The sequence below is a fragment of the Solea senegalensis genome, linkage group LG4 (assembly GCF_019176455.1).
Source record: "Solea senegalensis isolate Sse05_10M linkage group LG4, IFAPA_SoseM_1, whole genome shotgun sequence".
NCBI lineage: Eukaryota > Metazoa > Chordata > Actinopteri > Pleuronectiformes > Soleidae > Solea > Solea senegalensis.
Window position 1 is genome coordinate 15,305,765 of NC_058024.1, and position 575,579 is coordinate 15,881,343.

Sequence of the window (575,579 nt, forward strand, 5' to 3'; positions counted from 1 at the left end):
TGGAAGTGATACGGATCGGGGACAGGAAGAAAGAGGGAGCAGCTCAGTCTCAAAACTGAAGGACCAATATCTTGGCACTTCCTGTGTGTGATAGCAGATATGCAGACCAAGACTTCTGCCACCATCTGCATGTAAATGGCGGTGAAATAAAAGAGCCGATTGTCAATGTGTCTTGGTCAATATGTTCCACATTTTTGAGCTCTGCACACAGACCATTTACATGTTCGCGTAACCAAAGCCTTCTCACACATGGTGGGTCAAAATAGAAATGAAAACCATTTGGAATCCTGGGCCAAAAATAGTGCCCAACAGCCTTATATGTAAAATCTGTTCAGAGAGATTAGGAGTATCTCTCGCAGAGAAGACGATGGGTGGAAAGGCTTTAGAATTAAAAGTGATGGTTTCAGGCAAGAATGAAAGAGGGTGAGACAATATCTGAGATAAATAAGAATAAGGGGCACGTTTTGGGAATGATTTATTGATTCGTGTGGTGTTTTCTTTACTGTGTACTTTTGTCCCTGTGACCGACTGTGACCGGGATGTCTGATGTCTGTGTTGGGGGCTATATGGAGCATTAAGGGGTTGGCAGCCTGAGGCTTTTACTGTCTGCCTTGAAGTGTTCCACTTGGGAGAAAGGCTTGCACCTTTGTAATCTAGATATAATCGACAAGTCATTGTAACAGGAACTGATCCTGATTTAAGTTAAGGGAGTTGAGGATGTGTCCCGCAAGTCTCCCTGCAGGTATTCGCTCATACACGGCCTACTGAGAGGACGCACAGATAAACCAGGGAAGCACTGAAGGATTTACAACATCATATTTGTTCAAGGAGCACTTCGGGAACCCCCTCAATATGTGCTTAAATTTGCTTCACATAAATATGATCAGTGGACAGACAGTTATCTATGGAAGTTGCTGCAGGCATCTTTGTGCTGTGGACACGTGGGGAAGCTGCAAATCTCTTCTGTACTCTAACTCTTTTTTTGCATGTATACTACACATACATCCATATGCTGTACATATTTTCACATATTACATTTTCGTTCATTTATTTTCAATGTTGTAGTTTTGTAGTCTGAAGCTTAGGTACGTAATGAATCCGGTTTCTCTTGTTTTTAACTGGTGAGCATTTCTAAGAACTTGTAAAGGTATTGAATACACGCTTTCAGTTATAAACATTTTGTAAACATTAATTTGCATGAGATACATTTGCAGACAAGATTGATTTGCCACTTTAATTTTACATCTCCACCCTTAGAATAATTATTAATGAACAGCTTCAGGGATGTTGAGTTGAAGCCAATAATTTAGTTTGGCTGTTGCGTTATTTCTGGCTATATAGTCCTCCTTGGCAAGAGGCATGCTTGTTTTGTTCGTCGTCCTGCTTCCTTTGAAAGGATGGACACCTATGACAACACTCCCTACCCCTGCTAGAGAAGAACACGAGAAAGTGATGTAAAACAGATTCCCTCATTTGAATGCTAATCTGAATCTTATTTACCCTTTCTCCTATTATGTCAGAAAACCAGGAGGCCATTTTTTTTGTTTCTTTATAAGAGTAGTTAAAAGTAATTAAATCCAATGACAGCAATCACAGTAAATGGTGAGAATAATAATGCCCAGTGACCATATTGATTTTACGACAACTTCCTAAAAATAAAACAGTGTGTGTGAGTGTGTGTGTGAGTGGCTGCTACACACCTGGGTGCAATCATCTCCAATCACCTGGCAGTACCAAATGCTTGGCTCTTCCTCCACTCATTGCAAGATTGTTCAGCAGTCACATCTGCCTAGTATTTCACCCGCCCCAGTGTTTTTCCCACCTACCTAACAACTTTATCTCTTGTGCCGTTATTTTCTCACTCTCCTCTGTCCACACCACAATGGACAGCCAGCCATCTTGTCAACTTCAAGAGTTTAGGGAAGACAAAAGGAGATGGTGGCAGATTATTGGAGGAGCAGCTGTGGAGATGGTGACCACATATAAATTCCTGGGCGTGCACATCTCCAGTGACCTTACAGGGACCATGGACACCGCGGGCATCATTAAGAAGGCTCACCAGTGCCTATTGCTCTGTGGCAGAGAGGAAGGTTATTAGTAGAAGAAGATTAGTTGAGTTGGAATAAAAAAAAACATTAACCAGCAGCATCCTCTCTTCTTTGGAGGACATTTCCATCACCAGGTGGAGAAGCAGAGCTTCAAACATGATGATGGACCCCACCCACCCAGCTCACAAACTGTTCACTTCTCTCCCCTCAGGCAGAAGGTTGCACAGTCTCAGAGTTCAGACAACAAGACTGAAGTGCAGTTTCTTCCCTGAGGCTGTGAGGCTAATGAACTCTGTAAACTCCTTGCCTTAAGCTGTCCTCTGCACTTTCCACACTTTCCCTGATGGAATCGATTTCATGCACTTTTTCCGTTTTATACTTTCAACTTGGTTTTCATTATTTTAACTAGGTTTTATTTATTATGCTCTTAACTATTACAATCGGATTAGGTATTTATTGTATACTTCGTTCTGCTGGACCTGAGTAACGATGTTTGTTCTCCACAATTACAAGTTACAAAGAGATTTTTTTTTGCGTTGTGTCGTGCCCACTGCGGGAGCACTTTTTACATTTTGTGATGCGATTTTAAACAGTATTTTAAACAATTTTAATTCCCCTTTCTTTTCACCATCAACCAAAACATTGTTGCACTCTCTATTGTGGAAGAAACTGCTGTCATGTGTGGTTTCACAACACCATCGGTGGCCGGTTTGTCCGTTTGTGTCCGGCTCAGTTTGGTGTTGTGAAACCATCGGGTCAGGGCGATTCTCCGCCAAAGTTGAAACATTTCAACGTGAGCAACCGACGCAATGGGTGCGATAGATTGCACCGTTTGGCCCGGGCTGACAGGAAAATCCACATTTGACATTCGATGACATCATTTAGATTAAATTCATATTAGATGAGTTTCATGTTCTTTTAAAAGCAAAAATCCAACAAACAATCCATCCAAGCTACAACGTGATACCACGATTTTTCCAGTTTTCTTGGTGTCCCCGCCTCTCTGTTCTCCAGAGACTACTACATTATGACATGACATTAGGGAACTGCACTAAGTGCACTTTATTAGGGATTAACATGCTAATGATCAGTGCACTGTGTCAGCCTGTAATCACTGTAATGATTCCTGTCACGTTTAAGACAGCCTTGGTAAGAAGCGGAGCAGAAACATCAAGGCATATAATAAAACAGATATTAATTTCAAATTAAAACAGCAGTCACCTCTTCCTCTCGTTGTTTTTTTTTATTTGTCATTGCTGTCTCCATATCCTCACTCCCCTTTTGCAAAAAGTATTAATTTCTTTGGGTCACCATGTGTCATTTTAATTAAGATACCAGTTAATTAAATCTGTTTTCAATCAAAGCTAACTGCATAAGCCATTACTTGCATCAGCACACATGGGCAATGTGTGTGTGTTTGTGTGTAACTTTGACACATTTCACACATATTCAGTACTTTTCCACCAGTTTTTCAGTATCATGCAAATGTTAATTTAATTGATGTTTGTCAAATAACATAAACTATGGAAACTGGGAGGGGACATCTGTGGGGGGAAAAAATTAAAAAATCACATGTGAGAACAAAATACATTACAGAACCGTATTGCTGCCACACCACCAAAAAATAAAAACAGATCAGTATTACATTATAATGTGTTAGTGTATTGTTTGAACTATATATGATGAGGATGAATTTGAATTTGAAATGTACTCATGGCCCTCATGTATTCCCCACCCTCTCTGTCCTACTATATTTGCAACCAACTTGCTGTACTTGTACACTGTTCCTGTTGCCAATGTCTTGACATGAAATAAAAATAAAAACTTCCTGTTTGAAATACAGAGCGATACATACTGTATGGAGATGAAAGGCTTGAATAAATCGAAGTAGCATTTGGCTAATGATGCATGTTTTAATCCCAGGTTTCCAGTACTAGCCTGGTAAAACTGAGGTCATTGTACACAATAGTACATACATTAGGCCTCTCACATAGGACAGGCAAAAAGGGTTTCAGACAAACTCTTGCCAGTGTATCTGTCTACTTTAACGTGTCTTAATCTGTCACATTTTCACAGATTAAGTAAAAAAAAGTAATTTGCATTAACATCCAGAGTATGCACCAGTGTTTTTGACTTGTCACATCTAAGTAAAGAAAATACCAAAATAAGCTAAACTCTTTGTATGTTTGTATGTATATATATATGTATACATATATATATATATATATACATATATATATATATATATATATATATATATATATATATATATATATATATATATATATATATATATATATATATATATATACATATATTGTGCACCCTCTGGGCAGATTGAAACAAGGGATGATGGGTACTGGGGCACCACCAGTAACCGGTAATGGTACAAGGGCTTTAGTGCCACTGACTGAACAATGATGCTGATGCAGCTGCATTTGTGTGTTGATGTGTTCACAAAGCCGCATCTGTGCCAAATAGATAGCTCTATGTTCCAAACCCTGTGGCTCAAGTTGAGTTTTGTTGTCCAAGATCAAACAAGCCTGAGAGAAAACGAATGAATCCCATCCCAGATCTGACATTGTGGCTCATGCATTCAAACTTGACTAGAGCGCAATGCAGTAACATGCTACTTTTATAATGTAAATGTCTGCAGTACAGTTTTGTTACTGTAATATTTGTATTAAACACACATTTTCAGAACATGTAGGTCCATTTTTCTTGCCAAGTCATCCCCTGCTTTGTCTCATTCACTTACAAACAGCATCACAAATCACTTTGTAAAGCAAACACCAAATTTGGCATAAATAATGCCTTCTTACATTTTTTATAAATGTAAGAAGGCATTTTTTAAGAAGGTTTTAAATGTGCTCTAAAAATCGATAGTTTGAGTTGAGTTGAGTGAGCATAAATGTGTCATCATGTTTGCACAAGGAGTTCTCTGGCTTAGCCATTGACCAAGCCCATGAACAGGGCAATGCAATTGTCAAAGGTGATGGTGCCTTTCGGATAAATGAGGACCTGTTATCCAGGACCTGTGAAGATGTCAGACACCACGAGCAGACTGACCAGTCGCAGAAATCCTTCACAGACAAGGTCCAGAAGGTATTTGGTATAATGAAGGACCTGGGCAACCCAGTACAGAGCCCTTCTCCTGTTAGTCACAAAAAACCTTGCACATCCTAGTGCTGCAGAGTTTGTTGGCACTCATCTTGAGAGAGGTAAGGCTGATGAAAGTTTCCTCTACAAACCAGTTAAAAAGAACAAGGCCAAGTTCTTTGGACAAGATGCAGGGTCAGGTACAGGTGACAAGAAGGAGTGTTGCCACCTACAGCTCTTCAAGTCTGCTTGAGTTCTTTCGTCATGAAAAGACGTCTTTCTCTGCAGCTGTTGAGTGATTCCATCATCATTGATGGGTCTTCTCTTGTTTATTCATTGTCTCCAAAGGCATAAAAGCAATTTGAAGAATATGCTGTCCAAGTTGTTGTGCCAAAGATACAGGCGTATTCATCAAAGTATGCAAGGACAGGACAAGGCAAAGGGGGAGTGTAGAGTGACTGAAGTGGAAAAGCTTCTTACAACACATTGACAACAAGACGGAGCTTTTGGGGTTTCTAGCTGTGACATTGTGTTCAGACAATTATGAAAAATGTTGATTGTGTCCAAAGAAGAACATGTTCATTGTAATAAACCAGGCAGTTTAGGAGGCCTTGATCCTTGCTGCTGAACAGCAGTGCTGATCTGCCTGTGAAACAGATATTCGTGCATTTGCAATCAGTGTTTATGACTCTTAGAAGAGCTGTGGATTGAACTGTTACTTGTTCATAATATGGTAAAGCAACGTGGCCCTGAATGATCATGTGACATTCCTTTTTTTCACGCTTACTGGCTGTGATGTCCTTTAAAAAAGAAAAGAAGAAATAAATCAAATATAAACATAAAAAAAACAAGCTCAAGCCCCCTTCCTGGCCTTGCTGAAGTAATCTGTCAGGGAGGTTCGCTCAAATGTCAAATGTGACTTGAACCCAACCTGAACCACTATCAGGACTAAATCCTTTGAGTACCTACACCTTATTCTTGTTTACAAAATAAAATGACGCTTTACTGGTGCAACTAAATGAAAAAGATAGGTACCAATGAAAAACATTGACACCCTATGTAATATGCATATACATAACCAGTTAACCAGGATGCCAACTTGCAAACAGTGGCAAAAACTCACTTTAATTCCACACAATACCATGCATGTATTTTTTTTATTTTGATGTAAAGCACATACTGTGTTGCTATTACTTTAAAATTCCAATATGTAATACTGTAGACTCAACAGCCGGGTGAAATGCACATTAATACATTGATAAATCCTGTGGATCACTGAAACGGTCCCCACGACAACACAAGCATGAAGACACACTCACAGATGCATTATTTAGTCATTTAAAATGTATAACTTGATGTAAAAGTTACCCATTTCAATGGAACTCTTAAGTTCATGCATAAAAAAGAAATAACACACCCACTCACTTTTGTTGTTTGGTATAGTTCCTTCCTGGACACTTATGCATAATGTATTCCTGAGGCTGATTTTATTGTCTTGTTTTTAAACCATATTCTATTTATGGAGCTCACACAGTATTTCTTCAGCTGCAACTGTTTGCGTTCCACTGTAGCGGCTCTGCATTCAATGATCCAACCATTACACGGCGTTTAGGCACAATATGCAACTAACAAGTAACAATACACAGGTAAAGAAGTATTTAATCAAATCGGTGACATTTGGAAGTAATAGGTGTATGTGACGATTCATTTAAACTGAGCTAACCACATGTTGAATGTGTAAAAATAAAATGAACAGCACTTTTTATGAAGAGCATACACTTTACAGATCCATCACTGCTTATTAGACCATAAGTTGCTAGCGGTGGGGTGGATATTGGGCGACGCTAACATGTTGTAGCAGTCAACAACAAAATACTTGACAGCCATTTGGTGATTACTCCAGGTTGTTATTATAGACTAACGAGACAGGTTTCCATCAAAACTAGTCATAATGTTTTATGGTAGCTGGAACATAAAATATACATACTGTAATAAAGAATCAGCGCCAACCCTTTTGATGACAATCCGGAAACATGATGCCTTCGACTCTCTTTTGTTGACTGGTTTTGGATTTTTCCTGCACAGCAGTTGAACAAATAGAAAGACGTGTGTAAACCTGTCTAAACGTGATTTCCCCCCCTCTTCAAGGCCTGTTGGAGGGAGTCTGTCCATTGGTCACAAATACACATGTGAAACAAACAAGACCGATGACGTTCACCATACGGAATTCTAATTGTTTTCATTTCAAATTTCAGGACTTCAAGACTCAGGGAAGCAAAAGCCATAATAGAAATGTGCTCTCCAAAATCTGGTTTGCAGCCTCACACCACAAGGCTATTTGGCATTTTCAAACCGAAGCACCCACCTTGCATGACGCACCACCACAGTTCCTGCTCTCAAATGAACTCTTATAATTACATGCCTTTGGAATTTGGATTACACAGCCATGGCACGGTGTGCGCTTCTGGAAGCAGCGCTGGGTAATGCCGTTGGTTTTGGGACCAGAGAGGGTGCAGAAAATGTAAGCTGGTTCTGGCTGCCAGTGAGAATCAAATGTGGTTTACCTCTATCTCCCGTCATACAGGACTCTGTCTTTCTTTGCCTAACTGTATTATTTCTTCAGGGGATTTGGAGGTCTCTAACTCAGCCATTCAAATGCATTGTGTTCTACTCTCCTTCTATACCTCCTCCTCACCTGCTCCTCCATTCAACCTATTCTCTCCTTCCAAAAGCTAATTTCATATTTTCTCATATCTCCTCTCTCAATCCTGTTTGTACTATTCTCCTGCCTTCTTGTGCCCGGTCACATCTCTGAACCTGCTGTCACCGTTAACTCTCATTCAATTTCCGCCATTGTCTTATAAGAGGGTCCTTATTCCGCCCTACTTTTCATCTCTTCTTTTCATCTACCCATCTCCACATTCTTATTCTTAGCAATTTGCCCTCTTCTTTTTTGATTCCCCTTTCATCTTTTCCACCCCTCTCAGCTCCCATTTTCTTCCTTCCCTAACCAATTATTCACATTACCACTTACATGAACCTCTCCGCGTGTGTCAACTGAAATGTCCAAAAAAGTATCACAGGGAATTCTACGGGACTTCTTCGGCCAGCTTGCCAGTCAAATGTCCAGGTTTTTGGAAGAACCAAGTCTCTGGGTCATTTTTTGCCTTCTTTCAGTACCAATGCAACCATTAGTACACTTAAACAATCTAACAACAACGTTCTCATTCACCAGGAAGAAAACATGTCTGCCTGTTGTTTGACTCTACATACTTTTTTTATGAGACATAAAACAAAGGGCCAGGGAGAGGCCTGCGTTTGTTTCTTCACTGCCACCATGGGAGACGTTTGCTTCGAGATGGTGCAATTAAAATTAAAAAGACGGCACAGTTGCTAGTTGAGATGGAAGAATGCTGCAGAATCAAACAGCATTATTTGTTTATTACGAGAACTCATTATAGCTCCACGCCTGTGCAGGCTTCCTCTGCCCACTCAAAGCTACAAGTCCAGCTCCTCATAATGATGATCCCAAAAGTGCTGCCGGCATGCGAGCACAGAGCTCTGCAATGACTTTGCTTGACTCGTCAATAATGATAAATACAAAGCCAGAGAGTTTCTGTGAAGGAGTGTGTTTTAGTTGTGCGTGCACACAACCGCCCCCAAGACAGAGAAGTCTGCAATCAAGGAGTGAAGGAACAGATGAAGAAGAAGAGACAGAGTATGGTCTGTGGGTGTCTGTTTGGAAGGGGAGGGCTGCTGCGTCTTTCTGTCGCCTTTCAAAACAGCTTTTTTGGGATTAGCTCCTGCCGCCTCCTGTGGGAGAAAATCTCTGTGGAGAAAAGGGGATATAGTGGGATGAGGGAAAATGACAGGACAGGGAAGGAGAGAAGTGGGGGAGAGATGAGAGGAGAGGAGTAAAAGAAAGGAGGAGGAAATTGAAAAAAGAAGGCAGTGGGAGAAGAGGGGCTGTAGAGGAAAGGAGATTATTGTACGGAGGGGGTAGAGATGAAGGGGTAGAAGATGAGGTTGGAGAAAAAAAGGGGAGTCAGTGGCAGAATGAGTAAGAGAGAAGGTGAGATTTTTTTTTTTACTTAAATGGAAATAAAACAAGAGGAGAAAATAAGAGCGAGGTAGTAAAAGATTTAATGGAAGAGCAGATGGCAACGGGGGAAGTGACTTGAATTGGATAGAATGGGGGGGAGGGAAAGGTGGACCGAATTGGTGACAGGAAGAAATGATAGAGGAGGCCTGGATGGAGGTAAAGCTGAGAAGATAAATGCTGTTCTGTGACAACGGGAGGAGAAATGCAGAAACAGAAGGTGTGGAGGAGAAAGAATAAAGTAATAGGTGGGAGTTTCCACTCACCCCTCCTTCCTCTCTCTAATATTCCCTGTATACCCATTTATATAAACTTCCTGTCTCCCTCCTCCATGACCTTTTCCAATGCTCCGTTACCTCTGTTTTCAGTATTTTCCATTTTTCAAAGGTGTCTTTTCCCCTTTAACTCGAGCCTTTTTCCATTATTGCCTTGGTCTGAGTTACTTCCTTTCTAAGTTTTCTAATTTAATACAGAACATTGCAACCAATGTAATTTAAACAATGTAAAGTTGCTGTTCATCAAATATTGTATTTAAAATATGTTATAGCTCAATAATATAGAGTGTCACTGACACAAGCTTCTTGCGTTAAAGCGGGTATAACTTCTTTTCAAGTAACAAATGAGGGTTTATCCAAACTAGACTTTTATTTTTTTTTAGAAATTGTACTTAATGGAATTTCTCAAAGTTGGACTAACATACCAAGATAAGCAACAGGGATTCAAACTTCTAAAACGTGCGAGTAATAGAAGAAGCTAATACACAGAAGACGAGGAGACTGATTTCATGCTGGCAGCTTAAAATATTGTTATTTTAAGTTTAAGGGAGACCCCCGTACATAGCCCAGGTGGACACCCCACTAGCGCTTACATACTGTGACAAGGACAGTAGACCAATTCATGGAAATATATTAAGTGGATAAATACCCTCCTTCACCAAATTATTCATGAAATGATGTGGGGACAAATGAGGGAAATGCTACTGGCTGCAACCGACGAGGAGTTAGCCTAATGTTTGCTGAAAAGATGTGATCACTGACAGCAGCTTTAGAGAAACTAAGATGCCAATATTTAATAATTATCAATGAACTGACATCAGATATACTAGAGTAGGAGTCTACAAGAGAATATATCGTTAATACTGGACAGCAGTGTGTGAGGTTTGATCCCAACATTCAAATCAAACAGCCTGAAATATTTGACCAGACAATCTAAAGGGTAATTTCATGGAGATTCTATCAGACTGTGGACTTCAAAATTGAGCAACCATTATTTTACTATTTCAGAGAGTTGGTAAAGGTTGTTAAAATCCACAAGTTCAGAATCTAAGATCGTTGCCGTATGTTTTTTCCGGAGATGACTTTTGGTGTTAGGAATCAAAATTCTTCTTCTTTCTGCCTCTTTTCATTCATGTTTTGGGATTTTCTTTTTTTTTTATGTTTGTGTTTGATTTGTTTGAGGAATGAAATAAAAAATAAAATAAAAATGAAACCCCCACTCCTGCCAAGCAGTGATTTTTATCTATTTATTCTGCTGTAGGACAGTTTCACAGTTTTTGCAAACCTTTTCACTTTTTCTCACACTCTTTTAGTCTATTGACAGCAGTATGGATATTGATATTGCGAGTAATTAACCGTTTGATTCATTGCTTTACTGCTATGTTTATTAAACAGTGTTTGCCTTTGGAAATGGCCATAATTAATATACTTTTAAACACTCTAAATGTGCCTCCATACTCAATAAAATGTTGTAATGCTGCACATCTGCTGGTTCTGCAAACAATAAGAAAAAAAGAAAACAATAAAATGCTTGTAGAAAATAAATTAATGGATGTGAGACCAGAAGGGAGGGGAGTTGGTCACACTTTTTAAAAAGCCATGTGGCATATGCAATGTAAGCAAAAAGAGGAGGAGTCACTTAATTAGGAAGTGACCTGAAACTCATAATCCCACGCTGCTCCTAGACTTTATCAAACTACATCTTGTTATTGTTTTGATTTTAAAGAGAGACAGAGAGAGATAGAGAGAGAGTGAGAGAGACACCCCTAGTGGCAAGAATTATACTGTGCATGTAGACAGAAGAGTTTTCCTTTGAAAATGTTTAATATGCCTATGCCCTCATTTGAATTTCCAGGACGCTTCAGTTCGGAGCTGTGAATCAGTGGTATTGCAAAATAGTACACAGTGAAGGTCTTGCTGAAGCAAAATAAATGGCTTTTACTTTGAAACAATTGTTGTTGAATGTGAATATTTGACAAATTTACAGCAAAATAAAAACACATTTTCACTGTCAATTGTTTTGAACTGCTTGTGGGTTGCAGAGAAAAAAATGCTCCATCCTCTATTCTCAAGAAGAGCAGCTTGGCAGTGAAGCTGCTCTTGTCTTATCTGAAAGTACATGTATGCCTAAATGAACAGAAAAAACATTGTGTGCCATGCATCCAGTGTGCTTTAGATCCCTTTTTGGAGCAATACATAAAAAAATAACTTCAATATCCAAAGGAAACAGTCACAAAAGCCCTTTTCCCAACTGCTAAATAAATGAATACTATAATAAATAAATGTAAAAAGTACCTACTGGTAATACGATGTACTCAGATAATTAGATGGCAGCTAAAATGCTGATGACATGATGTGACACAAAAGCAACGGGAGTTGCTGACAGACTATTTCTCCCCCCTCTTCTGCTTTTCCCCTTCTGACATCCGACCCAGTTGACTGGAAAGGATTTTCACAACAATGAAAACCAAAGTGAGAAGAATAGGAGGTCGTCTAATCAAAAACACCAAGTGTTACACTCTCTAGCTGTAGATTTTGATCTTTAATTCTGGGTCGACTTTGCAATTGTAGCCAAAAAGTAACACCTCCAGCTGGATGCTGTCTGGTTTTGGTGCATCTCTGTTGTTGTTTAGATGAAAGGAGGAGGGAGAATATGATCGTGCTGTAGAAGTGAGACGTACTTGAATTCTCTCCGTGTGTGCATGTGTGTGCAGTTTTGTCTTTGCTTATTGCTTTCAGCCTATCTCATCTGGTTCCATATTGAGTTAAAACATGTTAATACTTTACAAGCAAAAAGCATCATAATGAAGCTCCTTGCTCTCGTTTCACTCATATATCTACCGTGTATAATGATGATGCTGTCTCAGTTACTAATAAGTTCTTATTAGGAACTTCAAGGATTATCTTTCAAGGAATTTGCAAAAGTCAAAATGTATGTGTAAAAATGTTCCAGGATCCAGGTTATGCCCAAGGATGAAATGATTGGATTTTTGTGGGGATCCAGATACATATACCAAGTAGCCTTGGCAGAGGTGTGTGCTCACAGGTAGCCTCGGAAATTCATTGGCTGAATCACCTGAAAGTTGAGCCTGAGCAGCAGCAGTTTGTGTGTGAGTTTGGTTATTCCATAGTTTCCCACTTGGCTATTGCATGTTGAGTTTAGTTTAGTTTAGTTTTAATTTGAGTTGGAGATTACCCATGATCCAGTTTTTGTTAGTTTTAGTCTTTTTCATGCTCTCCCCCAATATATTTGTTAGGTTTTTGAGAATGGTGAATTTTTTTTTTGGGGTGGGGGCGGTGACAAGTCACCTATCACACAAGAGGCGTCTTGCAGAAACTCATGCAAGCCTCAGGCCCATACAGCATTGCAGTGACTAGGATTGTTGCTCTGTGATATACTGGTAAACTGTCCAGGGCGTGCCCCACCTATCGCCCTATGTCAGCTGACTCTCATGTGGAGGATAAAGCGGTAGAAAATGGATGGATGGATAATATAGAGTGCACAAAACAGTACTGTGGCTTTAGAGTACACATTGCTTTGAGGGACTTATAAGTACTTTTAATTGCAAAACTCATATTATGTTTTTGCAGTGACAAACACAAACTCTCAAACTATGTATTACTACAGCACTCTAACAGTTAAATAGCCAAATGACTTAAAATGTATACATTTTATTAAATGACTAAATCGAATGGGAAATTTAGAGGGCAGCAGGTTCACAATTCTTTATAAGCTTGTTCACACTTTGACTTAAAATATGCAAAATATGTAATACAGTGTGTTCACCAATGCAAAGAGCTGCAGTGACAACAACAAGGTCAGTCAGGAGAATCGTATGTCATCCGAATTCTCATGTACTGTATTTTGAGTTTGATAAATCGTCGCACTGTGTTTGCAATGGCATTGGATTGTATTATTACCAATAGACAAAAGACTGTAAGTAGAAGAGGACAGTGCTATAAATAAAATAATACAATGTATATTATATCATCATATTTGTACCTTGGTCCTGAATATCCCTCTTTTCTCCTCTGCATTGGCAGGTTGAGGTATTTTCTGACACCAATAGGGGGCGACATTGTTACACTGAGCTGCCACTTTACTCTACTGGCATCTGCTGAGTGGTGAAAGGCAGCTGGATGGAAAACAGACGGCTTTTGCCTTGACTGACAGGGGAATGTACATCAGTCCAGTCTGGTTAGACAGAATAATAGTGGTTTTAATTGGACTCGATGGAAACCGAGATTGAGAGAAAGGAAGCGAGAGAGGAAGGCAGGCAGGTAAAGATTATTGAGGAAGAAAGTGGGGATACAGAAAGGAAAGGGGGAAAAGTGATAGTGAGAAGGAGAAAACCAGTGGTTAAGAGAGTAGAGTGTAGAGGTGGGACAAGAAAACAAAGTGATGTTTGGGAAAGAGAAAGTAAAAGAATGAGAAATTGGAAAGAAGAAAGATAGGACATAGAAAGAGAGAGAAGAGAGTGATATGAAAAACTAGTCTAACGAGGATAAAGAAATAAATGAATGACAAAATTATTCAAAATTATTTCCTTATTGCTTGCCCATCTTTCGTAACCTCTTCTCATTTACCTTTCTCTCCAGTTTTCTGTATTTCCCCTCCTTCCTTCACTCTTCATTTCACCCCCTCACCGCCTTTCCATCCATTCTTGTTCCTCCATCCCTCTCTGTGTCTTGGAGCACTGGAGGTAGACAGTAATGAGCATTGTGATGGATTGTGGTGAGTTATCAGCTTCCTAACGCCGCTTACAGGGGACAGCTCGCCATGTTTCCCTTTTCCTGATTGAGGAATGGAGAGAGAGAAAAAGCAGACAAAAGGAAAACTAAGTGTTTTTTTTTCTACGTCACTTTTTCCTTAACTAATCTCTTTATTTCATGTATGTTATGAATGTGAAACTTAGCTCTTTGAGACAAAAGGAAGTTTTTCTCTCTTTAGTTCACTTTTATCATCCAGCTCCTTTAATTCCTCTTATCCACTTTCTCTCCATCTTTTCCGACAGTAATTTAGCTTTCTTCTAACTTGTTTCACTTGTATCCTCCGGGTTTCTTCTTTCATCTCTCCATCTTCCGCTCTCCTATCTGCTCTCTTTTATTTGAATTTCAATTTCAATTACATTTTTAACCCTTTAACCCTTTTTGTCCTTCTGTTTACAAAAGTGTATTTATCTTTCCTTGTGTGGAATTTCTTTAATGCAAATGCCTCTATTGCTTGCTCCTTTATTCTTCTTCTGTCTAATCCGAATCCTAATATCTTTCAAAAACTGTAATCTGATATTGAATGCTGCTTCAGATGGATATTTCTCTTTCATCTCCTGAGCAAATGAAAGAGTTCAGGAAATATCTCCTCAGGTCTGGGCAGATAAGCGCATGCATTGATCACACTTAATGCTCTGGATGTGCTTCAATCACACAACAGGTCATTGACCTGAAAGTAGAGAATCTGTTTCCACTGCATGACTCTGCTGCTACGATGTGATGCATGCAGTTACTGGATGTTTTATACTTACAAGTAGGGAACATATTTATCAATCAGTTCATCCATAATAATCTTTGAGCATCATGCAAATGAAGTGATGCGAGAGTGAGAGAGAGAACTAAACATCTGCACAACCTTTAGGCTCCATCCAAAGCCATGATGGGAGCGCTGACCAGCGCAGCACAGTTCAAGGATAGAGGGCGCTCCCATTTGCCCTTCTCCAGCATTGGCATAACAAAAGGAAGAGTCTGGAGGAGAATATATGTCAATGCAGGGAAAGATTTATATAAAGCTTCCATAGATGGAGACATTGAGTCATCAGGTGTGTGAAGCAAATGTCTGTCCATGTCTGGACATTGATTTTTTCTTATCAGTAAAGATATTCATTTGTTCATTTGTATTTTCACCCAAGTGAGAAAAATCAACGCTGAATATTAGAAATTTATTAGACATTTATATATACATATATATATATATATATATATATATATATATATATGTATATATAAATGTGCTGCCGATGTTCAATAATTGACAGGCGATTTCTGGTAAATCTAGTGAAACAAAGCTATATTACAACAGTAATGAGCTCTTATCAGCACATGTGGAATCCATGAAAACACATTCCCACCCCCTCAGCAAAAAAAAAAAAAGGGTCCTGAGTGTAAGCAAGTTAGGGTTTCCAGAGCAAGATCCAGATTTAGTCTCTCTGTGGAGCCGAGCTCATTAAAACATGCCAGTCCTATACTGTCACATGAGAAAATACCTGATATAAACCTGAATCTGTGACCCATTTTATTTTAAGTGTTACCTGTGGACAAGTGGGAGACACACACACACACACACACAGGTTTGCGTAGCTATTCTTCTTAGGGACACTGTATTGATTTGCAATCATCTGGACAGCCTAAACAAAGCTTCTCCTTCATCATACCTAACCTGCATCTTAACCTAACCACAATTCGGTCTTAGGCCTGAACATAATCAGTTCATTTAGGACCAGCTTTTGGTCTCCATGAGGACTATACTGGTCCTGACAAGGTCAGTGTTCATGCCAGAAGAGGAGATAACAAATACGAGTACACACACCATGACAGGCACATCTTCACTCTAATTATGTGAAGTGACAACCAATAAAATAGCCATGGTTGTTTTAGTGTAGCCATTACAACAATATGCCATTACAAATATATGTGGGTTAATGAGAGGAACCCAAGCAGAACCATGAGGCTACAGGGAGTGGAGATAAAGAAGGTGGAGGATTTTAAGTAAGAAGTGAAGAAACATGTTCAAGCTGGTTGGAATGGGTGAAGAAAAGTGTCATGATGATAAAAGAGTATCAGCCAGAATGAAAGGAAAGATATACAAGACAGTGGTGAGACCAGCGATGCTGTATGGTCTGGAGACAGTGGCACTGAGGAAAAGACAAGAAGCAGAGCTGGAGGTAGCAGAAATGAAGATGGATAGGATCAGGAATGAGTCAATCAGAGGAACAGCACATGTTAGATGTTCAGAGAGGCCAGAATGAGATGGTTTGGTCATGTAGAGGAGGGATAGTGAGTATATTGGTAGAAGGATGCTGGGGTTGGAACTGCCAGGCAGGAGGTCTAGAGGAAGACCAAAGAGAAGGTTTATGGATGTAGTGAAAGAAGACATGAAGTTAGCTGGTGTGAGAGAGGGGGATACAGAGAACAGGGTGTGATGGAGGAGGTTGATTCGCTGTGGTGACCCCTGAAGGGAGCAGCCGAAAGGAAAGGAAGAATAAGAAGATTACAACAACGCAAAAGCTTAACTCTATATCAGACTCAGGAAAACTGTATTCACTTGGTTTTAATATTCAACTTTACCCCTAATAAAATCTGCCACTAAATCCTACACACACTGGTCCTTTAAACAATGCAAGTCTACAAATTTGAAGTAAAAGACCACAGTGACTGTGGTCAGTCTTTTCTCTCTCTCTCCCTCTCCCACACAGACACACACAGATGCACAACCGCAGGGCATGTGTGGGAGTCTGGCCTGACTAAGCTGTCATAAATGTGTGTGATTGAACGACTGGCTGTCATACGCGACTGTGATTTGGTGACAGGCTGTGATGACTTTGCTTCCTGTCCAGAGGGGAATCCTTCCCACATTTCAGCAAATAAATTCTTATCTGCTCAGCGTTCTGCTCCTGCATAAATGTATGTATCACAGGCGAATTCTACCACACGCTAAAATACTGTTTACATGCCATATACACATTTAAATATCATTGTTATGTACTGCGACACAGCCCAGCCAGTGATCATCAGGCTGTTAAGGCATTAATCGCTAAAAGCCAACTGATCAGGAGAGGTTGAATCACTCAGTGTCTAATCAGTTCAACATTTAACACTGCAGTGTGGCAGGGTCAAGCACAGCCACCCACACACACTTAACATAAAGGGGTCAAGGAAGTATAGGCTTGACTCACAGATTACTGAGGAGACCAATATTAATATGTTGCATGTGTGTCCATCAATCTGAGTTGTGTAAGTGTGTGTTTTGTTGGTCCACCTCTGCAAATGATGGACTAAATATGTGTGTGTGTGAGAATTTGTGAATTATAGTTCACTGTGTACGTGAGATAACTAATGTTTGTGAGTTAGGTGGGTGCAGAGTAGTGCAACGATTATGAAGTCATTTCTCAGCTCAAGGTTGACGGGGGGCCCGCACACACACACACACACACACACACACACACATAAACAAACATGCCCTCTTTGGAGAAGGATAAATGATTGCTTTGCTGTGATTGGACTGCCCCACCCCAAGTCCTCATCACACCCTTCATCTGGCAAGCTGACACTTACTAATACATGCTTGTGTTTCTGGTCTTGTGAAGACATTCACTAAGTGGTTAGGCTCCACATAGTACATCATTGGGAACAAAAAAAAAATAGTTGTTGGACATGAGTTGTCGAGTAGAAGGATACCGTCAGCGTCGAGTCTAGTCACTTTTATTTGCAGACCAACATCACAAACACAGTTTGCCTCAAAGGACTTTATAGTCTGTACAGCAAGTGTCACCCTTTATCCTTAGACCCGCACCTCGAGTGAGGAAAGAAATCCACAAAAAACAAAAACACAAAACGAAGAAACCTCAGGAGGAGCCAAAAATAAAGGGGAGGGATCCCCTTTCCAAGACGGACAGACATGCATCAGGTGTCACATGTAGAGAAACAAGTTCAGCAGATTACAAAGACATGAGAACAACAGAAACTAATAGAGGAGGGGCACCATTACAAATGGTGGCATCATGACAAAAACCTGGCATTTAAAGGGTTCAAATGTTTAACCCTTACTGTTTACGCGACACAGATCTGTGCCGCAGGTGCACCCACGGGAATAATACACAACTCCTTATATGGACATCCTGGGGTGTGTGTTTATAGGTCACATATTCAGGCTTTAAAAAAGTCACGGTTATGATTCATTTTATGTCACATTGTCAGTAAGTGAACTTGTTACAGCTTGTTTTCAAAAAGCAAATTTGTGTTTTTAGCTGTGTGAGTGTGACTAATATTAACAAGTTCATTTTCTTGCTAGTATCTTGATCAGCCATAGAGCGATGTGTCAATGCGGAGCTGTGCGGAAGCACATTCATGCCAACTGCAAGTTCCCACCCCTTAAATGACTTTTGCTGTCTCTGACACTCTTTGCACTGCTGCCAAGCTGTTCAATCTATCTACCAGTCTATCACTTCAAGTAATTTTTCCCTTCTTTCATAAATATAATATTCAGCAAATATCATATTCTGTATGAGTGTGTGTGTGTGTGTGCGCACATCTGTGATAATACTGTTGTCATATTGCAGAAGGCTGTGTATATCATATCATGTGCAGTGACCTTAACTGTCTCCTGTCTTGCGCCCTCTCTCGCTCACACACACACACACACACATTATAAATGAATGGGTCTACCCAAACTCTTGTTGGTAGAGTGACCCTAGTCAGTATCGATGCACTGTGTCATCTGTGTGTGTGTGTGTGTGTGTGTGAGACCGTGTGTAAAATATATTAGCTGTTTAAATATTCATTGGTCTCCGCTTGAGGTTTCACTGTTGGAAGGGAATCGGTCATTTCTCTGGAGCACTGTGGTTACAGCTGACGGCCTTGGTGTGTCTCTGTGTGTTCATAACTAACATTAATGAGTTTTTAAAGTATTCAACATCCAATGTTAGTGTTCAGCAACATTCGTATCCCAATGCAGGGTGTGTGTGTTGTGGGTATACGTGTCTAAGTATGTACGGTTTTGTAATTAAGCCTCAAAAGAACCTAAAATATTGAGGATTATTTTAATTTTAGTTGCTTTTCAATTAAATTACTGTTTGTATGGGTGGACTGTCATGGATGATTTATGGATAACGTTTGCATTTCAATTTTCTCACCTGTTTATGAAAGAAGTCTGAAAATACTATTTGGATTTAAGGTTTTGATAGTACTGGGCTACACAGGGCTTCTCAACATTTTTAAGCTTTTGAAAATGGCTGCTTTATACCATTTATCCCTTGAGGATCACAGGGTAGCTGGAGCCAATTCCAGCTGACATTGAGTGAGAGGCGGGGTTCACCCTGGTCAGCGGTCTGTCACAGGGCCAACACACAGAGAAAAGTTTGACTCACATTTACAACTATGGTCAACATAGAGTCTCTGACTGTGGGAGGTATAGTTGGAGATTGAGTATCTGCTGATGATAACCCGTGCAGACATGAGGAGAACATGCAAACTCCACACTGAACTGGCATTTCGACTATACGATCCTTCTTGCTGTGAGGTATCAGTGCACCAGTTCAAACTCAAGATATTTGAATGATGATGAGTACACACTAGACATGTTCAGGTTGTAGTTATCACCCACCGGCACACAGTTAACCAGTTCATTTCATACATTTCATTGAAAAGCGGGTGAGTTGCAGGCAGGTGAGATAATACATACTCGATGCAAGCTCTTGAACATAATGCATTGTTGATCATAAACGTCAAGTAGCTTTGAGGCCCCTGCATGTCATTCAGTCAGCTGATTGACTGGCTGCTGTGCACATTTTCTCTGTGTGAGAGCGAGAGTATAAGCAGAGAGCACTGTGCAGTTTCTATTGTTTGAACCCGCTGCAGGTAACACACTAAGTGACAGGGGCTTAACCTGAAGTCTGTGAATAAAGGGAGCTTTTTTTCAAAAGCAAGACGATGAAGACGACAGTCACAGGTGAAGCTGGAGGAGGGGGAGGGGGAGGGGGAGTTAGCTCCTATTGTAGCGCAGGGTGAGAAAGGACACAAGAACAAACTTATGGGTGGTGAAAAACAGAGCTCTTAAGCTCTTTATCTCACTTCTTCAATATTCCCCAAAGCACAACTTCATATAGCTACTTTGTGTAATGAAACTGATTCATATAGGTACAACACAGGGTGAGGGATGAGAGAGAGAGAGAGGGAGAGGTTAAGAAAGAGACTCATGAATGAATTAATTCATAAGGATATATGAATTCATAGAATCAATGCAGTGCACCCCTTGGCTCTTGTGCACCAATCCCTCTCCTTATGAATTATAATTTCTAGGAAAACAAAGTTAACAACACATAAAACGAGGAAGGAATAAAGCCGGTTTTATTTGTACTCGTCCCCATGATTATCCCACGTGAATGCAGTGCAACAACAATGAGAGGTCTCCTCGCAGTCCCTCGCTTCAAAAGATGCGTGAATGACTTGACTCTTCAGACCTCAGCCAAAACACAATTCCACTGAGTGCCTGGTTAAGGTCACATCTGTTTGCATGATTCAGATGAGCTGCTTGTCAAAGAGAAAAGAGAAAAGTGACTGTTATTAAGAAATGCCTAATACATCTGAGGCTCCGAAGAGATGCTTTGAGCCACACAAAGGACAAAACAGAATCATTCTCCACAAATGATAGGCTTGAAGGCGGCACAACCACCATGTCTGCGGGAGGACATTTGAGTGTATGCGCATGTACGGTATGTATTATTGGTTTTGCCTTTATCTATTCAGGGATGTATTAACCCTATATCGGGGAAAGTGACGTATATGATAACGACCCATGTGAGGTTGGAGAATCACGTGTGACAGATAGTGACGTCAGACCAATCAGCAGCAGGTTAGGGTTACAGGGTAATGTAGGGTAACACTACATCACAACTTCACTGATCTTGATTTTCTACATGAATAATTCATTCATTTTTAAAAATGTCACAAAAGTATTAAAGTCTTGTAGTGCCCTGCAAGAGAGAGGAGAATAAAAAAGAAGAATAAAAAAACAACAACCAATGCAACCAAAAGAGTCGCCTCCTGGTGGCCATTCAAGAGTTTCAGGTACAGGCTTCACTTTCTGGTCCTGTCCTTCATTATAATACATGCTTATCTTATGTGATTCTCATGTTTTTTTGTATTGTGTGGGCCTTTAGTGGGTTTTGTTGTTTTTGCAGAAATCTGTGCCTGAAGCTATAAGAACTGAATATGATAAAACAAAACAAAAAATACAACCTGAATAGAAACTGTGGAGATGGGAGAAACTGGTAATGCAGATGGTGAGGTGGAGAATTGAAGCCAGAGTGTGATAATTAAATGTGTGTGAGGCATCATTATAATGATGACATATGTAGTCCGGCCCTCTCCTCTGCAGAGGAAAGGGTGATGATGCTCGGATGTGGCAGCTGGTGGGATTCAGAAAAGTCAGGCTGGCCTTTCCCTAATATTAAGTGTGAATGTCCTTTTGACCTCTACCACATTAAATGGGCTAAATTAATCAATGATCCTCTACTGTAGTAGAAATCCAGAATGACATAAAGAATATCACTGCGTCCTTAGTTTTAATAATTACTTTTAATACAGCGCTTCTACTACCGAGTTCTATTTTAGTTTGAATGTCCTTTTGTGTGAGTAAAATCGGTATAGTGAGCAGGACTTTGCTGTCAGGTGCACAGAGCTCAGTGAAGACACAATGGTGGCTGCAACGCACACGCTCTAGCTTCACCAGTCACCTCACACACTGACACATCTTCACCACCTGCACATATGGATTGTTTAAATTTGCCAAGTCTAGAAATAAAGCCAGTGACAGGTGTGGCAATATCATTACACCCCATATTCCTCATTATGACTCCCAGTATAATAAAGTTTGCCATAACAAAACCGAAAGAGATAAATTAATTAACTGGGTTCACGTCAAATTTTCATTATCAAGTGAGTGATTTTCCACTGAAGTGTGTAATGTGGTGTGATGAATGTTCTGACACTGGAGCAGGAATACGTGAATGGAAGAATTAGGAGGGAACAAATGTTAAGATTTACCGGCACATTATGGTGAGCTAATGCGCTGATATAGATCACCCAGAATTCTACTCTAGAATGTACAGTATGTGTATGTTGTGTATGTTTAAAGACCAACCTGACAGAGCCACAGCATCCGGCTACAATTACAAGTTATTGGTCATTTTGGGATAGCTTTCTGCCAACCAGCTCTCACCATCAGCTGACTAAAGTGTGTTTGTCATAATTAACACTCTATAATGTTACCTGTCAACTTGAAGCCCATTTTGAGAAAAAACATAATGTAATTTCCTTGGAGTGGAAAATGGCCAGCATCCCTGTCCACTACATGCTGTTTTGACAGGGATTATCAAACAGCAGAGGCAATAAGCAGAAAAGGTCAGTTTTCCCCAAATGTAATCAGCACAATAGATGGCACTCCATAAGTGCTCCATAAAAAAAAGAAAAAAGAAAAGAAAAGTTTCCACATATCATGTATAAGTGACTTCAACTCAGTCCTGACAAATGTGACATCAGTCCCCAAACCTATAGAGTGTGGAAATCCACAACAATCATGTTCATGCTTTCTTTCGATGCTTTGCGTGCTCACACTTTTGAACCACGCAGATCATCCCGGCATGTGCGGTCAGTCAAATCAAAGGCCACTTGGATCATTTTGAATAGAAAAGCACGTCCTCAAACAAACATGTAAAACGTGAGCATTTGTTTGCATTCTGTGGTGGGAGGAGCCAAAGAAAGAGACTGATGTTACATACATTGTGGAAAAATGTTGTTTTAATCCATATTTTGAAGCAAAGCCTGGTCTTTTTAGTTTGAAATAGCTGCCCATAAGTGTTACCAAGATGGATGTTGAACGGCAACACTTTCCTTGGAGGACTTTGATAGTAACTAAACAAAATCTGTACCCTTAACCTTTCTATTATCTCGGATTCTTTCTTGGGCAGTGTTGAGTGTCAGAAATTTAAATTTAAACTTGCACTGTCTTCTATCTCCTGTAAACACAATGAGAAGCCCTTGATTCACCCTGATTAGTTTGGTCTGAAAGCTGAGGATACTTTTGTTGAGGATTGAGGAATCCCATTAACCTTTAGGAGGCGTTTTAATTTCTAAACTATCTTGGTGCTGTCGGCCAAGCTTTTTATATGCTCTTTTCACAGCCTTTGCAGTGTTTATCAATATGTCAAGCCATTTGAAGAATGTGCATGCTGATGTGGTCTCACACAAGTGTTTGTGTTTTCACTCATAAGCAGGTGATTTATTTGTCCTTTTCTTTTTGCACACATTCTGTCTTTCCAAATATCTGTAAAAGGCATCTGAAACAGACTGAAAGTTCAGGTGCAGATTTACTTACTTTTTAAACACAGAAACAATAAATTCATCTTTTTAGCATTTGCTCTATGCACATTTTAATATTGCACACTTTTAAACAAGTCAATGAACTAATTGCTGCACATTTAACCAGAGGCGCATCAAAACTTTCAAATCCATAAAGTCAGCGAACTACATAAGATGAGGTAGCCTACTTCAATATCAGTGAAATAACTAAATACATATGTTAATGTGCCACATTTCCACTCTCCCTCTCTCTTGCTGTTTGTGCAATTTCAAACTTCGAAACAATGATAACAGTAAAACAGTGAAAATATCATCCCATAAATCTGCTTGTTTTTCTAACAATAAATGAACTCACTGGAGAGTAAAAAAACAGTTGCAACATTGGTAGATGTTATCTTCCTTGGGTTTACAGCTCATCTGCTCATAAAGAGCACTTCTGTCAGGGACACTCTCATCATAATTAAACCCACTTATTGCAGGAAAATGGAAATTCCCTTAGACTTTCGCCGCAATTTAGATGCTCCCTAGTTGACCACCTTTGATGTACATGGTGGAACGCTAAGACAAAACAGGGAGTACAATGGCAGGAAACCCCCATATAATAATGAGCCCAAGAAAGACAATGAATAACACTTTAAACTGACTGTTAGACTCTGATCTGGAAAGCTGGAGGCTATAAGATGGAGTGTGAGGCAGTATTGGTGTGGCTGTGATGGAGTGTGATTAACAGATTGTGGTCAGCTGCGGCGTATGACAACTGTGCACTGCATAAATACAAGATTATAACAGGAATACAGTACCAGTACAAGCATTTGATTGAATGAATCACGGTTTTCAACAGAAAATTGCCTTTTCACTTATTGCAGGCCTTGGCAAGACGCTTCATCAGAAACAGGAAATGAGGTCGTACAAGGATGCACACCTCAAATAAGCAGTGTCTCACTTCATAAGGCTGCATTCTCCAATTGTGCAACCGATAGTGGCTGCCCACTTGAAGGAGACAGAAGTCAGGCGCTGTGTGAAATGAGACGTCTAGCCCACACAACTGGTTACGTCACCAATTCCCCTTCGTCTTCTCCTAATAAATTCCAGCAGGCTGTACACTGAAAGATAAATACCACCCTCCATATTTCAAAGCCCAGAATCACAGTTCCTCCCACCCCTTGAAGCCTGACTGCTGGTTTAACTCCTGATTTCTCTATGCTGTATTATTGAGTAGTTGCTTGAATAGGTGCAGGAATGCTTGAATTTCTGGTGAAATAAATACAAACTTAATGTTGCTTTTAACAGCATGGGTAGTTGTTGTTAATGCTGGAATAGTGACCACTCCACTGAAGGGACGAGTACACGCAGCTGCCAAGCAACAGCCAGTAGGAATGCTCTGGTTTAAGTCATCATAGTCCCGATTTCCCCAAGGTTGGAATCCCAGAAATCTACTATATCTCAGATCGCTTGATTTACCCTAACCCTAAGCTGAAATAAGTGAGTGCAGGAAGGGTGGAGTCACGGCTGGTGTGTGACAGAAGGATAGCAGCTGCTGCCATCTGATCACAGATTCCATCTCCAGCCATGTTGAAACGATTCTGGCTGGAGTGAGCATGCGCACTCCCATACCTACGCATTACGTCACGGTCCTATTACGGCCACACACACACAAAAACCACAATACAGAATGGAGATTAGATTACTTATACATATTAATAAAAACACAAAAAGGAATTTTGGTGTGATTCAAAGGCCTTATCATAACAACCCTGTTACACTTGCATGCACATCTTTTCATTCGACCTGCTCTACCCTAATCAAATCACTTGCTATCTTCTCATGTTAACCACTCCTATTCTACTTTGTTTTTCCCAATCCCATTGCAGGATTGCAGCAGGGAGCCTAATCAAGCACTTGACTGATAAGCATCACGGTCTATTTACCAGTAAAAAAAAAAAAAGAAAAAAGGAAAAGTGAAAAAACAACACCAACTTTTTATCTGTGTGTCAATTTCATATGTCTTCCAAAGCTGTTGGGAAACTGAAAATACAAGCTGCCCCTCATCTTAATTCTACAACTGAGAGTGCTGTGAGTTCGACTGTGTGCTGGCAGGGTGGTGATCGATGGGCTGACTGGCATGCATAATGTAGTTTGAGGGAAGACACAGTATTTATTTTTTTTATTTTTTGCCATTTAGCAGACACCCTCCAGACTCTGAATATGCTTAAATTCTCTCACCAACATTACCAGCCTCTTATAGTAGGGAGGGTAAATGTCAGAGCTGCAGTCCTCAGACCACAGAGACAAATAGTTTGTGGTAAACAGCCAAATAATACTAATTGGTAAAAAGAAGAAGAGGTCAATAGAAGTTAGGAATGAAGTCACCAAGGAAAGGCCTAACAGAAAGGATACTGTTCTTTGTCGTTTGTGCAGAAAGCCTCTGCTTCCAAGTACAAACTGCATGTTTTGTATAAACACGAATCTTTTCTATGGTGCATGCAAACAATTAAGGTCACAAAGGTTTTTTGTAAACGACCATCGGCACGTTAATAATTATGTCAAGTTAGCAACTGTGTTTAGCTATCCTCGACGTGACAGTTCATCGTTTCCGGTTTAACAGGAAGTTTATTTTGAAGGTCTGTATCTGTGTGATTTTAATGCAACTTAACAGCGGTAAAGTACGAAGAAAACGGAAAAACGGTGACAAAGTTCAGAGGAAGATAAACATTACGAGGATTAAGTAGGTAATGCATTCAACAGATAACAGTTAAGGGATTATTAGCACCAGTCAAGAGTGACAATCAGGTAAATTGTATTTTATGTCCTTTATTTAATGGCTAGCTTTGTGAACGTTTATGCCTGCTAGCTTACTCAGTGGTGGAGATGCATCTGCTATCACTGCTATGTCATTTGCCACGGAAAGTCTAATTTTTGTCTACCACTGATTACGTCGGTCTTTCAAGATCGATTCAACTTTTTGACCATCAGATGGTAGTTTTTATTTTCAAGTGATTATACATTTCTACATATGAATAGTTAGCAAAAACAGTATTTATTAAAGTTATCCTACCATCATGTCAGGTTAAGCAACATTTTAATTTCAGGGAAAAAAATAAAATGATTAATTCAACACATTTTCTTTGGGGCATACAATAACTGTTTTTTGTACCATCTGAAGCAAATACACATGCAGTTGGAACAACATATGTATTACTAAAATGTGAAATGTGACCTTTGGAGGAGCACGTGAATGCACAATTAGTCTTTCTTTGATTGGAACAGGTTTGTCACATGACCTGAGGGAACCCAGGAAGTCCTTGTTGCTGTGGTGTGTAGCGTTTCCTGACAGAATGGAGATCCACTTCCATCCAGCTTCTTCTTAATGGAATGTTTCCCAGTTTCCAGGTGGAGAAGCATCAGAGAGAAGATGAAAGCTGAGTGGGGAGTGGAACAGGTTGCCACAAGGTAAAATCATTTGTTTGTCTTGTCTTCTGAGGCAAAATGACATATGATAATGATCTTTTTCTTGTTGTTTTTCTTTTTAAAGCTGTATATATTATGTTGCCAGTTTAACTAGCTCAAATTAATGCATTCCTCAACTGAACTGTGGTGATTCCCCATGAACCCATGATGTTTAAAATGATTAACTACATTTGAAAATCTATTAGGGAGGGATTTTTACTCTAAGGTCATATTTCAAGCTTAGTTTGCAGTGTAGTTGATATATGGAGCACTGCAAGGGTTGGTTGTTTCCATTCATATAGGATAAAATGTAGGAAATGGGCGAACATTTCCATGCCAGATCCAAATCTGAATTTTTTAACTCCAATATTTACGTTTGATTTGATTTTCAAAGGCTGCAGCAGTGCTGAATGTACAATATTTAAAGGTTAAGAGTTAAGATTCTCCCTCTCAAAAAAATATTTTTTTATCCTCTCCCTGCTTATGCTGTGTGATTCAAATGAATATATTTTATTTAATAGAGATCAAATAAAATGCTTTACTTTAAATCATATTAAACTTGTATTTTTTTTTACAATGAGGCCTGATAAAGGGGCCACTGTGGCTCAAGATGTATGTCCTTAACTATGCAGAGGGTTGGTGGTTAGATCCCTAGCGCTTAACCTGAACTTCAAACTCTCCCAGCTGTGTGATACATATCTGGCTTTAAGGGTTGATGTGTTGAGTGGTGAAATCCAAGACTAGAAAAGCTACATTAATGTAGTCCATTTATTTGGTTCTGGATGGATAGATAGATAGATAGATAGATAGATAGATAGATAGATAGATAGATAGATATACTTTATTCTGTCCCAATCTGTGACAGAAATTTTTATTTGACTTGACTGCAACTATAAAAGTACAGTACATTCAAATCCCCAAATCTGCATGTTTTTGGACTGTGGGAGTAAACCGGAGAACCCAGAGAAAACCCCACACGGGGAGAACATACACACTCTATGTAGGAAGCACCTGTTCTGTCACGTTTTACAGTCATTTTTCTGTTCATTTTCAACCCATCTTTTGCAACCTAGTATTCATTTGGAAGTTCAGCAGCACACCTACATTTATGATGTCCTTTGTGTAGCCTCAGATCACATAGCAGTAATACTGTATATTGCACTGACCTGCAATAATTCCCACTACATTGTCACTCATCAATCACACAATATCCACAGCTGAAGGGAATATCTATTGTTGACACAAGTGGGTTTAAAGCTTCTGATATACTCCTCAACTTTCTCTGCGTCTTATTCCAGCTTAAGTTTCTATCCCCCGAAACCAGAAAGTCAAAAGTAAATATTTAATGTCTGATTTTTTTTTTTTTTTTTTTAATGTAAGATTTTTGTTCAATTTTAAATATTTGTTTGATTTTGTCCCCTCCCTCTGCTTTTTATTTTTTGGAAAATACAACTCTCCATGTTTTGAGCTCATAACCTTCAGTCATCCTTTTTGTGGACCCGCTCTTGTTGCCCTGGCATGCAATGGCGACAGTCTCCCAGGGTATGGCAGTGACAGCTTCGTAGTGTCACCTTGGTGAGGGTTGCTCATTGATGAAGGAGGTTGTTAAGTGGAATGGATGTGTGATACTGACACAGCAGGAAGCACGACATGAGATGCCAGTGTCCTACTGAATGTCTTCTCCTGTCTGATGTCATTATGCCATGAACAGTTCAGTCATTTTTGTTGATGTCACGGTTCAGTACCATCACAGCAACTGAGGCATGGTTGTGGTTCTGGAATTCAATTCCCCAACATTGATATTTTCCATTGATATTCAGAAAAAATAAAAATAGTTTTAAGCCTCGGACCGGGCTGACCAGCTACAACCATAAAACATTTTAAACATAGCCCTAATTGAACAATGCCGCCCAATAAGGTGTTCAATCCACAGATCACCTTGATATACAGGTTCACAAAATGCCTTGTTTATTCTGGGGGATCTACAGATCTGCACCTTTACCCATAAGAAAATTTTTGCATAAGACTACAGAAATGTTTCAAATGTTTCTTCAGAGAAGTATCATTCCAGTTGATTAGTTTGTTCTTTTAAAACCCTGTCAGAATGTGTGTATGTGTTTCAGTTTCATCGTAAGATCAGGAATTCTCAGTGGCCATGTTTCAGACTAAATACCTCAGTAGGAGTGTAAGCCCTGTTTGCATCAGTGTCATTTGAACACTCTATTCTGCAAGTCAATATATTTTGTGGGATGATTGATGACGCATGAACAGTACATTTACAGTGTAGTACCAGTTTATTTTAGACACAAATAAAAAAGACAAGGATCCATCACTGGTTCGTTAATTCAAGCAAATTCCACTTATGGACAGATAAAAACATCAACTCATATCATCCGCCATTTCTCTCTAATGAACCCCTGTATCTTTGCCTTAATTTATCTGTACTGCAATTTATCTTCACCTACATCTCTGTAATGTTTCCCTCCATCTCTGCCCATGCTTCCTGCTTCACATCTTCTCCTCAGCTTCCTCCTTTAACTCCCTTCTTTCTGTATTTACAACCGTGTCTCATCTCATTTGTCGGACACTTCTGGCAAGGCCAACGTCAGAATCTCTTAATAAAGGGAACCAATTACAAAGTGTTCTTTTTTTCCCCTGGTGTGCTAGAGGCCAGTATTACTTGATGAAGACAGAGAAGTGATGTGTAGCAGCTTTTGTATATACAACATGGTGGCAACTGATGAGCAGCTGTCTTTCAATTTGGGTGTTGCTTCCATTTTAAGAAACTTGCTCCACAGATCTGCGCCAGGAAAAAGTCATTAGGCGCCTAGAAAACTTCCATTACTCTGCATGTGTCATCTGGATCATTGGTTGTAGCTCTGTTCAATATTCTTAGTGTTATCAACTAAAGTTACAATTTACGTTGGTCAACAATTTTCTTTTTCCAGTGTTGCAAGAGCAGGGATTTCTTATGCTAGAAACCAGTGGCGGTTGCTGCTCTTTGAAACAGGGAAAGCTCATTTCAGGCCCAGTTATTTATACATAAATTCTCACTGCAAACGAACAACTAGACCAAGGAAACATGACGATTACGTGAAACGGAAATGCTGTATGTTTTTATTTACAGTTTTCATGTACAAACAAATATGGGCTACAGTACATCGCCGAGCAAATAACACACCACGACCAGCGATTTGTCTACAGACTTCCCTTGCAAAATCCACACACAGGATTGAGGCAGAAAAGAGCTCCGCTGCCCTGCATGTTTCTGCAACGCTGGCAGTCAAAAACCTCAGAATAAATGGACACAATTGGGAAGGCTCACAGCTTTCAAACTAAAACTGGGCCAGCAGCGTTTGGTAAATAGTAGTAAATAGATCTTTTAGAAGAAACTCATATACCTGAGAAAGAATATAAGTTTCCTAGTCTGGCAATAAGGCACGAAGGATTGTTAAGTACCTCAATCCTCTGAGGATTTCTGTCAGCGATGCCATGTGGTTTAATTTTTCTTTATCAATGCTTCCTGCAACAGACGGTGAGGCATCTATTTATTTTTGTAGACATTAACCTTGTCTATTGTGTCAGCGAGTGTAATCTATCCTTCAGCACCTGTCAGTCTACAGCCATTTCTATCAGTCCAATTGCTTTAAGTTAGAATTTATGCATGCAGCTGTTCTTCCCTCTCTCTTCCCATCATCTATCCTTTCATCCGCCCATTCATCTACTTTCTACAGTAATTTTTTCTTTGCCCGGCGCCCACTGTGTTGTCGCTAATCACTCTTTTTCAGCTTTGCCTCCAGCAACGATTAATGGTTTTCATTTACACTCATTTGGAAGCAACACCTGTGACCCATGAGAGCAAAGCAACGAGTAATTATGCCCATATCTGAACTGAGTGTGTGTGTGTGTGTGTCTTTGCAGTGAGAATAGCAAAAACAATAACTCTAACTTCACCAAAACTCTCCCTGTGTGTGCATGTGCAGTTTGTGTGTGACATCCAGCGGAGCTGGAAGTAATTACACAGATCCTTCACCTGAACTTTGTGTGTGTGTGTGTCTGTGTACCAGGTATTACGCATGTTGTGGGGACCTAAATCTGTTTACACAGTCACATTATGCGGACTTGTCTTCCATATGGGGACAAAATATAACCTAATGTAACATAAATGATTACATTTTAAGATGAAGACCTGATATATGATTAGGATGAGGTTATGGTTAGGCCAGTAGTAGTCGTAGTTAAGGTCAGTCTCCAGGAAATGAATGATACAGTTATATAATGAAAGAAGAATGTGTGTGACACTTAAAGGCCCAGTATATCTAATCATTGGGATGCATCCCATTAACTCCACAAACGTCTGTAAATGAGCTTTGTGTGTGTGTGTGTGTGTGTGTATACTCTGACACGTCACCTCATTTAGACTTGAACTTTCCAGCAGGGGTCACCTGTATGCTGCAATAGCGCCTTCATCTGCAACTGCACTCAGTGCGACAACATGCAATCTTTTTTTAAAACTTTTTTTCAGCTTCAAAATCAACAACTGCTCACAGCGAAGATAAAATTGTCTGGGGGGGGAGAAATAAACGTGTGATCTGCAGCAATAATAAAATCATTCTGTAGAGCAGCTGATGGCAACAGACCCAACTTACCTGTGGGGTTCATTAGTATTTTTCAGTGATGCAAAGCTATCCTTCAGCAGAAGCAAAGCTCTCCTATCTAGCAGTTCACATTCATGTGTTTTCAGATAGTTTGGATGAGAGGTTGGGCAGGGGAACTGTGATTCCTGTGAATCACAAATAACTGTGTGGCTGCTCTAATCTGTAAAACATGGAGGACTAAATGAAAAGCCAGATGTTCTGCAATGGAGATGCACGGCTCATACAACCAGTGTATCCACAGCCTTATACACTCCACTGACATTCATTCAATTGTCAGCAGCCAATTGATTTGCCCTAAGTGTTGCTGAAAAATGTTGCCCTGGCCTGCGAGGAATTACATTTATTTTTATTAACACTCTGAGCGTTGGATATATTTATTTCTGGAGAAATACTATTTGGTGACAATCGTCCACATCCTTCCTCCTTTTGGTTTTATCATTATAAGATTGTAACAGAGTTATTTGACCTTGGCAGATGTTTGGGCTCCACTGAGTGCCAGGCCTCATTATATGTCTTGCATTTTGTCTTCTTCCTTCACAGGATAACATTTCTTTGAGCGGCCTTCATTATCCCTGCTTCCTTTTCATTAAAACACAGTTATATTGGCTCTCTCCCTTTTAACCTTTTCTTAATATTTTTTTCCCCCAGTTTTACCCTTTTTTTTAAAAAAAAAAATGTTTTTTTTTTTATCTTTCATCAGCCTGGCTAGAGGGTTATAGATCGAGATGGTAGGAAATATGAAGGTCTTCACTTCAAAACAGAATCAGGGTTTACTCTGAAGCTGAACAGTTGGAGTGCATCTTTTGAAAGTACATGCAAGCACAGTACCGGTCAGAAGGAGGGGCATCCGGCGTGAAAAAAAAATCATTCAAATATGTGGATTACTGACAAAGCAGGTGATCTGCATTGGCAACCCCTAGAGGCAGAGAAAGAAAGTGTTAAATGATGGGTGATACATGGTTGAAAGCAAACCCACTCACTGTTGAGGATTAACATTATTCACCACCTTTACATAATGGGAAAGTTAACTTTTTCTCTCAAAGTGCAAAAAGAAAGGTTTTACAAGATTTGGTCTAGATGGACAGTAAGATCTGACTGTGTTTGATTCGAACTCTGTGATGACTTACTCTCTCTTTCCCTATGTCTTTTTTCTCAGTTCTGTTTTTATTGTTCATTATGTTTTAATTTAAAAAGAATTTCATGAATGGAAAAGCAATAAAGTACAAGACACTCCCAAAGTCATGTCTGATGCAAAATGCTTTTCCCAATAAAAGAAAAATATCTTTTCATATTGAACTTGATTGAATCTAACTTTTGAAGACGTAACATCATAAAATAGCACATTATAAAAGTAACACGGTCACTGCACTTCAGTTGAAGATTGTGTTATTGATATATTACTGACCTTTAATTCAAATTTAATAAAATAAAATCCCTCTTTTATATTTATTTTATAGACTTCCTCCAGTAAGTCCATTGCTGTAGACTTTGTAAGTCTGCATGTTATTTTCACTTCTTTTTGCTTAGTATTGTTCTATTATTTTGGCACTGGATAGGGTTGCACTTTAAAATGTTCATTGTACCAGTTACAGTGACTATAAATATTTTCTGATTCCTGAATTAATGCAAAATTTGATGTGGCCTCACCTTTTTGACTTTAGAATTGTTTTCAAGAATACAAACTAGATGACTGTCCCTGAACTAAGCTTCACAAAAGGCTTAGGATATATATACCTGCTATTTAGCCACATATTGACATATTGTGTGTGCTCGTAGCTACTGAAATATATCCTAAGGGGGTCACACCACAGAATTTGCCACTTATTTGCTGCCCATACTGTTTGTGTGAGAATTGTACGATGGCGTATTAGGACCACGCATGAAGGAATACATGTTTTTTGCCATGACAAGATTAATTCGAGAATAAAGTTGGACATGTTGACCTTAATCTTTTATCAGAACGTCAGTCTCAGACGTGGTTGGAATGTGTATGTGAGTTTTTGACCTGCTGAAATTCTTTGCTTGCGTGAAAGAATATCACAAATATCAAGAACTGAAGTTCGTGAACCTGGACACCCTGTGTCTGTCCTAAACTGCAAGAAAAGAACTTTATTCTCAAACTTTGAAGTTTAATCTCGACATGGCAGAGAAAATAAATCTTTATGCTGGAAATACCTTCTCCACATTGGAAGAAATGCAGAGCCCATTGCACAACAGCAGACAATGTGCCCTCTTGGAGTATCTCATCAAAAGGTGTGCAGAAATAACATCTATAAAATCAAATAAAGCAACATCTCTCAGAACACGTATTCACCTAAAAGGCCCTGATGTTGCCTTTTTGCATTCATCTTGCAATTTAGCTCCCTTCTGCTGGATAGACTACATGTCGTTGCATCTATCGTTTCTCTGTTTGTGGTTGTTTCCCATTGACAAAGGCTTGGAGTAAAGGGCGGATGGACATTACCACATGTGAATTGTGGATTGTCTGTGTAAAGTAAGCAACCCATGATCACCTGATCCCAAACATAAATTTCCCCCAGCAGCTGCCCTTGAGCAAGACTCTGAACTGTGCTGTGCTGAAAGTGCTCTGTAGGAGTGTGCAGCAAGTGAGACAGGTCTCTGAGGGTTAACCCCACACTTGTTTATAAGCAAAGAAATCCACAGCATACTGTATATTGTTGTTTTTTTCACCCTGCTTCTTCCCTGAGCTCTTTACAGTGATATCTTTTGTAGTGTAGACAAGGTCTTTCTGTTGCTAGCAGAGATGCAGGTGAGAGTCTCTGAGGATTTCAATAAAGAGGAGTTGAATCGAAATCAGCCACAGCCTCTGGGTTGTACAGCCGCAGGCTGAGTCCTGCAGGGATTTGGAGTGTGTTTTACCGTGTGGAATCCATCATGTTGGATGATTGAAGTCATATACCTGTGTTGAGATGCTCCCGCAAGACTCTGGCTATATGTGTGTGTGTGTGTGTGTGTGTTTGTGTATATTTGTTACCTGTTTAAGACTTTTTTGGCATAAACACTGACCTTGTTCTCATGGGGACCAAAACCCAGTCTTAATAAGGCAGAACCCCATTTCTAAGGAACTGGTTAATTTTGGGGCTATGATTTGAATTGTGGTTTTGGTTAAGGTTGGGGTTGGGGATAGGCATGCAGTGGTTTTGGTTACGGTTAGGTATAAGGCTTTGTTTAGGCTGTCCAAATGAGTGGGAGTAAATGCAGGGTCCTAAAAGGAATAGCTCTGCAAACCTGTGTGTGTGTGTTTGTGTCCACAGGTGCAGTTGTGTGTGTACATGCAAGTGTGAGGGGAAGATCGTGGACATTACATTTTCCTGAAAAATGGCTGATGTTGATTTAGCATGATTATTGTTTGGCGCACAGTAAATGACAAACACGCAGTCGGTTTTCAAGCGAGTGAATTGCCCCGGCTCTATTAATATTTTATAAACCGAGAAACCCCTTTGGGATCTGCAAAGGGATGTGAGGGAAAGTTTGAGAATATCTGTATGCTGGAGTGTGTCTAAATATTTACATATATAAATAGCACACAATTGTGACTTACTGCATTTGTTATTGTAAGAATAGAAAGAAAGTGTTTCTTAAACCTGGAACAGAGAAATTAAGCCTTTACTTGCATTAATTTTATTATCTCTAATATTAAATACACACTTTTTTTCATACCAAGACGCTTAGATTAGTTGTTAAGATTGCATTAAGCCCTTTCAGTACATTGGAATGTTAATATTAACAAAGACAACAATATCAAATTATTAATTTAGATATTTAGACTTTTACTAATTTAGAAAGAGTGTGTATTTTGAACCCAGGGCACAACTCAGATCTTTAAGATCCAAATAATGGCTCTGTAAAAAAAAGAAAAGATTATTTTGTTTTCAAATAACTTTTCTCAGCAAAGTTTTTGAGTTCAAGGTGAAAGTGTGTGTGAGAGAGTATGAGACTCAAGGAGGATTTAATGATACTTACTAAACTGTAGAATTGTTACTACTGTTGCTAACACACATGGACAAGCACATACACACATATTGGGTATAGCAACCAAATCCCTTTAGATCTCACTCTATCTGATATTCCGTGGATGGATAGACGGGAAGATACAAGGACACACATAGTTGAATTTACTTACTGCACATCACATAATTTAATTTCAAAAATCCTTTCCTTGAAATCTTTGGTGAAGCTAAATAGAAGGATTGGCAGTCTAACCGAGAATCTGAACCAGTTCTTTAGTCACAGAAAAAATGATCTCTGAAATTTCTGATGCACTTTCACCCCTGCACAGCTTTGTGAAAAAATATCTTGACTGCCGCCACCACCAGGACCAAAATAATCCATAAACGCTCTCTTAAAACTTCTTGGTAAAACCAAAAAGTTCCATTTCAAAAACTGACTAGCAGCATGTCTTTTGAGACTAGCTTCTCTGAATAATTCAGACCACATTGTGAACACTCTGCATTCTTCATCCAGTCCTGAGAGCTGCTGACAGTGCAGTTTGAGGTCTCTGCTCACCTCAGTAACTGGGAATAGCCAAACCTTTCATACTCATGGCACAATCTATGACAAAAGGTGAGTGTAACTTATTCAAGAGTCAGCATTTGGGAAGAAAACCAATTCATGCAACAAATTCACTACTAATTACAATACAAAAATTGACACTAATAATAACAAATTTGTAATATAGTTTGTGTTGGAACAAGCTTAAAGTTTCTGCAGTTCTTTTGGAGAAATGTTACAGTGTTTTCATCGCTTCCTTATTTATGTCAGATCTGTTTATGCCGGACGGGAGCAGGTTTTTAATCAAATACACACAGAGGACGCCTGAGGTTTCAGTCTTGCCTGCCATGGCCCAGTGATGTGGATTCTGCTAAAGCAGACTTGTATGGTGGATTAAAATGTACCTCTGGCCACTAACTTTCACTGGCAGCTCTGCTCCATAATCACAAGGTGATAGTGGAGATCTTTGTGGAGCCACAAAGGGAAGAACGTGCTGAGGATGAAAATGCAACCTATTGTGTCGTGACCTCTAGACATTGATCCCTGGGTTCTTCAGGCACTTTTGATTTATATGGACACTTACTTTTATGTTGTTCTTGATGTTTTAAAACAGCACCGGTACCTGCAATGAAAAATTGGCATTGTGATTCAGTATAGAAAGCAGTGCTGTACTGAGTATGTGCTCAGTTAGTTTTGCTATTAATAATATTGTGAGGCATGTCATAGATTCAGGTTGTAGAGTTAGAAGATTCAAATTCAGGGGAGAGCTAAGTGGGACTATACTTGTCCTGAAGGACATTTTCTACTGGCTCCATTCACTACTGCATAGTCACAACGCAACACGATAAGAAGTACATGTGAAGTCATAGGTGAGAAAAAATTATATTTTTGCAGATATATATATATATATATATATATATATATATATATATATATATATATATGTCCAGTGAAGGTAAATCCTCCTATTAGCTTTTACCTGACTTTGCAGTGTGAAAACATCTCAGCTAGATTTCTCTTTCGGTTGGTTTCCATTACAGATCTGCTGTCCATTAGTTATGATGGATGTCTTTGTGCTCTAGTTAGGAGCAGAGAAAGACAAGAAACGAGACCATTCACTTCCAATTAATGTCATCCAGAAAAAGTGCTCATGGCAAACTAACAAATCTGGCACCATGCCCTTCTAACAAGCCTAAATCAATTAAGACGAAATGATCATTTACCAGTGTAATTAGCCTACGCATTAATGGTTATTACTACAAAACACATTTATTCGGCAGTTCCCTTGCTCTCTTTATCAACCTCCCTCCTAAGACCAGGCATTTGATGCTAAATGGGAAGTGTGCAATCAGCTTAATTGAATTTAATTGATTTATTCATTAGGCACATTTAAATGAGTCGATAATGAGTCCATTATAGAATAAAAGGTGGGTGGGGACTTTGGGGTGTCCCATGGGTGTCAGAGGTTTATTAATAAAAAGGGAAATTTCAACTTGGCAACAGAGAAATCCCCAGGTCGATGTAATCCCTTATTCTCTCCGTAACCCAGAAAAGCTTCACTCTAAGGAGAAAGTCACCAAAGTGTCTCTGAGAAAAAAAAAAGTAATCATACTTTATGGGACTGTGATACTGTCTCTGTTAAAATACTGCTTCTAACAGCAGTTGTACTGAGCACATGGTTGCCATCTCTGAGCATCAGTGTGTGATGGTAAAAATATATTCATATCCCACATGTGATTTAGTGTAGTTGGTACAACACTATATACCTAAAATCCATGAATGAAGTTCACAATTAGAGTTTATTGGACAGTATATTGGGCCCCTTCAGCAAATGTTTATTTTCTGAAAAAATCTACTAACTTTTTGGTGAAAGGTACCGGCATATTCTCTGCAAGCGAGACTATTTTTTAGCTTGTACAATTTATTTTCCTTAATGTAACTGATTTTAGTGTCCACTAATAAGGTAGTAGAATTCTGATTTTTTTTTTTCTCTCATCACAAGGCAGCAAGGTAAACATATGTGAAGGACACCATCAATCAGTCTCTTATATGGACAATGTCAGCTTAAATAACTGGTAAATAAGTCTGGCAAATAGGGGAGGCTGGATACAGTAATGGTAACTGACTGATTCTTCAAGTGGCTATAAAACAGTTGAGCTGCTTTGCAAAGTGATGTGAATAGCTTCAGCTAAATTAATTTAGAAACAAATCTAAACAACTGTATACAAGTTAATTCAGAATGAATTAGCTATTGGGTGTGGAACTTATTTAACTAATCCCACACTTGATTTGATTGAAACTAATAGCTAACATATCACCTGTAGGTGCTATGTCGAATCCACAGAGGTTTAACCAAAGGCATCGGTGAATATTCTCATTCAGAGTCATACGGGAGCAGTTGGAGTACTTCACTTGAGCTATAATCTCCAATCATAGTTAATCAGCTTAGATTATATTAATTACTGAACAATGATGCACTATGGTGCAGTGGTTTACACCATCTCCTCATTACCTGTCTGGGCTTTCTACAGATACCTGATTTTCCTCCCTTAACCTGCAGGTTCCATTAACTGTCAACACCAATACTGTAGAATGTGTGTGAATGTGAAGGCTTTTCGCTCCTGGTGACCAGTTCCAGTTTTAGTTTTCTTTTTATTCATGTGTTTAAGAGGTTATAGTCAATGTGGTTTATTGACTGAGCATGAGTGTTTGTTTTGATGTAGGGATGGGAACGACATTCTACTCTGTGCTACTTAATTTTAGGCTCAAAAACATGGCTTTAATGTCCAATATTGACCATCAAAGCAGTGACTGACAACTAAAAGAAACAAAAAGAGATCAATCATCCTGATCTAATCACAAATAAAATCAAACAGCAGTGAGAGTAAAATAGTTGATAGAGATGCGCGGATGAGCTGTAAATATCAATAATTCACTCGCAGCAGTGTTTTTTTTTTTTTTCAACAAATAATACCCGCACCCTCCAGCCACCCGATCATCATTCACTGTAGTAGTCTGCTGAACATAATATGTTGTTATGGAACACAGTAGCTGCGCAGATCCTCAAGGTCAACTAATTTCTGCCTCATTTCAGATCTAGTCAATATGTTAACTTACGTATTATTTATTGGTTTATTTATTTAAACCGAGACCCACCCGCACACAATCCACCCGCTCCATGGATTATTGATGTCCGCGGGTGTAACCCCCAACCGCGCATCTCTAATAGGTGAATTTATCTCACCATTTTGGCCTAGTTTTTGTTCAAGAACACGTGTTTGGGAAGAAGGCGAGTGCGGAGTCTATTCACTATAAATCCCGCGGCAGAGAAAACTCTCTCCGCTGGCACGGATGTGGCAGTGATGAAGAGGTAGACTTTCACCAGACGGCTCAGGTTTACAGCTTGCGCTTGTTAAGTGTCCACCAGAGTGCAGGATCTTGACTGGGTGAGATGCCGTCTTCATTTTTATAGTGCACTTTATGATATTTATTTGAATATGCAATGTAATAACTTGAAAGACAAAATGCAATTCAGAAATACACATGAAAATCCCACAAGCCCCGCCCCCCCGACTCTATTTTCTTTGTCGGGGTGAGTACGTGTCGATTGTCGGTCGTTTTGTCAAAAAAAAGTCCCATCCCTATTTTGATGTGTGTTGATGCTGACAATGGTTGTAATGGTGATGCTGTGTCTTCACATTTTGTTGAGGTATTGTGTATGATGGCAAACTAGTTTCCACATGAGTTAATCAGAGTTAATCCTCTCCCATCGTATCACCTGTTGTCCTATCCTATCCTATTTACTCCTCTCCTATGCTCAGAATACCAAAATGTAATGAATCTGTTTGTGTCTTTCTTCAGTTCAGTATTAAGGATTCCAAGTAATAGTCGAGGTTTACACACATCAACACATCAATAAGTCGTCTACCTGCATCGCACAGGGAATTCCACAGAAATAAATGCTGTTGATTTGTTCAGTGATTCTGCTAATTGTGTTTACTCGCTTCAGCATTAGGATTCAGTGGCACTGATTTTGTTTGTTCACATGGTAATCATGTGGTTTTAACGATTAAGACAATTTTGTTGTTTATGTGGCGCAGAATCACAGCACAAAAGTGAGGTGCAGGGCATAAATGGGGTTGTATTTAGGTGTATTTTCGGTGAAACATCATTTAAGCCAATCATAGTTTTGCTTGTCATTGCCTTTAAAATCCAGGCGTGCCTGTGCCTGGCACATTGCTATTAAAATGGCAAATGCAGGAAACTGGAAATATGAACAGTTCTCATGCTAAGGAGATGGATAAATGCAAAATAAAAAAAAGAAATCAGAGCTGAAAATTAGTGTTTAAAAAGAAAGGTTTAAGGAGCTTTAAAGAAATTTGCCAAAGGCAGGTTTGAAGTTAAGAAGAAGCAGTAGAAGTCAATGGTGATGTGACAGGAGTGCATGGTCTCACATGATGTGCAGCTGCGATTCAAAAACTTGTTGTTTTACATTTTAGATGAAACCTAGCTTTTGCTTGTTTGTATTTTCATTCTCAGTTTAATCAGCCACATGAAGAGAAGAGACAGAAGTACAGTAGTAGATATGAGTCCTGTAATCTTGTGTTAAGGATGAAGGATGCGCCCGTGTCTGTGTGCTTTTACGCACAGGAGGGGGGCTGCAGTCTCATCAGCCAGCCCCCCCATGCTAATAAGTCCTTGACCGGTGGTCCCTCTGTCCTATCAACAACTCCTGTAGACTGCACAGGATAAAGAAATTACATTCAAAATGCATTTAACTGATAAGGAAGTGGAGGAGGAGCGAATATGTGTCCTTATGTGTGACACAAGGACAGTGTATGTGGATTGTGCACCCGTTGCATGTTGTCGCACCTAATGCGCGGCTTAGATACACAACATGGGCACTGGGCGTGAAAATAACAACTGTACTGATTGGACACGACTAATGACACTTGCACTGCAGTTTGTGCTAGGCGTAAGTTTGAGTCTGAGTTTGATTTACTCCCTCTCGTCCCACATTTCTTTTTTTCTTTAACATGCATACAGCCACATACACACAAAACCACCACTCCTTCTCCACAGGATACCCTGTCATTGTCTTCTTCCTTCAGCCTGTCTCACAAATCCAATTTATTCTTTTATTTCGGCACAACGCCAGAATGTCTTGCACCTCCTGCTTCAGGCTGTGTTTAAAAGCTCTTGTAACCTTGACCCTGCCTATTGTCACAAGCATCTCGGGGGAAGTCAAATCCTAGGTCATATCCACCGTGGCCTGTCATTGGGTGAGCCAGGCCTGATTTTCACCTCCGTGCTCCTTAATTGGCTCAGATGGTGATGGGGGACAGTAACGGGAACCAAAGAACAGGAGGAAGAAGGAGAGAAGGAAAGGTAGAAAGATAGAAAGATAAGGGGCAAAATAAAAAAAATACAGTACAGACAGTAGAGGATCGTATGAGGGAAAGCGTTAACGCAAAAAAGAGGTAAAAGTAAGTTTGAACAGAGGCAGATATGACAGAGAATTAAGTGTGTCGATGGTTTTAACATGCAAGTAACAAACATAACAACAAACATACTAATCTAGCCTATAAGTAGCCTATAAAGTAGCAAATAAATGCCATTACAACTGTTGTTATGCTGTGATACAGATTTATTAAATGAGGCTACAGTAGACCAGCAGCTCCTATGTACTTGAGAGCCAAAAATGCTGATTTTCCCAATGGACTTTGGTGCGGGAGAGTGAACAGTTTACTTAACCATGTTTCTGGAGAACATGTATTAGACCAGTTGTCATCATGCAGTTGACACAAATAGCAATATCAATAATGAATAAATAAAACATTATAGCCGTCATGCAGGATGCAGAACAGGAAATGAAAGGATAAATGAGAAGCACACAATAGAAGAGAGCTTAATTAGACATTGTACACCACCTCTTTTTCTCTTCTTTCTCTTATTTGTATTCAGCTTTCCTCTTTCCTCCCCTTGCAACTAGTTTTTCACGTTTGTCTCATGTTTGTTTCGTCATCTCTGTCTCTCCCTATCGCGCTCCTAATGAAGGTGGGCCTCAGTAATACAGATGGTCATTGGAGAGTTGAGGTGAGCCAAATGAAGGTGAGAGTTGAAAAGTTTCGGAATAGTATGACATGCAGAAATAGCAGAGGAATGAAGGGAGGAAAGAAACAAAAATAGATGGAAAATGAAGAAGAAAATCAATACATCCAAGTAGTATCGTGGCCAGTTCAAATGCTTGATCATTTATCATCTAACTATTACACTGTTATCCTTTAATAGTTTCATTACAAACATACATAGCAATGTATGAGTTTATGACTGAGCATGATATGAAATCCTCACGACCTCAACAAAACATCCTCTGCTGAAAATCTTTTCTTTTTTTGTAATATCATTATTGTTATTTAAATAAAACTTCCTACAGTCTTGAAAAGTGGCTCTGAAAAGTTTTCTTTGCAGCTGTGGTGATGAATTTTAAGTGAAATGTTTAAGTCTTAATAATGATTTCTTTTTTTTAAACTGAATTTAGTTGATTATACAATAACTTATCCTCCGACAACCATGAATAATTGTGTGTAGAATGTTGCTGGAGAAGACATTTTGATGCCAATGTTGAGTCACTGTCCACTGTCATTGGATGGGACTGTCCACATGGCACACTTTAATTTTATAGTTCCTTTTTTTATTTTATCTGTTATCATGATATTTCCTAAGGAGTTCCAGCCTTAACTGCAATATATAGTAGCCAAACCTATGGTGTTTGGCGACGGTATATTGCGGATGTGTATTTTGGAAACTCCCTTTCTCTAAACAGTCAAAATTCTTCTTTAGGACATGCATTTCAGAATATGTTTAAACTTTACTTATTCAGATATTCTGCTCAATGTTGACACAATGCACTGCATAATGTCTGCAGATTAACATTTATGCTGCAATTTTCCACATCTCATACTATATATTGAAGCGTATTGGATTCAGTTCTGGTGGCTTGGAAGACCACTGATCTCATTATCATGTTCATGAAATAGTTAATTTGCTTTGTGACATGATGTGCATGATCATGCTATATGCAGACCAGACCATCAGACCAGGCTATGCTCAGGTCATGCTGAGGTTGTGCCCATAATGCAGCCTCAGATTTCTGTTCTTGGCTGAAGAAAGTGACCTGATGCCCCTGATGTGCCTTTGTTTTTTTTTTTACAATAACCATCTGTGGTGGCTTTCACAAAGGTGGAAAATTAAAAAAAAGAACAAGGCATCAAACATCAAACTGCTTATCAAACATTTAATCTTAGTTAAATTTCTCGACACCTGATGTTCTTTGCTTTTTTGACAATGAAGAAACACTCGGCAGTTTCTGAGACAATAGATGCTACTGTACAGCATTTGGAGCTGCTTAGTGATTTCGCAACATCTGTGCAAGTGAACATATGCTGCTACTTGTGCCCTCTGTCAACTTAAGACTGTACCAGTAACCCCTGACAAGTGGACGGCACCACTCTGAGTCAGGCACATGAACTACTTTGTCACACATTGACACAAATTATGACTCATAACAAGCCTATCCAGTTCAAGTGTTCACTCTGAGATGCTTTTCCGTTAATGAGGGCTGTGATGAGTGGCTATCCGAGTCCCCGTCCTCATTCTGTCAACAATAAGCAGTCTGATCTGTCCTTTGACTGCTCATCACACAAGGTGTTTACAAACACAGACCTGCTGCCCACGGACTGTTTTTGTCACTGCTGTGAGTAAACAACTCTTGAGTTTGAAAATTACAAACGCTCATCAGTTTCATAAATTAGCTCTATTTTACACCAAAATGAATGCCACAAATCACTGAGATCACATTTACCCCAAATCTGATTCTGAATCTACATTATTAAGTATATTCCACTGCTGCCATACAATGCACAAGACAAATCTTACCCATGTATAGAATTGTTTTTGCTGAATATAGTGTAAAACATCCTTGTCAGGGAGGATTTTTCTGACACTTGAAAAAAGCTATTTATTTTTCATCATTCATTCATTGTCTACCACTTTATCCTCCACATGAGGGTCACGGTGGGCGCCGTGTGTCCCGGCTGACATGGGGCGCAAGGTTGGGTACACTCTGGACAAGTCGCCAGGACAATCTTCTTTGCTGTGTGGCAACAGTGCTAGCCACGTGCGCCACCGTGTGAACCCGTAATCATCATTATGTAACTAACTAACCTCTATTAAAATGCAATGTATAAAATAAGTGCCACCATAAAAATTAATTATAACATGGCCTTGATATTAATTAGTGACTACTGTGGACTTGTGTGAAATGCAGTCCTCTCAGCCTCATAAAGCCAGCATAACACTTATTATATAATATTTTATCTTCTCTTAGCATACCACTCTTGTATTTAATTCTTCTTTTTCAGCCATCTATTGTTTTCATTTATGCCACCACTCAAAACAGTCTCAAAACAGTGCTGTGTTTATTATCCCTTACCCTTCAGGCAACTCTTCAGCATGGGCAAGAGCAGTTTAGCACCTTTTAATGCAAAGTGTTTACCAATATGTTGGAATGAAACCCGGATCGATAGTGCATCTCTGTTCCTCTAAACGTCTTTAACACCAGACTCCCGACGCCACTCTCAGGCTTGTAATTGTTTCTCTTGGTTTTTGTAGAAAATCAATCCAGCAATGATTGGATCCCCCGTCCCCACCCTATCTTAAAGGTCCCATTACAGCCTTGGTGATAACACGCGTATATATTGGTTGTCAAGTTGTTGTTTGTGCATTTATTTTCCAATTAGTATTTCCTTTTTCATGACTCCTGTTTTCTGAATGACTGACTGATCTCCTGGTGTATCCCTGAATGTATAAAAATCCCAAAACAAACAGCCAAACAACCAAAAAGCAAACAAGAGATTCCGAAAAAGCAACAAGGTCCACACATAATTCAATTCTATCCAAAAGTGTTCAACGGACAAATGTTTTTTTGTCATTAATTGAGTTTTTGCAGTTGTCTTATGGCTAAAAAATAATTTGGCTACATTTAAAAATCTGATTTATAAGGGTAATATTGTGTTTCCCCATGTTGACATGCAGCACTACGCATTGTGCATGAGGTCACTGTGAGATTACTGCAGTTTCAGTGTTAGATTAGCTGTATAATATATTGTGTTTGTTCAGCTGAGGTTTAAAATATAAAGATTTGGACTTCACGTTTTATAGACATTGGTGGTAAATGTGAATGGATCCTCAGAATAGGACTAAACTGACTTGGGTTTGATGTGTGCATGGTTTTGGGTGAGATTTTGGTTTCAAGTTCTGTCCTCTTTTATACTGGTCCTGAGCCTGTCACTTGTTCAAACCATCCAGCCGAGTACACAAATATCCCTCCCCCTGTTTTTTAATAGTTAACCTCATACCAAAAAAACATCAACACATGCTGCCTCAACATATGCAGCTTCTTATTCTGGCCGTTTCTGCAGTGTCCCTCACTTCACATTTCTCAGTGCTGTCCTGCAAGACATATTTCTTTGACTGTATTGGATCAAATAAAGCCTTTGTAACATCCATCTGTCTCATCTCTCTGTATCTGTATTTTGCTCATTTCACCAGCAGCAAAATATGGGCCTTGGGAGAGTCATGATTTTTGAACAGTGAGTAATGAAAGAAATCTAATCGTTACAGAAAATCAGCTTCTCTTCCACTCAGACTGGATATTGTTTTAGTTTATTTTAGGTAGCATTTGATTTTACTTTTTTTATTTGGAAGGATAAAGGCATCAAAATATTTATTAACCACAGAAATGCTAAGATAAATATGAAAAAAAACAAAAAACCTTTGATTTGACTTTTAAAAATGATGTTTACAATACAACTTCAGGTGCCACAGGTCATCTGTTACTCAGTTAAACCAATGATTAAAACCACTGATACTTTTCAATGACACAGGTGACTGTAATGACAGATGGAGACAAGATGTCCCCCCAAGATTACAAATGTGTTTTGATTTATTCACACATTAACATTACTTGGCACTGTTTATACGCTGAATACTAAAACCTAAAAACATCATAGTCTCAGAGTGCTCACCACACTCATCCACACAAAGCAAACAAAAAACTAGTTAATCATAAATTGTGAAGGACATGCAAAAAATTACCAAACACATGAGGTGTGAAGAATACTCAGGCTGGGCATGATTGCAGCTGCCCCTACGGCACTCACGCACACACACACACGCACACACACATACAGAAAGAAAAACACGTGTTAGCTAAGAAAAAAATAATAATTGACAATGAATACTGCACTCTAATAGTCTAATTATTCTTGGGAGCAAACAATTAATGGTCTCAAGTGGCTGGTTTACAAATATGTGTGTATATATATATATATATATATATATATATATCTAAACAAATGCTAAACAAATTAAACAAAAATCCCAAACAAGTGCAAACTCAAAACTGAACGAGCTTAATTTAAAGCAAAAGTCAACCGAGGAAGATTTAATTAAAAAAACAGATTCTAACTAAATGAAACAGCAGTGGCAATCATCATCTACAATAAAACAAATGAAAAGCTATCACTGAAACAAAGGCGTTGTACCTCAGACACGCCACTCCTCACAGGGGAGAGGACGACTGGCACACAAACGGGACCCAAGGCATATGCACATTTAAACATCTTAAGGAGGAGGGAGGGCGCACAGGAAAGTACACAAACAGTTTGTCTATTTTTAAATACAAATTTATGTCAATCCTACCAGCATGTTTCACAATCAGACCATCGTGACAGCACACCAGGAAGTAGAGAGCAGTGAACTTATATAGGCTAATCAGGCTGATTGAAATGGAAGTGGGAGTGTCAGCCCAGCAGTCCACTGTGAGGGACACAGGGAATTTTCTTTCATGCAAGTGTGTTTCATGTTTCTTTTATATGAAGCTGTAGGCTTGGGATCAAGGCTCTGGACAGTATGGGCAGGACCAAGGAATTCCCCCAATCTCTGAAACACTTACCAATACCGACTTTGGGTTTTGTTGCAGCATAGGTAGCTGTTGCCAAAGGGCCAGCTTTCCACCAAAGGGCTGTTTACTGCCTTCTCAAACAAGTCACATAAACCCTCTCATTAACCAAAGATTCGATTGAAATGAAAAACATCCAGTGCAACTTTTGTGGACGTGTGCATTCTCACATGCAGCCCATCTGGACAATTTCAGGAACACATCCAGGGATCAGCAGGGCTCTGAAAGCAGGTTTAGTCTCTGTTAACTCCACAGTCAAAGTGCACTAATTACTTGGTTGGTTACAATCGGGATGTGAAGAGGATTTTAAGCAATACAGTAAAAACTGCTCCAGAAAATGATCTCCCACCCTACTTTTAAGAACATGATTATGAAATATTGAAAGTGCATAGCAACACAAATCAAGGGGTCTCTGAACAGCTGCCCAACTATGTGCCTGCATGGCCCAAGCCTAAGATTTATGGATGTGATAGTAACATGTAGAAATAACTGCAGTATTCTAAAAGAAAATGTAAGTGGTTAGACCAAATTCATATTGACTATTGTTGTTTACGCACTCAAACATTTGTGCCTGATGTAAGAAAGTGCCAATAAAGAATTCCTTGATTTGCCTCACTCACAAGTTAGAAGGTCACTCTCTGATCTTGATGTCAAACTTAAGGTGACCAAAATCTGATTAGCTCATCCTTTAATCCTAAAGTGGACATGTGTGCCAAATTTGAATGGACAAATGACATTCACAGAGAGACAGTCAACCACAAACAATGATTGTTATTAAGCTTCGCTTATTTCCCTTAAACATGACTATACCAACCACATAGCTCTGTCTCACTGTGTATTCACCCGTCATCCCTTCTTTCCCACTGGCTGATAGCTGTGCATTAACAATTGAAATTGTTTGCCTTTTTAGTCACGCCAATTGTAAGATCGGTTTTGGTTAGGCAGTAGTTTTAATGAGTTTCTACTTATCCCACCGAGAAAAGGCAGGAATAGATACGGCTCCTTTTCCTGCTTTTTGTTCTATCTATCCTCTGTCTTCCTGCCCTCCAGTCAATGTATGACTACTGAGCACTTATTGTTACAAATGTATACAAAATGAAAATAATATCTGAGGCATTTTTGTGTGGGTGTTTGTTACACATGCATTTTCTAGAAGGACAGTACAATGGCACAGTGGTGAACACTGTCACATGTCACCTTTAGAATTAACCAAACCACAGTATGTGGGAGGAGAACCACTACTGTGGTACTCTACAGTGATGGAGGGTTTACCTACTGTATTTGAAATTTGCACAAACCAATGTGTTCCACTTACTCGAAATTTTGTGTTAGTGTGAAGAAGCTCTGACCAACAGAAGTTGCAAATGATTACTCTAACCTAATTAAAAAGGCATAATGAGTTCAGTGGAATGGTCTCTGAGGGTGTTAGTGATGCACTGTATTTTGGTGCAGGAAAATGGGGGTGTAAGAGAAAGGCAAATAATGACGGGTACAAATACAAGAGATTGAGACTGGGAAGAGTTGAAAAGAGGGAGGGATATCATGGATTTGTTTTCTTTTTTTAAGAAAAGGTGGCAAAATAGTGATGACAAAAAGAGATTAAAAGTGACAGTGGACAGAAAAGCAGACATAACAGAGAATAACTCAGTCATAAAAGGAGAGAGGAAGATAAAAGACGAGATGAATATGACTTAGTCATCTTGCCCTGACTGTCAAACTTGTCTCAAAGTCATTCCTTTGAAAATGTTACAAACAGATCAAGACCCCTAACCAGCCAACATGCTCCTCTTTGAAGCCAGATGAAGTAAAATGTCCTCTTTAATTCTGCTCTCTGCCAACTTTAGTTTATATTTGATGCGTTTCAGACAGCTGTCTGCTCAGTGCAATGGTTCACAGGTTTTAATTTCAGCAACATGTACAGCTACTAATATTAAAGAGAGCAATGCTGTGTAATTGGGATTATATTAAGTGCTTCATTGAGGATTCTTGTGATCTATCTGTGCAAGACAACAACAAGGTTTCAGCAGACAGCAGCTTAATGTCTACATGCAAAATTAAAAAGGAGATATTGAACATCAATTTAGATTTCTGTTTGTGTTTCACAGTGTGTCTCCACTTTTGTGTGGGAATTAGAGAACAAGTGTTTGTGTGTGCGTGTGTGGTAAGTGAAAGATAGCTCTCGGGGTAGATTTTCCCTGATTCGTCTCACTGATTGTTCACATCTGTCTGTGGCTAATCGGTGGAACATACATTTTTATCCCCACAAGATAGGGGCCTCATTTTTTTCTTCCCTCCAACCCACCATTTAGTGTTGATCACAGAGTTGAGCTTCTGTGTTACCCTTGAATGAAAGGGCAAAGCCAATTCTTTCTGATACATTCTCACATTTGACACGGAAATATACACGGAAGGGATTCTTCGTTGTCGTCCTCATCATCAGCTAAAGTCAAATGTAGATTAGAATTGTGCAGTTGCTCTTGCCGATTTCATCTGCTTCATGTTTTAGTTCTGGTTCAGAATCAGAAGTCAGATTGGCGTCGGCATGGCCAGAAATACTGCCACTATTTAGTTCTTGAGCAATGTGTTCTTCCTGATCCATCTTCATTCAACAATAAAAACACACACAGCTTCCTGAAGTAGCAGTAGTGATAACTATAACTACTTAAAATGTCGGAGCGGCAGCCATGTGTTCCCTCTTTAACATGCAGCTGATTGGCTGAAAAAAGAACAAGAGCCCTTGAATAGCCAAATAAAAACGTACTAATCTGCGCTAATCTGCTATGGTATCCCCCACCCCAAACTAGGAAGATCCTCCCATCGGGAATTTCCTCTTAAAGAACCCAAATTCAAATACAAAGTTTACGGTTTTAAAACCCCCAATACTTTTATTTGGAGCATGGAGTGGCTTTTTCGTGATTTCAGCGTGCATGAAAAATGAAAATCAAATATTTTTCAGAAGAAAAGGTTTACAAGACTTGGGACAAGAGCGGCCAACATTTGCTGGTTTTCTGCTGGCTACTCACATATACATGTTGATCAGCCCAAATTAACCATATGCAAAACATCATTTCGAGAAGATTCTGATATTAGCAAGACTAAAGGAAAACTGTATTGTTACAGTATGTTTGTATATCTAAAGTTTCTGAAGCACTCAGGCTCATGATCAGGGATGTCCTTATCATATTTGATTATCATACCCCACCTTTTGTCTGAGTAGCACTTCTCCCAGGTACACCACTCCTTATCCACAGCCACTTTGAGGCTTTCTCTGCTGCCTCAAGGTTGTGCATGATTGCCTGCTTTTTGTGGACACTTATGTTGCTCAGAAAGCTTTGCAGAGGGTCTGGCTAGTGGATCCCCTGCATCCAACCTTAACATGCAGGCACCATGCCTTCTACCCTTTTGTGCTGCACTCATCAGCCAATGCAGCTTATTTGGCTGTCTTCCTCTCAGTCGCTTCTTCCATGCGGTCCTCCCACGAGACAAGTGAGCTCAAGAATCACCACCTGTCTTGATGTCACTGACAGAAGGGCAATGTCTGGTCTTAGAGTGGTTGTGGCGATGGACTCTGGGAACCAGAGGAACCTTTTTTCCCAGGTCATCAAATAGCTGCCAGTCATAGGCTATTGTTAAGAGACCCATTGATGCCCTTTGTTGTTGACTGGGCTTCTCTCCAGCCTTGTTACATGGGATGATATGTGTTGTTGGTTTCTGGTGTTGCCATGTCGCCAATGATATTGCCCCCTTCCCAGGGCTAAGGAACTGAAGTGTCATTTTTATAATATAAGCAGTTTTCATAAGCAAACTTGAGAAAAATAATCAATTGGCATTTGTTGCAGAAACTTGAGAAAATATTATGACAATAAACACATCTTTGACACCATTTTGTTATTTCCATCCACAGTCTTTCTTTCCTTTGCCTTTCTCATCTTGATAAGTTTTCTTTCTCTGTTTTGTCCTAAGTTTTTTTTGAAAGTCTAGTCTTATGAGCCTTGTCTCATCCTCTTCACTATTGCTTTCTCTTTATTTGTTTTTTGCTGTAGTTTCTTCGGCCTTTTCATTGACAGCTTCAAATTCTGTTACCCAATCCCTTGTTTTCATTTATTCCTCTTCCTTTCTTAGACTTATTCTGTTTTCAGTCTCTCCTCTTTTCAACTTTTCTCTGTTTGCATTGTTTGTCCAAGCTCTCTCTCTCTCTCTCTCTAATCGCCTGTCCTTTGCTGTCTGTTGACAACAGACTTAGCATTTGGATTACTGTAATGGGGCTTGCATCACCCTCATATGATCAGCCATCTGGGGTTAGGTGCCTTTTAGTTCGTATCTCCCCCAGAAGAGTCAACCAAGAAAGCTAAGCCGGAAAAGCAATAATCTCCCAGCACTATAGCCATTGTCATTGTCTCTGATGGCCTCTGTGCTAAAAGGGGGCTAATTGATGTGGCCGCCAGCTTATTGCAGGCCCTAGGAGGAAGCGGATGATTGTTGATCCCAGCATATGTAGGGTAAGTGATGTGAAGCAAAGAAATCTTTACTTGGAAGTCGCTATTTCAGCCCTCAAAATTACTACCCTCTCAAAGCAAATAAAGAAGGGTGCCCAGATGACTCAACTTCACACAGTTTGTGATATTGTCTTATGGCCTATGATTCATTTGGTACAGCATCTGGTTGTCATGAGCATGGATAATTGGTGCCTATTTATGGCATTAGAATAGCAGATATGAGGTTTCCTCGAAATAAACTACATGGTAATGAAAGACCATTTATTCATCTTCTTAAATCATAACCATAAAGTATTTGTTTTGTATCCTTCATGTCAGACAGCTGCATATGACTGCCAATACACATGAGGCTAACAATGAATCCTGCCCTTTGAGAAGATATAGTCTGCAGTTATCTAATAACATTAAAGATATGACATGAAAGCGGCACTATTAGAAAAAAAATAAAATAAAATTTTGACAAAACAAAAAAGAGATGACAAAGTTAGAGATGACAAAATGTTTGCTTGCAATGACAGGAACTAATCTCTGCCCCATGAAGACACCAAGGATGTGAGGATGTGTCATTGTTATGATAGTCAGATAGTCAGTAACCAGTTTATCTGAGAAAGAAAATAACTTGTATGCACCTATATAGCTATACCGACATCTGGGCAAAGTGCATTTATTATTTCTGCTACTGTTATCAAATTTCCACAATCCTCACATCCAATACATTAATATTGCTGTTTTATGTTCATTTACGCAGACTACTGTTAAAATGTGTCTGCAGAGGAGTGGAACTTGTTTTTAGTGTTGTTGTTGTTGTTGTTGTTGGTGCTACTATCCTTGCATAATAATGCAGTTAAAAGTGATCCCATTCTCCTAGTAAATTAAATGTATTCAATATCAAGGATACAAATACAAATGCAAGGGTTACACCTGGGTTACTGCAAACCTTTTTTTTTTTCTTTTAATAATTAAAATTGTGTTATATTAAGTTCTATTGAGCATTCTGCCTCTTCAGAACAATGGGAAAGTCTGAGCAGAGTATGTTTTGGTACAATGTCAGTGTCCTGTTTTTCTTTACCTTGCATTTTTAGTTCTGTTTCTGGTTTTCGATTTTCTTTGCTTTCTGTTTTATTTTGAAGTTTTTCCTTGTGTGTGTCACTTTAATTAACAAGTTCTGCAATAAGAAAAGGTGGTACTTTTGGAACATTTATGAGTATATAAGTATGGTAATTCCATGTCTGCCAAGCGATCAAGATGAGCACACATTGTTTCTGAGGTGGATACGAGCTAGAATGTCAATGTCCAGTCTTCCCAGCACTTGCAAATTATATAATCACCGCTTTTTTTATTTAAGACCTATTCAAAGCTTACTGACAAAGCTGATTATATTTTGTCACTTGTTGCCTTAATTAGTCATGAGCACAAGACCATAGAATGTTGTAACTAACCCAGTCAGCAGTAGGCATTTACCCAAGCTGTGTATTAAGTATCAGATGGGTAATGCTACAGTAAGCAATGTGAGCCATGTGCCATAACGTTGTGGATGAAAGCCATTTGATAAGGGGCCTTTTTGGGCCTAACTTTGTAACAGTAAGGCAGACAAACAATTTATTTTTTTACCCCGAGAAGCTCCTCTGCTGGGCTCTATTTGCTTATCTGGTTCCTTCCAGTTCCTTCCAGTAATTCCTGCCACACAAACTCTCTCAATCGCCACATCTTTAATCTCTAGAAAGCCACATGGACCACAGACGTCTCACCGTCCACTCCCATCAGCCTGGACAGAGAGAAGAGAGGAGTGTGAGATATACAGTAAATGGTTTTTAAAGGAGAAGCGCATCCGCATTCATCAAAAACGTTCTGCAGTTGTTGAGCGATGCAAGAGCTCATCATTACCATTTTAATGTACTGTCCGTGTTTCAATCTGTCAAGAGATCATCATCCATCTGCACAAAGCTTTTCCATGAGCATTAACTTCACATGCAAATGACAACAAACATCACAGTCCATTTTTAAAGGCTGTTTGGTTCCAACCCAAGAAAACCATGTATTTCATTTGAGAGGAGTAATTATCAGCCACATGGCGACGACAGCTGAAAAGCAAAACAATGTGATGTTCAGTCTAAACCACTTCCTACATGTCACATCTCCCAGTGAGAATTGACAGAGCTTGTTGTATGCTGCATCTTACTCATACTCAAGGGGAAAAGGGAACATCCTACCACAGTGAGAGACACATCTCTACCATCAGTAGTTCATCACTTTCCAAGAAAATTTACAACAAAATTCACTAGGACAAACTCCAGATCACATAGGCTGTGTCTTCCTAAGAGATACCTTTTTATACTCCGTGTCCCCTGAAGCAGACACTGATGTGCGGCTCCATCTATCACTCTGAGCAGACCACAGCTGGAAGGGGGAGATGTGTCAGGTACAGGGCCAAGACACCAATCACTTAGAGGAAGTATAATGTGCCTCTACATCTTGCACTGTCAAGAAAACCTTTCATTATTGCCTGAAGCCCCTTGCCTATCTGTGATAGAACAACCAAGGTCTCAATTGCTTATTTAATTTAATTTTCTTTTCATTTAAGTCTTTGATTAATTAGAATTTTAGTTACTCATAGACAGTGTTGGGCAGTCACACATCACTCAATGATATATTGCAGTCGTAACTTGGTGGACACAGTGGAATTAGTGGCTAGCACTGTTGTCTTGCAGCAAAAAGACCCGGATTCATGACCCAGTCCGACAGAGGGCCTTTCTTTATGGAGTTTACATGTTCTCATGTTTTCTCTGGATACTCCAAGAAAGTGTTAATGTGAGAGTGAACGGTACTGTAGTTCATCTCTGTGTGTTGATCCTGCAATGGACTGACAACCTGTCCAGGGTGTACCCCACCTTTCGAAACTGCAAGTTTTGACTGCACTTCCTCTGCTGTTTTGCCATGACTCACATGCTAATTGATGGTCATCGTGTCTGCTGGTAAATGCCTCTCGGGCTTGTTGTGAAGACTCTGGTGCAGGTAGGCAGGTCGGTTAGAGACAGACAGGTACAACAGCATTCCACACTTGGAAATGATTTGTCATTTTATTACAGTATTGCATGAGAATAATTCTAAAATGATTTCAAAAAACATTGCAATTACAAATGACTCCAATAATGAGGTGCTGTTTCAGTAATTCTTCCAAATAAAACTTTCAAGTTCAGTGGCTTTAATTTGGTTTTAATGACAAGCCATTCTTCTTGTAGCTACTGCAAACTTAATGAAGATGTTTATGGGCTAAGAGAGACGAAAGAGGGCGAGTGTCCCATATGGAGCAGCTTTGATTCCTGAAAGGATGCAGTGCTATGGGTAAAAGAAAAGTGTGACAAATACATTTGAGGTTGGGATTCACTTTTCCACCCCAAATATCATTCTCTTTAAAACCTCCTGACACAATGTGCTCTTAAATACACACACAAGCACGCACACACCACAGCTGCCTTGACTAGCTATCATATGCTTAGGAAGATAAAAGGTTTGACCTATATTTTACCCCTCTAAGAGGTTCAAAGCCAAAAAATGAGTGACTTTCTTGTGTGTGTGCGGGGACGTGTGCGTATTTCTGAATGAAATCCTGCCGCCTTTGTGCCGTCATACCTCCTTGGCATGAATACAAATGTATAATCCAGGTCCATGTCATTGGCATAACAAAGACAACTGGTTGCACTCCAGTAACTTGTATTCTTCTATAAATCCTCTAACTTTTTTTTCTTTTTCATGAACTGTACTTCAGATATTTTTTTCCAAAATGTGTGTCTGCACCCCAACCCAATTTATTTTCTTTCTTCTATTGAGGTCAAAGAATGAACCCCTTTTTTTATATATATTTATTGCACCAGTGCTTTTTAATCAAATCTTTAGTCAAATCTACTTACCATATTGATGCGGCGATATACAGTATAACTAACCTGACTTATACGATATAATTATCAATACACTTTTCCAAAATATCTATCAGTATTTAAATTTAAACAGTTTTCATAACCAGCTTGACTCATCAGCATCACAACTTCATGTTTCATTATGGTGGCGCTTCTCACAGGAATGAAGGAAATATGGAAGGCAGAAGAAGAATGTGACAGCAGGATAATGGCGAACAACACTGAAAATGGGTTGCCTGCAGTATTCCTTTTTGTCGGGCATTAAGTTAGACATTGTGAGGTATCGTGATTGTCTTAGAAGATATCAGTTGTCTAAGAATGGCTGTATTTCGATATTATTGTTATCTTGAGCTATGTATTGTATCAGGAAGTACCCTGCCATTCCCACCAGTCAAATCTGTGTGAAATTGTTTAATAGAGCAGTTAGTCATCAGGTATGTGACCACCAGTCATTCAGGGAATAATTGGTGCAAGGTGCTTTGAAATAGCATGGCATTTCATGTATATCACATCATATCTGTCAAAAGCATTAAGATGAAAAGGAAATGCCCAACCCACCGGGGGGTCACGGGGGGTGCAGTGCTAATCTTAGCTGACATAGGCCGATCGCAGGGCCACACACAGAGTCAAACAATCATTCACTCTCGCGTTTACACTTATGGCCAATTTAGAGTGACCAATTTACCTAATCCCTTGATTCATTTTTATTACTGTTAAATACATACCTCAACCTAAACCAAAGGCAAAACCAGTTACTGGTCACTTAGTAGTTGGAGGGGTTGGTTGTCTGGTTCCTGGTTCCATCAGACAACCTGTCACTGGGCAAGATACTGAACTGCCCCGTGATAAGTGCTGCTGCACTTATGCACTTAGCTCTTCATCACATGTTTCTATAGCTACATGCACATACAAGGTGCCAAATACATCTAAAATCTGAGTTTTCTCATGTTCTGTGTGCAACATAAAGTACATTTAAAGAACTGTGGAAGAAACATTTTTGATTTACTCATTACAACTCATTCCAAAACTAAACTAATGTGAGAGGATAAGGTGTGTATTTAAACTTGAATACATTTCTAATATCTCATATTCCCATTCCACACACGTGTGACACCTACAGTAACACACAGTCTCCTGGAGCAGAAGCAGTGTCACACAGAGCTGTCAGCCAGACAGAAATAAATTCAGGACCGGTCTGCTCCTCACTTACTGAGTAAGGTGACAAATGGACCACTCTCAGCTCTTAAGGAGTCATGTTACAGTGAGGGAAAAGCTTAGATCCACTCGCATAAACTCAATCATGAGCCTAGCAAGGTGAAAAAAAAAATGCAGCAATCAAACAAATATTCGAAAAGGGTTATGCAGACATAGGTGGAAAACCATGAAGTATATACACTACAGTCCATACATGTATTTAAACCAATGTAGCTACAAAAAATATATAGTGGAAGTGGTTCACAAAAGTTAAGCACAATATAAACTCATCTGAAGACAGTGGAGCAAGTAGGCTTTATTTGTATAGCACCTTTTATACACAATATGCTTTACATAAAAACAAAATAACAGTTAAAAGTTGGAAATGTTAAAACACACATGCACAAAAACTTGAACAAAATCACTTCAGCCTCAGCAGATAAGGTTAAACACAGCTTAATACAATAGCTTTTTGGGTCAGCTGTCCTTTAGAGTGGCAAACACTTTACTGACACAAAATCCCTTTGTCCACATCATATAATGGGCACTGCAGGCACACTTTACGGCTAAGAGCGGCCTCTTTAACTGCTTATACTAAGCTCCTTTGTGGCACTAAATAGCAGCAGTATAGGGTAAAGAGGGGGTAAAAAATTATGCCATCCTCTTCAAATGATAGCCAGACAATAGCCACGCTCTTCACAGATTAGATCATAAGGTTGTTGATACACTGTAAACAAAGCTTTGATAGTTTCATCTGCTCCATTCACTCTTGCTGTGTTTGTGCAGTTGTCCACTTTGCACAGCTTTGTCTCTCTGTTAATGTGCAGTTGTGTTTAAAGGGGATGAACATTTGCTTGGCTTTGTAGGGTCAGCAGAACAAGCAGAGCAAAGAGTCATTGAAGGGATTGTGGTTTTAAATGTCACTTTGTTCCCTTGAAGGGATCCCGTCTCCCCCCCTTTTTTCCAACAGACAGCTCCCACTATTATTTCCCCACCCAAGTTTGCTGACAAAGTCTGAATTCAAACTGGATGAAAGTCAATACAAAAATGATGAGTCATCAAGTTTTTGAGATTGCACAAGGGTGCAATGGCTCAGTGGTTAAGACCTGTACCCTGTGTGCGAAAGACATCATGGTCGCAATGTTCGCAAGTTTGACTCCACCCCTGGCTGATTGTACTCAATACCATTGTAAGTCACTTTGGATAAATGACATGTAATGTAATGTAATGCTTATTGTTTGATGAAAGAGACAAAGTCTGTTTTTTGTTCCCATCATCTGGACCACTGGAGAAAATAAATGCAACTCTTACCAACTCCTATCTTTGTATCTTCCAAGCAGGAAGCAATTCACAGTATTTAAACTGAAGGCTCATTGTCCCATGGATTAATGTAAACCCATGTATAGTTCTGTTTATAATGAGGTGTTAGTCTGACTAAATCCAGTCTCAGACAACCATGACAAAAGGCCGGTATATTTTTTGGAATGACAAGGAGACTGATATCATGCTTTGTCAGCTCAAAGAATTGGGCACTTTCAAGTTAACGCATAATAGGATGACTCTAGATGGCACTTGACATGCTAATAACTAGCTGCGGCTACTAAACCAGAAACCAAATAATACTGACAAGCTGAGAGAGGGTGTTTCGCCTCCAGGGAAGCAGCGGCAGATACACTTCATTCAATTACTTGATTCCCCACTTGTACTTGTATATTGGGGCAAAGACAGTGGTGCAGGAACAACAGGGTTGAGCTACATCTGCTGGAGCAGTGTCTGACTTTACACTAAAGGATAAACAATGATAATTAATCATTTTCATTGTCTGAAATGTCTGTGTAGATCCATCTTTGTCTTCTGAACAGGCAACCATGATTCACCTCTCTTTACTTTTACACTTTGCTTTGAATTACTTTATTTTGTGCCCATTTACGAATGGCTTTCTTCAAAGTACCTTATCTATCTCTCTTATTTATTGTAATGACAATTCAATAACAGAACAAATGGCCAATTTGATATGTGTCATTTTCAGGTAAATGCAATCGCTCACCTTCCCACTGTATTGGAGTGTACATTGGTGCTCATGTATTAGCTCGACAGTCAGTCAATAGGTGCTTTGTGCTGCACAACAAACATTAATTTGTGACCTCTACTTTTATAAAAATAAAGACAAGTTTAAAACTACATGATGAGACAACCTTTCAGCAAAGCTGTGTTTACAGGGAAGCCGCAAGTTCTCTTCTATGTCAAAGGAGATAAGGACATGACTGTGTGCTCCACGGGAAAGTGGGAGGTGAAAAGATACCGTGTCAAAGGCACAGTATCAGAGCAAAGGATCATTGCCGCAGTGAAAACAGCCAGCACCACCTGATGCAGACGCGCCAAAAGCATCACAATCATCGTTACTGCTGCTGTCACTCTTCCCCCCCCCCTCTGTTTTTTTATGTCTGTTCATCTCACCTTTCCTATAAACATCAAATGTGTGTGGCCCTTCAATGTAAATTGAATATTTGTTCAGAAAGCCCACACAAAAACAGCATAGCGATACCATTTATATAATGGATGGATAGAGAACAGGGAGAGATTCCTGTGCCACAAATTGTAGACTGAAAAGTAAAGTAAACACTGAAATGATTGCGAGGTGACGCTGTGTGTACAAGATTAACACCGGCGCAAAAGGGAAGCAGACAGGTCTTTGGGACACTTCGCAGAAATCCACAATGGCTCCACGTCTACTGTGGCCTAGGCGTGATTAATCAGTGCTAGCAGTAAAAGTCATAGTCATTCTTTTAATTATTTTACTGACTCACAATAACCTCATTAGTGGCTAATCAAAAGAAAACATGCAGCTTCAGCGTCATCGACCTGCATACTGTCTCCATTACTCAACGGTACAGTCTGATTTGCATCTATGACTCCAGACATTGTGAGTCATTCTTAACTTGCAGCACTAAACGTTTCTCATTTGGGAAATGCTGATTGGTACTCAGCAAGCAGCACGCCGCACTGTGAGTGGAAATTAACATATTTTCTTTTAAACTCGAAGAAATCACCACAGAGTGTATTTTTTTTTCCCGCTGAAAATACAGAAACAAGGCCATGCTATGAAGGACGGGCTCCCTGCGGAGCCATCCTCACAAACACCACACTTCGGGTGTCTGCCATGTTTAATTATTATCGTCTGAGAGAGCAGCGTTTTGTCTTAGTTGTCATTTTTTTCCTGCGCAGTACTGAGTCTTTGAGGTGGGCTTGTATGGGGTTAATATCCAGGTGATTGTGCTCTATGCTGAGAAGTGGCTGGGGGTGGACACGATCACACATGGCTGGGACTTGGGGCAACATAACAATAGATTGTAGACATTTTAGACTGACCTAGTATGTCAGCTTAAGTGAATGCTATCTTCAAAATATGTTCACCACTTTGCATTGCTCAGACCTTTCTGACTGAAAACTAAAGTGTGTCTATTAGTTTTTTGTCTGTGATGTTTCGACGAGCTCCTGCACGCCTGCCCCCGCCTGCTTTTCACAGTTGTTAAGACTTTAAAGTACAACACTAGAGCAATATTTATTTTAATGCAGATACAAAAAATGACATTATGTTTACACCGTAAGTCGTAGTAACCGTGAATTACCGTCACTGGAGTGAACATCTGACTGAGTGTCACAGAGACCACATTTAGTTTTTAGAGGCTATTACATGTAATCACATGTCATTATAGGATAGCACAGATGCTTTAAAACAACTGTTATCTGTGATTAAAGGTGCACAGAGAAGAAAAGGACATAAGCCTCAGCTGAACTCATTTAAATACAGGGAGGAATTATTGTATTAGAGAGAGGAAGATTATGCCATTAGTGGCCCGACCTTTTCAAAGCTTTAATTTCAGACAGTGACATGTTTCTATGGGTCCATAAAAGTGATGGCTTACAGCTTCCTTTTATGTAAGGGACACCTGGATGGATCAACCACTGCATGTCACTAGCAATCCAGGATAGAGCTCAGTCCTGCTGAGGTTCTTACACTGAATCGTTCATTGTCAGAGAGTCGAGTCAACTTTACGATAGCATTAGTTAGACCTGTGTAATATGACCAGAATCTCATATTCTTCAGATCTGGAAGATGACACATATCATTAATTGTTGCTTGTACTTTTTTAGATTTGAGCGTACTTTAGATTTATGCCTCAGTGGCAGCTGTCCTCTTCTTGAATATGTATTTAAACCTTTTGATACCGTTCTGATCACCACTTTCAAATCTGAAAAGGGCAATGCCAGAAAACCACAGGTGCTATAAAATAACTATAAAACATCTGTTTTGTAAATAAACATCTTACCAACACATTATCCCTGTCAGGAATGAAAAACACCCCTAATGGATTCACAATATAACTGCACTGTAGGGTGAATAGAAAAATGGATGTAGTCTTCTGTTTGCAAAATGAACTCATGTATCATACTGGTATCCACTCTATGTTATAAATCAGAACAACAGAGTTGCCCTTTGTTGGCTCACTGTTACTTGCTTCAATTTTCTAAACAGAACATTTTCAGTCGATGTATTGCACTAAGTACCTGCTCACAGATCTATTAAAATCTAATCATGTTTTCAACGGTTTTTCCAACTTTTTTTCCACCTTTTTTTTCAACTTTGCAACTATCTGGACTGACTGGTGCACCACCACACCAGAGGATTTGAATGTGAATTGAGGGCTTCCTCTTTCAGAAATCTGCCAGCTGCTTAATCTTGTCTTTTCTGTTTATTGATGTATTGGGCCTTGGTTGTGCAGCACCATTATCCTGCGAGGACTGCTGTTATTTTCCTTGAGAGCATTTCTGAGTTTGGGTTTTTTGTGTTTGTGAGGTTTTCCTACTGATGATGAGATGTAGCTTTATAGTGTTCATGATGTGAATGTGTAACCACAGCATTGAAATGATGCATTATGGTATAGATTTAAGGCACATATTCACTTCTGTGCAATTAAAACAATCTTAATGTTAATTTAATCATGTGCAGTTCACTGTTTCTTGCAGTGACATTTATAAACTTGGAAAAAGATGAGTAATGAACATAAGTTTGAGTTATCTTACCTTCGTAAATTATTTGACAGGGGGTCGAGTGAACAAACTCCAAGCTGTACCAACTGTACCTGTGTCAGCTGTATAATACATTTAATTCAACAATTTGACACTTCACGTTGGCATAAAAGAATAGTGTATTTAAATGTATAGCTGTGGCAACTGAGGTTTACAAATGTGCAAAGCAACACAATGACTAAATGAAGGCAAGTCAACAAATCCTTTTCTACAGCTCATTGTCAATAGTGCAGCAGTCACATTAGGAAAATATGGAGATGGAGCCTTGAGGCAAAGTAATGCCACACAATAAAACACATTACTCATGCAATAGTTACTGGCGTCATTCCCTACACATGTTCAATAATTCATAAGATGTAGTTTTGGCTCATTTGCCACCTTATTTTACAACACGTCACGCCACAACTGAAGTGCATCATTCCCTATTGCCCACAGAAACTGCTGGCTCCCGCTCATTTGTCTGCCTACATCTTTTTAAACGTGTCTGATCTGTGCAAACATTAGTTTAAGTGCAATTTTAGTTTGAAAAGTATGTGTAATGTGTTGCAGCAACAATGTAACACTGATATAATGAAAGTGTTGGGTAAGTTACATTACATATTATTCATTCCTTAAATAAGTTACAATATTACTGTCTTTGCAAAGTCACGTGTTGCGTTTGGTTTAAATACTAAATACAAAATGCTTATGGTGTAAGTTGTGTAATTTATTTAATTTATCACAAAATGATGTTTATTAATGTGGCGACTGAAGACCTTTTTAAACAGTTATTATAGTATAATCACCAATAAATGATACTGGGAAATTCAAAGGTTTTGGGTCAAATCAGGGTTCAGAGAATAGACCCATTAATGAATCAGTATTTTATTACCCACAAAACCAGCCGCAAGAAAGGGACAGAAAAACACGACCATAAAATCATCATCCCTAGTGTTTAATACTTCTGTTCATTCATGATTATTTCAGTGTTGGATGATGAGCATGAAAATCAGTGTGAATATATTCAAAATGATGGTGTGAATAAAGCTGTCAACATTAATGCTCGACTTTGTTCAGTGTCATCATCATGAATTAAATAATATACACGTATTAATGCGTTTCTTTATCTGAGAAGGGAAGTTAAATGACAGCGCTGTTTTGGGGTATTTTATTCCCAAACTCTGAATATAATCTGGTCATATTCTGAACCTAAATTACTATGTTGATGTGGGTTAATAGAGACTCTCTTTTGTGACAGCGGAGGTTCTTTGGTTGCGTTTATGAGGAAAAAAAACATGCGACGTGGTTCGATGTGAGAAAATACTGCTGACACCGTTTCACACGGATGCGAATGGCAGCTGTGCAGCAACACATTCTGCCTCTCTCTGTGATCAAAGCCGTAAGTGCCTCATAGCTACAGCAGCACACAACCAAGACAAGGACTACAGAGTCATTTTTATACCATTTCAGTTCGATTTATGGTTAATGCTTAAGTTTGTTGTAAAAGTAAAAACATTATTTGTAACATGTTATATTACTTTATTACCACAAATAGTGATATATTACTTTTGTAGAGTCTGTAACAGATTTACAGACTGGTTTGTATTAAATGGAAACTAATGGACAAGAGCTAACTTTAGAGTATTATTTATTCACTACTGTACAGAATGGGCATGGACAATACATGGAGAGACTTGCATACACTAAGAGTTCAACATGACATGGGAAATGGGAATAGTGGCTTGCCTTTAAAGCCCATCACAATGACTGGATACCATATTGCAAATTGACACCAAATTCGGTTTTGCTGTATTGTGATGCAACAACAATAAAGCACAAGTTAACAAATAAGATGTTTCATTCCAGTCACTGAATGCAACATGCATTTTCTATTTTCTAAAATGGTATTTTATTGTTTGGCCTCCTTTTCATTTCCTCTGCTTTCCCTTTACCCACTTTTTCATCACCTTTAATATTTCTTTATCTCAGCCGCTGTTCTTTCCGTCATTCTGTTCCAGTGTCCAGACGGTGTGGCTAACGAGGAGACAGTCGTACAATCACTTGACTCCGCTAAAGTACATTTCATTATCTTGCAGATTTAGACAGTGCGGCACGTGAGCTGTGTTTCATCTCACAAATCAGATCACATCACATTATAACACACGGAGAGAGACAGAGAGCACAAACTCTACGTCATCGAAGCTAATTTGAAATGTATTTTTGTCCTCACAACTCTGTTATGATGATCGCAGCAGGTCCGCTTTGGATTTCTCCGGCTTAGATCAATGTCGTTCATGCAGAGACACAGAGACAAAGTTGCAGGAAATGTGAAATTTTTGATCAATTATGCCCAAACTGTCTGCGGAAAATACAAGACTGAGAAATGAGGACAAAGTTAAGGAGAAAGTGAAAAACAAATAAGTGATTTCAAACAGCTGCTGGATGCTCAATTTAAATAACGGCAACATGTGTATGCAATTTGCAACGAGCAAGGACAACACACATATTGTGTAAACACTGGTACATCTGTTTTTTGTTGTTGTTGTTGGATGACTGAAATAAACAATATCATCATCAACATCACATGCTTTATATAAACTGTACATTGCAGAGACAAATTAAATACATTTAATGCACACACACACAGACGTTCCCACACAAACAAACCCATTTGCACACACGCCATGTGTAGCCGTGAAGTCTGCAGGGAGACTTCTCCTTCCCTTCAGTCAAGTTGACAGTCTCTACATAAATCACACATCTCAGCAGCGAGAGATTCGGCTGCTCTACCAATTATTTTCATGAGAACATAAGCTCGCCCAATTCATCTGAGCTGTGTTCAAAGTACCCCCCTCAGGAAAGACACAAATCCTGCTGCTAAAAGAGTATTGCTGGCTCTTTTGTTTTGCGTCAGAATATTGGTTATGATTACGAAACTGTTTACAGTACATGTCTGCTTTTCTGGGGTAATGAGAAGTTGATGTTTTGCATTCGAAAACACCCTTATTGACTCTGTAACTGCTGTCAGAGAGAGTGGATACAAGCAGGTTACAGGCTCAGTTCCTTGTCATGTAGATGGAGCTCGAGAATCAGAATTCTGATTGGCTGAAATTGATGTTTAGACTAAATGCAACCCCTTTGCAACTTGTGCCAACAACACGTCACATTATAAACGTCAGATACATTTATTTTGTCGGATGTCAACGGAGAACGAGTTCCTGTGACGACTTCTCGTCTATTAAGCTGTCGCCCCAAAACTCAGTAGCCAATCAGCAGGCAGCTTCCTAAGGCCCGCCCGCAAACAAAAAACCACAGCACAAAGAACAGGTGAGGCAGCACAAAGAATAATTAAAATTAAATTTAAAAAAGTGTTAATTGTTAAAATATTCGCACAAATCTAATTTCTGCTACAGATCGTTTCAACAGGAGCCTTAGTGTTTTTGGGGGTAAGCTGACCTGAGGTGGGGTGCTTGGTTAGTGCAGTCTGTCTTTTGCTCCGTTTTCATTTTTATTTACCATTTTAAAAATGATTTTACACACCCGCTGAAATACACACACACACATATACATTTCCCTCAGTACCGCTGTCATGTTTCTCTCTAACTGTTCATGGTAAGATACTTAAGGATGTTTAAGAACTGGGCATCAATGGGTTCATCATTTAATTCCATATATGTTTCAGAGTATTAAGTAAACTTTCACCGCGAAGAAAGAGAGAAAAGAGGACACTTTTTTTTTCTGTCTAGTTCCTGATGTGCTCCTTTGTTCTTGTCCCCTTTTTATTCTCTTCTTTAATTCCCTCTGCATCCACACCCTTTTATCTTCCTCCTTTTTTTTTCAATCATTCTCTCCTCACTCTTTACATCTTTACCTTCATCCCTTTTTCTCCTCCCACAGTCCTCAATATGCTTGCCTCCAATCACTTGCTCGCCTCTATCCCTTATTCCCACCACCTCTCCGTTCTCTCCTCAGTATTTCTAATCCATGCGGACTCTTTGACACAGTGCAGATTCCAAAGACCTTGTAGGCTTCACACTGAATTAGCCATTTAACCACACACAGACACACACAGAAGCACACATGAATTAATGAACACACATATGCTGATGTGATGCCAGCTAACAAGGGGAATGCATCAGCCACCAACAAGGAGCGAAGCAGCACTGACAACACCTTGTACAATGTTTGTTAATCAGGAATGAAGGCCACGCACACACACACACAGAGGTTTGTGCAGCTGTGCTTTGAAGGACTCTTCACTGATTTTAAGTCCTTTGGACAGCCTAACCAAAGTCTAATTCCTAACTTAACCTACCTGTGCACAACTCCAACTCCAACATCTAAGTTCCAAACTTAACCAGTTCCTCAGAAATAAGTTTATGTCATAGGGCCAGGTATTGCCTTTTCATGAAATAACAAAAGGTGCATTGTTCCTGAAGCTTTGTAACGACTGACTCTTTAAATTAATTATATAATTTATTTTATTGGGGCATTGGGACCATTATAGTTTTCTAAAACCTTGAAACAGAAATCACAAAGTGTGAATTTTTTCACAGGAGCAGAATGGGTTAAAGGGCATCATCTGTAAATATGTCTAAAACCATACTGGGATCTTCATATCAAATGTTTAGACACAACATTTAAACACAAGAAATAGGTGTAAATATACTAATGTGACAAAAAAAACAACCATTAACAAACAAATGAACAACTACAAAAAAGTAAAAAGTTTTTTTTTTCTTTTTTCAAACAAACCATTCTATCAAACGTGTTTTAGTCTGCATTGAGCGTTGGGCTTTACAATCTGTATCATATTTGACTGGCCAGAGGTGGTGACTAATAAATAATAAATATTACATCATTTCATAGGTCACACGGTGGTGTAGTAGTTAGCACTCTCGCCTTGCAGCGAGAAGACCCGGGTTCGAGCCCCGGTTGGAACAAGGGCCTTTCTGCATGGAGTTTGCATGTTCTCCCCGTGTGTGCGTGGGTTCTCTCCGGGTTCTCTGGCTTCCTCCCACAGTCCAAAAACATGCAATGTGGGGATTAGGTAAATTGGACACTCTAAATTGACCATAGGAGTGAGTGTGAGAGTGAATGGTTGTTTGTCTCTAGTTGTGTGTGGCCCTGCGATGGACTGGCGAACTGTCCAGGGTGTACCCCGCCTATCGCTCGATGTAGCTGAGATTGGCACAGCACCCCCCGCGACCCTCTGGTGGAGGATAAAGCGGTTAGATGATGACTGACTGACATCATTTCATCATACAGTAAGATGAGTAAACATTTAAAAAGGGACCACGTATGTCCTAAGTTATGAATAACAGAAGTCTGATTAGACAAATTCATTGAGCACGATAAACTGTTATTTTATTTTTTTACTGTAATTCCCAGAAATGCAGTATTTGTTATGTTTTTACCAGTGTGTGTATATGTGTATGTGTGTTTCTCCGTGTGTGTTGTGCCGCTCTGTGTTGAGTTTCAAAACCTTTATCTCTTCACTGCAGCTGGATAGAACACAGATTGGACTAGAGCTATAAATATGGTCTTTGACTCACACACACATGCACACACACTCACGCACGCACACACACACACTCTCACGCACACACGTACAAACACCATAAATACACCTTGATGCTGAACTGGAGCTCAGTCTGCGCTGCCAAACCTGATTAAACAGGAAATAAATCACTATAACCCCCCCACACTATATCTGTCTGTTTCACATACACACACATGCACATATACAGACGCATACAGTACACAGTACCTTCGCTGCAACTTGACTTTTGAACGTTTAGTGGTGGAAACAATTTGAACAGTGGTGGATGTACTTGACACTTAAAAAGATAAATCTCATTTAAAGTTAAGTAAATGTCAGAGCTGCTTAAGAAGAGCATATTTTAGAGAAGCAATAACGCTGATATAAACTTCTAAATAAATGTGCAGTGACGTTAGTTTTATTTGACAACTGAGTTACCTGTCGCCGTTTTATCAATGTGTATACAATCAAATTACAATAACCAATGTTAGTAAAGTCACCACACCACAAATTAAAATGTACTATACAGGCGAGTGTTGCAAGTACATTTCATATTTTACATTTCATAGTTCTGAAATAACTGGTTAGTCAGTTTAGTTTGTTTAATAATACCAGGATTTTCCACCTAAGCATTGCAAATGTATATATAAATTGTTTTCAAGTGAGGTGGCTATGTTGGAAACATAGGTACAAGAGCTGGAAATCTTGTATTCAACAAAAACAAAACTAAACACGTGTGAAATTATGGTGTCAAACGATTGAGCATTGGATGCTATCCATTATACTGCTCAATACTCGGGGATGGTAAACGGGCTCCTGAAATACTGTCGTCATTAAGTGTTGTTTGACACCATTGGATTGTGTACCACGCATTTTGGCAGTTCCCAAATCCTGAGGAGAGATCTGTGTTGGTCTCTGTCTGTGCAGGAGCTTCACACAGATACAGATCTGCTACGACCGAGTCACAGTGGAGAAAGTGAAACGTTCAAAAGTTGTGTTTCACCAGAACTGATGCTGATAATAGTCTTTGCTTCAAGTGCAACCCGACTTTAACTCGTGATGGCTTTCCTTCTTAGCTTAGAGGCCGTGGTCAGAAATCACAGGGGAAATATTTCCTCCAGGACAGAAAACTTTAGCAGCTACTGCTTCTGTAGCTGCTTCGAACTGACACGCTTTAACTTTTACAAGCAGCAGATAAACATACGTAAACTCGGCTTGATCGGGAGGAGACTGGGCATTTATTTTCTCCAACAAGCAGAGAACAATTCACATCTCTGCCTTTGTCTCAGCCTGGTTAGCAGCTCTGTCAAAAGAATTGTAAAGGTGGTCATCCAAGAATCTAAACAAATATTAGGCTAAAGTTGTCACTTTCACACAGAAAAATGCAGTGTAAAAACGTTGATATCATTTACTTTCATGTATTTTACAAGATTTTGCTGCATGTGTTCATTTGTGTGAATAAATAATCTTTCATATTTTCAACTTTTCAGTCAACGTTTTGTTTAAGATGGACAAGTGAACCCAAATACAAGACATTTGATGAGGCAGGGAAATGGTAAAGCCTGGCTCAGGGGATTCCACAACCAGGGAAGGAGGATAAGGAGGTGGCTGAAGTGGAAATTAGGGCAGAGCAGTTTGGTAGCCTTCAGATCTGGTTTGGGGATAAAGTCTTGTGGGGCCAGTAGGTGGTTTGGAGGCTGGAATCAGGCTAACGTTAGTTGCAGACTCGGTGAAAGAGTGGAGGCAAAGGAGGAAGTTGTGGCACGTTAAGCACTGACTTTTATGTGGAATCCTGAAATGAAATGTTCAATCCTATGACAATTCTGTCTTTTCCCCGCATCAGGCCCCTTTCAAAAAAGACACTTGTCGGCCCCCAATTAAAGCTCACTTGCCATTGGGCTTAACCACTGTCCTGGGGGAAACCCTTGTGCTTAGTAAGGGTATATAAGATGACATAACCTAAGAGACACAAGTGTGTCTGTATATTTGAAGGAGCTGCAATAAAGAGAACATTAAGATACATTTACTTGATCAGATATAGAAGTGATTTCCACGACTGACCCCTTAAACTTCTTGACAAGCATGGAAGTAAACACTGTGCTAAAGTCGGATGAACTGTTTGTGGTTTGGTCTCCGTGTTCTCTTAAATCAACAGACTGTTTACTGCCGAGACTGTCTTAACCTCATTAGCCCGAGCCTGGCTGATTAGTATTAGGCTCCTGGGTACAGAGAAACAACAATTACTGATCATTATCGCCATTTATTTAAATAATGAAGGAGCCAGGACTTTGTATTGGCAAACAAAAGGTCAGAAATTAGCAGAGAGAAAAAAAAAGGCAGACGTGTGAGAGCGTGGACGTGATTTACATTGCTGCATTTCACAACTGTATCCATACATTGTGTCGAGTGTGAGGAAATCAAGCTGAAATAGACAATTCTGGCTGAACTTGCCGTTTCTGATGTCAAAATCTATTGGAATGTGATGGTAATAGAATAGCTTTGAGGATGGCAGTAACGGCTTCTCATGGTTTTTCACAAAATCCTCATCAAGAGTTAAATAACTAAGATGAATTGTGACCATTGCAAATGATTGATTTCGAGCAACTTCCATGTCCGTGTCTTGATTTTTAATGTTGTGTTTAATGCAGTTTATTTCTTGTCTTTATATATATAACATTTTCTACATGTTAGAATGCGAAAAGCTGGCTACTTTGTATGCATTGCAGTGCTGAACTATTTGATCATCCTCGCTGGTCCTGACATCACTTTTGTCACGTACATGTGGCTAATGTGACTATGAACTCCACCAATCAGAGATGTAGCTATCAAGCCTGAGGGATGTGGAAAGTGTAGTATTTCTCCTTGACATCTGAATGAGCTTTTCTTCAAAGCACAGCTATCACAACAGCGTGTAGCATTCACAAGGGCATTTAACATTGTTCAACAATCTTGTTGCTTGAGTCGACCTTAGATGGTTACAAAATTTGGCAGATTTAATTGAAATATCCATAAAGAAAATACACTCACTAAACTACACTGATATTCTCTACAAGTCTTGCTGCCACTGTGTTATTCTCTTTAGTTACTAAAATTCTGTTTTCACCTAAAAGCTGTTTATTCTTATGTTAACACAAGCCACACCAACCCCTGTTTCATCTCCTTGTTTGTGCGAAAATACATTTCCTCAAGCTTTGTTTTTTACAATGCAATGCACTTTGTTACAGTATAATTTTGCTGTTACACAGCAAAAACTTTAATTTACCTCTGCAGTGTATATATGTCTTATTTCTCCCAAAGTGGTGTTGATAATTTCCTTGTTGTACCACTCCTGTTTGAAAAAAATCCCCCATTGTACATATCACAGGTGCACTCATATTGCTTATTTGCTAGAGGACAAGGACAAGTACCCATGTCCTCACTAACATCTACTGCTGTGTATTTATGACCTTGACCAAACCTGAAACCATAAGATGTCTGCTACATCTGAATGACTCATTATTAAACAATATAACACCAAAAATGAACGTGCTGACAAAAGTCATGTCATATGGAAACCGCAAATGTGCAGATGAATGTTCCGGGCTGACGTTAAAAGAGTAAATACAGAGGAAAAGGAGCAAAAGCAATGCAAGTCTTACTTAATATACTCATTTAATATTTGGTCAAATTTAGTCACACAAACTGATGCCACTAAGTGCTCAGCCTAAGTCTTTTAACATGTAAAATCTAATGTGATTTTGCAGGATTGTGGTGATGGATCCACATCTTCGTTTGTTTGCCTCTGATTGGACCGTTTTCAAAATGCTCACCGCTGCAGTTATGGTGGTGAATCACAGTGCTTCTGTGCTATAAAGGGAAAAGCAGCAGTTGAATGCGAACGCACCGATTGAAGATGGTGGTAATTACTGTCTCATTTCACCTTGGAAAGATATGTTTGCATATATTCCATAATTGTCTGTGTGCGCACAGCCGGTTTATTTGCCTCTATATGTGTGCTCGTGTAGAAGCTTTTTGTTTAATCTTTTGGCCTTATGCATTATTCATCTCTTACTGACACACACATACAGTCGAGTCATACACAATGACTCATCCACACCATGTTAAAGTGCACGGAGCAGCCCTTTCCTCTTCTGTGCTAATACTTTACTTCTGCCATACTTTATTTATGACATGTTGTCCTGAAAAGAACAAGATCCATCCATCCACATGAGAGTCAAGCGCGGGTGCTAATCCCAGTTGACATAGGGAAAAAGGCGGGGCACAGGTCATGTGCAGATCAAAATATTTTGGATGGATTGAAAGCTGTTGTGCTGGGCCCTGGACATATAGAGTAACTGGGATGTAACACCTGTTTTGGATTGAAAAGATTTGGATGGAAACCCAGTAATAAATGTCTTTTAATAAACTAACAATTAAGTAATCCCTGAGCATCGTAACGGCTGGTCGTATAGCGGCACGAAAACGAGCACTAAGGTTTTTGAGTATGCTTCCGTTCTGTCGGCCGAGAGGGGCAAGCGCAAATGTTTTGTGACTTGCTCTCATTTTAGGACTTGCCGGTGTTTTGGGACTTGACGTGTTTTGGGAATCTGATGCAGTGTTTTGGGAATCCGCAGCGTTTGTGAATATGCAGCTTGTTTCTCCTCCTGCATGTGTTTTGGGTCGTTGCAGTGTCTTTGCCCCTGTCGGCCACCGTATAAACTACCTCTAAATTTTCCAAAGTGGCCTCTGACTCAAAAATTTTAAACTTGAGTTTAGTGTGGATTCATTTGAGTGGTCTGCACAGTCACTGACCTTAGCCCAATCCAACAACTTTGGGATGATTTGGAACAGCAATTTCCAGCCAGACTTTATCAAACAACATCAGCGGCCAACCACACTAATACTTGAAGTAGCTGAATGGAATCAAATCCCTGTAGCCAGGTGCTGAAATCCATCAGAAAACGTTCCTGTAAGAGCAGAGACGTCTATAGCAGCAGATTAACTTCCATGTTTTTGGAATGGGATGTCCAACAAACATATGGATGCCAGAAAAAAATCAGTTCATGTTGTTCACAACCGAACCAAGGTCGTATCCACATGGAAATGGAAGGAAATGTAAACAATCTTTTTCTTTTTGGTTCCATTGAGATGCAAGATCTCCTGGTCAAGATAGTGGCACAAATAGTACAGTTACACAGACAAAACAATTTCAGATATAAAACTCACAACAGAAAATAAAGCTAAAAGGAAGTAGTTCAAGGAGAGTAAAAACATAGAGACATAATAAAGTAAATTGCACAAGTATACAGGCCATACCAACAAGATCCTTAATCCGAGCTGATCCGGGTTTGTACATGATGCTGTTGTGCAGCTACAAAAATAGTATGTACACTGTGTACAAACCAAAACAGACAGCATGAAGAAAGCCAGTGGGACTAATGAAAGAAACTAAAAGTTGTCTTAAAGCCAACAGAGCAAACAATCTCCAAACACAAGCAGAGGAAGGCGACAGCGATGAAGATAAGCAACAGCGGATGTGAACACGAGAGAGAGGTGGGACATCATTGATTTCCCAAAGTAGCATATTGGTTGTGTGCATGAAAACACATGGGTTGCGTTTTAAGATTTTCCCACTCTGGGGCCTGTTTTCAGGGCTCCTTACACATGAGAGCACATACCCATGTGGAAAAAATGCTGATATGGTAAAAAAAAAAAAAACTTTAGCATATTCACCCAGACTAATTTCAGCGTGGACATCCCCAATAACAACTGAAAGTATGGGTGCAGAACAAAAATAGTTTGAACTTCAAGACAATTGAGCCTTGGCTTGTGCACAGAAGTGGATTGACGCCATATGAAAGCAGCATTAGTAATGTTTTGTGCACTCAGTCTCCAGTCAGTATACTCTAGAGTGGAGCGGTGCAAAGTTTGGTTATGAGTTTACTCTGAAAAATCTCATCTCCTCTAAATCAATACTCCATTTACCGCAAGACTCAAGCTGAGTAAAAAAGTCTTGTGCTTCTCTGTCCTGACTCTCTGCTTTTTACCGACTTAAGCATTGTGTTTTCTTTCAGTACCACTGACTCTCATCTGCTCTTTCTTCTCTTTTGTGTTTTCTGACTGCAAATTTTCTCTTTATTGTCTTCCAACTCGTTTCTCCTCGTTCTCGCGGTCCTTTGTTTCCTTCCATGTCTTCTTTCCTGACCCTAACTCTTACCTCACTTTCTTATCCTGACATCCTCTCAAACCTCAATCTCATCTCCATCAATATTTCCTCTCAGATTTAACTGTCTCCTAACTTTTCCTAAAATCCAACTTTGTATCCTTTTCTCTAGATTTGTCCGCTATATCCTCTCCTCTCCCATGCTCTTTGCTCGTGTTTCATAACCCCATCTTTATCTCTGCAACTGTTATCATTTTCAAGCTTCTCCATTTTCTTACCACTTCTTCATTACGTCTTTTTATCTACTCCAGTCCTCTCCTTTAATTTTCTTTAATTTGGTTCCTCTTCTCTTTAACCAATTTTAACCATTTTTTTTACCTCCCATTTTTATCACTACCATCTCTCTTTCTTTCCTCATCTTTGTGCCCTTTCTGCTCTCTTCCATTTTTATTATTTCTCCTCTCCTCTGCACCTCAAGCTGGGAGTTTAGGTGTTTGAGTGTGTGTGCGTGGACTGTGCCGAGTTGGTGAATGGATGGAAAAGCTTCTGACTGACATTTTTCATTCCTTTTTCTTCTGCACGATCTTTGGTGGCAGGCAGTGGCACAATATAGTAACGACAAGCCCCAGTGCAAGCTTTATGATGGGCCCTTGTACACGCTAGTTACTAATAACAAGATAAGATAAGATAGTCCTGTAAAGCCAGTAAAGATAAAGATAATAAATAATATACATGTATTTCCAAGAAAGTACAATATCAAAAGATTTAACAATAAGACTATAAAAAGTTAAATATAGAATACACATTATAGACAGTTTCCAGAATATACAGTATAGGCTTGATATTTACAATATAAACCAGGATTGAACATGGGGTATTATACATGTTTATTGCACATATGTAACACACAAACATATACACAAACTATATACAGTATATACTATACAACAGTGTAGATTTTACCTTGGCTATTGTGTTGGAAAAGTAGAGAGGAGAGGTGAAAGGTGAAGCGATCAGAACCATGGACAGCACTTGGTCAGAATGCTGAGAGGAATGTGTGAGCCTGAGCAGAGGAGCTGTCCAGTGTCAGTGTAGTGCTGAAACTGACCACTGACGATAGTCATAGCAATAACTTCACAACAGCACTCCTGCTTGATAAACAGGCAGGCAATCATATGGTAATATGAAATCTATAGAGCAAAATTAGACTGAATCATGTGCAGTTTTAGTTTTTTGGTTTTTAGTAAACAAATGTGGATTAAACATTTAAATAACAGTGAACATCACTAACATCTTCTGGTATCGTCATCAAGTATTGTCTAATGATTTAGCAATACAAACATACACGCCTCGTATGGATAAAGGGAGTATACTGCCAGGTCACATGTCACACAAGGCACGACCACCACCATATTATCACATCCATCTGGATGATCAATAGAGTGGTGGAGGAAGTATGTTCTGCTTTTGCCACAATCCCTAAGAGTGTTTGTAAATGAAGATTGTCAGATCACAGTTTCCCCTCGCTGGCCATCTCCCCAGCTGTGGGGGAGTTGCAGGAAAAGGGTGGGCAGTTGTTTTTTTTGTTTTTTTTCAACCCCAACTCTGAACAAGTTTCAGATAGTGGAGAAAAAGGGCAGTCGACCAACTTTGTGTGAAGGTTCTGAATCTGTGTTCCTGAACTGGAAAAAGGGGGACAAGGTAGACTGCGTTTTTTTTGGTCCAGACTTCTCTCCAAAAGGCTACTGGCTGTCTCTGTATAAGCTGCTCATTGAACGATTAATAGCAGATCTTCAATGGAAAATTGTACACAGGGTGATAGCCCCAAACAGATCAGAGTGTCTTGATCATGAGCTGGGGGAGGGGTGTACTTTTGGCACTCATGTTGAAACTATGAAGCACTTCTTTGTTCAGTGTCCACATTTTTGTCGCACCAAAAAAAAACATGTACACTTGTCTGGGCTGAATTCTTTGTGTAGCGCTGCGAAGATGTCTGGTTGACATGCAAGAGAAGGTGTGGATGTGATGCCGCTGCCAAAGGCCCATTTAAGAGTAGAATATTCATATTTTCAAATGATGGACAATATTCGGTATTTGTCTATGGGTTGTCGTTGGGGTTTTATCTTCTGTGGGGATAAATGGAGATTTGACTATTCATTGAATGCTGTTTTGTTTGGTAGTGATGTCTGAAAAATGCTCTCCTCTCCTCTCCTCAAACAAATCTCCCCTGCAGGTCATGAGCGGTCTCCTTCTGTGGATGCACATGGTTATGCAAGTCAAGCGGAAGCCGTATTAAACACTTAGCCTTTTTTCCTCTCCTGAGTCGAGACAATTTATCCATCCCTCAGGGCGAGAGGAGTGAAATGGCTAAATCACATTGTGCCATTAATTTAATTGGCTTGTAATTGACATTTTAAATGCTTCACATTTACATTAGCTGGCCTGTTGTCCCATTGCACGCCACTGCAACTGAGTGAAGAAAATTGATTAAATTTCAGCAAACCAACAGATTAAAAAAAGAAGAAACTCCCCTTGGAAAAGTGAGCATGCACTGAATCATACACAAGCAATATGAACGAGGAGTGGTAAAGCAATGCATGCACAGCTATGCAATGGAGAGGCAGAGAGTGAGGAAGGAGATACACAACATAGGGAGGCAGCTTAAAGTGAGCAGGTTAATAGTGAGAGAAGTCAGAATTGACAGATTAAGAGAAACTGTTATCTACTTCTCACCAGATGGTTTTGGGATCAGAGGTCACCTGTCCAGCCAGCTTACTCATCCCAATCAATCTTTGCTGGATCAGCCAGTGGAAGAAGTTTAGACCAGATGAGACTTAACTTTGTAAATATCAACTGTTTGTATATGTCCATCATCTTGAAGAAGTTCGAGATTGGATTGTTTTCTTCAGTGCTTTGACTGAATAAGCTAAGCTATGGAGAAAGAGACAGAACAACAGATCAGCACTTCACTTGGGCCACTGACTAAATTAATGTGATCAGCGTGGCATGTGTGCGAGAGAGAGAGACCAGAAGAGATTGCATACTTTGAATTAATATAATTAGCATAGTTCTCACCAGTGTCTGAGATGTGTCGGTGAGAGAGGATGGACAGGATTTCAATTTAGACAGAACAAGAGTTGTGAATGAATATGATCTGGCTATTCTGAGTATCCCTGAGATGAAACAAAGGTGAGAGTGAGTGTGAATGCTTGTATCTGCTGCATACTTGAGCGTGTTTGAAGAACAGTGTAGAAAGCCAGGCTGACTGACGATGTCAGCACTTTTCATCTATTTTTAAAGGAGGCCTTCACATACACACAGGCAGGTATCCGATTGTGCCTGATCTCTCCTCCATGGTCTTTTAATATTCTTTCAGCTGCAGCTTTTCAAAGGAAAGTCCATCACAGCGACGATTGTTTGATCTGCCCTCTGTCATCAGCAGACTGTGGACAGAGAAAGATCTACAGGGCAAATCTTCATGTTTAAGATGGATCGAAATTCTTGAGAGCCTTTTTCAGCCTCTCATATCTGTACTTTAGGGTTATATATGCACAGTTAACATGGTAAAATATGGTATTTAAATCTGTAAAAAGGCATTTGAATGGCAAAAGAAATTATTTGAATACCATTGAAGATGAAGCCATTTTTGAAAGCATGAAATACTTTTTCTTTAAAGAATTCCTATAAAAGTGCTAATAATGTTGTACTAATATTGTGTTCTAGTAGTATTAGCCTGGGTGACCCCCGCCGAGTCTGCTGCAATTTCATTTTGCTCACATCTGGCAAGGACGGCATTTTGGCTAACCTAAGACTCTCCTAAAAACACAAACTCCTGGTATGCTTGAGGTCGGCTGAACAGGATGATGACAGAGAGGCAACGTCTTTTGTATACATCCAACATTGTGGCCACCAAAAAGAAGCCTTTTGATTTGTTTGTCGCTGAGAGTAAATACATCTTTAAGCTGCATTCCTGTCTCTGCATTTAAAAAAATAATTTTAATTCCTTTTTGTGCCCTTTCCTTCTCTTTTTTGTCTCCCACTCATAATGCAGTTCATTCTTTTCCCCTCGACAGACACCTGAAAGGTCACTGACCCTCATCACCGAATGCATTAGAAGCACCATGGAAGGTGTGAGTGTATACTCTGTGTGTGGCCATACGTATACTACACACTGTGTATTGTGTGTGTATGCGTGTGCAACACCAGCAGCTTGTTTCTGCAGAATAACTTTTAAAAACCTGTTGACCTTTCACCAACAAAGGTTTACATTTTCTGTCTTTTTGAGAAACCATCTTGCAAAGGCATTTCTTGGATCATGCCACAACAACTGCTGCAAAGATATTTGTTTCATTCATCACACCCAAATAATGGTATATAGATTATTTTATTCCTATACCTTAACCTTAGATGGTATCCATTTTTAAAGATCCATGCTTTGTTAGCAGTTATGTCTTACCAAGGAGCTCTAACGAACATCTGAAGCCAGAACTTGTTTATTTTTTATATTACATACATTTATATTTTACGTTTTGTTTGTTTTTGGGTTTAAAAAAAAAAAAACTGCGATGGAAGCATTTTTTCTAGAAACTTGCACGGAAGACGAACAAAGTACTGTAATTCTCCCTCAACACCACCCATGAGCAACACACTAAACCCTTGTTCATAATACATGACTTCAAACTTGACATTCCAGTCCTCAAGGAGTTTTGCAACTTGCCAAACAAACAAGCAAACAAAACAAAATAAACCCTGACTGGCTCTCAATCTGCAGTTGCCATTTGCTATATGTGAACTCTTCAGAGATTTCACAAATGATTAGCGAGGCCCTCACCAGTGGGTCCACGGGTCGGGAACAACTCCAGCTGATCAGAGACAGGGTTTAGGCAATAGGTGAAAAACCCCAAACTGGTCCTTCCAAGAAAGACTAGTGTTGAAACTAAGCAGTGATGTTATGCACGCTTGGCTGGTATCCAAAATATTAATTTAACAATTTCAGATATTTATATTCATACTTCTTGAATCAGCTTTAGAAAGTAAAATTAGTTTTCCTCGTTGTCACAGCGTCACATTGACCAATTTTTATTTGGCCACTTATCATATTTGCCAATTTTCAAATAACTTGTCTTTACAGTGTGTATAATCTCTACACACAATGGGCAATTATTTGTGTCACGGGCAAAGTAAAACCATCTGAAATCACCTAAATTTTTTCTCTCAATTTCAGAGACAACATGAATGAACATGTTTTGGTACGAGTCATTTTCCTTTTATGTGCTCACATTTTGTCTGTCAACATTTCAGCTGCTAACAAATAAACCCACTTTAAAAATGGACAGAAGTAAGAAAGCGTCACCACAAAGCGCCATCACAAGTGATTATAATCGATCTGTCAGAACAGATCACTCATTAGATTTGTGTATAAACTGCTGCCCTTTTAAGCAAATAAGAGAGATAAGTAAGTGTTGTTTTATGACGACAGTGTAGTAGGAAAGGTACAAGTCTCCAGAGTAATTTAATGAATAAATATAAATAAAAATAACTACATAAATGAAAATCAAGAGTTTTTTGCAGAATTTCAGGTGTTGTTCACATCCGCAGCATATCGGGAGGATTTGCTTTTTTCTCCGTTTACGTAACACAAGCCCTAAATATAATACTTTTTCTTACTCCATTATTTTTCCTATATTATTATAGCTCTGTACAGTGACCTACAAGGAGCCCAAGAGTCACTCTGATGGTGATGTTTAGTCAGACGGGAGGATGACTTACATTTTCCTTGACCTTTAATTTCTCACAGTGTTACATTATGCTGATGGGAGAGGAAAAGAAGAAGAAGAAAACGTGAAACAATAAAAACCATGAATATGGAATTTACGTTAAATTGACGTGAGGTTTGTTTTCCCATTTTGCCACGCAATTAATCATCTTAAATTAAAATGGTACCATCAAAGACAGCCTTTACCGTGTGTGCGAAACTGTTTAGTTGTGTGGTTATGTGAGTGTATATCATTAAAAATCTGGACGGCTGTTTATAAAATTGGACTTCTTGTAGGTGTATGTATTTGTGTGTGTGTGTGTGTGTGTGTGTGCACACACTTGCCTAAGCATCTGTTGATTGCGGTCAGATGGAAAAACAATCGAAAAAACCTCTCTTTAGCTGATGGATCCGTGTAATCAGCAGTTACAAAGTGAGCTGTGTTCAGATTACCAATGTTTTTTGCAGCTCAACTAGTTACCATATAGATAGGATGGAAGCAGCACTCCCATTACAGTATTTTTGTGCTATATTAGAATGCAATCATCTCCTCAAAAACTACCTCTTCAACTTCCCCAGTTCCAAGTTATTGACTGGTGAAAACATGTAAGAGGCAAACATTACATTTTAAAGCTAAGCAACCCTGTAGACTGCTGCTGCTGCTGCTGCACAGCTTATATTAACCTTGGAGGCCAAGGCTGCAACAAGATGAGTGCTCCACCTATTGAACGCTGTGTTAAAGCTCCAGTGTATAACTTCTGTGGCCAAAACACTACTAGTGTCGTATGCCAACCCCCTTTTTTGAGTGCACAAAAAGAGCAAAGCAGCAAATCAAAGACACTCAATGTATTGTTCTGATGGGTCAGACAATCTAACGCTTAAAACAAGCTGCTGGAAGTAAAAACAGACACAAACCGAGCTTCTGCAGTCAGGGACTCAGCTGTGAGGAGGACATGTCTTCTGTTGTTGAAGCATTGTGATACACACAGGCTGTCTGTGCAACTGCACAAGGACATTTTTCGTGGGTGCTTCCTGATGTTTTCAGCCAAGAAGGTGGTCAGTGACATCAGATTTTCCCCAGTCCTCAGGTGAGTCCGCGGGGCTTTCTAAAAGGACTGTGACCTCTGTTTTCCTCCATCATTTGTGACATAAAATGCATTTCACTGTCTTGAGTGCCTTCATGTCCGTGGTTGAGAGGAAAACAAAACACCGCTCAGCTGAGAAACAGAGAGTCGTGTGGGGCTGCTCAGCATTGTGTGAACTCATTTGATGTTTCTTTAATATTCTTTGTATTATCTTATTTGACCCTACAACACCAAGTGTATCGCAGACAACACGTTTGCGCAAGCGCACTTTGCATTATTCAGCGACGTTTTGTGCTATCGGAACAATTCCAAAGGTTTCTGAAAGCTGTAGCACGTCAAAGCCAACACGTGGTTATTATGGTAACTTCACTCGTGCTGTTGCAGGAAGCTAGTGAATCAGCATCTTTGTCACCAGAGAGGACTGAGTTGGAGAAACGCCTAGTATCCTTTTTTGGTCTGTTTTTGAACATTGAGACAAAAACTCAAACAGATATGTTATTTTAAAGATGTTTTATACAATTCAAATTTCAAATTCAACCTGCTGTCTGGTGTTCATGTACAACTACAGTTTTTTTCTGTAGTTGTCAATAAAACAGTTTTTAAACTGCTAATACACTATTTTAACATACAGTACATTGTGAATTAAGCCTGAAATTCTACAAAAAAGGATAATTTATTTATTAAAAATAATAACTGCCAGATAAGTTATTCTGGAAAAATGGGCAAAAGGATTCATACACAGGACATTTTCTGACCCTTTCATGGTTAAAATAAACCATGGTTAAAATAGATGTTACAGGGTTAATTTTTGTCTCACCCATTACACACGTGTGTCAATCACATTCTCTTTAGTTCCTGTTTTTTAATAAAAAATGTAATTATGTATATTATTTTAGTGGCCCCATAACAGAGCCTCTGGCTGCTCTGTTCTCCTTCTGAACTGTTTTACTATTACCAGTATAGGTGAGACAAAAAATATCATCATAGCAACGCAGGTCAAAAGACATTCCCTGCCTCTCTGGCAAGTGTGTCTTTGTCGAGGTGTGTAATAATATGTGTAGTGGTATGTAGGATTATGCATATTTCAGCTGTGACTCACATCGGTACCAGGAGTGATGTTTCCTCTTAGCATGATGTAGTGGGTGTGTCTGTGAGTGAGTGTGTCTCTCTGTCTCTCTCTTTCTCTCTCTCTCTGTGTGCAAGCACATCAGTATGGGCCACTGTACACACCACAGGGGACCAAGAGGTGACAAGTCAGCCCTCAACCTAGAATTATAATGATGCCCCCTGCTTTGCTCCTGTGCTCTGCTAGACACCCTCCATCCCTTTACAGCTACGTTACTGATTCTGTTACATTTTCCTGAATGGATAGATAGATAGATAGATAGATAGATAGATAGATAGATAGATAGATAGATAGATAGATAGATAGATCCCTGAGGGGAAATTGGGTCATCGTAGCAGCGGTACAAATAAATCAAAAATGCAAATAAAATACAATACAATCACGATACAAAAACAAAAAAGAAATTAAGTTAAAAATGTAATGAATTTAAATTAAAAACAGTGCAATACACAATGAGCCAAAACTGTACTATACACTATATACAATAAGATGCCTAGCAGTGATTTTAAGGTGCTTATATGGTAAGTGGACGTTGCTGCAGTCTAATGACACAGACGTCCCTGCAGTGGAAACCTTGCTATTTAGGCACCAACAACCACTGCCTACAATGCAAAGCAGTCTAAATGCAATGTAAAAGAAGCACAAAAGTCCATAAGAGAGTTGGACAATAAATGCAATAAAACTCATATCAATATGTACAGAGCCTTTCAGAGATAGAGAGATTGACTCTGGTCACCTGTATATGAAGCAAATGTGTCTATTATTCTATTCTCAAACTCAGTTATAGGGGAATACAGCAGCCCAGTAAAGATGTTATGATAATAAACTAATATCATGGGCCAGTTCAGTGTACAACTGTTGTCAGTATTACTGTAAATCTACAGGTTTACTTGTATTTTCTGTCTCTTTCACTCTCCTCTACTTTCCACTTCAGATCCTTTCTTCCATCCTCTCTCATCTACTTCCCTTTTCAACACTCTGGCTTCCCCCTCTCCTCTCTGTGCGCCCTCTTTCATCTACTCTCGTCTCCTTCTCAACTTCTTTGCCGTTGTCTCTCTCCACCCTCTCCTGTCACCTCTTCACTCCTCTCCTCCTTTCAGCTGCTTTTTTTGTCATGTCCTCCTCACTTCTTTCCCATCTATTTTTTTTAACACCCTGTAAAGAGGAATAATATCCCTGACATTAGATGCTTTCTGATGACCCAGCCATGGCACCATGTTCTTCCCCAGGCGAGGAGCTAAATTACAGCAATGTTCACATGAAGCAAAGAGCAGTGCAGAGAAAATAGTCTCTCTCATTTAGTTCTGCAATAACACTGGAAGGAAGCCTGAGGGATCCAACCCCTTTATTCCACCTAAACATAATTTTATAGAAAGGGGTCTCCTTTTGTACATCTCTGTATTCCTGTTCTCCTCCTTCTCTCCATTTTACCTCTCCTGTCATGCTGCTTATCTATAATCCCTCCCTGTTTTCCATCTGTGTCTTTTTTGCACCAGCTTCCGCATGTGTCCGCTCATTTACTGGTCTCTCTTTCTTAGAACACTCTGCAGTTTTTGATAGTGGCCAGTAGCAGTTGAAAGATTGCTTAGTTCCTAATTTAATGATTAGAGCTTGTGGCAGAAATCACGTGTGTGGTGAATGTGTGAAAGTGCCGACTCTGATCGTTCAGCATCTGCAGACAGTGTGGAGGCAAGCAATTATCTTTGAACATTTGGTGAAAAATGTTGTTGTCTACCTTTGACTTGTGAAAAGCAAAATAAGCTTTTGCATTTTTTTTTATAGCTTCTCAAAGCTTTCATATATTTATGAGGCAGAAATGTACCGTTATACACAGTAGACGTACACATTATCTTTCATGAATAATAGGAGTTTTACGTTACCAGTCAACACACAAGCTAAATATGTACTCACTTTTTGAGACTTACATATAGGACGCATGCAGGAATTATGACCTATGTTTACGTTTTCAAAACCAGCGCCCCTAGCGGTTGTATACATGACAGCAACTAGATACCAACTAGATACAAGTGGTATCTAGTAGCTTTGCAGTCCGCTCAGTGGCGAGAGCACTGCACCCGAGTGCGGTCAAGGGTTCAATTCCTAACTATACCACCTTTTTAATTTTTACTGACTAACCCTGTCTTTTTTGTCCTAACCCTAACCTCAGTAACAGGATTGGAGAAAAAACGACCCATAGTTACGTTTCGGGGTTGGAAAAAATTACCTATATATATGTTTTAGTTGGAGGACAGGTTGCACTTTTTGCACGACAAAAAATGCACATGTAGATGTAATGTACATACCAAAAATAAATAAATAAATTGATGAAGAACTCACAGACAAACAGAAAATGCCTAGCATAAGCTTTCACACATAAACACAGAGATACATGATTTGTTCTGAACACACACACACACACGGTGAGGGCAGGCCGATCTGACTGGAGAGGGAATGATTTCACCATATACTCATCTCAGTCTCCGTGATTATGGCCTTCAGTAGAAATGGCAAATAATGGTGGCAATGTGCTGTGAAATGAAGCCCATTATGTCTGTGTGTGTGTGTGTGCATGCACACATACAGGGTTACATCAGTCTGGGCATGAGAAACGATGATAGGCCACAGAGGTTGGAGAGGGAGACACAAGGTAGAAGTGAAGACGATGAACCCGCAGAGCTCTGTGTGTGTCTTTGCGAGAGAAGGAGATAAAGTGAGAGAGCAAGCAGAGATAAAAGCGCTGGCAATCAACCTCCACAATTTGATCAGGTCATCAAAGTGTCAAGCTAAAACATTACAGCCAGGATCTGTTCTCATGCACACACACATACACACACACATCTCTAGGAGCACACACATTCCTAATGACTTAACTCTTATGCAATATTTTTCAATGCATTTGCGTTTGTTTCAGTTCCCCGGCAAAACTTCTGTTTGACATGATGTCACAACAGCCAATCTGTGTTATAATGTGCACCTCGAACACGTGAGCAAGACTGAGCAGAGTCAAGATGACCTGTTGAAGTGAAAAACAAGCATCAGAATGCCGAACAATGAAACCACTGATCTACTGGGAGTTTCCCACGCCACCATCGCTATGGTTGACAGAGAATGGTTAAGAAAAAAAATCCAGACACAGTCCAGTGAGTGGTAGTTCTCGTGCATGGCAAAAATGCCTTATTGATGCCAGAAGTCAGGGAAGAATGGCCTTTTTCAGCTATCCTTGTTTAAAATTCTGCTCTCCAGCTCATCTTCCATCTCACTCACTCTTGCCTGCCTGCCTGCATCCCTCACTGGCCCACCAGTCAGCCCAGCCCGGTGGGAATCATCCCACGCCTCCTGATTAGCCACTTAGGGCCTGCTACCAAGTGAAATATGTTTCTCAATTGATTCAAGCTGTGGTTGCATTTAGCTGTGAATGTAGCTTAGGCAAAACTGTAGTGTACAACAGCTTTGAGTGGTCATCAAGACTAGAAAAGCGTTGTACATGTACATATGTATATATACACAGACCATTTACTTGAAAAATCACTTCACATGTGATGTGAGCACACTGTTACACTAGCCTTGGGGAGGTCTGCGCACATGTGTACAAGTCATCTATCCACCTCAAGCATCTGTGTATGACACCGACTGCACACGTAAATTAGCACCCAATGGTTGCCAATATAGTCCTATTGCTAAAAAAACATACACCTAATGACCACACATACATACACAAGAAGACTTGTTTGTACTGTTTTCAATTAGAATCAGAAACAGGTTTATTGCCGTGTACTGTATGCTTGAATCGATACAGGGAATTTGCTGTGGTGAATTTGCCACAGAATATTGTAAACACTCACACAACACACACAGAGAGAGAGAGAAAGAATCACATGTGGACCTTGCTTCAGATAGTTGCACTGAGGGCTGTGAAATATCCATATTTATCAACAATCTCAATATTGCATAAGCCCTTGTGCACTTGTGTGTTTGCTGCTGGTGTGCTTGTGCAAGTGTGTGTGTGTGTGTGTGTGTGTTTATGCAACAAGACACATATAGGGCACAGTCTTTGCTAGTTTCCAAACGACTCACTTGTCATTTTCACACGCAGCACCCACGTTGTGTGGGTTGCAAATGCACTCATGCCCATCAGTGTGCCTGTGGGTGTGTTGGTCCCAAAATGAGGTGTGGTTGGATGCATTGTTGGCACAGTATGTTCATGCTCACTGTATTTAAGAGCTACATTAGACACGCCTACGTAGGCCGGTTCACGATGCACGTACACTGTACTTATTACAAACACAGGGACAAGCTTCAGCAGATGCAGGTTGAATTCCTTATCCTGTGCAGTCGAAGGTAATTGTTGATGGGACAGAGGATTTGCTCGATGGTGGAGACTGAGTGTCCACAGGCCGAGAACCTCCTACTTATCCCTCAGTGAAGGGTTCTTCCTCTACCGTAGATCACGTGCCTTCACCTTACACAATATTGAAGATTGACTGGTGTACCTGTCTCTCTCTAACTGACACCCTATCTGTGCTGTAGCAGCACTTGACCAGTCTTAGACAGACATTAGGTAGAGAAATGCAGCCACATTTCACAGTTCCACCTTGTATGATGACAGGGCCAGAGGAGTGAGGTGGAACATAACTGTTAAATATGTTCATAGTGTAACTTGCTCTTGCGGATTTAACGTCACTTACCAACCCCAGTTTTAAGGACTTTCACCTCCATGACAAAGGTTTTGGCTTATTTAGCTGCAACACTGTAAACTACATGATTCACACTTCACACTAACAGAAGTACTCCTACATCCACACTTCGAGAGCGAGAGAGAATACTAGGTGCACATTCAAAGCCAGAACAATCACGGAACAGCCCCGGGGGTGTTGGGGAGATTTTTGATTATGAGGTTGGATGACCAGTGATGGAAAGATTTTATTGAAGACAGCTCAGATCCGAGGATGCAACAGATACAATGCCTGACATATGAACAGTTTGTGGCGAGCAGCGTGCCAGGTCTGATACATATAGTGAGTAAGACTTGAGATAGTGTATTAGGTCAAGATGCTGAGATAATATGAGTTACAGTAATAATAAACCTGCATATGTGTGAAGTTATCAGCAGGAAACATTAAGTTAACTGTTAACTATCAGAGACTGTCACTTCATTGCTTCTGTGTCAAATAAAAATGATCTCTACACAGCAACACAGTTTCCAAGACGTTCAGTTTAGTGTGAGTTCAGTTAAGTGCAGCAGCCAATATGGTGAAGTCGGTCATATAGATGTGTCTTTTATTACCACACTGAAGATACATAATTAATAAGCTCATTGGCTTTGCTGCAAAATGTTGATGGTAAAAGTATCTGATATTGACGATGTTTTACCTTATTTGCTTGTAGCAACTTAAGCATATTTTTATGGTTATGAAGATGGTTATTATGGTTGTCATATGGGCCTCTCTGTCTGTGTATTGTTTTTACCCACAGGGATCTCCATTAAAAATGCAAGATCTCACCCTAAAGGAAATAAACTTAATGTTTTTTTTTCTTTATCTTTCCCATGCTCTCACTCAGAATAAATTGTGTCTAGTCTGAAAGTTTTGAAACAAGAGCAGAGCATTAGATTAGGTTTGTTTGATACAAAATTCCCTCTAAAGTACTGAGTGCTTTTTGACTGCCTTTGAGAAGAGCCTGAGCCATTTTGTCTGGTATACTTTAAGCTGTTTGTTGTGTTGACAGGCCCTCAGATGTCTGGCTACCTTAGCTCGAGTCACTGCTCCACAGTGAGTTTAAATGCTGTGCTTTTCCCCTCAAGGTGTATGGAAAAAAAAAATATATATATATATATATATTTGATGCTTTATCTCGAACGTGTTACAATTTTCATTTTGCTTTACATTGAAAACAAAACCAGTCAAGTTCTAACTTCTTCCTGCTCCTTTTTTTTTGTATATTTTTAGTTTGTTTGTTTTTATTATTACCAGTTATGTTGATAGATGAGAAAGAAAAGCCACGCTAAAGTGCCTGGAATCTTTGTGTATTCACTTAGGTGGTAGGTTTGTATGTAAGTCAGTGAGAAAATGAGCCTATACTTCATAGCTCAGTCCCAATAGTCCAAGTGTGTGTTTGTCATCTGGATCTTGTCAAAATGCATCACAGTGCCGCGACAGTGCCCTTTCTCAATTGTCACATAAATCGTCGGCTCCTTCAAATGTGGCCGATGAATGTATCCCAGAAATACACACCAGCATTAAAGCAATAAAGGTGGCAATAAGGCACTTTTCTGCTGGTTTACTAACTGTCATAAAGAAAGAAAGAAAAAAAACTGTATTACAATATAACGACAGGTTTGTGAAGGTTTTATATTGATATTAATTAATTATTAATTATTAATATTGACAGGGACTTACCGAGTCATTTCAACTCTTTCTTCCTATTAGTTTAACAGGGTTTAGTTCTGAAGAATCCAGAAAGAGGCTTCAACACGTTATTTTACCTGTTCAAACCTGTGTTTGACTAGTTGGACAAACACAGGTTTGAATACAATTGTGCTCATGTTTATGTATTTCTCTCCTTTTGCATATGTTCATCTTTTCATACTTTTTAAACACTCACTGCTGCCTTTCTCTCTTCTTCTTCTTTTCATATCAGTCTCTTTAACATAATGACCTTTATACTCTCATTGACTTGCATAAAATTGGACAGCCAAAACAAAGCAGTTAGGTTTTTTTGTTCAGGTTATCCCTAACCTTAACCATAACCACGATTCAAATCTTAGCCCTAAACTTAACTAGTTTCTCAGAAATGAGGGTCTGCCTCACTAGGACAAGGTTTTAGTGTCCATGAGGACTACCGGTCCTAACAAGGCCAGTGTTTACACCAGGGAAAGTCCTAAAAACGTAAGAAATACAAGAACACACACTCACACACAATCTTTTTAAGCCACAATTACCGCTGAGGGATTCCTTCACTGGCTAATATGCTCCGTTAAGCTCGGTGAGCCTAAGTAAGCTCTGAAATTAGTGCTGGAGTCAGTCGTCACACACATCTTCACCATACAAAGGCTTCACTTTCACTTCCCTGACACTGAATAAGTCTGGCTGCATGTGCTCTATGATACTGAGCTCCTTAATAGGAGTCAATGAACTCTGTCCAAGAGCCTTGTCGAGAAAGCTCAATTTCCAGACACTTTGCCTGAATAATAATCATCGCCGCTGTCAGCTGTTAACAATGCCCATAACTACAGAGAAAGACAATTTAGCTGATTTCACTGAAACTGAAAGTTTTGACTGCTATTCACCATACCAGTAGTTTTGCAATTAACACAATTGGTATGTTAGTACTTCAACTTTTTCTGCTGAGACTCGTGTGTGGGTTTTTTTTTTTTCAGTCCCATTTATAAAAAGCAAACATTTCTACTGAGTTTAAAACATGAGGCGTTTTTGGTGAGTCAAATGCATGATACTCACCAACTATAAATACTAACGCCCCTCTTGTTGCAGGAATAATCCATAAACAACGATTTGTTTTCTGTGCTTCTCTGTTCCGGAGTATTTTTGTATGTTTGAGTTTGATGGCTTATCCAATCTGAGATGAAAAAAGTTCTTTAATTAAATATTTATTTTCTCGTCACCCACACACAAAATAAGGTACTTTTGTTTGTATATCTTTATATCATCCAGAAATGTTATGTAGACAGTTAACATCACTCGGGGATAGTGAAATATTTGCTGTCACTGGAATCTGAACAGTGTAAATAAAGGTTGTAGTAATCAGAGGCATGTTGTCGAGCGACTGGGTGCCGCAGCTTTGATTTATTGTTCACAAAAAAAGTCTGGAGGGTGAGTCGAATGCAGACTTCTCAGCAACATGTTGCCAATTAGTGAACGGTGCCTGTGCTGCATCTTGTAAAGATGTAAATTTACACATCAGGTCATCATTGGGGATACAGTCTTGTGTTACAAATGAATAGACCAACTATTCTGCTATACAGCAATGTGGCAGACTGAATGACAGACAACTGCTGTGTGATGCAGAGGCAGCATGTCAGAGAATCCTACAGATCACTAAGGAGGATGATCTGCAGAATGTGAGGGGAAAAAAATGCAGGTACTGAGGGAGGTGACACTCAAACTTCAGTAAAAATAACCCAACTCCACAATTGTGTCTATATTTAAATCCATCAAAAATAATAAAACAACAAGTTATTTGTACGATGGTTTTATAGAGATATAGAGAGGGTGTGTGAGTGAGTATATTATTGCATCAAGTTTCTCTTTGTCATAATTTGCATTACCAATCCTCACCACTAGTAGTTGCCTTTACTAATTATAAAACATCTTTTCTGTCCTGTACCTCTTTAGAATGTCTGGCCACGTCTTCATTCTGTGTGATGATTGTTTTCTGAAAGTCTATCCAGTCATCTTTTGGGGATGGAACATATGTCCTATTACTTTAAATATTGATCTCTGCATGTATGGCTCTCTCTATTCTACACTTTATATTCCTCTGTATTGCTATATTTGTCTCCACTATACTCTCTCCCATAATCAGTTTCCAGTTCACTTTATTCAACTCCCTAACCCCCTCAGCATCATGTCCTCACCTCCCCTCTTTTGCTTTTTGTGATTTCGAGGCGAGTCAGCAGAAAGACTCAGAGAGACTGCTCCCCTCTTTAACTTCATTATGTCCAATTAGTTGCCTTGTCCTTCAGTGGAGTTCACAGTGGTGTTAGAGGTGTGAGACCCGGCAACTGCCTTCAGCTGGGAATTAACACCAAAACCTCTTCACCTCAGGCTTTGTTATCTTAGATTTGCATCTGTGTGCTGTTGTATTTTGTTACTGTCAGTGTTTATGTCATGATGTGCCACACTCGACTTCATATCTATGCTAAGTTATGTGCAATTTAGAGCTGTTCACTTGATGGCGCCGTCTCAGTTTGAGCCACATGAACTTATAACACCAGACCAAATCATTTACTTGCATTCCTGCTGTCCGCCAGTAACCCTCTGGCGGAATTTACTTTGGGGATTTTCAGCTCATATAGCTCCGCAGTTTTATAATCAGCACAGCCAGTCGTGCACCACTTATTCATTTTTAAAATCTGTGCTCAAAATTTTAATTCGACTCACACATGTTTAAAACTTACAAGAGAATCACCAAACATCTCCCCATTAAAAAAAATAGCTTCAGCTTCAGCTGACATGATTCAGTTCCAGCATTTACTCCAGGATTGAAGGCTAAGCAGTTATTTTACTACAGTACATGCAGTAGATGCAGCTTGTGCTTAACCATGGAACACTCACTCACTAATTGTCTATCACTTTATCTTCCACATGAAAGTCATGCGGCAAGAAGACCAGAACAAGGCTCTTTCTACATGGAGTTTGCATGTTCTCCCCGTGTGTGCGTGGGTTTTCTCTGGGTTCTCCGGCTTCCTCCCACAGTCCAAAAACATGCAATATCGGGATTAGGTAAATTGGAAAGGTGTGAATTTGAGAGTGAATGGTTGTTTGTCTCTATGTGGCCCTGGAAATCGGAATACCTGGAGAAACATGGGGAGAACATACAAAATTCCACAGAGAAAGGCACTGGTCAAACCTGGATTCTAACCGGTGACGTTCTTGCAACAGTGCAAGCCACTCATCAGCCACCATGTGGCCCTAACTGTGGAACAGTCCATGGTATATTCAGCATCACTACTGTGAAAACCGGCACTGAGTTAATGTTTTTGCAGCAGTTTCAGTAAAAGCAGTGCAGGACTTGTCAATTATTTAGTCTCTGGCTTTGCAATAATCCGCTATAATCTGCTATATACTTTTGTTTATTCTTCTTCCAAATGCCCTCCATGTTTGTTTATATACCCTTAAAATGATAACACATTAACAAGTCTCAAGGCACATTTACAACATTGTAGGGGAAACAAACTCTGTTCAAAGGATGTAACCGTTACAGCAGCAATCGTTTAACTTCTCCATTCTGTTCCTTGGTTGAGGTGAGATTCTCTATATGTCTTCATGTTGTGCCCGACTTTGCTGAAACACAGTGTGAATGAGAGCAGAGTTTATTGGATTACACCTTGGCATGACTTAGCAGCCCTTAAGCTTCCCCGCACAACCAGAGCTGCTGAAACAAAGGCAGGATTTACACACAGAAAAAGGGAAAAGAGCCGTTGTTGTTGATGATTTATGTTCAGTAGTAACACATACATTCAACCTGACACATCTTATCTAAATGTTCTTCTCTTACAGATACAAAAGTCAAAAAATAATACTGTATTCTGGTCTTGTCCAGGCCAATATGGTGGTAATGATGTAGGATTCATTCGGTCATGGGGCTTTTTCACTTACAATAATTCACTTACAATAATTACAATAATTACAATTACTTTTTTACACTTACAACAATTTCACTTACAATAAAAATAAATATAAATGTTTCATGTTGAAATGCAATAAAAAAATCTGATCAGTTAAACATATTAATTATGATAATATATTAATAATTGCCAGCTTCATTTATATTCAGTGTGTTTTGCTTGCTGTTTGTCATCATTTGCAAATCATTTGCAATAGCTTATTGTTTTCTCTGTTTTATATGACAGCACTGTACCTGTAACTGTACTTTTCAAAATTAGAGGAGGAATCCAGCTCAGATCTTCAAGTGGTTGAGTCAAGACTTGGACTTTGCGCAATCCACACTCTTTGATCAAAATACTGCTTATTTAAATACAGCCAAAAATGTCACTTCTCCGTGTTCTCATCTCATCAAAAGTGATTAAGCTAGTCAAGGCTGGTTGGGTCTGAAGCCATCCCTGGTAAATGTTGACAGTGGAATTGATTTAAGTCAGAGCCAGCAAACTGGAACATATTTCAAGTCTTGTTTTTAGTGTCATCGCAGTGTTACAAAAGTGCCAAGCCACTTTCCCCAGTGGTCCACCACTTCACTGTGCTGAAGCACTTTCCATTATAGACTACATTCACACAATATCTGTCATTCTGTCTTTGAAAAAGGACATTTTGCACCATTAAAGCTTGGAAGTTGTTTCTGACACTTCTTTGTTGAAATCCTCCACATCCTGATCATCAATAAATATAAAATAATATAAATAATTCCATTTTTGCCACCCTTCCCTTGGGGTACCCGAGCAAAGTGGTACAGAAAGGTCAGTCAAACAACAGTGAGCTAATTGGGTGACAGACTTTCCTGTTTTCTCCGGCTGCCTTTCTCTTCAATGCCCACAGTCTATTCTCATACAAAGCTTGACATCTTGATGAGGAAAATAGCTACAAGCCAAGCAGGGGAATAAAAAGAGCTGTACAAGTACACAAAAAACATACTCAATTACAGCAATGCGAGTAAAGCTGGAACATCACGTTGACGCAGTCATTGACCAAACGGAAGCCTGACCCAGGGCTTTACCATTCCAAACTGTACCATGATAGAAACACAGAATAACAGAGTGCCTTTGCACACCCCGCCTGTGTTTCTGTGAACAGGTATTTACCATGCACCACTAGAACAGAGACAATAGTCAGAAGTAAGAATGGGAGCCAAAGCAAAATCTAACCAAAATTATAAAAAAAAACCCTGCCTTTCTGCATGTAATTTGCATGTTCTCCCTGTGGGTTTTCTCCGGGTTCTCCGGTTTCCTCCCTCCCACAGTCCAAAAAACATGCACTATGGGGATTAGGTATATTGGAGACTGTAAATTGACTGTAGGTGTGCATGTGAGAATGAATTGTTGTTTGTCTCTATGTGGCCCTGTGATGGACTGGCAAACTGTCCAGGGTGTACCCCGCCATATCGCACTATGTCAGCTGAGATTAGCACAGCTCCCCTTGCAACCCTCATGTGGAGGAAGAAGATGGATGGATGTTAAAACTGATGGCACAGTGTAATGGCAATAGAACAACAACAACAACACCATTTATGGTTATATTGCTCTCCTGTACCCTTGTTTTCACTATGTGATTTTCTTGGCCTCTGGGACTGGGATATTTGTGAAAAACTTCTGACTGAATTTACAGCTTAAAATAACAGTGCTACTCTGGATCTTCATCTATGAATATAATACAATTTAACCTTATACCTATTGTGTGTTGAGTTTTTTTACACAGGGGAGGAGCACACAACACCACCTATGGCTACTTAAAATCCTGGATATGTGAGCAGTGGATACAGGGCTACAGAAGGAGCATGCAACATTGTCAAAAAAACAGAAAAAAAGAGGCTTTACTGCGGCCGTCTGTGGACATGGAGCACAGATACATGAGACTTCAGACAACCGATGAACTACATTTCTCTGTATCAGAGTTAATGGAGCACATGGAGATGAATGGGATTTGCTGTGGACACCAAATAACCTTGTAACAAGTTCTCCCAGAAAAATTATAATAATAACCCCAATACAGAGAAAAATATAATTTTTGGTGCCACCCTGAACCTTTTCCTCCTTTGCAGGGATAATGATGCGTCAGTGAGAGTAAATGAAATGGGCCAATTTTCAAAGTCATTATAAACTCTGTTGTTCAAATGAATAAAGACAGAAGGAGACTAAAGAATATGAGGCAAATGATTCACATTGTCTGAACTTTGTATATATAGTTGTTTACATGCTTACTATGCCTGTTCCCAGCTTCTGAATGTGCAGCTTCACTGTGATGTCTGTGTATGTGCATTGTGTATTCTTTGAGCGTACCTTTTTTTTTTTTGTTAACATGTGCATGTGTATCAACTCAACCCAAAGCCAAACTGACAGACAGCTTCCCTCTGAGGAGCCCCTTAGTGTTTCTGATTGATCGTCATAATGCCAAGGTACGGGCCCTGTCCTTGGTGCCTATGCTAATCACAGAATCATGCATATTTATGAGTTCCTTGGGAATCAACCAGCTAAATAAAGGATGAGGCCGTTGGCTCATAGCTGTGTTCATCACCGTTCCTGATTGATTAGTAAGAGAAGGAAATCTGCCTATAAAGACCAGTTTTTTCCCTCCTCCAGCTCGAGGACCATAATGGGAGCTCAGGCATAACAAAAGGTGGACTTTTCCAGATTAAACAGTAGCTGAATAGAAAGAAGTTTGTGTTTTCTTTTGTGTAATAAGACTTTTCTACCATGGTGTTTATTTGTACAAGTTTCTCAATGGTTCTACAATACCTCGACCAACTATCCTTTTACAACCAATATCTTACAGGATCAACAAAATAGAAAAATTCTTTGGTTATTAAGATGGTATTACAATTGCTCCTGAAAGGCATTCTTTTTTGTCACAATGTTAGTATGTCATCAAAAAGGTGACAAAAAAACTCATAGGTTTGTATGACGTCCAAAATATGGAAAAAAAAGTCATAGGTAAGTATGTCGTCCAAAATGTGACCAAAAAGTCATATGTTAGTATGTCGTCCAAAATGTGACAAAAAAGTCATAGGTTAGTATGTCTTCCAAAATCTGACAAAAAAGTCATAGGTTAGTATGTCGTCCAAAATATGAAAAAATAGTCTTACTATAGTATGTCGTGCAAAATGTGAGAAAAAAGTCATACTATAGTATGTCGTCCAAAATGTGACAAAAAAGTCATAGGTTAGTATGTCGTCCAAAATGTGTCCGAAATTTGACGAAAAAGTCATAGGTTAGTATGTCGTCCAAAATTTGACCAAAAAGTCATAGGTTAGTATGTCGTCCAAAATGTGATAAAAAAAGTCAGAGTTCAGTATGACGCCCAAAATGTGACAAATATTAAATTTTTTGCCATTAATGTTAAAATATAATTATTATTGTTATCCATGAATTTTTCAAATTATAGTTATATTAAAAAATGATCGATATGTTCTACTACTGAATGCGTTTGTGTTAATTCGGTCCACCTTGGATGATGCAAAGAAGGAGATGTGCTCACATTTAACATTTTGGTCCCCTTTATTTTATGTTAACCACATTTCAAACAACTAAACAAGCAATGGAAATGGCATCACCAGATCTTAACAACACTTTGCTATTGACAAATAATCATCTCAATAATAATTATACAAAAGAAATGTACTAATTCAGGACAAAAAAAAGAAAGAAAAAATCAATCAGTACATTAGAAAACGAAGTATACAGATGAACGGCCATAAACTGTTACAATACAATAAAGCTTTTGAGGAAATAAGACGGATAAACATTTCTGGCATTCACATCGTCTTCAATACAACACTGTCTTGATACGTCCATTAATGAGCCTGACCGCGCTCAAGCAAAAATAAAAGGTATGCAACAAAGCACAGACTGAACAGTTTGACTTTTTTGAATTTTTGTTATTTTTTTTTAAAATATACGTATGCTGGTTCTGGTCATGAGCATCAAAAGCAATGAACAAAATGGCTGCGAAACAATGAAACGACTGTTCACCAGAGACTGTTTTGATACTAACTTACACAACCTTCATTAGTTGGCATTTTAAAATGGAACCCTTGCTCTGGTGCTCATCTTTGTATCAGCAGTGTTAACCTCTAGATTAGAAGGTTTTTTGGTACCTAATTAGTAGCACAGTGTTTGTGACTCAACACGTGACTCAAGTCCAAACATCTGATCAAATGAGGGGATATAATGCTATAGCGCATCTTCTTCGGAATTTCCAGCCATACGTTCAACCCACGGGTCGATCACTATGGAGCCACACTCATTTTCTTATTAGACTGTTGAGTGAGTTTGTCCAATTAAAGTTTCAGCCTGCACACCTCAGTGGGCTTGGAGGAAAAGTAAATGTGACGAATTGCAGAACAAAAGTAAACGTGACCTTTGCTCTTTGTGTTTGGTTTTAATGATGGATGGCAGATAAGGGAGAGTGTCTTAACTCAAAGGCAGCAGTTTTCGATTCAAATTATTCGGTTGTCTGATATAATTGTGCACACGTCTCATTTTCCGGATGCTAACACAGCTAACCTAAGCTGATAGGAAGTGTCACGGCTACCAAAAACCTCCAAAAGCTTGTGTGAAAATAAACTCTTTGTGCCTTTGCTTCAACATTTTGTATCTGAAAACTGATTTTTGTTGTCACACCAGTGAAGTGAAATGAAAAAAATAGACATATCTTAACAACTCGGACTAACAAAATACAACACTGCACTGAATGTTACTGAATATTATTGATTGATTAAATTTGCCAGCCTGTAGTGTAGAAAGAGTTTGGGCCAATTTTGTTTGTTAAAATAACAATTTTCCCCTGTTTTTTTCATTGTCCTTTAAGCGTTATATAAAGGCAAAGCAATATTTAATTGATTTTAATAATAAAACCACATGAACCAACATGATAAATCACATTTTGTTTCCTCACTCTGAGGGAGGAGGAAGTGTGCAATATGTTAAAACACAGTATATATATATATATATATATATATATGAGTTATTTTTTCATGTTTCACATGTTTGTAGTCAGGTAACAAAAGACAATAATCACTGTTGTTCAAAATGACGCTGACAGGTTTTTTTTTGAGAGACTGCGTTTTAAAACGATTCACTTTATATATGCAGTGTGTCTGGTGTGTGATGTTTGTCTGTTTGTTTGTTTGACTGTGGTTGTCTTTTCTTAGTTACAGTAAGGGTGGATGCACACTGAGATAAAACCATCCATAAAACCATCCAAAAATATTTATGAAACTTTTCTTTACAGTTCTAAATAAAAAAACGTGGAGCATAGATAACAACATTTTACTCCAAAGGCAAGGCAAATTTTTTTTTGTTTCTAGTACTGTCGTTACCCTGCGCCAAGCATTTGACTCTACTTTATTAACACACCATCCTCCCTGGTTTAACTTTAACACCAATGTCTTAGTTAAAGCAACAGGTTTTGGTCAAAACAAAGTTGCAAGTGTCTTTTGCGTTGATGCAATATGAAAAAAAAAAAAAAGAGAAAAGAAAACATGCTGACAATTTCATTTACATTTAACATTTCTACAATCAAGAGCCTCATTTGCAAGAGGAAAATGTATCAGGTCCGAAATATTAAGTGTCTGTGGTTTTTGCTTTGATCCAACAGCGTCACTTTAGATGAACTCAGTCATATTACAGTTGACGTTTCACTTGAGCTAAACGTGACATTTCCCCCAACAAAACCTTCCAGTGTGCATCCAGCCTTCACAGGGAGACAACATTCAAGACATAGGATATATCTAAAAAGGAAATACTGTACAATAGTCACATCACAGCCCAGCAGAGTCAAGAGAGAGAAGGAAGGAAAAAGTGTTTTTTAAACATCTGTTCTTCTTTTTTTTTAACATAATTTTTCGATTTTCTTTGTACAAGCAGGTAAAGACTCCAGTCTTACTGAGGCAAACACACACAAGAAATTTGCCAGTGTGTATGTTTGTACTGTAGCTTCTTCTTTTTTTTCTTTTTCTCTGTACAGGTTGTGTTGTCACAGGCACACATATAGTTGCACTCACCCACACTCACACACACACACACACACATACAAGTATGCAAGCATGCGCTCTCGTTCACACACGCGCACACACACACATACACACACACACAGGCACACGTGCTCACAGGTTGGGTTCAGGACTGTACAAAGCAGTTTTGCACTTCTGTGTGTCCTGATGTTGAGAATGACAGGCAGCATCAACAGCGAATCAGAAAAGAGAATTCAGAAGGAGGTGAGCGCCTCCAGAGCCACTTCGTAGCAGAACTTGTACTGTTCCTGTGCAGGGACAAACAAAACACAAAGGGACACTTGTTATTTTTTTTTAATTATTGCTTCCACACTGATTCAAACATTTAATACCTTTAAAAGCAGCAGTATGTGAAGGACCCCCACACACACACAAAAAAACTGGTCACGAAATACTAATTTGTTCCCACGAAATAGGTAAAAGGTGCACACAAAATACTAATTTGTTCCCACGAAATAGGTAAAAGGTGCACACAAAATACTAATTTGTTCCCATGAGTGTTGCGGAGAACACTCGGACACAGAGGACACAGATAGCGTGATTGAGTTTTATTTTAGGTTAGGTTTAGGTTATTAATATTATTAATTAAACAAATTAGTATTTCGTGGCCACGAATCACATTTTTTTTCATGTCTTTTTATTGATCTTTGTGAACAAAAACAATGGAACATTGTTTGCCTGATTGAAAATGGGCTTTGACAAGCAACACATCTGCAAATCTCTGTGGAATTAAATCATCAGACCCCCTCAAAAATGTTTCCCTCTATTATCATATCCACCTGCAAAAACGCTTTGATACGCATCTCCCAGCGAAAACGTATGCTTGTGTGTGTGTGTGTGTGTGTGTGTGTGTGTGTGTGTGTGTGTGTGTGCGTGTGTGAGAGTTCTCACCATAGTCTCCACCATATTAGTCTTGTTGTTCCTCAGCGTTTTGACGGTATGGAAAACATCCACAATGTTTTGCTGCTGGATCATCTCGTTGATGCTGCAGATGGCACAGAACGTTCCCGAACGCCCTCCGCCGGTACTGCAGAGGAGGGAGCAGCAGGGTAAGAGTGGGAGGGAAAGAAAGACAAAGGAAATTCATCGTTTAACATCATTAACAGCATCATCCTGGAAAGCCAACGTCAGTTTGCTGATCATGGGTGGAAAAAGAAAAGGAGAAGCCTTTAAAGGAATTAAGGAATTAAAAAAACAAAAAAAAAAACGTTGTATTATTGTTTTAGGTCTGGAACAAGTAGGGCAATTAAAGTTGAGAAAAGGTTAAATGAGACAAAGATTGACAGGACGCGACAGGCTGAACAAGCAGCGCAAGGGAAACCTGTCAAACTAATGAGTGAGAGCGCTACTAATGGATTTAAGACAATCGAGAACAGTTATTTCAGCTTAAATTTGACTTTTCTTAAGTCTTTACAGAGAAAGTAACTTGCAGCAGTAGGCAAAGGGTCAGTGACACAAACATATTCATATGTTTACTGGTTATGTGCACCAGTAAGCAGATAGTGTTCTGCCAGTCAGAAGTTCAATAATCCGCCCTGAAGAGTGTCAGACTCTCCTGCCTCACGTAGTTCCAGCAGAATTCCTTCAATATTCATTCTGAATAAAACATTCAGGAGAGGTAGAGCTGCAGCACTCTCCAAAAAAAGCAACCTACTGTCGAGCTTCTCTGCATCAGTAATGCCAGAATTTAATGTGTTTAAAAGTTAAAAGTAAAGATGGTAAAAAAAAGAAAAAAGAAAACACCACAGGCTAATCAGGTTGATTTATACACAAATCAGTTACATCGTTGAACCAACTCAGGTAATTAATACACTGGACTTGGATTAAAATTTCTGAGACTGTAATTTTAAATGCATCTTTTTTTTGGAGTCCATATTAGATAGATTTTCCTTTTTCTTGCTTTAGTTTAAAATTGTGATTTTAAGATTAAATATTGAAAGAAAAATAAATTTTACATCAGTGCTGTGAGATACTGCGAGATCTGTGGGCTAATCTTGATGCGGTGAGATTCAAGAGGCAAGAGAATCCCTATCACAAATTTTTACTTTTAATCTCACTGTCAGCAAGTCTTATCAATCCTTAATCCTGTAAAAAGAAATGAAAGCTGCACATCCATGCTAAAATGAAAATGTCCGTCAGTGTGTGGGAGTTGAGAACTGTCAACATACTGTATCAGATTATATGATGACTGTGTTGAGCTTGTGGTATAACAACTGCTGATTTGAAAAATCTCAAATCAGCAGCTCAGATTTTGGAACCGTGCGCGCAAAGAGTGTGTTGGGTGCGAGTGGTCAGCGCATGCACCAACTAAATCTCTGCCCCACAGGTAGGTGGAGTATTAAGCCCCGCTCTCCACGCAGAAATAGAAGAAGGAGAGTCATCTGAGCCTCGACCTGGCAACCCTCGAACTGACCGACACCCCTGCAAACGCGTGGCATGTGCGCCAAAGTATACCAGGGCCTTAACCCTGTGTAAGCAGACAGCTCTTTTCTAGCTGCCTTGAAACTCAAACTGGAATTGTCGTCATGATGAAGTCGCAGATATTTATAATAGCTTCATACAACGTGCAGCTGTAATTTTCAGACAATGAACACTGGGTGGTACACAATTCACAACAAATCGAGACGTGTATGAACCTTTACACCCCTATTTCTAACATTATAATGTGTTTTATGTCAGGTTAAACTCAGTAGCGGACCGTGGGGTTTCAGTCAGGGCCTTCAGTAACAAAAAAAGAAAAAAACAACACGCCATAGCGCACACGCACACCACTGCGCATCTATAGGCTACTGCATCATTACCACCACATCTTCCGTTAAGTGACTCAACAACCGCAATTTCACAAGCCACTATATGACACAAAAACAAGCTTCCACATAAGCATAGGCGTCAGCTACGCGGGGAACACCACTTGAAATAATTTCCTTCTTTTCTCCAAATGATCGCCGTGAAAAGTGCACACGAAGGAGATCAGAAACATGATGGATCGGTGGTGTTAATGCAGTGATCATAGTTTCGTTGATGACAACAGCGGGGGCTAGCGCCAGACACATCGCCAAATAGGAAATGGCAGCTTCAACGAAAGGCCAGCAATACTACTAGAGCAGGTCCACGGATGCTATGATGCGTTTAAAGACATCCAGGAAAATCCAGCTCAGCTTCACAAAAAATAACCATATTCTTTCTGGAAATATAATCATAACATACTGAAAAAGTAATTGAATTCAGACACGTTCAGACACACATTCATTTGATTATTAAAAATAATAATAAAAAAAATACTTTTTTGATATTGTCAGGGCCAGCAGAGAAGGCCCTGCTGGCCCTGACAGCTCACCACTGGTTAAACTGCTGACTGGTGTACAGTGCACTGGTTTGTATGGTTGATAAAAGTACAATGTAGTTGGTAAAGTTTTCAACGCGAGTGACATCACAATCCATATATATGTTTGTTAGTCTGCTCAGTCTGAAACGTGTATTTATATACATGCGTTCAAATAAATAAAGCAGACAGAAATTGCTGCATTAAATGTCCTGCTGTTCATGATTTTCTAACAATGTGACTTGCTGGGAATGAGACATGTGTTCAACATTTAAAGACTCCAACTTCTACGACAAGTGGAGAGCAGAGGAAAAAAAAAAATCAATTTCCTCAACCACTGATTGAACTGTCATGTTTCTCCTTATCTCTGGTATTACTGAGTCTGTGAAATCAATACATGTGGCTGATTAGCCAGTGTAGCTGTCTTTAGCCACAACGGAGAAAGCTTATATCCCCGTCACTCACATTTTCTGTTTTATGCGGAAGAGTGTGACAGCTGCCGATTACAGTCTGGAAACTGAATCCAAAATTATTTTCGTCTTTGTACACCGTTATTATTATTGTATTACACCAGACATACTTTTAAATGCTGGATACTTCATTTAATGTTGTAAAACATTGTCTCATTTCCACAAAAGAGTGCGTTGAACACATGAAATCCATGGCTATGAAAGGTGGATTGATTAGGGGTCAAATGATAGGACAGTCACTGTTCAGGGCACCAAGCATTTAATCACTTATTCTGTATGGGGATGAGCTGATATGATACTCAGAATTGGTCCAATATTGGTCAAAATCGCTGGATAAGATATCGGACAGATACAAATTTCAAATCCAATATGATCCAAAAGTCCTATATGCGTGTATGTGTAAATAAAAACCAGCAACAGCATTTTAGCTGAGTCATGTTTTTTATTTCTTCTTTATGGGAGAAGAATATTTGCTACAAAGCTGGAGACTTTTGTTTTTTGAAATAGCTTGAATGTGTTGTTAACAGCTTCATAGTTTAAAAGGACTCAATGGATACAGTCATATTGGACTGATATCGTTTTGGTAGATACTCAAGTTTCGTTATCGTTATTGAAAAAGTGGTTTGGGCCAATAGCCCAGCAGACATTATCCAGGCCAAGCAGCAACATTGTGGCTTGAGTTGTTTCTTTCAGTACCTATAATCATTAAAGCTGCATAGACTAAATAATAGTGTCCATGTGAATAGTTTTATAATGCACTTTAAGAACATAAAGTGAGCAATTTCTTATCTTGTATATAATCTACACAAATCACAAGTACTTTACACACTCACGCACACACACAGTTAAAAGAAAACACTGAAAAGCAAGCAGAAATTCAGTCAAACAAATCAATGCCAATTCTGATTGGCCTAATGAGCTGTGACAGAGTAAGCTGATTGGACGAGCATCAGCGGTGTGCTTAAGGCGATGTTTGGAGTGAGTGTGTGTGTGTGTGTGTGTATATGCGGGTGTGTGCCCATGTCTTATTGTTAGAGAAGTTCGCTGTAATCTCTGCACAGTCAGGAGAAGTTGTTGGAAGCTTTTAGTGTTAAATCAGATCACCTAAGACAAAGTGTAGCAGATCAGGGTGAGAAGTGCACTGAAAGTGCTCGGTAAGTGCTACTTAGGCAGGTTAGAGATGTTAGGAGAGGTGGTGATCTTGGAAATAGAGAGGGGCACCCCTGCTCTGATAGCATTAGTTCACTAGATGTTAAGAAGACAGGCATTAACGACTTGAATTTGATATTGGTCGCCATGGGTAGCCAGAGAAGGTTGATGAGTGACACACACTCTTTAAGGCTGAGACCAGACACACCAACACATTCGGGATCTTTGTGTGTTTCACTGTGCCTGTGTGTCAAAAGGCATCTCTATCAGGGATAGCTGGTCATCAAACTTGACACCAGGGTTTCTTACATTCTTGTTTGGGTTGAAAGATTAAAAGGCGGTGGAGAGATTAATTAGCTGGGATGACAAAGAGTTGAGTCTTAGAGAGGTTTAGCTGAACATGGCAGCCTATCATCCACGTGTGTCTGAGACACAGGCAGAGATCACCACCAAAACCATGAGATCACAAACGCATTATTGACTAATTCACTCTTATGATGGACTCCAACGTAAGTGATGGAGGCGTCAACTGAAACGCTTCATGTTTACATGTAATGGAACAACAAGTGGCACCGGACTGCATTATGGGTACATTGTCTCCCTTTGCTTTCATAGTGTGCAGCAGAAGTGTCAGCCAAAACATGGTATGGAAATAAACTAACACGGGTGTGAGACAATCAAATCATGTATCACCATTTAGTTCAACCACGACACGGCTCAAACAGCTCTTGGAAAAAGTTGTTCTCCCATTATAAATGCTTTTTGTCAGACACAGTGCGACCAACAATACCAGACATGGTGGACATCACATCACCATCACATTAGCAAGATTAGAAACTCTTGCTATGAATTTAACCATGACAGAGACTGCTCTGCTAACCTCCAATATCTTCCTTTAGCACCAAGTGTCCGACCCGCCCACTGTCAAGCATTGATGCATGTGATTCCAGTCTTATGGTTTCTAATATCACTGGTAGTCAAGGTAGTATGGTATATTTCAAAGAGAAGAGGCCCCAACACTGAACCTTGGGCCCACCTTGTTGGCACTAGATAGTGTAGTGTAATGTGAGTTGTCCATGTCTTTGACTTGCATAAGGTTTTATCACATTTTTCAGCATGTGTGTGTGTGTGAGAGCGAGACAGAGAGAGAGACAGTTGAACTTACAGGCAGTGTACCACAGTCCTCCCATCTCCTCCGTCATACTGCTCCTGCCACTTCGCCAGCCTCCTGACCAACTGGAGGATAGAGCGCTTGGAGAGAGGTGTGTCCCTGTAGGCCGGCCATCCAATGAACTGGAAGTGCTGCACCAGGCGGTAACCGTCCTGTGGCTGAGGAAACCAGTGTGAAATTAGAATTTGTATCCCCAATAACGAATGTGTAACATGATCCAATAGATAGGACAGTATTACAGTATTTTCAATTCTTAATTCAATATTCTAATCTTTCTATGTCCCATTTTGGCATTTTCGATTCACATCAACTTAAAACTGACTGATACTGACAAAGTCAAAGCCCTTGTTCTGCAATTAGTTTTTGTTTCTGCATAAAATATCTTCAAAATGTGAACTGTTTGGACTCAACAAAGATGATGTCTTATATGGTGTTTAATTACATTTCATGGCAGACAAAATGTCTTCATTTGTCTCGCCCAAGGGGGTTGGCAACCACCGCCAAAAATACCAGAACCTGCAGTCACTGTCAGACTGATTTGCTAGGTTTGCCAGACATGTCTATGTGTGCTGACATGTACATACAACAGGAGTAAGTCTGTTCCCTTTAAATTGTTCTTAATTTATACACTTTATACCTTTATTCCCTCTCCCTGTGTGTGTGTGGGTTTTCTATGGGTTCTTCGGCCTCCCACAGTCCAAAAACATGCAATATGAGGATTAGGTAAATTGGACACTCTATATTGACTGTAGGTGTGAGAGTGGGTGGTTGTTTGTCTGTGTATGTGGCCCTGTGATGGACTGGCAAACTGTCCAGGGTGTACCTCGCCTATCGCCCTATGTCAGCTGAGATTGGCACAGCTCCCTCCATGACCCTCAAGTGGATAATAAAGTGGTAGAAGATGGATGGATGGACCTTTATTCCCATATATCATCTCCTCCTACATCTATAAAATACCTGACAATAACATTTTATTTTTATTTTTATTTTCTACACACACACATATATATACATATGCAGTATATACTATCTATTCCCCTTCATTTTCTCAAAACCTTTTATCTTCTCTCCTTTGCCTACTACCCCCTTCTTCATTTGATGGCTTAGTGGTGGGTCGTACCGACTCAGCGAGGTTGGAGCTGCTCTCACAGTGTGAGATACAGTAAGCTGTTGTGGCGATGATATGAGCCATTTCACGCTAGACTGGTGATGTGTTTGAGAAGGAGAGAGCGTGTGCTAGAAAATAGAGAGAGTAGGGTAGTGGGGAGTTCACTAAGCACTATAGGAGCATTCAGACAATAGGGCAGCTCTAGAGCAGTGCCGTCATGGATGGGTGATAAAATGAGATGAGAGGGGAGTAACAAGAGGAGGCATGGGGGTAGCAGAGAAAAGGGGAAAGGAAAGATAGAGGTGAGGAAGTTGAAGGCAGAGATGAATTGAGAAAGGCACGGAAGTAGAAATAAAAGAGTAGAAAAGAAAACAGAAGAGTAAATAAAAATGGTTTTCCAATAGTTTTGTTATTTGACCACCTCTTGTTGCACGCCGATAATATCTACTATTATGCACTACCGGTGGTCGTTGCCGGTCTTTGACACAGGGGAAGCTAATTTCAGGCCCATTTATTCATAGAAAATACTGTGACCCAAATGTCCCCAAAACCAAACCCACTTTGATGAAAAAAAATGAACGAACGATCAACTAAACAAGGAAATGCTACAGTGGTGTTTTTTTTTTTTACAGTGTACAAACAAAAATGGGCTAACTGCCGAGCAAATAACACACAACGGGTTGCTTTCGCTTCTAGACTTCACTCGCAAAATCCACATGGGACTGAGACAGAAAAGGCTCTGGTGTTGTGTATATTTTCTACAACGCTGTCAGTCAAAAACGTTGGTTCCTCTTTTCAGACAGCTCCTCCAATCATCATGCATCGGCCCAGCATCCGTGCCCACCCACTGCTCCATTGACGCCGAGAGGTGCTGAGCTTCCCTGGAAGTGACAATTTTGTCGCATTTATCCAATCACCATCGCGCTCACCGCAGTGAAAAAAGCCATTCTGTACTGCCTCGTGGAGATCAATTGAAGCTCAGCTTCCACTGGTTTTAATGTGCCATGCTGCTCCAGGAATGTATGAGAAGAAAATTGCGCCAGATGATCTGTGATAAACAGCTGATTCCGAACAAACTTGTCAGAGTTGATTGTGTTCTATGACACTTTTAGTAAAGAAATGTAAATACAACAGTACATATTTGACCCTTCATTTTATGACATTTTAGAGGAGGCAGAGCCTGCCTTCACCTCTGTGTACTACTATACACTACACTGGTGATATACTCGGTTTGCTACAACATCATCCTGCCAGTTGCCAGGAAAAAGCAGGGAAAGGAAAGGTTGCAAATGAAACTGAAAATGCCTTTTGTGTGTCTCAGCGTGTGTGACTACACAGTTATCTATATACCATCTGTAGGTCAAGTGGTCCATTTTTGATTATTTTGAACAGGGAAATGTGTTTTTTTATACTCCATGTTAATATTTTTGTGTAAAGAATTGAATAACAAATTTCAAAATGACACACAAGTACACGGTATTTCACTTCAAGCAGCACATACCCTGGCCATGTTGCAGATCCTGAAGATTCGGTTTATGATGTCTTCATCAATGTCTGCTGATATGAATTCCACCTGAATGGGACCATAGCAACATGAACTCTTCTCCGGCCAGTACTGCATACATAACTACAGAAGAACAGACACAGTGGGGGAAAGAGAATTAATTGCTGAGGAAGAATTGTGGATGAAAAAGAAAAAAATATAACAGATTTAACATTCAAAAAAGAATTGCCATTCAAAAATAAACTAAACTAAATTGAATTTATAATTCATATTGGCTTAGACTGGCTCGCTTATGTATTTTCATGTAGTTCTGCATTTTCTGTACTTAAATTCTCTGCAAGTTAATTGTTGAGTGGACACATTAGCCCCATAGTTGTGTTGGCATGGCATGTATTTTTACAGCAGTATTTATTTCTTACATGTTGCCCCTCTAAAATTACATCAAATAAATACTTTGTTTAACGTTAGATTTCAGCTTTTTTCACTTTTTACCTTTGTTATGAATCAAGTTAACGACAAGTGTGTATGTTCATTACCAATTTAGCATTATAGAGTTTGTCTAGTTTGCGTTTGTTGAAACAAAAGTAAACATTTTGTTTTACTGACCTGTGCTGCATCCATCTCATTGAGCATTACAATGGAAGAGCAGTTGTAGTCAAACACCAGCCTCCAGAAGTCACCCATCGTGTTTGGCAAGGGATGCTGTGTAACAATGAAAGCTGCTGGCTGTTTGTGACTCTGGAGAGAAGAGATAGCAAATAGATAATTGAGATTCAAACAAACAGTTGAACAAGAGAATACTATTAGATTTAGGCATCACTACAGCAATGGACAAAAAATATAGATTTATACATTTTTAATAAACACCTTAATTAACACTTACATCCATCAATGCAGCATTGATGTAATTAGAGCTCTCTCCATCCACAGATATGAGGAAAGGCAGACATCGGTCTGCTGATAGGACGTCCATACTTCGGTTCTTGTCATGGTTCCTGGGTAGCAAACCCACACTGCAATCCTCTGGACGGACTCTAGGGGTCACTATATTCAGAGTCTGGTAGAAACAAAACCAGGTAATAAATTCTACTTGGGCATAAAAACATTTTATTTACTTCTTTAAAAAGTCAAGCAATACTATCAGACCTGACTGAGGGAGTGTTTATGTGTATACACTGGCAAAGGTAAGAAGCACTGATCTCCTCAAACTGTTAAAAAACAGTTTTTTTTTGAGCAGTAGAATTTACTTCTGAAACTTTTTGTGGGCACACCTTTGTGTTTTCAGTCATACTCCAACCTGTTTGCAGTTTGCTAATATATAAGACCATATTTCAGTCACATCATACCAATCCAGATGCCAGTGATCACAGAACTGACAGACATAAAAACAGAGTTGGTGAGTCAATCAGACTTTTGTGGACTACTGTATGTTTGGGACTAACTAACTAAATTAGTAAAAACCACATAACTGGATTGTCAAATAAATGTGTAAGGGGATATTTCTTGGGTATAGGGTTAGCTTTATGCAAGTAGTGGCTTCAGTATGGCATTATTATGTCTGTAAAAGTGATCTATGACAACACGTTGACATCTGAGTGCACTCACCTGGAATTCGTCTTTAATCTGGCTGGAGTTAGTCTGTGGGTCCAGTCTGCTGATGTTGTAGTAAATGGCTCTGAACTCACACACGGGTATGGCTGTGTTTCCACATAGACACGCCTCCAGGATGGCATCGTGAACAAACACATACTGCTCCTGCAATTTCAGCATAAGGTACACGATCAAAGAAATGCTATAGTAAACACAGGCTAGCGTCTTCAACTCGATGTGCAGCTCATTTGACTGTAGTTTATCACGATGGCTGCAAGCGCTTACACCTCTGGGACAGAGGCTATGGCTGTGCATCTGCCTTTTTCAAGTCGTTGACAAACTCAAACATTCCACTGTGAACACAGTATTTTGTTTGCTTTGTGTGCTCGTGCTCTCTCAGCAACCTCGACGTGAATCAAACGGGAGAGATGCTTTGCCCTGCAGTGTTTCTGAGCTCTGGATCAAGTGTGCTCTTTGTGCTCCAAACAACCAGCTCACTTTAAAAGCATCAGCCTTAAAGAGCTACAGCAGCTACTGTGCATGTTAATTCATCCCTTTCTCTGCCTCCCTTTGTCCAACGATTTTATGTATTGTTCATTCACTTTTTTTATTTCTCTGCCCCACATTTCTTTCTCGAGCTTTTGCTCACACTTGTGTTTACTTTCTGATGGATCGTCTTTTAGTCTGTGTCTGAATTTGTTAAGTGTGCGAGGGATTTTAAAAGCATCATTGAAATGAGCTGTTGTGGCCGATGGTGACGCAGACATACTGGATATTATGTGTACGACATAACACACGATCCCCTGTACCTTATTAAATGTTTTTATTGCTTTGTGTGGTGTGGATCAGGATTATATTACCTCCAAGCACTTTCAACACTGACATAAATTGCTCCCATACATAATCAGAAGGGAGGATCAGATGCAGTTTGCTTGGTATCAAGAATGTACATGTGCATGCAAACACAGCTTTTATGCAAGTGTTATAATATGAAAACACTTGAGGTGTTGCCCTGGGTAACTCTTCTTATTGTAGCAATTATGAAATCCATACACAAATCAATTCTAGACTCTGGTGTTGAGCTGTCAGTCTGATGGCTGGGCTATTTATTCCTGGTAAAGTTGACTTTTTTTGATCAGAACAATTTTCATCTGTGGCACACATGGAATACAGAGATGGGATAGATTAAGTCATCTGCTTGAGAAGAAATGATTTACCTTTGCTCCAAAATATGACAGAGTGAAAAAAACGATTGATTGTGTACAATTGGAACAAATTATGATAATGTGTAAAAGAAGAGGAAGGTACAGAAGGACAGACATTTTCAGGAAAGAGATCCTCCATGTTTTGCAGATATAGAAAAAATCTGATTCATGACTCTACTTGACCTAATGATGTATACTAAAACCAAGTTCAGGACAATGGAAATATTAGTAGTAGTAGTAGTAGTAGTAGTAAAGTGATCATTCTATAAGCAATAGCTAGTAGTATAAGTATGCTGACTGCTATTAAGTTTCAACAGCAAACTATTTGTAAAAGAGAGACATATTTCATGTGTGTATGTGTACGTTTTTGTGCATCTGCATCTTACAATTGTAAATCTGTGTGAGTTTTGATTTAGACTGTTTGTGTACATTGTGTTTATGTTTGCCTTTGTACAAAAGTCAACTAGTTTAATATTTATAGAGTGACAGGAATGGAAGACATGAGGCTGAAAGAAGTAGTGAGAAACTGTCTCTCTTTATGCTTCTGTGTGACCCACAAAAATACGAAAAGGCAGACAGACAGCTATTCTATCTCAAATGCAACACGCTAATAATTAAAAATAACATACTTGCAAACCAAATGTAAAACTGTAAGAACGCCCACCTTGACTGTCTGGACCGTGTCAGGTAGACTTACTGACATGTCTCTATATGTGCAAGCAGGCCTGCAGACCTTAACTCTCACCTCAGTTTGCACCATGTTGACTCGTTGTGATCTCAGCTCTCTGATGCAATTGAAAATGTCCACCACGCCTTCATTCTCTGCCATGTCCAGCATAATGTCCACTGCAATGAAGCAGCCCGTCCTCCCTGCACCGGCACTACAGAGACAAATAAACACTCCCCATGTTATCTCTTTTATCACATAGTTATACATCTATGATGATATCCTCAATTCTGCAAGGTGAAAGTTATTATTATTGTCACTAACAATTTCAATCAATTTTTTTGTTCTGTGTTTTTTTAACACACACACACACACAGACTTTGATACCCTGTTAAAGTGACACATTCTGAACAGTATCTCCTTGAGAGAAGAGACACATGAAGGTGAGCAGATGGATTGAGTGAACAATCAAGGGAAGGAAGAGGCAGGGGAGAGAATTGTGGGACGAGGTTAGTGAAAGAAGTGGTTGCCACAAGGGAGTGATCAGGGGAGGAAAGGCGGCACAAATCGAGGGATGGAGGGAGAGGGACCATCGATGAGCAGGTATGGAGAAATAAGGAGAGGGAGGATAGAGACCATCTTTCACTTTTCCATTCTCCATATAGTAGAGAGAGGGAGAGAGGAAAGAGGAGACAAAGGAACTGAAAGAGAAGGGACGATGGAAAGGAAAAGGAGAGAGGACCTGCCTCAGCAGATTACCTGTCAACCTCTGTGATTAATGTCGAGAACAGAATACTGCTGGGCCTCTGTGTGTGAGTGAAAACACGTGTGTAGGTGTGAATTTTGAACGCCTCATGACACAGGCCAATAGCATCAGAGTGCCCCCAGATATTGGAAGTGACTGGCATAAGTTCCTGCCCGTATGTCTGCATCCTCTTACTATGGCCATCTGTGTACACCACTGCTCTCCTTGTTTGTCATGGTCTCTGTCTGTGTTTATGCTGCCTTTTTTTATTTATTTTTTTATCTAAAAGCTGTCCGTCTTTGTCCCTGTTTGCATCCACACTTTCCTTTGTCCTGCCAGAGAAGACTGCGTCTGTGTCTCGTGTAAATAAGCTAATACTGTAATCAGGTGAACCTGTGAAACGTATGTCTCACAACAATGGCTATCAGGGTGGAAGGAGGGATTTCTTTAAACAAATAAGATGAAAAGCGTTTCAGAAACAAATTACAGATCTTAGCTTTCACTCGACTTTGGGTGCAAATGTTTGCAGTCCACAAGGAATGGTTTAAATTACATTTCAGCAGTCAACAGTAAACATTTAATTTGACAGATCAGAGAACACACATTTTTGGAAAGGTTATGGTCCCTTTGGAAAGGACTTGACAAACTGGCAATTTTCTCGTTTCAGTATTAGTAAGAGTGGCACAAACATATTTCATCAGTGTGAATAACATTCTTTTATTTATTAAATGTCAAAACGGCTGCAAACTCCTACCTGTTTGTGCATTCACATGTGGGAGTTATTACATTTTGTGTCATACAGTGATTTAACAGTTAGCCTAGCCTGTGTCCTATGACACACATATGGTTATAGATTTGACATTGAACATTTAAGAAAAATATCCTGTCTCTGAATGAAAAAAAATATGTAGTTTTCATTCCAACGACTACTACTGCTGCTACTACTACTTCTTGGAATGACAGTTAAAATAAAATGTTCTCATGATGTTATCATCAAATAGTCATTGTTCCGCAAGACAATGTTTTTATTAATATGTGTTTATTCAGTAGAATCATGCACATAAATGTATAAATAGCACGTACAAAAATGGGTTGAAGCTATAGTCCTTTAGAATTGTTCAACTAATGCTACATTTGTGAATAGGGACAGCTTTCTCCGCCAAGAGCAAATACTGGCAGGAAAAGAGTTTAATTCTCTCTGAATAGATCCACACAGTGACATGTGTTATATTAAGAAAGACCACCAATTTCAATACATTCATTTTAAATGCTTCTGGCAATATGAAGACCCTTCCCTGAAGCTTATTTATTGCTTGTCAGAGTGCTGACCTTCGTCTTCTATTCACGGTATGTAGTGACGGTGGTGGTGGAACAAAAGTGCAGTGAATTCCTTCTTTTTCTCCATTATAACGATAAAGGTTAACACCATCAGTCTAATTCATGGACAAGGTGGATGGGTATGAGTGATCATACTGGTAGTGCTGATGTGATAACTTGTCTTATGGGGGGAGGGGGGCAAAAATACAGTATATACTGTATATATATACATATGTATATACATCTACATGATCTGTATGCAAAAGCTTCATCTGCAAAAGTTAACTGGTTGAAAAGTGAAGCTTTGTTGTTAGGAATGTGGAGAAATAAGGTCATTCCTAGGGTCTGAAATCGGGGGAAAGAGAGTTTAAATGGTCTGGGAGTGTATATGTTTATGTGTGTATATATATGTATATACATATATATAGGTATATATGTATATATACATATGTATACATATATGTATATGTATAAATAAATATATAAATATATAAACATTACATAGCAAAATTAGCCATTTCGTTGACTTGGAAGAACAGCTCCCTGAACACTTGTGCTAAAGATACAATATCTTGGAAGAACTCGCTTGAAGGTTGAACATTAATATTTCAAAATAATGGTAATTTTGGTGTGTTATTTTTCTTTTGACCCTTAAGCAGTGAGGTGATTGCAGCATATTTGTCTTCCTAATTTTTGTTCTAAATCTTTTCTCTTCTACAATATTGTTTACCTATTTGCTGATGCAAAGTTCTGCGAAAGAGGCTGTGCCTTGAATTTTGCTCGGAAGTCAAGAGCTGTAGAACTGAGTGAGATGCTTTGTTTGTCCTTGTCTGATCTGTGCAGCCAGTGACCAGCAGCATCAGGGAATAAAGCTAATCTCCTGTACCAAACATTGTTGTCCTTTGACTGTGCGTCTGTCTTCCTACCTGCAGTGTGCCACTATGGGCCCAGCATCTGGAGGGTTGAGGAACTTGACCTGTCGTATGAAACCCAGCAGTCCGGTGGCATAACAGGGAACTCCATGGTCAGGCCAGCTGGTGAAATGGAACTGGCGTAATTCGCGGATTTCATGATGGCCCTTCTGAAAAACACAGACAGTTGTACAATTTACAGTGAAATTCGAAGAAAAGATTTAGCATGAATCATATTTCATCAAGGCCCATTTGGGAAAGACTGACAAGAAGACATCATGGTTCAGCAGCCTGATATACAGCAGGGATTTGAGGAATCTAGCAGCTATTGTGCCTCTGTCTTCAGACGGAGAATAAAGCTGGAATTTATAAAGGAAATAAAAAAAAAGAGATAGATGTAAAAAGATAAAAAAGGAGAACTGTAATGGCCACCTTGATCTCTTAATCTATTAATCACGATATACACAGGAACTATTTTATGTTTTGTAACATATTTAATACCTGTGTAGTAAAATATATAAGAAGATTTCCTTTGTCTTACAAAAGAATTAAACCTATTTTATGAAAGACCAAAACAGATCCATTTCAGCAATAAGACAGACCCTGCTGGCTGGATAATATATATTTTTTTATGAAGACAGAGTTTGGTGCGTAACAAAATAAACAATATGAAAATAAAAATGGCAGCAGGCATCTATTGTAAACATAAGTAAATGACTAGTCTATACTTGTGTGCTGTGACTGTTTAACAACGCGGATATGAAGGAGCTAAAGATGAAATTCTGACGCTTCACAGATAAGATAGTTAAGTTTCATTTTCCATCAGGGCTTGCCTGGGAGACAGACTTCTTATTTCAAAACTGTAATGTGCAGTGTTTCCTTCTTAGCAGCTCAAAAAGCAGGCCTCTAATCCTGGATCCATCCAGATACTGCCATGTCTGGAAGTCATTTCAATTTCATGTATCTTTGGTTTCTAATTGTTATGGTGCATAAGTAAAGCAGCTTTCATGATGCTGAAGTAACCAACAGTTAACACAGTGCAGAGTTTTTTAAAATGTCATCATGGGTAGGGGTATTTACAAACCAAGTTTGCTTAATATAAATAGAGATATTCAAAGGTTTTTGTTCCACACGCTTCTGTCTTCATAGTATAGTATAAACCCAAAATGAAACCAGGCTTAGCATACAGTACCCTCTGGGGGAGGAGCTCTCTGTGGTCCTGCTATGTTTTCAAGTTCACTAATCTCTCACATGGCCAGAAATCGCAAGAGCAACATAGTTATCCACAGAAAGAAAACGCAGCCCTAGTACTTAAATTAGTATCAAATGGCAGACATGCAGAGTTAGCAAATGCTCTGTATTATGTACCTAACAAGTTCACAGTGATGAGATGAATGCCGTGTTCAGAGCTTGGCCACAAAATCCAGGACCTAACGTGACTTCAGCAAAGCTTCCAAGACACCTCAGTGTATTGTGTGAATTTCAGACCTGTCAACAGTAACTGTATGACTTTGACAGTCCTGCATATGTCACCTTGCTCAAGACAGACAGCGACACATCAGCAACCTTCAGGCTGAAAAGTCTTTCCTCTAGATCTCACTCTGAATTCTGACAAGCATCTCAGGGTATCCAGTGACATCCCTCTTCACAGGATGTATGAATTTCCTAACTTTTTGACAGTTCCAAAATGCAGCATAACATAAGTATGACTCTTTCTTTAGATTCCAGCAGATACAATTTTTTCTACACTACAGGGTTCGTCTTTAATAATTCAAACCAATGGATTGCCTTATACTCGCTGAAACCCATCAGATCCTAAATGAATAGAGACATGTCTTCCTCAGTTCAGTTTACTCTCCAAGAATAGAACTGGGAGGAAAATGCTGTTACATTTCTATTCTGGTATAGAAAAACAAGTGCATTGAATTGTTTGTTTAGGCTGTTTGTCTTACAATTTGAGAAGCAGATGTAATTTAGAAAGGTGAACAACAGAGGTAGAGGTCAAGGCACAGAGACTTGAGATAGAAGGAGCAGTGGCAAAGGAATAATGGAAACTGAGATGGGGGGAAGTGGTGTTGTGAGGATGGATGAAGATGCAGAGGTATTCTAAGACAGACGGAGTGTCATTGGAAGCAGACATTGGAGAAAACTAAAACCCAGAAAACCACAAGGTGATTTGATAACTGGACTTTCCATTGATTTGCTCTCTTGTGATGTTGAAATTACTTCTCTAAATCAATAGACAGTATTCCAACACAGCCAGAACTTCAAATCCATGACTCGTTGGTAAAAAAAATAACAAAACTTTGAAGAGCATAAAAATGATGGGGTGATGGGGATGTGAAAACACTTCAAAGCTCATGTTTACTGTGAAAGAAAATATGCAGCAATTTGTGCCTCGCTTTAGAAATGACATTCTTGTTGAAGCTAATATGTAACAGAGGCTGGACAAATGGCATTCATCAATGTTATACACTGAACGTTCATTTTCAAAATACATCGTTTTTCGTTTTAATAGAACAAATTATTGTATTGTTTGGGTGGGTGATTTTTGAAAAAAACAAATTTGTCTGATTACTTTTCAGGGGAGTTTGTTTTTATGTGAGTATCCGAGAGTTATATACACACAGAAGAATTGTGCATCTAATGCTGTCTTGGTGGAAAAGAGGCTTTTTGTGGTACAGTGTGATTCAGTTTGGAACGCTACACCCTGCAAGCATTTCCACTATGCGCCAGAGAGTGATCGCCACATCAGCTGCATAAATAGCGTGATATCACGCAACGTGTGGTCCTCCAATGCACACGGAAGCCTTTCAATGAAATCCTTGGTCAGAAGTATCCCTATGTGATGTATTCATGTATGCAGAATGTATACACAGTGCAGCCCACCAATAAATTCCCGGGTAACGATGGAGGACATCCAGCATTTTTTGTGTTTTTTTTGTCATAGTATATGGCTGTTTATCATAAAAAGAAGCTTTGAGAAGAGGCTGCAGGCCACAAGCAACAATTCTTTGTCAACAAATCAATGGACTGCAATGTTTCTCACTCCATCTTTTCAGAGTTGGACCACTGACCACTTTTTTTTGTACCTTAGTACAAATAGGGTAGTTAATAGGTAGGTAATACTGCAGATGTATCGATGTCTAATACTGGGAGTGAGACAGAACTAAATGACATTGTCTATTGTCACACTGACAATCAAAAATGTCAATAAACTATTAAAATAATCAAACTAAAAGAAGAATACAATGGGCATTCTCTCTGTAAGGGAACCAAGATTTTACCCAGAGGGTAAAACCTGACAGGGTGTCAGTAAACTTCTCATCTCCCCAGAGTTAGGAAGGCAATGAGAATTTTTTGGCACATAGTACAATCAACATGGTGTGTCAGCGCTCTGTCTCTGTTCAGAGAGTCTCTACAGCTTTACATATAGTAAACAGCCTGTTTTACACCTCTTTCAGGCCATCTGTCCAATCTGTGTAATATGTGCTGGTCCATGGAGCTGTGTTTGTTTGGCCTGTAGCCTGTGTACACTGCTGAGTCTAGACCTGCATGATTTGGTCTCTGTTGTGGTATGCATTTGTTTGCTTTCTCCAGATCAGTGAGCCGCAGACCGGATTCAAGTAATGTCGTAAAACTGTGATTGATGCATGTGCTTCAAACAAACTGTGCAACTGAGGTGCAGAGCAATGTATACTCGCTTCCTCTCCATGTCTCTTTGTCACATCACAAAACCTACTGTAGTTTAAATATAATGACATTTTGCACTTGTGTGCGTGGTGTGTATTTCTACTTATTAATGTGTACAGCCGAATGACAGGCATTTCAAAACCGGCTTTTCTTTGGAATTTAGAGTATGTGCGCACATGCACACATGGAGGTGGTATGGATTAATGGCTTTCTAAATGAGCTGACAGCGAGGACTTGAAGACTCATCTTCATAAGCTGCTTTAACACAAGTGAAGAGGAAAGGAAATTCGGGAAAAAAAAGACCTTGACAGACAGCCGTATAGAAAAAGCAGGAAAAAAGCCACAAGACAGCAGGAAGGAAAGATCAAGATTTTTGTTGCAGGGGGTAATAAATGTGGATTTTTGGCAGTGTAGGTGCAAACGTGTTTTTGTCATTTCCCATATATTTAGAATAGAGATACAGTTTCAGTTACAAAAAAGGGAAGGAATCATATTTCTTTTATGTTACATTTACCCTTAGGTTCAACCTGAGGGTGGGAGTACACAGTGTCTATTTGTAAGCCAGTGCTGTTCTATCTTGTTTAAATAATTATCCGTTTGTTTGTTTTTTTTTTAACAGGGCTACACTTTGCATTTAAAAAAAACAAAACAAAACATGTTTCTTTTATGGGGCAATCAACATCCTGGTGCTGTACAGAACCACATCAGTGCATATCAGTACTGTGGATCAGTGGTAGAGCGAGTCTTCTTTCAACTGGCAGGTTGCGTGTTTGTTTCCTGGTCCGCTAGTCTACATGCCAATGTGTCCTTGGGCACGAGTCCACGCCACTCCTGACAGCTGTGCCGGCAGCGTATGAATGGCAATGAAAGATGTGTGACACATAGATACATATAGATGTGCTGTATGAATGTGTGAGTGAATGTGTGTGAACGGGTGAATGGTAAAACTGTAGTGTAAAGCAGCTTTGAGTGGTCAACAAGACTAGAAAAGTGCCATATAGATCCAGACCGTTTACCATAATAGCACAATGCAGCAAACTTTAAATGAGGGATTTGGATCTTGGATTTTGGTCTTGCTCTAAAGTGTAGTTTCTGCTGATTTCCATTCACTATAGAGAGCCTTGAAGAACTGCATCACAACAATGACAGCACATTTTCCCTCTTTACTCATCTTTTCTCCTCTCAAATCCCTCCTGCCTGATTACAAGGGCCCCAATTATGCTTTCAGGCCTCCTCCTGAACAACGAGAAACAAACAACGTTGCTCATTCTCAACCTCAAATCCCTAATCACACATAGGCTGTAATTGTACCAGGCTTGTGGTTTAAACAAAAAAAAAAAGGAAACTATAAGTTACAAGCAACAGTGAGAGTAACAACATGAACACATAAAGGGTTTAAATCCTGAGTTTCAATATTTTGGTACAGCACCACGGTACCATGTGTAAATCCTGTGTAAATAATATGACATTACACAGTGAAATGTACCTTCCTTGCTGGTTGTATTTACCTTTTGGACGGTGAATGTCCGTATGACGTATTCTGCCAGCGGTTCAGTTTCTATCAGGGTCACCTTGATGTCTCCGTACACCTCAGTCTCGTCAGGCCAGTAACGCACACACTTCACCTGGAAAATAAAGTGACATTGTACTTTTTAAATACCTTCATGATCACCATGATTAACATTTAAATAATATCAACGATTGTATGATATCTCCTGCATTATGAATGGCTACCGAGCACACACTAATTGTAAATAATAAATTAAATGTAGGATTCATTCATTTTCTACCACTTTATTTCTCCACATGAAGGTCGCGGGGAGTCAGAGACAATCCCCGCTCTCACAGGGAATACATGCAAAATCCATTCAGTAATATATTTACATTCAACCTAAAAGTGGTATTATTTGTGTGCGTTCACTGTCCAACAGCCAGTGCCCTTCTATATTGGTTGAATACTTAGGTAATTGAGATTTATACAGATTTCTCCTCTAAATGAACACCATGGTCTCTGTAATTAGGTTGTGGGATAAGAGGAACAGAATTCCCCCTGATTTCCAACCTTTAAAAAGTTAATGAAGGACCAGTATAGCACATTTCATTAATTACACTGTTTTAAATGCTAGCCACAAATTGTTTAAAAGGTTAGGAGCAAAAACCACAAGAAAAGGTTAATAAAAAAAATAGAGTATATTTACTATTAACATTAATCAATGTGGCTACATTCATTCCTGGCCTCAAACATTTTAGAAATGCAGCATGGCTGTGTTTTACGTTATTTTAGTCTGGGTGAACGGAAACTGAGATTTATGGAAATTATGACAGACACTTGGGGTCGTTTCCTGGTCGACTCGCATCAGTCATGACCCAGTTCAGTGCTTCATTAGTGAGATATTATACATGCATCAGATGCAGCCTTACTGACCTGCTGACTGCATTGTATACGATGATTTACAGAACCAGATTAAGAAATAAAATGGCATTTCTCTGATAAACTGTGGGCTTTCAGTATTCAGTATTCAGTCTTCACCTTCCTGCTCTGCTTTAGTACCAGTGTCCACCAGTTATCAAGATAATTTGACCACTGATTGATTCTGACTATATACAAGAAAATCTGAAATCTTTCAGTTTCAATTCAAGTATTTTCTAATCCCATATTCTAGGTGTGGGGGCCTCTACATGCACATATACACATAGTTTATAATCCCTTGGATGATGAACTCACTCTGCCCACTTCCACCAGGTTCGTAACCATGACAATGGAGGCTGAGTTTTCCTGCCAGACCATCCTCCAGAAATCCCTCACTGTCTCCTGCATGGGCCCTGACAAACACACACAAAAACACACACATTAGAGATGAAGACACACTGACACACACAAAGCGCACACAAGCACACGCTCGTTCAGTCTGACATCATGTAAAAACGCATCAGCACTGACAGCACACACTTAACACTAACACACACACACACGACACATACACGCTGGGCAGGAAACGTGCACTCACACACCCATGCACTCGCACACTATCAATCCCAGATAGTGGTTCGTCGGTTTGAGGTAATGGGGTCTTAAATTTGTCACGGGGATTTTATTGGCTGGTTTAGATTTAGGAGGTTGTGGTAATAGCCTTGCAGTCCAAAAGGACGACATTTACCAGGTGGCTACTACACATACACATACACACACACACACACACACTCATCACATCACTTTAATTACCTTGTGTGGCGATGTAATGTCTGGGTCTATGGTACCCCTGTGAGACAGAAAAAAAAAATCTTGGTCATAGTCACCTTTTTCTTCCCATACTCCCCTTTCACCTAATCTATCTTTCTTTCTTTCTTTCTTCCTTCCTTCGTTCTCATTACCTACCATCCATCTGTCTCTCCCGATGTCTCTCTCTCCTCTTTCCCTCCTCCTATCCATTTTTCTTCCCTTTTTAATTTTCTCAGTCACACTCTCCAGTCCCTCCACTCCTCCCCAAAGCAAAACTCAAGGTCGTTTTCCCAATAAACACCAAATTAAATAACAGACAGAATCTTAATTTTCTCTCTATGAAAATCCACACAGCCTCCTCACACTGTCACAACCGCCTCCTTCCATGAGACACATAACCTTGCAGGGCTGAACACATCTATCACTTTCATATTGTCATTACAACCATGCTGTAAGTATAGCATTATCTTCATGGAGGAGATGTGTGGTTGCTTGATTGAAAAGGAACATTTTGTACCCAATTCATTAAGACTCTCATTACAACAGGCAGCTGTGAGTGAGATTTAAACAGCAAGCAAACAGCTCAACGTCTGGCCAGCCCAGAGGAGAGGAGAAGGAACAGTTTGAAGCTATTTAGACAGAATATATTCTGTCTCCTTCCCTCTCCTTCCCATCACAACCATTTCAACCATTTAAATGATAAATGTTTGTGTGTAAAGACTCACGTCAATGTAATTGGCGTTGATGTAGTCAGAATGGGGGTCTCCCTCCAGCAGCTGCAGTCGGACTCTGGTGTGGTCATCTGTGGGATCAGATAGCACAAAAATACAGCAGGCCTAAAGTTACATTTACCCACAGATCGGAGCAGCTAACTGGCAGGGGACCATACCAACTAACTAGGGCCACACTCACAGAATGGCCTCATCACAAATACCAGGAGATGAAATTGGCTGACTGCATTAAAAACATTCGAAATAGGGAAAACTTGCATGGCTTGGTTCAGTACTGTTCAGTACCGATGCATGCAACGGCAAAGAGCAGTCAGTAAAGGACTCCCATTGAAAAGTTAGGTGGATGAGACAAACCATTGTCTGACCAGCAATGATTATTTAAGCTTTCATTTTGGGTACCGTCGGGTACATGACACTCTTTCCCTTATTTCCCTGGTGAAGCACTCTAAAAGTACATAATTGTGTTGAAACCAGTCAACCAGTCACATCACTCTTACTGTATCTGGCTCTTACTTCTGCAAAGAGCACCCAAAGTCAAAGAAGCACCCGCAGACCAAACCAAAAAGCAATAATGCCTTATTTCCCACCAAAAGTAGGGCATTGGTTGTTTAAATTAGAATAAATCTGGTTTACAAAGGCACTTGACACTTGCACACTCCTATTAGACAAGTTTGTTTAGCTGCTAACTGTGGTGCAGATGTGTGCCATGCTTGAAACTTTTGTGTTTTGACAGATCTAAATTCATTCATACAGCTCTAGGACCATTTTACTCTCTTGGAGCCTGCAAAGTGGTTGGCAGGCAGTTATCTTAGCCCGTATTGTTTCCATAGCTGTGCCGAGCTGTGTGGAGCCTATGGTGCAAAATGGTAAAAAAGAGTGTAGTGTTTCTGGATTAATAGCCCAGTGGGCAGATGCACTCAGTGTACTCACAGCACAAAAAAAACACAAAATAAGAAACCTTTCACAATAGCAATTAAAGATGGCTCTGATAAACATCTATGACCGCAGACTAATTTCATTGACTGATTTATTTTTTTTGTTAACAACCAATCAAATGCGTCCTGTCACAAGCGATTACTTAATTAAATGGCATAAAAAAAATGTTGCTTTAAGAGGTTTAAAAATATAATAATCATACTAAAGTAATAATTGCCCACCTTTTGATGGAGAAGATTTTTATTTCATTATTGCTGAATGAGTAGATAAGTGACTGGGTCTGTGTTTTTAATAATAACAATAATAATTGTCTTCACATTCATAACTGTGTAGTTACAGCAACATGAGGAACTAAACAGATAAAGTTAAAACAGAACAGATTAAATGAACCAATCAACCATTTTTTTTTTTTTTAAAAGAAAGTCTCATTGCAAAGTGCTCGGGCCACATACTGTAGTGGCAGGAAGGTCACCAGTTTGAATCTCGGTTCGACAGAGGGCTGTGTGGAGTGTGTGCGTGGGTTTTCTCCTGCAGGTACTTTGATTTCCTCCCACAGTCAAAAAGCATGCAGAGGTTAAGTGGACACTCTAAATTGACCGTAGGTGTGACTATGAGATGAAATACTTGTTTATTTCTGTATGATGGCCCTGTAATGGACTGGTGACCTGTCCAGGGTGTACCACAGCATTCACCCTTTGTCAGCTGGGATTGACTTCAACCCCCTCCCACGACTGTACAGTAAGTGTGGAGGATAAAACGAGAGACAATGTGTGAGTGAGTGCTGAATGCCTCCCTTTGTGACCAGCGTGTCATCACGAACCCCCGACATAAATATACTGAACATCCTTTAACATAACATAAGGGGTTGTTAAGTTAGTGTTTTATGCCACTGCTGCATCCTAAATGTGTGTAGTAGTAAGTGCCTCACTAGCTTGCATTATCATATTATTGCCTGCTTGCACCATCATGTTGCAAAACAAGGTTGGGTTTAAAAAAAAGTATCTCCCGATATATATTAATCTTCATTTGAAATATCGGATGATGATTCAAAAAATCTTGAGCTCAGTCTTTAATTATTTGCCATTTCCTGTACATGACAACACTAGCTCCAGTAAAGCTAACATCCAAGTCCAAATTATTTGTTTGTTGCTTTGCCATCTATGGCGTAGAACAAGAAATACATCCATACACTGCTTTTCAGATGCTTTTGTGTCACGATAGTCTGCTCCAGAAGACAGTTTAGTTTGTTCACCAAACATCATAACATCACTGTTGTCTTCTGATGATCAGAGTGCATGATACAGGGCAAGCTGTGCTCACAGCATCTTCTGCTGGACAACTTGATAATACCTTTGAATTGTCTGATGCACCTCTAGGCTGTATATACTGAACTTGAACAGATTTTTTTTTTAAGGGGGGAAACACAGCGAACACCTGAAAAATGAGATCACAAATGTGGTAAATGACAACACCAAATAATTCTCACTTTTACCCTTCATCACCCAAATCATTAGTAATGGACACAATGTATAAGGAATATACTGTATGTCCTCTTTTAGATGTAAAGCAACGTTTCACAGTGGCACAAACATGTACCCAAAACCTTTCCTTTTTTATCCTTTCTCCTTTTAAGGTCAATTATTTTGGTCTGGGCCCCAACAGCCCTTTGTATTATTAGAACACACACACACACACACTATGGTGGTGATTGCAGCTAATGACCAGCAGTGATTTTGTTTCGTTGTAGCGTGGCAACAGCAGGTAAGTACAGATGAAGTGATCATAATTTAGTGTAATTATCTCCATTTTTCTCTTCTTTGTGTTTATATGCTCCTGTTCACCCCTCTAACTTTAATTTTCTGACACACATTACTACTTTAACATAACAGCTGATATAGATTAAAAAAGCCCGCTATACATTATTGTTTAATGTTACAAACTAGTCATGAAAGCACATTATTCGTAATTATATAGTCGTGGAAAGCTGCAGAGAAGCCTTGATTTGAACCCTTACTAAAGAAGAATCTTAAGAATCTTGATTACTGTCAAACTACTTCTGTGGTCAAGAACAAACTAACTCAATAAAATCTACTGAAAACTGAGCTGACTGAAAACCACGAGATGTGATTAAAAGTTCCAAAGAAAGTAATGCTTGCACGTAGACATTTTCCCAATTTTATAAAAAAATGGATGACACCGATGTTGACCCATCCTTTGCAGTCTCCACACCATAATAAAATGAAAACTGACTGGTCAGGATCATTTGAGGTTCAGCTCATATTGTCTGATGAGTGAAATCAAAGCAGCATGACATATCTGCTGTGTCATTGATCAGTAATCCCATAATAACCTTTCAACATAATTGAATCAAATGATTGGCGAGAGAAGTAGACTAAGAATAGGCTAAGAATATTTAAAAGACTATCTGGGCCATGATGTCCCATCTGTGGAAAGGTCGCTATTCCAACATTGATAATTAACTACATACACTGCAAAGGAACAAAAAAAGAGGAACATTTTTTTTGAGAGAGTTAGACTATAAATCCATAAAACATGTCAATATGGGTGGACAGTCTCAGAAAGGGAGAGCTTGCACATCTGGTGGGAGGAGCTCAGGTCAGAGACCTACATACCAGCAGATGAGAATCAAACATGTAGCAAATCCTCTATGGCTACCACAGCTTAAATGACTGAAAGGCATACAGACTCTGAGTACGCCTCTACGTTTTAGGAACACAATACTCAATAGTCAGAAATGCCCTCTTTCTTTACCAGGAAATAACAGTCAATAACTCCATTCATCCTCAACTCTGCACCCTTACTTGTGACTGCACTATAAAAGCCTGAGTTGCTTCATTGGCACCAAATACTATCAGTGAGCATGAATCGTAAATACAGAACGGCCGCGTGTAATCTGCAGGTTTGCAGTGACTCCACTCCTTTATTATCTTTTCTAGGATCACCTTGAAAAGAATCATTTGTGCAGCCTCTATAGCCTCTAGTGAGTTTCCCAGGTCTGACTGAGTGGCAACAATGATGGCGGCATGACTCCACACTGCAGGTACAAGATACTGTCATCATCTATCAACTCACTCACACTTGAACACCCCCAAACACAGACACACACACACACACACACTGCATATAAGAGCAAACACAATGGGGGTAATCTGCCAGCCTTCTGCTCTCTTTCTCTGCTCCCTCTTGCTTTTGCCCTCTTTTCCTGTCTCATTTCCCTCTTCTTCTTTTTCTTGTCTTAATCCGTTCCTTGGCTGTTTGTGTGTCCACAGTCTCTGCTTGACTTTTCCTCTACTCCTCAGTTCTCTTCCTTGTTTTTCTTCAGTCATTTACCTCTTTCCTCCTCCTCTCCCTCTCCTATTGCCCCATACTGTCAAGCTCCTTCAGTAATTACACAGCACTCGTGTCAGAAGCTGTCATAATACAGGAGCCACTAATATTAGGCTAGATGGAGGGAGATAAGGTGAGGAGAAGGAAGAATGGAAGGGAGGGAGGGAGGGAGGAGGGGAAAAAAGGAGGGAGGGGTCTCTTTCACTTCTCTCTGCCTAAGGAGGGGAGCTTCTAATTGGGATGAGATGGCAGGAGGTACTGGCTTGCAAACACTGCAGATCTGGACACGGGCCATATCTGAAAAAGCTGACAGTGTCTCTCTCTCTCTTTCTCTGTGTGTGTGTGTGTGTGTGTGTATGTATGATGAAGAGAATGAAAAAAAAGTAATGAAGTTGATTGTGAGATACCAGTCTGAGGGTTGAATCATAATGTTCGCTGAACCAGATGACTGTGATTATAGACCTGGCTGAAAAAAAGATATATACATGTATGAGTATGTGTGTGTATATTGGCTCATGTTGGTGCCTGCAGCACTGGAGTAACAACAAAGTCATCAGAACCCATGGCATCCAAGGGCGAAGGGCCACAAACCCATTACTCATTAATGAGCTCCAGTCCTCTGCTCTGTGTCCTTCTCCTCATAACCTAGCAACTCCTCTCCTAGTCTCTCCTACTGTCTCCTGCCCTCTACTCTTTGCTTTTAGTTTGTTTCCATTTTCTTCCTCACCATATATTTTTTTCTGTTCTCACCCAAGTCCCCATTATCCCGGCAGCCAATGTAAAAGTTTTGCTTGGGCAAACTTGTTAACTTGAGAGGTCCAAAAAGAAAGGCCAAACAAAATAGACTTGTGTGTTTTTATCTTGGAGAGATTTCCAGGGGCCACTGAATGTAGCAGAGAGCAGTAATTTGGAGACATCAGATCAGATTGTTAGTACTGAAAGCCTGCAAGCAGCTGCTGGATGCAAGTTAAACAAGCTGGAGCCACCAATGCCTAATGACCACTGATGTACCTCAACAACAAACAGGAGTGCCTGGCTTTTCTTTTTTTTTTTGAAGGGGGGGCATTCTAGAAAAGAGTAACAGTCACAATCAGATCAGGTACACAAGCAGTATTAATGGAATTATTCAGCTCAGCATGCAGCTCTGAACTGTGTGTTAAAGACTGCCCCAACTTTCTCTTTCCACTCTACATCACACTTCATCACCATTTTGACCACATATACTGCAATTTAGCAAATTAATTGTATGTTCAATTCTTCAAGAAGAAAATGCCACATGACAATCAAACATATCACCATACCTAATAGCTGCATGACAAAGCCTCTGTGGTTTTGTAAAAACAGACTTGAATAGACAGAGGATTTCTAGTTTTCAAGGATCGACAAATGAATTTCTGCTATTGAGTAAAACCTTATCGACTTCCTCTAGATACTGTATGCTGTGATCATTTCAGCCATGAGGCAGCTGAAACCCCCACTTGCTGCCTTTTATATGCCATTGTCTTTCCAGCTGTCTGAAAAGAGCAAAGGGAGTGTAACCAAGCTCACAGTTGGAGAGAGAAAATGTAATGCTTCAATATGCCCATTATGTTTTATTTTACAATGCTGGAGAGAGACTTGGGTGGGTAATATTATACAGTACATTGCAGTAGCTTTGATGCAGAATAGAAGCATGATGGGAGATTTCTGCTACTACAATACTATAATTCACGCAGCCTTTTAAAAATGATAACCCATTCCCGTGTGATTCCTTCTCCATTTCCTTCCATGATGATATAAAAAAGAGAAATGTATGGACATATGTTAAGCCATTGTCATGTCAACCACTGGTTTGTGAACTGCTGCTCTGAAACTCTGAATTCAATATTTTGGCCAGTATCGTGTTGTGTTTTAAAAAAGTAACCATATATGGAAGACCAGCGTTGGGCCCAAATGAAAGCTTATCTACTGCACAGCCACACATGGACAGCTACAAGGAGTCCATGCCTTAACATACATACAGTATGCTATAAATAATCCTCTATTTGACACTAAATGTTGTGTTGGAGAATGTTCCATGACAGTGAGAAAGCTGAAGTTGGTTACATCCAACCATATGATTTCAAGCAAGGGTGCAGGTATAATGTTGTGGCTTTTGAAGCCCATCCCTCCAGTGTTAGCAAAGGTAGCAGCAGAAGGCTTCTAGGCAAAGGTCGAAAAACAACAACAATCCAGCACCTTAACAAGACATGCTACTGCTAAAAAAAGACATATCTCAGAAGAACGTTCACACAAACAGATGGAGCTGGTATTTAACAGAGAAAAAAACGCTCACAGTAGCAAGTTGAAAGTGCTGAACAAGATGTTTCACTCTTCTATCCTCTCCTCCCCCTCTCATCTCCTTCTCCTCCTTTTTCAGTAGCCACTAAGCATGGATTGTGTCTGTCACAGATATACTTAATCAGTTAACTCCCTACGGAGCTCAACTCACTCACCACATACACTCAGCTGTCAGCACAGCTCTAGGCATTAGGGAATTTAATAGCATGTGTGATTGAGTGTAGGAGTGTGTATAAGAGGCTGAGTAGTGTGTAAGTGTGTTAAAGTGTGTCTTTTGCTGCTTCCCTTCCTCCGCTGCTCCTATGTTCTGGAACATCTTTAGGTTTTGTGTTGGTTGTTGCAAAGTAGGTCTGTGTGCGCGCAGTTTTCAAAGTATTCCACTCGTGCTTCAGTGCTCCAGTGATGTGTGTTCCGGCATCAGCAACTATGTGTGTGGTAGCCCTGTTTCAGTCAGTCTGAGTGAACGCATGAGAGTGTGGGTGTGTGTGTGTGTTCATGTTGGGGGGTATTATTGTGTGTGTAATTGCTTATTAAGACCAGCAATCCCTGCAGCTGGTGTGTCAAAACAATTCAGAATGTTGTCAGCTTACACACTCATACTCACAAACACACCTCAGTATGCTGTCTCCAGCTGTTTGATGCCTTGAGAGAGCAAGAGCGGAGGGAGGGAGAGGGAGGGAGAGAGCGAGAGAGAGACACAACTTCTTCATGATTTACATTTACACTGCATAACTATAACATTGCAACAATGCCATTTTAATGACATCATCAGTAATCCAAATAAGCTGTTCATCTAATTTCACCAATATTATTGATTTCAACAGTTAATGTGCCACTAGACTATGACATCACTTCATGGTGACGTCCTTCCTACAATATGATCATATCAATCGATGGGACATGTCATGTTGGGTCGTGGCATAGCAAAATTTTAAGAAATATTTTTTTATAGCTTATCGATAGACAGACAGGTAAGACAGGTATACTGTATACTGTAGATATATGGAAGCAAGTACATAATGATGTTTGCTGTTTAGGTTACATATGGCAATTTGTCAGAGAGCTTAGATTTGAGCCCTAAGATTGTTGGAATGATCAAAGGTAGACCTTTTTCTTTCCCTGTAGAAGATCAGTGGATTGAGCAAGTGCCCAGCTGATCTTGTGTCAGTTTAGGAATAGCCATATATTACATGTGGAACATCCAAATCCTCATGTTGGCAATATCTTATACTGTTTCTGCAGTTGCTGATGACCTGTGTGCTTTGTTCCATATGGCAGCCCACTTTCCCATTGCACTTAGGTACACTTTCCAGGATGGCCCTTTTGATGCTGCTTTATCCACCTCATTGGTGTCTATAACAAAGCTTTAATGAAGTTAGTCCCGTTGTGTGTACGGTGACCCTGACCTTGTGCTGTACTTGGTTCTCTGCAAGTATGTCATGTCATACCAATGAAATCTCTGTTGTGTGCAGTCCACAAATCTGCTGTTGTGCACACACCCTCTCAATATGCTGGCCTCTGGTCCATGTCAGAGAAATATTAGATTTATTCAGTGACTCAGTGACCTATTGCATTCACTGCAGGTGTTTCAGGCAAACTGTATTTTGTAACGTACAAGCTCCACAGGGTGGCAGTAGCTACATTTCAAGTGCCGATGGGAACCTCGCAAGTTTTCCACCACATGTTCTTGCAAATGTTTCGCAATAAAAGCCTTATTACGAAAATAAAGGGATTCTGTCCACTAAAACGCTAAAGGGCTTCTAATTTGAGGTGGAAACAGCGTACAAGTGTTGAGTATGTATTAACAATATCAGAAATTAAGGCCCTGTCATTATTTAGCTAAAAAATGTTACAGTACTCACACTTCAACTTCATGCTCAAACTTAAAAACTCATAAAAAAAACTATATATGCAGCAACCCCTACAGTCACAATATACTTTTCAGGAATAGTAATGTAGTAGTAGTATTAGTAGGAGTGACAGTCTGAGCCTGGTTAGGTGAACTAACCTTAACTTTAGCTAACAGGATAGCGAGCCGTGTAGCTAGCTAATATTAGCAGTTTCACTTACCCATAAATGTTTCCACCCATTGAAATCCCAAATTTCCACCCACTGAAAGCATTTTTTTCCACTGATGCTCCAGGTCATCATTAGCCATTTGGCTTCGCTTGTGTCATGAAGTATCACAATGTGTGTGCATGTGTGAGTTTATTAGACGTTAGTTAAGCTGAGCTGTGGAGGAGGCCTAAGTTGTTTTCTAATAGATGTCTAGACAGTAGTGCTCCTCATTAATTCTGAATTCATTCATTAATCAATTATTATAACTGCGGGTGATCACAGATCTTCATTACAAGCTATCAACAGATATCCAATTGTCAACCCCCCAAAGTTTTTAAAAGATGAAATACAATCTCTCATAATCCTCCACCTTCTCATTAAAGGTACAATCACTGCTCAAATCCTTACTTCATCGCTCCCCCCCTTCAACCCCTAATGCTTTTTGGTGACAAACAGCAGCTGTTAAAACCCAGTGCCGAAACTCATCGTGTATTGTGATTATTGTGTCGTTGTTACCCCCAGCTGCTTCTAAAGAGGAACAATGATTAACAGCAATCACCATCAACGGTATTAATAATACCGTCACTGGCATTAAAAATCTGTCTCATTATCGTCATTATCTGCATGCTTACCTCCGACTGGGAGATGCAGCAGAAACCATTTCATCATCTGGTGAGACTGATAGATGCAATCAGTCTTTTTCTTCCTGTTTGTCTCAAGTTGTCATATTTTTCCTCTATAGCAAGGTGCTTGTGTGCGTCACTGTCATTGTCACTGTATTGCTCAAATTAGGGAAGCAAAGACAAAGACAAACGGATTTGCTGTGATCTGTACATGCCTTAGTGAGGCGTGTGTATGCATAATGGTGAATGCATATTTGTATGTGTATGTTTGTTGACTGTAGGTATAAGACTCTTAAATATGGAGTTTATTCTTCCATGTGTACATATAGTGTTGTATGTTTATTTGTACAATCTCATACCCTGTATGCATGTGTGTGTGTGTGTGTGTGTGTGTGTTTGAGCTTGGCCCATGCTGATATTTATTGTGGTTCTTTGGTCAGCACTTCAGAGGAGTTGTTCGTTGTGGTGTAGAGAATCAGCTCCAAGTGAGGATGAGAGAGGATGAGGGAGCGATATCTCTCTCTCTTTCACGGTCTTTCTCTCTCTCTCTGTCGCACTCTCACACAAACACGGTTGTACCTGGCTTTCAAACATTTTGATTGCTTCACACATAGACACTGAGAGACAGAGACTAGATGCCCTCACTTTTTGCAGTCTCTCTCTCTCTCTCTCTCTCTTACTGTCTCTCATTCTCTCCCTTAAACACACACACTACAACCATTGTTAGACCTCAAAGCATCACTGGCATAATCAGTATCCCTTCTAATGGTGGATATTCTAAGTGTGTGCATGCGGGTGTGTGTGTAATGCCTGTGTAATGATTCCCATTCACTTTTACAATTGTAAAAAAAAAAGAGGGCTTTAAGGAGAATGTGTGCGTGTGTGTGTGTGTGTGTGCGTGCAAGAGAGAGACAGGAATAGGAGATCAAGACAGTGAAGGTAGAAATAGGACAGAGTGACAGATCCATTGAAATACAGTGAATAGATAAACTTCAGAGACGGAGGGGGTGCAGATGGCAAGAGTAACGGATCAAGGAAGGGGGGGGGAGAAAAGAGGAAAGACAGACGGGGAAGGGGAAAATGCAAAACACTGACAAGACCAAAAGAGATGATCAGAGGTTGAGTATATAAAGTGGCATGAACATGATGCAGGATTATACTGTAACTCATGCATTTCGATATGGTTCCAGTCAGCGATGAGTTTCTGCAACCAGACAAGAAAATACAACTCAATAAATTACCTCACATTTAACTTTATTAGTGTAATTTTTCACAACCCCTATGTGAGAAAGGTTTTATTTTCTATTGAATTCAATATATCTTATTATTCATTGAACTTCTGCCTTTAGGGGTTGCCAAAGCGGATCATTTGCCTCAGTTTTGTCCTCCTCTGTTACACCAACTGTCCTCATGTCCTCCTTCACAACATCCATAAACCTTCTCTGTTGTCTTCCTCTTTTCCTCCTGCCCGGCAACTCCATCTTTATCATGCTTTGCCCATATATATAATCACTATTCTTCCTCTGCACATGACCCAGCCATCTCAACCTTGACTCTCACTCGTCTCCACCCACTCCACCCTGCCTGCACTCTCTTCTTCACCTCTCTTATGCACTGTCCATTGCTGTGGATTGTCTGACCTCAGGTATTTAAACGCATCAACTTTTGCTACCTCCGCACACCTCAACTGTCTCACTGTCCTCATACATGTCCTGCACCACCCTCACATACTTCTCTGCCATTCCAGAGTTACTTATACAACACAGTTCCTCTCTTGGCACCCGATCATAAGCTTTCTCGAGATCCAAGACACAGTGCAACTCCTTCTGGCCTTCTCTATACATCAGCACCCTCAAAGCAAACATCACATCTGTGGTACTCTTTCTTGTTCTGAACCCATACGACTGCTTGCTCATTTTCTTTCCTTAAAACCAAGCTTCAACAACTCTTTCCCACATCTTCATGGTGTGGCTGATCAACTTTATACCTAGGTAATTACTACAGTTCTGAACATCACCCTTGTTCTTGAAAATCAGTACCACCACACGTCTTCCCTCAGGCATGTTCTCGCTGTCCAAGATTGTGTTCAACAATCTAGTCAAAAAGTCCACTGCTTTCTTTCATCTCCATTCCTCCACAGGTATGTTATCTGGACCAACTGCTTTCCCACTCTCCATCCTCTTCATAGCTGCCCTCACTTCCTCCACACTAATCCTCTGTACTTCCTGACACACTATCTCCTCTCCACCAGTCCTACTCTCTCTCTCATTTTCCTCGTTCATCAGCTCCTCGAAATATTCCTTTCCGTCTTCTCAACACACTGTTTGCTTGTTAGAAATGTTCCATCTATGCCCTGCTGCACATACCCTTTCTAACTGTCCAGCTTCTCATGCACCTCACTGAAAGCCTTTCTGTTTGCCATGGTCACATCGCTCTTTGCCACACGCCTAGACTCCTTTTTTGTACTGTACTCCACCATTAAGTTTCCTTATCTTCTTTCCTCTGTCAAGAGGACATATGTACTTTTATATATAGTATTTGGTGAACTATGATCTATATTTCGGCATACATTCACTCTAAAATCACCTCAGAATCTGAAAAAGCAAATATATAAGTCTAACTTATAGTTAAAAATGTATCATTCTATAAAATAACACATGCTGTGAAAAAGCTGACAAACATGTCATGCAGGATGATATGTTGACTTTTTGACTTTACCAAATTGTATACAACAGTTAAAATCCATGAAAATATACAGAACAAGAAATAGCAAATACAGGTAACACACCTCCTCTTCTTTACACACACCTATACACATACATACACATGCATCATACACACAGACACATGTACACATTTGTGCACAAACACACTCATAGCCTGTGTTTGTACATATGTAAATGTTTGCCAATGAATGTGTTTGTTCTGCGGGCATGCATCTGATGAATTATAAATGTCCACATGGGGAGGGTCGAGTATGAAGTGAGAATGCTGAGAAAGAGGAGGAAAAATTGGAGAGGAGGAGGAGGAGGAGAAGGAGGAGGAGGAAATAGAAGCAGACAGATGCTTGTAATGAGGAAACACTGCTGCGCTTTGCCTCAACCCGTAAACTGTCAGAGGTAATCAGACAGGGTGAATGGATGGACGGGCAGGAGCAGGAAAAGAAGAAAGGGGAGGTGAGGAAAAAGCTAACAGGAGGACAGAGGCGTAAGTTGAGGACAGGGGGAGGCATGAGGGGGGGAAAGAGGATATAAAGTGAAGGTTACAATCATTTAGGTGATGAGAGATGACATCATCAAAGGTGAAAGTGGCGGACAAGAGAGAACGAGAAATATAAGAGGAAATGGGTTAATTTAAGGCAAAGACAAGAGGAGCAAAAGATAGATGAAAAGTGCAGGAAAATGAGAAGAGGGTGATCAGTGACAAAAGAGGGAGAAAACAGAAAGCAGAACCACAGCTAGTTGGGAAAACCGGATGAAAGGGAAGGAATACAGTTGGAAGGAAAAGTTAGGGAGATGAGGAGAGAAGGGAGAGAGCTGACAAGACAGGAGGACAGGAGGCTGGTAGATTAAAGTTTAGTCAGTGTACTGAAGGGATTTCAAACATGGCATCAAGCGTTTGCATTTGGCAGATGGCTGGAGGAAGTGTGTGTTAACACTTCAACTTGTATCAGCCATTTCCAAATGGATTTGGGGGGAGGTTAGCGAGAAGTATGTGTTTGTGTGTACAAGAGGGGAAAGACGGGCGTGACAGAGAAATCACAGGGATTTACAGGACTAGGAACTCCGGTGTTAGTTTAAGCCTTTCAGATCAAGGCTATACATTTGGTTCCCGTCATTATGATGAGGCTCATTGTGCATGTGCTTGGGTTAGAGGTGCTGTCACTGGAAGGAGCCCAAACTAAATTGAGCCCAAACATAATATTTTCAGTATAGCGAGGCCAGACTCGTCTATATGGTAACTTGTGTAAAATGCCTCTGATTGTTTATTAAAATGTTAGCTAACACTGAATGCAGTGATTGTTTTCATGCATTACCAAGCTGATGGTGTAGAGACGGGGACAGACTGATGGCCAATTTTATTTGACACGGGGGAGGGGCACACTTAACCGTGTGTCAACACCTACTAATCAATTCTCAACATGGATGGGATTTATTGGCATTTGTCTCTTCAATTACTGCTGGTAGATACAAACACAGATGTCTTGTTTGTCCACAGTGGGTCCTGTTGTATATATTCTGGGTTAGGCATTGCTCACATTGTATATATTATACCAGTGTTTCCCGAACGTTGTATATGAGGACCCACTTTTTGGTGGGTTTGATTTGGTAAATAATTTCTATGGGATGTTTGGTAAATTAATTAAAAGGTTATTGTACACATGGGGAAATTCTGCAAATTTGTTAGGGGACAAATACAACACTGGGAATCACAGCACTAACCTAATTTTAATACTTTCTCAAAATTCTTAGATTTCCTGATGTTTATGCCGCATGTTTACAATTTATCACCTTTCATTCTCTTAACTACCTGAAACTTTTTATACTTAGTACCACCTGAGAAAATATTGAGCTCTCAAAGTAATACCATCATCGCCAATGTGAAAATAGGCAGATTTAATCTGAAAAAGATCATTTGCTTGCTCTTGCTCATCCTCCTCCTCTTCTTCACATACTTCAGACACTGGTATAGCAAAATTAGATTAAGATAGAGCGAGCGATAAAGTGACTCTAATTATTATTATTATTTCATTACTTTTTGTTGTTGTTATTTGTTTCATTTCCTACACACTCCATTCAAAATTCCTCAGCTCCACTTCAATCACAGAACCATGTCAGCTATGTTTACATTTTACCTAACCTAACCTAACCTAATCTAATTCTAACCCAAACCCAGAAAAACACTCAAAAAGCCCTTATATATATAAGTATATATTCATACAGTAGAACAGTAGAACAGTATTTTAGATTTTAAGAGAAGTACCACCAGAGGAAGCTGGTGTACCACTGGTGTTACACATACCACAGTTTGAGAACCACTGGACTAAATATTTATCTTATCTTAAAGAGCAATATGGGATCAATTAGAATAATATATACAACAAAAATATATACAACCGACAGGTCCAATTTTACATCATTATTAAAAAAGGTGATGGATCAGGCTGATGGCAGTGGAGCATTGTCCAGCATGAAGACACATACATGTATCCTTCCATGAGATCATATATACTGTGATATGAAGCTCCAAACCAGAGAGTGAATCCCTTAAATGTGGAATAAAGTTTAGACAGAAGACCCTTTAACCCATATTTAAAGTTTTAGCCAGTCGATCTGCCTGTCTTACCATATTTCCTTGTTCTAATAAAGACAGCACACAAAGTCATTTCCCTCTGGGCCTTTTACAACATTTTCTCAAGAAAATTACTCTTTTTACAATCACAGCAGGCAAGATGGACAGTTTCCATTACCAGGTCCTTGTAATTAAAGGATTTGTACTAATAGCAAATTTATCATAATTCCTGCTGGCTATCAAGTCCTTGTCAGGCTATTTCATTTCACCGCAATGTTTCATTTTAAAGCCTTCAGGTTAGTGCTGTGTCTTTGCCTTGACATCTAAACGCCTGTAATGACATTGTACATGTGCACGGATATGTGAGGAAAACACACACCGGAATAGACTGAACAATGTAAGCACAATGCACTGCATCACACTGGTTATGTTTGGTGTATGTGGATGTTAAGGGTATTATTTCTGGGACAGCGGGGGACATTTCGTTGACTTGCATCCATCTTTAATCATCACAACTACTACATACTGAACCCCAACACTTAGCCTTTGCATGTGCCAAACATCACTCTAGCCTTATAATGCAACATGTACTTATCTGCCTGCTGCAAAAGTTGTATACAGCTTAAAGTAATCATCTCCCTCCTGATGAAGCTCAGTATCAGAAGTAATCCCCTTCTATAGGAATACACCCCGAAACACATACGATCAAGAACACTGGTCATTTTCTGATTGGCGACCGTGCATTTGGTTCCATGAGGAGGAAAAAAAAAATAGACAAGGTGGAATTGTTACTGACAGCAAATCCTTATCCTAACCCCTACATAATGGTAGGGAGTCCTGGCTGATAAGAACCAAAAATGGGAGTAAAGGCTGAAAACTGCAATTTCTTTTCCACAGTTATTTGTTATGTTCATGCAGTGTTTCCAAAGTTCTCCAATCTATGTTTTTTTAAACTCTGGGGTAGTGCGGAATTAGTTTTTTTTTTTTTAAACTAAAAGAAACAAAGCAGTGTTGATAGCTTCACAGTGAAGTATGACAAAAAAAGATTATTATGAAAATATGGTGGGTCTAGTCTAAGCTATTGATGGTAAACAGTGATGGATGTTACTGGGATTTGCTTTGTGTCCCCAAAAGGAAGACAAACCACAATAATGAGAATGAATAAACACGCATGCACATATGCACAGTACTCTGACAGGTATCATTAGCACTCACAGACAACAGCAAACCCTTGTTATTTTGCACAGCATCATAGTCCTAGTTTAATTCACCCTGTAATGGCCCAACACATACACGTTTGTGCAACATGCAGCATAATGCCTCACTCTGCACATCATTACAGCTGCCCGTTCTTTGCTCCAAAAAGAAGTCCCTATGAATAAAACAAAACTGCAGACTTTGATCATCAGGCAGGAATTTTCAGTACAATATCTCTGCAAACTTAAGGTTATTTCTTTTTCCAATGGTAATTTTCCCGTATCAGATTGAACAGATTTTGATAATTCATTCTGGAAGAAAAAGGTGGATCCGAAAATGTACAAGACTGTATTTTACCTATTTAACTGATTGATTCCCTTTGATTTAATCAGTTTCAACGTCTGATGTAGTAAGAATATGAAATGTTATAACCCTGACTTATTCAGCTGCCAAGATCTGCTCCACTGGCATCTGGTTCTCAGCAGGTGGTTACTTCCAACACCCAGATCAGCACTAATCTGGAGGGAGCCGGTCGGTGACTTGTTGAAGGACACTTCAGCTGGGCAGATGGTTGGTAACCTGTGTCCTCCAGTAACAGCTAAAGGTCTCTGTATACATAGCACCTTGGTATATTTTATTAAACCAGGACCTTTTTTTTTGTCTCTCACACAACTTGGCTTAAAAAGTTTAGATTCTAGTTTCTCTGCAGAATTAACTATTTCAATCAGGATATATTAAAATTAACAAAAAAAAAATTTCCATTGGTCAAGAAAAAAAAACACTAACACTTTTTTTTACTCTCTAACAGCTTTTGGTTGCAATTGTAATGGATATAATCAGCATTTAATCCTGGTTCAAATGACTTAGGGCCCGTCCACACGGAAACAGGTTTAGGTGAATATGCATTCTTTTTTTTGGCATTTCGTCCACACAGAGACAGCGTTTTAGGGGACCTGACACTGTATTTTTTTTAAATAAACACCTGAAAAGACACTTTGTTGTGTGCTTCTGCATTGCAGGTTTATGTCATGATCGTAACATCGAACATAACACAGAAGCGCAGATTCCAAACAGAAAGGAGTCATCTTTTTTTAAAGCGACATTACCCATGTTTTACCTATTCACCAGTACTATCAGTATAACATTAATGTACCATATGGAGAAACAGTGAAAATATATCCATGGCAGATGACACTGATCTATAACCAATCAAATCTTCAGCAAGAATGGACAGTAAATGGGGAACGATGACGGACGCTATGTCATGTCCAGTTGATGAAAACATCGAGCTCTCTCCAAATGAACCAAACCAAACCCCTCAAGAACTAAACCAAACAACTTGGTATCAACCATACTGAACCAAACTAGTATGAGCAATCAACACCCAAATTAATATACATATAGCAAAACTCCCGCAGCAGTCTGTCCATGCCATTGCAGTACTCACAAGCGATGATGTTGCCATATCGATTCTTGTTGCGGTTCTCCTCCTTCTTGGCTGTTTCCCAGGGGGCCGTCTGTCCCTCTGCCAGGGCCTGAACATGCACATGTACACACACACACACAAATGAATATTGTTTCATATTTAGTTATGAACACACAGAAATATGCATGCACATATGGCTCAGTGCCCAGAGCTTGTACACGGACACATGGACAGGCAGAAGTTAAGACTGTGACATGAATATTAATGAAAAGCTAATGAACTGATAGCTTGCCTTTCATCACTTACAGTGCTGAGAGTAACACAAGAAAACATTTTTTTTTAAGGAGACGGCAGCGCTGCAGGCAGCTCAAATGTAATTGAACTCTTAAAAAAAAAAAAAAACTCATAAACTTTTTTAGTTGACCTTTTGTGATTGCAATGGTCAAGTGCTGTGTTAGTCTGAGAGTGAAGAGCCGTATTAAAAAACTGTTGTTTGACTGATTATTTAGTGCTCAAAAAGCATTTGTCTGAAAGGAATATGAAAATATGAACCAGCACACTGAACCCTTTTTTTCAGAGTCAAAGTGGTTTATGTGCAAGGAGGAAATACCACGAGGGTGTTTGTATGTATATATGTATACATACATATACACATATATATGTGTAGATATATAGATATATATATATAAATATATATATATATATATATATATATAGTATATTATGTGCGTTCTTAATACCTGTAATATCCTCAATAAAGAAATTTTTTTGAGGGCTTTTCGGGTGTCAAGTCTTGATTTTTGGGTTTGCGTTAGATTTAGGTTCAGGTAAAGGCATAGTTGATATGGTTAGGGTAAAGGGCTAGGGAATGCATTATATTTATAGATACATAAAGAGAGAAGTGTGTGTGTGTGTGTGTGTTACTGGTGTTAAGCATTCCACCTCAAGTCTCAGAGGTCGCCATATGGATACCAAAGCACTTTAAAATAGCAGCCCCATCATAACCCACACACACACACACAAGCACACACACTTTATAGGAACAAGGGAACAGTCATTACTGAGTCCATTAATGGCTTACAAATCCAGACAACAGCTTTCATTTTTGGACACTGATATGACCTACATACCCACACCCATGCAAACACACACACACACACACTACACTGGAGCGGAAAGACAGACACATGAATATATTGCTCACTCAAGCAGAAAATTGATTCTTTTCAAAGTGGCATATGGGTATAACTGTGTGTGTGTGTGGGCACATATAAGTTTGGAGGCTGATGCATGTGTGTATGTATGTGTGCATGCATATGCATAAGTGGTGCATTGGCTGCTCTTTTTATACTAAAAATGATAATTTCAATTCCATCACCTTTTTGGATTAGTAAGCAATTTTTTTTGTAAAAAAAAATTATTCGTTAAAAAACTTTTCTTTTACATATGAGGTCACACTTGGAGGTCTTCTGCATGTGTGTGCGTGTGTGTGTGTGCATGCATACAAAAAAAGTAAATTGTGCATAGGCTGCATGGAAAGTGAAACTCCACTCATCTAAATCTTTTAGTATTATTCATTTACTATATAAAAACAGAAAAAAATCTTGTGTAAAGTTTATGTATAATGTTGGACATCTAAAACTGAAATATAAACCATTCTACATATTGTGCATTACATATAAAACATAATTTGAATCATTACACATTAACATACATTATACTGTAAATTAAATAATTTTCATTCATAAATAAAACCTAAAATAACCCCAAACGTCTATGATATACTGGATGGAAAAACTTCAGATTAACCAAATTCAATCATCAATTTTTCTGTTCAATAAACCAACTTTTTTGTCACGGTGAGATCAAATGGAATGTGTGTCAAACAACGTGGAATGTCCCTTTAAATGTAAAAGGTGTGAACCCAGTGGGGAGAGACATGTTGACAGCGTGGCTGCTGTCAGTGTTAGTGGGGTTAATGGGTTTCAGCGTTCGAGGTCACATCACACACAGAGACGAGGACAAGAAGACATATGGGGTGTGGTGGCAGACAAACACAGATACACACACATGCACATGCAGCTATCCTTTTAAGGACTTGCATTGACTTTCAGTCATTTTGTACAGCCTAACCAAAGACTTATCACCAACCAACCTGCTAATACCTAACCGTAACCTAACCAAAATTGAAATTGCAGTTCCTCAGAAATGCGCTTCTGCTTTATTGGGACCAGGTTTTGGTCTCCATGAGGATTACTGGTCCTGACAAGGTCAGTGTTTATACCAGAAAAGGACCTTAAGAGGTAACAAACAAACAAAGTACACATGCACACGTGTGGTGCACTCTGCAATAACCTGACGAAATACAAAAGCACAAAGAGTCACTTGTGTGCTGACGAACATGCGGAAAACACTTTTAATTATCAAAGATTAGACATTCAATGTTTTGTCTTATTGTGTGTTTGTGTTGATCCACAAATTATCCACTGAATATCTTTCTCTATTTGCAGTTGGTGACAGGTGTCGTCCAATACAGCACCTTCGATGCCTGTGTCTCTTTTATTCACACACAAGCATGAACACGCACGCACACAGACATACACACACACACGCAGCGGTGAATAAATCACATTTGCTCTCCCCTGAAACGTATCAGTGGGTATAAACCAAAATGACAGGAAGCAAATGAAAATATAACGTACGGCGTCACAAAGGGACAATTTTCAACATTCATGCAGAGTTGATAATAGAAAATATTTATTCTTATGAGGAAAGGAGGGAGACGGCGAGCTGGAGAAAAAGAGGGCACTGTGTCTTTTGCACAGTAGACAGGTAATGAGGATTTCAAAGGAAAACAACCACAGGGTTGAATATGCATGACATAGAATATTATAAAAACATATGATAAACTGTGCTCAGAAACAGTCACAGGCCGAGCACATTCAGAAAGACTGAGGGAGAAAACAAATCTATGGACTTATGAATAAAGAAAGACAGAGGGGAGGGGAATTGGTGGTGAGAGTTATGAAGATTTGAAAACGGAAATAGATAGTAAGGGAAAAACACATAATATTATGATGAGGGGTGGAAAAAACAACATTTTTGTTTTTTTATGTATTATATTAGAAACCCCCCTTGTTTTTTTCCCCAGCAGTAATATTCTGGGGTTACAGGTAGATTTTACTTTTACTGTCTTATTAACACCTGCTTCTGTCTAAAGATTGACACTTGTTTCACTGTTGTTACCACCATATGTCTCTGTGTATGCATTGGTTTTCACCTCATACTCCTCCTTGAAGCCATAGCCTTGTCCACATTTCATCTGGGTGATGTGTTGAAGGAGGTCGGCAACTCGAATAGCTGGCTGAAACTGGCCTGCCTGGAACTGACCTGCAAGAGCATAAGCAGGAGAAATAAAAGGTGAATATTTAAACTGGAGGAGTGAAACAGTTAGAGGAAGAGGCTGAGTCCAGCAAATCATTGCATTTCGCAATGTCTTCATTTTGCAAGTTAATGTTGAGGTAAATAATCTTCTAAGTCTGCCTGAAGCATCTGCCAATGTTTTTTTTTTAATAAATTGTCAAATAAGCAATTGATGATGTGGATTATTGAATTATTCTGTACATAAATCATTTATCTGATCGCTTAAATTCTTCTGGCATCTGGCAAATAACAAACTGACTAACTACTGGCGTCGCTCATCCCTGACTCAACACATGGCAAGCAATATAATTGACAGACTAACTCTGCTGAAACTCTAATTGAGTGCTCAATTATCTGGCTAATTAAATAACTAACTGCTCATGTGACTCATAATCAAAGGGTTATCAAAAGTTTTGAACTCGGAATGTCGGAACAGACTGACTGAATTCATGCTGGCTCACTAATAAAGTAACCAAGCGACTAACCTTCTATAAGGCCAGCTGGACAAACATGCTCGCTGACTCTAACTGGTTGAGTGATTAAAGGAATACTTTTACCGATTTGCATTTAGCTTTGCATTACTAGAATAGGGGCTAGTATTGTTGAAAAACTGTGCTTCCCAACGTCAGTTGAGAAATATCTTCATTCATTTCTTTGTTACGTGCCCACCAGTGACACTATATTCTAGTAATACAAAGCTGAATACACATTGGTGAAGTATTCCTTTAACTACCTCTTCGTCTTATAGGCCGATTGAGTGACTAACCCACGACTCAACAAATGAACTGACTGTTGTGTTGACATACCGCTCTGGTAGGAGAGCTCCACAGACTCACAGCCTCCATAGGGAAAACTCTGCAGGGTCAGAGACGGCTGGGAGAGCGATGGCTGGCTACTACTGTCTGTAAATATAGGAGGGGGGGGGTGTTGGTAGGGAAACATTACCATGACAGCATACATACCAACAACCCACACACACACACACACACTCAGTATATACAATATGTGTGCTGCTGGTGCACTGCATGGACACATGATTTAGGTGAGAGTGGGGACAGGTCACACATGACAACTGATAAGTTCATATGACTCAAATAAAGCCCTTTGTTGTGATTGGTGGACATGATGAGAAACGCCGTTAGAATATCTCTGGCGAAGTTAAAGAATGGGGAGATAGATTGGACGACTGTGTTTCTATAGTATTCGCCAGAATAGGTGGAGGGACAGATGAGGAGGGGTAGAGACTGGTGAAAGAATGTCCTCAGGTCCTCTGTACATCAGAGGACCTGTGCTGTACATCATGTTAAACAAGTTGAACAGAGAGTGAGAGAAAACCAGAAAGCAAATGAAAGTGTAACATATTAATTGAAATGTAATATTTTCAACAGTCATGGAATCTGAAACAGCAGCGCTGTAATGTTGCTGTGGATACCCAGACAGGCAGTGTGAGTTAAAGTGTGTCTGCGTGTGTGTGTGTGTGTGTGTGCATGCGTCTCAGAAGGAAAGAGGTTTGTAATATAAAAGTGCATGACTTTTATGTTTTCTTAATGGAGCTATTTGCATGTTAATGATGGCTGTGGATTCATTTGTGGCCTAAAGTGGCTCCTCCATAAAGCAATCTAAACACTGGCTTCCCTAAACGAATGAAGAATGAGGAGGCCACATGGGTCAGCCTCTGTGTGTGCGTGTGTGTGCGTGCGTGTGTGAATATGCATGTTTCATGTGAGGGCAGGGAGGAAATGGGATGAGTGAAATGAATGATTCACAATATCCAACACGTGTTATATGGGAGTGATATACGAGTGAAAGAGAGAAGATGAGTGGAGATGAGCTGATAAATGGGTTGAAGGAAGAGGGGATTGTAAAGGAGGACAGAAGAGTAAAGATAAAAGGAAAAGGAAAGAAGAGGCGGATTCATGGAGAGAATGGAGATGGAAAGAAGGTAACGAGGACAGTAGCACTGAGTGGAACCGAGCGGAGGAAATGAGGGGAGAGGTGAAGGAAAGACAGGTGTAAAGAGAGGAGAGAAGGAGAGCTGGGCAGAGGTCAGGACAAACACAAACTGTCTGCCCAATGAAACAGAACCAGGTCACACTGTGCGATGCTCCCTTCCTTCTCCTGAGTGGCTCAGCTGAGAATTTACTCCATCTTTTCCTCTCATCACATAAATCTCTACTAACTCTTGTCATCTTCGTTTCCTGTGTGTTATTCAAAACCTGGGTGCCCTGTGTCAGATATATATCAAGTTCAATGCCGAAACAAAGGCCACAAAGAGGAAACCAGAATGGATATACAGTATGAAGTGAATGAAGTCTGGGTATGAGAAGTCATGTTAAGATAACTTTAAAACATTGAGTTGCATTGCAGGAAAACACATGGAGTTACGCTGCATTGTTACAAACGTGCAAAGATTTTCAAAACCGAATTGTTTTTATTATGTGTTTGCTCTTTGCAAATAGGCAGTCAGGTATACACTCTAGCTGAGCTGAAAAAACACTTGTTTGTTGACTTAATTTTTTTTTTTCAAACTCAAGAGATATTCTATGAATACCAGCAAAATACACTTTGTCTTTCCTTTTACTTAATCATATCCCTTCTTTAACTGTAATTTTCAAGCACACTCCCTGTCTTCATCCCTCAGATATCATTTTTACTGTATACCTGTATTTAGTTGCGTCCCTATTACCATAATGAAGACATAAGGAAAACTCAAACAAATGGAGCTTTGCATCAGTTCAGGCAGGACACAGTACTCATCCACCCCAGCTGTAATCAGCTGACAGCCAGCTGACTACAATCTATCATGCTCCACTCACAGCGACTCTCACATCAAGACGGTCCATTTAACACTCGTCCCTCACTCATTTACTGCTACACCAATGCTGCATCTCACCGCTGCAGCTAGATGATATTTGACGGACTCTAAAGTTTAAAATGTTATTCACTGTCTTGCAGGCCTCGCTCTTGTATAGAGGTTTCATGAATGCAATGTGACAATGCATCTTATGATGATGATAATCAGGCCGTATTTTATGGCTGTAATTGTCAAAAAATGTTCAATGTGTAAGTGCTTCTGCCCCTTTTTCCAACATAATTTTCACTTTCAATATCTGGTAGTTATTGAACCGTTTAGGAATTGCAGTACTGAGAAGCTGATGTCACAAACTCGGTAAATCTTGTCTGTGATTAGACCATCGTTCCGCGGACGTCCTGAGGGCTACGGGCACAAAGCTCGATTATTCTGCTTTCCAGTATTCATCCATCTGTCTTCTACCACTTTATCCTCCACATAAGGGTCGGGGGGCAATTTCAGCTGACAAAGGGTGAAAGGCGGGTTAACCCTGGACAGATCGCTGGTCTATTGTCTCTGAACTTTCAAGCCATCACAAACGATCTAGGAGTTACGGTAAAGAAAAGCATGCATGCCGAATCCTGTCGGCAAAGACAGGATGGTAACAGAAGGATTAAGAGAAGAGCCATCGGTGCCAAGTCTAACTGCATTTCTCTTTGTTGCATAAAATGGTTTCAGTATGACAAGTGTTCCTGACGGAAGCATAATTCCCAAACAGGAAGACACACAATCAGGAAAAACTGTAACAAATAGACATCGACAAAAATCACAGATATAAACACACACTGAGGGTTAGGCCTCCAGAATCAAAGGAGGGGTATATGCCTGCGCTTATACATTACATGTACTCCCTTAATAAGTGTGTGCATGTAACTGCTTACGTTTCAGTATGGAGGGTTTTCTTTCTCCTGATATGTGTGCGTGCGTGCGTGTGCGCGTGTGTGTGATCTGTTAAGCGCGCCAAGGTCAAATATGCATTAAGCCAGGCATGAAATGGAGTCGTAGCTGCAGCTCCACAACAGTGACTATGATGAAGACATCTCAATGCTAATGGAGAGATTTATTGACCCCCAACAGTCACAGGGCTTTGTGTGTGCGCGTGTGTGTGTGCGTGAGAGAGTGTGTATGAAACGCACATATGGAGAGTGCTGAGTGTGCGCATCTCGGGCGGTTGACAGTGAGAGAGCGATTGTTTTAGAACTCGCGCGCAAGTTCTTTGAAGCGAGTGCGTGCATACATATTGTATATATATGAAGGCCATTTACACCATCAGTGCGCGTCAGTTAGTGCAGTCCTTCATGCTTGGCAGTGTGCTATATAAAGTTGCCTCCTCCTACACTGTGACTTTATTAATACTCCATAGTTATGGATGACTTTGACTCATGACAACACAGTATCACTGCGTCAACGCTGTACTCGGAGTACAGTGGACTTCAGTCTGTTTACCTGACCTTCCCACATTTTAACATGTGGTTCACACACATACCATTTTGTGACAGTGTTTGTAATCAGGTCTCTTATGAAGTCAGCAGTTTTAGGGTTTGTCCCAATCTTAACCCTTAGTGCTCACGTGGCACGTATCTGTGCCACAGGTGCACCCATGGTAATTTGACGCAGCGGCATCCTGTGGGTGTGTGTTTATAGGTCACAGGCTTTAAAATGATTATTATTATTTTTTTCATATTCTCATGTGTTGTAGAGACAAAGTTATGATTCATTTGATATCGCATTTTTAGTAGTAAAAATTGTGCAGAAGTCACAAAATAGACCGGTTTTCTCTTCTTTGTGTTCATAACAATGAGCCAAGTGAATTTTGCACAGTGACATATTTCCAAATTTCACTAATTCAATCCGTTTTTTTAAACATTTTGAGTACTTTTTGCTCTGGTGTGTTTATATAGTTGGTGAAATAAAGGACATAAGACACTCTATATTTCACATTATTATACCCTCTGTATATACTGTATGTTTAAGCAGCCAGAATGATCCATTACTTAAAATACATGTTTGAGCTTCCTATTTCATGTATTGTATACTAATCTACTCTGTAAGTGTGTAAAATCATCATTTCATGTGCTAAATGATTTCTAAGGACAACTATATACTCCAATATAGTGGCATTCTTGACACGTTAATTGGCATTTAATTGTCAAATCAAATGATTTACTTCAAAATGTTGAACTCCACCAATCATCTTCTGCGATGTGTTACATATTTGAGCATCAATATCCATTGACACACCACCACAAAAAGCCACAGTCAGAGAAGCAGCCATAAGCCCGTCACATGAAGGGGTGATGACAGCACAACACCAAGTAATCTAACATGAGGAAATGTTGCCATGCCATGAAATGGAGGTAATAAGCACTGCAAGCTGTTCTGCATCCACGAACATGCTGTCCAAAGACAGAAGTAGTTGCAGGGAACCTTCACAAAAATGATTAAAAGTTGTAGCTGGTAAGTTCATCTCTTTTTCTGTGTTTCTCTGAAGCACAAGGTCAAGTTCAACTTAATTTTAGGCCCAGTGCCGCAGAGCCCGGCCAGTGGAATTCTCATCGGTATGGATGAAAAATTGCCCTGATATTTGAAACACATTAGAGTCTGCGGAACAGTGAGCATAAAAGATTGAGGATACAAGTACGGCTGAGTACGGGGCTGAGCAAGGGAAGCCAGGGAATGAGAGAAATGTTGATGGAAATCCAAAAGAGAGGAAAATTAAAAAGAAGTTCAACAATCCTTGAACCCAACAGAGGCTGCATGCGGCGTAGGAAAGGCATTGATTTACAAAATCACTGTTAATAATTTGCTCATTTTAACAGTGATGAAGGATCTCCCATGTAAAAAATGCGTTTCATTTTGCCTTTAATTTTAAGATCTCATATTGATTTGCAGGGATTTTCACAATTTAACTTGCAGGTTTCCATTTTAAATTCACAGTGTATTTCATCCACCTACAGCCAATGTTTCAAACATTTGTTGTCGTGTTTTCTTCGGCTTTATGAATGAGAGCATGCTGTGTGCATGATTTCACATCTTCAGCCAGAAGGTGTTTCTCTTCTCAACATGAGTCCAGGCTTTATAAAAGACAGAAACAGATGGGACGATCAAGAAAAGAAATATGAAGAACAAAGGCGGGGCGGAGCTTAAAGCAAGTGGACAGAAGAACAGATTTAATGAAGGAGTAAAAACAAATCAAGAGATAATAAAGACGTGGAAGGAACAAGGCAGAACAAAATAGCTCTCCAGTCAAGTTCTACTACAAAAAAAAGCGTAATTTGAAGGTGACATAGAATGCTTGTATCACACATATATGTTAGTTATGGAGGTCTACTTACATATATTAACTTGTTTTCATGGTTAAAAACCTCCTAATCGCTGCAAATGAGCCGATCAAAATATCTCCTCACTGACGCTCTTGTCAGCCGGGCTGTTCAGACCAAAACCACACCCCCAGAACGTGGACTGTGTTGTGATTGGCCAGCCAACTAGAGCTTTCCCACTGTTCTGTGATTGGCCAGGTACCTGGAAGTGACGTAATAGTGACCTGGAAGTGACTCCCCCACTAGCACGGTGGATGCTCTGCATCTCAGCAGCTACAACGAGAGTAGTTCTTCTTCTTCTGCGGTTGAATGTACGCAACCGTATGTGCCCGGACTAGTGCCTGCACCAGGAGGCGCTACGGTGGTGAGAGGAGTGGTGAGGATTTTTGATGACGACATCAAATTAAGGAAGTGCCGATCCGCTTCGCAGAGCCCAGGAAAACAATACAACACTATTTTCTCAGCAGTGGCTGAACTGTTTGTTCTGAAACTTTAGGGTTTCATAAACGAGGTAATGACGCAGATACACACACAAACGCAGCGTTAATTGGAGCTTCCGGTCTATTTGGCCTTTAAATTGGGAAAGTCCCAGGAGAGGACAGTTGAAAACAAAATCAAGGACAAGACAAAGGGACAAATTCAAATCAGTGGGGAAAGACAGAGCAGTCACATGATGGAGGATAAAGAAAAGCAGCAGATTCTGGACTTTAGATCACAGAGATCAACTGGTGTAGCCCCTTTAGGTCACTAACCGAAGCTGCTGATTTGGACCCTGCGCTGTCCTCTCCAGAACTGGACCTATTTCATAATAGCCATGATGCAGCTTTTGTACTTGAAGTGGCATTTCTAGTCTTTATAGCACTCTTGCATTGTTACCATGAGGGAAGCACATTTCACGACAACATGTTCCACATCGGCTCTACTTTTGTCCATTTCACAATTTCTAATTTTACGTTTGCTGCGTTTGTCCACACTGTGTAGTTTCACGTTTTAATTGGGCATTTGGACAGCGTGACCTCTATACTTTTGACGAATGTTTGGTTAAAAAAAATATCAAAGTGTCAAAGGGAAACGACACATTGTAAAATTAGACAATTAAAAGGACGACGTGTCAAAGGAAGCATGGGTAAGAGTAGAGTAGTGAATATTAGCTTTGTAAAAAGGTAGTCAACCTGCAGTTGTGAAAAAAAAAAAATCACAGTGGCTCAATCATCCCCCGAACACATAAAGGTTAAAAATTACTATCTCTCAACCCTGCTCTTACCGTCAATTACGCAGCACTGCCACATTATGGCTAAACAAAATGACTACCATTAGCCATAATCACCTTACATGCAGCCTAATACTGGCCTGGGAAAAATAATTGCCCCTCAGTGTATGCTGAGCAAAAACTACTTCCAGTGCAACCAGAGCTGTGGATAGAAATGATGAGCTTTCACTCTGGACTGTCCTCCACTTCAACTGTGCAGAAGCACAGTTGGTGCTTAAGTGTTTTCAGTGCAAAGCATCATCATCATCATCAAAAAAAAAATCCACTAGTGAAAAAGGTAAGATGTCACATCCCTGGCTTCTATGAGACAGGTTTAGTTTTAATCTGCAGGGAAAACGAAAATGAACAGGGATTGTACGGCGTTTCTTGAATTTCTTATCCAGCATTTTGCTGTTTTAACTGTAGATGCACTTGACAAAGCAAAGAGGAAGGTGCTCAGTTTAATTACTGAGTTTTGCTTTTTTTGAAGCCTTGATGCCTCGTTTTGTGTGTACGACTGTATTTGTGACAGTGAGTGAACTTAATTAACCACACAAATGCATGCTGGAACAGTACTCCTGCACTGCGAACAACAGTGAAGGGCTTTTCTTGGCCAGGAAAAGAAAGCTGACGCTTGCTTTGTGAGCTGACAGAACAGTGTTTAACCTACGTCAGTGTTGGCAAAATGGATTTGTTTTAAACAAAACATGGGTTTGTGCATGACATGTATGCAATGTTGCAGTGGCTTTCTACTGATCGAATGGATTTATGGTGCGGTGCATTGCATCAACGTAAACCCTTTGCTGGGTTATTATATATATATATATATATATATATATATATATATATATATATATACACAGTATATACATATACACCTCTGAGCATATTTTACAACTTTCTGATGATCTTTTTATCCATATGTTTGTAAAATAGACACACACAGCTACACGGCTTAACTTCTGCTTGATCACATACTGGATGTATCCAAGCTCCCCCTTCCTGTCTTTGATCCCTCAATGTTTATCTCTTTCACTGTCGTCTTAATAACTTCCTTCTCTTCCCCCCCACCGCTCTCTCATTTCTCTCCCAGCTCTTCAAGCTATTAAAAAACAGTCTTCACTGGTACTGCTATTCATTTTAAAAAGCCCGGAAGATTTTGTTGCTAACTTTGAAAAGTAAAATGTTTTTAATCCATTTAGTAGATGATGAAATACAGCTGCACTACACCAAAGGCCACTTCAGACACAATGAACAACCTAATGTATTTAATCAAAATCAAAAGAAATGAAGACCATGTAGGAAGTAGGAACCAATGATTGTTTCTGGTTTTTCTGAACCTAATCGGATGTAGTGTAACATTAAATTAAAAATAATACTTAAATTGATACAAATAATAAAAATCATGTAAGTGCATGAAACATCAGCACTTTGAAGTCCCTGTAAAGTGACTTTGTCCTCTCCTCCTAATGCACTACTACACACACATTCTGGTGTACTCGGTTAACTGGGGACCAGGCGCCGCGACTGTTGCTATTCAGTCGTATTTTGTTTGTACAGAATATTATAGAAATGTTCCGCTAACAAACATATTTTGGTCATGTCGAAAAAATATATTTTTAACATGTTCTCAGTCACTACTTTGTAACATAAATAATGTGTGAAGAGGAGAAATTATGCATTTGCTTTACACGGTCTTCGCGTAATTTAATGTGTTTATGCAAAATTTCAATTGTGAATATTATTTTCCACTGAAATCTATCACACTAAAAAATTAAGAAGCCAGAAAATAATCTTATCCCACTTATCCCTTGTTTCCTTAATTTCATTTTTGCAACCGTTGTCACTTGAATAACGATGAATGATGATGATGGTGGTGGTGGTGGTGGTGATACAGCCATGATTGCTGGTCAATTTGCAGGTCCCTCATCCAGAAATTTGTTGTATCAGTCAATAACATCCTTGCGATTTAGAGAGAGGGAGTTATGTGCTGTATTTACAACTTGATGGATGGATGTAAAAGTTTAATTGGAAAAGAAAAGATGGATGTAGACAAGAATGGAGTTGAACACGTTAGACAATGCAAGGAAGATGCTTGGTGAAATATGGAGACATGGATGATAAATAAATCCATATGAAGAAAAGGAAGAAATGACTAATGGAAGAACAAAAGAGTGAATGGAGAGGTGACTGCAGTCAAGTAGAGAAGGGAGGTGTTGCCTTAGTGTTAGTTCTTAGTTCTTCAATTAATAACACATTCACTGCTTTATCTATACGTGGTATCATCACCCATGTATGTTCCACTGTATATAGTCCGTTTTTTAACACATTTGTCGGAAAATCATACTTTGTTTTGCTCTAGTTTTACATCTCGGGTCCTTCTGTCTAAATATAGGGAGAACAGATGGTTTACAGAGTTTAACAAAACTCGAATGTCAGTCTGCAAAGATGTATGACTGCAAAACTGTGCCATCATACAAATCACTCAAGCGTTTTTCTTTGCATTCTGCTTCATCATTCCTTAATGTGCAGTCAGCAAATGGCACACAAATCTGTGTGGGAACTTGTATAGATTGCAGTTAATTAGAAAATGTGGGAATATTTCCTGTCCATTCATCATCTTTTCATTGGTCCGTCGATAAAAAAAAAAAAAAGAAAGAAATCAGCTAGCTAACAACTGTGTTTTGGGCAAAGATATGATTAGATTTTTCAAACCTGGAAAAGAGGATTGAGAATTGGCGAGTACATAGAAAACAAGATGATTGAAGAATAAAAGGACACTTTGGAAGGGAAGATAGTGGGGGGGCGGGGATATGAAGGTAGATGTGAAAACAGGGAGATTTATACTGTAAATATCAAGTCCATACTGTGTATATTCTGCAAACGGTCTACAATGTACTGTTTATATCTATATATATTGTCCATTTTTTGGTAATGCATGCTTATTATTTATTATCTTTATCTATACTGTCTTTGCTGCTGTAACATTGTAAATTCCCCCACTGCAGGACAAATAAAGGACTATCTTATTTTATCATATCTTTTCTTATCAATGAAGAAATACAGCAAATGATGGCGTTTTATGGACCGTCAGAAAAGAAACATGCGCTCGTTTTACATAGCCTTTTGTAGGGGTTCAGATTAAGGATCTTGTTGGTGTGTCCTGTATACTTCTGCACTTTACTTTTATTATGTCCCTCTTTTTACTCTCCTTTAATTACTTCCTTTTAACTTTTATATTCTGTTGTGAGTTTTATATGCGCAATTGTTTCGTCTCCATAAATATTTGTGCCGCTATCTTGACCAGGACTCCCTGGAAGAAGAGATCTTGTAACTCAATGGGACCTTCCTGGCTGAATAAAGGATAATTAAAAACAAAAAAAAAATTAGAGGAGGTGTGGTGGGAAAATGATGAGTGAGCAGCTCCCTGAAAGGGATTGCGACGTAAAACACACCCAGGGGCCATCTTCTTTGCAAAGGACTGGTCAGTGTGGCCAACAACACATGACATATGCCTGTCTGGCTGTCCACATTTTGTTTTGGTTGTCTCTCATATCACACACACACACACACACACACACACACACAAATAAATACAGTAAGTTTAAAAGTTTTACTCACCTATAGAGGTTGTCGCTGGTACTGGCTCTTTGGACACTGCACACAAACCATGACATAAACATGACACATGACACAATGCAAGTACAAACTAAGGTAAAATATGAACTTACATGTGTAAGAGAGATTAAAATATATAGAAATAAAATAAAGAAATAAAACAAGGTGAAGAACAGAGGAACATTAACACTTTAGTAAGAGATATCCTGCAAAATAAATATTACTTACAATTCACAATTCCACAATTGTGGCTGTAGTCAATTTTCATTTGAAAGTCTTTATGTATGTTTGTTAAAACACAGAATCACTTTTGTATTTGCAATAAGACTTCCCATGTGCGTGTGTGCGTTTCAGTGCGTACCTGAGTAATAGGAGTTCAGCAGGGACTTGCTCTGCAGTGTCTTGCTTCCCTGCATGGAGAAGGAACATGTAGAGGGGGAGGCTGGAGAGGAGACGGATGCACAGAGATGTTGGGGAGGGGGGGAATAAAAGGATGAAAAGATATGTGGAAATAATGAGAGGAATGACAGGGATGATGACAACGACCAGACAGAGGAGAAAAGTAATGGGGAGAGGAAGAGTTTGATGGAGAAAGCAAATAATGAAAGGAAAAGAGCGAGACCAGAGAATGAGAGAATAGGAAACAGGAATGTGGGGAGTACAAAACAGAAAGACAATGAAAGGTTTAGGGAAAGGTAATGGTAGCAGTAAGTAAAAAGAAGGACAAGAGGGAGGAACGGAAGGACAGGGGAAAGACGAAAAGGTCAATGACCTGAATAATCATCTTTACAAAACGCCATCATAGGACACAGTTAACAATGACAACACTAAAGTAGATCAATAGTCAACACAATTCAACAGCACAAATAAATATCCAGTGACACTAACAGCACCATCACTGCTACGGGTATTGAATTTTGAAGCATTAAATTGTTCTCAGTGAACATGCATTAAAATCGCATCAGTGACTACGTTTACAGTAAAAAATAAAGTGGAATGGACCAATTATGAGTAACATAGCATGAGAAAGAAGAAAAGTACTGTACATTTATAAGACGCTTCAGTACAGTGGGAAAGTGTGAAATCAGTACTAAGCTAAGAAGGTTTAATTGGACAAAGTGCAGGAGACTAGGTAAAGAAGTAGACCAAATAAAGGACTAAGTAAGGCATGTTTTTGTATTTATACAGTGCTTTTCTAGACTTGATGACCACACAAAGCAGCTTTACACTGTTTTGCCGTTCACGCCACACGACTTGCTCTACCATTGAGGTACTAGTGGTGTTAGGAGAAGAGGCGAGTCTTTTCCGAAGGTTAAAAAGGGCCTGAAGTGCTAACTTTCACCATGAGGGAAACCACAGACAAAGACAGTCTGGACTGTGTCTGCCTTTTATGCAGAGATTCATGTCCAGAACATGGTGTCATCTGACAAGAATGACTTATTGAGGTCAAGGAACTACACAGCTTTGTGGAAATAAGTTACTTCAAAAACACTGCAGATGATCTCTTTTAACTTACAGAATTTGAATTTGGTGTGAACAATTATTGAAATGTATTGGAAATAGTTTTCGAACACGACAATGCGGCATTCACATGGGCCACGAATTTCTGCCCTGTGAAATTGCGACTTTTATTTTCTCGGATCGTTTTATTTTCCCCGAGCTTCCTTTTCCGACACACTGGCTGCTAAACAATCCTTACGAGTGTTGTTGATGACGTACAGTTCAAACATTTAACCCACAAGAAGTAAACTATAAAACGCATGGAGGGGGTTGCAATGGAGCTTAAGTGGGATGCTGTGCGTAAATCAAGCTTCAAAGCAGTTTTCGCTAACTTTTTCCCTGATTCCACCCCAGCAGCTGAGCGTGTGTGTGTGTGAAGCCTGCTCTGGTGCTCTGGTTTCTTTGCGATGTTTTTGCAAAGACCTCAAGGGTGAAGCTATGTTTAGTAAACTAGTAACTCTCCTGCTACACCCAAACCCATCACAGTGTCTGATCAGATTTTAAAATGGCCACTGTGGGAATAAGGTCAACCTAACAAAATAGTAAACGTATAGAGCAGTAACAGTAAAGCTGAGCAGATATATATCATTGTGTATGAATGTGATTCACCACCAGGGTTTACTTTCTTTAACAGTGACTGATGGCTTCTATGTCCCTGCAGATACACTCTATCTCTCACAAACACACACAGTCTGCTTGGAGTCTATAAATAAATGATATGTAAGATACACACACACACACACCCACACCCACGCAAACACACACACACACACACACACACACAACCAATAAGATAAAACCTAGAGTGATTGCTGTGAGACTGACTGTGATGTATTATATGCTGGCTAAGCCTGTTAAATAATCCACAACAGATATCACAGCTAGCCTACACATTCATCTACAGTATAGGACCTGCAGCAAGATGGTGTGTTTCTTTATGTGTGTGTGTTCACTAAAAAAAAGGTGGCATTCATCTATGGACTTTCAGCCATAATTTAGTACTCATGCATAGTGATTTTTTTTTTAAGTGTGCATGTTTTATGTACTTCAGAGTAGCAGAGGTCCAAGCTGGTGGCCATTAGTGGAAAATCTCTCACTAAAAAGAGCTCTCCTTCCACCTCCCTTCATACTCACTGAGCAGATGACATGATACGTCTCCCCTCCCCTCTTCCTGTCTCGCTACCTAAACCTCCAGTTTCCTTCCATTTCTCTTTCGCCATCTCTCTCTGGTCTTTTTTGCCCCGTACACTGTAAAGTAGCTCACGTTTATAAGCACATATTCAGACAACTGTTGATTGGCTGAACTTGCCAGTTCTCGTCTGAGCTCATGACGTGATTACTTCAACCAACTCACAATTATCTGACAATGTAGTTATGATCTTCTTTTTAATTTTCAAAAAAGCACATGTAACACACAATCCGAATATGTATACGAAAACGATTGGCTGGGAAGTTCATGAACTGAAAACAATTAAGGGAACTGATAAAACTTAAAACGACAGAGTTCTGCTAATAGGGTTTACAGCGATAGTCCATTTATAGTCTACCACTTAATCTATTTTAATCCACATCTTGGTAATATAGGGATTGGTGGTGTGAGATGCATTTTAAAACCATTCATGACTGCGGTCCAACCCATTGTCACTACTTAATGTAAAACACTAAGCGGAGAGTGGAGGTAGTCACTTATGCCATGACATTATTACTATTATTACTATCATTATCTTTTTCCTTGACGACAGCCGCTGATGTGAACCTGAATTTAGGCATCTGTCTCCCTGTCACAATGTAAGTGGTAGGATGGAGGAGTCGTCAGATACTGAAATGTGTGTCAGCTCAAGCACTCATTCACGCTGCTTGAGCTGACTAAGCACAATTAAGTAATTTCATCATCATCATCATGACAGTGGTTTGATTTGACTCCATCATATTTATGAGAGATCCTTTTCTTCTACCCATTTTTAGAATTGTTGAAGATGACTACCAGCACATTAGCTTCTGAAGGGCACTAAGAAGACCTAGTGTCTTAAAATCCAGACCAATAGTTTGTGTCACTTTATTTATTGGATTTTATCAAAATAGGTGCCAGTGTCACTTAAATGTATATAGTATGAACCAGTTCTTAAAATAAAAAAAGTCTATTTTAAAGATAGAGAAGAGTGGAGGCTAATAGGCCCATACTGATGTTTTACTGTCTGAAAAAACTAATTGTGATGATAATGTCCTGTCCTTACTCACAACCCTTTATAGCGTAATTCTCATTCATCATATTCTTCTTGTTCTCCTGTTTTTTTTATAATACAATAGGCCAAGTTCGCTACAAGTTTTATCTTCACATCACTTGATAGTCTCTCTATTTCCACCTTCCCTCCTCTGATCTCCCCCTCCCGCCCTCCTCCTCTAATACCCTCAAACACAACATGTTTTCTCGTCTTCTGTGATAAAATCCCTCTCGTTTCATGCGTACCGACACCGTATATGCAGCATGTTAATGTCCTGCAAAAAGAGGCTCAACTTTAATACAGTGAGGAATGTACCCGCATACTAAAAGAAATCTGCTTTGACAGCAATGTCCTGTGAAGACAATGCAATGACACAGATATTACTGGGTCCCCCACCTTGTGTCAGCATCAGCGCTAAGCCTGTATCCGTGACGATGATGATGTTTGTGTGTGCATTGCTTCTTGCCCCTCGTGAAATGTAACTATATCAAGTGTGAAAGAGAGACTAGTACATTGCACCAACTTTGATCAGTTGACAAAAAAAAAAACTATTTCTATTTCACATATTCTCGAGGTTAAAGAGAAATAGAAATGCCCAAACTCTTTATTTGGCCAAATGGAAGGTCTGTCAACATTGCCTTGAAAGAAAGAGAAGAATGTTTTTCTCTTCCAAATCATCTCAAATTGTCACTTATGGTCGCAGTTAGAATTTTAGTAGTAGAGTTGGGAGGCAACCTTTTTGTGAACTAACATAAAAAGTACATTGCAATATTACGATTTTGCAATATCATGATCGTATTGTACTATATCGGGGTGATATTGTATCGTGGCGTCTCTGGCGATTCCCTCCACTAGTAAGTCTAAAAATCAAAAAGCAAAGTTTAGTCTGAACTCCAAGGTCAAGAAGAAACGCATCGAATTTTATGTATCTGTGGGTTACAAATTCCCAACTAAGTGGCCAAGTCTATCTGAAAGCAAAGACATTTTCAAAGTTTTAAATATCACAGCTTTATTGAACACTCAGGGTTCAGATAAAAAGGATCTGTCCTAAGTGCCTCCAATGCAAAAACATTATTGTGCGTCAGAATCGCAGAGTGGACAGTTAAGGGAAGAGTGTAGCAATTATGGCCGACATTAGCTTGCTACTTAGTCCCTCTCCAGCACCCCTGGCTTTCAACAGCGAAGCACTCCCAAAAGGCCAAGCTGACATTTTCAAGAGAAAAATGCCCTTCTGAGATACCCTGTTTAATTACCCTGGACACACTCACACACACACACACACACACACTTTTACAAAGAGATGGGAATTTGAACCCACAAAGTCATGTACATGTGGGCAGGGTGACTTTCATGAGATTACAGTTAAAGACACAGATGCAAAAATTTGCATTCATGCACTTGCATGTGCATGAGGCGTCACAGAGGAAGAAGGAATGAAGGAACAGAGTTGAAAATGATTACAACAGCACTAAGTGAGATGGGGGTTAGTGAAACAGCAGAGCTCTGCTGATACTGGAGGATGTGGGGGGGACATATGGAGAGTTTTTACTATGAAATAAGATGTCCACTCTTTGAATAAATGAATCTGACAAAAATGATAAATGGCACAGACAAATAGCGTATGCATATTTCCAAGTAGAGACAAGGGCAAAAGAAAGTTAACCTGAGACAACACTGTTTGAATGACTTTTTTCACGCACAGCACAACACTTGCTGTTTACTTTACCCCGGCTGTTATACTGTATACTTAGTTACTGGAAGTAAATTCTCTGATGAACATTCAAGGTGGTGGCAGGTGCAGTGGGTAGATTGAGGATGAAGACTGACGCCAGAGCCTCAGACCATTTCAACTTACTGAATCCGTTGAGGTCCTGGCTTGAGGTGGAGAAGGGGTCGTCTTTGTGCAGGGTGCTGACTTTAGTGGTGCTCTTATCAGCTGTTGTGACTGGACCCATCTCCCTCTGCTGAGTGGAGCTGCTGGCAGTCTCCTTCTGCTTCTTTGCCAGCTTCCTACAGTGGTATCAACACATGAACATCCACACATACACACACACAACACACACACACAGAGACACACACACATACACAGAGACATTAACATATTTGAACATGGCGACATGCATGTGTGTGCAAAATCACAGATGCACAATACGATAAGAGATGAGACGAGAATGTGTCGTTACACGTGAAGTGACTCGAGCACATGCTATTTATAAAAAAAGTCCATACATTTCATCTTAAGCACTGACTGACATATGCACATCCCTTTATCACTGCTCTCAACAATGGTATTGTTAATGGCAGCGAATTGGGTTCAGTTCATGTTTGCAATAGTGTTTTTTTTTTTTTTAACATGTCACTGTTCATGGAATGTAATGTTGACATTTCATCTCAATAAATAACACTATCAATTATTCAGTAAAAAGACACAGGAACTGTTTGAGGATGCACTGAATCTCTTGAAGATTATCAAAAGGGGTTGCAAGTGAAAGCAAAAGTCTTCTGCCACCTATGTACTCCAACATGTACTCTGAAAAAATATACATACATGTATATATATATCTATATATATATATGTGTATATATATATATATAGATATATATACATATATATATATATATATATAAATGCTCTTGCTGACTTGCACTCTTGCAGAATCTGAACAGCCAACAATAGAAAAGACTTATTTTGTTAGCTTACATAATGGAGATCTGTAAAATATCACTTTAATAAGGGCATGCTTCTCAGAAGACAAATCACAGACAATAATTAGCGGACCCAGTGCAGGATGCTTGATGCAAACTGCGATTCGAGGGCTCTATTTTACAGCGCCCCTGCCATGCAGGTATAGCAAATGCACCTGCGCTCGTCAGTGTGCCCCTGGGTGCGTTGATCTTAAAATGAGGTGTGGTCGGGGTGCATTGTTGGTGCATTGCGATTTTGAGGCAGCAGAGAGCCACTGTGCTAGTAGTCAATGGAGTATAAGTGTGGCAGTGATCCTCCGCTTCCCCTTCCACATCAGTTATTATGCAGTTTGAATGTCGGAGTAATTCTTTGCACAGTCTAACAGACTTGGTGATGGAAAAGAGTTGGTAGACGGCAGAGCCAGATGGTTAACCGGGGAGGGGGTTGCTACCAGAGCTGTGCCATTTTTATCCATAGCTGTTGTGTTAAAGGGCACTTTGTGTTCTTTTGCCCAAGAAATAATAAAACTACTTCATAAAAAGATAAGATTGGGAACCGATTAATGCACCATGTCCCATTCAGTGTTGTCTGGAAGGACCTGGGCTTAGCTGATGTTGTGTCTAACTCAAAATTATTTTTTGCGTGAGGATTTAAGACTCACCTTTTCAAGGAAAATATTAATCCCAACTTCAGAGACATGTGGGGCTTCAGCGGTAGCTCTATAGAGTGTTATGATAGGTGTAGTTGTATTAATGTGACTGCTAATGAGATGTCCCTGGAGTGTTGCAGCCTTCTGATTTGCTTTCTCCCATTTACTGTTCACACGTCACAACTCCTGTCTGCTGACGGCTATTTGCAGTTTTGACCTCAGTTTTAGGTCAACTGAGACAACAGATGGCAGAGATGACAGCAAGCTATTACAATCTGACATCATCCGCAGGATTTACCAAACCTTGCAGAAGGTCCACCATTGAGAATAGTTTTATTATCTACTCCTGCTTTTATCTCCAGGAGTGGAAAATATCCTTTGAACCTGAACAAACTGCAGGGATCATTAGTGAGGCTCATTATACTGCTGCTTTTGACAGAATGAAATGATGCCAAATGTTGTAATCCAACTTAAATGAACTTTATATTCTGTTCTAAAGTTTGGTTTATCTCCATGAACACACCAGCTAAGATATTACCACTCCTCCCTAAAACGTGATCTGTCTTTCATCAACTTTGTATAGTAGCGGCAAACCACTTCACACTGAAGTGAGATTCCATGCTCTGCCCACAACAATAGAGTGACCCATTCACCACATTTCTCAGTTTTTGTTCACATCAGCACCTGCTGTGCCTTACAGATGAACAATACTTCACATCAGTAAGCGTAAGAGTAAAAAAGAAAATGAATTTAACAGCACGTCTATCTCATTTGTAATCCTAAACATGTCATTTGTATTAACTGAAAATAACCTCCTCCAGACTCCACCAACACATTCTTCATCATCCTTGAAGCGTCTGATATCTAGTCACCAAAAAGGCCTACAGTGGGACATGTGGCGGTAATGCAGGCATGTGCATTGAGCAAGCGCTTGAGCTCCTTGAGGGTTGTTTCTGCACAGAATGTGCTGGGTGTTCAGTGCGTGTTTGCCTGCGTGTGAGCAAACACGTGTCCGTGGTATCTGGCTGTTGGCACAAACTGCCCAGCAAGTGGGTGTGATTCCCAGGGACCTATCACGAAGCCGCCTTATATGCCTGCTTTAAACACATTTCTGACAAACTGCGTGTTTCTGTCCAGTCACTCCGAAAGGCAAAATTAAAGGAGTACAAAGTGATACTCCTACACGACATTCATCATATCTCCCCTGCAGAGACCAATCAAGTTTCTTTTCAAAAGCTTTTAAGATTTACTTAGAGGCGCCATAATAATACAGTGTTTGTAACAGTAGACGAGGGAAATGAGTATGTTCTCAAGCTAGGAAGCTGCAGGACATTACTTAAAGGTGACATAGAATGCTTGTATCAAACATATATGTTAGTTATGGAGGTCTACTTACATATATTAACTTGTTTTCATGGTTAAAAACCTCCTAATCGCTGCAAACGAGCCGATCAAAATATCTCCTCACTGACGCTCTCGTCACTGTCCTGTGATTGGCCAGGTACCTGGAAGTGACGTAATAGATAGGCCAGCTCTCAAATACACAGCTCCCCCTCTGGCACAGTGGATGCTCTGCATCTCAGCAGCTACAACGAGAGTAGTTCTTCTTCTTCTGCGGTTGAATGTATGCAACCGGATGTGCCCGGACTAGTGCCAGCACCAGGAGGCGCTACGGTGGTGAGAGGAGTGGTGAGGATTTTTGATGACGACATCAAATTAAGGAAGTGCCGATCCGCTTCGCAGAGCCCAGGAAAACAATACAACACTCTTTTCTCAGCAGTGGCTGAACTGTTTGTTCTGAAACTTTAGGGTTTCATAAACGAGGTAATGACGCAGATACACACACGCAGCTGAATGCAACTGAACGGAAGATAACGTTTTTGCAGCGGTTAATCGACATCCAAAGATATCACAAATGCATGTGCCACTGACTTTATCACATACAGTTAGTGTAGATAGTGTCTTTGTTTGAATTTTCCACATTTGAATATAACTCCCCACCAGGGGATTCAAGCTGTCCTGAAACACTCTCTCCCATCAGAAAGCATGTAGTATGTATCAAGTATCAGAGCTTCATTATTACACTGTAATAGTTTAGGCTCATAAAACTACAAGCATATGATCATGACTAACTGTAAATCACGTTAATTTTGGATCAGAGTGACATCTGACTGAAATGACTGAGCAGCACAAACAACACATTCTTGCTGTTGTGCCTGGTCTGGATCAGGCTAACCACACAGAATACATTGCCATGGAAATCTATGCGCCGCTGCTTTTCGTGCAACTGAATGAGACTAAGTTTAGAAAACTGACATATTCCAGCTTGTTTGTTTGCCTCTATATTGCATATCATCTCCGCGGTGAGCTCAAGGCCGACACCAGTGAATTCCACACCCTCTTCAGTATAAATAAACTAGGCTTTCTGCATCGATGCTAAAACGACGCCTGTACGTTTTCCACATGCAAAGACACTGCAACATGCCTTCAAATCCCATCAAGTTAATCCGCTAACTCACTCAAAACTAACAATAATATAGTAGGTGTGTGTGAAGATATGCAGAGATAGGACATGAAGTAAGAAACTGAGTCTACGATTTAGTGATGACCTGAACATGCCTTTGAGTATTTAACCAATTCATCCAACAGACAGAGAATGGGATATAAAAGCACATTATCAAAAAGCGTGAAAAGTGAATAGCAGGAAAGCAGATAGGGAATTTTAAAATTAAAGCAGTAAATAAGGAAGAAAAAAAGAAGAAGACAGGTAAGGGGAAAGGAGGAAAGGCTGAGCAAAGTTTCTCCTATAATCATTTCTTCCCATCAACCTGAGATTCAACCTCACACTGCTCCACCGCAATTTATAGGTGATGGAGTTTCAACACCTCCTGTGTGATTGGAGCTTAGAGTGGCCTATTCCTGGCGACCTGACTGCACATTGACAGAAAGTGGGCAGGCGGCAAGGATGAGGAGGAGGAGGAGGGGGTGGTGAAAAGAGAAGAAAGGAAAGCCAAATGGAAGAGATGAAGAGATTGAGAGAGAATAAAGAACAACACGATTGAAGAAACAAGGGTGAAGGGAGGGAGAAGAAGAGAGACGGGAGAGGGAATAGGGAAGGAGACAGAGGGTAGAGGAGGAAGCAAAAGTAGGGACAATAAAGATGCTAAAGTAACAAAAGTGAGAAAAGTAGGAAAATCTAAAGGAAGACACTTGTGGCTTACAAGAAGTGAAAGACCTTTCATTCTTCTCCCCCTTCTTCTCTACACCTCTACCTATCGCACATTCACCCTCTAAATGGACTCATTGAAATGACAAATTTCTTGCACATTGTGAGTGGCAATGAGTAAGACATAATCCATCTCTAATGAATGTCACGGCGGCAGTTCATTTAGCAATAAGGTTACGCTGTCGGATGCCGACCGCCGAGAAAATCATGGACTGCTTTGTTCCTCCGGCAACATTAATTGCAGGCTGTTTGATGTGTCGATAATGAGCGATGTGGGGTGGATACGTCGTGTTTTTTTCCCTTAGTGTGTGTGTTTGCGCGAGTACATCCACTAACGAATATGAGAGGAGGCACCGGGGCTGAGAGACAAAAGACGAGAAGAAATGGAGTGAAACAAAGTGGGTGCACTTTTGGTGAAGCCAAGCAAAATAACTGCCTTTTAATTGTTCCTCATTTGATATATTAGCGGTCATAAGTACTCAAAGGCTTCATTTCCCAAATGCTGCATATGACTTTGATGCCGTTTATGACTGGATTTCATCAGTAAGCATCTCCAATTATGAATAATGTGGTTTTGTGAATTTATGCACTGTTATCCTGGTCTAACATCATGGGAATCCTATCATCATTTTTCTTGTATGTTTGCTTGTGATTAGAACAATGTGCCACCATTGTTTTGTTTTTTTTTAAAAAGTCTTTTTAATACTTACCACTGTAGTGCATATCTTTTAGGGATTTATTTGATGTTTTGATTCTGTCACTATTCAGTCTTTGTGAACAAAAATGTAAAATGTTATTTTAATGTTTTATACATGACCTGATAACGGGCTCTGGGAAGCAAAACTATCAGACCTGACTGAGCATGTGTTTGTGTGTAAACTCCAGCAATGCAGGAGTGAGCGGGAACAAGACACAGTTGTACTGACTGGGTTCATTGACATTTTTTTAACCATAAAAGGGCCAGAAAATGTCCAGCGAGTGCTTTTGCCCATTTTTCATATATCTGGCAGTTGTTTATTATCTATATAGCTATATATCTATAGATATATATATATATATACATAATAATTTACTGCATGTTAAAATAGTATGTTAACAATTTTTAACAAATAAACACTGTTGCTGAATGAGAACCATGATTTTGCATGCTAAATTTGAAATTTGAACAGTATAAAACCTATTTAAAATAACAATTGTTTGAGTTGTTTGAGTCTTAGTCTCAATGTCTTAAAAAAAATGTAAACCATGGATGATTTCCAACTCTCCACTCTGGTGACGAAGACACCGATTTGCTGGCTTCTTGCAACAGCGCAAGTAAAATGACCGTAATAACCACGTATTGGGTTTGATGTGCAACTTCTCAGCTTTCAGAAACTGTTGGAATGTTTCCAATAGCATAAACCGTCGTGTAAATGCAGTAATGCAAAATGTGCTCGCACAAACGTGTCGTCTGCGATACGCTCGGTGTTAAAGGGTTAAATCAGAAATGTCATCATTTGACACTTAAGTAATACTTTATCACAATAACTGCAGACAAAGCTGATTCCAGCTGTATGCATATGGAATCAAATACATATACAAATCAGTAAAACAAGGTCGACCAGCTGTTGGACATATAATAAGGTAAGTGTATGTGTTTATGACCCTAACGGTAACAACTGTGTCGCGATGTAAACAAGTCTCTTGTGTGGAATGGAAAATTTAAGTGGTTTTGCTTTTTTTTTGTTTTTTACATTTACTGTAATTTAAGTTGTTGGACGGATTAATGGATTAATTGCTGTTACCAGGATTTGAAGTCTGCTTCTTATACAAAGAGATGAACCATGCATTACACTGTGATACACAAAGTCGGCGTTTGCATTTTGAAAAAGAAGAGAAAACTTACTTAATTGACATACAGTAATTATTCAGTGTTTCTACAGAAGACTGTTCTTTGGTGACCTGCTTCTACTTTTGATTATGTAATTGGTAAATATAGCTGCACATACTGTAGCAACGGATAGTGTACGTGCCCTCGACAAAATCAATGAGGTGTGTTATTGTTCTTTTCCTTTGAATTGATGCATGCAGGCGGAATAGCATTTATTTTTACAGAAGCCTGGCAAGTCAACAGGAGCAACCTTAAGGCATCCAATCAAACAAGGGAAATGGCATCTGTTACACTTGTCGAGGGATTGACAGAACTCCTGCGCTATGGTAAGAAAAGTCTCAGCCAGCCCGGCAGACAGATAGCTCAAATATCCCAGAGTCATCCTCGGCCGCTGCTGTAGTCAGACAGGCAGTCAGTCACTTCAGGATGACAGCGGTAGCTCCAGAGGAGGCTACAGGCAAAGCCAAAACAAACTCTTGTCTGTGTATCACAGGATTTAGAGGCAGACGCAGCAAGGCAGAGAGAGATTGAGGTATACAGAAAGAAGAGAGGAGAGAGATGGAGTTTGGAAGAAAGACAAGGGGAGAAAAACCCTCTCTGATCTAACAGTAAACATCCTTAGTCTATAGCTACATGTGTGTGTTTCTGCACATGCAGCTGCTATAAATGTTAACAGTTTGTATTTTTTTTGTATCTCAGGAACCAGAGCCCAGATGATGTTGGGCCAGTGCAGGGTTAAATGTAACGCTGACCTTTTATGCAGTTATACAAGTTTGATCTGTGTCGTGTTGGGTGCGATTATGGCTGCAGCTTTTTCTCCAACACAGTGCTAGGAAAAGTTTGGCAGAGCGTAGTGTTTTTTTTCCTGGCTGTGCAAATTAAAAAAACTGCAGAGGGTGTCAAAAAAAAAGAGTTTAAATGCCATGGTAATGCCTTTGTTTAATTGTGTCACTCTCAGTGTAAAGAAGTCATTTTGGTGGGTCAAACAGCCTCAAGGTGGCTGTTTTGAGAAACGATGGCATGTGATGACTGTTCCGCTCAGTTAGGACTCTGCTGCAGATTTGGGGGGAATTTTTAGATGCTTTGAAGACAGCAGGGGAAGAGTGGATTTTCAAAAAAGTGTCACTGCAGAGATTTGTAGGTGAGCTTGAGGCAACAGAGCATGTGTTTGTACAAGCACACACACAAACACACATGCACGCTCTCCTGATTGCACACACACACGTTTGGTGTTACGCGTGTGATCTGGAGAGTGCGTGTGTGGTTGCACCTGCTCTAGTGCACGTATGAGGAGACAGCTACTGTAAAATAGCTCCTCCTGGTTTATGAGCGGGAGGAATAACTGTGATTTATACTGACCTTTATGTCTGAGACATTTCAAGAGTGGGAACCTGCAAAAAATTCATTCTGACAGGAATTTCCTCTTTACCACCAAATCTGATGCTGTAGCTGTCCTGAGAAGTTCACGCATCTCAACGCGTGGCGCTTTTCTACAGGGTTCAAGTTCACGGGCAACACATTACAATCATGTTCGTGTATGTGCGTGTAATTTTCTGAATGCAAGGCATTGCAACGGTTTGTGTTCTTACGACAAACCTCAAGCTTCTTTAAACAAAGCAGCAGTGAGATTATTGTGAATAATCCACAATAATACGAGGAATGCACATTTTGTCTGTGTGATGTCATGATCCTTTCTCATTGTGCTTTGCTCCTGTGTTTTTATTAAGAAGATACATCTGCATTTAATCTTCCTTTGAAGATGTCAAATAGTACGAGTCCCATTTCGCCAAGCGGTGCAGTTGGGTTGAGTCCAGTACATTATGCATTTATTTGCATTTCCATTGTCCCAACGTTGAGAAGGGTACCAAAATAACCAATCTGTTCCATCCCAGTGTTTGGCACCTTTCCATTGGGATACAAAGCACGATGGTACGCCTCCTGAAGGGTGGAGCCATTGACTGGTTGACGGAGAATGGTGACTTGTGTGTGACAGTGGGGGGAAGACAGCTGTGCGTTTTTCAAACAGCCTGCAGCCTTTTTCTCCTCGATTGTCACCCTTTGTTTAGAGTGTTGCGTTCATACTGGTATTTATTGGCAAGCTAAGTTGTGTCGTGCTGTTATGGCATAATATTACCTCTGCTTGGTGGAAACAAGGCTAAACTGTGCCTACAGGTCATTGATTGTCTTCCATGCATCAAGTCTAAGGCTGCCATTAGCTGGTCTCACTCTCACACCAACGGTCAGTTTAGAGTGTCCAATTAACTGTGGGGATGTGCAAATGAGGGGAACATGCAAACTCCACACAGAAAAGGGCGCTCAGTCGAACCGGGATCCAAACCCCGGTGACCGTCTTGCTGTGAGGCAACAATGCTAGCCACTGTATGACCCACTCTGATTCATTGTGGGCCTATAATATGATAGAAAACAAGAACAAAGACAACATTTGAACAGGAAAAGGGTAGTCATGAGGAACTGTGAAAGGAGTTACTCCTGATGTGAAATCTCTACTTACAGGTAATAAGAGTAGGAATAAGCATGTCTTCTGAAGCATGGTGAGGTGAGGCCGATGATGACAACAGAGCAAAACCGAGAAGAGGGACAAACACATTGGATTAGTTCATCACTGGGAAAAAAAGTACTTGCTGGATCTCAAACCTTATAGTATTTTCTATTTCTTTCCAGAGTTGAAATTTGTCATTTTATCCCCCCTGTACAAACATTACAATATTGCTTGTCTGTCTGTCTTTTTTAAATGTCTTTCAGTAACACTTCAACTGTGCCTCCCTCTGTGTTTGTTTAATCACTGTGACGGTATATTTGTGTTTGGCCACAAATGATCTCTGACATAGACTCTGACCAAATTTACCTTTGTGTAAATAATCTGATAAATTAGAACCAAAAATGAACTACACTTAGCTGCAGGAGTGATTAATAATATAGACCTCATATTTATTAATAATCATCATGGTTTATTATCCATTATTTATTCCTTTTCTACTCTACTGTTTTTGTGCGAAAGGTTGCATAAACTATGATCTATAAGTTACTTTGTTGGCATGACGTCGTCATCATTTCAGCACTCTCAAGAAAGCTGTGGGGAAAATCCTTCAAGAAAATCTCTCTTGAAGGTTGAATTGATTAGATTTGGGGTGGTCAAAGGTCAAGGACACTTGAGGCCTTTGCGAAACACATATTTTGCCTAGAAATAGAGGAACATCCTGATGGAACCATTTAACATTTGGCAGAAGTCTTAGTGAAAGGTAAACAATTACCTCAAAATATATTTTTGGTCTTGTAAACCTGGTAATTCAGAGATGCTTGAAGAAAATAATGTAATTATTAAAATGTGTTGGTAAAAGGTTAATGGTCCCTGTGTCGTTACAAGAAAATTTGGTCAAGACTCTAAAAACCATCATTTTATTATGAATAATACACCCTCAACCTTTCATTAGATTCATACAGGCACACCATGTTAGTAACCTCCTATTAGTACTCAACATAGTATAGGCTATAAGTTATTACCAAGACACAGTAGAGCCATACGTTTAAATGAGAATTTCACTGAATATGTCTTTGTTCAACCTTTAGGTTTTCTAAAGAAAAAAAACTTCAGTCCAGTGAAAGGGATTATCAAAGGAAAACTAAATAAAAATCAATAAATTCATGAAAGAAAATCTTGCACATCTGATGCGACCATCACCAACAGGCTGGCGGAGAGACAGACAGGAGATGAGGAATGACATAATCCAGCAAAGAGAGGAAGATGGAACTTGGACAAATGGAAGAAGGAAGGATTTTCTCATGAAGAGTGTGGTGTTGTTGTGTGTGTGATGAACAGGCCATTATACTTTGATAATAGATTTGATTTAAAGGGTGTTTTGTTTTGTTTTGTCACAGAAAATGTAGCACATGTTCATTATTATGATCATGATTATTAGTATTACAAGCAAATAAAAATGAAAATACATATAATACAGGTATAAACCAAAATAATGCACAAACATTTAACTCAAGAAACAAATCCATATCTGTGCATATATATCTTGACTAATAACTCCGTGTGTACATGTGATACTGGGCTCCTGTGGCTTATTTGTAAAGGTTTGTTGGCAGAGTTGTCAACAAACCAAGAGAGCAAGGCCAGCGATTGGGATCTCATAGTTTCTTAAGGTCACACAAAAGCAAACAAACACATTTGTCTGTCTGTTTGTGTCCACATTCTCTTCACAAGCCTTACTCCCCCTTTAAAAAAAAAACAACCCTCAAACATACACACACACTTGATTTTATATCTTAGTGATGACATCATAGACATAATGTATTCCCTCGCCCTTTACTCTAACCTTAACATCACAACTACGTCCCTAATCCTTGCACTAACCTACATCCAATTCTGACCCTAACCCTAAAACCAGGTCTTAATGCTGAAAAGCTCTTTAAAGTTGTGGGGCCCAGACAAAAATGTCCCCACAAAGATAGGTTTGTGCGTTTTGTGGACCTCACAAAGATATAAATACACATGCACACACACACACACACACACCCTCTATCATACCCATAACCATTTTTTAGGGCTCTGCTGACATTGTCCTTATGATATTAATAAAGTGCAGCACGCTCAGAGCCCGGCTGTAAAAGCCACAGCTGTTAAAACTGGCCATAAATATTAATATAGCATATAAAAAAACAGTCCACCAATACAGTGCACAGGGCATCTGTGTGTGTGTGTGTGAGTGTGAGTCACTGTATACTAACAATTAGACGTTTGTGAAGGAGAGTGTCGGCGATTCCTTTGTCCTGCAGGAACATGAGCTAAACTGATTCTCTGCACTTCCACGTTCAGATCACTGTTGTTGTTTTCTTTCACTGTCAGACGCTGAGAGCGGAGATCTCAAAATGTGAGAACCGAGAATGACAGCTATATGAATATAGAGATATTTAACACGTATTTAATTAAAAACTACTTAAAAGATCACCCTTTACAGCTGGCGACGGATCTGCTGTTAATTAAAGTCTATGCATTTGTGTGTGTTTTCAGGCTGCCTTTGCATATCCTTGCATCATTTGTGTGTCCTTGAAAAATAGGCACATCTACATCCACAGTAAGCAACGGTCAAATAAAGGAGTAACGGGCAGCACAGAGGCACTACTGCTATTGTCACCACAACAGTGTTGATTTGAGGACCTGGAATACAGTATGATCAAAATGACTGAAGCGCAATAACTTTTTTTTTCTGCTGTCATCTCAGAAGTAACTTCATCCAGCGTTGACATGGCATTTTATTTAGAACGTGCTAATTTGTTAGTTCTGTACGGTCTGAGTTCTACGATTTGCCCCAAGTGGAAGACGCCAGTAATGTGTGTGGAACACGTGGAGTGCAAAGATATGGACTTGCTTGAGTTAAAATGAGTTTTCAGAGGTTTATTCAGTTCTAAAGAAGACTCTGGGATGAGAGGTGAAACATCTTCAACTCAAGCAAGTCCAGTTGGCGACAGCCAACTCCTGACCTGGATGACGGAGAACCTTTACAGACATGTGAATACATGCTCTCATAACAAATCTGGTTGTCCAGTGGAAACATGTTGCTGAATAGCACGTATTCACTATGATCTTAGGGTTCAAAGATTATAAAATTGAAAAGATTACATTTATACAAGACGCAGTGAGTCAACGGTGAGGACAAATGAAACCCCTCTGTCCACAATGTGCAGACCCAAGACTCCCTGCCTGTCAGTGAATGCCGTCAAACATGTCTGAATGTCACAAGTGATTCATGTAGTCATAGTGACTATTATAGGTACCTGAATAAGAAGGTTTTTGTCATGGGTTCATGACACACACACAGCTGGGGTTCATATGGACGTATAATAGAAACCAAAAGATTTCTATAACAGCTGGATGTGACTGTACTCATCTGCTTACACGTACATTCCCACTTTGACGATATGACTGGAGATTGTCTTGAATATGAATAGTTTCTGCTGCACACACACAATCCTTTTTCACACAGTGTGATGGCTGTTTATCACAAGATTATATGAATACTATCAGCTGAGAAAATACAAACATTCCAGCACGGGGGGGATGAATAGCTTATCTGCCGGATGTATTGTACTCAAACTAACACTAAATCTAAAAAGACAAAAAAAACAAAACAAAAACATTTTTCATTTCTCTCACTACGACCAAGCTCGTGTCCCCGTGAGGACATCTAATCCCGACAAGGTCAGTGTTTATGCGAGGAATAGGTTCTAAAGAGGTACCAAATACAAGAACACACACGGTGTGGTTCATGAGTGACACGATGGCTACAGTTTATCACACATACACAGTATAAATAGTGTGTCGGGATGGAATACGTTTGCTCAAGGCTAAGTTGGATGAAAAAAATCTCACCTAGTGCATGCACATGCACACTTTTTCACACGCGTGCATGCTTGCCCACAATCTGTCACACACTCAGAGGCTGGCATATTCTGCATGTAGACTTTCTCTGACATGTGACCTATTAGCACCTCATTACTGCCAATGTATGCTAACACAAACGGAGGGTACACCAGGGAAAATGAGAGGGAATCCATCTACAAATATTGTCACCGTGCCCTTTCACAAGGCAGAAGTGTGAGTGGTCAAACGTTAATTTATGTGTGAAAAACTGGCTGTTGGCAAGGAAAGACGTTAACCAATACATGTGAAAATTGTAGGGTAAAAGAGAGGCCCAATAAAGTGACAGGTTTTCATCTCTATTCATAATCCAGTTAATTGGTGCTGTGGTAAGAGAATGAATATCAACATGCGATATGCATACAGTCACACTGAAAGCAGAATGCATACACGCACACCCACCAATGAATGAGAGAGAAAATTAATTATACAGCCTATCTCTCTCTCGCTGTGGTGAGGATATTACTCAATTATTTCTTTTGAATAAATCTCTCTCAGAATCTGATCCGTAGTGGAAATTGTTTCCCGCACAGGGACTGACCAGGTCGGCAGAGATCACCTCAAACCGAGCTGTAGATTTAAACTTTTGACGACCAAAAGACAACTGGAGGACAGGTTTCCTTGTCTTCTGCATTTTCGTGTTTGGCTGTGTGTGCGTTGATATTCAAGTGTGCACAGCAGCAACATTACGAATAATTTCACTTTTGCACACAAAATGCATCTCACTTAATGTCACATTTTCATTGTTAACAGTGACATATGGTGCTTCATTGTAACTGCATTCAAAATTGCTTTTACTGTAAAATAATGAATGAATTCCATTACATGGTTAAATTTTCATGACATTGTTCTAACTTAATTTTAAAAACGAAGAAGAAAAGGGACAGTTGACATTGCAATATAATTTGAAACTCAGTGTGTGGTAATACTGAATAATTTAAAAGTAACTTTCTGTTGCTTATGACAATACTGAATTCTGTGTAACACCACTGTTCAAACGATCAGATACATACTGTAGCAAACATTTTCTAGTATATATTCCAACCGCTTTATGGGAAGGAACAGCACAACTTCCATATGTCCCATAGATATATGGGACATACGGGAGACGTTTTATAAAACAGTAAAATGATTCATTTACATTTGATGGTGATTTTACGTTCAGTGGTAGCTCAAATAAATTCAGCTGAGCTGTGGCTTTGTTTACAAGCCGTTTGATATGCACACGACTCGTGTTGCTTGTTCTAAGTCTGTGTTTTACAACTGTGTGTAGTAGAGCATTACCTGGCTCTCAGCTATTAAAGTGGAGAGTAAAATGTTTACGAATAGCAACAGGAGTAAGGCGCGAAGAGGAAAATAAGATATAGACTTTGAACAAGACATTGTTCTTTGCGGCGTTTCTCTTGCACCAAGCACAAGTTAACATGTGACATGACAGTCTCTCTGTGTGTGTGTGTGTGTGTGTGTGTGCGTATAAATGGGCAAGATGTCACCCTCTTTAACTGTGCAGTGAGTGGACCATCAAGCATTTATCTCAGCAAGCAGCACAGTCCATTACTCAACAATGTGTCACATCTGCAGAAGGGGGTCAAATCTAGTTCTCTCACTGTGTGTGTGTGTGTGTGTGTGTGTGTGTGTGTGCCAAGTTATCTGTGAATAAGTACATTGTGTAGGTTTAGCATCTGTCTGCATGGAAGCACTCTCTAATGTGTCTATGAGCAGCATATACCTTAATTTGGAGACTGAAAGTCTCCACTGATTATGCATGTGCACATTTGTAGTCAGTAGTCACACATACACACACACACACACATGCACACTCCATTAAGACCACTTAGCCTTGTAAGAACACTGTCCATGGATCTAGCCTGAGCCCATCCCCTGAGCTGATTGTACTAATCACGCCAATTTGGTTATAGCCCGTGCAGTATTTTGGGAAATTGCAGTAAAATGCATTTCCGGGTCTGTCAGGGGGACAGGCTTGTAAAAAAAAAACTTTTGGGTAATCAACGTACTCTTAAAATATCTGGAAGTAGTAAATCAACTTATTTCTCATTAATAAGGAATTTAAATAATATAATTCCACAAAAGTACATTGTGGTTGTTGTCATTAAAATGTTGGGGAACTGCAACAAGTACGGAGGTGTAGCTTTAAAACTGAGATTTGGGCTTTTATAAGAGAACCCTGACATGGAAACGATAGCTACCATGACAAGAAGGATTGTCTTTAAGCCCGGAATAATGTGAGTGGAGATATTTATGAAACTCCACATTTCACTAAGTGAGACATTACCTCATATCTCCTTTTAAATCACCCATCTCAGTTTTGTTTGTCGAAGCCAAACATGTCATTTCTAACCTACAAAGTTTCACTAATTATTTAACCTTTCCCTAACAGCGTAGGCGTCGGGCTCGCCGGATCTTCGCTTCTGAAAATTCCTACGTTATTTCTTGCTTTAGTGCCGAGATGCAAGCAACTTGGCGACCTGCCAGCAGCAGATGTCTTTATTTTCACTTCTGAATTCCTGTCTGAGGCTGATAACAGAGGCAGATATAAAGTCATACTGTAATTACTTGCAATGCAAATGCAGTCAAGGTGTTTAGAAAGTAATGGACAGGCAAGCCAAACATGTCTCACCATACAAAAGGTAACATGAGAGGTACAGATACATCCACTCAGATTCATGATACTGTTTAAAACATGCAGCCATAATAATAATAATAATATATATATTTTTTTTTTACACAAAATAATCACTGAGCACTAATGATGTGCACGATTCACAGATGACCAAACACACCTTTGGAGGTTTTACCAAAAGCATCTTGTATGAGTTAACTTGTCTGTTAAGGATGACCTAAATTAAGTCATTAAGTCATACGCCAACGTGATAACTTAAGACAAAATATAAAACAGCATGCCTTTCCTGTTTCACTGTCTTAAAGTACACAGAACATGCAGCATCTGAAACGTTCTGTGGCACTTTTCAACAACGACGAGAGTCGTTACCACAGCGATGACAACGTGCACACCATCCGCACAGACTGCTGTGTACCGTCTCAAGCTAAAGCTATCAGGTTTCATTTGACAATAATGTATTTCTTTATCTAAGACATCATTATCGAGGTATGCTGGAGGTCATCAGATGCATTTGGAAAAACATGCAAAGTTCAAAAATGTTGATGTGATGAGAGTCACAGTGAAGAACAAAGTGGATGTGTTGGTGTCTAGAAATAAACATACAATACCCCACGCTCAGAGTTCTCCATGTGTGAATCTCTCTATCGGAGCAAGTGCAAGGCAGGTACAGGACGGGACAGGAAGGGGTGGAGCCAAAGACAGGAAACAGGAAGATAGAGAGAGACATAAAAGGGGGTGAAACTTGAGTTAGAGAGGCTGTGGTGAAAAACATCTGTTTCATGTGTGTGTGGATATGTTTGCGTTGACACTGAGCAAACCAACGTGAAGAGTAAAACCTGACTCATCCCCAGCAATCCTGTCATTTTCTGGTGATACGGTTCAATCGCTGCAGTAGTCATTCATTCACTTATTTCTATATTTATTTCTCAGACTGAATTTGTGGTGGCCTCCTCACATTTATTATTCCATTCTGCCAGTGTCATGGCTGTCTGGATTTGACAATGGACTGAACAGGGAAACATTTGTATTCCCATTCTCTCTCTGTTTCATGGCTGTGACTTCCACAGTCCCTTTTCTGCTAATCCTTTAACATGAATCGTGGACTGCTGTGTCAGGAGAACAGTGACTGTGAACAAGCTGTGATGGGCTGAGGAGCGAGAAAGCGGATTTAATTTGTCTCTGTTTAGGCAGCAATGAAAAGACCAGATCAGCCTCGTTGCAGCATAAATCACCACAATATGCCAGTGTGCACAACTTCAGCGGGTCTTAAGCAACAGCACTTCTTCAGTGATGTATCAGGACAGAATGATCTATCAAAGTGACAAGTTTCTAAAATGGAGACTACAAAAAACTGGCATGACTGGCATGGACAATTTTTCAAAGAGAACCGTTTACATAGAAACCTAGAGCCAGGAGACAGAGGAGACATTCACTTGTTTTAGTCAACGCCAGTGGGGTTTGGACAAATAAAAAAAGCGAAAATAAATGTTACCCCCATGTCTTTGACTTTGGAGACATTCTGTCAAACCTGTTGATGATGAAATACTACTCTATCGAACTATAAAAACACATCATCGCTTTTAGTTATCAACCATTTATTTATTTTGCAGCCGGCAGTTTAGATTTTAGAAATAAACCTAGTGCATTTATCGTGCCAAACTTAATAGTCTCCAGTTGGCAGGTTCTTTTTCATTCTTCCTTCACAACAATGGAAATGACACATTTGTTTATGGATAACTAATAGTTTGAAGGCAGGAGAACGGAAACCAAAACAAAATAACAGATGTAAAGAGGAGCGTTTCTTATATTTGTTGAGGTGGCTGTTGTTAAGATGTCAAGAGTTAGGAGGAGGGTGATTGAAATGCTGGTTGGACAGCCTGAGTGCAGGAAACAATGGATATGCAATTTGACATCAAGTACTTACGAAAAAGCATGAAAACTGGGTTTATGCATGCATTTGAATATGCGTTAAGTTCATTTTTATCAACTGAAGTATACACACATTTTTAATGCTACCACATGTGTTTTTATGTTGCTGATTAAGTCTTGAAAATGACATGGTATACTCAGTGGGATATGAGCGATATTATGTCATTATGGCCTTGTCTCCATAACTTCCATTCTTGTTGTAAGTTATGGAGTAACTTAACTTGTTGTTGATGAAGCAATTATGAGCTACCAGATGTTGCATGTGTTGTCTTACCTGAGTGATATAAATAAACTCAAATACAATTATTTGTACATTGTACATCCCGAGACAACTCTCTATTTAATGCAGGTGCCTTCAACATGAATTGTTTGTCTCCTGTGTCTGAAAATGAACCATCCACACTGAGGAACTTTTCTAACACTTCCTTAAAAACCGTGGGTTCTCTATTGTAGTTTTACTTGTCCAGGATGTACACTACATCCATCCAACATCATCTGGGATTAGCTCCAGCTCCCCTCACAACTCTTAAAGGTTAAGCAGCATAGATAATGGACTGATGTACGTTGTGAATCAGTGTGGAATTTGAAAACTTGATCATAAAGTTCTCATTTTAGAAACATCAGGGAGAGAAACTAACAGTAAACAACCAAAATGTTAAAGGTCAAGTGTGTAACATTTAGGATTAGGTTCATTTGCAGAATTTATATGTATGTACATGCAAACGCATGCAGATGGCGATATGACATACAATAACATGAAACACATTCACACAAGCAAATAATTAACAATGACAGAGAGATTAATATGTGGTGTTCCCCATTAATCATCTAAACCAATCGTCGCCACAGACTTAGTCAGGACGCACAAATGAGATTTCTTTGCATCACCAATTACATTTCTACATTTTTTTTTTTTTTTTACACAATACACTGCAGTAAACCTCTACCACATGAGGACGTCTCTTCATTTTCCACCACAGTCACAATTTCTGCCATAATAACCCATGAAGAAATGGGTCCTTGGCTAATTAAAAAAACACAGCAAACAAAAAAACACTCAAACTGCTGGAATTCTGTCACTCCTAAAATGGTCACAGCAGTAATTCTGAACGTTCAGACTACATTTGCATATGATTTCAATAACAATAAAAAAAGATATAATCTGCAATGCTAAAATGAGTCAGAACCAGGTTAATTCATAACCTGTTGTAACCTGCTCCCCTGTCAGACTCTCCATCGTCCAGGCTCTGAAGCTGCGCCTGTGACATTAATTGTCCTTCTTGATGTAATTTTTATTTGTTCCCTTTTAGCATAAATTCAACTATTAGCAATGATGGTAACGGTGGTCAGAATCAGTGTTATGTCCATTGTAGGTAGAAATATCCAGAGCAATTTTGTGTTTCGTAATTTGAATAAAATAACATTGTTCTAATGAAGATTATAAACATCAGGGTCCTATAGTCGTGCAGTTATTGCCCTTCAAAAAAAAAATCAAAAAAATCTGAATGACCCCCTTTGGAGTACTAGCCCTCATGACACAATAGCTCAACTAATCAAAGCATCATTCAGCCAATGTAATTGTTATATACTGTTATTGTTATATATATATATACTGTTATATATATTGTTTATACTGTTCCACCTGTTTTTTTCAACATCCTCTGTCAAAAATTGGACCAGACTCACAAAGGTGACCAACAAAATAATTGGTCGTCCCACACCCAACCTCATTGAAATTAATAACAAGGCCACACTGCAATTTCAATTAAACAACACTTCACACACTCACTCAATGAACAGCTAGGCCAGGAGGTGCAGGAGGACCCACTTTGGAAGAAGCATGACTCCCTGAGCCATCACATCCCTGAACAACAGACCCCCCCCCTGAGTGTGATCAGAACTGTTTTTTAATCAGAAAGTATTGTTAAGTCTATTACTGTTGTGTTGTTGCATGCATAAGAAAGAACGTGAGCAAGAATTTCACCTTGGGGACAATGAAGTCAAAGTCTAAAGTCGACTAAGCGAAACTACTGCCTATGAGGCGACATAAAAATGACAAAACACAGATAGTGAAGATCAGAGACCGTGCGGTGCTCTCCTCTCTCACTGGACTGGCATGCAAAATTCAAAAAGCAAGCAAGCAAGTCCACATGTCACGTGAGTAAAATTCTTGTGTGCAATGCCTATTTTAAACCATCAGATAGCCTAAATTGATTTATAAAGTCTTTAGCATGCGTATATATTTTCAATATCACAAGCTAAGTGGTCTTAAATGTAATACATGCATTTTTCCCCCTGCTTCCACTGGTTTGACTGTTGAAACATTGAGTCTCCATATAAAAACTTTAGGAGACACTGATGCAGATTGATGCAGCCTTTGGACAGCGTGTCGTTAGTCATAGGTATCTGAGCCAATAATGCTGTTCTTCTTAATATTTTTCTTTGGATGCATAGAGTTTAAGAGGGGACAGCAATCTGACGTTTGTATTAATGAAGAAAAACATATGGAAATAAATAGTGAACAGTCTAAGAAGTGTGATATAAAGTGTGTAGCTGTGGTGCACGCAATGACTACAACTGAACATTAAAACATAGTGACAGCTTTGACTGATCCAGCCTTGGTCAGGACTTTTAAAAGCACAGTGTCCCTCCTGGAAAGTCATTAATAATTCTGATTTTTTTACTATATAACAGCATATTTAAAGATAAGACCTAGTGATACAAAAGGGCAGATTTGTCAGGACTCCAAGCCAGCAAATGAGGAAGTGGATTATATGTGTTCCTTGTATAGCCATGGGTGATTTATTTAACCTTTTAAAAAGCCACCAAGTTTCTCCAAGTGTCTTAAACATGAACACTGTATAAACAATTTAAACCACAAAAAAATTTCCTTTTCTCAGTCACTCCATCACATGAGAAGAAAAAGAAAACAGCAAATTCTTGGAGTTTCAGAAACCTTCATTATTCATTCAATCTGCTATCAAACTTAATGAAAAGCATTTCTTCCAGCACTGGCTGTTCGAGCCCTCAGGGCCACCTGGCTGTAAAAAACATCAAATCTCCATTAAGACTTCAGTCATGTTTTGTGTTATTCACTTTTACATGACACCATCAGCAACATGTCTGGGCTTTCATAGGAAAATACAGCCAACTTGGACAATGTGCACCAGCGTCCTAAATGATTAAATGGACAGTTCGTGCGTGTTCACTTCTCAACAAGGTTTCGTCACAGAATTATTCATGGGCTCTGAAAGGCATGTAAAACACTTCGGTTTTAAAAGGAACACCTTTTCCTCCACTCAGACAGTTGCATAAAGTGTTTGAAATGAAATATAGATGACCTTTGAAAATGGTGTGTGCAGCGGTAAACCTCTCACTGTCCAAATGTATTCGTTTGCATTCAATTTATTAGCGTGCCTGCTAGCAATGCACTGTAAAGCGAGCATCGATTGTGTTATTGTCCGGGTTTATTCTTCTTCCTACGTTTCCTCTTCCACCGGAAGTTGGCAGGGGAAAATAATGGTGTGTGCTGTGTCTTTTCTAGGCAAAAATTGAAAAACTTTAAAGAATTAAAACGATCACAGACCAGCCCAATGTGGAGCCTCACAGTGTCATCATACTTTAACGCAGAGATGTAGTTGACACTTTAAACGCGTCACAAGACACGTGACAAGTTAAGTCCATGTATTGATAACTCTCTAAATAAAGTTATGTGTCCTGTCAACAACTTCCAATCTACACAAATCTTTGTTTAAAATGTTGCTATGGTTGCCGTCTACCCTGGTGTGTTGTTTTTATTCTCATATGACAAAACAGGGTGATTTTTAAACTGAAGTGAGTCGGTTTTCACTTCTTTTTCAAAACTGTGAAGCAACTGAAAGCCTCCTGGTGCTCACAAACCAAGAATTGAATCTTTCATATCAACCGTTCATTGAAAAATTCAACTTTCAAACATGTTGCTTTCTAGCTAGCGGTGATGAGCCTCTAAGCTGCTGGGTTTTAAAGTTATATTCCACCAAAATACTATTTTATCTTTGTTTTGAGTCTTTTTTCTTTGCCCTAATTTTACTCTTAGTCTTGTTTTAAGATTGTATTTTCTTTGCCCTTGTATATTCCATGACTTCAGTGTCTATGTTTGATATTTCCTCCACCTCAAGCAGGATTCATCACCATATCTGCTTGTCTTTTTTCTTTTATCTCTCCATTATACTTGCATGCATGCTTCATGACTGTGTTTGACCTGTGTGAAACCTTTAACCCTGACCGATGGTTTTTGTAGCCTTTGTTCATGGCTAAGTCTGAGCAGCTTCAAACTATTTGCCGTTTTTCTATCTCTCATGTTGCACCACATTGCTTTTTATACTCGACTAGTGTTTGCCCTCTACTTGGCCTTTTTCAAAGATAATGCCCTGTTAGCCTAGTTAGCATTTGATTAGCATATTGACTTGATCCCAAGGTTAATCAGGCCTGGCTTGTTTTCCTTTTTTTCCTCATATGTTTTACACTTCATAGGTTTTTTTTCTATTCATATTCTCTCTTATGTTTTTGGTTTTCCACTTGTCTTATTCCCTCCTGGAAAACCTCCTCTGAAGTCTATACTATTTCCTTGTTAAGTATTTTCCTTCCCCATTTTTGATATAATTTATCCTCATGGTGTTTGGGTTACCCCCTGTTAGCCACTGTTTTCATTTGATTTGGTTTTTTTCACTGCATTTGTACGCATATTTATACTGTGTACAAATGCATATTTATGCTCGGTTCAGAGGCAAAAAACTACTGTTTCAAGGCAATGCAGTTTTCAATGTCCACATTGTTTAAATAGTAAGTGCACTGGCACCCATTTGAGGCCACATGGGCCTGTTTGCTATAAAATTAGGCATACTGCAGGCACATTTCTATTTTAAGCCAGAGAAAAGCATCTGTGCTATTGTTCAACAAAGTCAGTGCTGCCTCATTTGTCAAGTGTGTGTCACTTGGGTAAATCCAAAAGAAAGATTTCAAACACAGAAATCACCAAATAACCTGTTAACTAACAGTGAGCCGGTCTGAAAAGGCAGTCTAAGGATAAGATTAAGAAACAAACATAGATATTGTAGACATAAGTGGGTGTAAGTTTTATGAGAGCCTTTGTTAGCAGGGTAAAATCTCCTCAGCAGGGGGCTCGAAGGCCTCATTCAGTCAGAACCTTTTACATGCACAGTTTTATCAAACTAAGTCTGTAGTCCGACTAAGATAGGAAACCGGACAACTTGCCAAGTGTGAGTATACAGTACATACGGAGGAGAAAATCGATGTATTGGCCGTGTACGTCTGACTCCACCTCTATAAGCCAGTGCATATTGATATATCAGTTTCCTGATGGATCGCACTGTAGTTCTGTATGTTTAGTACCTGCTGTTCATGCATGGCTCTTGTGGTTGCTGTGTTGGCAGAAGAAATACGCTGCTGCCATATGATTTCTGGCAACAGTACTGCAGTTTACATGTCGTCTCCTTATACTTACGGAAATTTTGATGCATGTGCAGAACGCCAACTCTGATGCAGGAGTGATCGGACCATGAATTGCATTATCCAGGTTTGTTAGTCTGACTAAGACTAGCTCAATTTTAGTCGGACTAACTAATGTTATTGATGAAATCTGTGTTTGTCCTCCTATTTTATCTTTAAAATACATGCAGTCTATTGAGCCAGGTTAATTACAAGACATGCTTAAGCATTACATACAAGGCCCACAACATTCAGTCATATCATTTCAATCCAAATGCAAATGGTCACAGAATGAGCTGCATATTTTATGTCACTTTGTTCTAGTATAAGCCAAGTGTTGTGTGTGTTTTGACAGGGAATTGAGGATCGAGACTAAAACAGTGAACTCATGACACAGTGAAAATCAAACAAATATGAGTCCGAGCAAAACAAAAAAAGTAGCAGTCATGTGAGTGGAGTGGAGAGAGATGACATGGTGGATGGAGTAATTAAGACAATCAGAGAGAGTAAAGGGAAGAAAGGGAAGAAAGGTAGGTGATGGTGGCAAGCCACTGTGCATGTTACCATCGAGGAAACAGGAAGCAGTGTGAGTCTACTAAATGAAAAAAACTAACACAATCCATCTGTGTTTTAGAAAACCAAACACTGGGTTCATCTATCGATACTATTTATTTTGCCTTTGAGGGTTAGAGAGGATTAAGTACATCACAAGATTTAATGCATAATTATGCCCTTTTAAACTGGCTCGTGGAATTAAACGGAGTTTGTGTTCTTATAATAATAATATAATGAATCAAAATCTAACCTGCAATATTTGATAAATGCTTATCTCCGTGTAAGGATTTGCTGACTGACACAATAACCTAATGGACATAAATATATTTGGATTGAATCTGCCTTCTTCCTCATTTTATGAAAATCCTTGTCACCTCAATTAATTTATGGACTTATCTAAACCTATCTTCACATCAGCTGTGAGGACGCTTTAAACGGACTTTAAGATGTATCCTGTTCAGTCACATGGCTTAAAGATGCTACAAGCAATATTTTATTGACCCTCACAAGCACAGCTGTAGTTCATGAGAATGATTAGTGGCCTCTCGTGCACTTAAAGCATTACATTTGAAGTCATTTCTTTAAATCAGAAGTTAGCTATAGTTATCATCTGCTCTCACCATAAACTATGTGTGTTTCAGTTAAAATTTGAACTCTCAACTGTCTTGTACTGTATATGAGTTAAAGCTGGGGCAGGCAAGATATATGTTGATGTGATCAATAATTCAACAACAGCCGATAGGTTGTATGCAAATTCAGTGAAATGAGAGAGAAGTAGACCTCTGCCCCTCCTCCAAGAGGTATTATTTACTTTGGGGATATGGTCTGTGATGGGTTTTCACTAAGCAGGTCTTTATTCCTGCATTGGCAGCAAATGCCTACACAGCAAAGCAACCTAAACAAGAAAAGGAGCCACACAATTATGCAATAAACCCAATTCCACTATGTGTGGATTGTTTCAGAGATGCAGGGATTGCCTGAATTCCTCTCTGGCGTATGGAATGCATATGTCTATTCCTGCTCATCTTGTGGGAATCAAATTTTCCAATCTATTTTTTTTTCTTCTAACAAGCCTGCCTACCCCAGCTTTATGCAAAACAACATTTCTGTAAATTATTGTTCGTCATAATAAAATAACATAGTACTTTTCAGCGCTACTGAGCACTGACCTCAGGTTTATCGCCTACCTGCGTTTGAAGGTGAGAACAACGCCGAGGAGGATGATGATGAACATGAGGATCCCTGCGATCACACCAGCCATTTTCACTGTGCTGTCTACCTGCTTCTCTGGCTCCATGGCATCTGAGTCCTGGGTGGACGCACCTACATGTGCCCACACACACACACACACACACAGGTATGCACAGAGTCATATTGGTTGGCAAATTGCAAGACATATCATACACGCATGTACAGTTGAAACACAACAAACGGATGGACACATACAATCAAAGACACAGAACGCCTGCACATACAGTTTATATGCACATAATGGTGATGGTTTATGCTTGATAGCCGTCCTTGAAAAACATACTCTCCGACACAAACACAAACACAAACACACACCTGTTGGCGACAAACAAGCCAACTGATTCCCAGACACTTCAGTCATGAGCAGCTAAACCTCTAACTGTCATGCAGTGATGTACAGTGTGTGATGAAAATATGGTGCTATTTTTTTTATTTATTTTTTTTCAGGTTTAGAATCATCTTGAAGCCAAAAACAACTAGCACTAGAGAGAATAAATGAATAAAAAATAATAAAGAGAAAGAGGGAAGGAGATGAAGAAGAATTCCATCATTTTAAAAGACGTGTTTCTGTTTCAACTCTTGACTTCATTCGAGGTTACAAACATTCAAAACTGCCTGGACACAAACACACCGGAGCATCAACGTTTAAAAAATGAAGCACATGCAGTTCTGGCCCAAAATAACGTCTTTATATAAGAATCAAATAAGCTGACAAACAACAGAATGAACTTAGTGGATTCAAATGGAATTTGGGGGAGGTCAATGCTAACTCTGCATACTCTGTGTCACCTTTGACTGCAGAGAGAGGCTGTGATGTGTTTATATCCTGCCTGCTGCTTAGACTCTCACTTCAGCATCGTTTTTGGTGCACTTTGCTTTCATGCATAAACTAGTTAAAGTGGCCAATTTCTCAATTATATTTCAAGCCTTTATTTACTTTAGAACTTAGAAAAGAGAAATCATTTGCACGGCCGTTTTGTCGAGCTTGCATTTTGTGGAATTTTAAATAAGACAGACTCTTGCTTGCATGAGAGTTAGTTGATGGACAAGAGTCAATAAATAGCAAATAAGAATGACATTGTTTTATTACCCTTTGTGAATTTGCGCTGAACAACGCTAACCAGGCAAAGCCACGTTTTTGTTTATGTTTATGTTTAAGTCAAATGGCTGTTTATGAATATCAGGGAAGACAAAGAGAATGCTCACAGCTTCATAGCTTTGCCCAACACCTTATCAGGAGTCACTTTTCTGGATGTGAAAAATTTTAATTATTTTAATACGCACTTTTTTTTAAACGCTGCCAAGTTCTACACCCACAAATATAACATATTGCAGCAAGAAATTTGTTTGAATGTAAAGCACAATTTGAACTATATTAAAGTCAAAGTCTGAGATCATCGTTAATAAAAAAATACATTTATAACTCAACTAACAATTAATAATGTAAATTATATGAACTCATGTGACTTCAGAAATAATAATTTTAGACATTGCATTAAAATGCAGCTGGTGTGAGCTGTATATGAAACACATAATCCTTTTTCTTTACATCTTCATTAATACCCCCCTGTTACGATGAGGTGGTAAAGACATGTTTATCAACTATTTCATCAAAAACACCACCTTTTGTTCAAGGATGAATGAAAGTGAGGGGCTAACAAAACAGACGGACGGACGGACGTTCAAGGAACCTTGGCCCTTGGAAACCCATACATGAATGCACCTGTTCTCTAACAGTAGTGCACCATGCAGGGTCTCATTTTAACCTTCATAGTCAAAGGCAGCTGATTAATAGAGTGATATTGCTGTGTGGGAGTTCAGTTTAATCCTCTGTCTCACTCATCTTCGCCCCCTCTGCAATAACACAAGGCTGGGAGTGGAAATCCACAGAGATAAAGCCTTAAGCACCTAAACCTGGCACGCTTTGTAAAAGCTGCCACAGTCCTCAAAGACGTGCGGTGATGAGATATTCCCTTAAAAACCCTGAATGCCTTCAATGACAACACATTTACAGTCCTTAAAGCCCTGAGGTTGTTATGTTTTCTTGTCAAACAGGACATGTTGTTGTGTGATCGCCAATTTTTACACGAGCAGAGTTGAATCTAAAGAATACGCTCATTGCTCTGAAACATTAATGGATTAAACATCCATTAATATTGTTAGATGATACATTCTAAATTGATCTAAAGGTCTTAGTAGCGATGAGAACAAGTGATAATCTTTGAGCTCAATAACAAATGCTGCACTTTTTGAAAGCAGATCCAAAACTGTCAATTTCAGTAACTATATGATATTTCAAAGCTAATGGCTGACTGAACAAAAGGATAAAGGTCAGAATTTGCACTAAACACTCAACGGTGAATGAATTGTGATATGAATTTGGGAGGAGCAATCGCGATGTCTTTCTGTGAGCACAGATCTGTTCCCTGCACTCTTTGGCATTTTTTGGAAGCAAACTGCTACTTCAACCCAGACAAGAACAGAGACAGTGTCATCAAAATGGATGTTAGGTATACGGTCGGTTACGTATATGGTCCTCTGGTGTGAAAGGTCCAGAAAGGCTTCAGAACCAATGTGACGTTATTTATATGCAATGTCCTTCATTGCGCTCATCAAGCAATACTAAAGACCTGATTTATTTAAAGACTTCTGAAACGTTGGCAATACCATGTAGTGCCACCACTTTTATAAAGTGGCCCAATCTGGCTCTAAACTGGCTCTAAGGTGGCCTTTTATGTTTTTATGCTACTTTAAAATCATATGAATTTGCAGCTTTATATCTTGCTGTCACTAAATCCCTACCAGTCTTTTATGTATTCTATATAATTACAGGTGCGATACAAAAGCCTTTTTCTCAAACCAGCTGCTGGTATTTCTAGTTATATTTCTAGAATATTTCACACAGCGGATGAAAAAGATTCAGGTTTTCTTACTGTTGGATAACCACGTGTGGTAGGAATATCCATTTGTGGCTGGCTGTTTTAACACCATCAACACTTCACATGGCCACTGCCCTCATAATCAGCAGAGAGGAGCGTCTTTGACCTTACAGTTACACAACAGCTTCGAGCGGTCACGCTCACGCTCACGACAAGTTCACACACTACCGCGTGCGCTATGTCCTAGTAAACAGCCCACAGGAGTATTACACTTCCCCTCCTGAGCGATCTGTATCACAGGACACGTTATGATGTGACGCCATTTGTTCACACTTCACTGGCCCATGTTCTGATTGGGTTCAACAGTTCATAATGTAACAGTAAGGAACCCCATCTGGCAACAGGTTCAACTCAATTTAACATGGTGATTGGTCAGCTTGGGAGCCACTCAGCCAACCAGGCCAACTCTGACAAGGTTCTGACCGGGGCGGCCCGAGAATTGTCCATTAGAAGGGGGTTAAATCTGAGGTGAAGCGAGTTGGCCCTGCAAAACAGGATTGACTGACAACCGGTGTAAACAAAATATGGTGACACTGTGGCCTCATTTATTATTGTATTGTCATCATCAAGTAACAGGTGGCCCGTAAATACGCACAATTTATGAATCCATCTTGCTGTTGTTGCCTCCCGTAGTGGCAGGTGGTGAATTATTTTGTTGGCACACATTAGAATTCTAAAGAAGACAATTGTATTAGTAGAGGGCCTCCCTTTATACTATTTATCTGACCGGGCGACTAAAAAGTTTCCCAGGTGACTTCCGTTTTTTTTTCCGTAATCTAATTAACAAACATAGAGACTCCATAGAGAATTACTACACTATGGGCACCAAGACCATGCAAAGTTTAAGTTAATTTTGTTCACATCTCTATCATCTCTCTAATATATACTGAAAACAGTGCAAACCAATTGTTTTTGGTTACCTTGCCTTGTTACCACAGGTTTAAAACTTCAGGGCTGTGAAGTAGAAACCTACTTACATGGTACTGAATTACTGAATTGAGTTAACTTATCTGGCCCCATGTCGCCAACATTCCTTTAAATGTCAAAATCTTCAGTAAAGGCTTGATTTGTTATGTTTTCTCAAAATCAATGTTCTCCCTCTTTAAAACACATTTATAATTTCTCATATCACAGTTGGCAATGAATCGTCATTCTTGCTGAACACACCTTGTGTATACATGTAGTGGAGGAGGGAGAGCTTATGTAATGATGGCCATATAAGGGTTTCACCCTCACTGATGCCCTTCTTCTGTTTTGTTTATTTTCTTTTTTTTTTTAGCACCACTGATAGAGGAAATGTTTACACTGTTTACAAATATTTTACCTCCAAATTAACCTGCGGTGAAGAACGCAGGCTCCAACTAATTTAATTATACTCTACAAAGTTAGATAGAGCAGGATCATAAGTACGTGCTAAAATACTGTGTTGGAATAAATGGGAATTTGGTCCAGCCCTATCTCGTCTTGATGCAGAAGAGAGGAGGAACAAAGGTGTATTTGTCACATTTTCTATTTCCTTTACAACAGTGGTTTGCTGGTAATATTGACTTCATTAATCCCAATAAATCATGTATTCCTGACTGTGCAGCAGCAATGTGAGTATGTGCAACTATCCTTTTCATTATGCATTTCTCACGCGGACTGTTTTTCCTTTTAGTTGTAGAGCAGGGTGAAATTATCGGGGAGGAATTATGGGTAAAACCAGAGATATTAAAAGTATAATCTCATCAAATGGAGAGAAAATTGATTTTCCTAGCCACCAACGCACTGCAGCAGCCCTGAATGGCATATTAAATGTGTGTGTGTGCAATTGTTTGCAGTTTGTGTTTCAGCTCACAAACAAATAATCCCCCATTCAGTGTTGTTGTTTCTTGAATACGATTTTGTGAGTAATGTATGAGTGTGAATACAATGACCACTGCTTAGAACAAGGCATAATGTATTGTATGTGGTATATTTGTGTGCATATGTGCAGGGAAATGACACATAAATAACTCATGTTTCCACATCTTTATACAAAATGTGTATTTTCCACTACTGTGTGTGTATTAATGTTAAGATTTAGCTTTAAGGTATTTTTTTATCAGCAGCTGTGAGGTTCATCCTCTGTGGATTAGCGTGAGCATGGCTGAGTGTGTTTAACGGGATTATTAATCTGAACTATGGGGCCACAGAGCTTTTTGTGTGTGCATGTATGTATGGTTATGTCTTTGCACCCATGAAACTTGGTAAATGTGGTTTTGTTCAGCTTTGGGATTGTGTGTGTGTGTGTGTGTGTCCGTTTGAATGTGCACATGCGGTCAAACCATGATGGATTAACGTACCTTGAGTCTTCATGACTTTGTAAACAATAAAGCACACCAATACCATAATACATTCACTTTAAGTCACTTTAAGTATTTCATTTAAATGTTCCATCCTCTCTTCTCTTTTGAGCCTTTTGGAGTTAAGGGCTTTTAAAAACTACATGTTTTTTCTCTATGGCTGCTCACTGTCACAAACCATTTGCCTGATATAGGTCCAGCACTGACACTGAAACATCAAAAATAAATTGGAATATGGAAGACAGACAGTGAACAAGATTTGTATTTGCTATATTGTACCCGTTCTTTCTGTGTATAATTAACAATAGATATATGAAGTGTTTTGTTCTGAGTATTATATCGATCTTATACATCATACCCTAAAGTGGAAACTTTCAAAATTGAATTGTGATCTAATTTAAAATTAGCTGCTTTTACCAAATAATACCAATCTGGCGGGTGTCATTGATTATTGATGATTGTACAAAAATATGCTTGAAATAAAATTTCTGGAGGTAGACGATGTATACGTAGTAAGTGTTTCTATGTTTGTCTCAGTGTGTCACACGGACATCAGAGTAAGAGTGTAAACCGTCTAAGGCTTCATGCTTTGCACCCATTTGCTTTCTGGTGTTTTAGCTGAGAATTGACCCATCCCACTCGCCTCATTCATCCCTCTTTCCTCCTCTCTATCCCCAGATGCTAGTTGAGTCCTTTATGACCTGGTCAGATTTACAGTACACATTTTCTTGCTTGGCAGTGGAGCAGATTGAAAATTCTGTTGGAAGGGTGCACTTAGCATACGGCAACAATTTGCCACAAGGTCTGTCTAGCAGAAAGCGAGGCAGGTACCTTTGCATACAAAATGCTTCAGTAGGAGGGAAGAGAACCTTGAGTCTGAGTCTCTGCTGCTGGATCTGTACCTTTCTGCCTCTGTGACTTTCTTCAAGTCTGTCTTTGTCACCTTCTGTCAGTGTTTTTGGTCCTCTCCTTCTCTCTAGGGTTTTATTTATTTAGAGTTGCTTTTTCACTCTGTATCTCGAGATTCTGTTCATCTGTATTTCTCTGTCGGCTGTAGAGAGCTGTCTCCCTGTACAGCATGAACAGCACTTCATCCACTGCTGACTGGTATTGTGACCTTAAAATGCCACATCATCACCAGAATTTCACCCACAAAAAAGTAGGTAAAAAAAAAAAAAAGGCGCAGAGTGAGTCACTAAGCAGCGAGCAGGCGGCACTTGGTTATAATGGAAACATAGGAGGAGGATAGGTTTTAAAGAGCAGTTCATGTGTAGGTTTGTGTGTGTGTGTGTGTGTGAGGACAAAGACAATTCAGATATGATTCCTACGGCGTTTGACTTTTGTAGCTCAGCCACTCGCATTCACATCACGCGCACACATGCGTACACAGACGGCAAGCCACATGTTGCATCAGTATTACACAGCACCGGAGTCAGTTACAACACGACTCTGTACACCAGCAATTATAATCAACCTAAGGACTAATGGCAGTGGGAATTGGAGATGACATATAAATGAGAGTATGCACGGCAAGGGGTGGGTGTGAATGCTCTTGTGAACTCCAGAAGCTAAACATGTGCAGGGCATACAGACACTACAGATGGAGGAGTCTCACTCATCAGCACATGCTGCACTGTGGCTCAATAAGAAGAAGAAGACAAAAAAAAAGCATCACTTTGCTTCAACCTGTCAAAACAATAAAATGATCTGTTAACTGAAGCTGAATACAAGATACTGGAGCTGTATTCACACTGCAGGCCCTCTTGTTCAATCATATCTGTCTTGGTTTGGATGATGTAACTTAGAACTGATATGGTTGAATATTAAAAAGACAAGCGTGCCAACGAGTAGAGCAAAGGCATTTTCAGTCATGTGGGTACCACAGTTTTCTTTACACAGCAGTGTTGCCAAATGATGGCAGCTGTCTTAAAATAGTGAAATGTACCTTTAATATGCACAGCGTTGCTGAAAGACGCACGCAGTCAGTCAGTCTAACATCTCCTTGCATTCGGAGTTGTCTCAACTGCAGTTTGGTTACACGTGATCTCATGTTCATTTTATGTAGCGATGAAACAATCTAATTAGGTTGATGCTTGTGTTTAAACTTCTTCCACATCTTCCAGGATGTGTCAATCAAGTGATAGTTTGGAGTTTTTTTTTAAGTGGGGTTGTGTGAGATATTTATGCATACGAAACAAACAGAACAGCTCTAAGCTCTAACAATTAAAATAATGTGCATGAATATTGAAAAAGAAATAATATGTTTGTCTGTTCTGACTTACTTTCTTACACCAAATGAACAAAAACTGTGATTCTTACTTCACATAACATTGGGGTTGACGGTCTGTATGACACTGACCCATACATCCCCATCTTCAAAACGTAACAAACTATTCCTTTAATAGCTACCAAGGCGGCACTGATTCACCGTGGTGATTCATATAGTTATTCTGAAGTGATCCAGAACAGGGCAAACAATTCACGCAGGTGTCTCATCTAATTTATTCTGCAGTGTAAACTCAGCTTTACATAACTGTGGTAAATAAAATTTGACCAAACTTTGCTTTTAATGCAATGCTATTTAGAATACAAACAGTATTTCTGAAGGACTTAAGTAGGCGAGATGAGCAAAGTGGGACTTCTGCCACCTGGCTTGTGTCATACCGAGGGAGTGTGACATAACACCAGGGCTGTGTTCGCTTCACTTTCAACCCAATCTCTTCAACAAAAAAAAGTGGAGCGACAACACAGATAATGTAGTTAACAACTACAGCACGTAGAGTATATTTTTACATGTGGACACGGGTATCATGACCGAATTTGGATGTTGGATCCGGTGAAAGGAAAGGAGAGGAAGACTTTTTGACGTCATTGTCCAAATTGATCGAAGTGAAAGTGATGCGATCATAGAACAGACAGCGTCAAAGTGGAATCATGCTTCAGTGCTCTGGGCTCAGACAACACGAGCAGAGTGACACAAGTGGATTTAGCTGCTGTTACTGCAAAGTGCTGACTGAGAAGTAGTGAAGACAGGTAACTCGGAGTGGATGAAGGTTTATTCTAATGGCGCAGTAATCAGGCAGTGGCCGCATACTGTCTACGAAACAGTGAAAAGTGTTAACTGATCAAGTCTGACCTGTTTTTATGAAATAATAATTGTGACAAGATAAGGTTTTTCTTCACCGATATAGTGACCCCACTTCACATGTATATTCACTCAATTTAAGATTTCGCTTGTGTCCACAGTTGTGCATGATATGCATAATTCTTTGTGCTGAGCTTCGCAATCCCAATTTCCCCCAGGACAGAAAACGTTATTGTATTCATGTGAAGTCATCTCATATCCTTGACAAATAACTGTGGCAGCAGTTTACCATTGTGCTTGCCGCTCACTGATTCCCCGTTGTGCCCCCATTGTCCCAAGTCAACGCTTTGATTGTTGTATTGTTGAATGTCGTTCACATTGTGCTGTCACGTCTCCACTGATAAAAAAAGAAAATAAATAATAATAATAATAATACCGAAATGCATTTGCATGAGTATGGTTTTCAGAAAAGTTCAGTAAACAATATTTGGCTTTTGCGTTTCCGTTGCAAGTGGACGGCTGAATTTTAAAAGGCTGTGATATGAATAATCAATAAGAAATAGAAGAGTGTGGCCAATTTATTGGTTAGTCAAAAACAAATTAGCTGATATGAGGCTTTCATGGACAGGCTGCTATCGGTATTTGTGTCTGTCGATATGAAAACCTATTTAAAGATATAAACAAGACAGAAAAAGTCTTTTTACATGATTACAATAATCAAAACCGTCTTGACACAGACAATTACAGTGCAGAAAGATGTCAAAGTATGCTTCGAAAATGGTTTTCAAAAAGTGTTCACTTGCTTTAATCAAGTTGTGCGTGTATATATTTGTTTTTATTTTGTGTATGAGACTTGAACATATTCCTGGGGTTTTAAAAACACATCTCAGGAGTTACTGCTAAACACTGTTATTGTCATCGGCCACCAAACATACATGTTATTCTTATAGTATCATTTTAAATGATATATGATTTTACCACATAGGCTTCATTGTCATTGGGTGTCATGATAAGCATATTGATTTTTTTTATTTTTTTTTTAACATCACAGAGTTTTACCCCAGTATTATTGAAGCACATTAATTGGTAAGACATCCTTTAAAGGTTAGATGTCTCATTACTAAAAGTCACACATGTATTTAAATGCCTTCATTGCAGCTTTGCTGAAAAAGGTAAAACATGTTTTCTCAGTTCAAGGCAGCTTCTTCAAAAATAAAAGTGGAAGAATGGAAAACATATCAGGCGACGCTTGAAGTGATCCGCTAAGTCTGTGAGCCGGGCACAAGTTTAAAATGTCAGAAGCATAATTAAGTACAGTATTTGACAAGTTATGACAAATTGTATGTTATATGTCACAGGGTGTACATTATTATTCAAGAGATCATAGCCGCGTCATTGATTTGTTGAGGCGGGTGTTAAGTTGATTGAGTTTGGCTTTGGGTTCCAGCAAAATCTAACATTTTTTGAATCGGTTTCTGCTTAAAAAAAGGTGTTTCAGTTATATAGTGATATAGGGAGCCCAACCATCACACTTTTTCAGAACTATGAAAACTAAAATGAAATGTCACGTCATCTGACCAAATTTTGATGAAAGCAATTTTATATGTGCATTTTGTGTTGTGTTTTATATAATTTTGCACGAGAAGTGATGATAAGCTATAAATAGATGGAGGGAAATCATTACTTAGTACATTTCTGCTCTTTGTCAACACACTTGTTAAAGTGCATGTGTGTGTGTGTGTGTGTGCATGCAAGACAGAAAGTGGAGGCTCAAACACAGCCAGCGACATTCAAAGCACAGCAAACATGCAAACAACTGGTAAGATGGCAATAAGAAGGGAAGACATAGAGAAAAAAGAAAAAAAGAATAGATAAACAAGGAGAGGGTGGAGGGCAGGGGACAACAAAAAATAAAATAAAAATGGGTTTGTGTTGTTTTCATGGTTGTACTGCGATGAAAAAAGTTTAACATAGGGAGGAAAATATTCTGCCTATAAAGCAGTAATCACCTTCGCTTGGGATGACTAGAATGTACGGCGTTGTTATTTGTCCCCTACCTATTACCACTAAGGCCAAGGGCCGCACGTCCCGCCGGAAAGCATGAGAAAGAGAGAGGGAAGAGAGAAAACAAACAACAACAAAAAAAGGAGAAAAAAAGAAGAAGAAAAAGGTCTAAGAAAAAGAGACGTATAGTTTTCTTTGTCCATTTCATCAACGTTTCCCTGGTTCTCAATTGCACAGTCTGTCTTAGAGGAGAGAAATTACATAGGTGAGAGAGATAGCACTAGAACAATGAGATCAACTAGCACTGTGTGTGAGCTGGGATGGGACTGGTCTTATTGGCAGGGAATAAGCGCCAATGAACATCTTGAGTAGTCCATTAGAGGGAAAAAGCGGGACAGATGTGTTGCTGGTGGGTATGTTTATTACCAAGGAGTGAGTCAGTTGTATTGTTAATAAATCAAAAAATCAAAATAAAGGGAGGAGGAAATGGAAGACAAAAAGAATGAAATGATGTTTGAAAGAAAATCAAACTATGGCGTGGCAAAGTATGCGCAAAGAAAAAAATCTGCTATAAAGTAAGATTAATTCACCCAGAAAGAAGAAAAAAAGTTCATCAAAGCTTGAGTCCCACATACTCAGATGTGTGGTTATGGGATAGAAGTCAACCATGAGCTAATAAAGAAAACTTCAACTGCAACAATAAATGGCAATGCCAATGTCTGATTTCTGTTCAAGTAATAGTCTTTAAACTTTTTCTTGTACCCAGAGTAATTTATAGTTGGAACTATTTCCAACATAAAGTAGAATCCGAATCCACATTTTGAATGTTATATTTCTACTTTAATGGGTTATAATTTGGAAAATGGGCTAAGCAGGCCTGAAAAACAGCAATCTACTACATATAGTCAGCTTTAGACTGGTAGGTCCTCAGGATGGCCAGTGTGGCTTTTCCATTAGGGACAAAGAGGGCTATTTCAGGTAATAGCAAAAGGCCTCTATTACCTGAGCAGCTGAATACACTGATTAGAACACACTGACACAGACAAGTAGCATTTATTACAGTGTTCAGCTGCTGCAGTATGTAGACAAGCAGGCACTGAAACAAAATTAGTCATTAGCAAAAATAGCCATCTACATTGACTCAATTAAAAAAATATAAAAAAATAAAAATGTTTCTGGGTACACAACTCTAAATACAGAGAAAAAGAAAGACAGCCACAAAACTAAGTGCATGTCTTCTCTCAAGCCCACACACATGCACACAGACAGAGAGCAGTATCTACACACTGTGGACTTCCACCCACAGCACTACCTACTCAAAAAAAAAAAAAGCCTGGAAATGGATGAGGGGGAGAAAAATAAAACATATTAAAGTGAAACATGTGCACAAGTGAGCAATAAATGCTTGATGCAGAAGAAAAATAATAAGTGAGCGCGGGAGACAGAGGGAGGAGACATGAAGAAATCAAATCAATGTATAATGCCGATGAAAACATAAAATATTAAAACAAAGACACGAGGTGAGGAAAATCAATAGCAAGCTGAAAAGCTTTCAATGCATATTGCTTGCCACACAAATGGGCGTATTTGCCTGCGATGAGCAGCAAATAAAGATGGGCGACATGGGGGAAGCAAACCAGAGTAGGATGAAATCCATCCATCGGGTTTAATGAATGCAGTGCATCGATGCGTAATGGCCCTGGTGTTCTACTTTATACACTGGTGAGCAACATGGATGCAGTGTGAGATGGGAAATAGAGGGAGGAGGATCAAGAAGAAAAGGGGAAAATGTGAGACAGAAATGGGCAATAAACGGGAGATTAGGAGAAGAGTAGGAGAGAGGATGCTATGCAGCACAATCATGCAGGATAACATGATTAGGATGTAGGATTGCCTGGGCTTAAGTTTTAAGGGTTCACCTCTTTTAATGGAGTATGTGTGTGTGTGTTTGGCCCCATTCAGATGTGGTATTAACATCCTTAGTGATCCAATCACATGCAGACAGAGTTGAGTAAGACTCTTCACACCTGGCATTTAAATACATCATCTCCTGTGACCACATGAGATCAGACGTGGTTTTCGTCGTATGACTGTTTGCAAGTACAGTAAGTCTGACTGTACAGATGTGTCTGTTGTCAGGGAGTTTGTGTGTGTGTGTTTGTGGAAAAACAAAATCATGTGACAGTCATTAACATTGAGGCAGTGTACAGTGTAAAAGGTTTAACTGCAGAGGGTCAGAGGTTGGAAGTCTTTCCATACACAGTCATGTGGCCATGTGTATCCTCAAACCCCCCTCCATGTGTCCATTGTGATTGGGGATGGGTCCTGTGTTGTGATTGGGACACATTCAGAATGTACCAGGAGGGTTCAGATCTCCACTCAGGACGGATGTTAGTACCAGGTGTGAATGGGGTCCGCGTATGTGCATCTCATCTAAATACACTTACACCACGGAGACGCTAATCTAGGGGTTGTGTCAACACTCATTTTAAAACATCTCCCGTCGGACAAGTCAGACAACATCATTTAACGACATACTGAGTTATCAGTGGAAGGGTGATCATACCTTTGTTAGCCAGGCGGACACAGTTGATTTTGGTTTCCTGTGGAGAAAAGACAGAGACAGGTATCCTTGTTCAGTGATTTGTAAACATAGCAAGTCACACAACAACAACGATTAACTGAAGTTGCTCCTTTGTCTCGGTTGGCGGACTCTGAGTGGGGTGTTTTTAAATGTGCAAAGTTTCAGCATCTCTGCTGAAAAAGACAACAGGTCATTCCTCAAAAGCTGCTTGTCACTCTGCGCTTCGCAGGCACGAGTCAATTCACCGATTTCAGTTCAATTAAACTCATGAGAGGAAAAAAAAAGTGTGATTGGGCAATACAACGTGCATTTAAAAGACAAGAATGCTGACACCTGGAGTCTTTTGTTATCCTGAACAGAGCATTTGAAAAAAAAAAAGTGTTTTTGCTTGCGGGGTTGTCAAAAGGCTCCGACCATCGACAACTCAGGGCATGAAAAACAGTAATCATGTGACAAACGATAAAATGCTAGTGCTGTTAAATGGTAACAACAGTCCAGTGCCACATACATACAATAAATGAAGCTATGACAATGAATAAAGTGCACAATAAGATGATCAGTGAGATCACGAGACCATGACAATAAGTCCTAATTTTCTCATATATACTCTTGCTTCACTTCCTTCACTCACACCTTTGTTTTAACACAGACCAGAGTAAAAAAACAAAAACAAAGGTGTAACTGTTCAAATGATACCATTTTTTCCCTCCCGATACCGATTCCAATACTTGTGCTGTGGGTATCAGCTGATACAGAGTACCGATACCGATACCAGTGTGTTATAAAAAAAAAATATCATACTACGCCTGCATGTCTGTGATATGATTATCATTGGTGGTAAAGTTTGGCTCATTCTCATTAAACCCTCTGTAAAACATGGACGAATACAGCAAATGGACACCATTTATTTTTACCAGTGATATGTTATTTCGTTTTTCAGCTTGTACGTTTGTTTTGACTCTGGTCCAAACACCGCAGCACTGGCAGAGCTTCATGTTTCCATGACGACTGACCGGGAGAGGACGCGCGTGACATCATTTTTACATGACTCCAGATTGGTAAAATTAGTCTAATTTTAGTAACGCTAAACTTTAAAAACAGAGGCATACATACGCAGGACACAGGTACGCTGGTTAGTTGTCGCGCTGCTCTTTTCGTTTAATAATTGGACCGCTCCAGTTTGACTGTAGGCATGCTAACGGAGCTAGCGCAGCTGACAACGCTAACGGAGCTAACTGGTAAATACTGCCAAACCACCGACATGATGAGCTAACGTTAGCTCCTTGTCTACAGGTGCCGGGTGATCAGTTCTTCTTCACACCTCTTAAACAGCACAGCGCAACTGTTTCAAGAGCGGCGCCCACATGCCCACATTTTCGGCAGTATCTGAGGCATGGTATTGGAATCGGAACAACTCTAGTTCCATTTAGCTTCTTCAGTTTCACTGTGCATACCCTGACTGACATGAATAGAAACAGAGTGAATATTAATGTTAATAGTAAACCCTGTAACGTGAAAAATGCACATGCTGTAACAAACACTATGTATGAGAACTGAAGCAACTTAAATATGACTTTTACAGAATCTCCAATCAATACAATACCAAAAAAATACTAATCAATTCACGCCAGAGACGACATTGCTGTTGTTCTTGCTGTTGCATGTAACATGTTTTATTTCTTCCCATGTCCTGTGCGCCCACTGTTCCTGTCACTGTCTTTCTGATCAGCTGTCACCACCTGAATGGGCTGTCTGTTTTCCTGTATTCTATTTTTTATTTTTTTTTTTACATTCCTTCACTGCTCCCATCTTTTCCTCTTTTATTGGCCCTATGATATGCTGTTACCGTCAGTTGTACATCTAACCCACTTGTCATACAGAGAGTGGCCTCTCTCGAGTGTGGGACCCATTTGTCTTCATCAAAGATGACGACTACAAGAGCAGTGACGGTGTCACCTGTCACTTCAGGGCCTGAACAAAGTCACTCTTCAATCTCTGCACGTACAGATTAGTCCCCTGTATTTTAATTATTAAAACATCGAAACAAACAAAAAAGTTTTAAAATACACAAATGTCTAGGTGTATTTTTGAAATAAATGGAGCGAGAGCGAGATTTTTGTGTCGGAAAAGTTATCAGTCCTAAACACACCTTTTAAAAAAAACTCATATGAAAAATTGTTTGCAAGAAAAAAGGTTATTCTAACATCTGTTCGAGAAGCAACTCAACTTATAAAATAACTAATAACTCATTTCTATGATCATTTATTTCACGCAAACTCCATCTCTGGAGGCAGATGAGAGAAGAATCCCAAACAGCTACTTGATCAACTTTCCCCTCTACAGTCACCAAGACCAGGGAAAGAAGACTGGATCTCAAAAACCAAGTAAAGTAAATACAGAGTATAGATGTGAATCGGTGAAAATGTGGAGCTGAAAAAGCTTCACTTCTTTCACGTCTTTGATTCTTCATAATCAGCAGAATCCAGCCGCAATGTGAAATGGTTAGGTCTAAGATGTGATCACTGATTATACTTTAATATACCACTGCCATAAAAATATTGTAATGTGTTCTCAGTATGTAGATGTACGGAGCTGTTGATTGGCAGGGCTAAGAATCCTTCCCCTGACACTTTGGACCCGCTAAAAAGAAAGCAATGTAACCGTCACAGATACAAACTGACTGAATTCAGTGTGATATTCAGTTGTTCTAAACTATTTTGTCTGGGGGGGTATTTGTTTGTCACACACCGATGTGAGTTCTTTCTTTTTTGATCGGGTGCCGAATGTGTGTCTGCACACAAGTGTGTGTGTGTGTGTGTGTGTGTGTCGGGGGGCTTATGAAGTTAAAAGCAGGGAAGATGAATGTTAGTGGATGATGGATGGTCTGAGCCTCTGGGCTGGATCTCTCCACAAGACTTAGCACAAACACGTCTACATCTCTGCCTGCTTTGCATTCATCCGCCTGTCCGTCTGAATGACTGACTAAATGTCTGACTGTCGATCTCCATGATTGTCTTCTTTAATGGATTCCGTCTTTGGCTGAGGTGTCTAAGTGGACAATGTGACTGCGTCGGGTAAGTCGTAAAACAGAGACTGAATGTCACACACACAAGCCCATGTTTTGCAAGTAAAATGCAAAAAAAATAAAAAAAATGTAATTGCTTGATGTACATAATGAGTAACTACGTTTTTAGATATAGTGTGGTGACACCAATCTGTTTTGCATGTGCCTATCACACTGGCAGACGTGCCTGTTTATTCAACAAATGGGCACAGAGGGAATGAGATCAGCTCCCCGAGCATCAGCGACTTGTGTTTCCGAGACATTGGCCCTGTCCCGCTTGTTAACAGTCCATTTAGGGGTACTGGCTGTTCTTCACAGTCACTGTGAATAGAAGGGCTGCCTCGTCTTGGCTCATGCTAATGGACCAAACCTCAAGAGGTTGCAGGAAGCAAAGTTAATAAATGTAAGGCCAATTTATTGCCCTGCCTCCGTCCAGAGTGGCTGGGAGACGGCAAGAGGACGCGAGTTGTTTACAGTGGAGACACTGGGGAGACAGTGTGTGTCCTTCTGTGTGTGTCATAGTTAACTTTGTCGAACCTGAGAAGAATAATAAGCGTGTATGGGGATGCAGCTGCTGTGTGGTTGAACGCTCTCTCTCTCTCTCTCTCTCTCTTTCTCTCCCTATGCATCTGTCCATCTTTTGCCAGTGCTGTGAGTGGCAGTAGATATTTTAAGCCACGTGTTGTTGTTTTTTTCCTTCTGACTTTTAGTTATTATGATTGGCTGTTGGGGTTTCCAGGAAACCACTTTACTTTTCAGTTATTCACTTTATCTTTACGTCTCTTAACGCTTTCCCTTTTATGTCTCTGATCCTTCCCCAGCTTGACTCAACAGTTTAGCTCTGCTTGGTACAAATCTCCCCCACACATACATACAAGCTTGTGCATAAATAACGCATACCTGCCCACAAGCTAGAAGGCAAACAACTGTGTGCTTTCAAAATGCGCGGACACATACGGAATAGAAGTACATTTAGGGATTTGTGAGTCGACTGAGTGCATCTTGATTGACGTCCACTGACAGTGAGTAAAATGTCTGTGGTTTCCTCAATGCACTGTGCTTCAAATAGCTGAAGGCTTGGACTTAGTCCACTCGACACGCGTACTGCTGTGTTTTCAGCTGGATGTTTTTCAGCTGCTTATTAGAAGTAATCTGTGTCCATACTAACATACTTGACACATGTATATCATGCGCTATTGAGATATGCTGCGTAAACATGTGCTGGTATAACACGTTGCTTATTTTCTGTTCTGAGACTGACAAGTAAGTGTTAATTTAACACCGATTGTACAACACGCAGACAACACGTTTGCGCAAAGCGCACTCGCAACGGTTTGTGCAATCGGAACTAATCTAACGGAACAAAGTCAAAACCAATATGTGATTATTTTTGTACGATACTCGCGCAGTTGCAAGAAGCCGGCAAATCACCAATCTTTGTCACCAGAGAGGAGAGAGTTGGAAAAACACCTGTACATAGTTTCAATTTTTTGGCCTGTTTGTTTTTGGACATTGAGACAAAAAACTCAAATGTTATTTTAAATATGTTTTATGCTGTTCGAATTTCAAATTTAACACGCAAAATCCGGTGTTTGTATACAACTACAGTGTTTTTTCGACAGGCTTTTCTTCATTTTAAACTATTTAAACACTATTTAAATAACTGCCAGATATTGAAAGTTATTCTTAAATAATTCTTTAAAAATCCAGATGGACATTTTGAGGATTAGGTGTTAAAGGGTTAAGGGAATACATATATTACATAATACACATATATATATATTTTTATATGTATACATATATATATATTTTTATATGTATACATATATATATATATATATATATATATATATATATATATACACACACACATATATATATTCATATATATATACACACACACATATATTTGTATATATATATATGCAAGAGAACTGAATGAAAATATGTCATCACACTAAAATACAACCTGCTCTAGTGCTTTAAAACACCTGGGTAATGTGGACGGCAGGTGGGTGCATTACACTTTTTAGTGTGGAGATAGACTAAATAGTGGGATAAGGGGTTACATGTAGGTTATGTCCCAGCGAGACACCTGTGTGTGTGTGCGTGCGTGCACATTTGTGTGTGAATGGTGTTCATTGTCAGGAAACCTTGTTCAACCCCTTAGGGTTTTAACTTGTCAACATTTGTATCTTGCTGCATTTTTCACAGTGTGATGTTTTTCCATGTGTCCATGGTTCCACTCTATCTCCTTTTTATGTCTCCTCTTTTGTAACTCATCCTCTAATGTGACTCTAATTCTGTGACTTGTGCTTCCTCAGCATTAGAAACTTGAAACTGGGATCTGTAATATGGGATTTGATCTTGTTGTTTGGGGGCATGCCATAGCAGTTTGGTAAGATGTTCCCTTTTCTCTTTACCTATTTTTATCCACCCTCTTTCAATTGTTTTCCCACAGCCATGTCCTCCTTGACTCTCCCTCTCCATCTTTGCCTTAAGCATTATCTCTTCTTTAGTGTCTCTATCACACTTTTTAGACTTTTATTTCCCTCCCGCTATTGTTCATCTATCCTCAGTTATTTTTGTCTGTGTGTGTGTGTGCATGTAGTTTTGTGTGACCTTTGTGTGACATCACCTGACATCAGGGGAGACATCAAGTTTTCTACTGGTGAGCAGCGGTAACGTGCAGTGCACTGACTAATTGGCACAGTGATGGGAGATGAGAGACTGGCACCAGACTGCTGTCACCCCACAGGGCAATGGAAGAGGGAGAGGTAAGAGCAAAGAAATAGATGGAGAGAGAAAGAGAAGGAAATTAAGAAATATGTTTAAAAACAAAAAACAGAAAAGAAGAGGTTAGGATGGCGAAAATTAAAAAAGGAGAAGAAGGTAGGGGAATGACATGGAAAAAGAGAGGAATGGAGATTGAAAAACAACCAAAAAAACATATAAGCCCAAACAAGATAAGTAAAAATGTAAGGAACAAAGGAGGTTAAAGGACACATGGGGGGTTGGTGGAAGGAAAATGTGTAAGGCGAAAGTAAAGAGCAAAACAGATAAAAATGATAAAAAAATGGTGGGTGGTTGGCAAAATGGTAATGGAAAGGTAAAAAGAAAAAAAGAGATGAAAGTGAAAGAAAAAATAAAGGGGTGAAAGAAGCATGACATGTCGGAAAGTACAAACAAGGAGGTTGGGGGAGAAAGATAAACAAAACAGATAGAAGGGGTTAGGGGGCAACCTTTAGTTTTCCTCTATGAAAGTAGAGGAGGAAGAAGAGGAGAAATAAAATGTGTAGCTGTTTTTTCGTCTATTAGAAGAGCAGAGGCAGATAAAACAGCAGTGAGGAGATGAAGAGTGGGTGGTTTGATAGACTGATTTCTTCTAAATGTTCTCAAGAGAGAAATCAAAGGACAGAAAATAAAAAGTGCGTGGGAGGAAAGGGAAACCTCCTTGACAGGCCCAGAAAACAAACCAAAAACAGTGTCTATCTAAGAAAGACACTGAATGACAAACCAACTATGTCAGATCAAACTATGTCAAAACAGTTGTAAAAAATTTGTTCTTTTCTCTTCGATATGGCAGATTCACCACAAACAACCAAAAAAGACAGAGAAAAGGCCATATAGGTGGTTGCCTTTTCATGGAAAATAGAAACCACTGTGGTGCATGTGTTGGTTGAACACCTACAGCATCAAAATGCATAGGGCCGGCCCTGTACTTGATGCAAACTCTGATCCTGGATTGAATTAGTTATTTACTCTTCTTTGTCCTTACTTTCATCATCCACGTTCACTTTCTGAAAGCCAGAACTGAGTTAAGCAAGACCTCCTTGTCCTTCAACCACATGGGTGGAGTTCAAGCTGTTGTGAGTGGGCATTCACGCTGCTGAGTCCTTGAGGAAGGCACTTACAGTCCACCAGCTTCAGGACAGCTGCTGCGTGTCTGACCCTGACCACTGATTTTCCCATAAAGTGAGTAATAAAGGGGTGAGAAGGGCTGTCAGAGAATACTGGTCTGTTGCCAATACCCACAATTACCACAAATCAACCAATCATTTCGCATTGACTTCATTAAACCTTGACGTTTCCTCCATGAGGATTTCAGTGGCCATCAACTATTATCTGACAGCTGTGGTCTTCTGGTCTCAACATGGACAAAGCCTGCTCAAACTTCATTAGTCAAACTAAAAAAAACATAAGGTTGCCTTGTCCGTAAAACCTTGTAGTTCACCTTGAAATTCCCCATTATTATTATTACTAGTTTTGTAATAATAATGATAACTATGTATTGAACGTTTTTGTGCATATCCATTATTACAATGTCTTTGCATTACATAAAGAAGCTGTTGCAGACATTTTAACACCTGAATATGCATACCTATGTGTGCAGGGCACGCCTCACCCACCCTCAAAAAAAGAAAAAGAAAAAACAAAAATGGTATCCTCTCTTTGCAGACAGACTCCCCTCAAGAAAGGTCTGGGAGTTGTCCCAAACTGGGGAGGACACACACACACACAAAACAAACAAAGAAATAAAACTATGCATTATCCCTTAAACACATGGGAAAGAAAGGCAAAAATCCTCAAAATGTCACCCAAGTAAAAGGAGGGGTGAGGGGGTGGACACCTTTCCCTGCATGAGACCGTGTCTCTACGAGGTTGGGCTGGAGGGGAACTCTGCCTCCCCCTCCATTATCCTGGCGTGTCGTCTCTCGCTCTGCCTTACCCACACACACACACACACACACACACAGCATAATAATCTGAATACTAATTACGTCAAAAAGCCAGACGCGCGATATGCTCATTAGCAGTGGATATGTGTGCACACGCATGGGTGCGCGCATTCAAATACATGATATCCTGCTATTGTATATTCATATCATACAATCTTAACGTATTATTACTATTAATTATTATTGCTAATTCTAATTACTTCGCCCCATGTCAGCTGGGATTGGCACCAGCAGCCCTGCAACCCTCATGTGGAGGATAAAGCACTAGATCAGGGGTGTCAAACTCATTTTTGTTCAGGGGCCACATACAGCACAATTTGATCTCAAGTGTAAATAGTAAAATAGTAAAATAATAGCATAATAACCTATGAACAACAAGAACTCCTTGCTTTTTTTCTCCTTTGTTTTACATTTAATGAAGGATATTTTTACAAAACATGACATTTCTTGAGAAATATAAGTGCAATTTCAACAATATCGTGCCTAAATGTACTATTTACACATCACACTGAATCTAAAAAGGCACAAACATTTAGTCACAGGTATCTGGAAGAGATTTAGATTGTAATCGTAGTGTGAAATTTTAACAAATTCATCCTGTGGGCCGGATAGGACCCTCTGGCGGGCCGGTTCTGGCCCCCGGGCCGTACGTTTGACACCCCTGCACTAGATGATGAATGAATGAACCATCCAGTCACAACACTATTCCTCGTTTATGTGATTGTCTTGTGTGCATCTATATATCACTGTCTTTGTTTGCCCCACTATAACAAATTAGAAAAATAAAAGATACTGTCCTTAAAGTGTATCAACATTTAAGTGGGGTGTCCATAATACTGTTACATCCAATTTGCATGTATAGACCTGCACCTAAGAGGCCTACATATGCACAAATGTGTGTGCAACTAATGTCCTTCAAATATGAATACCAAATAGTAATATGGCTTATCAATCCTCTAACACATACTTTATTGTCCATTAAGATATCATTCTCTGAATGTAACACAATAAAAACAGTCGACCATTATGTTAGTTGCAGTAACTCAGGCTGATATTTTTATAGAACTGTTTGGGTTACAGTAGCAGACAAAAACAAAGCTGCCTTTATTGGATGAAATTCATGAGCTTTATGAAAGTGTGAGCTGTTTATGCTTCACTTATTTATTAAATCATCTGGGTTGCAGTCCTGCACAGGCCCACTTGCTTTTCTATTTACTTTTTCTCCACCGGCAGCCCTGCAACGCTCCAATCCGTGACCTGAACAAACCGCACACTGATTGGATTGACTGAGATCCAATCGAATGAAGAATTCTGATGTGACCGGATTCAGGGTCTGCACGTTCACTAAGTGCACGCATACGCACATGCTGACACGCACTAAAGTAAAGGCACCCACACATACACTCAACTGCTCGTGCACACACACCCCTAACCCACACACACTTGCACACGCTCTCTCTCCATGTGAGACCATTGTGGGAAATCTGCCTTCTGGAGGAGGCTATTACATCACAGCATCAGCCAGCTTGCTCAGCCCAGCTCGCCAAACAGAGTTACCGTGGTTACAGCAGTGGAAAATTAAAACAACCCTCGTAGGGGTTCAAAGTATTATGGAAATTTGAAAAAGCAAGTTCAACTTGTGAATGAGTTATGAGAGGAAGGTGGCAGAGGTGGGCGAGGTGTTTGTGTATTTGCAGACAAGATAATTGGCAGACAAAAGGGGGGGATAAACAGACAGATGAATTCTGGGAGTGAAGATTCCCAGAGGGAGTTTCTCTCTTCTTTTATTTATGTTAAGTAGCATCACATTTTATTTGACTGGGAACCTAAGAGGGTAATTCAAACTGCTCCTCTATTATAAGTTTCCAATGATATCACAGCAGCAGCAGTTAGGTTGTATTTTTTTGGCCTGCCCCACACTGACAATTTGCTCACCAACACAACTGTTATCAGAAGCTTTTAAAGCTTATAGAACACCTTTGAGACAATGATTGCCTTTAAATGGGGTCACAGTTACCAGGTTCACAAGTCCAAATGCTGTGCTCTGCTGTGTCTCACATGTGTGTCTAAATCTCACCTGCTGCAGAGCTGCTGTGGAGGTTCAGCTACATCGGGTTTGCTTTGAACATCTTCACCAAATCGTTTTAAATGCCCATCTGAACTCAACTAAATGCTAGGACTTTTCAGTATGCCATAATACTCAGTTCACCATAAACCGTTGTTGGCGCAAAAGTGAATGGAATCGGGGAATCACAGCACAGGTACAGGATGTATTACGTTTGTGACATATGAGACAAATAAAGATGCTGAAATTGTGAAGAAAGACATTATTCACTGTAAATGTCTTGCTGTGAGATGCGCGCGGCGCGCAGTTGAGTCACTTTAAGACATTTAAAGAGGACGTCTTATCTCTCAACAAACATTATGCCTTTGCATTACTTTACATGATTGATTGCCTGCTAAATTGTTGGCCACGCTGGCGTCTAGACCCAGATATTTAATTTAATAATTCATATTAGCATTCACGTTGCCATTGCCTGGCAGTAGGGACATAAGCCTTTGAATGCCAAGCACACCATGTACGAGACTTCCTATATCACAACCATGAGCGCACAAGTTCAGCTTGAAAGCAGGCAACTGTATTATTTCTTTGTGGAAATGCCATTTAGGTTCAAGACTCAGCCATAAAGTGTCTTAAATGAGTCAAGGTGGTGTAAGTTTTTTTTTTTTTTTGCTTATTTGATTATTTATTCTGACAAAAATGAGGGTTTGACATGATGACACTCACCCCGTTGGCTCTGCTCATTGCCTGATAGTAGATGCTGTAACTTTTGGCAGGAGACAGCGGAGGATTCCAGAAACCGCCGTAGCTCTTGTTGTCTCCGACCGTGAACGGCTGTACCACCGTGAGGCTGGATGGCGGTAGGTCAGCAGCAATGTAGTAGGAAGAGTCCAAGATGGAGGCATTGCGAAAGCTGACAGGGGCGGAAAAACATTCGGAGACTTCGGATGCAGAGCGTCGGGTCTTGGACTTGCGCTCCTCTTTCACGACAAGTTGATAAGAGCTGGAAACACAAATGTGATTATTTTAATCAGATTTTTGTTCTTTAAAAAAATACTGGTGTGTGCTTTTTACAAGCCCTGCAGCTTTGGAAGCTTATAGACATAGTCAATGTATTTGTTTCAGATTTATATAAACCATTATTTTCTTCTTTTACTCCATACTCCTTCTACAGCCTCCCTCCTTCTGCACATTCTTATCCTTTTTACCTCGTTTCCACAACCCTCCCTATTTGCTTCAGTGCATACCTCTCCCATTCTTTATTCTCAGTATAGTCTGGGGGCCTTATGTTCAGTTCAGGAGCAGCAGTTCCTGAGATAGAACCCCACACTAAGTCTTTGTTCCCTCAACATCCATTTATCTTTCCCTTACATCCCACACACCTATTTTCATTAAACCTTTAGAACATGTTTTATTGTGATGTGGTCTTTGCTCGTAATATGGTAATATGTTAAAGTAATATGTTTTTGATCTGAGAGCAGTACTTTTCCAACATTAAAGTCTCAGTGGAATGCCAGCCATTAGCAAACTATGGATTCTCAAGTGTGGTATTTACATGTTGGTATGATGTTTACTAATAAACAGATTCTGTAAAATGTGTGCATCTTTATGGGATGAGTGTAAATTGCACCGGGGGTGCAATTTTTTTTTTTGCTATGTTTGAAAGTAAACTGCTGACACATGATTTCTTGTGCTGACTGTGAGTGCACATCTGTTACTGTGTGAGGAAAGAACATGAATGGGTCTGTTTATGAGTCCAGATGTCTCCACCTGCCTTAGCTGTGTCTATTTGTTGGGGGGTTGTGTGTGTGTGTGTGCAACAGGTACACATACACCTGTGTGCGATCCAGCAGGTGTGCATTAGTTTGTGTGTTCCAACAGGTGTTATATGGTTAAAAAAGAGAGAGGTCCCCTTGGGACCCCCAATGTCATTTTTTTGATAAATCGGACCATTTATTGTCACATCATCTTGTACTGATGATGACTTGATGTTTCTATGACCATTTATATATGTTCACCTTTGTTAGATAATGTATATATAATGTTTTCTGCCTGGGTGATGTCAAAGATGATGTTGATGCTGTGATTGGTCATGTGATCTGTTATTTGGTTCAGCTGCGATCACTGGTCTCATTGAGGTTAGTGATCCTAAGGAAGCCACAGGTGAAACGTGCTGTTTGCTCATGAATAAATCTATGTAAAGTCATATTATGCAGTGGGTTTGCATTGTCTTTATCTCTCTATTTTCTCTCTCTCTCTCTCTCTCTCTCTCTACACACACACACACATATACATGTATATACATATGTGTGTGTGTGTGCGTCCATTCCACTCTTGAAGGCTTCATTGAATGGCTGAGGGCTCCTTTAGCAGTCAGGACAAACGCAACGGCCCTCCGCAATTACCTCCATTCTCCATGCCAAGAACTCACTTCACAATTACACGCAATTAGGGAAAAGTATGTTTCTGTGAAGGGGGCGGCGGCCAATTATCCTCAGCTCCCGTTTGGCAGCTTTCATAAAAAATAATTGCTGATGACCAAAGATGAGAACCCCCCCCCAACCCCTCACCCCCCTCTTGCTCACTCACCTGCCTTTCTGGTGAAACATCCCTTTCAGACTAATGACTTTATGAGGCTGCGCAGGGGAGGAAAACAAGGCCTAAAACAGGCAAACGGGGAATAGTTTGTGTGTTCCTAGATGCACACATTTACTGTATGTGTGTTTTTGATGTTTTCTTCTCATCATGGTACCAAGGACTTTTATTGAGTGAGTTTTGGTAAAATGTTAGAAATTGAATTCAGTTGAATGATTGTTGAGTTGAAGGTTGGCACTCAGGGATATTGTGAAAACCCACAAAAACATCCAATAGTTCCCAAAATTCTGTGTTTTTGGATGTGCACGTGATAATCAGGCATGTAGACCTTTATGTAAATGCACATGTTAGCGTCTGAGCATGCATTTAACATTTCTGTATTGGTGTGTAGGTCTCATTGACACCGATAGCTGCTCTTAGTGCCGTCATTTTGCTAAACATCCCTCATTATGAGCTCCTGAACTTTGTTCTATCTTTGTTCTATACCACATGTCGTTTACCTAACACACATCTGTGGGCAGTCAAAACGTGAACTATTTGCACAGAATAACCATAATATGTGTGCATGATAAACCCATAAAGATGTTAATGAGAGTAGCCTCATTCAGCCTCAGTATTTGCCATGTGTGTGTTATAAATGGCATGATATGGTATGGGATTTACAGATATTAAACCACTTACCCACGCTCACATATTAGAAATACATTTCCCCAAGTTGAAATTCAAGTGATATATATTCTTCACACACCCTTGTCGAAACAATATTTCCCCAAAGGCAACCAAGAATAATCTCTTCTCCTGTTCACCAATTAAATGGAACTTTTAATTGAAAAGAAAAAGTGTCTGGAGGAAAAAAAAAAAAAATGAAAATGAATAAATTAGTGGTGTTTCCATTATAAACCAAAACCATACAGGACAGAGGATGGGATGAATGATACTGGAGTGTTCAATGTGTTCTTGCTAATTCCTTCCATTACTATTTAGTAATAAAGAAACTGACAGCATGTAAGTTTTTTTTTTTTTTTTCATTTTGCATGTAGCAGATCAAACTAAATTATAGGAATAATTTAATTGCAGCCTTTGAGATTTGCTGATTGCTTTGTTTTAAACTGCAATTCCGATATGCAAACAGATAATTGTTTTGCCCAACAGTTCAGCTGAGCATTTTAGCACCGTGTCCGAAGTAATCCTCATCATGCGTTTGCCAATTTAATCAGAAAGCAGACAAGGTGGTTTATGAATTTCTAAGTGTTACAAGTGGGTCACTCCACATCTGTGTGCAGTGCGTAACGTCTACATCACTGATCTGCTGCGTCTCGCGCACATGGGAGCTCGTCTGCTGTGGAGCTGCTGCTACGTTTTCGAGCTTTTGCGTTTGAAAATTGCACCATGGGACATGATATCTCAGGACTCTACAATATTCATCCATGGCACATGAAAAATAATTCCGGAAATTACAACATATTTCAGATAAAGATATAGAAACTGTGGTGAACATGATCATTTTCAATCATTTTGTTCTTGTTTCTATTACTGCCGAGAAGAAAAGGTGAGACCTCTCTTCTTAGGAAAAGCAGGCTGCTCTAATCATATGGGTCATTCATTGTTGCCCAGGTGTAAGTCATTTGCAGCTGAGGCTGAGGCATGGATGCAAACATGTGTGTCCTCAATTCTAAAGGTCTTAGTTTTTGCAGACAAACATCAGGTCTTGAGTAAAATGAATGGCAGTGTTTCCAAAGTTCTCCGTTTTAGGGGCTCAAAAATGCTGCAGCCTGCTTGTCAGTGCATGAAACAAAGCCTAAATGCCTATTTTATCCCCTTTTTTTCAATGAGCTGTTGGCAGGAAGCTTCGACTAAAGCAGTCAACTGTCCAGGGACTAGACACTGATTGCCAAATTACTGTCAGTCCACTGTGGAGTTGCATCACCATAATGCAGCAACTAAAAAGCTTCAAGATGGAAGTGATGGAGTGTCATGCTGCCAAACCTGTGTGTGTGTGTGTGTGTGTGTGTGTATATATATATATATATATATATATGTATATATATATATATATATATATATATATATATATATATATATATGTATATATATATATATGTATATATATATATATATATATGTATATATATATATATATATATATATATATATATATATATATATATATATATATATATATATATATACATATATATACACACACATAAAAAAGTCCTATTGTCTGATTTCTGTTGCATACAAAATGGACTAATATGTGTGAGTGACTATAATGGCCTTAAAAAAAGCACTTGAGGAAGAAGCGAGAGGGAAGAGAGTGGTTGGGAGAGGAAGAGAAGGGAGGGTAAGTGGAGTAGAAAATACAAGGATGAAGAGCAGATGTAGAGAGGAATACGTGTAATGGAGATAACAAACAAAAATGTGACAGAGGTGAGAAAATACCTTATAGGTGCTCCACGTGACTGAGCAGGCTTTAGCAGGATGGTAATAGTGGTCTCTGTCTCATTCAGTGGCGCCTCAGACTCGTACTCTGGCATCATTGGGGCTGATGGAAAGAAAATCAACATTTTAGACCAGGGATTCTTTCACTGAATGACGACACATTCTGGATGTCACATGCTACTGCGCAAAATAGCAACCCCCCCAAAAAAAAAAAAACTTGCCTACACACATTAATGCTTGCTCATACCTGTGGTTCTGTTTTGGCATCGTTTTTTATCAGAGGCAGAAAGAAGGATGTGTGCTTCAATCTGGAAGGCTTCACAGACATTCAATTCAATTACATTCAGGTTTTTAATTTAACATCTGTCATGGTCTCATATTTGAGGTGCAGCATCAGCGCCTATCTGAGTAAAACATCAACACTTAATTCGCTGATTGAGGTGGCATTTGGGTTATTAAAATGAGTCCTCTACTCTTCCTCCTCTGAGCATCCATCTCAAACTGTTTGCATTGTTTCATTTAAATCCCTTCACCCGTCGGTCCCTGAACGGGATAACAAAGACACAGGCTGGCATGACATTTAGAGGGAGACACCTCAGTTATGTGTTAAGGGGCCACATTAGTTTGTTTTTTTGACCTCTTGGTGACACGTTGTTAAAAGCTGGAGGAACTGTCAAACCAAAGTCACTGTAGGTGTTAAAAGGATGGGGCAGTGCTAACAACATGCTGCACAAGGGTACTGAGCAGTTCTTATCAGCAACACTGTCCGGAAGCAGAACTCTGTGTGTGACACTGGTTGTGCTCATTAAGGATGCATTAAAAATGAATGTGTATATACATCCTTATTTCAGATACAGTAACCTCATTTCACATTTCCCCAAAACCCAGTCCATGGTTTTCCAGTGGTGTGGACAGAACAGTTTCCAGTACTGACCATTCATATCTGGATCAATATAAAAAGAGATCTCAATGTACAGAAAGTATTACGATGTTTCAGACCACACGAGAAATAAGTGATTCGCATCAACTAATATTCTGATAAGAGGTGATTACTGCTGTGCCTATACCATATTTGACTAATTTATACAAAAGTCATGAAGTTTTTTTTTGTGTAAATATTAAAATTGGGGCTGCAACTAATGTGTATGTTCATAAAATCTATAATTTATTTTCTTGATTAATTGACGAGCCATTTGGTCCATAAAATGTTGTTTCCATTGACAACAATTCATCACGCAGCTAATCCCAATTTAATTCATTGAAAGTTGTACTATGGGTACATATCAATATTTTTTTTTTTTTCTTTTCTCCGTGATGGAGCAGTTTATCAGTAGAATGTATCTGTGGTGACACCAACTGTTGCTCGAGGGTAATGTTTCACTGGTAAGGGTTGCAACCTCATCAATAACAAGAGAGCAGAAATAACAACGCAAAACAAAAGGTATATCATTTAGCAAGGGATTATTAGAGACATGTGAAAAAACCAGAGAGGAAATGTCTAAATGTAGACAGAGAGGAAGAAAAAGAGAAGTGACTGTGATATTGAAAGAAGATAAGGACGGGGGAAGGAAAGTGGCTGAAATACGGAAAGGGTTAGGTAAACCTGGAGAGAGACAGAGTGGTTGAGAAGGAGTGATAAAGGGCAATGAGAGACATGGAAATAAATAAAGAAAGAAAAAAACTACAAAAAGGTTTTTATTTTGCATCTGTCATTTAAACAATAAAGAGTGTCCTTCACAAAACACTTGGAATACGAATAGAGATGTCTGCCTGTTCCAGACTCAAGAAAAACATTAACATATGAAGGTGTGTCTACTTTTCTTACAAAAAGGTCCTTTTGATAAGAGACCGTTTTCCTTTTTCTGTGGTGCCCCGAATATTTTCTCCAGACCAAGGTTGGTGACATACAGAGAGTTCAAAAATGGTCACTCAGAGAGACAAAAAGCCACACAAAAAGCACAGAAGGACTGACTCTTAGCTGACACTCTTTAATGTCTCAGACCTTTGGTGAAGTGGCAATACATAATAACAATTTTGTACCTGCATCTTTGTGTGGGAAAAAGAAAAATGTAAAAAGTCTGATCATCAAATATATCTTTTTTTTTCTTTTTAAATGTAGAATTATTTCAGTCTGAGTTAGTCAGTGAAAAATATACAAACAAAACAAACAAGAATTAAAAAAAAAATAAATAAAACTGAGTGTTACCTGCAATCTTGGTGGTGATGCGGGTGGTAATGGGGGGTCCAAAGCCCTTGTTTGTGGAGGCCTTCAGGGTAAAGAAGTAGGTTGTCCCTGGGTAGAGACTGACGAACAGATGATGGGTCTCATTCCTCAACTTGAACACTCGTCCCCTCTGGGTGGTCAGATCTGCACTGGGATCCAACGAGCTCAGGGCCTTGTAGGTGATCTGGAGTTGGAAAGGAGCAGGTTTATTTAGTTTGATGATATTCATTTTACTTTCTTTTTTTTTTTGGTCTCAGTCTTTTATTTATTTACTCTAATGTTTATTTAATGCCAGGCAAGAAAACCTTGGGAATGCTTCAGGACATGGTGTGCTGCTGATTTAAATTACATTTCATTTAAGACTCTGCATTTAAACAGATTTAAACTTTGGACACTTGAGAAGTGTGGATGTAAATGCAATCCCATTCTCACGTCTTGTGTTGCTCGTTAGACAGTAAGATGCTTGGGGAAGATGTCTGCTGTATGAAGCCCCAAACATATTAAAATATAGCCCTAATAAATGCCCAAAAGGTATTTTGTTGATGATAGCAAAAAAACAACACCATCTCAGATAGAGCAAATGCACTAAATCAGTCATCTGTTAATTAAGAAATTGTCTTGAAAACAAACACACAAATAAAATATGAAGTAGAATTCATGTTGACTTTCTACCACACGTCCATGCTTCTCTGCATTTTTAGGACGGGAACAAATTGAGCAAATTGACCCATGGCCACTAAACTGGCAGAGTCACTTCAATGGTTATTCTGTTAAAAGAAATGTCAATGTGTGTTGTAATGTTGCTACTGGCAAGTTTCCACACTGCACAACCCACCAATGATTGCACACACAGACAGGCACAAACACACGTACACGCAGCAGAACCCTCGAGGACAGCTGTCATTGTGAATGACAGTCAGCACAAAAGAGTATTGACTGGTGGGAAAAAACACATTAACAGCAATTCAACCTCAAACGCATTTCGACTCTGAATGTCTCTGTGTCAACCTCTCTAAGTGCATTTCAGAGATAAAAAAAAAAAAAAAAACACACGATATTAATGATGAAAAAATAGAAGCAAAATGTGGATGTGGAGAAGACACAACAAGAAACAAGTAAGACATACAGTGCAACATAGAACCAAAAAAGCATTCAATGAATTGTAAACCTCCACCAGTGCATCTGTTTTTCAGGGTTACAGTGTTGCCCATCACTTGTCTTCTGGGTTGTGTTTCTGGACAAAACAACATGTGAGGGCAGCACTGCTTATAGTTTACTGCCAACACCGAATCTCCAGAGCAGAACTTCCCCACGGACAGACGAGAGAAGCATCTTTGCTTAATGCGTAATATAAATCTAATGATAAAGTTGTCCAATTGACATAATTGACTAACAGTCAGACACATTACACTGAGCAGGAATTAATTCCTGACAATGTGAGAGAAAAACAAACCATGGAGTAGAGCTGTTTGGATGTAGCGGGGGAGCTTTGTTGCATACAATCACCATTTGCCATCTGCCCTTGGACGTAGTCAGTTCAGCAAAGGTTCAACAAGGGCGTATATGTGACACCTAGTGACACCAAAGTACTGTAAGTGATGAAGTGTTACAACTTCAGGCACTTTTTAGAGATGCTGCTAAGTAATGAATTCAGACATTATGGCACCAAGAAAGATGGGGAATGATTGCAAGGTCTCACGCCAATAAAGAAACTTTAAAAAATTAAAATAACATTTTTGCCACAATAAAAAGTTCATAAAATTAGTGTTATTCTAAATATCAAGAAAGAAAGAAAGAAAGAATAGAACTAGGGATGAATGAAGGAGAAAAAGAGGAATGAAGAGCCAGAGTCAAACTGAGGCTTGGAGCAAAACTACATGATAACAAGTGATGCAGATGAATGTTTGTGAAGGTGTTTGTTTATGTGTCTGTGGGCTTGGTTGAAGGAGCATCTCAGCATTTCACACTCATAGATGTCATGCAGCCCTTGTCGCGCCAATAACAGACTAAATTCAAACGCCGTAGCACCACAATGCCTCACTTCAACTCTGCCTCCCCGCAGGATTGATGATGTGAGAGTGTGAGACTGTGAAAGGGAGTGTGAGAGAGATATAATCTAATTACTGATACAACTTTGTCACCAACATTAAAAAGTGATTGACTCCTCTCCATCCATCTCATTTTTAAAAGAATAACAATATCTGCCTGGATTAGAATGTGTCTATTCTGAAACTGCATCATATGATACTGATGCATTTCTATGAACTGCACTTTAGTGTCAACACATAGCATGAAGCATAAGTGACTGCATCATTTCACTTCAAAAACAAATCAAAAACAACCATACAAGTAGCCATGTATTATGGAGTTGTGTTTTTTTTTTTTACATCAAACACAATTGCAAACAAATGCAATGCAGAGTTCTGCTAAGAAACTCTTGTCTTGTAAAACCATCTTGGCAACACCTTGCTATTTTAGACTAAAACAAGTCTAAATGAATGAGGTGAGTGTGATGACTCAGCAGTCAAAGTTAAAAACACCACAGACACTGTTTGTCACAGACAGACAGAGCAGCTGTGTTTGATGGCCATAATAGAGGTAAAAAGGTGACACTTGGGCGAATTGAATGAAGGGATGAAAAGCTTACTCTTGCAGGTGAGACTCACACTGTCTGCTGTCATCTTGGTTGAATGTAACTGTTCTCCCCCCGGGGAAAAAAAAAGACAAAAGACCCCGGCAGTGAGTGTTCCAGGTTTTAGAAATTTCATGACCATAAAAATGGTAATTTTTACTAATTTATCTGCTTATTTGTCTCTATTTTTGTTTGGTTTGTTCGTTCTCATTGCCATTGCAAAAATATATGAAGCGATGATGTGTCTTTATATGTTTATATAACAAAATGATAATTAGAACTCCATGGAACAAACTTAAAGGAGCCTTTATTCTTCTCTTTCCTTCATCACGCACATCTGAAGGCATAATCTTTAGCCAGGATGAGGCTGGCAGTTTAAAATGAAGCAGGGACCTCCTGACAGTGCAGCACATGTCTCCTATAGCCCTGAAGGTTTGCTTGGCTGGCTGAACAAAACATGTTAAATCAATAGCTATTTATACAGACTGGGACTTGGGGGATGGAACAATAAAATATTATCTATTTCATCTACGCTGCAGTTTTGGTTTGCATATCGATGGCTGTTATTTTACGAGTCATGAATGGCTCTCTATATTTTTACGGGCTTTACACTCTCTGCCTGCACTCTTGTCTTATCCACTAACTCATTCCCCTCGCCGCTCTCTTCCCTTGTTGAGAGCTAGACTCAGTTGCTCTGTTTTATCACTCTTACCACAGTATTTTCTGTCCATTCTGTATTTCTCCCCTGTTTCTCACCATTTCGTTCTCTAACTCCACACTTGATCTACGAAGTCATCCCCTCTCTTTTTTCTCTCAAAAGACAGATTTTAGGCCATAAACCAAACTCACTCCTTAACCTTTAGGTCACCCTGCTTTCTCTTCATCTCCCTCTATAGGTGATGTACTTGGAATACGTAGAGCCATAAAACGCAGGTTGTTTTATTGGCCAATGAAAAGGCAGGCATGTTGCATGGCAGTGCATCTTGGGTAATAGAGTGTATGTCTGAGGGGAGAACTAATGGGAGGGAAGGTGTATGAGTGATATAATTAGTGAATAGGGGAGGGACAGAAAGACAGATTTAAAAAAAAGAAGAAGAATAAAGCTGCTTTTAGACGTACAAAAAAAGTCTGAACATTTCTGGACAGTCGTGGAATAATGAAAGGAGCTGAATGTAAGAATGGAAATGTCTGCAAATGCTATCAAATTTCTGTACAATGCATAAAAAGTGAGCTCATACAAAAGTACAGCAGGGCAAATATCCAAAAGATGATTGAATGTACTACTACCAAGCCTATTACAAAAGATTGATTTTAACTTAACTTTATTTTAAAATGAGTCATTTAAAAGGTGCTTTACAGATTCTTAGATGCTTCATATTTGTGTGGAATACTTTGGTGAAAAGGGGTTCACACGGTGGTGTAGTGGTTAGCACTCTTGCCTTGCAGCGAGAAGACCCGGGTTCGAGGCCCGGTTGGAACAAGGGCCTTTCTGCATGGAGTTTGCATGTTCTCCCCGTGTGTGTGTGGGTTCTCTCTGGGTTCTCCGGCTTCCTCCCACAGTCCAAAAACATGCAATGTGGGGATTAGGTGAATTGGACACTCTAAATTGACCGTAGGAGTGAGTGTGAGAGTGAATGGTTGTTTGTCTCTAGCTGTGTGTGGCCCTGCGATGGACTGGCGAACTGTCCAGGGTGTACCCTGCGACCCTCTGGTGGAGGATAAAGCGGTAGATGATGACTGACTAACAAAAGAAAAAAACCCATGGCCAAAACAAGCGTTAGGTCCTGACAGGCTGGTTCCCTGCAGTTACTGCAGACACTGAGTATGTATACATGTCCCGTTTAATTGAGCTAAGGCCGTAGTCAGACTAAGACAGGCAATAAGTAATAAGTGAGTAAATTAATTTATTGGCCGTGAAAGTCTGACTCCGCCACTGTAGGTGGCGCTGTATCTCTCTATAAGCTAGAGTGTATTGAATCAGTTTCCTGTTGACCTTTATGTCACAGAAAAACTAACAGCGAATGCTCGGTGAGACGGATCGTGCTGTGGTTCTGTACGTTTCGTACTTGCTGTACATGTTAACTGTAAAAAGTACAAAAGTGTGTCTTCTCTGTAGCTTTTGATCTCGCCGGAGCGAGAGAACGCCAATTCCGTCTTGAGCACGACTAAGCATATACTGTGCATGCAGGAGTGAATGACTAGTTCATTTCAGGCTACGGGCTGTGCATTACTACACCATTGTTGATTACAGTTGATGGAGCTGAGAACTTGTTTTGGACTGATGAATGGACAAAAGTTTTATAGAACACTTAAATCCATTCCAAATGGGTAACATTCCTCCCTGTCTAGTTGTGTCACTGTTACATGAAGAGCATCTAAATTCAATCTATCATCCTCTTATCAATATGCACAACCATAGACTTGATGGAACTATCGTGGGACACCTTCATCAATCAGTCCGTAGCATTTGTAAATACCCAGCTTTGTACTTAATCTTTCCAAAAAGACAGAATGGGTGTCATGGTAAAATATGATAAAGAGTTGGGGTTTTTTAACACTGCAAACACAAAACGTGTAATTTTACTGCATTATCAGAAAAAGGATGGCAGCGTGTGAACTTTGTTTGCTTATACCACTGTGTATGTTTGTTCATGCGGGAGATTGATGCTGGATAATATCAAAAGCCATTGCTTTTACCCAGCAGCCCTCTTCATCAAACACTGCTGCAGCGTGTGTGTGTGTGTGTGTGTGTGTGCTTGCCCTCCTGAGCTCCAGCCAAGTTTTATGGAAATAAACAATGTTTACGAGGTGTCGTTGTGCGATCGGTGCCGTTGAAATGCTATTTCAATTCAGTTTTGTCATTTTCCATTTTTTCCATTCACTGTGCCTCTGTTTGTTTTATTAGGAGTGATGCTGTGGCGTCATCCCTCACTGCCTCGCTGTTGCAGTTGTCTGTTCATTTTGAATAACAAAGGGACTGTTGTGAGTTGTCTTTTACTTCACTACTATTAACCTGGGTGAGGTTTAAGGTTGTTTACTACCTCACTATGTGTTTTGCATTCAATAGATATGCTCACCCAAAGCAGATTACAGCAGCATAAACTGATGAAGTAGGTTCCAGGCAGTCACTGTCTATAACTTTTTGCTGTCTCTTTTTCTGTATAGTAACTGCACTCATTATTTGTTTCCTAAACTGATTGGTTTCGGCCTTTCTCCACTCCTTAGTGCTGGAACTGCCACCCAAATCTGCACTATTTTCTTTTTTTATTAATGGTGCTTAAGTGGGGTGTTACAGACTTTGCTCTGTCCCTTTGCTCTACTGTGTGTCAAATATTCAGTTTGAAATGGAATTTAATAAATAGGAGCTAAATACGTGCTTTAGATAATAGTTGATACATTTAAATGTGTCTTCATTTTAAATGCATAAACCAACCACAAGATTATCCAAGCAAAGAAAGAAACAACTAGACATCTCCTATAAAACACCACTATACTGTAGATGCTATTAATAAGCAGTAATAGAATCAGCTCTGTACTCCTTTGGTTAATGAAAAACAAAAATAAATGTATTCTGTGTTTATGAAGCTGAGCTGCATGTTCAACATTAAGTGTCTGAGTTGAGGATTTTAGGCTGTGATCAAGTTCAACAGCTTGTATTTTACCCCTCGAAGATGGTGTTAAAGTGTGACCGGCTTTCATTTTGACTAAAGTGTGTTAGTTTGTTTATAGATATATGCTAATGCCATTCATCCATCTTCTACCACTGGGCGCTGGTGTCAATCCCAGCTGACATAGGGCAAAAGGTGCGGTGCATCCTGGACAGGTCGCCAGTCCATCACAGGGCCACATAGAGACAAACAACCATCCACTCTCACAATACGGTCAATTTAGAGAGTCCAATTTGCCTAATCCCCAAATCTGCCTGTTTTTTGGACAGTGGGAGGAAACAGGAGAACCCAGAGAATACCATATGCTAATACAATGGTCCAATACACAAAAAAAAAGCTGTAATGGTCCCATCCTGCCTTTGAATGAAAAGACAGCTAACTAAGGGAAACCCTGCCAACAAAAAAACCCCACTTGCTCCATGCATCACGCTATATTTAAACACTTCATATCCTGCTCATTAGACATTGTCTGAATTATAAAAAAAGGGGTCTACTTTACAGTGCCTGTCCTCTAATGCATAAAACTTTGTCACAGTGGAGAAATGTATGAAACCCACATACAACTTTTCCCGTTGTCTCCCCTCAGAATGTACCCTGACACCTTCTGCCTTGCCTTGTAATTTAGGAGGCACCTATTGTTTTAGGTTCCGGCATTTCTGTTTTTAGAAGTTTCCATTTGGGGCAGAGTGTTCCCGCCTTTAAAATGTCAAGGCATTCTGGGTCACTACGAATAGAAATGCACACAAACAAACACTCAGAAATACTGAAACTCTCTCACACACACAAAGGCATGCCAATTCAACTATGTATTTAAATCCCAGCATGTGTGTGAATGTCAAGTTACATAAAATTAAAAAATGGAAATAAAGTCTACTGTTTTTTTTTTCAAGTTGAGCAAATTGATAAAAGAAAAATGAGACAGAGAGGGATGAAGCTCAATGAGCACTTCATTTGGTTTGATAAAAAAGTGCTCGCTGTATCCTTATTGAGATAAATGTACACAAGAGAGATGGAAAAATAAAAAATGTGAGGAAGAGAGATGAGCCGGAGCAACAATATTTTTGTTCTATAAATATCCAAGATGTTATTCTCTAATTGCCCAATCAGGCTGTTCAATCAGTCATCAAGAGGCAGGGGGGAGGAGCAGTGAGGAGGCTTTGGGAATATAAAATTCAACATATGATAGGATACAAGGGCTTTTGAAAGCTCTTCTATATTCCTTTGGAAAGCTCTTGTATGCTGTCATTTGCCTGTTATGGCAGCCCACTGTGACCAAAGTTCAAAAATCAAAATCATTACCACCCTAACACAAAGAGCATCTTTGTTCACCCTGGAGGAAGCGAACAGAGAAAGCGCACTAAAATCACCCCCAAAAAACCAGCAAGTGGTGACAGTTTGACAGGAAACAACCTGAATCTGCATCAGATGCTTGTCTCACAGCCACAAGACACTCCACCTGTCAGTCGAGTTGACAAGAGTGACAAAAAATAAGCATCCTCCCTCTACAATGTAGGTCACACCCACTTCTCCTGCTCTCAATTCAACATTAAATCACACACAGATACACTGATCACTGTGGATTAGCAGTGATTTGCCAGTGTATTGTGTGTCGTGTCTGTGATCTTATAGGTGATGTATGTCATCACACCTCGAGGACACTACGTTACGCCCTTGTTCTAAATCTCACTTAGAGATGGCAGCACCCACTGTGTGCATGTCACTGTTACGTAGACAGAAAAACTGCCTCTTCCCCAGGGAGGCATGTGTGACCAAAAACGTACGACATTTTATATGTATGCAATATTTGATGCCGACTTTGCAAAATGTGTTATCTTTACATGTTTTAAGTAAATGTATCTAACATTTTAGTTTTTTTTCTATACAATACTACACTTTGTTGTCAGGCAGTAACACTGATTCTTTAATGTGTTGTGTGGGATTAGCTCCGTAATGCCAGTGGAATGATTTTGACAAAACCCATCATAAAACATGGGTAATACATGTTGGTATTAAATGTTTCTTTGAGTTTGGCCAATAAATAAATACATACATTGCAAGGCCATTTGTAAAGATTAGTAATTTACTATTGATAGAGGGTCGCTGGGTATTAGTTAACCTCACAGTTGAAAGTGAAACATGCAGATGGACTCTAAAAGAAGAATTTTCTTTTTTGTCCCAAACCAACCAAGGGAATTGGGAATGATTAACATACATCCATGACGGTGCTTCTCTAATGTGACTTAAGCACTGAGGAGAGTAAAATACTGCAGCAGAATTAACTGTTGCTAAAAAAAATGGGTTTGTTTTTTTTGATGTCTGGTATAGTCATTGAGTGTGTGTGTGTGGTACTTGTCTTTGACTACTGGCAGACAGATAACAAACTCTCTTTAGTCAATTATAACAACTATAACAGCTGCCAATCAATACTGCCTTGATCACACTGTCAAGAAGAGTGATTGTGTTTATTCTCTTATGGTTAAGAACAACAGTAATGGACTGTTAGAATGAAATGCAATAAACCTGCACGACAAAACACCAGAATAACATATTTGATTTACTAAAAGCACACCACCTACAAGGGCAGCGATGTATTAGACTGTGGATTGGATTATACTTTGTATGTTTACTCTCGGCAAAAATCAACACTGATTTATTTTAAAAGCGAAACGTTTGGGTCCTTTGTCGCAAAATCATATTCTGTAGCATTGCGGTTGTTAATGACTCTCTTTCCTGATTGTCGCCTTAGAGGAGGAGAGGTCAGCTGAATCGCCTGCCTCGTGGCTTGTGCCATTTCACAGATGAAGCTGTGCCACACAAGGCTGTAGTAAAAATAAATAAAATATATTATAAAGCAGGGGTGGTTGCTGCGCACCAGTACACACACACACACGCACAAACCCGTATGTGTATAAAGAAGGCCATCCCCCTGCAGGCCAGCTGAAAAAGAGTAAATGGTGTCAGCAGCTCGAGGGCTTGAAAGCCACTCTAAATATAGACTATTATTGACAGAAGAGAGAAACAATACAGAGAAGGAGAGAAAGAGAAGCTGGATGGAAGTAGGGGGCAGTATGGGACAGTAAATCTCACAAATTTTAACAAATAGTCAAACTTTTCAATACTAGATTTCTTAAGATGATGTAATACTATAATAGACAGTAAACTGATTCCGATATTGATATTGGGATATTTGTTAATGTTTTATTAGTGATCCATCGTATTTTTAGCTAAGTTTGAGATCTAAATCTAACCGAGATACGTTTATTTTCTCACTTTTTAAATTGTGTATTATATTCTTTTGATTAAAAAAAAAAAATAAAGAAATCGCACAATGTGATGCAGTTTGGATAAGGCAAAATCTGCAGTTATAGGGAAATCTATCAAGCCATTGTTGCTGACCTGCAGCTATCACTGAGGCAACAGTGAACTGAATTGAAGGTGGGATCACCTTTGGTGGCTGCTGCTGCTGCTCTCCTAATGAGATTCAATCATCCCATCTGCGCAGAGACCAGATAAAAGGTAAGGACCTGTTTTCTGTGGAAATCAAAGTAACTCGGTTAGATAAATGTCAGTGTGGGTGCCAATGTTGATCGCTGTGACTGATTAAAGGTCCGACTGGAGGAGAGAGGGACTGGAGACTAAGGTTATTCACATGGAGGACCAGACCAGAATAACTAGTACTCATGGCTACTCCTTGGTGTGTTAGATTTAATAGCTACAGTTTGTCAGAGAGACTTTCCTGTAGCTGGTGGACACTAGGTTTAACTGCCTTGATATAATAGCATATCATTGCTGGGAGATGCACAGTGACAGGGGATTCCAAATTTTTGATCAGTAAAATATTATTAGTGAGCAGTACAACAAAAAAGATACAACAATAACAGAATGGGTAGAAATAGCTGAGGAAATGTACACTTTGAAACGGTTGACCTTTTCTCTGAGGTACATGTGCTGTTGAAAAATGTGAAAGGTACTGGAAGAAATGAAACACTTCTGGATCGGTGGTGGCCTATTATGACCTCTATTATATATTTGCAATGTGAATTATAATGTGATCTGAGAAGTACTGGGTGGACTGTGGATATTGGTTATAAAGTCATGGGTCATGAAGGCCCACAGTGAGGCCGGGGGACACCTGTTGCTCCATAAACAAATCCCAAAGACATGAGATTGTAATGGAACCCAACACATTATTTTTTGACTGTATTTTCATTTATAAACATACGCGTAAGCTGTATAACATATCCTATTAATGCTTATCAACTAACCTGTGATGACCTTGTCTGTTGTTTTGTCCTGTTAGATCCATTTAATTTCAATTTTTTTGCTGTTTGTTAAACAATAGAAATATAAAACCTCAACATATTTGATTAACAATCACATCTTGTCACATTTCTACATTAAAATATTAATAATGTTATTTACAGACTCCAAACATTTCTATCACTGGTTAAATCCACACAAAGTAACAGAGTGTTTCATTCTGGTTGTCGCTTTACCTGCTTTAACCATCTATACTATAACATTCAGAGTGGGTAAATACTACTTAAGTTATTGACATAAATTAGGAGAGAATGTTATCCATGAACAGAGAAGACTGGAGAACAAACTCCGATGTCAGATGTCAGGCTGAAATATGAAAAGCTCTGATGCATTGGATTAAACCAAGGCATGTCCAAAGTCTGGCCCGTGGGCCAATCACAGCCCTTAGTGATATTTTGTACAGCCCACAGCTTCGCTTTTATAATGTATTATTTATGGCCAGGGAGGGAGTGGTCATACTGGTAAGGAGTTGGGCTTAGAAAACAGAGTTCTAGGTTTGAAACCCACCTGTGACAGACATGTTATTTGACTCCGGATGTTAAATTTTTCACTCCTGTGTGGCTCAGATTTGGTTACATTTCCATTTAAAAATGATAATTGTGACAATGAAAATCCCTTTTTTTTTTTTTTTTTTGTTAGAAAAGAGTGCATTTGTATGTAAATGTGGAAAAAAAGGTCTTAAGTTACCATTGGCCCCATCTCCACATTATCAAATCTGGCCCTCATTAAAAAAACAGTTTGGACACCCCTGGGTTAAACCAAATCAGCAAAGCAGTGATCTCATGACTTGCTTCACTGCTTTATTCTAATCAATGTTAGCACCAGCATCTGTTGAGGCAGCAGGGGTTCTGGAATAACTTCATATAGACCAGCAGGGAGACCAGCGAGCTCACCAAGAGAACACGCAATGGCTGAATGGTCTGATGAGGCAATCAAAGAAGGGTTTGACAAGGTCGTGATCTGTGTGAGTGCTAGTTTGTGTTTGAGTGCTTGTCTTCTCTCAGTTCAGCAACTGCCAATACCTGTCAAAGATGAGGCAAAGTTACAGGGAGTCTCACATGGTCTTTTTTGTTAATATTATTATTATTGTTATTATTATTATTATTATTATTATTATTATTAATAATAAAAAAGAACTCTATCAAATGATCCACAGTTTACTAACATAAAACGAGTAACTTGTTAACTTGCTTTCAATGTAGTGCTTGTATTTTTTTCTTTATAACACAAATATTAATATTAACAACTATGCCATACTGTTATCTTCAAATAAAACACACTTTTGTATCCTCACCTCACTTCTATCCTTCACTCAAACTGCCTACTTCAGCACATTTTCCCTAAACATCATTTATCCTTTCTCTGATGAATAGAGGACAAGTGGGAGTGACAGAGAGACCTGGTGTCCCATTAGATCCCTCACAGATGTTTCCTTTATTCCTATAATTAGCTGCAATTATAGTAATAGATGCATAAGATGAAGTGAGCATATTTGGCCACTGATTTCATTCATTTAATCACACCATAGGATGGATGTTTTCCGACACGTTTGGCCATGCTTACTGTGTGAGTTTTATCTCCTCTCACAGTCCTCACTCCCTTCTTTTCAGTGTTCTTATCTCTCCTAACAATTCTTCACCTTCCCCTCTCTTCCAATGTCCTAAATGTAATTCATTCGGTTTCCAGCCTGAAAAGCGAGGGACGGATGAAAAAAAAGAAAACACAAGAGACAACAGAGCAGGATAGGACACGACAAGAACCCCTTAGATGTTGCAGATGATGCCTTTAATCCTGTCAATAGCTGCAATTATAGTAATTATCTCTAATAGCCGCACATTGTGTTGAGGCTCTGATATGTTTAACAGATGATGCAGAGTTGTGCCGCCTCCGCCGGGGCAGGCAGGATAGAAAGCTTAGATTCATATTAATGAAACCAACACAAAACAAGGTGAAATTGATGTTGATCCCAAGAGGTTTATAGACTGCGGAGTGTTTTTTTTCTTTTTCTTTTTTTTTAAGCTCCAGGCCGAGGTCTAATGGAGGTTTCAGAGACGGTGAGTGGTCTTTGTACTGTGAAAAAAAAAACACGTAGAGGCTGGAGATTGATGTTAGGAGGCAGAAAGGGCTTAGGATAAAATACGGGCAATTACATGAGAAGAAGATGCTGCCAAAATAATATGTTCACCTTGTACAAGTGTAAAATGAGTTCAAAACAGCAGCTGAATTACAGTTTACTGTATCTTATCTATAAATCCCAATCAAGATGAAATGTCTGTAGAGAAGAAGAAAGATCTTCGACGGTCAGAAAATGTAAAACCACTGAGATTATTGTGAGCTATTGTGAGCTGCCTAAAATGATGATGCTCAGATTGTAATTGTAAGGGGCAACTATAGCAATACGTGGATGTGAACTACAATTTGCACTAGATTAACAAAGAGAGAATTACTGTAACACTCCCACCTCTCATCACCAAAATATTACCAATAATAATAATTATTACAACTAATAACAACAAAACACCATCATGGTTAAACATAAATTATTTCATGTTTGCAACTAAAAACATGTTTAAGTAGATTTTGGTCATAAAATTCAAATGAAAAACAAAACTTTGTGTGTGTTTAACACACACACAGACAGACAGACAGACAGACAGACAGACTGGCGGGTCATGGTGTGGGGTGGCTCCTTGGTGCAGTGATAGAGAACAGGAGACGGAGAACTGGTCAATAATTCATTAGACTGAGGGCTCAACGCGACTTCAAACCAAATAAACTGTGTGTAACTCCACACACTCTCACACACACACACAAAGTTCTGTGACTTCACATTCACTGACAATAATTGTACGGACACTCACTTTAACCTACAGTAACCTAACCTTCAAATATGTCCTTACATTCAATTACATGAGAGTGACTTACTTTTGTGTTCAAATAAGGACAAGTACGCACGATGTGACTATAAAAATAGATGTAGGTCCCAGCAACTTGAGTAATGGCAGGACCACCTGAAGTGTACACCGACATCTCTCAATCTGTCTCTCTGTCTCCCTCCCTCCCAAACACTGTCTGAAGGACTGTCAGGGGATCAGTCTTTCCTCCACTTCCTCTGCATTTTCACATTCCTACTTTTCTCCCGTCACAGCTGAATTGCTGCTTGTTTCTAATTTTACGCGAGTGCTCTTATTTATTCCTGGGTATGACCCACGTTTGATATCAATCTGACCCGAGAGTCACATGGTAAATATAACATCACCCACACATCTGTTTTTCATATTTCACATTGTTTTACATAAAAATCGCTTCCTTTGAGTCTAGATAGTTTGGTTTGGTGCTACATGTAAGTGTCATAACATGACTAACATTAGTAATGCCAGCTGTTCACTTGCCAGTCTGTTTATATTCCTCCTACTTTGTCAGGAACTGTGTTTTTTAGACCCATTTCAACTCAGGAAATGTTTTCCCACCTTACGCTTGGCTGATCCAGCACAGAGCTAGAGTCTTCACCCTCATCCAACACCTTTAAGACAAACAGAGACACACTGAGAGCTAGGTCTCTTTGTTTGACCTCACTGAGACTCTCGAGAGGAAAGAGCCTTCACTAAAGACTCAATGCTGATATAGCAGCAACATGATCCCCGGTAAAGTAACATCATTTTGATACTAAAAATGTTTTTTTTGCATCCACCAATCATGTCTTTCTCCATTCTATTTTTATTTATTTATTTCTATTTCTTTAATTCTGGCAGCTCCATCTCCCCAGTGATATGTGGCTGAGGTCATGGAGACAGAAGCTTCTTCTTCTGATTCTTTTTTTTTTGTGCTGCCGTTGTAATGATGTAGAAATCTGCTAAAAAGGTCAGTTAAGGTGAAATGAGAGATCTGGGATAAGAGCTCAACCAAGAGCATTCGACCAAGGATCAAACCTGCAAACCTCTGCTTCACACAGTCATAACCCAATGGTTTCAATCCAAAATCTTATCCACCTGGGGAAAAAAAGCTGACTCCTGAATGAACATGCAAAGTGTAGGCACTGTAATACCATCTCATTATGATAGATCACTCAGACGCCTACACTGGAAAATGGAAATGTTTTTTTCTTCCACATTGTATAATTTTAAGTGGCCAATGATTAAATTGTCTGTCACACTAAAAATATATTTACACATTTGATCACCCTGTTATACTGATGAACATCAAGCAGTGTGATAAGTGTGATATGATTTGTAATTATAGTAGTAGTAGTATCGCCGTCCTCTCCCCTTGTACAACAAAATAATTACATTAGGGTATTGATGGCTGCCACTGGTGATTTATTTCAAACTTCAGACTGTGTTTTTCTTCCATGACTCAATCATTTTGAGTCAATGAAAGGAATCTGGGATGCAACCGACATCTACGACATGACAGTCACCAAAAGTTAGGCCATCTTGACCATTGTGGCACAGGTCATAAATCCCCATGCTCGAAGCAGACGAGACATGGATCATAAACTAAATCCATCATGGTATTTTTTAATAGCTGTGTGATGCTATAAAAATTTGGTCACATGCGATCGTTGGCGGCTGAGATTCGGAAAAAGCAGAGGTCATCACTAGTGTGCAAACTCTAGCTCCGGGTCACCGGTACAAGAAGACAGGGCACCTGCATTGTAATGTGAGGGACAATACTTTGCCTGTATTTATACGGTAAACCGGCTCTGCTTTAAACCAATAACATGAATGACAACGACGTCAGTTAGTGTGAACATGTTGAAAGGATTTGACCAACCTCGTACAGTGTGATGACCCCGTTGGTTTCATTGGGAGCTTTCCACTGCATGAAGATCTTCTCTTCATAGGGCGTATTCTGGAGCGACTCCATTGGCACTGAGCCGGGCACTGCAGAGAGAATTAGTATTCAAATGTCAGTGTATCAGTGTCTTGAAAGAAAAACAACAAAGTACATCATAGTTTCATGACTGACTTGTATAGTGAAGCAGTTGTTTGTGACAAAAAGTGTATAAGGTAGAGGCCTGAAGAAGCTGCTAATCATTTGGCTTTTATTTATGGTAACATAACCCTTTTATTATTTTTGAAAAAAGGTTTACAACCTCCCTGTTCATGAATCATATTTGACCTGTGCCTGAATTACTCACCAAGTATGGCTACGCAACTTAATGTACACGCATCACTGTAACTGTAATGTGCATGCACACTCACTTTAGTCGTTTTTTAATACTGATTTGTGTACAGGGGTGTAATGTATGCCAGAGATCATATTCAAGTTGATACTGAACATATATATATTTTATACTATTCTAGTCATGCTATTTATTCATATGTCGTCGTGATTTATTTTCTCTAAAGGCTTGGAAAAAATGAAGCCAGAAATACTACTGGGTCAACGCATCACACGCCACACGTAGGTTTTAAGGCCTTGTTTCAATTATAAATAAATAATTAAATGAACGTGTTTCTTCTGAAACATGACAACAGGTTATTGTTGGACCCAACCACAACAGTGAGGTTAAGAAAGACAATAAGGTAAGAAGATAAACGTGTTGTAATGAAAGCAACAATAATCCACTCTTGGTCACTGTTGTTTCATCACTAACAACATTTAGAACCACAGCAAGATATATCATAGATATAAATCATAGAAAATTTATAATACAGTTGGAGAATTACGTCTTTGACTAATATTGGTATCGGTAGATACTTGAGTTTGTACACAAAGTAGTGGTATTTTGCCATCTTCAGTTATTACTTTTGATACAACTCAAGTGAATAATGTGAAGCCATGTATCAGAGAAGCTGGACGAGAAGAAGGCAGAACAGAGGGATGACGAAAAGGAGCAAGATCACGCATATCTGGGAACCCTTTGACCAGAGTTATTAACTTATTCAAACTCTAATTCTGGGTCTTTTTGCTGTAATACAAAATAAGAAATGCATTTGAAATAATGAAATATGATGTGTGCGACCCCGTGATAGTTGCTGTTTTGTGAATTTTGAATTGCTGAATGGAGGTTCCCTGAAAATTAAAAGAAGGCATTAAATGCAAACAGCTGATTGAAGGTTGTCAAAGTGTAACAAAGACATTCAGTTCAGACACATATTTAAAAGCGGCAATGAACCCTCTGGTGTAATGAACATGATCAGTTGAATTGTTTTTTTATGGAAACAGCTAAATGAAAGTGTAGTTACGGCAGCGATCCAGGCTTAATTCCTTCAACCACACAGAGAATGTCACGGGGATTAATAAGCACTGTGTGAACTCAATGTGTGAAATGGTTTGAATGTAACAGACAAACGTTTATATTAAACACTTGAGTGTCAACTTTGAGGTATATATATATTTTTTTGTGTGAGGTTATTCTAAGTCACAGTGGACAAGCATTGCAGCTCCTTTAGGGGAAATAAAACGTGGTTTTCCTGTTTTCTGTGCCTACGGGTGCTCGCTCACACACTAAATCTCACTGTAAGTTCAAAATAAGTAGCGGTCGCCCGGATGCAGCTTCAGAAGCCGCTCTTGCTGCTGCTCATTTCAACCCATAGTGACTCTCTAGAAGCTCTATGACCCTGCAATGACCTTTGTTTGACAGTTTGGTGATCAACCCATATTGCTGACGAATTACGCCCATCACACGGCCGATCGTAGTTTCCTATTTAGATTGCACCTATTCAGCAGTAAATTAGGTTTAACGGCTGGGTACTCATCCCTCCTCTTCATAGCCATAGACTGTATATGAAAAAGCCTCGAGATTTACAATTTGACTGACACCATGTCAGTTTTTTTTTTTTTTTAAACCAGAAGTTCACCGGCGTTACCTGCAACCATGCACCTATTGGACTGTACCAACTGTCAGTCACAGAGAATCCTGTCATGTGTGTGTAATGCCTTATTGTCCAGTTCCCTCTAAATGGGAACATGGTTTTCCAAACTGACATCAGCTGTCATTTACTCAATAATTGTTCCTTTAAAGGTGACATAGAATGCTTGTATCACACATATATGTTAGTTATGGAGGTCTATTTAAATATATTAACTTGTTTTCATGATTAAAAACCTCCTAATCGCTGCAAACGAGCCAATCAAAATATCTCCTCACTGACACTCTCGTCAGCCGCGCTGTTTCAGACCAAAACCACACCCCTAGAATGTGGACTGTGTTGTGATTGGCCAGCCAACGAGAGCTTTCCCACTGTCCTGTGATTGGCCAGGTACCTGGAAGTGACGTAATAGATAGGCCAGCTCTCAGATACACAGCTCCCCCTCTGGCACGGTGGATGCTCTGCATCTCAGCAGCTACAACGAGAGTAGTTCTTCTTCTTCTGCGGTTGAATGTACGCAACTGGATGTGCCCGGACTAGTGCCCGCACCAGGAGGCGCTACGGTGGTGAGAGGAGTGGTGAGGATTTTTGATGACGACATCAAATTAAGGAAGTGCCGATCCGCTTCGCAGAGCCCAGGAAAACAATGCAACACTATTTTCTCAGCAGTGGCTGAACTGTTTGTTCTGAAACTTTAGGGTTTCATAAACGAGGTAATGACGCAGATACACACACAAACGCAGCGTTAATTGGAGCTTCCGGTCTATGTGGGCTTTAATCTTCCAGTCAAATGGAGTTCTGTGTTTCTTCCAAGGCAACTGGAGGGCTAGGTCTATTTTTTACATACAGTCTTTGTCCATGGCATGTATTGCAGCAGGTAAATTACTAAATACATTACATGCTAAGAACATGGTTTATTCTGATTTAACTGCAATCAAGACAAATGTTCACTAACTCTGCTGTTAACAAAGACAACCTGCTGAGGGGCTATTTGGGCAGGGGGTAATTGTAATCACCTAAAACTGGGGAGGACTATAGAATATGTGATATTAAAAGAAACCGTGTGGTTATGCCAGCACTTTGCCTAACAGTCGTGTTTCAAATGAAAAAGAGGCACAGTTGAAATATGAAAATACAGAATCCTGGGGACATTGGTTAAAATAGAACTGACACGATTACCCCGAGGTGGGGTGGAAATCTGCCTGTGGAGTCATAAAAACACTGAGCCTTCACTGCACTGCACTTATCTCCTCTCATTCACACAAACAGCAAGGGGCAGACAGATTTACTATGTTGCTCCTTAGAGTAAAATCTACCTGACTGCAAGGTGTCAAAAAAAACACAAAGCATACGGAGTACAATTTCAGAATTTGGAAAGGAAAATGAAAAGCATGCAGGTCTTGTGCTGTGTGTGTCTTCAAGAAGAAGAGGCAGGCTTTCACACATGGCTTTATGAAGACATGCAGACAGAGATGTGTCAGACACTGTGTCAGGGAGTGAAACTGTCAGACAGTCTAACACAGGCAAAATAAACACAGTGACATCCACACCTTGTCACTAAATGTAAGACAATGAAAGACGAGTGCTCGTGCGCATGCCGCACATTGACGCACAATCACCGAGGGGTGTGAGTTGTACTAAATGTTAAAAAGACGGAGACAGACAAGGCCGGGGTTCCAGCAGTGTGTTGAAATATGTGTGTGCGTCCTACATCACTTCATATTTTAACTCCTCACTTTCATCGTCCTGATCCTGCAGGACTGTCAAGAATATTATCTGCCACGCCACGTTGTGTGGCCTTTAATCTGTTTGCAGTCAGCTGTGCATGATGTCAGCGATGGAGGTAGTTAAGCGGAGTCTACTGCGGCGCTGATTGTCAACTTGAATGTCTGTCACGTTCACTAAACGCTTGGAACGCAACAAGATCCAGTTTCGCGTGAAAACGCATTGCAGACGCTGAGCCATTTCCAGCCGCAAATTGAAACAAACAACACATTTCTCCTTCACGTCTCTTTGTCTCTTATGACCTCTTATGATCTCAGTGACACCCAACATCAAAAAGAAAGAAAAAATGATAAAAGATGGATGCAGCACAGCATTTCCTTTTGCACTTGAGGACAGGGTGCCATTATCCATCTTTCTTTAAAACATCAAAGAGCTTTAAGGCAACCTGCGATCCGGAAAGTTTCAAAGCATCGCTGCTGGTTTCTCAGGTGATGAAATTTCATGGTCTAATTTACAGTAAAATTGAGGCTATGTAACCCTATGCCAGATTACAATCATTTAAAACCCTACCACAGACATGCTACCTTTAAAAAAAAAAAATGAGAGTTGTGCTTTTTTTATGTTTTTACACATACGATTACATGTTATTCATCTAATAATGAAATAATAATAATAATAATTCATCTATGTTTTACAGAAGTTGGTATCCTCAGTGTTACTTCATTTAACCTTTACCTGTCCTTCACCTTAACCTTTGGTATGTCAACGTTTCAACAGATGGGGCTGGTTTGTATTTCCAAAACATATATTAAACATCATCTTTTTAAAGTTTTAAATAAATAAATTAAATAAATTTCCAAGACTGGCGAATTAATATAAAGCCAAAAATTCAGTACAAGCCTTGTCCAAAGTTTTCAAAACAACTGGTGTGTATGTATGCAAGTATGACAAAATACCGCATAACACTTGAAGTCAACGTCCCCGAGATGAACCCATGTGAGTCATCGACACGAAGAGTAACAGTGACACACACAGACACAGTAACATAGTGACAGAAAAGTCAGACAGAGGAATATTTTGATTACTAATTCCAAGGTGTTGATTAAGGCTCCAGCCGGTGGAGCATATCAAATTACCCTAACAAAGAAACGCAATTAGATGCTGCCATTTTTATTCAACACCTTATCGCTTTGTGTGTCCGTGTGTGCGTGTGTTCTTTGTGAGGATCACGTGTTCCCGATCGAGTGTTACAACTGATGGAGTGAGAATTTTTTTTTTTTTGGAAACTTCAAAATGCTGTTTTTGAAGGGAATGAAAACAATGATTTAAGGTTATGGTATTCTTCTCTCGTTAAGTGTGTGTATGTGTGTGACTGACATGAGGAAACGTCTTTTCATTGAAAAGACAACAGCAGCTGTTAACACATTAGTCATAACTTGATTAAGTTCCACCTTGCTGCACAATGGTTGGCCTTCTTTATTAAGCCACACCGCACCACCACTGTCTCTCCCTTATTCATCTATGTCTCTTTCTCCCGGCCTTTTTAACCCCTCCCTCTTTTCTAAAACATCCTCCATTCAATTGAAATTCTGCATGAAATGAATCTGTGTTCTCTCTGCGGCTTTCATTTCCCCTGGCTTTCTTTACCCACACGTTTGTTATGATAAGCAACAGGCAGCGTAGTTTTTATGAAATTGTTAACTTAGATTTTTTATTTAGTGTTTAGAAATAAGAACGATGGATATGTCACTTTGGGATGAAACACTTCATTTGGTCCCATGTACACTTGTGGAAACGAGTGATTTGTTGTTCAAGATTTGATCCTTGTAAAGATGTATCCTCCCTGGGCATAAATAATCACATCTTGATGAAAAGCAAGTATAGGCAGGCGTTGGCAGCAGAGCTGATGGACTGGATTAAGAATAAATGACATGCTGTGAAGTAAGGATTACAGGATAGATGTGTATTAGTACTGGTATCTCCTTGTTTAAGTGGGACTGTTTGCTCCCGTGAGCAGCTTATTTGTATGTCTAAATACTGTTCAAATGATCAACATCCAAAAGAAGCTTCTAATTACAATGACAATGCTAATGGCCCCTCAAACTGTAGTCCTGTAAACGTATAGCCTAGATAGTGATAAATATAATGTATTCACAAAATCTCAGCTCTCCAATGAATAACAAGTGGGAGTAGGGAGGAGGGATTTTAAAGCAGAAAATGATGTTATGATAAAGTCTTCATTAGAGGAGTAATTTTTGCACTTTTTGGGCCAAAGGTCAAGGCAGTTTTATTTTAATTGCATACCTAATAACAGAATCAGCACTCTGCAAGGTCAGAGTTCTTTTGAGAAGTTTCCCACATTGTTTCTATGCGTTAACACTCTTTGTTTGACGTTTGTAGTCCAAGTTCTGAGAGATTTCTCTAAATGTTTGTTATTACAGCCCTATACTCAACTCAGTGCTATCTCCACAAATACATTTTGCTTTAAATCTTCAAAATATTATTATAAAATATCTTATTTCTTAAAGCTTTTGTTTTTCTAAAACAAAGGGAAACACCAACACAGGCCAAGGTAATTAGAGATAGTCTTTCACTTGAATCTTGTATTTATTCATTCAGACGCCATGGGTTGAGATCACGGTGTGATCATCGATGCAACAAAGAAACATTTCATATTATTAAAAGCCCAGAAACAAGTGCACCTGTGGAACTAAATGACTTTGATAAATTGCCTCTATGAAGAAAATGACAGCTGAATAATAATATAAAAAAAAACATCTTCTATGTATCTAAGTTGTTTTTCTTCTCTGAAGAGAAAGAGATTATTACATTTTAACAACTCTGACTGTCCTCTGAGTGAGAAGATTTCTTCTTGGGTTGATACGGGGTTATTTCATGACATAATCATGTCACAAAAATCGAGGGATTTAAAATCAGTATGTATATTGAATATGTGCCGTGTGACTGCCCTGATTAACACAACTTACAACATGATATTATCATCTGTGGTATAGTGACAGCATATTATTGTTATTTTTTAAACCAGGGGCAGATCATCTCCAACCCCTTCTCACAGCCTTCAGTTCACTGAGTCATATTTAAAAGGGCACACATTTAACTAATAAACTAAACTGGCTCTGCTGAGATGTGCTACATCTCCAGTGAACTAACAGAAAAACTCTTCCAGCTCATCATTTAGTAGCAGATGTTCAGTGTAAGTTACCCACCACAGGGTATCAAGTTAATATCTGTTGTGGATCAAACACATTGCTAGAGGGCATTTTTGATAACACCTCATAAATACATTGATCACAAGTGATCCAAGTGGCATTTTGTTGCCCTTTGAACTCACTTGCTAATGCAAAATTGTTGCATAACACGAAAAGGTCAGTACAATGCGGGCGCTGAAGTGGTGAGACAGCTACATGACTTCCTTTGGCACATGTTTGATAAATAAAGGCCTGGCGGTAAATCTGCTGTATTGAGTTAACCTGACAGCTACCTGACAAATAGGTGTTTCATGGTTAGGTTAATAGGCTGGTGTGTACAATAAGTGGACATGACATTTGTCTCTGGGGCAATTCTCAGTCTGTTTGTGTGCTTTGTGCATGCATAGTTTTGGACTGTCTTTTGTTGTTATGAATGCATGGGCAACTAGGAAGGAAAAAAGAAAACAAGATGATGCACACAAGATATCTTTCAGAAAAACCTCCTCAACACTTAAATATGAGCACCCAAACCTCTCAAGGTGCGCAGTTAATTTTGATGAATGCAACAGTTTTTACTCTCATATCATATCAAGTGTGTACTTTTTACTTTTAGTAAAGTTGGTTCATACCGTTCATAGAGCCACAGAAACAATGTCTCAATAAGCCCTTCCTGAACTCTTCTTCATCTGTGAGGAGCTGTGCATCCTTGAGAATAAAACTTTAACCTTGTTTTGCACATTTGTACTATCTGACAAAGGCTTCTTTAGACTTTTGAACTTTTCATATACTCGGGGAGTCAATTAGCATTGCAGTGATGTGCAGCAGAATGAAACACAATCACTTTGTTGAGGACCTAAGCAGCATGGAACTAAGACACAAGGCTATTTTCTGTTTGTGGTGGATGTGTCGGAGTAACAATGCTGCTGGATGTCTCACACTGAGACAGTCAAAGGGTGTCTGACATTGTAAACTGTCTGTGTGTGAGTCAGAGAGATGAGGTGAGTCATGTGAAAAAAATTACACTTTTATGTATTAACATCCTATAATCAAGTTTGCCTTTATTAACCCCCATGAACCATCACCTTATCGTCCTAGGAGCTACAATAGGAGCTACAATATGTTGTCAGGGGCAATTAGCCCCTGGTTGGGTCTCCCAAGCCAAATTAGTCTTATTGGTCCTACGTACTTTGTCTGAATTGTCAGACAAAGAACAGTTTGAGCCTGGAGCAGGGGAAAGGGCCCATCTGTGAGTGCCTGGTGACCGGGCCTTTGCCCATGGGTCACGGTCGGGCCAGGCCTGAAGCACTGACCTGGGGTCATCCTTCAGTGGACTCACCACCCACAGGAGGAAACATAGGGGTCCAGTGCATTGGACAGCGGACAGGGACAGGGTACTTGGCGGTCTGATCCCTGGTTGCTGAAATTGGCTTTTGGGGCATGGAATGTCACCTCTCTGGTGGGCACAGCCGGTGCTTGTGCAAGAGGCTGAGAGATACAGACTAGATATAGTTAGGCTCACCTCAGAGCAGAGCATTGGCTCTGGAACCAAGCCTCTCGAGAGGGGTTGGACTCTCTTATTTTGCGTATTTAGTTGATCCTAGTGAGAGGTGGAGGGCAGGTGTGGGGCTTATTAATAGCTACGCGGCTTTCTGCCAGCATATTGGGGGACAGGTCCTGACAGTTGTTTGTGCCTATGCACCAAACAGTTACTCAGAGTACCCACTCTTATTGGAGTCTTTGGGACAGGTTCAAGAGGGTGGTTTGGGACCGGCTTCATCGAACAGCGATCTGAAGCTTCCTGTGGGACGGTTTGCAGCTGAGTGTGAAGTGGTTGGGATGAGGATCAGCATATCTAAATCTCAGGCCATGGTACAAAGCCAGAAAAAGGGGGGTGTTGCTCACTTCAGGTCGGCAGGAGTCACTTCCCCAATTGGAGTAGTTTGAGTATCTTGGGGTCTTGTCTACGAGTGAGGGTAGAGTGTAGAACCCTCACCTATGGTCAGGAACTATGAGTAATGACCGAAAGAACGATATGTATAAAGTATATTTGTGTGTTTGAGAGAGTGAGAGAGAGAAAGAGAGAGAGGGGAGAACTGGCTTAATTTGCAGTAGCCCCAGCTCTATAAAGCCATTACCATACAAACAGCAATTAGTCTCCATGTGAACAATTGCTGCTCTGTTCCCTAATTACTGAATTACAACTAGGAGATTAATGATGGTTAAATAAAAAACAATTAAGAACAAAACAATTAAGAATGTTCCCCCTCTCTCCCCAAAGCCATTGCTGCTCCCCTTAATGTTTGCTTGTTTTTTTTTTGTTTTTTTCCCAAGCTTCTGGCTTCAGACTAATCTGGGTATATGTGTGTTCAGCTGGTGAAAGGGAGGGAATTTCAGGTTGAGGTCTGATGTTCCCCAGAAGCTAAATTCAGAGAATATTAGTAATGTGATGTGAGAAGAATGGTAAGCCTTGGGGAGAGTGGGAAAGACATGAGAGATTTGGGATCATTAGAACATTTTTATCCTGCTTATCTGGCATCGCTCTGATGGATTCAAGTTATTCCCGTTTATCGCTGTTGTGTTGTTGAGAGAAAGGTGAGGCAGCCATGAATTAGGTTGTAGTATTCGCTGAGGCAAACACTTTGTTCTGGATTGAGTGGAATACAGAGCCCACCGGTGAGGAAAGAGGAGCCTAAAATGTTGTTTTGAAGTATTTTTGGATTGCATTGTTGGGTATGTTCATACAGTGTTTGTCAGTACATGTTGTACAGCTGTGATAAGGGTTTGAGGCTCTGCAAACTCCTGAAGGGTGTTTTTTTAGTTGATGATAAAATTTAATTAAAAAATCAGATGTGTTGAATACACTACATGGCGTAGTAGTAGCTAGCCTTACAGCAAATAGACCCAGTTTCACATAGCTTTGCTCCCGGGACTCCTGTTTCCTACCACAGTCTAAAAACATGCAGAGGTTAACTGGACACTCTAAATTGACCGTAGGTGTGGATGTGAGAGTGAATCGTTGTTCCTTTCTGTGACTGGTGACCTGTCCAGGGCCATTACAAAACTGTTTCAGACCATTTTTTTATTTACATTTTCTTATGTGAGCAGTTTACTCCACTTTAGTTTTTGACAAACTGCTCTTGCAGCTGTCAGAAATATATAGCTGTATCTGTGTCTCAGCAAATGGTTCTCTGGTGCAGAACGTAATGAGAGACTACTCGTTGGTCATGTGTGGGTCGGGTGCAAGTGGACTTGAATGAAAATACAAGTTTGGGTGGGTTGGTCAAAAGACGGCAAAGAAGGCGCCGTTATAAATAAACAATGAGCGACTCGTCTTTGTCTTGTCCTTTCGCTCCCTCAATCCCTCCCTCTCACTCAATCTGAGTGTGTGTGTGTGTGTGCGTGTGTGTGTGTGGGCCCGCACAGTGAGATTTTACCTATGATTTATTTTTTTTGTTAAGCTACATCCCCAGTGCCAAACAAAATCTGTTTCCAGCAACCACCAGCACCTCAACCAAGCACACACTCAGCTCAACTGGTCATGTGCTGGAAGCACGTAAAGGACCAGGCTAAATCCTGGAAATGTAGACTTTATTTAACACAAGGCACAGAAAAAATTGTTCAAGTGTTCAAGTTTTTTTTTTTTCAAGCAATTAAAAAACTTGTTTTTATTTATTTTTTTCTCTATTTATTTAACCTCTTCCTACACCTGTGGCCAGGATGTGGGAAGAGCATTATCAGTGCCCAAGAAAGCACTACTACTCCAACACCTAGTTGGTGGAACAGCTAATGCTGCTAAAGCTTATCTTGTTAGTTGCGGTTTGACTTTGTTTGTAGAAATGATTACTCACCATCCTCCTCTGTCTGTTTGACTATCTCCTCACTCTCCTTGCTTCCTTCAGGGTTGGCCAGGACCAGCCGCAGTTTGACGTTGACAAAAGGCCTCAGCCCCCTAAGAGTGTAATGTGATGATGTCTGGATCAACTCCTCTGCTGAAAACTCTTGCTGGTTGAACACATATTGGTACTGCACCTACGAAGCAAAGGGAGACACTTGACATTTATGCCACTGTCACTGCAACCAATTATTTGCCAAAAAACAATAATGATTGAAAAATATCCTGTCCCTAGCTATGCCATGTTCAGAAAAAAAAAGAAATAGCAAATGCCGAAACAGGCCCAGACTGATTTTCGAAAGCACATTTGATCCAAACCACATTGCAGTGCTAATCAGTAAGTCGTGTTGAATTGATGTTTTCTTCTGGATTAATTCATCCGAATACTTTGTACTTGTTTCCAGGTTATAGTCTTGCTTTGAAATGTAACTCTAAGCTGGTCTCTATTGATGTGCCACATTGTTCACAATACTCAAATTGGATTCCAAAGTGTCTTTTGAATGCATAACACAAAGATGCAATTACAAATCTAGAGTGACTGAGTTACAAAAGCTTAGATCAGTAACAATCCATGCAGATTGGTTGATATGGTCTTAATGGACAATTATGACCTGCCTACTTGCAAATGTTAGTGATGATTGTCTGTCCTTAAGGTCTGGGACTAATCTGATTTGCATGTGAACACTGATTTAATGAATCCAAGAGGTTGATATTCACTATTGTCAGCGTTATATTTCAGTGAAAACCTAAAAACAATGTACTCGCCAACCTGAAGGTATACTATGCCAACATTGATTCCAAGGTAGAAATGAAACGTCGACAACATGCACTACTGAATGTGCAGGTACCACATAAAAATGTGACCATATGTGCATACCGTCAGATTGTAGCTGTGGCAGCGGGTGACAGCATATCCAAACGTCTCCCATTGTATAGTCAGCTGACGGGCTCTGACATCCACCACATTGACGCTTTGGGGACCATGGACTGGATCTGAAGGAGAGTGTTTGACAGAAACAAAAAGTTAGTTCTTAAACTCAGCATGAGAGACCGCAGCTTGATGGATTGGAAAGACTGTAGAACCACTTAGTATTTAACTGCACAGCAGCTCAGTGGATAAAATCTTCTGTACAGGACGGAGTATTGATCCGATTGATGTAAAGAGTTCTCAGAAATGTTGAGAAATATCTGAATTTTTAGTCACAGAACAATCTTTCTTGAAGAGGAACCCTTCACCTTCTGTAAATAACCACAGTTCCTCTCAATAACCACTTTACATTCTCAGTAGTTGATTGTGACTGAAGAGCAGTTTTCGTCTTTCCAAGAACGACTGGTGACTAAGACCTTTTGGTGCAGCAGCCAAAAATAAAGTGTGAAGAAATTACACAGGAATACACATGGGCACATTGTCTGCAACGTGACATGTGGGTAACTCAATTAATCTCCATATCTAAATAGAGTGGTCAATCTATTTTGTTTAGACAAGAATGTTTTGAGCAAGCATTATCTATCATAGCAGTCGGGGTTTACCAGGACTAGTGACTGGATAGAAAACATTTGATTTTCTACATAAAATTTACAGGAGCCGAAGTAACAGATGAAATGGGTGTATTTATTTACTGACAGTAAATTGGTTCAGTGACCACTGGTAGAACACAAAAGCCAGGAACAGGTTCAAAGCTTCCAGTCTGTGATGTGTTATGGGCAGTCTATCTGACCATTTGGCCATGCTGTATCATTGCAAAAAAAACAACAACAAAAAAAACAGATGCACAAGCCAGTAAATCCGCGCATTGATGTGCAGACATTTGAAGCAGTTAGGACTGCATTTCCCTCATGTCATACATCATACGCACATGGAAGAAGAAAACCCAAAGATGCAGGCATATACCGGCACAACCTGCGACAGACTCAAAACATCCCACGCACATCCACACGTAGCTAAAACAGGCTCGCGCGCACACAGAGAATTGTTCCAGCCATATGGGCTCTCATCCCCACGACTGATTGCACACTAACCAGCCTGTTCAAACCAATCATTCGGTTTGCATAATTGTTTTCTATCAGCAAACAATGGCAACCACAACAGGCCACTACATAATGAGAGGAGCTACGGTATATCCACTGTACTTCTACCAAGATAATGAAAACTTAGCTTGTAAGTCATCTCTGAATCTCAACTCAAATTCATTGTGACAGATTTAATTATTGCTGGAGCAACTCAACTAATTAATATTATGTGACATTTGAGAGAATCCTGCTGCTGTCAACAGGTGAACTTAGATGATCAGGAAGGATTTAACACTCAAAGTTAAGTTTTCAGACTTGATTAAACTCACTCTCTGTTGACAAATATCTTACATTATTTGTCCACTTGTCTCCCATATTGAAACCATTAAAAAAGAGTCTCGCTTTACAAACATCATCATATATTAAATTATATCTAAACTGTAAGTGATTGATTGCTGAATTTGGGGGCGCCTAACAAAATACCCCAAAATACCTCTCAATACAATGGCTCTAGATCAAAGACTTAAACGTAATCCCTTATTTAACCCAAAAAAGGGTTACGTACGAAGACAGTTGAGGGCATTTTAAGATTGTTCAAACAAGAGCCTAATGAGAGACGATTAGACAATGGTACTATGCATAGACCATGTCAGAGGACAACTTTCCAGTTGTTGGTGTGTGTCTGTATTTAAATACTGTTGATTGCACAATGTAGATAAACAACAGTTGGAGCCTCTTTCTGGGGTTGGTAAATAAAATATGCAGACCCTAAACTACTAAGTACTAAATACACTGATCTTGTATTTAATGCTTTAATTAGTGTTGTATTAATTGTGTTATCAACAGTCACTCTTTGTCACACCCATAACAGTAATTGTGTTTTCAGACCCTGGCCAACTTATTAGTATCGCTGCACAACACAGAAAAAAGTGCAGAAACTAAACAGAGTCATCAAATTAATTATGGAAAGACACACTAAAAAAATAAAGGCGAGAAAAGCACACGTGAAGATGAGGAGAGCATGATGGAGGGAGGTGCTGGGAGAGAGAGAGATTGGACAGAAGAGAGCAGGAAAGGTTATTTGAATTATAACTTTGTTTACATCGTTAAATCTATGATGGTGTCTCCCAGCCTGCCCTTGGTTATGACAAATACCAGATTTGCCACCTCATCCATCTGATTTATTCTTCCCGCCTCTTTCATTCATTTCTTTCCCCCTCTGTCCACATCACGCATCCATCTGTTTTCAACTTCTCCACTGCATCCTTTGCACATTAAAGACTGGCTGTCAGTGGCGGCTCATCAGTGGGTTGCATTAGGGCACACTACCACCTGTCTCACAGGAAAATCTCACCAACTGACTCTGCCGGCTGTGATGTTAGGATAAAGAGATAAAAGCCATCATTGTGAGTGTGGGGATAGATGGATGACCAATGATGACGTGTGACAGGCCCTTATAAATCAAATGGACAGATGGAAAGCAAAAAAGAAGCCACTCACTGTATGTGTGTGGAGGAAGCACAGTCATACCTCCAGAGGGACATAGTCAGACATGATTAATCAAAATGGGCCAAGGGTTGGCATGTTAGCTATCAAACACTGTGAGAGGGCATTTTACATGGCACAGCTGGCACACAATGTGACAAGGCCAAACCGCGAGACACACTGCAGCCAAATGTGGCCTCCCTCCCACTGCTGTGGACCAGAGGATACAACTGGTCCCAAAAGAACATACAGCACAAAGCTAGCCAATGATTTTTTTTTTTTTTCGCCCACCATGACCACACTACATGAAACTGAATAATTAGTAATTCATCACATTATGCAATCTTTCAGATGTATCTGATGTCTAAATGCTAAATGTCTCTTGCATCACGGACATGTTGTCAGGGGTTGTTTTGGATAACATTTGGATAACTTCCCGTTAATGCCTGGAGCACCACATTTGGTGGGCGAGGGGCTTCAGTGACAAACTTTTGAGCTTTTGACCGATAGCATCCTAAATGCAGGTACACTGTGCAAATCCTTGTGTGAACGATGAAAAGACAATATAATCAGTGAAAGATAATACCCATGGCTAGATGTATAATTAAATCCAGGTCTTTTAGCCCTCAGATTGACTTTTCTATGACTCCAGGCTGAACTGTATGTAATCATCCACCATTTCTGGGCTAACAAGCACACGGATAGTGTTAGTTCCCTTCTGATTTGACCCGAGGTAGAGATAAAGTTGTTTTCCCTGTCTGTGAAAGTACTTAAGGGTCTATTGGATGTTTTGGCAGGTAGATATCTAGATCAGACGAGAGCCTAGTGAGGCATTTTGTTTTGGTATGCCTTCCTGAATCTGATGAATGAGCAGTAGAAATGGAGCCATTAATCCAAAGACTTTAGGGAGCTGTTCCAGGGAGAAGAGACGAGGGGAGGAGAAGGAAGAATGGAAATCAATCTTGCTGGCTCCCAATGCTCTCCATCCTTCTCTATGTTGCTCTCTTGTTGTGTCTTAATCATTCCCCCTCTTTCATAGTTCCATAGTTTTTCCTTTGCTGTCATTGTTTATTTCTCTTTTATTCACATCATTTCTTTGGCCTCACACATTTATTTTTTTCATAATGTCTTTTCAGTCCGTCTGGATTTTTTTTTTTCTTCACGAGCTCTCATTTATGCATCCTTGCTCCTGTTTGTCTGCCTCTTATGCTTATTCAAGATCTCACTCAATCACATTCTAAATCACAAGTCTCTAAGACAGATGAAGACACATGGTTTCTGTTGAAAAATGAATTGGCTTGCTGAGTCAAACATGTTAGGTAACATGACACCCATCTGCAGCCTGACTTAACATTTTTGACTTAATAAAATACCGTGGCGAAAACTATTGCAGTGGACTTCAGGAAGAATTGTTGCTCCTGAGGAAAAAGCCCCTGGAGACGATGGTCTGCAATTTTCTCTCCAGTCCCCAGTCAGTAGTTAAAGCGTCACTTGTTACAGCAAGTTCCTCAATAATAACAGAAAAAAAACATCTTCTGAAGTCTGAAACAATGGTTCCAATCCCTCTGAATAAAGAGCAAGACAAGCTTTTGTGTCTTTGCAGTCGCCGACTCCATCTTCTGGATTGGACAGTGGGACCAGGTGTTACGACTCGGCTCATCAGACAAAAGAACCACGAGCGTCAGAGCAGCTGCTGGTGTTCAAGCAGCGCTTGGATGGTTAGAGCTAAAGATCTGTCTCCTTGCATTACATCACTTGAAGAGCCATTTCTTATGGCCATGATACATGTCTCGAACAATTGTGAAATAATAATTTTGAAACATATAGAATGATTGACCACAGATGGCATGCAGTGTACTGCAGTTGCTCTGGGTGCTGGGGTAAGCTTTTGTGCTCCGGATTCTCTAATTGCTCAATATCTATTCCTAAAAAATGTAAATCCAGAACTCTTTACCCTCTCATTAGCCTAGATGACCAAATGATTTGTCCCAGTCTTTGCAGTAGTGTCCTAAAAATGGAGCGCTGCTTCTCTTTCTCTGTTTCTGTGGCCTCATGCTCACACTGCTGCGCTCTACCTGGTTCCGCCTCTCTTCTTTCTTTTTTGCATCCACAAGAAGTAAGAGTGAAAACATAGAGAGCATTCCTCTGGGAGAGACAAGCAGGGACAACTTGCTGTTTCAGGCTATAGCTGTGTTTGCATGTGCTATATTGTAAAGTACTGTACTGTTGGTGTGCGGAAGGAAATTACATATTTTTAAAGCTATACTGGCCAAAGGCTTCTTGTAAAAGTGATCCCAAGCACATACACATACACGCATATCCCTGAGGCTCATACTTCAGCATTAGGGCTCGAAGGACGACCGTTGATATGTTGCAGAGGCTGCACTTTAAATCTGCTTCATCATACCAAAGCAATAACAGCCTAACCTCAACCTAAACACACACACACACATGCATGCACACGCACACACACACCTCCAGTGATGATGGCCCTCAGAGGCAAACAAGCAAGATCAGACAGCAAACATCATAGGAGCTTTTTTTCCTCCCTGGACATAAAATTGTGTGCTTCTGTGCGCATATTTGCGTGGTTGCGTGAAGCGCCGTTCAAAGTGCAGAAAATATGATTTATTTCATATAAATAACACATATGAGCCAACATACAGAAACACACCGAGTTGCCTTTAAGGAGCTAAGCTAAGCATTTAAGGAGTCACTTAATAAATTAAAAACTGAGTAAGTTATACAGTATTTCACCACTAACATACTTCGACAGCAGCCTTTTCAAACCATCAGCCTCTTCATTGTTAGACAGCGCTAACAATGTCATTAAAATGGCTCATTGCCCACACAGACACACACACAACACACAGAAAAAAAAGACATAAATGGTTGTCTTGATCTACGGATGTACAATCCGATGTAACAAATGTCTAAGAATGCTCAAATCAAACAATATCCTTAAACATACATAGACCCTTCACACCATAAACGCACAGGCTTTAGACAAGGAGACACCCTGCAGCTTCCCGACTTGGATAAATTGGATTAAATCGACTGGTAGCAGATGCCTTTTAGTGGATTTTAATTATGTCGCCCTGCATGAAACGACTAGAGTAACATGATAACTCACTACGTCTGACTTGAGGGCAGAATTCCTCTCAAATCTGGAGCCTCAGCTCTTAAAAGTAAGATGTAACTTGAGACATGCAAAGAAAATGATCAGCATATGAACTATTGAAGCATACTTTATGGTTGCATGTAAAAAACACACACGCACACACACACACACACACACACACACCAGTTCCCATTGTTGCCAGTGACTGCTCTTTTATGTGCTTCTTTGTACTGCATTTATGAAGCACCAGCTTTCAGTCATTTAAAGTGAGCATCACTGTGACATGATTTTCTTTGGGTGTCCTGTGTCTTTCATCTCTTTTGTCAGGTTCACAAAGAAAGAAGCTATTGGTGTGTTTATATGCAAACATTGCACTCACAAACCTTTTTTCATACACAATGTTTTCCTGGTCTCTTGGTTAAAAAAAGTACTACATCATACTACATGTGCAGATACACAATTATTTTTGGCTCAGTTGGTCACCGATGCCCATTAACCCTCCAGATATCTCCCAAGTTGGGCTATGAACATATTATACATATATAGTTACACCCCAGCAGAAAATGATTGCTATGGTGAGGTCCTTCAGCAGAATGGATACAGGGAGCGAGTCACGATAAGCAGCAATAAAAGATATTCCTTATTTAGGCCAAAAATGGGGGGAATTTGCTAGAGCAGACGAAAAATGCTCAGAGCCACAATCGAACAAGAGTGTAATCCAGAAAGGGGCAGAACGGAAATCTCTGTCAAATCCTGCGTTATTATTACCAGTGGTGCCTTTTGGCAGGAAAGAAACATTTGAGTTGGAACAATTTTCAGAATGTAGGAGCTAAAGAGGGAAGTAACAGACAGAATGAAGAGAGTGGAGAATGGAAAATGAGAAAGAAAAGGGAACAATAGAAAACGGAAGGTGGAGCAAAAATAACGGGAAAAAATATTTGAGATGAAATGTCAATATCAAGGCTGATAAACGCAGACAGGAAGTGACAGAGAAGAACAGACAGACACAGCGAGCAAAAGAGAAAGAGAGACAGATTTCAAGTAGCGCTATAATGAGCCAATTGATGCTGAGGCCTGAGGTTAAGCACCTGAAGCCAGCCAGTAATTGGCTGAGAAAGGCAGAGTGACAGACAGAGACATACAGCCTGTGACCTTGAAGGAGACAGAGGGGTAGAGATAGGGAGATGGAGGGAGGTGCTAAACAGATTCATCTCCAGATGAAAAAATAAAAAAAGAAGTTACTATGGTCGGGAGAGTGGAGGAAAGGATGGGGAATGCTAGAGGGCCCAGAATAATGCCACTCAGCCAATTACATCCATTGGCTGAGTCAGATTAAATTATGAAGGAAAAAGTCTATTACTTCAAAGATCATTTGATTTCCATCATATCCTGTGGGTCTTGTGAATCAGAACTTTGGTTTATACATATATATAGACCCAGGGTCATGCTGAAACATCAATTAAATAGTCATTTAAAAAAACAAGGTTAATTTCCAACATTCAGTGAATAAACTTTTCAAATATCAAGAAATTAAAATGGAGTTCGGTGTGCATGGAATCCATTCTAAGACTGATTTGGAGCCAATGAAGAGGGAATAAAGTCAGTGTGTTATGCTCACATTTCCTTGATATTTTGTGACAAATCTGGTGAAAGGGTGGGCCGGGGCTTAATAGTCTGATCTACGAAGGACAAATGCATACTGCGCACATGGTCGGTTAAACAATCAGTGCATATGGAAATGTTTTCTCACATGGATGAAGCTGGAGTTGGACAGCACCACATGATCAGTGAAACACATGTTGAACTTGGACAGCCAATTTAGCATTGGCTCCAAGATTTGCACTGTAACTGGATACTTAATTAGAATTAGGATATTGTGACAACCTACACTGTAATTTATCTCTAAGGCAAGATCAGAAATATACTACTAAGTGGTGCATGCAGCACTTAGTTGTCATGTGTCAAAAGCTTAGTAATGGGGAAAAAGGTACACAATTATGTGTCATAGCATCCAATTAATGTTATCCTTATTATCCTGCCATATAATAAGCATAACCCCCAGCCCCGATTTGAGATCAGGTAAGGAAGTTTTACATCAGCACCCATTGACTGCTGGCTTGGGAGTGTTTTTTCGGAGAAATAGCAAATAGAGAAGACATTGTGACATTATGTGACAATTTAGTTGTGGCAGAAAAGCAAATCCCAAAGCACTTAATTCACTGGATCTTAAGCTAAAGCAACTTTATTTTGTCTAAGACAGGAGATGAGATACCAAGCCCACAGACAAAAATAGTAGTTCTGGCCCCAGTATAGAATATTGGAGCTGAGGAGACCTCCACAATAACACATCTACAAATATGCAGACATGTAGATGTGCGGATATGAGAATCGGAGAGGGAGAAACATACAAACTTGATTGACTGTTTGAAAGACGTCTAAAGGGTGAAATTCACAGTGAGTTTACTCAAAGCATGTTGGATGTGAAGATGTTCTGTGTTAACCTTGTTATCAAAGAGGAAATTGAGAAATTCATCAAAATCAGTACAAGATGACTCATAGTTTGGAACAAGTATTGGAGAAATTATATAAAGGTGTTTTGTTCTATATTATATTCATGGACAACAGATGTATATATCTGGTTATCTTTGTTGTTTAATACAAAAGGAAACTTGCACAGTTAACCTACAAGAGAACATTGTATTATTTTCTTTATGTCTTACAATCGCAGCTATTATCTTTATTCATAGAGGCCAAAAAAGTTTTGATATAAGAAATAAACAACTGAACTCCTAACACACTTACGTACACTAATGTGCACCACTCACCATATTCACTTCATTGTATATAAGAAAAAGAATATGCATCATTACATTACAAAGACTTTTTTTCATTTGCTTTTTTTTTCAGCTCCTACAAAACATTTGTTTCTAATAGAAAAGTTGCTTATACTGGTATCATTAAAGCAGAAAAGGAGTGGCTTCAAACGGTGCAACGCACAATGATGCAAAGTCAAGTGCTCTGGACGATTATCAGGTATGTCATACATGTGTTAGAATAGGAATAGAAATGATACAACAAGGTTTTTGAGTCCAATAATGTCAGAAACAAAACAATAACCGTTACTTGTAAACTGCGGCTACATTTTCTAAACCATTATAGATCTCCTTTTGTTTTTTAATGTGATTGGATTTTCCATACAGTGCTCCCATACACTGTAAACCAGATGGGTTGCATTGAAACTACTGGCGTTTAAAAGAGAAAATCTTTACAAATTGTGTTTTATTTTTAAATGTTTTAAGTGATTTATTATATTAAATGTATTATGTATAGATTTTGTAACTGTATATGTCTGCAAATAAAAGAGATAAGATGAGAGGACTTTTTTTGGCTTTGTGTGGCGATGCCTTTTAGCCACCGCATCGAGCAAGCATTTTAGAGCATACTGTGCCTTTGTGTATATGTGTGCATGTGTTACAGACTCTAAACCCGAGATATTGCAAGATCATTAGAGTCTTTGTGCTTTTATGTGTGTGCTTTTTGTCTTGTCTTCTGGCTTAATGGGAGAGTATTGACTGACGTCCCAAGACATGTTTCCCTCTATTAGAATCACAGAGAGTAAAAGTGGTATTTATCGAATCCTGCATCTGCTCAAGAAAAACAAGAGAAGAAACAGAGATGGTGGATGTTAATTAGGAAACACGGCTGATAAAAACAACATCTGAAGTACTCATTTTCCTTTGTTCCTTTGACGAGAAGGCACTAGGCCATATCAAGACAAACTAACCGTTGACATGGTCTGAAGACTCTTTCCATTGTATGGCGACCCAGAATCATACATTCTAAAATATATTCTCAACACCATTCTAATAAAACTGTAATGTTGCCACTTTATAAAAGCTGTCGCTTCTTGTTTCTTTGATCAAATCAAATGCTGTTCTGTTTGGTACAGGGAGTGTAGTACATTAGGCTCTCTATTGACTGTAACTTTAAAATCTGTTCATCTTTGACCTGTGTGACTTGTTTTTCCTTGCCCATGTTTGTCTTTGTTTTCCTGACTGTGTCCTCATTGACATATTTGAAGATTGTTGGACTGTCTGGACAAAGCAGAGCAGTGCAAGAGAGGATGGATAAACACAGTGGAAAGAAGTGCGAAGAATACAAAAAGGATACTTCGACTGAAGAAATAAGAGAAAAGCCAATGAAAAGGAGAGAGAGGCAAGGTTGCTTTGCAACCTTCCACAAAGCTGCATGTTCTCATCCCTCTGACATGCTTCAAACATAACCTTGATGAAGTTCCTGCGGTTTGAGCTCAATCTGACACACTACCAAGGTACTTTGAAATGGTCTAACCCACATGCAAATCCTGAACTCTGGTGTCACCACTGGCAAATGAATATAGTGTGTTTATATTATTGAACGTTGTCACGAGTCTTCCATGCTTTCAAAAAAGCTCTCATTAGCATAGCTGCGATCCTAAATGAAAGAGTGGGCCTGGATCCACTGACATGCTTAAGATAGAAAAGGATGGGTTCAGTTTTTCAGACACATTTAAAAGATAAAACCAAACATGAGATTGAGTTATGGTCATGGGGGATTTCTTTTTTATTTCATTGATTCAATTTCAATTTTTGCCAAGGCTTCACAATTTCAGTTTTCGTGTCCCCCATCTCTTCGGGACTCTATTTCTATATCATTCTTCTGTGTTGCATTATTTATATGTCTGATCTACTTTTCACACATAGTAGTTTTGGGCAGTGTTTTTTTTTTTTACTTTTGTCCGATCTGTTCTTCTTACCCTTCAATTCCCCTTGTTGTTTTTGCCTCTCACTAATCATCATCTTGTTCCTTTGTTGCCTGATTTGCATGCTGCTCTCCTGCCCTCCCACCCCACCGGCTTGCATCAGTGGTGAGGAGCTGAACTGAGAACAGAGAGGTCATTGAAGTCTGCCGGCTACTCTTAATGAGCTTGACGTACACACACACACACACACACACACACACACACAATCGTTACTGTGCGGACATACAACTTCAGTTTATACAATTGGATGAGTACAAGAGAGAGTGATAGTGTGTGTGTGTTTTTGTGTTTCCAGTTACAAGCTCACAGTAATTAATATGACAGACAGAGTCATTTGAGCATAGAGCACTCTGCTAATGTTGACCAGATGACCTGAGTGTGTTGTGTGTGTGTGTGTGTGTGTGTGTGTGCATGTGTACCTCCATTAACAGCTTGACACACTGAACACACTGACTTCACCCTCCTTTTTTTCTAACTTCCCTTAACTTTTTCTTGGTATCTTTTTCCTTTGTTTCTTTTTTTGTACAGTAAAGCAGCAAGAGTCGTCACATGCTCATTGAAACATGGTTGTCAGTGTGGACATAAGGGAATAAAAAAAAACCAGTGCCACTGAACAAAAGGCTAACCTTATGTGTAATCAATACCACCTTATGTGTACAATAAAAATGATGTTTGCCACATTCTCTCAGCTTTTTGCAAGTCGAAAACTGAAGTTTTTGTTGCTCAGGCGTGGGTCCACACTGAATGTGTGTGCTGCATCACTTATCTGCTGCCTCTCGCACAGCTTTGTTGCTCACACAGAGATTGTGCTGCTGTGGAGACATACAAATGACTTTTAAATACTCTAAATACTCCCCTGTACTCAACAAAACCCTGGGACTCTTACGAATGAGCCCACACATCTGTTGGTGCTGCACATATTTCACAAAAAAAAATGTGAAATGTTGAAAGATATGAATAGATTCAGGCAAATACAATGTTAACGTACTTTCACTTTAAAAAAGGGAAAAATTGTGTTGTGCCCTTCTGTAAAAGATATAGAAGCTGGAACTGTGGCTGTGGTTAAAGATCATTTTAACTGTCTACCTTTCTGTGAGATAAGCATGGCTTACCCAGACATTTGTCAAGACCATGGGTTTCAATTTAAAGAAAAAAAAAAGAAGCTCCGTCGTGTGAGACTTACCAGAAACACAGACATGCATTTCACATAAGTGAGCCACAAGGCTTTTGCAGATAATGTGACCACTCTCCTAGCTTCACTCATCCATGGAGAAAGTCCATGGAGAAAATCCAAGATTTTAGATCACAGGACACAAGAGTTGCTGTCTAATGGAGGATTTGTGCAGTCAACAAAGACTGCATATTGCAATCTCATGCAATTGTGGAACATCTAATTCCAGGATTTGTAGCTTGGGTGCGAGCGTTTGCCGTCATACAACCACAAGAACAACACAAAGGACGGCCATTGCTGTTGGTAAATTAGGTCTGCAGCTCAGCGATAATGGTATCGGATGGAGTCGAGTTGTTTGCTTTGTGCAGGGCAGTAAAGTTTGCCACACAAAATGTGTAAAATGTATTGTACGGTTCCTACTTTGTGCACATGGAGCGACGGAACAAAAACAAGCCTTTCTGCTGTATGCTGGGCCCTAAGCTCCCTGTCCTCCATTGTATGTTTTCCAAGTCTTTCTGTGTCCATATCCGCCATCACAGTTCTTTCCCTCGAAGACATCAAGACTTTCTATCAATCCAGCTAAGCTTGAACACACATGTATGAGGTCTGTCGGAGAGAAATGGTACTCAGAAAGGATGTTATGAGGAAAAGGGTGGCTTTAAATAACACACACACACACACAATCACAATAGGCCAATAAATAGAGGGTAATCAACATGCACTGGCTTCCAACTCACACATCAATCACAAAAGCTCCCCTATGAAGATAGCTCAGTTGTTATTACTGAGCCTCACTGAGTGAAAGTTGAGGAAGCAATCAGCCTTCTGCCTCTGAGTCACACACAGATAAACACACACCAAATCACACGAATTTCAGAACATTGCTTTGCCTTGCTTTGGACTTGAGAGCGCGTGTGCTATGGTGTGTCACTTGGATTGTGAAGTGTGTGTGTGTGTGTGTGTGTGTGTGTGTTTTCTACTGTTGAAAACTGCTACGCTGTAATGACTGCTCTCACGCTGGGGATCAGACACCTCCACCTCAGTGTGTGTGTGGGTGTGTGTGTGGGGACTTGCATATATTTAGGACCCTTTTCTCTTATAAACACTGGCCTTGGCAGGACCAGCAGTCATTCTATGAACCAAAAACCTGGTCCTAATAATAAGGCAGAACCTAATTTCTGAGGAACTGGTTATGTTTAGCACTAAGATGTGCATGTGTGTGTCTTGACAAACCCCCTTATGTACACATTTATGAGCCCAGAGATTGAAGCAGTGGGCGTCTGTATGGCAAGAGAAGGGGAGAGAGAGTAAGCAGTGGAATTATTTCGCTCTATCATTTTGATGTGTTTCTAACGGTTCATTATAATTTACTGCAAATCACTTCTGCGATGTTGTTAATTTGTTGGCCAATCATATCCAGACAAATTACCCAGGGAGAGGGTGAGGAGAGGAACAGAAGGAAGCAGAAAGGAGACAGAGAGATAATGATGATGTATAAAAAAAAATGGACCACTCAGTCTACAACCTGTTTAAACTCTGTAATGTTGGCCTCATGATTTAAGATTTAACTAAGTATTGGTATAGCCTTGTGCTTTACTGCTGCACTCTTGTAGTCCACAGTGTGCACAGTGACAGGATTGAGGGGAGAATTACTGGAATTGCAAAAAAATAACATTCTTGGCACTATTGGGTTATACTGGGCTCTATAGAGCGGACACCCATAGTGACACTACAGTCTTCATGTCGTGGACCTTTGATGCATGTCTTTCTGTCTCTTCCCCCCATCGTGCAACAAATAAGAGCTTAAAATATCAACAACTACAACTAATATAACAAACAACAACAAAAATATTACAAGAATAGTTTCTCCTTTACATTTCTCCCTTTTTAGAGCTGTAATCAACACATGTATACACACATTCAAGCTTCTAATAAACAGTATATCTACCTCATCCATCCACTGTCAGAACAGCCTTTATGGCTCATTTCTATAGCGCAATATTCACTTGCGTCACTTCTAAGCCAAGCCAAGGTGTTCTTTTAACAAAAGCAAAGAGTATGAACTGTAAGGGTAAAATATTACACTGTAACTTTGTGCAAACATATGTTTACTGATAGTCTGGACTCTCCATATTGCTTGACATTTATAGGAACATCTCCAGCTATAAAAACTGTCTGCCATCTGTTTCTCTCTCTATTTTGTTCTCTTTTTTTTTTTTTTTCACTTTTATCTTTCTTTGACTCAGTACACTGACCTACCTGTACCCCTGCTGGAGCCTCCCAGCATGACCCTGGCCACAGCATGAACACACTGCTGGGAAATATGAATGTTCAAAGACACAGTAGCTGTCAGCATCTAAGCAGCTTGAAACTTTCAATAACCTCATTACCCAAGTTGACAGACTTTTTCTGTCATTAAAGCAGAGGCCTGAGGGAGACCGAAAGAGAAACACTTACGCTTGTAGACATTTTTCGTCTTTAGTTTATACTGAAATACTGTTATCAACATAAAGAAAAGCTCATTGTCAATGATTGTTCCTACTAACCAAAACCAAAAGTGCAGCAAGTGATCACAGCGGAGAAAGAATATGATGAAAGAAGCTGATGTGTGATTGTGTGTGAAATCTGACACTCAGGCCAAATCTATAAACATTGTGATTTAATGCTGACAGCTTGATCTCCGCTGAATGATTTTCGATGTCATGGATCTGTGATGCATTACATCCTGTCCCTGTGTGCATTGTTCTCTGTCACAGAGCAGAGGGAACATTGTACATCAAATCAGGTGAAATGGTGATGGTGTTTGGGTAATCTGTGTACCTGAGTCAGATCACTGAGATATAACCAGGTAAAATATGTTTGCCTTTGTGCAATTAGAAACAGTCTAATGAAACACTATTGGCTGTATGCTGTTTTTTTTTTTACACTGTTCCATCCTGACTCTGTTCGCCCAATCCCTCCCTCTCTGTCCCTCATTTTCTCCTTCTCGCTCTGTCTCACTCCCTCACGTGCGCTGGGATAAAGAACTCCTCTCTGTTTATGCTTCTTGTTCCAAACATGTTCTTCAAATGTCCCCCAATGCACAATCGAGTTGGCCCTCATCAGGCACCAATCAACAGAACCAGAAACTAATCACCCCAGCAACTTGTTTACGACCTTGACCCACCACTGTGGAAACAAATGACCAGGCTTTGGCTGTTTTTATGATTGCCATTGTTTGATTTATTTAATTTTTTGTGTTTTTCTGAGCCTCTTTTGCAATTATTTAAAGCACCGTTGTGCTAATGTGGAGTCTGGTCTGGCTGCCTCACTGCCATCCTACTCTGAGGTAGGGGGGCAAACTACTCCAGCTTATGTGTATCTCTTTAAGCTAATCACAACCATGCCCAAATTTCAAATATCTGAACTAATTATAATAGAGAGAGAGATAATTGCAGAGGGGAACCAAATGCAACACATACGGTTGTTTCCTCCATTCCTGATGTGATGGGGAAATAGCAGTGTGTAGCATGTGAACATTTTGAGTAAGAGCTTGTCAGATTTCCCTGCCTCATTGAACATCATTAAACATGATGACCGAGTTGAGTGCAACTAGTGATTAGAAGACTTGGCTGACAGTGTGCATGACATTGGGGCTCGGCCACAACTGTCACAGTGTTTCCCTTCGTTAATGTCTAAAAATGTATGGTTTGTTTTCGCTGCGTCCCTGGGACCTACAAACCTTAAGCCCCACATCATTTCAGTTCATCCTTACCTGGAAAGAAACCCATAAACAATATGTAATACTTGCAATGTACATTAATGCAATGTGCAATAATGCACCAAGAAGAAATGCTACAACTATTTCCTTTATAGCTCCCTCAAATTGACTGAAGATATAAGTATAGGCCTTTAGACTACATTTGACTGATAGAATAAAACTTTAAAGCTTGAGCTCACCCTCAAGAGGATTTACAAAGCTCCTCACAGTCCAACATCCCTGATCGGGACGTTGCAAAGTGTCAAAGATTGTCCCAAGTTGCCCTTTGATCACACACTGAAACCTCTCCTGCTTGAGAGGATCTTTAATATCTTCTGAACATGACCCTCTCCCCTGTCACAATCCCTCTGCACCTGCAGCTCCAGATCAGATGGATTCTTTCACTTTCAATTCGCATAAACCAAAAGACATTCAGACTGTAAACAACAGCCTGCCAGAAATAAATTAAAAAAGACTTTCTAAAGCCCTTTAACTTTATTCAGATCTTCAATATCTCCCTTGACTCCCATCTGTACTGTGATTGGCTGCTGTTTTAAGCAGCAGATTTGAGACAAATCTGTCTGAGAATATCTCCCAATTACGTTTTACTTATTCTGCCACACACACGCGCACACACACACGCAGACTCGCACTCTGAGCCAAGTGTTCACACTGAGTGAGGTGGTGAAAATTGGCCCACTTTTCATCACTCAATTCAGTGTGCGGTGCTGTTGGCTTCATGTGTCAGAAAATGCAGCTATCAGCTCTAAACCAGTTTGTTCTTATACAAAAGAGTAAAGTGCCTGCTTTTATCCTTCCTATGGCATCTACTCCCTTTTTATTCCTTTACTTGTCCATCCTTTATCCAACCTTAATTTTCTTTTCATTCTGAATTGTTTTTCCCCTTCATTATTGCCTTTCCCCATCTTGTCTTTTCTCATCCTTCCTATGTTTCCCTTTTCAACCCTTTTAGCAACTCTTTCTTCCTTCCTTTATCCATCTTTTGCTTAAATTGTTCTTTTCTTTTTACTCCCCTGCCCTCCTGTGAATTCTAAATTCACTTGATTTTCCACTCCAGTTTCCCCACCCCACCCCACCATTGCCCTCCACACCCTTACTTTACCACTCTCTCCCTATCTCTACTCCACCTCTCCCTTCCTCTATTCTTCTCCGCCTCTCTCGTCTTCTCCTGCTGTGCTTAGATATGGAGAAACAAGCTTGTTGCCCTGGAAACAATTCAAATAGGCCCCAAAAGGCCAATTACCAAAGAGCACCAATTAAAGCCGGACCTGTTCTGTTTAATAGATCTCATCCTGTCTGCCTTTTAGATACCACACACACACACACGTGTATACGCACAGCATCCCTTTTACACTCATTTTATCCAACCACAGCAGTTGATACCTTGATAATAAAAAGAGTCGTGCTGCGTGCGGGAGTGTTGAGAGTAAAAATGTGTATCTCATCTCAAAGTTTTGTGTTCAGAAGTGTTATTACATGTGCGTCTAAAAGTTGTGCTTATGCAGTGTGTGCACGCCTGTGTGTGTGTGTGCGCACACCATCCACTCACCAGCTGCTGCTGACTCCTAAGAGGCAGACTGATGCCAAAGTGATTGGCTCTGTTTACTGCAGTCCATGGAGAGGTGATTGTGTGTATGTGTGTGTGCGTGCGTGCGTGTGTGTTACTTGTGAAAAAGAAGAGACAGTGTGCACCAGTGAAGTCATACATCAGATGATGTAATTGCACAGGTCAATTAAAGATAGAAACTATGATTTTCTGTCTCTTGTCTTGAAGACCTTGTTATTCCTCTGAGAGAACATAAAACGGTGTGTGTGTGTGTGTGTGTGTGTGTGTGTGTGTTACGGCCGTCTCAATTTAATAATTTGGCCTCTAATAATTATTGCTGCGTGCCACTGTGTTTATGTGTGTCAGCTTTGTTGTTACACGGCTGTTATGGATGTTTTCAGTTTGAAAGAAGATCATTTACCAAACTGGCATTTAGACGCCAATTTGTGCATGTGTGTGTGTGTAAGTGTAAGACAACAGGGACAAGGCCAGCTACCTAGTGGCTGTACACAACCTCCTACCCAGATTTAATGAAGGATAAACTGGATCCTGATGGGTGTGCAACAAAGAAACCCTTGCAGCATGGTGCGTTTGTGAGTGTGCATGTATGTGTGTGAGCATCTTATTTGTGGGCAGCATTTCCGTCTAATAAAGAGCTTCTCTTTTCTTTTGTGCTTGCATGGCTGCCTCCTCAAACTCTGCTTTATCAGCCTTGTGTGCGTGTGTGTGTGAGTTTCGCAGACCTGTGCGTTGGTGGCTTATTACCCAGAATCCATGGTGCTTTGTTACTTGAGGTCTTAGGAAGGGCAGAAAGGGAAAGGGAGAGATGCACGCACTAGATGACAGACGAAACCTAGGATGATGATGGAAAGTCATAGTGTGGTCACATCATGACCCCTTTTTCTTTAATGGGCTTGTTTTGTGCTGTTTCAGTCGGTGTCAGTGTAGCTGCACTTGTTGATATTTATCAACCCACATGCATTTCACACATTCACCCCCCACACACCTAGTCTCTATCGCTCTCTCTCTCTCTCTCTCATCCCATGTGTTACTCGTCCTGCCGGCTCACAGCTCTCTTAAGTGTTGATTACAACCGCTACACTGCTGTGAGAGTGAAATGAGTGTAAGCATGTCCATGTTTGTGTGTATGCTGTTTTGTGTTTCGCAGGAACAACAAACCTTTTGTTTTGGGCTATGTGAATAAACGTTGATTGGTCGATTTGAGTGTGTCCACGTCAGTTCACCGTGCATGAGCAGGTCTGTGAATTTGTGCTGAATAATACGGGTCTTGCTTTCATGTGTTTGCGTCTGATGCTGGTTTTTAAGCAGTTCTCACTTCATCTCACAGACAGACAAACTTCACACCTTCCGTTTGCACCTTCCTGCTCCACTATGACAGGCACATAACACATCCTCAGAATAGAGGCCTGTTACTAGGAAGATTTGAGGTGTTGCTTGAGTTTCTAGGTAGATTTCTTTGAAGTTATGTTTTTTTTTGGTTTTTTTTAAAGTTAAGGTAATAAAGACGGTGAATATTAAACCGAAGTGAGTTTGCCCCGTGTGGCTTCTGAGATAAAAGCTTTGATTGACCCTGTAAGTAATTTAAAAGGTGTTACATTAAGGATGTTTGCAGTTTCTCCAAAACTGCTTTGTCAATAATTTATGAGGATTCTTTTTGGGATACACACCTATTGCACTTTTTGAGCATCTTCTATGATGTTGACAGATACCGTTTTTTTTACGGAAGTTTGTTCCCCATTTGTGGTGCTGCATTTGTTTGCCTTCCCATTTTGAAGGCTCCTTCAAACAACACCATTGTATATACTTCCATTACTCAGCAGCATTGCACAAAGGTGATGAAGCTAACATGCGCTGCCTGCATTGCAGTGGCTCAGCTAATAAAAAAATCAGCGTGGCTTTCATAGTGCTCAAACACCACATCCTCCAAAGGATACTGCCCCTGATTTTATGACAAAGCTACAAAGGTTTGTTTTCTTGTTAGTTTTTTTTTTCACTATTAAGCTTCAAGCTTCTCATTCAATATTAAATTATTTAACAGGAAATTGACAACAAACATCCTACTTAGCAGACGCTTTGTCAAATTATACTGGGAGGTCACTGCTGAATCATAACTTTTTAAAACAGCTCATATTGTGCTTTGGTCATTGTTAAATCGATGAGATGTTTTACAGCTTGTTTGCCTGTTTTACTATCCGATGTGTTGACGATGTGTAGACACAACGTTTTATTGGTTTTTAATCCAAGCTGAAGTTACTATCATTGCAGTTTATCAGTTGCAGCTGTGGTGCAACTATGCCAAAAATGTGCACAGCTCTAATATAAGCTGGACATAAGATAATAAACAACCTTCAGGGAACATTCACACACAAGAGAGAGACCATTATCTGGCAGTTGGGTGCCATGCTCAAGGGCATCTTAGCAGGAGTTATCGAGGACAGGACAGAATGTGCTTTCACTCTGCTGTGTTCTGTTGTATTCTCATGGTGATTCAGAGGTGATCTGGTATTCAAAGCCTGTCCCAGGTCCCATCACTCTGATTGATCTGATGATGAAAAGATCATTCAGTCCTTAGATACACAAGTGCACACACACACTCATACTTAACAAAAACACCTACGTATACACACATTGATATTCTCAGAAGGTTGTACGGATAAAAGGGACTCATTTCTCTTTAGGGCAAACATATTGACCGGTCTAATTTAGAATGTTTGATTCATAAGACTCCCATTTCATACACCTTCTAAGATGTTGTATGTCCTCTAATGGCCATGCAACCATTCCAAACCTTTTCCAATGAGGACATCACTTAAATACACTAACATCAAGTTCTTTTTTTTTTCTTTTTACTTTGTTTTATTCTTTTTAACAACAAAACCCTCCTGTCTAAATTTTATCTCATTACCAGTCAATTTTCTAGAACTGGATCAGGACCACGGTCCAACTGTTAATGACCATGTGCCAGTTGCACCACCTCGTACAAAGTGTTTACTAAATCAGGTTTTGGTAACTCTTAAATTAAAATGGGTTGCACCGCTTTTACTAGCAAATGCCTAGAGCTTAGTCATTACTACATATTCACATCTACCCCATAGTTGGTGTAAGTCTAGCATAACTTAGCTAACTGCTAGTAGAACAAAACACAAAAAGAATAATGGCCCATTAAAGAGGATGAAGGCACTACAGGAAGAGGAACTGTCATCAGCAAAAGAGTTCTGACCAAAGAATCCAAAAATATGGACTTGCAAACTCTGGCAATTGAGTACTGTTCGGAGCTGAGTAATCCATTGAGATATTTTAATATGGGGCACATGCAGAATGTAGTGGGGGACAAACGCAAGTTCATAAAAGCACTGTGTGCCGAGCAGAGCGTTGAGTGGTGCTGGCCTTATGCCAGCCTCTAAATGAAAAGTACACTGTTAGGCTCATTTACTATTGTCATTCACTAGGGGAAAGCAAACTGCCACCACAAGTTTTCAATGATACTTTTCAGCAGTCCAAAATGGCAACGTTACAGTTAGTATGGTACTTAATGTTTACAGTACTTATCCAGTGAAGAAATGTCTCTGCTGCAGCTGGTAGTTGTTTTGCTGTGGTGATGTTGAGGAGGATCTCAATGGTCATCAATCTGCTCTGCATGCTGATTGGGTAACCAGCTTGTGACTGTCACTATGTTACACTGGTAACCACTTCCACATTACTATGAATGTACTAGCTACGAAATTGCTCAAATTGGTCTGGTGCTAGTGAAATTAGTAAACTACTAACGGCAAACTAGCTTGTAAGTTCCTAAGTAATTCCCATGATTTGTAATTACTAAATTGTGAATTTAGTAGAGAATTGGTGCAACAAAGACTGGTTAAAGGATAACATTTGAAAATTCTCATTCACTACGAAATGAGATGTGACACAGGAGGCAGATGGGACAGATTGTCCAGGGAATTTAAATCCAACAATGGAAGTATTTTCTGTTTCATAATAGAAAGTCTGTAAACTTGCAAATAAGATGCAGATGAGGTCTTCAGAGAGAGAGAGAGAGAGAGAGAGAGAGAGAGAGAGAGAGAGAGAGAGTTTTCTTAGGGCACACTGTGAAAGAGTCATAAAAATCCCAAAAATATATCATATAAGAGTACATATATATATATATATATATATATATATATATATATATATATATATATATATATATATACATATATAAACTGGACATATATAAATACATAAGATTATTGAATATATAGGAAGGGAATTGAGTACAACCTGCCAGGGGTGGAGTTGAACTTGTGACCATGAAGTCTTTTGCACACAGGGTACTGGTCCTACCCTACCATGTGTATTGATTTACCCATATTTAAAGCAGTATTTCAGTTGACTAGAACATCTTCACTCAAAGCCATTTGTAATGCAATATATCGCTTTGTCGTGCACAATAATGACATCCTATATAATAATAGAGATAAATAGATAAAATGTAGTTTGGGCTGGTTTGAAGTAAAGCCTGCCCCACCCTAGAGGAGTTTCAAATATGACTTGATTTTTAAAACAGGCTAATCAAGGCACAGGACCACACAAATGATGATTAATAAAACAATTTCAGGGAGGATTTATCCTAGGGTTTTGGGATCTCACAGAAGCTCATGTGATTTAACCTGACTACAGGATATTAACAGACATGGAGGTGGACCGCCGGCGCTAATAGATAATATAATATAGAAATATAAGAAATGTGGATGAAGTCATGGCTGAGAAGATGGAATCAACTTGGCTTGTCCAAGTTCAGTTCTAAACAAAAGTACAAAACCTCTGTTTCCCGGGCGACTTGCTCTCATTGGTTATTGCGGGGTAAATATCAAACATGTGAATATACTTAGGATTTGAAATTGGGAAGTTAAAATCGCCATGCTTACATTAAACATTAAGTCTTGATACAGTTGCATAAAAATCACAGTGTTTTTTTGTGTGACTGTTGATATTATTTAAATCAGTGAAGACATTGAGTGTGACATGGTACTGATTCACCTGATTAAATCGCATGGTCTGATGGCCTGGAGAAGACCCAATTTGAGAATAAAAAACGCCATGAGCTGGGGATATAAAGTACCAATGTAAGGCACCTAATTGCATGCAGTCCTGTTTTTAGCTTGAAAAAAATAGGTCTTTACATTGACACTAACAGCAAAAAAATTATTAGTGGTGCATCCGAAAGATGTCTAATTTTTTATAATGAGGATGCCCGATAAAGCAATTTTCAACCTTAAAACACAGCATCAACACCAGCCACAATAAGATGGCACTGAATACGCAACAGACATCAGAGCAAATTCAAAAAAGAAGAATTCGCAAGAAAGTAGCGGCTGTCAGTCTCTGCGTTTGGATTTGCGGATTTGCAGCGAAAACCTTTCAAGAAGGGGGAAGGTAGAAATTGGGGGTGGGTGTATGTGTGTGTGTGTGTGTGGGGGGGGGTGAAAGGACAAAGAACTGGGGACAGAGACATGACAGGCATTCCGACACTGAATGATAAAGAAATCTCACATGGAAACTCAATAAGTAGGACAGTGGGTTTTACATAGAGCATGAAAAGAAAACAGTGAAAACAAACCGGAACAAAAAACTTACAAGATGTACTGAACATAACAGAAAATAGGAGATGGTTTATTTTATAAAGAAACGTCATTATGTGTGAATGCAGTTTTATCTGCTCCTCGTTGAATTGAAGTCCCTCATTTCAAAATAGTGATTACACGTGGGTTGAGTCATGCAGCCTCGTACAGGCATGTAGCTTAGTTCCTCTAGAACCCCTTAAGGGGAAATTGTCTTCATGTTTTGGTCAACTACATTTAAAATACAACAGCTACCCGTCATCATAAAAGTAACATATTTAATAGTCACCTGGAATGTACACAAATCTAACGATTCTAACAAACACAGTAAAAAGGGGAATTATTTTCAGACAAGCATGAGTTGCCTCATTCATACAGTACTTCTGCGAGGAAGCGAGAGCATCTCTTGAACTAACTACAAAACTCAGCTTTTACCAGCAGAACTGGCCACTTTACACCACCATGTGATTGGTGCAATTGCTCTCAGCATGGTGGATAAAAAAGCTCCTTCACAACTGACAGCCTAATTGACACCACCCATATTCAAGATGAAAAGATGCCTTTTCTGGTTCAAGATGTTCTCTGAAGTGAATGGGCATGAACGAGTGAAAACAAAACAAAAGCTAAAGGAATGGACAGTGACAGGGAAAACACCAGTGATTTAAATCTCAGTAAAAATGTGAGGGAAAAACAATTCAATTCAATTCAATTTTAGTTGTATAGCGCCAAATCACAACATACAGTACATTATCTCAAGGCACTGTATATAGACAACACTACAGAGAGCAGAGAAACCCAACAATTACACAATGAGTAAGAACTAGGCGTGAGTGGAGAGACAAAACTCTCTTTTAACAGCAAGAAATCTCTGACAGAACCAAACTCAAAGATGTGCGGCCATCTGCCTCGACCGGTTGGGGTGAAATCTTCTCCAATCCAACTCAATCTATTTATGTTACCTAAAAACATGACTTAAATCTCATTAGATTGCTATCAGTCCATGTCACATCATATCTATGATTTTGCAGGACTAGAATATTGTCTTATATATCAGGTTGTCTGTGGAAGAAGTTTTCAAGGATTTAATAACATCAATAGTCCAAAAGTCATTGATTTAGTAGCAGCTGGAATTTGCTGATGAATTGAAGAGGCTGTGACCTGGCTCAATGAGAATATACACGGATATAAATAGATACTCTCAACAAAACAAAGAGGAAAAAAACAACACCGGAAGAGAGATCGACTGAAATAGGTAAGATTTGGGGAGACAAGGTTTGAGGAGAAAGCTGCAGTTCTCACAATGTGGCCCCCACATGGTCTGTATATCCTTAAAAAGAGCAAATCATAGTCTGTCTTTTTTGGGAGGTTGCATGTTGCACACCAGCCACTCCACCTGCACCTGCCACTTGACCCTGTACACCTTCTCAGCCTAAAACTCTGTTTTTGTCTCAACAAAAGTGGTATCATCTCTCTCCTATCCCCGGCAGTACAGAGGGCTGAGGATGACGCATCATGTGCGCGTCAACTTTCACACAAACTCACTTTCATATTTGGCCTCCAGTTTGGGCAAGAATTCCAGGCTTTTACTTTCTTTGTTCAATGGACGTCTGACATAGCGACCGATAAAGTTGTTGTTTCTTTTGCTTAATGCTTGTCTTGACATCTATTTTTGTTCCTATTCAGTGATCTGGTCACAAGACAATGTCACATCTGTGTATTCTCCAAAATCAACAATCAATAGACGCATTACACTAAACTGAAAAAAACTCACCCATATAGAGTGATGAATTTGATAGACATTTTTGAAGCATTAAATAGGATATATTCAGTGTCAAAAGAGCCCCCCATTATATGCACATTGTGTAGCACATTTTAATGACACTGATAAATGTTTAATTGTAATTTTTCACATTCAAGGTTTTTTTTAGTTTTTCAGTACAATGCCTTTTTAAAATTGTGCTCTGAGAAGTTAAATTCTCAGCAGTGTTTCCTCACAGAAAGGATGCACTCTCTTAACTGCTTGGATAGGCAGGATGGTGGAGCAGCGGTGTCAGACGCATCAGAATATACCCAGCGAGTGAATTAAAAATACATCTTTATGGGGCAACACATTAGCCAATACTCACATTACCATCCTTCACATAAAGACCTACTTTATGAGAAATGGGTGAGAGATGAGGAAAGGAAAGAAGAAGCTGGAACGCAGTATATAACCCTCAGGTGGATTAAGTCTTTCCAGAGAGCTGCGTATTAGCCAACAGTCACATTAGCACCTGTCTCCTATAAAGAAATGACGGGGAAATGAAAAGCTGGGGGAACAGAAAATACACTTTAAGTAGATTTATAAACAGAAGGTGAATTAAAAGTCTATCTTTATAGGGTAGCATATTAGCCAACACTTACATTACCATTCCTCACATAAAAGTATGAATTTATAAGGGAGAGAGAAGAGGTGAGAGGAGAAGACTCAAGGAGAGGATGGTGGGCGAGGATACACATGCACTTCGGAGACATAGCGGAAAACTTAAAAGCAGACATTCAGAGAGCATTCATGTTTTTATTATTGGTGTTGCATTAAGTTTAAAGCAGAACAAGAGTCAGGGAACATAGGGGATAAGGGAAGAGAAGTGAAACGCTTTCACACGCATGTCAGACAGATGACAGACAAGTGTTTTTTGGGGGAAAATAATTGGGTATGAAGAGAATTACTTATGCAAATATAGTGAAATTAATCACTTATAAGCCTCAAAGAGTAAGGAAGGAGAGATGAGCTGATAAAGCGAGTGATAGAAGCAAGAAAAAGGGGAAGTAAGAGGGAGGTAGGGGGAGATGATGAAATCAATCATTATCAAGGCCATATCCTCCCTTTGCCTCAAGCAAAATAGGGAGTTCATTTTAGCTCTGCTCTCACAAATGGGCCACGCCAGCGGAGGCACATGGCGAAAACCGTTGTTGAATTCCTTGGAGCCACTGAAGTGGTTTTGGGTGAAATGGCCTGGATCCTATTTTGAGTGATGGCCACATGGCAGACAGTGGCAGCAGCCAATGAAAGGGACTACAATGTGAGTGTGGAGACGGTGGATTAAGTGGGAGGGATTTAGTATCAGCAGTTGTGCAATTCAATGGAAACTGAATTTCTCGTTGATCCATCCGGTTTTTCTGTCAAAATTAAATCTGTTGCAAACTTATCTGAAACATAAAAAAGGATAAATAAAATGAACTCTCCATTTTGTTTGATATCACCCTCGTAAACTAAACCTGGCAACCGAGCTATTTGGTTACAACAAAACACTAAATAGTAATCCCCATTGTGAGGCACTGATGCATTCCTTCATGCTGTTATGTTTCATATGACAGTTTACTGCAACGTGACTGAGATTCAGTGGACAGTGAGGGGATTTAATGTCTCACTTTAAGACTCCGAACAAAATGATTCTGAAAGACACAATAACAGCTGTGTAGTTATGAATAAATTAGCCGCAAACATAAAAGCCGATCACAATTTATCAGCTCGATGATATATTTCTAAGTAAAAATCTCTAACCTCAATAAAGAGGCGGCTCGGGAGCATCTAAAGTGTTCAGTATGTGAACTAAAAGACAAATGTTCTTCCTTAAAGCGTCCGTCAGCAGTTGTTTTGTTGTCTTAAAGCTAAATACCTCTCTAATTCTGTTGTAAATAATTCCATCCCTCCTTTTGATTGTTAAGGAGGGATGCGATTGTGATTGTATTCATTTGTTTCATTTATTCACTGGCAAGCAGCTTAACCTCATGAGCAGAAAGGACCTCCTCTTTGTGGAGTTCTGACTGCTGATTGGTTGTTGTGGGGTACTCAAAGTTTCTCCTATTGATCCTCTGTCAGATCCCTGACTTCCCAAGACACTGACCAACCACAGATCAGGGACAGTTGTTGTATTATAAAGCTTCTAGGCGCAAGTATTTAGCTAAGAGCAGTGATAATTATAAGACATTTCATTTCCAAAATGTGGTGTTCTTAAACTCTCAGCACATTATCCTGCACCATGTACCACCTGGGAGGTGGTAGTTAGAGTCTGTAGCACTTTAACAGACAATGAGCACCAACACCAAATTCTGGAATACTTGAACTAATAATACAAAATGCACACAACTATAGTCTCCTGCTTCAAACACCTGCTTTAGTGATTTGAAAGCCTTTTGTTTAGCCCTAAGCAGGTATGGAGATGCTAACGTAAACAGAAAGGTGAGCACACACACAACACTGCCAGTAGCCATCAGGCTTTTGAACATCTGCCATACTTGCTTGCTCCAATCCCATTACACATTCAGACACACACTGACACACACATACACAGGTTTGTGCAGCTCTTCTTCATAGGACACTGCATTGACTCCCATTCATTTGGATTGGATGTTAAACGAACTACAATTTAACTCTTAGCTCTAAACTTAAGCAGTTCCTCAGAAATGTGATTGTGCCTCATCAGGGCCTGACTTTGCTCCTGATGAGGACTACCGGTCCTGACAAGGTCAGTGTTTATGCCAGAAAAAGTCCAAAAGAGACACCAAATACTAATTCACACACACACAAAGGAAGAGAGAGAGAGAGAGAGAGCACTGTGAATTACTGTGACAGCAGAACTCAGCAGCACTAGTCTAACAACAGATGTCCATTTCTACAACACTTAACACACTATCTATCAAAGCAAAAATATTCACTTCACTAGATCATAAAATGTGTACCAATTTATTGCTGAAAGATATTCATAACATGCAAAAACAGGTTAATTAAAAGTTTCTTCCAACTAATGTCAGCTTTATTTTTATAATGGAAGATAAAGTTAGTCAGAGCACAGGTTTAGAGGGATGAGTAAATGTAAAGGGGGGTCTGTTAACACATAATTTTCGCCTGTTGATTAATATGAAAAAAAGGTCAGGGGGTGGACAGGAGATACCGCAAATACACTCCTACACTAAAACATATACACACAACTCGGTCACACTAACATATGCAGACAAGGTTGGATTAAAGAGGCACAACACACACACACACACACACACACACACACAGGCAGCGGCACATTAAATTCCCATTCCAATTAAACTGAAACACCTGCCACCAATGTTTTAATATAACTTACTTTATATGACAACAACCAACTACAACACACACACACACACACACACACACACAATCAAAAAAACATCCTCTCTCCAGTGACAGAGGTTGGAATGAACAGCAGAAATCACTGATTCATGCACTTCCACTCTCTTCTTTATTTGTCTTACTCCCTCTATTTCTACTCCTCTTGGGGGGAAAGAAAACCCTTGACAGAGGCTTTTGTTTCTTCTGGCATCAGGGAAAGTTGTGGAGGAAAGGTGAGGAATGAGGAAAACAAAAAAGAGCCAGTGAAAAAGATGGAAGAGAAGGAGGGGAAAGGGCTAAAGGTAAGCAAAAAGAGGAGAGGAAACGACGATTAGATTTGGTAGATGGGAAGAAAAAAAACTGATGGAATGAGAGAGAGAAGAAACCAATGTGCCACGAGGGAAAATGATTAAAAAAAAGTACGACAAAAAGAAACAAAGCTAATGAGTGAGTGAGAGGAAGGAAAACATGCCAACCAGTTTTACCAAATTTACACATTGTGCCACGCCATTTCAAGCTTTTTTTCTTTTTTCAAACATCTCTGTAAATAAAACTTCCAGTGTTGTAGAGCTACACAAAGATGATGAGTTTTGAACCAATTGAGTCTCGCTGTCCACCAGACATGGAGATTATGTCACCTCACGGACGTGACATTAGTCAGCCAATCTCAATGCTGATTGGTTTTAGCATAATTTTATGAGGCGCCGTTTTTGCCAAAGTTGAAATGTTTCAACTGGAGCAAATGGTGCAAAAGCACAAATGATGTGAAAACTGTGCTATTTGTGCCATTCGGCCAATGAGAAATGAGTGTCTACTCATATATGTGCTTTAAATATAAACTCCCAGCATGACTATTGACTTTACATCAGAAAACAAACCACAGTCTCAAGTATGAATGTTCTGTGTTTCGTCAATCCACCCATCTGCTACATCCTCCTCCACAATGTTTGCTGTCTTGGTTTTTAAACTACTATATAAGAGTTACTCCTCTGACCCCGTCATAGAAAATCGGTGTTCCTTCCCTACATGGAGCGCCCTGGCTCTCCCCTTAAAAATTCAAACTAATAAATATGCTGATGCACAGATGACCTGGCAGTTTTTTTTTTCTTTATTCTATATTTACAGGTCAGTCTACAAGAAAAACAATGACAGAAGGAAAAATGGTGTCAAAAGAGAACTCATGAGTGTAAATAAGAGAAATATAAAAGCTGCATTAGATCACAGTAACTGTTTCTAAACAGGCCCTTCTGTACTCGGGGTGCAACTATTAGGTAACCGTGACGGCTGAGCTACACTGAGTATTTCTGGTCAGACTCTCAAAACAGAGATTTTAGCACAGTATTTTTCTAGGAACAACAGTAGCTCAGAGAGGAAAATTCAACAAATGACAAGTTACTGCAGGTGCAACTGACAGACTGCAGGCAGAACTATCTGGTGCACCCGCTTATAGTACTGTGCAGGAAAAAGATCAGTTACACAGACATATGAACCACATCAGCATACAGTAGTAGATGGCAACCGCGGAATGGCACCATTAACACTTGCCACTTGACATAAAATATGTAGCTTTATGGCTACTACAGCTAAACGATGGCTGGAAGACATCTTAAGTCATTGGTACGGTGGCATTTTGGATACTAAAAAAATGTTCAAGAAGACTGATCTCCAATTTGCATAATATGAACCATCCAGCTCAACATGATCAAAAGCATGATCTAAGTAATGACAAAGCTGAAGCTAGAGTTAATTACTGGCAAGTTGTTTAATAAAACACTGAGCTGGTCCAGTATTAGATCAAACACAAACCTGTTACTTATAGTTAATGTAGTTAATTGTTTCTATTTATTTATTCTGGCAATGCAAACCAACAACAGCAAAGCAGGAAAAGGAGTACTGTACCTACTGCTCTCTAAAGTGACATATAATCCACTATCCAGGTACAATGCAATAAAACCTATAATTAAAAATATTCATGTGCTTTTAACATGCAGTGCTGAAAAACAACAATGCATTTTTGCCTTAGACAATCATCATACAATAAAAATATATACTTGTTTCATCCCTCTTCTGCAACACAGTGATTCTAAACAAGCAAAAATATATATATACAAAGGAGAAAAGGACAAACTGACAGAACAAGTAAAATCCACAAAAAAAAATCACTCACCTGCACATTTAGTCCTGGTTACCAACGGAGGCCCTGGAGGCCCAGTGCCTCCCTCTCCGGGTCTGGAGAGCAGGACCTTGATTTCGTACTCCACATCTGGGTCCAGATGCCATAGCTTGTAGGTAGGGGCATCGACCACATGGGTCTCCGCCCAGTTCCCCGAAGTGGTGCGGTATTCCACTTCTTTCAGGATGATCGGCCCATCACCTATGATGCTGTTGGCGTTGGGCTTAATCCATAGGTAGGTGGCACCAACAGCAAGCAGCTCTGGTGGGGCAATAGGAGTAGGTGGAGCTGTGAAATGAAAAAAAAGGTGGGTTAATTAAGTGTCACAGAATACATACATACATATATATATATATTATATATATACACACCAATCAGGAAAAAATTATATCAGCATGTTTTGGCTGCAACTGCAACCCCACCTGTTTATCAAAACACATTACTGATCTCATCTTCCCCTGAAAACCACATTAAAGTCCAATCAGATGTGCCTACATTTGTGATACAAGAAATCTATGAATGTTTTGAAAATCAACCCACACACACACTGTTATTTCCAAAGGTAATGAAAACTATGTGAAATTGCAATTACATTGTGCTTTATGAACTACACCTGCCTTTCCACATATTCTTACCCCTTAGTGGATCCCTCCAATACATATAGTAATGAACATATTGAAGGGAAATTATAACCATATCTATATACATTTCTGACATTTCACATTTTGTTCTTTTACCTTTGGACTCTCATAGACTCCTCAAATAAGCAGTGTGCAAAGAACCACTATTAATGTGATCCTGAAATGTGAAAATAAATGTATTCTGTCACCAAAGTTGCTGCTAAATGGTTGCAGTTTGATTTAAATGTGGCACAGTTTAACTTTGGCACTGAAAGCAGCTGTCAATAAACGCTAAAAAGAAGACATTTCAGAGAGTGAATGCTCTACCTGCAGAACTAATCCGTCACATTGTTGACATGCTGCTGACAGCTTCTTTGCCAATACACTTTCACATTATGCTGCTCGCAGGAAAATAATGGCCTATGTCAAATCTTAAGGCATTATATATTTTATTATAGGATATTTATTCCTCCTTTGTGTTGTTTTTTTTCCTTTTGTTGTCTGAAATTTGAAACCCAACATCAATATGAACAGTGTCACACAATAGTAAAACTGCAGAATGTCAGCAGACATTTAAACTAAACTGGTCAAAAAATGTCAAACATGTTCACGACTTGCTGTTTAATAATAAAATAATGTGACAACACAGCAACAAAATCTGGCCCCTTAAAATCTTCCTCATCAGCATGAACTGTTGCAGGACCTTGGACAGCTCACACATCTCGCATGGTCCCATGATCAGCACCATGGACAGCAGTTATGACACATGCTTGAGCAAAATGATACAGAATAGGAGTTGCATTTTTACTCTGGTTCTATTTTCATAGCTTATCGATTTTTCACTTTGTTTTTGTTTTCAAAAATGTGCAGCCTCCACACGCGGCGAGGGCAGTATTCTATAATCAATGACTTACATCAGATACCATCACAGGCTTCTGCCTCAGTAAATGAATGGCATCTGCAAACTTACAGTTAAAGTTCACTATGACCTCAGTGTATTACATTCTCAATGTAGCCAATTAGGGGGAAAAAGGGAAAATAAGTAAAAGGAAAGTCTTAAATTGTACATCACTTCACTGTGAAAGAAAAAGAAAAATTGAAAAATCACATCGCAACACCACAGAGAATGAATTGATTCTGATGGCAGTAATATGCTGTGACACAGAAGATCCCAGACAGATCAAGTCATATGCACCTGCAACCTGCACCTGCATGTCCCTACTGGAAAGGAAGACATCAGGGGATATCAAGGCTCTATATTGTCCTTAAATGTCTCCACCATATAATCAAGTCATGTCCTAAAGTAGCTCTGATCATCATTGGTGCATGTCCTTCCTTCTGCTTCTCTCATTTATTTTTTTCTCCCTTTGTGCCACAATAAGACAGCTAGAGTACATGAAACATATACAGTGATTTCCAGGTTAAAGTTAGAACATTCACAGTACTTCATTATTGTAGTGGTGTGGCAGAAATGATTTTCTGTTTTCTTTTCAAATATAAGGGAATAGTCACAACAGTAACAATGTTGCTTCCCATTTGCCCCAGTGTAATCTTGACTCTACTTTTATCACCATAATACACATGTACCAAATAAATGATTTCATACTTCACTTATATCAACAAGTCAGACAAAATGATGATTAAAAATGAAACACCTGCATGCCATGACACTCTTCATTTTGAAAAGTTACTTCTTACTGTTGTTGTAAAATGCCACAAAAAAAGCTATTTTAAAAATGTTTATGTATTAATCTTTTTTGTCAGTTGACAGCTTTGCTATTCTAGCTAAAAATAATGGTCCGTGTCTTCCTGCTGTCTGAAAGCAAAGTCCTTCTCTCAGTTTTTTTCAGTTTCTTCAAGGCTGCATTAGAATATGTATGGAGGCCCGAGTGCCGATGAATCAGCTGTCAGTCACCACACACTCATCCATCTTAACTACATAGAGGCTGTGAGTGTGTGTGTGTGTGTCTCTGCATGTGTATGCGTGAGTGTGGGAGAACCCATGCATACAAATATACCTTCTCTGACATAGTGTACACGCTTACTTTGTTCTCCAGGCAAAATAAATTGCATTTATGGTTTTGAGGTGGTTAGGGTTACAATGAATTATTTTTAAACTGGTCAGCTACAATGTAAAGCACACATAATTCACTGCTACAGGAGTCTGTTAACTATGTTTTAAAACTAATTTAAAGACTCACTGGTATAATTTATTGTATAGTCAACTACTTCTCCTGATGTTACTCCACAGGAACAAAGAAAAAGCTTGTTCAGTCACTCCCCTCGTCTGCTACCTCCCAGCATCGCTCCATCCCTCCCTCTGCCAGCTTGTTTACAGCATAGACTTACAGAGGCCACCCAGTGAGTCACAACCTGGCACCCGCAATGACATGGGGAAGTACAGATGCAGGAATACTGATTTTACTGACACAAGATAGCTGCACATATCCATACTGATTGTACGCAATCTATGTACACGACCACCCCCTCATTAAGGGACTGATTTAAGATAAGATTCTTGCCAACAATTACACACACCTGCATCCTCACATGAATATAGAAATATAGAGGCACACAAAACTACAGTTGGCCCCCATACAGTGATGGTAATGAGGTGTGAGAAAATGAATGAAGGGATGAGGGAAGAAGGGGTCAAAAACGGCAAAAAGTAGTGGTGAATGTGATTAAATTATTTGGCTGAAAGAAACATATGGTTAAGAAAGCATAAGCAGATCACCAGGAGACAATGTTTGAAAAAGCAACTCATTTGGTCCCACTAGATATTGAAAGTGGTAATATTTCTTTCACAAAAAAGTTCCACTACACTACTCGTAAAATTTTAAAGAAGAGGTTTTTCAAGATATAATCTGGAAACTAAATGGAGAATAGAAAATATATTAGTATCACCTACGCAGATTTGTAGGTGAAAACAAGTGTATATGGGTATATATCTAGTAACATTATTTGTTGATCCAGGTGCAAATCTTCACAGTTAAGTGTAAAAGTATTGACATTTTACGTTGTGTGATAAAAAGCAGCATATGGTCTGCCTCTCTGTTCAAACAACAGCTACGATATTGAAATTTAAACTTAAACTAAGTCCACTTCCACTTCACTGGCACAAATGTCCGTCACCATTGTGTCTAATCAGCAGGAGGTTTGTTGTCCCACATATAAGACAAGTGGTCTACACGACTCGTCCTCCTGCTGGACATCTCCTCTCTGCAGAGGACATGCTCAGACTGTAGTAAAAACAAACAGTGCTCCTGAAGCTTTAAAACTAAATTCAGCAGGAGCACAGCACTGTACTGTATCAGTGAGCCAATAAAGACACATGCGTGTATGTTTGTATGGGTGAATATATGTATGAATGTATGAACAGCCTTGACCCAATAAAGTGTTTATCTTGGGTATGCTGGGGCCCCGTTGTCAGAGGACGCATCACACACTCAAAAGCGACCCGTGTTACTACACCCTGAAGGTACAAAGTATATGGCTTTAGCATTTTACTGCACTGCATGATAGTCCCAGCATGATGTTTGAGCATGGGCCATAATGTGTGTTGCATTCTTTGTTACTGTGATTTCTTATTTTCAAGCCATCAAAAGTTTTATTTTGAATTATGAAGACGGGCTGAATAATAATAAATCACCAGGTCTGAACGATGGGAAAGAAGCCCATGTGGTGACAGACAGTAGAATCCATGTTGTTCTTTAAATGGACTGCTTTTCAATTCAATTTTTGGTGCAGCAAGTACAACACGGGTGGCCACGAAACACTTCCTCTCATCTGCAGTCGTGATTACTGCACAGCAGAAAGAAGCTCTGTCCACCAGCTGGGTGGATTCTGAGTAAGAATTTAAAATGTCACAGCAGAGAGAACATTCCTGTCCCTAGGAATGACCAAATCTAACAGAACAAAAAATTAAACATTTGACCAACACATTATTTTTCCCATCTATCAATCATTTACACTCTTTTGCTATTTTAAATGCAAAGTACTGTTCAGCAGACATTCAGTGTTGAGGGCATCATGCAGTAACATACATTACACATTTCCACTGGCTAAACAAAGGATAAACATAGTTAAAAACTAAAATGTGACTAAATGTATAATAAAATCGAGAGTATAATCTGTACACAGTGTAAAAAAAAAAGTATAGGGCCCATAGTGATTCCATGTGGTACACCATGAGCACCATTAGTTTATGGTACTTAATAACATCAATTGTGTCAGGAATTTAAGCAGCATTTGTGCATATGGCAAATACAGGAGGCGAATGTCCAGACCATCTAGGTGAGAGGTGACTTATCTGAGCCTTTTCTTTTGTGTTCTCACGCGGACTCACTTGGACATTATGGTCTGCAAAATGTCCAGAGCGACTTTTGCAAAAACATTTATTCTAGTTTTCTGACGGTAAAAAGTTGGGGACTGACATGCAAGATGGAGATCATGGTCTTAACCCTTAGACCTCTGAGTCATTTATTTTTTCGTAAAAAATAAAATGCTAATTGAAAGCTCTGAAACACTTTTTTTCCCCACCAGAATTATCATTTGAAGAATTATTCTAGTGTATTACACATTTGAAATGTTTAGACCTATGGTTAAAATTTGCTTAATTATAATATTCAGTGACTGTCTGGACCGAAGGACATGAAAACGTACATGATGGGGTAAGAAATTATAGCAGTCTGTGGTAAGAAAACTGATTGAATGTCTGACCGTGCATGTTTCCCATGACTTCTGAACATTTAAGCAATGTCACGGTTAGTCACTAATTGGGTGAATATTATAAATAATACAAATAATAAAGGGAACATTGAATGAATCAATCCAGTTATTTATTGTAGTGTATGTGTCTGTTATTCAGGACGCAAGTATTTTTGTGTTATTCAGGGATACATTCCCATGCATGACAACAGCCAATATTTTATCTTCTTCTAATATCTCTGCATGTGAGCGGTTTATCAGTCATACAATCCTGGTCTATTTTTCAGCTCCATGAACAGTTTATCTCACACCAGATAAGCACACATTATACACACAGGCAGGTCAGCATGATCTGATCTGATACCATCAATTCAGCTCACAGGGTGCTGTCTTAATAATGACCACCACATCCTGTGCACTTAAAAGGGAACAAATTTATATTTGACACGTTTCATCGTTTATACATCCATCCATCTTCTACCACTTTATCCTCTACATAGAGGTCACAGGAGGTGCTGGTGCAAACCCCAGCTGACATAAGCCACCATCCACCCTCACATTCATGGTCAATTTAAAGTGTCCAATTTGCCTATTCCCCAAATCTGCATGTTTGTAGACTGTGGGAGGAAACCGGAGAACCCAGAGAAAACACACACATGCAAACTCCATGCAGAAAGGCCCCCTGTTCTGACGGAGAGGTTGAAAGGTAAGAATGCTAACCACTACGCCAACCATAATTGAATACAACTGTAATAACTCATCTCAGACAGAAAAAAATAATTTTGGTCTTTCTTTCTTAAGAAAGAAAGAAAGAAAGAAAGAAAGAAAGAAAGCTACACCTATACTCCTATGGCGACTACTAAACTAACACTTGAAACTACAGAACGGACTGTAGTTTGCTCGCTGACAAAATGAGTTTTAACGATGCCATCAGGGATACAATGGTATTGTTGATTTTAAGCTTATTTTACCAAATTTGTGAGATCAAAACTCTATCATTCCCTTCAAAGTGTCCATGGACAAGATTGTGGAGTTTTACTCCCTGTACGCTTCCTGGGATGACAGTGCCCAGATAAAATTCTGTTATCTGAAACAAAGACACTGAAGATATCACAGAAGTGGGAGACACTGAGTGAAATGAAAGAGAAGGAGCAAGGAAAGGAGCCTCAAAGAGACAATGATCTCCTTAGTGTCACTTAAATATTCAACAACATGTTTAATAGGTCTCAAATGTGAAACTTCGCTGTTCATTTCATTTCTGAGATTTAGCTGTTCTCATCAACATGGGCATGCAGTGAGTGAGCAGTGAGATGTGGCTACAGTGACAAAAAGAGCTGATGGGATTGAGCCTGTCGACTTTGGCTTCTCTCCAGTTTCAACTGCCATGGCCAGAAATTTAGTTTCTATCGAACTAAATGGCAAATACATTCTGGGAAAGAGCCAGATGGTGATAATGGTCAAAACATTAAGAGAGTATGACCCTCTGTGGTCTGTATCTTGGCAGGGGAGGGATCACCAGCCTATATTTTTAACTTGTGGAGAAAGTCAGTTGCTGATACAGATGGTGACATAATTAATTGGCATAATTAATTAACAATTAATGAGTCAAGTGAGCAAAGCACTTGGCAGATATTTGTGAAAGTCATTTTCAGTAAATGCACAGTGGGCTTGTTAGTTTTGAGACAAAACTATACAGAAATCCACACACAACACCGCTAAGGGCTTAGTAACAGAAGCACTGCTTTTGAAGAAAGTGTCTGACGTCAGTGTAAATCTTTTGATACTATCCTTTTACATACAAGAGTACAACCTTTGCCAATACCTTTAGGTAGACATCAAATATATCAGTCAGTCAGTTACAGCTATCAATCACCCTCTGCTAACACAGGGTTTATGACCTATATAGCATCCAGCCACCAGGGGTCAAATCAAGATGGTTGGGCAGTACTTTGGAGCTGCTATTGCATCCATCATATCCATATACTAATTATTTTTATTCAAAATTGTATTTGTTGTTGCAGGTTAACAGTTGTAGAGACATATAATGCCAGAAAATTGTTGTTGGCTGCTGCTTTTTTCTACTCTCTTGTCAGTGGAGAGACTCTACCTTACCAACATAATGATATTATTACTTTGTATTTTACTCTCCTTTTCTTATCTTTCTCATCTCAACTTTCTTCTCTTCTCCGTGCTCCACTCAGTTCACACTGAGCCTATTTCTGTTTCTTTTCAGCCCTTTTCATGTTCCTTTTCTCTCCTCAGTCCTCCTCATCCTCTCCTCACATACCTGCTCATACATTACTTATATTTCTGCTCAGATATTCCGTGTGAAGTGTCCTCTCTCCCAGATACGGATACACACAAGCAAACACACATGGATGCACGTGTACACAAAAGGTGATGCACCTGAGAGAGCAATGGACATGGAATACCAATAATTTCACAAACTGCCCAGCATACACATATCCCCTGAGGCAAACCCTAAGGGCCTGGTTAAAGAGGCAGGTTTAAGTGCTCACTGTATGGGTGTATTGCACCCACACAAACACACATGCATACATGCAACTCAAGACACACTGACTGATATAGACGTATGAACAACTTTTCACGTAAAAGTCTGGTCTTGGATGCTTAGATTAATAAAATAATTGGCATTTGTTCTTTGTTTGCTGCAATTATTGTGTGTGTGTCTCCAAATCAGATGCACTTGCACTTGGCATCATGTGAGGAATGTGTTCACATACTGTTGCTGGCAATTCATTCTTTTTGTCACCGAGCAAAGGTTGAGTAAATCTGTCTTTTGTTTGAAGATATTTAAGTATAAAAGGGTGAATTTTTTTCCTTTCTTCTTTCTCAGCAATGCACATGTTTTGACAAGTCACAAAAGTAACCGTACATTTGTTGAACATGACCATAAAAGGGCCAATCACAGACATTGCAACCAGTCCAACAACTTCAGCGTGAAGTGTTTATCAAATATAAATGGCAGGGGAAAAAAAGAAAATCAAGCACACTTCAAACTCTTGCAACTTCTTAAATAAAGGGTTCCTGCAGTCAACTTGGTTTTCCACCACAATGAAGACCTCTGAAGATTAGGTAAAGGACTACATGTTCAGTGCAAGCTCTGTTGCAAAGGTTCCTGAACTTTCAGCAAGTACAACCCCCTGATGATGGGGACTTTTCAGGCAAAAAAAACAACAACACAACCTTTAGTTCCCAATGAAAGTTCCTGTAATGTGGCTACTGATGATCTCACAGTTACCGCAGTCAGTTGTGCTTTGCCACTTTTCCTTCCGTGTCAAGCTTCCTACAAATCTCACCACTCAACACTTCTTGTACACAGTTCTAATTAAAAACCTTGGAGCAGTGGCTCAAGGGCACAATTCATCTCACATGATCTCAGATCTGACAGACAGGCCTGAGCTGTCCTCTCTCCTATTGATTCCTTATCAGGGAACAGACACATAGTAAATGCCAAGAACAAGCTAAGGGCAACAGAAAGCATCATGCACTCTTCTCTCGCTCTCTCTCACACACACACACACACAGCACACACATTTACACACTGCAGTTGCACTGCTGGGTCTTATTCTTGGACTACAATCAGCTTTATGGCTACCTAGGGAGTCTTAGAAAGATGTAGCAGTATTCCTGGGGAACTCACACAAACACACATGCACACTCTGCATGGTGTCCACAGGGCACTGGCTGACAGTGGCTCTTCTGGATCTTTGCTACGCCCCACTGAGTCTTATCTCTGACAGGCAGAAAACACACACACACACACACAATTGTCCACATACAACACAAAACACTCACAGATTAATGCAGAGACAAACATATTTACTTCGTGAGACAAAGACTTGTCATGCAGGCATTCTCCTTCTCTTTCAGACACACACACACAGCTGGGGGTATGTTTGAGACCGTGTTGCCCTGGAGCTTTGACTGCATCTGTGTGTGCGTGTGTGTGTGTGTGTGTGTGTGTGTGTGTGTCTGTCTCTGTGTCTTCATGAGTGTGCATGTTTGCATATCTTATTACAAATGTCAGTCGAGCATTGTGTGACTTTGTCATTCCTTAATGCGTCTCTCTTGTCTACCTGATAAACTTTTTTTTATCTTTCTCCCTCTGTTTGTTTCTGTGCTGTTGTGGTGATGTTCTCCATTCTTTCAACACTTCCACCTATTCTTTTTGTCGTCTTTTTCCCCACTTTGGTGAGTAAATATGATGCTTATCTCAGGGCATGCAGCAAGAAAGACTGCTTGTGCTTCAAATACAAAAATATGTTCCTTTAAAGGACACTGAAACTCTTGTTTTCTGCATATACTAAGAGCAGTGGAGTCACCTGAAGGTTACTCGGTAGCTACATACACGTCACAACTGCAAAAGTGTCATTAAAACCATACCATAAACAAACTGAATCATGCAGTAGTTACAAATGAATGATAACTTACTGATACTGACTACTGATATATGCAGTAACATGTTTCAACAACAAAGATCTACAACATTGTTATTTTGACCCACTCACAGTTACAATTTCCCTTTAATGTATTTGCTGTTGTAATGTAGTTGTAATTGTGATCGTCTTTGTTACAGGGAAAGAAGAGAGGCTGATGTATGAATAAGAATGATATCTCTCTACTTTCAGACAGTTAAAGTTAAAAGTTGCAATATAATCAAAATGGCTTTCTGCGTCATTGAAAATAACTGATAACTCACTCCTTTCATCTAAATCGTATTTAGTCATATGTTACTTTGTTGTTTTGTTTTTCTTTCTCATACTGTCACAGCTGTTCTGAAGCTGCACAAAAATGCAAAATTAAAGTGCACAAATTTAATGCCAACAGTATTGACAAGGAGGGCATCGTCGGTTGAGCTCGGCAGCAGGGTCGTGACGGAGGATTAACGTGCATGCATGAGCGAGGCGCACACAAACACACACATGAGTGCGCACACACAGATGCAAAGCGTATCCTGTAATATAACATGTTTCTCTTTCCAGACCCACTGATCACACCTGACCAAACAACCCACTAATTAACCCCAATTTCACTTAGCAGCCCAGGAGAACACAGAAGTGTACAAAGCAAGGACAGGAACACACATGCGCTATTTTAAAAACACACACACACACTATGCACAAAGGACTAAAAGGAGGTATGCTAATGCACGTGTGTCATATTGCAGTTCTCTCTTGTTCACTGTGTTGGCAAGAGCTGCTCGTCTGGCACAAAGCATGGCTGACGGCACCTGAGTGCCTCACACACACACACACACACACACAAACACACACACAGATACAAACTCGCCAAAAGACACATTTGGACATTCTCAGGAGTACAGTCTGTGTGCTGTGCTAACAGATGGTAATGACAGTTTCAGTCCCCGGACGATCGTCTAATCAAAACAGCACATACTACAGCACGCACACTCCAACCTCCCTCCAGATTAAAACATCATTCATGCCAAATAGGGTTAAGAACGTAATTCACAACAAATATGCATTGAAAACATAATTTAGGCCAGCGGGTCAACACATTATAATGCATTTTAGTGATGCAATCAAAATCCCGTTTAAAGCAAACACAGTTCAACCCCCATTGCTCCATGGAATGATTTTTTCTTTTTTTATGTTTACTAGAAGTTAAAAAACACGATTCTCACCAAATATCTATGGAGATAGAGATGTGTTTGTCACAGTGCATCTCACACATCAAAATGTAACTTCACTAAAAGCATTTTACTATCAACAAAGATTGTAATTCACTGTGATTTATGAGGAAAAAGCCAGTAGGCTACAAAGTGTTGGTGAGACATGACATTCCTCTGAGTTTACGTTGCACTGCCCAAGACATAAATTGTGGTTGAGGTGCAATACAGTGTTGTCAAAAGTCAACCTTGGAGAATGTCAAGCAACCAAGCATAAACTCAGCTTTACAGTGACTGAGCACATAGGGCTTCTGTGTTTTGCTGAGGGACACATAAAAAGAGAACACAAAGTTTGTGGGAGGTATTTCTTTTCTGCTGATTGGCTCATGTGTTTAAGTGCGAGAGACACATACACTGGAAAAAAAAAATTGTTGGACAAACTTAAAAAAAACAAAAAAACATTTAATTTGGTCACAAATTAATCAAGTAATTAGCAAGTTATGTGAAATTGAATTCATATAATTAATTATTATATAATTAATGGAGGTGTTAGCAAATGAAATAATTGTGTCAACCTTTTTTTTTTTAAACGGTGGATAGCTGTTGTGCCCCAGGATGCCAAAACATTGGGAGACAGGTGAATAGGAGGGTATTTTACCAGATCTGATCCCCACAAATCCAGAGAGATTGTGTCAGAGGTGAATGACTGCTATGATACATGCTCACAGTAACCAGAGGAAGACGGAGCGATGGGAAACCGCAAGATTCTGTGGTTAACTCTCAGTCTAACTGACACAAAAGTCTGCACAGGAATGTCAACATAGCAATTATTTACATTACACTGCATGTTGCTAATGCCAACGTTATGCTAACGCGACACCCCCCCTTCCAGAGACAACAGCGCTATCTTTAGCTGTTGAGTTGAATGTTAGTCCAAAAAACCAAATTGCTTCCATTTGTTTCCCTCCGGGCTCTTATAAACTTTCAGTGACTCTCTGGAGTAATATGAATGGAAGTTAATCAGAAAGTTGAAGATGTCAGGATACTGCAATAATGATTCTGGATTAATGTCCTCTCTGGCTGTTTTCAGACAGGTCGAATCCAGCACTGGTACCGTTAATTTCTGTCACATCTTAGGCTGCCAACAACGGTTCATAGGGACTAAGTCATATGACGTCCGGAGAGCTATAGCACTGACACACATATTTCTCTGACAGTAGACCCAATGAAAACACTGTGGCATGCAGTGATTTTATCCCATAGCTCATCAGTGCAGCAGGTTCAGTCCTAAACATTGACATAGCAGATTAGTTCCAACCACTCTGCATAAACTGTTTGAGAGGAAGCAGGCTAAGGCTAAGTTGACGCTATGGCACATTGGAATCCACAATAACTGATAATGGAGATTTAGAATAACACAATTTTAAAGCTGTGAGATGATCCACGATGGGGGAAAAAATCTATTTTATTTAATGTCTCATTGAATTTAGTAAATGGGGAGAGACAGATAAGAGACAATTTGAAACACAGAATGCAAAAGAAAGAGACAAAGAGAGGTAAAGGAATGAAATTATGTCTGACAACAACAGATAGCTGAGACGCTATAATTATATCAACGCCTTTACAATAACATTATCCAACATCCTCAGAACATCAACATCCGCCTCAGCAGGGCGGCCCTGTATTTCCTATTGTTCATATGAACCATGGGATGGGGAGTGGGAGGGTGAATCACTGATTCCTTCATATCTTTGCCCTGTATTTAGTGTGAGCACAGAGTTGAATAGATCACATTAGAGAGTTTGAGTGTCCTCCAAGAGGGGGGATGTGGCACTGTCCAAGAGACACATGAAACAAGATTTGAGTATGGCTGAGAGGATAACAGAGAACGGGACAACAGAGAAGGGAATGGAAGTGTTTCTTTGCCATGTTTGCATATCTCTTGTACAATTTGGTATGATGAGACCTGCCAGAAAGGTTCTCGGAGTGTCAGAGGTAAACTATATTGAGTAGCTCTCTTATCCTGTCTTATCTTACATTCCTGCTCGACTAAAACTGCATTCATCTTAGGACTTGCCATCATGGAAAAAAACAAAAAACAAAACTATAACCTCACACCTAGATTTAGGTGAAATTGAAGAAATGTGAGCCTCTAAAAAAGTGTGTTTCCTAATTCTTTAAATCACAATAATATTTAGATAAAGAAGGTTGACGTGAGACAGAAACAAAGGAGAAAGTGAACTGAGAAACTGATAGAGACGGAGTCAAAGGAGCCTCATTGTGAGTTCTAGGCACTCCTCTGAAGCCTGTTCAGTATTCCATCCTCAGCATTCCCACAGCTCTAACAAGCAACTGCCAAACACACACGCACATAACCACAACCCGGGTAGTCTCTCACTTTGTCTAAATTAAAGAGGTTGTCCGTCTTTACTGCATCACAGTAATCAGATCTGTGAAGGGCTGCTCACTTTATTCAAATCCCTTTTTTAAACACAAACACTGTGTTTATGATTTACCATTTGATCGCCTTCAACATGTTCTTTTTGCCAAACTGAAAATCACCAGAACATACCTTTGACAATGAGGTCAGCATAGTTGGACACGCCTGACCCGCCGTCTGATCTGATGACACAGCGGTAGCGGCTGGTGCTGCGCTGGGACGTGTCGCCAACACTGACAGTTGCTGAGAAACGCCGATGGTTCACCACCCTGGTCACCATCAACGCTGTGTCCTTACCGTTCCACTGCTGTATGGTGGGGATGAAAACAGCAGTCAATTCCTGGCCAACAAGCCCTGTATCATGCTCTTTCTAAAACGAACTTGACTAATGAAACCATGAATACAACAACAAACTCATGAAAACCACTCTCCACTGTAATATTATCTGCCAATTTGTTGAAACATTCTTTCCCCAGAAGACCTCCAGTCATAGAGGGTCACTGCTCCCCATTGGAAATGTCATTTCTGTACATGCCAGATACTGTATGTCACTTGGGTGCAATGAAAACATTAAAGCTTGCCAGTGCACATAAATGTAAATTAGAATGAGGATATGAGCATGGATGCACAATACAGAGACACACACACACAGATGGAGTCATTGGTGCGACGCTCAAACCAGGACTTTTAATCAATCATGAAATGGAGGTGGGGAAGCTTGGGATGTTTACTACAGTGTACTTTTATATAAGTATCTTTAAAAGCTCATAAATAAGTGATAACTCCATTTACTACATTGGTTTTTATAATATATATTAACAATAATATATATATATATAATACAATTTTGTGTCCACACGCATATTATATTCAACATACTGTCATTTTTATAAATAACCTGAAAATCTGCCAATGAGGTGCCAAATTACTTTTCAGTTGCTCTGAGGATTTATGGCCTACCGACCTGCCTTTATACAACTTCTGTTTACATTTGTCGCATATCATTCATGAACATATTCGCCGATATGAAGGCACTAACCTGAAGCCAGAGTTTATCATGCTGAGACCATTTCCCTCCAGCAGTACACTGAAAGGTAGCATTCTGACCCACGTTCACTTCCACATTCTGCAGGCGCAGGAAGTGAGGGGCTTTACCTGCAACACATAAAGCAAAAAGGAGAATATGTTAACTGACAGGTTATATAATTAGTTGTGTTGAGTACAGATGGGATTAATCAGGCACCCACACAGACACACTCTTGTTGGTGCAACATTGTCAATGTAAATCAAAATCTGTGATTTCTAAGCTTTCTCATCAATGTCTAACACATGGAAATGTGAAAATACTTGAAGAAGATGTGGCCATTTGAATGTAGGCACTCCTAAAACTGCTTGAGGGAGAATTTTAGCCTAAAAAATCTACACCTTCTGGGAGCCAAGAGACAGAATCATTACATTTACATAGCCCAACCCCCTCCTGGTCTAGCTGTCAGTGAAACCACACCTCTCTGTATACTCATCACAGAAACTGGAGCATGGATACTATTTTGTGAGGTACACTGTGACACGGAACAGTACATATAGAATATAATACGTATAACAAATATAATGTCATAAAAAAACCTGGACATTAGAAACTCTTAACATTTGAAATGAAATAACTTGAAAAAAATACAGGAAGGGGAGTGGCTTATTCTGTTACAATTTCTTGCCTTACACTAGTGTAGTCATATTTCCATCATCTGCATCTGTTGTGTCTGTTACTGAATGAGCTGAACGATGACGATGTGCTCAGAGTTGCTAAATCATTAGCATCACAGTCAATACTTCATACACAAAGCTGTGTCATTCACACATTATTCAAGCACATCAGCAGAGCCACCGCTCCCCATACCTCTGACCAATTATGCTTAGGGCCCCAAAAAGCTTAGCAGTGGCCCTGCACATCATTGTTATTCATATTAATAGCAGATGCTCACATGCTCCCGTTACAGCTTATAATACGATCATCCGATCGAACACAAGTTTCGATGCGAGTAACATTTGCATTTTAAGCTAATAACAATGTAGCCACATGACGTTCTGAAACGCACAGTGGATTATTAAAACAGCGTCCATCATAAAAAAACGTTTTTTAATCCCCGTATGTGACTTCGAGTGAACACTATCATAATGCAGATTAACGACGTTACTGAAAACTCACCCCATAAGAAGATAGAAGGTTAATAAGAGGTTCGGGGTGCTTTCTTTTCGTCACTGGCGTCATGTCGTCATCTCAGAAGTAACTACTGTGTCTGTTCACCTCCACTGTCCACTGTCCAGTTATGCTCATGTCCTGCCACTCTCTTTTGGCCGCTAAATAATCCATCCGTTTATGTAAAAACTTAGGAGAAACTGTGCTAGCTTGAATGCTAATGCGTTAGCATAACGTCCGCGAAGTGAGATCAGCGTTGGCATGACCAGAAGCCTCTGTCTTCGTTTAGAAGTACAGTCAAAGATTTGCGCTGTAACAGGCACGATTTAGTTCTCCTGCAATAAGTTTTTCCTTGTCCATCTTGATTCAACGGTGACAACGCGCGCGCACACGCGCGCACACACACACACACACACACAGCGTCTCGAAGCAGCAGTAACAGTAATAAGCAGCAGTGAGGAGCGCAGCAGCAGCTGCATATTAAGTAGCCATGTGTTTCCTCTGTGAGGAGCAGGTGACAAAAAAACAACAACAAAAGCACTGGAATGTGCTTTGGAATGTAGTTTTAGCCAGCAAAAGCACTTTTGGTAAATGTGGTTCCATAAATAAACATGCATTAAACCACAGTGGAAACTTGCTGCAGAAGTACCTCAACATATTGACTAAAAAGTCAAATACAACAGATGGATACATATTAGTGCTGTTTGATCTGTGAACATCTTGATATATTCAGTATGCATGTATTGGTGACTTGTCACGAACATAAATTAGCAGCAAAGCTTCATGATGTTAAAAAATACATTGACAGGTTACTTGAAAAAGATGCTGATTGTGCTACCCTGCATTCAACAAATGTAATAGTGAATACTAAACGGAATTGCTGTGAGTTACATATTAATTAAGTGAGACCTGCAACATTAGTCATTTAATTCAGACAGTAGTTCATATGTTTGTCCAGAGTGAGGCAGGGAAATTCATAGGACAGTTCCGAGACAGATGAGCAGGCAGAGAGTGAGACAGCTGGTCAGACATTGAGTGACTTTGACCTGGCATTGAGACTAGCCTCCAATTGGTTAATTTCATTTTGACTGTCTGCAGACTGAGATAAGCCTAACAGAGTATGCATCAATCATTAAACAATGATAATTTGCACTGACACTAATGAAAGTAATTGCAAATGACAAGGACATAGATATGAAGGTTGTGTGTTTAACCTTTATTCAATTGCATATTTTTTTGTTTCTTCCTTTCTGAATGCCCCTTTGATTAATCTGACTGGTTGAAATGAGCATTTTCTTTTTCCCAAAATCCCCTGACAGGTAAAAGATAACAAAGAGGAAGTGAAATGAGGACAACTATATGACTTGGGAAAAAGGAGAAAAAAAAGTCTTGCCAATTAAAACAAAGAAGAGCTTACAGTAGCAGCTGGTGTGTCTCTTAATTTTGGTTCTATCCAAAATTTCCTATCGACCTACCTATCTGTCCTCTTGCTTTTCAAACATGGAAAAAGACTCATGAAGAGTAAAAAGATCTAAGTTTCATGTATTCAAGTACATTGCAAAATGCAACACACCGTACCATTAACACATGACAACGTATGAGTGCAGAAGTGTTGCAATAAGCGGTCTGGAGTTTTGTGAAGCCAAGTGTTGCTGTCAGATTTGAGTGATGATGACCCAGAGTCTGGACCTTCTTCCTGGCTCTCTGCAATCTGTGTGCACGCCTCACAATCTGTCCTTCACACATGCATTTGTGCGCTTCAACGTACGAGGGAGCTGATATAAGCAGATGATGCACAGCAGGGCTGAAGTTGTGCAGGGTAAATGTACAACAAAAACAACAACTTGAAACATACAAGCATATGCATATGCATACGCTCACACACAGGCACATGAACAGTCACTTACGGCAGGGATGAGCCAGAACTCGTATGTCGTCAATCGCGATGAAACCTGGATGTCCTTGGACTGAGACTGCTTCAAATATTACCTGACGAGGTGAGAAAGAAAGAAAGAACTTTACAAATTTGATAAACTCCACCACCCTTCCTGATCTCTTTCAGTTCCCCAAATCTCTCCTTATTTACCTATATTTTCCTTTTCCCTATTCGCTATTTTATTCTCATCTTCTTGAAATGGCTCTTGTGTTTCTTTTGTCATCACTCCACTCTTTTTTTCTTTTTTTTAAATGTCGACATTTTCTTAACCAACACTCTCAGGGTGACAGGCAGTCACAGAGCCTGTCAAGGGGCCATGCACTTCTGACCCACACATATTTCCTCATACACAACCGCATATTATGAGCACACATAAACACACACCTCTCTGCTGTACTTGTCAGTATCCTCAGTAGTATGGGCTGACACATTCTGAATACTATAGACTTCTGGGAAGACACTTTCCTCTCTTCCCTGCCTTCAAACAAAAGGATGTCTGACACACAGGTCAAGTTCACAGAAGTCAAAGACTCCAGTTAAGCTTTTCTATATACAACTGTATTTTGACAGTTTGAATGTGGCTCTTTCCTTCTATTGACTTTTCCCCCCACAATGTAATTCCAAAATAAATGTGCAAACTTCTTTTCTTTCTTTTCGGTCATTTCCTTCCTGTACTAGTTGGAAAAATATAATTGCAGTATACTACAGTATATTACTATTCTTCACTTTGCTCTTAACACAGATACAGTGTTTTGTGACATGGATGTGGTAAACATGTCTTTCCAAACGTCTAGCAGTTCATCCAAAAAGTTTTTCTTGCGTTAGCAATGGCCTGAACTTTAAAAAAATGACATGTTTTTTTGTTTTGTTTTTTTTCAAAGAGAGGTGACCCCTCATTAGGGAAAGAAACACCAACAAACACACACATTTCATTCACTTTGATAACCACTGTGCCTTAGATCTGTGTGTGCGACACAGGGGTGCCTTCATTTACAGAACACAAGCCAGTCATTAGGTAAAACACAGTTGCCTTTGTGCTTCCTCAATGAAATACCACAGCAGGATGTGTCTCCACACCTTGAAATGACAGATACCTGCACGGATTGAAAATCACTGCATGGTAAAAGTTTTGTGTTAAAATAACAAAGCACTGGACAAAAAAGGATATCAGTTGGTTGTCTCACTACCTGTTAAATTGTGATTCTGAACCTCATTCTTTAATGTCATAATTATTTAACTTCATTTAATTAGCGTAGCTAAACTAACCAAATGTTTGAGCTATTGATGACAATATTCTTTAAATAATTTCCCTGTTTCCTTTGCAGTTTTAACTAATATAATAGTTGTTTGATTGTTTCTGTTCATGTTAGCCACATGCTATCAGTTTCTTGGCAGTGCATAGTAGATGCTACAGTTTTAGCATGTAGCATCATAGTCTGTTGTGTAATGTCCCATTTTACGTGTTCATATAATGCTCAAATTTAAGCTAGCTACCCGTGTGATACCTTCCCGGCATTAAAAGGCAGATGACCTGAAAACATTCTGACATGTACAGTAAATATAGTTTTAAAGAAGGAACACTGAATTTACCAGGACCAGCTTGCTACATAGCTTAAGTTGCTAGCAGTAAATTCCTATATATCAGAAACGCAAACAGTTTTAAAATAAAGTGAGAAGCTGCTTTCTGTTTGGTTTTGCGATGACATGAAACATATCGTTTGGATAATGTATGAAAAAACAAAACAGAAGGCCAAATATTAATAAATTGGAAAACAAATGCACATGCTGTGAAGTTTAAAGGCAACCTCATATACATTAATGAGAGGAGAGTCGAGGAAGGAGCTTTTCAGCAATAATGTGAATATAGCTGTCAACATTAATTCAACATCAATTGTCATAAAACAAACACTGACTATATTTGAATTATTAGAAAATCCATGAATTACATAATTAATTTTGGATGAGACATATTAAAAAAAGAGATCAAACAGCAACAGACAGCACAAATGAAATGAAAAATATTGACCCGTAGTGATCTGTCTGACACAGCACAAAGGAGGACTTCAACTTATTCTCTCGTGTGAAATGGTGAGATGATGAGGAGCAAGCAGCACTATTAAATATAATTTTATTGAAATCTACTGTTTTGTTGTAATACTATTATGTTGATAATGGATGTTGCTGTCCGTATGGATTGCAAGACACCATTTTTATATCTACCTGAAGGGCACGCCACTGTATGACTTTGTGTGTTACCTGGTAGGAGTTGGGCCAGAATGTAGAAATGGCCAGCTCAGCCTTCACCCATCCCTCAGTTACAGTATCAGAAGCGTTCCACACTGGGTTACCCTGAGCACCTCCATTTACCTGCAAGAACATATTGAAGGCAAACAGATGAGATTCAGGGAGTACAATTTGAGTTTTTTAGGGTCAGTCCATCAGCACTCTCGACTATCTATACCATTTTTTTTTCTTTAAGCATTACTGGGGCTGAACCAACCCCAGCCATCGTAGACAGGCTACCACATACATAAAAAACCAACCATTCACACTCGCACCTACAGTCAATTAAGAATGTCCAATAACCCACATCTGCATGGATGAAAAACTTTCCAAAAAGAACGACCCCATTCAAACAAGATCCGAGAACCTTGAGGCAATCTTGTTGCTCCCAATTAAAAGATATCATGTCTAATTTTAATTAAACCCATTTGTTGTGTCTTTTAGGGGCATTGTGCCTGGTACTGTTGTATTCATTACCCATAAGCCCCATTGACTAAATATCTATCACTTCACTTGTCCTTACTTTCCACAATCCATTCTTAAATCTGGTGACCCTTCGTTCTTTCACTTAGGTTTATTCCATGCCTCGTCTTTTCATTATACATACACTCTACTTTATTGTGGTCTCTCCTCACTGCTTGGTCATTTTTTCACTTCATCCACAGCTCTCTCTCTCTTCATTTCATTCATATGTTTATCAGTGATTCACATCCCAATATGAAACACTCAGTACAGACCTGCATCTGATCAAGCGTTACACATTAGTGTGATTTGTTACCGGCATTCAGTCATTTGAATTGTGCCATCAATATCTAAAATAAGTCTGCCACTTTAAATCAAAAGCACTATTAAATTCTCTGAACTAAAGACTCATAGATGATGTCTGTGTTTACTGAACTGCCATTATCCCTCTTTCTTTCACAGACACACACGCACACACACGTGAAGACTTGGTAAATCCATCCCTTCCTAACAAAGAATAGAGGTGTGTTAATCATTATGACTGTCAGTCAGTCGCTCACAAACAGCCTCCATAACACACAGTTACCTTGATATAGACATTTAGTGTGCCTGGACTGGCTCCATCTCTGCTAGACAGAGAATAAAGGAAGTCGATGCAGTGAGTGTCGTTCTCCTTCAGTGTGGGCATATACAGGTGGGCCTTCTGTCCCGACGCCCTGCCTGACGCATTCACGACCATGAATGAACCTATACAGAAACAGACACAAGGAGAAGAAGTTAATACTGGACAATACTGGACAACAACCTTCATCCGTTCCATGACGTGCTGGTCGGCCACAGGAGCTCGTTCAGTGAGAGACTGATTTCACCAAGATGCACGACTGAACGGCACAGGAAATCAGACTTTACAACTTCCATCTTTAGATACATCCGGTTAATTTATCAATTATCATATTGATAATTACTGTCCTGTACACATTGTATGTTTTCCTATTTTTGCTTTAAACATTTTTAAATTTAATTTACACTCTTTTTGTGCTCTTAATTTATTTTTTTTTAAAAAATTGCCCTCTTTCTTGTACTGTAAGCTGTAATTAGAAGGTTTACTTTGGTGGTTTGGTTGCTTCCTTTCTTTTCTTAAGTTATTGATTCTGACATGGAACAACTGTAACTGAACATTTTCCTCTGGGAAGTATTCTGATTCTGAATGGAGGTAAGGACAGTTAGATAAGGATTATGACTAAACACAGGTGGCCATGCTGTCAAAGTGTCCTCGAGACACTACAATCCCCATCGCTGTTCTTCTAACCCAGCCAGAAACAATTGTATGTGTTACTGAATAGTTCCTGGGGTGTAAATATGTGAATTTGGTCAAATAAAATCAACACTAAATCAGCAGTGAGATCATATTCATCCATGTCATTGTTGGGTGGTAATGCTGCAGTAGGTGGGATTACTGGACTGCCCTGTGATTGTTCAAAATAGCGTATCTCTTGCCAGATTTGCCCGGTTGGAAACTGAGCCTATAGAATATGCAGAAGTATAGTTCTCCGTCAGGTAAAATGGAAATAAAGGTTGTTCTATCTGCATTTTATACTGAGCTGAAAGGTTATGATGGAATTGGTGTCGAATAACACCAAAGAGTATGTAGATTAGTGGTATATTATATTACACACAACTGATGATATAACAATAATAAAATAATTAAGCTTTTTAGTTCAACATTGTGACTTTCAATTCTTGACTTTATGAATGTATCTCATTTCTGTCTTTTTCACCTACAGATGTGCCGCAGAAATGATCGGAGTCCATTTTCTGCACTGTCCAGCCAACATTCAGTGCAGAAAATAGAACACAATCATCTCAATTTGGTTTGCTATAGCTGTGTAACAACATCTTAATGTATCCACACTCCAGGGGTTCTGATCCACGACGTAAAACACATTTCTCTGTCAACCCACAGTCTAAGTGGGTTTTAGACTCTGCTTTATGGCACAGGACAGAGCTTTTATGGGTCAGCCATTTGGCTCACTTCCATTTGCCGGACTGAGTGACTGGGAGACTATTTGGCAAGAGAGCAGGAGTGGAGAGATACTGAATCAAGCAGGTGTGACTGTGTGCTTCTAGCAGTGTGTGCATGTTAGCTCTATTGCTGAATTAATGTAGAATGAAAAAGAAAATGTGTGTGAGGCGGACAGCGGCTTAAAAATTCTAGGATTAATGATGCATTTATTATGAAGATGATAAGTGTGTGCAAAATAATAATTTGACCAACAGCCAATTCCGATACCAATGTGAAATAGCTTAACTATTATAAAGTCTTCCACACCATGATAGCGCCACCAGGCGGGGGGGAAGTGGCACACATTTATTAAATAACGAGAGCCGTATATTCATACTTATTCAATGAAAAGATTTTTTTTTTTCGAAAATAGTCCAGACAAACATCAGTGTCTGTGTCAGTAAGTGTCATCTCATTTGGCGATAGACCAAAATAACAGCAGTCAACAAGTAACAGGTGATTAATCGACAGACACAGATGTATAGCTGTATTTATATAACTTTTTTCTTGCCCAAGGACACAATGTCATGCAGACTAGAGGAGCGAGGGATCAAAAAGCCTACCCTTACCTTCCGGTTAGAAGATGACACACGACAACTGCTGAACCATTTTGGACACACTGACTTTTATTTAACGTGATGATTTAACTTGTGATACATGATCCCTTGATCAATTCAAATAATACTGTATATTGTATATAATACCCATTTGGAACAACTAAAAATATACGGTCAAGTAATAAAATAAGAGAGATATTTGTTTTAATTGCTCATGTCTGCCTTACCTGAAAAGGTTGGATGTCATGGTATATTGATTTGAAATGGTAATGCAGAAAAAAAAATTCTTTACACAGAAAGAGAGAGAGAGAGAGAGAGAGATAATGAAGTGGGGCTAAACTAGTATAATCATGTAATTACAGCCTTCAGCAACTCATAAGTGGTAGTATTGACTTCCATTTATGTCGGTTATCAAGAGCATAAACATGCATGCGCATTCATTCACATGTGCAGCAAGTGCACATGAGATTCATTTCACACATTGTTTCCCAGCTGTGAGGTCACAGAAGTGCAATCTGTTAATGTGAGAATCTGTCTACAATGCCAACACCCAAACACACACTCACATTCACACACATCAAAATAACTGGGTCAGCTCGGTGCAGTAAACGCTCCAGCACGAACTGACACGCGAGACCAGCTGTTTTCACAAATACTGCAGAGAATTCAAGATTCGGCTTTTATTTTCCACAGCTTTCTACATCAAAAGGAGGCAGAAGCCTCAGCAGGCTACTGTAGTGCCTCTGAGCAAAGCATTTAACCCCCAGCTGCTGTGCTGGATCAGCAAACTAGTGTGTGCCTGCTGAGGAAATCATTCAAGTCAATGTACAGTGAATGAAAACAGGCTAAAAATGCACTATGTATCACTATGAACAATACTTGCAGACCAAAAGAGTGCACGTCTGCATGCATGACTCTGGTAAGGTGATTTTTAAACGTTCACTCATGCGTTGGAGTCTGGTAAACACCTCTCTACCTCAGTATCATCCCAAACTGCTGATGTGTTGTGCCACGTGGCATAAAAACGCTTTGATGCTCTTGAGCTTTGTGCAGAATGCGTTGTTAAAATATTATTGTCAAAGAAAAGCACTTCCTTTCAGCATTTTTCCCTGAGCTGCAGATAATATTCTAAATATAGCATACAGTTAGAATGTAGTTTGGTGTTTATGGCTGGGTCGTCTTTCACATTGCTAAAAAAAGATGTTTGATGTCTGGCCTTGCTCACGACACTGTGTGACTCGCCTTCCGGTCCACTGCCTCACACTCCTATAGCGCTTATACCACACTGGGTATACTGTAGGTCAGTACATCACACACACATCCACATTGAAAAAGCTGAACTATCTCTATGACTAGATTTTGTAATAGGTGCGTACAAAAAGCAAGAGATGAAGGGCAGACGACAGCCCAAAAAGGGAAAGGTAGAATGGGGAATGACAGAAACAACCAGGGAAGGACAAACAGAATCAGCAAGGGAACAGCGACAGGAGCATCAGCTGTGCCGCAGTCATGACCCAAGACAAAAAAGATTGGTGTGGGGTAAAAACGGCTCATCTCATTAGCTACGTCATCGTCATCATGCTTTTATGATGATGATGGCAAGGTATGGCAAAAGAAATCACTAGAGGCAGACACACAATCACCACATTGGTTCCTGGCCCATTTCACACAGTTAGCGCACACAATTCCGCCTGAGGTCTCACCCACACACACACACACACACACACACACACACACATACACATACACACATACACACACAGGAACCCATATGGTCTGTGTCCTGAATGGGTAATGGCCCTATCATCATCACACATGCAGAAACACACACACACAAACTGGGGTACTTTTTCCTCTTTATGCCCTGATTGTTCTTGCTCATTTGATTTGCCACCAACACTTTCTTTTTACCTCTGCCTATTGTTATGCTCATCTATCGCTCATCCACCCCTCATCTGCCCATCTCTTCGCACGTCTTGCTCTCTGTGGCCTTTTTACATCTAGTCGCCTATCTATCTATCATGTCATGTGAGGGATGAATCGTTGCATCCCCATCTCTTCCGCTCTGTCTCTGGGGGCCGTGCAGTAATCTGATGAGTAACAAATCAATAATTGAAGTGCCAGTATCACAGCAACCGGGCAAACCATAAATGCAAATAACAAATTCATCCATCTGAACACGAGACCATGCTCTCACCATCACTTCCTGGGATTCATCCACCATACCTCCCAACGCGTTATATATATCCTCTCCATCCCTGTCTGTTTTTTAACATCCATTTATAATCCTTTCATCCTTCTTTCCCTCACCTCTCCTTGCCTTTTTAACTCTCTTTCCCCCCTTCAGTCTCTCAGTAACTCTTGATCATCTGTGGCTTGCCTTTCATTATGAGCTGAAAGAAAAGAGCTTTCAAAGCATCCAAATCTAATTTATTTACCCCATTACAGTTAATGGAGCAGGTGTTGTATCGGTGTGTGTGTGTGTGTCTAGAGAACTTTGTTACAATCCACAAACCTTGTATAAAGCTACCATAATGTACTTACATTGGTTGTAAATGTTGATGCTACCTCAATATAGTGTGAAACATTGACTGGGAGCTCAGTGGTTGAGAGGGTGAAAGGTCAATTGCCATGTTTTTTTTTTGTTTCTTTTTGTTATTTTTGCTCCATTTGCAAGTGTATTCCTCTAAATAAATAACAACATTGAAAACATAAGAAAGGTAGGACCGTTGTACAGCATGTGGCGTCTTTGCAGCGCAATGTCTTCTAATTTGCGTGTTATAATCTCTTTCAGTTACTTCAAGTTTTCTCAGCTGTCTGGAAAGGTAAAAGAGGAACAGAAATAGCTGCACGAGCTTCATCGCAAACAATGTCGTTTTAAGGTTCAGTAATGAAAAGAATTTCAGCCTCAAAGCAGGAAGAAGCACAGCCTAAATCGCACTTTAATAGATCAATTACATCCTCAGATTTTCTGGTGAAACGGGACATCAAGGCAAGATGTTCACAGAGTGCGATGTGCTCAAATGGTTCCCTAGGGTCTCTGCTCAAACTGCGATGGTTTTTGGCTGTGTAGCTCTTAAATCACTTTCATTCTCTTTATCGGGTGTTTTGTGTCTGTCGTTTTTTGGGATTAAGACATCCTCGGAGCGAGGCCCTCTTACAGTTCCTTCAGCCTCTAAAGAGCTCAGTTTACATTTGTAATTTCGACTGTGGATTTGGGGTTTCAAATCCTGCAGCAAAGACATGATTTGAAGGCATGTTGAGACATGTGTCCACATGCGGCCTAGAAACGTCTTTCACGCAGCTCCCGTGGCGGTTTCCACACTTGCTGTTAAATTCATCTAAGAAGCAGCTCTCCATGAAAATGTGAGGGGATTATTATGACTAGAACAATGGAAAAGAATCTTCTAACCAAGGAGCTGTGTCAAGAATCCATCCAGGCTGGACTATGATGCTACAAAGTCCCTAAACAAGTGACTCGTGTGTCAAAGTGCTGCAAGAGGCACCTCTGGATGAGAGTCACAGGCAGGGGACAGTTTGTGGGCCATAAATTGTGAATATACAGGCTATTACATTGTTATCAGGGACATGAGTATTTAAATTGAATATGTTTCCCAAATCTCTTAATTCATTTTTTTTATGTAATTTACATTTAGAGATGTTAACTCTGGGGAGATTTATGGAAGGTTATGAGCAAAACATGCTGCAAACGTTCTCCTTAAAAGCATTAGATTTGTTTTACTGCCTCTTCACAAAGTCAAATATATTTGTGCAGCCAAATAGGTTACTGTATTATATACAGTCTCTCAATGACTTTACAGACTCACAGCTTGAGTGGTTTGCAACCCAGCCAAAGCTCTTCGAAAAGACAAAGAAAGACTGAAAAGGTCCAGATGGGCCCATGAGAAGGTGTTATGGTCGGCTAAGCAGCTTTATGACGGAGTGTAGCTGCTCCGATGCCATCAGTAACAAACTGGTTGTAATGGGAGGTTTCCTGACGAGACGAGCACCACAGGTACCCTGAACGTGACCCCCCCTGCATATCAAAATGTTAATTATGCTCACAGGAGATATAATGGCACCGAAGAGGAAGATGTTCTCACATTGGGTATATTTAGATGAGTTAAGAAACCCTGAGGTACACCTATCTGGTGCAGATAGAGGGACATGTTGTATAGTGAAGGGACCGGCCCTGTTTTCAGTGTTTCACGTGAAGAACTCGCGCAGGAGCGCGCAACATGGGTCGCATTTCCCTGTGCAAATGGATTTTTTTCCACTATGATTACTTTGTTTTTCAGACATATACAGTGTTAGTGACCATCAAAACACATGAAGCCTAGCCATAACCAGCCCCCTGGATACATTCTCTTAAAGGATCTGTTGCACCAAGTATCCACTCTGTCCTACTGGTTAATCCATCCTCACTCTCTAATGCAAAATCCATATTGATTTAATTTGAATGAATTGTATGACAATATGACAATAATTACTTCGGGGTGATTTGTAAGGCAACAAACTACTTACCCTGATTTTATCAGGGGAGGATGTGCTCATGTCCTCAAGAAAAGAGCGTGAGAGGTAGAGAGCAGCAGTGATCGAGAGACCTCTATAATCAGCCAACAGAATGAGGAGAGCAGTGAATCAGCGAACCTTAATGCATTTTTCTGATAGATTATCAGCAGTTACTGTACATCCTGACACACAAACACACGCGCAGCAGCTGTCTGCATAAATCGACTCCGAAGATCAGGAGGAAACTTTCAGTGGGCACTTTTCAAGCGTCACTTGCATCAGTCGTGCTGTAAAATGTTGCGGGGACAAGACAAAAACAAAATACCGCTGTACTGCGAGAGAGCGATGGAGCTACACAGAGAGGTGTGTGTGTGTGTGTGAATCTGTATTCTAACTGTGTAGTGTGTTCTGCTCTTAAATAGGGAAGAGATAAATGGAGTCTAACACACATGTGCCTGCAGGCCACCGCGAAGCCGCTATTATCCTTTACTAATAAGGTGGTAAAGACAAGGAGACTGGCATTATCGATCAGCCCTTCAGGGAACACCTCTCTGCTTCCTCATAGATCGCTAATCAATAGAGGCCCTATAAGTCATGCACACAGTGCACACACAGCTATAGACATGCAAAGCCATACAGTAAATCCCTGTGCTTGATGTGACCTGTGGGAACTCTAAATCCCAAAAGCCCTTGCTGTGTGAGTTATGGATGGGTTGACCTATAGGAGATCGAAGACTAAGCATGTGACTACTGGCTCAAGAGATAATGGATAGGCAGTTGTCTTGTGTTTTACTCTGCCCCCGGGTGTCTCATGCATCACTGTATGTGTTTTTAAGTGTGGGCTTATAGTCATATCCCAATAAGGACATCAGCCTGATGACACACTGACCTATGGAGATTCTATAGGCCACTGTTTTTAAAGAAAGGTTGTTAAATGTATAAAAAGAAATCAACGTGAACAAAGTAATGAAGAGAGTGAACAACAAACTCAAGATAATAAGCAATTTGTAGTGCAAGAGAGGCTCTTAATTTGATAAAAGCACAGCAAACTCATATAGGCCTGTAAAAGCTGAGCTGCTCTTAACAGCTTTACATAGTGGACGAGCAGCAGATTTTAATGAACCAAGTTTCTCGTCATTCATCTCAATGTTAAAACTTAAGCTTCACTTTTCATAAGGGCTCCATAAAGTAGGCCAGTGTTACTTCCCCGCAATGAAGGAGATGAAGACGGACCAACAGGGTCGAAGTGATGCTTTGTGTAGCATGTGTGGATCTGAGGTGTGTACGTGTCATGGGTGAACGGTCCCTGCATTTCGAGTCCAGCGATAATTATCAGCAGACAGTGGTGTGGCTATGTGTGAGAGAAATAATGATTCATCAGCAAGAGAAGGGAAAAGAGAGTGCGCTGTGAGTACATGTGTGTTCGGCTAATGATAGATGACGCCGAGGGAGAGTAAAGTGAACGTGAAAAATGGTAATAAAGTTTAATATTGTTCCCTACAATGCAGATTTATGACAATGTGAATTAAATGTCAATTTCTCATTGGGACATTGAGTTACACACACACAGACACACAGAGTGAGAGAAAGAGAGGGAGAGAGAGAGATACTTGCGCAAAATGATATACAAAACATACTAGAGCACAAATCACACACAAACTCACAGAGACACACTCACAAGTAAATTTGGATCCCATATATCACTGGGTTTACGATCGCTCTCTCCAACACCCTGATCTTCTCCCTGTAGCACTGAAACTGTAGGATAATTGGCTTTTTAATGACTTTTCACACGTGCACAAAATGCATTTTCCCACATTTCCTGGTGAGTCGCCTTCTCAAGCCTCATTTGTGAAGCATTTACACTGCACTGTGCAAGTGACGCAATTCTGATCTCTCCCTCCCACGGAGCATAAATCAGATATGACCCATGACAATATAAGATGGGAAAAAAGCACATGATTCAGACATTGTCACATCAGATCTAGGCCTCAATTGTATGTGAAAGACCTGTCGGTCCTTAAAAATAGGTTGATGGTAATGATGTGAATATCCACGTGTACGCCATCTACGATCACATGACTCTCTTTAAACCTGTGCAATGGAGGACGAGGGCTGAAACCAGTGGATTCAGTGGCAATGTGTGCAGTTTACAGAGGAGACATGCGGAAATGAACACATTTTGAGGTGCTACAATAAACAGCAAAGATGTGATAGATACAGATGGTGAGTTGGGATTATCAGGATAATGATAAATGTACTGTGTACTATGAGGCCACACAACAGCCTGACACGCAAAACATTGTGCTTTCTGAACCCAACCAAGCCTGGGAGCAACCTGAATGAACTTGCTTTCTGGTTTTCAGGCAGTTCGAGCAGTCATGTCCTCCAACAAGCGCATGCCCAATTTGTCCAATATTTAATATCATCTCAAAACCCAACCGGTACTGTCAGGTCAAAAGGGCACAGGCGGTCAGGTATCGATGCTGCAACATTCACCTCCTGAAACACATTGCAGAAATGCTGACCACGTAAACCAATAAAAACCTTCACCAACCTTCTGCCCAGTTCAGTGGTAGTACACCATCTCCTCGGACATATTCTGTCTTTGTAGCATTGTACAAAAGTTACGAGCGTCAACTACAACACAGTCCACGTAGTTTCAGTTGCCGTTGTTGGGTGTGCACACACAGTGGCATAAAAAAACCCAACCTAATCCAGCCTGACTTTTTGCTGTAGGCTACTGATATAAAGGCTATTGTTTGTCTTGTCTTGACAAAAGTACATTGTATAAACCAGACTCATGTGTTAACGTCATAATCAGCTGTTGGTTTGTTGTATGCATTTGTATCTTTATTATTTTGTACAATATTATCAGGGTTACAGTTATTAGTTCAGCTTGTCAGTGTTGACAAAATGAGGTGCCAACTAATTTCAAAAATTGACAATTCTTGGTTAAGTCATCCACTGAGTGCGCAGAACTGTTTTAATGGCATGGACGCAGATGCACAGTCTGATGTGCTTCTAGGCTGCATCATTTGGACCCAAGTGCTTTGTAGGCTAATCAATTAGTCAGCTAACCATTTCAATAATCCCTCCCTCAGCATGAGGCACCAGGGAATTGCCTGTTTTTCCCATGTGCAACCATGGGCACATAAATGAATGCATGAGACACACTGACAGACAGGAAGCTTGAAAGTGACGGAGTGAGCGAAAGAGATTCTCCACAAAGGAAACAGACTGTTCAAATAACATCAGGTGTGTCAGTCAGAAGTCAACGAACGAAGAAAGACCGACCGACTTTGAAACTAAAAGCAACGACTTTCATTTTTTCCTGGCCCAGTCAATTACGCAAACACCCTGGAAGGCCACACCAATGTGTCTGAGAATTATTTACCACCGTGAACCATAATCAGGAGAAATGGCTGCAATTGTTAACGTTAAGAAGTTTGAGATCTCAGACTGAGTAGTCCTCTGAGTGAAATGGATTTGTCTGCCTTTCAGTCCCACAGGGTAATACCCCTTATACAGTATACGCAAACAGACACTTGAAATATTGATACTGAATAGTTTATTGTCATTATTAGGTTATTATGATTTCAGGCGTAAGTGTTTGTGCAGCAGCTCTGTGTGTGAAAAGACTGAAAGGCTGGTCCTGAAATGAGCCATTTTCATTCCATGAATGAGTCATGATTAATGGAATCAATAGTGGTGCTGCAGTAAAGATCCATGAATGATGATTTGTAATTGATTTAAAAAGAGAGTTAGAAGCAGGGAAGGTGTTTTATTTTGCTCTAAAAAATGGGCAGCAAATAGTATTTGGAATAGTGGGGTTGGCTGTGGTTCACCTTTACAGTAAACCTCAATATACTGTCTGAATCCATCCTGATTTATGTGGAGCGTCACTGTGAAGAAGGTGCATGTTCTCCAAGTGTCTGTTTGGGTTTTCTCCAGGTACTTCACCTTCCCCCAAGAGTCCAAATATATACAGACTGGAGTTAGGTAAATTGAAATCTCATTTACAGTCGATATGAATGTGAGTGTTTATACTACCCACTATCAAGAAAACTAAGCAAACTATCAGAGGAATCACTCAACATTCAAACATGTTTGTCAGTTTCACTTGCTACTTTTACAGTGTACTAGGCTGCAACATGTTTTTTATGAATGCTTTTTCCATGGGCCTAAATAGAGACAACAACACCGGCGATGTGTATGGTCCATCGCTCTAGGTACCACAGATTACCGTGTTCAAAAGCCGTCATGAAAATGTGATGTTCATCATCAGGGTCAAAACCAGGGTTATGACAAGCATAAGACACTGCTGTATTTCCCTCCTGCCCTGTTTATTGCCTTCACATATTGCCTCATTAAAGAGAAACAACAATATATCTCCATGCCCGTGTGAGTTTTGCATGAGTTCCACACTTGAACAATGGATATTTGCTCATGCGTGTGTCCGTGGGCCTATATTTACATCTAGATCAACATGAATACGTGCTGGTGTGCGTTGCAACGTTGATGCAATGTTTATAATGTCTTGATCACCCTCTGCCATGCATCATCTTGTGTGTAGAACTTCAGAATGCACTGCGTCGCTTTCATTAAAATCAGCATTCCAAAGTTGAGTCATTTCAGAGTGTTTGCTTAAAGAGGAGAAGCTTGTTACTGAACTGAACAATGTGTGGTGTTGAAATATTGACAGGATTAGTGTGCACACAGTACTTCACACAACAGATGGTCAGGGCTGCTCTTGCATTTATCCTTTAAAACTGGATTAATTGACACCACAATCAGTTCTGTATCTGTTTTTTTTCCATTTCCTCACCCGATAAGGCCATACATAATACTTTTGGTTACACTAAGTGGCTTTGAGAATCTATAGTGTGTTGTAACTGACTTATCTCGAAATGACAACAACACTGTCTATAAAACATCAGCATTCACGTCAATGACAGAAATGACAAAAGTATGGTGAAAGAAAAGTAAATATCACACCATCTCTGAACCCAAAGGCACATTCAACTCACATGCACATAATGTGAAGCCCACAGCTGGATGTGCATGGGGTATGTAGTATAATCTAAGCACTAACAGCAGATGAAGAAAGAAACGCATCAGGAGCTCAGATTAGATGGAGCTGGCAGAGATGTAAAATGAGGCAGAGGCCGTGGATGATGCCTTTGTGCTTTCCCCTCTCTCTCTTTATGGTTATCGCCCCCATTTCTTCCAGGCTGTCTGTCATTTTCAGACATTTTTGCCATTCTCTTAGTGTATTTCCCACTCCCTCTCGCTCTCTCTCTTTCACTTACACACACACACACACACACACACACAGGTTTGCCCAGCCGTTCTTCTTAGGACACTGCACTGACATCTATTCATTTAGACAACAAACGGTTATCCCTAAACTTAATCCCAGTAACCAGTCACTGCCTATCCCTAACCTTAATCTAAGCACAAATTCTTAACCATAAACTTTTCCTCAGAAATTAGGTTCTGCCCGATTTGGACCAGGATTTGTTCTCCATGAGGACTAGTGGTCCAGACCAGAGCAGGTAACAAATACAAGTAGACACACACACACACACACACACACAGAGTTATCGGTGGCCTACAGGGAACCATTACTCCTGTGATCCAAGCCTTTTATATGGTGGCTTGCTCTTAAACGTGGGCATTTATTGCTCCCACAGATTAATTGTGTGTGAGAGTGCTACATGTTATTCTTTCACTCTGCAGTTTGCCTGCTTTTCTTCTGAAAAGGCCACATGCAGCTATAAGCCTCCATAAGCAAAGTATATAGAGAGAAGGGCTGAACAATGAATTGCAATTTTATCAACATCGCAATATGGCCTACTGCCATTTTAAAATCGCAGGAGGCGCAATCATTTTTGGATGCCAAACTGTGTGTCAAATTACCATTTTAGATTTTAGCATTGTCCTGACCTGTACACATCATATTCTACAGACCGAAGAGAACAAATGAATGGCTCATGGGATTGTGAGGGAATGGCTCTTATTTTCATTTGAAAATAAGAGCCATTCCCTCACAATCCGATATTTATATAAAATTGTTCAGATATGATTTTAATTCACATAGTTAATGTACAATGCGGTGGACGAAGGCGTCCCAATACAGTAGGCAGTATGTGCAGCGCTGCTACTGAAATACATGTTAAAGTCAGGTAGACAGATAATGATTCATTGTATTTAGTGGACTTGCTTTGGTTACTCTCTATAGTATCTAGTGAATATTGAGACTGCCCGTTATATTATTATTATATTGCCTGTGAAAAAAAGACAAGACAATTACAGCTAACTGTGTTAAGAGCCATAGCCATAGCCTTTGCGTTCCGGGGGTCTATTTGGGTAAATCAAAGCAAAATTGATTGTATTTGTATAGGAATCACAACATGCATTATCTGAAGGCACTTACCATAGCAAGGCCGAGACCTTACAATATAATAAAGAACCCAAGAAAGCCAAGAGCTCTCAGTGGTGAAAAAAAAAAATCTCTGGCAGAAACAGACTCAGAGATATGCAGCAAATCTATCTTATGTCGCCGCCATCCATCCATTTTAGATGTTATCCCTCTCTTGACCATTATATTTGCTTCATTGAAGTTTCCATCGTGATCTTGGTACCTTTCTTTGACTGTATATTACTAAGTGGAGTCATCTAAAATCTGTCATATCTAAAATTCCTTCCAGACTTGTTATTGCTGTTTTCATTCCTCAGGGTAGAGAGGAGGTTCGATGTCCGCGTCTAATAGCTTGGATGTGCTTGAATATAAGTTATACAATTTGTGGTTAATTGACCTATTAGTAAAACATCAGATTGTCTTTTCTGAAAAGTCTAGTATGCGTCTCTTACTTTACATAAACGACCGAGTCTTACTATAAATAGGAGCGATAACTATTCACTCTGTTACACGCTCTTACTCCTCTCTTTTGCTCAATCAACTTCCCTTCCTCTGCCGTTCCTTCCCACCCAGTTTCTCTTATCTCCTGCTGCCATTTCTACATCTGTCACTGACAGCTCTATCTGCTCTACTCACAGTTACAAAGGGATTTTACCAGTCAGGTAATCCATCTATCTCCATCTCACCATCTCTCTGTGGATGTATAACGCTGCTATAATGGCTTCACTTTGACAGAGACTGACGGCTCCATACAAGCCTCAGAGCGAAGTTTCAATGAGAGCCTTGATTCCAAAATCACCCTAATTTCTCCTCAAAGGGAAGTGCTGTTTATAGTTTAAGACTGTTTTACTTGCCTTTACTCAGTCAGGAAAAGTTTGCCGAAGAAATCTGAACGGTAAATAACTGTATTCACCAATTACATCATTGATTATGTGAGACAAATGACAGGAAGGCATCAGTCTGTCTTTACCACAAAGTAACATTCAGCAGTTTGTACAATCACATACATTCTTTTTATATCCTGTATCATTACCAACTTAAATCCATATCTTGAGTATTATATTTGGTGTCTTTTAGGGATTTATATAAAAAACGTATGCGCTTCTTTGTCATAACGGGTGCATGGATTCTTGAGTTATGGGCAAAAAAAAAAAGAATGTTTTCTGAGGTCACAATCGCCACTGACATTTGACCAGCTCCAATTCATGGATGGAAACTCTGAACCACAACGCCTCCAGCTACGACTGTCACCCGCAAAGCCAGCACAACTATAAATGGAAGAATCTCTGCCTGTCTGGTGGGGTTGTTGCTAAGGGCCTAAAAAAGGGAAGTGGTGACTGTATAGAGGTTTCTTCGGATGAGTGGCTGTTCAGACTTTATTTGCTGAAAAGTACCTGTGTTCTTACCAGCGTCTCACTACTTGCCGCATCGTCACGACACTGACCACACAACCAAATTGTTGGGGACATGGGAGTTGTCTGTTTTTAATGGATATTGTAAAGCATAATATTACTTAGCAGATAATAAGGCTGGAGAATGTGTGGCTGAAGACATGTGGAGTCCGTCAGCATAAACCCATTTTTGCACCTCTCCTTCTCCACATTCTGAAACTGAAAGCCAACCATTAACACTCAGAGAGCAAAAAATGGAGGGATTTAAACAGCGGCTGTCTGTCACCCTGTAATATGTTACTATGATTTTGTGTGATTTGTCATTTCACCAGCCCTGCGCTGCTTCCAGCCCACCCACAATCCACAAATGCAATCAAATCCGTCCTGACAAGAGCCCTCGAATCACCGCTGCTGACCAAAAGAGCAGCCGGGATATTTAACCTCTGTACTCATCAGCAGCCACTTCACATACACACACACACAACCAGACACACGAATAATGCAATATGGCTGTGACACACTATAATTTGTCGGTCTATTACTGCTGACAGTTTAAACAAGGCATGATAGTGTGTGTGTATTTCAATTTTAGACAAAGTGTACTGTCTTCTGTGAGTGTGTGTGTGTTAAATATGTGTCATAACTGAATGGTGAGGCACTCTGATAAGTAGTGATTTGTTTTCAGCCTCTCGAAGGAAGAAGAAAAAGAGGCAGCACTGATGAGCAGACAAACACGTACACACACACACACACACAAAGATGAAAACAGAGATACAAGAAAAATGTCAAAATACAACTTCAGACATTCACAGCAGTTCAAACATTCTTGTCTGTCAAGCTGTCAAGTCGAGGAAAAAATAACACAGGTGGAAACTGAGATTCAAATTTAGGACAATGATGATTCTGGAGGAATAGATTTTCAGCAGAGGGAATACAGAGAGAGAGAGGGAGAGAGAGAGAGAGAGAGAGAGAGAGAGAGGAAGACGAAACAGGGAAAGAAAATAATACAAGACATAAAAAAAAGGCATGACAAGCAGTGCTCTGAGGCTTTCTGTTACACGGAGTCCTGGATTGTCATTCAGCAAACATCAACAAATCAACACCGCAGACGACACAGCACTCACAGCTCACATACTGATGCTTAAAATACGTATTTAAAAGACAAAAGATGACTTATGTAGCTTGTATTTCATCGAGATGATGAAAAGGCCTTCATATTTTGTGTCAAAACAATTCAATAGTGTGTATTTTTCTTTCTTAAAAAACACTTTAAATTGCTGTCTTTGTAGCGACGTGATGACATCACAAGAAAACACAAAACACGAGGCGCTGCTGCTGCAAATTGGGCGCCATGGTGCTTTGTGCCGGACTTGTTAAGATCACACATACCAAGACATGTTTAATCTTCTCCATTTAGTCATTGGAGTTACAATCATTGATCACTTCCTACCTCACGGTGCGGATTTAAAATAAGAACACGCTGATCATGTCACCATTGGCTTCTAAGTAGCAGTAGTAGTAGTTGTATTAACATTAATAGAGGTTGTGCACACTGCCGCAGACTTAATAATGCAACTGTGTTGTGATGAAACACAGCATTTTGGACTACATATTTGGAAAGTCATAAAAGAAAGTTAAGGTAGAGTACCTTGAACCCTTGAATTACTCACCCTAACTTTCAATATGTTTAATCTGTTGACCGATTATGGAAAATGTCTGTTGCTCTCAGATATTGTCCTCTTGTGAGCAAGTATATTTAATATTCTAAAAAATACATTATTTTATTTCGATACATGTGTGTCTGTACTTTATTTTAAAAATTAATTACGTGGGTGTTTGGTATTTAACTTTAACCCTTTAACACCTAAGTCTCAATATGTCCGCCTCCAAAAATGTTCCTGTTTTACGAATAACTTTCAATATCTGGCAGTTATTTACAATTGACTGCATGTTAAAATAGTGTATTAACAATTAAAAGTGAAGAAAAACAAAAAGGTTCATTTAAAAAAAAACAAAAAAAAACACTGTAGTTATCACCAGATTTTCTTTGTCTCACTGTCCAAAAACAGGCCAAACAATGGAAACTATGTACAGACGTTTTTTCCAACTCTCTCCTCTCTGGTGACAAAGACGCTGATTCAACAGCGCGAGTGAAATTACTGCAATAACCATGCGTTGACTGTGACTCCCAACTACGCAGCTTTCAGAAACGTTGGAATTGTTTCCGATTACACAAACCGTCGAGTAATTACGGTAATGCAAAGTGCACGCAAATGTCACGTCTTTGATGCACTCGGTTTTAAAGGGTTAAAATACATTTTGATGTATTTTTGCCCATGCTTGCTCCCAAAAATGCAAACACACACACACACACACACACACACACACACACATACACATACACAGCTACGTGCTGGCTATTTTCTTCTTTAAAATAACCTGAAACCTCAGGAGGAGGGAAATAAGCTTGTATATTTCGATAGTCTGTCAAAGCCTTCAAAACACCAAAGGAGAAGGGAGGGGTGCAAAATAATGTAAAAGTACGAGGGGAAAAAAAACCCCACTGCCTGATGTGAAACTCTAACACTGGCTCACAGAAAAGAAAGAAGCAGATGGTGGAGAGAGAAGAGAAGATAGTGGAGAACGCTGCAAAAGCTTACAGTGATTTACTGCAACACCCTGAAGTGGTTGGCAGAGGGACGGATCCACAGGGAAGAATGATTTATACCGGCTGATTTAAGGTGTCCCTCAACACATTCATGTGAGACACCTGTGGAAAACCATCATACTGTGGTGCACAATGTGATTATATTGTAAGTGTTCGACCTAGGTTTCATAAAACTTGATCAAAGCCATCCAAACTCAAACGCTGCATAAGCATCAATTTAGATAAACAAGCTGATATCAATCTGCACGTTACAATTGCTGTATCTCAATTCACCGACCGCCTCCTTCAGAGGATATGGTCTGCGTGGCCATATTTGTCGTCAGAATACGAAATGAAAATTATAATTGTGAATAAACCGCAGGTATTGTTGTTATCAGAGAAGCCAGTATTTCAGATTAACATATTTTATGAAGCTCTAACGACATAGCGTGGTTATTTTATGACTTAATAATAGATTTCTTATACATACACTGGAACCTTCATTACTCTGGGGAAGAAGGACATAAATCTTTAAAGTGGGACAGCCAACGTATGGCGCTGTGGTGCAATCAGCCTTCAAATGCACCCTTGAAATGAAATAAAGTTGATTTGGATAGAGTGTGGTTACCAAAATCACTGAAAACTTCCACCAAACTATGAACTCTGACCAAAATGACCCAAAATTTTGAGTAATGAAGTATAAATCATGTTTAAGTGTTGCCTTACCACACCCTGATAAGCGTACCATGACAGATCTGATCTGAATCTATTAATCTATAATCTATTAATATACAATTTAATGTCCAACTCACACATTTGCTGTCATCAGATCTTGCAACCGTGATTCACACTTCACTGGTGACGACAGTGGGTCTACGGGAGCTAATTGTCACTTAATCACTAATAATTAATAATACTAACAATAGAATGTAAATAAAATAACATGTCAGAGGAAAAGATTCAGCAATTCAGGATTATATTTAATATCAGGCTAATTAAATTGTACACGACAAGAAGACGACACACCGTGTCTGAGATGACAAGAGCTTTTGTGCGAGTCCCTCAGCATTAGGGCAGAAATAATAAAGACGGCATTTCTTTTTGTGACTGCTCGTTCTCTGTGAGAGAAATAAGTCTCTGTCCATGCGCACCTGAGCCCATTCACCTCACTCTCTCTGCTTTTGTATCTGGGACACTGAAAGCGTAGAGGGGACCGTCCGCATTTCAACGATGCACTTTAAAGGAGGATTTCTCCGGACGTCTATAAGAGTACAAGTCTAAAGCCTATGTTGAAGTATCAGTAATGTTAAGTGCCTTATCGAAAAACAAGTAAAATGGCTCGCAGCGGCAGTAAAGTTTGTCCATCCATCCGTTATTTCTACCGCGTATCCTCTGAGAGTTGGTGGAGTCGGAGTTGTGGCTGATCAAATCGACGTGTCAGGACGTGAAAGCTGGTAACCGCAGTGTTGACTCCATAAAACTGTTCCAGTAAAGATGAGGTGTGTGGATGCACTCTTTTAATCTGGATAAAGATGTGGCGGAGGCACACGATCACCTGACAAATCAATAATGAATCAAAGGTATATTTCTTTTTTTTATGTAGAGCTTTAAATGTAAACAACTCTCAACTATACTACAACTAACTTTTAGGCAGTGTTCACAGTCTGTCTTTGAAATTGCCTTTTCACATGAACTGGCGAGTAAATAAAAGAAGTATATGAGAGTCATTAAAGAAGAGTCTGTGGCAGTCTGTGAGTTTGTCGCTGTTCTTGTCTCCTCTTTTGTGGGTTGCTGCACAGTTTCATTCTCCCTCATCTGTCTACCTGGATGCTCGTCTGTCTGCCTTTGTCAGTTACTTTTGTGTCCCCCCATTTGAATCTACATGGTCTTGCTTTAGTCTCCGCAGTGAGGGTCCTGCAGTTTGACTCTGTCGATCGTGACCTCACTTTCGCTGTTGCCATTCTACAAAGTCTCCCCTTTTATTTCATTTCACATACGCTCACTCATGGTCGAACGCCGGGTGGGGCTGGAGCCAATCCCAGTCGACAGAGGGTGCACGCCGGACAGATCCAGGTCATTCACAGCCAACGTATACAGAGAGACGAACAACCATTCACTCTAACACTCGCACACCTACAGTCAATTTAGCGTGTCCAATGATTATCATTATTAAAACAATTATTGTTTTTTGGACTGTGGGAGGAAACCCGAGTACCCGGAGAAAACAGAAAGGCCCTCAAATCGAACCAGGAGAAGAACCAACACTTCTCTCTCTTTTCTTTCTAAAATGATTGTGTCACTCTCGTTGACATTTTGACATTTCCTCAGCCGAGACACATAACACAAAACATAGTGTGTTTGTGTGTTACAAAAAGCACTACACACACGTGCTCTGACTGTCTCTATCCGTGATCATTTTCCTCATCTCAGATTATGGCCGTGTTGATGGACGCTGAACAACTTTGACTTGTCTTTGATGTTTGATGCTTGCTGCTCGTGTGTGTTTGTCTCATTCAGACTGGGGTTTAAAGGCATTAAGAGGTGAGATGTGATGTGAGTTTGTGCTTATTCGTCTGTGTGTGTGTGTGTGTGTGTGTGTGTGTGTGTGTGGGGCCAGGCGTTGTTCATGGGGGGAAAAGCCCCCAAAGCCTCTCTTTTCTTCTCTTTTTGCAATTTGCAGGTTCGTGAAAGTCTGACAGTGAAATAAATTTACTGAAGGGCATATTTCTTTCTGGGTCAGGTATTTTTGAGATGTAGTGTGTGTGTGTGTGTGTGTGTGTGTGTGTCATTCTGAAAAATGCAAGTCAACACTCGGCTATGAATACCACAAGTGTGCATTTATGAGTGCATTTAGAGTTTTCACCGAATATAACAATACAAAATAAACAGATAAATACATGCATTTATTTATTTAGTAACATTATTCTTGGTGTGGATTTTCATGGTCATTTAAATATGTTCACATGCACGTCCTTAAGCCTATCCACTTTCAGGCTTTCTTAAATAGAGCACGATGTCCATTTTGATGAGTCCCAGTCAACTGCTATTTTAAAACGGCAATTCACAAAAGAATGCATAATATCATGGGTTGCTTGCTTTAGCCATGACATAAAATACCTGCAAAAGATAATATGCTGACTACATTAGCTGATTATTCGTACATGTATCCATTTCCATGTAGTTATTTAAGGAGGATTAATACCAAGATGAATAAATATGTCTGACCACACAGTTTACCGAATGGCTTATCAAGAACACATAGTGCTGTCACGTCTGCGAGTTGTCAGTGCTGTGTATTATATTATATCATTACCACATCAATACAGAGATGATGAGAGGAGAATTTAACAAACCCTCTCGTCCAGGCCAAACATTAGATCAATAAGCTGTCAGGACTATGGACTATATGACAACTATATCTGAATGGAGGTGAAAAGAGAGACGGGGAGAAAGAGATGGTGAGAGCGATAGACTGGGTTACACTGTCTGTCACCCTCATCAGTAATATGTAGGTGAGGTGAGAAAGAGAACTATATGATCACTGAGTTGCCAATTGTGGATTAGCGCTGGAGGGACCTGTCTGCAAACCTGCATCGTAGAACAACCAATAAGAGCACGATTGGTTAAAGTCTGGAAACACATCCTACAAGAGGTGAAGAAGTCTAATTCTTAAATCTCTCGATCTACATTATACTGAGATCTTTTATAACAGGGCCTCACACTGGGCTATAAAAGATCTCAAATTGACTAAATTCATTGAAGCTGCTTGTCTTTCAGCTACAGTTACAGATGGTACAATATTGGCACTTCACCCAGCTCAGGTCAAGTATGAGCACAACACAAGAGGAATGATCAGTAAGAAAAGGAGTAAGTGTGAAAGACAGACAATTTGTTCTAGTCCATGCTTTCACACATCCATGGCAGCGTGAAGTCGATAAGTAGTCTGCGATGAGGAGAGCTTGAGAGGCCATGATGGCTATCGCCGCTGACAACCGCCACCAACGGCCATGGATGAGACTGACATGAGACGCACATACGGAGCGTAAAAGACAGAGAGAGACAGACTGCCCGTTGAGCCGCATCAGATCGCCGGTACACGATCTCTGCGCGGTGGAGTGGAGGCAGTAAAGCAGAGGGATCTTTCTCTTCACCACCTCTGACATGTTAGAGACAGTGATGGCAGAAAGTAGACAGGGGGAGATGATGATGATGTATGAGCACAATAACTGACATGACTGAGAGATAATATATAATAGAGCACAAGCAACGGGGTGAAAATGGAAGGGTTATTGGATTGGTGGGTGTAATACGAGGATGACGAATGGTCATAGACGCGTACTCAACGTCTCTGTGGTGATCTTCTGAACAAGCGGAGAATTCATTTATATCGGCTAAAAGGAAAAAAACACATCCTGGTAAGGTTTGACTCTCTTTCACTCCACTGCTATACATCACCAAATATTATGAAAGTGGTGTGTCACAGCTTCCTCCCACAATCCAAAAACATGCAGATTTGGGATTAGGCAAAATGGACACTCTTTTTTTTATTGTAGGTGTGAGTGCAAGAGTGGATGAATGTTCGCCTCTATGTGGCCCTGTGATGGACTGGCCACCTGTCCACCCTGCCTATGTCAGCTGAGATCGGCACCAGCCCCGGCCCTCATGTGGAAGATAAAGCCGTAGAAGATGGCTGGATGTGCATCACTAAGGAAATGGACGGATGTCGAAACCTTTTTGTCACACGACACTTAGCGGAGCCCAGTGGACCACCGTGAACAGGCAGATGCAGAAAGTAGAAAGTAGCGTATAGTGTAAATAGTTGTTTGTCTCTGTATGTTGACATTGGGATGGACTGGCAAGCCGAACACTGCATAACCCGCCTCTCACACACAAACAGTCAAAGAATAGTGAGCGTAAAAAAAATGGCTGAAAGAATATATCTGAATTTTAATGCTGCTTTTGGGTTTATAGTTTCTGGTAAACACTGATGTCAAGAAGGCGAGGAGAGAATGTGTGAAACGGAGAGCAATGGGGAAGACAAGCGAGTATGTCTGTGTGAGGGCTAGAAAGTGGGAGGAAGGGCGATACGGAGAGAGCAAAAGGGGCAGGAATATGCCAGAAAAGGAGACATATAGACGGGACATTTGATTGCCATTTGGTGTTTTGATAGGCAGAGAGATGGAGACCCAGCTGGGGTCACGTCACAATCTGTCTAGTCAGTTACATCAAGAGTCTGCCATCTCAGATGGATGGAAGGAGGAATCGAGATATGGAGAGAAAGATAAGTTAACATCCTAACCTTCCCTCCTAATGCTATATATACATCTTAATTCTTTACCTTCACACAATATTCATCATTTTGAAGTAAGTTTTATGGCATTTTGCTTGATAGGAATTGTATTTGCACCTGATTTTCTCAAGATTTTAACAAACCTGACACTCCACGCATGTCACTGACACACTGCTTTAGATTTAGTATTGTGTCTCCGTCTCTGTGGGGACAATGCTTAGTTGAAGGGAAACACGGAAAAACAGACGCAAGGTCATACCTGTAGGCAGGGCAGGATCCATGGTCGGTTTTTCCCAGGAGTTCACTTGTTCCCAGGTAAATCCATTGGTTCCCAGGGAAACGCTGTACCCACAGCTGCTATATGACTCTTCAAACGTGCAGCCACCTGAAGAGAGGATACAAACATATGGTGTGCATGTTCAGTCGAGGGTTCAGGGTCAGATAACATAATATTTCAGTTTATGTATACATGTATGGTGATAACAAGTGTTTGAAGGGACGACACGTTGAACGTTGCAAACAAGTGCAAAGGTCATTTTACTGAATACATTTCATAAAAAAATACAATAAAACACTTGCACACAATACTGAAGAGGAGACGAGTGCTTGCTTGCAAAAGCTTACTGAAGCCCAGTTAACGGCACATAAAACTAGACTCTTAAGACAATAATCCAGTCACTTGTGTGCTTTGTTTTGGCTAATTGCGGCATTGGACCTTCAATGCTGTCCAAAGCATTTCATGCCAAACTTTAGAATATCAAGCAGGCAGATTCAGTTTGGTTAAAATGTTTTTCAGTCGGATTCAAAAAAGAAAATCTGTCCGAAAAATGCTGCTGCTGCTGTAAAAGCTCACACTACATGCAAATAAATTGCAAGAAAATAAAAAATGTGTCTGGTCTAGAAAGGCCTTAAGGATTAAGATTGTATGCCAGCCATACATTAACACGCTGTTATTACACCGTACGTGCGATCGAATCTTTCACAATAAACCGCATCTTTAATCATGTCAACAAGGTTTACAATTCTAAGTTGTTTCGTAAGCTGCTTTGGGATTGTTAACAACATTATACTAATGAAGTCATCAGTGTGAATTGAAGAAGCCAGCACAAGAGAGACACTGTCACAGTTTATCAGAGAGGAGCGCTGCACAAAGAGGGGGAGGGAGAGAGAGAGAGAGAGAGCATGGCTCTATGTGAGAGAGTGAGTGAGGGGCAGAAGAAGAGAGCGCTCTATATGTCAACATGATTAAGTCACAGCCTCATCGTTATTTCATGGCCCAGCTAAGACACATTTTCCACCGCATTAGCCTTCTCTGTTAGCCTCGAGCACTACACACACACACACACACACACACATCTGCGCACATAAACCCACTTCCCTAATTAGACATATGCTTTGACACACAACCATTTGAATTTGTTTTGAAGCATTTGAAACGGGAACGCCATTGCTTTATTCATGAAATCACTTTAAGTTCTCTCTTTTTTCGCCGCTGTGATCTCCAGCACGTATGGTAATTTAGACCTCATCAAAACAAAAGAACAACTTCTCCTCTTTATGATTTCAACAATAACATGTTGTTGTTTTTTTTTTGTTTTTTTTTTAGAGCACAGCGGAATCAAAGGCAGAGGAATCACTGAGGCTCGCGGCGGTGCTGGAGAGTTCTTCATGTGTCTACTTGACACCCGGCCACTGACCCATAGAGTTTGAATTCCACATTTTATACAGTTTTATTCAGTTGGCTCTAGGTTGAGTCCTGTGGGCCCCCATCTGTTAAACATTATGTGTAATAACTGAAAGAACTGCGAAGACCTGACCCCAGCAGGAGTCAGACAGAAATGAACAGAGGTCTGACTCGTCTGGACGTCTGCTGAGAGCAGATGGTGCTAATTAGTAAAAGCAGCAGGGTAAAGAAGCTGTGTTTTTTTATTATTAATTATTATTATTAGACTGTAACAAAACTGCACAAAATCTGACTTTAAGGTAGTCACGTTCATGATCCTAGTGGATTACCCCGCCCCTCCTGTGATGAGTTGTCGGTGGGTATTGCACAATAGACTGTGCAGGGGTAAAATGCTGATTATTTTGATCGTTTAATATCATTTGTGTCGTTTTTTTTTTTTTATTGTATTTATTTATTGGTTACTGTGACAACACCTTAGTTGCTGCCGCTCTTGCACAATGAAATCATTTTCTACATTCTGTATGATTACGTATTTGACATTGTTTTCAATTAAATGTCGTCTGTGCTGTCCAGGACACATTTCCCTCTGGGACAATAAAGTTTATGATCTTGATCTTGATCGGATTTTCTGTTAACCCATTCATCTATTTAAATATGACCTCTGCATGACTATTGTCATGTCATTTTTCATTTTGTTTGATGTCTGTTACATTATTTTAGGTTCAGTGTCTTTCCTTTTTGTTACCTTGTTACTTGTTTTGTTATATTTTGTCAGCAATTGTAATATTTTTATTTCACCTGTTGGCTTTTGCTTATGTGTGAGCATGCGTGTGACAGTGGGACATTAACTACTACACATTTTGTGAATAGCCTTAATTCTAATTCAAAAAGTTAACAATTGTAATCATCTTTGAAGTGTTCTTATCTCATACCGTCATTTGCACCATTATAACACTGTGTAAAAGTGTATCGGGAGTATTCAAGGGGAGAAGAATTCCTCCCACAATTGTTTTTCTCAGCATTTCTTTTGGATTTTGGATGTCACTGCAGCATCACAACATAAATCAATGGACTTTATACATCAGACAAGGAGTGTGTGGTATAGTTTTAATTGCCTCCCCAAGAAAGATGATTCGTCTGTCTGTGTTCCGTGTGAAAAACAACCAGCAGCCGTGGGTGGAAACAAGAGGAAAATACTATTTCTCTTAGAGATATGAAAATAGTGGTTATAAATGAATCAGTACTGAGATAATTAGCCTTTATTGCCCCCATGTTGTTCAGTGATCTCATTAGAAATGGAAAGAAATCAAAGTGATCTCATTAAAAGAGTTATAAACAGGCTGGGTGGGGGAGTGCGTGGGCTGTGGTTGGAGGGGATCGAGCATCAATATTCAATATCAGATCTGTAATTTTAAAGTCATAATATACATAATTGTGGACATTATTAGCCTTTTACAACGGTTGCTCGCGAAACATACATTCATGGGTTGCTCCCCTGAAAACCCCGCCCCCCCGGGGTTAGTGTCGGAGCTGCAAACAAAAAATCAGGAGAGCAAACGAGAGTTCGGAAGCGGAATGTGTACAATTGCTTAAATGATTTAATTGCGAATATTTTTCATTCTCAAATATGATATGATATTATTACGAAATTTCAATCACGATACGATATTACTATTACTTGATATTGTACTCAATTCCCTTGTAAGTCACTTTGGATAAAAGCGTCTGCTAAATGACATGTAATGTAATGCAATGTAATATTATCATGATATTGCGATACAGCTCTAGTGAGCGTGAGTACTTGGCGCCATCTAGTGGACTGGAACGTCAATTGATTTTTTTTTATGGTAACCCACAAAATCGCCATGCAAAGTATCGCGGTATTTCACAGAGTCAACGATAAAACCTAACAATGCTAACGCGGACGTGTCGCTCTTTTGTCATGTGTTTCAGAAAATGCTCGAAGCCACGGAGTTCAGGAAGGTGGAGCAGTGAGGAAGAGCGGAGAGTCTACAAGTACTGACGGAGCCTCACGCGCACACGTGTGCTGCTGTATCGCAACAGCATCACTAAAGTTTAAGGTTAAAATAAACGGTTTCCCGGTCGGTTGTGTAGCAAACACATTATTATACTGTTCCCTAAATAAAAACCATACTGTAATGAGGTTCAGTGTTAAATCACACATGAATGCTGTATTATTATTAATATTAGTATTATTATTATTATTATTATTCACTTTATATCACAAGAGCTTCAACCAAAGTAGTTTGTCTTGTGCGTTCAGTCATGTCTTGTACTGATTATTAAGCACTCCACTTAAAAAAGCTGCTGCCTTAAATCACAGTATGATGATCGACGCTGACGTCAGTGTCCGTATTTACAGCTGCTTCTCTCACGTACGGAAGCCATGGAGGACAAAAAGTGTTGGGATCTTATCTTATATTTCAAGATGAATGTGGTATCAGTAGTGATCATTACGCTGTCATTACTCCCCTGTGGTTTGAACGCAAACTTGTTTTTGTCCAGGAAGTTCGGGAAGAAGAACCTGTACTATGCTAGCGCTCCGCGTGTCACATGACTCGGGTTGTTTACACCGCGGTTTCAGGACGTCAGGGTTCACCGTGCACTTGAAATCCATGGGTAAAGGTGAAATGTATGTCGCACAAACTTGACACACTGCCCCCTGGTGCTTTTAGTGGAGTATGGCAACTAGCATTAATCCACATTTGCAGTACTCCGACAACTTCCTAAAAAAAGACTTGCCCTAGTTAACAGTAACAAGGGATTATTAAGGATTTGGTCAAATGTTCCCCTCATCCTGCGCCATAAAATCTATCTCTACCGTCTTTACTAATCAGTTTACATCGTTAATAAGTTACTGCCACGTTACTGTGGCGACTGTTGAAGTGTCCTTTAGTCTGTGTTTTCACACAACCATTGTTGACTTTATTTAAAAATGGATTCATATTATAATAAACGATCCTCTGTCAGTTAGTAACGGCGGCACCACTAGGTGGCAGAATGGGTCCAAATTGGTCACTAAAACTATATCTATACATAATATAATATAATATAATCCAACCGCGATAATAACACATTATTTAGAGCTTTTCAGGGTTCACTCTTGTCTGTCATGTGACTCACGATCGAGAGACAGAAAAACAAAGCCGGAAATTCAAATCCTGGATATTTAAATCACATACAACTCATTTGGAGTCTTTTCAAATGCTCATATTTGTTGCTTGTAAGATACGGGTGGGTTTTTTTGCTCGTCGTCGTAATGTTACTTTATGTTACCTTTTTGCCCCTGGTGCCTTGAAATGTAATGATGATGAAAGTGAAATGGTTCTGCTGGGCTTTTGCTGCAATAATAACAAAAATAAAAAATATATGTAAACAAGGAAATGAATGAGTCTGACTCTACTTTCTGTAAGTTTTTGTGTGTGTGTGTATTTATGTCTTTGTGAAGACATTGTGTTAGTGTTAGCTTAAGGGTTGCTAACATACAGTATAAAAACCAGTTTGTGACTTAGAATTAAGCTGAGGTTAAGTCAAAGGTTTTGACTGGTGATGAGTGTCCTCATAAGTGTGTATTTGTTACCTCTTTAGGACATTTACTGGTACAGTGTCTCCCAGTCCTGGTCCTGCGGGTCTTCTTCGATGTTCTCCACACACCTGATTCAAATAGCTTGTCGTTAAACTCTGCAGAAGCCTGGTAACGACCTACTCATTTGAATCAGGTGTGTTGGAGCAGGAGCACATCTTAAAAAAAAGACCTCAGGTGTGAGGTAAGGGGGGAGGTCTGTAGGAGAATGCATGATGTCCTGATGTAAGGTGTCCTCACTAAGATATAAACACAAGTGTGTGTGTCTTCATTAGTCTGTGTGCAAACCCTATCTTTGTGAGTATATTGTGGCTGGTCCACACAACTTTAAAGGGTTTAAGGGTTAAGGTAAGGGGGGACTCAAGTCCCCATAATGTAAATTACTAAATTGAAGACAGGTTTTTAAAGTCAGGTCGAGGTGTATGCATGTGTGTGTGTCACTCTAGTGGCTGAGTTTGCAGAGAGGAAAATTCTTTTAATTCTTTTAACATCATTTTTCAGTTTGTTTCTTAACAAACTAAAGGGTCAGTGAGGGACTAGTGTAAGAACAGTTTATCTTTCAACTGGAAGGTTGTGGGTTTGATCCCCAGCCCCTTGTTGTGCCCCTGGGTAAGACACTTAAACCTCACACTGCTCCTGACAGCTGTGCTGTGTATGAATGAATGAATGTGTAGCTGTTTTCTGATTCCAGAAGGGGGCAGTAATGCCTCATCATGGATTCAAGCTACCGTTTCAACTCCATAGAAGAAGTCCCCCCCTTTTTGTTAAGTTGTAAAATATGTATTCTTCAGTTTGCATTTGTTAGATAACGTGGTTCCCAACCTGGGGTCCAAACCCCTGAGGGGGCACCAGATTTTTAAAACTATTTTTTGTATATTAAATTTAGAAAATCTCCAATCATACACTTTATTAGATAACCAGAGGGCTGAATATAAGCTTCAATGACCCATGTCCATTTAGGCCAAACATTCAAGGGTTTCAAGGACAGAAAAAAAGAGTCACATGAGCATGTGTATATGCGACAGTACTCCACTTTTATTTTTGGATATTACCATAGCTATATGTAACATCTGACAACAGGTCAACTACAGAGTAATACACTGAATATTCCTGTCACTTCTTCTTCTGTTGCTTTTTGGTCCAGTAACGTTCCGCTCTCTTCCCTCAGTGTCACTGAATGTCAAACATTGAAACACATGCACGTCGTTCACCTGGTTACAGCTGAGTAAGACGACAGTCGGGGGGGTGGGGGGGGCGGTACCCGACGTGACGCTGCGAACGCGGCCACGTGGTGACCACTCCGCTCTGAGCCGAGGCGCCCACACAGTAGTACTAATCTTATCAGAAGGCTAGATGGCTGTACAGCTAAAAGGTTTCACTCGGCTATTCTAGAGAGAAAGAGCACCATATTTACAACACTATGTACATTTGGTTTTCAAAATAAAACAGGAAAAGGAGACAAAAACAGACAAGAACCAAGAGAAAACAAAGACAAACACAGCTTTCTCTTTTTTTTTCTTTTCTCCTTTACAGTCCAATGAAGTCATGATGAAGCTGCACAAGTTTGAATTAAAAACAAAAATAATAAAAGAAAACTGTTCTCTGTACAGATAGCTGCAACACACAGTATAGCTTATTGCCAATGCCCTTGAGGAATCTCCCCCATTTTCCTTTTTATCTTATTTTCCATTTGTTCATTTTCAGCTCATTCCGAGCTGCTCGTCATCAGCTGCTCCTCCTGCTTACTCACACACACACACACACACACACACGCACGCGCTCACTTCTACACAAACAACAGCCAAAGAAAAATAAAGTTTAAAAATAAACCTTTAGTGTATCTACAACGTGTCATCACACTGCAGCGACGTGTGCAGTGAAGCTTTGGGTGATGCGCGAGTGCAGGCGGAGCCGAATCACAACAAACAGACACTAAAAAAACAACAATATTCAGCGACTACAGCATGAATAAAAAAATAACAATAATAATAATAATAATAATAATAATAAAAAAAGCTTGTATATTTTCAATACAAAAGACAGCAGTAACATTTTCCAAACATGGCGGATGTGAGTGTTGTTGCTACAGCATCGGGAGCGGACACACTCCGCTCAGAGACACGTCCATATTTAAAGGGGCTGTTACCAACACTGACGTGAATGAACGCGGATAAAACAGTCAGAATAAAACATAAAACATTTCAAACATTAAAAAAAACACAAAAACAAACAGATTGTCTGAGTGCAATGTGGGGTCAGAGGTCAAGACCTTTCTTCTTCCCTTAAACTAGCTGTTGTGTGAGCGCTTTCATCCCTCAGGCTGCTTTCAGACCTGCACTGAAGTCCAAACATGTTCATGGAATTCTGCTGAAATTTATGCAAAAACAAGAATTAGGGACATTTTTTCCAAATGTTCTCGTGAGAGAGAGAGAGAATCTGTCAAATCTGTGGACTCGTCTCTAGCAGACTCCGCCCCCCTGATCTGCATTCTTTATAGGTAAAAAGCAAAACCCTGGATAATGTCCAGAAAGTTGAGTATGGACATTTTCCAGGGTTTTGCTTTTTTTTTTCTGTGTGAAAAACAAACGATCTTTACAGACTAAAAGTTCAGAGGTGAAGGAAGGGGAGTGTATGGAGTGTTAAAAGTGCCCAACTGTCCTCACTGAAATACACAAACAGAACCACATGTTCACGTGGAGAGACACTGTAGCCTCTGCCTCCACCATCTAACCAATCAAAATTAAGGGGGTGGGACTTCATCTGAGAATGGCAAGAAAAGGGGGCGGGACTTCAAGAGGTCCAAATCACACAGAACCACATGAGAAGAGACTAAAACGTTGAGTCAGTGTGTAGGAACATATTGCATTGTGACTTAAATATCGTAATATTGTATCATGGTGTCTTCATGGCGATTCCTAACTATAGCAGGTGCTGAGAAAGGGGAGTAGATAGAGGAAGGGGAGTGGCTAAATTTAGCAATTAACACTGCGTTCCAATTAAATCGGAACTTGGAAGTGACATCATCCCTGAGTTCACAGCGATCCAGTCGAAAAGCTGGAAATTCAAACGTATCTCGGGCTAGCCTTCGTTAGCAAAATACACATCGATAACAACGCTCTGTCGGATTTTGCGCACAAAAAAAAATTAAAAGTGAAACAGTACTTTTGCGACGATTTAATGATTTCACTATTCACTTTCCGGAATCCTAATCTGGGGTGCGTGAGGTTGCTCCAAGTTTCCTTACACAGGAAATTCAAACTACATATGGAATGCAGCATAAGGTTGGAATTAAGGGTTGGGGAAAGGCGAGTGGTTATGAAAGGGTGAGGATAAGGGTTATGGTGAGTGGGTGTCTTTCTCCAGTGGGTGCGTTTAAACAACTTGTAGTTCCGCCTCCTGCTTGTAGTTCCGCCCACTTATAGTTGCAGCCCTGTCTTGTGGTCTGCTCTCTTAATCTACTACAGTCACAATGAACGGACTGACCATGCGTGGAGAGAGAATTATGAGAATAAATTTAAATTTCTAGGGAGAAATGTCATCTTCAAGACAAACGTTTTCCCCACGGTCATGACATTTCAAAATATATTTTTTTAAATATATTATTAATTACAATATCATGGTTTAATTCAACAATTAAGACTTGATCTTGAAATATTACAAATATTTTTTGTAAAAAATACTGTTTCATATCATACATCACAACACCCGATGTGTATATATATATACATATATATATATATTTTTTAAGGGTAATAGCGATGTGTAACATCTGATAGAGAACGTTGAACGTTAACCACTGTGTTCTTTGTCTGTATTTAGTCACCATCAAATCAAAGCCTTTCCACATCGTAACATGATCTAAAACCAGTTCCACTAATCTGCAGCTGGAGGAAGAAGCAGTAGAGATGTTCCGATACCGAGACGAGTATCTGAAAAGCCTCCGATACTGATGAAGACGTTAGGTCGCGTATCGGCGAGTAGGCAAATCTATACGTTGATCCAATACCACGTCTTTAAAGTATGAAAATGTAACCAAAATAACAGAAAATCTGTTCCTCTACGCTGTTCAAAGACAGACGTAGCGTTGTTCTGCCTCTGATATGTAGAAGAAGTGATGTCCGCGACAAAAAGCCAATTATTTGGCAGTTATTAATGTCGGGAAAAGACGTAAGTGAAACAGTAATATGTACTGTATATGGCTGCCGGACTGGATTACATAATTTAGAGATAATCTGAATATTAAAACAAGTTAATATCGATGTAAACGAAATAGAGCACTTTCGAGAAGTACTGCTGCTGCATGATGTCAAACAACGTCTGCCCTCTAGTGGGCAGAATGTGTAGTGACCACACGATGGATGACGGTGAAAACTGGTCAAATACAAGCCTGTGTATACATGGTACATAATAAAAATAGGCTTCATTTTATTTAACGTTCAATAAAAATTCAAAAATATTGAAATGTTTAAAAAAACAGGGGATGGAATTTGAAAGAGTTGCCGTATTCATTTGTGTTTTTTATGAGTTGTTACTAGATAATGAAAGAAGTTCTATGGCTTTTGTTTTTCAAAGGGTTTAAAACGGAGGCTGGTCATACAACAACGAGAGCAACCATCACTTCCATACACGGTTAATAGTTTTAAAGGTATTTTTAAAAATGCACGGGTATCAGTGCAGTTCATGGATCAGTGGATGTGAACGGTTCAGGTATCGGAATCAGTGCTGAATAGAAGAAAAAAAAAAAAAGGTAAGGGAACATCTCTAGAAAACAGTAGTAAAATGTTAAAAGCAGCTTTTGACATGAAGCTCTGAAACGACACAATTCAGAGGGAAAAACAACAACAAAATAATTCAACGCGACAGAAGTGGAGCGACGCAGCAGCAGGAGGACGAGGATGTGAGGTCAGCTATCTGCTACAGCGACACACAAGACGGGACCGTTAGACGGTGGAATCGCGTGTTCAGTTCATGAGGTGAAGAAGATGAAGAGGTCTGTGTGAGAGGCGGCGCGGGGGGGGTGGAGCCTCAGACGACCTGGCAGCAGCTGGCCGGAGCTGCAGTGCAGAGCAGGCCGTCCCCGGAGCCTCCACCGCGCTGGATGTTAACGGAGATGGTCTTCTCGCACAGAGGTAGTTGAAGCACGCCGTTTTTCAAAGCGCTCAGGTTGCTGCGAGCGTCCCTGACAGTGGGCCCCGCCCTCAGGCTCAGGGCGTCATGTGGAGCTGTTTTGCGGTGGTGGTGATGATGGTGATGGTGGTGGTGGTGGTGGTGGGTGGAGTGGGTGCGGGGCAGGGTGGCGGTGGTGGGTAGAGTGATGGTGTCCAGGCTTCCCGTGGAGCCGATGCACATCCTCCAGGCTGATTTCTCCTGGATTTTCACGCTCCCTCCCGAGAGGCTGCACGGGTCTATGATCAACTTCCCGCCACCTCGACTCCCTCGCCCCGCGCGGTGGTGCTGCAGCTGCGAGCTGAGACACAGACTCATCAGCTTCAGACTCTCCACCAGCTCGGTGCCACGGCTCGCAGTGCGGGCTGAGCGGGACAGAGAACTGAGGGCGGGGTTAGTAGTGCTACTGTTGTTACAACAGCTGGAGGGGCTGTCTTGTCCTTTACTGCCCCCTCCGCCTCCCCCACCGCAATCTCCCCCACCTCCATTCCCACCTCCTTCAGGAGGACTACCCCGGTCTGGACCAGAGGTGCCTCCTCCCTCTCCGGGAGGCTTCCCCTGCCCTGAGCTGCTGCCTCCCCCGTTCCCTCCCGAGCTGCCCGGGGGCCCCTCACTGCTGTCCCTTCTGTTCCAGCCGTAACTAAAACCAGAGTCTTTATCCAAACGTCTCCGGTGGCTCTCCGAGTCATCGTCGCTCGTTTCGGAGCTGGAACACGACGACCCCCTGCCCTGGCTCTTGCGTCGCTGGTACCGCTTCTGCGTGGAGCCCGGGGACGAGCCGGCCCCGGAGCTCAGGCTGGTGGCGGCGGCTATGTTCATCTTGAGGCGGCTGAGCTTGGGGGGCAGACCCTCGTCCATGTCGAAGTCGTCGTCAGACTCCCCTTCCTCCTCGAAGATCTGGTTTAGCACCGGGGCACTTTTCCTGGAGGTGAGGCGGTTGGTGACAGAGGGCGGCTTACGGCGCAGGATCACCTGGGTCGGCAGAGGAGACGGGTCATCCTCCTCCTCTTCATCCTCCTCCAACCTGAAAAGAATGAAATGATATTACTTTTACTGAAGCGTGTAAATACAAATCCAGACAATGTGCCTAACTTTGGGAGATTTTTGTTGTTATTCCATTTCTGTTTGGGCTTCATGAACAGAAACAACATTATTTGTATGCTTATCCTTCATCTACAAATGGGCTCTGTCAAAGAAAAACATTCAGAATGACTGAGGGAGCATTTGTGTATTAGTATACAGCAGCAGTGCAAGGTCGGGCAGGGACAAGAAGTATTGCTTTCTCCAAACTGCTGAACCAATGGATTTTTTGAGCATTAGAATTCACTTCTGGAGATTTCCGTGGGGCGTGTTTTCAGTCATACCTTAACCTGATTGCATTACTACACTGACTTGCTTTGCTGTATTTACAATCAAACAGAGAATCACGTGGCGCTGAGAGGTTCCTTCAGCAGTATGTGAACTCATTGGTCAACAGCTTGAAATCTAAGAGACATTAGTTTACATTTAAAAGTAAGGCACTACAGTATCTTAAGTCCATAATTGAGGTGTCAGGGACTCAAAGTTCAATCCGGAAATGTATTATCTGTATTATCTGTATGTATTATCTGACATTGATCGATAATAACAATGTGCCTCATAGCGGCTACTTCTTTTTCAGTTTGTAAATAAAAAAGAGGAAGGAAGTCAGACGCAGGGATCAGACCTGAACAGGCATGTTCGCTGCTTGGCTGCTGCTGAGGTGGAGGGAGCTGGAGCCCTGATGATCCCTGAACCAGAGCAAAAAGCAGAGGCGGCGGCGGCACAGGCTCCCTGGAAGATGTAAGTTGTGAGAAAGTGTTAATTTCGTTTATGGACAGACGCTCTCTGAGGACAGCTGAAATCATGCGTAGTATGATGAAGATGTGAGTACCTGGGCCGCTGAGTCAGTCACCGATTCCTCTCGTCGGCCCAGCTCCATCAGGCCTTTGGAGCGATGTCCATTGAGCAGGTTCTCCGTGCTGCGAGCTGGAGACTGTGGGCCTCCAGCGTGGGAGATGGAGGACGCTGCTAAGCTGTCCTCTATGTCCTGATGCATGTCCATTCTGGTGGGCCAGGACTGCCTGCACACACGGACACCATCGAGGAAAATTACACCATTGAATTTTAAGTGACTCTGGCTGGACGTGACGCGACAGGCCGGAGTGATCTTTATTCAAAGCCAGAGCACGGAAAAGGTCGCTCTTTTGTGTTCTGGAAATGAAACTGGTAATTTTGTCACGCTTGCCGCGTCGTCGTGGACTTTGAATGTGACCTTATTTTCCCCACAGTGCATCGTTCTTTACCTGAAGTGTGCCTTGATGTTGCTGGGGCTGGACGAGCGGGTCTGGACCTCCTTCTCTTGCTTCTCCCTCAGGATCCTCTCTGCGAGCAGGTAGTATGTGGCTGTGATGTGGTTGTATTTGTTGGTCTCCAGGGCTCTAAAACAACAGCAGCCACACATGGAAGCTACATTATACAATATAAAATCATTTAAGACAGAGAAAGAGTATAGTGTATAGAATACACTATATAAAGTGTAAAGAAATCAGAATCTCAGGGTCTAGAGGACAAAGTGTTTGAACCTGCATTCTCTTGAAATAGCCATGAGAAAATAAGCCTACTATTCACTTGATTTACAACATCAGTAAATGTTTCCTGAGGCTTTTATGACCGCACTTACTAGCATCAGGTCTTCGTCAATACACCATGATGTCTGTTTTATGATTTATGGTCCCATTTAGACTAAAATAGAGCATAAAACACTGCATGTATGGGGGGGTGGACACTGTGGGATTGACAGGTAGTACTGTCCAATATGTGTCTTGTTGAAACATACAAAATATGAAACTCAAGGCTTGAAACACCAGTGATGGCTGACATCACTGTGGGTTGACAATATTGAATATTAATATTGTCAAAAATATAAATATTGTCATTGTCTTTAATAGAAAAATGGAAGAGTAAAATACAGAACAAATGAAGTGGAGGATACAGCTACAACCGAGCCTTTTTAATACAACTCTAATTCCTTCTTACGTAACGTGAAACTTATAACACTGTTTCTGCAAATAGCCTGAATGTGTTGATAGAACAGCCCCCTTAATGTTTCCACTCAAGTGTACACTGTGTTTCTCTGTTGTCACGTTCACACACCTCTGTCGTGTGAGATAGAAAGTGAGCTGTGAAACAAGGACGAGGAGAAACAAGTGTTAACCTGAAATCATGACTCTGAAATCAACAAATGTTTCACGCTTTTCTTGCTCTTGATATTTTCCCCATGCAGCTCCTGCTCTCACTGCTTTCCCAGCATGCAGCGCAGCACAACAGGCTTATCTTAAGAGCTGCAGGGGCCAAACACTGACAGTGAAAATGCTGTTAGCATGCTGCAGGTCTTTTCTCTCTCTCTTAGTGTTGTTCTGTGTTCAAATAGGAGTGAGAAGGGAAAAAAAAAAGGCCCGACGCTCATTATGTGGCAGGACAGAATGGAATAGTGTGACTAAGAGTCTTTGTGGATAAATGTCATTTACAGTAAAGATGTGGAATCATTTTACTGCAATAAAATAGCAGCAACAAAAAGTCAATATAACAACATAATGTTTATGCATTTAAAACACTTAAGGGCTGCAATGATTTTATAATTAATTGATTATAAATTAATAACTAAATTTAACTATTTTTATAATTGATTATCTGTTTTAAGAGGATTTTTTTTAATAATAAAAACAAGTTTTCTGCTTTTTCAGCTTCTTAAATGTGAACATGTTCTGGTTTCTCTGCTCCATTCATTCTCCACTCCATGAAATCACTAAAACTGAATCATTTTGGTTTGAAGACACAAAAGAAGACATTCAAGAACATCATCATTTTGAGGTTTGGGGAAACACTAATCAACAATTTCTGACATTTTATGGACCAAACAAATACACGATCAAATGAGAATTATGAAAATAATCATTAGTTGCAGCTCAAAAAAAACTTATTTTAACAGTTGTATGTTTAAACCATGTATGGAGGTGATGATTGATGTCATTGTTTTATGGTTTTGCTCTGGTTCAAGCCTTTTGTTAGTTTAGTTTGCAGTGTAAACTAAAAAAAAATGGCACTGATAAATTAACCTGTGTAAATTGGATAAAAAAAGGAAAGTAGAGTAGTGTAAAAGCAACCCAAGCATGATCAACTAAAGGGGCGCTGATGTTGTGTTCAAAGAAAGTAAGAACATTCAACCCCACTGTGTTTACAAGTGCAGGGGGAGTGAGGTCTATATCAACTTACTCGACTATGGCTTCTCGGTCTGCGATGTCTCCCAGCACCATGCGCTGGATGATGCTGTTGTGTTCCTCCTCGGACAGGTTCTTGTGGGAGACCAGTGGAGTGTTGTACTTGGTGGCCGGGGACGGGTCCACCCCCTGCAGCCAGGTGTGCGTCTCGATTTCGTCCAGAGACGCTCGTCGCTTGGGGTCTCTTTGAAGCATGCGGTCTATAAGGCTGGAGCCAGGACGAGAGGAGAGAGGGACGAGATAGAGTGGGAGAACATTATTTTATGAATATGTATTCACTCACACAATTGAGCTAAAGCTTATCACACACACGTAAGGACTAATGATCTATAAAAACAAAATAAACAAAAGGAGCAGGAACAAGCCTACGCTTATTTAATCTTACTCCTTCTCACAACTCAGTATATCAACATCATCATTTGACTCAACTACTTACACATTATTCACAAATCATTAGATTTTGATGCATATACTCAACCACAATCTACTTATTAACACCGCAGTGTCACATTTGCACAACTGCACTTTATAGATAGTAATCACCGTTGATTGATATGTATGGTTGTCTTCCCTTATTCCCTTTTCTCTGATTAGCTGTGGTGTATGTCCTTGCATTTTAACACTTTATTCTATTGTTTTATGCTCTGTTTACATCTGTATTTGCATTTCATCTCTCATATCCTTCTATATACTGTATCTTATATTGTAAGAGTTGTAAAAGTGTAGCTGTAAAACAAAAATATCCTAGTTTAGGATCAATAAATATCTGCCCATTTATCTAACCTTTATTTTTACACTTATACTAACATTACTGTAGATCTCTAAAGCCATTTTCAGTCATGAAATGGGAGGAAAAAAGGTTGAAGTTAGCATTTTGCCTGATTATTGTACTGTAGATTGTGCACTTCTCTATCGTGTGCTTGCTCCAACCCCCTTATAAAGTTTTTTACAGTCCACACTGACAGCCAGACCTTGTCATTTCAGCTACAGCTGTGTGTGTGTGTGCACACCTGCGATTGGCATGCAATAAGAGTTCTCTCCCACAGATAAGAACTTCTCCTGCACTCTCTAGTCTGTCAACCTGTCACTAAGGCTCGTTGTGCGTGACAGAAAAAGGTGCACGAGGCTGCGGCTGCTCCCGAGGTGCCTGAAAGATCACTTGCTCCACTGCCCGATTTATCAGGACCATGTTTTCTTCATTATTAGCTTTTTTCTCATTTAAATCTTTGAGTTTTTGTGTTGTCTTATGTTTTTACATGTTTATGTTCAGAAAGAACATCTTGCCATTTCCTTAAGTGTTTGTGTTCATATTTGTCATGGAAATGTTACTTTACTATAATGGAAGTACAATTAGATGAAGAAGCAACACTAACATTGGTGCTTTTAGGTTTCTTGAAGCATTAACTAATGTAAATAGGGCTGCACAGTATATCGAAAATTATATCAACATGCCCAACATCTACTGCCATAAATGTAGACTGTTTGTCTACTAGAGCTCATAAACGTAGATACATTTCTTTTAAAAATTTGATCTAATATTTTCCTACTTATATGCCAGCCCTGCACTCCATACACTACTTAAATCTGTGCCAGTATATATCTAAATAATTATTTTACTCTGAAGGATTCAGGCCCCAGGCAATGTTTTACTGCTGCTGGTGGAACATGAGCATGAAGAGGTAAAAGCAACGCAACAAAATTAAAATGTGGTTTTCTGTGGAAGAACTTGAAAATATACTATGTTAATTGAATGTTACGACTGTTTCCCTCCCAGAAGTTCATGCTCCAGAAGTGGAAGCTTAGATAAGTTTAAATATAAAGAAGCTTTTGCCTAAAATCTTTTTATGCAGAACATTTATTGCTCTGTATACAACAGGACTGAATGTTCCCTTTGGCAGGTCAGCCCTCATTGGGCACCAGATCCACAGAATATTCCATAGAATATTGTACAGTGACAGAAAGTGCAATACATTTGCTTCGTCAGAGCTCAGGATGTGATCAGACGGAAGCACGTAGTTTGACTTCACTGAGACATGGATTAAAACCGACAAAAATCTAAATAAGCAACTTTATTTCACCCACAGACTCACATGTGTGCTTCAAACTAAAAAACTGTGACAAAACTGTGCAAACATCATCTAAATTTGGCTTTGCAGAATTAAATCTTCCAGACTCGGTCAAATGCCCAATGCATTTGTGATAAAGAGTGAGCAGACTGCATGATGATGGAGGCTACAGGCCAACAGGCTGGGCAGAACAGTGTTCTGCTATCTGTCAGACACACTGGGGATTAGTCAGAGCTAGTGAGGCTCTCTTCCCCAGAGGATGACAACCAGCAGCAGCAGCAGCAGCAGCAGCAATAACAACAGGACTATATACAATAATGTGCACACCAACAGCTGAAACTGTGCTAAGTTGGACCTTGTCTGTGGTGAGCTCAGCTGACATGATTTTAATTTCATTCTTCTCAGATAAGTTCACAGTCTGAGCACAGGAATAGGTTCATGCGCTGAACCACGGGGAATGTGAGCTCTACCAGTCCAACAACTCGTCCTCACCCGAGCGTGTCTGAATCAAGTCTGTAACTTTTTCTTTCCAGACAGTTTGCTGCCGTGCATATGGACCAAGAGTTTGGATATTTTTCGAATGATATGACTCAATACTCGATAAAAAACCATAAGCCTGCAGACTCAGCGTGCAACAATCAGCTCTTCAACCCACAAGCCCATCAGATTGCTCCCAGCTGCTAAAGCTTAGCACTTCAATCTAGTCAGATGTCTGCCTCGACTCACAGGAGATAAGCATTTATTTCCTGTATTATAGGATGCCGTTGCTCATTACCATGGTGGGATTTCAAAATGAAATGGTATTAAGACTGCAATTACATTATTTTATACAGTATCCCCTACCTCCAACTGTCTAAAAACTATAAATTATGGTATTAGTTAAACAGAAAACATTATAATGTCTCATTAACTTGGAAAAAAAACCCAATATGAGTTTAAAGCATCAGGAATATGATTAATTGAGCTTGGCCACAGCTGCTGGAGGGGGAAATAAGTGAATCATCTTCTGAGGTTCAAAAGTTCAACCAGCACCATCTTTAGAGAGATAATGCATACAAAAATCAAGATTGTGATGTTTTTTTAAAGAACCTGCTCGTGCCTCTGCCAACCAGCCTGACTCGACTGGAGCGTGGAGCGTGTGTTGATGGGTGCAGCTGGACTGCGCCGCTCTTTGAAGGGGTTTTCACTCACTGCCAGATACCAGAGCAAATTGGTCTGCTGGGGCTTAGATAAATCACAGTAGCTGCTGCTGTGTTCCACTGAGATCCACTTTGCCATGAAGTAAAGCCAGAAGCATTTTTGAGAGATTATTTTTGAAAGGGTTAGTAACTAGTTTTTCGCAGACACGATGCGATCCATAATCTAAAAGGCCTACACTCCATACTTTTACCAATCCAAGTCAGTTGCGGTCACACAAACATGCCTATGGTTTTTGTTAAAAAAGTAAAAATAACTGTCTAACGTCCCATGCATGCAACACATCGCAACAGGCGATTTAAAAAAGCCAGGGAGCAAAAAAAAAGAAACATAAAGTACTTTGGGTGCCTGTGGAGTTGGCCAGCATACACCAGCAGGCAATCAGATATGAAAACAGTAAAAAAAATAAATAAATTCAAGCAGACTTTGTGAGAGTACAACTCCAGGCTTCACACTAAAAAACAGGGCTGCGTCTAATGATTGTCTCCATTGATTAACCTGTCCATTATTTTCTAAGTTATTTGTTCCATAAATCTCAAAATGATGATGAACAAAAATTATTCAATATTAAGTCTGAGGAATTGACTGAGGAAGGCAGTTCAGTGGTGGACATTTTGGCGAAAGCATATAGAACAAGAAACAAGAAAATCCTTTTCTGAAATCTTAAAGGACTTAAAGGAATACATCACACTTGGTTCGAGGCTTGTAACTGCAATGCTGTTTCCAACCCAACAGTTAGGGTGGTGTACTTTCGAGGGTTGCGATAGCGAAGGACTGGTTTAAAATATTACTAATAAACCTGATCCTCCAAGTCTCAAAGAATGGTCTTTATAAAGTTAAGGATGACCTTCAATATATCTTTCCCAAGAAATGGGAGAAACTTACTATTTTTCTACAAGGACTACAGGCAACCACCTCCACAGGACTTGCATATTAAATTTGAAATAAAAATAAGCTGAAAAATTAGAGAACACTCAAACGGATTAAATGATTATCAAAATAGCTGACGACTACTTCAGTAATCAATGCATCATAAATCAGTAATTATAAATGACCTTTTCTGGAGAGAATAATGAACTGTGACTCATTTGCAGCCATAGACAAATTTTGTATATTACTCTAGTTGAGTTTCACCACAAATACCCCAGGCGAATGCCTTTTGATTATTGATTACAGGGTCATTCTAAGCTTAATGGGACTGGCCGTTCTCCAAACCACAAATACAGTATGTGGATTGTAAGCACACACACACACACACAATGAGAAAACAGTGATTCATCCAATAAACACGGGCATAAAGTGGTGAGCATTGTGAAATAGGACCTGTGTGCATCTAAGGAAGCTGACACTGCTGATATTAGATATAAAATCAAAAAGGGCTTCATGTTTACGTCTAATCTTTCGGTTGAACTGTCATATTTCATTCTCCTATAGGTTCCATAACTCACTCTTTGCAGGCGCTGGAGACATGAGCCGGTACAGTGTATTTACAGTCCATGATCATGGTGAGGGTCTCGCTGTCGTTGGCTTCCTGGAAGGGAGGCTGGCCACACACCAACATGAACAGGATCACGCCCAGACTCCAGATATCTGAGGAAGAGGGAGACACAAAGAAACGCATGTTTCTTAAATTCATGTGTTTAGTTCCCCGCCAATCACAGCAGCAATCACGTTCAAATCAATTCTGTCTGTCAGTCAGAACAATCACTCCCTGCCATCTTAAAAGAGTACAGGGGAAATCTTCAAATGTAGACACATCTCAGACAGGAGGGAATGCTTTACTGACATATAGTTATATACGCTCTGTATCAGAGATTCTAAAAGGTTGGTGTCAGGACCCACAAATGTGTCGCAGGGGAGATTTTTTTGGGTCCCCGAACAAATTTGCAGAATTTTCCCAAACATTCAGTGATTTATTTGTACAGATGTGGCTGTAAATCAGTCGCTACATTATGTACAAATCTGCTCTCAGTGATGTGGCCAATGTTAGTCGTATAGTTATAGTTAGTCTATAAAAAGTGGGAACCTAGATCGAGTTTGGGAAACACTGCTCTATATTAATTAGGGCTACAATGATTATTCAATTACTAAATGAATCATCAGCTATTTGGATAATGAATTCTTCGGTTTGAGCATTTTCTCATTAATTAAAACAAGTTTCTGATTTGTCAGCTTCTTAAATGTGAATATTTTCTGGTTCCTTTACTCCATATAACAAATAAATCATTAAAACTGATTCATTTTGGTTTGTGGAAAAAACAAAACAGAACATCATCATTTCAAGGTTTGACCCAATTAATAAAGAAAATAATCAACAAATCAAATAATGAAAATGAAAAGAATTGCTAGTTGCAGCCCTGATATTAATACAACCTTTTGTGATTATTGAAAATGATGCAGGTATTACCGCTGCTCTGGATTATCCACGCTGCATCATTCAGTTGCAGAGTGAGCCGATAAGACAGCAATATAAATGTTCAACATTATTACTGAAATAAGACACGTGCAACAGATGTGGCATGTATATGCGCTGTGATACTATACAGTAATCAGATATGAATATTCATCGGATAATCCCTAGTGACTGTCAAATCCCATTTTTGCTTGAAAAATGCCAATCCCTATTCAACATCTTGCTGTATCCAGTAGCCATTTGAAACATGTGATGCTCCAACTGTGTGGCAAACGCTTGTAGGGACATACACGAGCATGCACATGCATACAGCCAAGTAACACAACTAACAGTGGGAGGGTGATGAACAGCCATGAAGCTAGGACAGTAAACAGCTTCCTGTTATTCTGGTACTATGCAGTGTCCTTAACTCTCTCTCTCCCTCACTCACTCACTCACTCTCGTTTACGAGCAGCAGCTGTGCCACAGCAGCCAACTTTTTTCTGGGGTGAAAAGACATCACAGCAGCTCCAGTCGAATTCTGGCAGCTCTCGAGTAATTACCACAATGAGGATTTTTAAGCAACTTTCTAATTACACCCAAATGCTCAGATGCCTTCAATACTTACTAGGTTAGCATGAGAGAGGAAAACAAATTTGCGGATGCATTAAAAAAATGATTTTAGACTGATTATCAAGTGGTTTTAGGATCTCTTAATAGAGACTCTTCCAATTTAAGGCCACACTTAACTGGGTCTGTGCCAGTTTTGCAGGACTGTGCCTCAGGCAAAGTAGAGTATATTTAACTGGAGTGCTCATACAGGGAGTCTTCTCACATATGTTTAGCAGATTGAGGTGAATATCATTTGTAGCATTTGCATAAGAGTTGTTGCAAATCTGTTGAGTGTTGGTCGATTTAATTTTCTTCCAGAATGTAAACAGTATATCTCAAATAAAGTTGCTTACATTACTCTTGGATGAGTCGTAAGAAATTGCCTCATTTACATAGCAGCATCTACGATGTGAGGCTGGTACATGCCGTTCAACAGCATCACTTCAAGAAATAAATGGGAAAAACAAGTTGGCTAAGTCAAGGTCATGGCCCGTTCAATTATCACGGCACCTGTGGGTGTTTAACATTATGTGCGATAACCGAGTGGTCAGTGAACACCTGTTAGACAGCACGGAACAGAGGTCAGACTCTGTCCTCTGAGAGTGAAGATGGTAGCCAATTAGCAGGGAAGAGCAAAGATATACAGTTAAAAACACAGTTACACTACAAAACAAACAAAAATATATTTATGAATGGTGTATACTATATATTGCTCATAAAATAACAGGCTGTTGTATTAGCGACGGAAAAACGTGATCAAACCATCCTTAAACCTAATTTTTTAACTGCATTATTTCATGACTTTCATGAATTTACGTTGATTCACACGTAAATTGACACACACCAGAGAGCTTGTGACGGCAACTGAGCTGTCACAAACACGTACAGACATGTCAACCAGGAGAGTACTCAGAACTTCTCTCCAGACCTTCAGACTCTTAAAACAGACACATACAGACACAAACAGACTTTCATCACATAGACATAAATGGTCCTGTCACTAGCAGGTGTACTGAGTGGTTAGAGCAGTTCAAGTGATATCGCAAAAATACACAAGATTCAAGATTGTTCTTACGCTGGTTTTAAAGGCTAATTTGCAAGTTACGGAAGAGCACAACAAAAAAAAACAAAAAAAAACATGCAGATCCAATCCAACATGTTGCAGTGAACAGCACTGGATGGAGCAGTGCAGCTTAAGATGTTACCACACTTAAGCTACAGGACAAAGTTCTTCAAATATGTGCCGTCTGTGTCTCCCAGCTAAGAACTACAGTGGTACATAGCAAGTACATAGCAAAGTAAATGATTTCACATTCAAGCCAAAAGTTTTAGGAGTAATACTTGACAATGCCGTCAACATAAGTGCAGAAATAAAGGGATGTTTTGCCTACGACGACTAAATACAGGTACTGAATTAAATCTACTTTTGTCCTATGCCATTCCAAATGTTAATTGTACCACTGAGGCATATTCCTCCTCAGTGAGAGAAAGAACAACAGATGTTATTGTTAAAAGAACCACGGCACACAGGAGTAGCCAGAACGCATTGAAGCCGACAGAACATCCCCAGTTCACTGACTTGAGAAGGAGGATGTGTTGTTTGGCATAAATGACAGAATAAAAAATATGGGCGCATGTAAAGAATATTGGTTTGCATGTGGGGTTAGTGGGAGCGAGTTGACATCAGGCAAGGAGAAAAGGAGAGAGGCAGGAGAAGAGAAATACATGTACGCTGCTGAATATGGATGAGAGAGCTACAGAGCCAGAATAAAATGCAGCTCTGTCCCAGGCATCGCCTGCTGCATGTTGTCTTATATTAGCATGATGGCTGGAGGGGGCTTCTCTCCTGATCTGAATTTCAAAAACAATGAAATCCCTTTATAGTAGTTATGGGTGTAAACTAGCATTTCTGTGACATTGGAAAAAATTACTATAATAGTCAGACTAAACTGACAATCTAAAATCTTAATGTCACACACAGGTAATGTGATTGGGAGTTGAATTATTATCGCATGTTTATGTTCAGTCACAGGAGAGTTGGACTCGAACGGTCCTGGACTCAATAGTAAATAAAAGAACAAGCTTGTACACGTGAGAATAAGATAACAGTAACAAAAACAGGAAGACTCGGAAGGACACTGCTGGAAATGAGCATTGTCGTCTGACAGACAAACTCAAAATCAATAAATCTGTTTATGCTTGTATATTGGGACAAGGACATGCAACCTTGAGACACACTGTGACTGAAAACCTAGCTGATTTTGTCTACTTTATAAACTTGATAGCTGCTTAAGTCTTGAGAATAAAGACAATAATATGTTGAGGGAAAAAAGGTTATGTTATTTTGTGAATTATCCCGTGTCAATAACACTTTGACCTTTGGTGAAGGGGAGTGAACAGTTCACAAACTTCCATTCCACGTGTAAAAAGCTGTCTAACGGTAATTGAACACCTTGTCAGTGTCTCTTGCATTAGTCTATGTAGTATTCTGCCAATGTTTGGCTAAAACCACTGACGTAAAGGGTGGGAAAGTAGAGGTACAGAGCCCCAGGGACCACAGGAGTGCTACCTCACACCTAGCTTACTCACATTCAGAGCATGTTACCATAGCAACACTGGCTCCTCATTTCAAACTAGAGAATGAAATGCCTCTGTCAGGCCCTCTAGGAAAATAAAAAACAAACCAGACACTGGCACAAAATAACATGGCAGCCCTTCACAATAATATCTGTAGACCATCTTTGTCTCACACAGTCTTGGTCAGACTTGTAAAACAGCCCTTACATTTAAATGCAATAACTTGCAATGTTAGAGTAAAAAAAAAACATATATATGAATACCCTGAATCAGATTGACTCAGTTCATAAGTTTGTTGCTCCATTCTTCAACCAGCCACTATGTAAGAAATCTATGTGGAAATTTCAGCCTAATCCCACTGACAGAGGGACACAACATTGAAACCATTAACTACTTTTCAAAAAGGAAGTGATATATAACACTAATACCACATGACATGATTGAAATACTTGTATTACCATCTTGGCCTTATCAGTGCACCTGGAAGAAAATCACCCAAACACTATCATGATTTTCTATGCTTCTCCTCCTCTACTCAACCCTACTTATCCATCCTTTGACTCCTATGCCTTTGTACCTTTGTCTTTCTCTATAATAATACAGCTCATTGCACATGCCTTCATCAGTTATTCTTCCCCAGCCATTGTCCCGACACCTGCACCATCATCATTCACCAGCTCTCTTTTTCCCCCATTCTTCAAGCCATCGAAATCGTCCTGAGTCAATGTCGGTATCGCCTCACTTCTGCCATACTCAACTCTTCATCACCACTCGTCATGCCTCCAATGTTTCGCTCATCCTGACCTCTTCCTCTTCATCCCAATTTCCCTGGATATACAGCACAACTGTGATCTACTCAACATGCTCTTCTCCTCTTTGTAGTGCAGAAAAAGAGTTCAATTGAACAGCTTTATAAAAAGAGGTGACAGACAGACAATCCTATTGGGTCTGAACCTTATTGGCCCATATGCAAAGATAAGGTATCACAATCGGTTTCAAGAAATAAAAAAAAAAGGACACATGGACACATATCTGATGATAACATCGTCCAAATAAATCATCATGTGCATTTCAAGTGGTAGTGGAAATAGAACAGCAAAAGAACTGACATCTGGCTGATTCAGATGCAGTACAGTGCTGGCTGCTTTATCTGGATGTGAACTATTGGATAGGTCAAAAAGAGAGTAGCTGTCCCACTCAACAGCTCAGTGTGTGTATTAATAGTAGATGTGTCACATCTAGAGCTGTCTAGACATCTGCCAGCTCAACATAGACTGCTGTTCAAGAATTAAAGGGAGTGGAAAATATGAGTATATGACATGTAAGAGCATGATGGTCAAACCACACTGACAAGGAAAAGAGATACAGATACAAATCTTTGGCAACACATTGTGTGAAATTACATACAGCTCTGCATCCAGCTCATAGTCAACCCATATTTTAATGTTTCAATGAAGTGATGAAGTATACAGCTCCAGTTTAGCAATTTGTGCATTTTACAACAAAAAGACATTTTGTTGTATGTGAAAGTATATAGTGTACTTCAGTAACTTGGCTTACTCGTACCTCTTCTACACAGAAATTAGAGGGTATAAAAAGTGGCTGAACCCACTAAAAGAAGGCAGTTGCCTCCGTTCCCATTGCCAGAAGACGAGTCCCTTTATTTTTCCTCTGGTGAAGCACGTACAACATCATGAACGTACCGCAATCCAACATGATGGAAGACGGTAACAGGACACACAACAGAAGAAAGCACCATGGAGAGCTGTAGCTACAGCCAAATGAAGAAATTAGAATGTTCACCCATATGTCCGGTTTCCATCATTGCTAATCTTAGCCCATTAAAAACCTGCATCTACTGACTCATTTGACCCAAATGAATACTGATTATAAACTTTTCCAAATTGCAGACAACAGACATGTAAATGTCGATGGGTTTTTTGACCAGTGGAAAAGAAGCATAACAGAAACATATGCCGTGTTTGACTCATGGTACAGTACAGTTTGGAGCCGTAAAGCCCTCGGGTCAGGCTTGCATTTTGACTGAGAACAGCACCTTTACCTTTGGCCGCGTCAACGAGATATATAGTGGACTTATAGTGAGTACAACCAACAACGACATTTGAATGCGACACGGCAGACAACACAGTGAACAACAAAGGAGGTAATCCAGCAGCTAATTTTTTTCCTGCTCAGTCTGTGGCTGCTTGAACAAAACTTCAAGCTTTGTATGAGAAAAGACTGCGGGTGTTGAAGAAACACCAGTACCAAGGGAGTTACATTTTCCTGTCGCTCAATCAGCTCACTGTAGTGGGTGGAGCTGGTTTAGCTTGTACCATTAACTCTGGGACCCTAAAAATTAAACAGCTGGGGCCAGTTATTTTGGTAGTATTCCTAAAGTTAATGTGAAAAAATACATACCGAACCAACCGTTCCACTTGAGGGAAACACAGCTATAGTAGCAATCACTACAAGATCTAAAAGGTCATCTCTGACCAGCCAACTAGCTGGTGTCTTTCCAGTCTCCAATACAAAGCGGTGTGTGCAGATGCAACCTACGGTCATCAATTCACACCAGAACTCTACTGCAAAATAAATGCCACTACTTCCCTTAACATAAATCACTGTGTTAAAGTTTTTGAAGTGCAGTCTGTGAATGCTATGCCATTTGAGGGCTTGGAGTAAGTTATCACAGCAACTACAATGATGTAAGTGCAGGTAACTTGCCCCCTCTTATTCACTTATCTGCTCCTCATGTCGCTGAAAATTACAACAGAGTGCAGAATAAAGGTAAAGAAAACAATAAAAAAAACCTCTGCCATGAGGTTTTTATCGATCTACCAGGACCTGTCTCGTCAGTGTCACGCAGCAACGCAACAATGCCTGAGTTTTGAGTATGCGCTTTGCATGCATGGCTACATGAGCATTAGAATGAAAACGAGCCACAGGAAACGATGAAAAGCTTGGCAGCACTGCAATAAGGACAATAGCCACAAGGCAGAGTGCAGGAAGGACAGCAAGCAGCAACTGGCATGGCTCTCTCAGGCATCCTTTATGAAGAAAAAAGCTGCTGAAGGAAAGTTCCTGCAGAGGAATACAGCCTTACCCCAATCACCAGTTACAAACTGTAAACAAACACAATTCATTTGTCAATATTTTACTACATCATTCATATGCTTTGGAATTAATGCAGAAAAACCCAGCATAAAACTGTAGCATCATCAAGCATATGGACATAACTATAACTTGGCAATGCAGGACACAGAAACACTGATTCACAAGACATACAGTGGAGATGGAGCAATTCAAACATGCTGCGAGCTCCTGATGCTTCGTGCTGTCCCTGATATGTAGAAGTAGAACATACCTGCCAACTCCTAAGGTCATTAATAACACTAAATATACATATACATATATACATATATACATATATATATATATATATATATATATATATATATATATATATATATATATATATATATATATATATACGGAAACAGAACAAGATGCAAACTGTATGTTCTTGACATTTCATCCTTATTCACATGCAACACAGTACACCAAAGCCTTCTTTTCTCTTTTGAGATCCAGCTTCCCTGAAAGGTGGCTTCCCCAGAGTGTCAAGTCACAAATTTAAAATGGGATACACACACACACACACACACAGGTGCATATATTTCCCTTCACTTTCTACCAAGCTATATAGGCCACAACTTCTGTTTTTTTTTTCCCTGATACAACGGCTTGAGCTGGTACTTTGTTTGAAGATCAACAAAAATGTCAGTAAAGGCTTCTTCCTACCGTTAACAACTTATCAATTCAAAAACAATCAATGGTCATTCAGTCAAGATTCAGACATTACTGTGGATTTGCACAGCAATAGCTGCAGGGTGAGCGCTCCTTGCTTACTACTATGTCAAGTTGCCCGGTGATGTGACAAAGCAGCTGCTCACCACAACCCAGGATGAGACTCATACAGCTGCCAGAAGATGAGAGACTTTGTCTGGTCAGGCTCCAAGGTAATGATATCTTCTACCATCTGCTTAAAGGTGAAGAATTTACAACTCATGGAACTCAGGAAGTTAATGACATATTCCTAGAACTAGGGTTGTCACCTTTTCCAAAAATCACGGCAAACGAGTATTACGTGACACGCTTATCCTTCAAAGATATTCAAATATAGCAATGGATGCTTCTCAATCTATTTAAGTTCCCTTTATCTGCCAACACCAGCTACGTTGTACTATTCAGATGATATTGGTTAGGCAAAGTATTAAAACCATGAAGGGACAGAATAGAAGCTACTGTTTTCATGATGAACAATGTCAGATCGTGGGCTGAAACAATTACTCTTAAACTTTTTCATTCTTAAATGTGGATATTACCTGGTTTGTCTGCTCTATTATAACAAAGAAATCATTAAAACTGAATCATTTTGGCTTGTGGACAAAACATTAGAGAACATCATCATTTCCAGGTTTGAGAAACACTGATCAACATTTTCTAACATTTTATGGACCAAACAATTAGCCGAGAAAGTAATCGACAAAATCGAGATTTGAGTTGAGATTCAAAAATAATTAGATTGATGAAGCAAATTCAAATTAAATTAAATAAAAAACAATACTCATCTGAACTAGAATAATGTGTATCCATAAACAGAAAAGAAAGCTGCTGGTGCCTCACTGCTGTTTGCTACACTCAGCAAACCAATATGACATCATTAACCTGATCCTAATTACAATGTTTACTCACTTTCAAACTAGTTGATAAATTCTCATTTAAGGAAATTAATCAATTATTTGGAACATCCCTACATTAAATGTGCATTTCCACCCCCTGGTAGTTCAGCTTTACTAATATTATGTGTGGGGAGTAAACAACACAGATAATTAGGAGCTTGATTCTGGGCCCAGTGGTGTGAACCAAAAGAATGAGTACTCATCAGAGCCAGCCAGTCTGTGTCAACACAGAACTGTGTAATTGCAGCATCCTGCCTCCCTCTCGTCATACCCTGGCAAAGTGCAAAAAAACAGCCTGAATCAAGTGTTCTGCCCATGTAGTAGCAGCAAAAAAAAATATAACCAGGACTGCTGTTATGACCTCTAGCTGCTTTCAAACTTCTGATAACCCTAATGGAGCCGACAGCAAAACCTCCTGAACAGCTCTGTGGGGTACAGGCACAGAGCAGTTAATATGTTTATAGATCTTGTATACATAAAGGCTTTAATAAGATAAGTGTTTTCCATCAGCTAAAGGCTGCCGAATACACAAACACATCCAACACAAGGTTTCTTTTTTTTCTTTACACAGACGAGGACTGTGGTTTTTCATCATCACCGCCTTCACTGTAACCTACTAGCATAACCTAGCAAGGGAGTTAATTGATTGTGCAGAACAGCGAATTAAAAAGGGAGAACATGTTGGTCCCTCTGCACGCTCAGGTAATCCCGAGTACACAGAGAGGCTTATGTATTTCACTGTCAGTATATTTCCAATGTTGTTATGACTGACTAAATGTGAAAAGTGGCACAGGTTCTTCCTGACTTTTGAGACACAACTGACAGAAATAAGTAACACTAAACTATGCTTGACAAAAAGACACGTTAGGGAGTAGAAAACTGTACATCCTGAGAGGGAGCCGACATTCACACTGCAGGGAGATGCCGCAACAGTAACAGCATCCTGTTCACATCCGCTACTTTAACCAGTGAGTCTATAAATCGCGTGAGAATGTTCAGAGAATGATCAGCGGTGTTTGGGGCAAGTGCAAGAAAGAGTTTTATGTCAGAGGAACATATGTAATGCAATATAATATGGACTTGCTGCTATTAGTTAGTAGCACACCTGGCTACAGGAGCTGTTTCATTTAAACTTGGGCCAGTGATAGTCACAGTGTCAAATGATGTGTTAAACACAAACAGCCTCTTCTATTAGGATGAGACTTTGTGAAGCCCATGTCTCTCTACCAAAGTAGCAGCTCGATATCTGCAGAGACTCCCTCATGTAGGCTTGAATCTCCAAGGTGCTGTCGCTGCACCAACGGTCTTTGCCATTGTAACTCGGTTTATGTTGCAGTCAGTTACAGTTGTGTGATATGGTAGAAACACGTATGAGCACCCTCTGCTAAATCTAAATCTTATATTTTATTAATCCCCTTAGGGAAATTATTTCTCTGCATTTGACCCATCCTAGAATTAGGAGCAGTGGGCTGCCACACTGAGTATCTCCCGGGGAGCAATGGGGTTTGGGTACCTGGCTCAGGGGTACCCCAGCTCTTTTGACCTAGGTGTACGAGACTGCAGCATCATTACAGCAGGAATGTGAACTTCACACCGTACGTTTGATATACTTTCCGATTTCAAATAAAAGTGTATTTATTCTATCACCCACAATTACTGTGTACTCAGACTAGGGATGGGCAGTGTCAAGTGACTTGGCACATTGTGATGTGTACAATAAAACATGTTTAGGTAGACACTAATAATCACTAGCAAACATAATTAGGATTAGCAATGCAGTGACACGTTGAGTAGGGGCTGCATACGGTGTGACTGCCACAGTGAGGTAGTCATGCCAACTGTTCTGACTTATTTTAGGATGAAAAATAAATACTATTGAGTGTAATTGTGTTGAATTGAACTGAAATACAAAGTTGCAGCAGCATTTTAGCCCTGTCATTTATTGACATGATTATTTCTTCTACATGGAACCAGAATATTTGTTTTCTAAATGACTGGTTATGGGTAAGGCTGGGTATTGATTAAAGTTTTTTTTCCCCATAGGGGATCAATGACTGGACCTTTATACAGATTCCTTTTTCCAATACCAATTTTTTCAAATCCTTTTTAACAAACAATTACATTCCACATTATGGTGAAATGCAATATAGATTTTCTTGACATGCCTTTAATCATTACACAAGCACAAGCCTAACACTCATATGGCGCATTTCCACCGGCTCTACTTGCCTCGCCTCGGCACAACACGTCATGGCACAATTAGGTTGCATCTCCACTACAAAAAAGTACCTACTTAACGTGGGCAGAGTCATCACTGCACAGCTGAGTGAAACTTTGGTGACTTCGTTTTATACGCGACACCCACCCAACCACACACACACACGAGTGACTAGTGACTTTACACCACACTTCTGTAGTTGTTGGAGATTAACCCACATTTTAGGATTGTTAAGTAGTTTTAAGTGATCTACAGTACTACTAAAAATAAAACCTGGTACCAGGTACTAGGCTAGTGGAAACCCTACTTAAACCGTGCGGTGGCGAGGCGAGTAGAGCCGGTGGAAATGTGCCATTAGACTGTAATATTCATGCCAATTGGCTCACAGATACTGATGAGATTCATTTAGGTAGTGAAATCTGAACACATTTATAGCATTAAATGATATCCAGCCAATCAAAAAAGTACTAAAGCTCAATACCCTAGTTGTTACTTGGTGGTAATTGCATCAGCACAACTGAGTTACAAACATCCAGGCTGTTTGAAAAATCAGGAAAAGGTAGTTTCAAGCTATACATGGTAAGTGTTTGATGTACTGGATAACACAACAATACATCACTTCCCTTCCTTCACTCTCAGGGTCAAGAATACCACATCAAAGTTGCTGGAATGAGTCAGTTTGTGTGTAAACATCAGTGAGAAAGTAACCACACTATACTCACTGCTTCCACTTTACGAGTAGTGAAACCAAAATGGAGAAGCAAATAATACGTAGTTGTTTGCCTCTGAATGCATTTTATATGTGCATAAATTATCACATTTACTCACAATCAGCACCAACTGAAACAACATGCCACTGAGAAACAAGCTGAACTGGTCACATCTTATAATCCTATTCAAAAACTGGTCCCACAGCCATGTTTCTGCCATCACTTCCTGATGTGACAGATACAATATCATGCCATGGAAAGACACACAATCAATCTGTCTGCACTCTGTCAGCCCTCTAAGAAAATCAATGAGCCAGTTAATTTAGTGCAACGGGACACCCATGGACATCAGTGCTAGTAGAGCTGACCTTGTGGCACATGGTCTGTTACAGCCAGCAAAAAGATCAGTGTCAACTACTATTATATAAGCACACCGCTTGAACACACAGCTTGACATTTAGAATGAGAGCGACTGTGAATATTTAGTGTTGCTTAAGGTTCTGGCACATGAACAACAACTGACGGTTGCTCTGGATTAAGGCAAACACGAGTCATGACAAGGATGTGTAAACGAGAAACAAAACATGTGAAGCTGATGGTGATGACCAGGAGCCACACTGCCAACTAGGGCTGAATGACAGAGGAATATTATATCTCTCTGCAATATAGTTCCAAAACAATTTGCCATTTGACAAAAAATACATATTTATGTTGTGCTAAGGTGTTGCCAGTTTCTCTGTGTCAGGATTGAGGTGGAATATCTCAGGAGAAACTTTGAGAAGAATTTAAAAAGACAACTGTGGTGAAACAGAACACGAGCCTGGTTTGTCCAATTGAAAACAATCAATGCACAAGACAAGATAAACTGCCTCCAGTGCCTGAAAGTGTGAGCAATATAGTTTCCTAAACCGTCTAAATCAAACATCTTGCTCACATCCTGTTTTGCGGTGCAGCGCTGCAACCCTCTGCCACATTCTAATTCACAGCATGACTCATTTCATCCCTTTAGCATCATTCATCAGCCTGTGTGAATTCCATACCTACGGCTGGAGCATCATACTCATCCCCCAGCAGTATTTCAGGTGCAGAGTATGCCAAAGATCCACAGCTCGTTGTCAGCTTCTTCCCTGGCTGAAACTTGTTACTGAATCCAAAGTCGGTGAGTTTAACCAGCCCTTGTTTTTCGAAGAACACCACATTCTCTGGCTTCAGGTCTCTGTGCACCACATGCAACCGATGGCAATAGGAGATAGCATGGACAATCTGTGCGAAATATTTTTTGGCAAGCTCTTCGTTCAGACCCTCTTCGTGTTTCATGATGTAGTCAAACATATCACCACCATCACCAAGCTCCAAGATGAGGTACAGTTTGGTCTGGGTGTCTATCACCTCATACAGGCGCACAATGTTGGGATGTTGGACCAGCTTCATGCAGCGGACTTCCTGAAAGAGGTGACCTGTGGCCACAGTGTCCAGCTTGGTCTTGTCAATCACTTTCACTGCCACTTTCTCCCCAGTGAAGACGTGGCGTGCCAGCTTCACCACAGCAAAATGGCCACGGCCCAGTGTTTTGTCCAGGTCGTACAGGCCTGCAATCTTGCCATCATAACCCCGCTTGAAGCCTGCCATTGCTCGAGTGTGTGATGGGGAGAAGGAAGTCCCCACGGCAGGCAGGGACTGTTTGGCTGAGTTGCGTGGATCCACCTTAGCTCAGTTCATCGAAGGCTGAAGGAGAAACCCATGGCTCTGGCTTCCTAAATGTCAAAGGAAACATAAAATTACTATAGCGACACAGATGGCAAAGATAATCATAAAACTGCATAAGGACTGAACTCCTTAAAATTTGTGACTTTCCAGATGGTACACAGGACTGCACCAACTCCATTGAGGACAATATACCAAAATGGAAAAGAGGGTGGGATCAAGTACATGTGTGGAACGCTAAAACTGACACTAAAAGGAACCAAAGGACATGTACACGTGAGCCAAGCTGCATAAAACTCTTTTCCATCTTTTGTTCAGACCCTCCTTGAGTTTCATGAGGTAGACATAACTAACTCCCAGGTGAGGTCATGTTTGGACTGGGTGTCAATCTGTCGCCTCAAATGGGCACAAGATATTGGACTAGCTTCATGCAGCTGACTTCCTGGAAGTTGGAAGCCTTCCCAACTCTGTGCTGACATTGAACATGGAGGGGCCCTAATTGTGTCCAAGGCTTCTGGGGTCAAGCTTTATCCAAAGTGAGCCTGTCTGCACCTTAAAGCCCAGTCTCAGCAGGTTGAGTGTGTGATGTCCTGTTCTATTGAAGGTGCCATGTGTGTTATGGCCTTATTGTTAAGTTATGTACGTTTGAATGAAGGAAGCAGCATTATTGGCTATGAGTGTGACTTTGGTTTGGTTCGAGATAGATAAAAATATTGAAAAGAAAGTGGAAACAGTTGAATGGACTGAACAATGCTCTAATAAAATGGGTCTTTTTTTCGTGGCAGACATTTGGACAAGAACACATGTCAGGTGTGTTTGTAAATTCTCCAAAGGGTAACATTCACACATAACAAACACAGCAGGACATTGTCTGGGTGAGTTCTCAAAAGCAGGTGAGTCTGGATCCCAGCAATCACACATTCATTTACTGGATCGTGTTGAGCTTCTCCTGCAGCATTTTCACATAATCTTACTCAGTTATTAACTCGAGATTATACTAGGGATTTGGCAGGAGAAAATCCAGAAAATCTCTGGTGCAAATTCTATGGACATTTGCATTCACACATCCAGCCACCTACACACAGAATCTCCAGAGTTCATTGTGTGTCTGAAAGCAGCTTTAGAGTCCTATGAGCTTTCAGGGAGCTCAAAGTCTTTAGTGGATCCTTAAATGAATGTCAATAGTGTGCCTGTCCAATCTGTGCAATTGTCCAGTGTGATTCTTGTTTGTCTGAAACTGTCCATGAATTTTTGTGATAACTGGCTGCTGAGGTGAGGAGGAGATTGATTATTAGGTTTTCAGACACTTTTATCTGTTTTGAATGCGAGCAACACATCTCAGAAAGTCAAGGATGGAGTTTGATAGCATTTTCTGGGGCTGTAGATTATGTCCCATGGAATCCATCCAATTTCTACCACTTTATTCTCCACATGAGGGTGAGCGCTGGTGCCAATGCCAGCTGACATGGAGCTTAAGGCGGGGTACGCCCTGGACAGGTCGCCAGTCCATCACAGGGCAACAGAGAGACAAGCAACTATCAACTCTCACACTAACACCCACAGTCAATTTAGAGAGTCAAATTTGCCTTATCCCCAAATCTGCATGTTTTTGGACAGTGGGAAAACGTGGAGAAAACACACAGGATGTACTAAAAACATATGATTCAGTTATAGTAGTGATCTGACCACAGTAGTGGGTTCAGGTGATGCTTTGACAGAGTGGGAAATAATGTGCATTGTAACTCATTGAAAACAATGAAATGCATGGATAGTGAGAGCTTTGCATTGACGTCACATTCAAACACTATTTATAATAAATCCCCACTTATAGCTGTACAGTACGTCTAATGAGTAGATGCTGCCCTGGCTAGTGTTAGCCAATGTCTCATACTATACTGCCTTGCCCTACATCAATGAGCCACAATAAACTCTTCATAAACTATGAGTAAACGACTTCAAGTGTAGTCTCGCTGTTCTGGTAACACAACAGAGATGGACTAACTGCCCCAGACATCAGCTACCTAACGGGCCCAGCGGCAGCACAGCCCACTGACGTTAGCTCAACGTTACCCGCGGCTAGCTCGTTGTCCATTGATTGAATCCGTGTTAGCTTCCTGACTCACTGGCGTTCACTTGCTTCCCCTTCAATGGCCGCTAATCCAGCCGACAACAATATCCACACAGACACTCCATGCCACGCAAAAGAGCCGCTGAATCATCCTGATACGTATAGCTAGTGCTGCTGTGGACACCACGCAGCTAGCCGCGGCTAGCACTTAGCACGCTAAAGTTACTACGACTCTGCTCTCACCTCTCCAGCCACTCTTCGGCAACACATAAAGCACCGAGTCCGGGCTCCGCCGGGCACTTTGTATTCCTCGGGTGCTGTCAAGCGGAGTTTGTGGCGAATTACGCGAGGAGACGGTGGTGGTAGCGCCTCATCGAGGTGTCCGTGCCACTCACACGGCGCCTGTGCCCGGGGTTCGTCCGCGAAACGAGCACTTGCATCGTTGACAACGGCAAACCTGATCGGAATGCTTGCATTTTCCCAGCAGAAGCGGAGGGGCTGAGGTGCTGCGTTCACGTGTTCACACAAAGTGTCGACGTTTTCAAACAGTTTTGTTTTTTCCTTTTCCACTCCCATCCTCCTGTTTTGCATTAATTGTATCTGTATTGGATTAAATCAATTCACTTATTATTATTTTTATTTAAGTTATTTATGAAATAACTTCTTTTAATTGTTCATGACTTGGATCTTTCGATTTCCTTTACACTCTTTACCACAATTTTTCTTTGTATTGATTCCCTTTTTTTTTACAATTCTTTCTCTACATGTGTTGTCTTTAAAAAGTTCAGTGTGTACAATTTTGGTGAAATTATTTTCATGTGTCAGAAATTACATACAATTATGATAATAATGCTACATTTTCAAAAGTTATAGTTGCCTGATTGTATAAAGTGATGTTTTTCATTACCCCAGAATGAGCCTGTTGGATTTATACCAGCTTTACAGAGGCCACCAGTATTTTGGTCACCACAACGAATAATAAACTATAATCTTTTAAGCTTTGATGCTTAACTACATTGGTTCTCTGGGAAACAGATGAGAATGGTGAAATAATGGATATCCAGTTGCATGCAACCTTAATTTTGCTTTTAATGTTGCTGGATTTTACACACTGTACCTTTTAAAAATGTTTGAACGACACCTTGAATCTGCCTCCATTCCTTCAAACTTCCATACAATACACACATTTTTAAACTAACCTTCTCAGACGAACATTTACCTAATTTCTGCTTACTGTAATTAGTCAAATTCAAATTCATTAGACACTATGGTTTTATCTAGCTATATCAATGAAGCTTTACTTACCTACTTACTCACATACTTGCAAATAATAATAATGATGTCATCAATCAGCTTTGATCTTTATATATTGCCTATATTAATTTGATGGTAGGTGTCATGGTATCATGGTAATACAATATATGTTATGTTACTAAAGGTATAATTGTCAATTTATACAATTTGAGGATTTGAGTCTGGTCTTTACGAAGGGCACGTGAAGGCAGCACATGAGCATCACCAGCAGCTCTGACGTCAAACAAAGTCTTTCAATGGGAGAGGATGTTGAGAGCCTTTAAAAAAAAAAGGATGTTGGGAGTAACAATAAAATAATTAGATTTTATCTAATTGATAAGAGCGTATGCTTTAGCTCAAGGGAGGCGTTTAAATCTGAATGTTTACATATGAAGTTCGATAATAATGAACTCAAAGAAGGACATGGCGCATAGTCTTCTACCATTTAATATTCTAATAAATGAACTCGCAACCAACAACCAACAACAACACATGTCATTATCAGCCTCATCACATCTAATGGACATGCAGATTTATTTGTCAATATCCATTGCCAAATTGTGCTGCTGTGTGAGAGGTCTTCTCAATAGAGAGTGTGCAGTGACATCTTGTGACACATGTGTGTTATTGCACATTTATTATTATATTATGCGAAGGTAATAGATTATACAGCAGCTTGTAACAACATGTTACGCTTCAGACATTTACATTTTTTTGGCTCTATAAAAAGTGTCATGATGTTGCTGCGTGTCTATGAGAGGAAGAACAAAATACATTTAAAATAAGTTAAAAGTCGAATTTAAGGCCTTGTAGCCATAATTGTACTGTCCTCTTAAATCTTTAATCTTTCCCTTCAATATTTCAAAATAAAGTCTAATCAAAACAATTATTCAATTAAAGTGGTAGTGTTATTGAAGAGACATATCCTTTTCTTTAAAATAAGAACTAGCACCCCCTTTTATGTAAATTAATCTGAACCCCTGCCAGAGAGCAGAGATTTTATTTTGAAATGTGTAAGTAACGAATGTCCATTGCTCACGCTGGCCTGAGTAGTCATTCATTCATTCATCCATCCAATAAATCATTCAATCAATCAATCAATCAATCAATCAATCAATCATTCATTTACGTGAGTAATGACATGAAGTACACGAAGTAATCAACTTACACTAGGAATGTGAACTTCCGGTAAAGTGTTATGGGAGTTCCGCTACAGATGAACATGTGATATTTCATTTGTTATCGCGAGATCTGAGCGCGGGATCTACTCCCCACAGCGGTTGGCTGTGACCGGACCCAGCAAATGCGAAGCGGTTCCGCTGCTCCGTGAAACGCTGTTCTGAGGCTCTAATAGCCCGATAGCTCGCACACAACACCGCCGAGTCCCGGCTGAACTGTGGCGTGGAGCTTTTCATGAGTGAACACGCCCGTGTGTTTTATCACACAGTCCCGCCACAGTCCGCAGCTGTCCCCTCTTCTTGTGTCCTCTGTTTCTTCTGTTCAGCAGCGTCTCTGCAGCAGCTGCTGCTTCAGTGAGCTAACGTCTCAACTGTCTTCAAAGACGACACAACATTGTCCAAGAGAACTGAGGTAAGAGATAGCTCATAAAACACTCTGTTTGTACGTAAATAAGTGAGTATTCTCTCCAGTGTCGAGACACTTTCTGCACACTGGCTGTCTCTGGCTGCGCACACACTCGTTGCTGTTCTGTTCAGCAAAGGAAAAAACAGACATTCTCATTGATATTGCGAATAATATCATATATTATGCGTCTTTCACTGATTTCATGAAGTCAGTTGTGTTTGTTTTCAAAAATGAGAAAATCACTTGTTTGTCATGTTTATTAATTAATTAATTTTTATTTTTTAAATGACTGTAGCTCAAGCGCTCGACGTGGTTAGTTGATCTGGAACTTAGAATTATAGTCACCATTGATTAATCTGTCGATTATTTTCTCTTGTAATAGATTAGTTAGTTGTTGCGCCACATAATGTCAGAAACTAAAATAAAATAGTTGCAACAAATTGTTTTCATCATCTATTATTCTCACGATCGTTTTCTTGTTTAAATCATTACTTATTTGTTGCAAAAAAAACTACCAGAAAATGTTAAGAAAAAAACGTTTCTCAAACCTCGAAACAATGATGTTCTTAAATGTTTTATGAGGTTGTAATGACTTCTTTGTTACATGTAGCAAATACATCAGAACATATTCACATTTAAGAGCTAGGTTTAATGAATAATAATGATAATAATAATTAATGACTCGAATCAGGTTTGAAGTTTTGGGAAAACACTGATTATTTTCTCGATTAATCGAATACTTGATTGGTCTGTTGAAAAATGTTGATTTGTATTCACCACACCTGGAAACGATGATGTTCTCAAATGTCTTGTTTTGTCCACAAACCAAAATGATTCAGTTTAAATGATTTCTTTGTCATATGGAGCAAAGAAACCAGAAAATCAAAAAAATAAGAAAAATGGCTTAATCGATATAGAATAGTCATTGCAGTCCTACAGACAACTAATTGGTGTATCGAGAAAATGTTTTACTTTGTAAAAGATGCCTCTCTGTATACAGAAAAAACATACAGATCAAAATCTGTACACCGGCTCCTTGGACAGGAGGACCAAAACTGTATGTTCACCCTTATAGGTATAGTAATAAAATAATAATAATGATAATATAGGTATAGCACTTTTCAAAAAAGACCTGAAATAAAAGCACAAATAATAGGAAAGCAGTAATAAAATAAATTAAAGAATATCATTAGTTTAATTACATTACATCAGTATTTTACACAGTGTTTGTGTGTATTTTTTATTATTCCATCCATTTCCTGGCTTTTGTCACAACAGTTGTCCAACGATTACTCTCCATTACTCTCTAAGATGCTGTTACAGTGAGAAGGCATCAACTGATATTTTTTACAAACCAACACACAGAAAAACACTCCCACTGATTTAATTAATTGATTAAAGATCTATTAACATTACCTGTCGAAGGCCTAATGTATACCAAACACTGTGGTGTTCATTTTCGGGACACAAGACAAAAACAAACATGTTTTATTGAATTCATTCTGTTGCAGTGCACTAACTAATTAGTTTGTGCAAATGAAAACAGGCTCACAGGTTAACCTGCCCTGACAAGCATCATAGCATCTGCATAATAATGACACCAGTGCTGAGAAGATGAAAATAACACAACACTGCCGTGTGTGTATCCTGTTACTATTTATAGTCGACCAGCTCCCAGACGAGATGTTACTTTACATCCCTGGAGTTCATTATACTCTTCAGTGTATTCTCTGACTCAGATGAAGTAAATATACACACAGAGATATCTGCTGGAATTACAAGAGTCCGTATTAAAGGGACAGGAAGTGTGGGTGGTAGAGGTTCTCATACATAACCAGTGTGTTACATACATAGACGAGAGACGGGAAGAGCTGAAATATATGATTTACACAATCCCTAGTACACGATGAATATTAGCTGAAATCACACCTGGATTATTCGTCCTTCCTTGTACCCCTCCCCCCCCATTTGTGTCAGAAAGGAGCACTGACACAAGTCAGATCTTGTGTTCCAGAGTGTGAGCTCTCCACATTATTCTCACTTTAATCTGCATTTCTTCTCACGTCTTTGAGAATGATTCAGATTTATTCTGTGCAACTTTTCCTTTCCTTGCTGAAGTGAAATGTTGATAAGTGTGGTAGAGGCCTCCCTGTGAAAACTGGCACCTTCTCAAAGGAGAAGTTCTGTCTCTTAAAATAACTGATATTCATGTTCATTTCCACATCTTCTTCTGGCTGCTGGGCAAAATTGACTCGCATGGCTTTCTCAAACTTTCACAGCGCATGCACCTGCACAGCATGTGGTTCAGTGCTCCGTTAGGAAAACAAATTATGCATCAGAGCGACACATTTAGAACACATACTTCAAAAGGCTGGTGCAGGAGATGCATCAAATCTTCAGCCCTGTATCTTCTGTGGCACAGTGAACTTATACTAATAAAAAAGTAAATAATAAATTACTCACACCATGTAACAAAGAAATCATTACAACTGACAAAACAAGACACTCATACATTATCATTTTAATATTTGTGAAACACCGTTCAAAATCTTCAAACATTTTATGAACCAAAAAACTGATAAATTAAATGAGATAATAATTGTTACTTGCAGACCTAGTGTCTCTTAATGTATGTGACAAAAAAATATTTTTCTTCTTGTTTATACTAAGGCTGGGATTTCCTACAATATCATCATATGATATGTGATATACGAAACATATTGGATTACACAGTTATGTTGAAAAATGACCATATCCCACATGAGTTTTAATTGAAAAAGCTATAAAGTGAAATATGGGGTTCCACAAGGTTCAATGTTAGTTCCTATTCTTTTTAATATATAGATGCTGCCACTTTGGGGTGACATCAGGAAACATGGCATTGATTTCCATATTTGTATCAACGATACACAGCTTTATGTTGCTGTGTCACCTGATGACCAAGGCCATATTGATTCTCCCTTTTAGCTGTATTTTAGCTATGGCTGGATGGCAAAATGTTTTTCAATAGCTCAACCAGTACCAAACAGAGGTTTTAGTTATTGGTAATCAATAAAAAAAAAAATAGTAATGGCTGTTTCTCATCCTTTTATCACCCGTAGGATTGATTATTGTAATATTCTGCTTTCTGGTCTTCCATAAAAGAACATAGCTCATGCACAGCTATTGCAGAATTCAGCAGCTCGTCTTTTGATGATGACCAGGAAAGCACACGTCACACCAATCCTTGGCATTGAGTTGCTTTTACCCTATGAACCTTCTAGAGCCTTCAGGTCTTCTGGTTCTGGTCTTTTAATAATCTCATGGATGAAAAGTTAAACTCACAGTGAGGCAGCTTGTAGTTACCATGGCCCACGTTAATGGAACAGACCTTCCTTTTTTGTCTGGCTTTTAAATACATTTCTGTGAACGTTTTGCATTAATAATGTGACAAATGCTATATAAATGAAGTCTGACTGATTGATTGATTCTCTGGTTACTGACGTTTTTTAAAATGGATAGTGTCAGCGTCTTGAGAGCACTGGCAGACACTGTATCTTCAGCCTTCGTATTCTGTGTCTGTCCCTTTCTGGAACATTGCCTGTTGTCCGGAGGCAGTGCCGAAGTGCTGTGCTATGCTGTTTTTAGAGGATGTCCTTTTCAATTTGTTCCTCTGTGTGGGTCTGTCACTTCCACACAAACACACACACACACATTGTGCAGATTTCCCACATCCACCTCGTTTTCTTGTGCCTAATGGGAAAAGACACTATCTAGTGCAATGTAGTTTATAACCCTGATCTCAGAGCTGCTGCATTTCAGAGAATAGGACACATGTTATCATGTTGCAAGCTATTAACATACAGTATATGTGATGTGTCGTAAGAAATCAAGGGCGTTCTATGCCTCTCACTGCCATTATGTCATTATGAAGCAGCTTTTCCTCTCATCCTTATTTTCACCTCTGGCATTGCACTTTACTTGTATAACCACACACAGTGTATGTGTGTGTGTTTAGGACCTTTACTGGCAGAAACTCTGACCTTGTCAGCACCAATAGCCGTCATGGAGACCAAAATCTTAGTTCTAATGAGGCAGAACCCTATTTCTGAGGAACTGGTTAAGTTTAGGGCTAAGATTTGTATTGTGGACAGGTTAGGTTAAAGGTGAGACATAAACTTGAGAGAAAGGACATGTTGCTCATGTTTGTAGACTCAGAGAATAGCACAAGGGTTTCATTGTGATGCCATGCCCCCTTTTCTGTCACAGAATTTTTGTTTTGATTGCAAACTTGGAGACATTTTGTGTTACAGCAGCACGATTTCGTCAGGTCAGGACTCAAACGCAGAGTAAGTACTTTGTAATCAAACTTTATTGATTCTGATCTTGGTGAACCTCTTCTCAAGAACAAAAATAATCAGGTTATGAAAATGCTTCGATAAACAAAAAATCACTCTCAAGGAGGCTAAACTACAGATAACGTAACAGGTTCGAAGTAACAAAACTTATCAACAAAAAACTCGAAACTTGAAAACGAGGGCATAAAATCAGAACCAAGGCAAGGATCGTGAAAAAAGGCAATGACGTAGACAAAGGCTGGCCTGAATGATGACACTCTGGCACAGGGAGATGCAGAAACTAAATACACATGAGGGTGGGGCAACAGGTGGAAACAATCGGGGCAATCAAGGGAGGTGATCAGGCTGGTGACAGGAAGAGCAAGAGGTCTGAAATGAGAGGAAAGTTACTTTCAAAATAAAACACAGGAAGTCACAATATATATAACAGGACCGGTCTCACCGCGGTGTGACAGATTTCAGGCACCTCAGGTATAAAATGTAGAAAGATATAAGACATGGAATGGAAAATCTAAATAAAATATTCAAGACATCATCGGAATACATGTGTAAAGAGACTGTGTTATTCAATTGGGAAGTAAAGGAGGAATCATTGTAGAGAAATAGAGAAGGTTAACTCCAGTATTGGGGGGATGGTTAAATACGAGCCAACCCCTTAGCTTTGGCTTTCCAGGTCTCATTAAAATGCACCAGGCTCTCCAGGCTTGCCTATAATGCCTGTCAACACACAATCAGGGTGCTCATCATTTCCAAGGCAAACTGATACCAGCTCACTGATCTCACATGGGAAGCCTGGGTTTCAGGTCTTCTTGAACCTGTTTCATGTGGGCCAACGAAGAGTTTATGTAACGTGTTCAAGGACAGACGACGGTTCAGTTTGAGTTGATGGATGATGCCGGTGTCCGTCATCAGCATGCTAGCTGCCTTGACTTTGCGGGCAGCTGCTGGCTGTGAGCTGTTTGATTTAGTGTCTGTCAGTAACTCGCTTGTTCTCTCAGTATGCAGATGAGTACTGTTGTTCCTTTTATCTGTGCCGCTTCACCACTTCATTTTTCTTGTTATATCGGCAAAAGGTGACAGACATAAACATAGGAAATAATTCATACACCAAGGAAAACAACCACGGTTCACTGAGGTTGTGTTGCTCACAGAAAGAGCACTGCAGCATTGTAATGTTAAACTGTTATGATTCCAAACGTGTGTGCGTACATTTTTAATGTAAACAAATGTCTGTTGCATTCAAATCGGTGTCAAATGAGCTCACACAACACTGATAAAACCTAGTGTTCCACATGACTTTATCGGTTTTTCAGTGATTAATTTTATGAACACTCGCGCACTGCAGCTTTAATTATATCAATGTATTTTCTTCCATACCCTGTGCTGATAATCTGAAAATCACTTAAAATATGTTTTTGAGTTGTCTTTATGGTTCATTTGTTCATCTAATTTATCCTCTCTTCTTTCCCTTCCTTCTGTGCCCGCCCTCTCCCTCAGTCCTTCCTGGTGGCAGATGTCTCGTTGCTCCCCTCAGAGGTCAGAGACCACTTGGAGTCAGGAGGCGGGGCTTCAGCAGCAGAGACGGCAGTAGCAGTGATGCGGGCTTCGGTGTCAGGCTGCAGGATGAGCATTGGTGCGCTGCTTAACGGGCTGCTGGTGTCAGTGGTTGCAGCTCTGCTCTGGAAGTATTCCCAGCTGAGTGAGCATGCTGCCCTCCTGGAAGAAGAGCTGCACATGACCAGACAGTCCCAGGAGTTCTCCCAAGCCCACATTGATTACCATGTTGCCCTGCAGGCTCTCCAGGAACATGGAACCCACATGGTCTGCACTGGAAAGATGCACACTGACCGCATCTGCCGCTTCGACTACCTCTGCTACTGCTCCGAGGCCGACGAGTTCATATTCTTCCACTCAAATTCCTCTGTCATGTTGCCTAACCTGGGGTCTAGACGCTTCCAACCTGCCCTGCTGGACTTGTCGTCAGTTGAGGATCACAACACTCAATACTTTAACTTTTTAGAGCTCCCAGCTGCCGCTTTAAAATTCATGCCCAAGCCTGTATTTGTACCAGATGTGACGCTGATCTTTAACAGGTTTAATCCTGATAACCTGATGCATGTGTTCCATGATGACCTACTCCCAGTCTTCTATACCATGAAGCAGTATTCAGACTTGGACGACGAGGCTCGTCTGGTGTTTATGGAGGGCTGGGGTGAAGGTCCGCACTTTGACCTGTACCGGCTTCTCAGCAGCAAGCAGCCACTACTCAAAGAACAGCTCAGAAACTTTGGCAAGCTAATGTGTTTTACCAAATCGTACATTGGCTTGTCCAAGATGACCACCTGGTACCAGTACGGCTTTGTTCAACCGCAGGGGCCGAAAGCCAACATTTTGGTTTCAGGGAACGAGATCCGGCAGTTTGCTCGGTCCCTGATGGAGAAAATGAACATAACCACAGTGGAGGAGGCCGAGAAAGATGGAGGGAGTGCTGAAAATGAGAAGGAAAAAGACAAAAAGGATGATTACGTTGTTGTGTTCAGTCGTTCGACAACAAGGCTCATACTTAATGAAGCAGAGCTAATAATGGCACTGGCCCAGGAGCTCCAGATGAGAGTGGTCACAGTGTCCCTGGAGGAGCAGTCTTTTCCCAGTATTGTCCAGGTGATCAGTGGTGCCTCCATTTTAGTCAGCATGCATGGAGCTCAGCTTATCACATCGCTCTTCCTCCCCAGGGGAGCCACTGTGGTGGAGCTGTTCCCATTTGCTGTGAACCCAGAGCAGTACACACCGTACAAAACCCTTGCCTCCCTTCCTGGCATGGACCTTCACTATATCTCGTGGAGGAACATGAAGGAGGAAAACACCATAACCCATCCAGACAGACCCTGGGAGCAAGGAGGCATTGTTCATTTGGAGAAGGAGGAGCAGGAGAGAATACTGGCCAGTAAGGATGTTCCAAGGCACCTGTGTTGCCGCAACCCAGAGTGGCTCTTCAGGATCTACCAGGACACTTTGGTTGACATCCCTTCCCTCCTAGAAGTTCTCTTAGAGGCCAGAAAGACCAAGGCCAACTTTAAGAAATCAAAGCCAGCCAGCACAGTTCACCCAGGCCGAGTCAGAGAACCCCAATGTCAGACCTCAGTACAAACAAGGAATGAGGCGAAACTCACAGTCTCCTGGCAGATTCCCTGGAATCTCAAATACCTGAAGGTAAGAGAGGTGAAGTACGAGGTGTGGATCCAGGAGCAAGGAGAGAACACCTACATGCCTTACATCCTTCCCCAGCAGAACTACACTTTCTCAGAGAACATTAAGCCTTTCACTACCTACCTGGTGTGGGTCCGGTGTATCTTCAACAAGAACCTCCTGGGACCATTTGCAGATGTTCTCATGTGTAAAACCTAAAACAGAAGCACTGCCAGTTTGTTGCTGTTGAGTTTCACACTAAAGGTTGAGCTGCGGTTATTCCAGACAATCAGATTTGATCAGTGGCCTGCTGGAATACAGTTAGTCCAGAGGAGGTTCGGAGAAGGTTCTGTCTTGTTGTTATAGATGTACATGGAGGCTGTTGAACTCTAAAGAGAAGTGTGTTCTTACTCTGCACAGAGAACACGGCGACTGACAGACGACTGAACTAGATGGCAACAGCCATTAATGAGTGGAACAATTCGCGTCCCTACGAAAGAAAGTGCTAAACCACGTCAAACCAGAATCATATTTATTTATGTGCAAAATAATATATAACTTTTTTTTTCTTTTTTTTTAAGTATTAGTCAAAAACACTGACTCTTTAACTTTTACAGTATGCAATGTAGCTTTTCTGTGGAGAGCGAGAGATTTTAGAATAGAAGGGATTTTTGTAATTGTCCAGTGTCACATGTGTGTTGTTTGGCTTACGTTTCCTACCTAATATTAAACGACATGCAGCATTATTTTCAGAACTCAGCCAATGCCAAAGCAGCTTTTACAACATTGTTTCTGCCTGTTTGACGTCATTCTTGCCATTCGACATGATCAGTCAGTAGTTGGGAAAACCTGTTTTTTAAAATTGTTGTGAAGGATTTGTAGAGAACAAGAGTTTCTTAAAAGGATAGTTTACGTTTTTTGATGTAGGAGGTACTCGACACATAGTGGGTGTCTTGCATACAACTGACTGCTGTGCCCTCAATAGACTCTCATTCGTTATAGACGTCTTACTCTACCAAAGTCCATAGAGAAAATCATTGAAAATTTCAGGTATGTGTCACTTGGCTAAATTCAAGTATTTCAAAATCATATTCAGTGATTTACTGACGGAGGCAGGAGTGGATCAACAGCTCCTCTCCGCCCTAATGTGAAAAAATAATAATAATTTTCTCTATTCACCTTGGTACAGGGGAGAGAGAAGTTTACAAAGTGACACAAACTTCACTTTCCTGTTGGAAAAGACTTTCTTCTGGTCCAACTAAGGGGCAAACATTCTTTAAGTGGTGTACAATTAAGCTGTCTCAGACCTGGTTCACACCAGACACTTTTTAAAGTTGAGCGTTCATGTTAACGGATGACAGTGTTCATGTCTCAGGCTGCTTTTGAGTTTTCTGCAAAAAGAGACCTAAAAAATATCTATGTCAAGTGATATTGACATTCTAAAAGCATGATTACGTAACGTTGACACCACACATGTCGTTTTAGTGTCTAGACTGAATCTGAAAAACATAAATATATCTTTTAAACTATTTTAGCACCAGTGAAGATTCTCCCTCTCTCTCTCTCTCTCTCTCTCTCTCTCTCTCTCTCCGTCTCCCTGCATCTGAGGAAACAAGTGATGTTTTCTGTCAGAGATGAATCAGACGGTGAAGTCATCATCATATTCGCAGACGAGACACAGAGCGAGACCGAAATGCAGCAGACAAACGGCGCGGTGTGAACGCGACAGCGGCGCACGAGCCTGGTATCCAGTGAGCCTTTATTTTCGTAGCAGTTCCATGAGCAGGTAGAGTGCAGAGCGCAGTCAGTTGTATGTGAAACAAACAATGGATCATTACCACATTCATGCACACTTCTGCAAAAGTATCCCTTTATTCTCCCTCTAATCAATGTTTTGGTTCTGTTTTGTGTAAAAAAATGAAGAAAAATGTGTTGTAAATACGTACTAACGGGCGCTAATTACCAGTGCGGTGGTTATTATTTACCATGGAGACTGAATCGGTCACACTAACCTACAATTATTATTATTATTATTATTATTATTGTTATTATAATAAAGACCAGTCCTTCCTGTAAAGCAGAATAGGTATTGCAGTTTGTGTTTACTTTCCTAATAATTAATATTTTCCTGGATTTTGCTTGAAATAGGGCTGCACAATGAAATTCAAGCATTATCACTGCAGCACAACCTAAAATTAGGGTTACAACTTGAATCTTTTGGTTATTTTCTTGATTAGTCGTTTGTTTCTGTTTCCTTGTCTTGTTTCACCGACAGACTGAAGACGTTTTGTTTTCTGTCAGAATATATTCACATTTAAACAGCAGAAGTCACAGAACTTAATAATAGATTCTGTCCTTGTCACACGAGTGCGTTGTTGTGAGCGACAAGCAAAAATAAACTACCAGTCACATTATCAGTTTCACTTTTATAACTCGAGAAGCTCCCAACACTGCAAGCAGATGTAATGAAGTTGAAAATGAAAGATTGTGTGGCTTTTCTTAACCTATTTTGTCCCTTCATTCAGTCCCCTGATGTGAAAATGAAGCTGATTTAATATTACTACAATCATCCACGAGTGATTCAAGTCATTGGCTGGAAAATTGCTTTATTTTCTACCTCGAAAATATAAAGTTCAGCTTCAGCTGTTTCGTAGAAATATACGGTATACAATACGTCAATGTCACCCCCAGTTTTGTGCTATTCTGAAAAGGTTGTGTAGTGGTGAAAAAAAGGGTCTTTTTAGACGTGTGAATATGGAGGTGTATGTTGTACAAATGTAGCAAGAGAAACTGTACGGAATGATGAAAGTAGACAATACACTGCCACTAATTTATTGTGTTCTATTGTATGCCCAAGTATATTATTATTATATTGCCTGTGAAAAAAAGACAAGACAATTACAGCTAACTGTGTTAAGAGCCATAGCCATAGCCTTTGCGTTCCGGGGGTCTATTTGGGTAAATCAAAGCAAAATTGATTGTATTTGTATAGGAATCACAACATGCATTATCTGAAGGCACTTACCATAGCAAGGCCGAGACCTTACAATATAATAAAGAACCCAAGAAAGCCAAGAGCTCTCAGTGGTGAAAAAAAAAAATCTCTGGCAGAAACAGACTCAGAGATATGCAGCAAATCTATCTTATGTCGCCGCCATCCATCCATTTTAGATGTTATCCCTCTCTTGACCATTATATTTGCTTCATTGAAGTTTCCATCGTGATCTTGGTACCTTTCTTTGACTGTATATTACTAAGTGGAGTCATCTAAAATCTGTCATATCTAAAATTCCTTCCAGACTTGTTATTGCTGTTTTCATTCCTCAGGGTAGAGAGGAGGTTCGATGTCCGCGTCTAATAGCTTGGATGTGCTTGAATATAAGTTATACAATTTGTGGTTAATTGACCTATTAGTAAAACATCAGATTGTCTTTTCTGAAAAGTCTAGTATGCGTCTCTTACTTTACATAAACGACCGAGTCTTACTATAAATAGGAGCGATAACTATTCACTCTGTTACACGCTCTTACTCCTCTCTTTTGCTCAATCAACTTCCCTTCCTCTGCCGTTCCTTCCCACCCAGTTTCTCTTATCTCCTGCTGCCATTTCTACATCTGTCACTGACAGCTCTATCTGCTCTACTCACAGTTACAAAGGGATTTTACCAGTCAGGTAATCCATCTATCTCCATCTCACCATCTCTCTGTGGATGTATAACGCTGCTATAATGGCTTCACTTTGACAGAGACTGACGGCTCCATACAAGCCTCAGAGCGAAGTTTCAATGAGAGCCTTGATTCCAAAATCACCCTAATTTCTCCTCAAAGGGAAGTGCTGTTTATAGTTTAAGACTGTTTTACTTGCCTTTACTCAGTCAGGAAAAGTTTGCCGAAGAAATCTGAACGGTAAATAACTGTATTCACCAATTACATCATTGATTATGTGAGACAAATGACAGGAAGGCATCAGTCTGTCTTTACCACAAAGTAACATTCAGCAGTTTGTACAATCACATACATTCTTTTTATATCCTGTATCATTACCAACTTAAATCCATATCTTGAGTATTATATTTGGTGTCTTTTAGGGATTTATATAAAAAACGTATGCGCTTCTTTGTCATAACGGGTGCATGGATTCTTGAGTTATGGGCAAAAAAAAAAAGAATGTTTTCTGAGGTCACAATCGCCACTGACATTTGACCAGCTCCAATTCATGGATGGAAACTCTGAACCACAACGCCTCCAGCTACGACTGTCACCCGCAAAGCCAGCACAACTATAAATGGAAGAATCTCTGCCTGTCTGGTGGGGTTGTTGCTAAGGGCCTAAAAAAGGGAAGTGGTGACTGTATAGAGGTTTCTTCGGATGAGTGGCTGTTCAGACTTTATTTGCTGAAAAGTACCTGTGTTCTTACCAGCGTCTCACTACTTGCCGCATCGTCACGACACTGACCACACAACCAAATTGTTGGGGACATGGGAGTTGTCTGTTTTTAATGGATATTGTAAAGCATAATATTACTTAGCAGATAATAAGGCTGGAGAATGTGTGGCTGAAGACATGTGGAGTCCGTCAGCATAAACCCATTTTTGCACCTCTCCTTCTCCACATTCTGAAACTGAAAGCCAACCATTAACACTCAGAGAGCAAAAAATGGAGGGATTTAAACAGCGGCTGTCTGTCACCCTGTAATATGTTACTATGATTTTGTGTGATTTGTCATTTCACCAGCCCTGCGCTGCTTCCAGCCCACCCACAATCCACAAATGCAATCAAATCCGTCCTGACAAGAGCCCTCGAATCACCGCTGCTGACCAAAAGAGCAGCCGGGATATTTAACCTCTGTACTCATCAGCAGCCACTTCACATACACACACACACAACCAGACACACGAATAATGCAATATGGCTGTGACACACTATAATTTGTCGGTCTATTACTGCTGACAGTTTAAACAAGGCATGATAGTGTGTGTGTATTTCAATTTTAGACAAAGTGTACTGTCTTCTGTGAGTGTGTGTGTGTTAAATATGTGTCATAACTGAATGGTGAGGCACTCTGATAAGTAGTGATTTGTTTTCAGCCTCTCGAAGGAAGAAGAAAAAGAGGCAGCACTGATGAGCAGACAAACACGTACACACACACACACACACAAAGATGAAAACAGAGATACAAGAAAAATGTCAAAATACAACTTCAGACATTCACAGCAGTTCAAACATTCTTGTCTGTCAAGCTGTCAAGTCGAGGAAAAAATAACACAGGTGGAAACTGAGATTCAAATTTAGGACAATGATGATTCTGGAGGAATAGATTTTCAGCAGAGGGAATACAGAGAGAGAGAGGGAGAGAGAGAGAGAGAGAGAGAGAGAGAGAGGAAGACGAAACAGGGAAAGAAAATAATACAAGACATAAAAAAAAGGCATGACAAGCAGTGCTCTGAGGCTTTCTGTTACACGGAGTCCTGGATTGTCATTCAGCAAACATCAACAAATCAACACCGCAGACGACACAGCACTCACAGCTCACATACTGATGCTTAAAATACGTATTTAAAAGACAAAAGATGACTTATGTAGCTTGTATTTCATCGAGATGATGAAAAGGCCTTCATATTTTGTGTCAAAACAATTCAATAGTGTGTATTTTTCTTTCTTAAAAAACACTTTAAATTGCTGTCTTTGTAGCGACGTGATGACATCACAAGAAAACACAAAACACGAGGCGCTGCTGCTGCAAATTGGGCGCCATGGTGCTTTGTGCCGGACTTGTTAAGATCACACATACCAAGACATGTTTAATCTTCTCCATTTAGTCATTGGAGTTACAATCATTGATCACTTCCTACCTCACGGTGCGGATTTAAAATAAGAACACGCTGATCATGTCACCATTGGCTTCTAAGTAGCAGTAGTAGTAGTTGTATTAACATTAATAGAGGTTGTGCACACTGCCGCAGACTTAATAATGCAACTGTGTTGTGATGAAACACAGCATTTTGGACTACATATTTGGAAAGTCATAAAAGAAAGTTAAGGTAGAGTACCTTGAACCCTTGAATTACTCACCCTAACTTTCAATATGTTTAATCTGTTGACCGATTATGGAAAATGTCTGTTGCTCTCAGATATTGTCCTCTTGTGAGCAAGTATATTTAATATTCTAAAAAATACATTATTTTATTTCGATACATGTGTGTCTGTACTTTATTTTAAAAATTAATTACGTGGGTGTTTGGTATTTAACTTTAACCCTTTAACACCTAAGTCTCAATATGTCCGCCTCCAAAAATGTTCCTGTTTTACGAATAACTTTCAATATCTGGCAGTTATTTACAATTGACTGCATGTTAAAATAGTGTATTAACAATTTAAAGTGAAGAAAAACAAAAAGGTTCATTTAAAAAAAAAACAAAAAAAACACTGTAGTTATCACCAGATTTTCTTTGTCTCACTGTCCAAAAACAGGCCAAACAATGGAAACTATGTACAGACGTTTTTTTCCAACTCTCTCCTCTCTGGTGACAAAGACGCTGATTCAACAGCGCGAGTGAAATTACTGCAATAACCATGCGTTGACTGTGACTCCCAACTACGCAGCTTTCAGAAACGGTTGGAATTGTTTCCGATTACACAAACCGTCGAGTAATTACGGTAATGCAAAGTGCACGCAAATGTCACGTCTTTGATGCACTCGGTTTTAAAGGGTTAAAATACATTTTGATGTATTTTTGCCCATGCTTGCTCCCAAAAATGCAAACACACACACACACACACACACACACACACACATACACATACACAGCTACGTGCTGGCTATTTTCTTCTTTAAAATAACCTGAAACCTCAGGAGGAGGGAAATAAGCTTGTATATTTCGATAGTCTGTCAAAGCCTTCAAAACACCAAAGGAGAAGGGAGGGGTGCAAAATAATGTAAAAGTACGAGGGGAAAAAAAACCCCACTGCCTGATGTGAAACTCTAACACTGGCTCACAGAAAAGAAAGAAGCAGATGGTGGAGAGAGAAGAGAAGATAGTGGAGAACGCTGCAAAAGCTTACAGTGATTTACTGCAACACCCTGAAGTGGTTGGCAGAGGGACGGATCCACAGGGAAGAATGATTTATACCGGCTGATTTAAGGTGTCCCTCAACACATTCATGTGAGACACCTGTGGAAAACCATCATACTGTGGTGCACAATGTGATTATATTGTAAGTGTTCGACCTAGGTTTCATAAAACTTGATCAAAGCCATCCACACTCAAACGCTGCATAAGCATCAATTTAGATAAACAAGCTGATATCAATCTGCACGTTACAATTGCTGTATCTCAATTCAGCGACCGCCTCCTTCAGAGGATATGGTCTGCGTGGCCATATTTGTCGTCAGAATACGAAATGAAAATTATAATTGTGAATAAACCGCAGGTATTGTTGTTATCAGAGAAGCCAGTATTTCAGATTAACATATTTTATGAAGCTCTAACGACATAGCGTGGTTATTTTATGACTTAATAATAGATTTCTTATACATACACTGGAACCTTCATTACTCTGGGGAAGAAGGACATAAATCTTTAAAGTGGGACAGCCAACGTATGGCGCTGTGGTGCAATCAGTCTTCAAATGCACCCTTGAAATGAAATAAAGTTGATTTGGATAGAGTGTGGTTACCAAGATCACTGAAAACTTCCACCAAACTATGAACTCTGACCAAAATGACCCAAAATGTTGAGTAATGAAGTATAAATCATGTTTAAGTGTTGCCTTACCACACCCTGATAAGCGTACCATGACAGATCTGATCTGAATCTATTAATCTATAATCTATTAATATACAATTTAATGTCCAACTCACACATTTGCTGTCATCAGATCTTGCAACCGTGATTCACACTTCACTGGTGACAACAGTGGGTCTACGGGAGCTAATTGTCACTTAATCACTAATAATTAATAATACTAACAATAGAATGTAAATAAAATAACATGTCAGAGGAAAAGATTCAGCAATTCAGGATTATATTTAATATCAGGCTAATTAAATTGTACACGACAAGAAGACGACACACCGTGTCTGAGATGACAAGAGCTTTTGTGCGAGTCCCTCAGCATTAGGGCAGAAATAATAAAGACGGCATTTCTTTTTGTGACTGCTCGTTCTCTGTGAGAGAAATAAGTCTCTGTCCATGCGCACCTGAGCCCATTCACCTCACTCTCTCTGCTTTTGTATCTGGGACACTGAAAGCGTAGAGGGGACCGTCCGCATTTCAACGATGCACTTTAAAGGAGGATTTCTCCGGACGTCTATAAGAGTACAAGTCTGAAGCCTATGTTGAAGTATCAGTAATGTTAAGTGCCTTATCGAAAAACAAGTAAAATGGCTCGCAGCGGCAGTAAAGTTTGTCCATCCATCCGTTATTTCTACCGCTTATCCTCTGAGAGTTAGTGGAGTCGGAGTTGTGGCTGATCAAATCGACGTGTCAGGACGTGAAAGCTGGTAACCGCAGTGTTGACTCCATAAAACTGTTCCAGTAAAGATGAGGTGTGTGGATGCAGTCTTTTAATCTGGATAAAGATGTGGCGGAGGCACACGATCACTTGACAAATCAATAATGAATCAAAGGTATATTTCTTTTTTTTATGTAGAGCTTTAAATGTAAACAACTCTCAACTATACTACAACTAACTTTTAGGCAGTGTTCACAGTCTGTCTTTGAAATTGCCTTTTCACATGAACTGGCGAGTAAATAAAAGAAGTATATGAGAGTCATTAAAGAAGAGTCTGTGGCAGTCTGTGAGTTTGTCGCTGTTCTTGTCTCCTCTTTTGTGGGTTGCTGCACAGTTTCATTCTCCCTCATTTGTCTACCTGGATGCTCGTCTGTCTGCCTTTGTCAGTTACTTTTGTGTCCCCCCATTTGAATCTACATGGTCCTAGAATTAGGAGCAGAGGGCTGCCACACTGAGTGGCGCCCAGGGAGCATTGGGGGGATGGGTACCTTGCTCAGGGGTACCCCAGCCCTTTTTGGCCGGGTGGGGATTTGAACCGGCGACCTTCTGGTTACAAGTCAAGTTCCCTTTCCACTTGGCCACAGGCAGCCCCACTTTATTCTCCGCAGTGAGGGTCCTGCAGTTTGACTCTGTCGATGGTGACCTCACTTTCGCTGTTGCCATTCTACAAAGTCTCCCCTTTTATTTCATTTCACATACGCTCACTCATGGTCGAACGCCGGGTGGGGCTGGAGCCAATCCCAGTCGACAGAGGGTGCACGCCGGACAGATCCAGGTCATTCGCAGCCAACGTATACAGAGAGACGAACAACCATTCACTCTAACACTCGCACACCTACAGTCAATTTAGCGTGTCCAATGATTATCATTATTAAAACAATTATTGTTTTTTGGACTGTGGGAGGAAACCCGAGTACCCGGAGAAAACAGAAAGGCCCTCAAATCGAACCAGGAGAAGAACCGACACTTCTCTCTCTTTTCTCTCTAAAATGATTGTGTCACTCTCGTTGACATTTTGACATTTCCTCAGCCGAGACACATAACACAAAACATAGTGTGTTTGTGTGTTACAAAAAGCACTACACACACGTGCTCTGACTGTCTCTATCCGTGATAATTTTCCTCATCTCAGATTATGGCCGTGTTGATGGACGCTGAACAACTTTGACTTGTCTTTGATGTTTGATGCTTGCTGCTCGTGTGTGTTTGTCTCATTCAGACTGGGGTTTAAAGGCATTAAGAGGTGAGATGTGATGTGAGTTTGTGCTTATTCGTCTGTGTGTGTGTGTGTGTGTGTGTGTGTGTGTGTGTGTGGGGCCAGGCGTTGTTCATGGGGGAAAAAGCCCCCAAAGCCTCTCTTTTCTTCTCTTTTTGCAATTTGCAGGTTTCGTGAAAGTCTGACAGTGAAATAAATTTACTGAAGGGCATATTTCTTTCTGGGTCAGGTATTTTTGAGATGTAGTGTGTGTGTGTGTGTGTGTGTGTGTGTGTCATTCCGAAAAATGCAAGTCAACACTCGGCTATCAATACCACAAGTGTGCATTTATGAGTGCATTTAGAGTTTTCACCGAATATAACAATACAAAATAAACAGATAAATACATGCATTTATTTATTTAGTTACATTATTCTTGGTATGGATTTTCATGGTCATTTAAATATGTTCACATGCACGTCCTTAAGCCTATCCACTTTCAGGCTTTCTTAAATAGAGCACGATGTCCATTTTGATGAGTCCCAGTCAACTGCTATTTTAAAACGGCAATTCACAAAAGAATGCATAATATCATGGGTTGCTTGCTTTAGCCATGACAAAAATACCTGGAAAACATAATATGCTGACTAAATTAGCTGATTATTCGTACATGTATCCATTTCCATGTAGTTATTTAAGGAGGATTAATACCAAGATGAATAAATATGTCTGACCACACAGTTTACCGAATGGCTTATCAAGAACACATAGTGCTGTCACGTCTGCGAGTTGTCAGTGCTGTGTATTATATTATATCATTACCACATCAATACAGAGATGATGAGAGGAGAATTTAACAAACCCTCTCGTCCACTCCAAACATTAGATCAATAAGCTGTCAGGACTATGGACTATATGACAACTATATCTGAATGGAGGTGAAAAGAGAGACGGGGAGAAAGAGATGGTGAGAGCGATAGACTGGGTTACACTGTCTGTCACCCTCATCAGTAATATGTAGGTGAGGTGAGAAAGAGAACTATATGATCACTGAGTTGCCAATTGTGGATTAGCGCTGGAGGGACCTGTCTGCAAACCTGCATCGTAGAACAACCAATAAGAGCACGATTGGTTAAAGTCTGGAAACACATCCTACAAGAGGTGAAGAAGTCTAATTCTTAAATCTCTCGATCTACATTATACTGAGATCTTTTATAACAGGGCCTCACACTGGGCTATAAAAGATCTCAAATTGACTAAATTCATTGAAGCTGCTTGTCTTTCAGCTACAGTTACAGATGGTACAATATTGGCACTTCACCCAGCTCAGGTCAAGTATGAGCACAACACAAGAGGAATGATCAGTAAGAAAAGGAGTAAGTGTGAAAGACAGACAATTTGTTCTAGTCCATGCTTTCACACATCCATGGCAGCGTGAAGTCGATAAGTAGTCTGCGATGAGGAGAGCTTGAGAGGCCATGATGGCTATCGCCGCTGACAACCGCCACCAACGGCCATGGATGAGACTGACATGAGACGCACATACGGAGCGTAAAAGACAGAGAGAGACAGACTGCCCGTTGAGCCGCATCAGATCGCCGGTACACGATCTCTGCGCGGTGGAGTGGAGGCAGTAAAGCAGAGGGATCTTTCTCTTCACCACCTCTGACATGTTAGAGACAGTGATGGCAGAAAGTAGACAGGGGGAGATGATGATGATGTATGAGCACAATAACTGACATGACTGAGAGATAATATATAATAGAGCACAAGCAACGGGGTGAAAATGGAAGGGTTATTGGATTGGTGGGTGTAATACGAGGATGACGAATGGTCATAGACGCGTACTCAACGTCTCTGTGGTGATCTTCTGAACAAGCGGAGAATTCATTTATATCGGCTAAAAGGAAAAAACACATCCTGGTAAGGTTTGACTCTCTTTCACTCCACTGCTATACATCACCAAATATTATGAAAGTGGTGTGTCACAGCTTCCTCCCACAATCCAAAAACATGCAGATTTGGGATTAGGCAAAATGGACACTCTTTTTTTTATTGTAGGTGTGAGTGCAAGAGTGGATGAATGTTCGCCTCTATGTGGCCCTGTGATGGACTGGCCACCTGTCCACCCTGCCTATGTCAGCTGAGATCGGCACCAGCTCGCCCTCATGTGGAAGATAAAGCCGTAGAAGATGGATGGATGTGCATCACTAAGGAAATGGACGGATGTCGAAACCTTTTTGTCACACGAACCTCAGCGGAGCCCAGTGGACCACCGTGAACAGGCAGATGCAGAAAGTAGAAAGTAGCGTATAGTGTAAATAGTTGTTTGTCTCTGTATGTTGACATTGGGATGGACTGGCAAGCCGAACACTGCATAACCCGCCTCTCACACACAAACAGTCAAAGAATAGTGAGCGTAAAACATGGCTGAAAGAATATATCTGAATTTTAATGCTGCTTTTGGGTTTATAGTTTCTGGTAAACACTGATGTCAAGAAGGCGAGGAGAGAATGTGTGAAACGGAGAGCAATGGGGAAGACAAGCGAGTATGTCAGTGTGAGGGCTAGAAAGTGGGAGGAAGGGCGATACGGAGAGAGCAAAAGGGGCAGGAATATGCCAGAAAAGGAGACATATAGACGGGACATTTGATTGCCATTTGGTGTTTTGATAGGCAGAGAGATGGAGACCCAGCTGGGGTCACGTCACAATCTGTCTAGTCAGTTACATCAAGAGTCTGCCATCTCAGATGGATGGAAGGAGGAATCGAGATATGGAGAGAAAGATAAGTTAACATCCTAACCTTCCCTCCTAATGCTATATATACATCTTAATTCTTTACCTTCACACAATATTCATCATTTTGAAGTAAGTTTTATGGCATTTTGCTTGATAGGAATTGTATTTGCACCTGATTTTCTCAAGATTTTAACAAACCTGACACTCCACGCATGTCACTGACACACTGCTTTAGATTTAGTATTGTGACCGTCTCTGTGGGGACAATGCTTAGTTGAAGGGAAACACGGAAAAACAGACGCAAGGTCATACCTGTAGGCAGGGCAGGATCCATGGTCGGTTTTTCCCAGGAGTTCACTTGTTCCCAGGTAAATCCATTGGTTCCCAGGGAAACGCTGTACCCACAGCTGCTATACGACTCTTCAAACGTGCAGCCACCTGAAGAGAGGATACAAACATATGGTGTGCATGTTCAGTCGAGGGTTCAGGGTCAGATAACATAATATTTCAGTTTATGTATACATGTATGGTGATAACAAGTGTTTGAAGGGACGACACGTTGAATGTTGCAAACAAGGGCAAAGGTCATTTTACTGAATACATTTCATAAAAAAATACAATAAAACACTTGCACACAATACTGAAGAGGAGACGAGTGCTTGCTTGCAAAAGCTTACTGAAGCCTAGTTAACGGCACATAAAACTAGACTCTTAAGACAATAATCCAGTCACTTGTGTGCTTTGTTTTGGCTAATTGCGGCATTGGACCTTCAATGCTGTCCAAAGCATTTCATGCCAAACTTTAGAATATCAAGCAGGCAGATTCAGTTTGGTTAAAATGTTTTTCAGTCGGATTCAAAAAAGAAAATCTGTCCGAAAAATGCTGCTGCTGCTGTAAAAGCTCACACTACATGCAAATAAATTGCATGAAAATAAAAAATGTGACTGGTCTAGAAAGGCCTTAAGGATTAAGATTGTATGCCAGCCATACATTAACACGCTGTTATTACACCGTACGTGCGATCGAATCTTTCACAATAAACCGCATCTTTAATCATGTCAACAAGGTTTACAATTCTAAGTTGTTTCGTAAGCTGCTTTGGGATTGTTAACAACATTATACTAATGAAGTCATCAGTGTGAATTGAAGAAGCCAGCACAAGAGAGACACTGTCACAGTTTATCAGAGAGGAGCGCTGCACAAAGAGGGGGAGGGAGAGAGAGAGAGAGAGAGCATGGCTCTATGTGAGAGAGTGAGTGAGGGGCAGAAGAAGAGAGCGCTCTATATGTCAACATGATTAAGTCACAGCCTCATCGTTATTTCATGGCCCAGCTAAGACACATTTTCCACCGCATTAGCCTTCTCTGTTAGCCTCGAGCACTACACACACACACACACACACACACATCTGCGCACATAAACCCACTTCCCTAATTAGACATATGCTTTGACACACAACCATTTGAATTTGTTTTGAAGCATTTGAAACGGGAACGCCATTGCTTTATTCATGAAATCACTTTAAGTTCTCTCTTTTTTCGCCGCTGTGATCTCCAGCACGTATGGTAATTTAGACCTCATCAAAACAAAAGAACAACTTCTCCTCTTTATGATTTCAACAATAACATGTTGTTGTTTTTTTTTTGTTTTTTTTTTAGAGCACAGCGGAATCAAAGGCAGAGGAATCACTGAGGCTCGCGGCGGTGCTGGAGAGTTCTTCATGTGTCTACTTGACACCCGGCCACTGACCCATAGAGTTTGAATTCCACATTTTATACAGTTTTATTCAGTTGGCTCTAGGTTGAGTCCTGTGGGCCCCCATCTGTTAAACATTATGTGTAATAACTGAAAGAACTGCGAAGACCTGACCCCAGCAGGAGTCAGACAGAAATGAACAGAGGTCTGACTCGTCTGGACGTCTGCTGAGAGCAGATGGTGCTAATTAGTAAAAGCAGCAGGGTAAAGAAGCTGTGTTTTTTTATTATTAATTATTATTATTAGACTGTAACAAAACTGCACATCTGACTTTAAGGTAGTCACGTTCATGATCCTAGTGGATTACCCCGCCCCTCCTGTGATGAGTTGTCGGTGGGTATTGCACAATAGACTGTGCAGGGGTAAAATGCTGATTATTTTGATCGTTTAATATCATTTGTGTCGTTTTTTTTTTTTTATTGTATTTATTTATTGGTTACTGTGACAACACCTTAGTTGCTGCCGCTCTTGCACGATGAAATCATTTTCTACATTCTGTATGATTACGTATTTGACATTGTTTTCAATTAAATGTCGTCTGTGCTGTCCAGGACACATTTCCCTCTGGGACAATAAAGTTTATCTTGATCTTGATCGGATTTTCTGTTAACCCATTCATCTATTTAAATATGACCTCTGCATGACTATTGTCATGTCATTTTTCATTTTGTTTGATGTCTGTTACATTATTTTAGCTTCAGTGTCTTTCCTTTTTGTTACCTTGTTACTTGTTTTGTTATATTTTGTCAGCAATTGTAATATTTTTATTTCACCTGTTGGCTTTTGCTTATGTGTGAGCATGCGTGTGACAGTGGGACATTAACTACTACACATTTTGTGAATAGCCTTAATTCTAATTCAAAAAGTTAACAATTGTAATCATCTTTGAAGTGTTCTTATCTCATACCGTCATTTGCACCATTATAACACTGTGTAAAAGTGTATCGGGAGTATTCAAGGGGAGAAGAATTCCTCCCACAATTGTTTTTCTCAGCATTTCTTTTGGATTTTGGATGTCACTGCAGCATCACAACATAAATCAATGGACTTTATACATCAGACAAGGAGTGTGTGGTATAGTTTTAATTGCCTCCCCAAGAAAGATGATTCGTCTGTCTGTGTTCCGTGTGAAAAACAACCAGCAGCCGTGGGTGGAAACAAGAGGAAAATACTATTTCTCTTAGAGATATGAAAATAGTGGTTATAAATGAATCAGTACTGAGATAATTAGCCTTTATTGCCCCCATGTTGTTCAGTGATCTCATTAGAAATGGAAAGAAATCAAAGTGATCTCATTAAAAGAGTTATAAACAGGCTGGGTGGGGGAGTGCGTGGGCTGTGGTTGGAGGGGATCGAGCATCAATATTCAATATCAGATCTGTAATTTTAAAACCACTGTCAGGGGGATGAGAGGGAGAAGTGGCTCACAGCAGTAGACGAGTGTGCGCTGGTGTGCCAATGCCCCTAATCTAGTTTTGAAAATCAGTACAACACCTCCCTGCATCTCATTGATGCAGACACACAAGCATAATTACACACACACATGCACATATGAATTGGAATAAGTGCCAAATTATTTTAAAAACAGCAACAACAAAACAGCACTACTGCACACGTCTGCTCTAAAGCCTGCATATGTGCAGAGGAACATGTCTGTTCACATGTCACGTGCAGTGTATGGGCATGCATGTGGTTTTTGCATGTTTGTGTGTTGCTGTGACACCGAAACAAGCAGAATCATCTGATAAAATATTGATATGACGAAGAGCGCGGGCGCCTGCATACATTACGGCTGTCATGTTATGAGAAAAATCTAAATAAAAGTCAAGTTCAAACTAATTTATAATGAATGTATCATTCGAATAAACTCAATATTGCAATATTTACCTGCAAATGAGTGCACAAATATTTATAAGCCAGTTTACACAGAGAGTCGTGGTAAATTGGGGCACCCCCCATGTCTTTTAAATGACTATTATCAAATGTTTGTTATCAATACTTATTGGAGAAAAAGAATCACTTATCTTTGTTTATATTTTGTTACTGCCAACTTCCATGTTGTGCAAAAGCTTGATTTATTCATTTTGGTTTGGCTTGTTTTTGTTCATACATTTCTAATTAAAATAAAGTAATTGTCTAGCATTAATAAAGTATCATGTCACGTGATGAAAAAGCCTCCAGGCATTATTCGGTTAACTTTATAAAAAAAAGATAAAGAAAAAAGAAAACATTAATACTTTCAAAAATAGCAGTAGTTTAAGATTAATTGCAAACAGAGAAACTGCAGTTGAGTAATTTGTTTCACTGTTGCAAAAAAACAAGCATAGTAAGAATGGTGTAGTGTTGATGGTTTGTGTGAGGTGCGAGCACATTTTTGAAACTGATAATTACTTTTTTTCTTTTTTGGATTTTGCATGTCTTGTTTCTTGTAATGAACCCCTATAGCTTGTTTGGGATCACTGAGAAAATTTCACCTGCGGCCAAACTTCATACACTCACAATCATGGGTGTTATGTATAAATGTCATTCCCGTTCTGCCTTTTGATTTTGACATCAACATTCTCCCACTTCAATGTCAATGGGGCTCAGTTACTGTGTTAGTCCTGACCAGGTCCATTCCAAACATGCTGGACCCTATCTGATCCAAACACATTAGTTCTGGTTTCATCGGACCGAGGAAGCATCTGCCATCATTCATCAGGCTTTTTTTTTTTTCATACTCTGTGGCAAAATGGATGTATTATTGTGTTCTTGTGCCATTCTGCAAAACAATTTGCTTTCTGTTCGGACGCAGTCTGCAGAGTTTGACTTCAAATAATGAACTCCACACTGTCAGTGGCGTTCATTCTACACCAGATGGTCAATGTCAAGTGAGAAAAAGTGTGTGTTGGTTGTATATGGATCTTCTGATACGTCCAAAACAACTGCTGCAAATTTGTAGCCTCCTGCTGTTTCCTCTCCGTAAGAAGGTAGTTTAGTAGTTGTTTAGTTCTGTCCTGGTAGAAAACTGAGTTGTTTGTACATTATACAATAAGACGTCTAGTGTCAACACAATATCTCTCAAGCAACTTTATGTATAGTCTTTTTTTTTTTTTTTTATCATTTTTGTGCTAGAGGTCACATCTGGTGCAAACGTGGATAATGCCAAACGCTGACATTATGCAAGCAACCTGCTTATCGTGCCACAAACCCTCGGTGAAGTGAGCGCGCACGTTTGCACATGCACAGGAAGAAATAGCCCTGCTGCCCTGAATATGCCCACTCACACACAAATAAGCACGTCGTGCAATGATAACACTTATTTGCGCCGAAGACATCGTCTTTCTCATGTTCAGATTTCTATCCCCCTTGAGGCGCCAATAGCAGCCATTAGAGCCTTTCATCTCCGCCAAAGCTAACACAACGCGACACAACCCACGGAGTCACAAACCAGGAGGAGGCACCCCAAGGCGACCGGCTCTAAAGAGTCTGTTTACTGCTCACTTAGATAACATCTACTGATTCTGTGTGCGACTGCGTGCATGTGTGGGCATGTGTGTGTGTGTGTGTGGGAGCACACTGAGGACACGCTGCTGTGCATTCATACACGAGTGCACACAAGTAGATTCCCCAACATGCTGTACTTCGTTTGAAATTAGCAGTAGTTTTTATTTCATAGTTTCCACATGCACGGTCCGCTCTCTGGTGTGATATGCATGGACACGTATGCAAACATTTGTGTACTAACATATATATAATGATTACTTTGTGATATTTGTGCAGATCTGTGAGAAACAAAGAGGTTCTCTTCAGTCTGTAGAAATAAGTTCTGGCTTTAACAAATGCTGCATTTTCTGCGATTTGAAAAAACAGTAGACTGAATTGCGACTTCGATGTTCAGCCCTAAACTCTATGCAGCGAATGTGTATTGTGTAGCAAATGCAACAAAATGTGGAATCACACCAGACTCACACTTTACTCTATGAATGGAACTGAGCACATGGACTGGAACACATGCATTTTACAGTACTGTATCTACTATATTCATTTTTTTGTTTATTTTCTTATTTGTGTGCAGTTATTTTTCAATTGTACAAAGACAGTGTTACAGTGTGTTTTAAAGCGGATTAATCTGGCCCCAGAAAGTCTGGAAGCACGTGTCAGTCTGTGTGCGTGTGTGTGTGTGTGACTCAGTATGTGTGCATGCATGCCTACGTCCTTGTCTCTTATTAACTCATATTAAATCCACTGTCAGCTAACATGGCAAGTTATATCTCTGTTAAGTCATTTAAAACCATATGCCAACATATGTCATCTGCCCCCGGATACACGCACAAACACACACACGCAAATAATTTATATAACCAAAGGCAAATTAAACACACTGGCTAAATATTAAATGCTATTATTTCCACCCCAATAAGCCTGGATAATAAGAGAAAGCAGATAGAGGTTGACTGCGTAACACTAACTGTATATCTGTATCGATATGAGACGCAGAAAAAGTGAGAGTGCGCTGGTGAGTCAGGTGAACTCAGTTCTCCTCACTGATTTAAAAAAAAGGAAAGATAAATACATGAAAAGAAAGCCGATGTCAAAAGGTGACCGTTTTGTGTGAGTGTTGTGTTTGAGTTTGCGCATCAGCATGTGTTAGTGAATGTCTGGGGAGTAGGAGGTGAGAGGGCAGCGTAAAAGGATGAATGTTTAATCGAGGAACAGATTATTACAGATACAATTTCATGCTTTAATGAAACAGGATCAAGTGATGCAAAATGGTGCGATGCCAGAACGGTTTGCGGGTTGTTTGTCTCTGGGTGTAGGTGTGACACCCGAGTTGAGAGTCGGAACAATCGTTGTCAAAAAAAGAGGAAACACTAACGGAGTGAAAGAAGCGCTGAGCGCATATTTAAATCGAAAAATGCTGTAAATTCTGTCAAGAGGTGAAGGCCAGAGGTTTTGGTGATTTCTGAAAAGCTTTTGGAGGTTTGTGGTGTTTGCTGAGTGCAGCAGGGCAGTGAATCCTAAACAGAAAGAAATGGAGAAAAGATGGTGAGCAGGTGTCAAAAGATAAACATCCATTCATGTTTTGCACTCAAGGTTCTGTGCTGTTGGGTGGATGTTTTCCTTTGTCCAGGGGACGAATAAAAGCAGACGATCACAACTTGAGCAGTTAAATTCCGCTAGAATGACCATCACATGCGAGTAATTTACTAAAAATATAAATCTCTAATTGGACCACATTGGTTGGTGTAGTAGTAGAAGAAGACCCAGGTTTGAGCCCCGGTTGGAACAAGGAGTTTGCAAGTTCTCCCCGTGTGTGCATGGGTTTCCTCCCACAGCCCCAAAACATGCACAATATGGAGATTAGGTCAAATTGGTCACTCTAAACTGACCATAGGTGTGAGAGTGAATGGTTTGTTCGTCTCTATATGTGGCCCTGCGATGGATTGGCAAACTGTCCAGGGTGTGACCCCGCCTACCAGCTGAGATTGGCACAGCGACCCTCATGTGGAGGATAAAGCGGTAGAAAATGGATGGAGGGATAAATCATGCCTGAACATTTTCCAACAGATGCTTCATTTCCATGATGAATGGTCAATTAGGAAACACAATTATTGAGATAAACCACAGATAGAGTGAGAATGAGTGATTGGCTGACGTTCCTTTTCCATTATAAACTTAACTTTACAACAATCTACACCCAGAAAAGCACTTCAGCTCTGTGTGCTTTTAAAGGTTTGCTATAACGCATACCTGAAAGGATACATTACATGACAACTCACAAACTGTACCCTGACCATGTGCATGGAATACAAAGTGACTCTGGGGAAAAAAGACCAACCGCTTAATTGGAAAATGAACCGCAGCTCTACCACCATCACACTTTTGTGTGCCCGTTTGATTGAGAGAAAGACGTCTAGCAGCAGAAATGACATAGTGTGTGTTTAAATACCCCCCCCCATCAGTGTGTGTGCGTGTGTGTGTTAAAGGGCAAGAAGTGATGTCCTGAAGGGTCTATTGTGACTTTAATTATCTGCTACATGAATCAATAGGGGACCTGCCTTGTAACCTTTAGTTCTACATGAAAGAACACAAAAAACAACGTCGCCACCGATTGCTTTCAGTGGCTGTCACTCACACACACACACACTTGAAGCTTCCTAACCACAACATGAGCAACACACAGAAATCACACAAAAACACATTAACACCTACACCCACAGTTTGTCTCCACTCAAGTGAATCAAATGGATTGGACAGAAGGGTAACTACAAAGAGTAAGTTGTGAGATTGGAATGTACACAGACTGATGCGCGCACACACACACACACACACACACACACGCGCAAACACACACATGCCTTCTGTCTAAAATGGCATATGGCTGGGAGAAGAGGAGAAGAAGGGGAGAAGAAGCAGACATCACGGATGGAGAGTAATGATTCAAATCAGACAACAGACTCCCATAAACGCAGACTCACACAGCGTCACAGCGTCGACCTGTGTGCTCCCTCAAGCTGCTGTAACTGTCTTTTACTTCCCAAAACATACTTAAAAACACACACATTAAACTTTACGCTGAATGTGAACATGTCACCTGTGGAAAATCTGTAAATCTGTTGTGTCTTGGCCACTGTGACTGAACTCACTGTGACCTTGTTGGGTCACTCTTGTTTGGCTCAGTTTGCCACTGAATGAAAACCGGGTTATCACCTGGTTTTAAGTTTAAAAATAGTCTCGTCTATTTCAGGTGTGTAATGCATTTCAAACAGGATGTTGCCACAGACAAGATAGAAGTGGCCAGTTTGGGTTTTGCCTCCTTCCTCCATCTTTTGTATGAAGCCTGTTTCACATTCAAATGAGTGGATATACCAGGGTCTTTGAACCAGGGTGAAGCCACTAAAAAAAAAAAAAAAGGCAATTAACATTCGCATTGCAAGTGGTTGTTCTACTGTGTGGTGTTTTTTGTTCAGCCCTGCGTCGCACGCTTCCCTCGAGACTGAATGCACCAGAAACAAAAGAGTTGGGCGAAGTCCATAGCTCTCAATGCTATTGTGGTTACGACTCAGCATCTTTTACCTTGGTCTTTGTTTATGATCCGATTGACTTTTTAGGTTTTAAAAAGAGAGAATGGCAAACATAAATGCAAATAAAAGCCCAAAAGATCTCTGGCAAAAATAGAGCACACGTAGACACAATGAGTGTGTTCACACATTCCCACTGATGCCAGTTGGAGCCAAAGCCAATAAAAACCTATATGCATTGCAGAGCTGTTTGACCAGGGAGTGAATGCTGATTAAACACATTCCCATTGTTTAATACCGGTGATTAAACAGGTTTTTCTGACCTGTGGAAATTAGATTCAGACTTGTTTATTTGTCATAATTATGCCGGTTAACGTAAAGTCAACAATGCAATGTTATGGACAAGAGGAACCAATCAAGTCACTATTCACAACACTAGAAAAACAATTAAGATAAGTTTAATTCAATTTGTCCGTCTACATGTTCAGGGTCGAGAGCTACAGTAAAAATAACAATGTGAACATGAATCAAGGTGAATCAGAGCTGCAGCTGGTCATGGAAAGTAACTTGTTAATTTGTATTTTTATTCACAATAATTTTACAATTCAGCTGAGTAGAACCGGGTAGATGAAATACACATTTTATTGAAATGATGAAAATGCCCTCATATTTGGTATATATATATATATATATATATATACATATACATAACTAGAGGTTTTTTTTAAATACTGTAAAATACTTAGTTTGAACCAATGTTATGACATCAAAAGAACATAAAGCATGAGGTGCTGCAGCAGATTGGTGCCTGTTTTAATTTGCCTGGACTTGCCACAGCGCCACAGTGGATGATCTTTTGGCAGAGAGATAAATACGCTGACACAACCCTCCCATTTGTCCGGGCTTGGGGCCGGCACGAGGATTTCACTGGATTTAGAGTGTACTTGCTCAGGGGCACCCTCGCCTGTGACATGGCAGGGATTCAAACTGGCATCCCTGCAGTTACAAGCCCAATTATCTTCCGCTCAGCCATGAGCCGTTATCACTATGCCACTACATGCTGTATTGTTGTTTCATGCATGGAAGCTTAGTCCCTGAATGTCATTCACTACTGTGCTGCTGCAACAACAATGCGGGAGATTGACAACCCCATACTCTACCACTTGCACTTGGGGAAAGTATTTTTAATACTTTGAAAGCGTACAAACACACAGAATTGTATTTTGATACATGTATTCGATGGTTTGTTTTTACACGTTGATGTATTCTTGCCCATGTGTTTGAATATCAAGTTGGTTTTTCTTGTATCGCACAACAGATTGTCAAAAACTTTCCAAAAAGTGTGGTCTAAGTCATATCTGATAATATGACTCATCTATATGACTCATTTGTAACCACACACACACACACACGGTAGTAGATCTTGTGACTTTCGTGATGAGGTCATGTCACGTATATCAAACTATCCCCATGCAGGATTACTCTGCTGCCGAAACAGCAGCGAGCTCTGGAATAATAACCAGGCTCAATCAACATCTTACAGAGAAGGAGCTGAGAAAGTCAGAGGTGAAAAACACATTCTGCTTTTTTTTTTTTTTATTATTATTATTTTTTTTTAGTAAGTTACAAGGCATGCATTTGGAAATAACAAATATTGATCTTCATTATAATAATCGTGTGTCAGTGGCCACAGTGTGGGAAGCGGAAAGTGAACGAAAGGTTGTTGCCGTTCAATAATAATTATCATGTGAGCTGTATTTGTGTGTATTTGATTTGTTTTTATTCTTTACCTAAGTGAAGCTCTGCACATTTACTCACTGTACTCATTTTGCTTTTTTTTTCTGTAAACAGTGTGGGATGAGAATCACCTTGTTGTACAAGAGTCTTGGAGTCTGAAGTGACTTTTGCATGACCCTTAACATGAACCAAATTTTGACCTTTTAAGCTTGCATGTCTCAAATTGGCCCTCCAAGACACACACACGCACACACATACACACAACCTTGGGAATGACCCTCCAGACACACATTCATCTCTCACACACACACACAAAGGCCGGCTCACGCACACAGAACTATGGGGCATCTACACACAAACTCATAGAATCTGTCGTGCACACTGAATACATCTCCCGACAAATACCCAAATACACACACACACACACACACACTGTCTCTGCGGTGCTCATTAGTCGAGGTAGCAGGTCCAGACCTCCTCCCAGCAGAACTACAGGGGGGAGCACCCCTTCCACTCCTTCCCTCTTGTTAACTTCACTCTTTCTTTATGTCCCTCTTTCAGTCATTCTCCCCTTTTATTCCCCTCTCTGTAATCTGTTATCTTTCATACTGTCTTTTGATTGTCCTCATTTTTGCTCTTCAGTCACCACTTTGCTGGCTTTCTGTCTCCCTTCGGTCATCATTCCTCTGTCTTTCCTTGTGCCCTTCTCACCCCTGCCCTCAACTTTCCTTTCTTCAATCCCGTCACATCTCATCCCTTTCTTTCCTGCAGCAAAGTATTTCCCTCTTTTCTCACCTCTTTGCAACTCTGTTATCTTCTTCTTCTTTCTCTTCCCATCATTATAACTGAAATAAAATGTGTGTGAACAATTAAAAAAAGATAAATGTAATGGATTTCCTTATTCTCACGTCCATTTGTTCGTCTCTTCCTAAGCAACGCATGTTATCGTCTTTGTTCAGTAATTGCAGAATAGCCTTTCAGCATAGACTTCTGCATCCGTGACCTGTTTCCAAACTTAGGAGAGTCTGACCCGTGACAGGAGACCTTGACCACTCACAGCGATAGAGGGTACTCCTAATGGCTGCTCTAGGGAGCTGCAAAACACATCCTTCTGTTGAAAAGGTCGCTATTACAGCATTGGCAACAACTGCCTAAGCCTTAAAGCAACATAACAAAAGGAATAGCGATTCTAAAAGAGAGTTGGACAACATAGTTAATCATGCTCAACAGGAGCAAAGCATTTCAGAGATGGAGAGGTGGCCTTTTTATTTATTCATCTGGGCCATATGGAGCAGGCACAACTCATTGTATTTCTCTACAATGTATTTAACAACCTAAAGATGAGTCTCAAAAAACAAACAATTCTGCATCTAATCTTTCCAGTGAGTGATTTTACTACACCAGACAGAGTTGTTTCCACTTGTGGAGTAATGGTGCGACCGTCTGAACATCTCAACGTGGTAATATGTTGATAAGTTGACATCACCAGGGATTCAGTCACTGAATCTAGAATTCTAAAGTCTTCATTTCTTTACCTTTCTCTCCCCTGTCACCCTTTGTGTCCTTGCATTCATATCCTGCACTCTTTTTAAAAAAAAAAAAGCCTTCATCCTCTGTTCTCAAACAGTCTCACTTCAGCTTGTAGTCCGCCTGGATACAAATATAGAAATAAAGTACATTTAGTCGAATTCACCTGTTTCATTCGAGTGTGTCCACTATTAATTGACACATCCAAGCAGGCCACGACTGTATAATAAAATCCATTCTGCCTCTCTGTTTCTCACTAATTGTCTTTCTCTGTCCTTTATTACAACTTGGTAAATTATTGAGTTGTAAGCTCAGCTAATCAATGACCATCTATAATTCAGTGGTTTTACATGCCACACTGAGAGAAACTAAGAGGGGTGAGGAAGAAGAAAGCTCAGGAGAAAAACAGCAACCATGACTTTACCTCGGACATGAAGACCAGTAAAGGTTGATGTGTATTTGCAGTGAAGGTGATGAGGATTAATGACACACACACATAAACTGTGTCCATCAGTGAGTCTTATAGTGAGGGTGAAAAGCTGAGGAGGCTTTTCTGCTTTTCCCATTTCAACTTCCGATCTACAGTGAGCAAAATGTTTTACACACAAAATCTGAGCTTTCTTACAACATAGTATGCCTCTGACATGTTGGGGGCCAGCAGTGGCTAATAAAAGCAACATTTACATGACTGACTTGACTCTGACTTGCCCGGTGAGCACTGATTTTGACTGCAAGTAAAGCCAAATGTGTGTTGCTGGTTATCTATAGTCTTGTAAATTGTAAAATTAAATTCCCTTCATGTCCCAATAGTCATCAATAGGTGTTTTGGGGGAAAACAAACTGTAGCTGTAATTTTGAGAAAGGAAAGAATTTATATACATTTGTCTGTGTCTTGCTTTTTTAAAAAAAATTTTAAATATGTTGCAGGCAGCACATGTTCACATGTAAACACCCTTGTTTTTCTGCGTCCTTCTTAGTGTTGCTCCCCAGTGTGAGTGTGTGTTTGTGTGTGTGTGTGTGTGTGTGTGTGTGTGGTGTTCTTCAGCCTCCGTATAAACAGACACACGTGGGAATAGGTGCAAGTTGTGCTTATTTATTGTCCCTGAGCTGAGGAAGAGTGTGTTTAATGCAGACACTAGTGTTCTTTCTCTCCGTCCTTCTCTCTCTCACTCACACAAACACACACACACACACACACACACACACACACACACAAGTGTACTTAATGAAACACATCTGACATGTTCGCAAATACATGCGAAAACAAAACATGCACCACCGGCACACAAACCCCAGAGAGTTTCAGTGCGTGCGTGCATGATGTGTACTTTTTTTTAAGAAGCACCTGATTCTTCCACAGTTATCAAACATGAGCAGCAGTGTAAATGCAAAATATGGCTCTTTTTTTTATTTATTCTTTTTATGATGCTGCAGCATCTGAAGAATTTGTCAATTCAGAGCAGCTCAGGGTATAAAAGGAATTCATTTGACTTCATTGTACATTATTTATTGACGACATTAAGGACAAAAGTAGAGGTCGAGAGCAAATCAGGAATTTGATCAACATGCAACTTCCTGTTGGACAATTTGAAAAATAATGTGACACTTGACAGTGTGTTATAATTGTCACACAAAAGAAAATCCGTCTCCGAATTCGGGAAACATACATCAACATTCCTGACATTTTATGGAGCAGTTATTATTATCATTTACTTTTAGAAGAAACTGGCAAATACATTTTTAGCCTGCATAAATCAAATATGTCTCTGTTGCACTGGTTCGATTATGAGTAATAATCTTACTAACAGGTGTATCATTTAACCAAAATCTGGTCATGAATCTGAGTCATGAGTCCATGGTGTGAATATACTTGCTGTATAAATCAACCTTAAGACTTTAATACGCTTGTGCTACTAATTCAACTTTAACATGAAAGTCAAGTCCAGCTGTTACTCAAGCCTGTGAAGTGGTATTAAAGGCTTCCATTGATGCAGCTGGCCTTAAATTAGAATTAAAACAACATCCTCAGCGCACAGATACCCACACCCACAAGTCTCATAAATCAATAGTGTGAGGTTTTCACATTAACTACCCCTCTGAACGCACACAGACAACCCCACACATTCAGTCCATGCCCTGCTAACACTGCACAGCTACTCTACTTATTATTCCTTTAAGCAAATGCCAGTTCAATCCCTATTAATATTCATAACAGGAAAGTGTAGGTTGAAGTGGCCCTTTACTCTGCACCTCTTGCCGGCTCAATACTTGATTCAAATTAGCTTCCCCGCTAAAAGCTCCTCTTTACTTCACCGCAGGTCGTAGATGCCACAAACATTTGGCTTCCACTCGAGATATTGACAGATGGAGGGTATTTCTCTATTCTTTGGCACATTCAGTACTTTTTGGTCTCACCTGGATTTATATTTGCGTCTTCTGACCAGTTTTTGACACGGGCAATATCCATTCCTGCCGTTCATGTCTATATCGTACACGTCAGCTGCGAATTGGCCTCTTCGCATTTGCATAAAGTAAGGGTCAAATCCACCGTGTGTAAATCGGGGGGCACACAGTGCAGAGCAGCTGCCTGTAAATGTCTATTTTTCCCTTGGATCTTTTCAGGAACAAAGTTGGTGAACTTTGTACAAAGACGTGAGATCTGTGAGAAGCTCTGTGAGTCGCCGAAATTAAGCAATAAAAATGCAATCAACTGTTAAATGCAGGGTAACACTCAATTTGTCATGATTTGTCTGAGCTTCAGAGGTCTAAATGAGACAAAAGGGGACATTTATGCATGTGGGACCAGCAAAGTTTCCCTTCACAGGTGTCAGGTGATATGTTGTTCTGTAAACCACAGCCACTCAGCTTCTGTTCATAAGAAAGACAAGGAAATACAGTGTGCTAACAGGAGCGTGCCTCTACCGAGGACAATTACGGCTAAAAGCACATTGGCAGATTCAAGGCTGTGTGCGTTTCTAGTGAAATCTTGCAAACAAGGATGAATGCAGCCAGTGAATAAAGCAAAGCTCCTCAATCCTGGTCGTGGGGACCCAGAGCCCCAAGTCAAGTATGTTGGAGCAGGGAAACATCTAAAACATGCAGGGCAGCGGGCAGTACTGACAGCCACATCTAAAATGCCTTGAGTTGAAGAAAACATAATATGCTTAAAAGCACTTACTGTTACGGACAATGACATTTTCTCTTAAGTTATGTATTTCTGATTTAAAGCATGTGATAAATTGTCGCATGCAATGTTGTGTTACAGTTTATTTTTATTACGTATTATGTTGTTGACACGTTTTTGCTGGTAAAACAAGTGTTAAAACGGTTTTCATTGGGCTCTACTTTTATATTTCTCTGATTCTTTTATAGGATGTAACCGGTGTGTTAGGTGGAGTTGACTTGGTGGCTCCCAGTCAGGTTCATATTGCTGGTTCAAACCTGTGGTTAACTAGTTTATTCCTGATTTACTGTTTCATTAAATACAGATTAAGTCTACATACACACATCGAAGACGGGGAATCTCGAACCATGACCCAGGAAAAACACACGTACTGACGCACACATGCACATATTGATTTCCTCTCTCACTCCTCCTCCTCTCTTCAAAGTCAACAAAACAGATAGTCTAGAGGAAAAACTTTCTCCCTCAGTGCTGAAGATGGATTACTGACGGGGGCTTTATAGGTGGAAACTCTCTGTGTTTGTGTGTGTGTGTGTGTGTGTAACCTGAGGTCATATTGTTGAAACCAGGTCAGCCTTTCACCCCAACTGGAGAACAAGGATGGGCAAGCCCATGGGCTCCACTTTGTGTGTGTGTGTGTGTTTATAGCTTTGGACAGGTGTATAACACACCAACACACATCTGCCCTTCTCATCATTGTCCTGCTTGTATATGGGGCTATGAGCAAGTGTGTCCTCCCCAGAGCCTGCCATTGGCCTATTTCCAACTGATATGTTAAAACGTGATGTGTTTTACCCTTGTCTGCAGCATGACTAAAGCAAACCTGTCAGTGACCTTGGCCAAAAATCCTATCGCTGAAGGCACTTATACTTTCAAAATGAATTCTAACATCACAGATAGACACAGTGAGACTGTAAATGACATGACATAATTAAAGTATGACTCCCTCTCTCTCTCCAGACTGGCATATTGCCAGGGATTATATAGGTGTGTCAGGACGCAACGTCATTTGTGTCCTGACACACCTTTCCAGTTCACTGTATAATGCACTAAGAGTCCAAAGTAAATTTTAGACAGTAGCTGCTGACATGCTGCTTCCTTTTTGGTACCTTATAGTCTCACTTTGATGAATCTGAATGACAAAAATAACATATAACATATTTGAGCTTACTGCAGTGGATTAGTAACTCAGCAACAACATGTGCCATGACATAAAAAGTGGATTTTATCTGTAGACTTTGGTGCAGGGGAGCGAGCGTTTAACATTTCAGTCATAACAATCCGTCAAATGTGAAAATATAGCAGCAAACATAACCTTAAAATATATATCGGACATCTCACTCATGACTCCCAGTCTCTCTGACCAATCAGTGGCCGGCAGTCTGTTGATATCACATTTTAGTATTGGCTCAGCTTGCTTGGAACCTCGCCAGAGCAGGTACCAAAGAAAGCACCGGGTGCTATCCCTAATGGAAAAGCGAAGAAAAAAAGTCACGCCAAGTAGTGCTAGAAACTGAATAATGGAGAAGCTCCATCAGCTCCATCAGGGTCGACTGCGTGTCCATACCTCATGCAACCACACTGCGCAAACCTTGAACTATCCCTTTAAGTTAGCTGAGAAATACGAGACAAGATGGGGCCATAATATTGACAAGCTTGTGTGTGAGAGTGCATTCATCTGTAATGCAGGCCAGTGGCCAGAACGAAGACTGTGATTAATGAGTCTCCCTGTCAGGGATGCTAATCACTTGCAGTGTGTGTGTCCGTGTGTGTGCGTGTGTCCAGACTTGTTCGTTAAAGCACTGGCACATCATGTGCTTTACTTTTTCTAGACTATCAGAGACACAGACTTTCTTTGAATAGATAGAAGGTGTAGCCGGGTAATGAATGTAGAGAATCATTGGTAAAATAATGAGTGTGCGTCCACACATGGCTTTGATTATGTGCGTGGGGAGGGTTGAGGAGAGGGTGGGCCGGGGGGTTCGGGGGGACGGGGACGTGATGGAGGCGTCAAGAACGGTTGGGAGAGTGCATGTACCAAAATGACTGACAGCTGGTCTGGACCTGTGTGGTCGGGTGGAACGGAACTTAAACACAGCCCAGTAGACATTGTCTCGCACTCACTCAAAGGCACACGCACAAAAACGCTCACAACAGGCCTGAACACATGAGCACAGAATAGACACCTCCTACACACACACAGATTTGTGCAGCTGTTCTTAGGACACCACATTGACTTCCATTCATTTGGAGAGACTAAACAAAGCGTTATCCCTAACCTTAGCCATACCCAGTTAGGCATTAGCGGGGTAATTAACCGTAATCAGTGTTTATGCCAGAAAAGGTCTTAAAGAGGTAACAAATACAAACGCACACGCTCGCACACACACACAGACAGAGAGAGAGAACCCTTGACAGATACATTCTCCCACTCTACGCTCTGTCACCCTGCTGGCTGCCTCACAACCTATGCATGAACACACACACACACACACACACATTCTGACAGACAGCTTGGTCAGGTCAATGGTTTGCGCTACAGAAACACCTTCACTTGTAACAGCAAAGGGGACCATTTCACTCTCTTCTCACACTCTGTCCAATTGTCACCTGACTCACCCCCTCACATTCCCACTGTTCATTCCACAGCACAAAATGTACCTCAGAAATTCAGTAAGTGTAATTTCTTCAGCTCTTCATGAACATATATTCAGACCCGCATGTACAAATGATGAGCAGCTCTCTGGTCATATCAGGGATTCTATTTACAGATTTGGTCAATGTTTGAGTCACTCGATACCCTATTAAGGTGATATAGGGTATAGAGTAGTTTTATTTATGTGTGAGGGCTGCAAATAAAGATTATTTTCACAATCGGTTAATTCGTCAATTATTTTCTCCATTAACCGTTGTTGTTTTTAAATGTCCTGTTTGTTCCACAAACCACAATGATTCAGTTTTAATGATTTCTTTATTATATGGAGCAAAGAAACCAGAAAATAGTCACATTTAAGAATCTGAAAACTTCATGAAAAAAAACCTTAGACCAATTCATGGATTCAAAATAGTTCACGATTAACGTATTAATAATCGATTAATCGAGCAATTGCTTCAGCCCTAGTGTAAAGGACTGAATCGATGTACAGTATATGTTTTTTCCTGGATACACAACCGTACATTTTAAGATACACAAACCAGTATTGAGAGTAGAGCTGCAGCTAACGATTATTTTCATAATCGATTGATCTGTTGATTATTTTCTCGATTAATCGTTTGGTCCATAAAATATCAGAAAACCTTAAAAAAAATGTGGTGTTTGTCAAAACCTGGAAATGATGATGTTCTCAAATGTCTTGTTTTGTCCACAAACCAAAATGATGAACTGTTAATGATTTCTTTGTTATCCAAAGCAAAGAAATTAAGAAAATATTCACATTTAAGAAGCTTAAACAATCGGAAATCTTGTTTTACTCATGAAAAAAACAACTAATCGATTATCAAAATAGTTGTCGATCAATTTAGTAATCGATTAATTGTTTAAGCTCTAATTGAGAGTGTTGACAGTACAGTACAAACCCGAGCACACACATTCTTGTCAAAATATACACCATCTAAATTGTGCTTTATAGACACTGGAGTGAGAGATGCTGTGTAGCTGACTCTGACCTCACACCTTTCCCTTTGTGATTTGATCACAACATATTGTCAGATGTCTTTGAAATGAGTCTTCGACGGTAAGCTTGGTTCGTATAAGAAGAAAAGATGCGTGTCCATACGGTAACGATACTAACTGACAGCTGCATCTGTAAAGGAGTGGGTGGCGGCTATATTGCAATTCTATATGCATGTCTGACATTAAGACATATCTGACTACTCTCCATGTTTCACTGCCAAAACACTCACATTACAGTTCGCCTGAAGCCACCTAGCAAGCAGTTCAAGGGCCAAATTACTCCTCGACATTATCCGTTCTTAATAGCTGTCTTCTTTGCTGGTGTATCCTTTTTTAATCCTGCAGCAATATTTCCCACAGGCCCCATTTCAATTTGATCTAATTTAGTCTCATGGTACCAGTGACCAACAGCCCTGTAGCAGCTTGCACAGTTGTTTTAATTGATGCTCACGTCATAGCTCATAGTCCACTTGAACATGCACATTATACAGTGTGTTCATCTCTGTCATCTGGATCCAAGCAGACACTGGTTTCTTTCAAAGGAAAAAGAAAGCCTTCAAATATTTTCCACAATCGATTCAAATAAGTCTTTTTGGAACAGGGCGAAGGAAAAAGGCCCTTTAAATTCAGTGGAAGCATATCAAATAATGGAACAGAAAGAAATTGACCATGGAACTTTACGAAGAACAAGAAAATGACCTTGTTTCTGTCATTCAGCTTCCAGTTTTTGTGCAGTGCTATATACTATGACTATCATTTGATTGTGAGGCCAAGATCACAGAATGAAAGGCACCAAAGCCATGGATCTATTGAAAAGTAAAATCTTATCTTTGAGTTTAAGGAGGTGAGGGAGGAGTTGTATGTTTTTGTGAAGACACAGGCACAAAAAAGAAATCCACCTCCAGGTTTAACGCCTCAAGTTCACTGATTTGGAATAAGGATGGGGCTGCAAATGTGAATGCAAATGTTCATGCTTGTGAGTGCGCGTGCACATGCATCAGTGGATTTTTAGCCTCATTAAACCATCAACTCCAAAGGCTCCGAAGTAGCATAGCATGGCTTCTGTAGCAGCTGTTTTCCCAGTCATTAGCTGCTAGGCATCCAACCATGCTAACATACTAACAACACGGTGCCGATAACATTTCGTCTTCTAAACTCTCATGTTTTCTTTCTCATTTAGCTTTGGGCTTTTCTCTGCTCTTACAGTGCACATCTGACATCTGTTGTTTATGGTGTATTGCCATTTTATGAGCCACTTTAACATTAGCTTTCCCTGGCATATCATATGAGAGCTTTTTAAAAATGCAAGCTAAATTATTGTTTTCCAGCACAATTAAACTACACAGTCGGCCTCGTAACCTGAAGGTCGCTGGTTCAACGGGCTAAAGGCTGGGGCCCCTGAGCAAGGCATCCAATCCCCCATTGCTCCCGGAGCACAGATAAGTGCAGCCCACTGCTCCTGTAACCGACTTGTGTGAACTACTGGTTTGTAATAAGGATGGGTTTAAGTATTATAATTGGTGCATGTGCAAAAATGACTAACTTTATTCTATTCTGATTCTTAGGCCCAGTTCTAAAGTGAGAGCAACCAAAACAGATGCTGACAAGACCAGAAATATTTGGAAATACCTTAAAGTGTTGCCAATGAACTACCAGCTGTAGTTGAGAAGAGCAGAAATCCATGTTATTGTCACTCACTTCACAACACTCAATAATGCACAATGAAATCAGAGCTAAACACTGTCCACCTGTACCTGTTTGGTATTTAGCATGATGATACACAGACAAGGAGGCAGAACGTAAGTGCATGGCGTCTAACAACATCACCTTCAACTGATATGTCTTATTAATACCATGCTCCTTGAATTCTTTTAACCACAGTCACAACTAAGGTCTTTCCCTCTCTTTTACTTCACCCTTTCTTGTGTGTTCTTTTCTTTCCTCTTCAGTCAATCAGTCGTGTACACAACAGAAAACAAGCAGCAAACACTAAGCCTTTGCTTCTTCTGTATTTGCATAATAAATTCTTCTCATTCCCTTTCTCCAATTTTACTATATGTTTGTCAGTGTACGCGACTGCTTTCTTCTCTTTTCTTTTTTCTTTTCTTTCTCAACATCAGTTACACTGAGCACTGTAGTTGTATGTTTTTCTATATAGAAAAAAAACGACTTACTAAAAACTTTACTTTGCCCTTCAATGAGAATGAATAGTGTGCTCTAAAAGACACATGATTGCACAGGGACTGATTAAAAACATTCAACACATTCTCTCTGGCATACCAAACATTCTCTGCATTTACAATAACTCCAGGCATGATGTTCATTTTGCAAATGCACTGAGGGATACTGTATAGTGAAAAGCAAGATATATAGACTGCACTGTGCCACATGGCATTAACATCTGATGTGAGGGGAATAATGGAGTTGTACTGCATAATAAATCAAAGTCAGGCTGCACACAAAAGTAAATGAAAATTTTCTCTGCCCCTCCTTGACTCTTATTTGAAACACATAAAGACTAAAAGGAAAGTGCAACTCAGTTGTGGAACATGTTGACAGCGCTCGCACATTTCAATATCTTTCTGCATTCATTAAGATTCCAGGAACGCTGAACCCTGCACAGCAACCAAAAACAATCATTTGGCAAGGTGAACGCTAAAGAAAAACAGAAATCCCCACACAAATACGGAGGACTCGTCAAAGGAACTCACGTCACACTCACACAGTTACTTTTACACTTGTTTAAAGTAAGAGGATATCAGAGAATATCACAGATTCTCTTATAGTTCATATGCTTATCCTAGTCATATTTACTTGAACAGGGTGCTTCGTCTGTGTGTTTTTTCCCCCTCTCTGGGGGTCTCCACAGCTGATGATCTGCTTTTCATGTATCACGGCTCGGCATGGGATGGCTCCATTACTACAGCATAGTACCGCCTCAATGTGGGCAGAGTACGCAACACAAACACACAAGTCAGTGACGAGCAAAGCAGTTGTTTTCGGCGTAACTGTATCATTAGAGTCAGTTCTTTAAAAAATGATAAGTTCAGTACTTCCTGCATGACAGTGACTGAACTGAAATACAGTGGAAGGGGCTCACGACCACCACATTTCGGTAGCACTGTGGCTAAACACCAGACTCCTCTGTTAAATATTGAGATTTTGTTGCTAAATGTTGGAGATCAACGCAAGTTTTAAGTCTTTTAAACTGAAGTTCAGTTTGATTCTTGTGTCGGACGTCGCGCTCATGACTCGTCCAGTGACGACACTCTCTGCCAATCAGTGTCCTGCGTCACATTGGCACCTCAACAGAGCAGGTATTCAAAAAAGACCAGGTACTATCCCGAATGGAATAGTAGAGTCCAGTCGTGCCAAGCCGCACTACAACTATATAGCGGAAAAGCGGGTGTGTCTGTTTGAATGTCAGAGAATATACACAAAAACAGCATTAAAGAGTGAATTTAGTAATTTAGTGTTAGTGCACTTAGATTGGCCAACATATTTCCATAGAAATGGACTGTTTCACCTGTCTCTGTTCTAGCGTTCTGGGCAATCTACCTCTAAAAAATCAGAGTAAGGAAGGAAATATTTGGTACTATTCCTAGTTTCCCATATTTGCTTTTTTATTGTATTATGTGTATTTATCACCCCACTAATGGATTTTGCCTCTAAAGCTCTCCCCTGACAACAATTCCCATGATTCCATGCTCCTTCATGACATTATTAAAAAAAGTCTTTATTATAATTGTGATTGAGAGAGCCCTCGAGGCAGAAATTACTCACGTTTAATTCACTTCACTGTGAATCCAAAAAAAATAGTTGTTTTCCTTTGTTCTTGCTATTCCAATTCCTCTTCTCATTTTCATAATGTGGAATTTAGTCTATTTATAATGTTTATGTCACATCTCCATTTCTTGAACTACATCTTTGTCTTCAAAGTCCTATTTTTGTGTCCATTTCGTTCTCTCTGATTTGCTTTATTTATGCTGACGTCAGACTTCTACACTGTTGTTTCGCTTGCACTGGCTCTTTTTTGCCTCGAGAAGAGCTGATGAAAACAAAAGCAGAGAAAGAAGTGTACAGTGGGGGAGAGAGAGTGGCATGGGGGTGCTGGTACTGTGTGGCTGTAAACAGGGACGAGGAGATAAACAGAAATGGAAAGAGAAAAGGTGGAAGGCAAGGGGCCGAGAGGGAGCAATCAATAAGTCAGGTCTGGTTTATCAGTCAGTATTAATGAGAATTAACCTTTAACCTGCACTTGCAATGTCATGCTCATGAACACAAACAAGTGGCAAATACTCTAATTGCAAATGTCATGTAACTGCAAGGTGCTATCGATACCGCCTGATTACCAATTGTGGGACCTGTGAGAGTGTGTGTGTGTGTGTGTGTGTGTGTGTGTCCTTGTACTGCTATCATTCTGAGAGCCAGATGTAGTTTAAAGACCATCTAATGGTTTTAGGATTGAATTAAATGCGAACTAGGTTCAGTGTGGAGTCTAGGGGGAAGATTGAACGCCAGACTGTGTCGATAACAATATATTTCAGGTTTAAAACCCATAATTTTTGGTACACTTACACCTGGCATCCACGCTTGTCTGAAGTCTGAGCCCCTCAAAGGGTGGCCGACACTTAGTCCTGGACACGCAGGTGCCGAAATCTGCTTCCTAACTGGGACTATTTTAGTCAAGACTCGGCTACCAGTGAGGTTAGGGTTATTACTTCTTATTACTGATTTAAAGCTAAAATTGCTAACAGTTTAAGGTGGAGGTCACCACACACACATTGCAAGAAATTGGTATGTCCAAAGTTGCTGTCATCAGTCTGAGAATCAAAGTCATGACCCTCGTTTTCTCCCTCTCTCTGTGTTAATTGTTGTATAGTTCGTATAGCGTTAAAGAGCATCCACCAGTCAAAGCCAATTGCTAGCATAGCCATGCTGCATAAAGGTTAGGCACTACATTAGCATTTAGATGAGTGAGTGAGCGAGCGAGAGAGAGAGAGGGAGAGAGGGAGGAAATGCATCACAACAGAGAGTAATTATACCACACTCTAGGGGTCATATTAGTGATTTGGTGAAGTGTGTGTGTGTGTGTTTGTGTTTGAACTTGTAACAATACATTTCCACACATGACCATCTGCAATTTGTTAATGTCGCTTATACCTGCAACCGTGTGTGTGGCTGCGGTTTATGCTAGAGCTATGCGACTGAAATGCAAAATTGCAACATGTACCTATAATTATGAATTATTATTGTGTAATTATAGAGTGATACCAGATGTTGTTTCACATCCTTGTACGAAAAGTTAAGATATTTTAAGATAGCCCACCGAACGAATAACAACTCTCTAAAACTGCTGTTGGAGCCTCAGTTAAGCCATTTTTTTGACATGAACTCTCAGTTGGAATATTCTCTCATAAGGAACGCAGCAGGAGATTGTCTGAATCAGACGCTGATTGTCTGAATCAGTGTGAGCATGCAAGGAGCAGGACAGACACTCGCTTGTTCACTTGCCAAAGATTACCTGGGGGGTTTTCATGCGTTCGCTCAGATATTATCCGGGGATTTGACTACGGGCCTGAATGCAGGACTAACTTTGGCCTACATTTACACTCTCGCAAACAGCGACAATCCCAGGAGAACATCTGCAGCTTTACACTCTTGTGACTGAAGGCTGGCAATTCTAGTCCAATAAAAATTAAATGCTTTTACATAAATTGACATGACATAATAACCACTGCATGTATTTCTCTTGATTGAGAAGTGGGTAACCATCAGTAAATAAAGCATTATTCTTCCACTGTAATTCTTCACACTCTGAAGTAGGGCTGGGCGATAAAATGATGTGATATAGATCACGATATAAAAACAAGATACAGAAAATCATGCTGTTACCAAAGAAGACCGAGAAGAAGACGACCGAAGCAGTGCCAACCCCCGGAGAACACACGATGCAAGAAACTTACAGTCGTGTGCATCACAGCAACAGCAGACCGTCTAACACCCTGCTATATGTGACAGAAATGGTGACATCACATACACAGTCACCTACTTTATTGCCAAAGATGTGGTGCAATTAAGCCCAGTCAAAAATAACAGATTTAAGCGACTGATAAAAGTAATTGACCCTTGTTACCAACTCCCTGGCCATGAACATTTCTCTCTGACAGTTCTTTCCCTGCTATATGGACGACTGCAGAGAGATAATTAAAGAAGAGCTGCGAAGTGTGTCATACTTTGCTTCCACCTCGGACTCGTCAATGTGTTTGTTTGCCAACCATTAAACCTATTTTGAGCTCTACAAAGAATAAAAAACACAGCGTGAAGGTAGTTCCTGATATTTAACTTTATTTAGAACTGATCAAAGAATTCTGAACCTGTAAGTATGAAGATTTTATTTAATGTACTTTATTTATCTAAACTCATTTGAAGAATGGAGTAAAAGGGAAACTTTAAGCTTGGCAGAAATATTGATGTGAATTCTATGTCCAATGAAATAGAAAAGTATGACAACCGATTTATGTTTTCCAACAGCTGACGTTTGACAAGAGCAACTGAGATTTGACAGAAAAAGTTGATGGAGACATGTGGTGGTTTACCTCTGTTACTTAGCATGCGAGCAAAAAGCATTCATACAAGTTGATATAACTGGCGACCTGTCTAAAGTGTCTCCAGACGGATGGATAGACAAGTCGATATACATTACACTGTGTATGTTCAATGCTGTGCATAACAATGAGTGTGTTTTTCATGGTGTGTATGTGTCCAGCTGTGTGTATTTTGGTATTCCAGGTCCAAAGAACTGCGATCAGTATTCCGTAACTGTACTCATTCACCACTTCCTCTGCCAAGCAGACACCAATTACTGCTGCCAATCACAGTCACACACATGCACAAACATACAGTAGTGAGCAGAAACGAAAAGGAGGAGGAAGAAAAGAAAACTCGGCAGGATACGGACACAAAGACTGCAGGCCAGTCCCGGTGTGTGAAAGTAATCCCTCTCTCTCTCTCTAAAACGCACCAACACACACAATTATCGTTGTAATAAACACGTAATATTAATTCATAAAAATGTTATGATCTTGCAACAAAGAAAGAGTGAAGCAATGTGTTTGTGTGTTTTAGAGCATGGATACCTGGTCCAAGCTTGTCAGTCCAGGTATCCATGGGGATTCAAACAAAAAAAAAATTGCCAGACTCGGGTCACGTTTGGGTAACGTCACTTCTTCTAGTGAAATAAAGAGGTTAAATTCAAATTAGCACTTTGATTTGATTGATTTATTAATAAATAGATCTACTGTATGATGAGCAAAACAAGTGCTAAATAACTGATAAGTGATTGAGCTGTTAAGAACTGCGGTTTACTCATTAGGACAGCACAGTGGCTCCAACGCAGAGGCTACTGAATCGATCCAACTCAAAATAAACCACTATGGTTGGATCATGTATACAGTTGTCAGTGGTTACACTTCCAACAAGAGTTAATGAAGAAGAACCAATTGTCTTTAATGGAGAGTCTGAACTTTTAGGTGCTGGTGATAACACATCAGTTGTGTGACTTGTGTGTATTCATTGGGCTATTATTTGCTTCCCTCAGGATGGGACAGTAACTTTTGTCGTTTGTTGTAACCATAAAAAAAAAAAAAAAATACAGGAACGCGTGTTTGACTCGGTTAAGTTCAGACAGAAAATTTGCAGCTGCACTCTTCTCTACGTGTGTGTGTGTGTTCAAGGAAAGATCAAGGGAATTTCTCCATGTTCATTAATAAAAAACATAGGTTTTAAGAGCAGATTGTTGTGCATAAGTGCACATAGTCAAACCAACACAGTCCATCAAAAAAAGGAAGACAGCACGTGACCTTGTAGGCCTACAACATGCCTGTAAGGTGTAGAACACACACACACACTGAACAGAGAGAGAGAGAGTGAGAGAGAGACCCTCTGGGTGTTGTCAGCTATATTGTTCACAACACAGTGATCTTGTTTCATTTTCCCACCAGGGAAAAATCATCACACACACCATCATTTGCACCTACATGTATATAACACATAAGCACAACGCACACACCAACGTGTCATGTGAGGTACAAACTCCGCCTTTCAACATTAATTGAAGAAGCACAGGTTTGAGCGGCGAACACGACAACATTGTGTCAGATGGAGGTGGTTTCGTGTTTGAGCTTTCAATGAAGAAAGGACACGCGGTTCCGAGTGGGTGAGGAGATGAGAAGGAGAAAAGAGAGACACCTATGCCTCCATTCTTCCTCTCTCTTTCTAGTTTCTCTTCTCCTATACTCTTTTTTTCTTCCCTTTTTTAAATTGAGTTTGGCCAATTTGTAACGAGAAACCTGCTGAGACCGTGCAGTATTATGTGCCTCCCTTAGGGATAGATCCGTGCTGCCTCACTGTAGAGACATGTCTCCGCCAAGGACAAGGAGTCTTTTTTTTGGATTAAACTATACGAAAAGAGACAAGACAAATACATTATTAAGAGCAGAAAACGCTTCCACTGAGGTTGGCTGGAAACGGAGGTCCAGCCGTGTAGCGCAGTCACATGGAGTTTCAGTACATCCTTCCAACTTTTTGTTCGAAAAACAGCCCCTTCAAACAAAAAAAGATCTGCGTCTAGATGAGTGAATTATCTCTGTATCAGAGGAGATCTGCATCTGTAATAAGTGCATCATGTGACCATGCAGGTAAACTGTGCATGTGTAGATTTTCTCCAAGGAAATTGATCATTTTCATAAGGTACCGCACGGGACACAACAATGGGGTCAGCCTTTTATCTTGATGTATGTCTCAGCCTCAGTATGTCTCTCACTCTTCATCAACTTACCTGAAAACATTTTTATCTACTTCTCTGTTTAATGATCGGCTCATTCTGTCCCTCTCCATCATCTTTTGTCTCGCATCCCACAGCTTAGGTTGTTACATCCCCTCTTTTCACTGCTGACCCCATGCACCTCCCGCCTTCATGTTTCCATGAAGCTCAGTCTTTCTAATCACCCTCTTCTCTCTTGTTATATCAGACATGTTTGACACAGTTGACTGGATGCTGCTGGTGTTTCTCTGGATTTTGTTGCTTCTCTGTCAGTCAAGCTATTCTGGGCTACAGACTGATGGTATGATAGAACAAGAATCCCAGACAGCTGCAGCTTTGGTTGTTTTGCAGCAGAGAAACAGAGCTTGTGGAAGTCACTTGTGACCTCCAAACACACAGACTTGTTTTTTGTTTTTTTTTTGTTTTTTTTCAGTGGAAATATTGACAGCTACACACAAAGACTGATGAAAAGTCGACATGACAGAAGATTCCTCTTAATGTTCGTGTGCATTTACTACTTACTTTGAAGAGCAGCCTAGTGTCTCTGCTCAACTTCTTCCATTTGCATACGCTTCACATGCCCTCCCCTCCCCCCAAATTAAAAAAACACCAAAGAGTGCACATTTATTAGAAGAGAAAAATTATCTAATTACCATAAAACCACCATAGATATGAAGAAGCAGCAAGAAGCCCTAGGCTATGAATGGTACACTGGTGCTTGATTAACTATGTAATCTTGTTGCACACTCTTAAGTTAATTTACACAACAGCCAACAAGTCACCTGCACTTATTGACAAAGGCGTTTTGTCATCAAGTAGAAAAAGGAGACTCTCATAACTTCGCTGCAACGTTCTGGTACTAGACCTTCATGGCTGTGAGCGCACAAACCAACAATTCTCCATGAAACATTGTTATAATACAACCCACCACTCAACAAGATGATATCATTGTGTCTTCCATATGTCTGGAAGTTGAAAGTAACAACAATCCAAATACCCCACATATCATTTCCTGTGTTTAGTCTGTTACCAATCCTGTCACCGCCCATATACTTGTCATTACGGCGGCCCTCAGGACTTCCGCGGAACGACCGTCCAATGACAGACAAGATTCACCAGCGTGTCACACATTAGTGACGTCAGCTTCTCAGTATCATATTCCTAAACAGTTGAATAACTACCAGAAAGTTTTTGACAAAACACCAGCTAAGCTACTGCATTAAAATTTTACTAATCGGCTTTATTAGTGTGCTTTGTGTCACTGGTCATCGCATCGTTATTCCAGACTCCTCCCCCTTGATAAAAGCCGAAGCTGTTGCTCCATTGCCTTTCTCTCTTCCCACCACTTGATGCACAGTGTGAGCGATTGAAAGGCTCAACTCACTGAGCACCTTTTTAGCGGTGGGGATTTTTTTTCACTCAGCTGCAACTCAGTGTCAGATTCACTCCCAGACCACGCCACTCTCCCTCCCCGCTCCTTTCCCTTACTCAGCTCTCAGCCCACTTATTGACTCTTTTTTTTTTTTTTTTTCAAAAACAGGCATTAGGCAGAGTTAGAGGCAAAAGAGGAGGTTGAGTTACCCTTTAAACTCCACAAGGCGTTTCTGTGTGTCTGGGAATATAATAAAAGAGTCGAACACATTTGTGTGCATCTCGGCTGCAGGGTTTGTCAAGTTTTCATTTAACCTCTCGAAAATGAGAATTATTTTCGGGGAAAGGAGGTAAAACAAAAAAATCCATGGACCAGTCAGAAAGATTTTGGTCAAAGATACAAGAGATGGAGACAGTTGCAAATCACACTTATGGAGCTGAGACGAGTCATGCACCTGTTCCATTCAGGTCCTTGCATGTTAGAGATTGTTTTATTGGACCATTAACCCACTGCATACAATTGTGGAGGACTTAGAGTATACTATATATGTGTAAGTCTCTTCAAAGACTCTTCCAGCATCTCTGTATAGAGTAAAAAAAATATATATTTTCTGGTAAAGGTTGGAAGAGAAAGGCAAGAAAAATAGTTTGTAATGTAATGTAATAACCCTGTAATAACTGTACAATAAGTAAAATATTAGGTTTGTGATCATATTCTCTGGAAGATGAAGTAATAGTCCAATGTCCAAAGACAATAACAATATTTACCATTCTTCTACATCTATGTTATTTTGCAACTGATGAATGTAACTTTGGAACAGTAGTCCAATGTTGATATTTAGCCCTTCTGAGGCGATTCCATGAGTAAATCAATTAATTAAGTATACATTGCTTGCTAATATATCTTAACAATCAAATCTCTGACTTCTTTACTTTATTTAAAAGATTGGTTTATTCTAAATTTTTTTTAAAAAATGTATTATTTGCCCTGATCTGACCCTTAACTTGGTTTTAATTTCAGCCCCCTATAAAAGTTTGACATCCCTGCCCTACAGTTTATCACTTGTTGTAGTACATACAGAAGTGCTCTGTAAGACTTTTTTCCCCTTAATTTGGAATTAAAACAACATTAGAAACGCTATTTTCTTTCGCAGTAACAGTTAAATATGTAACGTTGAAAGACGACTGCAACACTGTGGATGTGGATGCATGTATTGTGGCTCTTTCTTACTGTGTTGTGCTTGACTATATCCAGGTGGATAGAGTTTACCATGCAGGAAACAGCTTTCATCTATAAATATACACAACAGGCTCCGAGTTACTTGAAGCTGAAACGCCATTTGCTCTTTAAGTTTCTGTTAAGTCAGAGGTTGATGTGAATTTATTTATAGCATGTTTAGCAGCAAATTGGGGGTTTAAGAAGTGTGTTACAAAGAAAGACGAGAGGCACACATTCAATGGAGACCATCTTATTCTCCGTCGGTAGCACTACAGGATTGGAAAAAATCAAAAAATAAAACACCAAGGAGAACTGCTGGAGGTTTGGAGATTAATGTTATTTTAATTTTTCTTTCAAGACATCTTACATTATGGTTTATGAAGCTCATTTTTGCCACCGCTGTCTAAATAAGTCTTCATGCTCTATAGGGATTTGAATAATACAGTCATCTCAAGGCTGCACAAAGGCCATACTGTAAATGAGTCCCTGTTTGCTTGCATAGGTACAACATTGTCCTGGATATTCACAATTTTTGTGAGTAAAAGCTCCTTGCTTGAAATCTGGGGGCCTTTTGTTTTCCATGTTCTCCTCATGCGTGCATGGGGTGCAAGTGTAAGCATGCCTCAGTTTACACTCACAGCTTGGGATTAATATAATTTAATAACTGAAGACTGTTAAAGCCTCCATGGTCGCCTATCCAGAGTGTATGCTATCTCTACCAGGGTAACAGGGTGTCAGCTCCCCCTGCAGCCCCAAGTGGACGGACGGATGGAAGATTAGGTCTTTTCAATGCTTATCGTTTGCCTTGATCCACAAAGACAGGACAAAGATTTGATGTTCACAGTACAAGTTATATTCTAAGTAAAGCTGGAAAAGGGCAGTACATTTAATGTCTTTCGGCGGCACTCAGTGCGGTCATGTGATGCCAGACGTTTCAGATTAGAGCCTTTCTGACATGTTACAGAATTGTAAATAGCCTCAAAACTGCCGCTGTGACAGAAAAAGGTCTCTCTGGCACTTTATTCAAAACATGAGAGGGTGACATGTAAAAATCACCCGCACATTTACATAAGAAAGACAGGCATTTGTGTCTTCATCCTTCTCTCTGTCACCCTCTCGCTTAAACTTTTTGATCCTCTACGTTCTTTTTACTGCACCTCCTCCTTCGTAATCAACAACCTTTATTCATCCTCCTCACCCCCTCCCACTTATTCTCCCATCATTTGTCACTTCTGCCCTTTATCCTCCACGGCCAATCACTCGCACTCTCACTCTGCTCATCCCTTTCTCTACCTCCTTCTCATCACTTCGCTTCTTCTTCCCCGCTTTCCTTCCAGTCTCCCCCCCATCACTCTTCCGATCGCTCTGTGAGTGACAGGTAAAGCAGCCACCGTCAGGCCTCTCATCTGAGGAAATGTTTTTTGTCTGTCTATCTGTCCATCCATCTGTCTGTCTGTCTGTCTGTCCCGCAAACCGCCCGTCTCTCTGAATCACTTGACCAAACCGGGATTCCTGTCACCGGCAATGACAGAGGCAATTATCTGTTAATCAGCATTTAATCCAAGGTCTCCCTTGGATCTCACACACACACACACACACTAAATATGCATGTGCACACAAGCTCGGTTCCCCCAAGCACTTCCACAAGTGACGGATGTATGGATGGTTGATGAAATAATGAAACCACAAGCTGTGGATGCACTGATGAGCAGATTAATTGGGAAACAAGTGGAGCTGAGCATGAATGAATGAATGAACGGATGAGTGAATGGAATTTAGCCGAATCAGGGGAACCAAAAAACAAAAAACATCACCTACATATGTCAAGGAGGAAGAAAAGATGAGCTGACAACTGATACAGGAGTTGTGTACACTTAGCAGGACTGTAGTCATTGCTGCTGTTGTGCCTATGACTGTCGATCAGCTGTGTCTCTGGTGATCCTGCCTATCCCACCTTTAATTGATGACAAACCAGTGTGTGCAGCTTCAGATTTGGCTCCTTTGTTGTTGTCTGGTGGACCCGGTGGGGGTGCGGCTCTAACTACATCTGTGTGTCCCGCCTCTTGGTGTGACCTCCCACACAGTGTGCCATTTATGAAATTTAGCCTCTGCGAGTACAAAGTGAATCATGCTCAAATATCATCTAATATCATCTTTGTCTCCTCCAGCTAGAGTCTAGAACTGTTTATTACCTACCTTCCTCCCTCTACCCTCACTTATGTCTCATTTCCTCCTCTACTTTCTGCTTGCCTTCCATGCTCTCGCTTTTCCTCCCTTCCCCTCTCACCCCTCCCGTCCCCTCCCCCCAGTCTTGTTGATTAAGCAGCGTCTCTTGCCTAACATATTTTATTAAATATGGATTAATTACTCTGAAACCTTGTTAAGCTCTGTTAAAACCTCTTGCATTAATCAGCCGCTATTTTTAATGAGGGGAAAGGAAGTTTTTCATTGCACTGCATCATGTTTTTTGGGTTGTTTTTTTTTAACACCTCTGTCATTAGAATCAGCTCAATCACATGTTCATTTGTCTCCACGTTTGCAACTTTGACTTGTAGAGTTTTAGTGCTGTGCTCGCCAGGTATCCCTGAATATGAACCTTCAAATTTAGAGTAGGGCTGAAAGTTATCACTCACAGATCCAGATGACTGCGTTGTTTTTTTAAGCTATTGTGTTGCTTTTGAGGGTAAACATTCTAAAATGTCTAGTCTTATTGTTGTAGATAACTGAACCTGAAACCAGTTTGAATCTGATGGCGCAAGAAATGTGTTTTTACACTTTTTCAATCCGATAATCACACAGATGACAAGCATATGCTTGGATACTGTTGCTTATTTATACCGCATAAATGTCACTCAACACCTGATGCCACACAAGTCTATATTGGGGGAAATAAATGAATATTTATTCATTCATTTTCAACTGCTTTATCTACAACACCTACAACTACCACTGGTACATGTGTTCCAGTTTGGTGGTCTGACCGGTGACCTTCCTGTTGCGAGGCAACAATGCTAGTCATCGCACCGCCGTGTAGAGGAAGAATTTGCCAAAATGTTCACAAAGCAAATTTGATTTAAGTGACACAATTCTCAGCCTTCATTTCCCTTAGTAATACTTGCTACTCATGGAGATTTTTAATGAGCTGTAACAGATAGAATGATCCACATGTGCAATAGACGGTGGCAGAACTTCTATAACACCTTTTCATTTTCTCTGCAGAGGTTTTCAGAACTATTGCAATCTTTGTAAAATCATGGACTTAACTCTACTGTGTACATACTTCTTGCGGGTCCAAGAGAAGCCGGACAGCTTTCATTCACCTCTAATGAGAGTAGGGCTGCAACAACTAATTGATTAAAATCGATTATTAAAACGGTTGGCAACTAATTGTATAATCGATTAGTTGGGTCTACGTTATTACACGTACAGATGCTACCCCCTAATGAGGGGCAGTAAGCGCCATTAAGTTTGTTTTTAAGTTGGCTTGAAATTGGGCGTCGGACACAAATTTGCTGAAAAATGTAGATACATTTGACGATAATTAGCTGAATAACGGTGTATAACGTGACGTGGAGTTTTTATGCAATTATTCAGAGACATTTTCACCCAAATCCTTCATTTCTTCCACCATAGTTACACCTCCATGGCCTGAGTTTTGTGTATTTTATTTATTGAATTGTTCTTCAGCTCATTTCAAGGTGGAGACAGGTTTTAGTTTCAGAACATGCACTCATGTTCTGAAAACAGATGGTCTTTGTTTTTCCTTAGTTATTAAAACTGTTCACCATCTTAAAATTCAAGACTTCAATAGGATTTTGTTTGACAAAACAATATAAAGAACTGCTGGTATATATATTTTATGTTTTGCTTTACATTGATTCAGCTGCTACAAAAAGTTCCTTTCTATTTATTTATTTGTACTCCGTGTAGCATACGTTTAATATTTGATGTGAGTTGTTGGGAACAACTTTTGTACAAAGACAGTTTAGTTTATTAAATAAAATGCTCAAAATTGAATTGTTTTATCCAATATCCAGTAATCGATTCATCGAGAAAAAAACCCGACAGATTAATCGTTAGTTGCAGCCCTATATGACTATTATCATCTTCTAATATTCTGCTGGTAATCCAGTCACTCAAGATCTTAATGCTACTTAATTTATACTTGCAGACATTTGATGGCTGAGTGCTGTCTGTGACACCATTACACCCTTCTATGGATGAGGTTTCTGAAATCACCGTTGTATCATTTATGACGGCTTTATAATTTAAGTGCTGCACTATAATTTCCCCTGTATAATTTATGTAATAAACATATTAACAGTAATTAATGGTTTCACCTGTTATAATCAAAGCATCCGTGTCCACCGGGCACATTTGTATTCAGGGCTGTTTGTGTGTAGACAAAATGTCTGGGCAAAGTGTGGGTGATGGTTTCTGCTGCTGTGAATATATGCTCTTCTACTTAAAGCATATATATGGATTATTTATATATATTTTTTCATACATTGTATATATATGTTTTCATATATCTACATATACTGTATACCATATACTGTATCTGTATTAAAGGTGATGGGCAACTGCTAAGTTTGGGTTTATTTTTCATAACAGATGACATTACAATATGCAGTTATTTCTTTTCAATTTCAAAAGTACTTAGGCTGGTTGGGCAGCACCGGAAACCGAACAAAAATTCTTCCCAGTTTTCCCACAAAGTCCATGTACTTTCTAAAACGCATTGCACTCACTTTGTTAAATATCCTCAGGCACTTTGAGAAAGTTATCTGTAGTACTAATGCAGCTTTTTAATGGTTACATCTGTACATTCCCTCCAATGGATTTTGTGAGCACTGCTGGCTCTGTTGATGCACCAGACAAAATCTCCCTCAGGGCAAATGAATATACAATTTTTTTTATTTTTTTTTTGTCTCACCATGAGATGATGATTTTCTCAGTGCCGTTTTATCCTTCCCTGCTTAAATGTAATACATCATTTTGTTTTCAGCTGTCAAATATGGGTTAGTCTGACACCCATTTTCTGAGAAAAGATAAGACAGGATATTAGTCAAATCAATTGGTCGTGTTTGAAACAATTTGACGGGTTTTCAACAATTTCCAGTACATTTCTTTGTGCATTAACAACATAAATACAGTGTTGCAGTGACACACAATCACACTTGGGGACTTTGGGTAGTGTACTTCACCTGGATATTGCAAAAAAAAAACATATTTTTCTTAAAATGCAGTCATCATATGGACTTATATGGGAGTATATTACGTTGTTTTTCACTCTTGCAGTCTATTGTGGATGATTCATATATTATTACTGATATAATCAATCAACATTCAAAAAAATAAATACGGTTTCAGAACTTCTTGCATGATTTTTTATTGTAATCACACACTACTACTGAACCCAATGCACTTCTGTGTACAAATGCATGCAGTTCTAAAGCCGCATAAGTCCGGACTTTTTCCAGATAGTAAATTGGTGAGACCATGTGAAGACAAAGCAGGGGAAGCTCCAGATGGTTCCCCGGCAAGTGTCCTGCCTCCTTCGTGCTCAGGCCAAACTCTACCCCTTCATCTGGATGTTCTGTACATTCTCCTGTGGATGTGAACGCATATAAACCCACACAACATACCGTTGTGTTCATCGTGAGTGAACGGCAAACTCCAAAAATGGTCCAGATCCAATTTTCAGGACATTTTCAAGAGCTCATATCAACAGAAGTGTATATCAGAGGCTGCTGCAGAGAGCAGTCTCGCTCAATCTTTTAGCGCCACTAGTCACACACAAATGTATTCAGTGCCCGACACAACACTCTCATTCTCACACACACGCATCCACAAACACACAAACACACACACACACACACACACACACACACACGTGATGCCTCCAGCACTCAGCATGCCTTGCTATTAGGCTGTCAGTTAGTCAGGCCAATAGAATAAGTGCCACAGATTAGGCGCACACACACACACATACACAGAGTGCGGAAGGATGGACAGCATACTAAACAGAGTGGGGCAGAGAGGTGACAGAGATCCTGTCATAAAGCTCTTTCCCTGTCTCACTTTCACACACAAACACACAGCCAAGAAAACAATTACAGCCACTCAGTCAGTCAATAACGGTGAGACCTAATCAGACATAATCAAATTTGTGTGATTTTTTTTCTCGTCTTGACCTCCCGTCATCCTTTGTTTTTGTCATTTCCTCCGACAACTCGTCCTGCGCTCGTCCTTATGCATTTTTTTTGATTATTCTCTCCCGTTTCCTCCTCTTTCCTCTGCTTCAACATGTTCTAGACAAGAGTGATGAATGAGGCTTCAGACGACGAGAGTATCGCTCTTCCCACAGTCTTGTCCTTTCACCTCCTCTTTGCCTTCGATCTCCTCTCCTCCCAATTGTAGCCTTCCCTTCCTCCTTTTCCTTTTCCCCATGGTCTATTTTAAATTCTGTGCTCCCTTTCATCTCCTTAATTCCAATATGTGTCTCCTCACCTCCTCTCTCTTTCCATCTTTCCTTTCTCATCTTCTTCTTGCTCATCCGTCTTTCCTCTCCTCTTTTCTTTCCTCTCGTCTTTCCCACACTTTTTTGTTCTTCTCTCATCCTTTAGCCTTTCCCTCTTCTCCATTCTCCCTCATCACATTGTTTCTTCACCCCATTTGTGATAACTTTAACATTCCTTTCTCCTCTTCTTCCCCATCTTCTATCCACTCCTCTACTCTTCTTATCCTCAGTTCTTCCTCGCATTACCTTCGGCCCTTGTCATTATGTCTCTACTCCTCTTTCACCCTGCACAGACCCTGTTGTCTCTCCTTGTCTTCACTTGTCCTCTGTTTGCACATCCGTCTCAGTGTTACACATTCCAGAGAAAGGTGGAACGTGTACACACACGCACACACACACCCACACACGCACACACACAGTTATCACATGAAGGGCTTTTTAATTAGGGGATTGAGTGCTGTTGATTTGATCAAAGCCAAAAGCCTTGGTCACGTCCCCCTGGCATGTCAACTCACAAGGAAAACAAGTCACGGAGACAGAGAGAGCGGAAGAGATACAAGGAAACCGCCTTTCGCTTTCTCCTTCAATTCCCTTTCTTTCACTCTTTCCTCGCCTGACCTTACTGCACAAAGAAATTTAATCAAGAGGGATATAAATTCTAAATTGCTTACCCTAGGAACACACACACACACACACACAAACACCTCATCGCCCAAGTGGTCACCTCCAGATTTGAACGGATGTTCAGAGGTTAGCGGTCACTGGAACGGAAGCATACCTGGCCCACACACACACTTTTGTTTACTTATCTGATCATATTTACTGTGCAGATGTTTGAATACTAACACTGTCATCCAACTCTCTGCCAGAAAGTGTACATTTAAATAATTTTAATAAAAGCACTCAATATACCACAATGATACCTTTAAAACACCATACGTTTAGAGATAGATAGATAGATAGATAGATAGATAGATAGATAGATAGATAGACAGATAGACAGATAGACAGATAGATGCACTATAGCCACTCTGAACCTGTGTGTGTGAAGGAGCGAGTGTGTGAAACGAGTAATCAATCTGATGTGCGAATGTCGCCCCCTAACGGCACATAAGCAAACGACAGCAGCGATATCAGCATTATCCTCTTGCACTGTTTCTTTCAGGTGCTTTCAAACCCGGTCACACACAAGCAAGCATCCTCTTCTAATCGAGCCGTTGGTTGGAGTGCTCGTGATTGATAGAGTGTAAACAGTGAATGAAGATATAACTGTTTCTGAAACACACGCGTTGCAATAAACTTTGCATCACGGGTTCATGGAGTTTGCTCTCCTAAACATCGGTTTATGTCAACAGAAACTTAAATCTCTCTTTTTTTAAGGTCACATTTATCCTTTCGGACACTTTATTTCACCTTAACGCACAGTGCAGCGGCACCATTACGCACGGTGTGTGTGTGTGTGAGAGAGAGTGTGTGTGAGAGACGGCGCGCTGCAGCAGCGCCAAGCCAGAGACAGAGACAGAGGAGACGAGGGGGAGGGAGGACATAATGTTTAGAGTCAGTCTTTCCTTCAAAGTACCCTCTTTTTGCAGCCTTACAAGTTATGAATACCAAACAGAAGGTGCCGGGAGTGAGAGGGGGGACAGGGAGAAGCAGACAGGCTGCTGGTGCTGCAGTTCACTGCAAACATCACTGATTCTATCTGATTTTTCCTGTCAAATCGAGCCTGAATTTGTGAAAATGATGTCTTGCTGCTTGGTAAAGATGGAGTGCAGGATACACACAAGCCCTCTGATGTGATGGAGGCTTTTGTTTTAAAAAGTGACAGAAAAGTCCGTTTCAAGTCATATATAGAGCACTACATATATAGGTAAATGATGAATTTAGGTTGAGGCAACGTTACTGTTCTACAACGATTACATGATTCATCTTTTAAACACTTTGACGAATTAATGTAGAATTTGTATGTGTTTTCGGGTTTTTTTAGGACTGGATTATACTGGAGAGCCGAGAGCAAACTCCCCATCCAAGAAACGAGGCTTGGTTCTGTTTTAATTCCAATAATAGATCATTTAAAAAAAAAAGATTAAAGACTGAAAAACAACGCACATAATCTGCGCAAAAACTGCAAAACTCTGGCGCGTAACAAGTGCCATGCAGAGGAGCGCTGCATGCTGCTCCTGAGTCTGACTGCGCTGCAGAAATGCTGCCGAGGACTGATCACCAATTCAGATTAAAACAATCAGACAGAAATATGACTTGTGAAAATATTAATATTTGAAGAAAAACACAAAGATTTGGGTCTAACTTCTTTGTGTTTTAAGATGCCACAAGAGAGCCCCGTACCCACGAAACACAAGGCACATATTCATTTGACCACTGCGTAAATAAATTAAGGAACGCTTCGTTGCTCCAGCAGATTCACAGCGAAACATAACCAAAACTGAACCACAAAACCTGGGTCACTCCTTATAACACAGCTTTGGACCCACGCGCGCGCGGAGCTTTACGCAGCCTCCACAACTTCCCACAGATTCTCCGATGCGCACAACAGGACAGTGAAGCGGTTGCACATGTGATGGTATCAGGTCTTCATAACGTGTACGACTAACTTATCAACAAACGTGCTTGAGAGTAATGATGGCCATAAATAAGTGATTTATGGCCATCATTACTCTCAGGGTGCTCTGCTCCGTGCAGATTCCCGCGCGTGTGCGCAGGTGTAAATATGACTGATCTCGTGCGTGTTTAACCGCCCCACTGTCCAGAAACATGACACAGTGCGGCTGAAACACACTCCACGAAAGTATGTGTCCACTTTGTGTCACATGTGCGCCACCTCGGTGCCGTGACGTTTCATACCGACTCAAAGTTATTGTAAATAAACAAAAGCACTTCAAAACACACACAACGAAATCCACGAAGACAAGGAACAGTGCGCTTTACCTGGAAAGAATTGTCCTTCAGTAAAACCCAGAAGTGCAAAGAAGAGAAGAATTTGAGGGAAAAGGGGAGAACAACTCCGTTTATCCATTTCTTATGTCTTTTTCTCTTCTTCTTTTACTTAGTGGTGCAGATTATTTGACATACTCCCGTCTGGTCCTTCAACTGGTTTTCCGTAGTTCGGGACAGCAGTGATAATAACTGAGGAAACAGTGATACAATCCTCGCATTGGTGGATAAGAAGAGACAGAAAGTTGGATTCGAATTAGACTGGATCTCTCTCTCTTTCTCTCTATCTCTCTCTGTCTCTCTGTCTCTCTGCTCCCGCAGACAGTCTGTGTGCGCGCGTGTGCGTCAGTGCTCGTGTGTGCCCACAGAGCGGGGCGCAGAGTGTGTGTGCGCACTCAGACGGTCTCTGACACACTAACGTTGAGTTGGACAGGAATGGAGAGCAGTGCGCGCCACACCGGGTGCTGCTACACACCCGAGTACTGAGGCGCGGATTAACGCGCGTAGGATTTCCGGTGAAATATTTCAAAATAAAATGTAGAGTAGAAGTGGAATCTCTCGGTAGGTAAATCCGATGTACGTGTCAATATAATAAGTCACATTTGGGAAAGAGCTTTGCAAACTGATTTTTAACCAAACGAATTGAATCAGGTGAATGTGATACCGAAAGGCCTTTAATGGGATGAAGATTTAAACGTGTACACATCAGTGTCAGTTTTGGATTTCAGATAGAGTTTGACAAAAGTATGCAGTCTATATATTCGCCACCATTTACACACACACACACACAGCTGGTGACTTTAGTAAATACAAACCAAATACATGCTTTTATTTGTTGACGTGGGTGCCAATTTCCTGTGACGCCTTTACTGTTTTTCGCCACCTTGACTGTACTTGAGGCTCTTTGTACATTTCTTTGGTTTCCCCCAGGTCCTACTGCCTGCTTCCTCCGCAAAGATAGAGTTCACTCACTTTGTAACCCTATGTCTGTCTCTCTTCATTCTCTCATCGTGTGTTTGTCCCTCTCACCGTTGTAATGAGATCATTTTACAGGGCATGACATATCCTTTTCAAGGTCTCTCTCTCTCTCCCTCTCTCCCTCTCTCCCTCCCCCTCTTCAATTAAATTAAATTCAAAAGGGCTCTATTGGCATGGGGAACATACTGTATGTTGACATTGCCAAAGCAAGTGTCAAAATGAAGTGTGGTAAAACATTTCTAAAAGTGTAGAAATGTAGGAATATAAAGATAAAAATGCCTCCGTTATCACATGTGTTTTACTAAAAGAACCTTCCTTTAACAGCAGGGAGATTTGGAGGCACTTAATTCTAAATGTCCTCCAGTAAAGGTCGTTAAACACATGAGGTGACTAAATAGTCTTTAGCTCTTCATTTTTAACTGCATGGCGTGAGGCCATATTCTTATAAACATATAAGAGAGTGAAACATTAACACATTTGTATTTATCTGTGGTAGCTTTGTTTCTATTATTTATCATTATCATCATTATTGTTGTTATTATTATTATTATTGAAGACACAATGCATGCCTTTATCTTTAGTAGGTTAGATTATGCTGTCTTTACAGGTCACTATAAAAAAATATACACCAGACTCACAGGTGGCCTTCAATTACCGCTCTGGCTTCCAGTGTATAAAAGGATAGATTATCGTGTTCCTGGTGTACAAGGCACTGAATGGTCTTGGCCCTAAGTTCATGTCAGAACAAAGCAGCTGTTAGTTTTTCTATGCTCCCCATTTGTGGAACAAACTCCCTGAAAACAGAGGTGTGCACAAACTGACAACTGATTTAATTCAGGGGCTGAAAACCTTGTCGTTTACTACATCTTTCCCATAATTAGCTAGTTTCTTTTCCAATTCCAGTGTTTTGAATCCTTATATACTTGCAGTTTCTATTCTATGTTAATTGTAATGTTTATGATGTAATGTTGAGATTCTAAACGTGTCTGTAACGCATGTGCCTCATAAAAAAAGCACTTTGAATTTGCCTTGAAAGAAAGAAAGAACAAATGACTTTGGGGCCATGACACTCAGATCCCACAGTGATGTTGGTGAAGCACTGGGCCATAGCGGAGCACCTTGTTTGTTCAGCACCTCTAACATCAGTCAGCCTTTGTTACATTTGGGATTGTGCTTATGAGGAAGTTATAGAGTTTAGCAGAGCACATCATTCAGTGACCGAGAGGTTGGTTCTTTGGATGATTCAGTGACTTCACAATGACAATACAGATCAAAGTAAAGCCGAACTTGTTATTTTGATATACGTGTGCATTGGTAGATTTTGCACTAGACAACCAGGGAGCAGCTATCATTCACAGGGACTGACACACATACACTGCCTCTTTCTTAAAGCAGTCTGTGCTTGTTCTAATTCTTCATTCAAATGATGACTTAAATCCACTGCTTGCCAAAAGGTGGCTCTTCAGTAATGCTGTAAACATGTACCATGTGTTAAAGGGACATTGTGTGGCTGACGTTAGGATGGCATGGAGCAAACTGGTGTTGGATATTCAACTGCCCTTCAAGAAACTTGTGTTGTATAGATCATTACACACGTGGATAATCTTTAGGGTTGTCAAGTGTTTGTGAAGTTATCCGAGGAAAGCAGACTGACGATTCATGACTTGAAATGTTATAACACCATGTCAATTTTTTTCTCAGCCTAGTGACCTTCACAAGTCCCTACTGACTGTCTGGTATTTGTCCCTCTCCCTATCCAGGTGAGTGTGACGGGATGTGTTAAATTTAGTAAATTCCACAGAGCCAGTTGGGAGGGTGAGGGCATTTTTCTGTCCGCATGCATTAAACGCTGCTCAGCTCAGAAGGCTATACTGTAGGTACCAAGAAAAAACCCCAGCCTGTTGCTCTGTGGCACATCGTTCAATGTGGTGTGTACATAATTACAAAATAAGGAGGTGCAGATTATATTTGAGATTGAATGTTCACAAATATGGTTTTATAAATCATTGTCTGACTGTATTCCTACTCCTGTCTTCCTCATACTTTTGTCTTGGGCAAAGAACAAGCATTTTTTGTAAAATGTGATTGGGATTGCAATGTTATTTATAGATATTTGTGTACTTTTTCAGATTACTAGGAATGTCCATCTTGAAAACAGCCCATAAAACGTTTGTGTACATCCTCTTGCTGCAGATTGCTGAACGCTAGGATCTATAATTTGTTTTTGAAACACCTTTTATATTATCTGTTGAAATTCTTACCACGTCCCAATAGTCATCAATAAATAAAGTTGTCTGAAAAAAGAAAAAAGAAACACAATAGATGTTGTTGTAGCCCTTGCAATATGGCAGCAAACACAACCAATCATTTCATTCGCATCACATGGAGTGATTGGCTGCACCTGTCTGACCTGTGCACACTCTGCCCATGCTCTCACAGCGGTCTTCACAACAAGCCGGAGACATACACCAATCACGCGGAGACGACAGCCAGAATTTGGCAAGCAAGACACAGAAAAAAGGCAGAGAAAGTGCAGTTATGAACAGTTTGACTCCAGACAATGACTGAGTATTGTTGTGCATGAAAAGTTGACGAAAAGGCCTTCAGTGGATGAGTCAGTTGTTTTCAAAGAGTTTGCCTGCCATTACTATTAGGGATGAGCCATACAATATTCATAGTTGATGGTCTTCTACTTGTCCAAATCACTGGAGGAGATATCACTCAAAGACAAATTTAAAAACAATATAATCCAAAAACTCTAAATATTACATCAATGCTTCACACAAAGGACAGGCTTTGAAGAGAGACATTCAACATTCAATCAATGTTATGTATCCAGAATGTGAGTGAGGAATGTTGACGCAATAATTACTATATGTGAGAAGATTATAAGATTAATTATAAGAGTCCATATTGAGTCTGATATCAGTAAGGGGAGATTCTCAAGGCTATGATGTCAATATCAGACATTAAAAAGTGGTATCGAGCCATCAATACTTGCTGTAGCTGCTGCTTTTCCACTACATGGTCCCACCAATATAGCACCTCCTCAACATACAGCACGGCTGCAAGAAACTGCTGTGACTTTGTTTTATACGTGACACACACAAACTAGGGACTAGTGACGTGTAAAGCAATTGTTTTCAGTGTACTGAATCATTACAATCAGTAAATTAATACGATTTGTTCAGTACTTTCTGCATGACCGGAGCAGACACAGTCATTGAACTGAAAGACTGCGGCAGGGGTTGTGATGCGGCACGTCGCTCGCCATCGCAGGCTTTCAGCAGTGCTGTCGCTAAATACACTCCTCTGTTAAATGTTGGAGATTAAGATATAAGTGTTCAGGATTTTTAAGTCTTTGGTTTGATTCTTGTATCAGACGTCTTGCTCATGCCTCTTCCCGTGACGGCCCTCTGACCAATCAGTGGACGGCAGTCTGACGAAGGTCCGTGCAGTATCAGCTCAGCTCCCTTGGAACCTCGCCAGAGAACCTCACCATGCCATGCCGAGGCGAGTCGAGTCATACTGGGACCATGAAGTGGAAAAGCGCCACAAGTCTCTTTTCCCTTAGTCCACACAAGCCTCAGAGTTAAACCCAATGTGCCCCAGACCAAGGACCTTAGTAATCCAGGGGTCCACTACAGCTCATTCAGTTGTAAGGTTATTGCTTCTAGTTAAACTAATAAGGTCCAACAGTTCTGCAGTAAACCCTACATTAATCCCGGTTAAAACTCTTTGTGTTGACACAATGTTAGAGAGGTGTCGGTTTAATTGTATGATTGCTTTAGAGCAGGTCATTTGTTGAGCTGCTGAATTGCATTACACTGAAACCTGTGTGTACTTCTGCCATGTATTCATTCACTAACAAACACACACTGACAAACTGTTACTGTCAAAACACATTTGCTTTTGAAAATGAGTCGTTATATATTGCTGTTGTACACCTGAGTAAATTAGGTGTAACAAATTATTCAACGTCTGTTATCAGAGACACTGTGGCTTTAGCTACATGAACTCTAAATGAAAAGAAAAGCATTCAGTGACACTCCGATTTTAGTCGGACTAAGACAATACTTCGTTTTTCTTAATGTTGAGCTAGTCTTAGTCAGACTAACATACCTGGATAATGCGATCCATAGTCCGATTACTACTGCATGTATGTATACCCTTAGTTGGACTGGAGTAGGACTTGGCATTCTGTGCATGCACCAGAATTTCCTCACTTTTCACTTTTGGTAAGGTAATATGCTATTTACTTGTACCTCTAACAGATCAGATGAATTAGTCTGCTGACATACCGGGGGGGCGGGGTCATGGTGTGTCAAAAACACCACTGAGATACACTCAGGAAAATACAGACATGCAAATGCACCACCTTACACACCTACATCATACCATATATCAGAGACCCATCAGGGGTCGCTACCACTAATGACTAACATAACTGTGGCAAGCCGGGCCACCCGAGGTTTGCATTTATGCCTGTGTGTGTGTGTGTGTGTGTAAGTTCAGATGCATAAAGACTGATGACACTGAGGAGCATTTCTCTGTTCAAATTGAATAAAATGGAATTCAGAGGATGTGCAAGTATGTCAACCACAGCATGACACATTTAATGATGTTATAAAGTATGGATAGAAACAGACAAACACAGTATGTGGCAGTGGTTTCTGTGTGTGCGTGCGCAGTGTGTGAGTTTGGTAGAATGTCGGAGTTTGTCTGGATCGTGAGCATCAATGTGAAGTTAATTCGAAAAAGATTTGATGACATTTTGTTATTTTGGGAGGGGACAGAGGGTGAACTGATGGACTGATGGAGCCATGTCTTAACAAAAGCTCAAGTTCCCTGAAATTCTCTTGTGAACACAGTTTTGAGAAAATCAATTTTTCTCCAATTCAATCATATATAAAGATGAAACTGGAGCCATTCAGGCCTCTATCTACTGAAAAGTTGTGGAACACAACTCAATATTGCATGCCACCCGCAACCATCCTAAACATTTGAAGGATAAAATTGGTCAGTTTTAGAGGCAGCTGTTGACTTTCACGGCAAAAAAGAAACCATGGCTGCCAGGTTCATGGAAAGAGGTTATGTAATAGGAGCCTGAGTTCAGCTGTGAGCTTTCACTGCCCTTGTATATAGTAGCAAGTTTACCAAACGAGAAATTCATCTTAGCTACAATCGTGTGGCTCAGTGTTACATAATATTTACCACAGAGTTGCCAAATAATTACTATTTCTAATTTGCTGTAAACACTACAAGAGATTTTAACAAGTTTAAAGTGTAACTAAACCCCTAAACCACTACTCAACTAAAAACCATGGGTATCTGGCAATGTTGTTTACTGATCCAGGATTAAATCCTCACAGTTTAGTGTAAAATTAAACCACTCTGTCTCCCTCATTCTTTCCCTCACTCATCACTCAGCCCACTTCTTGGCACTTTTCAAAATCACAAATTGGACAGAGTTAGCTTGAGAAGAGGGGGTTTAGTGACCGTTTAAATTCAAGTCTTGAAAGGCATTAGACAGTAAGTTGGATTCTGGGATGTGCAGTTTCTTCACTCTTCATCTCATTATGAAAGTAATTATTGTGTTGTTCCTTTGCTATTTTCCTGGGGTTTTTTTTTTAGAAAAAAAAAGTACCTGAATCTGACAACCTGGTCCCAGGCTTAAAACATGGTTTTTTTTTTTAGAAGGATTCTTTTGAAATGACAATGGAGGCACTCAATGTGGCCATCACATGTTGTTAAGGTGAACGATCGCAAGCAATCACTAAGCAACAAATCGTCCTTCTGACAAATGTCTCCAGTGACTTCTGGAGTGAATTTTGGGAGATTTTAAGACATGAATAAAAGAGAATACAACAAAGGGTTATAGCTTTGGTACTGCATATACCCACTCATGTGTGGGGAGCTACTGGATGTCCCCATCACTAGCTGTTATATGCTTTTACTTTCTCCAGCTAGTTGCAAACTTTGTATTTTGCCTTCACTTGGACATTCTGTGTTGGTAAAAAGAGAGAGAAGGAGAGCGAGAGAGAGCGAGCCCTACAGGACATAGGGCTGCAGAGGTAGGCGGTAACTCTGTTATCATAACTATGTGATATCATGATATCACTTTCGTATTATACTCTGACAAGCCAGAGTAAATGAAACTACTAATACCTGCAAATATCTAAATGAATAAAATAATAATTTTCCATACACTATGGTTTGGTTTAGCTGAAATCAATCAACATCTCCTCCTCTCTGGTCTTCTCTCTACCAGAAGTCAAAAATAATAACAATGGCCTTGGAGAGTTTGCCAGCTCAGCATATCCACAGCACACACACACACACACACAGCAGCTACAGCTGCAGCAAGCAATACCGATGAGATTAAATTATTAATCGTGTTTTTTATTGAGCACCTATGACCTCTTGGTAGCACTGGCATAAATCAAGCAGTCCAAAACACAATATTTACTGTGAATGGTAAGAACAATGGAGCTGGATTTATGCAACAAAAGAAGAAATGCATACAAGCCCAAAATCTGACAATAAACCCTCACAAAAAAGGATGTTCACGGGAATCAACAAGGTTAAGTCCTCAGATGTTTGTGTTTGGCTGACTGACTGCTAGCATATGAACTTTAACCTGCTCTTTAATGACTCGCCGTTTGCACTTAACATCATTTTTAATTCAGTTACCACATTTCTGGTATCATGCTTATTTATTTATGAGCAATGGCATTTTTCTAAAGGTACCAATAAAGTTTCCATCCAGTTTTTCCTATTGTTATTATGCCAGAAAGAGGCCATGAGCCATTTTAACAGTGTTAACATGGTACTGTATGTGATTCCACCTTCCATTAACATAGAATTTATTTTGTATGAAGAAGCAGCAAACATTTCACACCACAGCACACAGGAGTTGTTGATCCACTTCTGCGTCTCTCAGTGAATTTAAATGTGTTATTCAGTCAATTTATGCTTGAACATTTTCACATTTACCTGAGGAACACAACAACTTAGCAAACTGGGCAGCAGTAGACGGCATATTTCGTGTTCCCGCTGTGTCTTTTGATGTAGAAAATGTTGTAATGCTATTAGAAACAAAGATGAGCTTTACCATTATATCTTTTGTGCTTCATCATCACCCTCATTTCCTCTAACCAAAAAAAAACACAGCAGAAATATAAATAAGAAATGACACTGTGGTGCAGAAAATTGTTCTTTCTGAAACATTATGAAAATGCATAACCATGGTCGTCTCTGGTTCCATAAACTCAAGACAAATTGTACAACTTGAGGTTTCAGAATGGCAAATTACAAACAAATGGGTGATGTCATGGTGGGTTGCCACTTGCTTCACTCATGTATGAAGCTGTTGTAAAACCGCTGCCTCAGTCGTCTCGTCCTTGGCTGAACCTTTTTAGTATGTAATTAGATTTCACCGTTCCTTCGACTCTGCACAAAGAAAACGTCAAAAAAAAAGAAAAAAAAAAAAGATTAACATCAGAAATGCTTCTAATTGAACAGTTTACCACACAATTCTCTGTGTGTGACTAGGAGCATGAGGAGCTGGCAGTTAATTCACAATCAAAGCCAGCACTTTACCTGCTCTTGAAAAGCATCCATTCTCCCCGGAGACACACATGGCATTCAGGTGTAACGCGCCTCCTGTTTCAGCTTGTGACAGCAGAATGTTTTCATTTCAACACTGCACTGCGATGCACTAACAATGAGCTTGATTAGAAGCATTTTATCACTTTAATTGTTACATTAGATAGGGGCCTAATCACACAGACACCACAACCAGGTTCTAGTATTGGGTGGTTTTGTAGTTAAAAAAAAAAAGACTTGCTATTGAATTTAATAATTAAATAAGATAAATTTGTGGGGTATTTGATGAAGAATTTGGAGGTTCTGAGTCAGTCCTTTGTCCTTTTAACAAGCGTCTTCCTGGCTGCTTCGCCGATGGGGCGTTCATTGACAAGACTCCTTCACAAGGTTGTTTTCTTCCGCTTCAACCTTTAAACTCCTTTGAAAAATATTTCTAAATAAGTTATGTTTTTGTCCTGTAGTAAAAAATCAGCGACCATCATTTGTTGAAGGTTTTTTCCCTCCTGTACCATTGTACCAATCTAGATTTCAAATATTAAGGCAAAAATGTGTTCTTGAACTCAAAATAAGACCTAAGATCTTTATCACAATGCAAATCTGTCTGGTATTTGGCAGTAATACCGAGTTTGTTAAAAATCTTTGTTTATATGATGATGGTGAGCCAGTTGCCCCTATTAATCACTAACTTTGACTATATCGACTTTGGCAAAAATGAATACAAACACAGCACGGGGCACAGTGGTGACTCGGAGTAACTTCAAACATGATGAAAATGAGATTAAACTGTATTAAAATGAACATGAAGATGAAAATGAATTAAATCAGCGTTAGGTGTTTTTTTCCCTTTTTTTCTATGTATTCAAAAAAAACTACATCTTTGTTAAATATATATCACTCTCTAAACAACATGACTTAGAATCTAATGTTAGATCATAAAATACAATTTTATATAATATTGTTTGAACATGTCAGGCATTTCTTTTGTTTGTTTCTTTCGTTCAACAAAATCTATACAGTTTTTCCTTAGAGGGTTGCAGTGCAGCTAGAGCTAATTCAAGCTGATACTGGATGAGAGACAGCTGGTACACTGAGACAAACACTTGTACATGTCAATTTAAAGTCTTCTGTTAATCCAACCCCAAGCCACAAGGAGGCCAGAGTATCACCCCCATCACTCACACACACATACTGGGAGAACATGCCAACTCCCCACTGAAGTGGGAATTGAACAGTCGTTCCTGATGCAACAAAAACAAGGACATTTGACACAAGACTTTTTTTGACCACATAACTATGTATAACCCCGGCAGAATGAGAAACTCAAAATCCTAATGAAAAGAGATACAGTATAGTGATGTTTTCTGATGAGAAGTCATTACAGCAGGGAGTCCCACTTCCAGCCACAGGAACTCTGAATCTCCATTTACAAGTCAGATATTACTGCAACCATCAAAGACAGTATAGCTTTAAATTGCCGTGCAGGTGGTCCGTGTCTGAGGGCATGCATGAATGTGTGCATATGAATTAATGTGCAGGAACATTGCAAATGTGTTGGTGTGCGTTTCACAGGAGTTGGAGACAGGTTTTTTTTTTATTTTTTATGTGATTGACGGTGATTTGCGGCTATGCTCGCTACAGGATAGACGACATCCATCCACAGAAGCAAAGCTTCTCTCTGCAGGAGTGATAGATGGTTATGCTTCTCCATTTGGGAAATCAGAAGAATGGAAGTCACTCGCTGCCTTGCACTCAGTCTTCAGATCTTGCTCTCTCTCTTTCGCTCTCTTTCTCTTCAAGGAGAACCTGATCCATTTGTGTTTTGCCAACTCTTTGCATTAAACTCGCATCACAGCAGCATGCAGATTAATGAAGCAGCACAGCCTGAGTGGAGGACAGGCAGCAAGACATGCAGACAGAGGGGAGGATAGACAGGTAAACACCTGGGTTGGCACAAGCATGAGCAAGAGAATATACAATGAAGGATAAAAGAAAAGGAAAATAAAGTATAGGGAAGGAAATAAGGACCTAGGAAGACAAAAAGAAAAGCAGAGAAGTACAACTAAATGATAGAAGAGAACAAATAGCATGCACAATATAAGGCACAAGGAAGAGAAATAAAAATATAGGATGAAAAGAAAAAGTAAAATGACTAAAGATACAAGGAGGCAAAGACAAGGACAGAGGGAATAGAATGGGAGGAAATAGGAAGGATCTTAAGAAAGCAAAGGGAGAGAGGGTAAAAGAAAAGGGGAGAAATCTACAGAGACAAATGAAAAACACAAATCTATAATGAAAGGTAAGATAAGCAAAGCATGGGAAGACATGAAGCAAAGAACGTGTGAGAAAAATGGAGAGATAAAAAAGAAAAAGGGAAGAACAAGGCAAAAGGATAAAACAACAGAGAAAATGAAAACAGAGAATGACATGATGAGGAGAGAAGTAGATTTCTTTTTATTGGCGAAAGCCAGAGAGACAGAGAGAATCGGATTTGTTGAATGGGGGAGACGGTGGAACCGCACGTGTATTAAATGAATGCAGCAGCAAATAACTGGTAATGCAGGAGCAGGATGTGGAAAAGTCATTATCACAGCACCAGTAGGATATTACCAGTGACGCAGTGGTAAATCATGAGGTGGGTAGCCTGCATGACCTCCAGTTGGCTCCTATTGTGACACAAAACACCATCAACTTAAAACAAATTCATTTCATTTTTGGATTTGTCCCTTTTGAACTGGAAACAACCACCTCTGCATTACCAGTTATCATCTCTGCATGTCCCTGGATATAACAAGGAAGGAAATAAAGAAAGCAAGAAAAAGAAAGCAAGAAAGAAAGAGACAATATTGGAGGCAGCTGTGCGTTATCATTAGACTGCTGACATGCTTCTCTGTGTTCCGGCCACCTATCAGTCAATTTAATGGCTTTCTCATTGTGGTGCACACTGACCGAGGAACTTAACACTGTTAAGGCTGAAAGTGACAACTTTGTTTTGATGGTGTTCTCTTGACCAGTGATGTGGAGGTTTTATACTGAAATATGACACATTTATGGCACAAAGAAAACTGTGTTATTCCACAACACAAAAGTGTTCGTCTACATACGTGTGCTTCTTATGACAACACATCACCAGCTCTGAGAGAACACGCCTATGCCCTCACCGGCATGTAGCTGCTGCTTCATCTTTACATCAAAGACAATCAATAACACGGCATTGTGTGTTTAAAAATTTAAAACAACTCATTGTGCTGTGTCTCACAACTGTTAGTATCAGTTCATGCATGAATGAATGAATTCCAAAGACTTGTTTAGGAAAAAAAAAGCAGAAGGATTTATTTTTTTCACGTTACATTTTAAGTCAGGAGCGTAAAGAATAAACTTGAAATGTCAAGATTAACATCAAGTCTTTAAGTTGATTTGCCCTTTCATCTTCCAGCAAGAGAAGAGAGAAGAGATATACATCTCTTTGTAAAGAGACAAACAAATCTAGTTGTGCATGTGGACTGAAAAAAAAAAAAAAGTATTCTTGAAAGGTTTCATTTGTGGCTGCAGGACATCGGAGTCACAGAGACCTCGATGGGGATAAAGGTCACTTGTGTAAACGCATGTGTTCTAAACACATGCACAAATACACTCGTATCCATGTTTGTGATTTGCCAATTCTGTGTAAAATTCTAACCTTTTGGCTCCAGATTTATTTCTGTCTCACTGTAATATTTCCCATTAACAACTGGATTAGTAACACTTAACATTTAAGTGCACCTGGATGGGTGGCAATCCATCCATAGTGTGACTGTGTGAAGAGAATGATAATATTAAACACACCTGCATCGTCTTTCCTAACAACCAGACACTTATTCATGATGTGAAGCACAGAGTTGCACTCTCTCTGCAACTGACTTTGTTATGTGTGTGTGTGTGTGTGTGTGTTCTTATTTGGGCATATTTGTGAGGACCAAACATTTTGGGAAAGTGAGGACATTTTGGCAGGTCCTCACATCCTGTCCCCCCTTTAAGGGGCTTTTTCAGGGTTAAGAATATATGACTATAACTCTAAATGGGTTAGGTTAAGGTTATTGTAAGGTGTTAGGGAATGCAATATGTCTATGAGTGTCCTTGCTGCAAATGCTGTGCAAACGTGTGTGTGTGTGTGTGAGGGGATTCATTCACCATCTTGGGACACATATCTGGTCACAGAGTAAGTGATTTCCAGCATTTTTACTTCACAAGTCCACATGAAATATGTCAAGAAATGTGAAATAAAGACAATTCAAGTTTACTTTTCTTAGCTGTGCAAAATAAAATCTAAATAAAAATGAAAACCTATGCCTTTAACTGGAGCCTCTTTTTTTTTTTTAACAAATATGTGCTTGTTTTGGAATTGACAAGGCAGACATACCACAACAATGCATTTTTGTGTAACTGTGCTGTACAAATATTTGGATTTATGTAAATCCCCACTACCTGAGCGAGACTGCCCGTTGTTAATTCACCAATGTGTGCAACTTTTGTACAAAAGCTTCGTTATTTGTGAGGGTTTCTGTACCCGTGGGTCCCTGGAAGCCTGGGCCTGCATGAGTGTGTGTGTGTGTGTGTGTGTGTGTGTTTATGTCTTCCTCCAAGGACGTTGGTAGGTTGTGCTGCAGACAGAGATATGTAGTTGTGGGTGAGAGCACCGACATTTCAGCAGGAACAAGCTATTTTCCCCAACACACAAATCCAGTGTTTGTCGCTGTGATTTATTGTGAGCCGGCTCATGTGGGCCACTGGAACGCTAAAGGACATGGACACACACACGCGCGCACACACACACACACAAACAAAAACACATTCAACCTCAAACAAAAAGTATGCTTGCACAAACAGAAACACACATTAAAGAACATTACCTGGTGACATTCATTTAAGTGGACACACATACAAGCTCAACAAGGGTTATACACACACAGCAGATATAAGCATAGTGTTTATGGGTTTGTGTGTGTGTGTGTGTGTGGTGCTCAAGGTTACATCTAAGACGTTCAGACCCTCTCTGATATAGATCTGACATCCTCGCTTGTTGGATTTGGTCTAATGCCATAAGGTGACACACACACACACATTTTTAGTTGATGTATGACACGAATGCACAAGTACACGGTTGAGTGTGACACTCACACCAAGCAACACACATACTCAGAATACCATGGCACACACGTCTGTAAAATGCACAAAAAACAAACTGAAAAGGACTATTTTATTGAAGACAATTGTCACCAAAGTTGATTTTCTTTGTACTTTGTTTTGAATATTTATTGTATTGTGTAACTGTATGATACAGCAACAATTGGTTAGTGATTACTAAATTCTCAAGATCGATGAAATGGTTCCAGTGTTCCATTTCCTAGTTCCTTTACACCTCAATGAAATTAAACTGAATATTTGTGTCTTGTGGGCAAAATAAATCCCATAATTGAATTTTTTTTTCAACATTTTGAAAGATTTCATGGACCAAACACTTGATTAATCCATATGATTGATATTATAACCAACTACCTGTTAAGTCAATTGCCTGTGAATATCGTTTCCTCTCCACATATATTATATGGGACTCAGTAGACATATCGTACAAGGGCAGCCATGAGACAGACGTCCCCCCCTTTGTGTTCCCCTTTGGCACAAAACTATAAATATACAGCACATTAATGCAGAGACATTAGTTTGATTGTCATAGATAAATGAGACTGTGGCTGAGACGAGTCATTTTAGACCACATGACTCGTCAGTTCTTTTACAACGTCTTTGTAGCTCCAGGCAGAACAAACCTGGGATCCAAATGTTTGTGACAAGCTTCGGTGTCAATCCTAATTTTCAATAAGTGTTATTGTGGTAGATTTCAATTATAAATCTGCAACAGATTTTTTTACTCTCCGTCTCACTTTAATTCCTCCACTGACTTCAGGGTGCTGTGCTTTCTGAGCATAAAATTATTCATATAATTCCTTGTACATCTAACTTTAATTAGGATAGCAGCAAAACACACACACAAAATCCAGACGTGTACACTACAGCAGATGAGATGAGGGAGTGCAAGTGGAGGACACGCATAAGAAATAAATCTCACAGCTGCACTCACACAAACAAACTTTCCTACATAATGTGTAAGACAAGTAGAAGACACACACACACAAACACAAATATAGTACATTTCACACATGCACAAAGCATGCAGATCCATACAAATTACACAACATCATCATTCAACAATAGCCCATTCTTTTTCAAGGATATACTTTATGATATTCTGTGTAAACACAAACATGTCTTTTAAATCTGCTCCATGATTGTAGACATACTTAATAACACAAACGTACTGTCCCAACACTGCAAGTGGTCACACACAGACACACCGAACCTTAACCATCACAACTAAATGCCTAATCTTTACCCTAACCCTAACCTAAATTCTAAGTCTAAAACCGGGTCTTAATCCTTCAAAAAGCCTGTTAAAGTTGTGTGGACTGGCCAAAATGGCCTCACAAAGATAGGTTTGCTAAACAATTGGTCCACAAAGCCTACTTAAGATATGTGTACATACACACACACACACACATATACAGTGGTAGTGAGTGCACTCATAGACATACAGCTTTCCCAATCTCCTTAACCCTAACCTTAACCTAAACCTTATTCTAACCCTAACAAGGGTCAAAACAAGGTCTTCACCAGAAAGAGGCCCTTGTAAGGTGCGACAGAATGTCCTTTGTGTTTTGGTCCTCCCAAAGATGTACAGTATTTACAAGTACACACACACACACGTGCGTGTACTTACACACACACTTTTTCTGTAGCCAACAGTCACATCTCAACAGGAGCCGATTTAAATTCTTTCAATTAAAGCTGCTTAATGAACCACGCCGTGCCTTTAACACTGGACATCATTAGACAACTAACTCTCCTGATGGGACCACTTATAGTGTGTCTAATACAGTGTCTGTATGAGGGCTTCACATTTTAGAGTGAAAGAAAAAGAAAAAAACTCTCAAGACACACTCTTGGCTAGGTCCGAGATGAGAGTACTTTCTTTAGTTTCAGAGTGCTTTTCACTTTTTCCATTCATCTTCTACCGCTTTATTCTCCACATGAGTGTCACGGGGGGGGTGCTGTGACAATCTCAGCTGACAAAGGGCGATAGGCGGGATACACAGTTCGCTTTTCACTTTTTTAGTTCTTCCAAATACAGACAGAACTGCCACTGACATTTAACAGCCGTGAAATAAGAAAGAATGCACCTTTAAAGAATCACAAGGAACAAATGAAACAAAAAAAACACCAATTTGCTAGGGTAGACAACATATTTTTATGTAACCTTTCAGAGTGATGTAAATAGAGACCTGAGGCAGATCTATAATTCTGCACCTCCTCTCGTCTCGGTTTTATAGGGGGAAATCTTGAGGAACATCCATTTGGAGGAAAGGTCACTATTCCAGTGTTGGTAACAACTTCCTAATAAAACACGTACTGGACCGATTCAGAGATAGAGACACTGCCTTGTGGTTTGCCCAGTGCCATGTTAAGAACCAGAAATTAGGACATCACCTGCCACCAGACATTTATTTACAAACTTGACATCATATGCTATTGAAGAACACCTGAAACAAACATTTGAGTCAATAGAGCTACATTCAAATTGAGTTATTTTTGCAAAGAGCAACCATACGCTTGATGGCTATTCAATATATATTTTTCTTCTGGGTTTCCCTCTCATCTAGCAAATCGGTGGACTTATCGGAAGATCTATAGTCTGAACATGCTCATCCAGATGGAACGGCTCACAATACAGAGTTTCAATCAACAACAAAACAACAGAATTTAATGATGTGCGGATGAGACTCAGTGCGTCTCTGTCTGTGGCACAAATGCATTTCATATGCTTGGGAATTGTTGGTCGAGGACAAACACCTTGATGTGCAGACTGGAGGAGCCAGGGAGCAAACCACTGACCTTCCAATGAACGAGTGACCCGCTTCACCTCCTGAGCCACAGACACTACAGAAGAGCAAAAGGAAACTTGCTTGTGATTTGTGTGTGGCCTGTAATACTGTGTTGTTCTCCACAAACAAAGCATGCATCTGAAGGCAGGGGTGACCAAACTACTACCTACAATACCAGTGGTACCTACCAACAATATCCAGAAACACTAGAGCTTAAGTTTGTGTGCGCCTATATATCCAATCCCCAGAGTTCAACAAAACTCACACATTTAGACAAAAACCCGATGCCCTTCTTATACAAACAGCCCATAATGCTGACCTAAAATAAAAACATTTGCCCGTTTTCTGTTTATAGTTATGAATGTTTTACAGCTGAGTTCTTTGACTAAAAGAAGTCGAACATATGCTGGAGATTGAGGTTTCTGGATAAATACTGTATAATTTATGATGCACTGTATTATTTCACTACATAATTTATGAAATGCAACCCACTACTAATAAGTGGGTTAACTCATATTAATGATTGCTCATTTCTGTAATATGTAGGTCTGTTTAACTTGAGAACTTTTTGTGCACGTTTGATATTTTTGGGTCCAGAAAATAACTATATTATTACCTCTGCCAAAGGGCTTGTAATTTGGAAACATTTGTCTGTCTCACTGTCAAAAAACGAAAAGGGCTTATTTGAATGAAATTGTCTTTTTTTTGTTTTTATATTTGTTTGTTTTAGAGAGGTCTTGTGAAATATTACATGGAAGCTGAGCTGAGAGTCAAAGTATGACCCTAGAGTGCCAAGTTGCAAACATCGTGCAGCGTGAAGCTCAGTATGTGCCGCGTTTGCCCACTGAGAGAAAGTCTCATATCTGAAAGTTGGCGTGAAATGAGACGTCGGCTTTGAAGTGTAAGATGGCGATGTTTTGATATAGTGTTTTCAATCTTTCTTCTTTTTTATCACAAGACAAGACAGAAGCTAAATTAATTCATGAGCCACTAAGCATGGATCTAACGCTAAGTCCAACATGTATATTTTTTTGTGAACATAAATTAGGTTTAACATTTTATAGTTAGAATAATAGATAAGGCCATCCTGGAACGTAGTTAGTGGGTTGGTTCAGATTCAACGTTGAGATCATTCAGTACAGGTCATTTTTAAATAACCTTGACCATTGAATCACAACAACATACGTTTGTTTTTATTATTACCACAAAGTGATCACGAGTTTCCAATGACTGATGGGCCAACAATAGTTGTTCTTGTAGAAACGGTAATCGAATGGATTTGCTTTCACTCAATGAGAGTGGATTGCCTGGTAGTTATGGCATCGCTGTGTCCCCTGTTGCCATCCGTGGTCTTTTTTTTTTCTTCCTTAGAGGCTCATGCCTCCAATCCATTTGGTAGATGTCTGATAACCTACTTTAGCACACAGTGGCCAGGTATCTGTAAATATAACACAGGTTTAGAGAATAAACTCTCTACTCAATATGATAAATGGCATTAACATCACAAAGTAAAGTAGTTTCATTCTTTTGTTTGTAGCCGTTCTCCTCCATTATTACTGAGCAGAAAATACAGTGTATCGTGTTTCATCGTCATAAAACCTTCCTGAACAATAAGCTCTATTGAATTTCTGCTTTGTCCCGTACAACACACACACACACACACAAACACACACAATTTAATGTACCTGTTCACTGAAAACCCTCACACACGCACACACACACAAAAATAACTGAATAATGGTTGGAGAGAAGAAAATGATTACTCAGTGTTTTTTTTTCTTCTTTCTCTCTCCGCTCTTCATCTGGTTTTCCTTTATATTTGTTTTATTCTTTTTATATAGCGAAGCTTGGCTAAGAAATCATTGCAGCAATATTACTGCTTTTTGCTTAAACGAATGTTGGAATGAAATCAGATAAAAATGCTATTTATTTCTCATCTCTGCCGCTGTGGTGGTGGCTTTCATTGAGACACGCAGAAACCAACCCAAGATAAACACACACAAAACAACAACAAAAAACATGACAGAGAAACAAATGAAAGATCTTCGGCAAAACTCAAATAAAATAGTGGTGAGAGCCGGTTGGTGGCATGTAGCCGCTTTCATGCGTGCATTGAAGTGTGTCAAATAACCATAAAGGAGGTTGTTGCTGACATTATGGTATTTCTCCTCCTACTAAGTAAAACCTCTGAATTATGCCCATGAGAGAACACAGAAGAAAATAAGTGAATAATTCACAGCGAGCAAGTGGGGCAGTGTACTGCCTGCTGTTTGACTTGTGTATGAATGCAACTGACATTTTCCTGCTGTCGTGACAATTATAATGACATCTTCTGGCTGAAGTGACTGAGGGAGAGCAAGACCTTTGCCACAGTTCAAGACCAGGTTGAAACAGAATGTTGGAACGTTATACCCTGCAACACTGCTGAGGATATCCTGTACTGTGTTAACCTGTGATGCATTGTGTTCTTCCTGAAGAGGAAAATCATCTAATCCTCGATCTAAGCAGGTGTTTTTGTGTCTACACCAGTACCGATTGCTCTAAGACAGCAAGGGAAGCTCAGCTTCCTAAAATGTCGTCAAATATAAATGGTGTTATATTTACATATCAATAACGAGTGTCACAAGTTTGTTCAGAATCAGCTGCTGAATTTTCGTATTAAAACCCTGCTCAGCTACAACTGTTCTCTATGGGACGGCACAGAATAAGTGGCAAAAAACGCCACTTCCACGGAAGCTCAGCTTCTCTGGGAGTCAAGGGAGCAGTTAGTGCGGATGCTGGGCTTCTGTTTGATGATTGGAGGAACTGTCTGAAGGGGCGGAACCAGTTTTTGATTGATAGCCTCAGGCCTGTGTGGATTATGAGAGGGAAGTCTGTAGACAAATACGGTAGCTGGTCGCCCATTTTCATTTGTACATATAAACTGTGAATAAAAACATTGTTAAAGCATTTCAGTTTTACATAATTATCGGGTTATGTAAGAATTTATGTATAAATAACATTGAGATCCAGGCAAGTATGTATATACTGTATGTAAAGTATGATACGCTCCAAATATAACATGGAATTTACTTTAATTTGATTAGTTCAGGGTCACAGTAGAACACTGAATGTGTCACAAAAACCTTGGTCAAGCTTTGTTGAATCTGTTTGCTGACCAGTGTGAGATGTTTGAAGACGTTAATCTATTTAAGTAGCCATCGACTTAGTGACACACTCACACACACACACACACACACAGAACCCAACAGGCGTCTGGAGAACCTGCGTCACACTTGTCAAGACAATAGCAAATGAGCAAAATCAAAGAAATATACCACCAACAGAGAATATAAAGGAAAAATTAAAGGGATTCAGTTTTAGAAAGCAGAAGTGTTGTCTAAAGCCAGTGGTTGGTGCTTTGTGTTTTGACCCCGCTGACATGGCTGTAGATGTTAATCCTTTTAGCAGCTAGCGGCTTAGTGTGACGGGCAGCCCAGAGAACAGCTACCCACGATTGCAGTGGAGGTGCTGACTATAAGGTGAAAAATAATGACGGCGTTTTAGACTGGCTACCCTGAATAAAGAATGACCAATAGGATGCAGCGTCTTTTTTTACAGGTACAGGTAATCACACATTGGCTGCTGTGTGCCAATCGTCAGGTGCTGAGATTGGGAGGGTTGACGTAACTGGCGCGATTGCTATAATGGTGTGATACGACACTGTAGGTTTGTTTTTTTGCTTTGCTTTTGAACTAACTGGTGGCATTGACGCTATGTCCACCACAGATGCAGACTGGAATGTTTTTACTGACAAACTGCCAGGAATTGTTTCTGACAATTTTGATGTCAAGAATTCTTGACATCCATGTCTATATATTTATCATATTATATATTATATTTCTGTCCATTTTAGTTCTTGAAAACACACAAGTTAAGTTTTCACTTAACCTCACCTGAAACAACTCAAGTTGTTTGTTGCCACTTTTGCCTCTTGAAAAAACATAATACGCAAAACTGTTTTAAGTACAACTATAATAAGTGTGTGTGAATACAAACTTTGGAGTAACAGGAAAATGTAACTTTTGATGAGGTCTGTTGCGATAATGCTGACACACCAACTACATTCAATTATTCAAATATGAAACAGTGATCTGAAGAACATTGTGCACAATTATAACAGATTAAAGGCTTATGTGATGAAGGCGCTAACAACAGACACAGAGACTGTCTGTCAGTTACACTCAAAAGCCACTTTTGTGTCACATTTACTAAATGCTGTTCTCCCAAAATCAAGACACAGCTTGATTTTGAACATGTCTAGATGCAGAATGGAGTATAGATGCTTGTTTTGATATGTCTGCATGGTTCCTAAACCTGTAGCCAAGAAGATGGAGAGAACGTCGCCAAAAGATTTAACTCCAGCCCTCCAGGCATTCATGAACAATCTGAAGAGCCAGCCAAAACCCACAGGCAATGCTAGCAGGGGAAACAGTTTCCACAAACTCAAAAGAACCATCACCATCAAATCTGCTTTTGGCCATTAAACAACTGAATGAAAAACCTGGAGGATAAATGTCTTACTTTGTCAATGCAAATCCAGAAGCTCCAGTCAGACCTCACAGAGAAACCATGAAAACACTGTCAAAACCATGGTGGCCAACAGCCTAACAACAATGCTGTAATATGACATGAATCTCCAAAAGAACTGTGTTCAAATTTTAACACAACAGTTACAACTACCTTTATTTTGGCCACATTCATCACTCCATAACATAGCCTCATTCACACATGGAGTGAATGGTGCACAATTTAAAATTCTGTGATTACAAGTCAATGCTGAGTTTATGATGAAACAAAAACAGAGAGACAGAGAAAGGTGAAAGAACTATTGCCACAGCAAATAAAATACAAAAAAAATAAACATTTTGTTCTTACCTTGCTTAGTATTTGCCAGTGTTGCGTTATCATGAGGCCTACTTTACCTCTTCAATGTCTTCCATCTGTCATTTGCACAATATTCAGCCACTGAGTCTACAGCTCTCTACAAACTCTGCTGCTGCTTGTTACAAACTGCACTGAAGTCAGTGAGGAGGCCACAAAAACAGCAACAGGTGCAGAGGTTTGATAAAAACAGGCAGCACACAAAGAGGCAAAAAAACCTAAAATCAGTAGCAGAGCTGCACCATGCGGCTTCCTTCTCACCTCCATTTTGAATTTTAGCTCCGCCCCCTTTGACTTGTGTAATAAAAAAGTTTGAAAGGAAAACCACAATGTCTGCCCCTAATCTTTATTCAATATATTGTAATCACAAATTACAAATCTGAACGTGTTTTAAAACCTGTTTAATCTGTTTCACCAATTTAACACTGATTTCATGACACCACCATTTCCCAAATGTGAGGTCCCGCCTCCTCTAAGGTGCCTGTCCAAAAGACCCTACCCTTAAAGGTCAAGCAAAGCATAAAACACACACAAAGACAAAATATCTGAAGGACAGGTTTGTGTTTATTTCATTTTATTTTTTTTAATCAATTCCAATCAAATTGATTCAAAGAAGATTTTTTGTGTCCCCCAGAAATACAAAATTTGAAACGGCTCTAAGTCCACTATAGTCTAAGCTGTTTCTCTCTGAAGTTAACCTGAAGAACAGACATTTTTCTGTTCAGACTGAATGTGTTTACACCTAACAGTCCACTTTGCTGATGAAAATTTGATGCATTGTTTAATTTTTCAACTGGTTCAGCTCATGTTCACAAAGACAAATCTCAAACAGACTATAGATGAAAAACAAAAGCCATGTGCTCAAAAATACCACTCAGTTATTGGTCAGCTATGTAGTAAAAAGACAGATATCCCGCAATTTCTACATCACTAAGCATTGGTCAATGTTCTTGTGGCGGGTGGATGGGCCTGAAGGAACGGGTACAGTATTGGTGTTCCCCATTCCCCAGTCAGGAGCTGATAGAACCACAATCAGAACAGAGTCAGACGACTAATGCTTACACAGCATCCACACTCTGCTGTTTTTCCACTCAGGCAGGAGGGTCCTGAGCTGCAGGTGTTGCCATCATCCTTTGCCCGCGGCTGTGATGCTTGTCTGAATGTGCTAGTTAACCTGCAGAGGAGGAAGAGATGGGACGCACACCAGTGATTAACCACTCCAGAGTTCACTCGCAAGTGGTCAGAGACCACTTCTTTCAAGAGGACCACAGTTTGGTTGTTTGGTCCTGACCGTCCTGTGGGGGCAAACGCACTAGAGTTCAATTTCACTGCACTTGTCAAACTGACATTCACATTTGGTGCCAGTTTTATAGACACTTTCCAGAGTTCATGCATGGACACATTTTTAAAGAGAGCTATTTGTGCAGAGACATAATAAAACAGCAGTTCAATTCAGGGAGCTGCTGCTTCCTCACAGTTACAATGTTGATTCACTGCATCATGTTCCCTCTCCCACAAATGACCCCTCGCTTGAAATCACCTGGAAAACAGCAATAGCAACACTATCACTTTTAGAAGGCTGCGCTTCTGCTTGTTGGTGCTTGTGGTCATTAAGGTGACAAACAGTCATTGGTCAGTGTTAATCTTTTAAGCCACTGTAAACTTTTCTCTAGATCCTGACTCGATTTACCTTGACATGTTTTGGACGTATTTTAGTTTAACTGCAGGTTGTTCAGGATCATGACTAAATAGAAACAGCAGAATAAAGACATGGCTGTGGTTTAAGTGTGATCATTAATTTTCAGAGTATGATGATTAATGATAATATCATAGTTACATTACTGTCTCAATCCGGTTAACAGCAGAATATTTTTGTCCATGTCGACATATATCCCAGTCTCAGGGAAAGTGTTGTCAATTGATTTATAGTTGCTGCAAGTTGAATACTGATAATTCGCTTCCAGTCATATATTCCTATAATTAATACAAGTCTACATTAGTAACCCAGGCTTTTACTGTCATCCCTCTTAGATCTATTAATGACCCAGTGTCATTAGGCTAATCGCTTTAGCGACCAGAGAAATTTGCAGCCATGACTGTTTTAATTTAGATTACAGTAACAATGCTCACAGTGTTATCATTTAAATGTATTTTTGTTTTGTTTTATCTGTGGATTAGTGTTGGGTCACATTATCTCTTCGTTTTTCAGCCATTTGTGCCTTAAGTCTTCATTTCAAATACTGATTATGGAAAGTCTTTCCAATTAAATAGTCGGTGAACTCAGGTGGTGGTTAGAGTTGTTAGCACTCTTGCGTTTAAAGCAAGAAGACACAGGTTTGCGGTCACAGGTCGGGTCAATAAGGGCCTTTCCATGGAATTTGCATTGTTTGTGTTTTCTCTGGGTTCTCTGGTTCCCTCCCACAGTCCAAAAACATGCCGATTTGGGGATTAGGCAAATTGGATACTCTATTCACCATGGATGGTGGTTTGTCTCAATACGTTTGGCCCTGTGATGGACTGGTGACCTGTCCAGATTGTAACCCACCTTTTGCCCTATGTCAGCTGAGATTAGCACCCTCACGTGGAGGACAAGTGGTGGAAGATAAGTGAGTGGGTGAGTAAACTCAGATGTTACTATTCACATGACTTGTCACAAGTCTCAACCAAAATCAAACATAACAATCATTAGTGTGATTAGCAACGTGTGTTCACCCAATATTTACTGAAAAGGATTATCAACAGAACATACATTAAATTGATTAATGTACGTCCAGCGACTAATCAATAATTACACTCACTGCACTTCATGAGCATTCATCTGCAGTCGTGTGGCAAATGTTCATTCATACATTCATTATCAATATTATTAGTATTTGTATCCATCTGTCAATTTTCTACTGCTTTATTTCACGTGTGGGTCACAGGGGGAGTTGTAGCCAATCCCAGCTGGCAAAAGGGAGGGTACACCACGAGGCCACTCCATCATATGGCCTGTTATTATTATTATTCTTATTATAATATACAATATATAATATATGTTATATGTAATATATAATATTACCATAGAAATACAAAAGAATGCATGAATTTCCTAATTTAAGACTTTATTATGATCCTGCCTGCCTCACCCTGCTTAGCCAAGTCACACAGGCCAATCTCCTTAACACTATAGCAACACTGTGCTACTAAAGGCTCAGTCCACATTCATCACTTATGCGATCTGTAAAGGTCTACCATACTGCCAAAGTGCCCTGATACATTAAATCTATGCATTTTTACTTTAGCTGTAGTTTATCTCATGATTATACCCATAAAGTGTCTCACTTTTTAGTTTATCTTGCTTTTTTTATGTGTATGTCGTGAACATCCCCGTCTTGCTTCCCCATTTGAATTCAAACAGTAAAAATCTGAATAAATAAGCTCAACTCAACCACTTTATTTATGCCCCAATGAAGCTCGTACAACAGCAGCCCGTCCATTAAGCTTGCACTATGTAGTCAACATAGTGCCCTGGCACGGCCAGTCAATCTCTTTAGTGACCGGTATCTTACAGCATCAGTGAAAGACTCTTAAAGAGAAGGATAATTAAGGCAGAGCAGTCACAGACACAGCTCATTCCTTATTCCACATCCCATATCCCATAATGATTACAAAACAGTGAAACACATGAAATCGAGTAGTTTCAGAATTTTTTTTATAATTATTTATTTACAAAAAAACAATTATATAACAATTAACATTTTGTTCATATTTTATAGTCATTAAAACGTACTGTATATAATTTTGACGTTTGCATACAGTAGTTATGCCTGTTCATTTAAAGATGTTCAGTCCATATCACCTTTACATGCTATGTGCATACACTGTAGTTGTAATAATGCTGTATTAAGAGGTTTTGACAGTTAGTCTGAGTCGACTGTGTAATGAGAGCTTAATCCAGGGTTGTCCTCTAAAGTAGCAGCTACAACTATGAGGTAATGTTGTGTCTAAACCTGTGTCTGTGGAACATCTTTTTCCATTAAAACTGCAAACAGCAACCTCAGATTATTTTAACACCACCAAATGTGAGATAACTGTATGTTTTGTTTGTGTTTCTATACATTTAATTGTTTATGTAATTATAATTTTGTTTGATTATTTGATTATTCCAAAAAGGTGTGGGTCTGTACGCCGAGTAAACTTTTGTAATATGAAGATATACAATTAGAATTTCAATAATAAAAGCACATAAGTGCTTCAATAATAACTTACAGATTCTGCCACAAAAGCTAATAAAATAATGTAATTAACCCTGGGCTAGGGTTAAAAGTGCTGCAATTATGTGAGTTTATTACATGTTTAAACAGATAACCTGTAACAGATTATCCAAGTGCTGTCCTTTACAGACCCTCGAATTGCAGGTTAATCCCTTTACTGCAAAGATTTACTGTCTCTAACAGCCTCCAGCACCTCACCCATTTCCCATCCACAGACCAACCAAAGCACCTGCACTCCTCCAAGGTTTATCATAATTGATTTCTCGTGGTTTCAAAAAGGACACATGAGATTTTTACTTGTATTTTCACTTGTCTGTCTCTTACCGTGTTTTCTTCATCATCGAGTTTTGCTGAAACACAGCATAAGGTTACAGTGGGGCTACTGACTGACAAGATGCCTTCTCATTGGACAGTTTTATCGTCCTGCTGGGTGTTGCTTTGAATGTCAGTGAAAAACTGGTCTAATTGCAGTCTCTCTAACTTTAGAAAGCTTAATGAATAAATCTGCAGTCCTGCTGTGGGGATGAATGAATAGCTCCTCAGTGTGTGGGCATCGCACCTAAAATATGCCTGTTGAGCAAATTTCCTGACTTTGGTTAAATCCGTACCCGATTTTAGTCAAACATTCTCAGGTGTCATGGGGTAAATATTTAGAACTGACCACTTAAAAACGGCTCCATCCAGAGCCCTAAAACTACTCCAAATATGTGCACCATAAGCTCACTTTTAGCCAGAAAGCTCTGGTTGCAGAAATTACATTTGTCAGCTTTCCATCATTGAAAACTCTCTGTGACCACTGGGCAGCTTATACTTTCCTTTGCCATAATGTTTGTTAGTTTCCTGCCACATTTGTCTCCAGAGCACATTTTAAAATCTTATTTAATGACATTCTCCTGATATCCTAATAGTCATCAGGAGACAAAGTTTTCTGAATAAAAAGGCAAAAAAAAGCCCTCAACATAGTGAATCCACACAACCAATGATTTCATTTGTACCACGTGGAATGATTGGCTGACATAACTGCCTGTCCAAACTACCTCCCTGCACATGACCGAAGCAGAGACAATAGCTTTACATTAGCAAGCGAGTCATGGTAAAATGGCAGAGAAAGTGCAGCCACGTTCCCTAAAATCAGCACAAATAACAACTTCCAGTGTTTTGGGGCAGAGCTCTGACAAGAGGGTGGGCCAGATGTGTCAGCTGCATTTCTTTAAAGTGAGGCCAGCTTTCCTACACCCTACAGACCACAGCTTTAACCACATTGGCACACTACTTTTCCTGAAGGTCAGAACTGCAGTCTTTTACCCGAATGCAACCTGCTGAACGCCTTGAATTGCAACCGAAACTCCATGAAAACAATTGGATTTAGTTGACAGGTGTGGATGGTAGAGAATTCTTCACTCGATGTGCACCTGTTCCAGTATTTGTGTGTCAGGGGAGGTGAATCCTGTACAGTCACCTCCGTGGGTCTCCTGACATACAGACGTGGATCAGAAGGTGTCTAAACCTGTTAACCATGGAGGGAATCATGCCAAGACTTTACATAAGCTATTTTGACAACAAGACACAGAGAGGCTAAGAAGCCGAGGAGCAGAATTAACTGAGAGGTCCAACATCTTTTATTATCCTCACTCTGTTCATTAAACACAAACGAGCTAAACAGCTGAGGGCTGTAGATTTAAAACAGTAGACGCTTCTTATGCCGTGGTTGCAAATTGCACGCACTTTCCTTCGACATTGGTTGAATAAGTTAATAAATTATAGTCAGTTAATTGTTAATTGCAAGAAGAAGAAGAAGTGCTAGGAGCTGAACGAGAGAGGTGACGGGAATAAGATGTAGTGGAGGAGGAGAAGACTTTGAAGATAAAGAGCAAGAGGAGAGGATGAAGAAAATGATAAGAGAAAAGGAGTCTGAAAACGAGGACAATGGACGGGGAACAACAAAGTAAAGATGGTGAAGAAGAAGAAGGAAGTGCAACAATTGACAAGGAAAGGAACTCCTGAAAAAGACAGGAAGAGGGGAGAGATGAAAGGGATGGTGAAGAGTGTGGAGGTGCAGGAAAAGAGGAGTGGAGTGAGGAGGTGGCACTGATTAGAGGTGGAGGATGTTCAAAGAGCGTGTCTAAGTGAGCTTCCCATGGTTGGTTTTTCTCTTTATCGCCTGGCACTCTAAGACCTCTACAGTGCACTGGGTGAATGAGTGAAAGTGATAGAGAGAGGGAGAGAGAGAGAGAGAGAGAGAGAGAGAGAGAGAGAGAGAAGTACCTCGGCAAGCAGTCAGTCCTTTTTCTGGGTAATCCTCTGCGCTTATACTAATCCCTGCTTTTTCACTTACACATGCAGTCACACACACACTCACAGAGAGAGAGAGAGAGAGAGACAGAGAGAGAGAGAGAGAGACAGAGAGAGAGAGAGAGAGAGAGAGAGAGAGAGAGGAAGATAGTTTTTCCACCTGACTGAGTATGTGTGACATATGATCAGGATCATATATGACCCATGTGCGATCATCTCTGTATGTTAATGTGCTGATGTTTGTTACCTTTTGATCACACATCAGTAAAATCACAAACATGCAAATAAAAACTATGTGATATTGTGATATAGAGGTAAAAAAAAAAAATTGAAATAATTAAAAAAGTTAATACTGAGACAAACAACCATTCCCACCAGTGGTCAGTTCAGAGTTTCCAGTTAACCTAAAGCCGTTCTGCATGTCTTAAATTGTGAGAGGACACCAGAGCACCCAGAGAAGACTCATCATGCAGATACACCTCCTGAAAATCAACCAAATGTTTAAATACCACATTATGTCATGAGAATTGTTGCTACCTTTGCCTTTGGTGTCACAAAGCAAAAGTCTCAAACTGGTTTCATGAACATGGCAGGGAGTTCTGTGAACTCCTGTTGCCTCCATAGTCACAACATCCCAATCCAGCAGCAGCACACCTTTGGCATGTCACCTGCCACAAAGGATGATAAATGATTCTTACAGAGCCAAACTGGAAGGGCACATTTGATATATAGCGAGTAAGAGTTTGGCAACAGTGGCAAAGAACAACTCAGAAGCAGCTCATAAATAGAATTGACTCTAATGTTTTCCAGGTTGCGTGTGAGAGAACAAGGCAAGGAGAGTTTTTATGTTTCTGAAGGTCAATAGAGCATGAAGCTTGGCCCCCCCGCAGCCCCTTCATCTCTCTCTCCCTTTCCCTTCAGCTCCTTAGAGACATTAATTATGATACACAACCCACACACACACACACACACTGTCACCTCCATGGCTTAGCAGATAAGGGATTAGCTCTTGATCCTGTTTGAGACAGGCTGTTTGGCTGAGCTGACTTTCACACTACTGATGACACACACACAAACACACACACACACACACCCACAAACTTGCTTGAGCCCACTTGCATGTACAGTATGTACAAACTAATTGGCAGATAAATACATGAAAATACATGAATGGCTGTGTGGTTGTAAAATCATGATGTTTGTGGGCAAAAATACTTGCACATTAGTGCGTGGTATAGAAGTGTAAGGAGGAGATATACAGAGACTATGATACAGTCGTCATCATCCTGCTCACACTGACTTAGCTGTCTGCCAAGCAAGGTAATTTACCTCACTGAAAAAAGCAGGTGTCCCTTGTTCAGCTAAAGATCTGTCTAAACTTTTTATGAAATCATTATTTTTGTCACCACCTTCCATCTAGTGGGGTGCACTTGCTTGAGGAAGTTGAAGATGTTTCCCCTCTCATCCAAGAGGATTCTTCATTTTGGGACTAACAAAAAACAGGTGTTTAGCCTCTGATGCTGAAACCTGTCTAGAGAGTTGTTCAATGCAGGTCGTTCACCCTCTGTCCCAGTTTCAGGTTGTTGGTGTCACCTGAGTCGAGGTGTGAAAGAGGGTCGTGAGGGTCACCTGAGAGCCGGAGTCTGCTATTGCGTGAGTGTGACTTCAATTTAGTTTTTCTGTGTGTGACTGTTGATCCTTTTACCAAGAGAGCTCAGGGTAGCATTGTAGGCAGGTGATAGTCGGTGTCTTAGTTCACCTCCTCTGTTGAGTGAAGTCTGCGTGGGTATAGGTTTCCTGTACTTTATTGATCCGATGTTGATTTCGATGTTGAGGTTTCTGTCTTCTCCAGTGTTCACAGCACAATCCAAGAAGACCAGGGAGTTTGCCTTTGACTTCCTCACAAATGTGATGTTTTTGTCTACGTTGTTGATGTGGTCTGTAAAGTGTTCCAGCTCCTGCACCCTGATCTTGACGCAGGTGTCTTCAACGTGTCTGAACCAGTTGCTGGGACCAGTTCCCCTGTAGGAGACCAAGACTCTGTTTTCTACCTCTTCCATGTACAATTTTGGGAGATACAAAGATCTTCGCTGCTTCGGTGTTGAGACTGCATGTGAAAAGGGATGTTACATTGCACAACACCATGGTTTCCTCAGGGTCTATTAATCCCCTTGGCTTTGATTGCCATGTTTGGGATATTCTTGATTTGGTGAGGTGTGTTGCCAACCAGGTGCTGGAATTGCGGTGAAATGTTTTGTGATGTTGTGCGTCACTGAGTCGATGGTGCTGATGATGGGTCTTGGTGGGGTTCCTTCCTTGTGCACTTTAGGAAGTCGATAGATGCGTCTATATAACGAACAGGTTTCAGTCTCCGAGGCTAAATACCTGTTTTTTTCTACCAGTTAGTCTGAAGTGAAGACTAGTCTTGAATGAGATTAATCAAATTGACTCGAGCAAGTCCAGTCACCTACAGCGAACCACAAAAGACAATGACCTGGATGAATGACAACTTTCACAGATATCAGATGGATTAACTCTCCTGCCAGAGGGAGACCAGTTACTAATTTCTACATATTGTTATTTTACAGCAATAATTTTCAATAATTTTATTCTTTTATGAGATTCCAATAAAACATTAAAATGGATTTTCTTTGTACGTTTGGCAGCACAAAAAGTAGACGGGGAGGAATGGAGGGAACAGGGTTAAATGGTTTGAACTGAATTGAGGTACTTGCAGCTTTTACAGACAAACAAAATGGAAACACCACACGTTACCTAATCACAATCATCCCAGCACAGTGAAGAGTCACATGGAGCTGAATGGCAATTAGCGCAATATGTCAGATTTGATAGTCACCATTTTTTTCCCAGAGTGTTGCCAAAGCAGCATGAGGAAACCTCACTGCTTTGGTGAAATATTCCATTTGACCACAGGAGAAGTTTAAGAAAAAAAAAAAACCTTAAGTGGACAGCACAAGGATTTATGCTGATGCACCCAAGTGGGCCAGTTAATCAGAAAATAGTCTGCATCACTTGAGGCTTAAACTCACAACCACAGACAACAGGAGCAAGTCGGTATTCCGACTAAGTGACTAAATGTATTCAAGTAATCAAGACAACATCTGTTATCTGAATCTGTTTACATCTCCAACAAAGACTGATTTGCTCATTTATTGTCAACTGATGTTTTAAAACGTATCATTTGCAATAGTTCATTCATTCATTATCTACTGCTCTATCCTCCACCTGAGGGTCGTGGGCCACTGGAGCCAAATCCAGCTGACAGAGGGCAAAAGGCGGGAACACCCTGGACAGGTCGCCAGTTCATCGCAGGGCCAACATACAGAGACGAAGACCCATTTACTGTCACATTCACACCTATGGTCACTTGCAAACTCCATGCAAACTCGGATCGAGATGTAAATGCGGGTCTTCTTGCTGCGAGGCAACAACGCTAACTACTACACCGTGTAGCCCTGGGCCTGATCAATAATAAATACAAATGCAAATAATAAAAAGCAGTGCTCACACAGCAGCAAGGCTGAATCACCCACCCATGTTTTTCTCCGTCTCTAATGGGAAGTTCACATAGTTAAATCCTCTGGCACCTTCATTTATACATATTCACATATATATATATATATATATATATATATATATATATATATATATATATATATAATGTGAATACAGATGGACTACATATCTCCCAAAATATCCTTGATATGATTTGTGACATTTTGTGCCAGTGACATTAGTTGTAGCTACTGTGTGCACTAGTGATGATAGAGTGGATGATGAAACGTCAGCTGTCAATCATGATGTTTGATACGTCATTATTTTCTTGTTGTTTTTAAGCATCAAATAACTGCTGTGATTCAAATCATGAGCATTTGAACTTACACCAGTGGGGTGAGAACTAAAATTACAGAAAACAAAAAGAAAAATACAACAATAACCATAATATGGAATATGTTTTTTTTTTTTTAGTTTAATATACCATTAGCAGGTTTCCAGCCACCAGGGGGCACACACAGTGTGGTTTGATTTGATTTTCGAGGGCTTATCTATCATGCCATCTATTTTTATATAGGTTTCTAATTTCTATTGTTTCGTCACTGCTTCATATATTTTGTCTAACCAGCCCACAGTTTGTTTGTTTTTTAGACTCAAAATATACCCTCCATTATTGCTGTAAAGAGTGAGGGTGAACATTTTTGGAGGGAGGGAAGAGAAAGAGAAATACTGAGTAAAAATCCACATTAGTAGTATTTAATATACAATAATTACAGTATAATATATCAGTATAAAATATTCACAGAGGTAACTAAAATGTGCCAAAGCCCTGAATTTATGAGGGACACACACTCTCTCACACACACCACTGTGGACAGGAGGTGGGGGAGTTAATGTGAGCAAGCCCTCATGTGCCCTGTCAAAGGCTGTCAGTGTGACTGGAGCTGTCTGTTCAATAGATTAAGATTAACTAGATTAGCACACATGTGATTTGAGTCTTAAAACTAGATAACACCTGCAGTCTTGCTGTTAGTGAATGAGAGCGAGAGAGCCATATCAAAATAAGTAGTGGGTTATGCACAGAACTAAGTAATGGACATAGTCTGCAGGTGTAGAAAGAGAAGTGAGAGCCTGAGATCAGGGGGCCTATTGCAGAAGGAAGTCAATATGCAAAACAGGAAGGAAATATGGAAGTTTAAAGGGAAAATTAGCCGATTTCTCTTGTTTTATTATGCTAGTAAATTAATCACTTATTTCTGGTCTTTGTTAATCCAGCAGCATGTTTTCACTTTAGAGTCAAACAGATGATCAGCTTCAGGGATTTGCACACTGACCCATCCCCTTGTCTACTTCCTCAAGTCTCTTCATTGTTCAAAAAAGAAAATTGTCCAGACTGCTAGAATCTGCACTTCACAAACCAGTTGTGTTGTCACTTGAAATTGACAAAAGAAACGTTCAGTTTTGGCCAATTCAGTTAGTGTTTTTAAAATGTAGGTCACTCATATTGAACCAGCTGGTTTCTTTAATGGATACAATAAAATTCCATTCACTCTTAGACATTTTTCTTTTCATTGAGCTTCAGCTAAACATCGGCACAGACGTCGTGGTGTCTGAGTTCGTTGAATTTCCACTAATGAGTGCAGTATTCCCCCTTTTTTACAGTGACGCATCCTGTGAGTCATGTGTGCTACATGAGAGATTGTACTGTGTACATGTAGTCAGGCAAATACTACTGACGCTATTAACAGTTTGTTTCTCCTATTTCAGTTCTAGGACAGCGGTTCATGCTGAGCTGCATCTTTCACATTTCTTGGTTATTTTAGCGTAGAGGGTTTTGTTGCTTTCAGTTTTTTTTCTCCCCTCACTTCTGTCGGTTCACTTATTTCTTTTTCAGCATCTGTCTCTTTCTCTTTGCCAAGTCAATTGCAGTAAAGCAACACCAAAGCTTTTCAACAACAGAACGGAAAGTTAATTCATTGTGGTATGTACTTAGGGTTACGGTTAAGGTGTAAGCAAGTTGCAGAGGTGAAAAATGGATATCTCCTCATACCTGTGTATTGCATGTACCAATGTGTGTGTGTGTGTGTGTGTGTGTTGTATTCAGTGTTTACCTGCATATCACAGATCATTTCTTTGTGTTTAGTCAAGACCACTTTCGTGATTGTGCATGTGTGCAGTCAGTGTGTGTGTGAGGTTATATGTGTCTGTGACTTGGCTCTGCCTGGTAGAGGCCCCTCTCTAGTACCCCCCAGCTCCATCTCTCCTGCCAATAGCTAATTGATTTGGCTCCATCCTGCCTGCTCTACTTACTCAAGTAGTTAATTAACTTAACTTTTAATTTGTTTCTACACAGCGCCTGGGTAAAATATAAAGCTGACACCTGCTGCTCACGACCACTCACCTTGTTTTTATCCACCGGAGCACACAGAGCTGGGAGTCCCACAGTTCCGTTTTGGCCCGGAGGTGTTGAGAACTGCAGACATCACACACCTGCCAACTTGCAATTTAGTCAAGTTCTTCATTTTTATGCTTTTTTTTAATGCTCATTAATTACCATTTAAAACACAACTGCATGCAGTTGATGAGGGTCTTGATTAATGGAAAATTGCTTGGCAATTAGATTGTCAGGTACTGAAATTTCTTTCACTTTCCGTGTGTGAAACAAAAGCTTGCCTTACACCTACTCACAGTTTTAGCAGCGTAACAATGAGGTATGGTGCTCAAAAACAAGCAATTGGCAATGCAGCTTGTCAGGTGTGAAGGCTAAAAAGCCTCATGTTCAATCCAAATCAAAGGAAATGCCAAAGCACAAGGCTTTCTTTATTTATAATAATGACATGTTTTACCTCTTCACTTTTCAACCAGTTATTGGTATTTTTTTAGCTTCACAGGACAAAAGAGAATGGAAGCCGATGAAGAAAAAAACGTCTTCTGCACAGTTGTGTGACGTACATGGCTAAAATTCTCGTATGAGTCACAGCAGCAAATCAAGAAAATAATGAACTCAGTAAGCCTCAGTTGTCCATATAATGAATTTATAAAAAACGAAGATCTGTACACGGAGAAGATTCATGGCACAGCTCACATGCACACAGCGTCAACAAGAACCTTTGAGTACAATAGCAGAGTTTTGGTTAGTATCAACTGGATGAACTCCAGTTTTTCCCAAAGCTGGGACAGGATACGGAACCTCTTAACTGTAAACACAACACATTCTGAATCTCAAAGTCCACTGGATTTGTCCTAACAAGAAGCTTTGATGTTTTTGACCAAAGCTGAGACAAAGTCAACCAGTTAATTCTGAACTGAATTCTGAAAAGTAATTAAGCTTCTGGCATGAACTATGTAGATAACATCGCCACCTGCAGGACAAGTTTTATCTGTACCAAAATAATCATTTTAGCTTCTACAGAGCTGAAGGTGTTATGGTGAGGTTGAGATGTGCTGATTCTGAATATGCTAAGCCGATTTAAAAAAACTTTTTTTTTTACTTTGTGTATCTTTGCCTTCTCATTGAAGATAAAGAAAAAAAAAAATCAAATTTGTCATCATTTGAAGTGTGTTTATGTTGAACCTTTGAAAACCAACTTAATTGAGTTGTTGAGGACTGATGTGAAATAAAAAAAAAACAAAAAAACTCATCACAGCCCAGTGTAATAGATTATAATAATATTATAATAATAACAATAATAATAATAACAACAATAATAATAATAATAATAATTTGTATAATACATTATTTGGTCTTCATACTGAGTTAAGATGAGGCTTTCAGGTTACATATAGTTTAAATAGTCAAATTCAGGTTTAGGTGCTTAGGAAGTATTTTCTGTTACTTCCAAGCTTCAATGTTCATGTCCCACTGTTGAGCAGCAGAGGGCAGCATCCCTGTATACTTCATCCAGCAGCTTATACTGCAACAGTGCCTCATGTGTGGAATCCATTAACAGGAAAAAGAAAAAAGAAAAGAAAAAAGCAGACACCTGCTATAGAAGATGATTCACAGCTTGTCAACACGTCTCACTTACAAAAGTAGATTATCTGATGAAATTCTTCTAAAATGATTTTTCAACCGGTACTGAAACGCTGGTAAATTTAAGATTTGTAGCAGTTTTTAATCAATTTATTAAAGCATTTATAAGAGAGGTTTCATTTCATTTTGGAACCTCAGACACACACACTCAGAAATTAGGTTCTGCCTCATTAGAACTGGGTTTTGGCCTCCATGAGGAGTACCGGAACTGACAAGTTCAGTGTTTATGCCAGAAAAGCTTCTAAAGAGTTAACAAATACAAGTACACACACGCAGGTGAGCATGAATGTGTGCGTGTGCAAACACAGATATAATGCACGTGTCCGTAATACCACCACTTGCTGCCCAGTAGTTATTCTGCAGCTGTCTCTCTTCATCTCTATGTTGATTCTGGTTTTAATCTGCTGCTTTTATAAGAGCGCTTTTAACGTGCACTATGTGTGTGTGTGTGTGTGTGTGTGTGTGTGTGTGTGTGTGTCACTGTCGTCATTATCGAATGTGAATAAAGAATTTCTAATCTAAAACACATTGATAGCAATAAACGTCTCTTTTGCTTCTGTCTTTTGTGATTACTGTTTTTCTGTGTTTTCATCATGAAAGACAACATGCTGCAGGATCATTAGAGCAGAGATATGAGTCAGGTTGTAAACACACCCCAGGTTAACCCGACAATCTAAACTATTTACACAGGGACTCATTATGACCTAAGTTGTTTGTTGTAAACATTATTTTTTGCAGAGCTACTTGAAAAATTAAGTCAGCGGTGGACGACTTCATCTCTGGTTTTAATTTACTGCACATAATTAAAGCTTCTTCAACCACCAGCCAAACACAAATGTAATATAAAGGGTTAGGGAAATGTATAAGCATTTCTTGAAATACAATACTTCAGAGGCTATAGACTTTTTAAGAAAGTTTATTAATTCATTATTTAGTCAAATGCTAAAAATGGTGTGAGGGTCACATGTGGTGACATCGCTATGCCGATAGAATAATGTGGTAGAGGTGGTAGAGTTGTCTCATTAATCAGTGCGATCATAGCAAAGCGTGTATTCAGAACTGAATTCTTGTGAAAAATGCCTATCCCATTGTACATAGCAGTGCTGCCGGCAGCCTTTCCAAACCACATGAGGGTTCCATCAAAAGTCTGAACCCTTGCACCAGGATTGAGAAATATAAACAGAGGGTTTCTGAAATAAATCAAACTCCTATGATGAGACTTGATCAGCAGATATTTAAATAATAATAACTGCAATCTAACTCAAGGATAAGGGCGAGGGGGAGGAGAGCTACCCACTCCTGATCAGACATAACATTAGATGTGTTGATCCAATCTTTAACCCATGAAATGTGGGTTTATGAAAATATTTTTTTAATATCAAAACCAGGCATTGATTTGTTTCATCGCTGCACTGTAAAGTTTTATCATTTCACGGTACCAATTTAAATGGACGGTTTGTCATGCTTCAAAGATTTATTGCAAATGGTGAATTATTCTCGCCTGCGTCACGTAACATAAATAAACGGTACTATTTACGCAAGCAATCAATAGCATTTGTACACGTAGAAAAAAATGGTGGTATCAAACATGTCTGATTTAGGTTCTGAATCATGATTAAATGTAGTTGTAGTAATAAATAGATAGATAATACAGCAAATCTGTTTTTGGATATGAAGTCCGGACATCCTCTGGAACCTCCTTTTGTCTAATATCTGTGGAAAAAGTCCAGAAGAGCTTGTGTGAGACTGCAGCAGGGAAAGCTTCAGACTTTTCCACTGAAAGTGAATGGATGAGTATCCTGCCTCCTGCATATTCAAGCCAGACATCAACCTTTGTCTGGAGACTCTCCTGCCATTGTGAGTGCAACTCACCCAGACAATCCCCTGCAGTGTGCTTACTATCATGTCATACGTCATTAAAATGGCAAAATAAAGTGCCACATAACAAACCAGCAAGTGTGCAGTATGTCGACCATGTGATTGGAGGATCAAAATCTTCATGAAAACAAAATGTTTGTCTCTGTCGTAAAGCGGATTTTTGAAAACGATACCAGACCCAATGGCAGGTTTATACCAACTGTGTCCATTGTGTGAGTCACACAAAAGGGAGACAGACACAAAAACAGGAGAGAGAAACTGAAAATAAGAAACAGAGACATCAAGAAACGGAGAGCAGAATAACAAGAACAAGAGGGACAGCAGTAAACCATGGGTGCCTGCTTTTCAAAGTCAAACTGAATTCACTCCATACCAGCAAATACAGAGCAGATAAATGAGAATCTACACACAATAGCACACCTAGAGTTAACAAATGATCTTCAGACCTCAGAGCAGCATGCAGTTTCCTTCTCAAGAAACCTGTGGGGACATTGCTTGCATGAGGCTCCTAAATTTCCCACTCAAATGATTGAGTCAAACGTGTTCCGTCTGTCTTGAATCTGGGCTAAGAGACTCCATGAGACCTCTCCACTTCCCATCCACCACAAACGGAGTCATCCTACCATAGAACTGATTTATTTCTAAACAGTAACAAGCATGTTTTTATTGGTGCAGTGAGTTGGCACGTTGGCTCGCAGCCTGGTTGGCAGCTATACTTCACATGGAATGAAGTGAAATCTGTTATCCAAATTGCTCTTCCGTGCCATGGCAGCCACTCAACACTGCACTACCAGTCACCCATTTATTCATACAGCTCCTCTTTGTCCCTTGAACACATTTTAATACTGACGGCACAGGCATCAGAGGTGATTTTGGAGATCAGCCAAAGGACCCGAGGAGTTTAACCAAAAGCTTTCCAATTAGCGCATGATGGAAGGACATGGAGCTCCAGCTCCAATTGTCGAGGCTGATATAATTTTACTTTAGTGTCAGGTTAAGAGTGAGAACTCACAGCACTATTACAACACAGAATCCAAATTCAAACAAAGTACAAAAGCCGCATCTAGTGTCTTTTTTTGTGACTGTGACTGTGAGATTTTTCAAGACGATGGAAACTGCTTAATTGCTGAAAAGCTGCCAAGGGTCCATTTACTACGGCCATCATGCAGGACACACTGCACTGATGTGGCCCACTGAAGCTTATCAGTGCTTAACAACGTGAAGGCAACACATTTATTGAGGTAGGAGTCATTACCCTGGTAATCAAGAGAATTAAGACCCTTGTACTGTCTATGTCTAATATGACAAAAAATAAATTATTTGATGAAGCCGATCTGCTGGACCTGAATGTCGCTGGAAAGTGTTGCGCTTTTGTTTTGTTGTCATAGAAACAAAACCCATGTGCAGCACTTTTTTGATGGGGCACTGGGACAAAACTCTCCCCAGTGCCTTAAAAGCACTTTGCTGCCAGAGAAAAAACCTATATGGACTTAACAGTGCCAGTCCTATTGGGAACGAGATCAATGGCAAACAGATGGGGACAACACTTGAATTCGAACACCATGAATTCAGCACAGTGCTGGAGATGTTCCTCAGGGAAGTTGATTGATGCTGACGTGACAGCATCAGTCACTTCTTTGAGCGTGTTTGGCAGCACCCTCACTGTGTGAAACCAATTTGACTGCGACACAGATGCTTTACAAACCTACAACACACATTATGTGTAAGAGTCACAAAATTTAATCTGTTGATATGTGTATCTCTCTCATGGCACTCCGCACCACTTTCAAACCTAAGTATTTGAATTGGAAACAGAGATGAATGAAAGTCGTATAAAGCACATAACTCACACACCAGAGATCAGGATTTACATCCAGAGGCCCATCTGTAGCTCAGACTAAAAAGAAGGTTGAAGGTAGTGAATAAGTGGATAATGTTGTGTTTGAAGTCGCGCACAACTTTTTTCTGGATCATGTTATGGTCTTTCCTTAACACATTGGTTAGGTTAAAGTCAGGGTCTGCAAATTGTTTATGAAACACATCTTATTTAAGGAAACCCTCGTCATGTCCCATACCTGCACTAAATAAAGCTGTCTTATATACTCTATGTACTGTATATCAAAATGGATGTACTAGTCATTGCGATTAAGTTTAAATATCCATCCATCATCTATCGCTTTATCCTCCACCAGAGGTGCTGTGCCACTCTCAGCAGACATAGGGCGATAGACGGGGCACACCATGGACAGTTCACCAGTCCATCGCAGGGCTACACAAACAACCATTCACTCTTACGGTCAATTTAGAGTGACCAATTTACCTCGTCCTCATAGTGCACGTTTTTGGACTATGGGAGGGAGCTGGAGAACCCAGAGAAAACCCACGCACACACAGGGGGAACATGCAAACTCCGTGCAGAAAAGCCCTTGTGCCAACCAGGGCTCGAACCTACGTCTTCTTGCTGAAAAGGCAAGAGTGCTAACCACTACACCAACCATGTGTCGCCAGTTTAAATATCTAATGCAATTAAACATATTTCTGGTCTGAGTACTTGAGGGCGAATCCTACTTTTCATTTAGGGACACATGTACAGGGGACTTGTCTTATTTATGGGGACAAAAAGCAACATGTGAATCTTTTGACACCATAACTAGGGATGGGACTCGAGATATCAGACAGATGAAAAAGTAAAATTCTAAAAATCCTATAAATTACGCATGCTTCATTACATTAAATAAATCAGCAAAAGCACTTTAGCTGAGTCATGTTTGGGCTGTTTATTTCTTCTGCTTTTTGGGAAAACCACATTTGTTACACAGTTGGGGAATTATGTCTTTGAAATGACTCAGCACAAATGTGTTATTAACAGCTTCATAGTTCATAAACGGTCTGTCTATCATGGTGTTTTGTGAAATTGCTTTGTCATTTGTTGGAGAATCTTAAGCTTTGCGGTTGTCTTTTCTTATTTACCCAAGCCAGAACATGAGCAAAATGGTCAAGGTTTTCAGGTGTCAGTATATGGGAATGCCCAAATTTAAAAGGTGAATTAAAAACAAAAAAAAAGAAATAAAAAAGCTGTGTCGTAAGAATATTTCCACAAATACAAATGTATATATATACAGTATATATGTGTATATGTATATATATGTATATGTATATATATATATATATATATGTATATATATATATATATATATATATATATATATGACTTTCCTTTGCCCTTAAATCAGCATCAGTTCTTATATGTACGTACACTAGGACTATACCATTAACCAATCATATTAAACACGTGCTAATGATCATCATTTTCACATGTATGGTTGGAACAGCCATATTATGAAAAGGAAGCAGCTGTGTAAGAGGCTTCAAACTGGTTGAGGAACAGCCAGATTCTGCTACCAACATGAGGTTGTGGACGTCAGTTTCATGTCACAGGACATACTCCATGGCAAGAAGACACAAGGTAAGGCAAAGATTTCAAAGCAGATTGGGGTTCCAAGGTGTGCTGTTCACACGGTTAGTAAAAAAAAAGTACAAAGGAACAGGCAACGCTGAGACACAGGAATCTTAGTATGGCAGATAAAAGACACATTGTGCTTACTACTCTTTCAAACTGGAAGATGTCTAGCAGCAGCAGCAGCAGCAGCTCAGAACTGGCACAATCTTCTTCTCTAGAAAATGGCAGCAGGTGCTCTTGGCTGATGAATAAAAATTTAGGCAGTTTCTTCACCAAAGGTCTGGAGTGCAGTACAACAGTGAAGCATGGTGGAGGTCTCATGTAGGTTTGGGGCTGCATAGCTGTTCCCTTAATGCTAAGGCACTTAAGCAAATACTTATTCATCATGCAATACCATCAGGGAGGTCTCGACTTTATTCTGCAGCAGGACAACGATCTGCATGTCATTAAGAACTATCTTCACTGCTATAAAAAAGAACAAGGAGTCGTGGCAGTGATATATGATGTGATGTTTGCACAGTATTATAAGTCACTGAGTAAATAAGCACGTCTAAAAATGAGATGAGGCAAATTTGAACACATTTGTTCAGTAGTAAGCCTTATTTTGGAGTATTTTACTACACCACAATTAAAACCGCTGTTGTTGTGTTTTAATGCTCTACTCAACATCAGCAGCAACGCGTGACTTGATCTTGGTGTTGCATCTTTTTAAGCGTAATCACATTTCACAGGACAAATATTCTACCGCCTGAACAATTAATCTGAATGAACAAATAAATCCCTACTGATAGGAAATACGGCAGTGGAGCAGCAGCTGTCCTCCATGTGGAGGCCTTTATCCCTCCTGCATGCCTCTCATATCCCGATGGAACGCAACCTTCCGCGAAGCTCCTGAATACCCAAGGACCAGGACAAACACACAAGGCTTGTGGCGTAGCTAAGTTTTGAGTATTTTACAAGTGTGTGTACTAATTGCTACCTCTTGAGGATCTTTTCTCACATAAATACTGACCTTGTCAGGAGCAATAGTCCTCAAACAAAACAAATCCTGGTCCTAATGAGGCAAAACCTCATTTCTGAGGTGTCGGACTGATTTGAATTGTGGTTAGGTAAGGATTAGGGTTTGGCATTGACCGGCTATGGTTTAGGTTAGGGACAATGTTTTCTTTAGGCTGTCAAAATGAATGGACGTCAATGCAGTGTCCTAAGAATGGCCGTGCAAACCCATATGTGTGTGTCCAGCTGTTAGAGATGTGATGTGCAGATAAGCTTGTGATGCCACCGCTTGCCACTAAGCAGCCTATAACTCACACACGCACACACGCACACACACACCCTGAGCATCTGTTGCACATTTTCCTTTTGTTCATGCTATGAGTAGATCCCCCATGTCTCGTGAGCATTGGCCTTTCTGAACAACTTTGCCTGTGTTTTCCAAAGGAACAGCCTTCATGTTTCAATCTTTGCTCTTTTTTTGTCATCTGCCATCTTTGTTTCCTCATTTCCGTTCCTCCAGTCCCCAGATCAGCACATTTTTAACAGAAGCCATGGGGAAAACAGAATGGAGCAGCCCTTATTTAGTGTCTCCAGGTCATCTAAATACCTCAGAGGTAATTTAGTGGCTAAGAGTTATCGAGTCAAGGGTTCAAAATCATAAAACCACATTATAAGGCACACTGACAGGTGCCATCATTTAAGACTGTTGAGGGAATATTCCAGTTTTTTTGGAAGTGTGGTTGAAAAGGTACTGATTTTGCAACAACAGCGCTGTGTATATGAAATCTTAATATGTTGACCACTTTATCACACCTTTCCTGACTCAAAACTGTAATTTTTTAACCACTGAACACCAAAGTCCATCAAGTAAAACAACATTTTAAACTTGTGGGGGACACTGAAGCTGAGCTGCTAATCTACTGCTGCTCCGATTGGCAAGTTTGTGTCCCTTGAAACACAAAATCAAGATAACACTACAGTAGCGAAAATAACTGCAACAATCCAGTGAGGAAGCAGTGGCTATATCAATACCAATTTCCAACATAAAAAGATCAAATATAATTTGCAGACACTCTGAAAATGAAACGTGTTCCAGGTGTAAATTGAGTCAAAGAGTGAACAGAACTGACAACATGTCATGAACCAGGTGTTGGAGAAGTACTCGATATATTATCTACTTTATTCTAAGTGGTAACAATGCAAAGGCTAAAGGTTTGATTGTTTATTGATTGAATGGCCGTCTTCCATTTTCAATATTTTACACACAAGCTGCATCCAGACCAAAAAAAGACCTGAAAAAAATTATCCACAGCAGCTCTTCATCTGGATTAAAACCAGAGACGCACACCTTCAATTTGTTTCACATACATGTACACGTATGTTCACACACTCACGCACACACACACACGCACGTGTGAGCGCCTGCGAGCAAACTTTCCATGACCTTGCCTTTGAATTCCCCTTCCGTTGCTGGTTTCTTTCATCTGCCCACTGTGAAGGAAATGGTTGCAGTCTCACTCAGGGCTTTGGAGGCTGCTGTTCCTTTATTCTGTTACTGTTCATTCATGGTGAGGAAACATAATGAGTTTACTAACAATCCATTCATCTTTTACAGAGCTGTAGAGAGGCCTGTGAGTCCATCTGCGTGTCCCGGACAACTGAACACTCTGCAACAATGTGGCTTAATAATCACAATAATAATAACAACAATCTGCACAAAAGTTCAAAGTAACAGTACCAAGTAGCATTTCAGAATATCACATGTCATCTGTTGTGTGTGTGTGTGTGTGTGTGTGTGAAATGAGAGAAGCTCGGGACAAAGTGCTATGTTCCCAAAATGTGAGTATTATAATGGCCTGCAGATGTAACTCAACAGTCAACAATTTTTCTGGCAAACCTGCCCACTAGAGATTAGACAGAGGCTTGTGTGTGGACAGGTCACAGAAGCAAAATCACAGGTGCAAATAATCGAATGCTGGCTCAGTTCCATTTTGCCTCCTCAGTTTCAGGGAGCATGCTGGTTCACCGTCACAGAGCCACCGTTAGCTTGTGATCAGTAACACCTGTGTGCTTTACCTGCTAGAAAATAACGGCTGTCGAAAAAGCTTGAACTGTTTTGTAATAAACTGTTGGTATAGCTCATTTACTAAACCTCATATACTTGCATTTAAGAATGTGTAATATTTTCCTTTTTACATTTCCTCCTCATAGTGTGGACACGACGAAAAACTGCTTTCAAACTCACAGCTCACCGCTTAATGTCAAGCTAAAATGAGTCATTTCTCAACGTTTTTGTTGTTTTCATTTATATTGTGAACTATTTATCATAGATCAGATCAAAACAAACACTTTGCAATTAAGTGTTTGAAATTCTTTTTCTCTGCTTTTCCCCTTACTAACCAAACTAGGCACTCAGTGGCCCTCAGGTCATTTGAGTTTGACTCCGCTGACTTAAAGGCTCACCTCATAAAATCTATAACTTCTTTGGTCCACGATATCTCAAGAATATGTGTGCTGCTTTATTTTAATGTAAGACAGTTTGTAAACTGCTCACTCTCCAAATTCTAAAGAGAGAGGGACTGCATTGTTAGCTTATGGTGTCACGGAAGGTGCTGGTCTATTGCTGCTTTATTTGTTCCTTTTGTGTTGCTTGAGTAAATCTGATTACAAACACAAAAGTCACAAGAGTTGAACTCAACAACTACTGTACACTGTGATGTAAAGTTGATCATTTTCTGTGGGACGTGAGTGGTTTACAATGTGACACAAAGCTTAGTTTAAAGCGGCAAACAACACATCAAGATAATGTAAACTTCAGCTGGTGGAGATTTTAGTATATGTGTGTGTGGGTGTGTCCCAGCTGGCAGCCATGTTTTAAGTCAGAGCGAGCCTCCACGTTGCAGGCTGGTTCTCTGCATGTCAGTACAGCATACCACCACACTTCAGTTCAAACCATCCAAGTGTGTGTGCTAACAATGTATTTGCATGCAGACTGCCAGCAGCTGGTTCTCAGCTAAATAATGGTCTGTCATTTGGCCAAAAAAGCCAACAGCTTTGTATTTTGCAGTTACTATAATGGAGGAGCATTTGCACCCACTTGTGATGAACCTGCAAACCTTAAATGTGGGACAGATTTAAACCAACTTACAGCTGTTCACATAAAACAAAAACAAAAAAAAAAACAATACTATCAGGTAACTGATCAGATAACCTTTTAGAATGTTTAGTGTTTGCTGGAAAGATGCATTTCAAAAGTCTCACTGCTGATTGTTCCTGGTAAAAACGCTGTTACCACTCGTTGTTGTTTGTTCTGACCGAACATTTTAAGCATACCCAAGTCAAGACATCCAATTAAGCATTTCAGTAAATCAGATCAAAATTCCACTTTAGCATGCAGACCTTTTTCATGGTTGTTAATCTAATTGTTTTTTGGACTCAAATGCCCTGCATTCTGCATATTTCACTTGGTTGTTTCTATGGAGTTTGATGTTTCTGCTCTATAAAGCTTAATTATCAAATGGCATTCCTGATTGTTATTGTGTATGTGAGTTTAGACAGCAGGGCTTAGTGAGAAAAGGTAGTTATATGACACCTAACCATTTATTTTATTTATACTATTTCAGTAAAAAAGAAATAATGATGATGATAATAAACAATATATAATTTATATTCCTGTATCCTCCTAAGTTTATTAACTGTGTAAAAAGACCAAATACCAGTTCTATTGGATACATTGGTAACATTATGTTGGTGCCTTTATTAACTCATATTTAAGTAAAAATTCTATTTTTTGAATGACCAGTTTCTTCTGTGATAAAGAGAGTGGTTTCACCACCTAAGACATATCATCAGAGCAGCATCTGTCGCAGGTGCACTGAGCATTTTGAGGAAAGATGAGGACATAGTTCATTTGGTCATGCGGTACGTGGACACAACCCCGCGAGAATGCCCACATACACACACGCGGAGAACATGCAAACTCGGAGAACCGGGTTCTTCTTGCTGCAAGGCAACAGCGCTAACCACTACAAAGACAAAAACAAACTGGATATGCAAACAATCTGATTTTCTCTGGTAGTCTAAATCAAGTCACTTCAGATGAGGACGGACATTCATTTGGCTGAAGTACTATATCTGCTCATGTCTGGGGTTTAAAATACTGCAATACTAGGTTGAGAAGCTGATTAGCTGCTGCAAAGGTGGCGCGATGTGAGCAGGAGCCAGGTAAGCAACACATACAGACGCACTTGGACATACACACACACGCACACACACACACACACAAGGACAGCAGGGACAAACAACCACATAAGGACAGGGTAAAAGGGAAAGACTGTGACAGCATCATGTTTTCTATGCCCATATGGTCGTATTTTGCTATAAATGTGTTGGCACAATAAAAATATTGTTGGCTTTAGGATCTGCCAAAAACTAACCTAATATTTTTTACTCACAGTTCAGAGTGACTCTGGTACATACGGCTTCCAGGAAATATGCTGCACTCTAAAGTCTGTAGTCCATATGCCAAAGAGACCACTTGGGATCTTTTGGGGCTCATCACATTCATTCATGTACCAGAGTCAGACAACAGTCTCAGAGCTTGTTAGCCTGATATTACTCCTGTTTCCTGCTGTTTTTGGATGTCAGATAGAGCCGCTGCTGCAGTGCAGTGCTTAGTGTTAATAATCTTGTAAAAGTGTTTTCTGTTCTAAAATAGCCAATGAGTGCGCTATAACAAATTTGTGGTTGAACTCCGACACACGACTCAATTGACGTGTGTGACATGATCAAAGTCCAGCTGACTATTGTTTAATAAAGTAGAATCGTACCTATCTATACTCATTTTGTAGTTTTACCTAACACCAGCCTATATCAACATACAACTTATTTGGTCAAAGAACATTTTTTTAGATATGTTGAAGGGGTGGGAATGTCAAATTCACCGTTAGCAACCACACCCCAAACTGACATTTTTTGCAATAATAATTGAAATTGACTGATCTTCCATTTTTGATTGTCATAACTTTTTTGAGGCCATATCTCAGGTTCAAAAGAACCAAACTCTTGACATACAGCAGCTTCTGTTTGAAGATCAAGTTCCTCCTCAGGTGTTTTTGTTGCTGCCTATTATATGAGAACACTGACCCAGTCACATCACTAATGTCAGACAGAGGCAGCGAGCTGCATGTGCCAATGAAAGTTCTCCAAACTTTATGTTTCTCTTGTTATTTCACCACAGGCCACCGTTTACTCTGTCCAACCCCATAAAAAGCCTGTGGCTGCAAAACATCTACATAAAACTTACAGCCAGGCTTATTGTGGGAGCCTGGTATCACCACAGGAGTTCTACTATTGTTAAACGTATGGGGAGGGAAATAAATTATAATTGTATACTATGCATTTAAGACTGGTATTTCTGACCGACTTGATTTTTTGTAATTATCATTTGCAATTTTAACAAGTAGTTTGACATTTGGCCGCACAAGGGATAAAAGTATGCGACTTGAGACATACAAAAGTATCAATATTACACTTAATGCAGCTTGAGGAAAATAAAACTCTGCACAAATACTACAAACCTTATATGCTATGCTGGAAGTCCTCGCAAGAGCCTAACGTACTGGGTATTTAATTAAGTACATTTAATTATTTTCATATAAATGATTAAAAATAAGAGAATAATATCACATAGAAAAAAACATGTGTGTGCGTGTGTTCATAGATCAGAGAAGAGAGTTTTAAACTACAGAAGCAACAACCCTCAGAAGTCTTCTTTTTGAGCCAGGAGCCAGAAATAACCGATAATCCCCCCCCCTTCAGACGACTTTGGATTTCTTTAATGTTGGCAGGTGCCTCCGCGTGTTTGGCTCTGAACATTATTAAAAGAATCCCGAAGCCAGCGTAAACAAAATAAGGAGCGGGGAAAAATGCATATTTAATCATCTCCATGACAGTTATAGACACAGTGGAGCTAAGTTTAGCACGACTTAGGCCGATAAAAGCAGGAGTGGAGCAAATCATTTTTTTACGTGCTGGTGAAAGAGAGGAACGTCGAGTTTTTGTGAACGAAAGTGTAACAGAAACACACATTTATCAGAACTCCATCTGCGTCAGAAATAAAAGCCATTTTTAAACCTTGGACAATTACAATCCATCCAGCCGAGGCAGTTTATCACAACAGGTATGCAGCATTTCAAGGTTTAAATGAACTGTAAAATTATACCTTTATTATTGCCTTTATTATTCACCCATGAGAAAGCAAGTGTAGCTAGTTCTTGTAGCAAAAAAAAAGTTTGTTCACTTGTGCCACCCAAAAAAACTGAAAAGATCCTTAAATCCATTTTAATTAGAGAGGGAAAAAGGTTTTTTTCTGTCCATAAAACTACTTTTTTGTTCAGGTAAAGGTGAATCAGCCGGTGTTCAGTTTAAGCGTAGCACAGAAACATGAGATAAGAGTAGAATCAAAAAATGTTTAGAGCAATGTGAACATGGTGTGCACTTTGTGTGGAGAGAAAACGAAATGCAATGAGGATGAAGCTGTATTAAATATATACGGTACATATGATAACTTTCTCACACCAGTGAGACAGAATTTCTTTGTTCATTGTTGTTGAAAGAAAAATTAAATGATTGTTGTTAACTTTCCTTTCAGCTAACATCATGAGATATCATTTTCCCATCTCTTAAAAATAAGTTAACATAGGACAACACATTCTAAAATATAAATAAAGCCACCATATGTGTGTCAGTTTGCTAAATATTGTAAAACATAACTTATTTGCTATAATAAATATTGTTATCATAATAGTAACTGGTAATAGTCAGTGTATATGCAGAGTGTTTGGATGATACTTTATCCTAACTAACTGAACAAACAACATTTGATTTAATAGCTTAATGTACCTTAGTCTAAAACCACCACTTAAGAATGAATGTTACCATTATTTTACAGACAACTTGTTGCCCAAACACACAAAACTAATCAACTCCACAAACGTATTGTAATAGGATGAAAGTCATGCTCTTCCCCAGCTGCTTTTCTTCCTCTGTTGGTCAAATTAAGTTTGACGACTGCCCCTATTTAATATCATTTCAACAGAAAACAAAGCAGTCGTGTACAGGAAAACAAAAGTAAACAAGAGTAATAAAAAGAAGAGACCGAAACAACACTAGCGAGTAGGAGGGGGCTAAAGATCAGGCTGGAAATATGGAACCACTTAGGCCCCGAGAGCCAATAAAGGGTTAAAGATGGCTATGGGATAAGTGGGGCTCGTTTATCGCAAATTTGACAGTGGTAGTTAAATGGTGAGTTTTCACTCCAAGCAACCAGTCTAGGGAAGTAGATGAGGCACTGCTCTCCACACCTCTGGTGTTTCTCACTCTGCTCTGCTCCGCTTTTGTTTTTTATGGCCGCCTGTCTCTTCATCTCTGCCCTAAATCTTCTGTGTGAAAGTGGACAAAAAGGAGAGGAGGATTTGTTTTCTTCTGTCTCGCCTCTCTTCCCTCACCTTAACAGTCACCGTTTTCATCGCCGCTGTGGGCCTGTGAGATCACTTCATCCTCATCCATCGCTACAGCTTTTAAACCCCTGCCGTTGCTCTTTTCTCCTCTCGCCTCTATCGCTCCCTTGCTTTGGAACTAAATCTTCTACCTGAGCCCCTGGAGTCCCTGCAGATGTCCACAGCCTGGCACTGAAGCGGGCGCTTGACAGCAGCCCAGATGCATTTGCGACTCTTTGCCTTTGTGATATCCTTGCTATGTGAGGTGATCAGAAGGGGGTCTGGAGTCATACAGAAGCAAAGTGGTGAGTATGCAGCATGGATTGGTTTTTTTGTGTGAGGTTGCAACTTTACAAATTACAATCTTTTCTCTATTAATTATTGTAAATTCTCCTTTTTTTATATTCCTATTGGTTTCAAAGATGAAACTTGATTGGATTCTGTGCATAATACACAATGACAACATTCTAGTTACATTTAAATTCCTGATACATAATATCAACTTAAATTTACAAATAATTGACATTACAGAGCTACATGTGTACCATGAGGTTGCAGATTACCAGTTATCTGTTAGATTTTTAGATTAAGTTCATATCTGAAACAAAAAGTGTATAAAAGGGTTTCTCACTGCACGTAACCTCATTAGAGGATGATTTAAAACTATTGGACATTTAGTGTCCGTTTATTTGATCTAAATGCAGAATAACTGACAATAAATGACGAGGCTCCACTTTAACAAGCGGCAGACATTTACTACATCAAGTGGCTGCTGCAGATGTTGAGCCATTATTATATTTTACATTTGATGACAAGTTTTTCCTTCGATCGCTCCAAATCCAGAAACAAAACACTTGAATATTTATTTGCAAATCACGGTGAATGTGGCGCATCAATAAATCTTGAATCCATTTGGTTTCCCTCCTACAACGTTTTTATGTCTTCATGCAACTCACAGTTATGAGTGGCTGAAATGTCACTCCACAGAGGTGGGAAGTTCTGCTCAGAATCACATTTTGTGGCTAATGAATCTCCTTAAAAACCCTTAAGTCCTGACCACATCCACGCAGGTATGTGGTGACCCTCACGCTCGCCGGCGTCTTGCATTTCCTCAGGAATTTGGGAGTAATAGAGGGGGATTCGGTCTCATTTGCGCTGTCAATTTTGGCTTCCGACATTTCCCTCTGTGCCCACTCAGACAATCAGAGGTGAAGTGTTCAATAATGATTAGAGGGGCTGCTTGAAGTCATCGGGTGGTCAGGATAATCGGCTGTGCAGCAAGACTGCGTAGTTACAAATATAGGAGGTTTATAAGGTCACTGCAAAAAGCAGGGTGTTGAATTAAAAAAGCATTATAATGTTAATTCACCAAGACAAGGCATCTATTAAGAAAGTGACTATAAGTCCAGGTTAAAAAAACTTTTCTATGTGATGTCAGTAGTACAAATGATAGGGAATGGACAAAATAGACATATACATGATTCATTTTTTAAAGATATGTACAATTTTTAAATTAATGTTGCCTGAAATTATACATAACTATTGCAGAGAAATGCTTTTAGACATTCGAGATACAGTAAATGGATCCCAACTGCCTGAGGTTAGATATTGTTTTCAGTCTGAAAGGCAAAATGCTGCTCGTCGACTTGACAGGTTGACCCGCTGTTAAAATTCATCACTTCACACCAAAGATAATTAGGTTGTCTTATTCATCCTCTCTCTTCAACCCCCACCACCGCCCTGTTTCCTCTCCTTCCTTGACTACTGGGACACACACACACACACACACACGCACAAGCTCCCTGACCCAAATGTCCCACCTTTTCACCCTCTGTCACATCTGGACTTGGTTCATTTGGCTGTGAATTAACCACACACAGCTGAAAAGGCTTCAGAGCAGGAGAGCTGAACTGTAGAAGTTATTAACTCGTTATCATGTCCATTGGTGCTAGTTGTGTTTTTATAAGATTACAGTGGATAACGTTCGGCACCTGAGACTGTTTTACTGAAGAAATCAAAGGGAGCAAGAAAAAAAAGAAAAACACATGCAACAAAAAACAAAAAAATGCAAATATGTCATCTTGCTTGTGTGTTCAGAGACAACATTTGAACACAGTGCTTTGTAGTCCTCTAAAATTCTAGTCGTATTGTGCCAATTAATCAATAATCACAGGAATTATCAGTTATTTTAGAAACATAAATGCAGTCTGTTCACCTCTGACTGTGTGTGCGTTTGTACCACCTCAAGTATGATTTAATCGTTTTGTTGAGCTTTTGGGCATGTTTTCTCTTCAGTACGTTATAATTGCTGGAAGAACATTTTATCGTCTAAAGCTGGGCTACGTGACATATTTTTGGAGTTACTGATCAATTATTACATAATAACCTTTCAGCCTAATGTAAATTGTATGTCTAAGACTTCTGAGCCTCCTCTGTTAGCATGCAGTCTCGGGGAAAAAACTTGGCCTATGATGACAAATAACAGAGCAGACTGTGCTGCTATTGACTTCTTATTGACTGAGTTCTACTAAGCAGCTGCACGCATACGCACCATCGGTGGAAAGGTCGCTACTCCACCATTGGCTACGATTGCTTAAGCTACAAAACGACCAAAGAAAGGGGGAAAATTAGTCTTAAAACACAATAAACACGATGAAATGTGCGTTGGTATCGACAAAGCATTTCAGAAACGGGGCGATTGCCTCGAGTCATCTGTCACATATTACGTGTGCATCTGTCTGTACTCATCTGTTGGGTTCAGATCAGGACAGAGAGTCCCCATCCCAAAATGTTAGCATTTTTTATAACCTGGAGATGACACTTAACCAGCTCAACAAGCTGCTGGCTATTATTCAAGCCGTCCTGCCCATCAATGCGTAAATGCAAGGAAGGCTATTTATACTGTCATGTATACCAGTTTCTACTTATAAGTTACTCCACCTCATTGCGTCTATTGAATGGATGAAACTTGTTAGTCATTAGGCTGAAAAATCTGCTGATCAAGAGCAATTACTGATTAAGACAGTGGGAGAGTAGAAGGCACCCAGAGAGCACACACATCTCAGTTTTCCACTGTTTCAAATCAAAGAGGGATGTGTATCTGCATCACCACTGAAATTGTATCTTTTCTTCCTTGGGCCATGACCTACATCCCGAGAAAATGGAATCAAATCCCATCCTTAACTTTTTACCAGACAAAACGCTGGCAAAAACAATAAAGAGTATCTAATGAGACAAATTAGACAGTGAAGAGAGAAGTATCTAAATAGGCCAATGATAGTCCTATTATAACATGATATTTTTGGGGGTTTTGCTTTATTGGCTCACACTGGAGTCATTTCTTGAGAGAAAATACGAGGAGAGACATTTAATATGACAGGAGTGAACCAGGAACCAAGTTCTGCACAGTAAAAAGTAAAGATGTAACACAAGAGCACATTTGAGGCATCACTGACCCAGCTGCATTCACATGTCCAGACATGAGCACGAGTAGGTACCACACATCTGCTTTATCACATCACCCCCACCTGGCTCATTTTTTCTGGTCAATACATATATTTGTGGTGCATTGTGGGTATTTTGGCTCCATCTACAGAGGTGGTGGCTGCTGTCTTTTAGTGGAAAAACACACACTGAAACAGAATTCCTGTTAAAGACGGGTGTCAAATTGCACCACTCCACCCAATCACACCCTTTTATTGGTCACAAGGCATGGATTGATGAGTCAGAACATGATGTGAATCAAGATGTAAAGCCAATGATTAAGTTACCAAATTGTAAAATGTGGTTTGCACCACAATCATAAAATCCCTAAATGAGGGAATATCTTCTGAAAGCAGAGTTTCCAACCATTCTCAAGAGTCCAGACACTTAGGAGACGCAGCGCCAAAGTGTCAGAGTCAGCTTTTTCGTCTGCAGGATTGGAATTAATGCAATTATTTGGGAGGACATTAATATGAGGTTTTTTTTTATTATTTAATCTCAAAATGATTCTCCAGAATTGGTGAGTCCAATAAACCATAAGAACATATTTATTTTGTTGTAAACCAATTTCCTTTACTTTTTTACCTTTAACACATTATCTAAATTCAGTTTTAGGGTGTAAGTCCCCTTTACTTGCGAGCATGTTTTGTGGAAATCCCTACAGAGCTTGTTACACCTGGTGCTTGTTAAAAACCCAGTGCAATCTCATGCAGGGTCAGAGGTTACAGTTTTACGCTACCTAAACCTGCCGCTCCTCTTAGAGTCCCTTAAGCCCGCAGATCGATAGCACATGTGTAGAGAACTGTTTTTCAGACAATGGATCAGGGCCTCAAAGTGAGGACCCAAAGCTCAGTGAAATGGGTCCCTGGGTTATTCTGAGGAAATCTGCCCTTTTTTCCTCTTCACTGAACTCTTCAGTACATAGTCTTCGTCTTTTCTTCTCTCTTCCTCCCTAACTGTAACTTTGCTCAACTCAGCTGAGCTGAGATGACTTGGAAACATGCATTAGGTACATGCAGGTTCAGAGGTTCAGAGGTCTAACACCCCAATGCAAAACGCAGATTGTTGGAAAATTTGTTTGAAATATGAAACAGCTGCTGTTTTACAGTGATTCCTCACTTCTCCCAGATAGTGGGAGAATTGCTGATGTCAATTCTGAAAGGTTCCCAAAGACAGGTACTTACAGAATTTGTGTCAGCTGTGATAACAAATTTGTCATAATTGGCCGAGAGGGACTCGCCAAGTTCAAAGGCTCTTCCAAAGGAGAGACATGGTTTGTTTTGGCCAGAATTCGAAAGACAAATCCACACCATCCTTTGAAGCACTATCTTCCATAAACCACTGCACACCTTGTGTAGTATAGCAGTTAATTAAGGACTGTAAATAATGATGGACGACGTGTCTCTATTTGAGTGGAGTCAATTTGTAAGGAGATTTGATTGTAACTTGTATGTGGAGTAAGCAAATCATACTAGATGGGCCTCTAGGTCATCCACTCCCAAACTTAACAATGTCAGGGCCCAGTTGAGATTCTGTTAAGTGTTAAGTTGTGTTTTCTTTATATATACTTGTTGTGTTTAGTCAAGATTAAGTGGAATTTACTTTTTACTTTAATTTAAATGCCAAAAGTACACATTTAACTTTTTTTTCCAAGTTCAGAGTACAAACTTTAAAAAAAAAAATTAAAAAGAAAAGTAGAACACTTTATGATACAACTCAATATAACATACATGGAATCACTAAATCAGTGGTTCTTGAACTTTTATAGCTACAGCCAACCAAAATCGATCAAATTCCCAGTAAAACAAATCCATCCACCTCACACAATATGTATCATAAAATACTGGCTAAAAAAGAGAGAGACAGAGAGAGATATTGATATTCCTGCTATTAAAATGAATGGATCTCCCTGTCCTCTCTGGATGATACGATCACTGGACTTGTGTCCTACATGCAACAGTAAACTGTTCTAGTGCTGATTCAGCTCAGCAACAATAAACACTAAAGTGTCTCACACATTAGAGCTTGCACTTATTTATTTATATATATATATATCACATGCAATCGTGTGAGACTGTGTGCACCTGTTCCATCACAACCTCTTTTTTTCTTAACCGCTACAAAAAATTGTTTTAACAACTAGCAAAGTTTGTCATATTTCTTCAGTTTTTCTTCAAGCCTTTGTCTCTTTATCTATCTTTTACTACATCAGTTTCTGTTGTTGGATCGTTAAGTAATTTTCAATGATTCTTTATGATTTATTCGTGCTCAACTTTGACAGGGATATTTTATTACAAGTCTGTAGAAACACAGCATGTTTTCGGACTATTTTTTTTCCTTTCTCTCTTTCTGTTGCCGATGCACGATCAGCTCGAGAGTGCGGCTCGGGCCGCATTTTTCTGCCAGAACCCAACTGAGCTCAAGAAATTATGGACCGAACCAGACATGTGTCTTGTATTATTTGTTCCAAGCCCGATCCAAACCTGACACAGTTTGAGTAAGCGAAAACATGCTATGACGGTCCCGGTGGCTGTAGCTTTTATTTATGGTTACAGCAAAGGACAAAAGTAATCGATCACACAAGTCACACACCTTAAGAGTTTTCAGCAGCTGTTATACTGTATAATAAGTATATTAGTATAGACTCACCATGAATCAGTTATTCTCAATCAACATTTGCAATAAACTAATTTAATAAACTTGAATGCACCTTATTTTATTTATGTTTGTCTGAACCTGACCGAGTCTGGCAAGAATTTTTGGATTTTTGGGTGTATATATATATATATATATATACATATATATATATATATATATATATATATATACATACACATACACTGTATATATATATATACACTGTATATATATATATATATATATATATATATACATACATAAATCTGGGGACACACTACACGACTCTTTTCCAAAAGACTTACACAGTAACCGACAGATCTTTTTATGAGAACTGAACGACTGAGGATCTGTAGCTCATGAGGGATCAACTGAAGCCAACTGAACGCATCAAACGCTCGCGCAAACTCTCATGAGAGCGACCATGTCTACGAGAGCGACAGTTTAAAAGGATAAACAAACATCACCATCGTTGCTACTTCCTGTTGCCTTTGTCTTCTGACGCTGTTTCCTTTATCCCACCGACTCTTTTTTATTCCCTATTGGCAACATGCGTTTGCAGCTGGGTCGGTACTCAGTACACACTGTCTGAATGCGTCCAAAGTGGGCGCAAAAAAATTCAAACGTGTTTGAGGTTGGTTACCCTCACTCACTCACCCCTCACACACTAACTGATTTCTGTGCAAACTAGCCATGCAGACTGTCCCCAAGTAGAACTGACTGGAGCAGACTCTGCCCAAGTGTAAACTGCGGGTAAAATCAAGGACATATCTTGTAGTGTGTCTCCAGTTTAAGTGGAACAAATGTCTTTTGAAATGATAATCAGTTTTGCGTTTGTGGTTTCTATTTGATATCCAAGAGAGGGGAGAGGGAAACTCACAGCTGCTTACATTATATCTACTGGCACATTTTCTTTCAGCTGATAGAGCTGCTGTGGGATTGTCAGAAGATCCACCTTATTACTCCTGTTCTGATTCTTGTTGGTTTTCAGCTGCTATACTATTTTGAAGTGCCTTGAGAAAACGTCAGTTGTGATTTGCTGCTTTGCAAATAAAATTCAAACAAATGTCCCAAAATAAAAGTAATTTGATGTTTTGTTTTTTTTATGTAACTCATGACAACACAAACTGTCTCTCACAAAGTCGCTCAGATCTAAGGCAGATCTCATCAGTGGTACATTGAGCTGAGTTGAATTCAATCATTCAGTCTTTATGTGTGTTGTATTTTATTAGGATTGTTTTTCTCCACAACAATTTAAAGTCAGTCCGCGCGTCCCACACAAGAGGAGTCATGTGACCAGGAGTATCTGAGTTCACACCACATGAGTGGTAACAATGGGGGTGATGGCAATGAATGACTTGATATGACATGCTATCTACTTTTGAATCTAAAGATGGTGGTTGAGACCATAAAAAAAATAAAACCCAAGCAGAAACCCATGGCCCCTTAAGGGTATCAGGTCTCTACTGGCACTTGCATGGCAAACCACTATCCTCTACAGAAGAAGCAGCAACACCTTCCCACAGAACGTCAATCACGAGTGTCCTGTAATTGATAATTTCCCAACATGATAAATACAAGCACTGCATATGCAATCGCTACTCCCATGTCTACTCCTGCAAATACTATACAAAATAAAGAAAGAGGTTTTGAAAGAAACATTACCCAACTTCTAGTCTGCAGGTCCAGTTGGTGAGTTTGCCATTGACGCCTTTAGTAGCTTTAATGTAGCTGATAGAGAACATGTTTAACATAACAATAGAGAATGTTGTTTTCCAAGTTTAAAATGACTTGAGGAAGGAGGAGATACAAATGATGCTCTGTACAAGCAGGGCTGCTCATTTTGGAACTGATGATATGTTCTGTGCAGGCTTTCAAAGACGTTAAAATGTTGTATTTTGTTTGACGGAAGTTACATAAGCTGTGACCTTTAATGACTTCCACTGGTGATGTGATTTAATCAGAAGTCAGAATGTCTGCAGTCAGCCACAGGTACTTTAAGAGGATCAGACTCGGTGATCATTCAGACTCACGCATACACCTCTTACCTCCGGAGCAGATTTAGTCCATCTTTCCATTCCTCTTATCTTCACCCTACCCAATTTTCCACTCCACCTTGCCCGTTTTTTTTTTCCATACCCCTCCTTATCCCCCGTTCCCATTCCAACTTTGTCTGCTGAGTCTGCTGAGTCTCCTGTGTCGCTGGGAGCAGACATCTCAACTCACCTTTAATAATAAGAATAATAATAAGAGGACTTACTTTGGCTTAGATGAAATCCTGACTCTCAAGCTACCAAGTATAATCGGTCTTCAGATCTCTGCAATAACCTTGTCAAGGGTGAGTGCACATCGAGTGCCAGAGGAACAGAAGTGAATAAAATGTTTGTGTTTTGATTCAGTGTGTTGAATGAGATACTAGATTATGAATCCTATAGACCAGTGGTCACCAACGTGGTGCCCGCGAGCAGCCAACGAGGTGCCTGCGGGCTCATTTCACTTCACCTCACTTGTATGTATCCATATGATCACTGAGTAAAATGTCCTTGATATTGTTTATAAAAACTGTGATAATCATTAGGAGTAAGCACTGGAATTAATGTGTATGCAATTGAATGCATAATATTTATCATTTAAATGGTAAACTGCATAAAATGTTAATATGGTAGCCCTCCATATTATTCTCTAACCTTCAGGTAGCTCTCGGTCTCAAAAAGGTTGGTGACCCCTGCTATAGACTGACAGGCATCAGCCACATATCATGTTGTCCAGTAATCAATAATTATTGAAGCACGGGATGTTTATTTTAGAACCAAAAACAAATATTGTTTGTTGTTTTGGAAACGGTTGGAATATTTCAATTGCTGTTATCATTCAATCGTGATAGATAGAACCATTATTATGATAATGGAAAATCATTGTTTTTTTTTCCTTCCTATTTCTGTGATGTATGCTGCTGAGGAGAATGTTGTACTTCTTTTTGTGGCATGGACCCGGACGCAGACGTTCCATAGTGCCAATGCAGGCGATGCTGAACTGCTCAGGATTTGACAGAGGTGCCATTCACCCTGTTGTATGTTGACATACCATCAAAATAATCTTGGAAACATTATTTGAAGGCTGAAATCCTACACTGAATCACTATAAATTCACTGGGGCTTTGTGTAAATGTCTTCCCGTCTACAATATTTACACATATTTAGGAGCTCAGTGCTGGATCTTTCATGGAGTGCAGAAATTCTCGTGGTACCATGAGGATTTGTGATGTCTCCTTCTCCACATCCCACCACCCCACCACCCTCTTCTCCTTTTCTTCTTCTAACCTGTCTTCTGTCCTAATCCAGTGTGTGTTGTGTTGTGCAGCTCACAGAGGGACGTCAGTGGACTGCCGGAGCTGTCTGGAGTGTTCCCGTGACAACGGCTGTGTGCGCTGCCCTGAGCGGCTCTTCCTGTTCCTGCAGAGGGATGGAATGTCCCACCACGGAACCTGTCTCCATGCTTGTCCCGCTGGACACTATGGACAGAGAGGGAAGGACATCAACCGCTGCATGAGTATGTTTCTCTGTCGGTCTGACTGACTGACATTACTTCTCAATGTAATCACACAGATTAATAATTGGGTCTCAAAGCGTATACTTTTTTTCTTGGATGAAAACAGTAACCATAACTACTCAGATCACAGATACAAACACCTACAGCCTCAAAAGAAAATGCTTTTATTCTACAAATATAAGAGTCAGAAGCAGCATGTCCTGCCATCAGCTGCAAACCAATCCACCACCAATTACATCCCATTCCTGATCACCTGACATCAGTAAAGACATGAGCGCAACTTGCGTTTTTGATTGGTAGAGGGAATTTGCGCTCTTCATGGGGTTTCCTGTTTCCAAACATCACTGGGTGCATGAATGAACAGAGCAGAATCATGAGCAAGAGGAAATACTGCAGGAAACTCACACACACACAGTTTGGTGCACAGGCAGAAAGAGACGAAAACTGTGAGTGTTCAAAAATATCAGCTGACATGAGATACACTTAAAACACACACACACACACACACACGCACACGCACACACACACAACGTTTGTCATGTAGCATTAGCACGTGTGGTAACCCTGCTTTCAAAGCCACAGTCCGTCTGTATCATCTGTAACTGATTCCTAACCTGAAGCTTCAAACACATGTTAAACACAGAATATTCATTAATTTGTTCAAGGCTAACTTAACACGAATGTTTGATTCCTGCAGTTTCCTTTTAAAAACACCCACAGACATAAAAGCCAGCGCTGCGATCATCGGTGCCTTCAAACCGGACTTTACAACAGAGGACGACTTAACTTAACCGTAATATCAGGAACATATTACAAGAGGAAATATAGTCGGTGAGGAAACCCTGTCCAAAGACAAACTAAACAATTCCAGTATTAAAAATTGAACTTCAATGGGAACCGTCATTTTAGAAAACCCCATAAATGTTACGACTTGTCAATGGAGCTTTCGTGAATACGAAACGGACACAGCTTGTTGGTTAACATGTCATTATTTGACGTTTACTTGTTTTGCGGAATTTCCAAAAGTCCTCATAGCATAGAAAAAACAAGGCCATTCGTCATAACTGACTCGTTAGCATTTGCTGATTCCTTCTGTACATTTAAGGCATAATTTTGAACGTTGAGCCAACAAACTGACATTTCTTTTGAAGTGTGTACTCTTTCCGCAGCTCATATAAAATTATATTAACTTGGAAACAGACATCCCCAAGCCCCACGCCAGTATCTTTTTTACATGAGAAAATAGAAATATCCTACATCACATTAGAAATACCCTTTCACACATGCCCTCTGTTTTCAATCTGTGGGGTTGTGCCGTCTTCTCCACTCACCTGCTTTTCACCTTCAAGAGCAAAGTGAAGGGTGACAAAGTAAACAGGAGACTTGAGTTTTCCCCTGATTTCACTCTAGACAGATTTATGACGAGAGCAGATGTTTTGTATTTGTTTATTGACCAGATGTACGATGGTCTTTCTCCTCTCAGAGTGCCGCTCTTTGGACTGTGAGCACTGTTTCAGCCGGGACTTCTGCACCAAGTGTAAGTCTGGCTTCCAGCTGTACAAAGGCAAGTGTATGACGAGCTGCCCAAAGGGAACATTCGCTCACCAAAAGGACTGTTTAGGTAAGTGACAAATGCATCAATGCTTATGACTGTCCTGTCATTAAGACTGTGTTTATGTGATTGAAAACATTAAAATGTTGATAGATATAATACTGCATACCACTGCACAGTCAAATCTTCAAACAGAGGCAATAGTCATGCTTTGAGTTTTGCCAACTATGTGGAATGGTTCAGTACAGTACATGTTTTTTGGGTTTCCTTTAGGAATAGTATTCAAATAACTGTCCCCAACCATTTTGGTACCCTTCATCTGGGGTACCAGATGGTGGCCTGACACCTCGACAGCCTGAGGGCCGGGCTTCAGGTCGATTACTACATAATTACCTTGGACTCGGTTCGGACTCTGCCTTTTTTTTCCTGCCAATTTGAAGGATGTGTCTGTGTTTAAACTGAAACCAATTCAAACAGCAACAATTCTCACAGCAATTCTCTCCGCGCTCACCCTCCCCGCTCCACGTCACCCACATAACTGTTACTCAGATTCACAGACCACATTATCGCACTCCCGTCACAAACATTCGATACTGGAGAACAAGAGAGGAAAGGCAAATCACTGGACTAAGTTTAAAATCAAGTTCAACCCTTGACGACGAGCCGACCTGCAATATGCAGCTGCTGTCGCAGTATTGCGCTTCAAAAACAAAATAATCAATTTAACAACCCAAAAAATGTGTCAAAGTATTTCCTGAATAAACTTAATATTGAAAGGAAAATTAAATTGACCTACTTACACCATTAAAAGTGCTCAGATAAGGTCGGACGACGTCTAATGACTGCACCCGTCTCATTCCTCAAGTTAAATAAATTCATAGTCCAAAACCTAATTCATTTAACCACACTGAACCCCTCCAATTAACCTATTTTAATGTCTAACATTAACGGCCTACATGTTTGTTATGATTTGGGTTTGGGCCTGAAAATTCTGAAAACCTGTCGGGTTGGATTGGGCTTGGGCTCCATCCCCTATTGCCAGGGCCAGTCTTGGGCCCAGATTCTAGGGAATCTGTGCCTGGCCACTGTGCAGGCCACTAGGACATGGAGGTGGCAGAGCTGAAGATGCTGAGATTTCTGTGTGAAGTGACCACGATGGACAGGATTAGTCATAAGCATATTCAAGCGACAGCTCAGGTTGAATGGTTTGAAAATGGGAGTCAAGGTTGAGGTGGTGTGGTACACTAAATTATGAGTTTGCAAGCCAGAGGGTTGCTCACTGCCAACATCATCTTCTATCTGTGGTCTGGGCCCGTGAATGTTTTTCATATCAACAACAATGCAAAGAGACCCTACGCCCCGAGTCCACCTGCGGTAAATTCAACATGTCATAACAAAGTCTCATGCAGATGAAAAACAGCCAAAGTCATAAGGTTGAAGGACAGGGTTGAATCGAAGCGCAGATCGGTTGAAAACTGCAAAAGTTACCCTGCACTTCTCACACTTAAATACAATAAGGTTGGAATTTGAAGGACACTGCGTCGAGATGCGAGGCTGAACAATCATGGAGGACAGGCAGTGGTAACAGAGACGACAAAGAATCTGAGGATCACTCGAGCTGAGCTCCAGAGTTTCACAGTGGCAGTGGGAGAAACCTTCACAAGGTGATTGAAACAGTACCAAAACCGGGTCTGAATACTGATTTCACTATAATATATATATTAACTATAATATATTCTTCTTTAATGTGTCATTATGGGGTACTGAGTGTAATGGTCTGGATTTATATTGCGCTTTTGTAGTTTTGATGACCATTTAAAGCTGCTCTACACTACAGTTTTGCCATTAACCCATTCACAGCCATATTCATACAGCGTTTTTCTATCATACCCATTTCCTGGCTGCTGGCACAGCCATCAGAAGCCACGCGGGGCTAAGTGTCTCACCCACCCAAGACATGTAGACTATTTGAGTAAGAGAGAGTAAGCTGACGATGAAAAATATGGTTGTAGTACAAGACTACAACTAAATTAGTATTTGCTTAATGGACTGAGGACACAATTACAAAGCAGCTATTGCAGAAACCAGAATACATGTATCGTCACATGACACGGTAACTTGGTCCATGACATAGAGACACTGGCAGGATGTAAAGGACAATGATATCAGCATGCCAACACTGAGAATAATCATGTATATAATTACTTCCCATTTACCTCAAGACTCAAGACACATGACAGTTTGTGACCTGTGTCCTATTTTATTTGCTGTTTCAAGTTACTGTCTCTTAAGAAGTGGGTGACCTCGAAGCACATTGACCCCAGGCAGCTATAAAATGAAAGTCCTTTCAGCAATATCTGCTACAGTGAAGAAAATCTGAAAGCTTTAATGAACAGCAGACCTGTTCCTGCAAATGCCTGTCCTTTTATCTGCCTCTCTGGCTCCATCTCTTCCATGTTTCATGTGTGCATGGTTGAGTATTTCAATGGTTTTGGTCTGTGTGTTGTTTTATTTTTATTTTTTTTGTGTCTTAGATGAAGCCATTTTTCTTGAATTAATGCTTATTGATGAAACACACCTGTTTGGGAAACTACACTTTTTAAATAGTTGAAGAAACAAGACGAAATCTAGAATTAGTTCTATAATAACACTTTCAAGTAGATCAAATTCAGGAACAGACATCAAAGTTCTAGAAGTTTGTATTGCATTAAATATCGCTTTTGGTAGTGATGTCCAAGCTCCAAAGTTTTGTCTTGAAATACTTAACATTTTTCTTCCCATTTTTGTGTGTGAGGACTCATCTGCTCCATTTCTTCCTCTCATCATTTATTTTTCACGTAGCTCCTTTCCAGTAGGGAGCCAAACACATGATTCCTCTTAAAAGACTTCAGACAATTTTTTCAGAATTTGTCTTCATATCTCTTTGCGAATCATGCCTCCCTTCTAAGTAAGTGAGATATATCGTCAAGCTCGATAATTACTCAGTGCTGTTCAGAGCTGCAGATTCCCGCCTGCACATTCTCTGGCAATACGGTTATTCCTCACAATCGCGACCGCGTCTGCTTTATATGATGACATCAGCGTGCGGGTGCTTTTCTCATGAAAATGAAAGTCTCGGCTTTCCTTTTCTGCCACTGACAATAACAATTACAACAAGTCGGGAAATGATTGTCCAGTCATGACTGAGGCTGCTGGTTGTTTTCCACTATGGAAATTCTTGTGGCATCTGAATTTAGCGGGCGACATCATTCATCAGCATCCAGCCACCACAAATGCAATGTCAGGCAAATGAATTCTTCAGGCGACATTCATATTGTAACCTGACAAAGAGGTTTCCAGAGGTCTGACCAAAACATTTGCCTCAATATGTTTATATCACTCTTGCATTTCTCTAATTCGTTTACTGCATGGAATGAGGCACTAGAGGATTTTTTTTCAAATCTGACTTAATTTCAAAAAACATTGGGAGACCAAACACAACAAACCTTGTAATCTATTATCAGTGTTTTAATCCTGAGAAAGCACAGACTGGACCATCCAGTCAAAACGCAGGACCACACACTTGGCGTTTAATCAAACGAGTTCAGGAAGGAGATTCCAAGGATTTGGGATCTCTCACAGAAACTTGATTTAACGTGACTTCAGAATATATACAGACATGGAGGCGGACTGTCGGTGCTATCAGTGCCATGTTTTATGCTGAGAAACGCAAAAAAACTGTGGATGAAGTCATGGCTGAGGAGACGGAATCAACTTGGCTTGTACAAGTTACGGTTCTAAACAAAAGCACACAACATCCCTTTCCCTTCGCTTGAGATCGCAAAGACTGTGATGCATCCGACGACGTTAAAATCTCGTCTGTTCACCCCTCACACTACAGGATAATCAGCCTAAAGCAGAAGGTACCCATGATTGTCAGAAGGGCAAGATCGGGACCGAAATCTTGGCAATATCCTCTATAGTGTGGTGCAGGCTTTAGCTAAAGCCATTACTTTCAATTAGAGAAAGTTTGCTGGCACTCAAAAATCAAGAAAGAATAGTCAGAAGCATTTATATTTAAACACTATCACACTTTTCAGGATCTGGTATTGTGATGAAGAACTTGAAAAAGTCTGAATGAACTTTGATGTGTGCCCTCTTTCAGAGAGCTGCCTCTTTGCTTCGCTGGGAGAGTGGAGCGAGTGGAGCACTTGTGTCCATAATGGCGTCACTTGTGGCTTCAGATGGGGCATGCAGACCAGAACCCGGAATAGCAGGAGGCCAGAAGAGAAAACAGCATGGCTTTGCCCATCACAAAATGAGACGCAGAGGTGCAGAATGAAGAAAAAGTGTCCCACAGGTGAGGAGAGAAGGAAGGTGCAATCAGTGGGTGCGGTTTGTTTGACTCTAAAATTAAAGGACACATTTGGATTGTATTTTCTGGGAAGGGAGGTTATGACCTAAGGAAGACAATGGTAGATTGTGCTGGTGCTCCGCACATGGAATCAGTTTCGAGATTGGCGTTTACACACTGGTTAACGCAATCCGAGTGCTTTCTCCAGTTGATAACCTTAAAATATGTCAGCTGAAACTGCCCGTTTCTAAGAAGCATTGTCTGATACAACTGAGCATTTAACTGGCTTATTGTGCTGGACTGCAAACATCTGTGGATGCCCTGCATTGTTTGGCCTTATGTAAAAATTCTGTGCCGACACACTCGTGCAATTTATAATGCCAACTAGGAGTGATAAATGCCAACATGTGTTATTTAACTCTTTGGCTGATGAAAACAGTTTCCATCTTCCAGAAAACAATAACATGGTGATGCAGTGTTGAGGGGCACCTTAAAGGCAAATTTCACTGTTCAGGGTCAGACTTTGTTCCGATTGTAAAATGTCACACACAGTGTTATGATAACTGTTGGACACTTTCACACGATGGAATGAGGAAAAGAGATTTCAAGTAGTCAGAGCATTGAATTCATGAGTCTACACTAAAAAGGCAGTCGTCCTGTATATTGACTGCCTTAGCAGAGATGACTAATCTCTTATTCTGCCTGTGAATATACTCAATCTGTCGAGCTACAAGATGTGAGGGTTTCTAGTTTGACCTGTCACATTTGAGCAGGCTTTGGTTGCCTGCAGGTAAACAATGGAACACCTTTGTTCTAATGTGAATTACACATATTCCTACTCGTGAAATAAATCCAGTTGTCATCTCCGACTTGAATATTGTGTCAGACTGTGTCTGGAGAAGCCAAGATATTTGCTATTTGCTAGTAACCCCAAAATACTGTCTGCTGAAAATTAATCTGACAATTTAATTGAACATTGTGTCTAATCTCTTTTGAGAGTCTTTTGAGATGCAACACAGACTTTACCTCAGCTTCTGTCTTGAGCACCAAAACAGAAGTGTTACAGATGGAAACTAAAAAGAGGGAAGTGATCATGACGAAAGCACCGGCTTGCATGTCTTCCGCTCGTGGATTAAAACAAGGACTTGTATTTCTTTATGTTGGCTGCTCCACTGCGAGATAGTATCTTAAATCATCACACATCTTGATCGTCATCAAAAGGTTTTATGCTTTTATGTTACTTCCATCCAAGGACATCCAGTCTTGTGGATTTGCTGTAGAAATTGGAATAATCATGTCCAGAACATAATCCTCGTCATGTGTTCTGTGTTTCTGAGAGTCCAGAGGAACCTGAAAATAAACTCAAATATTTGTGCAGCTCTATTTTGTGGAAATGCTGTCAGCGCTGGATAAAAAGATGACTGATTATTTAGTTTACTTATTTTTAGGTCTTCATTAGAAGGAGATACAGTGGCTGGCTATTGTTTTTAACCCTGCATTGAACTGATGATGATGTGATATGACAGCATATTGAAAACCCGGCCTGGCAGCAATTTCAACTGTCCCTACGAAACTAACTTGTTTATTGTACAGTATTTTATTCCTCTTCACACAAGCAACACAAGAAGCTGTGAAAACAGTTAAATGGTCCAGGGGAATGTGCAGTGCCATGGTGCATTTAACTTTTTCCAAACTGGTGAAAATGCCAACAGTAATTTCTCTTTAAAGCTCTGCAAATATTTTGTTTTTAGCTTGTATGCACAAGTGTGCGTGTGTGTGTGTGCGCCTGAGCACACGCTTGTGCGTTTTCCACGTCTTCCACAATGGAAGGCATGTCATTTAAGGTAATTACCATTATCATTGTCAGATCGTATATCCGGTGGCATTAGTGGAGAAAGAAATCTGATCCAGCAGAGTTTGGTGCAGGGATCAGGCCAGTGAACCTAATAGCACCCATCTGGGATAAAAGGGTGCTGTGGCATCTTCCTGACATTCCACTGTTGTTCCAGATTAGATGGCTCTAGTCTTTTTAATTCCTGCTCTCTTGTTGTCTTATTGTTTTCAGATGATGAGGAAGGACATGGGTCTCATCTCTCTCTTTCTCTCCCTCTCTCCTCTGTTTCACCGATGGCAGCAAACTGTTGTGGGCTAACTTAGCAAATAAGTTTTCCTGGCAATTTAGCAACATCAAACAGTTCAAATGTGTCTTGGCATGGTATGCATATATCCATTTGTATCTTATCAGTCTTTTTGAATGAGTGGTGGCCCATCGGCTAAAGAATCCTTATCACTGGTTCAAGTGTTCTGAAGTGCAGTTGTAGTAGTTGCAGATGGTGATGTCCTGGCTTGCTACACAAATGTGCAAATGCATTTTCTATTTAGCACTGAGCTCAAAGGAAGCTCATTTTACTGATCAGGGTCTGGGAAGAAATTACGAATCTTTTGAAACAATAGACATATAGCGTATACAGTAGTAAACACAGTCTTAGACTTGTTTGATTACCTATTGACCAGCCAGATGTGAAGCTGATGCCTATAGAATCACTGTGAATTGACATGATGTGAAATTGCAGATTTGTGTTGAAGCAGAACTCATATTTCTAGAACAACAGAGAATAACATCAGCGTCCTTTTTGTATCAATACATTTAACTTCACTTTGTGAAATGGTGAACTTTTTGTGCTTGGTTTACAACAACACATGCACTGAAAATGTTCATTTTACCCCACTGTTTGTTTGATTTAGCTACATGTCATTAAACATTAGGACTTAATTCAATATCCCAGTGCAGTGGTTTCCAAACTGGGGTGCTAGGGTATAATGTGGGGTATGTGGGGTAAGCATTATTACATTTAAATAGACATATAGTCTGAGGTGCCCACTCTCATTCGCCAAAAAAATATGCATAGGCTATATTCTGACTTCAAGAGATTTTATTTATTTATTTATTTTATTTGATGTGTGTGTGTGTCTTTAAGTGTGCAGGAGCAGAGGGTATGTGGCTGGAGGGCAAATGTTTGAAGGGGTACAGGTTTGTGAAAAGTTTGGGAACCACCGTCCTAGCTCATTAGGTTATGACTAATTTGGACTGGAAAAGACGCCTGTGAAAGCCTGAGCGGGATCGGTACAATGGAACTTCTGATTTCAGGTCAATGCCAGAAAAAGACTAAAAAAAATTGACTTTACATACAAAACAAAAGGACAAAGCAAACAAATCCAGAAAGTTACCCAGGTGGAAGTATTTAAATGAGTGGATGTTATGGCAGACGTATGGCACAAACACTGAAGGCGGTTACAGTTTTGTTGGAGGAGACAAAAAAAAAAGTAGGTGGGAGAATGAAACAAATTTCAGCACTTTAAATAGGGAGCACATTAACCCATGCACAACAGGATTAAAACAGCGCTGTCCCTACCCACATGTGGCTAATTCACTTCCCCTGGTTTCAACTCCAACTCCCAAGATTATGGAATTGAAGAAAAAGGTTTTTGTGTCTCACAGTCTATAGTTAGGTATTCAGCTCATAAACATAGCAACCAAAACAAATGATAAGAGGCGTTTTAATAGTACAACCCAAATCGCAGCGCATGTTGCATTTTGTCCACATGTTCACATCACATAGATATATCTATATTTATTTTTTGTGCAACGACTTGTATGGCTGCAGACACATGGTCGGTATTAGTGTGAAAGCTTATTAAGTTGTATTTATGGTGGTGATAATCTAGACAAGCTGATTCTACTCCCCTTCAAGGAGAGAGCGTGGCAGTGGAGCTCTTATTTAGGACATAATGCATTTACCCTGCAATAAAATTAAAAGAGTCTGCATAGCTGGTGTTTTATGATGCAGTGCAACACAAACGTAAACAGGAGGAAAGGGTGGTATCTGTGGTCCAAGTGCAGCAGCAAACGTCTATGTTGGGCCAAAACAAGTACAGCAGAACTCCCCCTTCAAATATCCATACATCATTAATAGTGTATTAGTACTGCAGTTTATTGTTACTTAAGGTCTGCAAAGTAAAAATGAGCATAATCATATAAAAGCTAACTCCCTTGTAGCCTCTGAAAGCTTTAAAGAAAGCAAAGCTTAATTCATACAAGCGACTACTCTTGGGAAGAGAATACGACCGCAGCTGTGCAGCAGTGTTTAATGTACTACAGGGAAAATTTAAAACAAAAATCAAGCACAGCCTTGGTATAATCCACAGCAAACTCATGGCTCGGCACGCAACAGCTGGCAAACCAGAACTAAGTTTAAAACACATTACAAGGCTGAACACATGCATGAGCATGGTGGCAAACTGGCATCACAAAGTCTCAGTGTGTGTGTGCCCAGTCCATTAAAACTATGAAGCTTTAAACACAGGTCTCATTTAAAAATATCACTAAAAGCTGCAGTTTAAAGGACTCCTGCCAGTTCCAGCCCATACATGCGGTCGTTCAGTACAGCTGCTATTCTCAAATCCCTTCCCAACGTCAAGATTCAAACATATCTACTTTATCAAGGTAATCTTCAACATCATTTACACAGACAGGCCAATTGCTTGCAATATGGGCAACACAGGGCCAAGAATTTTGACCCTGTCGGGGATTTGAACACCCAATGGTCGTCGCGATAATGGGGAATATTACTCGTTCATCAATGATGCATTTTTCAATATTTCCGTATGTCTGCCACGACTTTTAACAACTTGCTTTGCCATTCAGCCCCTCGAATCAAACCACAGCGCCTGTGAGTGAAACCGAGCTCTGGCAGCATGTTTTACTGCAGATGTATGTTGGTTCTTCATCGTTTTCCTGACCGATCGTGGACTATTGACTCTAACTGACCCCATGATTTCCAGTAGCATTGCTCTGTTTCGTCTGTCACCGTAAGCGTCCCTGCTTGCACAAGAACGGAAGCAAGTCTCATAGTATGGGATTGAATGGGATTTTCTGTCTCCACGCAAACAAAGGCAAAACACAGAAACAGACTGAACGCTGTGCTTATGTTCATGTTGCACTCTCTTCTTGTACACTGGACTGTAATTCATGAGCAAGCAGGTACACCTGTGTCTAAAAATACATATGCAAAAAAAAGTATAGTACATCTACAGTTTTACATTATATTACATTATAGCTGTGCGTAAAACCACATAATGTTATTAGGCCACATTATTGAGTATATTTTCACTTAATTTTGCAATACAATGTTATCAAATTTGCCACATTTTCAATAAGTTATTCAATATTGTGATTATTAGAAGATCCACACAAGTTTGAGGTTTTATCTTTAAGGATTTAGCTATAAAGCTGCTTTACTGGCAAATTTAAATGAATCTCTGGAGGAATGAGAGTGAGTGTCTGAGTGAGACATTGCTTGCTCAGAGTTATTCACACTCTGTATCCTGTGATATTTAAAAAAAAATATGTTTTGTTCACACAGACCACAGATGTTTCACTGAGTGTGTGAAGAGTTTTGAAAATGTGTACTTTGCTTTTATTTATTAGTTTTATTGGTTTGTTATCTTTTTTTTTTCCCTATTTCCGTGTATCTTACAATTGTCTCTTTTGTTTTTATGACCATCTCTTGTTTTAACTGTGTATGTTTTTATAACTTCCTGTACACTCTCTTTTCATGCTGGTGAGCCGAAGGCAAAATTCCACCTTGGTGGATAACACAGTTCTATTCTATTCTATTGTGAAATGGTTTGTCGTCTATGAAAAGTGGGGCAGTCAAATGCAAAGATCTAAACGACAGCTGAGGTCACCTCTCCCACTATTTTTTGCTCCCGCAACCCTGACGTCCATGTGGTCATAGTGGAGTTCGGCGGGCGACCTTTTAAAACGAGACTCGCTTCCATTACAGCCGACATCAGTTAAACACGTCCTTCTCACAACCATTTGAAGCAGTATCACTGGATGATGAATTTATTCACAACAGGGCAGTTGGACAAAAACATTACATGTGTTTCTGTGTGGGAAATGGCCTCCTGCCGTACGTCTGTCCCTGTCGCGCGTACATGTAATATGCAAAGTGAACTCCTTTTTTCCTACTCTGGTTGTGACACTTTCTGGAGAAGCTCCATGAACAGAGACCGCGTGTGTGACTTTATCAGACATATTTGTGGTGGGACACAATTGGTGATATTATCCAGATCATATTTTTGTTTGGGGGGTGGGATGTTGTGAGCTCATTTTCTGGTCCGGTACTGCACAGTAATAAAACTCAACTAAGGCCAGGGCCACACTGATGCGTAAGCAGTGCGTCTGTGTCCTTGGCACGCGTTAGAGCAGCCACACTACGCATGTGAGCTCCTCTTGTGAATAGACTTCTCACCAAAACAGCTAAACTGCAGCTTTTACAGCAATGTATCACATCCAGTGTGGCCCCGGGCCTAAAAACAGAGCATGGCCCAAGCCCTCGGGCATCCTGTCTTGAATCACTGTGACCGTGATGTCCAAAACCGACTCATCCAAATCATTTCTTCACGGAAAGACCACGCATAGTGGTGTAATATAGGCGTTGATAGACTGGACAATAAAATTAAAGATGTAACTTTTGTATTGACAAGAATTGCTAATATAAATGATGGTAATAAATCATGGTTTAGTGACATTAATAATAGTGAAGCAGTAGTGTCACACCCTGATCCGGCAGACAAAGGACAGAGAGGAAAAGCGTTCATTCATGAAGTCCAAAAAAAAAAACACAAAGTTAAAGATGCTACGTAATCATGATCATTGTAGTTAATCTGTCAGCTTTGGATCCTGCAGAGGTGTACATACAGAATGACGGAATGAGGACAGAGAGAGAACCACAACGTTAATGACTCGTAGTAATGTGAGATATGGGGAGGGGGGGTGCTCAGTGCATCATGGGAGTTCCGCCAGCAGTAACAGAATCAAGGATGAGGGAGGCTGCATGTAATGAAACACAGGCAAATAAATAGTTTCCACAAGTGCACAAAAAAAAAGGATTCATTTCTACAATGGAAGTATTTTCACTTAACAGCAAGTTTAGCAAGATCAACTGTAAATGTGATAACAATTTTGAAACATTTGCCCAAATACTTGGACAAGAGCAGCATTTCAGTGGATTCAGTGTCAGATAAAAATGTTAAAATCAGGATTATTGGCAGAAAACTGGGGAAAATACATTTGTAAACTAACTATTGGTAACTTTACCTATTTCCACATAATATCTAATCAGGTTAGGATTTGGTTAACTGTTATTAACTTGTTAGGAGACATTGCTCGATCTGCACTGGTGAGTCAGTCTGGCTCAAATGTCCAGGTCTTTTTCTTTTATCACAGTAAGAACAGATGTTCATCAGATAACACAGAGGGTCTTGGTTTGTTTCCCAAAAAGCTTTTGTCTTCAGCAAAAGGTTTAATATCTAACTGAGAGTAAATCATGTTACTGTGAGAATTGATCCAATCATTTTGAACTCTTTTCCCATGACTGCATAATGTAATTGTACCATTTGGCACGAGTGGACTTCTTCAAAAAACGTTCTCAATTCATACGAGCACCGAAGAGGAACTCATGACCAGAAATCATCCCAGAAATCCAAGTACAGCTTGAAAAGCAATGTCTCTTTCACATTCATTTTTGGGCATATTTTGGGCACTAAATTACATTTCAGTGCAATCCGACATCAGACAATCAGACAAATCCTGCTCGACAGAGAGGCCTCAGCTACTTCCATACGCTATCTGTACAGTGTAGACCTTTAAGGCCTTCTCATGCGGCATCACATGGATCGAGATCTTACAGTGTAACACAACACAGATTGATGAGTTCATGTACATTTTCCCGTGTATCATATGCATGAAGTTATCAGTAATCCCGCTGCAGACATAGCCTAGGGGCGACTAAACCCCAGCACGGCAGGTACCCATTAGAGAACAAGTAGCTCTCTGCAGTCCATTCTCCAATGTCCTAAATGTGTTTTAGAGACATGCCTAAGTGAAAGATAGTAACTTTTTTTTTTTTTTCAACCCTTTCTTTCTGAGGCGGCTGTCAAATTCGTGTTTATAGAAATGTGAAAAGTGTGTTTCTATGTGGATTCCAGGCAATTTCATGATGTTAAGTGTGACTGAGTGTGACTTATTCAGTGTATTTTATGCATCTAGAGCATTATATACTGTATAATATAAAGTAGGGGTGGGAATCACAGGGTAACTCACAATACGATACGATACATGGTCCACGATACCAATAATATAACGATACAACGATTCTGTGATAATCAATATATTGCAAGACAATCATATAGCGATGTATATCTGTCCAACTGAAGTAAAAAAAAAAACATTTAAAGTACAGGATTTCTCTCTTTATTCACAACATAGAGAACAAAGTCTATGTATTGAACGTGGATGGGGCATCTCTTAACAGTATTCCAATGATGATATTTAGCCCTTTGAGGCTATTCCGTGGGCAAATCAATAAATATCTTTATGATAAAAGTATATATCTCAATAATAAACTGATATACCTTGTGAATATCTTGGTTTGTTCAGAATTGAATACTATTTGACTGAGTCTGGGGCCACCCGGTTGGTGTAGTGGTTAGCACTCTTGCCTTTGCAACAAGAAGACCCGGGTTTGAGACCTGGTCGGAACAAGGGCCTTTCTGCATGGAGTTTACATGTTCTCCCTGTGTGTGTGTGTGTGTGTTTGTGTGTGGGCGGTGTTCTCTGCGTTCTCTGGCTTCCTCCCACAGTCTAAAAACATGCAGATGTTAGGTAAATAGGACTCTATATCAGGGGTGTCAAACTCAAATCCATCGCGGGCCAATTTTAATACATTTGGAGTGGTCATGGGCCAAAACTAAAATGTATTAAAAAACCTGTTTTAATTTGGCTCGTTTTTGTCTTTCCATTAGAAATCTATAGGACAAAAGACTATAGATTTGTATTAAAATTATTTCTGAAATAAATAGATTTTATAGATATAAGTTTATTATTTAAAAATTAAAAATGTTGTTCTACTTTGATGCTTGCAAAAGAAATGCCGTTTTTTTTCTTAAAGCACAAACATATTTCATCCGTTATGGCCTCACGGGCCAAATATAATTACACCAGAGTTTGACACCCCTGCTTTAAACTGAGCGTGAGTGTAAGTGTGAATGGTTGTTTGTCTCTATGTGGCCCTGTGATGGACTGACGATCTATCCAGGGTGCCCCCCGTCTATCGCCCGCTGTCAGGCTGAGCATGTATCATATCTTTAAGTGACTGAAGAGAAGAAATGTGTTTCTTGTTTAACTGTTCGTGTCAATAATCCTTTAGATGTTAATGTTGGTCAGTCAGTCCGTCAGTCCGTCACTTTGGTCTACAGATTGAATTATCACAACAATTATTGGACGGCTAGATGTGACATTCGCACCAGTTTACATTATTGTCACCAGATGAGGAATTCTTAAGACTGTGGTGATCCCCCAGACTCTTTCTCTGCACTGTCACCAGTAGGTCGTACTTTTAACTCATACTGAGAATTATTTCAGCATCTAATTGTCACAAACGTTTGAACAGACACTAATGGTTACCAGAAGAAGAGTCCTAAGCTGGTGGCTGTCTTGATTCTGTGCAGGCTGATCGAGCATCATCATGATGTTCATATTTGTGGCTTTCAGAGAAATGCCTCAACAACTTGGACAGATTGTCATGACATGTGGTGTTGACATTATTGTTCCACTCGGGATAAATTGTGAAGAGCATCATCCTGTGATGTTTTCCCAATCATGCTAGGATGCTAAATTAAAACACAAACGTGTGCTAAAAATAGCACTGAAGTATAACTTCAGCAATAATAATAATAATAATAATATAAATCAAATTTCTTTCTCATTTCTTACATCATTTTTGTGGCTGATTAATAATGCAGTTGCGCTTTTTCAACGCCGTCCTGCTACACAATCACACACAATCCCCGTTAAACCCCGTTTTAGATGCCGTTGTGTGTGATTTAAGCTACTGCACCTAAGGTCAGGGTGCATGTTTGTGTGTGAGCTTACAGTTGTTTTGACTGTGTGCCGGGCCACATGGCTCCGTGCTGCTCTGTAATACTGATTTATCGTCCGTTTTCCCGATGTACTGTGCTTTTTTCACGCCATAACATGTTGTGTAAGAAGTCAATTCAGGCTCAAGAGGAAAATACCATCATTTCTGAAAATAAATCCTCAGGGTTTTCTTCCATGTCTGGTAAACTTAAGCCCTGTAGACAAATGACTCCCAATCTTTTTTTCCTCATAATCTCTGTGACTGAGTACAATGTAGGTCTTCAGCCCGTTCTGATATTTAAGATTTTGTAATGTAACGCGTTCCTACTGTATGAAGGAACAATAAATGTTGTCATGTTATGTGTATGATTGATCTTGTGCAGCACTTGCTAATGTCTCAGTCATTTTTGTCACGTTTTGTCATAACTCAAAAAGTAAAGGAGGGAATTGAATGAAATTTTCTGGGGATGTAGATGGTGGCCAAAGGAAGAAATTGGTATATTTCAGAGTATTGATACTGTGGGAAACCGAGCGGCCTTAGCAGGTTTTGCATTCTCTAAATTAGGGCTGACCAATTTTATATAAATATCTAATTGTGATTATTTTGACTGAAATATGAGAGGAAATGGCAGTTTTTACACAATTATTCTCAGTTTCATTTGAATAACATATTTGAAATGATTACTGTGTGATATTTGTGCAGATCTGTGAGAGACAAAGACGTTGTCATCACTCTGTGGAATATGATGTGTCTAGGTCAGGTCAATATTTCAACCAAAAATGGTAATTTGACAGACATTTTGGCTTTAAGAAATATTGCGTCTCCCGCGATCTGAAAATTGCTCTTATTGTGATTTTAATAAAATACCAATTAATTGTTCAGCTCTGAATGCTTTTTTTAGTAAGAAATGTGAAACATAACAATCAAATTGATTTTGACATTTTCAATGATGTCCACTGATCATGTTATAATCCACTTTGTTTAGATTTTTGTTTGTTCCGTACGATGTAAACACAGTCATGTGCTTAATTGTGTTGATTTTAGTATGTTTCATAATTAGTTTCTTTTTTTTTTCACCTTGTGTAAAAAAAAAAGGTGGAAATCATTTTCGAAACGCACCATAATGTAACATTATTGTTATCGACTTCCCCATAAGCATTACGGCGGCAGCAATCTCTTGCCGCCGTACAGTCTCCATTCTCCATTCTGACACAAACGATAACTCATTAGGAAATTCCATTCATTGCAATAACAGCCAAACCTGCCCATGGACTATAAATTTATATCTACTGAAACGTACACCGGCAGTGTTGGAAACAGCCGAATGGTTTTGGCGCGTCGTCCTCAGATCAACAGTATCCTGCACTGATACTGGCAACACATGTAAGAGTGAAGTGTCTGTTTTCAATGTCTAACAGAGAAGTTGACCCTCTGGTATATTCTCCAGAAAAAAAACCGTGTCATGGCTTTATGACAGCTTTATGATAACCCTAACCCGCCTCAAGGACAGTGCATGTGTGCATGTGTGTGTGTACATGCATAACTATATATTTGTATGGGTGTGTGTGAAGTCGGCCTGTGGTTGCATTGTTATGTGATGAGCGTGGCTATTTTCCAGGTTGCGTGATTCATTTAAGATGAGTGAGGGATGGGTCGCTCTCGCAGAGCAGCTATCCATCTCATTGTAAAGCTCAAGATAAGAGTTTACTGTAATAATACGTACATTGAAATACTAACTTTTGAATTTTGGCTCATTTTGTGGGACAATTTGAGGATTTATTGGGTCATTGCCACCTTGAGCCTAACTCAAAAGTCTTGAATTGTCATTATGACAAATGAAATCAAAATGTGTCTGCTGTCTCTTTAAAAGAAAATTCAGTGAAATTCAGTAAGAAGCTACAGTCAGTCAATGATTCAGGATCTAAAACTTAATAACTATGCATTGCTTTAGTGGCACAATAGTTAAATAAAGTACTTTGAACCTATAGAGGAGCAAGGGCAAAAGTGCTATTATGATAATAATAATAATAATAAAAAAACAGTCACTATAGATCACTTAGTTTAACCAGTCGGCAAACAGACATATTTCACATTTCTACAGTTGTCTTTGCACGGTGCGTACACATTATATGAATATATATATCTGAACTTTTCTTAGGGTTGATATTGAGGAAAATTACATCACAGTATATATTGTTACTGATTTATTGCCCAGCCCTCTCATAGAGTCATGCGGGAGATATGAAAACAAACATTTTTGTTCAGTAAAAACAACCGATTTTCACTGATGATTTTTAGAGCAGTAAAACACTAAACAAATCGGCTCTAAGCACCGAGAGAGGCCTCTTGAGGGCTGATGTGCACAGAGCTAACACAAAACATGTGAGCATGTAGTTATGTCAGTAAGTATGACCGTGCATACATCTACAGCACATGCTCACATACAGTACACGGGTCTGTGAACACTTAGTGTGCGCCGTGTGTATGCAAACTCACAGAAAGACAAGCTGCACAGGCACTTTTGGGAAAGCCGGCCTTCATTCCCAATCGCCAGCAACAACATCCAAAATCAAAGACACTGCCACAGCATCGCTAACGAAGGACAGCTTATAATAATGAAGAGATGGCAGCGGAGGAGAGGAGGAACTTCCATGGAAAAGTAGAGTAGGAAACAATTGATTTACGGAAGAAAATAAGAGACGACGAGGGGATTCAAATCCTCATTTGTGAAAAAGAGCTCTCTTATTACTAATGAGGGGCAGATGACAGAGGGGTGCGAGAGTGCACCATAACTGTGGCTGAAACGAGAGAAAGGACGATGTCTGACAATGTAAACACACAGAAATTCACCTCCGCCCTCAGCCCCTGACACGAGAAATAAACTAAATATTATTCAAAGCAACGCGCGAGAAGCAATTGCTACCAATCACCTACATGGAAATAAGTTTTCATTACTCCACCAGTGGCAACAATGTCATGCCAGCATCTGGCCTGAAATCAGGATGTTTTGGATTAGTTTGTGGGTGGAAAGTGGGAATTCCACCCAGCCCCGCCCCCTCTACTGTGGAGCTGCCTAAGTGCAACCAGTAGACTGAAATGATGGATACCAGCTCATGTTAATGATATAAAACACAATTCCCCATCTGTGCCCGTCTTTATCTGCGTCATAATTTAGAGGTTATTCAATGTCAAAATCAACATAGACCACCCAACTGGATACAGTTGGGAGCCAATCCTGAGATTTTAGGGAGTACACACACACAGACACAAACAACCATTTACTCTCACATTCACACATAGACTGCCCACCTAACTGTGGGCGGAAAACGACCCAGAGAGAACCCACATGCCCACACGGAGAACAGGCGTATTCCACACAGACAGACGCTCAGTAGAATCGGAATTCTAAAAACAACCTTCTTGATGCGAGGCAACAGTGCTGGTCATTTAGTGAAAACAAATAAAACCGATGAATCTTCTGTCCTGTTCAGTTGCCAAGATTTCAGTCTGCTCATTTTCTCCGTTCTTACCTTTGAACATTTGCTTTTCTTTTACTCTTTGATGCTATAAAAAACAAAATCATCCTTCAACTTTTAAACTTGAGCCAAAAATACAGAGGCTTCTCTTCTTTATCACGGTAGACCATCACGTTTTCTATATCATTCACATTTCTTCTTCAATAACCAGAGGCAGCTCGTTTTACACACACACACACACACACACACACACATATATAAGTTTGAGCACGAATTCATCTAATCCTGATGTCATGATATTTTCACATAAATCAACTACATTTTCACTTCTTTCAGATGCATTCAAGTCTTCTGAAATTTCAAAAAAAAAATAAAAAACATATTAAATCAGACATATCTTGGAACTGTTGCATCACATCAGATCCCTACTGAGGAGACTATAAAAGCTTTTTGTTTCCGCACACTTGGGGCCAAAATTTCCTCTCTCAAAGCAGCAATCCATCAGTGAGAATTTTTAACTGACACTGGTTAAAAGAAAATGATATAAAAAAAACTAAAAAAAAAACAAACAAAAAAACACTGGCCTCTGTGCAACCCATAAACCAGCAGCTCGCATCACCGTGTTTACCAAAAATCAAACACCTTATATATATATACACACATACATACATATATATATATGTATATATATACCTACAGTGTGTGGGTACGATTTCAGCCACCAGCCGAGTTTCCATCGACTTATCATGATATTTTGATGGAACGTTAACAAGAGAAACCGACCCAGTGGTTTGACAGTTTTTCAACTCACTTTAAGAGCAAACATGAACATTTTGAAGGTGCAGACCAGCTGTTGGAAAGTGGTTCAGTTCTTCTTCATAAATCTCTGGCTCAGGCCTTAAGGCGAACTGTAGTCTAACACAGTCAAAGTCTGAGAAATTCTGTCAGTTAGTGGAAATATTTTCATTCAGATGTCCGGGGTTTTTGTTGTCCAAGTCCAACCAAAGTTCCCTCTGACCTTTCTTACTTAAAATTATCCAAATAAAATTAAATGTCATGTCCTACACACAGAGACAACCAGTCAGTGATGCCGCCTTTAGTTTTATAAATATGGTAATGACATAATTTGTATGTTTTTTGTAATTGTATAACAGTATTGAATGTATATTATTATACATACAGTTATGTCATGGTAACGTGTTTAAAGCTTGAGACCAACCAACCAAACTAGGACTGCAACCATTATTCCATTATTACTAAATGAATCTTCTTCTAACCTTCTTCTTCAATAAGTAAAACAAGTTCTCTGATTTTTCAGCTTCTTAAATCTGGTTTCTTTGCTCCATTTGACATTAAATTGTAATCATTTTGGTTTGTAGACAAAACAAGACGTTTGAAAACATCCTAATTATTTGCAGGTTTGTTAAACTGTGATCAACATTTTCTGACAAATCGGGAAAATAATCAACAGATTAATCGACTATAAAAATAAATCGTCATTGACGTGTTCTCTTGTAAGTCGGTGACATAATTAGGGTTAATGATCTCATCTAATGCCAAGAAAACCTGCTAATCACTTTGATAACGTGTGTGTAAGTAGTGCCGCCGCAGCAACGCAGCCTGTGTTTAATTTCACAGCAGAAAGGGAGGAGCTAATGCAGGACAAAGAGGAAACCTGCAAAAGCTAATTGGACAATTTACAAAACTTGGTATGGTAATAATTTTAGTATTAGAGAGATTATATTATTTAATGGCACAGGTAATAGTGTGGTAATACAATGATTTTTTTCCAAAGTAATATCCATATCTAATTGCTTGGTATTAAGAAATGTCTTATCTAAACATTTTTCTTTGTTATTACCAAGCCATTACTTCCTCAAAATGATGTTTTTTGTCCACAAATCAAACTTATTGTGGATTATCAAAAGTAGTTGACGATTCATTTAGTAATCGATGAATTGAATTATCATTGTAGCCCTAAATAAAAATAAATACCTGCTGCAGCACGAGTATGCAAAACATTATGCTAATTTCACTAGAAAAGAGAATAAATAACCAGTTGCATTTGGGCTCAGAAAAAAAATACTTATTATAACAGTATCAGAAATCGGCCCAAGCACTACTGATTAGGGGTGGGTTAAAACATCGGTTTGACATCATCTTTCCGCATATATGATAATCAATACACCACGGCAAATATCGATATTTTAATTAACAAATGCATGAGGGAATCTTTAGCAGAAGTTACCTGGCTGAAGAAGAGGGAGTTTACAGCAGAGATAATGGTGGAGGAAGCCATCTTAAGAGATGCTCCATCTACGTTCAATACATAGACTTTATGCACTTAAATAGAGAGATCCTTTGGTTTCCTTCAGTTAGACAGATAATCGTGATGAATGGCTATATGATTGTCCTGCAATGTAATGATTATCACAGAATCGCTGTATCGTGATATTATTGGTATTGTGGACCATGTATCGCGTGTTTTACCGCGTTAATGTGACTACTGTTTTTAAACTGTTTTTCATGTTTTATGTGTGTGTCCTTACTGGTTCTCAATTGACCTGCCTGGTCAAAATAAAGTAACTACACCAAAAACAGAACGAGTGCATCTCAGGTGGAACCCTCTATTTTGTGTCCCCTTGATTCGACTATGGAATATAATAATGACGATGATGATGATGATGAAGTGACGTTAAAAATAAGAATTTTCTCTCTGCTTTTTAATTTATCCATCAGAAAGGAAACGGAATAAAAAAGTCAGGCTTGGAAGGAAAAGAGAGCGAAAACGTCTACGGCTGCTCGCCGTCAGCAACGCTGGCAACTCGACCGATGGAACAACAGACGCCACCACAGCGCACAGAGAAGCCTGAGGACGTGACAGACACACAGCTCACCACAGCGCGTGTCGCCAGTGGTTTAGTAATCTGAGACCCAGTCATTGTTTGTTCACGTTTCAAATTCGCCTGCACGGGACATCAGAATGTTGTTTACTGGAAACTCGGAAGAAGATTTTATGACTAAGGAATTCTTAATGACTGTGACCTATGAGTAAAGATTTCCGTCAAAAGAAAAAAGAAAAAGAAAAAAGAAGGTGGTTTAAGTTGGTGTTTGCCCAGGAAACAACTTAACCATTTGTGGATGAATTGAGCTTTTACCTGGAGTCAAAAACCACAGTTAACACCGCAACTTTTTGTGACGACAGGAGGAACATCCACCGAGTTTAACTTAACACTTTGCCTTTAAATGTTATTCTAAATACTTAACACATATTTCTATACGGAAGTGCTGTAAGCCTGAAACGCACGGCTAAGATAACGTTGTAATCACAGCCTTATTACCTGCTCCCATTGCAGATGTGGATGTTCCTCCACATACATACACAAAAATGACTGGCTTCTAACAACTGTCTGTATTTGTTTATGTTTCTATGACGAAATGGGATTTTATTCCATTACATGTATGTATACAGTGATTGCTGCCTCCGTGGTACACAGACTGTTTACATCCTGTCACTGACTGCAAATCTGTTTAAGAGTTGACAAAAAAAACCAGAAGAAATATGACTGAACTGATAACTTTGCATTTATTTGACGTTACGATTGTGATGGTAAAATATTTCCATATGCACAAGTGTCAGTGTCTTTCTTTGCGACTTGTGCTTATTCTTACTTTTTTAGCTTCCTCGAAACTCTCAAGAATCTTTTCTGGGGGTTTTCCTGAAGAACAGCTGTAAATAATGCTTCTCGGGCTTAAAGGCTTTCTCATTAATCAAATGATGTCAGGATTTAACATCTTGGTTACATATAACTGTTGTCTGTTGTTACAGTTTTATTAACCGTAGTTCAGTGATCATACTGACGAAACATTCGAGGTTTTCTTATTTCAGAATCTGCTCTCAGGAGCGCACACATTTTGTGCTTGTGGAAAATAGTCCCTGTGTTTTAGAATGAGGTTTAGCCTGGTTACACTAATTCTGCAATTGTGTAATATTTCAGGGTTTTAATTGCCATTATGAGAATATATATTATTTTAATATTTCAATTAAAACACACCACAGAGCTTTCTTAGGAGTTTTTTTTTTTAATGAGGTAAAACATTTTAAATCAGTCAGTTTTCCAATTAAACTGTATAAAAAAAACATAGAACCAGAGTCACTGCATCTAGGCGACAAAACAAATTTAACAATATGTCTATATCTATGCATTTTCTATCTTATTTTTGAAATTCTAATTAGTATTATTATTATTATTATTATTATTAAACGTAATAGTGAATTATTCCAGATTTAAAGACACAGTAGAAATGACCAGCTCCATGTTTACTATAGTTGAGCCGACATTTACCAAATGCAGCATTATTAAAGTGACACTCACACGTGTGTCATTGCGTTGAGGTCATTTCATATATTTTTAAACCACGTCCTGGATGATCTTGAAAACAAATTCAATTCATGGGGTATTTCAAAAGCCTATGGCTTCGCTTGAAATTCTTATTTCGTTATGGTTTTTGGTATTTTTCCCAAACCTTAATTTCATAATTTGGTCTGCGTATTCTCAGCCTCAGCAGCTGCTCATTTTTCACTGCACTGTGTTTAAACTTGCACTGAACTTTATCCAAGAAACCCCGAGGATAATCTGCGATATGTAAAACAGTTGTTGGCAAGTGATTTCATGCCGCGGTTTTCGAAGTGGGAGGTGGCAGACCTACTTTGAGGGGGGTCCTACAATAGTTTTGAAAAAAAAAAAAGTCTATTAAAAAGGAAAACATGTACTGAACTGTGAGTGATATGGAGAGAAGGTTTTTTTTTCTGCTTTCTCAGAATCAGAAACTAACGGAAGCTTAAGGAAAAACGTCTGATTTGATTCTGTGAAAGCAACGTCTGAGGACGATCTTGATGGACTCAAAGATTAAAGATTAGTTTTCCTGACTTTATGAATGCGATATATGAAGAAAATGTTGTCAGTCACAAATGTCCACTTAGTCTTAAAAGATGACTTGATTAGAATTTTGAAGTAGACTGCAATGGGTTCACACAAACACAAGTGAATTCCACGGCTCAAAAACTACCGCACATGCGCACAAACGCTCCCTCAGTCAGGTCAGATAGTATTGCTTGACAGAGAAATAACTAGTGCAGAACCTGCACTCAATCTATTGCATTTCTTATCCAAACAAAATCAAAGTCAGCACTGCTCAAACTGGGGTCCAAAGCAAGTCACCTGCCAAGTTCGAAGCCTGACAAACAAACCACTGGACAGGCACGTGAGGAACAGAGCGAGGTTACTATAGTTAACTAACGAAATAACCAAAACTAAAATATAAAAAAAACAAAAAACATTTTTGTTAACTGAAATAAAAAGAAAAACTAGAGTTATAAAAAAAAACAAAAAACTTGGTTGTGAAACTGAGTTGTGTGTTCATAAAACTAACTAAAATTGTAGATTAGTTTTGTTTTTGCTTAGTTTTTGTCTTTGTAAATATTTCATACACAATCTTTTTCTCTGCTGGCAATTTTTGAAGGTTTTCAACTGCTTTCAATTTGTTTTTGTTTACAACGTGGGATAACATAAGGCTGTGCAAGTTAAACATAACATTTGTTATGTAGTTAATTGGGCAGAGTTAGTTCATCCAAGTGAATCAAACCTTTATTGTTTGTTTTAATTTTGCACATGTTTGTCCTTCTGGCTCACAAACGAGGAGATGTGTCTCATGAGGGGTATTTATTATTATTATTATCATTATTTATTTATGTTGTGTTCATGTCTTTTGTCTGATGGCTATTAGATTTCTACCTGGCACACTAACTGCATCCAACCTCATGCACTATGATGCATATTTTGCACTGCAGGCTAATTTCTTGTAGACCGTTCAGGGATGGTTGTTCATCTGTCCTATTACTTATTATTTTTAAAAGGCATATTTTGTTGGGTTTTTAAGACCCAATACTTATTATTATTATTGCGACCTTTTTGCATTGTGCACTTGGCAAATACACCATATTACATTCAAATAAAGCTAAACAAAACTAAACTGAAACTGAGCATCTACAAAAAATAAAAACCAGCAACCCGCTTAAAACTAACTCATTTGAAAAACAACATTTCGTATCACCAAAGTTGGCACTGGTGCACAAAGTTTGCAAAGAACTGCTCAGCGATGTTTCACTGACTAGCTGACTATCTTTAGCATTGCTTTAGCAGCAGTGATGAGACGACACTCACCATGTGCTGGCTTTGACCAAAAGTCAAAGAATCACACAAGAGTGTCCAGAGAGCCGGTGTCTCAGTGGAGAAGAGTGCGTTTGGATTCAAATGATTTCATTTGCAGTGTTCAGCCTCAGTGACCAGTTTCCCCTGGAAGCACATGTCATGAATGTAGTTTGTCCCTCTGTGTTCAAAACAGGGGGGAGGTTGCAGCTGATTGGATCAAGGTAAGGAACAGGTACAGCCGCTGATTGGTTGGCAGTGCAGACTGACAGCTGGAGGAGCCAAACCAACAGCATGCTGAAGGGTGGAACAAATGACAGTCCGAACACAATCTCTACAACCACATCAACTTATTCACTTTGTCAAGACTGACTCAAGACTGAGGATATCACATTTCTACCCATGTGAAGTGAACCGCGGGACAGTTGACAGCAATGAACAGACAGACAATCTTTGCTTTTACAGGTAGATGTTCCGTCATTTCAAGAAATCGACACAACAAATTTTCACGGGGAGAACGTTCTTACAAATATTAGGATTCTCAGCTTAAGTTTCACATCAGCACAGGATCAGTCAGTTGTGAAAAAGGTCACAAAGTCTGCTCCAAAATAATTTGGACGTGCTTGACGGATTCTTAATTCAGTCTGGGAGAAACGCGTCTCACAGAGGGCGAAAGCGAATGCATATCATGAGCATATTCTTCGTGGTGAATTCTCACTCATGCTGTGGGGGAAACGCTGCCTGCGACCTCTGAGCAAGGCAGACTTTCTGTGAAATAACTTGTTCCCTCAGCCGTTAAACTGGATTTGAAATATTGGGTTTTTCCTACTTTACTTATTTCTTTTTTGACATCATTGTTCCTAATCTCTGGTCCTCATCACTCAGTTACTTTTAGGTCAACAAGCACATGTTACATGAGCCTGTTGAAAAATAGTGGAGACTGAAACTACATTGGTCAGCAGAGACATTTCTGTGTCAACACAATTAACATGGAACTACTGAATCCAGAAGTTTATGGACTTATACAAAAGCTCATAGAACAGTATAAAACATATTTGAAATAGCATTTATTTGAGTCTTTGTCTCAATAGTCCAAAAACAGGTCAAACTCTTCCAACTCTTTCCTCTCTGGTGACTAAGACTCTGATTCACCAGCTGTTTTCCGATAGCACAAATCTTTGTGTAATTACGGTAACGCAAAGTGCGCTTGTGCAAACGTGTCATCTGCGATATGCTCGTGATAAAGGCTTCATTTGGCATCACTTGCTTTTACATGCTAACTTTCTTCTCAGCATCACAGGACTGCTGGACCTTTTCCCAGCATCAGCAGTAACCATAGCAACAGACCATAAAGGGTCATCACAGTCAATAAACCTTCAGCTCCTTCTCCATGCGTGATTCACCCTGGCCTTGGTGCTTCACTCGTACATATCGACACGCGAGCATGTATCCACGTGGGGGTTGTTATGACGTGAAGTATTTTGTGTTGAATTTCTATACCAGTCTGAAAAAAGTGCAACGTAAATAAAAAAATGACTGCGACTTGATTAAAAGATGTACAGCATCAATTGCAGTTTACAGTAAGGAGTCCATGAATCACTCGGCTACAACAAAGCAAAGTTGAAAGTCATCTTTTATTGCACAATAAAAGATCACACATACCATGTTTTGACTCATGAGATTGGTCCACATGGGAATACAGAGAGATATAGTTACTAATATGAACAAAAAAGAGGAAGGAAGAAAGAAAGAAAAATAAAAACCCCACCAAGGAAGGTTACTGACTCAGGACCAGTCAGTAGTGGTCTGTCAATTACATTGCACCTATTTGTTTGGGTCCATTTAGCGTCAGATATTCAGCTTGCATTGCATTAAAGTGGGTTTGACAGATATGAGTTCAGGCGGAGATGGTGAAGCTGTTTCTGATCGTCACTGATTTCTCTGACAGGCCTTTGTTAAAACAAAACAAGCATAGTGAAGTAAAATACGGTCATTGCGGTTGTCGGGAATCGATTTGATTTGCCTAAAACTGTTATTTCACGCTGTCATTTTGCAAAAAAACAAAATGTGTTTCGAAGATTTATCCGAGTCCAACTGTTCAAGGGGAATTAAAGAAAACTTAATTTGCAGCAAAGTCCTAAACCACATTATATCAAACTGTTAGACAAACAAAGGGGAAAAACCCTCTTATATTCACTTCTCATTTCAAGGCTAATAAATCAGTGTCAGTGAAAACCAGCCTGTGACGAATGGAACCAGATGACAAATGACACAAGGGTTTTCTTGCTTTTATAAGATTCTCTTTAGTAAGGCAAAATGCTTTGATAGTAGATTTTATTTTTTCACATTAGACTTTTAAGCTTTATATTGACACATCTGCTAATCCTGTTTAACTTTATACTCAGAACTGGAGCTGTGCGGTGTGTTTGGAAGATGTGAGTTTTCTCACACAGCCTGGCCTTCTTCTTCTACAGTGAGGCAGGTCAAAGATCAGCCACAGATCAGCTGACAAAAAGTCACAAGTCCTCGTGTGACGAGAGTTTCTCATACCTTTCTGTGAAAATGGCAGACGTAGCATGTCATGGCCAGTGACAGGGTGGTAAACAAACAAGCAAACGGAACAGTTTTCAGGCATGATCGCTTCTTTTCGAGCTCGAATCCAAGATTTGTCTGCATTTCTGTAGAACTGTTTTACATTAACTTCGGAAAGTGGAATCCAGATCCATATGATTTGATAATGCAGTATTCCACACACATAACAAAAGATAACAAACTGTAAAACATATTGTAAATGATTACGTAAAGGAGTAATTGTGTAAATCTACGTCTGCTTTTTGGGTGTGCAGCTTCTGAAATAACATAAGTACTGCACTCCACAGACATCTCTGAAAATGCGGTCCAAAAAATAACAATAATAATTATTCACCACATTTTTTTAATCTGGGGCAATTGTTACTTTCTGGGAATTGATACTGAAATAGGTTTGAGCCCAATAATCAGAAGATCACCGTCAGGGAAGGTTATTAACATATGGCACATTTAAAGAGCAGATACTTCAGGGAATATTCATCATGTTATTACATGTAAAAAATAAAAATAAAAAAAAAGGTGACAGTTTAGCTTCCATGTGAACCAAAACACTTTTGTCTTTCAGGAAATGTTTCAACAGTAACAAAATCAGCCATTAATCAGTCATGAGACGACGCTGTAAAGACGAGAACCTCACAATAAATACATTATTTATGATGACATACGTTTACAACAGATTTTTTTTTTTGTTTCGTTTTTTTAATCGAGGTGACCTTAGCTTAAGGACTTCAGTTTAAAAAAAAAAAAAAGGGGGGGGACAGAACACTGTTAAAGAAGGCATGGTGTGAAATGTGACACGACGAGACAATACAGAGCCATCAACATGACTGAGCTGCTGTCACACACTGCACCAACAGGTTTGTTTCAAGTTTCTATACGAGAATGAAAGAAGTGAGTCACATTTAAAAAAAAAAAAAGGAGCTGCTCATAACAACTGATCCATAAAGGTTATATTGTGAATACAGCATGTGCGTTATCATACTTTTAAGTTCAATTTCAGGGTTTCCAAACTGCAACATTTTCTCTTGCCACCGTCACCGCTGAGGTTTCAGTACACGGGTGAACGCGGGTGCGGGTGCCACTGATTAGAGCGACGAGCATGAACCTCCAAACTTACACTCTTTTTGAGGTTGCTCTTACACTCTGACACCATGTGGGAGTTTAGAAGAAATCCAACAGAGAGTTTCACATTTTCCAACATTTAATTTGTCTTCCAACGCTAACTTCGCTGTGGAAATGTGCTGTCAAAATAGTGATGCCCACAAAAGAAAAGGAGAGACTGTCGGTCATTTTTAGAGGCACAGGTACGGAAAGAGTCACTTTTTGTTAAATCATTTTGTGCTTTGAGCGATGACTTGATTGACTTTTTTTTTTAGAACGCGTGATTTGGACAGCAGTACCTTCACTTTACTGTTAATGCACATCACCAAGGCCATGTACGAACATGTATGTGAACATAAACATGATAAAATGACGTCCCTAAACGGAGATGTAACAGAGCATCTATACAGAAAAAAAAAACAACAATAATAATAACGAGCTAAATAAGGCATTTTACATTTGTAAATAGATAATGAAATGAGAAAGAATGTCATATTTGGTGAGAGTTTGGCAAAGCAAAAGAAAAGTAGAATAAATTATATAGAGCCACAAACTTGTGACAAGGCAACAACTATGTTTTTTTTTCTCCCCCCAACGAGAAATGTGACCTGTAGACAGAAAAGCTACAACACAACAAAAAAATGTGTGCGCATACATGCACACACACACTCTCTCTCACTTACACACACACACACACACAAAGGAAAGAAACAACGGGTTAACATTCACAAAAAGACACTGTGCAAAAATCATGTTTTCATGTGTGAAAACAAAAGAAGTGAAGTCCAACTTTACAAAACAGAAATATCTGACATTATACCCTCAAAATACAGACCCTGTTGAGAAGAAAGCCAGCCACTTGCATCCACTAAATGTACAGTACAGTCTGCTTGATATTGAAAACACTGGGGCTAACCTCAATGCAAATCCCCTCACATGTGTCAAGTATTTTCTTTTTTTTTTTTCCATTGGAGAAACAAAAAGGCCAGAGAAATAAAATGGTGCACTTACAAAAAAAAAACAACAAAAAAAAACTTAACAAAAGAGAAATATACAGTGATAGATTTACATATTTAGAAACTGTAAAACTAATCTGAGGAAAAGAAACAATGAGGTGCGACACCGCTCTGTACCCCTAATCCTCCTTGTGTTATCTGTTCTCTCAAAGAAACAGACGTTTCCCTTTCACTGGACAGATGATGGACGTCACACAGAAAGTGTTTCTCTCAACACAGAATCTCACACTTAACATATTAACTGACATGATGATGATGATGCTGATGCTGATGCTACAGGTCACGATTGGAACCATTATGCAGCAGTCGTTTTACAGCGTTTATAAGCCACTGTTGAACTGATTCACTGTAAGATGATGCTGTTGGGACTCTTTCCAAATCGGTGTCTGCTGAATAATCTGCTGCCTGTAACATGACTCGTACTGCCCCCTGGTGGCTCAATTTAGCTCCTGGGGCGAAGAAAAATACAAATCTGATTATGCCTCTTCTCTAAAAGTGACTTTGTGTCTGATCTTAAGATTTAACGTAATCTAAAAAAAAAAAAGAAAATGAAAAAAAAAAAAAAACTCTACTCAATTAATCTCTAAGACAAAGTTCCTGTTTTTGGAATCTGGATTCTTCTGGTGTTAAATGTAAATTAACTTCTTAAAAAAGAAGTGTTAGCAGCAGTGGCAGAGAATTGATTATATAAACCAAATATAAAGCCAAATAAAAAATAACAATTACATTATCTTAAAGAGGAGTAACTGGCTGATCATTGTTATGTGACTTTTTTTGACATTCTAGTTAATATAAAGGCCACAGCTTTCTTGATTTTAATGGGTAAAAAAAAAAATTTGGTTGATTTGGTAGCTTCCTTAAACCATCTTATTTTAGAGTTACGTTAATGAAATATAAAAAAATAAAAAATACATTTTAAAAGGGCTGCACTCAGAAACTTTTCAAAGTACGCTATTTTATGTTTTCCTAAAGTATCCATTAAGACGAAAAAAAAACCACCTGTGATAGCTGTGTCACAACTCTCCAATCATACATTGATCTAAATTTGCAAGTCTGAAACCAGAACAGATAATCTGGGATTACTGTGTGACTTCTAAAGTAGCTTCTTGGTTAACACATCTTGCCTGCAGTGTGTGTGTATGCAAGTGTGTGTTCCTGTTGATTTTGTCTTGATGCAGAATGAAGGGGAAGAATACACAGATCATTTCTTACACTTGTTTGTATACAAGGAGGGAGTGTGGACGGTGGGTGGGGTCTTGGAATATAAACATGACCAAGTTGAATATAATCATTATCGTTATTATTAGTCATTGTCATAATAAAAGTCTTTACATGGACATTAACTGACAGACACGGCACAAACTTTACACTGTTGCTCAGTCGAGAAAAGGAGCAATGGTGGAGGAGATGGAACAGAGTAGGGGGAGTGGTTTGTCTCTCTGCCCTCCGCAGTTTGTTTGTCTCCTCTATGCTTCCTCTCCTTCCACCTGTCTCTGCCCCACAGTTTCCTGCTTCTCCTCCCTTGTTGCTTCTCCTCCAGTCTCCTCTAATCCCTCCTCATTCTCCTCTGCTGCTGCTGCTGCTGCTGCTGATGCTCCCTCAGGATGGTTATGGGAGTCCAGTTCCTCTGAAGGCCTGTCCTCGCCACCTCCCTGCCCAGTCTGGGACTCCTCAGTCAGAGTTGGGCCTTGGTCTAGAGCCGAGGTAGAGGGGAATAAGGAGGAGGCAACACTAGCCTTGACTGTACTTCCTCTCTCCTGTAACTCTCCTATTGTTACCTTCTCCCTCTCCTCCTCTCTTTCCCCTTCCTCCCTCCCCTTCTTCCTCCTCCTCTTTGGGCTTCCAGGGGAACTGTCTACACCAGGTGGCATGGCAGGCAGTGCCATGATTCCACCATGTGGTAAGAACATGTGTGGATACAGCAGGCCGTGAGACATGCCCGGGATCAGGAAGGGGTTGAAGGTAAGATGGCTGCTGGCACTGGCTCCCAGATGTGCAGAGCCAAGATGGGGCCTGCTGGTGGAGGTAATGATGGTTGCAGCCTCCAACCCTCCTGGCCTTTTGTTGGTCTCTGCTCCTTTCTCTTCATGGCTCCTCTCCTTCTCGCCACCAGCAGCTGAGGAGGCAGCACTCTCTCTATCGGCAGGTGTTGTCGATGTGGTGCTGCCTATCTCAGATGTAGAAGGTGCAGTCGTGGTTGTGACCTTGGACACAGAATAAGAGCAGGCCGATGAGGAGGAGGAGGAGGAGGAGCTGGGGTGAGGAGGAGGTGGCGCCGCCGTGTGCGCCATCATTGCACCAACGCTGAACAAGGCGTGCTGTGGGATCGCAGCCCCATGGGGGTGCGGGATACCGTGCAACATCATGGGTAACATACTTAACCCATTCTTGGCATCTTCTGCCGATGCTCCAGCTGCTCCTGCCTGCACAGCTGCAGAAAAACCAGGAGGGAATCCAGCTGCCATGATCCCAGAGATGGGAATGCCAGGAATACCACCACGAAGACTCTGCATAGCCACCATAGAGTCCATGCTGCTGATTAAACCACCGTTCATAAAGAGTGGGGGACCCAGGCCAGAGGCGGAGTCAGACAGAAGAGGTTTTGGCATCTCACTGCGAGGCCTCCGTCCGCGGCGCCGTGCACCCGGATCTCTGTTGACGGGTTCCGTCAGGATGCGAGAGAACTTCCCCTCAGGGAGGAAACCCTACAAATAAGAAAGAGTTGCACATAAATCAATATATTTAAGAGTCATTTAAAGAGAACGGCAGCACATGTGTGTAGTTTGAGTTTGGAAAATAAAGGTATGATAATAATAAGCAGAAGTAGAGGCAGAAATAATTAGTTAGCTGTTAAATACTCACAGAGTGTTTGACCACATCAGCCCAGTCTGGAGCTACGTAGTACTCCGAGTTGGCATCCAGCCACCTGGAAAGCTCCTTTATAGCTGGAGCCATAGCACCACCAAGCTGCAAGAAAGAGAACCAGCACAGTGATTTCATTAGTTCTCAGGTTCCTTTTAGCCTGTGTGAAGAATAATGACACCACAGCGCCATCAAGCTGGAGCAATGCAATATGAAATGAAATGCAATAGGATTTTGTGACTGAACTTTATCAAAAAACACTTTGAAATGTTACGATGCTGATGAACTAATAATGTGAATGAGCTCTATGTGTGCGTGTGTGTTTTTCATACTCTGCGTCCAGTGCCTCGGTGCACAACAGGAACCCTCTCCTCTCCCGTCAGAGAGTTGATATCCAGCTTAGTTGGGTCTTTACAGCGATGCCTCCTCTGCTTGGGACGCTCCACAAAACTATGTAACAGACCTGCTCCAGTCTGTAGAGGAGGAGGAGGAAGAAAGAGGAGTTAGGGAGACACGATCATAATTAAACACAAACAAATGGCGGTGCTGTAAGTAACAAACAATGGTTTAGAGAAGCATCACAAATTCTCAAATGTTAAAACAATTTCACACAGAAAGAAACAAAAAGCACGAGTGGTATAAACAATGAACAGAACAAAACAAAGACTATCAGACGTACATGAGCAAACGTGGGCAGCTCCATACTGTAGCCCGGATTCTGTCTCAGCCACTCGATCAGGCCTTTGCTGGCTGCCTCTCGGTCGATGGCCATGATCTCTGGCTGAGGAGGCGTCTGTGTGGGGGTAGGAGTAGAAGAGGAGGACGGTGTGGGGGGACCTGCTGGTCGCTCTGAGGGAGAGGGGGATGGTGAGGAAGTGGAGGAGGAGACAGAGGAGTGGCTGATCACCTCCACCCGGCCCTGCATGTGGAAAGACACAAACACAAACACACAGGTGCAGCTATTTTAACACTTTAAAACTGATGAGTGAGAAGGATGATTTTACCCTGAAACCTTCTTTTTTAAGTTCGGAGATTTCCCCCTAAGTGCAGTTTCTCTGTATTGTCACAGTGAAGCACATACAGTTTTAACTGGCCTAACACTGAAAAGGCCCTCCTCCCTCTACCCACCTGTGTCTCAGGCAAGTGCAGTCCTCGGCTCTTGGTGAACTCAGAGTACAGAGCCTCTACGTTTCTTCTCCTCCCTCTCCTCCTCCTCAGTGAGTCATCTCCCCTCAGGCTCCCATTAACTATTTGCCCAGTTACAGGATGGATTAGCCCAGCCTGCAGTATCCCGGCCATGTCGATCCCCACTGAGCCTGGTAAGGGTGCAGTGATGGGGGGCAGCGGTGGCAACTTGAGACTGCTGCCAGGACTAGCTCCATGGTGGCTGATCCCTGGTGCAACCACAGCCTCACCTGTCGCAGTGCCACCACTGGTGCATATTTCTGCAGACGACTTGGTTAGATCAATGGCCGTTTCTTGCCAGCCATTGATCAACATGGGTGCTGTGCGGTGAGAAGGCGGGGCTACCACCGGCACCTTCTCACCGCTGGAGCTTGTGGTGGCAGCAGTGTGGCATGCTGCTGCTGACTTCCCAGCTAAAACCTTGGCAGCAGCTGCCACCGCAGCCGCTTCGTAGTCAAAAGACCTCCGACCTCCTGTGCGTTTGAGCTCGGGGAGGAAGGGAGGAGCCACGAGCCTCTCCTGTAAGAGAGGCAAGGAGGTGAGGCGCCAAGCTCCGCGCCCGCATGCGCTGCCCCGCGGCATGTACTGTCAGGGTGGACAGGGTGGGTGAGAGGTAGACAAGAATGAGAGAGAGATGATGGCTTTATTAGACATACATATGGACTGAGACACGACACAGTGACGACTGTCAACAAGACCTGGGTAGAACCATGAGCCCTTCACGTCAACAATACTCATTTATCAGCTCCTAATTTTGACGCAGTTTCTTCATGTGCCTGATGATGTCAAAGGTAGCTTTCCTGATTTGCTCGTCAGAGAGAATACAAGTAAATAAAAATACAAGTATAAATTTGCTCATTTTCTGTGGCGCGGAGCCAGGATCGTCAGAATTTCGCTCCTTGAATACACATTGTTTCTTTATAAATCAAATCTTAATGATTCTCTATTCATAGACTATAAACACACACAGTACCAACAGTACACGTTACAGAGACAAGTAACTTTACAAAAAGAAACAATGATATGAACAAGAAGTGTCCAGTGTTTGAATATTATTAATTCATACATTTACTATCACTTCATCCTCCACATGAGGGTTTGCCGGGCTACTGGAGACAATCCTAGCTGACATAGGGCGAAAGGTGGGGTACACCCTGGACAGGTCTTTTTGAATTTTAGTGCCGTCAATTTAATGTGTTGCAATGAATATCAAACGTATCACAAAATAATATAATGCCTTTGTTCTCTTCCTGTGGCATAGCTGAAGATGTCGCTAACTGGCATTGTAGCTAATGGCATCGCTGATTCTACAACTTTACGTTGTAGTCTACAATTCACTGGGTGTCAACATCAAACAGTCTGCACATAATTATACTTGATGTCTCAGCCAAGTTTATTAGACCTGTGTTGCACAGTGTGATTTATAAGGATCTTATAATATTGCTGAAGTCTCACAGTGCATAAGAGGCATTACACTCCACCCTTGACAGGAACAACAGTGTGTCACGGACGATGACGATGCTTGAGCACAGGAGACTTTTTCATTTGTTATGAGGGAGATTTCACATTACCAGCAGTATATACTGGACACCACTTGTTATGAACTATGGCATGAGATAGTGGAGATAAATGTAGATGGATGAGCGACACATTAATGTGCACAAAAAGGGAATTCACAGATTCATTAGGTCTCAAGTGCTGTGTGTTCTCACCTTAGGTAATCTTGTGAGAGGGGGTGGGATGGGGAAGCCCAGTCCAGAGTTTGTCTGCTGGACTCTGGTCTGGCCTGTGATGGAGTTCGATACTGTGGTGGGGAGGAACCCTGCTCGGTGGTGGTGATGCTGGGCTAGGCTGTTGGCCAGACATGAGTTGGTGGTCAAGGAGCCTGGCGAGTGTTGCTGCTCACTCGGACAAGGCCACTTCCCTTTTAAGATGGCGTGGCAGATGTTGTCCAGGCGAGTGATGATAACCCGGTCCTGCAAAGGACATAGCAATGTGAAAGTGTGCACAAGTTCATAATAAGAAAGGCGAGTCTGAGGAAATGAGAAGAAGATAATAACAAAAGTGAAGCTAGGGCAAATTTTAGAAAGGTTTATAAAATACATTAAAGTCATGTCAGCACAAAAATCTCTTCTTGATTTGAATTTAGTTAGAGTGACTCAATAATCAGCAAATGTATTAATTTATTTATTGGTAGTATTTTTTCATATTACATGCAGAAATTACACTTTGTAAACCATAATTATTACGGTCAAAGATTTTCCTCTGTAAGATTAGTTTCACTGACATTTTTTACATAAACAACAGTAGAATACCTTTGGCCACTCTGAAAACGAGTAAAGTGCTTTCTCCTGTAAGAGCTGTGCGATGGTCGGCTCCCTGGTGTCATGAAGACCATCAGGAATCTCACATATGGAAATGGGAGTGGCAAACCTGGGGCTGTCTGTGTATCCTTCCACCACAGAGACTATAGAAGAAGAAGATGATGGTCTCAGCTCAACATTTTAATCATATTGAAATTGTTTTCAATACATTATTCAACTGATGCCATCATGTGCTCAAACATTAATTACAGTTGGTGAAACTTGGAACTTGGATTCACTGTCTGAGATCTTAAAACTATAACTATAAAAAAAGTATTAACTGGTTTCTCAAATGTGAAGCATTTTAAATTAAAACAAATTAAAGTACACATTAAAACAATCATTAGTTGCAGTTGATCCAGATCGTTTTAATCTTAAACCCAGTCTGAAATTAAATGACTTTGTACCTGATGCACTTGGCCTCTCCTCCTTTATTTGTCCTTTGTCCACCAGGCTCTCTGTGGAGTCCACCAACCCATCTGTCTGTTCCAGCTTTGGGGTTAGGACTGTGCTGTCCGCCTCCAACAGCTCCTGCTTCATCTCAACTTTGATCTCAGACAGAACCATAGACTCAAGGCCATCTGGCGTGATCTCAGGTTTGACCTCAGAGCTGTCTGGATATGTTGCGAACTCCAGAACGTCTGGCTTGGCTTCAGGCTTGATGGCAGATGTGTCAGGAAAAGCTGTTATCCTTAAACCGTCTGGCTTCGTCTCGTGCTTAAGTTTTGCTCCATCTGGATAAAAAGCAAAGCAAAGAGCTACTGGTTTGGCTTCAGGTTTTACTTGGACACTATCTGGGTAGGAAGCAACCTGGAGAATCTCGGGTTTACTGTCTAAGGTCTCAGGCTTCATGGGAAGGCTTAGATCTTCAGGTTTAGACTCTGGTGTTTCTTCTTTCACAGGATAGTCCAGCTGCTCAGCTTTGGTCACCAAGTCCTCTGACTTTACGGGGTGGAAAAAAAGTTTTTCTTGTTTCATGTGAGAGCTGTCAGGGTAAATGTGTAATACTTCCTCAACAATCTCTGTCTTTGTCTCCTCCACTTTGATTGGTAGCTCCAGTTGTGCCGTTTTATTCTCACTACCTGGTAAAAGAGGAAACTTAAGATCCAATGGTTTAGTGTCAATGCTGTTTTCAGGTAAAGAGGCATCAATTTTATTTTGATCAAGAAGATTGTCTTTGTTGTCTTCATTGATGGAGATTGTCAGGGCTCTATTTTTACAGTCTTCATCTGTACCTTCATAGTTCACCTGATCTGTAGAAACCTCTGTTTTGACTCCAACTTCTGCACTGCTCTTTGTGGAGGTCTCATCAGACTCCGATGCTAATGTAACAGATGAGAGGGAAGCAGAGGGGCAGGGAGGTTGAGTGCATTCTGAGTAAATGCTGTCCAGCTCCATCTTACTGGCTTTGGTATTTGACGGTTTTACTCCCGTTTCATCACAGGGCTGAATTAGTGGCATATCCATAAGAGAAACATGATCGATCTGACCATCTGAGATCTCATCCAACTGATCTGAAAGATCCGAATTCTCCATTGAACCTTCCTCTCTGGAATTTTCTACAATTTCTCTCACTTGCAGGAACTCTCCTGACGCATTTGGGATCAACGTTCCAGATTCAGCAGAGTTTTCCATTGTCTTTCCATCGACTGTCTGATATAAGATCAAACCATCCATATCCTCCCCAGATTCTTCAATAGACTGAGGGCAATGATCCAGCTTCCCAAGATAATGATGCACTTGAGGAAAGTCAGTCTTATGTTCCCCTTGCTCAATGTGTTCCTGAAGCTCTTGAGACAGATGGTTTGAGACCACCATCCTCTCATCCTGTTCTCCCAGGCCATCAATCTGGTCCATGTCAGGATTTAATACCAAACTTTGGTCTGCATCTGGATGACAAATAAAACCTTGCAACATTAGTTGACTGATTTCAGTTCAATTAGGAACACACTCACACACACACACATATATATACTGTATATATATATATGTATATATATATACATATATATATATATATATACACACATATATACTGTGTGTATATATATATATATACACATATACATACACATATAGATATAGATATATATATACACACACACACATATATATATAAAATCTTACAGCAACCTCGATCAATAAGTAATCAAGGAGGAAAAAGAAGTCCTGTCCTGCAATTACTTACAAACCAATACCACCAATAACAATTTCAAGGTCAAGGTCAATACAATCAGTTTAAGCCTCCTCCATTGACATCATTAAAACAGTGTCAGCTTTTTTTCCCACAGCATACCTTGGTATGCATCACAGTGCTCTCCTTCCATACTTTGATCTCCTTGTTTTTGAATGTTCTGTTCCATGGTCTCCCCAGCAAAGTCTTCCACATCCTCTTCCTCTTTGTCATCAAACTCAAACCCTGTGCCTTGCTCCTGCTCATCTCCCTCATCCACAGGATTGGACAGGCTCTCGGCAACATCTGAGTGGCTCAGCCTAACCTGCGGCTCATGGGCAGTCATGTCAGAGAGAGAGAGAGGAGGAGGGGGGACGTAAGGGGGAGGGGGGCTCACTGACAGGTCTGTTTGATCGGCACTGGGTTCCTCACTCACGCCAATGTCCTGGATGAATAAAACACAAGTGTCAAAATCAGATTTAGGCAGAACTGCCATTTTAACATTTCAACTGCTATTTTAAATTACATAAGTGGAAATTAATTGAAATGCTCTAATACACAAGCATCTTACTTGCATTTTCACTGAAAGACCATTTTAACAAATCGTAATATCTCAGTGACTTTCAACACAAGAAACATCTGAAGATGATTCTTAATTTCCTAGAGTGACTTAATATAATTTGAATGATATAGTGAATGTTGTTCATCTCTGTGTGTTGGCCCTGAAATGGACTGGGGACTTGTCCAGGGTGTACCCCACCTTTCGCCCTGTGTCAGCTGGGATTGACTCCAGTGCAACCCTCATGTGGAGGATACAACAGTAATTTTTAGTAACACTGAAAACGATGGGTAGACGGTGGGTAGACGGGTGTAATCTCCCAACTGTAAGTTTGTAAGAGTGGCTACAGTTTCATTATAAAAACCACTGCACAGGTGAACTGTAAAACTGTACCGTAACACAATTTGGGTGGTCATCCAGACTAGTGAGGGGCTATACAAATAATACTGTACAAATAACTTCAGATCATTATGTCTCCACTACCTGAAGGCAACTAACCTTAAAGAGTATGTAACTTGAGGACAGTGGCTCCACAGGGTCTCCTGCAGATGGGTGAGAAGGAGAGGAAGAGGGTGGGAGGCCTAAGCAATCCTCCAGAATGCCACCATCCTCCCTTCCTCTGTCTCCTCCCTGTGCCTCCTCATCCTCCTCCTCAAGGAAACCAGCCTCCAGAGTGGAGGGACCCAGGATTGGGTCAGATTCGTTGAACATGTGGTGAGTAGGACTGGAGTGGTCCGTACTGTCCCAGGGAGCCTGCAGAGATGGAGTTGGTCGATGAAAAAAAGAACACCTCATACAGTTGTATACTTCTGCCAACTACTTCAGACTGCATCTGGCCGAAACCTGTGATACTATGTTATTTGTTCCAATGGATCCTCCTAAATCACACACACTGGTCTTTAAAAGAAAAACTAGAAAATGTTTAAATTACTTGATATTCTCTCAACACTTTGCAATAATTTCCAAATCAAACAATAATAGAATTATCATCAGACAAACTAGATTAATCAATAATTTAAATAACAGAGGTTTTTACCTCAAATTAATCTACAGTTGCTATGAAACATACTTAATCAAACATTTTTAGTTTAACAGCTCATCACTCCAGATGAAGAATACCGTGTTTACCTGTAACTGGTCCAGCTCCACTGATGGCGCCATCAGCCCAGTTTCCTCTGATGAACCTTGCTCACCTACGAGCACATCACTCCTTATTTTAGAATCCAAGTCTGTCGTACCCACACCATATGAGTTGAGCATGCTTTGACCTCCTGCAGCCGAGTTAAAGGGGAAACCGTTGAGGGCATCCTTAGAGGTCTTCCCTCCGTGTAAAGCATCTGTTGACATGGCGTCATGCTGAAGGGAACTCAGCTCCAGAGTTTCATCCAGAGGAGGACAGTCAAGGAAATCGCCCCGTGATCCAGACACGATTCCCAGGCTTGGTGAGGCCGAATCTTGGGCATCCAGTGGTGGAGGTTGGAGGTGTGGGTGAGAGGAGGAGGAAGAGGAGGAGGACGGAGAAGGAGCTGATGGAGAGACAATATGATGCTGGTGGTGGTGAGAGGACTGGTGGGGGTATTCTGGAGGCTGAGGGGATTGGTGACTGAGGCCAGAGTCGTACAAACAGCAGTGAGGATGGGGAAGCTGCGGATGAGACGAGGACGTAGAGGAGGACGAGATGCCAGAGTGAGAAGTCAAAGATGGATGGTGAGGGTGATGATGACTCTGAGGATGAATGTGAGAGGAGTGCTGTCCCCTGACATAGTTCCTGTGCGCTTCCAGGAAGCTCAGCTGCGGGTCGTTGAGGATGTAGAAGTCGGTTCGACTCAAACCGTGGCGCGCTGCCCCAATGAGGAGGTCGCGGTCGTGTTTGCAAGTCTCCCACCAAACTGGGAGGTAGAGGGAGGGGCGGCAGAGCTGGAGGCGGGCCGAGAGTAAAGGGTGATGGAGAACCTGTGTGGAAGGGAGAAACAGAATCAGATGAAACAAAAAAAACAAATAGTTCATTCACAAGGAAAAATGTAGATTTGTGCAACCATTTTGATTTTGCGTTTTAGAAGAGAATGCATGCACATATTTGAATTAATTCATAATACAGTAAAAATAAGTGTGTCACAGGCTGCTATTTTCAGGATGATTTTTTAAAATGTGTTTTTTAAAAAAAACTGTGAAATAGACTGTTTGTTTTATACAGTATTTCACTGTGTGTTCCATCATGTTGTGCTTTGGGTAAAGCAGACTAGTAAAACAGTTTATTTAAGTCCCACTTTTGGTAGCCTGAAGTGATTGATACATCTAGATAGATTTATGGATATTTATCTCCTCAATATTCTGGACTTTGGTTCTAACACAGAGATGAACTAGTGTTAATGATTTTTTCCTTCATAGTGCCCACCTGCTCTCTGATTTTGCGGAGCAGCTCGATGCGGTATAAAGTCCGGGCTGCTCTCTCCTCAGTCAAAGGCTCAACCAACAAGGTGGGGTCCACCAGGCCTAGAATGACAGGAGAGGGAGGGATGGACAATCAATATGAACATTGAGCTAGAGAAAGATTCAGAGATTAAGGCAAACACATTAGACTCAAAGCAGCAGCTTTTCTTTCACGCCCATTGACACACGGTCAATTCTGCCAAAGGCTATTGAGTGTTTAATTTAGGATTTAGTGACTTGCCCAAAGACACTTTGGCATGGAGACAAGTAGAAATTAAACTATTAAACTTGAAGGTGACCACAGCAACAGATGCTGTTTTGGTTGTTTGTTAGCAGTGAAAATCTACTTAACATATCTTTACTAACCAGTGTGGAAGGAGAAATGGGATATGAACCAAGGACATTCAAATTCAGTGTGGATCAGGATTAGAGGGGGTATCCAGGCGATGGCTCAGCTATTACACTTGATTGCGTTTAAAGGTGTGTCTACCTCATTGTTCCAGGAACTGTGCAGTACCAGGAACCTGTTTCAAGGAACTAAGTGGTTTCTGTCGACCACTGTATGTTTACAATGGCATGAAAAAGTTATGCAATTTAGTGTGATGACATGAGAAATGGGCCACGATGTATACTCTAGTTCTCCAGGCAGTGGTAATGTAAAACTATATATCTAATATCGGTAACTAAGAGCAGAGCTACTAAAGATGGTAATAGAGATCACGTTAAGTATCTTTTCTTAGGTATCTGAACTGATCAGATCATTATAAAACTGTGTCAGGACAAATAAAATACTGGGTCGAAAGAGCCATGGTCATCTCTCACTGTCATATAGCACATGTCCATTAAATTTAAATCATACCTTCTTCCTTTCTCAGAGGCAGCTTGCAGGCTGTCCTGCACATGTTGACAAAGGAATTGAAGTATCTCTCCAAACTCTCGTCCGTCTTCCTCTCCAGTCGAGCCAATGCTCTGAACTGAGACCAGTCAAAGATTTTCCTCTCTGAATCATACACGACCCCAAATGACGACACGGTGCGATAAAAATCAGCTTGCTCCCGACGAGTCCACCTGTGACATGACCGAGTAGACAAAGACAGATGTGGACAACACAACTCAATATTTGTGTCAGAGGTGTTACAGAGGAAATCACATGTTGCCTTGAGAAGGTGCAGTTCTTTCTCATATCAGGTGAAAGGTTATTATGGTATTATTGCTCAATAATGGCAAACAATATGTTGCCTACCGCAGCTTTAAGATATACAGGTTTATTAGTTTCTAGTTCAAGGAAATGACAATGAAATCATACTTGATAACTTCTTTTTAATAAATTAAAAAATCTGATCAGCATTTATGTCGATTCAGAAAAGAATCTCGGCATCATTACCTTCTCTGCCACTCTAGAAACAGGGGGTCAGGTTCTGTGCTGACCACAGAACACCTCCTCAGCTCTTCACTCAGTTGCCACGTGTGTGGTCCACCAGTGTGATGACTGTGAGAGGCTCCAGTTCCACCGACCCCCATGCCCACGAGGCTGTCGTGAAGCAAGAAGTCGTGTCTGAGCAGAGGCTCTCGGCGTAGCGTAAACCGCTGGTAGGCAGTGATGAGGCGTCGTATACGTGCCGTTATGGCAGGGCCACTGGGCCAAAGGGGTCGGGCCTGGACCACGTGCAGAGCTGCCACACCTGTTCCCGTTCCCGTTGTTGTAGTGGTTGTGACTAAAGTCCCATTCTGGGTGCACACATCAGCAGATATTTGGGGGTCTGTGCAGAGAAAGAAAGAAAACATTTTGACAGCAATAAATGCAACTTTCTTTTTCCAGCTGAATGAAAAGTAATTCAATTTCATTTCAAATTCTAAAAGGTCACAGGAATTTCCAGCACAACCCAAAAAACTTGAAGCTGCAAATCATAAAAATCAAATAACTGAAAGCTGTAAATTTGGGATCAAAGTTTTTCCCCCATATTTCCCATTACAGTAAATGGGAAATCAGTCTTTTGCTAAAAAAAGAAAACGTGTTAAGCTCCCCCATTTACACCAGAACAACAGAGTATTTATCTGGATATCTTACCAGGCGCTCTTTCTCCAGAGAGCCATTCAACAATTGGATGTTCATTAAATGTGCCCACTGAGACCACGAGTGCCGATACAACCATCAAAACTCATTTTGCACATTTGATCATCCCTGCACTCTGCAAAGCCACACGGCGAAACGAAGATCAAATGGATTTACACAGGAAACGACACAGGAATGAGTTGTGGTTTGGCGGTGAGAAGCTATATCACAGTGTCTTTAAAGGGTGTCGGACTCATTAAGGGAAAACATAACAATGACGAGTTGAAATGATGGTTCAATTGCTTTTACGAGCTGCTGATGTCAGAGAGGATATTATACAGCCACCTATCACAAGAAAATCTCTACAGAGGAAAATAAATGTGAGTGTGGATGATTTTGAAAGTAAGGCCTGATGAGTAATTCTTTATTCCTGAGGAAACTAATGAAAAAAAACTACAGCCTGGCATGTCTCACCTGGACCAGTGCTGTCTGGCTTGTCTGAGGTATCGGTGCTGGAGCAGGTTTCCTCGCCCTGTCCATTAAAGACACAAACAGACAGAAAGCATACAAATGAACACAATAGCAATACAAGTGCAGCTCTTGTCCACACAATTACCAGAAACTACACACTGTCCTAAGACTACAAACTCTGTTAATATTAATATACCACAATTTACTTGTATTTAAATTCAATAAAAAGAGACAGATGTAGCGTTGCTACATTGTATAATGTGTAAAATGTTACTATTAAACTGAACACAGGATAAATAAGATATGAGTTGTAAAAGTGACATGAGATGTCACTTTTGAAATATGATTCTAGTAAAAGAATAACTCAAAACAAATGATTTATGCAATTCTTTCAAAACTGTCATCATTTTCCTTTTTTTGTGCAACAGTTCAAAAACATTCATTCATTCATGTAACATTTATGATTGGGATAATTTCTACAGCTTTTATCATCACATAATATGAATAGAATATATAAATATACAATGCAATTAATAATGAATTCCTCTCAGATGATGAAAACTAATTCTAAATAGTTACACAACACTTGTTAGTAAAGCACCAAGTGAGTGTGAGTGAGTGAGTGTCTCCTCTTTACCTTGCTGTTCTCGTCTCTATCTTCCCCTCCATCGGCTTTAACATCAGTGTCATCCTTCACCTCCTCAGTTTTGCACATGCTGATGAGACAAACGGGAGAAGAAAAATGCTGTGACAACTAAGACAGTGTCTTATAGAGCCAGACAGGTGAACAACTGAGGGATCGTGTAATGATAGAGTTACGGAGCAGCGCAAACTGTGACAAACCAGAGTGTCATTGGCATTTGCTTTGAAACAAAACATGTCAGCCACGTCAAACAAAAAACAATTCCACAACAGCAAAAGGCTGCTTTCGAATTATGACCTGCCAGAATGTGACAAGAGAAAAAACTGTTGCTGTGTGTTACAGATTCAATTTCCTGAGGTACTGCACAATGGACACAACCTCAAGGTGTTTGTCTGATGGATGAAATGAAAAGCAGGAAAAAAACACAAATTAATAATCACAAAATAATGAGAGTAGAAAAAACAGACTAAAATCTGACTGAAAAACTGCCTGTAGTGGTATAATCTTAAGAAATCATGTCAAAGTGCCTAAAATATACAGGCACTTTGGTTTTAAAAACCCTAACAATAATAATAATAATAATAACATGAATGATGATAATAATAATGCATAATTAACAAAGCACCTTTTTATAACATAGTTACAAAGGGGGCAAATAATAGAAGCAATTAAAAATGATATGAAATTTAAATAATTGCACCAAAATTAACACAGGCATAAAATTAAAATTAAATATTGTATATAAAATAGAAATAAGGATAAATTTGGTGAAAATTTGGTAAAATAATAAAAAGCAGGATTAGAAAGAAACTGTGAATTGATGAATTCATGTTTGTTTAACAACTGACAATGCCTTGTGCAGACTTCAAAACTTTTGGGCTTTCTAGAAATCGGATTTGTTTTTCAACATTCTGTGCTGTGCCATTCTCCAGCAGCAATGATGAAAAGTGAATAGATTAAGCATCCCCCCTTAGTATTTATTTGTGTTTGTTTGCGTTTGCGTACAAAGAGTCTTCCCACATTGAGGTTTTAAGACTTGTAGTTGTTCCTGCAGCTCAGTCTCTGAGCTCAGCTGGGAACAGCTCCATGTTTAACAGGTAACAAGACAAATGACAACTTAAGTTATCGTCGGGAAGAGGATCAAAGCTTCTTGTGCAAACATGCACATCTCATCTTCACAGCTCTGCCTCCCACTGTCAGAGCAACGTGCGGAAAATCAATTTACCACACGGTGTTAACTCCTCTCTTCTTTTTCACTGTGCGAGTCAGTTGTTGTATTTTCTCCGGCTTTTTTCAAAACAAGTTCTTCTTTGCAACCATCACAATGTGAAAATGACCAAAAGATGATTTGAGAAGGCTGTTATTGTTTTATTTTGTCCGACAGACATGCAACTGCATGTGTCTGTTTGTTTGCTGTCATTGAAACATGACCCCATTGCTATTCAGATAATAGACACCCTATTATCACTGGCTGCACTGATGTGTGTATTTCTCAGGATTTGCTGTTATTCACAGCCAGAATGTAAAGCAGGTATGTGGGCGGGGAAGTGGCAGTGTCAACAAAAACAAACATGGCATCAGAGAAGACAGGATCCTTTTGGGTTTTTTTCACACCAGTGTTGCCACCTGCTGTGAACGCTACTACAAAGAAAGAAACAATGTGTGGTGAAAGAAGTAAGTGGCTCCTAATGAAGATAATGTGTGGACAGCATCCACTTCTCAACAGGTATAACAAGGTGACAGCAGGAAAACTGAAAGCCCTGAAAGCTGCAGGTTTACTGTGTGTCTGGAATATGCACCAACCAATACAGTGGTGTCTTCTGTAGCACCTCATCTTACAGCAGTTTCTAACCAAACCATTTTCTTTAGCTGATGCTGACACCAAGCAGAAAAAAAAAAAGCAAAAAAGTGATACCAGCAGTTTACAAAATGATGGAAAATGTCAAACCATAGAAACTGAGGGAGGAAAAGCCCATTTGCATTAGAATGAGCCTTATCTTCACATTAGACACAAGCATCACAGGTCTCATAAGAACATGCATGCAATATGCAATACGTAAATACCACAGCACTGGGGGAACTGTAGGGGAAACTGCTCATTACGGTCACTTAATCTGATCTTACCCTGTTTATAAAATAATTGGTAATACAGTATTTGTGGTAAAATGATGTATGTTCTGAAACAAGACCTTGAAAGCAATACGGATTGTGTGTATAGAAATGCTTTTGAAACTCTTTTTTCAGATGGTAAAAATATTACTGTTTTGTACTGTCATATTTGCACAATCTATTCCCCCCTTACTTATAAAATGCTAACTATACTGCTTTAAAAAAAAAAACACAGTTGTGACAGTGTTTCCAGATCTGTGTAAATACAGTTTAGGTACAGTATGAGCCTACTTTTCAGCCATATCGGAGGCCACCTCTCCTCCTTCCTGTTCAGCAGACAGCGCAGTGACGTCTGGCATCCCGACCCTCTCCAGGAAACACAGTTCTGGATCGGCACGCATGGCATTGTATCGCTCATATCCTGTCCAAGGATGAACAATAATGAAAAATACATAATTACAAAGATTTGACATGTGAGAAAGATTTTGACACGCAGTTGATCATCCTCCTGCAAGGGTACTGACAATAACATGGGTTTTGGTTTTTTAAGGCTGTGGCTCAACGACAATAACTCCAAACCAAAAACAATTTCATCATGGCAAATATTTTCTTCTGCAAAAAATACAGTAGTTGACTGACATACAGATGCTGAGGAGCATCATGGCAAAAAGATGAATACTACAGTATTATTATCAGACAACCTTTCAAAATGTGAACCGAAAGAATTTTTTCTACACACTACAACAACCAGTGAATTAACAAGAAGTGTGCAAAGTACAAGTTGACACTCGTCCTCACCATGCTTGTGTACACCTATGAGGAGAGATTTGTCAGCATCGGCATCCCACCATGTTGCTGGAATCTCAATGTAGTCGATGTCTGGTAGTGACACTTCAAGTTTACTGTCAAAACACAAAGAAACAAAAATCAACTTAATCAATTCAAATAAGTAGGAAGACAAAGCGATGTAATAAGTAAATAGATCAAGAAATTACAATTTATTGTTAGTTATGGAACTGACAAGGAGAAAAGACATGACGTTTATCAGTCAATTCATCAATCGAATGAAATCAAATTTAACAGGAACATTGCTTAGAATATTCTCCATACCTGGCAGGTATCCCCTCCATAGCCTGATTGGCAGCTTCACCCAGCACTTCCACCTTCAGGTAATACAACATCCTCACCCTCAACAGCACCCTGAGTACACACAGGTGGAGGAGTAAGCCACTGATATGTGCAGGGGTTAACACTTCAATAGGCTTTTGTAACACTGACTCTCACATTGAATAACCGGTGGATTGCAGGCATGTATTCATTGCCACCAATCACTTTTTCAAATGTATATACATTTCCAGGTATTTTGTTTTTATTGGAGTAGAGAGAGAGAGAGACAGAAAACACAAGGAAAGAAGGAAGAGGGGAATGACGAGCAGAAAATCAAACCGATGTTCAGCCCAGGGACCCAAGACTCGACAGCCTGATGTCCTTGTGGTAGCACACTAACTCATTGCAATGCATAATAATAGTTAATAAATTAAAATGTTATATATTAATATACTATGTATGAGCAGAAAGTAGAATATTTAAAAAAAAAGCTAAATTACTAAACTATCTAAATAAAACTACTGACCACACTGCTGATTGTAATGTTTCTGGTCGCTGTTATTCTGCAGTTTATCAATTACATAACTTTATTAGTTGAAATTAGTTTAAAAATAGAAATTTGGTGTAGTCCAACAGAGAGGAAAAAAAACAGCCGCCAATATCTCAACATTAGCACTATTTCATCTATAAACCTGAGTTAGAACAGTTATGTTATGTACGTATGTCTCATATTCATTGGAGATGGCCACACTGGTAGTAAACTGACTTGTTGCAGTGCTGTTTCAGATGTTTCTTGTAGCTCTCATCCTGCAGAACCACCTCAGGGTTACAGCTGACCAACCAGTCAGCGTTCTTCACCTCAGGGACACTTAATGGATTCTTTAGCTTCTTCCCTTTCCGACCCCGAGGAACTGGAGCTGATAAACCTGCAACAAAATGGAAAAACAACAATGAATTTGTATATAATGCGGAACATGCTGATGTTTTAATGGAAATTATCAGTATAGTGGAAGAGTGGGGTGTTCGAATTATTAATTGTTTTCCTCCTACAAAGTTATTATGAGTCAAACTGAGAGATGCAGTGGAACACATTTACACATAGGATTGGGGGAGGGAAGCAAAACAACTGTGAGGAAAATATTTCATACTTCATACTTTAATACTTCATCCAAAAAAGAAATCCCAAAGTGTTGCCATGTAACGGCTAGAGCTAGTATGATTATGTCGTGTGAACTGCTCACCAGAATGATTGAGCAGCGCCTGGTCCTGCCCCTCCTTTGTGGGCGTGATCAGATCCCAGATGAAGCTCTTGATCTTGTCGTCACCTTTGTAGTGTCTCAGACAGTAAACCAGCAGAGCTCTGCGTCACAAAAGAAAAATTAGCGTCAAACCTTACAGTGCTGACCTTTACGTTTACTCGTTATTTTAACTGATGCACTTATTGCAAATTATTCTTAAGAATCATTGCAATATTTCTGTAGGATAAAACATTAAAGATACTTCTCCTTACCTACAGATCACCTCCATATCTCTCTCAGCCAAGTGCCATTTAAACCGACCGTGGTTGAGGATGTCCTTCCACCGACCCCAGCTGGAAACGTTGGAGAAGGAGGTAAAATAACAGGTCATATAGAACTGCTGAGACCAGTACATAAGCTTTAGGTTCTTCTCTTCACCTCTGATCTATTTTTATATTTGGAACATTTATGTTTACTCTTGCATTCGTCTACATTTATATTTTCACTTTCAACTACTGTGTGTAAACAAAAATATGACTTAACGCGCACATTTATCTGACTGAGCATTCAAATGTAACCCTTCATGGTTTATGATTTAGGTGGTGAGGTTTGAGGGATTTATGCATTCCATACCCAAAGATAAGCAGATTCTTCTCAACACGGAAACACTCAGCACGGAGGTAACGTCGACTGCGTTCACCCAGGCGACGACTACGACACGGTCGTTCCTCTGAATCACTGTCCAGCTCTGAGAACTCCATCAGCTCATCCTCCTCAAATGAGTTGTAGTGACGGGTCTGTTTCCTGACCCGAGGCGTGTCAATCACCAGGGACTCCTACATCAGGGAGTATGAAGAACAGTTGTTATCCTCGAGGAGAGGAGAGGAGAGGGATGCCCCTCTCAATTCTGCTCCCTCAGTGTTTCCAACACAGACTTTACATGGGCAAGCTGCCCATGAACTGTATATTAATGACTGCCAAAGTGTTTCTGGTAAACCTTTATATTTATTTTTTATTTATTTATTTTTTATGTCTGTGAGAATGGTGCCATCAGTGTTTTTTATTTGTGTACCTTCTCAGATTTGGAGTCGATCTCCACCTCGGCGATCTTGGCCCATTTCTGCCAGAAGTTGGGGTCATCCAAAGAAATGTCTGTTCTGTTACCTGATGAGATGAAACTGGCCTGAGGAAATAAAAGCAGGAAATGGTTGAAAAAAAGGTTCCTGTTGAGTGATGTGTTCAGGACTTCCTCCCAAAACACCACTTGAATTCAAATATTTCCAGTACAAGTTGGGGCCTTTTCTGAGTTCTGGGCTCCAGTACCTTAGCAAACGTGGAGCCTTTCCCCTCAGACTGGATAGTGATGGTCTGAGTTCGTCTCTGAAGAATCTGATCAATGTCTTCCTCGCAGAACTTGGAGCCCTCATCTTCTTCGTCCATCAGTGCTCCATATGCCCCTTTCTTCAACAGATCCTCCACCTCCAGCTTCGAAAGCTGCTGCACCTGCAGAAAAGTCAAACACGTTTATGGTCCATGCTCTTTGTTTTACTAATCCACATACAAGTACAGCATACAACATTTACAGCCAAAAGATAACATAATCAGATGGCAACACAGCTTTCTATCTATTGAGCACATGTCTCTGGTGACAACGATGCTAATCACCACATATAATTTTATCTAACAAATGTAATTTCTCACCCCGTTGAGGCTTCCTTTACGGTTGATGTCTTGGAGAACAGCTTTATCCAAACCAAGCTTCAGACTGGCCTTGTCAAACATTTCTCTCTCGTACGAGTTCCTGGTGATAAGTCTGTAGACCTTCACCGCTTTGCTCTGACCAATCCGGTGGCAGCGTGCCTGGGCCTGGAACAGGGAGGGACAGGACAAAGGCACAGATTACATTTTTGACTGTGACTGTTCTTGCCACTATACAGAATTAAAGACCAGACCACGCCCCCTAGCTGCTCTGCACTCTCCCCCCCTCCTCTCTCTCAGTCAGGGCTGAGCCCACTTCTTTTTATTGGAGTGGAGTTATCTGCAGAAGAGGGGGTTTAGTTACACTTGCAGACTACACTTGGACATTAAGGTTTCTACAGTTGGAAGTTTAGATTTGTGTTTTATTGGATTTATACTTTGGAATTACTTAAGGTTATTTTCATTGTCACTGGAATTCTGTTGTTTAACGTGTAGTTCCTCAGTCTTGCAGTCTTCTGCAACAGTTTTCCGTTCTTCATTTTCATCAAAACTAGCCGAGGAACTGCTTTTTTTAGTACAGTATTTTGGATTTGGTGTTTTTAACCTACTATTTTGACCATTTAACCATGTTATTTTGGATTCCTCTAATTCATTGTGTTGAATATAAATTTAAATTTAGTTTTTTTATCTTCTCAGTTACCCTGGTTTGGGTCCTCTATTTTTTTTGACTTGGAAGACAGTTATTATATATTTTTTTAAATGTTATCCTGTATATATATATATAAAAAAAGATGAAATTTTTGTCAGAAAAGCAAGAATTGTGCATAATTATCTTGTTTAGTCAGCGACGAATAAGACTTATTAGGCTGCACATCTAACAACAAGTAATTCAGCTTTCACAATTAAGAAATTCAAAGTTTACTTAAATAAATAAATGCCAAAACAGTAAAAACAGTAAAACATGCATTTCATTAGAACTGTGGTGAGGAAACACCAGCCAGCGACAGGTAACACTGAATATTCCATTCATTATTCAATGCAGACTTAAAAAGGCAACACAATGCCACCATATATTAAAGAGCAAACAGCAGGTTAGAACAATTAAAAAAAATGTGTTCAGCTTCCTAGAGTATCCATATATGTGTTTACTTGCACTGCCACGACAAAGCTCTTTGCCCACCTGCAGGTCATTTTGAGGGTTCCAGTCTGAGTCGAAGATGATGCAGGTGTCGGCAGCAGTCAAGTTGATTCCCAGCCCTCCAGCTCTGGTGCACAGCAGGAAAACAAAACGGTCCGAGTCCGGCTTGCAGAACCTGTCGATGGCTGCTTGTCGCAGGTTCCCTCGTACACGGCCGTCGATGCGCTCATATGTGTAGCTGGACAAAACAAAAATATAGTAAAGAAAAAATGCATGTATTCACATCTCTTTATCCTCCCTGCCAACCTCTGCATCACACTCTTTGTCCACCTCTGCCAGATCTTCATTTCCAGCTTTTACTTCCCACTTTCCACATGTCCTTAGTTCCTTCATTTCTACCATCTCGTTTAATCATATGTCCTTCCTCCTCACCGTCTCTGGATGAGGTAGTCCTCCAAGATGTCCAGACAGCGGACCATCTGGGAGAAGACGAGGACTTTGTGTCCCCCAGCCAGCAGTTTGGGCAGCAGCTTGTCGATCAGCACCAGTTTACCGGCTGCCTGGATCATGGCCTGCAGCTGGAAGTCCGGTGCATCCAGACTGTGGTACTTCCTGAAACTTTCCAAAATCTTTTCTTCGGCTCCTGAAAAAAAGACAATAAAGGAGAGTGAAGATTTGATGGAGAGGATAAGGGCTGGGCAATAAGTCATATCTCGATATTTTTTAGCTGAATGGCGATACTCGACATATATCTCGATATTTTTTCTGTGATGTAATTAGGGTTTCCCCCAAAGCATTAAAGCATATTAGATAAAAAATGTTTTCCAGAGGCAAACCCTTTAAAAAAATAAACAAAGAGTCCGTTATAAGTTTAAGCTACATGCTAAATGTCAGAGGTCACTGAAATAAAAATGCTCCTTGAAAAAAATAAACAAATCTCTTAAATAATGTCTTATATTTTATTATATGTCCAAATGTGACAGTAATGGAAAATAAGTAAAAACTCTATAGTGTGTGAACTAAGAACCAGCTAGTTCCCACCTCCTCAGCACGAGCTGAAAGATAAATCAAACACACCAAGAGAGGCAGGACTTAAGGCAGAACACCCAATCATAAGCCACTCAAAGCCAGTGTCATGTTTGAGGCAACAACAGGAGAGGGAGGAGGAGAGGAGGCAGCCGAAGCGAGCGCAGAAACAGAGCGGCCAGAGAAACGGAGCGACTGCAGTGAGGCTTTTGTACAAAACTGTGTAAAAACTGCAGAAAAAGCACATCCCCCACAGGTGCGACGCTCCGGTGTGTGTGTGTGTGTGTGTGTGTGTGAGTAAAAGGACACAGGGAGAGGAGAAATACGTGTGAACTTGCTACCCATGTATTGTCATTTTAAAGCAAAATGAACTATATCGATACAATCGATATTGTCCCATGTTATATCTCGTTTAGAAATATATATCGATGTATATCAAAATATCGAGATATCGCCCAGCCAGAGAGAGGTTTATAACCCACAGTAATCCTGTGTATTTTAGCTCCTTGTGTGACCATGTCATTGTTCTCACCTGTGATAAGGTAAGGGTGGTTGCAGCACTTGCGGAGCTCCATCATGGTGTTGATGAGGTTGGGCATATTGTGTTGGTTTGCTCCTTTGGACAGAAAGGAGAAGTTCTTCTCCAGGATGGCTCGGTAGTATTTCTTTTGAATGTTGGTCAGCTCCACCTACATGAACACAAACAAAAAGACAGAAAAAAGTCCACATTTTAGTATCCAGGATGGCTTTAAATTATAGCTGCTGTTGTTGTCATACCATGTTTTTCCTCCACCTAGTGCTGATTGATTGATTGTGATTGAAATAAAACATCTAATCATTTGTATAATTGCTAGTTATCCTGTCCAGTGACCTAAACATAAAAAGACACAGTTGAGGATGCAGTCGAGCTGATCCTTTAATATTTAAGCTAATTTTACAATTTTAATATGGTATAATTATTAAATAGAGTTCATACTGACTCATGTTTGGCAACCCATGCCCAAGAGGAAAGCAATTGGGCTTGTAACCAGAGAGTTGCCAGTTCAAATTCCAGGACGGGTAAAGGTCTGAGTGCCCCCAAGCAAGGCACCCAATCCTCAATTGCTCCCCAGGCACAAAGTGCTGGCCCATGCTCCTGTGCCCAGCGAGTGTGTGTGTGTGTGTGTGTGTGTGTGTGTGTGTGTGTGTGTGTGTGTGTGTGTGTGTGTGTGTGTGTGTGTGTGTGTGTGTGTGTGTGTGTGTGTGTGTGTGTGTGTGTTCACAACTGGTGTGTAATAAGGATGGTTTAAATGCAGAGGTCAAATTCACTATCACTAATTGGTTTATGTGTCAAAAACAATTCTCATTGGATATATTAATGACAGAGCTGAATCATTTAAATGAACATAAAAGTTGTAAATTGGATAAAATATCTTAATAATAATAATAATAGTAATAGTTTGTTTTTTTTAACTCTACCTCTATAATGGTTTCTTCTTTTGGTGCCAGATTTTTTTCCACATCATCTTTCAGTCTTCTCAGCATCATGGGCTTCAAAATGGCCTGAAGCTTCTTCACCTGTGAGAGAGGAGAGAAGAGGGGAGGGAAGGGGTAAATGTGACGTGAAAGCACATTTGGTCACATTTGTAAATTCCTTTCTCTAATGTCAACACTAAATATATATTTGCTAAAACACAGGGATGAAATAAAACACAGCTGCAGCAACAAGACACTGCTAGAAAATGAAGGGGATGGGATGTATTCAATGCAAACACTACCACCTTTCTACAGCTGCCTTTCTAGGTACAAACTCTCCCAAAACAGACTTAAAAAGGGACGTTTTAAAACAGTAATAAAGAAGAACTAGATACATAATTTATTATTTCAGTTTAATTTTCCTTGGATATAACCACTCACTTCATTAGTCACAATGCAACCAGTAACAAGCAATTCATGGCATGTAACATCTACTGTATATGCATACATACCTGTTCCTCTGTTTTCAGATCTCCAAACTCTTCCAGGAAGCTGCTTTCTGAAGGAAACTGCTGTGGCTCCAAGAAGTTCAACAGACTAAACAACTCTTCCACAGAATTCTGCAGAGGGGTTCCTGTTAGCAGAACCTTGTGTTCCTGTGAGAAACATTAATATACAAATATGAGTTAAGAGTTATTTTTTTATTTACAAGTATTCTAAAAATGTCCATCACTCCACACAAATCGGTCTACAGCAAGCCACCTGTCATACATGTCATGATTTGTTGGTAGAGTAGATCAGACCCTAGAGGTTTGATATCTAGCATGAAGAGACACAAAGACTGACCAGATTCATGAGTTTGAGTCCCTCCAGTAGTTTGCAGTTCCTGTTCTTCAGACGGTGAGCTTCATCGATCACCACACAGCGCCAGTGCAGCTTCTTCAGCTCTGGACAGTCGGCCATGATCATCTCAAAAGTGGTGATCAACCCTTGAAACTTCAGCACACCGGGGATGGTGTTACCCTGAGGGCAAGAGGAATTAAATTTTAAATAATTGTACTAGAAAGTAAAGAGTAGCTGCACAACTGTCTTTTCAGCCCAGGTTATTATACTTATACAACTTATTATGTGCAGCTGCATTCTACTGTAATGGTAACTACATTTTAAGTTTTGAAACTTAAAATATAAATTAGGTTACACAATCCACTTACCGAGGTTAAATTTTTTTTTTTTCTAAAACTGTTTATACATAACTTTAACACAGTTCATTTTAGTTTAATTACTTTGCTAATACTATTTATATGCAGTATATTAGTACTTATTTATTCAGTTCTTGGATATTTGATACAGAAATAAATATTGTATTGTATGTAATCTTTTTTTATATTGTTAATGTCTTAGTATGTGAATCTTAGTATAGGCTGTGAATCTGTTGTTTTCTGTTCTTAGTAGCTGTCGCTGTAACAAAAGCAATTTCTCCCCAGTGATCGATGAAGTATTCCTGATTCTGAATACATCCAAGACTAGATATGTACTGTAGCAATGGTAGCAACAGAGTAACCAGATTTCCTTTTAAAGAGGCCACAGCCGAATGCCAGCACTTTGAAGGATGAACTTCACTTCTTTGTATTGTGAGGACATCACACAGCTGACACTGATTCACTGAGTGAGGGATGAGAGGCGAACACTACCTGCGGGTCCCTGTGAAACATCTCGTACTGTTGGATCATCTGTCGGCTGATCTGGGAGCCATGATACACGATGACGTTCATGTGCGTCCAGGTGCGAAACTCCCTCTCCCAGTTGGTGATGGTGGACAGTGGGGCTATGATGAGGAAGGGGCCGCGGATCCCCATGCTGAAGATCTCATACAGAAAGGTAATGGACTGGATGGTCTTTCCCAAACCCATTTCATCTGCCAGGATACAGTTTTTCCTTGGTAGAAAAAAAGACAGCATAAGAGAGAGAAAGAGGGGCTCAATAACGTATTACAATATTGTGTTAACTGGTGGGGTTACTGTGAATTACAGTTAAAATTGTTTGCCATCAGTTATAAAGCATATGTATTCACATATTGTCCAACAGATTATCGATTATTAGTGATTATTCACCTGTTATACCAGTTGAACAATAACCAGTTCATTCCCTCTAACTGGTATTCTCTGAGCTGGTTTCCGTTCCTGTAATCTCTGGAGTCCTCCAACTTCTGCCACTTTTCTGGTGGAGGCCTCTCCTTAACATGAGCACATAAATTAAAAAAGACATTACATAAAATGTAAATTACGCTGCCAGTAAATAATCCAGAGGTGAGGTCAGTGTTGAAATGATAAAGGCAAAAGAGAGGGAATGGTTTGTTTGGGTCTCTCTCCTATAGATTAACTGTAGATTAAGGAGGCTGTTGTATTCAACATCCAGCAGATAAAATCATCAGCGAGCATCTGTGATCTGCTCATATTAAAATGGCCTTGTTTTTTTGTCTGTGCTTCAAAGGGACACCTGTGCTGAGCAATTAGGCAAAGATGTGCAGACGAGAGTGGGTTAAAGGGCAACAGATGTTTTACACGTACTTGCTAGTGAAGGTTTTCAAAACCTTTGTGTCACTTCTAAAAAACAAAACAAAAAAAAAAAAAACAGTACCAGCTTGAGAAGAAAGTAAACCTCAGAGTGCTGATTTGTGTTTGCACTCATTAACACTAAAAACAGAAACAAGGCCAAGAATTTGAATTTAAGGAGAAATTACTGTGGAGACGTGGGAAGAAAAGATTTTCCTGCAGCATAAAACCATTATTGTGTTGTGTTGTCTTTTTGTTTTCTTTGCTTCTCTAACCAAATCAATCTGTCAGTGTATTCTTTGAGTATTATCTCTCTCTTTGGTATCTCATATCAGCTAGTTGAAGATATCTGTCCTGTTCATCACATCTCTCAATAATTTCAAATATACCATACTCTCAGTCAGATTTTGGGTAATATTAACATGATGTGACACCGTAGTATTGTTTTTGCTTTATCGTAATAATAGCAATCACAAAAAAACTACAAATATCATCATAAAGGTTATAATCTAGCAGTTTAATGGATCTGTAAATGGTGCTTTTTCTTGGAGACAAAAACAGTGTGTTTTTTTTCTCTCTCTTTTCTCTATTATGTCAAAGTGTTGCATCAAACTCAACACTTATTCCTCTTCCTTCTGTTATCGTCTTTTGTTATGGTTCTACTCACAATGTGTCTCAGGTCTGCCGGCAGTTTCTGGATCTCCTCAAACTCTTTAACCTTCTCTGGGTCCAGATCCTCCTGCAGCTCCCACGTCGCCTCCTCGTATGAGAGACTGCACCATTTAACAAGGTAATGGGTCACCTCCTATAAGAACAGAAACAAAAACAGGTAGTGTCTACTTTTAAAATAGATCACTGTTGCTGCATGCACAGCTGCGTCCACACTACTCAGGAGACAAAAACTGAAAACACTGCTGGTTTATTTAAGGTCTGGATGGGCAGAGATTGGCCTTGTATCACAACAACATTTTTAAAATTAAAAATAATGAGTGTGGGCATAGCCTGTCTTTGCCACGATACGGAGGACCATCAGAAATATTACATTTCATACCACTGCTGCAGACGGTGCGTCTGTGTTCAATCATTACGTACCTCTCCTGTCTCCGTATCTGTGGTAACGGCCACCTCCAGCACTCTGTCCACCTCTACATAGTCTGGATTAAATATATCTTCATCAGGCTGGAAAAGGGAACACAAAGAGACGATAAGAAATTATATTATTTTCATAAAGCAACAGCCTGAAAAATGTCAAGAGAAAGTCTTTATTGTTATTGTACAGCGCAAGAAAATTAGAAATGCTTTTTTCTGAAAATCAGTGAAAGCTCCACTGCGGAACCTCTATCGCTCCCTGAGGACTTGCCTGAGTAATTACCAAAATAGTGTGGTCTATATGACCTATTTCTGTCTCTCCCGCCGTCCCTCTCATGCATACACACACTCACAGAAAAGCAAGAAGCAGTGCTATCTTCTGATGTTTATTTGAACAGTGTTTATCTATTATAAATCTATCTTTAAACATAGCATTACTTGTTCATCCTGGAAATGTGGAGCTGTGTGGTGCAGGAACAGCAGCAGCTGTGGTTGGCATAAATAGCCACATAGTCATCCATTCAATCAAAATCAGAAATTTGATTATATTAAAAACGTGCATACAACACCTTTAAAATCCAAAAAAGACTAAACTACAAACACAAACTTCAAATTCACATTATTGCACTATTATTGGATACTGGATTTTCTAAAATATATAAATGCATTGCATCTGTCTTATTTATGAATTGGTGGAGGATAAAGTTCAATGTTACGCAAAGCCATGCGTCTGTAGACAAGATTTGATTGATAATGTGCTAACACAAACTAATTCTGAATCCTGCTGTCTACGATTCACCACTTAGTCCTTTTTATTTCTCATTAAAAGCTTTGACTGATGCCACAAATTAATTGCAACAACGTATGCTGCCTTGACGTTTGAGTTATTCAGTAAATTATGCTTCTATGTTGAAGAGTTGCCAGGTTACAGTTAACCTGCTGACCTCTTTGACACGTTTAGCTCTTTGCTGAGACCCCGGATGAACGTGCTGTGAATAATCAGGTACTGTGACCTTTTCAATGCACAACTGAAGTCATCAGGTTTACATCTTTATAATTGCTTTGTGATGCAGACTAATGGCTTTGATAATGACTTAGCATGATAATAAAACATGAATTTTGGTCGTCTAGCCACACTGGGAAATGAGGATGATGGTTACCTCTGTGAACAGGTGTTTCATCTGAGCCTGTTTGGTCCTGAAGCGTTTGATCTTCTGGTGGATTCTGGGATCCTTCTCAAGCTCCTCCAGAGTGGCCCATTTGCAGTGAAGGTAGGAACTACAAAACAACAGACAAGACGAAAATAAACAAACTGATATAATATAATGTATGTTGTAAATATTTTAGCATATAATGAACAATAACCAGTCCTATTGTGGGCACTAAAATTTAGCTTCAAGTTATAGCTTCTAGTAATGCAAGAGAAGTGCTTTTGCAGACCAGTATGATGTCACACTCATGTTCACCTTTTGGAAATGTTTTTTTTTTTTTAGATTTATACAATGATCAAGATAATGTTTACAAAGTTGTAGGAGAGATTATGCACTGCATGAACATTTTTTGTAGGCACTAAATTGATTGAAAAATGTGAAGTGGCATTTAGAATAAGTGCTTGAAAATGAAAATACAATGAAAATGCAGTGGAGAGATGATTGAACAACTTAATTAATGAACACGGTCGTTCTGATAAGGTGTACATGAGGTCAGAAAGAAGTTTGGGATCAGAGAACAGGCACAGCTTTACTTTTTAATGAGCATGAGCCATGATTCCTCCTCTGTACCCTCTACACTGTTCAGACAATCATATTTATCTTCCTGTTTATGTTAATGTTAAGGGGACAAATAAAGAATTAGTAAAGACTTCTCTAATCATTAGTCCACGGGAAAGCAGCACAAATGTTACTATGGCTACAGTTTGACACGCACAATTTAATCCATTAAACACAATCTATAAATGGACACATTTACAGTAAATGTTGCTGCAGTGAACAAGGTGGTAGTCAGTGTGCTGCAAATATACTCCCTATACATCTACTTCTACATCTGACAGTAGGGATGCACGAAATTGCAGTTTTTGCCGATATTCAATGTGCTAAGAATTCGGGGGTGCTTGGGCCGATAACCGATACCAATACCGATATCCATATGTTATTGCCTGCGTTTTGTACTTAACTTGCAGCAGATGTAGATACACATTTTCTTCCTTGTGTAAAATAAATAAATATGAAAAAGTAAAAGAGGAAGCAGGCATGGATGTCGAGGACATAGCCGCCATTATCATTTTGGGGGACCTTGGCGTACTTGCTGATAGTCCTATAATTACTTTTAAAGTCAATAGCTGGCGATATCGATATTGCACCGTTAATATTGTGCATCCCTATCTGACAGTGTATGATGTATAGTCAGGATTTTTACACTTCATATATACTTTACTGTCGCTCTTTGATTTGTGAATAATACATTGTATATACAAATGTACAGCATTCACTGTATGATTTTCAGTTTCAATTAACGGCAGACAAAAATCTTCTACGTCTTATTATTCACCCGAGAATAAATTCCAATCATAACGACTGGGCGACTGCGTAGGACCACTCTTAAACACGGAACAAACATGACGCTCTCCAGAGAACGCCAGACCAAGCTCCGCAAGCCGAGTCTCAGTGAGATGAACAAAAACTCTCTCCCACAACAGCTACGTACTGCTGAGAAGCACTTAACTGACTCTGGAGACTAGACCACAGCTGAAAAACAGTCCATGTGTGCAAAAGTCAACCTCTCTGGGAGAAATCAATGTCATATAATAATAATAACTATCAACTTAACAAAGTTAAAGCTCTCCTGATATGTGCTCATTAGTCATGAGAGTGATTTGATGCTTGACAAGTCATAATTATTAGAAACAATGTCTTTGACCATATCAGCATTTATGGTCAGATCAGTTTGGTCAGATGTTAGCTTATAGACGCTAGCTTTTAAAGCTAGGACACACCAAAGAAACTTTGTAATGAAGGCAAACCACAGTATCAGATCACTTAACCACTGTGTCGGCTAGTTTCAGCCAAAGAACTGCAAAAAAAGACCCACAACACGCACACACAATAATGCCCAGGGAATACGGCTTGAATCATGAGAATGCCAGATTAGATGAAGAGGAGAAGAGGCTTCATGGGGTGATTGATGAGAAAATTGAACAGCTTTGCATGTTTACTTTTGTAAAGCCAATCAGAGTCATTTATTTTCCACCTGACAGTGATGCAACACATGATCTGCAATGTCATGCCAACTGCACTCCATTTAAGCACATAGCCAGCAGAGTTAATGGTGATGCTGCTTTGCATTACACAGAGTATGCATGGACAGTGTGCACAGTTTTTACTATCAAGTATAATGTTCACTTTCGTCCACTAAGCATGACAGGTCCCCAAAAACCACAAAACAGAGACAATTAAACACCACACTTAAAAAAACAAAGCCATTGAAATGTCAGCTAAATCAAACTCCTAAAATATAAACTTCCAAAATATAAAATGTACAACTGAATGATGATGAAGAAACTCACAAATTTCTGTATTTGACGTAAAACTCCTCTGTCTCCTCCGCTTGGTTCTCTGACGATGGTGTCTAAAGAGAAACATTTAAATAAAATAAAATAAATAAATAAATAAAAGAGTGAACAAAAGCAAGAGATATCAGAATAAAGCTCAAATAATTTTAAAATGTGTTGTTGTATTTTTAGCATTCATTGATTATCTATTTAAAACAGTCCCATTTATAATAACATCAGTTCACCTCTTTCTTTGCGGTTCTGACAGACAGGATTTTCTCAATGATGTTGGCCTCGTCTTCAGGTGGTTCCTTAGAGACAAAGGCACAGGGAAAATGTTCAGGCCTCAAGAGATGAAGGTCAGTTCACATATTCAGCACATTCCACTGTTACAAACACTTGACACAAAAAGTTTCAGTAATTGCTAAATGTATCATTCACCGTCACTCCACCCTGCTTGTGCACTGCATTATCAACAGAGAGAAAGCCTCCCTCACAGACAGGGGACATCTCAAACACAGACAAACCACTTTGATACTGTACATATATCAGAAGGGGGGGTGTTGACTGAGGCAAGATGGACTACTAAAGTGAGTATGCTAAGAAGACAAACCAAAAACAAAGTGGGGATCTTTACCTCAGCCTGCCACGCCAGAGCAGTTGCATTGAGTGCTGAGATGCGACCGGCTCCAAGGACTGCGATGGTCTCTCCGTCATCGTCCACCACCTTAAAGTCCAAATCCTCATTATACTTCCTCCTCTTGACTTGTCGTCCTGACCGCCGCTTCTACAGATTTGAAGAAAGATGTTGAAGAGGGGAGATGGAGGGGAAAGTGAGATATGAGAAAATAAGGATGGTTTTAGAGCGATGGAGAGAAGATAAAAGGGAGTTAAAAGGATGATCCGGCGATGGAGAAATGGAGAATATAACACCATGAGATATTAGGGTGAAATAAGGGGAAGAAAGTGAGAAATAAGAGAGGGAAGCGAGAGAGGTGAGATGGAAGTAGGAAATGTAGAGGTAAAATGGTGAACGTGTGAAAGGAGAACAGTGGAAAGGAATGCATGACATAGGATGAGATCAAACAAGAGGAAGAGGAATAGAAGTAAACGAGGAATGAAGGCCAATAAAATTATTAATTTGCTGCTACTAGTTAATGTCTCTAAAAAAATAGGGAATCTCACCATTCTATTGATAGATTTTAACCCTGATTATTTAAGGTCACAGTATTCTGGTTCTTTTTACCCACATGACCACTGATGTAAGTATCACAAATGTGTTGACTGCCAACTGCAGGAGGTCAATTAGAGCACCAAAGCGCAGGAACATTTGTAATGTGTTTAATGTTCTTTGAGATAATAGGGGTCACAAGTCTCTGACCTCATTAATTTGGGTTTTGGGATGTGAGGTGTAACTGCCATCTTGAAGTGATTGATGTGAAAAGTAATCCCTAACACAACAGTTAATGTTATCATTCTCACTGCCTCTTTTCCTTTGGGAACTTGTCGAGGTTGTTTCTAACAATATACAGTACATCATCTTTAACTAAATGTCTAAGGCATAATAAAAAGCTACTGCTCATAATAAAAAGTTACTGTCCCCTTACCGCACTATCCAAAGGGTCCTGGCTGTCCTCACCCATGTTGAGGGTAGACATTGAGGTAGTGTCATCACTCTCCGCACCCTCCTGGACAGCCACTTCCTGGTTTCTCCTCTTCCCCTTCTTCTTCTTCTCCACTGGCGCTACACCAGGATCTCTACAAGAGATGGAGAATTCTGATGAGCAATTATCCATAACAGCATCTTCACTGGAAACCTGACTCATCCCATTGGGATTTGCAGAGATCCAGTTACAATAGTTAAGTCTGACATAAATATTGCATCTTTAACAAATCTCTCCCTGGTAACATTATTTCCTGACTGGGAAAGGGAAGTCGGCGAGAAAAATCAAGGTATTTCATTGACTATACTGTAGTGACCTATATATTGGACTTCTATTATGTTGCTACTGAGAAAGCGACACTTACTGTCACCATTTCATTTAAACCTATTTTTAATACTCAACTCTTCTGTCATTTACCTCGTAAAATTGTTGCTTTCATTTCCTCTCTATTTTCCATATTATATTATCCTGACCATGACTCTTTGATCGCAATCAGGCTCTGGAACTATCTGACTCTCAGCCTCAACATATCACACAAATGTCCTTGTATCCCTCTGGAATTCGTCCTTGATTTTTTTCACATGAATGTCACTCTTTAGTCATGCAACTACTTTATGGTGTGCTTGAGCAGAAAATAGAAAGAATCAGACATTCTCTTATCATTTTTTCTTTCTCTTATCATTCCATTGACTTACCTGGGTTTGCGGCCCCTCTGTTTTGGGGCTGAGGGGGCTGGAGTCTTACTGTTGGCCTGGCCATGATTCTTGGCCTGGGCACTCTGCGCCTGCACTGGGATCTTAGCATGAAGTCCTGGAGGAGGAGCTGCTGCTGGAGAAGAGGGGAAGAGAAAAGAGTGACAAATAGAGAAAACATGGGTATGAGGGATGAGGGTATGAGGGAACCATTCAAACTCACATTCACTCCTGTGGTTAAATTTCGAAGAGGGCTCGCATCTTCAGACTGGCACTGGCGCAGTTTTTGATTCTTGTACAAAATGAGTTTTCCCAGCCTTCAATGCTAATGAAACCAAACACCCACACACAAAACAAGCACACTTACTGAGCCTTAATTAAATCACATCATCATAAAAACTAATTTATCCTGACATGTCTGATCATAATTTAAAAACATTTAAGGATAGCACATGATCTGCATATTCCAATTGATGTTTAAATGTTTCAGAGTCTACAAGTTATGAGTCTACAGTTTTTACTCTTAACTCTCAAGTGTTTAGGTTTGTCCAAAAACCAAAGATATTTGCATGCAGATATTAGACAGATAATACTAAAATTTAAAAGAGAACTTGGGTTTATAACTTCTCACTCATCAATAGTTAATAAACATGTTTGGCTATTAATTTTGGTTGACTGATAAATTATTAATCCAAGTAGTTGTAGCCACCCTTCCCTATAAAACAGTTTTTCTCCAGTTCATTATAAATATATACATTAGATAAAAGCTAAAAAAAAAATGTAATAACATGGATCTGGATCTCATGTTATTTTACATGAGATAAAAATCTCATGTAAAAGACCTGTAAAAAAAATCTGTATAAATTAACATTTTCATCAGTTGAATTTTTTCTTTTGAAATTGATGATCAAAATAAAATGTCACAATTTCCCAATGAAGAGAAAAACGGTCAATTGTCTCATTTTATATTTTTCAGTGTGTTTGATACATTCATACATCAGTCAGGCTCTTCTTGAGGCAGATTTTTCAACACTAAAAAGAAATTCAAAAGTCCTCCCACCCAACACACATACACACAAACTTCACTCAAATACATGACCATTAAAAACCATCATTAACACACACACACACACACACACACACACACACACACACACACAGACAGCATACTTTGATTTGTGGGTAGACGAGGTAGGACCTTGACCTTCGGTTTCCTTCCCCTTTTGCCAGGAACTTTAACGGGCACTTGAGCTGTTTCGGCGGCTGAAGACATTTTCCCAACTGCCACATTCTTCAGGCCTGCCCCGCTCTCTTTCCTGCCCTCCTTCTCTTTACTCCTGCGCTCTTTTCGCTCTTTGCTTGGCTTGGGCTCCCTGCTCTTCCTCAGTGTGACCACCGTCGCCTCCCTCTCATCCTTTCGTTTCTTTGGTTTGCTGCTCTCCCTTTCCTCCACCTCCACTCTCTCCCATTCTCTCTTGTCCTTTTTCTTTCGTTTCTTCTTCACCCTGCCCCCGCCTCCTCCATCGTCCTCCTCACTCATGGAGGAGGGAGGCCTCGGGGCTCCTCCGGAGTGCTTAGTGGCGTGGGCCCCAGTGACCGTGCAGTGATTAGACACCGCCGTGCTGCCCACTGGGGTTACGAGGCGGAGCTGGTCCTTGGGGCCCAAGACCAGGTGTCCCCGTGGGATCGTAGGGACTGTGGTTTGTGCGTTGCTGTTTTGGTCCGAGGCAGAGGAGGAGGCCGCTGCAGCAGAGGCCAGAGGTGGCGTGTGCTTCAGGAGACCAGTGAACATCTGAAAATGTAAAGTTAAAAAATACACATTAAGTTTATCGCTATAAATTGTAATTCATGATTATTAGCTCTATTTGACTATTTTTCCAATTAGCCACTGATCTTGTGTTTCATATTAAAAGCGTTTCAGCAGCTTTCCTGATTAGCTTTTAATGTGAGACATCGGCAGAGGGTGTTAGGTTTCAACGACAGATCTGTTACCAATGATTAAAACCAGCAAAAACAACTCGTAGAAACAACTAATGAACGCAGCATCTCAGTTAACGAGAAAAACTATTTCACTGTTTATACCGCCACACTTAGCGAAATTTACTTACACTGAGAAGCACTACACTGGAGAAAAGCTTCTGTTTGCGCTGCTCGAGGCACTTCTTCACTTGTCTTGGATAAAAGCCAAATGAGCCAAATGCTTGCACTGTTCCTTATTTTAATGCCATCTATTATGTAAAATGTACAGTTTTAATTGGAATCAAGTGTTAGGCATCGTTTAGTATTTAATTATTCAGGAAGTCTCTTGAGGTAAAAATGTCTTTTACGAGGGAGAAGTACCGATAAATGTATTGCATTCTTTTTATTTATTTTTAATTAAATGTTTTTCATAATTGAAAATTGCATAAATGGGTGACATGGCAAGTTATCATAGCGATGAACGCAATTTCCTTGAGCTCTTGAATTTTGTTCAGCTTCTTTCAGCTCATTCTTTTGGCTCAACTGTTCTGATTCAGTCTCATTATTCTCATTGACCTTGATTCAGCAGCAGCAGCAGAGGCTATCTACAGCCAATGTTCTCAAACTATAGTACTCACACCACCAGCGGTACGTGAACGCCCCCCAAGTGGTACTTATGGAAATATCAGAAATATATACAAGGGCTGTGAGTGGAGTAGACCAGAGGGATTTTGACTGGAGCGTGGAGCAGCAGCATGTGTGAGTAAGGGGAGGATGATGAGGATGAAGGAGCAGCTGCACTCTCATGGCTACAAGTGGAACTGGAATCCTCGGGAAGACTGCCTCCACATCGATGTCCTCTCTGACCCACTTCTCAGCACCATACGTTAATGTATTTGTAGTCACCATCACAATATCAACACTGATCGTCACATTTATTTCTATTCTGGTTATACCATTCTTGTAATGCTAGCATTTCTCCTCCTTTTTCTATCTCTCTGTCTCTCATGCACACTCCCACACCAACACTTTGACAGCAGACACATCTGTTCCATCAGACTTGTTAAAAACCTAATTTCGTTCTCAGAAACAAACGTGATGTTAGCGTGTATTTGAATACAGTGCGAGTGCAGCAAAATCGGATGTGATCGCAGGAGATGCATCCAGGACACAATTTGATTTGAATTTGTGCATTCCTGCTGTGAGATTAACTGAGCCCTTAAGTCCCATATTAATGATTTTATCTTGAGTGCACAAGTAAAAAGTGGGTTATTATTATCTGTGCACGAGATCCATTAGGGATCCCTCCTCTGGGCTTTGTTTCACCCTGTGAGGAAGAGTTGAAGTGTCAGTTACAGAGTGGCTCTGGCTTGAACGAGTTGACAATAATTTTAGGGCTGCAACAACATCCATTAATCAATTATGAATCAATTACTAACCATTTTGAATATAGGTCAATCAGTTTAAGGTTTCTCCTGATATGTTCTGGTTTATTTCCTTTAGCTAACAAAGGAATCACTGAAACTAACTAATTTTGGTTTGTGGACAAAACAAGGATAGCATTTTATGTATTTAATCGAGAAAATAAATCATAGATTACTTGATTATGAAAATAACTCTTGGTTGCAGCTCATAAAATTATCTATATGAATTTGGTAGGCTTATATGTGCCACTGCATTTTAACATTGGCCAAAAGGACCTCAATATTTTCTCAGGTAAGTACTTCTAGACCACAGGTCTGGTGATGTCACAGGGGATCAAATTGGGCTTAAGGGTTTTTGAGCATCGTGGAGAATGTAGAGGCTTATACTGTAAGCCTGATGTTTCCTTCATTCTGGTTAGTTTAAGGCTAGAAAACAATAGCAGAGATTAAATAGGCTGTGTATTGAGACTATTGGACATGTGATGAGTGGACAGAATCTCCAAAAGAAATTGTAATTCACCCCAGCAGATACTTAATATTTAGTGGGAAATCCTTTGCTGTGCATTGTGTTTTTTAAGATGTTTTATCATATCACTTGTGTTGAGGGAGCTACTTTAAGCCCCTCCTCTTGACTGTTCCACTTTTGTCATCGCTTATCTTAAAGTATTTGCAAACTGCTGACATAGTGACACATCCACTTATTGCCACACACCTGCTCAGCTCATTTATAAGAAGATATGTAACGTGGTTGCTGGTGCAGCAGTATGGGAGTAGTTTTATGAATACATAAGGGCAACATCAAACCCAACTGGTATTAATATCGGTGCATCCCTGATTTCAAGAAATCTCTTCATCCACTAACCAAAACGACTCCAAACACTGTATTACATGCCAGGCCTGTACGTGGCGCTGTAACACCGCTACACCAAAAAACGCAGAAGAAAACGTTGAACATGCATATTAAGCATGCACCCTGCAAACATTTCGTTTATTGTTTCTTTTATTTATTTATTTTTTTTATTTGAATAAGTATACATTACAATGTATACAATCACAGAGATGATAAAGTGATAATAAAGTGATTAGACCAAACAAAACACAAAAGGAGAATGAACGACGACAAAGATAGCGTCAGTATGACATTATTGTTTTCCCAAAGTAGCGCAATGGTCGTCGACATGAAAATACAAGTGCTGTTTTGAGAATTTCTCACTGTGGGACCTGTTTTGAGAAATAGCATTTCAGGGCTGCCAAAAAGCCATTTTTCATGTGGATAAAACACTAATGAGATAAAAGACTTGCTTTCATGTAGACAGCCCCTCAGTCACCTCAATGTTTCCACCATCCTCCCGAACTATCCTGAAAACTGGTGAAAAACAGTATGCAGCCACCATAACCATAACCCTCAAGTCTTCCAGGACGCTTTAGCAGGTTTAACAGAGCCATTTTCATGTCCACACCATTTCCAAGCCGACTAACTTGCAGCCGTACTGTGAAAGAGATGAAATGTTGATTTTCAGCATGGCAACATTGTGTCAGTGTAGTACATGGCCTAATAGTTCTATCCAGCAAAATAAAAAATGCAGAGACATGTCAATATCCACTGGTGACTTTATATCTGTGAGTTAAAGCTTACAATTCAGTGATGTTATATGAGGCTTTTGAATTATGTGTTTGCACTCCTCTGTATCCATCAAAGTACTGCCACCTTTAACGGTCCCACCTGCTAAAAATCAAAGTCAATTTCCATCACTTCCGTACATTTTACAGCCATTTAAATTCACAGTAACAGCCTTTTGAATTCACAAGTTCAAGAATTGAAAGTCAGATCCAAGGCTCCCCACAGAGACCAGATTCACCCTGATGGCTGTGATGCTTCACTGCTGATTAAAGTCTCTTCAAGTTCAGCAAATACATATACATGCAAACACAGTAGATTAAGCTAAAATTACATCATTTGTCATAAAAAAGTTTTTAAAACTGATGTTGCACTAATTGCACAAATACCCTCTCTAAGACAAAGCTTTCATTTCAAGTTGCTTATTACTCATGGGATTGCTGCAAACAAAGGTCAATGTTCTCAACAGCTGACATAAATCTGAATTGCATAATTAAATTCAGGATAAAATAGACCAAAAATGTACAATGATTTCAGACACAATTCATATAGTTTAGATGTCTGACATGACAAGAGCTGCAACAGTATCCTCAGGCAATCCAAAAACACATGGGTTATTCAGGTACAGAGCTGCAGATTAAACTATGAGGTCTGACTGCAACTGTATGAGCAGGTGAGAGGGAACACACAAGCAATCCCAAGGTAAATAGTGCTGCACATAGCTGAACAAGAGGCAACAGAATAGGTAGGTTAGCAGGTAAGAAGCACCAAGTTAGACATCTCTTATGTTATAATGTGAAGTGTCAAAAATATTGGCTTATTATGAAACTGTGGCAGGACAAATAAGAATATAGCAGGCCTCAAGAGTCTAGATAATTGATGGAAACATAATTAATTCAGTTAATTAATTCTGTTGCAGTTTTATGTGAAAGTTATTTGGTGTCCTCAATTCAAACAGCTGCACTGTTTGAATTGAATGAAACAGAGCAGCAGCACTGACCAGGATGACAATAACAACAAACCACCTTATAGAATTCCATTCTATGATGTGAGATAGAACGCCACTCTATATGTGGTGAGAGTCTACCTGACCATGGATGTGAGAAAGAGTGTAAATGAATCATTCTTCGTGATGAATAATAATGTGTCACCTGATTGATCCCTGCAGAAAAAGTGTCTTCACTTGAACTACATGAAGGTCAGAGCAGAGGGTCTATTTAACAACTGGTGGGAAGAGAGTTTCTCGTTCGAGAACACATGAATGCAACCTCCTAACGTAAAACACCCCAAGGCTCACAGAAAACAAGATATTTTGTTCTGGTCTTGTTTTCAACTCTCTTGTTTCCCGTGTCTTCTTAAGCAAGAAAGGACTTTTAAAGGGCAACTAAAGGATCTAACAAAATGAAGTTACAATAATAATCATTTTTATAATCAAAACTATCCAAATGTACAGAAGCACAGTGGCTGTTACAGAAAGTGCAACTTGAATGTGTTACGCTTTGATGCAGACTGTGCACAGCAAAACTCTAAATTGTTGAGTCAGAGACTTGTTTACAAGCTAAAGAGTGAGAAGACAAATGAGGGGAGGCATAAAGTCACAAGAAATCTATCTGTTAATGCAAGTAACTTCTGTCTGTCTGTCTATCTTAATTGCATAACTGTCCAACAGGCCACTTGATGGGCTTCAAACTGCTTCTGCCCCATTTCATAAAGCACAATGGGCACCCTACCCAACCCCAACCCCCAGTTGCTCTCTGCAGCCTTACTTAATAACAGGCCAACACACTGTTAGACTAATAGCGTTTCACTGATGAGCCACTAATATAATTTTTTTTAAAAATGAAGCCAAGAAAAAGACAAGCATTTCTATTATTTATTGTTACTAATTTAACCAAGCAACGTTATTGACCTGTTCAACCATCGGTTGAGAGAAATGCATGAAATTAATTTGAAGCCCATGCACCGTATGAATGCTGCTGCAAACAGACCTGTGTGCAGGAGGAACTATGAAAACCACAAAACTTTAACATATGACATCTACCACAAAAGGGAAATAAGCCCTTACAAACATTGAAAGAGTAACTGTCTGATGATCAGCCAAACTCTCAATATTTATAACTAAGCAATACTGGATGAACTGAGGAAATGTGCCTTCATACCTGATCTGAAGGTCGTGTCAAGGGTAGGAGAGTCAATAAGGTACTACAGAGGTGTGTGTGTGTGTCTGCGTGCGTGTGCGTGTGTGTGTGTGTGTACGCATGCATGCATTCGGAATTGACTTTAGCTGCTAACAGACCCATGGCTACAAACAGAGTTGTCTCTCTGGTGTAAACCCAGCACTAGAAGCACTAAACCCACTTTACATAAAACACTATGTTGCTGCTGTTTCAGGCTCATGCTCATCACTGACTCATATTTGTTTACCCACACTTCTTCTTTGTCTATACAATGTTATGGGATAGATCCATTGTCTGCAGGATTAAATGCCATGTTCACTGTCGGCTGCAGATACACCGTTCTAATTGATGAAAGAAAAGACTGAAGAGGAACACACATAGGAACATGCAACACAATCCCTCAGCCATGTGTGTATCTCAAAAGTTTTGTATTTCAACATTACAAGTCATAGGGTAGATTTTCTATGGTGTCTTCTTTGTTTGTTCCATTTTGCTTCCATAAACCAGGCTGCACTAGATAGACTGGTAAATGGTCTGAAGGTTTGCAGTGCATTTAAAAAGCATTTAACATCAGTTACAGGTAACATTTACATAAAAGTAAAGCTGGCGGTGTGTCTTGTCTGTCTGTCTGTCTCATGGACATATTGGTAAAAGTAAATAATGGTTAAAGTTTATTCTGTAAATTAAATGCTCCAGACGTCCCATGACTCGGCTCATGTTGGCATGAAAAGCTGATTACAGCACAGTATGTAGTAAGCATACCAGTATGTTTTCATGCTGTAAGTGTTCACTGTGCAGTTCAAATCCATGGAGATCAAGCAATATATCACAGACCCTGACAGACAGAATTCATCTGATCTTTACAATACCTCCAGGTGCTAATCAGGAGCATAAAAACTGCCGGAGTGAACATTATTCCAAACCTGAGGCATTACGACATCTTCAACTTTTCCTCATTCTACTCCAGAGAACACTCTGGAGCAGTTGGCGTCCAGATTCACAGCTTCCCAGTCGGCAGTTAAGGGGAAACTTAACTGACAAGGATCATGCCCCTGACATTGTCAAATAGAGCAAATGTTTTAGTAACTGCCATCCTTGAGATCTTTGGTAAACCAGTAAAATGCCCTCCAATTTGCCTGTCCCCAGCTGTTTAAGCATCCTGGTACACAACAGTTATCCACCATCTTCAATTTTCATGAATACACCCGGTGAATATATATGCTGCAAGTTATACATACAGTATCTGTGGATGTGAACGCCGCCGTTTCCTATCAAAATGACATGCATTGCTTTGTTTGTGCGACGTCAGCTATCAGAGCTCTCGAGACTAATGCTCATGAAAAAAAATGAGCTGCAAAAACTCCAATTTTGTTATCCTGTCTTATCATTGATATCATACAATTACCTCTAAAGTGCATTTTAAAGCAACAGTCATCCTTGCTTTGCCTTCAAGTTAGTGTTTCAATCACACAGCGTAGCGACTAGAACCAAACTACCAAACAGAATATGGTACACGAATACTATGTGTACCATAACACCACTAATTATAGCATAGGAAGAAGAGTCAAAATGCAGAGTCAGAGTCAATGTCTAATTAATACAAAAGACAATATAATACAACTGAGGGGGGGTTTAAAAAAAACTACATAAATTGATGAATTGAGTCACTAAAAGGTACAGCAGGTGAAATATAACCCCATTAATACCAGTCAGAGGAGGAAAGTCCCCAAATCATCTACTTGAGCAAATATTAATGGTATTAATTCCTACACCAATGTAAAATCCATATAAAAAAATAGGTTTAAGTTATAACACATAACACACACTTTTCTACAAAGCTTTAGTCCTTCACAAATCGAATTTTAGCTGTGAACTTTCCTCCTGCAATAGTACAAAATGTGCCGCAGCTTTAATTATTAAATACACATTAAATTCATGAATTAACAATAAGACAATGTGCTGCTGCTTGAATATAAACTTATTCCGTTGGTTCAGGGCGGTACAGGTTCATATGTGATGTTTCCATACTTATTTCATGACCAGTTTATTTTTGCTCTTGTCAGAAGAAGATTGTGATTCCAAAAATGAGCCTGTGGCATTACGAGGACTTTTAAAAGGTTAAGCTTTGAAAACGCAGCCCGTCAACAACACGGTTATGTCGATGTCATTGATTCCACACAATGCACCTAAACGTACATGTGGTTGACAGAGGTTGTCATGAAAAATGACTGCATGGTTCCTATGACAGCAAAGCAGAGGGAGGGATAGATGGTCTAAAACTGGCCTGATGAGCCTCACTGTATTTAGAAACCACAGAACAGGAATGCACATGTGCACTGTGAAGGGACGACTGTGTCGGGTCAGGCCAACGTGGAAAGGATTGAGTGATGTCTAGGCGTGTTGGTCCACATGAAACCATGCATGTATTTTTGTCGGCGTAAAAAGGATAAGACAAAAACTGTTCATGTGCCATGTTGATATATAGCCAGGATATGTGAGAAGTGGAGCAGGTGCATGTGTCTCTTTGTAGCTGCTGCGTGGATGCGGTAAGAACGGGTATGACATGCCATGTGCTGTGAAGCCAATGCAGACGCAATAACACACTCCGCTTCTCGCACAGAGGAATCAACTCAGTGCATCACTCAGTCACTCACACACACACATACATACAAACATAGGCACAAATAGCAAACTCAACAGTCTGTCGGTTCGGGAATGGGGGGTATCACGGCCGTTGCCATGGAAACTGGCTCTCCGTGCTTAAACTGCAGGGAGCGGGGAGGCGGACGTAAACACACTGTCACCATGGTAACCCCTTCATTGCCAGCAGCTCCCAACTGTCGGTGTGTCTTGTCTGTCTGTCTGTCTCATGGACATATTGGTTCCCTCTTTGTATCTGGTGTTAGACCGCATGTCAGAAACCTGTCCATCTATGTCCTGTCTCTGATGAGATGATAGACTCAACAAGACACGGATGTATTTGAGGGTGCAATAACATACATATTCATCACCTGTGAAGTCACCGGTTGTCATGCTTTCCTTTATTCGGCCAAGTGACGTTAATACTAGAGTTTTTAACAAAAGTCAGATTCTTTGTGATAAAGAGAGACACTTCAAAACGGATCTGATTTCTAAATGTTTTATTTATTATTTATAGTTTATTTGGAAGGGACACTGCATGTTAATGAATATTGTGAATGTAAACACACCAGATTATAGCCAAAGGCTAGTTTTCCATCTGTTGTCCCCAAAGATGTGAACAGAGGCAAAATGCAGCCTTTGAAAGCCAAGTAAAATCATACATATACATGTACTGCTTTGGAGGGGGTTACAACAAGGGTTGCAAATGTGATGCATCTTCCATAATTGATATTTTAACAGACTAATTAGAAATTATTGGTTAATCCCTAAGAAAAAATTATACAATCGAACAGAACAGAATAATAGTGGTCTACAAGGAGTAGTCCCCCATGTGTTCCTTCCTTCTCTGTTGCTTCACTTTAACTCCATTCATAGTGAGGTCAAAGTTCAGAGTCAGATTGAGTGTCCTTGAGGCTGACAGGGACTTAATGTCTTGCTTAAGGACACTTAAGCAAGGATGCACTATTAGAATAAATTTAAAAATTACAGAAACAACAACTAAGACAATTTTCTTTAAAGCTAATTGAGATCTAGTGTGTTTGTCAAAACAGATTTTCTTTAAGTAAAATCTCCAAAAATAAGGATTTTATATGAATGTTCTTGACTGTGGTTTTCCTCTCACTATCTTTTGAGAAACAGACTTTAATCTGGCCATAGATGTGTAACCACTAGAGATCAGAAGCTCTGAAAACATCAGTCTGGATCTTGCTGAGCCATAGAGGACAGTTTTCCCTAAGGAGAAGCACAGCATGAGCAGAGACTTATTACTTATTCAGGTTTCCAGCAGGGCGATGGATTCTTACCCCAATCAGTTTTATTCTATACTCACACCTTGGGTTGCCAGTTGAAACTGAATAGTGAAAAACACAGGGTCATAGGTCAAGGCCTGGGAGCTGTTAAAGTGCAAGGAAAAATAAGATTCATATGTTTGCCTAGTTTTAGGTTTAGTTTTAACCAGGCCCAAAAAGATAAGTCCAGCTGGACTTAAAATGACCCCATTTCCTCCTGGGGTTAAGCGGGGAGACAACATTTGTTTTGTTTTCTTTTTCTGAATAACATATTTTTTTGTGCTTATTTTTCTTTTACCATCAACAGTGTTTCTGTTTCATTGTGTACACCTTTTAAAACTCAGTGTGTGTTGTGTGTGACGAAGGGCATGGATGTTATCTGGGCCACTTGCACTGGAATGAGTACCGCAACAGAATCTCTACACGCCAAGTAGGCCACATTTGCATGATGCCACAAACTTCACCTGACATGAAGAGCTGAAATAAAAAATTATGTTTCACTTGACTAACAGCAGTCTGCACCCATCTCTGTTAAACTGTTCTTAAAAGTACTTGAGTCTTTCAGTGAGGGCTGGGTTAAAAAATAGATTGTTTGATGTTCAAATTCATTCTAACAGATTACAAATAATTAGCATTATAAATAATTTCAAAACATGTTTTTGGGGAAAAAAGTGACAGTCATAATAGAGACATGCATTTGCTCCTAGGTTCAAAACTCTATTGAGGCTTCTTCACTATATAGTCTCTGATTGAAGACAGCATGTTGTTTATTTCAGCCTATTTCACCATGCGGTGTGTGATTACTGTATTTCACGACATCTTCACTCACATGAGGGACCCTTGAGTTAGAAGGTTTTTTTTTTTTTCATTTTTCCAAAAGCTTATTTGAACTTTACCTGATCATAAAAAAACAAGTGTAAAAAAGAAAGAATGAAGGGAAGGAGCAGTGTTGGGCTCAGAAGACATAAGTTTAGGTAAACTACTCACTAAAATTACACACGAAGCTAAGTCAGGCACATTAATGTCGCGTCCAGTCATCTCCACAACAACAGCACACACACCAGCTTGTGCAGTTACTCTTTTGGAATTGGACAACTTAATGCAGTTAATGCAAAACATTAACCTTAACCAACCCCGATTCAAATCTTAGCCCTAAACTTGAACCAATGAGGTTCTACCTCGTTAGGACCATTTTGGTCTCCACCAGGACTACTAGCCCTGAAAACATATGTGTTTATGCCAGTAAAAGGTCCAAAAGTGGTCCAAAAGTACACACACACATACAAACATGCATAGTTGATCCCTTACAACAGACCATCATCAACACACACACGCATATTCACGGCTCAATGAGCTTACATTCTCTGTTTGTGTGTCTCTCAGAGTGACACACAGACACACACACACTGACAAAAAGCCTCCAGTGACGTGCTGCAGTGTAGCAGGCTCTGCCAGCCCAGTAAAGTCGACCTAACACAGCTGAGGCAGGCAGCCTATGAATCAATAATGCTGCCTCACAAACAAGCAATGTACGCACACACATCCACAGAGGGGGGGGGGGAGCATCTGTCTCTCTGTCACGAATATAGACCATGAGCACTGCAGTCTCATCAATGGTGCCTCCTTTCACTACGACAGTGAACGGAATTAGTGGACGGGCTAACACTGATGCTAGGCTAACACCCTTCCACCACTTCCTGCTGTCAATGTGGATGGTTCAACAGGTGTGCAACCTGATGTACTTGACTGTGCTCCTGGCCTGGGTTTTTAAAGGTCTACTACATGGAGTTTTGTAGGAACAGAGCAATGTGGTGCGGAGGTCTCAGACGTGGCCAGACAACAGCTGGACTTTCTGCAAAGCATAAATAAAGTCAAGGTTTTACTCAATGCAGAGTACTAATGTGATGCCATTGTTCCTTATGAGCAACATCTAGCTTGTTGGCGCTTTTTTTAAATAAATAATTTAAAAAAAAATACTAAAACACAACATTTACTGTTGGTCAGTGTCATTTGGGCATTTCCAAATGTGGGAGGTCTACTCGGGTCCACTCACCCAGCAGGTCCACTCACCCACCTAAGCAGCACACTGATAATGATTCAGTGCATCAAACTGGGGCGTCAGTAACTGTGAAAATCCTGTTAAGGAGGGACACAAACTGAATATAAATGAGTGATCAGTGCAGAAACTGGCTCAGACACTGACAGAGCAAAATAAACAGAGATGTTCTGTGGTACAATCCAGAGGAGTTTTTGCTTGGATTTGTATTAAAAATTCCATTGTTAAATATGGTGATCCGCGTGATTAAGCAGCACAATATTTTCCTATTTTTACCATCACATAAAGCAACATGTAAACGTCTTTGACAATGACGCTCATTATTTCCCCCTTTTACAACATCATCATACTGATACATTTTGACATAAATCTCACCAACCACTTCAAAGAAAACTAGCGCATTTGGTTCGTATTTAATTGTAAAAAAAATCTCCATACTTTTTATTGGATTGATGGATAGCTTCAAACTCATGATTTATGTCGCGAGTAGTGTGTCGGTGAAAGGAGGGCTGCCTTTTCACAGGCAGTCTCACCAGAACAACCTCACTAAAATCAACATGTTATTTTATTCCTTCACCTAAACCACTGTCATCATAGATCCGTTAACACCATAAGAGTATTTTGACAACATCTATCTTCTGCTGTCATTCTTCCAGCATGATTCTCTAGAGAGTCCCCACCTGGCATCAGTTTCCCTGACATTTGTGAAGCAGCTGATTGCCCGATAACTCTGCCATTTGAAAAGGAAAATAGATCAGACATGCCTTCACCAAATCAGTAAAAAATCTCATAATTTCAACTCAAACTTTGCAATTTACACAGTGCATAAATCTCGGTGCAAGGTGCAAAAGGGTTGTATTTAGAGTCTGAATTACTCATACATGTGTTTTGGCCATTACATCAACTAAGCCAGTCCGAGTTTCACTTGTCATTCCTTGTAAAAGTCAGGAGCACCTGTATCTGGCGCATTGCATGGTGGCAAATGCAGGAAACTGAAGAAGTGAGCAACTCTCTGCTGAGGAGATGGATAAAAGCAAAATAAAATAAATCTGAGCCGAAAATCTGTGTTTTAAAAGAAAGGTTCTATGTGACATCATCCCTAATGATTTAAATATTTCTTTGAAATTGCTTCAGTAAGAAAATGTTTTTATTTCTTATGAGCGCCTGCAGAGCAAACATTCTATTACAGATTGTAGATTTCATTTATGACTGATGAACATCTTCATTCTGTTGGCGAGTTAATCTCATCCAACCAAACGGTCTAGACCAACACCAAATGACAATGATTCTGTTTTGCGGTAATGTCAGTGGTAGCACCCCGTCACTGCAGAGGCCTCGTGCTCTGCCGACAAACTGCTGTGTCACCTTGCACTTAGAAAAAAAACTCTGACTCATCACTCTGCTCAGCTTAACTCATGAATATTACAAACAGCAAGCCATCATCCAAACGCAGTGTGGAATAAAACACCTTGAACAGAAATATTCAACAACAATACATGCATGAAGGTTGTAAGACACCTGAAAACTTAATGGAGGCGTTTTACATGGATAAACACACCCTCTGTTGACTCTGAGCGGGACATGACAGTGTGAAAAGAGTGGGAACTGCATAAGCAAGTAAGTCAGCACATAGGACTGAATATTATAAATGAAAACTGCAGTGAATAACTTTTATATATAAATTAATGTGCATAAGGCAGAAAACACAAAGAAGTGCCCAAAAAAGTGATTGTATAAATGTTTTGGTTTTTTTCAAATTGAAATTTGGGGGCGGTGCAGGATTACTAGGCATTAAGGCACCAGCAGTGTGTTGATAGTGTTTCTGAATTCCTTAAGGGAGCAACAGAACTTCCTGTCATCAAGTCTTCACATACCTGGATATACTACAATTATGCGGTGGACGAAGGCATGCGAGAGTAGTGTTACTGAGAGCGGTAGTCCTGTCATGCAGTGCATCAAACAGTACAGTGGTGAGTGAATGAGTAAACCACACTACAACTAGCCAGGGCTTCTGAGAGCAGTGAGACAGATGAGGGTATCTGACAGTAAAGAGATAGACCTAGATTTCACTACGCACAACATAGGCACTGAACTATCTCCAAACTACTTAAAATATTTTTCAGATCATGCACAGATATGATGAATAATTATAAAAGTATCCTACACAGTGGCCATGTGTAAAGCCATGCATGCAAGATCTCAGAATTGTAGAAACAGAGACAAGGGCATCTTAACAACTATACAGGTCTGTTGCTGGCTAAAGCGGGTCACCCATAAAAAAATATTTCTACATCGTCATCACTGTGCACTGCAGCTGCTTTCAGACGTACACAAAGGCCCAAGCATGTTCCAGCAATATTCCAGATGCACTCCATGTGAGAACGCAAATGTCAACACCTCTGCTACAGAGTGATTGTCCTGCTTCCTGTCTGTGCAGTGCAGGCACCATGTCGAAAAGTTCAGCTGCCTGGAAGACTGTAGGGAATAAAGCCGTCTTCTTAGCATTTCAGGCATCATCTCTGTTTATGTTTGCTGAGAACTTAATTTCCAACAGACTCTTAAGCATGAGTGTGTCCTTTACTGCAAGAGCTTTTGTTAAGTAATGGCAAGGTAAAATCACCAACCCCTGAGTGTCGCGTTAACCATTGTTGTAGTAAACAGGCTTGTAAATCTTCACACGTAACGAAAACACACATAAAATCATGTTCTTGTGGTCTTTTTTCTTTAAATGGCTTATTTTTGTGTGTCTGTGTTTGTGATTGTAAGGGAGAGAGACAATACCAACCTGCTGCTTGTCCTTTTTGTGTATTTTCATCTTCTATCCCTTCACTGCATCTGTTAACAGGAAAAGGACATGAATCATGTTACTTTCATGAATGTGCAAATCCTTTAATTTTCATAAATGGGCACAAAACAAACAACCAACTTCAAATTTTTTTTTTCAGAAAACAGCCCGGAGGAATCCAAGAGCAGCCACAGTCAAAAGGCAGCAGTAAATCTAGTGGCGTATTGAAGGACACGGTTGCATAGACGGCAACAACTAGATTCAATGATTTGCCTCTCGAAGCCTCGGCCATTGAAGGGGCTTCAGGCTGGGAGACTGGTGTTGTAGCTGAAGATAGTAGAGGTGATATACTATTCTACAATGTGCTAACAAAAAGAGAAACACAAATACAAGGCCATTATTGTTACAAATGTGAGTGGAGATTTTTGTAGTTATACCTTGGTCTATGTGTTTGAAAACAGATTTGCAAATGTGTAAATGAAAATCTAGTGCATTAAGAAGTGTTTAGAACTGTGTTTCCCTCAGTGTGTATGGGTCAGTGCAGGTGGGAGAAAATTAAACAAAGACAGAAAGCAGAATCAAGACTCAATGAAATATAAATATGTGAACAGTGTGCTCGCGATGTAAGGCTGTATGATTACATAACCACATGAAAGGCTGTGGCAAGGCTTTTTGCAATTGAACTTAAATAAAAATTCAATTTGAATTGAATTAGCAATTTAATTACAATTTAATTGAATTAGCAATTTAATTACAATTTAATTGAATTAGCAATTTAATTACAATTCTATTTAAATAAATGTGCATGTGTGCCTGTGAACGTGACTACCTCTCCCCTATTATATTGTGTGGAGTCTACTGATATTTGACAATACTGGTGTATGCAGCAGGTATGGTCATGTGACCACCTGGATGTACAGGGCGCTGTGACCAGTATGGATGCCGAACAAGAGGCTGAGACGGTGGTAAATAAAATACACAATGTATGTTACATGGCGATACATTGGATTCAGGTACAGAAAACATAAATTACCAACTAAATAACAAATGACTTGACACAAGACATAGTGTCGATATATACAGTTAACACGGAGGAGATCGAAAAAAGATCCACACACTGAACGGAGGGCATCAGCTACCCTCACAGAGACTTCTCTCACATTGCCTCCCCGAGCTCTACAACAAACACCGCAGTGACGTTCAAAGGGAAATGACTTAAGCCTGAACGTGCACTTAATTGAAGATGACTTTGAGCTTAAAACCCGCTGCTTACAAACACCTTACTTCCCCCAGGACCACACAGGAGAAAACATTGCATCGGGCGTGCAGGAGGCTTTGGCAGCGCAAGACGTGTGTGAAGAGCATCAGGTTACCATTACTACAGACAACACTAGTGACATTATCAAGGTGGTGTAGCCTAATAACTGGAAAAGATTGCACTGTTATGGCCATAGACTTCATCTTGCCATTGGTAAGTTAATTCTGTCCAAACTACTGTGCCCATCTGCCACTATTCCTTATTTGTTCTGTTTTGTTATTATTAGACCTAATTGAAACAGCATTATCAGGCCTACATAGTCTCAAACAGCTATTTTGCTACTAATTCATTCAAAAGAAATTAATTTGAACACTAACACGGAATTTGTTTACTAGATGAGTCAATGTCGGTCCATATAATCAACTCATGCAGGCCAGGGGGAATTCAAGTAATCAGAAAATGCTCCTAAATTCAAACTGTATTACCGTACAGAAAACAACATAAAGCAAAATTAAATAGAACTAACATATTTCAGGCATAAACAAACAAACATTATCTCTGTGCTTTCTACTTCCTTAAGGGCAAATTATTTCAGACACACTTCCACAAAAAGCATAAACACACACAAATTGGTAAACAACCTTCATTATTACTACTTAAGCTTCTCGGGCAGTTTCAGGTGACACTGTGTGTTTCTTTAAACCTTTTTGAGGATAAGAGAAGTTCATGGGCATCTCTTTTTTCCACTCTTCTCCTTCAGAGAATAAGCTGTAAAAGATGAAGCTCATCGCACCAGCAGGGATGTGGGGACATGCAGAAAGCTTGCGGGCCACTTCTCTCACAGCAGGAGGAAAAGAGAAGCCCTGAGGGAGGCAAAGAGAGAGCTCAATCTTCCAGAGCATGCAATGGTGACAGGCTGCCAAACATATTGGGGGTCAACACAGAAAATGACAGCAAGAGTTATCAACAGGTTCTCGCAACAGATCGCAAAGTGGAACAGCTACTACCTTCATGGCAAGACCTGGATGTCCTGGAAGCTGCAAACGAGGCTCTCAGCCCACTCCAAGACTATACCTGAAACCTGTTCTTCTGAACACCACAATATTGGTTGAAAAGGCAGAGGTCCGACCACATCACTGAAAGCAAAAATCCTGACCGACCTCAATGAAAAATATGAAGCCACAGAGGGCCTGCTGCACATCACAACATTACGTGACCCCAGGTTCCAGACCGTAAAGACCGTAAAGGCGTGAGTGATCTCTGAGGTTATCAGATAATGTTTTCTTTTATGCTGGCATGATTTGGAACATACTGTCCAGTTCTATCATGTAGTATGACTGTTAAACTCTTTCTGAGACACTCCTTGAGTTTGATGTCTTTCAAAGGGTGCTGTATGACTCAAAAATGTATCATTATTATTATTATTATTAGTAGTAGTAGTAGTAGTAGTAGTAGTAATAATAATGATAATAATAATAACAACAACAATAATGTCATCATTATTACTATAGGAGATTGAAATTCACCTGCAGCAGAAGCCTGAAGTGCAGCCCACCATAGAAAAGGAGGAGGATAGCCTGTATGTGGACAATCCACTTGCAGCTAAAGCCAGTTTCTTTCAGGACGGCACACACACACGTGAACAACAGCAACAGCGTCAACTCAGTGAGAGTGGGAATCGCCAGAGACAACACAATATTATCCCAATATTGAAGTCATGATACAATATAATCACAAGAAGAATTAATAGTTCAGATTTATTAATAATAGTAATAATAATGACCAGAATTTACACATGAAAGGCAGAATGTCTCATGTAGAGTCATTCTGTAAAAAGCACCAATCAAGCTTAAACACACATATGAAAATTAAAGTTAAACACATTTGTGATTTACCTCCCTCAGGGGTTTAAAGAGCCCAGATTCTAATATTAACTAGGTTTATTTACTTATACCTGACACTGGCAAGTATTCAACCCAAACGTTATACTCATATTTCAGATGAGCGAGTCTACCGCAGTGAAGAAAAGGATTAATGAACGTTTCTTACAGATTTCAACCTCGCTGTCTCTGCAACGCTGACACCATTGACTTTAGTACATAACCAAACACATCTGAAGACTAGATGGTGCAACTTCTGAAACAGGTCAGACAACAGAAAAACAACTGATTCCACAAAATTACTCATATCAAACATACAGGAAGCTTAACTGAATGTTAACCAGTCACATGAAATGCTGCTTATATCACAATCACCTTTTTGGTCTAAAGAATGACAAAATGACTATACCAATTCATAACTTAATCCAACATTCATGGAACTTTTGCCACATTTGTTTCGCCTCAGCACAAATTACTCAGATTTGGAAATAATCAGTTAAGCATTAAATGAAATATGTTTCGGAAATACTCATTAACCTTAGTTGCAGACCACCACTAAAGCCAAACAATTCTTCAATTGTTTGTCTGGCTCCTAAAATAGAAAACTACTAGGAAACAGGAAATACTCTGATTATCTGCACAAACTTTGAGAACAACATACTGCAAATTCTAAATGTCGGATTTCTAATATCAAGATCCAAACGAAGAGAAAGGCTAAAACACTGAGGAATGTCCCACAACATGTGGCAACATTAAGTAAAGTGATAAAAAAAAACATCCTGGATCTAAAATTTAATTACTTCTCCAATTTACCCTGAATGATCCCTCTAGGTTTTGAGCAAACAGATTGAGCACTACTTGTGTAACTCTGCAGGAAAACAAATAAACAGACAAACACAGATGTAAACACAACTTCCCTGATAGAGGGAATGCGTTTGAGTTTAAATTAAAGTTCAAACCATTTTGAGTAATAAAACTAATATTAATTGTTTTATCAAACTGGTATGATTGTACATTACTTTCCCATTTTCCATCATTCATTAATCAATTATTTTACTTTGTCTTGCCCTGTAAAGCTGAAGCTGACAGGTGATATTTCAACCTCTGATTACAATAGCCTCTCTTTACAAAAAGAGCAGGGGCTCATCCTATCTTGAACATGTTCAGCAGGATCGCCCTTTCACTGCTTAACACATGGATGATAAAATGGCATCTGTGTTACAATGCTCTGCAGCAGCAGGCACAGTTGGGCACTCCCACTACCTGTCTCAACTCCACTACTCGGGATCACTGCAGCATCTGCACTTCTTAAGTTTGGGCCAGACTCACAACTGCCACCTTCGAAATTGTGACAAACAACAATGTATTCTGTGGATTTAACTGGAGCTGGAGGAAGCAGTATACAAGAGGATTAATAATGTGCCACAACTGTGCTGGAAAAAGCAGGACAATTTAACTTTTTGTGAATTCACGGGCAGACATCAAGTCTAAGACCAATATTTGTTTTGTTTCTTTTACTTGTTAATGTTCTTTTGTGACAACAACAATATCCATCAATCCATTTTCTACCACTTTAGGGTCACGGGGTGCTGTGCCAATCTCAGCTGACATAGGGCTATAGGCAGGGGTTAACTGGACAGTCTGCCAGTCCATCGCAGTGCCACACAGAGTTAAACAACCATTCAACCATAGACTCTCACTCTCACACCTACAGTCAATTTAGTGTCCATGCTGCAACAGTGCACCCAACCATAATGCAAATGTCCTTGATTTCCAAATGATTGGTTATTTTTGCATAATTTTTTGTATACATATTTAAAAAAGGGGGGCTGGCAAATAGTGTTGTTGGTCCAGCAGCCTTGAGCATTACCATGAAAAAAAACACACTGCTGCACACCGTCAATGGACTGACTGGATGATCCTGAGAGGACAGGAATATGGCATGTGTATATTGATGTGAATGGTACAAAAAACCCAACACAGACAGAGTCCAGCCTTCATTGCCAGGTTGACTGTCAGGTTACTCAATGTATAGTTGGACTGACAGCAGATCTCTGGGAAGTGAAGTGTAAAAACCACAACAATAAACACACACTCTGCTGACAGAAGCAAGACGCTATGTTTGACTATTTAAGTGCTGTAGAGTGTGAAGGAACCTCCATATCCAGAGGCCCAAAAATGCTGAAATGAGCTCACCCTGAGAGGCAGGCCAGTACATTGCGCCATGTGGAGCAATGAGGAGTAACAATGGACACAGTGGGAGAGCGAACCAGTATGAAAAAGTGCAGTTTCAATTTCTCTCCAGTGCCGCAGGCACACTAAATGGCTGTGTCCAATTTGTCACTCAAGTAATGTCTAAAGCTGGGGACACACTACAAGTCGAGTCTGCACCAGTCGCCACTAGTTGGGGACAGTCAGCATGGCTAGTTGGCACAGAAATCTGTGTAGTAGTGTGAGTAGTGTATACTGATTACCAACCCAACTTCAAACACATTTTGCACAACAGCCAATGAAAAAGAGTATGTGGGACAGAGAAAATAGCGCCAGGAGACAACAGGAAGAAGCAAGAACATCAAAACAGCAAAAGCACAAACAACAGCGAGTCGTTGTTTGTCGCTCATGTTTATTTACCCTTTAAACGGTCACTCTCGTGAGAGTATGACGTGTTCAGTCAGTTTGACAAATCATAGAGTCTGTTATCCCTCATTGAATGGGTGATCCCCAGTCTTTCAGTCATCACAAAATCAGTAATGACTGTGAAAGTTTTGTGGTGTGTGTCCCCAGAATTAGTATCAGTAATCTGTTTAAATGAAATGAACTGATATTCTAATAATCTATTGTATTTATTCCAGGGGCTTCAAAATTTCTTTCCTGTAACTGCTCGACATCCTGACAGACTATGCCCTAGTTCATTGCTTAGAAAAACCCACTTCTATATCTTTGGTTTGACTGACATGTTGAGTATTTTGAGTCACAATATGTAAACATCACCCAGTAAACTGCTTCGGTTGTAAGTACAGACAGTGGTGTGCAGCTGTCGAGTGTTGTCGCCTTCTCCACATGTGGCTTAAGTCAATTTCAGGTGTGAAACATTCTCATCATATATTGTTAATGGAGTGGGCTGCAGCATAATTGGATGCTCATAATAATCCATAACACATTAGAGTGTTTAAGTGTGGATTGTCTGGAGCAGGGTGATATGTCACATTAGCACTTTTTTGGACTTGAGATATAGTTAACTATGCAGTTTTGTCATGGCTGCCTCTGTCATGGCTCCCTCTATGCAGACTGCATAGAGGGAGAAAGAGAGAGAACTGTACTCTACATGATATTTCATGTTTTGATGGTGACTAAAAGTCTGCATCATATGGACAAAAAAAATAGAACAGCATTATCATACTTTCATTTTAAACATAATGGAGCTTTATTAATCAATGTGTTTAATTGAAAACACACAGTTTAGTAATCACACACATGCAGAGTTCAATTACAAAAAAAAAAAAAAAAGAAAAAATAAAGGATTACTTGGAAAAATCAGAAATTACTGTTCAGTCCCTCTGGAATCTCAACCACAGCCAGTGACAACAGAGGCATTAAATAAACTTTTAAATATTAGTTTTAATAGTGTGGATCTTTTTCACTCGCAGATCTAATTGAGGATAAAACATTTCAACTGTACCGTCTCACTCAGCTGCACATCACCACCTCTTAACCTCAACTGCACAAAAATGATCTTTAAAAATTACAGAAGAGATGATTCAAACCTACTTCACCCAAATGTACACACCTGTCCTGCACTCTTAATGGCTTTACATCAAATCAGATGAGAGCTTTTCTATGTCTTAAAGCAGTCAGCGTAATTCAATTATTTGGTTTCAGTGATTTCAGCTTTTTAAATTTAAAAATTTTGTGGTTAGTTTGTTCTAGTGCAGTAAACTGAATATCTCTGGTTTGTGGCCAAAACAAGACATTGGAGATATCAAAATGTTAAGGTTTTGGTAACTTGATTACTTTTCTCACCCTTTTCTGAAAAAAAAAAAACAGATCAATTGAAAATGACAATAATTTAAATAAGGGCTATACATGAAAATGATGCAGTGCTAACCCTGACTTTAAATTCAGAGCTAAAATCTCAAACACATGTAACTGCGTCAAGTGTAACTGGACTTCAAGATGTTCACTACAAATGGCTTGGGCTCGATAAAAGTCTTCCATGAGAGCTTCTCAAATGTTAGTTGATTGATTTTATTTAGAAAAAAAAAAACAAGATTTCACATTGAGAACGAAAATAACCAAGATTCAGATCTATTTATACGTACAGGATAACCCACATTTTCGAGAAATGTTATTTTATAAAATAAAATTAATCCTGTAGTTTATTTTCAGGAAATAAATAACCTACAGGATTTATTTTACTTAATAACCTCGGAAAGTGGGTGATGGAGCTGACTTTACTAAACAGCCAGACCTGTGTGTCTCAGTGGAGAGCGCTGTTCCCGTTTCAGTGACCTTATTCTTGCCATTCGACCACTTCCTATTACACAGGAGAGCAGAGAAACCTGAGAAACTGTTGCTGCTCCTGTGAAACACCAAGAGATGGTTTATTTGAGGAGAAGCAGAATCTTATTTGTTTCTGTCAGTGCTAATTTGCACACCAAAAAAGCAAGCATATCTTTAAAATAGAACACCTCTCCTCCTTGCTCCATCCCTGCTTCAGCTGTACAAAGCTCCAAGGGAACAAACAAAAGAGTGGACAGTGTCATCACAGGCAGCCTGACCCAGGTTACAACACAAACTCACACTCAGCTTTCTCAAAATGATCAGGTTAATCACTGTTCAGCTGCAATTCCCTACCTCGGCAGCATCTCCTTGCGACAGTTTTCCCTCATGCAAAGCTTTAAACTGAACTCATTGACACACACATTGACCATAAAAGTCATGACTAAGTCAGTCAGTCATCATCTACCGCTTTATCCTCCACCAGAGGGTCGCGGGGGGTTGCTGTGCCAATGTCAGCTACATCAGGTGACACCCTGGACAGTTTGCCAGTCCATCACACATTCACTCTCACACTCACTCCTATGGTCAATTTTTAGTGTCCAATTTACCTAATCCCCACATTGCATGTTTTTGGACTGTGGGAGGAAGCCAGAGAACCCGGAGAGAACCCATGCACAAATGGTGAGAACATGCAAACTCCATGCTGAAAGGCCCTTGTTCCAACCGGTGCTCGAACCCGGGTCTTCTCGCTGTAAGGCGAGAGTGCTAACCACTACATCACCGTGTAGCCCGTCATGACTAAGTTGCAAAGTTAATTCTATTTTTGGAAGAACGCTTGCCACTTACACATAAACCATTTAGAGCTAACATATATATATTTTAAAATGTCTATACTTTTAAAAGGGTCAACAATGAAATATTTGTATTTCCCATGAGACTTTTTTCTACCCCAATTGAATTAATCACTCCAAAATCCAAGTTTTCCCAGGGTCAGGTTTCCACGTTTATTTTTGCAGAATTTACAGACAAAAGGAAGTTGTGCCTGTGGCCCTTTACCCCTCTTCCAACTAATTTCTGTATATTACTAATCAAAGAAATATACCGTATGTATATATGTTTAAGTGATACACACAATGTGTAAATATTGGATTAACGCAATTTACTCACAATACAACTTTCACTGATATTAGCCAATGTCAGAGAGCAACATGCACAGACTTAACCGCAAACACATTTCTACTCAATATTAACATAGTATTTCGCTCCATTGCTGTAGATCCACTTTCGCTCTGTGCTCATTTGAATGCGCCCTATCACACTGTTGTGTGCAGCTGTGCACAAGTGACATGCAACATCGTCTCTTCCACGCTTAAGTCAATGTACCTGTCACTCAGGCTCTGTTGGGAGTCAATGCTGTATGTGTCTGTGGAGACTGAATTCATTTAATTTTCATGTTCATTCATTTTTTTTCCAGCAGTGATAGTCTCTTTAAAAATTGTTTATTTTGTCTCCACAAGGATTACAAACTCAAAAAAAATATTTTAGTTGAGCTGTGCTTTGGGTATGGCTGCAGGAAATTTGCAAGGTGGCAACCAGAGTAAAGTGACACAGAAGAGGAGGAGTCCAACCAAGACTAAATGCTTGTGCCTACAAAGAGGCACTGCATCTGTTGTAATGGATGTGGTCTGTGTATGACATGATACAATGAGAAAACCATACTTGCTAATTGTTCTCCAGACTGGACCCCACAACAGGATCAAAACACACTAAACCTCTTTATCTACCAAGGCAAGAATCACGTCAAACATTCTGGAGAGGGAGAAACACTTAAGTACAATCTAGTGCTCAAAAGAAACCACACACTCCTCGGCTAAAAGAGACCCTTATCTGTGACAAAACAGAGCAAAGTGTGAATGAAATTAGATATCGGCTGTTACAATTTGACATTTAATAAAACACTTGGACCAACTTTTTACAGTCAAGGAATGTTTTAAGAGACAAGCAATGATAAGCAAATTTATAGAGATGTAAAACTACCTCAAAAAAGCTATGAAATATCACAGACTGGGTGAGAGCAACACTGAGAACTCTTTACAGTAATTCTCACTGCCAACTGGATTCTGTGATCACCTGATGACCAAGGAAAAGCATGTTGCTGCCATAATTGCCATTGCTAAGAGGGTAAAAATATCATAACTGTATGCCATGTTCCCATTGTAAGTGTCCCACTACTTTATAATTATTTTAATTCAAACATCTCTCTTTAAAAAGAGCCAATACTTTAGGCTTTGTTTGATATGAATGTAATGCCCAGACTACTACAGTGAACTCATGCAATTTAGGGCAATTATTAAATGTTGTTGTTTCAAAAAAGCACTTTAAATAAATGTTAAAACATCAAAGAACCAACCTGAGTTTCTGTTCAACAATATTGTATCCCTCTACTTTAGATGTACTGTAGTCCACATATAAAAATTACTTGTTTCTGTTGCACAGTGAAAAGTGTTATTTTTAAGGTCAAATCCAATAATGCTTCCCTGTACTGTATGTGACAAATACACCTGCTTTTGCTCCACATATTACAGATTAATATATTGTTGGCCTTTTGCCTTTATTGTGATAAAAGAAGAAGCTTAGCTGAAAATATAAACTGTAGATTTGATTAGTTTTAGTAGCAGTGGTTTCTGATGTTGGGGATGAATTGACATCCTTGTTCATGGTTTCTATGAAACATCCTCTTTTCATCTGATACAGATCAAATAAAAGATTATTTTTAAAAAGCTACTGTATGTTTAATACAAAATGAAGATAAAGTTACTTTTGCAGTTTATAAGGCAATGTCACACATGAACATAAACTACCAAATATTGCGAATAAAAACACATTACTCAATCAGACATGAACAGGTAAAGATGTCCGGAATAAAGGGTCACATGGTTGTATCCAACTCTGCTCTGTCTCTACGATGGCAGTGGGTTTCTTCTACATACAGCAACTGAAAAAAATCTGCCTTTTCAAACATAGTTGTGTGGATGATTATTTGTTTAAATCAATGAAATAACTTCTGCCATACCATACTGTATAAAGAAGCTTCAACTCCCTCTTCAGCAGTCAGCTGTCTCAACAACTGAGTAGCAGGGAAAGTGCCGTCCCTCTCCTCACCCATGCAACTTTTTTTGATGATGGAGTCAAAGTGCAGCAGCAGTACAAATGTAAGATGTTTGACGAACAAATATGTTCATATTAGACTCTTTCAACAGTCATGGTTATATGTCAGTCTGGTTGGCTGTGAGAGGCAAGATACACCAACACACAGTGTACACGGAAACACAACCCAAGACCATCCTTTGAAGGACACCTAATGCTGCAGCAGTTTCATCCTTAAACTGCATCTTGATAATTGGATCAGCAATATTCCAACTCCACCACTATGAAATCAGAGGAAAATGAAACGCATCCCCATTCAAATAAATGGGAATGCTGCTTATGGAAGATCTGACTAATACCCTGTTAGTCTGAACAAAGGGTTTCTGCATGGTTGACTACATTAATCATTAATTACAACCTATAACTGGTTACAAAAAGAGGGCAACTTATTTTTGGAATTATTGATCAATAATTTCTAGGGAGGCTCTTTAAGAGACACAGGCAATGATGTGTAGTCCTCTTTACTCTACAACACAACACCACAGACTGTACAGTAAATAGAAATGTAAACCTACATTGACTATACATCCAGTAATACTCAGAGCTAGACACAAGGCAAAGCTACAGAACGTGGCCATGATACATGACCAGGAGAAAAAGATAGAATCCTTGAGCCTCAAAATAATATATTTTTATGGATTTTTCATAATCAGACAAATAATTGAAAACTAAAGCCTATCCCTAATAATTTCATCAAAACCTTTCAACTTAATGTAAACTAAGAGGCAGCCTCAAATTGCTCCTGGTGGCTAAGCCAATAGCGTGTGAATGTATATGATGATTGATCCATCTATAAGCCCTGCATACTGTATGTATATATATACGTGTGTGTGTGTGTGTGTGTGTAAAACTGGGGTATAGAATGCATTGAGTGGTCATTAAGTTGAGTGGAAAGGTGCTATATTGGCATCAACTGCCTACAAAAAAAGTTTTAAAAAGTGATAAAATAAGTCACATGGGCACATTGTTCAAGAGATTGAGTGATTATCACTTAAAAATAGATTCAAGATTTTTGAGTGATTATCACTTAAAAATAGATTCAAGATTTTTATTTGTCACATGTGGATGTACAAGTACACCCCCAGTGAAATGACTTTACAACAAGCCCCACTGTGCAACTGTGCAGCAATAAAATAAAAATGAAAATACATTTAAATTCCAGTTCTGCAAAATAAGTGGATGGACAGCATAATCAATAAAAACCTAAATTAATTGCATTTAAATGTCATTTTAGAGATGATTTGGTCTGGTACAGTTGTGCTTGAGATTTTGCTGTCAATTTTTCTTTACAGAAACTCAGGAAACAGACACGTATTGCCCAAGACCTGCCAGAAAAACAACATATAAGATAGTAAAGGTGAAATCAGAGACATGCAGACACCCTGTGTGTAGGACAATGCCTATATTACAGTCATGAATGTGAAGGAAAAAGGTCCTGTCATCTAGAGTCAACACAAGGAGGAAACCTACCGGTCCTTACTGGCTATTGACTAACTATTTTTTCAACATAATTAACATTTTTTGAAAACATCATATAGTGACACAACTGTGATGTGAGTTAGCCTTTGGCAGCTTTGTCTTATGCCCAGAGGTGTTACACCACGCCAGGTTAAAGTCTGTGGTCACAGTGCCCCTGTCCAGATACAGACGCACACAGGCAGACAGACAGGCGCACACACACCTGGTCCCCACAGCTCCGAACGTTTCAAGGGGCTAACAGGCTAACGTCCTAGCCTCCACCTCTTTGAGGTTTTGGCTAGCATACGCAGGGGCTAACACACGGCTAGCCTCAATGCTGTCAGCCATTGGACTCACACAAGTTGGGAGAGCTAGCTAAGAGGGGGAGAAAGGAAAAGAAGTTCCCGGCGAGCACAACGGCGTCTTGTGACAAACACAAAACACACACTGCACACCGACACAGAAAAAGGAGACACTGTGTCCTCTTTCATACGTTAGCAGCCGTGGCTACAAAGCTAGCTTTCTCCGCTAGCTCTGTAATGTCACTGCATCGCTGTTGTAAATACATTATAACAGCCCTCTCCTTCTTACACGTGTGGGCAGCGTCTAAAACTCATTCTCGGGGACGTTTCCCCACTGAAAAGCCTCCCCAGCGAAATGCTCACCTGCTCCGGACACCGGACACACACTCTCACCGGCGAGACATCTCTCCGGTTAGCACGAAAATCACTGGCGCTTTTTATTTCCAAGGACACAAAATCGCCATGACAGTTTAGAAAAATGCATAAAAAATTAGCAGGCAGGGAGGGAGGGGAGCGAGGGATGGGGAGGTGAGGGGGTAGAGGGAGGGGAAGGAGGAGGGAGAAAGGAAAAGAGCAGGAGCAGGAGGAGGAGGAGGAGGAGGCGGCTTCAGTGCAATTTCTATTTAATCCACATAAGCTTCTAGCTCCGGAGTTCATTCAGTGTGGATGCCGGAGTCCTGCACTGTTTAATCACCATAGACCAGTCTAGACACCACAGTCAGAGAGACACACGCTGACACTCATCCATACATAGATGAGCCGCGCACAAGTTTAAGGGCTCTTCTTACCTAAAATGGCCACTGCAGTGGCCAAAAACACAAACAGCTCAGTATCTGATGGAAGTTAAACAGCGGCGGCGGCAGCAGCAACAGCGGTGGCGGTGTGGCTGCTGCTGCAGCCAGCCTAACCTTACCATCTGAATCCAGTCGCAGCTCCGCATTTCACATTTTTCCATTGGCTGCAGCTTTAGCGCAGCTGGCTCCGTGCATATTTCCATTGGCCCTGCAGCTGTCAAGCAAGCAAGACGAGCGACTCTCTCCCTGGTTAGTTTGAGAGAGCTATCGCGGCAGCCCCGGGCAACACCATTGTGCATTGTGTGCGTGTGTTGTTTTTTTCCTCTCCTTGCGCACACGCATGCCTGCTGTTTATTCTAGGTGTTGTTGTTGTTGTTGTTGTTGTTGTTGTTATCCTTACCGCAGACTTGCAGGGAAATCCTACTTGCACCACCGAGTGGAGCTTCCCCCCACACCGCCGCCCGGCTGGCTCCTGCTGTTGCTGCTGCTTCTGTCATTGAAGGAGAGGAAAGGGGAGAAACAAAAAAAAGGAGACAAAGAGGGGGAGCCGATGCAACAAAACGAATGGGTTTACATTTCTCCTCTCCTGGCTGTGTCAACCAATCATGTCGCTTTTTACTCCTCCATCACCAGCGTGCTTGAAGGGCGGAAGGAGAGAAATTCCACGTCTTTTGCAAATCCGATCTCGTTTCCCGGATGTTCCGTTTGTTTATTGGACTTGGAAGTTGCTGTTTGTGAGCTGCAGTGTTTGTTGAGGATCTGTGGGGCTGTGAGACTGATGAAGCCACCTCACCTGAAGTCTGTGACCCCTCCCTGTTCACTCTATGTTCTTTTCTTATACTTATTAATCCCTTAGGGAAATTCTTTATCTGCATTTAACCCTTCCTCTAGGAACCTTCCTAGAATTAGGAGCAGTGGGCAGCCACTGAGCAGCGCCTAGGCACTCAGGCGCCCAAGTAGCAATGGTGGTTGGGTTCCTTGCTGAAGGGACTCAACCCGCCACCCTCTGATTACAAGTCAAGTTCCCTTTCCACGTACCCATGGCTGCCCCCAACCGTGGCCAACAGTTTGATTGTGATACAAAAGACATGATTAAAATAAATTTTCATACTAAAGCTGGGTAAGCAAGATATGTTGTTATTGGTCAATAACTGCATAATAACCTTTTATCATTATGTAAGTAAAATCATCTGAGCAAACAAGACTACGACGATCGTTACTGTGTCCTGATGACACATTGCATTACCCCATGCCAAAGAATGTGGTAACATGCGTCTCCAAACCATCTCTGAAAGAGGTTTAATTGGATTGGATATGAAGATCCATTTGGGACATATTAGGAGCATTCCAATGTAATTAGCGTCCTGCATTTATGATGAGATCGCTCATGATGGATGTTAATACCAGGTCTAAAGGGGCTCTTTGACCAATCACAGAGTAGTTCTGAGAGTGAGGTTTCCCCGATTGGCTGTGCTTCTTCATGGCCAACATAAAAAAAAAAAAAAGATGGAGTGGTTGCCTCTGGTCATCTTGTGTGAGATATGTGCATCTGTATGTGTTCATCTGGTGGGAGGGGCTCAGAACAGAGAGCCTCAAACCCACAATATTTGTATAAATGTCCTAGTGAATAGCCTCAAAACTCAACTTTTTTCATAAATAATACTAAATGATGACATTTCTTAGTTAAAGTGGTGTGTATGTTTTTTGATTATTGCTTCCCTCTGGATTTGACAGAGACAGGTGATTATTGCACATGTAAAGCTGAAACTGTGACTGATGGTGTGGGTGTGTATGTAATGTGGTTATTGATACACGCTGTGTATTGTTTCAGTGGAACATTTAAGTGATGGTTAATCTTAACACCTTCAGACAGAAATGTTTCACTAGTGGAAAAAGAATAAGAGAAAACTGTGTGAGCTGCAGCTAAACATAAACAGTAAACACACTCATTTACATTTGAGACACCTAGCTGTCATATTTAGACTGAAAATAAAGCAGTTAAGAGCTTGTGCTGTGAAACATGATGCCATGTTTGCAAGACAAACTGCAGCAACAGGAATCAAATGTGTGACCTTTCAAACAACAAGGTTACCGGCAATAGACTGGGTTTATTGGACTGTATTTGTACAGGTATTTGCTCATTGTTCATTTGCAGGATTGCAGCGACACATGTTGACTACAATAGCTAAAGTTCACAGTTTCTGTCCTGCAGACCATAAAAAACAACAGATTATTTCTTAAGGCAGTTATGAAAATGATCCAATTATTTAAATGTGCTTTTTGTTGCATCATGTTTTGTGTTTCCTGTGCATGTTTCCTGTTTTATTTTGTAGGACTTACCTTTTGGTTTCAGTTCCCATCCTTGTTGTGTGTGTCCTGCTCCTTTCACCAGCAACACACACACACACACACAGAAATGAGGTGCTGCATAGGACCAGGTTTTGGTCTCCATGAGGACGACTGGTCTGGACAATGCCAGTGTTAATGCCAGAAATATAGTTTTAAAGAGGTTACAAAACAAGGTTACAAAATATTTTAGCCATGTAACAAATAGCACAACTACTTACTGTAAGTCCATGCCTACTTGAGAATAAACAGTTCTGAGACCTTGTAGGTTGCTTTGCCTGAAGATTTCTTATCATTAAGTTGTGTGATAAAAACTTGATTCCATTATTATTTCTTTAAAATATGTGATCCTTTTCAGCGTTTTAGAGCGGCACTGTGCAACTTTTAAATATAAACCACTGTCCGTTACATTCAGGTCATTTCCAAATAAGCTCAGTTGCTGAATAAGCCTATTACCTCCACATTCTGCGCTTAGTCTCAGTGCATTCTGTCACAACATAGCATTTCAAAAGTCAATTGCGCTGCTAAAAAAATGATCTTTGACAAGATTAACAGAAGAGAATTAATCCACTGCTGCCTCCAAATTAGTTATTTTGTGATTCCAGTGTTTCTATGTCCTTGGTTCACATTTTTTATTTTTCAAAATCTTGCCAAATCAGGCAGCATTAGACCCGCCACTCTCATGTTCAGTTTCCAACCAGAAAGAGAAGGAGATTTTTTAAATTGAAATTATCACATTGCCTTACTGTATCCTCATTTCTTTCTAGTGTAATATATATAATTAATAACCCCACTCTAGTGTGTAAATATTCAAGGATTACATAACATACTATTTGATGTATGTTATATTTAATATAATTGCATTTATTTCCCTATAAACTCCAATGATCGAAATGAAACGAGCTGGAATCACTGTAGTGCAACACGCTGATGCTATTGCACCAAAACAAACACAGAGGCTCAACAAGATGTTTAAAAAGCAATCACTCAGTAAAAAAAAGAAATCCCCTCCACCAGATGAAGAACAGCTACTGTCAACAGCTTTCTTTTTGCACACATAAACACAAGACACACATCAAATATAGTTCATACCTGATGACTTCCCTTTGTGAAATGATTTCACTAATAACGTCAATGACTGCTTGAAATATGTCTGGAAAAACTGAGTCACAATCCTGGGTGGATTATGGAAAACTCTCGTCTGGTGCAAGTAAAGCATCTGAACACAACTGAACAATGGAGCCATGTTTTATATGATGTCATGATTAAAGCCGCAATAAACACAGAATGTTCATTTTTGAGTTTCATCTGCAGGGTTTTAAAAATACTAACTCTTTTGGGATTGGAGCTGCTTTTGAGGAGCTCCTCTCATCGGCTAAACATAATAGACAGATATATTTGTTTCATGCGCACAGGTAATCAATCCATCTCTGAAACTTTCTGCTGGCATTGGCATGTGTTTAATTGTATATCTGTTGAAATGCTTTTTAAAAGTTTCTTTACAGCATTGACAGTTGTTGCTGGTGCTTTAGAATAGTGACCTGTATGCAAAACAGTTGTATTTAAAACAGTCAGGAGCGACCCTCTCACTGAACTACCTTGTTACAGTATTTGTCAAAGCCTACCATCAAGGGACAGCATTTGCAATGACTGTAAACAAAGCCCAGATCAGGTGCTGATTGGCATTTTACATTATAATGATGGTTATTGTGGGATTATTCATCAGTAGCCTCATTTCCACCAAGTGGTACAGTGGAGGTTAGCTCACGCCATTGCGGTTTGGGTTTCACCCTAATCTGGCCTGTGTTTCCACCGCATGGTGTGGAGAATGGATACTTAGCTTCACTCGCGCTATTACACACATATATATATAGCTATATAGCTCCGTAAAAAGCTTGACATCATAGCAGTGCGACACAGTGTAGCTCGCCAATAAATTCCACAGGGAAGAAGAATGTCACACAGTAAACCCAGAGTAACAATCAACATCAGGATTCTGTGTTGTTTCTTCTTAACATGTGGTCGTTAATCACAAGAAAACAAGCGTTGACTGAGAGACCGCTGCAGGCGGCACGGAAAATTCCACACAGCCACTTTTAATAGACTGCAGTGTGCCATGCTCCACCCTGTAAAAGCAGGGCCACTGGGCTTACCCCAACAGAAGAGTGCCGAAACCCGGGACATACATTTGACAATGGAAATGCAAGTGTACCAAACTGAACTGCACCACTTGGTGGAAACTGGGCTGATAATGTCAAAAATGAATCTTGCCTACTATACCTTTAAATATGCAGTCAAACGAACAAGCTTCTTACAATGAGGATTCCATTTATACACACTGAACTGTATTACACAGTAATTGCACAAACTGAAGCATGGGGTTTGCTGCTAAGTTGACTTTAACAGTGACAGTGCTAAAGGCTGCACGGCGCAGTGACAGTGCAGATGGCAGACAAGCATCATGCATACACAATTACTGCACTAGTCATTGTGGCTGACTGTCCGTCCTGTGTTTCATAAATGACGCATTTTCTTCCGGGTGTATAGGAGCAGTGCTGCATCATCCATGTTAAAAGTAAAAGAAAGAAAAGAAAACAAGGATTTCTTTTCATGTGAATGTTAATCACAATGTCACAGCTGCCTTTAAGCCTTTTTCTGCTGACTTTGATTATAGCAGTGAAAGGCAGAAGAGCAGCTTCAAACCCCCAAAACACTCCTCCACTCACACGGAGAGAACCTCTGCTTCCTCATTTATTCAACTTGTTAGAGGTGAACATGCACATGTTGACTATTAATGTAGATCACGAGTGACCACAGGAAGTAACATAATGAAACCTTGCAGAGCTCTGACAATTTACTTCACAACTATTTTATGAACAATAACTGCAAAATAAAGGTCTCCATAAACACACAAGAGACTAGTTTGGTCAGCACCACTAGGTTACAGCTCTTCTTCTTCTTTTCTTTGGGATTTATCAGCAGTTGACATCCTCAGTTGACCCCACAAATCCACAAGTTCTCAGAAAATTTAAATTACATTTCCTCCCCCATCTTGTTTTTTTTACATTTGATAATGACTTCAAAGTTATTGTTCACTCCCCTCATCTGCAGTCCTCTATACTTTATCTTTTTTCCATTCACATACTTATTGCAATTACTGATAATGTGTTCTCAGGTAACAACTCGGGGGAAAGAGAGAGAAATAGAGAGAAAAGGAGAGCTTCCGGAGGAGAGGATGTAACAGGAGCAAAACTGTGATGTGGAATAAAGTTACCTATAAAGTTTCTTTACACTTTGTATTAAAGTTATATATTTAATTATCAGTATACACTTTGAGAATATCCAGCACAACGTATCTGCTTTATTTGTCATGTTGTTCAACCCTAACTTATGAAGGACCATGTGAGAAACCATCATGACATCACCCATGAGTTAGGTATTTTTAAGCCTTGAGTTTCGTATTTTCTACGGCGCCTCTCTCCTACACCACAGGGCTCAATCCTGGGGCCCTTCCTGTTCTCAATGTATCTGCCTGTCTCATGCGCTACCTTTGGGAAACATGACATACCATTACATTGAGAACTGTAAAATGTGTGTTCCCCCGAAGTGAAATGATGCATGCAACCTCTCTTGACTTGTCCCAATGACATCTCAGCATGGGTGGCTTTACATGTTTTATGTTTGAACAACAAGAAAAGTAATTGATGCCCCCTGATGGCAGTTCAGTACAGGTTTTCAACCTCCAACTCTAGACATAATCGACATGTGAGGGAATAAATTCCCACAAACTTAATTGCCACAAAATATTTTGTTTAGATCATCATATCACATGGCATCTCACTCCCTGAATTAGTCTGATTATCTTCCACTGTGCACCAAACAACAAAGCACTGAAAAACTATGCCAAATCAAATCTTCTGTCAAAGCAATGGTGCTTTCAGGATAGCTTTTTTTTCTAAACTCACGGTGCTTTTGTATGAAACTCATGAGCTTGTGGTTAAACTGTGGAAAGTTGTCTACAGTGTGGTCAAATCATGAGAACACCACAGCTAAGTAACAGAGATGCTATATCCAGAGGCCACAGATGCTCACAATTTGGCAAGCGAGCAGGCACGTAACGTAATGCAGGTGGAAAAAGACAAGAAAAAGGAGAGAGTGAGAGACTATGGAGTAGCAAACACTAGAAAAAACTAAAGAAATAAACTTAAATCAATTACAAAATGCTAACTTATCATCCAACAAAAATTAATCAATAAAAAACACGTCACAATTCTTAAACTTAAGGCCCATTTATTCTAAATTTTTGTCCATTTTACATCCGTCGGTCCCAAACGTTGTCTCTGTCTCCTACATACCTCCATGCGTATTTTGCATTGGTATGGACATTTACACAATATTTCCTCTAGAGAGGAGATCCGAGTACCAAGTTGCAGGCATCACCATAACGACCATTAAAAGGGGTTATTTTTATTGTGCTTGATCCGAAATAGATTGAAACAAAAGTGGATTTCAAGCCCACTAAATGTAAGTTGTCTTATGAATGGGGAATATTAACGATATTTATGATGGTATTGCTCCGTTTGTCCGTCATCATAAGCTCCACTGCTTGGCACACAATGACGGACAGAATTAACACTAAGTATGGACAAAAGGCTCTGTTCGTCTCCATCTTTTGTGTAGAGTATAAATGAGCTTTCAAGATTGTGAACAGCACAAACCACATGTTAGATATGACACAATTTGAAGGCAGCATGGAAACTATGCCGGTATTTCTAGCAGGGAGTATAACACTGTGTAGCATTAATTTAGCACTGATAACCTGAATATAACCAGAATTTTATTTTTATAATGCACTAGTAGAAATGAGTAACTCTAAGGTAATGAGCTACCATTTTTTGTTGAGCTATATTTCCATGATACTGTAAGTAAACCTAAATTTTTTTGTTGAAAGGCGCTTTATAAATTAAGTTAATTGAAGTAAATAAGTTATTATTATTATTATCATCATTTTTTTTAATTTTTGTTGTATAATTCTTTGCACGTTAATAATATCAAAGTCTTTTAAATATAAATAAACACATATATTGAGAAAGACTGTTTCTAATTCAAATGACTGAGAATATGTCATAATTGATTCCAACATTTGCTGTGATTACCATTTTTATTGTCTTCCTTTATTTATGAACCATCTCAAATTCCTACTGTTTTTACTTAAGTATTCAGCTAAAAGGAGCGTCATGTTTACCCAAACCAGTGACAGCTGCACACTGCCAGAATTATTAACACCACCTTCAGCATTGTTTTAGTATGAAAAACCTAAATTTTTCTCATAAATGTTTAGATGATAAAACCTTTTTTTATTTATTTTTTTATTTGGTTTAGTCAAAATTAATGAAGAATACATTTTTCAGCCCTGGACATAAACTACTAATATATCTATTGAAATGAGGAGACAAATAAATGAGACAAAAGGAGTTCAGTAGTGTGGGTGAATCTTTGTGTATGAAATAAGAACTGCTAACTGTGTTTGTAATCAGCAGAGCTGGATGCAGAGCCGCAGGGTGGGATGCAGCTTGGCTGAGGAAGAGTTACTCTGCATCTGTTCCGTGCACCCCTGCAATCCCCACAGATCCTGTCGGCTTTCTCCTGCTTTTCCCTCCCTCCTTCTTATCTTCATTCCCCCTCCTCCTCCCCTTCATCCTCCTTCCGTCCTCCCCTTGCTTGGCCCCAAGCCCAGAGAGAGAGCTGGAGAAAGGAACAGATTTTTTTCTTCCCTCCCAAAAAAGTGCTCAGATTTTGTGCTCTTCGGGTTTTTGCAAGCCAGACGCAAAATACTGATTTCCTCTCTGCTCTACTAGTCAAGTCTCCATGACCTCCACCTATAGGATCTAGAGGAAACAAACCATGATGTGAGGCACTTTCTGCATCTTAATGTGTGATAAATTACATCCGTAACACCACACGTGTTATTTTCTAATAATCCCCGGGATGGTGGTGAACCTCCATCCGTCACTATGTTTTGTTTTCTATTACCCTTGAGATTTATCAGCCTCTATTTCTCTGCTCTGCTGGAGACAAGCGCTCGACAACTTTACTAATTTCATTATGTATAAAATAAAAGATGGAACCAGAGATACAAGTAAATGTAATAAAGCAATTCATTAAATGATAATGAAGTGGACAATGTACATAACCGTATCAAATTAACTAACAGAATTAAGATCCATCCATCCATTACCTATAGGAGTGTACTATACTTGCAAATCCACAAGTAACTCATGCCGTCAGTATCTACACTCCTGAGGATACAATAACCTGGATGACTGAGCACCTTCTATTTCAGGGTTCCAAAGGGAGCTGGAGCCAATCCCAGCTGGTATTGGTTGGGAGAAGGCAACACAGGTCACCAACCTATCCCAGAGACAATCTACCATTTATCCACACGTATGGGAAATTTAGAGTCTCCAACCAAAGTCTTTGGACTGTGGGAGGAGAGTGGGTTCAAAACTACAACTCAACATGAAATAAAAAAATGTGTTTATTTGTAGTTTCGTTATTAAAGTGTGTAACAATTATTGGTGAAGTTGCTTGTTGCTCCTCACTCTTCCTTTCCCTCTCCTCACCCTTTCCTTTCCGTGTTTTGGAGAACCCATCCAGCCTGCAGTTGGCGTGAAAACCCAAAAACTGTTTAATGTGTCCTCCGGGCAGCTGTAAAATCATCAAAAAATCAAATTGTCAGTCTTTGTAGAGCTGACCATGGCTCCCGGTATACATTTACAAGGATCATTCTGGGATAATGAGAAACATTTCATAATTGTACAAAAATGTATGTACGATTATTTTATCTCAAATTGACATGATGGACATAATTTGACCTACATTTTACACACTAGAGTCGACCTTTAAGTCATTGATATACACCTTTAATAACTCCTGCTAGTGTAATGTAATATATTTCAGCATTCAACAAACTTTTAGTCGAATCAATAACACACTCAGAATATAATGATTTGCATGAAGGGAGGGCTGTTGAATTAAAGAGCACATAATGTGCTGGCAGCTGACTGTTTTTTTTTTTTTTTAAAAAGAACCTAATAAATAAAAACAGTGGCAGTCAGTGGAGTGTAAATATCTGCCTAGGCCAAAGAAATGCCTTATAAGAAAAGTAAATGGAAAAGGGAAGTATAGTCTTACATATATGAGCTCAAAATTAAATCACAATATTAACATTTGTGATCATATTTTACATGATTTCAAATTAAAGGTCTTTGTTTTGATAAGGAGATATTAATAGTTCACCATAAAAAGAAACATTTATGATGTAAAATGTATCTATTAATATCAAAAACACACGTTTAAGTGGTGGGCCACATGAAATCGGCCCATCGGCCACGAGTTTGGGACCTTTGCAACAATCTTGTTTTAATTGGAGAAAAAAATCTCACTACAATTTGAAATGGCTCAGATTTTTTCTCCCTTGTAGCCATTCTACTCTTCCATATCACACAGACATGTAGACAGACAGGCAGACAGACAGGCAGACACAGGCAAAAACACAACCTCCATAACTGCAGCGAGAGACAAGAGGATGATGAGTGATGATCCAGCACAACAAAAAACCTGATTAACAGGAGGAGATGAGGAAGACAGAAGACAGGATAAAGGATGAACCAGTCTTACACCTTTCATCAAACACAAAGCTTTATAGATTAATTAAACCAGGGCCAATCTGCAAGAGGGATAATGATAACAAGTAAACAAGTCTGAACAAATAATAACCAAGGAAGGTAAAGTGAGAAGATGAGTTTTAAGATTGAACTCAAATGAGTCAGAGTCCAGATGGAATGTAATGTTGAAGCTACGAAGGACGAGGTACACATTGTAAAAGCAAGCAAACGTAGTTTCAAACAGCTGTTAAGTAGAATATGAAAACATTAAGAAGTTCTACATAAGTAAGTGAGCCTGTTGTCAGCTGTTTACAAAAATATCCAGAGACTGTAGCCAATACAGAAAAGTGTGAGGCCTGTGTTCTCCATCGGGGGGGAAAATAAATCGATCACAAGTTTCAGGTCCTCCTCAATATAACACAATGTCTGTTATTTGTCAATTATACTCCCATTTAGAGTTAAATATACGCACATTTATAGCACAGTATGTTATTAAATGGGGCGAACACTCTTAGTAGCACCATGATAACAGCAGAGGGCATCATGCTACTGGGTTAACAGTGTGACAGCAGTGTGGAGGAGATTAACAGAGACCAGGAAACACCAACTAAATCTTAGTTGTTATTATCACTATTGCGACTTAGTTTCTTTTCTTTTATTTTTTTTTATTTTATATGAAGCAACCCCTGGGTACTTTGACATGCACCATATAAATACAAGTAATAATTTTTATTTAACCTTCAGTGAATAATATACCTTAATATTCATTCTCTTTAGTATTTTCTTGTACAAAAGTAAACTGTCACACGCACCAGCACTGTACACCAATTAAAACGCATTATATTTGTGTCATTAACAACTGTGGTAAGTTGCATAATGTGTTTGCTATTCAATTCACAAACAGAGCAAGTGAGGACATTTGACTGGATCTCCTGTCACACCTGACTCATGGGTTAAGACTTGGTTTTAGGGTAAGAATTAAGGGGGGGAAAATAAATCGATCACAAGTTTCAGGTCCTCCTCAATATAACACAATGTCTGTTATTTGTCAATTATACTCCCATTTAGAGTTAAATATACGCACATTTATAGCACAGTATGTTATTAAATGGCATCTCCACAGCAGGCCTCTGAGGACAATTGTTGTCTGTTTGTATTAAAATGACACAGAAATTTAGAATGAATAAAAAAATTTTTTTTCTTCTAAACACACACACACACACACACACACACATATATATATACCATGTGTAAAACACAGATGTGATTCTTGAAAAGTGGGTTTCCCCAAAGACATGGCAGTTACAAATGACTGCACTCTGATTTGTGTCCCTCATGCGCGAATCCACACAGACAGACAAGGTTTGGCTGCCACTGCTGTTCCCCCCGCTGGCAGCCATGTTGGCTCCACAGTCTAGTCCATGGTTGTTGCCATAGTAACTGATGCTGATCTATTGAGTGTGGGCTATCTATTCCTGGCACCGCCGCGGACGACGCAGTAACACGTTTGCAACAGAAGCAGCAAAAATAAGACGAAGGAACAGCTGCTTTGTCTGTCACATCCTGAAAGCCGAGCACACGACAGCAGCTGATTTCACCTGCTGAACAAGTGAAATACTGTTTTACTCCCAATCACTGCGGTGATGTTGCAGTTTGAAAGGCTTTAATGTGGTTTACAGAGGTTTGGCTGCAGATCACTGGGATTCTGTGGTAGAGTAGATTTAATCTCCTCCAACAAACAAATAACAACAACAGTAAAACATCTTTCACGTCTTAATTATTATGTTACTGTTGTTAATATGATATCACAAATTGTATCATACTTGACATTCAGTGGTATGTCTATATTATAAATTTGGCTAATTGTTTTCCCCATAGTCCGATTCATAAAATCA

General features: G+C 39.9%; 5 protein-coding genes and 1 long non-coding RNA gene across 17 annotated transcripts; 3 read left to right on the forward strand and 3 right to left on the reverse strand.

The window, feature by feature from the left end:
- Positions 1 to 26,311: 26,311 nt before the first annotated feature.
- On the forward strand, positions 26,312 to 94,667 carry LOC122768588. Its single transcript, XR_006360325.1, has 3 exons — positions 26,312 to 26,438; positions 26,916 to 27,098; positions 93,717 to 94,667. It is a non-coding gene; the product is annotated as an uncharacterized LOC122768588 (long non-coding RNA).
- Positions 94,668 to 97,269: 2,602 nt separating this feature from the next.
- Positions 97,270 to 313,612, reverse strand: ptprt (protein tyrosine phosphatase receptor type T). Of its 8 annotated transcripts, none has more exons than XM_044023695.1 (36): positions 313,532 to 313,612; positions 290,976 to 291,136; positions 289,901 to 290,011; positions 287,616 to 287,697; positions 284,554 to 284,669; positions 283,647 to 283,821; positions 270,086 to 270,379; positions 240,156 to 240,271; positions 239,235 to 239,415; positions 228,408 to 228,517; positions 212,997 to 213,198; positions 210,791 to 210,893; positions 206,480 to 206,756; positions 195,871 to 195,907; positions 193,310 to 193,357; positions 182,889 to 183,024; positions 174,339 to 174,371; positions 158,069 to 158,223; positions 152,853 to 152,933; positions 152,495 to 152,530; positions 142,260 to 142,355; positions 141,311 to 141,420; positions 138,052 to 138,139; positions 120,826 to 120,911; positions 120,104 to 120,140; positions 119,606 to 119,703; positions 118,389 to 118,505; positions 113,203 to 113,357; positions 110,293 to 110,428; positions 108,358 to 108,507; positions 107,636 to 107,809; positions 107,359 to 107,490; positions 106,750 to 106,875; positions 104,135 to 104,298; positions 98,920 to 99,055; positions 97,270 to 98,276 (listed from the first exon to the last, which is right to left on the reverse strand). In XM_044023695.1, the coding sequence occupies exons 1-36, from the start codon at positions 313,551 to 313,553 to the stop codon at positions 98,223 to 98,225; spliced, it is 4,335 nt and encodes a 1,444-aa protein (XP_043879630.1). In that variant the 5' UTR covers positions 313,554 to 313,612; the 3' UTR covers positions 97,270 to 98,222. The 8 variants fall into 8 exon arrangements, with proteins under 8 accessions (XP_043879630.1, XP_043879632.1, XP_043879628.1 ...); XM_044023697.1 differs by lacking the exon at positions 193,310 to 193,357 and adding an exon at positions 193,358 to 193,366; XM_044023693.1 differs by lacking the exon at positions 174,339 to 174,371 and adding an exon at positions 167,157 to 167,183 and having other exon boundaries at positions 193,310 to 193,366.
- Positions 313,613 to 319,573: 5,961 nt separating this feature from the next.
- snrka (SNF related kinase a) lies at positions 319,574 to 348,785 on the reverse strand. Its single transcript, XM_044024559.1, has 8 exons — positions 348,557 to 348,785; positions 345,582 to 346,295; positions 332,736 to 332,877; positions 328,020 to 328,232; positions 326,051 to 326,185; positions 325,639 to 325,828; positions 325,432 to 325,538; positions 319,574 to 324,750 (listed from the first exon to the last, which is right to left on the reverse strand). Exons 2-8 carry the CDS (start codon positions 346,168 to 346,170, stop codon positions 323,586 to 323,588), a joined length of 2,541 nt encoding a protein of 846 aa, XP_043880494.1. The 5' UTR covers positions 346,171 to 346,295; positions 348,557 to 348,785; the 3' UTR covers positions 319,574 to 323,585.
- Positions 348,786 to 350,884: 2,099 nt separating this feature from the next.
- On the forward strand, positions 350,885 to 360,259 carry LOC122767628 (protein O-linked-mannose beta-1,4-N-acetylglucosaminyltransferase 2). Its single transcript, XM_044023029.1, has 2 exons — positions 350,885 to 351,196; positions 357,025 to 360,259. Exon 2 carries the CDS (start codon positions 357,124 to 357,126, stop codon positions 358,930 to 358,932), a length of 1,809 nt encoding a protein of 602 aa, XP_043878964.1. The 5' UTR covers positions 350,885 to 351,196; positions 357,025 to 357,123; the 3' UTR covers positions 358,933 to 360,259.
- A 99,886-nt stretch (positions 360,260 to 460,145) lies between these two features.
- rspo4 (R-spondin 4) lies at positions 460,146 to 492,977 on the forward strand. Its single transcript, XM_044024594.1, has 5 exons — positions 460,146 to 460,644; positions 469,820 to 470,008; positions 471,492 to 471,629; positions 475,705 to 475,899; positions 492,095 to 492,977. The coding sequence occupies exons 1-5, from the start codon at positions 460,560 to 460,562 to the stop codon at positions 492,226 to 492,228; spliced, it is 741 nt and encodes a 246-aa protein (XP_043880529.1). The 5' UTR covers positions 460,146 to 460,559; the 3' UTR covers positions 492,229 to 492,977.
- A 4,202-nt stretch (positions 492,978 to 497,179) lies between these two features.
- Positions 497,180 to 564,326, reverse strand: chd6 (chromodomain helicase DNA binding protein 6). Of its 5 annotated transcripts, none has more exons than XM_044023399.1 (45): positions 564,072 to 564,326; positions 550,273 to 550,322; positions 535,495 to 536,116; positions 534,328 to 534,457; positions 533,576 to 533,726; positions 532,606 to 532,755; positions 532,214 to 532,279; positions 531,984 to 532,045; positions 529,582 to 529,699; positions 528,425 to 528,511; positions 528,000 to 528,137; positions 526,892 to 527,013; positions 526,472 to 526,715; positions 525,627 to 525,803; positions 525,293 to 525,436; positions 524,784 to 524,882; positions 523,858 to 524,014; positions 522,732 to 522,942; positions 522,342 to 522,537; positions 521,165 to 521,329; positions 520,787 to 520,966; positions 520,536 to 520,646; positions 520,097 to 520,299; positions 519,736 to 519,816; positions 519,467 to 519,585; positions 518,992 to 519,151; positions 518,229 to 518,318; positions 517,917 to 518,020; positions 517,410 to 517,539; positions 515,004 to 515,082; positions 514,370 to 514,427; positions 513,227 to 513,602; positions 512,702 to 512,910; positions 511,808 to 511,905; positions 510,541 to 511,365; positions 509,911 to 510,165; positions 508,977 to 509,298; positions 507,088 to 508,569; positions 506,633 to 506,784; positions 506,030 to 506,293; positions 504,261 to 504,902; positions 503,812 to 504,051; positions 503,465 to 503,605; positions 503,133 to 503,237; positions 497,180 to 502,975 (listed from the first exon to the last, which is right to left on the reverse strand). In XM_044023399.1, exons 2-45 carry the CDS (start codon positions 550,300 to 550,302, stop codon positions 501,737 to 501,739), a joined length of 10,734 nt encoding a protein of 3,577 aa, XP_043879334.1. In that variant the 5' UTR covers positions 550,303 to 550,322; positions 564,072 to 564,326; the 3' UTR covers positions 497,180 to 501,736. The 5 variants fall into 5 exon arrangements, with proteins under 5 accessions (XP_043879334.1, XP_043879329.1, XP_043879330.1 ...); XM_044023394.1 differs by having other exon boundaries at positions 534,328 to 534,460; XM_044023395.1 differs by having other exon boundaries at positions 534,328 to 534,460; positions 563,791 to 564,326.
- Between the last annotated feature and the right edge of the window lie 11,253 nt (positions 564,327 to 575,579).

What these genes read in the sequence shown, in the direction of transcription:
- ptprt (XM_044023692.1), bottom strand. Translation starts at nt 313,553, where the DNA reads ATGGATCCTGCCCTGCCTACAG. An exon ending in TCTAGTCATCCCAAGCGAAG is followed by an intron (nt 183,025 to 193,309) that starts GTGATTACTGCT and finishes GGGCACATGTAG; the next exon opens with GTGCGTCCACCCAGGACTCA. An exon ending in AGATTAAAGACGAATTCCAG is followed by an intron (nt 107,810 to 108,357) that starts GTGAGTGCACTC and finishes TGTTTCTACCAG; the next exon opens with ACTCTGAATATAGTGACCCC.
- chd6 (XM_044023394.1), bottom strand. Translation starts at nt 550,302, where the DNA reads ATGAAAATACACAAAAAGGACAAGCAGCAG. An exon ending in CCACCCTTACCTTATCACAG is followed by an intron (nt 522,943 to 523,857) that starts GTGAGAACAATG and finishes TCTTTTTTTCAG; the next exon opens with GAGCCGAAGAAAAGATTTTG. An exon ending in TGGAGCTGGACCAGTTACAG is followed by an intron (nt 510,166 to 510,540) that starts GTAAACACGGTA and finishes CCATCTCTGCAG; the next exon opens with GCTCCCTGGGACAGTACGGA.
- LOC122767628 (XM_044023029.1), top strand. Translation starts at nt 357,124, where the DNA reads ATGCGGGCTTCGGTGTCAGGCTGCAGGATGAGCATTGGTGCGCTGCTT.
- snrka (XM_044024559.1), bottom strand. Translation starts at nt 346,170, where the DNA reads ATGGCAGGCTTCAAGCGGGGTTATGATGGCAAGATTGCAGGCCTGTAC. An exon ending in GTATGATGCTCCAGCCGTAG is followed by an intron (nt 332,878 to 345,581) that starts GTATGGAATTCA and finishes CCTCTTCCTCAG; the next exon opens with ATATCTGGAGTCTGGGCGTG. An exon ending in CAGCGAACATGCCTGTTCAG is followed by an intron (nt 324,751 to 325,431) that starts GTCTGATCCCTG and finishes CATTCTTTTCAG; the next exon opens with GTTGGAGGAGGATGAAGAGG.
- rspo4 (XM_044024594.1), top strand. Translation starts at nt 460,560, where the DNA reads ATGCATTTGCGACTCTTTGCCTTTGTGATATCCTTGCTATGTGAGGTG. An exon ending in GGACATCAACCGCTGCATGA is followed by an intron (nt 470,009 to 471,491) that starts GTATGTTTCTCT and finishes TTCTCCTCTCAG; the next exon opens with AGTGCCGCTCTTTGGACTGT. An exon ending in GAAGAAAAAGTGTCCCACAG is followed by an intron (nt 475,900 to 492,094) that starts GTGAGGAGAGAA and finishes TTTATCCATCAG; the next exon opens with AAAGGAAACGGAATAAAAAA.